Source organism: Mauremys reevesii, linkage group 2 (assembly GCF_016161935.1).
Source record: "Mauremys reevesii isolate NIE-2019 linkage group 2, ASM1616193v1, whole genome shotgun sequence".
Lineage (NCBI taxonomy): Eukaryota > Metazoa > Chordata > Testudines > Geoemydidae > Mauremys > Mauremys reevesii.
This window is the reverse complement of record NC_052624.1, coordinates 184,026,440-184,504,498: the sequence shown is the minus strand read 5'-3', so window position 1 is coordinate 184,504,498 and position 478,059 is coordinate 184,026,440. Positions and strand designations below refer to the sequence as shown.

The 478,059-nt window shown below is 42.9% G+C and overlaps 2 protein-coding genes across 5 annotated transcripts; both read right to left on the bottom strand.

Annotated features, from left to right (window-relative positions):
* Positions 1 to 106,954: 106,954 nt before the first annotated feature.
* On the bottom strand, positions 106,955 to 149,444 carry SCGN (secretagogin, EF-hand calcium binding protein). The gene is made up of 11 exons (XM_039525724.1): positions 149,230 to 149,444; positions 148,318 to 148,388; positions 131,661 to 131,753; positions 131,333 to 131,422; positions 129,715 to 129,771; positions 128,096 to 128,173; positions 116,450 to 116,505; positions 114,464 to 114,509; positions 114,305 to 114,364; positions 113,677 to 113,745; positions 106,955 to 107,676 (listed from the first exon to the last, which is right to left on the bottom strand). The coding sequence occupies exons 1-11, from the start codon at positions 149,300 to 149,302 to the stop codon at positions 107,548 to 107,550; spliced, it is 822 nt and encodes a 273-aa protein (XP_039381658.1). The 5' UTR covers positions 149,303 to 149,444; the 3' UTR covers positions 106,955 to 107,547.
* Positions 149,445 to 174,201: 24,757 nt separating this feature from the next.
* Positions 174,202 to 437,351, bottom strand: CARMIL1 (capping protein regulator and myosin 1 linker 1). Of its 4 annotated transcripts, none has more exons than XM_039524735.1 (38): positions 436,786 to 437,351; positions 427,200 to 427,297; positions 323,383 to 323,433; positions 318,459 to 318,518; positions 316,445 to 316,566; positions 313,532 to 313,629; positions 313,116 to 313,186; positions 312,920 to 312,993; positions 305,611 to 305,686; positions 300,936 to 301,024; positions 296,884 to 296,978; positions 288,289 to 288,375; positions 283,618 to 283,721; positions 280,141 to 280,218; positions 279,971 to 280,047; positions 276,161 to 276,265; positions 269,499 to 269,568; positions 263,715 to 263,796; positions 262,352 to 262,451; positions 262,205 to 262,259; positions 253,661 to 253,833; positions 252,878 to 252,946; positions 248,158 to 248,251; positions 243,815 to 243,913; positions 241,281 to 241,409; positions 240,848 to 240,979; positions 235,098 to 235,273; positions 230,822 to 230,909; positions 225,152 to 225,301; positions 203,407 to 203,473; positions 202,908 to 203,104; positions 197,610 to 197,716; positions 195,567 to 196,002; positions 189,526 to 189,604; positions 186,413 to 186,643; positions 183,555 to 183,695; positions 179,613 to 179,759; positions 174,202 to 175,228 (listed from the first exon to the last, which is right to left on the bottom strand). In XM_039524735.1, the coding sequence occupies exons 1-38, from the start codon at positions 436,823 to 436,825 to the stop codon at positions 175,092 to 175,094; spliced, it is 4,284 nt and encodes a 1,427-aa protein (XP_039380669.1). In that variant the 5' UTR covers positions 436,826 to 437,351; the 3' UTR covers positions 174,202 to 175,091. The 4 variants fall into 4 exon arrangements, with proteins under 4 accessions (XP_039380669.1, XP_039380670.1, XP_039380671.1 ...); XM_039524736.1 differs by having other exon boundaries at positions 195,573 to 196,002; positions 436,786 to 437,349; XM_039524737.1 differs by lacking the exon at positions 179,613 to 179,759 and having other exon boundaries at positions 436,786 to 437,347.
* Between the last annotated feature and the right edge of the window lie 40,708 nt (positions 437,352 to 478,059).

Here is a 478,059-nt window from a genome sequence, read left to right as displayed (position 1 = left end):
GTTAAAAATGTACTTGATTTTAAAATGAAAGTTGATAGTCTCATCACATAACTCAAGGAATATAACTTTAAAGAAAACACCAAATATGAAACCTGTGTTAAAAATCACAAGATTTGGCAACACTGTAAAAATGAAAGTGATGGTAATTTTCCTTAATATTAAAAATCACTCCAGGCAGTAGAATCAGTAGAATTTTCTTAGTTTAAATATTTTTCTATCCCAATGCACAGAAACAAAAACCCCACAGAAACAAGAGAAATGGACTGATTTTAGAGGGGAAATCGTTAAAAAGACCATACACAAAGTGCTAGCAAGTCTGTAAAGTGAACAAATTGAAAATAAAGAGATTTCTTTTCTCTCTCTCTCTCATAGTATTTTAGGCCCGGGTCCTATAAAGATTTGTGCACATGTTTAACTTTACACACTGTGAGCCTTCCCAGTGTCTTCAATTGAACTACTCACAGTGCATAAAGTTAAGCACACGTCTACATCTTTACAGGACTTTTGCACCCTTGTAGAGTCATGGGGTATGTCTACACAGCAAGTAGCAGCCCATGGCAGTGTCAGTCTCAGAGCCCAGGTCGATAGACTTGGTCTTGTGGGGCTCATGCACCCCCACCCTAGGTAGGGTGACCAGACAGCAAATGTGAAAAATTGGGACAGAGGGGCGGGGGGAGGGGGGGGTAATAGGAGCCTATATAAGAAAAGGACCCAAAAATCAGGACTGTCCCTATAAACTCAGGACATCTGGTCACCCTAACCTTAAGCTTCAGAGTCAGAGCTCCAGCCCAAGCGTGAATGCTGTTGCAGGCTGTGTGAACATATCCATTGAAATATAAGGATATATCCAATAAAGTGTTCTGTGGGTGTGTAGGGGTGGACCACAAAGAACTCTTTGCAGGTTCAGGGCTAGTGTTTGCAAAATGCTTTGGGATCTTTTGAGGGAAAAAAATTCTATATAAATGTAAGATTATGATGACTATAGTGATTTAGAGTCTGAGGACAGAAAGTTTAGAGGGGAAAATTTCCCTCACTTCCTCCTACAAATCAGTGCTTATTGGTCTCTCCCCCTCTATTGTCACCAGTTATTACTATTATAATTTATAACTGTGTATTACAAATGTAGGTCAAAGGACAGTCCCTCCCCCAATGAACTTCCAGTCTAAGAAACCCCTTAGAACTTGTTCATTCCATCTACATTGATGGAAACATAAAATTGGTAGGAAGGGAATGTCTCTTTTTACTCAGTAAGTGTTATGCAATAGCCAGAATTCTGAAGATCCAGGATGGTGTTTCTCCTCCAAAGTCCTACCAAAAACTGTCAATATGAGGAAAGGCAGCTGAGGGTAAAAAAACATATTTTGAAAATTAACTGTGGACCTTATTCTCCACTGTCTTGCACGATGACAATTATTTATACCTGTGTAAAGTGAATGTAATAAGTCACTAGATCTGAATGGGAACATTTTACACTCATTTTGTATTTACTTTACACAGGTATAAATGACTATCTAAAGCAGTGGTCCCTAACGCCATGGCGCCCGCCGAGGCATTTATGTGCGCCCGCCTAGTGCCCAGCAGGGGAGAGAAGCTGCAGCTCTGCGCCTGATGGGGACAGAGAACTCAGGCTGCGGGTGCAGTGTTCTCTGTTCCCGGCAGGCACTGGGCCCGCCTAGTGCCCAGCAGGGGAGAGAACCTGTGGCTCCACGCCTGCTGGGGACAGAGAACTCCGGGGCTGCGGACGCTGGTGTTCTCGGTCCCTGGCAGGCGCGGGGCCGCAGCTTCTCTCCAGCATACGCCCCACACGCTTCATCAGCAGAATGTTCTCTGCTGACCTCATTCCAGCATCACGCTTGGTACCCGCTAAGGCACCATGGGGCAGCTCTCCCGGACACATGTCGTGCTTTAAATCCCATCCCAACATTGCATGTGTCCGTCTGAGGGCTTCCGGCCGGTCGACAGCACGTTCGCAAGTCCCGGTCGGTTCTCCCATTTGACAGGTGGCAAAGTGACTCGCCCAAGTGGCAAATCCAGGAACACATGTCCTGAATCCCAGCCCGTTCCTGCTTTAACCATTAGACATGCTGCTTTCGACAGGAACACACGAGTGTATTATTGTTGCTGGGGCGGGCAGTGTCACAGCAAGACTCTATGGAGCTGGGAGTGCTCGGACAGGTCTCTCTGTGTCGGTCAGCACCCACTGAATTCATATGGATAGAGACAGGGTTGGCAGGCCCTCAGCCTGAGTCTTCTTCCACTTTGCCATGTTGTCTGCTGGAGAATGCAGAGCCGAATTCAAGCCAGGCGTGAGGTGCAGTCTGTCGAGGAACCTAGCTGACCTGACTACCCTGCGCTCCTCTGGGCCCATTTATAGATAATGAACGGTCCTGTGATGTTACAGGGGGTTACTGCTGTGTACATGAGAGTAGCATCTAGGGACTGTGCCTGAGATCAGGGCCCCCTGGTGCCATTTACTGTACATATACATGGCGAGAGACCATCCTGTCCCGTCCTGGAAGCGTTTACCATCTAAATCAGAGGTGGCCCCTCCCCTGCTGTCCCTCCTCCCCCGCAGCCTCAGCTCACTGCGCTGCCAGTGCTCTGGGTGGCGGGGCTGTGAGCTCCTGCTGGGCAGTGCAGCGAGCTCCTGCTGGGCAGTGCAGCTGCGAGAGCTGCTGGCCTGCCCCGGTGCTCTAGACTGCGTGGTGGTGTGGCTGGCTCTGGCCGGGCGGCGTGGCTGCCAGTCCTGGTGCTCTGAGCGGCATGGTAAGGGGGTTGGGAGGGGGAGGGTTGGATAAGGGGCAGAGGGTCCTGGGGGGCAGTCAGGGGCCAAGGGCTTTAGCTGGAGAGAAGTCGCGGCCCCGCACCTGCGGGGGACAGAGAACTCCATGGCTGCAGGCTGTGGGCGCCGGTGTTCTCTATCCCTGGCAGGCGCGGGGCTGCAACTTAAAATAGAGAGGAGCTGCGGCCCTGCGCCTGCTGGGGATAGAGAACTCGGGGGCTGCGGGTGCTGGTGTTCTCTGTCCTCGTGGCTTCTCTCCGGCTTCTCTCTTCTCTCTGGATTCATATATTATGTTATATTAAATATGATGTTTTTCGTATTATTTAATGTACAAATACAAAATAAGTCTTGAAAAATTCTTGGCGCCCACCACACTCTTCTGAAAACATGAACGTGCTATTGGCCACAAAAAGGTTGGGGACCACTGACCTAAAGTGTCTAATTCTTCACTGCCTTGCTCTGTGTCGTTCTTCCTGAATTTCAGGGGCAAGAAGGGAATGGGACAACACAGATTAACAAAGTCAAAATAAGAGCCTTCATTCATTTTTACTGGAAAAAATGTGTGAAACTAACATTTACTTTATTGGAATTTCAAGTTTAATTGTAACAAATAAAACAAGGTGGTTTGAAAAATGAAATCCTTTCATGAACTCAAGATTTTTCCTTTTTTTTTTCCTTGGGAAGGGCTTCACTTTTATATCTTGAATGTAATGGGCCAGTTGCTAAGATTAGGAGAATTTCCATCAATGCCTTGGGTGTCTGTAAAATTATTCTGGTCTGTTTCGGCATTCAAAATAGCTGTTTAAGGATTCCACAGAAATCATACAGCTGGGTCCCCATTGGTTAGTGGTTTAATATCTGGAGCAAAAGGGGCTCCCCCTCCATTAATAAGTGCTGCCTAGCACCTTGACTATATAAAGTCATATCTGTCAACTAATAGCCAGACATTAGAATGTATTTAATCAATTATCAGTGTCCAGTCTAACAGACAGCTCATGGAGGATGAAATCCTGACCTTACTGAAGTCAAGGGGAGGTTTCCCATAGATTTCAGTGGAGCCAGGTTTTCACTTTGAGTGCATCCTGCACATATATAAGATGAGGCTCAAAACTAGACCACTGTATTTCCAAGGCAGCAACATTACCATGTAGGCCATAAAAACTCAGGATCAAGGCAGTAGGAACTGGGCTATCAGTCTCAGTTGAAGGTAGTTCTCTGCATCTTACATTTAAGATGAGAAAACATACAACCAGGACAAATCTGAGAGGGCATTATTTGTGGCCCGATGGTAGTGCTACTTCTCAATCACTTGCACCCTGTCCCCATGTGGTTCCACCGGGAAGGGCATACAAGTGTCGAGAAAGCTGTACTGCTACACAGACTGAGGCCTTGTCTACACTAGCAACTTTCTGCACAGTAAAGCAGCTTTCTGCATTGTAACTCTCGAGGTGTGTACACTGCCAAGCCACTTAGTGCACAGAAACTGTCCAGTTGCAGCGCTATAAAAAAACCACGCTGACGAGAGGCGTGGAGCTTTCTGCGCCGGGGTTACAGCACCGTGGCGCCAGTGTAGACACCCTGGTCGTTTACAGCGCTGCGACTGGCCGCTGGAAGGTGTCCCACAATGCCTGTTCTCACCTCCCTGGTCACAGGGCCGCCCGGGGGGGCAAGTGGGGCAATTTGCCCCAGCCCCCATGAGAATATAGTATTCTATAGTATTGCAACTTTTTTTTATGGAAGGGGACCCCAAAATTGCTTTTCCCCAGGCCCCCTGAATCCTCTGGGCAGCCCTGCCTGGTCATCAGTTTGAACTCTACTGCCCTGCCCGCAGGTGACCAACCGTGAGCCCCACCCCTTAAATTCCTTGGGAATTTTGAAAGTCCCCTTCCCGTTTGCTCGGTGATGCGTGCAGTGGTCTCAGCGCATCTTTCCAGGTGGCCAGGCCTGCTCCATGCACCAGGCGATCCCCGCTTGGAGCAATGCCAAGCTGCTGGACCTCATCAGCATTTGGGGAGAGGAGGCTGTCCAGTTCCAGCTGCGTTCCTGCCATAGGAATTATGATACCTACGGACAGATTTCACAATGCATGTCAGAAAGGGGCCATGACCGGGACACACTGCAGTGCAGGGTCAAAGTGAAGGAGCTGCGGAACGCCTACCACAAGGTGCGGGAGGCAAGCCACCCCTCTGGCGCTGCGCCTGTGAACTGCTGGTTGTACAAAAAGCTGGACATGATACTCAGTAGCGACCCCACCTCCACTGCAAACGCCACTGTGGATACTTTGGTGGCTTGTGTGCCAGTCGAGAGTGGACCGAGCCAGGAGGAGGAAATCTTAGATGAGGATGTGGAGGGGGCGGGGACCCAGAGGCAGAGGACGACTCGGAGGTCAGAGATGCATGCAGTCAAGAGCTGTTCTCTACCCCAGAGAAGGCTAGCCAGTCACAGCTGTCAGAGCTTGGCAAAGCGCAAACTGGAGAGGAGGCCCCTGGTAAGTGGCTTTGATTTTAGGAATCGCTGAAGTGAGTTGTTGGGGGCAGAAGGGTTGCAGAAAGCAGGCTTCTGTCTGTATGATGTGGGTATCACCACATGCCTAATCTGAGCAGCAGAACAGGGTGTTGATTAAGTCCCTCACTTTATGGGAATCTGCCTCAGAGATCTCCACGAAACTCTCCTGGAGATACTGGGCAATCCGCTGCCACAGGTTCTTTGGCAGAGTTGCTTTGTTTCTTACCCCATTTCCTGCGCCACTCTGCCATCACTGGGTGGGTGCGGGGAGGGGACCATTGCTGCACACAGGCAAGAAGCATAAAGGCCAGGACGGAAGCCACACTCTTGGAGAAGACCCTCCCTTGATTCCCTGCTCACCCTCAGCAGCGAGATATCTTCCATAATGAAAAAAGCCTATGGAAAATGTGGGGACAGGAATGATTATAAGGCCCCCCCCCTACATTGCTGGGTGTCTCCAAGACCCACATGCCCAGTGTACAGTATGGGCCTGGAACACTGATTTCCCCTGCTCTTGCAGTTATTCACTATTTTGGGGGTCTTGTGGCTCATGTGCGTTTTCCTTGGGTCAGTCAGTTAGTGACAGGTATGTGAATAGTGGCTGTGTTTTAAATCAGTGGCCTGTGTGTTGCAAACAATACTGTTTCTGTAAAATGTTGCATTTTGGCTTCACAGATATGACCTTGGGAGCCCAACATCACTCTTTGTTATCGCCGGCTGAATGGCTGCGTAGAATTAGAAAGCGGCCACGAAGAACTGAAGAGGACTTTCAGTGTGAGGTCATGATGCACTGCGCGGCCGAAAAACAAGAATTGAAGCAGTGGCAGCACAGCGAGAAGAGGGACCAAAAGGAGAATGTGGTGTGCCAGAATGAAGCCATGGAGCGGCTCTTAAACATTATGGAGCGCCAAGCGGATACGCTCCAGGCACTACTACCACTGCAAACCGAGCAGCTCCGCGCCCACCCTCCCCTGCAGCCTCTGTCGCAAAACTCTTTCTCATGCGCCTCCCCCACATACCGCCACCTCCTGGCTCCAGTCTGTACCCGCTGCATTCCACTCCTACCCTGTCACAGTCCAGCCCTGCAGACTCCCAGTACCCACTGCACTCAACACCCGCCCCTCTGCAGTTTGGCCCTGCTGCACTGTACTCCAAAGGAGAAGATTGGATATGATACCTGGACATACACGAGTCTTTAACCATCTCAGGACCCTACCTCCTCCCGGGACCCTCCCTTCCCCCATCCCCGTCACTGCTGATGGTTTTTTTTTTGTTTGTCTCTCTCCTCCAGTTGTTGTTTTTAATAAAATAATTGTGTTGGTTTGAAAGCAATCTTTATTAATTGAAAGCAAACAGAGCCCTGCAAAGCAACAGGCAATTTTCTTACACCTTCATAGTGCGTTGTCTGCACCAATCACAATCACCTCCTAGCATTACAAACACTCCCAGGCATAGCAACAAATACTAGTGGCTTTCAGCTTCAAATTGCTGCCTCAAGGCATTCCTGATCCTTATGGCCCCGTGCTGCACTCCTCTAATAGCGCTGGTCTCTGGCTGTTCAAATTCAGCCTCCAGGCACTGAGCCTCAGCAGTCCAGCCCTGAGTTTAACTTTCACCCTTCTCTTCACAAATATTATGCTGTGTACAGCATGCAGTTATAAGCATAGGAATATTGTCATTGGCCAGATCCAGCATCCCATATAGGCAGCGCTCCAAAAGCACACTCCACAGTCATTCTGTACTTGCTCAGCCTGTTGAACCGCTCCTTGCTGCTATCAAGGTCCTCCATGTATGGCTTCATAAGCCATGGCATTCAGGAGTGGGGGGAGGGGTCTCCCAGGCTCACAATGGGCATTTTGACTTCCCCTATGGTGATCTTCTGGTCCTGGAAGCAAGTCCCTGCTTGCAGTTTCCTGAACAGGACAGTATTCTGAAAGATGCGTGTGTCATGCACCTTTCCGGACGAGTCTGCGTTAATGTCCGTGAAATGCTCACGGTGATCCACAAGCACCTGGAGAACTATAGAGAAATACCTCTTGCGTTTAATGTACTCGGTGGTTAGGTGGTCTGGTGGTGCCAGAATAGGAATATGAGTGCCATCTATCACCCCACCGCAGTTAGGGAAGCCTATTTGTGCAAAGCCATCCACAACATCACACACGTTGCCCAGAGTCACGGAGCAGGATGCGATTAATGGCCCTGCACACTTCCGTCAACACAAGTCCAACGGTCGACTTTCCCACTCCAAACTGGTTAGCGACTGATCGGTAGCAGTCTGGAGTAGCAGCTTCCACAGTGCAATCGCCACGTGCTTCTCCAATGGCAGGGCAGCTCTCATTCTCATGTCTTTACGACACAGGGCTGGGGCAAGCTTATCACACCATCCCATGAATGTGGCTTTCCTCATGTGAAAGTTCTGCAGCCACTGCTTGTCATCCCAGACGTGCATCACAATGTGATCCCACCACTCAGTGCTTGTTTCCCGAGCTCAAATGCGGCGTTCCACTGTGGTCAGCACCTCCATGAATGACACAAGCAATCTCGTGTCATAGCTACTAAGCGTGGCAAGATCAATGTCGCACTCCTCTGGCTTTTGTAATTTAAGGAATAACTCCACTGTCACTCCTGACGTGTTAGTGAGAGCGAGCAGCATATTGGTCAACAGTGCAGGATCCATTCCTGCAGACTGAAAAGGCAAAGCAGAGCACGCAGTACACAAACCATTAAAAGATGGCGCCAAATGCAGATGGAAGCACAGGGATTGCTGGGATGTGAAACTATGCATCATGGGCATTGGGACAGGAGCCAGGATGCCGTGCAACCCCTCCACCTTCCCACAACTCTTAGCAGCAGAAGAGGAAGAGCTGCTCCGTGGGATAGCTTCTCAGAGTGCACCACTCCGAATACCACTGCAAGTGCTGCACGTGTGAACACGGTATTGCGCAGGCAGCTGACAATGTGAACACACAACAGCGATTTCTGTTCAGCGCTCTCTGAGTGGCAATGTAACTGCTGGCAATGTAACTCTGCCAGTGTAGACATACCTTGAGTCTTGAAACCAGCATAGCTGCATGGATTCTCAAGCAGTCAAGATGCTAAGGAAGCTATTGAGCAAGAGAAAGAGATGAAAGGCAGAAGAGCATAATCACTTGCCCTCAGTTATCTAGGGATTTGCCATTATCTGGCTATCTCCTCCTCAAGGAAAAACAAACACATGTAATTAAAAGACAAGAGTGTGAAAATATTATTATGGTTTTAGTTCAAAATAATAGAAACTGTATAAGAAAGTCAGATATGTACATAGAACTCAGATAGTAAATTACTCTTTGAGTCTCGTTTTACCTCTATTGAGTCCACTTATTATGAGCTTAAAATATATGTTTTCTTTTAAGTTCAATTACACTTCAGGTATCTTCTGTCTCCAGAACACGGCTGAGACACATGGGTAGGGAACCCTGTGTATTATCTATACTGCACTTGTGTAGGTGGAGGACTTCAGCCTCTTGTCAGTGCTTTCATGAGCAGTAGATTCATGCCCACATACAAAAGCTAACCAACCAAACATATCCTGAATTCCTGATGCACCAACTGTCACAGTTATCACCAGCAGATTGCCTCCCCAACCTACTAACGTATTTCATGCACAGGAATGTCTTTGAGTAAACACTGTTAATTCATAGAATCATCTCTTTAGTTGTTTTCTTGGGCTTCTGGTCATTTGCCAGGCATTTCAAATTCCTTTAATTTCACATATCTCAGTAATCTTTATCTGTCTTTGTGATCCTTAACTATTTTCATTACTTCTTCAAATGTAGAGTTGACATCAACATTATTTTCCTTATATTTCAGTTACCTTTGTTTTAACTCCTCTATCTCTACCGTCTTTCCCAAGACATGCCTCCCATGCTGAAGCCAGGAAGGGGGTGGGTATATCAGGGTACGTCTACACTACGGGACTAATCCGAATTTGCATAAACCGGTTTTGTAAAACAGATTGTATAAAATCGAGTGCGCGCGGCCACACTAAACACATTAAATCGGTGGTGTGCGTCCACGGTCCGAGGCTAGCATCGACTTCTGGAGTGTTGCACTGTGGGTAGCTATTCCGTAGCTGTCCCATAGTTCCCGCAGTCTTCCCCGCCCCTTGGAATTTCCGGGTTGAGATCCCAGTGCCTGATGGGGCAATAATCATTGTCGCGGGTGGTTCTGGGTAAATGTTGTCAGTCACTCCTTCCTCTGGGAAAGCAACGGTAGACAAGCATTTCGCGGCTTTTTTCCCTGGATTGCCCTGGCAGATGCCATAGCATGGCAATCATGGAGCCTGTTTTGCCTTTTGTGACTGTCACCGTATGTGTACTAGATGCCGCTGACAGAGGCGATTCAGCAGCGCTACACAGCAGCATGCTTTTGCTTTTGCATGACAGCAGAGATGGTTATCAGCCATACTGTACCATCTACCAATCCATAAATTGGTAATAAGATGATCGTGGCTACCAGTCCTTTTGCACTGTTCCATTTGCTGCTGTCATAAGTGCCCCTGGCTGCTCTTAGCCAGGGGCGCAAAAGCCAAAATTGGGAATGACTCCCTGAGTCAATCCCTCCTTTTTGGTATCTAAAAATAGAATCAGTCCTGCCTAGAATATGGGCAAGTGTACTAGAGAACCACTGTATCAGAGAACCAGAGAGCACAGCTGCTCTGTGTCAGATCCTGCATAGATTATGAGCTGTATGCTATTCACAGGGGGTGCTCCTGCAACAACCCCACCTGTTCATTCCATTCTTCCCCCAGCCTTCCTGGGCTACCGTAGCATTGTCCCCCCACTTGTGTGATGAAGTAATAAAGAATGCAGGAATAAGACACAGTGACTTGTTAGTGAGATATGAGTGGAAGGCAGCCTCCAGCTGCTATGATAGTCCAGACAGGACAGTAAGGAGTGTGTAGGAGAGGAGCCCAGCATCCCTCTGCTAGTTCAGGGGCACTTGAATCTTTTCTTTACACATGAAGGGTGGGGGCTGATGGAGCTCAGCCCCCTGTTGCTATGACGACGATGGATATCAGCCATACTGTACCATCTACCAGGAAAAATTAGGACCAGGCACCCTTGATTGACCTAACAGATGCTGATCATCATGGTTACCAGTCCTTTTGCACTGCCCCATGTGCCAATAGGCTGATGACGAGGACAGATACCAGTCGTATTGTACCATCAGCCAGCCATAGCGTGGGGGGAGCAAGGATGTTGGTGTTGAGTGCTGCACCATCGCGTCTATCTGCAGCATTCAGTAAAGATAGGGTGACATGTAAAAGAGTCAAGAGAGGATTGTTTTCCCTTTCACTTCTGGGGGTAGGTGGGGGGGTGCGTAAATTGCCGAGCTATGCCCTGACCCACCGCGGACACTGTTTTTGACCCTAGAAGCATTTGGAGCTCAGCCAAGAATGCAAATGCTTTTCCGAGACTGCAGGAACTGTGGGATAGCTTGAGTCCTCCAGTCCATGAGCGTCCATTTGATTCTTTGGCTTTCCGTTACGCTTGTCACGCAGCAGTGTGCTGAGTCCCTGCTATGGCATCTGTCTGGAGATATTTAAAAAATGATTTTGCATTTCGTCTTCTGTAACGGAGCGCTGATAGAACAGATTTGCCTGCCCTTACAGCGATCACGTCCGCATCGTCCATGCGGGAGCTCTTTCTTTATTTTCATTTTTAACTGCATCACCACCCGTGCTGATCAGAGCTCCACGCTGGGCAAACAGGAAATATTCAAAAGTTCGCGGGGCTTTTCCTGTCTACCTGGCCACTGCATCCGAGTTCAGATTGCTGTCCAGAGCGGACAGTGGTGCACTGTGGGATACCGCCCGGAGGCCAATACCGTCGATCTACAGCCACACTAACCCCAATCTGATATGTTAATACCGATATTAGCGCTACTCCTCTCGTTAGGGAGGAGTACAGAAACCGGTTTAAAGAGCCCTTTATACTGATATAAAGGGCCTCTTAGTGTGGACGGGTGTGGCGTTAAATCGGTTTTACGCTCCTAAAACCGGTTTAAACGCGTAGTGTAGACCAGGCATTTCAAATTCCTTTAATTTCACATATCTCAGTAATCTTTATCTGTCTTTGTGATCCTTAACTATTTTCATTACTTCTTCAAATGTAGAGTTGACATCAACATTATTTTCCTTATATTTCAGTTACCTTTGTTTTAACTCCTCTATCTCTACCGTCTTTCCCAAGACATGCCTCCCATGCTGAAGCCAGGAAGGGGGTGGGTATATCAACCTTAAACCACACAAGGCTTCCCCTGTGCTCTGGGATTCTAGCTGATTGCTTTCCCCCACCAGACTAGCACAAATCAGCCTTACCAGGGAGAAAGCTCTTGCCCATAAATCTGACACGGACGCAGCACTGTGATACCAAAAGGCAGTATGTTTAGGAAGAAAATGTTCAGATACTTCTCTTTTCCTTCTGTCTCTATAGCATTTATTTATCAAACCATTAAAAGGTGTTACTTCTCTACCTTGCCTATACTATCTCATTGGGATTCTTCTTGACCAAGCAAGGGGGTTTATTCCCCTCTTGATGAATGTCTCATTAATATTAATGACAGTCACCTGGCATGCTTTGAGAGGTGAAAATACCCCATAGACTTTCATCCACTGCATATCAGATTTATTTTCTCCCATTTTGAATTAAAAAATGTTACAAACTATAAATCAGGAAAGGCTGTGGGAACTGCTATATTGATGGACCATCTTCAGTTGCTGTACGTTGAAAGCAAAATTAAATATCACATAAAGCAGTGAAGACTTGTAATATTTGGGGGTGGTGTGCTTTGGCATGCATATTGAATGATGTGCCTGCTGGAATTATTATGGTCTCTCACCTTAATCTACTGCAGAAGGGAATTCCAGGGAGACTAGACAGAATAATGTCATCAAATCAATGGGAGTTTCAGGGTACGTTTACACTTACCGGGGCGGGTCGCGCGGCGGACGAGCTGCTGTAGTTCGAAACTATCGCGTCTGATCTAGCGATAGTTTTTACCCCCTGGGCGCTAGTTGAAACTCGGTACTCCACGCGGCGGGAGGAGTTGCGGGAGTCCGGACCTTGGAGCGAGTTAGCTCTCGCCGCGTCTGACGTATATAAGTAAGTCGAACTAGTAGGGTTCAGCAGCATTCGTATTTCAGCTGTGAATTTTCTTCGCCCCTAGTTCCCCCCCCTAGTAGTGTGTAGACCTCAGACACACAAGAAAAGGAGACTAGCCCCTATAAAGTATTTCTGCTGTCTGTTCCTTGCTGGTGAAATGTCATCACTAGCTTCTAGAGAGCCAATCTCTTCCCTCCTTTTAGAGCTTTTATATTCTCGGCCCCTCAGAGTTTTGTCTTAACATAAAGAGCAAACAGCATTTTACTCAAAAGGGATGGGGAAACCTGAGGCTTCACCACTACCAGGAAGATGAAGTTTGAGGAAAACCTCCTGTATGACTTGCCTGTAGAATACCCAAATTACAAGAAAAGAGAGATGAAGGGCCTGATCTGCAGCGGATAAATTGGCTTGGAACCTCTGAGTCTTGCCACAACGTTTACCAGTAAAACAGAGGGTTTGAACATGTAATACTACACTTTGCAACATTTCCTTGGAGGGAAATGTACTGTGTTATCGAAGGACTTTGTTTTTCTAAGACTCAACTAAACAACAACATCCAACACAATAATGACTTTGGCTTTGGAAGCTTTAGAAATGTTGGCTCCTATATTTGGTATTGCCCTTCCTTTTCCCCTTTGTGGCTGGAATGGCACTGTGCCATCACATGGAACTTAATCTGAATTCAGTGACATCTCTGCATACAGAATCTCTGAAAATCTTGATTACATCTCTGAACAGATTATACAGCTCTGTTAACAGTGTAATTCTGTATGCATGAGAACACACATAGAAATTATTTAGAGAGAACATGGCAAGAGAGGTATGTCAGATGAAGTACATTTTATGGCTACATTTTTTTCTTTTACACATAAAACAAGTCTGATTAGCATAGGAGAAATTCACAAGTACCCTATTGCATTTCTACCATGTTATAAAGTGAGTATGTTGACTTGTACCTCACAAAAGGTGAATAATAGAATATCAGCATTGGAAAGGACCTCAGGAGGTCATCCAGTCCAACTGCCTGCTCAAAGCAGAGCCAATCCCCAGACAGATTTTTACCCCATATCCCTAAGTAGACCCCTTAAGGATTGAACTCACAATTCTGGGTTTAGCAGGCCAATGCTCAAACCACTGAGCTATAGTCTGTGACATTTCTCTCCCTATAACTAGATACTGGGCCCAACACACCACTTGTGTAACTGGAGAAGTACATTGACTTCAGGGGAGGTGCACTTGTTATTTGACTGGTTATTTATTTACATGCAACAGCATGCAAGCAACACAGGAATGAACGTACAGCTGAAACTCCAGGATCCCAGTAGCTAATTTTAGAACATTATCAGATGGAGACTAGATTTGGTCACTAGGATAATTGACCTCTCTCCAAATTACCCATTTGTTAAATGCTTACATACTTTACAAAGGTGCCGAAGTTTAATTAGCAGGGCTCAGATGGCGGGTGGGGGGTGGAGGCAGTGATACTCTCCCAAGCTCCACCCACAAAATAAGCTCCACCTAGGTGAATCACCAGAATAAGAGATAGCTCACAGTAGATTGTTCAAATATTCAAAATAAGTTCATGCTGCCTCTTGCCTCAGCTGGGATTCAGGGCTTGAACATACCCACGGTTGGCTCCTTGGCCTTCTTTCCTTCTTGCCTGGGGGAAAACAATAAGTACTGTAGTGGCATCTCCCAAACACCAGCCATCTATAGCACCAAAATGAGATGTCACTTACAGTAAATTGTGCAGATCCATGACATTCCCTCTCCCTTCCTACATGAGGGATGAAACAGCTATCAATGTTAACATTAAATTTATCATCATGGCGCACCTGAGTTAACCCCTCACTGAGATGACTAGGGCATTTCACACCTTTCAGAGCTATTGTTCTAGGCTTTCTGCATTCTCTACATCAGTTACACTTGAGTCACATTTTTGAGGTTTTTCTCCATAGCCATAGCATAACTTACAAGAAAAACCCAACAAGAAAGAAATCTGAGATGCCTAAGAACAAGATAGTACCTTCAGAGAAGTGCAGTATAGCATTTGAGCCCATAACAGCTATTTCCGAGCCCTGAGTTAATGTTTGTAATGCACTTTGAGCACCTACATACAAAGTATTTTAAAATGTGGTAATATTATTAACTGCTACATAACTGATTTAAAGATAATCAGAATTAGTGAACAGAGCCACGGGACCTCGAAGCTTCTGCCAATCACCCCAGTTTTCTTTTTATATTGAGATAAAAGCTGTACTTTGCTTGTTTCTCTACACATTATTCTTGGTTTTACAGTAACGCTACATAACCATAGGTTGACTAGTTGGAAATTCAATTTTTTTGGTGATCTAATCAATCCAATATTGTCAAATTTTTGTGCAACTAATATCTTTATCTTCTCATGAACCTCTTCTAAGTGGAGCTGTGGTTTCTGTTAGGCTTGGTCAGCAAAATACAGACCGATAAAAGCAGTATCACTTTTTTCCAGCTGTTACTAAATTATTTAAGGTGCTTACTCTAACCAGATTTCTACTGGTTAGTGAAATGCAGAGAGTAATACTAATTTATTAATACATTGTGAATTATTAGGAAACATGCTTAAATGCATCTCTCTTTCTCTTTTTTTTTTTTTTTGGGCCAAGCACTTACATAAATTATTTATTGAACCAATATAAGGTACTATATTATCTAACTTGTCTATAGCATCTCGCTATGATTCTTCTTGATCTCACAAGGGGGTTTATTCTCCCCTCTTGATGCATGTTTCATTACTATTAATGACAACTATAATTTTTGTTATCACTAGTGGGTGGAGCTTGGGCCATGAACACAGCTTGGGAGAGTACCACTTCTTTCAGTCTGACCACCGTCTACTGTGCAGAGTCAATTAGAGATCTTTCAGCATGGCATGAGATGAAATTGATCAGAAGGCTGGCGAATCCAGAATGGCATTGAAAAATATAATGGTTTGCTAACTTTTTAAAAGATTACTACAAATGAATGTTTGCAGTGTTGTTATAGCCATGTTGGTCCCAGGACATGAGACACATGGTGGGTAAGATAATATTTTTTAATGGATCAACTTCTCTTGGTGAGAGAGACAAATTTACAGTAACTCCTCATTTAAGGTTGTCCCACTTAACATTTCAGTGTTACGTCCCTGCTCAATTAGGGAACATGATCGTTTAAAGTTGTGCAATGCTCCCTTATAACGTCGTTTGGTTGCCTGCTTGTAAAAGTCTGTGGAAGAGCAGTGACTTTACAAGGGAGCATTGCACAAGTTCTGCTTCTCCGCCTCCTCCCCCTCCCAGCACTTCCCCCACTGCCAAAAAGCTGTTTGGTGGCGCTTAGGACTTTCTGGGAGGGAGGGAGGGAGGGGGAGGAGTGGAGACATGGGGCTTCTCTGCTCCTCCCCCTCCCTCCCAGCACTTCGTGCTTAGGACTTTCTGGGAAGGAGGGGCAGGAGCGAGGAAGCGTTTAGGTACTTAGGACTTTGCGGGGGTGAGAGGGATGAGGTGTGCTCCAGAGAGGAGGTGGAGTGGGGGTGGGAAGAGGTGGGCCTGGAGTGGAGCGGGGACAGGAAGAGGCGGGCCTGGAGCATTCCTGGCAAAGTCTGAGCCTGTTCTTCTCCGGGGAAGCTGCCTCTGCTGCTGCAAAGGTGCCTCCTAGCGTCCTTGCCTGGGGCAGGCTGTGCCTGTGTGGGGTAAGCCAGAGGCACTTCCCAACCACAGTACAGTACTGTACAGTATACAGTATAATACCTTTTGTCAGCCCCCAAAAAATTTCCCCCACATTTACATTAAATCTTATGGGACAATTGGATTAATTTAACAGTGTTTCTCTTAAAGTTGCATTTTTCAGGAACAGAACCACAACGTTAAGTGAGGAGTTACTGTAATCAGAGCTACAGAAGACTTGAGGAAGAGCTCTGTGTAGCTCGGAAGTTTCTCTTTCACCAGCAGAAGTTGGTTCAGTAAAAGATGTTATCTCACCTGCCTTGTCTCTCTAAAAATGAATGGACAATTGTCTGAAATAAAGATCATGCCTGTCATTACTTTCCCCATGTGCATTTTTAAAATATTAAGACTATTTTACTTTTAGCTGTCTTATCTTCTGAATTGTGTTTCCACAAAACCAGTGTTTAACTGCCTCACTTGTTAGTAAAGGAAGAATACTGAAGTTGGTTTGATTGGATTAATGGATGTTATACACAGCTCAGTTCTCCGCTGTTCCCTTGCTTCGCATTGATTTACAATTGCGCACCAATTGGAATCTCTTTAAAAATATGACACTAAGGCTGCAAGCCTGTTAAAGTAAATTTCCAGATGACTAATTAATAGTCCTTCAAAAGAACTATTGGGCATTTTTGCTTTTAAGTCACAAGTCAGCTAAGCCATTTTATCTTTTTTTTTTTTAGCTAAAGACAGATACTCGTAAGGAGTTACATGATAGATTCAAAGATTTAGCCACTGCTTAATAACAAAAAAACAAAACCAGAAACCAAAAACAACCAAAAAACCACACACACACACCCTGATTATATGGAGAGTGTCAATATATTTATTCAGCAAGATTTTTGACACATGCCAAACAATTGTCTGTAGCTGTACCTGTCTGAAAGCACTTGATTTTGTCAGACTTACTAAACCCCAAAATAATTCACAGAAGACATTTTATCCATCACTGTGTGGGACTAAACAGATTTTCCCTTACCCAACAGACTGGCAAGGACATGTGCCAAGAATCACCTTACCTCTTTAGGGAATTCTTTCAGTATAAGTACCCATGCTAAGCACAAATCCTCACATGTGATCCTTGCAAGGACTTCAAGATAGGAGGACAATCAGCCTCATCTGAGACTGTAAGGAGACTCTGAAAACAGCTGTTTAGGGATGCATCAGCACAATTCACACTTTATTCCCAGTCCCAGAGGCTGAGGTGCAGATGTTCAGCTGGAAGAAATCAGCATAGCCGCACTTTGATCTAAAAATGCAGCTATGCTGATTTACACAATCTGGCCCTAAGAGAGCTTCAACCTGGTGACTTTCCTCAGCACCTGCCAACATCAGATCCAGTGCTGCTAGATGTGATCCAGCCTACAGCCTGTTCTGCAATTCTTTGAGGAGGAGTTTTGGGTGAGCAAAAACTGCAAAATCAAGTCCCTAAGAAAAACTCCTCAGGTTGCTCCTGGACCTGATTCTCCAGCCTAGTGTGCTGACCTAACCACAGGACAATGACCAATGTTTACCTGTGGCCAGGGCCAGCTCCAAGCTTTTTGCCGCCCCAGGTGGCGGAGGGAAAAAAAATAAAATAAAAAAGTCGCGATCGGCAGTACTTCGGTGGCAGCTCCACCGCGCCGCTTTCTTCTTCGGCGGCAGGTCCTTCCCTCTGAGAGGGACCAAAGGACCCGCCCCCGAATTGCCGCTGAAGAGCCCGACGTGCTGCCCCTTCCCCTTGGCCGCCCCAAGCACCTGCTTGCTGAGCTGGTGCCTGGAGCCGGCCCTGCCTGCGGCTTTCAATTAAATGTATATATATTTTTCCTTCCAGTTTTTCCATGCTCAGAATTCATGGACTTTCTTTTGCATGTTTTCTCTTTTGCAGCCTCACAAGCAGGGCCGGCTCCAGGCACCAGCGAAAGAAGCAGGTGCCTGGGGCGGCCAATAGAGGGGGGAGGCACTCCATCCGTTATTGGGGCGGCACGTCCTTCACTCCCTCTCTTCCTCTTCAGCGGCAGCTTAATTGGGTTTTTCTTTCTTCTTTTTTTTTCGCTGCTTGGGGCGGCAAAAAAGCTGGAGCCAGCCCTGCTCACAAGCTCATGAAATAAGAATATTTCTGTGTCTTATTTTCCCGCCACTTGCCATCATTTATTTCCTGTAGGTGCATGAGTGAGAATTACTCAGTAGAGTAAGGTTTGCAGGATCAGGCCCATATTTCCCTTCAATACCACTAGTGGAAACAAAAGTTTCCCAGAACTAAATAATTTTATTGCATTCCAGAATCATGCATAAGACAGTGTTCTCATCTGTTCAACAGCATTTCCAGTGAACATAACTCGGCTTACAATCCACCAGCCTATGCAGCTGAGCTCGCAGTTTGAATGGTGAGGTTCCTTTCAAAACACAGCCATTGAGGCACATGTCAGAACAGCTTTAGAGTAGCTTGCTACTAAATCAAGATCTATTGTCTTTATTAATATTTTAACTGTCCAGATCACTGCAAAATAATATGGTGAAACAATAATTGCTCCATAGTTTAGGTTTCAGCTGAGCTCAATTTTGCCAGCCCCTTTAAAAACCACAAAAGAAGTCATATTTACTTCAAACTGGAAGTTTGGGGTTGGGGCAAAGGAAAACATTTTCTGTAAGGTCTCAAGTGATTTGGACAAGGGATGCCTGAACTATGACACCCAAACTATAGGGCTGTTTGCCAGATTTTTTGTTTTTAAATCTACCTTTTGTTTACCACTTTGTAGTAAAAAAGACCACAAAGAAAAGGAGAGAGAGAATCTAGTTTATTGGACTCTCCTACTTGAGATCTAGTGGCCTGGACCATGCTTTAGGTCAGGGGTGGGCAAACTTTTTGGCCCGAGGGCCACATCTGGGTATAGAAATTATATGGCAGGCCATGAATGCTCATGAAATTGGGGTTGGGGTGTAGCAGGGGGTGAGGGCTTCAGGTTGGGGCCAGAAATGAGTAATTCAGGGGGCTCTGGGCTGGGGCAGGAAGTTTGGATGTGGGCGGTGTGAGGGCTCTGGCTGGGGGTGTAGATCTGGCGTGGGGATGAGGGGTTTGGGGTGTAGGAGGGTGCTCTGGACTGGCACTGAGGGGTTTGAAGGGCTGGAGGGGGCTCAGGGCTGGGGCAGGGTGTTGGGATGTGGGCGGGGGTGAGGGGGTGAGGGCTCCGGCTGGGGTACAGGCTCTGGGATGGGGATGAGGGATTGGGGTGCAGAAGGGTGCTCCAGGCTGGAATCAAGAGGTTCGGAGGGTGGGAGGGGGATCAGGGCTGGGGGAACGGGTTGGGGCATTGGAGGGGCTCAGGGGTGCAGGCTCCAGGTGGCACTTACCTCAAGTGGCTCCCGGAAGAAGTAGCATGTCCCCCCTCTGGCTCCTATGCAGAGGCGCAGCCAGGCGGCTCTCCTGTGCACTGCCCCGTCCGCAGGCACTGCCCCTGCAGCTCCCATTGGCTGCGGTTCCTGGCCAATGGGAGCTGCGGATGGTGCTTGGGGCAGGGGCAGCGTGCAGAGCAGAGCCCCAGGCTGCTCCTATGCATAGGAGCCAGAGGGGGGCAATGCTGCTGCTTCCAGGAGCCACGTGGAGTGGCACCTGACCCTGCTCCCTGCCTGGAGCGGGGCAAGCCCCAGACCCCACTCCCCAGCGGGAGCTCAAGGGCTGGATTAAAATGGCCAGTGATTATTATATAAATTTTAAACATTCATTTTTTAATTTGGAGAATCAACTCCAACAAGCTTAATGTAGCAAGCACATCAAGATTGTGCACTTAGGCTCTAATAATAAAAATTTCTTCTATAAGCTCCAGGCTTATTTGTTGGAAGTGACTGAGGGGAGGGAGACCTGGGTGTGTTGGTCAATCACAGGATGCCTATAAACTACCAATGTGTAGACCCCCGCCACACTTTTCTCATCTGTAAATCAGGACTAAATAATACTGACCTGTCTTGTGAGATGTTAATGAATGAATGCTCATCATGCCCTTTGAGATCCTCTGCTGGAAAGGTGCAGAACATAGAGCAGCACAAGGGAGTCCTGCTCTCTGATAAAGGCATCTAGGAACTACCACAGTACACGTAATAGAAAGCAAATATTAAAAGTACCATGACTTATTTTAAATCATGTCAGACTGCTTTAAATAAGCTCGCTCAGATCCTCTGTTCTGTCTATAGGCAAACAAAACCCCGCACTTGCTCCTGCACAAGGACTGCCCTCCCTCCACAGCTTAGTTGGCTGTCAAGTGAGGAAGGGGTTTGGGTTTTTTGAAAGGTTTTTACATGTTTTATGACACTGCCATCATTTAACTACCTTCTAATAAGCAGCCTAATCCCCTGTCCTATTCCCAGAACCCTTGCTGCAGGCAACTGTGAAAGGAGGGGCCTGTCATTTCAAAGGACTTTTATTGATGGTGTTAAAAAATACAGAAACATCATCTCTAAGTCTTTTGAACAATGGTCCCGTCCCACTACTGTCCTGGCTTTTGTTTGTTTCTTGCTGGCATTGCATGATTGATTAGGATCTGACGTCTTTTCTGACGTTGGATGCCAAATAAAACATTGGCTGGAGGCTGAATAACCAGCCTCCTCAGGAATTCTGTTGTGTGGGGAGTCAGCGAAAGCATTTTTTCAGGTGTAATTATTTGACTGTGGCCAGTCTCTATTCCAGACCGGTAATTCGTTAGAACAGCCCATAGCTGGAGAACTGGGTCCTGCTTATTAGTATCTGAGGTGCCTGAGCTAACAACCCTGATTTAAAGAAGGAGCTGGAGTAGGGTTTTCTGGGTGAGGTGCTGAACCTTCCTTCACCCTAGGCAGAGTGTGATGATTTCCAGTCATACTGAAGGAGAGGAAAGATAGGCCAGGGGCTAGCCTGTGATTTGGGAAACCAGCCATTTCCATTTCTTTAGGCAAGTCGCTGTCGACATCGGCATTTAGCTTGCAGCAAGCTGGAGTGTGAATCTACCCTGCCTCAGGCACTAACCAGGCACCAGTGTCAGGCACTATCCATGTGGACCCTGCTGATGCACAAAATAACCGTTCATTAATTCACTTCAATCTAGTCTGTTTCACAAGAGGACTAGATCAAAGCACATTAACTAACTGTTAGTGCATATCAACAGAATCCACATGGACAATCAGTGCCTGGCAGGACAGTGAGGGGTAGATCTATATCCCATCTTGTCGCAAAGTATCCCATCTTGTTTACACAGTCCCTTGGCCTCTCTGAGTCTCAGTTCCCCCATCTATAAAATGGGGATAATAGCACTTCCCTACCTTACTAAGGTGTTGTGAGGATAAATACAGTAAAGATTATGAGTCATTTAGGTCATGTCTATACTTAAACAGCTGCAGGGGCAGCAATACAGCTGCACTACTTAGCACTTCAGTGTACCACTCACTACAGCAACAGGAGGGGTCTCCCATCATTGTAGGAAATCCACCTTCTCGAGAGGCATTAGCTAGGTTGATGGAAGAATTCTTCTGTTGACCCAGTACTGTCTACACCAAGGATCAAGTTGGTTTAACTATGTCATTCAGGGGTGTAGATTTTTCACGTCCCTCAGCGATGTAGTTGGGTCAACAACTTTTTAGTGTAGACCTGACCACAGATACTATGGTAAAAGAGGATATATAAGTACCTTATAGAGAAGGTAGATCCTGGAAGATGCACCTGCTTTCCAAACCCTTTCTGGGATGAAAGATGTTACAGTTTTATGTAGTGGAAGGTTCTTACATGGTCTGTCTTTGTAATGGCTTATGTATATTCAGTGCTACAGAGCTTGATGGGGCATCTGCAAAGATACATGATGCACATAGTTAATGCATCAGACCCGAACTCCTTAATAATCACACACACAAAAACTATATTAAAATAATATTAAGGTTGCAAAATCAGGCATTGGAAAGTTAGGAAATGTCAGAATTCAGGTGGCCTGTGCAACTGTAATTCAGGACCCCAGTGAAGGCATTTGCATTATGATACAGTTTTTAATTTTATGATCACATATTTCCCCATCCCTCTCCCTGGCTTATTCAGTGCACAGGAAAGATGGTGCTCAATTAGCCCTGGTCTACACTATGAGTTTAGCTCGAATTTAGCCATGTTAGATCGATTTAACCCTGCACTCATCCACACAACGCAACGACTTAAAGGGCTCTTAAAAATCGATTTCTGTACTCCTCCCCGATGAGGAGATTAGTGCTGAAATCGACCCTGCTGGGTCGAATTTGGGGTAGTGTGGACGCAATTTAATGGTATTGGCCTCTAGGAGCTATCCCAGAGTGCTCCATTGTGACTGCTCTGGACAGCGCTCTCAACTCAGATGCACTGGCCAGGTAGACAGGAAAAGCCCTGCAAACTTTTGAATTTCATTTCCTGTTTGGCCAGTGTGGCGAGCTGATCAGCACAGGTGACCATAGAGTCCCAGAATCACAAAAGAGCTCCAGCATGGACCAACGGGAGGTACGGGATCTGATCATTGTATGGGGAGACGAATTCATGCTATCAGAACTCCGTTCCAAAAGACAAAATGCCGGAATATTTGAAAAAAATCTCCAAGGGCATGAAGGACAGAGGTTATAACAGGGACCTGCAGCAGTTCCGTGTGAAACTTAAGGAGCTCAGGCAAGCCTACCAAAGAACCAGAGAGGCAAACAGCCGCTCTGGGTCAGAGCCCCAGACATGCCGCTTCTATGATGAGCTGCATGCCATTCTAGGGGGTGCCCCTACAACAACGCCAGTCCTGTGCTTCCCTCCTCCTCCATCCCTCCTGGGCTACCTTGGCAGTTCTCCCCCTATTTGTGTGACGAATTAATAAAGAATGCATGAATTTGAAACAACAATGATTTTATTGTCTCTGCAAGTGGAGATCAAAGGGGGGAAGGGAGGGCGGTTGGCTTACAGGGAAGTAGAGTGAACTAAGGGGGCAGGTTTTCATCAAGGAGAAACAAACAGAACTTTCGCACTATAGCCTAGCCAGTCATGAAACTGGTTTTCAAAGCTTCTCTGATGTGCAGCATGCCCTGCTGTGCTCTTCTAACCGCCCTGGTGTCTGGCTGTGTGTAATCAGTGGCCAGGTGATTTGCCTCAACCTCCCACCCTGCCATAAACGTCTCCCCCTTACTCTCACAGATATTGTGGAGCACACAGCAAGCAGTAATAACGATGGGAATATTGGTTTAGCTGAGGTCTGCATGAGTCAGTAAACTGCACCAGCGAGCTTTTAAACGTCCAAAGGCACATTCTACCACCATTCTGCACTTGCTCAGCCTATAGTTGAACTGCTCCTTACTACTGTCCAGGCTTCATGAGCCATGGGAGCAAGGGGTAGGCTGAGGTAGGTGCAACCACATGGTGCTGCCGACTGGGAGAGCAGCCTGAGGCAGAAGCCTCCAGCTAGCATGATATTCCAGGCAGGACTGAATCTCCATTAGACAAAACTTAAAGAAGAGAATGACCTGGAGTCACTCCCATTTTTGTCCAGGCTCCCCCGACCAACCTAACTGAGGTTGGCCAGGAGCACCCACAGGACGACGACAATGGTTAGCAGTCGTATTGCACCATTTGCCGTCCACAAGGCAAGGCAAAAGGATGCTGCCATGTAGCACTGCAGTACCGCGTCTACGGTGACCAGATGAGAGGAAGAAAATATTGGGATACATTGGTGGGTGGCCACCAGTGGAGCAAAAGAAAAAAAAAACACACCAGAGTGTGAAATATCAGGACAAATTGCCTAAATGTCAGGACTTTATCAGGACGTCTGGTCACCCTAACCGCATCTGCCAGCAGCACCCAGGAGACATACGGTGACAGTGAGCTGAGCGGGCTCCATGTTTGCCATGGTATGTCGTCTGCACGGGTAACCCAGGAAAAAAGGCGAGAAACTATTTTTTGCCGTTGCTTTCATGGAGGGAGAGAGGGAGAGAGGGAGAGAGGGGGGCCTGAGGACATGTACCCAGAACCACCCATGACAATGTTTTTGCCCCATCAGGCATTGGGATCTCGACCTAGAATTCCAATGGGTAGCGGAGACTGTGGGAACTGTGGAATAGCTACCCACACTGCAATGCTCCGAAAGTCGACGCTAGCCTTGGTACTGTGGACACACTCCGCCGACTTAATGAGCTTAGTGGGGATACACACAATTGACTGTAACAAATTGATTTCTAAAAAATCGACTTCTAGTAAATCGACCTAATTTCATAGTGTAGACATACCCTTAATGAGCAGCTATTCAATATTTTGTTTTACGCCCATTGTTCAGTGTGTATGGCCTCATGATTTATTTACAGCACACTATTCAAGTACTGCTCCGGAGACAGTTATTAATTTCCTCATGGGCTTTTATATGGTGTTTGTGACCATAGTATCTGAGTGCTTCACAAAAAAGTAATTTTTACAAGCACCCTGTGAGGTGAAGGGGTGGTATTATCCCCATGGTACAGATGGGGAACTGAGGCACAGAGAGATTAATGTCAAAAGTATTCACTGATTTTGGGTGCCCAATTTGAGATGTGTTGGGCCTGATTTTTCAGAGTACATGGCATTATATAGTACGTTGTATGCTCAAAACATAGTTCCCATTGATTTCAATTGCAGCTAAGAGTGCCCAGAATATCTGCTAATCAGACCCTGGGGTCTCAAGTTGTGTGTTTCTCATTTTCTGGGTGCCCAATTAGTCACCCCCTCTTAAAAGTTTTAAGTGACTTTCTAAACATTACACAGGAACTCTGTGGCAGAAAGGGATAGAATCCAATTCTCCAGGGCAGCATTCAACTGCCTCAGCCATGAGGTTGTTTTTTCCTCTTCCTGCAATCCTCTGCCTCACTCACTAAACAGCTTCCAACATTGGTAATAAATGAGATATGAAGCCTACAGACCTTAGCCTCCTTCACCACACAATCCTGTTTCCTCCACCGAACAGGTCCACTCTGTGATTTGAAGACAGTCCCAATCTACTCCTAGTCCCCTGAGCCCAACTCGTCCTCTTCAAAGCACAGGGGTACAAGAGAGGCGTTCAAAGAATAGGTTGTCAGAATTTTTATTTAACGTGGGCAAAACAACAATATTTTTCCCTAGCCTCATTCTAAGAAACCACTGAACTATTTTGGCTGAACTTTAAAACCAAAAACCAAACAAAGCCTGAGGCAGATACCCAGCATGGAAAATGTCAGATCTGAATGGGCTAGAGTTTGGCAGGGTCTAATAATGGGAAGTGTGGGGCAACCTTAATAATAGGATGTCTACCAGCTTTACCTGTAAATACTTAAGTCTTCCGTAGAACCCTAGCACGCAGGCAAGATCAGTGATCGGCCAGCCTGTCCAATTTTAGTCACGCATGCAGCATGTGGCAGGATGTCTCCATTATATATTAATGCTGGAATCCTATGAGCAAAAGCAGCCCCAAAGAATTTGTTTAAAATGGAACACAGTATGGAATATTTGAGTGTGGGCAATAATATTAATAATTCTGCAAAGACTGAGTACAGTTTCTAAAACAATAGTAACATGGCTTTAGGCTGCACTACAACTACTGTGATGCACCATATGCAATTAGAGTACATCAACTCAAAGAGTTGTTAAACAAAGAATTATGCTGGGACAACTTAATCCCAGTTGTGGAGGATGGATCTGGACAGTTGTCTTCAAGTAGAAATAACTCCTTTGAAAATGAGACAATACCAACCAACTTTAGTCAGTCATGCTACTAAGAAAGGGTACAGCCTGTGTGCAATCACCCAAATCAATGAACTACGCAACACTTAGATGCTAGCACATTCCTTTTGTGGAAGGAATGAAATTTATGAGATTGCTCAGCATTTTGAAGTATGTTATAAAATGCCCTCAAAAACATTTCTGAGAGGAACAGTCACTCCCGGAAAAGCATGCCAGCTGAGAATTAATATTGATTAAAAAAAACATTTTTTCCTGTAAGGATTCCCCTGGGAAATATCTGGTACTGCTATTTCAAATTCTTTTCGGAAAATGTGCTACCGTGTGTGCTTTGAAAATATATTAAGCACAAGCACAGAAGCTGGTGAGAGATAAAACATAAAAGGAGAAATACTGAACTTTACTTCACCATACTTCTGCTGTGTGTAATTTGAAGAATCCTTCACAGTTCCGTGTGTGATAAAGAATGCAATAAGTTACATCCTGCAAAAGCAGCAACTACCCCTAGATTGCTAAAGAAATCAGGCTAAAAATGCATATCCAGGGGATCTACTGGGTTTGTGGGTAGACCCACTGTCTATTCCATAGGTGGGTAAACCTCAACCCCCATGGAAGAATTGAGATCCACAAGGAGAACTTTCACTGATTACTTTCCCTTAGCCTGCTCCTAATGGCTTTCAAGGAGGAGGAGGAGATAGGTCCCCTTAAAGTGTGTGTGGTCTAGTAAGCGAGCTCAGGCTTATTCACCAGCTGGGAGATGAGGGGGAAGGACAGAGAAATAAAGCCCAGGCATTCAAGCTCAGTTCCATGTCTTTAACCTCAGGGTGGGTTTATTAACAAACAGAAGATGCAAAGGGGCTCAGAAATAATATAACATGCTTGTAACAGAGGATCCTACCACAGCTGGGAAGGGGGGGAATAAACCTTCCTATTTAATAGCCTTACTGGAGTCACCCCACACTTGAGCTTCCTTGACCCTGGATTTCTCATGTCTGCTGCCCCTGCCTAAGAGGCAAGAAGTCCTGTATCTGGCTTCCTTTACGTCACATGAACGTTCCTAGTCATATGCCCTGTTGACTATAGCTTCAAGTTTTAAAGGGTCCCAAGGGCTGTAACAGGAGTAATGGCTTCAGGGCACATATGCATGTTCCCAGTACCCTATTACAGAGCCCAGTGTAGGACTTTAGGCCCTGGCCCAACAAATACTTAAACATATGCTTAACTTTGCTGCCATGAGTAGTCCCACTGAAATCAACTCATGGTAGTAAAGTTAAGTGTGTGTGTGTGTGTGTGTGTGTGTAAGTTTTTGTAGGATGAGGACTTTAGTCTTGTTATTATAGTGAAGTTACTCAGGGCTAGTCTACACTGGCAACATTAAAGCACTGCCGCAGCAGCGCTTTAATGTGGCTTGTGTGGTCGTGGCCCAGTGCTGGGAGCTCTCCCAGCTCTAAAAAACCCCCACCTCCACGAGGAGAGCGGCTCCCAGTGCTGGCTTTACAGCGCAGAAGCTTGCTGTGCTCAGGGGGGTGTTTTTTCACACCCCTGAGTGAGAAAGTTGCAGTGCTGTAAAGTGCCAGTGTAGACAAGCCCTTAGTAGGTATGAATTGTTGCCAATATGCCAGAGACAATTGTCACAACATGATCTCAGAGACAGACAAGGAGGGTGAGGTAATATATTTTATTGGACCAACTTCTGTTGGTGAGAGAGCCAAGCTTTTGAGCTTACACAGAGTTCTTCAGGTGACTGTGTAAGCTCAAAAGCTTGTCTCTCTCACCAACAGAAGTTGGTCCAATAAAAGATATTACCTCACCCACCTTGTCTGTCTAATATCCCGGGAGCAACATGGATACAACAACACTGCATACATGATGCAGAAGAGCACACAGTTCAGACAGACATCCCTTAGGGGAGGCTCTGTTAATGGGGATTCTCTATATCGTAGTAAGGAGGAGAGGATGGAAGATGATAAAGTACACATAGGATCTGATGTGAAACAGTCAAATGAAAAGGAGTCCCATTCAATTACATCACATTAAGGCAGACAGCTAAAAAGTGACAAATTTTATAAGTGCTTATATACAAATCCTAGAAGTCTAAATACTAAGATGAGTGAACTTGAGTGCCCGGTGTTAAAAGAGGATATTGATATAATAGACATAACAGAAACTTGGTGGAATGATGATAATGAGACACAGTAGTACCAGAGTACAATATATAGGAATGATAGAATAGGTCATGCTGGTGGGGCAGTGACACTTTATATGAAAGAAAGCATAGCGTCAACTATAGTAATCTTAAATGAACCAAAATGTACCATAGAATCTCTATGGATAGAAATTCCGTGCTTGAATAATAAGAATATAGCAGTAGGGATATATTACTGACCACCTGACCAGGATGATGATGGTGACTGGAATGCTCATGGAGATTAGAGAGGCTATAAAAATAAAAATAAAACCCTCAATAATAATGGGGGATTTCAACTATCCCCATATTAACTGGGTACATGTCACCTCAGGACAGGATGCAGAGATAAAATGTCTTGACACCATAAATGACTGCTTCTTGAAGCAGTTAATCCTGGAACCCACAAGAGAAGAGGCAATGCTTGGTTTAGTCCTAAGTGGAGCACAGAATCTGGTCCAAGAGGTGAATATAACTGAAGCACCTGGTAATAGTTGCCATAATATAATTAATTTTAACATCCGGGAGGGAGGGGGGACACAAAGAAGCCCACCGCAATAGCAGTTAATTTCAGACAGGGGAACTACACAAAAATAAGGAAGCTAGTTAAACAGATATTAAAAAGGCACAGACCCAAAAGTGAAATGCCTGCAAACTGCATGGAAACCTTTAAAAAACACCATACTAGAGGCTCAAATTAAACATATACCCCAAATTAAAAAACATAGTAAGATAAGCAAAAAAGTGCCACTGTGGCTAAACAAAGTAAAATAAGCTGTTATAGGCAAAAAGACATCCTTTAAAAACTGGAAATTAAATCCTATTGAGGAAAATAGAAAGGAGCATAAACTCTGGCAAGTGAAGTGTAAAAGTATAATTAGGCAGGCCAAAGAAGAATTTGAAGACCAACTAGCCAAAGACTCAAAAACTAACAGCAATTTTTTTTAAGTACATCAGAAGCAGGAAGTCTGCTAAACAATCAGTGGGGCCACTGGACGATCGAGGTGCTAAAGGAGCACTTCATGAAGATAAGGCCATTGCAGAGAAACTAAATTAATTCTTTGCATCAGTCTTCACTGCAGAGGATGGGAGGGAGATTCCCCCACCTGAGCCATTCTTTTAGGTGACAAATCTGAGGAATTGTCTAAGATTGAGGTGTCAGTTGAGCAGGTTTTGGAATGAAATGATAAATTAAACAGTAATAAGTCACCAGGATCAGATGGTATTCACCCAAGAGTTCTGAAGGAACTAAAATATGAAATTGCAGAACTACTAATTGTGGTATGTAACCTATCACTTAAATCAGCTTCTGTACCAGATGACTGGAGGATAGCTAATGTGACACCAATTTTTAAAAAGGGCTCCAGAGGCAATCCTGGCAATTACAGACCAGTAAGCCTCACTTCAATATCAGACAAATTGGTTGAAACTATAGTAAAGCACAGAATTATCAGATACATGATGAACACGATTTGTTGGGGAAGAGTCAATATGGTTTTTGTAAAGGGAAATCATGCCTCACCAATCTACTAGAATTTTTTGATGGGCTCAACAAGCATGTGGACAAGAGTGATTCAGTGGATATAGTGTAGTTGGATTTTCAGAAAGTCTTTGACAAAGTCTCTCAAGCAAAGCTAGTGCCATGGGATAAGAGGAAAAGTCCTCTCATGGCTCAGTAACGGGTTAAAAGATAGGAAACAAAGGGTAGGAATGGTCAGTTTTCAGAAAGGACAGAGGTAAATAGTGGTGTCCCCCAGGGATCTGTACTTGGAATAGTACTGTTCAACATATTCATAAATGGTCTGGAAAAAGTGGGTAAACAGTGAGGTGGCAAAATTTGCAGAAAATACAAAACTACTCAAGATAGTTAAGTCCAAAGCAGACTGTGAAAAGTTACAAAGGGATCTTCCGAAACTGGGTGACTAGGCAAGAAAATGGCAGATGAAATTCAATGTTGGCAAGTGCAAAGTAATGCACATTGAAAAATGTAATCCCAACTATATATACAAAATGATTGGGTCTAAATTAGCTCAAGAAAGAGATTTTGGAGTCATTGTGGATAGTTCTTGAAAACATCTCCTCAGTGGGCAGCCACAGTCAAAAAAGCTGACAGAATGTTAGGAATGAAAGGGATAGATAAGACAGAAAATATTATAATGCCTCCTTATAAATCCATGGCGCGCCTGTAAGGAGAAGGTCTTTGTCTGCGACCAGATTAAAAGAGCAGCCGAGCAGCAGCCATTGGCTGCGAAGCCAGAAGTCACATCCCCATATTCCATCTAAATTACATTAAAACAATGTAATACCAGCTGCTAAGAAGGAGACCCTGTCCTAATGGCACCCACTACCACCAGATAAAGAAACAGATCTTAAGATGGTTAAAGAAAACTTAGTTTGATAGCATCCTGTCTGGCAAGAAATCACTTATCAATACTTGTGTTTGTGAAATCCTCATTTCTTCATTGTTTTGTCATTATGGTCCCCACTTCCCTATTGTTTATCAGTATGGTTCTATAATTGTGTGTTACATAATTAATTTTGCTAGGTATAAATTAATTAAGGTGGTCGGGTAGGATTGGTTAAAGAATTTTGTTACACTATGTTAGAATTGGTTAGTAAAATTTTAGAATAATGATTGGTTAAGGTACATCTAAAAAGGACTCAAATTTAACTATATAAACTGGGGTCCAAAAGGAAGTTCTTTGGGAACCAACTCCGGGACACAGCCCCAAAGATCAGAGCTGCCAGACCACAACACGCTGCCAATGACACTGTGCAGAAACTGGAGTCCCGCAGATGGACCGATCCTGACTGGCCATCAGGAAAAGTTCATCTGTCTTATTGAGAGAGGTGAGCACTGTATGTGTAATGTGTGCAGTCTGTTTTTGGTGATTGTTAATAAATAGAAGATAAGAATATTACTGTGTAAGGCTCTTTCACTGGTAAAAGGTCCTGCAAACTCGCATGGTTACACCTGAGCTCTAGGAACAGGGTAAGGATGGGTGCTTAAATTAAGAGGGTTATGCCTTGAGCCCTAGGAACTGGGTAAAGGTGGGTTCCCCTAGATTGTGTGAGTAACAGAGAATTTTGTGCAGGTAACACACCCACACCTTGAATACTGAGTGTAGATCTGGTTGCCCCATCTCAAAAAAAAAGATATATTGCAATTGGAAAAGGTACAGAGAAGGGCAACTAAAATGATTAGGGGTATGGAACGGCTTCTGTATGAGAGCGATGGAAAAGACTGACATCTCTTGGAAAAGAGATGACTAGGAGGAGATATGATGGATGTCTATAAAATCCTGGCTGGTGTGAAGAAAGTGAATAAGGAAGTGTTATTTACTCCCTCAGATAACACAAGAACTAGGGGTTACTGAATGAAATTAATAGGCAGCAGGTTTAAAATAAATAAAAGGAAGTACTTCTTCACACAAGGCACAATCTGTGGAACTCTTTGTCAGGGGATGTCCTGAAGGCCAGAATTATAACAGAGTTAAAAAAAGAACTAAGTACGTTCATGGAGGATACGTCCATCAATGGCTATAACTAGGAAGGGCAGGGACGTAACACCATGCTATGAGTCTCCCTAGCCTCTGTTCACCAGAAGCTGGGAGTGGACAACAGGGGATGGATCACTTGATGATTGCCTATTCTGTGCATTCCCTCTGAGGCACCTGGCATTGGCCACTGTTAGAAGACAGGATACTGGGCTAGATAGATGAACCATTGGTCTGACCCAATATGGCCGTTCTTATGATCTCATGTCAGAAGAGGTTAGAAAACAATGTGCAGAAACAGGACCTGAACAACCCACCAGGCAATGTGTGTGGATATTAACCTGCCTCTTAGACAACAAATACAACTAGAGGGTCAGAATACCAGCAGCACCTCTGTCTGACTAGGCAATTTGGCTGCTAGAACATGAACTCTAGAATTTGAAGAAATAAAACCTGCATGAAGAAAGTACATATTTCCACAGATTGTAACCTTTCCTTAGAGGCACAGTCATTTAAAGTTAGTTATCTGGTTTTCTACAGAGTTATGTCAAGTTGAAAACAAATGGCCAAAATCACCTCTGGTGTAACTCCACCGATGCCACGTTAATGTCAATAGACTTACACCAGAGATTGCACATATCAGGATGAGAAGTTACATTGTAATTTACGCTTCAGTGACCCTGGTCACTTGATTCATTAGTGGCTCCAGTGTTTGTTGGCAAGGCAAAATAGAACAAAACCTGCAAGATTTGCTGCCACATCCTGAAAGCACTGGCTTGGAGTTGATAAATATCAAAGTTAATATTGTTTTGTGGAGCACTGCTTCATACAAAGTATCCATTTATTTCTATTATTTCAAAAGTTAGGAAAAGAAACAATTTATTGTCAACTCCAGGGGCAGGAGGGGGAGAAATCAGAAAGTGAAGAGTCTACCAGGACAAAGTAGTCAATAAAAATACCATCCAGATCCAACTAAAATAACCAGGGATAAACAGGAAGCACACCTCATACCCAGTGGCTGTGGTCCAGCGGACTGAGACAGGGTTGGAAGGTAGGAGTTCTTGAGTTCTAAACCTGGCTTTGTTGCTGACTCACAGTACTCTTACACCCCAAATAGCAGTGAAAACAGAGAGAATCAGGTGGCGATGGCAAAGGCCAACAGAAGGGAAAACAAATTCTCCGGAGCCGGTGTGTTTTGGGCAACCGAAAAGGCCACAACAAGCCGATTGGGACTGGTACAAAGAGCACCAGGCACAAAGGGCCCTGGACGACGACACCTCCAAAGGAAACCAGGACTTAAAAACCCTTCCGAGAGCTAAAGCAATTAGGAGATTACAGTGGATTCTCTGGACGACCTGGGCCCAAGGCAAGAACTCCAGTCCACCCCTCCTCTTCTTCTTCTTACATTACACCCAGGCCTGGCCAGTCTTGGGTAGCGTGTGTGTGAGTATGAAAGTGGGTTAGGGCTTGGGGCTCTAATGCTTTCTTTCTTCCCCTGAGTGATGTGGGAGCGTTCCCAGCACACTCTGCTGTATTTTATTAATAAAACTTTAAAATGTAAACACTTGGTGTGTTATGTCATCTCCTCCTCCTGTGGTGTCAGCCTGATCATCTGAGGCTCCAGGCAGATTGGTAACAAAAATCTGTCACAGTACAGCCTTGGGCAACTTAAATTGGGTGAATTTTCCTACCCTGAGGCAGTGGCGGATTAACAAATTTGGCGCCCCGAGGCCCTCAAAAATTGCTGCCCCGCCCCCCCCGCCAGCTCACCTCTGCTCCCCTGCAGTAAGCCTGGGAGGGAGTGGGAGAAGGGGAGTTGTGGCGCACTCAGGGGATGGCAGCGGTGGAGTGGAGGTGAGCTGGGGCATGGAGCGGTTCCCTGCTCCCACCCCCCCAAGAGTCACTCCCCGCACCCGCGGGCCCCAGCTCACCTCTGCTCTGCCTCCTCCAATCGCGCCGCTACTCGCTTCTCCCTTCCTCCCTCCCTCCCAGCGCTTTCGCACGGCAAGCCTGGGAGGGAGGTGGAAGGAGAGAAGCAGGGCACGCCTGAGGGAGGAAGCAGGCTGGGGATTTGGGGAAGGGGCGGAGTTGGGGAGGGGTCACGAGCAAATTTGCCACCCCTGCAAATTTGCCGCCCTAGGCCTAGGCCTTGTTGGCCTAGGCGATAATATGCCACTGCCCTGAGGTCAACATTTTCAGACTTGGGTGCCTCCCTGCATTCCAGGGTGGATTGACTGATTTAAAGCACAAAACTTTCATTTAAATAATCAATTGATTTTATTCTTGTTTTGCATTTGCACTTTAGTTATTCTCCTAAAAAGGTTGATTCTCATTGGTTGGCAACCATTAAGACATGTTGATTTGTAATTAAGTATAGCCTCTACACTAAATTTGGTACTTCTTTTTGCTAACCAGGATACCTATCTAATCTAAAGATGTATAGATATAAGGCAATATCTTTTATTAGACCTTGTCATGGGGTGGTCCCCTGGGAATCTTTTCCAGCCACAGTAACTGACAACCACCACCATGCTTTATTATATCCCTTCCGCAGACCACAGCCTAGGAGTGTTATTTACATGCTGTTCACAGTCAGCTTCCCCATTTGTTCTGGGGATAGGTACAGTGTTAGCAGCAGCCAGTCCAACCTTCCTTCAAGCTCCCTGGCAGGTCTTTCCTCTCTGCTTATATAGTCTTAGCTGCTAGGGTTACAGCTGAGGGGCTAATTGGGTGGAAGTATCTCTACAGAGTTAGATTGCACCCTCTACTAACTGCCTGCCATTTAGTCAGGTCCCAATTAACATACAGTGCTGGGGATTTGAGGGACAGGGTACTCAGTCAGCTCTTGATTCAGCACACCCTTTTGCAGACCAACTTCTGCTGGTGGAAGATTTGGAGCTACATAGAGCTGTTCAAGCCAAGAAGAGAATGGTGTAGTTTGAAAGCTTGTAAGAAGTTGGTCCTATAAATGACATAAACTTACCTATCTTCTCTGTCTCTCATTCCTGGGACCCAACACAGCTACAACAACACTGCAAAACACATTTATTTAAGCTGGTATATATATAGCTCAGTATACATTTATTCAGATTGTTTTTACATGTTTTTATTAGGTTACAAAATGGTGACTGATGCATTTCTCAGTTATTAGATGATTAAGTTTTGTCCTCATGATTAGTGTCAAAGTCTATTTGGATGGAAATTGGAATTCAAGTTAAAATACATAAAGAAAGAACTTGAAAGGTTTTTTTTTATTAAATCTACTTTAAGTGTGCTTGATACATGAAAAAATTTAATAAATCAGTTGGTTTTGATAAACAAAGGAAGTATCTTTAGTTAATGAATTTAACTTATTGCTCTTAGTCACCCTGTTCTTTAAGATTTTACAACTAGTAGATCTCATCGTCTCTCAACTAGATTTTCCTCTTCCAATCTATGAATAAAACAAGTTTTCCTGCTTTTTTGATCCCGATTAGTTTCTTAACTTTGAATGAACTATAGGCATTGCATGGAACTAGTGGAATAAACTGAAATAAATACATATTCCCTCTGCACCTGCAGAAGAAGCTCCCGCTGTCAAACTGGCGTAGCACTTCAACAAACTTCAGGTGCTTACCCAGTGACTTCTAGGAGCTCAATGGTTTGACTATCTTTAAAACTTTGGCAACAAACATGTACTTTTAAAATTTAAATTTTTATAATAAAATATATATATACACACACACACATATATATAAAGATTAAGGGATTTTAATAGATTGTAGTAAGATTAGGTCTTAACATGAGTTGTCAATTTCAAATAGGTTTATTTTTAAAAAGAAAAAAGTTAAATTAAAATCCTCTTTAAAAAAACAAAACAAAACACAAAACCCATTCATTTTTATCCAAACCTGCTATGTTCATGTTAAGGCACATAAGTCCAAGTGGCCCACTTTTCAGAGAAGCAGGACATCTACAGCACAATGCCCTTTGCCACTCACTTCAGTGGGCACGGGATCAGGTTTCCATTGATTAAATGGGAGTTGTGGATGCTCAGTGCCTGTGCAAATCAGGCCTCTTTCATTAGGTGATTAATACTGGATTTAGTTGCCTATCTTTAGAAATCCATGGTTGAAGTGTTGGCCTTAAACAAACGTATAACCCCTGCAAAATGGGATTCACACCTCACAGAAGCATTGTGAGGATTAAATAGTTAATATTTGTTCAGCGCCATTAAAATGCAAATAGTTTATAATATTACTGTATTACCAGCCAGCCATGTCGGTAGGACTATCACTGTAATAGGCAAAATATTGACTCCTAGGAGCGTTTTACCTCTGTTTATGATCAATAGTGTTGGGAACAATGACTATTCTGCACATCATCATAGTTGTAAGTAGAATGACACCCATTTGTGATGTGGTGTAATGTAGGATATTGTGTACACAATAAATGAGATCAGATATCTCAGGGGGGCATTTCATTTGTTGCAACTGGCCCCACTAGAAAAGGCTGATCCAGAAAGCTTTCTTCGGTTGTCCTCAAGCTCTTCACAAAGATTTTTTCTCCTGTCCTGTGGGTCTGTTACTCTGGCAACTTACCTCAAACTAGAAAGGCTCCAGGGCCATTGCTGACAGTTAATAGCAGTTTGAAAACCAGTGTTGAACAGCTCAAGGAACCTCTGTGCAGAGTCTGAATTCCATTGTTTCAGGGCCTGGTTCTGCTTTTGTTGGAGTCTGTCCAAACACTCTCAACTTCAGTGAAAACAAGACTGCCAATATCACTCCAGAACCCAGCATAGCAATATAACACAATGCTGCTAACCCACCATGCAAATTCTGTTCCTGGAAATGCTTAAATGCAGTAATAATTTAAAAGGACTTCATCAACTTGAAACAGTCCAAAGAGAATTACTGCACCTCTACCTAGGATCTCCTGCTCAGAGGTGGATAATTGGGCCCTGAATGGTTATTGCCCATTGCTGGGTAGTTTAGGTCCAAAGAGTTGGCTTAATGCAGGGGTAGGCAACCTGCAGCACACAAGCTGATTTTCAGAGGCACTCACACTGCCCAGGTCCTGGCCACCGGTCTGGGGGGCTCTGCATTTTAATTTAATTTTAAATGAAGTTTCTTAAACATTTTAAAAACCTTTACTTTACATATAACAAGAATTTAGTTATATAGTATAGACTTATAGAAAGATCTTCTAAAAACATTAAAATGTATTACTGGCACGCGAAACCTTAAATTAGAGTGAATAAATGAAGACTCAGCACACCACTTCTGAAAGGTTGCCGACCTCTGGCTTAGTGAGGCGAACAGGTATTACAAACCCTACTTTTAATAGAATGTTTTCATGCTTTGATTAAAAATTCCATCAAAAGTTCTCTTTTGGGCTTAAAATATTGTTTGGAACTGCTTCAGGGGAAAACACTGAAATGTTGTGCTAGTACATGAGAAAAAGTGGAGTGACTAGAAACAAAAGTGAAACTGACAACCTTATTTTCATTGTCCAAAGTGAAAGCAACCAAAAAAGCCAATAAATAACATACATAATGTAAAGTAAATGACTGATGTCAGACTTCACACAAAAATCTTTCAGCTGAGAAAGTATACTGGGATTACTTTAGGACATCACAGTGAAACTAGCTAACTTCTCTTTCTCTCTCATTCCCTCTGTTTCTCAAGCATGTGTCCTGCAGTTCCTGTTTAAAAAGTAGATGAAATAAAGAAATGCTCACTGTATCCAGAGCATTGAAACAAATACAGAGTAAAATAAAGATAATGAGAACAGAACTGTGAGCTCTTGCCAGTTTGTTTGTAGTATGGGGGCAGAGAATTATTCCTTACACATCCCTGCCTGGTCATGATTAGGAGGAATAATGGTAAACACCCCATGTGAGATGTTAGTCTATAATCTGCAAATGTAGTGCCTTGTACTTCTCAGAGTCCATTCAGACAACTCTCATTAAGGAGTGTACAGGGCCCTAAAGAGAGTTTGTGTAATAGGATTTGCTAGCATCTTAGGAACAAAGATCTGCTTCTTATATGTGCCTAAACAGTATTTTCTTACTCCCTTAGAGGTCACTGTGTGGTAATAGTTGCAGAATATGTTCTACATATAAACTTTGTTTTCATGTACATCTGATTTTGCAACACTATAAATATAGGTTTACCTGAGAGACCCGATCTGTTATTCAGGTGCAAGAACACCTGCATTTCAAAAAATGTTAATACATTTTAAAATCTAAAGAAAATAAAGAAATTTGAATGGCTGACACTTTCCCCTCTTAATTTCCCCACTTTGTCCCTCTCCTGTGATACCCTCCTGCAACACAGCAGGAACACCTACCTCTGTTTCCCCTTTCAGAGCCCCCAATAACACTATACTAGGCTCTCCTGCTTAAACAATACCCCTCCTTGGGGCTGAGGTATTATCAAGACATAGTTCAAATAATCCCCAACAGAAGTCCCCAAACATAACCCATATCCCACACCCAGTGTATACAGTCCTGAAAATCCCACTTTTCCCAGCAGGAATCCCCAGTATCTCTGCTAGGAGACCATACTCAACAGGAGAACATTATCTCCCTGGCCCTCTCACTGTTCCTCTGGGTCTAGCTCTCCAGCATGGAGATGTCAACAGGTAAGCCCCATCATGGCTCCCCTGCCTTCCCCCTCAGCAGGCAGCGCTCTCTGCTGCTCTCTGGCCTTCAGCCCTCCCTGTCAGGGAAGCCAGCTGGCAAACCCCTCTTGCTGCTCTTCTGCCGTCCACCTCCTCCCAGGAATCACATCCAGTCTTCAGGCTTAGCAGCTCTCACTTGTCAAATCTGACCTCCCTTTCCCTGGCTACCTCCCAGACAGCTCAAACTCACCAAGTCTCCAGCCTTTTAAGCCCAGTAGGAATAAGATGATGAGTCAAAGGTGCACTGGCCTTGCTCCCTTTTAAAGGGCCAGTGCCACCCAGTGATAGTGCCAAATGTGTCCCTCAATCTTCCCAGCTAAACACCCATGTTTTACTGGGGTTTCTGTGAAGAACAGCTGGCAAGCTTTAGCTTTACATTAAACCCTGTGAGTCAGCGTTACTTACGCTTTACTCAGGCAGACTGCCCAGACTCTTGAGGTAGGACTGAGTAGAAATGGAGTCAAGTTGTTCAGATGTGGCTCTCAGTGAATTTGATTGATGAACTGCTTCTTCCTCGGAGTTTGTCTCTGCTTTTCTCTGACCACAAATGGCAAGACTGTGGACCCTTGTCCTATACACCTGTGCAGGGGTTGAAGCAGACATATGGGGCCCCATTAGCTCCCTGTACATTCTCTCTGCATAGCAGGTCCTAGGCCTTGCCTTTACTAAAGGTGTGTTTTTTATCTCAGGGGAACAAACGCTTAGAAATGAGGAAATACATAGTGAAGAGAAGGCACTTTGGGTTTACTAGGAGGTAAACTAGGTGAGGACAGGCCCAGACAGGGGTAGAGTGCTGCTCTGGGCGAGTTTACCTTGCTGGAAAACTAAAATGCCTTGTCATCACTGCATGGTTACCTTGGGATAGCTTACATGTGTCAGTTACCCTGAGGTAAAAAATACAGCTTTTTTTAGCAGTGGTGACAGTCATAGCAACGCACAGAGAGAAGCCTCCGTGGAGCCACTACTGCTCCTCCCTCACAGGTGAGCAGGGAATGGGATGGCCCACTACCCTCAATGCACCAGCCAGTGCAGCTGAGCTGGCACAGAGGGGAAGTAATCAGTGGCTGATAAAGGACTGGTGCAGGTTACTTGCCCCCTGGAGCAAGGAACCAAATTGTGTCCCATCCATTCCCTACTCTTTTACTAGGGCAGCACAGCTACACGTTCCCCATGTACTCGTGGTGGTATCCAATCTAGCCCTGAGCCTCAATCCTTCCTCCTGATCCAGCACTTACTTTGCATTTTAGCAAATTAACACTAAATGGATAAACGATAGTCAGATGAAAGCATATTACCTGTAAATTACTTGACTAATTATTTTCCTCCTCTTGGGATCATTATGCCTGTGAGGCTGAAACGCAATCGTTCTCACAGGCACTCTCTCTCGCTCTCTCTCAGTTTTGGCAGTCAAGTTCACCCAGGGTTTTGCTAACTTTGTCTAGTTTTTGTGGGCCAACGATTCAATCCTGCAAGATTCTGAGCACTGCATCCCCAACCCAGGCAAGCAGTTAAGCAAGTGCTTTACCAGATCAGGGATAGAGTGCATGCTAAGCAAGAAGCATTTCCATAAGTAGATACTAAATGCATCCTCTTGAGTTTCTGGTTTAGAATCATAAGAAGAAATCAAACACTATTTTTAGCAAGGTCTATTTATTCTTGTATAATTTCCCTAGTGTTTCCTGTTGAAGGTCTTTCTCTATCCAGAAACACCAGCACACACCCACCTTTATTATGTATCAAACCTGCTTCCCCAGCCCTTGAGCATGCTGCGGAAATTCTAGAAAGCAATGGTCTTCCTGTCATTTAAACATGCAACTGCATATGTAATTCAAATAAAAGACAACAAGCACTAATGAAGTTACCCCTGGGATTGGCAGATACTACAGCTGCCTGGATTATTCATGGGACGGTCAATATGGCTCTACAAAATCCTGTGTCTTGTCAGAAAAAAGAAGAAAGTAAAGAAGTCTAAATTATAAATGAAGCTAGTTCGATATTTGTATGTTTCCACTTCATGACTTCTTCCTGCATGGTTCTGATTTATTCTGAACTACTGAGACTAGCATAAGAGACGCAGTTAGTCACAATTTTATAGTGCCTAGACTCAAGAAAGTTGGCTCCAAAGCTGTTGGAAATCTGTTTAGTGATATAGCCATTTTTAAACCACAAAAAAATTATATTAAAACAGTAAAGATGCAGAAAATGCAGAGTAAAAGCTACACAACAGTTGCTATGGCACTAAACGACCACATATGTGCCTCACTAAACAAAACCAAAACAACCTGGAACTAACAATGCATGTGCCAGTTATCAGCCTCATCACTGCTTGTATGTTATATCCCCTTCCTCTCCATTTCTGGTTTTTGTCTTTAGATTGTGAGCTCTTCCAGCCAACATGCATATCTATACAGCACCTAGCACATTCTGGATACTACTCAATAGAAAGGCATTTTCCTCATGCATATGATATTATATAACCTGCTCACCCACTAGTCTTGGGACCTTTAAAACACCATATGTATGCATATTTGACCCGATTTGGGCTCATAGCAGGTGGGTTTGAACCACAACCTTTTGGTGCTAAGAGCATGAGTTTCTGTTACTTGAGTTAGAGGACTGAAGGTCAGATGTTTAGGTACTTAAAGATGCAGGTAGGTGCCTATTGAAATAAATGAGAGTTAGGCACTTTTGAAAATCCCTCTAGGCACCTATCTGCATCTTTCAGTGGCTAAATGCCTTTAAAAATCTGGCCTAAATCCATTAACTGGAGCTGTAGAATAAACTACTATGTTAGCAGACTCACAAGCCTCTTTGTGGACCAGATGTGTGTGTGTAACTCATGTATAGTTTACATAGAATTATAAATCTGAATATAAATCTGGTACAGAAGAAGAAAAGTTAGTGATATGGCAGCACAACGTGCAATTCTCAATTTAATCAATATTCCTTCAATACGGGCCAAATCCTTCCAAAGGGTTCTGTCTTCTGGGAAGGATGGGCCAATCAAAGCAAAGAACCCTCCCCTTCTGCAGACAATTCGGGAGCTGAAGGGCGGGAAGCAGAGATCCCTGTGACTCCACCCAGCCCACCCACAACCTTTACTTTTTGTTATCTCGCCTCCCCGGTGTCCTCTCTCTCCCCAGTAAAACTGCTGTAAGGGGTCATTGTAGCCTGAGTGCCAGTAATCTTTGAGAGACCTGCTTGAGGAGGGCAGGGAGAAGGGCAGGATCCACAGAGGGATGTTTACCAGAGGAAAGTTCATTTTCATGAGCCCTGTCCCCTAGAGCAACTCCAAGGGATTCACAGCGATGTGGGTGTGAAAAGCCCTCCTCTGAGTTGGTGCAGTGCACCTCCGTGTCTTCTTCCACTCTGGGCTCACCATCCTCAGGACTGGTTAGACCTGTGTGGAGCCAGCGGACATGGGAGAAAAAAACAACCTTGCTCATCTCTTACTCCTGCTCAGAAGAGAATCAGGATTTGACCCATTGTTCATTTAATTGCAGCTGGTTAAATACTGTAAAAAGATTCACAAACGTTTCAGTAAGGATCCTTTCCCATCCACATGGACTTGATCCCTTTACATCGTGTGAATTCACAAATCTTTGAAACTTCTCTCCAATATTTGGGTGAACACAGATATATTCAGAATCCCATACATGTGTTCTATATGCCCAAGAATACTTGGGTGACCAATTTGGAAGCACGAAAACCAGTGTCAACCATTTCACAATAGGGGCATCATTTGCTATGGGGGGGCCAGTTGCAAGACATCACAGGATATAATAGAACACATATAATGTTCTATACGCTGATGTAACTTTGTCCCCACCCCTGAGATTTTTCTGAAATGATGCCCCTTGTTCACAAACAGTTCACAGGTTGTCCTTTGCATACTTGTAATATTCCTGAATCTTTTTTTAAACACTAAAGAGATTTACAAATGCTTCATGAAGCCAAAATAAAAGGCATACTCTGCAGAATTTTATATTGTACACATACTCTTTGACTTACTCAAGATCTACCTTTCTCCACATTTTTGCAATGCTCTAGAATCTAGAGTCTAGATTAACGTCCTTGGTTCACAATATGAGCCCTCACTTCCATAGTATGCAACTAGGATTCTTATAAAATAGTGAGAGTTACATGGGTCTGACATGGTAGTTAGGCAAAGATGGTATTTACTCTTTGAACCCCCACACATATGAAAGAATTTTGCCGTTGTACGAAGGAATTTATTTTGCACATCCCTTTAAAGGTCATGAAAGAAAGTAAAGAGGATCAGTAATTGCAAAACTATCACTGTAAATGTGTTCTTATCTCCCAGAAAAGAGGCAAATGCCAAAAAGTTAGCAGAGTGAGTTAAAGCAGGCTCTTGGCAGATTCAAATTCCACCACCCCTCACGCAGGCAGATGTTATGAAAGGAATTCTTTCATTTGTCTGTTTCACCAGGCGTTGCTTCTGAACTTCCACCAACAGTAACTCACTTTCACAGACTGGGCAGGTTCATACACATTTTACATTTTCACATCATACGCTGCCACGTTGAATAATTTCTGCAAGAAAGGCAACTTCAGGTGTATAAATAATTAGCATTATACTGTTCCATATGTGTTCTTAAAATCAAAACCTTCCCACCTCAAACACAAAACCTAAATTAAAACTCAGAGCCAAATTCTCCTCCCTGTTGACTCTAATGTGTATTACACCAGTGTAAGAGGAGATTTTGCCCCAGGCTGTCACATCTATCAGTTTCAGATAACCAGCTGGACTATGGCAAAATTTTTGAAATGAAAAGAAAGCGTGCTGTTAAGTTCTCCCTTTTCTTCAGTCTTTCCTGGGATCCCCCTTCCTCCAGGGTTACACGCTGCTTCATCATCTCCATGCTCTGCTCCATCAGCTCCATACTCTTTTTGGCCCTGTCCACACTAAAATGCACCAGGTCTTAAAGCAGTTTTCATGAAGCAGTTTTCAAAACCTGTTCTGCTCACACAGTGCTTTTAGCCGATGCCAGCCAGCACGGATGAGGAGAAACTTTTCTAAAAGGGCTGTTGTGAAACTAATGGAGATTAAGAGCCAGATCATCAGCAGAGCTATGCTGATTTAGGGCAGTCTAGGATCTGCCTTAAGAATGTCTCCTATACCAAGGCCTGACTCTGAGTTTGCTGACTCCAGGCTTATGCTCGTGTAAGGTCACTGACAGCTATCAGTGTAGGTGAGCTCACAATCAGGCTCTAAGGACCAAACTGACCTGTGAATGGATGCGACTCCCTCTGAAGCCAAAGTTAGTTGCACTTGACTGGACAAGGGTTAAGACTGAGCCTAAGTCCTCAATTTACCAATGCACTTAACCAAATGCTTAAGAGCTATGAACTTTATTGGGACTTAAGTGCTCTGCTGATTAGGGATGGACTTAAACACATGCTTAAAGTGCTATATTGAACTGGGGCCTAAGTGAAGAAATATTAGTTACATTAAATTGCTAGATATCTCACTGGGGGCAAAATCTTGCTCAGCTTACATGAGTAAAGTGAGCAGGATTTATTCCGTGTCCTGCAAAAGTTCAATGTACTCAAACTACAACATTGTTTTTTTCCCCATTGTACCTGTTGGTCATAATCCGTAGGCAGCATGCCTTATAGCCAGAGCGCATCAGTGTGTTCTAGGAGATCTGAATCACTTATCAATAGAACACAGCTCTGCTGCTGAAAGCAGGAACTTTGGGGTAAGTCCCAGTCGCTACGTTGTGGGATGTGGATAGGAGGATAGGCTGAATTAGTGCAGCTGCAGTTTCTGTAGCTCCCTGTCCAGAATGGAATACCCATTGCAGACTGCGCTGGGCCAGCCTGACTTTGGCCTCAGTGACAGCACAGTGACACCCTCTTCCTTAGGCTTCAGAGCCTGGGCTCCAGCCTAAGCCGCAACTTCAAAGCACTGTCTCCACCGCTACTTTTAGAGCGCTAATACGAACCCCGCTAGCCAGTGTGCATCGCCCCAGGCTGGGAGGCTCAATCCCGCTCGCTCCAAAATGCTGCGAAGACATACCCAGGGTTACAGCCAACCAGCACAACTGGCACTTTCAAAGCCTGTGACAGCTGGTGATAATTACCAACTAAAGAGAACCGCCCATAATAAGAAAATGTAGTACTGATTATGTTATGCATTTGCATTGTGTTTGGATCCAGAAAATAGCAAGGGGGAGATTTTCAAAGGCACAGAAGGCAGCTGGATACCTAACTCTCACCTGTACCTTTGAAAACCGCATCCCCAAATACTTGCTACAGATGTAGCACATGCCGTAGCTCCACCTTATATCACCAATATTCCAGCAACTTTTTGGAAATATCAAAAAGACACAAAATTTGGTCTGAAATTAGGTTGTAAATACTTTGCGGTAGGGTCCACGTTTTCTTAACTGTACAGTGAGGTACTCAGTACTGGGTGCTGTAAACATAAATATTAATCAAAATCATGATAATTGTGGTATCTGTGTAAAAACCCAGACAGTTATCATTTATCCACTTTATCACATATAAAATTGATAGACTGCCATGGAAGCACCAGTGAAGCGCTGATCTGAACCAGTTTTAAAAAATCCCAAAACCGATTATTTCTGAACTCCGACCCATTTTTCAGCATGCTGTGAATTTTTACAGTCAAGTTACAAACGCCTCAAAAATCAGAGGCTGTGATGGGAACACCAGCAGAGCCTTCAGTTCTGTTGCAGACCAAATTCTGCTCTCAGTCATGACAATGAGACCTCAATAAAGCAGGGCCGCCCAGAGGATTCAGGGGGGTCTGGGGTCTTCGGCAGTGGGGGACCCCACTTCGGCGGCAGTTCGGCAGCGGGGAGTCCTTCTGCTCCGGGACCCGCCGCCGAAGTGCCCTGAAGACCCGTGGCAGGGGCCTCCTGCCGCCGAATTACCGCCGAAGACCCGGCACTTTGGCGGCGGGTCCTGCTTTGGTGGTAATTCGGCTGCGGGGGGTCCTTCCGCCCTGACCCCCCCGCCGCCGAAGACCCAGAGCAGAAGAAGATCCGGGGGCCCGGGCCCTGCGAGAGTTTTCCGGGGCCCCCAGAGCGAGTGAAGGACCCCGCTCCAGGGGCCCTGAAAAACTCTCGTGGTGGCCCCTGCGGGGCCCGGGGCAAATTGCCCCACTTGCCCCCCCCCGGGCAGCCCTGCAATGAAGTGTGTATGTACCCCATGAAACTGATTGCACAGGTGTAAGTGAAAGCAGCATTTAGTGCATGTTGTGATAGTGCAGCTATATTTGGCTGCTGGTGCTTAAAAAAATCCTGGTAAAGGTAGAGGGTTCATCTCATAGCTTTTGAAACATTTCTTCAATCTGCAGGTCTCCTCCTCTGAAAGGTAACTTACACCACATTTAAGTTCCATCAACCTCAGGTGATTTTGTTTCTGGACCATTATCATTGTCTTATTTGTTGATCCCGGTGCGGATTTTTAACCCACCTCATCTTCATAGCATCTGCGCAAGGTGCCTCATGTGGCATGTGACCAGGATTGATCACTGAATTTGGTCTGCTGGTTGGATCATTAACTTCCCTGGGCCGGGCCAGGCACTGACAGGGAGTGCAACATGAATGCTGATCCATGCCCCCCACCCATCCATCCCATTACTGGTGAAAATGAGACTTCCTAGTCTAGTTTCCATTACAAGAGATGGACTGCATTATTCTGCATTTATGAAGTCTCTCACTTTATGTTCTCTTTCCTCCTTCACCCCTCTCCTCAGTCCCTTATTCTGTGCCTGATCCTGCAAAATCCTGAGCACCTTCAACTCCCATTGAAGTAAATGCAACTTTGGGGTGCTGACCCTTTGGGATTGGGCCTGAGAAAAGCAAGTCAGACTGCCCTTCATAGCAGCACACTTGTAGTCAAAGGCAGGGTACTCAGTGGACTCCTCTACAGCAGTGGTTCTCAAACTAGGGCCGCCGCTTGTTCAGGGAAAGCCCTGGCGGGCTGGGCTGGTTTGTTTACCTGCCGCGTCTGCAGGTTTGGCCGATCGTGACTCCCAGCTCTAGGCCAATGGGGGCTTCAGGAAGCAGAGCGAGATGAGGGACATGCTGGCTGCCCTTCCTGCAGCCCCCATTGGCCTGGAGCGGCGAATTGCAGCCCGTGGGAGCTGCGATCAGTTGAATCTGCAGACGCAGCAGGTAAACAAACCAGCCCGTCCCGTCAGGGGCTTTCCCTGAACAAGCAGCGGCCCTAGTTTGCGAACCACTGATCTACAGCTTCCCTTTTTAACATTTCTATGTACACCATAGAATATCAGGGTTGGAAGGGACCTCAGGAGGGCATCTAGTCCAACCCCCTGCTCAAAGCAGGACCAATCCCCAGACAGATTTTTGCCCCAGATCCCTAAATGGCCCCCTTAAGGATTGAACTTATAACCCTGGGTTTAGCAGGCCTATGATCAAACCACTGATCTATCCCTCCCCCCAAAGCATTGATTTACACAGACCCACATCCCCCAACACCCACTGGTGTCTGTCCTCAATCTTCAGAAGGAAAATCAGCAGAAGGTGGAAGTCTGCTCTTATACAGCAATTTGCCATTGCATCAATGTACTGCTGCCACTGCACTAGAAACAGAGCTACTGAGCAAATAGAAGAATGATGAAGGAACTTTTTAGTACATGGTCTGAGAAGGACCGTGAGAATGATTTACAATACAACTGTTACATGGAGGGGGCTTATTTTTCTTTCTATGCTGGTGCATAACTTCCATCAATATTAACAGGAAGGCACTAAATCCAGTGGGAAAGTGAAGGGGGTGTAAGGGGGTTCAGAGCAGGAGACTGGCAGGTCAGGAGCTTTGGGCTCTGCTCATGGCTCCGTGAACGCCCTTGCAAAGTCTCAGTTGCCCCACTGTTATTTCTTTTATGGCTTTCACAGATGTGTTGATTGCTTCATGTTTTGAAATTCTATACTTTTAATGAACTTTACAGTTTTATACTATGTATACCCTGCAGCTGGGATTTCTATATTGTGCTCACATTAGCAATGCTGCTGTGGAAGAAATAAGAACAAGCAACAAATCAAACAGCAAAACATTTTTTATAAGTGTATGCAATATGATTTACAGCCATCTTCCGCAGAGTAAGTGAGGCATTCTGGAGAAATCTTATTTGGGCTGCAAAAAGGTTGGAAAAATCTGAAGCATCCCTCACCTTGGCCCTTCTTTTTCTCCTTGACCTCAACTTTAAAGTATGCATGTATAAAAGTTACAGGAACGTGCCTTATTCCTGGCCCTTGAAAAGCTTAATACGATTACTGAAATTGTGAAGTATTTCCCCGAGGGCTCCCAGAAGTTTCCTGTGTTGCCTTCTCAGAAAGCCTGTTTATCAGGCTAAGATACATCTGGAAGTCCTCAAGGGAAAACGTAACAGCCATGAAACAGAAACCCTTAGCCACTAGAGTGGCCACAAAATCAAGATGTGTCAGAAAAGTGTCCATTAAAAATGTAGTGTCCTTCAGTCCCTACCTGGCAGAAACTGGTACTGCCAGGAATATTGCCACTGTCATTTCTATCAGTAGTGTGGGTGGTGTTTTTAAAACATTACTTTTTATTATCTGTAAAGCCAGCTGTGCTCTCTTCTGTAGAATTTTAAGTTAAAAGGGGACTGATGAACTGACACCTGTGGTGACCTTTTCCCTGCCTCCGCCTCCCCGCCACTCTAAGCTTCTCGAATAGTGCAAACGTTTTGCTTAGCCAGAACATACATTACATAAATACAATATAATAGCACAGCATTCACCAGTCAGAACCACATGCCCAAGTTTTGTTTCAAATGAATTTGAAAGCGAGAGGGAGTGGACATCTGGAGAGCTCTCCAATATTATTGGGAAATAAGCCAAATGGGCAAAAGCTGCTAAAATTATGTTGAATGTCAGGGGCTGGAAAGCAAAACGTATAGATCAGTAGATCTCAAATTAGAAGATAAGTTGGATCAAAACTAAAATCCCCAGAGCCCTCGTCTCTCTGCACAGCATACTAGAAGCTCTCCAGTGAAGAGGTTACTTGTATCCTGTAGGGGGAGAAAAGAGGCATTAGATTCTTCAAACTTTGGCTCTCTAGCCAACCATTCTCCCCTACCTGTATAATTGGCTCATCCAAACCCCCAAATCTGACCCAACCCACATTTTGGAGAAGTATGGACCTAAACACATGTTTTATCCACTCTTCTACATGGCTCAGAAACATGGATGACCTATGTCAAGCATAGCAAAAAGACTAAACAACTTTCATATCAGATGCTTGCGTAAAATTCTTCAAGATAACAAGACAGGGTGGCAAATGTGAAAGTGTTAAATGGTGCTGGTATGTCATTCATGGTAACTGATTAGTAAGAAGAGATTCAGGTGGCTTGGAGTCTGGACATGTCAAGCAAATGCCAGATTACAGGATCCTGCAGAGCATGCTGTACTCTGAAGCTTGCAAAGTGTCTAGAAAGAGAGACAACTGCAGTGCAGATTTCGGGATGTTTGCAAGGGTGACTTACTATCCTTTGGAATCTCTGTGAATGATTGGGAAAGGAGTGCAGAATGCTGCTCTGGTTGACAGAGTCAGCTCGTACATGGAGTGAGGCGTTGCGAGGCAGACTGGATCAAGCTTTGTGATGATCGATGTCAGAGGAGGAAAGAATTTGCTGCTTGGATTCAGAGCATTGCTAGTGCATGGGTATGCCCTACCTGTGGACAGGACTGTCACTTGCGCATTGGACTGAGCCGCCAAAGAATGCATCGGCACCTACACGGAGGTTGCTCCATTGCACCTCTGTAATTACTTGCACCTGTGCAGCTGAGAGCAGAAGTTGGCCCACTACAGGTAGTATGGGAAACAGTGGGCCTGAGCCTTCTCTTGCATGAGTGTAACTCAGGTGTAAGTGTACTGACATCAGTTGAGTTTCACGGACATATGTAAAATCCGTGCAAGCGAGAGGAAAACCAGATCCACAAGGCCAGATTCACATTTCCCTTAGAGCTTCTTCATGCCAGCTACAAAGACATGGTAGAGTGGGCATGAGGCTGGCCCAGTGAATAGTTCTGGAGGAGGGGTCCCCTATGCCATGTGCAGAATGAGCTTCCTTTGCTAACGGGGGTGCTGGAGATGAATAACTGGTTAATGCTTGTAAAGTGCTTAGAAGATGATGCTATGTAAGCGCTAGACATTTTTATTATACTGCAGTATATAAAAGCTTACAAATAATATGTGCCAGATTCTTAGGCTCTTACTGGGGTTCTACTCTGTCCTTACATGGGCCTGATTTGTTTTGCATGCCCAGGTCCTATCATGGATATAAACAAATGTATGAAGTATTTACAGCACAAGCTGCTCTGCCAAAATTTTCAACAGTGGCCACTGATTTTGGATGGCACAACTATTACGGGGACCAACTTGAGACAGCTTGGACCTGCTTTACAGAAAATTCTGAGCACCTCTTGCTCCCATTGTGGTGCCCTGACCTGCACTGTAATACCTACTGTTGTTCATACACAGTGATGATGTGCCATCATGAGGCAACGTCAGGATTTTCCTGCAATTATTTTTGTAGCTCTTTACCACTCCCCTAGGTGACAGGGTAGCTTTCCAGGTGGAGTACCACTGGTGTCTCTGAGCTATAGGTTCATGTCCTACAATGAGGCCAGATTCTGCTCCCTTTGCTTATGCTGAATAGTACCTTGTTCCTACGGTAGTCCCACTGAAATCTCTTAAAAGGGGTACCGGACTAATTCAATGTGAGAAAGGGTATTGGAATCTGTCCCTTTGTAAATATGCTATTGTCTCATCACTATGTGATTCTTAGAAGATTCCCTATTTTTCAGTGTTCTACATCTTCAGAATAAACGTTAAGGGATTTATGGGTGTCCTTTATAAAGGCCTTAATTATGCAGCTCTGACTCAGGCAAAATTCTCATTAGCTTCCTGCTTGATTGGCCTCTAAGGACCAAATATAGTTCTCATTTACAACTCCCAATGACTCTGGTGGGCCATTGTGTTTCAGTTTTGCTCTTAGGCAGGTGCAAGAACCATGACATCAAGAGGCATTACACTTGTGTAGAAGAGTGCAAAATCAGCCATGAATTCATAACAAACAAAACCTTGCAAAGTTAATATAAAAATATCAGACCAGAGAATCTTTCCTCCTGTTGAACAGCACTTACACACCAACAAACTAAGGTACAGTTCAACAAGAGTAAAAGGGACAATTTTTTGTTCTTATGAACAGCAAATGTTTGTATAGCTATGACTGTTTAAAATTAGAAAGAGAAGCATTTTCAAGATATTGGACTGGAGTTCATATATCAGGTTTCCCATATGTCCCTTTTTAAAGTATACAGACAAATCTATCTTTAAACAACAATATTGTCTTGAGTAGTCAATTATTAAAACTTGCAAGCCTCCCTCAGGCCCATAGGTGGCATATTCCAACTATTTGTGCTCTGGAAAACCCACAATGAAATGAAGAACAAAATAATGTAAAAAACAAGATGAAACAAATGTTCCTAATAGACACTAAAGAATGTAAGCTCTAGCCCAAAACTCAAAGGTAGAGTAATAGCCCAGTGAAACAGATAACTTTCAGATGAGACCCAGTAATGGAATCTCATCAATTACTGCTTGTCTAATGCTAGATAAGAAAAGAAAACATGATAGCATGAAGCCTTTATGTTTTCCAGTGAGAAGCAACAACAGATTGGAAAATGCAGCACAAAATGTAATTCAGGTGGGAATTACAGTAACACCCCCCCACTTGCTAGCCCAGAAGAGCTGCAAATTTTATTCTATGCAGGTTCTCATACCATGCATTTCTCCGAGCTACGTGTTAGATTGACTAAACTTTCCAAGGCAGATCAGACTTGTAAGTAATATGGGTGCTGGTGAGCTGACTTCTCCTACAAGAAAGGCAAGAGAAATAAACCCAAACCAAACACATTTACTGAACAGACTTGGGCCAAAACAAGAACCAGTTGTTGGAACTCCCAGATGTGAGGGTTCAGATAAAAGGGGCTCAGCTCTGACCCACCCCAAGTTTGCCAAGCCAAAGCCTGACCAATGAAGTTTTGCAAAACCAGAATTACCCCCAGAATTTTACCTCTCTTCCTACAATTTTCATTGATTTTATTCAAATTTCTGAATGTCAGAAAGTAAATTCCTTTTAAATATATTCGACTGTGCTCAAGGAATATCAATCCCTGGAAGATATGTCTGTGACGGGTTCGGTCACAGTAACTCCCTTGGGACTGTCACCTGATGTGCTGATACTACCTCTGAGCCTGTTTTCTCTGCCAGTTTTGGCCTTCTCTGCCTTGCTGAACCAGACACACCAGTCTGCTCCAAACACAGACCCAGAGTCTAAACCACACACCCCAAAGCTGCAGACTTAACTGAAAACAGCTTAAGAAGTGTTCCTGTCTCCAGCACCCTGACACCCAACTCCCAATGGGATCCAAACCCCAAATAAATTGGTCTTACTCTGTATAAAGCTTATACATGGTAAACTCATAAATTTTCCGCTCTCTATAACACTGATATGCACAGCTGTTTGCTCCCCCAGGTATTAATTACTTACTCTGGGTTCAATAATAAACAAAAGTGATTTTATTAAGTATAAAAAGTAGGATTTAAGTAGTTCCAAGTAATAACAGACAGAACAAAGTAAGTTACCAAGCAAAATAAATAATAATAATAATAATAATAAAACACAAGTCTAAGCCTAATACATTAAGAAACTGATTACAGATAAAATCTCATCCTCAGACATGTTCCAATAAGCTTCTTTCACGGACTGGACTCCTTCCTAGTCTGGGCCCAATCCTTTCCCCTGGTACAGTCCTTGTTAGCTCCAGCTCAGGTGGTAACTAGCAGATTTCTCATAACTGGAACCTCCTTTGTTCTGTTCCATCCCCTTATATAGCTTTGGCACAAAGCAGGGATCTTTTGTCTCTCTGGGTCCCCACACCTCCTTCTCAATGGAAAAGCCCCAGGTTTAAGATGGATTCCAGTACCAGGTGACATGGTCACATGTCCTGTGAGACCCCACGCCTTCATTCTTCCTGACTCACAGGAAGGCTTGCAAATAAACAGAGCCATTTACAACCAATTTTCCTGTTAATGGGAGCCATCAAGATTCCAAACCACCATTAATGGCCCACACTTTGCATAACTACAATAGGACCTCAGAGTTATATTTCATATTTCTAGTTTCAGGTACAAGAATGATACATTTATACAAATTGGATGACCACACTCAGTAGATTATAAGCTTTGTAATGATACCTTACAAGAGACCTTTTGCATGAAGCATATTCCAGTTACATTATATTCACACTCATTAACCTATTTTCATAAAATCATATAGAATGCAATGTCACAATGTCCACTGACAGGAAGAAACCCAGCTGTGTTGTAATTTTTTGCACAGAACGGGTATTCATTTTAGGTGGGGGACAGAAATACAATTAACAATGAGTGAACTGGTCTGCCTTAGAAGGAGAGGAGAAAAGGAGCATGTGCCCTAAAAGTAATTTACAAGTGGCCGAAAGCTTCCTAACTGACATAGTGCTATCAACACTACTTTCTGCTACTGAACCACACATTTTTAAAACACATTGAACAAAACAATCCAGCACAGTGCAGCCCTCAGGATTAGGCAACCCAGTTGGGGATCTGTGCAGAGTCCTTCAGTTATGTAGCTATATGCAACAGAGCACCAAGCTTATACAGATCACAGCAAAGTGGACTGTATTTCTTGAGGACTCTGAAGCTTTTGCTGCATTTAAGGAGAGGGTAGTACTAGTATTAGTCAGCATAGCAGTCACCAGAAGTGCATTATCAGAGCTCCTCTAACAGCTTTAACCTACCTTGGGTACTCCCGCTTCACTTTTTAGTCATACCACTTCTTGATTCTGTTTTCTCCTTTGGCTCTGCCTTTACAGAGGAGCAATGCTGCAGCAATCGCCCCAAACGTGCACTGTTGCTCTTGTAAGAAGTAGTGGGTTAGACCATTACTGTAGCACCCAGGAGTATTTTCATTGTTGTAAGGGTAATGGTATGCTGCACTGTAAACAGTTATCCTGATTTGTCACATCTTTTTGTGGATTTTTGCACCTTCTGTGCTTTAAACTAAAGAGGGGCATCATACAGGCCAAAGTTTGCTATTGTCAGGGTTAAAGGTTTCTCTGTAATCTAAACTGCAATCCAGCTGGATATCTGCAGCAAAGCTCACAAAAGCTAATAAAATAAACAGCCATGATGAGACTTTATGCTGGAAATGATATCAGTAACAGCTCTAGGAAATCATCCCACATGCTAGGTTGCTTAGAGTTCATCAGAAACTGTTCTGATGATCCTTGAATAACAAAGATACTTGCATATATGTTCCTAAAACAAAGGATAGCAACAGCAGATCTCAGTGAAATCCTTGAAGCTTGCCAACAATGAAAAAGAGAGAGAATTGAGCAGGAAGAGCAGAGAATGTACTGAAAATATTGGATGGCAGAGGGTAGAGAAATGTCTAGTCAGCTTTGATGTGGAGCAGATGTACCTCTGCATTCCACAGGAAGAAACAATTCTGAGGCCCTTGAGAAAACAAAGAGGAAGGGAAAAACATCCAAAACCTCTCATTAGCTCTAATACAGAACCACTTCAGCATGTAGGATGTTTTTTAAAATTCTAAGCAAAACCTTTTTTCGAGCTAAGAGAGAAAAGAGATAGTATTACACCCTCAGCTGCGTAGAGACATTCTTTCCTAAATTATTTTGGAATTCCAGGCTCTTTCCAGAATACCCTGATGTAACCTTGAAGCTGAGGAGATTTGGTTGTTTAGCTGTTCCCAGAGATAAAGTTAAAGAATCACTTTTAATAAGCTGTAAAGGGCCTAATTAGCATAATATATAGTTAGGTAAGTTTTTGTGGCTATTTTTGTATATATTTAAATGGCAGAAAATGCACACCAAGGACAAAGATAATGATGGTTATTAATACTTTAAGTTGAAATGGTTTTTTTAATGATTTTTTTTTTAATGATAGAGATGATAAATTCAAATCTCTATGCATGGGGGTGTTTAGAGAAGTCACAGTCAGATTATTTGATAGATACATTACACTCAAAACATCATAAATATCACTATGATATCATATGGTAACATTCCCATTAATCTGACCTGTCTTCTTGTATATGTAGAGATTTATGGTTGAATCTGAGCCCTATTAAAGTCAATGGTAAAACTCCCATTGTCTTCAGTAGGGTCAGGATTTAACCCTTAACACATATTCTCAGTGGGCTCTTTCTTTACTGGGAGAGTGCATGTCAAAGACATAAGGAGAAATTAGGGATATATATGTATATTTATACATAATACATATGTGTGTGTACATATGTACACGTTATATGTTTATCCCAAACTCCACCCCATCTCTTTAACATGCATTGTTTCCTTAAAACTGGATTTAAGTATATTTCAGTGAGTGAGTTCTGTTATGACACTTACTAGTCCACACAATTTAGTTAAAAGACAGAAAGAAATGGACCTTAAAGTTAAGATAATTTAACAGAAAGACTTAAATCTCTACTATGCATTGATTGTTACATCATGTGATACAGCATGGCCAGAGGGCAGCAGGAGAGGGTTAGAAGGGAGCCTTATTCCCTGTAGAGGGAAGAAAGTTTACTATAGGTTAATTAGAGCACCTGAAGCCAATTAGAGCACTTGAAGTCAGTCACCTGATAGAACCCCCCTGCTTCAATCAGACAGGGGAAGGTGCTGGAGCAGAGAACACTTTGAAGGAGTAGAAACAGAGTGGATTGGAGTTGGAGCAGAGAGCAGTTTGAAGGGAAGCAGAGGAAAGTTTGGAGAAGTGCTGCGGTGGGCTAAGAAGACCAGGACCCTAGGTAAAGAGACACCTGGCTTGTGCAGAGGGAGGGCAGGAAGCTCCCACAAGCTGAAGGGCAGGAGAGGGAAGTAGCCCAGGGGAAGGAACTGCTAGTTCAAGTGTTTTACCGCTATCCCTAGGGCCCCTGGGCTGAGACCCGGAGTAGAGGGCAGGCCTGGGTCCCTCTCTCTCCACTCCCCTCCTCTAGGACACTAGTGGGGCAGTCAATATCCCAGTTCAGGGGCAAGAAACGGCACCCTGAACCAGGGGCGGCTCTAGCCATTTTGCCGCCCCAAGCACGGTGGCATGCTGCGGGGGGTGCTCTGCCGGTCGCCGGTCCTGCAGCTCCAGTGGACCTCCTGCAGGCGTGCCTGCGGACGGTCCGCCGGTCCCGCAGCTCCGGTGAACCTCCTGCAGGAATGCCTGCGGATGCTCCACCGAAGCCGCGGGACCAGCGGACCCTCCGCAGGGACGCCTGCAGGAGGTCCACCGAAACCGCGGGACCAGCGGACCCTCCGCAGGCATGCCTGCGGGAGGTTCACCGGAGCCGCCTGCCGCCCTCCCGGCGACCGGCAGAGCGCCCCCAGTGGCATGCCGCCCCAAGCACGCGCTTGGCGTGCTGGGGCCTGGAGCCACCCCTGCCCTGAACACCCCGCCCCCCCCCCCAAAAAAAAGAGAAAGTGCAAGACCTATCATAGTAGTGCTGGCAATTTGCCACAATCAAGTGGGTTTTTTTTATGAGTCCTTTAAGAGAGCATGCGCTACATAGCTTGCATTTTTCTTTGTGTTTTAATAGATCTGTAACTTTTTAAGTTTGTAATTTAACCTGTTGGGGGAAAAAAATTATCTCCCAAAGGGGAGATTTTTTTACACAGTAATCAATCATTAGAGTAGCAAGATAGCTGTTGTCCGTAGCAGGTTTCCAAGTTACGGTTCCAGTGCCTTTGATTATTATTCATATGTGGGTTTTTTTTCCCTCTGTATCATTTTTGGACTTACTGTGTGCAGTTTTACAAAAATCAGTAAAGATGTAATTGAACACAGATTGCCTCCCGAGAGGTGTACAGATAGGAAGGGCACTGTAACATCAGGAATGCTCATTAGCTGAGACTATAATACTGAGGTATGTGTGTGCGTGCATTTGTGTCTGCTTGCAGTTGCAGAGTTGGAGTTACTATACCAGGACTGAGTTCTGGCAGTGCAAGGAGGCCAGATGGAGTTAGTGGGTCTCAAACTGAGGGTACGTCTACAGTACGAAATTAATTCAAAGTTAATTTATTCGAATTTCCTGAATTGAGTTCATACATTCGATGTTGTGTCCCCACTAAAGCGCGTGAATTCAGCACAGTGTGTGCACAGTACTAGCTAGCATCGAATGGCGGATCGTTGCACTGTGGGTAGCTATCCCACAGTTCCTGAAGTCTCTGCCACCCATTGGAATTGTGGGTTAAGCTCCCAGTGCATGACGGGGCAAAAACATTCTTGCGGGTTTTTCTGGGTGTGTGCCGTCACTTGCTCCTCTCTCCGTGAAAGCTACGGCAGACGCCATACTGCCAGCAGATCGTGCAGCACGGTGCACTGCCTGTCTCCTGGTATGTTGAATCCACTTTGAATGTCCTCTCCTCTTTCTATCTACTCTTTCATCTAACCATTTCCCGCTGTTTCTTGGCCATCGTGAACAGAGCCGCACAGCTTCCGCCGCTTTCTCCAGATTGTCTGTGCTGGGCTCCTGTGGAAGCTACAGAAGCAGGGCTGGCTCCAGGCACCAGCTCAGGAAGCAGGTACTTGGGGCAGCCAAGGGGAAGGGGTGGCATGTTGGGCTCTTTGGCTGCAATTCGGCGGCGGGTCCATTGGTTCCTCTCAGAGGGAAGGACCTGCCGCCGAATTGCTGCCGAAGAAGAAAGTAGCGTGGTGGAGCAGGCACCGATTGCAGCTTTTTTTTTCCCCCCGGCCGCTTAGGGTAGCAAAAACCCAGGAGCTGGCCCTGTACAGAAGGCAACAATTCCCCGCCGTTTCTTGGCCATCGTGAACAGAGCTGCACAGCTTCCGCCGCAAACTCTGCTCACGCTTCCGCTGCAAACGCCGCTCTCGCCGCTTTTTCCATGTTGTAGGTCCTGGGCTCCCATTGAAGCTACAGAAGGCAACAATTCCCTGCTGTTTCTCGGCCATCATGAACAGAGCCGCACAGACAATCTGGAGAAAGCAGCGGAAGCTGTCCTGGGCTCCCGTAGAAGCTACAGAAGACAACCATTTACCGCCTTTTATCGGCCATCTTGAACTGAACAGCTCATTTTGCACTCTTTTTCAAGGATTACCCATGCAGGTGCCATTGCGTGGCAAACATGGAGCCCGCTCAGATCTCTGCTGCAGTTTTGACCATTGTAAATACCTCACACATTATCCAGCAGTATGTTCAGTACCTGCAAAACCAGGCGAGGAAGCGACGACAGTGTGATTACTATACTGATGAGGACATGGACACAGATGTTCCTAGATAGATGGCATGTGGCGATTGGGAGATCATGGTGGCATTGGGCCAGGTTCATGCTGAGGAAAGCCAATTCTGGGCCCAGGAAACAAGCACAGACTGGTGGGCTCACATAGTGTTGCAGGTCTGGGATGATTCCCAGTGGCTGCGAAACTTTTGTATGCGTAAGGGCACTTTCATGGAACTTTGTGACTTGCTTTCCCCTACCCTGAAGTGCAAAAACACCAAAATGAGAGCAGCCCTCACAGTTAAGAAGCGAGTGGCCATAGCACTGTGGAAGCTTGCAACACCCGACAGCTACCGGTCAGTCAGGAATCAGTTTGGAGTGGGCAAATCTACTGTTGGGGCTGATGTGCTGCAGTAGCCAACGCAATCACTGACCAGCTGCTATCAAGGGTACTGACTTTGGGAAATGTGCAGACCACTGTGGATGGCTTTAATGCGCTGGGGTTCCCTAACTGCAGTGGGGTGATAGAGGGAACACATATCCCCATCTTGGCCCCGGCACACTGTGGCGGCCAGTACATAAACCGCAAGGGGTACTTTTCCATGGTGCTGCAAGCAATGGTGGATCACAAGGGATGTTTCACCGACATCACCGTGGGATGGCCAGGAAAAGTGCATGGCGCTTGCATCTTCAGGAACTCTGGTCTGTTTGAACAGCTGCAGGAAGGGACTTACTTTCCAGACCAGAAAATTACTGTTGGGGATGTTGAAATGCCTACAGTTATCCTTGGGGACCCAGCCTACCCCTTAATGCCATGGCTCATGAATGTCATGGCTCATGGCTCATACAGGCACCCTGGATAGTAGTAAGGAGCAGTTCAACTATAGGCTGAGCAAGTGCAGAATGGTGGTGGAGTGTGCTTTTGGACGTTTGAAAGGGCGCTGGCGCAGTTTACTGAGTCTGTTAGATCTCAGCACAACCAATATTCCAATTGTAATTGCTTCTTGTTGTGTGCTCCACAGTATCTGTGAGAGTAAGGGGGATACTTTTATGGCAGGGTGGGAGGTTGAGGCAACTCACCTGGTGGCCAATTTCGCACAGCCAGAAAACAGGGTGATTAGAAGAGCGCAGCAGGGCGCACTGCACATCAGAGAAGCTTTGAAAGCCAGTTTCATGACTGGCCAGGGTACAGTGTGACAGTTGTGTTTGTTTCTCTTGAAGTTACCCGCCCCCTATATATATGAAAGGAAATAAAGTAAAAATTGTTTAAAAACTGTTCTTTATTATTTGATGCACAACACATTGAGAGCAATTAGAAGGTAGTCCGGGGGAGTGAGGGGGGTTGGGTTAGGGGAGTGGAGAAGGAGGGAAGGACAAGTCCAGAAACCAAATCAAAAGTTCACATACGCCAGCTTTCTGCTGCTTGGGCGATCCTCTGGGGTTGAGTGTGTGGGTCCCCGTAGCCTCCCCTCTCGTGTTCTGGGGCATCTGGGTGAGGAGGCTATGGAACTTGGGGAGGAGGGAGGGCAGTTATACAGGGGCTGCAGCAGCAGTCTGTGGTCTTGTTGCCTTTCCCACATTAGATCCACCATACAGTGGAGCATGTCAGTTTGCTCCCCCATGAGCTTGACCATAGCGTCCTGCTTGCTCTCATCGCGCGCGTCACTCCTCTCTTTGTGTTCCTGTAATGCTTTATGGGACTCCGCAATTGTTTGCCTCCATGCATTCAGCTGGGCCCCATCAGTGCAGGAGGACTGCATGAGCTCGGCAAACATGTCCTCCTGAGTTCGTTTTTTCCCCCTTCTAATCTGGACCAGCCTCTGGGATGGAGTAGATAGGGGCTGAGTTGAAACATTTGCACCTGTGGGAGGAGAAAAAGGAGGGTAGTATTTAAAAAAAAATACATTGCAGAGAACAAAGGGGGCACTTTAGTATGAGTAAGCTATCACACAAGGCCGGGCAACAGAATTAATCTTGCAGGCAGCCCCTAGGGGCATGCGGGGTTCTGCTGCTTCTACATTCATTTCAATGCTTTCAAAATGCTGGGCCCCATTTCCTACGGCAAGCAATGCCTGGTGGGTTTGCCATATAAAAGGAGAGCCTGCGGGCTCTCTGGGATGACCACTGCACACAACAACCACCACCACCCCCTGCCCCCCACCGCGTGGCTCCGATCAGGCTCAGATCAGGGATGAGCCATTTACTCTAAACGCGAACAACCCAGCGTGGCTGGGTCCCTCCGCCCGCCCCCCACTGCGTGGCTGCGATCAGGCTCTCACTCACCAGAAGTACCTTCTCCAGGGTCATGGAACAGGAGCCCGCCTTGGGAGTGAGCGGAGGCTATTGGATACAGCATTAAGATTAGTTCCTGGCTGGGGAGGAAAACAAATTTCCCACTTGCTGCCTGTGCACTGTCCTCCTCCTCTTCATCCTCCAATGAATCTTCCTCCTCGCTCCGTGCCACTCCCCCCTGGCAGCTGTCCATGGACAGTGGTGGGGTAGTGGTGGCATCACCCCCCATAATTGCATGGAGCTCGCGGTAAAAGCAGAATATATGGGGCTGTGACCCAGAGCGCCCATTTGCCTCCCTGGCTTTTTGGTATACTTGCCTGAGCTCCTTGATTTTTGTACAACACTGCTTTGTGTCTCTGGAGTAGTCTCTTTCCATCATGGCCCTGGAGACTTTAGCGTAGGTATTTGCGTTCCTTTTTTTGGAACATAGTTCTGCCATAACAGACTCATCTCTCCAGCATGTGATGAGATCCAGTACCTCCTGTTCGGACCACGCTGGGACTCGTCTGCGAATCCGGGACTGCGTGATCTCCTGTGATGGTGGACTGTGCTGATGGTCACCTGTGCTGCTGGTGATCAAACAGGAAATGAAATTCAAAAGTTCCCAGGGCTTTTCCTGCCCATCTGGTTAGTGCATTGGAGTTGAGAGTGTTGACCAGAGCGGTCACAAGGGAGCATCCTGGGATAGCTCCTGGAGGCCAATAACGTCAAATTGCATCCACAATACCTTTAACCCAGGATTGCGATATCGATTTAAGCACTACTCCACTTGCCGAGGTGGCGTACAGAAATTGGATTAAAGAGCCCTTTAAATCGAAAAAAAACAGTTTGGTCATGTATCAGAGGGGTAGCCGTGTTAGTCTGGATCTGTAAAAGCAGCAAAGAGTCCTGTGGCACCTTATAGACTAACAGACGTTTTGGAGCATGAGCTTTCCGACGAAGTGGGTATTCACCCACGAAAGCTCATGTTCCAAAATGTCTATAAGGTGCCACAGGACTCTTTGCTGCTTTTACAGTTTGGTCATGTGAATGGAATCATTTTTTTTTTTCCGAAAAAACTTGGCTAATTCCGATATAACAGGCTAGTGTAGACCAGGCCTAAGGCCATTTGAGCAGTGGGGGTCCACAGAATGAAAGATTGAGAGAACCAAGCACATGGAGATTAGGGAGGCATTGGGAGGGTCGTGGGCCCATCAGAAAAATTTCCTGCACTAGGTCTGCTCATGCTCCCACGGAATTTAATGACAAAACTCCTGCTGAGTACAAAAGGAGTAGAATCTGACCCTTTCTGAGGTGACTGCCAAACTAAAAAGCTGCAGAACCACTATAAGATTAAATGGGAGTGGCAAAATGTTAACAGAGGGGGTTCCCCATTGTTCCAAACTATGACTGGTGTTGTTTAATATATTTATAAGTAGGGCTGTCAAGTGATTGACAAAATTAATGCGCTTAATTGCACAATTAATCACATTGTTAAACAATAGAATACCATTTATTTAAATATTTTTGGATGTTTTAGATATTTTCAAATATATTGATTTCAATTACAACACAGGATAAAAAGTATAAAATGCTCACTTTATATTTTTAATTACAAGTATTTGCACTGTAAAAAAAAAGAAATATTTTTCAATTAACCTAATACAAGAACTGTAGTGCAATCTCTTTATCATTAAAGTTGAACTTACAAATGTACAATTATGTAAAAAAAGCTGCATTCAAAAATAAAAAAATGTAAAACTTTAGAGCCTGCAAGTCCACTCAGTCCTACTTCTTGTCCAGCCAATCGCTCAGACAAACACGTTAGATTACATTTGCAGGAGCTAATGCTGCCCTCTTCTTATTTACAATGTCACCAGAAAGTGAGAATAGGCATTCTAACGGCACAGTTGTAGCCAGCGTCGCAAGATATTTACGTGCCTGATGCACTAAAGATTCATATGTCCCTTCAAGCTTCGACCACCATTCCAGGGGACGTGCATCCATGCTGATGACGGGTTCTGCTCAGGGCCAGCTCCAGACCCCAGCGCGCCAAGTGCGTGCTTGGGGCGGCGTGCCGCGGGAGGGCGGCAGGCTGCTCCGGTGGACCTCCCACAGGCATGCCTGCAGAGGGTCTGCTGGTCCCGCGGCTCTGGTGGACGTCCCGCAGGCGTGCCTGCGGAGGGTCCATTGGTCCCGCAGCTTTGGTGGAGCATCCGCAGGCGTGCCTGCGGGAGGTCCACCGGAGTCACGGGACCAGCGGACCCTCCACAGGCACATCTGCAGGAGGTCCACTGGAGCCGCGGGACCGGTGACCGCCAGAGCGCCCCCTGGAATAGTGGCCGAAGCATGAAGGGGCATACAAATATTTAGCATATCTGGCATGTAAATACCTTGCAATGCCGGCTACAAAAGTACCATGCAAATGTCTGTTCTCACTTTCTGGTGACATTGTAAATAAGAAGGAGGCAGCGTTACTCCTGTAAATGTGAACAAATGTGCTGAACAAGAAGTAGGACTGAGTGGACTTGTAGCCTCTGAAGTTTTACATTGTTTTGTTTTTGAGTGCAGTTATGTAACAAAAAATAAATCTACATCTGTAAGTTGCACTTTCATGACAAAGATTGCACTACAGTACTTGTATGTGGTGAATTGAAGAATACTATTTATTTTGTTTATCATTTTTACAGTTCAAATATTTGTAATAAAAAATAATATATGCTTTGATTTCAATTACATCACAGAATAAAATATATATGAAAATGTATAAAAACATCCAAAATATTTAATGAATTTCAACTGGAATTCTATTGTTTAAGAGTGAGATTAAAACTGTGATAACTCACAAAATTTAATCTTGATTAAATTGTGTAAGTTAACTGCCATTGATTGACAGCCTTATTTATAAGTGACCTGGCAAAGTGGGCAGCCATGAACTGGCAACATCTGCAGATGAGAGACTGTGAAGAACTTCAAAGAGGCCAAACAAAGCTGGGCAATATGATGTCAGATGAAATTTAGTATTGCCAAATGCAAGGCAATAGCATATTGGAGGGAATAAGTTGAACTACTCATGCATATTGCTGGATTCTGGGCATCATTGTGAAAAGCTCAATGAACACCTTTGTTCAATGTGTGGTGGCAATCAAAAAAAAAAGCAAGCAAAATGTTAGGCTTCATAAGAGAGAAGATGGTACTGGGAATATAATGCCATTAAATACATTAATGGTTTTCCCTCACTTGGAGTAGTGTGTTCATTTCTGGTCACCTTATCTTAAAAAACATACAGAAGAAATAGAGGTGACCCAGAGGGAGGCCACAAACATGACTGGAGCATAGAGAGAGTCTTGCATATTGAAAAAATGAAAATGTTTGGAGCGGAGACAAATTAAGGGGAGATGATAGAGATACACAAAACAGTGAATGGCAGAGAAGGGGTAGCAACTACAGGCCTGTAACAAAGATGAAAAGGCAGATTTTCTTCCCTAGAGAACTTACAGTCTAGAAGCTCTACCCACGCCCCCTTCCACAGTATATAATTAGTCTTTTTACCTCATTGCTACAAGACATCATTAAGGGTAATTATTTTGTAGGGTTAGGAAACCCATGCATCTAGATAACAGGATTTCAACAGACATTTATAGTGAGAGTAAGAATGGTCAGCTATGTTAGCTAGGGTAATGTTTTGATTTAAGAAGTGGTACAAAGCCTCGGGCATAAGCCAACCACTCACTGATTCATGTTAGGAAGGAACTTCCCCAGTGTGGGCAAGACATTCCATAAACATCCACTGTGGGGTGTCTTGCACTTTCTTCTGGAGCATCAGCTAATGGCTACAGTCAGAGACAGGGTACAAGACTAGAGAGATGACTGACCCAGCATAGCAATTCCTACGCTGTTAGCAGGTGCACTCCAACAGCAGAAGTGCCATTCACAGCTAGCTAAACGTGCCTGAATTAACTATGAATCATTGTTATTCATTTGTATTGTGTTAGTGCCTAGGAGCCCTGTTCAGAGTCCTGAGTGGCTGGAGTGGTGTAACAGGCTGACAGGATTCTCCTGCTGCCTTCCCCTATTGACAGATGCTGGAATCCTTCCGAGAGCTTCAGTGCTGGGGCAATGGATTCTGCCTAAAAATGAGGGAGGAGGACGAGGCCCCACTCCCTTCATGACCCCGCTTCTGCACCTCTCCCCTCCCCTGGCCCTGCCCCCCGGCCAAGCCAGAAACTGGAGTGGGGGAGGGCCTGAGAGCAGCCCCTGGCCTATGTCCCCACCCCTCAAGCCTCCCGTTCAGCTGAAGAGCTGGAGCCAGGCCATGGTAAGAGCGGCCTGGGCAGCTGTGGGGAGCCATGGATCCTCCACCCACTCTGGGCAGGGGGCTTGGGCCAGGGGCTGCTCTCAGGCACACCCACCCCTGGCAGGTGGAGGGTCCGAAGCTCCCCAAGCCGCTCTTATCCAGGCCAGGCTCCAGCTTCCAGCCTGGCCAGGGGGTGGGGCCTCAGAGGGAAGAGGTGGGGAAGGGGGCTGAGCCCTTGGCAAAAAGTGAACAGGTCTTTCAAAAAGTGGGAGGTCTGTGGCCCCCTTGTTCTGGTGCCCACGCTTCAGGGGAATTATTGATGACACAGTGGGGGAGCACAGGGGTCCCCTCAAGCCCCCTGCAGACTCCACTTCAGGTCCTTATACTGTCTTACTTCCCCACACACACACACCAGCAGATACCGTGTGTGTGTGTGTCTCTCTCTCTCTCTCTCTCTCTCTCTCCTTGGAGCAAACACACGCAAAGTCCTCTCCCTTCTTTCGTCCCTTTGGGAGAGGGGAGTCTGTGGAAAAATAAAGAGGAGAAAGGGTGGCAAGGAATCCAGGCAGTCTTCCTGGGCCAACTCTTTGGACTTAGTCTAAATGGAGTCTACCTCCAGCTCCTCTTCGTGGGGCATGCTGCTCTGTGGCTGGCTCATGCAGTTTCCCGGGCAGTGAGGCTTGTCTCAGTCTTTGCTGGCCAAAGCAAGACAGCTCTCTTCCTGTGGCAGGTTTTCCCTGTCCAGCGCTCCCTGCTCCAGGCAGCACAAGCCTTGCAGGTGCATCTCATTGGTGCTGAACAGGCCCAGAGGAGCTTGTTAGTCTCCTCTGTCAGTTTGAGGGCATGTCCTCAGAGGGTGGTATTACTCCATGCTGTATGGAAGGCAGGTGGGAGTGTGCCTGTAGCTGAGAGAACGAGGGTGTGGGACAGACAGGGCCTAAGCAGGGGGTTGGACTAGATCACCTCCTGAGGTCCCTTCCAACACCAATATTCTATTCTATGAAAGCAAAAGAACCCTTGGAATAGCCAGGCCTGGGGAGGTGAAGGCTGAGAAAGGAAAAGCCTCTTCTGCAGCTGCGGAGGCCGGTGAGGAAAAGAAATGAGGTCTTTGGGTCAGGGGATCTGTTTTTTTAGTTCTGTGTTTGTACAGCATCTAGTACAATGGGGTCCTGGTCTATAACTGGGGACCTTAGACACTATATGGTAATACAAATACATAGAATAATTTTGCGCTTCTTCAGCCATGACTCTTATTGGAGAAATACACATGGCTTAGTGAATTTTCAGGGCCTGATCTGGCAAAGGTTCCATGTGCAGGACTCCACAGGAATTGCAGAATTGGGCCCTTACTATGTCAGTTAAGATTTAATTTAAAACAGTATTTGCCCTGTTGATAAATTGTGTAGTCAATTGCTTGGCCACACTTTGGTTCATTATGAAATATATTCAAGAGACCAAATAACCAGTATCAGTCAAGTTTATTAATAAAATACAGGAAAAAGATTCTCTGATAGTCTCTGAAGAGCAGTCCTGTGCAGTAATGCTACATTCACCTTACACAGATGGTGTGCTCCCCAAAGTTACCCCTCTAAAGCCATCTTTTTATACCCTACTTGTTTACCAGTAAGAGATGCAGTATTTGTCATTTCCAATTGGCCTTTTATCTTGTTTTTCCTGATACCATGTGTGATGGGATCCCTGGGGTACAACCTAGAACAGTGGGATCACTGTGCTCCCTTCACTCTCCAGCCTGGGCTATCTAGCTCACACAATGCTATGCCAGTGACAAACAGCAAAACCACTACAGGTGCTGTGATCACTCAGCCATCAGCATGTGGAGTCCCACACCCAGCTAAATTGCTGGAATGCTCCATGAGCCACTCATGAATCATACAGAGAGAGGTGCCAGCCAGCCACCCAGCCCCCAACCTTGAACCCCAGAAATATGCCATCTTACACTGCTCAACACTTCCTTGGACAGTGCATGCTCATTAATTAGTTCCCACTTCCTCAAAGGAAAGTGGACATGCACCAGCTTTTGTAATCTGAGCTGAGATGTCCCAAACACTTTAACCAAAAACACACATTTTAACCTAAAATATGAAAGATTTATTAACTACAGAAAGATACATTTTAAATGATTATAAGTAACAGGTATAGAGATCAAAGTTAGATACCTCAGAAATAAAAATAGAAATGCAGTCTAAATTCTAACTTTAACTGACTAAGCAAGATTTGAATCAAACTGTCTCTCACCCTACTAGATGTCACAGGCAGCTTACAGTTCTCAATACTCAGACTTAACTCTCTTTCAGCCTGGGACCAATCTCCCTAGTTCAAAGCCTTTGTCTTCCAGACGATCTTCTAGGTGTTGAGATGTGGGTGGGGGTGGAGAGATGAAGAGGTCAAATGATGATGTCACTGTCCCTTTTATACTTTCTTCCAGCTGCTAGAAAGCTCCGTGCCCTGACATGGAGGTCAGGCAGTCCCCCATTGCATACATGACCTCTCTAAGGAGCCTCTGGGAGAGTGGATTCTTCTGGATGGGCCGTGAATGCCTGTCTGGGCAGTGATAACTGCTGCTTTGTTGCAATTGAAAGGCTGGTTGAGGGCGTTTCCCCAACTTCACAACATATTTCGGTAACACATATAGCAATATTTCTTAACTTCACATACCATGAGACATACAATCCAACAGGATATTAAGGTTCAACAGAGCAATACTTTTAAAATGATACCTCACAAATCATAATTATAACTGTGGTGAATATGGGGTTCCAGCGTGATACTTTGAGCTACAAAGTGTCACACCATGGTCAATCCCTTATCTTTGTTCTGAACACACCAGGCATTTCAAGTCATGATGCACCCGTATCTTTGTTCCAGGTACATGCATTCCAGGTATTAAGGGGCATGAATACACCTTTGAGGCCTGTACCAGGATAAATAGGTATGTGAGGGTGACTCCCTTTCTATTGCTATAAGGAAACAATTATATGTCCTGATACTGATAGTTTTCCCATCTACTTAAGCCAAAACTTACCTCAGCTAATGCAAGGTGTTATGGGATACTTAGCATAAGTGAACAGAATTCTAACAAAAGTACAGGCCAGTCTGGACTATATAACTACTATATTGTGTGACAAAGTTCCTCCTCTACCTCGGTGGGTCCTGTGCTTATTGGCAGATTTGCTCACCTCACAGAGTCACCCTGTGGGTTGGGAAACAGCCCAGAGGCCAGGGCCGGCTCCAGGGTTTTTGCTGCCCCAAGCAGAGGAAAAAAAAAAAAAGCCACCATCGCGATCAGCTCTACCGCTGCTGCTTCAGTCTTCGGTGACAATTCGGCAGCTGGTCCTTCCCTCCGACAGGGAGTGAGAGACCCGCTGCCGAATTGCCACCGAAGAGCCAGACATGCTGCCCCAAGCACCTGCTTGTTGGGCTGGTGCCTGGAGCCGGCCTTGCCAGAGACCTTCCCCTCTGGTAGACGCCACAGTCCAGGTCAATTCCTCCTGTGTTTGATCAGGAGTTGGGAGGTTTGGGGGGAACCCAGGCCCACCCTCTACTCCGGGTTCCAGCCCAGGGCCCTGTGGACTGCAGCTGTCTAGAGTGCCTCCTGGTACGGTTGCGCAACAGCTACAACTCCCTGGGTTACTTTCCCATGGCCTCCTCCCAACACCTTCTTTATCCTCACCACAGGACCTTCCTCCTGATGTCTGATAATGCTTGTACTTCTCAGCTCTCCAGCAGCATGCCTACTCATTCTCAGCTTCTTGCACGCCTCTTGCTCCCAGTTCCTCGCTCACTCGCACGCACTTCCTCTCCTCTGGCTCCCTGGCTTCCTCTGGCCTTAATTAGAGTCAGGTGCTTAACAGCCTCACCTGACTCTTAGCAGATTAATTGGAGTCAGGTGTTTTCATTAGCCTGGAGCAGCCCCTGCTCTGGTCACTCAGGGAACAGAAAACTGCTACTCCAGTGGCCAAGATATCTCCCTTCTACTACTCTGCTGTTCCTCCCGGTACTCAAAAGGACTACTCTGCTGTTCCCAACTGGACTGGGTCTATCACAATTGATACTTAATGATAGGTATAGTTAATGCTTAATATATATGTATGGTAGCCAATGTATATTAGTCAACTGCCCTGTGACAGGCAAGCAACACATGATGTTTTGTTTCATGCACATTGTGATGTTTGCAGCAATGAATTCTTCAGCGACCCAAGCAGCTGAATAAAATTGATTGAAGTACAAAAAATAGTCAGAGATATAATTGCTTTCAGAAGAAACTAATAATGAATCCTCCACACAAGCAAAACACAACTGCAGAAGTAAAAATATTCAGAAATGTTTGTGAAGAATTCTGAGGCGGCACCTCTGATTGCAGCATGGACAAATAAAGACTCCTTTGGCTGCGAGCCTAGTCCTATATTTTAGTTTGTAGCTTACTATGGACTTTTCAACAGGCAGCAAGTCAAGCAGAAAGGATTGACATGGTAATTGCAGACCAACACAGCCATGGCAACTGCTGTTAGCTGCAAGTTTCTCAGGCCTTAATTAAACATGATAAAAGATACAAAGAGCTGGTTTATTGAACCACCTGCACAGGGGGCAGTGGCTGTCACTCATGTTTGCAGGTGGTCTTGCAATAAACAGAAAGGTAGAGTTAGATTTTTGTGTGGGGGCTGATTTAATACCAGGAACTTGTCGCTGATTTAACTTTTATTTTAAAACAGGGATGTTCCTACTATGCGAATTTTAATTTTTAGTTTGAGAGGAAAACATCTGTATTATATATTCATGCAAAATAATAAATAAAGATTGGCTCAGACCAGAGCTGTGGATTCAATCTCTCTCTATTTCTCCTCACTAACTTTGGGAAGCTTGGATTCAGATCCAAATGTTGTGTCTTCAGCTAATTTTCCATAATAGTCCTAAACTGGAACCCCAGATCTAATCTCTTCAGAAATTTGGATCCAGATCCAAAATCTTGATCCTAATCTTGAGCACCCTCTACTCACTCTGAATTCATTGCTTAGCACCTGGCATTATTAGGCCTGAAAAATGAAAGCCCTTAGCATGAGGTGGCCATGAAACTGATTTGGCCTTTGACGGCAGCCACGATACAAACAGCAAATAATTGATTAAATTCATAATACTGAAGTATTCTGTAAAGGATCCCAAGACACTTAGAATTATTTCTATTGTAAACAGCCAGATAAGAGTTGTCAAACTTTCACTGATCACAGTGTTCTGTCAAAGTCTGTATTGTTGTAATTTGTGTTTGGGGGTGAGCGGGGGGTTGGGGGGAAAGAGAGTGCAAGGGGCAGAAAAGAGTGAATCATCATATAAGGACTGAAATCTAAGGAGGATCTTTAATTGGTTTTGAGGTTGTGATTTAGACCTTAAATTATAATTGGTTACAATATTAAAACATTCAACCAGCTAAGATCTGACTGCACCTCCATGGCTAAAGTTCTGTAGTTGGGGTTTGTAACCAAGTGGACTGTTCCCTCATTGGATTTCTTCGTAAAATTTATAAGGATTAATTATCTGATGATTTGATTGATTTAGTGATTTAATTCTAATCTAGTATTATTGCTAATTTGTTGATTTGACAATTGTATTGCTTAATTTTTAATTTAATTTAGTAATGTTAATAATAGTAGTTCTGGTGATTTGCTTTCTTGTTTTTGCTTGCTAGTATTTTTGTTTGTTCATTAACATTAATAAAATTCGTAACAAGGACACCAAGTCATATTTCTCTGAATAAGCAACGTGGGCCAGAATCTGGGTGGATATCAGCCAGTACTCCTAGGAGCCTAATCAGCTCCCTCTAAATTAACCTTTGGTTCTCATAGAAGTAAACAAAACTTTGCACAAGTAACAGCCTAGTTGTATCATTACTTAGTGTCAGGAATCAGGGCTTGCAGCAGAGCCAGTCTCAGGGCAACCTGGCAAGTGCAGCTGGCCAGTGGTAGGCTGCTTGAATGGCTGCACCGCCTGGTTGGTGGCAAGAGTTAGCAGACTAGATCTTAAGCCCAGGAGCAGCAGCATTTCGGTTCCTGCTCAAAGCATTCACTCATGGCTGCAATAGTTCCTGTGTCTGCTTACGCCTGGCCCTGCTCCTACCTTGGACCTGGCGCTCACCCAGTCTTGCCTCGCTCCAAATAACCTGGCTCTGACCCTCAGCTCCTATTCTTGACTTCTGACTTTGGTTCTTATCCTTGGCTCTGGCATTTGGTCTCTGACTCCAGTTCTGACCCTCGGCTTCAATTCCTGATGTCTGGCTCTGGCTCTAACTCAGGGCTCCTATTCCTGGCTACCGACTCCTGCTCCAACCACAAGACATGACCATGTCCTGGTCTCTGACACACAGCAGAGTTAAACAACTGAATACAAAGGGAAAGATCCTGACGCCTTTACACACCTTGACTAGACCTTTCTCCAAGAGTAGTTCGATGAGACTATGTGTGGAGCAAGTTGCTACTTGACATGTCAGCGTGTCAGAATCTAGCTCATATAAAGTAATATTAGTTACAGCATTATCTGTAGAAGACGGAACAAGTTAAAAGACATAGGCAAGGGGAAAACAGATTGGATAAAAATATTTTCTGTAACAGCTGCAGCCTGGGATTATTTTAAAGCTACCATCTGAGAAACAAATTGTGTCTTAATCTGGAAAATGCATAAAGACGTAAGTAGAAAACCTAAAGACAAGATAAATGAAGGTGGTTATTACATTAGGGGCAACGTGGTTAAGGTAAAGTGAATGTTTCCTTGTCAATGTGGTGTTAGAGAGAATCTCTCTCTCTTGTATAGGCTGTTTGTAATTTTGAGATGTTTCTCTGTGACAACCCTCTATGAAAATAAAAGGTGTCTGTGTTACATTTTTGAACAGACATCTTAGGAAGGGATTTAAGGGATTAAATTGAGCAGGAGTCCAAGAGTAATCATCTTTTAAGGAAGATGGGCCATCCAGCCACCCTGAAGGGAAATAACAGGTTGCTGTCATTAGCTTTAGGAAGCTGTGGGTCACACTGTAGTGTTAGTAGCTAGCATGCTCTGAGACAGACACTAGGAGAACTAGACCAGACTGAGGGATGCTGAGAAGGGGCAGTTTTCACACTGCTGTTGCTCAAGTGCCATGTCGCATGCAAGATGAGATTCTGTGTGCTCCTTATGGTCATTTATTCTTTTCTCTGGAGAGGGTCAGATGGAAATGAATGTGAGGTCCCATTTCCCACTCATTTTACACATTTGCCAGTGACAAGGTAACATCTCTGTAAAATGGGGGATTTTATAGATTGTTGGTCTTCAGAAAGGCAATACACTAATTTAGCCACTCAGAAGTGATCAAAGATATATGAAAAAAGTGATGAATCCATATAATGATGCATCAGAGTTGTGGAGAAAAGCATAGTTGATCATAAGGGACACTGCTGAGAACTGTTCAGAGCTGTTGGGCCCAATTCTCCACTGCCTTGCTCTTTGTGTAGTCATTTACACCTGTTCAGAGCCCGTGTAAAACGTTACCATTCAGATCTGGTAGCAGTTTACACACGTATGAATTACAGAAGTATAGGACTGGAAAGGACCTCAATAGGTCATCTAGTTCAGTTCCCTGCATTCAAGGCAGGACTACATAATAACTAGACCATCCTTGACAGGTGTTTATCTAACTAATTCTTAAAAACCTCCAATGGTGGAGATTCCACAGCCTCCCTGGACAATTTGTTTTAGTGCTTAACTACCTTGACAGTTAGGAAGATTTTCCAAATGTCCAACCTAAAGCTCCCTTGCTGCAATGACTAATCAAGGACCAGTACAGTGGAGAATCAGGCCTTATGTTCTTATCTTCACCCTTTGCAATATTGTCTTAGAAGCTTGGGAAATTATCACTTTCCCCACTAAGTTACGTCACTTTTCTCTTCCCCATTTAAAAAAAAAAGTAATATTAGCTTGCTCAGCAACTGATCAGATCATCAGTTTGCTGGGTGTAAATAACTTCATTTGTCTCTATAGAAGTAGAACACAACCCATTGTAGGTTTTACAGAAAGTCATTATTGTATTTTTAAAAAATATCTTGATGACAGAACAGCAGGCAAGTCTTTTAGACATAGTCCATTTGGGTATTTCCTCTACCAATTGTTACGACAATTCCAAGGCAGGTCATTTTCAGGCCTAAACCACTTGACAATATCTGTATCTCTTTAAAGTCCTGAAATGTGGCATTATAGGTCTAAATGTGTTACGGTATATTTGGGACATACCCTCCCAAACTATTTTCACTACCAGTATTGCTGGTGATGCTAATTTCAGGCACAATTCTGCACAGTGCCCTCAATTCCTGTTGAGGTTAATGGGAGATGAAAGTGCTCAGTGTCTTGCAGGAGACTAGATTCGCGCAGAACTGGCTCTTAACTGCTAAGTCTCCATACTAAGAGAAAATTGAATCACTAATATTTCTTCCCTTTTGGAGATGATGAGAAAAATATTCCAGAAGCTCAGAAGAGAGTTCCATATAGCCCACTAAGCCACAGGAATGGAGAAAACACCTGCTCTGCTCAAAAAACTGACATCAGGTTAGGGATTTCTTCCCACTCTTTAGTGATATGAAATGAAGCCAGACTTGGATTCTCTCTTCAGCTTGTAATGTTTTCTGTTTCTCTGACACCACACAATGTTTTGCGCCTTGTTTTAAATCACATGAGAAGGGCACAGATTGTTAGGATTTAATTTGCAGCTGCTCGTTCCGATTCCCCTGGAAGACTACCACAAAGGAAACTCCTGAGCCTGATTCTTTGCTGCCTTGCCCCAAGTACACTCATTTACACGCAGTTAGAGTGACTATATTTTCCAAAGGGAAAATAGGGCACCGTGTGGGTCTGGCCTGGGCCTTTCCCTTGCCCCCCCGCCCCTCTCCCACAGGCAAGGCTGGGATTGCTGGTCGCTCGAACCCTGCCTGCCCCTCTATGCGAGGCTGGGGTCACTGGAACCTGCCTGCCCCCTGCATGAGCCCTGCCTCCCTCCCACAAGGGGCTGGCATCTCCACTTATCCCCCCCCTCAGTTCCACCACACTACGCCCCACTTTTTTGTCAAAAGTGGGCATTTGCCTCATTTGCTCTTGCCAACTTATCAAGTCGGCAAGAGCAAATGGGACATGCCCAATTTTGCCAAAAAAAAATAAATAAAATAAAATAAAAAGTTGGGACGGCTGGGACAAGGCTTAATAAAGGGACTGTCCTGGCCAAAACGGGATGCATGGTCACACCTGGTTCTCATTCTGATGGGCTGTGTTTTACACACACAGGTAGAAATCACTGCACGAGGGGCAGGGCAGGAAGGAACCAGCTCCATTCTGTCGGGGAGGAAGTGCTCTGTCCAGAGGGCTTAGTGCAAACAAAGGAAAAGCATACAAATGAGAGTAGCAGGTTTGGTCATACAATGCAGCAGAATACTAAGAGAGAAAGAAAAATCACAAGAGGATAAGGGAGGCTGGCCTTCCCCTGCGGAATTAAGACCGAGTTTCAGGTTCACTTTTAAATTTCACATTCTGACAATGTCACTGAGTCTTACGATATCCAGGGTGAAGAGAATTATGTCATAATCAGCTTCTACAGATGTTTATAGCTATCCAGGAGGATTTATTACCGTACCTCCAGGTAATTCTGATCAGCCTCATTTTTGCCAATATACTCATATACTTTCAGTGATATGATGTGGACCTTGACTGTTTCTACAGTGGATTTACCTTATACAATAAAAACTGTTATTTCAGGGGTCTTTGCCTCATTTTTATATCTTAGTCATTAAACCTGAAATTATTCCTTCAAGATCCAAAGGTTTTGAACCTCTCCTGTAAACTGCTATGACTGAGTTCTCTGGCCGATGGAGGAAATTGTCAGCAAGTGTTCATAATCTGCTTGTTGGGGAAGACCAAAAGTCTCCATTTAACCAATCGTGCTGTTGCCTCTTTGTGAGAACATTAATCTTTCTGATTCAAATCCTCTCTTATCAGGGGAACCTTTTCCTTTCTTACAGCATGAGATATGTAGTTCAAAAACTAAATAAAACAAACAGTCTGTCACCTAGAAAGAAACATTTTAATGCAGGGGCCATTTCAGGTCACTTCAGCGCCCCCTTATTTGTTAAGGGCCCATTCCTGCAATCAGATCTGCTATTGTAAACCCCACATCCAAAGGGGGCCTCATTGACTTCAGTGGGATTCCCCATAGGTGCAGGGGTCTGCACTAGCAGATCTGATTGCAGAATTGAGGGCTTCAACCTTGATCCTGCAAACATTTGTCTACATGGTTAACTTTCCTCACATAAGCAGTTCCTTTGAAGCCAGTGTGCCTACTCATATGAGCAAAGTTAAGCATGTGCATACGTGCTTGCAGGATCAGGGCCTTAGAGTGTAACAGAGTGGTTTCCCCTATGGAGAATTGTTTCTCCCTTGGTCCTTGAGAAGAGGGCAGGCAGCACTAAGCAAGAGTTGACTACAAGAAAAGTTTGCTTGCATAAACTTACAAGTACATGATTAATTGAGCAAATGTTAAAGACCAGTAAACTTCTCCCAGAGCAGAGTCATTTGTACCTGTACTTGTGTGCACAATACAGCAAGACAGATGATGCTGCGCTGAGATGGGTGGCGTCTTGGTGTGGTAGATGGAATTAAAACACTCAGGAGACAAGGCATATTGCTAAAGCGGGCAAGGCCAGGTCTGGAGCTTTTCACAACAGAATACAAAAATAATTCTCTCCATTTACAGTTCAATCCTCTGTTCATCAGCCTCAGGGGACAGATGCATTGATCTTCTAGGCCTTCAACTCTCCTCCGTGCTTAGTCTCAGTTATGCCAGGCTTCCCTGCTCCACCACTCTCCAGGTTTCCATAAAGGCTTAGGTCTGAAGTTGGGGAGATAATTCTGATCACACACCTTTTGGTCAACAAAACTTTGCAAAAATAAATAAAATAACTAATATATCAACCTTATTGCTCATGTGTGATGGACTGAGATGCCTGTAGAGAAGAATCAAACATCATAACTTCCCTTAGAATTTCCTCTATTGCTTAATTCCCTCTTGCGTTTAGCATTCACAAGGAAATCTACCACTCAACCCCTCTGCTGTAATTGGGAAACACCAGGTTCTTTTTTTCTGCTCTGAGACTAGAGCCACCACACATTTAAGTCATCACTACTGCCTTTCCTCAATCACAGATTACTTTGAGACATGTCCCTCCTCCATAGCTTGAGCTTCACTCCCTTCTGGCAGTGCTTTCCCTTGGTGCTGAGGAAGAAGGAAAGAGGAGTTTCTGATGTTGCAGGAGACCTTCCCCCAAATACTTTATTCTTCAAGTGCAGCAGGTCACAGAGCCTGGAAATACAATTTCTAACAAGTGTACTGGCTTGCTGAGGGGTGCAAGTTTTTAGCACTGCCTGGGGAGAAAATTCCCTCTGATTGACTCCTTTCCCTGCTTGCCTACCTCCTGGGGAAGAGCAGCCAATTAGGGCTTCTGCAGGAAGCCGGCAGAGCTGTCTTCCCGGTCCCTCAGGAACCTGCAGCCATTCTTACAGGAGGAAGAGGAAGGAACAGAAATAGCCCAGCAGCTCAGGGCAGCTCTGCCCCAGGGCTCCTCTCTTCCTCTTCCCTCCCTGCAACACACAGCCTGGGAAAGGGGATCCTACTGCAGTTCCTCTGAGCCCTGGGAGAAAGAGATAAAAACCCCAAGGAGCTGCAGGAGTAGCAGAGGTGTGGCTGGGGAGGCAGAACTGATGGGGTTGGAAGGGATAGAATTTATGGGGGCTGGATGGGGCAGAAAAGATGGATGGTAGAATTGATGTGGTGTTGGGGGCAGAATTAATCTCTGAGTAAGAGGATGGGCAGATGTGGGAGTGATGATAGACACTCCTACCACACACATACATTTTTCAAACCACTTTAAGTGCTGTTTATGCATTGAATAACTGTACTAGGGACTGTGGGTCAGTTTCCTTGCTAGGCAAATGAATAAGGGAAGAGTGAGTTTTGGGGTGATGAGAGTAAGCACCGGGAGGTACATTATCTGCAACACAAGTTTATTCTCTCAAGCTCTCTGGTGAATATGGTTAATATCAAAGAGTCACCATCAGGAACGGAAGAGTAACTTCTAAAACAGTGACTAACTCTTGGTAACAGATCAGATTAATCAGTGAGAGACAGACAACTAAAATGGCTCCTAAAGGTGCTGTGCAGGCGGCTTTAAGAAAAATCTACTAAGCCGCCTGCACAGCACCTTGAGAAAAATCTACTAAGGGACATACACTAAAAGGATATTTCACATACAGATTATGAAGACTTTTGCTTAAATGGCTCTTTCCCCATCTAACAGGTAATGCTGCTAGATTAAGTCATAAATAGAATCAAAACAACTAAAGAAGGTGTTTTACCGTCTAATCAGAGCCTCTTCAGCACTAACCAACTCTCTGAACAAAAACACGCTCTGCTGCTTTCTAAATCCCTTCTTTGATGTAGCTCAGAACACCTGGTGGCCTATTGCTACTTTACGTTAATTAGCCTTCAATTAGCACATTGCGGCTACACCAGTTCCACTCCTCCCCTGTAATCTCCTCCCCTCTCCTTTGGAACTCCTACCTTGTACAATTAATCCGGTCTGGCCCACTGCCCTCTCCATCACTAGCAGAGTTTGGGGTAACAAGCCTTTATTTTAGGAAATTAGCTCTTCTATGTATCACTCCTGGATTTTTCTATAGTGCCCATCACTGCAGTATCTAAGCAGGTTCCTCATTGCCCAACTTTTCCAGTTGTTTTCTAGCTGGTGTTAGACCAACACTAGTAATAGTAGGCATCCTTCAGTCTTGAGAGACCCTGGGTATGCACACCTGAGAGGTAAAGAATTTACTCAGTTGGTTTTATGCAGGGCCAGCACACAACATTTTGGCACCTGAGGCTGGGAGCTCAAATGACGCCCCCATGCCCCCTTGCTTGGGCCAAAACTTTGAAAGGTCTCAATTTGGTGTTTGATAAACTTTATCACCTCCACTTGACTTTCCCACTGTGTGTCACTCTGTGGTTTCAGTATCAGAGAGGATGTTCCCAGATGTTGCTTCAAAATTCGCCATCGATGAGTTGATGCACAGAAAAATACATAGATGCTTTGAATTACATTAAAAAATTCAGCAGCCTCACTAGAAGCTGATGCTGCATCACTGACCACCAAGTTCAATGAATGAAAACTGCATGGGGCAAAAAAAGCTCGAAGGTTTAACTCTCGGATTCGTGTCTGCACTCCTCTGTGCTTTCCTTTCATGTTGGCACCATTATCGTAGCCCTGACCTCTCATGTCAGCTATCGCAATTCCCATATCTTCCGGCTTTTTAAGAGGCACATTTGTCATACCAGCTCCTGTAGTATCATCAATGTCAATAACTTCTAGAAAATGCTCTCTGACAGTCACCATTGCAGGGACATTTTCACTAGGTTCTGTTGTTGTTACAAAATGCACCATTAAAGTCATTTGTTCCATATGGCTGATGTCAGGTGTGCAGTCCAGAATAACAGAGTAGTATCTTGCTGACTTCAGATCTGCCACAATCTTCTGTTTGACATTTGTTGCCAGTAACTGTATGATCTCATTTTGAATTGTTTTTCCAAAGTAGTGGTGTGTGTACATTTCTTGGGTGGTGACTCTTCTTAGATGCTCCTGGAGCTTAAGTGAGTCCACAGTCCTGGATCATCTAGACTTAAGGAACTAAACTCGGCAGCAGCTGTTTCTGGTGCCTCCACCACACTCTTCTCTGATCTACACTTTTCTTCAGGAATGTGCATGGTTACATCCATTTGAGATGGAGATATGGATGCTGCAGTAGCTGCCAGGTCACCTGCACTCTGACTAACTGGAAGGTCAGGCATCTCTTCACCACTCACATCCTCACTGGGGCCAGAATGCTCACCATGAACATTTGTGTCTCTGTATCTCAGGAGAACTCCTTCCTGCTTAGATAGAAAAGCTTCCTTTGCTTGCTTGCTTTTTCTGAATGCTGCCCCAGAGGAGCATTCTCTTTTTCACTCATGACTGCTGTTCTGTGCCAGCTATAGTGGCTCTCAACACTCAGTTGAAGGGAACAAATAAGCAGGCTGGTAGCAGGGCCTGAGTGAGGGAAGATATCAGTGTCTTAAGGGCCTAACTGGCTCCTACTACTTCAGCTGAATCAGGGGCGGCTCCAGGCCCCAGCACGCCAAGCGTGTGCTTGGGGCGGCAAGCCACGGGTGGCGCTCTGCCGGTCCGCTGGTCCTGCGGCTTTGGTGGACCTCCTGCAGGCAAACCGCCGAAGCCGTGGGACCAGCGGACCCTCCGCAGGCAAACCACCGGAGGCAGCCTGCCTGCCTGCCGTGCTTGGGGCGGCAAAATCCCTAGAGCCGCCGCTGAGCTGAATGCCTATTCTCCTCAAGTGGGTTCAGGGAAGCAGCAGGAAACAGGAAGCTCCCCGAGAAGCTGGTGTTAATCAGTCCAGGATCCTAGGGGTGCTAGAGAGGTACATAAGAGGCTCCTCCTCCTCTCTCTCCCTGCAGCTCCTTCTGCTTTCTGTTATTCCCTCTGACCTTTTCTCCTGCCTGCCCGTTATGTCTCTTGTGCCCTCCTTCCTCCAGCACAGCACTCCACCATCTCTGTGCATCTAGAGCAGAGAGAATACATGTGCACCAGCAGCAGACACAATTTTCTATACTCTGGGTCCTAGTGGTGCCCCCACACAGTCTGGCACCTGAGGCGGCCACCTCAGTTTGCCTCATGGTAAGGCCAGCCCTGGTTTCATGGCAGCTACGGCTGTGGCTGAAGAGCCCCACTTGAGAGAGACAATCTCTGTTGCATCGATCACATTTAAAGGTGGTATTTCAACCCTTTAGGCTCTGCCTGCTGTGAACTCTTTTCTCCTCTGCTAAACTGGACTGCTTTCTCTCAAAACTCTAGAAACCTTTGTTAAGCTCTTGTTCACAAAGGCTGTGATCTTGAGTGTGATCTTCCCAGTTGTCCACCTCTATGTCCATTTCTTTGAGGTCTCGCTTGCACACGTCCTTGAAATGCAATTTTGGGCATCCTTTGGGTCTTTTTCCAGATACCAATTTGCTGTCAAGGACGTCCTTTGGGATGCGTTCATCATTCATTTGGCACATATGCCCAAGTCAGTGGAGGCATCTCCGTTTGAGGAGTGTTTGCATGCTGGATATACTGGCCTGCTTGAGCACCTCAGTGTTGGTGACTCTGTCCCTCCAGGAGATTCCAAAGATTCAATGAAGGCAATGCATATAAAAGTTGTTGAGCTTCTTTTCCTGATGAGAGTATACGGTACAGGTCTCATTCTCATACAAAAGTGTGCTGATAACACACACACAATACACACAGATCTTTGTGTGTTCTGTCAGTTTGTTATTCTGCCAGACCCTCTTGCTCAAGTCTAGACATTGTTGTGGCAGCTTTTCCAATGAAGAAGTTGTTGAGTTCTGTGTCAAGTGAGAGGTTGACTGTGATAGTGAACCCCAGGTATGTAAACTTGTTCATCGCTTCAAGGTCATAGTTGATCTTGATGGAGGGTGCTTCCTCAACTCCTGGGCACATTATGGTAGTCTTTTTTAGGCTTATGAGAAGCCCAAAGTGTTGACAGGCTTTGGAAAAAATGTCCATAAGGTTTTGAAGATGAGCTTCTGTATGGGGTCTCACTACTGCGTCATCAGCAAAGAAGAGGTGTTGGATGAGGGCCTCACATGTCTTGGTTTTAGATCTGAGTCTTGCAAGATGGAATAGCTTTCCATCAGATCTTGTGCGCAAGTAGATTCCCTCAGTTGAGGAACCAAAAGCTTGTTTCAGTAGCAAGGAGAAGAAGATCCCAAATGGAGTTGGGCAAGTACACAACCTTGCTTAACTCTGCTACGAATCTGGAAAGCCTCAGAGACTGAGCCGCTGTATTGAACTGTGCCGTACATGTTTTCCTAGAAGGATCGAATCATGCTTAAGAACTTGATGGGACATCCAATCTTTTCTAGAAGTGCAAATACTTCTACTGACAACGTCAAAAGCCTTTGATAATTACATTTCTTATAATGAACCTGAGGAGTTCAAAGCTTTTGTTACAAAACCTCAAAGCACATGGAAGATTCTTGGTTTCATAAACTTTTTAAACTCACTCAAAGCCTGTGAACCTTTTGAGTGAATTTGGGTTGATTTACCATGTGGGGAAACTAACTAGTTTCAACTCAGTTTTAGTCTGAGCCGCTGAGCTTTGTTCAACTTTCAAACTCAGGGGATTTGACGCCACATGAACTAATGCTGGAAGAAAAGCTTGCATGAAAATTTTGTCAACTGGGTTTCACATAGGTTCACAGCAAACTCACAGTATTCCGGCTCAAAAAATGTACATCCTTGCATGTTGTGCAGTTGGTTCCTAGTAGGGAATACATATACTCCCTTATATTTTTCCTTATTAGAAGAGCTGTATGTAGTGGATACATACCAACATAGTATGGGAACACACTGTATACTGTGTGTGCATTATACCAATATTACAATCAAATAGCATAAATGTGCTCTAGTCATTAGTCCATTCCATAACTAGTGAGTCCAGGTCAGGATTTACAGCCAGGGGAGACCCAGTGTTTTGCAATGAGTCAGCACAGGCTGAGTTCAGTCAATCTGCAACTAGAGAACCAGGGAGAACATAAGGGCCTGTGGGTCTCCAGCTGTCTCAATTAGGAATTTGATTTGTATTCATCACCACAGAGTCCTGCTGTTTAAATGTCTCTTTGAATTATACTATGAGAAAATCTATAATAAAGTAACTTAGTGAAGTCTAGACAGGTGTTCACTCTTGCAGAAAATTTCAGGTGCCTGGAAAATAGAGCTAAAGTATCTGGTATTATGTCTGTGGGAACTTTAATAAATAACCATGTATGCAGGGGATGTACATAATTAAAGAGTTAAACAACATATTTAAAAGTCAGATTTTGCCATCAGTTACTGCACCAATGGTTTCTCAAATATTAGTTATCGCTTGTGCCTAATGTAGACCAGTTCCTTGATCTCTCACACCTGAGTGTGATAACTATTTGCAAATGGTGACTTTTGTTTTAAAGTGGATTCCTCTAATAAAAAGGCCAGCTTGGGATATGCCTTTAATTTAAGAAATATAGCTGGGATGCTCTTCTTCTGTTGGGCAGCGAGAACAATAGTAGACTAAAATAAAAGAAGTTACTGGACATATGTATGGGTAAATACTGGCCTGCAGCAGGGTGGGGCAGACTGTAGTATCAGCCACTCATCACTGGCAAGGTTGGGTTTGGACCTGCTGCCTTTGCCTACTCCTGGGCTGCCTTTTGCAAGCCCCAGTACCTATTAGGCCAATGCTAGGCCACAGCCTGGGGCTTTCCAGGCTGGAGCTCCCCAGCTCCTCTGCCTTTCCCCAGGGCATGGGGGGCTAGACAATGACTGGCAGTAGCTATCTTCTGAGGCGAGGTGGGGTTAGTGGGTGGGGGGTTTCCCGAGGAGGGGAGACCCTGAGAGAAAGGGGTTACTGCCAGGGGGCAGCACCCCAGCTAACAGGGCACCGGAGTCCAGAGAGGGACATGGGGGCCAAGCGGTAGTGAATCACTGGCCTGCAGAGGGCGCTCCAGGCTGGAAATCGAGCTAATTCCCTGAGAAACCAGCAGGAGGCACTGCAGGGGTGAGTCTATACGCTTACATGGCCCTACATGAGAGAAGAACAGATATTGTAACTACACAGAGATAGTGTAACGCTGCACACAGAGACCTACCAAAACAGAAAGAGCAGTACATGGTGGAAATGGTGCTGTCACTATAGTGTAGAAATAAATATCCAAACCAAGCCCCAAATGTTTCCTATAATTTCAAATGGGTAAAATAAAGAGATACTGATAGTGGGATTTGAATCTGTGACTCTTGGCTTTAACCCCCTCCTCCCAACAACCACTCAGGACAGGTTAGCTCTGCTATTAGAGCTCCAGATACTAGCAGACAACACTGCTGCAAGAGGTACTTAGTATTTCTTCATACAGACATCTCTAGTCACATTTAAATACCTCAGTCAAACATTCACACTGGTGATAGTAGGCAGCTGTTGGTGTTAGTCTATTTAATGCGTTTGCCTAATTAAAAAAAAAAAGAGTCTGAAAGCAAATAATTGTTTCTTAGGCTGTATTTTACAGCCTCAGAGTTAAAACTACCACAAAGAGATAAATGATTTGAGTTAGAAACAGGAGCTGTCCAGAAACCATACACAGATTGGGTAGAGTAACTAGGTAACACAGCTAGATCCCAGCAGCTTCTGCTCAGGTGAGAGAGCAAAGGAAAGCAAAGTCCTCACTCACTTCTACCTCATTGGCTGCAGTGTGCATTTTTTCAACTGCTAATTGAGTTCAGTCATACATGCAGTGTACTCGAGATGGCCCAACAAAGGAGCAGCTAAATGGCCTTGAAGGCAGAATGTTCCATTTAATGTTATGCGCTGCACATTTAATGTTATCTTCCTCTGTGGGAAGATAGCAGGACTAGTTTATTATGCCTCCTGCTGTTACACTTACAACATGATGTGCACTTTCTAGGCTGTGTCTGGAATCTGGTAATTTATCAGGAGGTCACTGTTAGAATAGCAGAGCTTGCTTCTATTAACCTCACACCTTAAGTCATAGCTAGGTACATAAAACTGAAGAAGATGCAATGAACTGGCACCATGTAAAGGATAGGTCGGTCGATATGAAACTCTCTATTTAGGATATACACTGTGGGTGAAAGTCTGACCCCACTGAAGTCAATGTGAGTTTTGTCATTTAATTCAGTGGAGCTAGGATTTCACCGTAGATGTCTATGTACCTCAAGGCGTTAAAGATGACATATGATTAGTATCAGAGATGTACCTAGTGATTCGGGTAACATTAAGATACTGCTACATTAGCTAATGCTGAATAACAGCAAAAACATTATGGCATCCTTGTTAATGCAAAATAAGTTAATCTTGAGTTGAATATTACAATAAACAGAATAGGAATTAATTTTACAGTGTTACCAGACAAGGATCCTCAGATGGTGTCAAGTGCATGGCAATTTAAATCAGTTGAGAATCTGGCCCAGGAGTGGAAGGACAGTGAGTAATGCAAATCGGCCATACATAGTAATTACTATTTGCAGTTTGGTAGTTTGATACACATTTTGCTTTTAAGGGACGCTAGCAGCTCCGGCCATTAGACTTTGGGATCCTGTGCCAATTATTTTGGATGGCTAGGTCAGCATTTCTAGCAGCCATGATGATTTAAGGTCTATTTTACTGGCCGTTTGGCAGAGTGTGACTAAGTGGGGATTTTCCCTTGTTATGTTGTATGTGAGTCTTACTGTTGAGCCTATGTGAGTTTTGCTGCTTTGCATGAATACTGTGTGTGCCTCAGTTTCCCTGTGTGCTGCACCAATTCCTTGGTGGTGGGAATAGGGGTATGGGACTTTGGCTGAGACCTCTGGGGAAGGTGAGGCTGCTCTAGCTGTTTGCACATATGCTATGACCGGTGCCCTTCCTAACCTGAGACCCAGGATGGGGATGCAACCAGGTGATGAGCTGGTGACTCTTTGCCCAGGAAGTGAGACAAAAACAAGGAGGAGGAGCAACAGGGGTGTCTGAGGCTGGGTCGCTGGAAGCTGGCAGTCTGCCTGGGGGCACTGGAAACGGGGGAGTCCAAGGTATCTGGCCTAGGACTCCCCAAGATGGACTTGGCTGAAAGTCACTGATTTCTGACAGTCACTGAATTCTGGTCTACACTGTGTTCCTGTTGAATAATAAACGTTCTGTTTTACTGGCTGGCTGAGAGTCACGTCTGACTGCGGAGTTGGGGTGCAGGGTCCTCTGGCTTCCCCAGGAGCCCTGCCCGGGCGGACTCACTGCAGGAAGTGCACGCTGTGGAACGGTATGCTGAATGCTCCGAGGTCAGATCCAGGAAGGTCAAAGCTGTGTAAGCTTTTTGCCCTGGTGACAGTATGCTCAGCGAGAGGAGGCATGTTCCCTCAGAGTCCTGACTGGCTTCATATGAAGTAGTTCCAGAGCATCACCCAGTGACTCCATGACATAGAGAAATGTTCTTTGTTGGCAAATTCTTTTGGATGCTCTTTCTTTTCATTATGTGCCTTCTGCAGGATTCAGCAGCTGGGCTGGTAAAGAATTTATGTGGGGCAGCGGGCGGGCATCATGCAAGCTGCTCCAATCACCCTTTTGGAATTTTCAACGTATAGCCGTAAAGATGTTGCTTTTTCTACATTTCAGATCTGTGCGTGATCAGTGAATTACCCTGTTATTACTCTATAAATATTAGTAATAGCTAAACACATTGAAAACTGGTCCAGAATCTGCTGCCTTTGGAGAACTATTTGTGTCATGGGGACATCTCAGATAAACTGGCAGAAGTCTTCCTTGAGATTACATTTGCCTGCCTCCAATACCACCTCATTGGATGTTGTCCTTGTATCAGGAAGATTAACATAGTACAGGTGGCAGCAACAGTTAAGCACATTTCTATCAGCTATGTCAACAGATACTAGAACGCTGAGGCAAAAATTGCACAAATTATATTTGACTAACTTCTTTGTGCCTTTTACTGTCAGCTCAAAACTGATAGCACTCGTATAATATAGTTAGACAGCAACTTTGTGCCTTGTATTAATGTGTGTGCTGGAGTAAAGATGAATGGGAAATAAACAGAGTAAGCAAAGCCTATGACATTTCCTTGTAAGAGAAAACTGCCCTTTGGTTAATGAAACAGTGTGTGGTTTTTGCTGCATGTGTAAGTTTCCATTTTATTGATTATGTGGATCAGCTGCATGTTAATGAAATTAGATTTCAGGCAAAAATAAATACACGTTTTTTGAAGCAAAACAAGATCATTCTGTAAAAATGTATTATAAAAACATCAGTTGCTAAAATGCATTTTAAATTGTGTGGTACATGCAAACTTCCTGCCTGCTTTTTGCTTTCAGAAATATAGTTATGTAAAGTATCAGAGGGGTAGCCGTGTTAGTCTGGATCTGTAAAAGCAGCAAAGAGTCTAGTGGCACCTTATAGACTAACAGACATTTTGGAGCATGAGCTTTCGTGGGTGAATACCCACTTCGTAGGATGCATGTAGTGGAAATTTCCAGGGGCAGGTATATATAAGCAAGCAAGAAGCAGGCTAGAGATAACGAGGTTAGTTCAATCAGGGAGGATGAGGCCCTCTTCTAGCAGCTGAGGTGTGAAAACCAAGAGAGGAGAAACTGGTTTTGTAGTTGGCAAGCCATTCACAGTCTTTGTTTAATCCTGAGCTGATGGTGTCAAATTTGCAGATGAACTGAAGCTCAGCAGTTTCTCTTTGAAGTCTGGTTCTGAAGTTTTTTTTGCTGTAGGATGGCCACCTTAAGATCTGCTATTGTGTGGCCAGGGAGGTTGAAGTGTTATCTTACAGGTTTTTGTATATTGCCATTCCTAATATCTGATTTGTGTCCATTTATCCTTTTCCATAGAGACTGTCCAGTTTGGCCGATGTACATAGCAGAGGGGCATTGCTGGCATATGATGGCGTATATTACATTGGTGGACGTGCAGGTGAATGAACCAGTGATGGTGTGGCTGATCTGGTTAGGTCCTGTGATGGTGTCGCTGGTGTAGATATGTGGGCAGAGTTGGCATCGAGGTTTGTTGCATGGATTGGTTCCTGAGTTAGAGTTACTATGGTGCAGTGTGCAGTTACTGGTGAGAATATGCTTCAGGTTGGCAGGTTGTCTGTGGGCGAGGACTGGCCTGCCACCCAAGGCCTGTGAAAGTGTGGGATCATTGTCCAGGATGGGTTGTAGATCCCTGATGATGCGTTGGAGGGGTTTTAGCTGGGGACTGTATGTGATGGCCAGTGGAGTCCTGTTGGTTTCTTTCTTGGGTTTGTCTTGCAGTAGGAGGCTTCTGGGTACACGTCTGGCTCTGTTGATCTATTTCCTTGTGCGGATATTGTGGTTTTGAGAATGCTTGATGGAGATTTTGTAGGTGTTGGTCTCTGTCTGAGGGGTTAGAGCAGATATGGTTTTACCTCAGTGCTTGGCTGTAGACAATGGATCATGTGGTGTGCCCGGGATGAAAGCTGGAGGCATGAAGGTAGGCATAGCGGTCGGTAGGTTTTCGGTATAGGGTGGTGTGAATGTGACCATCATTTATTTACACCATGGTGTCTAGGAAGTGGACCTCCCGTGTAGATTGGTCCAGGCTGAGGTTGATGGAGGGGTGGAAGCTGTTGAAATCGTGGTGGAATTTTTCCAGAGTCTCCTTCTCATGGGTCCAGATGATGAAGATGTCATCAATGTAGTGTAGGTAGAGAAGGGGCGTGAGTGGACGAGAACTGAGGAAGCGTTGTTCCAGGTCAGCCATAAAAATGTTGCATATTGTGGGGCCATACGGGTGCCCATAGCGGTGCCACTGATCTGGAGATACATATTGTCATCAAATTTGAAATAGTTGTGTGTGTGAGGATAAAGGCACAGAGCTCAGCAACCAGATGTGCTGTGGCATCATCAGGGATACTGTTCCTGACAGCTTGTATTCCATCAGTGTGTGGGATGTTTGTGTAGAGAGCCTCTACATCCATGGTGGCGAGGATGGTGTTTTCTGGAAAGTTATAGTTATGTAAGAGTTCTTTAAGTTTATTTTCAAGCACTGTCTTTCCACCAGTTGTTTCTTCAGTCTGTTATGTTGTGGCTGAAATCGTTCAATGGCACAGTCACAGCTTAATTGCCTCGCTCTGGAACTTATTTATTCAAGCACACAGGTATCTGGATATTACATAAGACACACTTTTTTATTTATGACTGTCCTTGAACCATGCTTACTTAATCTGTTTTCAAAGCAACAGACTATGCGCAGTAAAGTCTCTCTGCCTTCTCAAGATGAAGCTGAACTTTCCTGCGGTTGGCCAGATGCTAAAACCACCTAAGCACCATGAGCTCCTGTCCCCCACAAACTACTGAAGAAATGAAAGGAAAACATGAGAAACCGACACTGAGCTGGCAGGGTCGCTGATGGGAGGAGGCAAAAGGGACAGCTGCCCCGGGGCCTGGTGATTTAAAAGGGCCTGGGCCTTAAGGCCCCTGCTGCCTGTACCATGCCAGCGGCCAGAGCCCTGGGCCCTTTAAATTGTTGCTGGAGCCCCCGGCGGCGCGGGCCGGACACCGCTGAAGGGCTGGCTGGGGGAGTCTGTCCCCAGCCCCACCCCTTCTGCCCGAGGCCCAGCCCCTTTTGTCAGAGGCCCCACCCCTTCCAGGGGCCCAGAGCCGCCCCCTCACCTTGCCCGGGACCCCAGCCACCCTGAATATTGGTAAGTCCTTTAAGTTACTTTCATCCCTGCCCAACCTTCACCTTATAACACCGTAGAAGGACTTCAAACATACGGATGTCTATGTCTAGCATTGTTCCAAAATCATTTTTGGAAGTCTCTGGGTAATTAAAAAATTTAAGCTGATGCTAGTTAATGGACAGATGATACCGCACTAAGTATTAAAGAAGATTCCATGCACTCTGAGCTAAAACATAAGAGAACAGGATCAGATGCACCAGTTTCATGAGAGGCAGTGGTTAAATGGCGCATAGGAGCATGAGGATCACACTTCCAGTAAACCTACTGGGAGCACACACAGACACCAGGCTTTCGGGCTGAAGGGTTTGTATCGCTGGCCAACATACACACAGAACTTGGGAGAATTCCCCTTCCTATACTCCTGACTTAAAATATGTGCCTCTGAAGAGGAGGTGGTCCTGATTTTGAGTGGGGGGACAACTGTACCAAAAAATATCTGTAACATCTGTGTAAATAAAGTGAAATGGGTGGGGCCCAATGAACATGATTTACTGGGGTCTCAAGTTTCTCTCCATAGGCCTAGTGAAAAGCATCACTTGTCTGCGTCCTAGACAGTCAGCTGGTGCAGCAAACAAGCCTGTAAGTAGTCACTCCTGCTCACCATACTTGAGCAAAAATAAGTGTTCATCCCTTAGGCCAGGCAGTCTTTGATCATAAGTGTATATAATGGGGTGGCCAAACCGACTGACCCACCGAGCCGCATACAACAATCTTCAGAAATCCAATAGCGGGGGCGGGCCTGCCGGAGCTCAGGGTTTCAGCTCCCCAGGAGGCACCTGACAGGGCTCTGGGCTTCAGCCCTGCAGGGAGAAGGGTCTTGGGACTTCAGCCTCACAGGAGGCACCTGCTAGGGCTTGGGGCTTCAGCCCCTTGGGACGTGCCTACCCGGCCTCAGGGCTTCAGCCCTGCTCCTGCTGAAGCACCGAGCCCCAGAAGGTATGCCCTGCAGCACTGAAGCCCTGAGACCCCCCTCCCTGCTAGGCAGAAGCCAGAGGCGACACGTGGGGGTCACATGCCCCCTGAGGGTTTTACCAGGGTTTGATGGCCCTGCTCGGTCACATGGTGCTGCTGGGCCCCCTCCCTGCATGGCAGCTGTTGGAGCTGGCAATCTGGGAGCTGCGGCGTGGGGAGAGGCAGCAGCAAACAGCTGGGCACTGCAGGGTGAGCTGCTGCCTCTCCCTATGGAGCTAAAGCAGTGGTTCCTCCTGCAGCTCCCAGCTGTTTGCCACTGCATCACCACATGGAGCTAACACCTGGGAGCTGCAGGGAGGGGCACTGAGGGTAAGATGGGGGTGTGTGCCTCAGGGGGCATGACTCAAGCTGTTTGGGGTGTGTGTGTGAATGTTTAAATTGTGCCCCACCCCCTCTCAGCAGGAACCAGTTGTCTCAGGCTCCACCACCCCACCGCAGGGCAGAAACCCTGAGCTCCTGCCCGCCAGTCTGGTAGGCGGAGAATGGGTGGAGGCCTGGGAGGCTCTGTGAGCTGCACTTTAACAGTAAAAGATTTGCCGTTTGGCCACCCCTGGTATATAAGACAATGGCATAAATGATCAAACTGCAGCCTAGGTGTGATTCCAACACAGCCGTGGAAAATCAGTTTTTGAACTTTCCTGGAAAAATGGCAGATGACGTAATCTGGAATATCCAGCAACAGTCTCTCCTGAACTCTTCCACAGTTGGTAATGGCCTGGAAAAGCAGGTATATGTTTTTCCTCACCAGAGAAACAATTATTTTCTCCGTGCCACAGTTTAAAGTAAACGTGGTGCTTGTGAAACATGCCAGATGAACAGCACTGGAACATGAAGACCTCTGTTTATCCTCACAGCGATCAGGTCAAGATTCCCCATCAATGCACCTCAGTTCTAATTGGTAGGTGCCACATATATCAATGAGGGGGTTAATGTCTTTGAGCTGAGACAGCTTAGTGTCAGTTTTGGTGGTGATTTTGACACCTGTCCACTAAGAAATGGATTGAGACCATTAGCTCATTTCACACAGTCCACTGTGCAGTCATCACCTGGGGATGATTTTGGACTGATTGTCCCTGGGGTCAGATTACAGTAGGTGTTCTTGAGGCAAAAGGCACCGTATGCCCCATTCTCAATCCCTGATCCATCCAAGGATTCCAAAAAAAGAATTAAATGGTGCTGAGTAAAGTGGAGAATAAGAGCAGAAAAAGAAGATGCTTTTCCACTTAAACATAAGCCAGGTCTACACTACAGACCTATATCAGTATAACTATGTCGCTCAGGGGTGTGAAAAATCCACACCACCAAATGACATAGTTATACAGACTTAACGCCCCGTGTCGACAGCACTATGTCGATGGGAAAGCTTCTCCTGTCAACATAGCTACCGCCTCTCGGGGAGGTGGATTAACTACGCCAACGGGAGAAGCTCTCCTGTCGGCGTAGGAACGCCTTCACTTAAGCACTACAGTGGCACAGCTGCATCAGTGGAGCTGCGCCGACGCAGCATTTTAAGTGTAGACCTGCCACCCCTTGTAACAATATTAGCACTTGCATAGTACTCTACACATTTCTGTTCAAAGTGCTGGACACACCCAAATTGATTAATCCTCAGAACATTGCTCTGGGGTAAGAAAGTGCTTTCTGATGCAGACTGTTTCAGTGACTTGCCCAAGGCCACATATTGCATTGCAGTAAATCAGTGGCAGAGCACAACTGGGATTAGCATTTCTAGACCCGGTTGTGGCTGGGCACATGTACATTATTCCCACTATGGGTATCCATCACAATCAGCTGGAACAGTCTGTTATCAGCATGCATGTATTCACAAACCCAGAACTATACTCACAGCTACTTGCAAAAATATGTCTGTGCCTACTTCTGCCTGGAATGCCCTCCCTGAACTGGTCTGTAACACCACTACCTTCTCCTGCTTCATACCTCTTCACAAGGGTCACATTTGCCGACAGGCCTCTAGGAAAATAGCCATTTAATAGTTGCTGGAGGGACAGATGGAGAGAGCTGGCATGTTATATTTATAATTATCAGAATTCCCCCCGCAAATGTTTATGAAAATCATATATATTTGACTGTATTTCTCTCCCTTTGCATGATCACATGTCTCTTTACAAGCCTGATTCCTTGTTCTGTATTAGATGGCGAAAGTGGCTGTTAATAAAGGTCAGAGTCTCCATTACATAACAGAAGCAAAACTTCTGGCTGCAGAATCAGGCTGGACTAGACTCCATGGCAGCCAAAACTTAGAAATTCTGCAGAAGTTCAACAGCCCAAACCATTGGAATTACATTTTGGTCTGTCAAAAGCTCTGCTAAGTCACACCAGAAATGCTAAATTACAGTGTAAAACCAACCTATTGAAAACTTGAATTGCGTAGGGAAACAATTTTACTATAGCTTCAGCTGCCTGTGTAAGTTTAAAAAAAAAATTCTACATTGTAAGAGATACATACACTGCCCCTTCCTTTGTCTCATTGAAGGGTATATGAAATCAACAGTTCTTACCTTATTTAAATTAAATATATACACATTTATACACTATCCACACAAAGCACATGCATAGACAAAGCACACATGCGCTTGCACAGTGTGCATATGTGTGTGTGTGTAGGTAGATAGTTATAAACATGCACACACCCCCATTCAATGTAAGTGCATGTAGGTGTCTGTGTGTGCGGTAAATGCAAATTGCACCCAGAATTGTTGTGTGTGTCTGGCAGCAATTAGCACCTGTCAAAGATGTGCCTGCATTTTTATGCCTACAAATGAATTGCAATTGCATATCTTACTAATTATAGGTGTGACTACCCTCATTTGCACCCATGGGTGCAAAAATTGTGAGCAACTCTTTTATATACGTACACATGCATATAATAAAGCAGGAGAAAAATTTTAAATAGGTGGGATTCATTATTGTACAGCAAAGGATTTATTATTGTACAAAAACTGTGAAACAATAAAACTGTGGTTTTATCACGCTTTCTGTATTCCCTTCCTTCTCTGCAAAAATCTCTTTCTTGGCTTCTTTACACTTACAGCTGTACTTTGGATTATGAATCCATATACGATTATCCCCAGTGTGCTTTTGTCCCCTGAAATATTTGCATCAAGTACGATCAGTCAGATGGCATCAGTGTGGCTTTGGCAGCATTAAGATGTAGGCCCATGTCCAGGAACCCAGCGCACAGCCTGGGTGACTCAGTTGTGCTCTGGTGTTCTCCAGGTGGCAGGATGAAAAGAATTTGTCTTCCAAGTCTGCAGAGTGGTGGCTGAGCTTCTTCACAGCTGCTAATGTGTGGCCCTAAAGCTGCAGTCACTCCTGTGGCATCTGCATCCCCTTCTCCAACATGTGCAATAGCTACTGAATCCAACGACTCTATCCCCACTTCTGTGCAACCGTTGATATGGAGCCCTGGGGAGATGAGCTTCTTGGAGTGTGAGTGGGGAGCTTGTGCAGGCTTTGCAAATACTGCCTAAGCTCCTCTGTCGATTAAAGCCCAAATTAACAGCACTTCGCAGTATTCACACAAGGTGAGCAGAAAACCTCCCCACAGTGATTAAGGAAGAAAATTCACCCTAACCATTCATTATAATTAGCCAGACTGGGCTCCTGGTTTTTGTTCTACCTCATTTACAGTCATGAAAAACTATAATATACCCATGATTATCACTGCTCAGCATGCTTCCAGCTACCATAAATGTTAGACTTGATTTATATTGTTCAGCTGAGCACCATTTGCAAACATGAAACAAGCACTCACATTAGCACTCACAAAAAGACTCATGAACCGAATAGGAGAATAACATGAACCGAAATTCAGTGCCAGCTGGCAAGCCAGACTTATGACATACTGGGTCAATTTCATCCCTGGTGACTTCACTGGATTTACACCAAGGATGAACTTGGCCCCATAGCAGCCTGATCCTGAAAGGTGCAGGGCAGACTTAACTGCTCTGCATCATCCTGTAGGACTGGGACTCCAGTAATGTACAGACTATAGAAACATCGGTTCTCTGTTCTGCTAGAGTTGCTAGAAATCCTCCCAGTCAATTATTAGTAAACAACAACTGCCTAAATGTTCAAATAAAGGCTAACACATGCTTTATCTCAAAGTTTTAAAATGGTAATTATAGTAACTGGTCAGATCCTCAGCTGCAAATGGGCACCGCTAGACTGAAATCAAGGGAGCCATATCAGCGTACACCAGCAGAGGATCTGGCCTCATTGAATGCTATACGATAATGTCACATTTATGTTCTTAAATAGAAATCCAGCTAACTTTCTTTTTGAAAGCCAAGAGCTGCACAAGCCCTGAAAGCTCAAAGTGTGGAAGCCTGATGGACATGTTTCATCTGGCCTGAATATGGCCCCTAGTAATTCAAATATACTGCATCTAACATTTATTGCAGAGAACAAAGAAACAACCGCACAGCCCATTGCATACACAGAAACATGTTTTATTCAGAAGCAACCATTCCAGCAGCTGCCTTAACTGGCCAAAACTCTCTTCAAGCAGACAGATAAATTCTGTGGATGACATTTTCAACAGGTCTTGTTAATTGTTTTTGCATATGTTTCTTTTTGCAAAAACCCACATTTGTGCATGGAATAGACATTTACCTGACCAAGCTGGGTAATTGTATCTAATTACCTACCTGGTAGTTCAAATGCTTGTTTACACAAGGAGGAGTAGTGTGGGTGGGTGGCGTGCGACATACATGCAAACGGACACACCCAGGGATCCAGAATATTGAGTCTCAAAGGAGCTATGACAAAATAATACAATTTTACAAGAAACTGTCAAAAATGAAGTTCAAGAAAAACACTAACTTTAAGGTGCAACAGTACTAATGGAAGACAAGGAGGGGGAAATGTGGAGTTATTTAGATCTGATCAATTGTTTATCAAATACAATTAATTTTAATTCATTAAAGTTCCATTGATATCTGTGTGCTATATCTGCATATTGGTAAATAGCTAATAGATACAGTGTCAGCAGATGGTACTCAAGATTACAAAAAAAACAAAAATCAAAACCAAACCAACCTGCAGCAGCGTCTCAGAGCCCAGATCAACTGACTTGGGCTCACGCAGCTCACAGTACGAGGCTAATAACAGCAGTGTAAACATTCCTGCTCGGGCTGGAACCTGGGCTCTGAAATCTTGTGAGAGGGTGGGTTTCAGAGCCCAAGTGCCAGCCCGAGCAGGAACACCTACACTAGGGTGACCAGATGTCCCGATTTTATAGGGACAGTCCCGATTTTTGGGTCTTTTTCTTATATAGGGTCCTATTACCCCCCACTCGCTGTCCAGATTTTTCACACTTGCTGTCTGGTCACTCTAGCCTACACAGTGATTTTTAGGCCGGATGTCTTGTGTGAGCCCTGCAAGCCCAAGTCAGTTGACCTGGCCTGGGCTGACGCAGGGTTTGTTTGTTTTTCGTATTGTAGATGTATGCATTGTTCCCTGAGTTTTATAGACTGAATTAAACTTGAGTACTGCAAATTGCTTCCTCTGGCAGCTCTTTCCATCAAAACCAAAATCCTATCAAAACAAAACACTGTGCAGGTGTGCCCACACACGCCCCTCCCTCTCCTGGGGAGCAGAAGAGCGAGAGAATGAACATACAACAGATGTTAGTCACATTACTTAATGCATGACTGGAAGACGATCGGATACTACAGCAATGACTGCAGTATGTCTAGTCCATTCTGCTCTATATATGTTCTCTTACTGCAGTCAACTTACTCTTACTGCAGTCAACTTCCACTCTCTATACTGATGCCATTTACAATTGTAAGGTAAGCTGAGCAAGCACCATGGAAATTTTTCCATGCGTATTAGCTGGAATTTAAAAGAATGGCCAGCCTCATGCTCACTTTGTTTTATTTCTTGTAACACTTTGAGCAATTGAATTTTACTTGCGCTAATGCACATGGCAAGTGAATGTTAAGAATGCATGTGCGAGCAGTTTGGGGTAGGAAATTACACCATGAATTAAACAAGCATTAAACAGGGATCTGACCTGACTCTTCAAAACTAGAGTTATGCATTTATTTATCCAATGGAAATGCTAAAAGGGGGTGTGTCCATCCACATGCTCAAGGCATCCTTGACATAATTTAGAAACATGAGCGCAGCAAATTAGGATCACCCATCACAAATACCACTCTCCCTCAAACAATGCCCCACCTCTACAATTACAATTCATATGATTATATGCCTCATTATTTATTTAGCGGTAGTGCCTAAGGACCCCATTGTACCTGACACCGCATTAACAACACAGGCAGTACCCTGGGCAGCTCATAATCTGTGGTGTGAGAAAATTAAATAGAAGCTCTTTACCAACCACTCCACTTCACAATACCCTAAGAATGGTGCCGCAGACTAGGTTTGCATGGCCCTGCAAGGAAAAGGTTTGACATTTTCTACAATTCCCACCTCTTCCTAAGCCAGGAGTCGGCAACCTTTCAGAAGTGGTGTGCCAAGTCTTCATTTATAAACTCTAATTTAAGGTTTCGCGTGCCAGTAATACATGTTAACGTTTTTTAGACAGTCTCTTTCTATAAGTCTATAATATATAACTAAACTATTGTTGTATTTAAAGTAAATAAGGTTTTTAAAATGTTTAAGCAGCTTCATTTAAAATTAAATTAAAATGCAGAGACCCCCGGACCGGTGGCCAGGGCCCGGGCAGTGTGAGTGCCACTGAAAATCAGCTCACGTGCCGCCTTCGGCACGCGTGCCATAAGTTTCCTACCCCTGTCCTAAGCTAACCTGAGTGATTCAAGGCCACAGCTGCACCATTAAACCCATCTCCTGATGATAAAATGTTAACTTTTCAGAAGCAGGAGGCAAAACAATACCATGTGATTTATGAAACCAATCAAAGTCAGCTTTAGAGGACTGAGCACTTGCAGTGAACGCTCCACTGAGAGGAGAGAAAAATAAACACCTTGTAAAAATAAACACAAACAAAAACCACCTTGTAAAAAAATGAATCACATAAATTCAAACTAGTAAATTCCTGAAAAAAACAAACAAACAAATATCTCACAGACAACAACAATGAAAAGGGCGGATGGGGGGTCGAAAGTCATTGCAAGAAATGTGTTAAGCACTAGAGATACAAGGCCTGATTCCATGTCCACTGAAGTCAGTGGAAGGACTGCAATTGCATTGTATTAAGTACTTGGTCTGACTCAGCACTTCGTATTTAGAGATGGAAATGAAATGGAAACTTTGGATATGAATCCCCCAAGATGTGTGTGTGTGTGTGGGGGGAGTAGGTCTGAGGTGGCCTGGCCCCCTCTCTAATGATCTAGAAAGGAAGAATATGGTATGATATAACACCAATGTCCATTAAGCTGGCAGTTCCTATGTTTTCTTTAATTAGATTTTTTTCTTTTTTTTAAAAAAAGCAAAACCTTAAACCCCTGATTAGAAAACACTGAGCACTACACAAGATTTTAATGGGTAATTATCCACAGGAATTTGACCCACACAGCACTCTGACCTAGCCCATCTGTTTTCACGATTCTTTCAATAGGGTGTGACGCATTTTTGTCCCTGACCAATTCATTGCTCTCTGTCCGTTCTCATTTTACCAACATATTTCATGATTTTGTGGATTCTGCTGTCCCCCAATCTGGCAGAGAACATAGGAACACTCCAGGTAACATCAATGGGCGTTGGATGCTCAACACCTCTCAGCATTCCGTGTGCTTTGCCACCTAAAGAGTTTGAGATGCTCAGAGCCAAGTATTGTGGCTGTATTTCCTAGTTAACTTTGAAATTTGAAAGGGAGTCCCCCCTTGTCCAAGATATTATATTTATGGGGCTATTTACAGATTTCAGGCCAGGTTCTTCCTTCAATTAACTACAGTGGGCTTGTGTGGGTTGAAATGAAGATGAATCCGGCCTATAAAAATTATCTCTAGTGGCTGAAGACAATCTGAAAGCCTGCATGTAAATTTAAGCAAATCAGTCAGTATATTTATAATGTTAGTCACAGATTAATTTGAGCTATTTCTATGATCCCTGGGAAAGTGTTCCTGGATAGAATGTGTTGTACTTGGGTAGGGGTCATCTGCTCCATTTCAGATCAAATGTATGGAATATTTCTTAGTTCGTGAAGCATTTGAAATACGTGTATCTCTATAAATTTCAAGGTGTTCTGCCCCAAAGTTGTCACCTAAAGTGGCCGAGATTTTCCGTGTTGTTAAATAGCTACCATATACCTCTCCAGAGGCAGCTGCAATTCAGTGATTGGTCGAGTGATTTAAGTGAGTGTGCATACTGCTGCATTGTAGTTGAGGTTGCATTACACAGTTCAGTTCTCACAGGAGGTTTAAATCTCATTGAAATGGCTAAAAACAAAATATGGAATATAAACGTGGTGGGGTGACGACTCACTGGTGTGGCGCCTCCTGCTGGTTGTTTTGGGAATTAGCTCTTCCAGCCCAGAGTGTCCTCTGCAGGCTGGTGTCTCGCCTGTCGCTGGCCCCTGTGTCCCTCTCGGACCCCGGTGCCCCTTTGTCTTGGGGTGCTGCCCTCTGGCAGTGCTCTACACTCTAGGTCTCTCCTCCCAGGGGAACCCCCAACCCCCTATCCCCACCTTGCCTCAGTGGCTACTGCCAGTCATCATCTAGCCCCCACTCCCTGGAGCAGACTGCAGTCTATAAACCACTCATCATCAGCAAGGGGGTTAGGACCTGCTGCCTCTGCCTATCTCTGGGCTGCCCCTCTGCAGCCCCAATACCTATTTGGCCCTTTTTAGCAAGGCCTGAAGCCTGGGGTTTTTCCTGTCTGGAGCTCCCTAGCTCCCTCTGCCCTTTCCCAGCACTGCTCCAGATACCCTTCTCAGCTCCCAGGCAGCCAGGTCCTTCTCTCTCAAAAAGCTAGAGAGAGAATGTCTGTGCTAGCTCTGGCCCACTGCCCTCTTATAAGGGGCAGCTGGGCCCTGATTAAGCTGGCCACAGCTGTGGCTGCTTTCCCCATCAGCCTACTTTTTCCAGCTGAAGCCCTCTCCAGGGCTGCTTTAACCCCTTCAGGGCCGGAGCGAGGTGACACCTGCTACAATAAACTTTGAGACTATTTGAATTTTTCATGGTGGGTTGCTGAAAAATGAATGGATAGAGAGAGAGAGAAATGAAAGTTTAAAAATCACCCCCTTAGGGAATTTTTCGCTGGATTATCTCAATTTGTTTTCATACCTCTTTTGGAAAGATTCTAAAAGAGTGGCTCTCAACCAGGAGTACCTGTATCCCTGGAGGTACACAGAGGTCTTCCATGGGGTACATCAATTCATCTAGATATTCGTCTAGTTTTACAACAGGTTACAGAAAAAGCACTAGTGAAGTCAGTACAAACTAACATTTCATACAGACAACGACTTGTTTATATTGCTCTATATACCAAAATGTAAGTACAATATTTATATTCCAATTGATTTAGTTGATAATGATAGGGTAAAACTGGGAAAGTCAGCAATTTTTCAGTAATAGTGTGACACCTTTGTATTTTTATGTTGATTTTGTAAGCAAATAGCTTTTAAGTGAGGTGAAAGTAGGGCATATGCCAGACAAATCAGACTTCTGAAAGGGGTACAGTAGTCTGGAAAAGTTGAGAGCCAGTGATCTAAAACACCATAGGACCAGTCCTTTGGGTTGCTCCTCTCATGCTGATTCTGAGAATATCAGTTATATGTCGATACTGTTTGTTTACAGAGCATTTTAAAAACTTTTTAGCCATAGAAGAAAATGTGAAAGGGAAAGGCAAAGTTGGACGGCTGGCTGGGTTCACCAAATACCCCTATACACTAGGGCAAAACTCTCTGAGGTAGGAGAGCAAAGACCAGGAGTTCAACTTTTGCCTCTTTCGCAGAGCAGAGGGTGAGAGTCTGGATCTCACAGTGAGAGTTTGACTCCTTGATACACACTATAAAGACTCATGCTTTTAGCACTGAATGTCATTGGCTCAGATCCCCAGTGCTAGCCAAATGGGAGCCATATAGTTGCAGGTGTGCCATGCTGACGTTTGAATGTTGACAGAGCTGCTTCATGCTGACAAGGAAGGAGAAAAGAGCAATAGGTGGATTTGCTGGCAATTTTTCTCCACTCCAGTAACTCTATGGAATTCATTGGGTTTGCTTCTGTAGTATTGCCAACTCTGGTGATTTTTATCATGTGTTTCATGATATTTGATAGTGCTCGCAAAATTCCACCTGCTGAAATCAAGAGATCAAAAGAAATCTTTGTTTTCATTTAAAAAAAAATGAAAGAAAGGGGGAAAAAAAGAAGTGAGTTTCTAGCCCTCCTGGTTGTGGAGAAAAGTTTGAAATTGTGACACAAATGCAGCCTAAAGACTAGGAAGGCAAATGAAATGAATCTAAATTGTAAAAGATATTTAAAAGCAATCTAATGATTTTTAAGCCAGCCTCCTGATTTTAGGGAGCCTGACTCATGATGTTTGAATGCTTGGGCTCAGATTGCTTTGAATTGCTTCTGTGAATACACCAATATGAGAGAAGAAACAGGCCCAGTGAGCCTAACTGTGAATTTCCCATTCAGAAAATAGAGAGGATTATAAAGGCCTTACAGAAAATGTTTGGTAACTTACTGGAATCTAAAAGTAAAAGTCTCCAAAAGGTTTTTTTAAACTAGCCAATTTCTAATTTTTAAAAAACATAACACACCACTGTCTGAGTGACTTTAATGGTAAGCAGAGAGTCTCCATCGTTCTTTATCAAAGCAAAGATGAGATGGAAAAGTAAACAAGCCCACGATTACACTAAAATTAGATTACTTTTTATGGAAACTGTTAAAAGAAAACTAAAACTAGCCTTTAAATATTGGTATAATGATGTGACACTAATTTGTTGCTCTTGTAATAACCATAGGTATCTACATTAAGATTTCACATGGCATAATAAGAAAGAAACAAAATATTGACTTGATTTGCTTTGAATCCTCCCCTCAATAATCAGTTCCTGCAGGTGACACTCAGGTGAGTGCCCACGAGTTGTACCCACAGTCCTGCGCGCGCGCGCTTGCGCGCACACACACACTTGCCCTGGATACAGACAAAACTGCAACAATCTAAACAGACAGACACTTATAACTGTTCTTCAACCTTTGAACCCTTTACATAAAGGGGAGCAAAGTAGTCTTTCCCTGTGTGGCTTTCTCTTACGAAGCAGGACAGGCAATAGGCAAAGATTAAAAAGAATAGATCAATAATTGTTGGGTAAAAATGCTCATGCTTCAGGGCATGAGCCAACCACTGGCTGATGGTGTTATGAAGAAACCAGGGCCACCCAGAGGGGGGGGCAAGTGGGGCAATTTACCCCAGGCCCTGAGAGTTTTTCGGGGGCCCTGCAGCGGGGTCCTTCACTCGCTCCGGGGGCCCCGGAAAACTCTTGCCGGGTCCGGGCCCCCAGAGCTTCTTCGCTCCTGGTCTTCGCTGGCCGGGGGGTCATTCCTCTCCGGGACAGAAGGGCCCCCCCGCCACCGAATTACAGCTGAAGCGGGACCCGCCGCCGGAGTGCAGCCGGGTCTTCGGTGGTAATTCAGTGGCGGGGGGCCCTTCCGTTCCGGGACCCACCGCTGAAGTGCCCCGAAGACCCGTGGTGGGGGCTGCACTTTGGCGGCAGGTCCCGCTTCGGCAGTAATTCGGCGGAGGGGGGTCCCCACCATGGGTCTTTGGGGCACTTTGGTGGCGGGTCCCGGAACGGAAACAAACAAACAGGGAGATAATTTCTATCCCAGAAACAGGGCGCACATGCACTATCAAATAATACTTTGTGTGAGGTAAATTCTACTGCTTCACTAAAAAATGGCTCCATTCTTTTTCTCTCCCAATAGTCGTAACTGGTGGTCTTTTTTTGTGTTCCCAACTGCAAGCATTCCTCAGTGAGACGTAATTCTCCATGGAATTATTGAAAATACAGGTGCAACTAACAGCCGGAAAATGATAGCATTTCATTATCTGTTGTTGTAACTCTAATACAAAAATGGCTTTCATAGCTACTTTACCACATGTAATTACACAGCAAAGCCCCATTAAACGTTTCAGTTCATAACGGCAACTTTCTTTTCCAAATCAGATTAATGCAACAGTTACCCAACCATTTTAAGAGATAATAGCTGTAATTTTAGTGTTTCTCATGATGGGTTGTTATTATAATGTGGGCAGATGTTTCGATGATATACTTGTTGTCTGCATTAGTAGCTATTGTTTTCAATAATATCAACAATATTTCACACACACACACACACACACACACTCTCTCCCAAACCAACAAACAACCAGACTAATCAAAATATTTTGTTAGGTTTTTATGTTCCTAGTTCTTTTTGAGGCTTCTACTCAATTGATTGCTTTCAGTAACCAAAAAGGTGAAAAGCACTTTCCAAAAGAGACACTTCTGACTTTGCCATGTTGTTTAAAGCAATATTATAAAAACAAAGGGTGAGAATTCTTTGGTTAAAAAATTGAAAATAAAGTGCTGACAAAACCAAAATGTTACGCCTCTATAAACATCTCATCTGGTTAAAGCTTCATGCAGCAAAGAGAGGCTATCAAAATGTGTCCAAAACTGGAAATGAGATGAGCAGAGCTCAGTGGGGGTCATTATTCTGGAAAATGTTGTATAGGTAATGATCAAGGGACAAGATGGCACAAGAACAATTTGTAATAGGTTGGGCTCATGCGTTAAATTATGCATCTCCTATGACAGATCTCCATGGTGATGGCACAGAATAAAAAGGGGGCTTGTTAAGGTACAAAATGCTGGAAGAGGAAAGATTGTGTCTTTATAACATCATTTCCAGTGAAGCCAATGGAGTTACACGAGGGATGAATTTGAGTTAAAAGCCCCACAAACGCACATGTTGCACTGGTATCAGTTTCATACAGGCAAATGAAGTTGTCAGACACAGCGTCTCCTAACACAGTGATCAGGGCAAATCATCCAGAAAAAGATACTAAAGACTGAAAATGAGAAAAGTTGAGATGAGCACAAAGCAATGCAGGAGCCCTGAATTTGCTCTCCAAATAATTCTTAGTGGAAAGAAAAGCAAGGCAGCAGATTTGTATTAAGATAGTTCATACATTGATTTACTCATCCAGTGGTTTGCCAGTTACAAAACACTTATCAAGTCATATTTGGGGAAATTGTGCATATAGATTGCTACAAGTATAGTGAGAGAGAGCTTTAGAGCAAGCCTGAGAGAATAAAACATTTAGTAGTTCAGGATTTATGCACAACCGAATTTACCTTGGAAATTTAGATATTAAGTCTCATTATGTACAATGTATCCATTTAACTTTAGTAAAAGTGCACATTAAAAACAACACCATCAGGAATTCCAGTTTTCTGGTGAAATAGCAAAGGGAAAAATATTAATCTCCATGAAATAATGTGAACAAGTATTTTTGCTCACTTGCAGACATAGAATGCACTGAATTATCCAACATGGCAAGATCCTACTGGTATATTTCAACGTATTTACTATAGTTAAAGCATCATAATACATATGGTCTTAAGTTTTTGTAGTTAGGATTTGACAATTTGAAAGGTTTTTTTCATATAGTCATTCAAATATGACTTTAAATAGTCCTGCATATGCTAATATGGAAGGGAATCTAAATTCCATGTAAAAATACTCTGCATTTGAGTGATAGCAAATGGCTAAATCACCTCATGGAGCGAAGTTGGCATGCTGCCTCCATCTGTAGCTGTAGTTCTCAGGGGAGGGGAGAGAATTGCCAAAAGAACTGCAGCTGAAACTGTGACTAACTGAAATGCCTAGGGGTGCTCATCATTTTAGTGAGACTAGAAAGGAGTCTCTGCGGGGAGGCGAATGTGTCCTTTTCATGATAAAAAGAAGTATGAAAAGACCTGTTTGCCACGATATAATTTCGGCTCATTGCTTTGTTAAAAGAAGAGCATATTCTGTGTACTTTTGTGAAAGACAACTCATTAACTATTGCTATTGTGAGATTTGTAATATGGTCCCAATACCACTGCATTTTATTCCACTCTGTCTTGATTATAATGGATCTGAATATAGGTGGGGACAGAATCCTAGTGAAAATATGGATCTCCCATATGTAAAGTTTGTGTGAAGAACCTTCACAACATGTGGTTTTCTTGATTCCACCCTACTCCCACCCTCATATTTTGTAATTCTTCCAGTAGCTTCCCAACCCTTTTGCTTTCTTGCTGCCTCCCATCTCTGAGCTCCCAAGCACCACTAACCAACTGATCATCTGCCCCACGTCAACCAATTCATCCTCTGCCCCTCCCCACCAGCAAATGGAACCTCTACCTGGCCCCAGCCAATTGATCTCATCCTTTGTCCCTTCTACCCTCCAGCAAAATGACACTGGGGCCTCTCAACCTTCTGCTCTCAGCCACATCCTGAATTCAATCTGTTCCTCCCTCAAATTACTCCCAGCCTTCCTTCCAGGCAGTGGTTCTGAGCATCTTCTCCCTACCTCCTTCCCCAGGCTGTACAGGGATAGGATCCAGCCTACATCAGGCACACTCCCTTCTTGGGCACAGGCAGGGAAGGTGCATGGGGAGCACTTGCCCTGCTCGTGTTGTGACCTCATTGGTGCTCTAACAGACCAGTGGGGATGCATGTGGTGCAGCAGCCACAGGAACACTTAATGTTCCCTTCCCTCATGCACTAGCAGGGGTGCAGCTGAGCAAATGCAGCAGGACAGAAGGCCTGCAAAGAGATGCCTATTGCAGAGAACTTTGGGGTTTCCAGGGAAGGCAGGGAGAGAGCTTCCCCCTATGAACTCCCTCCAATGACCGGCCAAGGTCAGGCACTGGACCGTGGAAGGAGATGTTGGGTGTGGGGGGAGAAGGGAGTGAGAGTGTCAGGTGGCTGGGTGAGGGGTCAGGACTCTTGTCTCCAAGAAAGATTTTGGCAGTTGTGTGGCAAGGGGAAAAGCAGAGTGCTCATCACAGGTTAGGGCAGTGAGGGAAAGGGCAGGTCACTATTCCCTCCCTTGTCACCGCTTTGTGTGCTGGGGCTGCAGTCACTACAGCACACAGTCTTGGACTGGCTGTTCTTTATGCAACCCGCCTTGACACCATTTTGGCTAAGACAGGCATCAGGGTTTTGGGCCGGAGCCAGAACACTATTCCAGCTTGTCTTAATTCAGTTTAACCACCTATGAGCAAGGTTGCCATCATCTGGTTCCAGGCTCACAAAGCAATACAGAATCAAACACACTTGGAACACAGCTTTCAATAAACCCCAAATATGATGTCTTATCCCTTTAAATGTCTGTGCATGCCCCCATCCCCAGTGCAAAGCCTCACTTCTGTGTTGGTTTTTGTTTTGCTGCCTGAACAATAAAGGCAACCACAGCAGATGACTGTGTTTCTATCAACGCTCTCTGTGGTGGCAGCTAGCTCCTTCCCTGCTGGGTCCACATATACCATTCAGTGATGCAGGATTTTTATCCCACGAGTGTCCAGTGCTGCCTCTGCCAGAAGATGAAGCAGTAAGCAAATAATACTATTAAGAAAGAGGAAAGTTCACCCAGAGGCACAAGGTGACAGACTGCTGCTGGGGCAACGTGAGCCATCCAGCAAGAGAGAGGAAGTAGGCAAACAACTATAGAACAAAGTAGAAGGACTCTGCAGTTACTGACAGAGTTGTTCAAACAAAAGTGGAGAGGAGGAAATTGGCAATGAATGGCAGAACACAAGAGGAGTTTTCTACCATTGCTGCCTAGCAAGTGCAGAGACAGAGCGGGGGCAAGGAGGAACCATATTGATTGACCACATGGCCAGGCAGAGAGACAAACAGCTTAGCTTGCACTGATCTATAGCAGCAGAGGGAGTCCAAGTACAGCCAAAGGAGGAATTCTGCAGTCTGCGATGTAAACACACAGCCAACAGAGGGTGACTGATGCAGATAGCGCGGTTACAAAAAAAACATTTCTCTGTCCCAGAAAAGATATTCAGTAGGCATGACATCCAACAAGAGAGCAGAGAAAGGGCAATTTTTGTGGGCAGCATTGGTGAATTTGATGACAACCGTGAATCCTGGGTGGTGTACCTCACACATTTTGAGCAAGTTGTTGCAGATGGACAATGAGTTTCAATCTTGCTGACAGTGATGGGTCAAAAGGCACATGGACTACTGCGTGACCTATTGTCTTCAACTGTGCCTGGAACTGCCACTTATGCTGTAATTACAGCAACAATGCAGGAATAGTTTTCTCCTATCCCATCAATGGCAGCAGAACACTATTGGTTCCATCAGTGGCATCAGGGAAGTGGAGAGTCAGTAGCACAGTTCATTGCTGCGCTAAGGAAGTTGTCAGAACATTGTCAGTTCAGACAAATACTAAGTGATGCCCCATGTGACCAATTAGCCTCCGGATTACACAAGGATCAGGTCTGGAAGAAGTTAGGGACTGTATCAGCACGGACATGCAAGAAGGCTGTTGAAGTAGCACTTGCAATGGAAACTGAAGAGAAGGATTCTTTGGGCTTAAGCATGAACTGAGAAGTTCATCTCACGAATTGGTAAGACAAAGAACCATGGAAATGTATTACAATGTGGCTGTTGGGCACAAACTACACTCACTGAGAAGGCTGTTGTTCAGGACACTGCCACACCACTATCACCACATTATCCCAAGCGAGTATGAAAAAACAGTTGTGCACCTGAATTTATAAATTGTTTAATTGGTGAGTTGCTATTCCAGGGCAGAATAATCCCTTGCAACTCAAGAGTCTGCAGTAGTCCACACACAACTTTTAGTTAGGCTCTAGTCATGTAAACAGTAACGTGTGTGTTTGGAAAACTTTTTGAAGGAACGTGATTTCCTGTCCCTTTAAATATTTGAGCATTCTCCCCCTCCCAAGCCTCACTTTCATGTTGGTTTCAGTTTTGCTGCCTGAACAATAAAAGCTCCCACAGCAGACAGCTGTTTCTATCAGCTCAGCTCTGTGTCTATCTCCTTCTCTGCTGGATCCAGATATAACACCAAAGTCCGTATTTCTCAGTTGTACTGTGAGGCAGGGTCAGTGTCTGTGCAGCTAGCGAGAAACTCCCCACAAAGCCCAGAGTGAACAAACAAGCAGGAAATGTCTGTAGCATTTCAGTTTTATTTTACTTGGTGCTTGTGCAATCAAAAAGCCCAAACCTATCACAGTCTCTAACCACATTTCCTCTGTGCATCTCAAACCCTTATGACCCAGGAGCAAGACTGTTTATTTACCCAAAAGAATTAAAGGGAGAATTCCTGGCCTCAATTGAATTCAATGGAAAACTCCCACTGTCTCTAAATCTTCCTATCCTAGCTTCTAGGATTTGATCCAAAGCCCACTGAAAGTCAATGGGAAGCTTTATATTGACTTCAAAGCAATTTGGATCAGGCCTTTATGCAGCACCTTCTTTGGGTATGTCTACACTGCACTGTAAACCCAGGGTTAGAAGAACTTGAGTTAACAGACCCTGGGTTTGTTAACCTAGGGCTTGAGCAGCTACATTCTTTATAACACCAGGTTAAGAACTGTTGAACCCTAGGACCCAACCTGGGGCTCCAATATCTACACTGCATTATGTGGTTCCGAGTTCAACCACCCATATCCCAGACTTCCCAGCGCCTTCCCAAAAGGTGGCTGCACTAGCTCTTTGTTTGTGGTGCAGCGTAGGAAAACTTGACTGGCCAGAAAACTTGACTGGCCAGAGGACAGAAAGTTGGCCCATAGGATTGTGGAATACGTTTGGCCGACTCCCCGAACACAAGTCCAGTGGGACTGCATCTAAACACTACAAAGAAACAGGGCTTGAAGCCTGGGTCCTGGCTTGACTCCAGCCCAGACCCTCCACCTCCTGTGGGGTCCTCAGACCCTAGGTCCAAGTCTTGGGTTACTGTAATTTATGTGTGGACAGAAGCGGGGGGTTAACTTGAGCCTGAGTTCAAACCCTGGGCTTACATTACAGTGTAGGCACCCTTTCTCTCCCCAATTTCATGTGCTGAAAACATTTTAAAAAGTCATAAAAATGCTTTTCTCCTCCCAGAAAAAAATCAATAAGATAAGAAATACTTTTATTTGAAGAGTGAAATTATTTTGTGCAGTAAGTGATTTCTCTGTGAGAAGTTTCCACTGTACTCTGTAGCCTGGCATATGTAAAGCCAAGGCTTGACAAACCCACTAGGGCTCACTCGACTCTAGAACACAGATTGTGGCAGTATTTGATGAAGGCAGTAATGGAATGGTGTTCCTCATTACTGATCAATTGGTAGGTGTGTGGATATAGACATTGTTTATAAAAAATGCACAGGCCCCACTAGTAATTTCTTCTACTGAACAATGTGAATCTTAACACTTAACATGCTCTGTATAAATATAGTGAGATGACAGATAGAATACATAGTATAGTATGTACATAGTATAGTATGACTATCGAACTGTGATGTATGGCTGTCCATGAGTAATGCATAAGCACCAATCTTATTGTATTTCCTTAATTGCTGTTTTTATTCTTGCACAAATAAACTGCAATCCATCCAGTATTATAATGCTGTACGCACAAGCACAATGATCATGTTTAGAAATATAGTGACTTCACATAGAAGGCAGTCGTCATAAAAATCAGGCAATGAAAGCAGCTACAGTATGAGAGCACTAATCTTACTTTTTAAGGAAAAACTCATCCTACTCCAAAGAATTGATTGTGGCAGTATTTTATGAAGGAAGTAATGGAACGACATCTCCCATTTTTGATAAACTGGTATGTCTGCGGATATGGACATTATTTATAAAAAATACAGAGGCCCCACACTTAATTTCTTCTACTGAACAATGTGAATCTAGTTATTGAATTGAAAGGCCCTTCATGCATTCTCCACTCTGTGGCATCCTGGTGCAAAGGAACTTTCATTACAGCAGTGAGGTGCCTATATCTTCCACGTTCAGCACTATCACACAGATTGTTAACACAGCACTGAAAGAGTTCTACCGGCAGTAGCAAGTTCTTACAAAGAAAACATTGCAAACAATAGGTGAAGCGCATTCAAATCTATGGGTTCATTTTAAGCCCAAGACACAAGGCTAATTCAGATTTTTGAATTTTTCCATCCTTGTTCACATCACAGTGATGGAGCAGAATCTGACGGAACTTATCCAGGTCCACACCAGTAATGCTGGGCTGGAGACAAAAGAAAGAATCATTGTTGGGAAAGAAAATCTCTCAGTCATTTTTCTAACAACATGTGCCAATGGGAAATGCAGAATGACTGAAGCATATGAAACACATTGAGGAGGGAGATACAAATGAAATGGAGAGAAGGATGAGGGGAAAGGTCTTGTGGCTCTACATAGGTGCAGTGGGTTTAATTAGATTTAAGGAAGTCTAAATAAGGAAGTCTAACATAATTTCTGTATTCGGTCCAGAGCATAAGTGACTGATAAAAACGTAAGAACGGCCATACTAGTCAGACCAAAGGTCCATCTAGCCCAGTGTCCTGTCTTCTGACAGTGGCCAAGGGCAGGTGGCTCAGAGGGAATGAACAGAACCAGTAATCATCAAGTGATCCATTTCCTGTTGCCCATTCTCAGCTTCTGGCAAACAGAGGCTAGGGACACCATCCCTGCCCATCCTGGCTAATAGCCATTGATGGACCTATCCTCCATGAATTTATCTAGTTCTTTTTGAACGCTGTTATAGTCTTGGTCTTCTCAACATCCTCTGGCAAGGAGTTCCATAGGTTGACTGTACGTTATGTGAAGAAATACTTCCTTTATTTGTTTTAAACCTGCTGCCTATTAATTTCATTTGGTGACTGCTAGTTCTTGTGTTATGAGAAGGAGTAAATAACACTTCCTTATTTACTTTCTCCATACCACTCATGATTTTATAGACCTCTATCATATCCCCCTTTAGTCACCTCTTTTCCAAGCTGAAAAGTCCCAGTCTTATTCATCTCTCCTCATACAGAAGCCATTCTATACTCCTAATCATTTTTGTTGTCCTTTTCTGAACCTTTTCCAATTTCAATATATCTTTTTTGAGATGGGGCGACCACATCTTCACGCAGTATTCAAGGTGTGGGCATACCATGGATTTATATAGAGGCAATATGATATTTTCTTTCTTATTATCTATCCCTTTCTTGATGACTCCAACATTCTGTTTGCTTTGACTGCCGCTGCACATTGAGTGGATGATTTCAGAGAACTATCCACCATGACTCCCAGATCTCTTTCTTGAGTGGTAACAGCTAATTTAGACCCCATCATTGTATATGTATAGTTAGGATTATGTTTTCCAATGTGCATTACTTTGCATTTATCAACATTAAATTTCATTTGCCACTTTGTTGCCCAGTCACCCAGTTTTGAGAGATCCTTTTGTAGCTCTTCACAGTCTTCCTGGGACTTAACTATCTTGAGTAGTTTTGTATCATCTGCAAATTTTGCCACCTCACTGTTTACCCCTTTTTCCAGATCACTTATGAATATATTAAATAGGACTGGGCCCAGTACAGACCCCTGGGGGACACCACTATTTACTCTCTCCAGTCTGAAAACTGACCATTTATTCCTACCCTTTGTTTCCTATCTTTTATCAATTACCAATCCATGAGAGAACCTTCCCACTTATCCCATGACAGCTTACTTTGCTTAAGAGTCTTTGGGGCGGGACCTTGGCAAAGGCTTTCTGAAAATCTAAGTACACTCTATCCACTGGATCCCCCTTGTCTACATACTTGTTGACCCCCTCAAAGAATTCTAGTAGATTGGTGAGGCATAATTTCCCTTTACAAAAACCATGTTGACTATTCCCCAACAAATTATGTTAATCTATGTGTCTGACAATTTTGTTCTTTATTATAGTTTCATCCAGTAGCCCGGTACTGAAGTCAGGCTTGTAATTGCCGGGGTGACCTCTGGAGTCCTTTTTAAAAATTGGCATCACCTTAGCTATCCTCCAGTCATTTGGTACAGAAGCTGATTTAAATAATAGGTTACAGACTACAGTTATTAGTCCCAGGGCAAGATTAAGGCAGGGACTTTAGGGGCTGCAGCCCAGGGCCCCAGTTCAAGGGCGGGGCCCGCAAAAATAAATCACAGGCAATGATCTCCAACTCTGGGCCACTAAAAGTCCTGTGGCACAGCGGGGCTCAGGCAGGCTGCCTGCATGCCATGGCCCCATGCCACTTCTGGAAGCAGCCGGCTGCTAGGATGTCTCTGTGGCCCCTGGTGGGGCAGGGAGGCAGCTCCACGCACTGCCCCCGCCCCCAGCACTGTCACTGCAGTGCCTACTGGCCGGGAGCTATGGGGGCGTCGCTTGTGGGTGTGGGCAGTGCATGGAGACATGCTGTCCTCCTCCCCACAGGGGCCACAGAGACGTGCTAGCAGACAGCTGCTACCAGGAGCAGCTTGGGGCTATGGCACACAGGCAGGCAGCCTGAGCCCTGCTGCGCCACCGTCCGGGAGCCGCCTGTGGTAAATGCCTCCTGGCCGGAGCCTGCACCTCGCACTCCCTCCCGCACCCCAACCCCCTGCCCCAGATCAGAATCCCCCTCCTGCACCCAAACTCCTTCCCAGACCCGCACCCGCTCCTGCAACCCAATCCCCTGCCCCTGTACTTAAACTTTTTTTGCTATTACTTTTTAAGTATTTGGCTAGCTGTACTTCAAATTCTTTTTTGGCCTTCCTAATTATATTTTTACACTTCATTTGCCAGAGTTTATGCTCCTTTCTATTTTCCTCACTTGTATTTAACTTCCATTTTTTAAAGGATGCCTTTTTGCCTCTCACTGCTTCTTTTACTTTGTTGTTTAGCCATGGTATCTCTTTTCTGGTTCTCTTACTATGGTTTTTAATTTGGGGTATACATTTAAGTTGAGCCTCTATTCTGGTGTCTTTAAAAAGTTTCCATGCAGCTTGCAGGGATTTTACTTTTGGTGCTGAACCTTTTAATTTCTGTTTAACTAACCTCCTCATTTTTGTGTAGTTCCCCTTTCTGAAATTAAATGCTACAGTCTTGGGCCGCTGTGGTGTTTCTCCCGCCACAGGGATGTTAAATGATCTAGGATCACATAGCAAAACCTGCTGCGGAGCTGTGCACAGAACCCAGCTTTCCTGACTCCCAGTCCTGTACTTTAACCCTGTTTTAAACATTGTGCCTTGTGTAATGTGTGTGATTGATAGATAAATATTCTCTAAGTTAGTACTATGTGCCAGACTAATTCTATTGCTTTAAACAACCCTGAAATACCATGGGCTGGCTAACACACTATAGAAGACTTATTTTAATGGCTACATTTCCATTGTATTGCAATAGTGCTGTATCATTTCTTTGCATTAACATCTTTTCTTTGTTCTCACATTCTCATAATGAGAACAGAATTTGTGGTGTCAAAAATATCAGCTTCAGCCATGGTTACAAAAAGGAAGATGATGATGAAGAAATCCCTTAAGGGAAGAATGTTCCCACATCAGATGACCAAGTGTCCTCTTTTCTTTGTTTCAGTCATTGTTCTGGTTACTAAGGTCTTCACAACCTTTTCAGGCACCACGGCAAATGTGAAAAGCATGTTATTGAAAGTGTACCTGCTCATCTGAGACCAGCTTACAAAAGTACATTTTTTATATTTCCATGGATAGATGTTATCTGCTATTTTTGTTATTATTGGTTACATGTACACAAGGCTAAAAGGCAGCCTACAGTTAACTGTGTGTAAATGGTGGGAAGGAAAAGATTGAGAGTGGATGGAGTGCAGGTTATGGAAAAACAAGAACTGATGTTCATCAGGCTTTCAGATATGGAAAGGCAGATGTCATCATATCCAATCCATATTGTTAGTCTTCGGATACGCACAGTCAATATAAAGACTGGTTCCTATTCTTAGCTGATATAAGATACGCCCCTGATTAATTACACTTTATAATAGGAGGAGCTGGTAACAACCCCCCTATATTTAGGCTGCCCAGCATTTTCCATTATAAAGAATGCCTGGGACCTTTTCTTTGAGAAGCTCCCCTACTTCCATTGTTTGCAGAAGACCTTTGATATTTGGCAGAGGAAATCCTCTTGGGCTACACAAGTGCCTTTTCTTTGTCCCAAGACACTCCATTTAGAATTCGCTGAGATATAAAGTGTTAAAAACTGCCAATTCCTTTCTCTCTCTGGCATGCTACCAAAACTTTCCTGAGGAATGTCAAAGTCATTGTACATTCCCAGGCTGGACTCATTCAGCTGCCAAAGCAGTAGTACCAGCACATGCTGCAATGGGAACACCAGCAAAGTGCTCTCCTATTAATTCCCTGATCCAGACAATGGCCCCAGTGGTTCATTTACATCCTTTCCCTTGGGTTTACCACATGGGTCAGGAGCTCCCCCAACTCCTGGGAGGGGAGAGAGACAGACAGACAGACAGGGCTTCCTTCAACCATCCACCCAAACCCAGCATATGGCACCCAAAGCCATTCACACCTCTGGGGGCGACATATAGGACAGGAGTTCTCCAAACTCCAGGGGTGGAAAACACAGAGAGCACCGGGCCAGGCTGGACTTCCCCCCAACCACTCTCAAACAACCTTCCCTTGCTGCCAGCTAATCCAGTTAGCCCTGTAGCTCAAGTAGGAGCAGTCTGTGCTGAAGTGCTGAAGGTTCAAACTCCGGTGATGATTCTAAACTGGGGTAGCTCTTAGCCGCAGCATCTCTCAAATGCAGTTTCACATGGGAAGCCTCTAAGGGTCTGTCTACACAACGAGTCTCAGAGTCCAGGTCAACTGACTTGGGCTTGTGAGACTCATGCTACTGGGCTAAAAATAGCAGTGTAGATGTTCGGGCTTGGGCTGGAGCCTGGGCTCCAAGACCCTCCTGCCTTGTCAAGTCTCAGAGCCTGGGCTCCAGCGGGAGCCCAAACATCTACACTGCTATTTTTAGCCCCATAGCATGAACCTGAATCAGCTGACCTGGGCTCTGAGACTCGCTGCCACGGGTTTTTTTGCAGTGTAGACGTACTCTAAGGTAGCCAAGGTTGAAACTATGTTGGTCAAAATCAAAAGTTCAAGTTGCACCTGGAAATTAAATGGAATACAGTGCAGTTATAATCTCCTGCCTGTGAGATGCACCAGTAAACAGGCAGGGCATTGCCTGCACTAGCTGAAGAGTCCAGATGATTTTCAGGAGTAGCTCTATGCAGAACACATATGTACTAATTCAATATGGAGATAGCAAAGACATGGACAATTATGGCCAGGGCCACATCCAAAGAAAAGATTATAACTTTCCTGCCAAGCACAAATGGAAAAAAGAACTCTGAATCTGCACTACACTTAAGTTTTTCTGGTATAGCTATGTTGGTTAGGAGAGCGAAAAAAAAATCACTCCCCTAACTAACACAGACATGTCTGCAAAAGCCCTAGTGTAGATGCAGTTACACCAGAAAAAAGTGCTCTCTTTAGCTGGTATAAGCTGTGTCCCCACTACGATAGTTTGCCAGGATAGCTATATCAGCAAACCCCTTTTAGTGTAGACAAGGTCTTGGCCAGAGTTGCTATCTGCACATCCAATAACACCTGAAGACTTGATTAACACCCCCGCGCCCCCCCCCCCAGACTGTGAACCACAGTAATAAAAGGTTGGTGAAACCTTGTAATTGAAGGAAGTGATGTAATCTCCGCCATTTCCTCTGGTTGTTCCACCCACCTACTACCATCACCTCAGTCTTACCTGGAGCAAATGTCATTTCAAATCAACATTTGAAACATTCTGTGTGACCCAAACAAGATTCCCCTCTTTCCCCTTTACTCCCGACAGTTAAATCAGTGCCCTTCAATCATTGAATCCTACATGAACTTGACCAAAGAAAAAAGTGTGTATATGTACAGTCTGAGACTGAACCTTCAACTAGTGTTTGTTGAGCTGCATTGTCTGACTAATTTAGAACATAAACTATCTTAGGCCTCTATTAAGAAGAAACTGCTGGTCATTTTGAATTATACCAGACTGTGTGTCTGACAGTGTTAGTGTGACATGGACAAATGTCCAACAGTGTTCATGCAGAGACCATTAAATTCATTTCTTCTTATGACTAAATTTGATTTCAGATTTTCAAAGGTTTGTGCAAATCAGGAACATATCATTCCTATGAAAAATATGAGAAACAATAAATGCAAAGAATCCTGAAGCCACCTTGACAAGCTCCATCATATCTTTGACAAACCCATCCACTTCCGGACCTTCCAGTTCTCCTGTTTTACTCTGAAAGACAGAGGAAACATTAAAGGCATTTCACCAAGTCAGAAATATAGTAATATTTTCTACCCATCAAGTCCCCCCAAACTCCATGTATCCATAAAATCCTATCCTCCAAACCATCGCCTGTGATTTCTCCTCTCCCCATAAACTGTGATGACATCTTCCCTCAGCTATTTGTGAGGCTCTTTGGTGACTACCCTACAAGTCCTGTGAAGGCAGGAAATGGCACTGAAGTGCCGCTTTCCAAGTGATATAGGACAATTAGGGAATTCAGTCTCTGCTTTGCCCCACTGGTGCTGTAATCAAAAGAGCTATGAATGGGGTTTTGAAGGTGGCATTCTGGTTGATGGGGTGAGGCAAGCATGTGGTGCAAAACTGCTTGAAGGACACAGAGCTAAGGCCAGCCCTGCTTCTGTGATTCTATAAACACTGCTTCCCCTGAGGAAAGAGACCCCTAACAATATAGCATCACCCAATGCTACACTGCTTAGGAATGAATGCGAGTCCAAGTCCAGATGTGCCACTTAAACTGCAGTATAATAAAACACTCCACAGAACTCACAACATCGTAGTGTGCAAAGATTTTCTCAAAATCGTTCTTCCTTTCTTCTGTACTACAAGCCTGAATGCAGGAATAAAAATGATAATGGGTTGAGGCTAGGGCTGAGTTATCTCAGCTGAAAAAAGTAGAACGAATGCATTAGAAAATAGTGCTACTTACATCCATTTTAAATTGAAGGAGGAAATTTTCCTGGAGTGCCAAAATCCTAAAAGGAGAGATCTAAATTATGATCTTTTTGGTTATCGTACTAGTTCTACTTGTCCAGAAGGCAAGAAGATTGTAGGTTATAGCGGTCTTAAGAAGGAGGTACTTTCTGAGAGATCTGTGGGTGATGTGACCATAAATCCTTCTCTGTTTGTGGGGAGTTGTAGTATGAATCCCTTGGCTCACTGTTCTGAAAATGGACTCCTTTATGTTAATGACTCTTACAGACATAGGCACTGACTCCTTGGGTGCTCTGAGGCTGGAGCACCCACGGGGAAAAATTGGTGGGTGCTCTGCACCCACCGACAACCAAACTCCCTGCCCCACCCTGCCAGCTCACCTCCACCTCTGCCTCCTCCCCTGAGCACGCTGCGTCCCCACTTCTCCCCTTAGCTCCCACAAAACATGGCAGTGCTTGCTGCCACAAAACATCTGTTTCACGGCGTAATAGGCTGTGGGAGGGAGGAAGGAGGAGCAGGAACGTGGCACGCTCAGGGGAGGAGGTGGGGAAAAGACGGGGCTGGGGCGGAATTTGGGGAAGGAATCCAATAGGGGCAGGGAGGGGGTGGAGTTGGGCCGGGGACTTTGGGGAAGGGGTTGGAATGAGGGCAGGGCAGGGAAGGGAGGGGGTGGGTTGGGGTGGAGTCAGAGGGGCAGGGGGGGTCGAGCACCCACTGGTCCCAGGAGAAGTTGGTGCCAATGATTACAGAACATTTCCAGTGCTAGGACCAGTGGAGGCGGTTAGCCTTAAAAGCAAGAGCTATTGTCCAGTTACTCCTCTGTAATTGGATTGCTGTGCTGAATTAAAGGAAATTCTCTTTCTCTCTTTAAAGTGGAATCAGTAGAATATGTATATGAAAGAGAGAGATCTTCTCATGGATGAATTCCCTGGTTGTGAAAAAAGGACAAAATAATACTGTCTTGAGCACTGACAATGTACAAATGTCCCCTTAAAGCACTATTAAAAGCCCTTCTTTCGAGCAACTATTCCAGCTCTGGGTCTCTCCTGAGCACAGAATGCCAGTCACGTCAAATTGTGCCCTCACTGAGGTTTTGTGATGTGACAAATGACAAATGTTCACTCTGAGCTGGAGGGAATCTACTAAATTCATTTTACTAAGAGTCAACTAGCATGTGTGTTATAAGCAAACCACTTACAGAGTCATTATCTAAGAGGAAGCTGGAATAATGGCCTTCCTGTGGTATTTTTCATTCATTCTCTCTCTCTCTCTCTCTCTCAATGTGTGTCTCAGAAAGTAAAGAATTAAAGGATTCTGGGTTATTATTCTCAGCTAAATGTTAATGGCAAGTATTAAAGGATTCTGGGGTGCATGGAGAAAGGTGAGGTCAAGGCACAACTGAATACACACACACACGCACTTTGTAGTGGCCGAGAAGGTGCTTCAAAGGAGGTAACATGGCAGCTGAGGGAAAGTATTAAAAGCTTCTGGACTGTGTGTATAGCGGTATAGTCAAGGCATAGCTGAATATATTTTCTCCTCATTAAGAGACAGCTTTAAGTATGCATGTTACAAGGGGACCACTTTATATATATCTATATGGATAGAAGCGAGGTCAAGGCACCGCTCTTTATATATTCAGTAATGCCTTGACTGCACCTCTATACACACAGTCCAGAACCTTCTAATACTTTCCATCGGCTGCCATGTTACCTCCTTTGAAGCACCTCTTCAGCCAGTACAAAGTATTCTAGGGCATGTTAGTGAGGGAAAGGCAAATCCTGGCATTTCCTAGAGCTCTAATGCAGCAAGCATGTGGATGCTGTGGTAACGGGGACCATGCTGTAGAAACACCTAGACAGCCTGATTTCACTTGAAACATAGGAAGAATTCAAACTCAGACCTCTGCAGTATAAACCATCAGCTTGCCCAGGTCTGCTGCTAGAAGCTGCTAAACCGTAACAATACCATTAAAATCTACCTTGCCAGGTCATTCAGATCCAATCGTCCATCTTTATTTTTGTCAAAGATCTTCATCTAAAATCAAGAAGACAAAATTGCCATAAAATAGTAACACAGATAGCTGGGTAAGAAAATATGAACATAGAATGGCCTAGAAAAATTACACTGCCCTTCCCACTGTCAGGATAGCAGTGCAGAGGGCCCAAGTCCCCAAGAAGTGTGCTGACTGCCACAGCACACCATCTATACACCTCCTATGGTGCAGCATGCTTCTCCCATATCTGATCAGCAATGGGGGGAGGGAGAGGAGAATGACTACTTCTTCATACCAATCCCTTTTGTCATGACCCACCGGTCTCAAACCAGGGCCTGCAAGGTTCATGGGAGCAGCCATGCTCCAACCCTCTACTTGGCAGCCTGCTGGCAATAGCTTACCTGAAACCCATGAAGCCCAGCCCCAGTGTGAGGCTCCGCTCCTGAGGTCCAAGTGGTGGAGTCCTAGAGTGGATGATGGACCTGCTGGCCCTACGTAAGCTAGTGTCAGGAACAGGAAGCCATCTGAACAACTGGGTTTCATCTTGGTCCAGACTGTGCCCCCTCCCTGTGCTTCCTGCTAGCTATACCTGCTCCTGCTTCCCCTGATTGATCTCCTGACCTTCTGACCAGTGGTGCAAGTAGAAATCATTTCTTGCTGGTACTGCACTCATGGGAGGGACACAAGGGGGGCGGGGCACGTGACCTCCCCATGTGACCCTCCATGTGACTCATCCCTGCCCCAGACCAGGGTTCCCATGCTCTCCCCGTCCCCTCCACCACCACATATATGTATATACAAACATCAACATGCTTAACTACTCACTTTCCCCCCAAATCCATAGTATTCAGTCTGTTTATATGGAATATGGGAGTTGTGTGAGGAGCCATTTCAGCATATGTATGACTTATTAAAAGACAAATTTTAAGTAGAACTGTATCCTAAACTGCTCTATGGTATTGTACCCAAACATTGCATTTCAATGGAGGATTCAACTTCCTTTACAGGAACAGACTCCTGAAACTCTTACCAGTCCACAAAAGTGGTCCATAGTCATGCAAATAGTCCCATGGTCTTCAATGGGATTGATCAAATGATTAAGGGTTTACAGGATTAGGTTCCAAGTTTGTAAATTGTTCTGGACGAAACTGACAATGCCTGAGCTGTCAGATCAGAAGGAGCTTCATTGGAATAAAGGTGAGCAGATGTGTGATAAGTCTTAGCTCCGTTGCTAAGATGAGGAACACATTTTTCAGCAAAGTTCTTTCAGACTCCTGAGGCAACTGGTTTAAGGCCATCAGTGTCTGGCATTATAATCTTCACTTATAGTTCTCTCACCCACAAAGCTGGAAAATGAGGCACTTGTTTTCTTTGTGTTGCTGCTCCAGTTCCAGTTAACAAAATGCATGTTAGACTAGTTTGGCTGCAAAGAAGAATTCTGTGTACATGGGGGACAACACCTGATTCCCATCAGGCTGCAGAACTGGGCTGACATCAGAATCCAAACATCCTCTGGTCAGTGCAAGCAGAGGCATTCCTCTAATGATTTGGACTTGATGTGATGCAGTATGGATGCCATGGATAATAACAGAATAAAAACCATTGTTTAAACACCTTCCCTCCCCCCCCACCCCCCTTGAGGACTCCTGACCAAAGTAACAGCACAATACATGTGCTAACAAACTTAAATAAAGCCTATGTTTAAGTTTGTTAGCATATGTATTGTGCTGTTAAAGCCATATAAAGAATGAATGCCCTCCCTAGCTGCATTCTGTTCCTGGAGTGGGGGGCTAGCGCCAAGTCTTTTCGGTACCCCATACCTGCTAAAAGTCTTTTGCTGGTACCTCTTAAACATTTTAAAAACCTTATTTACTTTACATACAACAATAGCTTAGGTTAGTTTAGTTATATATTATAGACATATAGAATGTTAAAATGTATTACTGGCAAGTGAAACCTTAAATTAGAGTGAATAAATGAAGACTTGGCACACCACTTCTGAAAGGTTGCCGACCCCTGTGCTAGCCATTCACACCTGTCACAGAAGTAAATTGTGTCCCTAATAAGTTCTTTACGAAATTAAATACCAGCATCACACTATTGTCTTTGGAAAAATGTTGGCCCATGAGCAACTTTAAAACCCTCCAATTCTGATTTCGTCCTTATCCTCATCAGTTGTAATGGTTATGGCATAGAGCAGGGGAAAATGCTTCATTCTGATACACAGAAATGTCAGCATTTTATATTGTCAAAGCTGGTGGGTTTATTTGGAGCAAAGCCTAGCATCAAGAAGAACCGGTTTTATCCAGGAATTTCAGATGGACAGTGTCAAGGAGTTAATCCATATGAATATGGGTGACACCTTTTGCTTAATGTATTCAGATTGTTTCCTCCTTGTGACTCACTCCCATATATTTTATTTTATTTTATTTTGGAGTTCTTTGCCTGTTTGAAGAATAAATAAGAGGTGATCACTTAAGTCAGGAGAAAAGAGGCTCAATAAATCATAAACATGAATAATTCATGGAAAAATGGTGTAGAAAAAAAGGATTCCACTTTTTATTGCAAAAATGGTATAATATTTCATCAAGATAGGCTGCTGTTCTCTTTCCCATATTCAGTATTGGGATAACTAGTAACATTTCTTTCACAAAACTTACTCCTTTAATGGTTATAGCTCTTCTAAAAATCAAAGTGATTTTATAAGTCCTTGAGAAGGCATATGTGGTCTGTCTCCCCTATTTACACCTTCTATAACAGGCACAGTGTTCAGCAGAGAGTTCAATCCATGTGACACAGAATAGGAAAGGAAGATCTCACAGTACTGCCAGGGAAACCAAGATGCTGTTTCTAAACATCTTCCAGAACTGGGGCAACTATGTCAGAATTCAGTTCAGAGCCTGATACTTACACAGACTCCCAAGAGCTCAGTAAGTAGAGAATGTGAGAAGGGGCCCAAATGTCCTGAGAAGCCTCTATATAAATGTTTAGTCCTAGTGTCAAACACATCTCCTCCCTGCACATCACAGAGTCTGTAGTAATACTTTTTATAGTATTAGCTTTAGATAAGAACAAACAACAGTATTTTACTGAATGAATTCTTCCGAATACTTTACCCTATACATATTCAGCATGTGGTTTTTAAAGAGTACTCAACATTGGCTCAACTTTATTCCCACTGAAATTAATTAAGCCATGACCACTAAATCTTTGGCTTCTCTATGAGATTGAAATAAAGATACTAATTAATACCAATTGTGATGGCAATTTATGTGATAGAGACACCTGACTGTGACCCTAAGAAGTGGATAGAGGCCAATAACTCATTGTGCATAGGTCAAACCAAGCCACTAATTACTTTTTCATTCATATGTCTCCTAAAGTCTCCTTGCCTTCCAGGATGCCCTCAAGGAGTACATAGTATAAAACATAACATAGTATAAAACCCTCCCTGCTGTAGTTATTCCCTCATCTGGGCTTTCCAGTGTGTGTTGTCTACCTTACTTCTGTTTGACTTCGATGACAAGAGCTCTAGAGTAGGAAGTGTGTGTGTATGTGTGTGTGTGTGTGTGCGCGCGCGCCTGATGTGGGCTAGACAGAAAATTTCAGGGGCTGCACTTTACATCTTGTGGGCCCACATATGGGAGCACTGAAGCACCCCTGCCCCCATGCAGGGCCCAGGAGGAGCAGGAGGGCTCCGGCCCCTTGCTGCCTCTTCATGGAAAGGGGCCTGGAGCTGACCGGGACTCCAGACCTGCGTCTTGAGGACAGCCCTGCACACCTCACACCGCCTGCCGGCTTGCAGCACAGCTCAGCTCAGTGCCTGGCAAGGCTGCTGCTGGTGCCCTCAGACTGCCACATTGTCAGGACTGGACCCTTCACAGCATCTGCTGGCCCCTGCCCACCCCGCTAACAACAGCAGTATCCCCTGGGTTCCCAACTCTGCCGCAGCCCTCTGCCCCTGTGCCACCCTCACGGTGTGCAGTGCCCCGCATTGGGCTGCGCATTACCACGTCACCACGTGCCAATCCCCTCCTTGCATGATGCCTGCTTGTCTGGAACTCCTCCCCCACCCTCACTTCCTCTCTGCTTGGGGCTTTCCACCCCTTGTCCATGCTCCCCATTTCCCTAACCATGCCCCCCTTCCTCTGTCGGTGTTACCCCCTCCGCTATGCATCCTTCCCCTGTGATTCCCCTCCCCTAACCAAGCCCCAGCTTCCCCCTCTGTGATCCCCCTCCCCTATGAATGCTTCCCCTTTCCCCATCTGTGATCTCCCTCCCTTATGCACACTCCACCCAATCTTTTGCCTTGCATGTTCCCTCCTCCCATTTGTTGTTATTTCCATGCTCCCACCCCTTGCCCATGCTTGATATGCCACACTGACTTCTCTGCTGCTGCTGGTGGCAGCACTGCCTTCAGAGCTGGGTGCCAGGCTAGCTGCTGCCGCTCTCTCCGCTTTGCCTTCAGAGCTGGGTGGCTAGAGAGTGGTGACCACTGCTCCTGGCAAGGCACCCAGCTCTGAAGGCAGCACCGCTGCCAGGGGCGGCTCTACGAATTCCGCCGCCCCAAGCAGGGCGGCGCGGCCGGGCGCCAGTCCCGCGCCTCCGCGGGACCTCCCGCAGACGTGCCGCTGGTCCCGCGCCTACGGTGGAGCTTCCGCAAGCATGCCTGCAGGAGGTCCACACGAGCCGTGGGACCAGCGCACCCGCCACAGTCATGCCTGTGGGAGGTCCGGTCTTCCCGCGGCTCCGTTGGACTTCCCGCAGGCATGACTGCGGAAGGTCCGCCGGACCCGCCTGCCCCCCTGCCGGCAAAAGGCCGCCCCAAGCGCGCGCTTGGCGCGCTGGGGTCTGGAGCCGGCCCTGACCGCTGCCAGCAGGAGCACAGAAGTAAGCCTGGCAATGCCATACCATACCACCCTTTCTTCAATGGTTAAATTTTGTGCTGGGAGGGGTGGCTATGGGAGGGTTAAGGCAAATTTTGGGGTGGTTATAGTCACTGCAAACCCCTCCCCAAGCTCCCTCATCTTTTCAAATTCTACTTTGCCTATTATAGGACCAACATCCTAAATAAGATTTCCAAATACATTTAATCTTTTGTCCATTCAGGTCAACAAAGAAAAAGAAAGTCCCACCTGAAGGCCTAGGTTGTACCTTTCTGTAATAATGATTTGCACATGAAATATGGAAAACATGTACTCAATATGGAATGGCTTTCAACAAATTAGTTCAGGTACCACATTTACTAAACTAGACATAATCCCATTACTTGGACAACTGTAGCTCATGCACATCTGCTATGTGCCGTCTCTGCATGTATTACACATCAAATGCCTGGGGATACATTTATTAATTAAACTTGCTAATTTCAAGCATGTGTTTGATCTAATCTGATAATTGCATACACACACAAAGAATTACAGCAGGTACACCCCCATATCATGGATCTATTTGTGTACAAACACACATGGGAGGTTTAAATAGTTGTGGGCCTGATTTTCATTTAAACCATTTTGGCAGCATAAAGATGCCTTTCAGTGGAAACAAATGAACTGTACACCCACTTGAAAGTACCTTTACGTTGCCAGAGTGGTGTAAAAGAGCGTCGTGTAAATGAGAATAAGGCCCAGCATGTTTAAACAGTACGGCATTTTTATCAAAGCTTAATGAAAAATGGATTATTCTTTGGAAAAAGCTCCTTCAGGAAAAATGCTCCCTGGTGAGGTTTGCAAGTAAGTAGTTGTGCCTGAAGGGCACAGGAGTTATTTGGCCCAATTAGCTCCTGATGACCATTGTAGCAGATTGCCTGCTGAGAGAATTGTTTCAAGTGCTAACTGCCAGAGTTCTGGAGATGAGCTCAGTCCCGAACTCACTTTACAGACCACTGAGGAAGGTGTCTCAAAAGGGGTGTAGAAGGGGAAAAGGGAACTTTATGGAATGTAGGCAGCCCTTGTTGTCTTTGCCTACTCAGCATCTTGAAGAAGTAATGTTGTTAGCACATGACTATCATCATGCTGATCCCATGTGGGCAAATACCTAGGATAGAGTGACTGATTCAGCACCTGTCCATCCAGGCAAACAGCCGGTGTCTCACATCTTTGTAGAACCCTAGTGGGTTCAGACACATCTGATTCCTTGTGGCAGCAGAAGTTGGTAACTGTAAGTCACCAAGACATCAGTTTTAACATGCTGGCGGAAATTGATGCTGTCTCTTTATGGCAGAGTCCAGTCTTTGAGTTTACAATGGTTTTAAATCTACATCCAAACAACCAGCAGTATGTCTGTGAAAATGCAAATTACCTGGCCGACAGGGAGGAGGAAGCTTTGCCCCTCGCTGACAACATAGAGCAAACAGCTGAGGGGTGTTGCTAGAAACATTTACCCCTCATCAGCAGGTAGGTTCCCTTAACCAAGGGAGCTCAAGTCTCAATCCTTCAGAAAGGGGGGCAGGAAGGACTCACCCAGAGGGTGACCCCAAGAGGGGAAGTGGATATGCACAGCCCTGGGGTTGGGAGACAGCTCCATAAGGGGCCCGCCAGTAACTGCATCCTAACCTCACCGATGCCTAAATATCAAAGCCCCAAAGATGTGCTTGGATTAAAAACTTATGCAGGACGGAACACTGTAGTAAAAAGAAAGCCAGTACCTATGTACATGCAAGGGTACAGGAAGGAATTAAAGGACACAATGGGTATTGAACAAACCAGACTATCTAAACAGAAGGTGTTGCATGACAAGATACTTGTAAACGTCCATTTGTGATGAAAACTTTGGCGGTAACGTTAAACCTTGTGGTGAAAAACATGATGTTAATGTTCAGGAGCTAGTTCTCAGATGTGGCCACAAGGAGGTGCTCCAACTGTGAGTAGTAAACCCTGTAATATGGGGGTTCGCACCCTTAGCCACTAAACAACACACAAAGTGCATAAACATACTGCAGTAAGGATATATTAGTGATAAAAACAATGGTTTTCACTTCTATATGCATTCCATCTGATGATCTTGTGAACTTCACAGATATGAATGAATTAACTGGGTGTTGTGAAACTAAGTTCCCTTACCTCCATTTTACAGAGAGAAAAGGGAAGGCAAAGAGAGACTAAATAACTTGCTCAAGATCACGCAGGAAGTCTGTGACAGAGCTGACAATAGAACCAAGCCATATCTCCTGTGCTTTAAGTCTTTCCCCGCCAAATTACATGGGGAGAGATTAGGGGCAAAAACCTACCCTCTTCAAGTAAATAGGAGTTTTGTCATTGACTTCAGAGGGGCTTTCACCTTAGATTCTCTCCAACCACTAATTTCCATAGAACAAATACTCTACTTCATAATTAGTTTTTATTCAGGCAAAATCCTGTTTGAATTTTTGGTCTCAGCACTCATATTGTTATCACACAAAACTAATGCTTTATTCTTTTGTAGGCAAAGATAGTGTTTTGGGTGGGTTTTTTTTTAATGTAATAGGACATTGTGGTGCTTAAATTAAAGCCTTTTGGTGAATCCAATGTTATCATCAGTGGGTATTCAAAAAAATGAACCACAATAACCTTGCTCTGTCTGTGATTATTCCAACAGCCTATGTAACTTGATTTGCAGAAGCACAAACTGGTAATGAGCTTTCCCTGCATGCAGCAGCATTAATACATCAGGACTAACAGCTAAAGTAGTTTTGTGAACTATAGAATGCTAAGAACAGTCAGTGCCTTTACTTACAAGGTAACTAAGGAGTGCGAGGAGCTTCTGCATAGGAATGAAAGGTTTCTGTTCAGTCTTGAAATGAGTGAGTGCTATATGGTTACAGATGCTAGAAAGTTATAAATGTAAAAAGAGGCATCTTCTGCAAATGCTGATTCAATCATTACTTGGCATCAAAGCAAATCAGGTAAGGACCTTGGCATTTGGCCCATTGACAATATTATCCTAGAAACCCTCCCTGGACCTGATTCTCCTCTGCATTGTACTCCAGATACACCTGTGCTAAATGGGTGTAAAATGCAATCAGGTTAGAGTGGTAACAATGTACACCCTCTTGGCATAGGTATAAGTGACTACACATGATGTAAGGCAATGGAGAATCAAGCCCAATGATGTTGTTCTATTTACAATATCTTGCTGGCTAATAAACTTAAATAAAATGGTAAAAAGGATCAGCAATGAGGTGCGGAGAGGAGGCAGTGAAGAAGTACTACTAATACAGCAGGGGGGACTAAGACAGATAAATGAGAGAGAAGGAGATGTTAACTCAAGCACAAGGTTAATTTTAGGTCTGGTTATTATTCATCCATAGACAATACCCACTAAAGTACATACATTAAGACTAGGATTCCATGCTGAGGTTCTGACAAACATATGAGCTTGAGTCTTGTGGTTTTTGTGATTTCACCAGAACCCATAAGTCCAATTGAAGCCTCATTATGTGCAGCTGGAGGGAGATTATTTCTATTATTATTACCATCATTTTCTCTTTGTGGTGAAGCAGTAGCAGGCATCACCGCATGTGTTTTCACTATCTTTCACGTAAGTTTAGGAGGGTTGAATATTTTCACCCTATCAGCAAAACCTCCCATTTTCTTTTCTAAACTATGGTACCTGCCTGGTCTCCCCTGGTACACGGCTATAGTATTCCTATAGCAGGCTGCTGTTGCTAAGAGCTATGGGTAGAAGGTGCAGTGATTTGAACTCTGCCCTGGAGAATATGCTCCCTCCCTCCACGATGCTTGTTCTGGGCCAACTGGAAGAACAAGAATCCTTAAATCACTTCCAAACAGAATTTCCCTGAACGATGGGGAATTGCAAAATGCTATGTATCTAGCTGTACATGTATGCATACATGTGTGTGAAGGCAAATATATACACACAAAAATTAAACAGGGTGAAATTCACTCCTATGCAGCCTCTAAATAAGCCAGCCTCCACAGCACAGAAGTGCCCTTTTAGCCCTCCTGCAAATAGGAGCTTCTTTGTTAGAACAATTATACTAGAAGCCTTGCCCCCATGGGCCCAGCCCTGCAAGGTACAGAGCACTGCTCAGCCCGCCCCCGCTCTAGGGGTTCCTTCACCCAGGCTGGCAGCGGGCGCTGAGTGGGACTGGTGGAGGGTCCCCGGCTGGCAGAAGCTGGCAGCAGAAACCCCAGAGTGGCGGCAGGCTGAGCCACTCAGCCCACCGCTGCGTGCCATCAAAAATCAGCTCATGTGCCGCCTTTGGCATGCGTGCCGTAGGTTGCCGACCCCTGGATTAGAGGTATACATTAGGTTAGCTAATCTCTCTTCCTGCCAGTGCAGGTTTGTTTCCTATTATTCCCTTACTAGAACTTTGTCTGGTCTAGTTTGAAATGTGCCAAAAGATAAGGCTTCCATCATTTCCCAAGGGAGCCTATTCCACACACTAATGATTTGCAATTTTTTCTAATGTTCAGATAAAATTTCCCCTTCTGAGTTTCTTCCCATTACTCCAAGTAATATTTGCTCCCTTCTACATATTTACACCCTTCAAATATTTGTGGACTGTTACAATGTGCCCATTAGTCCCAGCACTGTCAAGCTTTACATAATTAATATTTTGAATCTTTCCTAGTAAATGAATCCCTCTGGCCTACTCATCTCTGAACTCCTTCCAGTTTGTCAACAGTATTATGGTAATTTGGTGCCCAGAACACGATGCAGTTGCCTGAGAATCACAGAGAGGAGGATTATCATAGTGCTCTTTTGTGACACTACCTCTGCATATACAGCCCCAAACTGCATTGGACCTTTTTCCCTGCAATATCACATTGCAAACTCAAGTCTAATTTGCTGTTAGATAGCACCCTAAGTTCTTCTGGCATAACTGCTTTGCAGATTTCTTCCTCCTGTTGCATATTTGCATTTCAGATTAGATATCTCCAGATACACTAAAGCAGCCATTTTTCCAAGTCTGAAGCACAGAGATGTTAAATTACTTGTCCGAGGACACACAGCAAGACAGGAGAGTATCTAAGAATAGAAACCAGATAACTTCTGAGTCCCAGCCCCATGCTTGAACCAATAGACCATGTTTCTTCTCAACTGTATTACTATCTAACTGCACCTGTTGTGTTAGCAATCATATTATGTGCAATGGCAGTTGCTGTGTCTTGGGAAATTATGGGGGAAACTCATAGGAAGGGGAAACAAGTCAGAGGCTATGAACCAACCATTCTCTACAAATTTCAGATTGCTTACTCTCCAACTGTTGCTTGGAGTACTCACCAGGGAAGTAAATCTTAATGGAGCCTTTCAAAAGCTATTTGCTACCAGAAATCTCTCCTGAAAAGACTTTTATGCTAATTGTGGGGGATTTGTTTCCTATTTTCAAGGGGTTTTTTGCTATAAAATTACTTCTGTAGTCTGATTTCATTCCTTTTTAAAGGGAGTGGAAATGTACTGTCATAAGTGGACATGTGAGATTTGACGGTAAAACAAAAAGAAGTTCAATTAGTTCTCGAGTTAGATATAAATTGTCAAATTTGAAGTCATGAGTGCTTATGAATGTGTCCACAAGCTGTTTATGAAAGTAGCATTAGTTGAAGGTTTTGATGGAACTCGGATGACATCTTCCACTTCATTATCAGAAATGAACTATTTTTCTCTGAGTTGGTTTCTTATGCTCTCTCTCTCTCCAGGGGCAGCTCTAGGAATTTGGCCGCCCCAAGCAGGGCGGCATGCCTCAGGGGGCGCGCTGCCGGTCCCGCGGCTCCAGGGGACCTCTTGCAGACGCGCCTGCGGAGGGTGTGCTGGGAGGGCGGCAGGCGGCTCCGGCGAACCTTCCGCATTCATGCCTGCGGGAGGTCCACCCGAGCCGCGGGATCAGCAAACCCTCTGCAGTCATGCCTGCGGGAGGTCCACACAAGCCGTGGGACCAGCGGACCCTCCGCAGTAATGCCTGTGGGAGGTCTGCTGCTCCCGGGGCTCCGGGGGACCTCCCGCAGGCATGACTGCGGAAGGTCCATCGGAGCCGCCCTGCCGCCCTGCCGCCAAAATGCCGCCCCACGTGCGCGCTTGGCGCACTGGGGTCTGGAGCCGGCCCTGCTCTCTCTCTCTCTCTCTCTCTCTCTCTCTCTCACACACACACACACACACTCTGCATACAATTTTCAAATGTGGGTACCCAAGTTGTTTGCATAAAACCCACATTTGTGCATGCAAAATGGCTGATAATATAAGCAGATGGGTACATACGTTATGCACACAGCTACCCATTTTGCATATACAAATGCCTGCTTGCAGCCACAATGTTGTGGACACATCATAACCACCAATGATTTAAAGTATGTGTGTGTTCATTCCTGAAGATCAGGCTTAGATTAGTGAATTTTAAAATGCTGCTGCTTACCCAAAAGGCTGTTACTAGTAGGGAAGGAGCTGGAAAGCCTGTGAGGATGTGGGGTGAAGAAGGGAACTAGCCGTGCATTGTGGGTTTTGAGGAACAAGAGATCTGAAAGCCTGTGTGGGGGCTGGGAGACATTGGGGTCTATGCAAGGAGAGGGAGCTGAGGGTTGGGTCTAGGTTGTGTAAATATGAAGGTACCTCCTTAGCTTAACTTTTGAACAAGTTTAGACAGAGTTTGATTTGTCTAAAATTCTAGTCACAATAAATAATACTATCCTTGCTTACCATTGTATCAGTGTATTCTTCCAGCTTTGCCTCAGGAATCATCTTTCTGTGCTGCAAAAAGAGATCTCCCAGGAAGTCCTATTGACAGAAAAGAATCAGAGTAATAGACTTTACCTTTTGGAGTTCAAGGAATAATATTAAAAATTGAAGCCCCAATTTACCAAGTTACTTAAACACAAGCCTAACTCTGAGTACATGAGGAGTTCCACTGGCTTCAATTTAATTTAAATTTATTTGATCTTTTACTTTTTTTAGTTTATAGGTAGTGTTAAAATATATTTTAAAATAATCAGATTCTCCTGTAACAGACATAATGGAACCGTGAATTAGAGGATCAGCTGTATGTAGGGGACAGTGGATTTTTTTGTTAGTGACATTTATTTCTCCACAAACACTTAACTTTCTAAATAATCTTAAATCATTATGGCCCAAACTCCACAAAGCACTTAGGACCAGATTTTTAAAGGTGTTTAATCACCTAAATCCACACTTAAGCATATGTTGAAGTCCCACAGACTTCAATGGGACCTCAGCATGTGCTTAACTTTAAACATATGCTCTCTCTCAGCATATGCACAGTCTGCCCAGCCATTTGACAGAATCATCAGCAGCAGCCAGGTGAAGAGCCAGTAGCCCGCTGTTGAAATAAGCCAGCAGGCACTCATCAAGGATGTGCGACATAGTCTAAAGTTAACCGCATCTACATCGCAGGTTGTTAGAGAAACCCATTTGAAACATCAGGGAAGTGTGAGACGGGGTCAAAGTCATCAGTACCATAACGTCCTGCTACGCTGATAGCAACATAAGTTTCTTGCAAACAGATTACATCAGTACTGTGACGAGTGGCTAAGGACTAATGACTCTGTGTTGGCTGCTGATAGACCCTCAACATTAAGCTGAAGAATTCGAAGCACCAGTCCAATGGCTCAGAAGTCAAAAGATGGCAATACATTGGGGTTACAGTCAGATAGCATGTGATTAAGATTCACTGTCGAATTTGCTGCCCAAGTGCTTTGCAGACCAACGATAGATTTCTGAACGTGGTGAAAAGTGAAGTGTTTGATTATGTGCTTTCCTGAATCGGACCTGGGCCTGAAAATAAAATAAATGTTGAGCTAAATTCTGCCCCCACCTTTGCAGGCACAGAAAACCATTTATTAATAGGCACAAAAGTAATTAGCTAGTTAATAAAACGGAATTGCTGTGGCTCTGTTCTGCAGGGGTTGGAGAGGGGAGGCTGGGCTAGGGACTGTGCACATTTGTAAGATATGGAGGAGTGCTCTGGTGGTTGTCTCCACAGCAGTCCAGAGGTGAGTTGGGAAGGGATGTAAGCCCAGGGATGGGGGGGAAGGAGTGGGGCACAAAGGTGAGCTCAGGTGGTCCACAAATAAGAGGATCTACTGGCCAGTTCCTCACACAACCATGCAAGAGAACCACAGATCTAGCAGCTACAATTACAGCCAATGTGTTCTCTAGTGATTGATTGCTACAGAACAATTTTAAAATGCCATTTATCAAGTTCACGAAAAGGCAGTAGAATTACTAAAGCCAGTGGAAAGACTCCCATTGATTTCAGAGAGTTATAGATCAGGCCCAAAGAGATGGTTAAAATAACTTACTTTGAGCTCGCCAGCTGAAATAAATCCACTGCTATCAGCATCATATTTGCGCCAAATCTGGAGGGGAAAAATTGGTAAGACCACATTAATTTTGCACTTAATCATCAAATAAGTTGATTATCTCATACAGCTCTAGATCAGATCTCATTCAGTTCCATAATTTGCATGTAGCCATATTACTGAGTACTTAATTCACTATAAACAAAGTAAAATTATCCACATACAGTGTTTTTTACTCTTATTTTGATGTTGACAGAACTGTGTATAGCACGCTGTGGAAAAACGGAATCTGCAATCAGCTATTTATTATAGACAGTCTCTTTCTATAAAGGAAAAATATAATCAGACTGAGAACCTGATCAAAATTTTGTACCTAATTTGTGCACAAAGCCATCATGGTTGCATACTCAAAGTGGTAATTTGCCTGTGTAAATGACCAGTTAGATGCATAACTGGTCATTGTGTCCACAAACACCCAATTTACATGTTAATCAAGATTATATATTCAGTTTGGAAATCAAGCCTTTGAAGTAGAGGAATATATTTAAAAATAAAGGTTTTTTTTAAATAATGGCTTTTAAAAGCTCTCACTACTTTGGTGCTTTTCCTATCGGAGTAAGTCGCTCAATGTTTTTGAAGGAGACGTGCAAAATTCTGTTTGGCTATTCACCGAGGTGGAGTATTTTTGTTTTTTGTGGGCAATTAATTTTAATGAGCAAGTGCAATGTCTTTTGTTATAACCACCATCATAATAAAGGGTAAGCAAGTAAATTTTGTCTGGGCTGGTCAATTTTCATGAGTGTTGCAAGGCTGATATAGTGTTTCTGCAGCAGCTAGCAATGCCAAGAATATAGGACCAAATCCTCCTCCAGATTTGTGAAGATGTTCAAAAGCTGGTAGATCAGGCCACCTGATTTCCCCAAATGTAGGGGAACTCCCCGGGTGGTCTAGAGTTGCCATAATGGCTCTGACTCTGCTTCCTTCCTTGCCCCCCTTGTGCAAAGGTGCGGCAAGGAAAAGGAGGCATTCCAAGGGCATCCCTATACCCCAATACTCCCCGACTGACAGAATTGCACTGGCTGTCCACAGCCCCACTCCAGGGCCACTTAACAAATCCCTCAATCCACTCTAAATTGTGCCTTGGAACGCGACGGACATCTCCAGAATCAGGGAAGAGTGCCAGTACCAAGGTGGCTCAAAACCTCCTTTGCCAGTCCCCACTGATCTTTGTCCAGTGCACAAATGATAAAGTCAAGGATCTGACCCCAGCTCTCTAAAGGGTTAAACTGTTCAGTGGGTTGCTACAGAAACCTTTCATCTCTGGAGAAAATGGACACGTATCTTTAACAAAGTCTTCAAAGTGCAAGCATCTACTCTATGCAGCCCCTGGTTTTGTCCAGCCTGTCTATGGTATCTGTCTTTTGAGCATTCCTACAGAATGTTCACAACTTCAACAGCTAAGAAAATGCAGCCTTCCGTTTTCCTTACTGAACATGAACTTGTACAAAATTCCACAGAGGTCCAATATACTAATCTACTTTAAATAAGAGTCTGCTTATAGGTGCCATTCAGAATAATTGACAGCAATGTACAAGGGGTGAAGGCAAAAGACACACACCCGCATAAACTCCACACTGTTGTCCAAGGGTGTTTCCCGTCGGAAAAGCAGCAGAAAGTTCTCATCCTCTGGCAAGATCATATATGCAAGCTAAAAGAGGCAGGTAAAGATTAGAGCAAATTTACATGACTAGTGACACTATGCAGGAAATAAAAGATGAACATGTTGTTTCCATGTAAATTACACTTTGAGCAAGCAGTTTGAAATTTACACACATTATCTTCGTGTCCCCGCTCCCTCCCCCCAGATCCCCCCAATGTCCCAATTATGCATGATCCATTTTCTAATTTCATTGTCTTTCAAAAAAAGAGATATTTTGGGAGTTTACCTCGTGTATTTGTAAACGTCCATCCGCAGTGACATCGTAGGCAGACATGAATCGCTCTTTCACCCTCTGAAGCTTTTCCTCTGTTATGGCATCCTGCAGTTTGAAAAGCCATGCACACACAAACAGAATCACTTAGGGCACTAGAACATCTCTTGGATGAAATTTACTGTCACAATTGTCCCATATATGAATGTTACATCATTTAGAATTCTCAGTGCAGTGCTTCTATTGGTCCACGCACAGATGCCACATAGGGTAAGTTTTAGAATGGAGCCCTACATGTAGCTCAGTGGCTCATAAACAGTATGATGGAGACTCATTTCAGGCATCTGGAGATGCCTAAATGTTTCAATGTCATTCTCCTCAGCCAGCTGGTTCACATAGTGCAACTGTAATTCCCCCCGCTCCCTGGGGGCGGTAGGGAGTGTGTATTACAAGAGCTAGAATGTACATTTTACTCTTGTACTTTATGGATTACAGCAGTTTCCTGGGAAATACATCTTTGTACTTTTTCATTAGGTCATTTAGCTTAGCAGATGTTGGTGACATTGTAGCTGGCTTGTTTCATACGGTTATTAAATGTGAAGGGAGATCTAGAACTGCTCTGAAACTAAGCCCTGGAGGTATCAGTGTTTATGATATGGAATTTTAAGCATCCTGCATTCTTTGTGCTTGCATGTCCAATGACTTACTCCCCTTTCAAACAATTTGTAGGTGGCGAATGTGAGAAGTTGAGAGTTTAACTGTTTATATGATTTGGCAGGTATTAAACTGATTTGTGGCCAATTTAACCTGGCAACATTTTTGAACAACTGGTCTGTCTGGGCTGCGCCACCTGTGATACTAAAGCAGCAACACCTTATTTTGGTTAGAAAAACTCAAGCAGAGATAGGGAGAAGAAATTTAGTGGTGATATGCGCAGCATCCAAAAAGAAATACACCACAGCTGACAATTAGGATTTCCAAAGGAGATATCGCCAATAATTTCAGATAAATAGAACTAGCAAGGCAGTCTGAATAGAAATACCCATTTATGTCACACCTCTCTGCTTCCCAACTTGGCTAGTTCAGAGACTCATTATTACCCCTTCTCCGCCTACTGTGGGGTTCATATGCCTTCCTCTGAAGCATTGTGGCCACTGTCAGACAGAATAATGGTGGACCTTAGGTCTCATCCAGTATGGTAATTTCTAGGTTCTTATAACAGGTAGTCCTAGAAAAGTGAGTACTATTAAGATTATTGCCATGACTGCATAACACTTGATTAAGGACAAGGGACTATTAAAATCAAAATCAATTGATGTAAAGAATGAATACCAATTCTGTATCCCGCTGCTGAGTGGGATGAAGCCGGAGATACTGAGAGCTGCGGTCTAAGCACAGGAAAAACTGAGCACATGGGAATGTCAGACCCTGGGACTAGAAGCCAGGAACTCCTGAGTTCCAGTCCAAGTGCTGACACCACCTCTTTGTGGGGTCTTGGGGAAATCACTTAACCTCTCTGCTTGAGTTACCCTCCATGTAAAATGGGGATCATAACTACTTGCTTCACAGTAGTTAATGTTTATAAAGTGTTCTGAGGATGACAAATGTGGAAATTATTCTTAATTTAACTTCTTATTATTGCAGCAACTTTCCAAGGTTTAAACAAGGCAACAACAGAAGGACTTGTCATTGGGCCCTGAGTCAGCAAAATACTTAAGCATGGGCTAAATTAGCATTTACAACCACTTTTCACTGTCAGAGGTACAAGGCCGTAGAGAATCAGGCCCTCAATCTTTCATTCCAGAACAATCTATAAATTTCTTGCAGCTAACATGGTTGTTCTGTAGGCACAATGACTAAGGCTAGCCCTGTACTATCACGGTTAACTCACAAGTCGATATTTTGAAAACTTGCTCCCTGCTGAAATGAATTACAGTAAGGACACCCATGCCTCGAAGCTCACAAATCTTTTTGATACCATGCAGAATAATCAGTAGTCACGTGTGACCCAGGAACCTTTTGGTGCCAACTGGCAGAGGGAAAGGAGATTCATGGACTTTTAACAGGGATCCCCTGGGTCAGATATATGCATATTAAGTTCACCAAAGTGTGGCGTGTGAAGTCTCTAATAGGAGCCAATAGCCCACTAGTCACCCCAATCATTTCAAAATGTATGGATGGATAATAATTAAGGATTTGGAGATCTATGCTGGAAATTACATTCTCAAAGACTTGGAGTTAAGGCAGATAACCAAGAGATGGCATGACTTCAACAGGTTCCTTTCAAACAGGAGGTAGCAGATACTTAGCTCTGTCTGGTCATGAGTGTATTGGACATTGTATGTCTTACAATGCAGGCCTATTTGCATACTAAGCCCAATACAGGCAAGTCTTATCTTACGCGGGGGTTCCGTTCCGTGGTTATCACGTAAAGCGAAAACTGTGTATACTCAAAATTATATCCCCAAGCCCTTTAAATCCCACCCGCAGCTCCAGCAGCTGGGCAGGGACGGCATTTAAAGGGCTCCTCTGGGCTCCCCGCTCCGGTGGGGATCCCGGTGGAGCCCTTTAAATGCTGGCCCCAGCCCCACCGCTGGAGCTGCGGGCGGGATTTAAATGGCTTCGCCGGGCTTCCCGCAACAGTGGGGAGCCCGGCAGAGCCCTTTAAATCCTGCCCGCAGCTTTGGCAGCCGGGCTGGGGCTGGCATTTAAAGGGCCCGGAGCTCCATGGTGGCTGGAGCCTTGGGCCCTTTAGTTCACCCCAGGGGCTACCAGCCATCTCTGCAGCTGGGAGCCCCCTGGGTGATTTAAAGGCCCTGGGACTCCCAGCCACAGCTGGTGCCCCAGGACCTTTAAATCTTGAGGCCACACCTCTTCCACTTGAGGCCACGCCCCCCGACTCCAGCTGTACAGCATAAAGTTGAAATTGCACATGTTAAATGTGCGTAAGTTGCGACAGACCTGTACTCACTGCAATATTTACAGGAAGGAAGGGATCTTGTTTACCAGTAAAGACAATGGATTGTGGGGTATACCTGGGAGTGCAGAGATACAGTCTAGATTTTTCACATAGGAGAGAAGCTGACAGTGTGGCTTATCTCATGATAAAGGGATCATAGCCCATGTGGCTGGAAAGTGTTGGTAATACTTTATTAGACATGAGGGTCTTGGTAATTAAGCCTAGGTTCTAGAATGTGTGTTATGATTTTATTTTATTTATTTTCTTCCAGTACTTCTACTTGTTATCACTCAAATCGCTCTACTTTGTTGAATTAATTTCTTTGTTTTCACTATAAACTTACCTAAGTGCTGTGTGTTAAGGGGAACAGTGGTCTGAGGTGTACCTGGTAAGATGGGTTGTACTATTCCTTTGGGAGCAGTGAATCTGTGAATACTTTGAGTGCCCAGTGAACAGGGGCTGGACACTCCAGGGAGACCTCAGAGGGCTCGGGGGTTGGAGTGTGCCTATCGCCAGCCTGTAGAATCAGAGTGGGGCATGCATAGTCTTAGAGGGGAGTGCTTGTGTTGCCCGTGGCCTGTGGAGGTGACACAGACAAGGCTTCCTCATGCTAAAACTAGGTGGTAGCAAAGTGTCTCACAGCCCTGGGTACCCATGGGGAAGTATAATATGATGGTACCAATTTCCAGCTGGTTCAAAAGAATACTACTGTGTAGGATTTTTCCCCTTAGAACCTCTGCCACAGTCAGCAGTAGTTACTCTAGTAGAGTAACATCAGGATTTCATAGATGAGAGAATGGAACCATGATTAGATTATGGGCTTGCCTACACTTGAAGTGCTACAGTGGTGCAGCTGCACTGCTGTAGTGCTTCCATGTAGACACTTCTTATGCCAACAGGAGGGTTTCTCCCATGGGCATAGGTAATCCACCTCCCCCACTGACAGTAGCTAGGTTGACTGAAGAATTCTTCTGTTGAGGTAATACTGTCTATATCCAGGATAGCTGTGTTGACCTACTTTTTAGTGCAGATGAGGCCATACACTGGAACTGAAATATCTATCCTCTACACATACGTCAGTCAATATGCTCATGTATCATGTATTTGTCTGATCACATTCTGACGTCTTGCCCAAACCTGATGCTATATTTTTATGACATAAAAATGAGCTAGTGCTCATCACTGCTTTTGAAAATTAAGACCAGATCCTCAAATTGATTTCAATGAACGTTGGGAGCATAAATTCCTTTGAGAATCTGGTCCTAACTGTAGTTAAAGTTACACGTAGGCCTAAATGCTTTGCTGGATTGGGATCTTTCTTTTCCCTCTTTGTTCCCTACACATCCTGCATGTTTAGAAGTGCCTGCTGTTTTCCAAATGCCCTTCACCCATCAATAGTAAAGAGATCTGTTTTATTTCATTATGACATATGAATATAATTTGATTTCTCTTTATCTGATTTCACAGCAAAAAAAAAAAGACCTCAACAACTCTCTCATGCATGAGAACATTACTGATATATTATTATTATAACATACCCTTCATTGGGCATCCTACATTGAAATCAAAAGGAGAAACTGTTAATCAAGTAAATGTCTTCTGTTTATAAATGTCAAGTCCAATTAATTAATAGAGACTAGCTCTACTGAAAAGAATGAAGTAGCTCTTATACCTGGCTGTATACATCAATTGATTACATGTGAGTGGGTGTGGAGGATGGATGGATAGACAGACAAAACAATAAGTGGGGCACTTTTGAACAAACACAATACTGTTTTCTTACACCTAAAAATTATAACTCTTTCTTGTGGTATTTAAATTGGCTTCCAGAGCAGAACACTTCCCAGGCATTAGACAAGCATATCAGTTGCTATTTTCAATAGCCTGGCAAACTACTCTGAAATTATCCACCTCCATGCCCAGTAGGATAAGTTATTTTTGAAACTATAATCATCACTGATATTTGAAAAAATGTGCTGTGGAATTCAAACTAGTGTTTTGTTATAAAAGCTTATTGTTCAACCATGTGTCAGCTTTTAACAACTTCATTGAATTTTAGCTATGTAAGAGCATTGATAATGAGAATAAAAATAGGATTTTTTACAATTAACTATCTTATTGGCTAAATCACTTAAAGACGCATCATTTGGAATGTATGCAAACCATAGCACCATTAGCTTTCGGTCCAGATGTTCTTCAGTATGACAGATGTTTCAAAGTTGCCCTCCCTTTCTATGCAGCACCATTCTCTTTCTTGTAATGTAAAAGGTAATACGAGTATATTACTATCGCTAAGCAGATCATTTTACTTCCAGAGAGCAAAGGCAGAGTCAAAAATGCACAATCTGGGTTTTCTGAGAGCTATGCTAGAAGTGAAGTCTTTATATATCATTGTACAACATCAGCTTCAGTCTCCAGCTTTGTTCTTTAGCTCTGTACCCAACATTTGGAAGGGCAGAATCTATTCTGCTGTTGATGCAGGGCAGTCAAGAGCTGCATTTCACCCCCACATAGGGGAGTAAGAAAGCTTCTTATGCGGCTGCCCTGGGGCTGCTACTCACTCCACTGTGCAGGTGGATGGGGACTAGGGTAGCCATGGCTCTGTATCCCAGCATGCCAGCTATTGCAGCTGAGCAGTTGCAGAGGCCAAGTAAGTTGCTCCGTGAAAAGACCTGAGGCAGCTTATTTCCCATCTGAAGGAAGGGGGAAGCAGGGGTAAAACGTTGACTCTAGAAAGCTTAAACAAGTCTGAATCTACTCTGGGGGCTAGGTTTTGTTTTCACATCACTGCTGTAATATTGCTACAGTGAGGCAGTGAGTCTGGAAAGATGATAATGTTAATATCACAGTAACAAATATTACTGATAGTTAAAACTTCAGAAGTCTTGTGCATTTGGGAGGGGCCTACTCCAGAAACAGCAGGGAAAAAATTCTTACCCATCAACCTAGAAGCAGAATGTAAAATACTAGAGGTCTGGGTCTGAAGACAGCTTTGGATTTTACAGTGGAAAATGTTTAAACAAATGACATACCGGTACATTGTTACTATTAGTTATAGAGCTTAACATACTTACAGATCTTTATATCTTCAAAGCACAGTACAAACATCAATTACTATCACTTAACTGTATTAATTTAATTGGTTTTCAATAATTGCCATGGTTTCCACAGACTAGATTCAAATGTCCCTTAAAAAAGTGTCTTGCCAATGCACAATTCAGTTACACTGTGTAGATGTGACCTGAGGATGCATTTTCTGCAATCGGAAGATACTACTGTAGTTTTAAAGATAACTGCTAGCCTGTATTAGTGCTCTCCTCCTCCCTACCCCAAATCTTGGGTAACCTGAGATTGTTCATATTACAAGGAGAAGAAGCGAGAGAGGGACCTTGTTCCAGACTGACAGACATCAACTACATAGAAACAGAGCTACCACACTGATCAGAGCCAGGTGTGACAATAACAGAAAATGTGGAAGTGGCAGAAGTGTTAAATGACTTATGTTTCAGTTTTCACCAAAAAGTTTAGTAGCAATTGGACATCTAACTTAAATGCCAGTGAAAATGAGGTAGGATCAGAGACTAAAATAGGGAAAGAACAAATTAAAAATTACTTAGATGAGTTAGATGTCTTCAAATCACCAGGGCCTGATGAAATACATCCTACAATACTCAAGGAGCTGAGTGAGGAAATATCCGGGCCATTAGTGATTATCTTTGAAAAGTCATGGAAGGACTGGAAAAAAGCAAATATAGTGCCAATCTATAAAAAGAGGAATAAGGAAAACCCAGGGAATTTCAGACAAGTCATCTTAACTTTAGCACCCGGTAATATAATGGAGCAAATAATTAAGCAATCAATGTGCAGACACCTAGAAAATAATAAGGTGGTAAGTAACAGTCAGCATGGATTTGTCAAGAACAAATCGTGTCAAACCAACTTGATAGCTTTCTTTGACAGGGTAACAAGCCTTGTGGATGTGGGGGATAAAGCGGTAGATGTGGTATATCTTGACTTTTGATATTGTCTTGCATGACCTTCTCATAACAAACTAGGGAAATACAAGCTAGATGGAGCTACTATAAGGTGGGTGCATAACTGGTCGGAAAACTGTTCCCAGAAAGTAATTATCAGTGGTTCACAGTCAAGCTGGAAGGGCATATCGAGTGGGGTCTGCAGAAATCAGTCCTGGGTCCGGTTCTGTTCAATATCTGTTTATTTTGGACATTAGCAAAAACTTCCTGTCAGGGTAGTTAAGCACTGGAATGAATTGCCTAGGGAGGTTGTGAAATCTCTGTCATTGGAGACTTTTAAGAGCAGGTTAGACAAACACCTGTCAGGGATGGACTAGATCAGGGTTTCTCACAACAAATTCTTTTGTGGCCTCAGAGTGGCCACTCTCACTGGTGGCCACACTGACACTTTTCCCCTAAAATACTTAATTAACTTTAGGAAAAACAATTAAATAGGCACAGATACACACCCAAATCATTGTAATGTATATTTGTAGCTTTTTTTTTTTGGCAGACTCAATAATGCGTTAATTAAATTCGTGACTGAACTCCTTAGGGGGAGAATTATATGTCTCCTGTTCTGTTTTACCCACATTCTGCCATATATTTCATGTTATAGCTGTCTAAGATGATGACCCAGCACATGTTGTTCATTTTAAGAAAACTTTCACTGCAAATGTGACAAAATGCAAAGAAAGTACCAATGTGCAATTTCTAAAGGTATCTGCAGAATTTGACCCAAGGTTTAAGAATCTGAAGTGCCTTCCAAAATCTGAGAGGGACGAGGTGTGGAACATGCTTTCAGAAGTCTTAAAAGAGCAACACTCTGATGCAGAAACTACAGAACCCAAACCACCAAAAACCTTCTGCTGGTGGAATCTGACTCAGATGATGAAAATGAACATGCATCAGTCCACACTGCTTTGGATTGTTATTGAGCAGAACCCATCATCAGCATGGATGTATGTCCTCTGGAATGGTGGTTGAAGCATGAAGGGACATATGAATCTTTAGCGCATCTGGCATGTAAATATCTTGTGACACTGGCTACAACAATGCCATGCAAACACCCTGTTCTCACTTTCAGGTGACATTGTAAACAAGAAGCAGGCAGCATTATCTTCTGCAAATGTAAATAAACTTGTTTGTCTGAACGACTGGCTGAAAAAGAAGTAGGACTGAGTGGACTTATAGGCTCTAAAGTTTTACATTGTTTTATTTTTGAATGAAAGGTTTTTTTGTACATAATTCTACATTTGTAAGTTCAAATTTCATGATAAAGAGATTGCACTACAGTACTTGCATTAGGTGAATTGAAAAATACTATTTCTTTTGTTTATTACAGTGCAAATATTTGTAATAAAAATAAATATAAAGTGAGCACTGTACACTTTGTATTTTGTATTTAATTTAGATCAATATATTTGAAAATGTAGAAAACATCCAAAAATATTAAATAAATGATATTCTATTGTTGTTTAATAGCGCGATTAATTGCATGTTTAATTTTTTAATTGCTTGACAGCCCTAGTCAAAACACAATGTGAATATAATTAAGGGAATTTTTCTTCCATAGAAAGGGGCAAACAGGATCAGATAAAATAAGAATTCTCCAAACTTTGCTCAAAGTTAGGCATATGGAGATTGTGGCTATTTGAGAAGGAATAAAAAATGACACCAAGTTTGCAAGCTTAGGAGCCATGGGTAGTATGATAGTTATCAGTGACAGAGAAAGGAGGAGGGGCAGATCGCTACTGTCAATTGATAGAAATTACAGGAATAAAAAGCAGTGCCTGACTCCAGTTTTCATTTTGGAAAAAGAAAGGTCACCTTGCTCAAAGAATTATGATCTGTATTAGATTATAATGGTGACTGAACCAAGTCTGGAAGAAGGATTTTTACCCCTTAGCTATCATCATGTGAACAATAAAACTTCAAAGACACTGGCTTAGGTCCCAATCTAGCGGAGTGCTTAGAGCAGCTGAGCATCCTCAATGGCCAATGAAGCCTATGGTAATTGAAGGCACATCACTATTTAGGATCAAGTCCATAACATGTATCTTATTAGCAAACAAAAGATTATATAATTTTGCTATGAAAATATAAACAGCTGTAAAAAATATGGTCCATGGCATTTATCATAAATCACTTGATTTAAGGACAATTTTTTTTACAAGAACATTTCTTATTAAGGATAATACTCCACAAAGCTTTGCATGGGACAATTACTGTAATTCAACCCACCATAGTAAGTACATTTTCCCCTCTTCACATCTGATCCTGTCCTTGAATTTTGTGAAAAATACTTAAAAAATATTTCACATCAGAAATGTAATTGACATATTCATACTTCTCATTATGATGGAAAGGACATGTTTACCTTTTTATCCCCACAGTGTTTAATTTCTTAAGGATGGTTGTCCATAACCTTCTGGAGACTTGACAGTAATCTCTCTCCTTTTATCACATTTTTTTCTTTTGGGTGCCCTTGCCCCCACGTTCTCTCATATTTCTTTGCTTGTTAAGAGAGCTGTGCTGCTGGTAGTGATTTATTTTAATGAAAACACAGTGATGAATCATTTGTTTTGGAAAAAATAAAATGTGCAGAGAATCACAGGGACTTTAGAACTTGATGTAAGGGTAGGTCTAATTTAGGATACGCCAACCTTGAGAGTATCACTTTAATCAAGAACAGGTCATGTCATTAACAATTACCATTCTCCCCCACATGAGGAGATGGAAAATAGGATTTTTCCCTGCAATTAAGTAAGTACATCACGTGTAGGGGGGAAAAAAGTCTAAAGCACTGAAAAATGCTTGTTTGCAAGTGATTTTTTTTGTTTTTAAATTCCCAACTTCCCTTGTTCATTGGTACAAAGGCAGGCAGATTGCACCATTCAATTCTGTCTGCAGCTAGCTGTCAGTGTCTGCCAAATTGGAAAAACAAATCCTTGGACTAATTCAGATCTCACTTTGGATCTGATCCTTTAACAGGCTGCATGCATGCAAGGCCCTGTGTCCACATGGAGCCAGATGCAGGATTGAGATCTCAGTCAATGCAACTCTCACATAAGCCAGTGAGAACTGAACTCATGTGAGATCCTGAATCTGCCATGTACCAAGTGCCTCCTATGCAGATTAACTACAATAGCCTCTTAAAAAAAAAAAAAAAAAAGCTAGCCTTCTACTTGCATCCACAAATTGTGGGCACAAATATTTGATGGTCCAATTTATTCCTCCACAAATCTTAGGCATGTATATGACCAACTGTCCACAACTGATTGTGGGTGGAAAATGAACCAGTAGATATGTCCCCTCAAAAAAATAGAGGGCACAAAAATGGAACTAAAGTCAGGCTGGAAATCAGGACCTATATACATATGACAGAAATGGCAACTTCCAGCAGTATCCTGGACAAACCCTACTGAAGTAAGTTTAAGTATTTTAGGAGTTTACTATATTAAAAATGCAAATGTTCATGTATTATTGTGGGTCTGTATGTAACTTGTTTGGGAGGGAAACGTGACTAATGTAAATTCAGGGAAGTGTTACGAGCTTCAAAGGACTACTTGAAACAATGTGAACCTTTAAAGTTAAGTGGGTTTCCCAGGAAATTTCCAGGGAGAGGCGCATGCAAATGTTACCCACTTAGGTTATGCAAGAGCTCAGCCTTTTGAAGCTCTGCCCTGAGGAGGGGACCTTTTGTCTGCTGATCACCTGTTACATGAGGACAAGGTCAGAGGCCCAAATAGTAGGAGTGACTCTGAGATTCATGGGTGCGCTTATTCTGAGCTAATAGTTGTTACAAACCTATGGCTGCAAAAAAAAACAACAAACCCTACGTGAGGCTGGAAGGTTGGGGGTGATCTCTGGTAAGCTTATTAGCATGGGTGCAAGTTCTTTGATATATTTTCTCTAATGCTTTCACCTTAAGAATAAACATGCTTGCTTAGGAAAGCTGTGTGGTATCGTGAACAATTATGCTTTTTATAGCCTGTGAACCAGCTTCAATAGGCGAGAGCTCCACATCAGACTATTCCATAACTCAGTGGTTAGAGCACTCACCTGAGAACTGGGAAAACTCACATTCAGATCCCTGCTCCACATCAGGCGGGGCAGAGGGGACATGTAACCCGGGTCTCCCACATCCAGGTGAATACGCTAGTCATTGGGCTAAAAGTTACAAGGGAAGCTGCCACTATTTCCTATTCCCACCCCACAGAGTGTTTTTCTTGCAAAACAAAAAAACCCAAAACAAACAAAAACAACAACTGCTTAGGGCCCTAACTCCAGGAGAGCTGTGAATTCCAAGCAGTGATAGTTGCCTCCCTGCAGCACCAAACTCCCTGAGAGGGACAGGACTCAGGCCACACCTCTCTCCTTGACATTTCCTACTAGCTAAGTTAGGCAGCAGCCTGCTCAAGCCATTTCTACACTACAGAATTATGCCGACCTAACTTACCGTAATTATTAAATTGCTTGGGTGTATGTGCACACTTTGCTCCTTGTGTTGTTGGAGTTCATCCTCACCAGGACCACTTGTATCGATTGTATTGTCAGTGTGAGGCATTGTGGAACAGCTGCTGAAAGCCAGTAACAGTTGATGTAAGCAATGCAGTGTCCACACTGACACTGCGTCCACCTAGTTACATCACCCGTGACTCTATGCCACATGGGGAATTTACTAAATTGGTGTAAAAAGGCACTTATGTCGGTGGGAGTCAAATTTAAGTGAAAACACTTCCACAGCTAGATCGCTGCAATGCAGCTTAGTCAACTTCACCCTGTAATGTAGACCAGGCCTCAGTATGATGGTCTTTTGTGGATCCCATTCTGTGACAGCTAACTCTTTCTTCCATGCACTGGGCATGTAGGTACCTAACTCAGAGGCTGTGGATTCCACTGGGTGCAGCAAGGTGCCTAAAAGTTAGGCACTGCAACACTGAGCATCGCAATGCCTAAGTCCCTTTGTGGATCTAGTCCTTAGCCCATCAGTATAGACTAGTAATTAGACTACAGAATCCTACCATAACATAATACCATATGTATTAGAGAGATGAGGTGAGTGAGGTAATATCTGTTACTGGACCAACTACTGTTGGCGAGAGAGACAAGCTTTTGAGCTTACACAGAGCTTTTCTTCTGGTCTGTGAAACTAACTTGACCTGTCACTGCTAAATACAAGGTCTGAACAGATTGTTTAGCATAAGTAGGTAACAGATTTCAAGGGACCATTCAAGGTGAAGTGGCCCATTAATCTACATCTACTTGCAAATCAAGGGAGTTATGGTAGAATTGTAAGACCTGATAGCTTTTCATAGTTAGATAAGGAAAGGAGGGGTTGGATCTGGGATTTGGTTTGGCCCATTATAAAGTTAGGGGCCCTTTGCAAAATTCAGATCTTCCTTTGCTTCAAAACACCACAAAAGTTCAAAGATATTTCGATTCAAGACTTTGGTTTGGACCCATCTACACTAGTGACACATTCTGAATCCTCTTTCTTGCCCGGTGCTCGTAATCCACAAATCTGATTCTCAAGTGGCTCATAGACTCTGTCTTTAATTGTTTCCCCAGCTGCTTTGATGCACTTGCATTTACTGTCAGACGAAGATGTAGCAGAGAAGCTGGGAAAAATAACAGAGTTACAGATTACAGTGGTCATTAGGGGGAAAATAATAGCTTAGAGAGCGGAGGTTGAAAAAATATAATTATGAAACTGTTCACTATTCAAGCAGAGACAACTTCCAGAGCTGATAGTTATTTATCACTTGTATAGCACTTTGGAAATAGTAACTAATTAATCCTTGCAATGTGTCTGCAAGGTATGTCATTAAGTGTTATTGTCTCTCTGTAGCAGAGGGTAGAAGAGGCATAGAGGTTAAGTGCCCATAAAAGGAATCAGTGTCAAAACTAGGATTAAAATGCAGAGATCCTAGCTCCCAGCCCTGTGCTGATATCAGTAGGCAATGTGTTTCTTTAGGGTAATGAAAAATAGTTCCATGGGGGCCCTTCACTTTTTCCACTGTGGGAAGGGGATCTTCACACATCAGTAGGACGCATGTATGGAATAGGTGATGTGTACAGAAAGAAAAATGGTGGGTAAACATAATGTTATATGATAATTATACAAAAATAAGTCATTCATATACAGTGCTACAATGCTCATGATGCTTAAGAGACAAATAAGAAAAAGTCCTTTCCTTGTGGAGTGTCCAATCAGAGCACAAAATTCTACTCTCAGACTTACTCAGCAGCATCAATGGGAGATCCACCCATGCAGGGAAAGCAGAATACTTCCCTATGGATTTGAGATAATTTTGCCATTAGTTAAACAATGAGAATTGAAAATAGACCATAGATTGCAAGGCCAGAAGGGACCATTGTGATCATACACAGGGGGTCAGATTATAACACAGACCATAGAACTTCTCCAAAATGATTCTTGGAGCATATCTTCTAGATCAGTGGTTTTCAAACTTTTTTTCTGGTGACCCAGTTGAAGAAAATTGTTGATGCCTGTGACCCAGTGGAGCTGGGGATGAGGGGTTTGGACTGTGGGAGGGGCTTGAGGCTGGAGCAGAGGGTTGGGGTGTGAGGGTGAGGGCTGCGAGGTGGGGCCAGGAATGAGGGGGTCAGGGTTTGTGGGGGCTCTGGGCTGGGGTAGGATATTGAGGTGTGTGATGGGGTCAGGGTTCTGGGGTGGGGCTGCAAGCTCTGGGGTGAGGCTGGAGATGAGGGGTTTGGGGTGCAGGAAGGGGCTCTGGGTTTGGGGGGGCTCAAAGTTGGGATAGGGGATTGGGGAGTGGAGTTGAAGCATGGGCTTATCTTGGGTGGCTCCCAGTCAGCAGCAAGGCGCGGTGCTAAGGCAGGCTTCCTGCCTGTCCTGGCACCGCAACCATGCTGCATCCTGGAAGAGCCCAGCACAAGGTCCGGCTTCTAGGTGGAGGCACGCAAGTGGCTCCACGTGTGTCTCACATGCAGGGATACCACCCCCCCTTCAGCTCCCATTGGCCAGGAGCCAGTGCTCAGGGCAGGGCCAGTGTGCAGAGCCCCATGGCCCCCCGCCTAGGAGCCGGATCTGCTGCTGGCCGCTTTCGGGGCTCAGCGCGGTGTCAGAACAGTTTGGGACTAGCCTGCCTTAGCTGGGCAGCACTGCCGACGGGACTTTTAACGGCCCAGTCAGCGGTGCTGACCTGAGCTGCCATGACTCAGTGCCTTACGACCTGCAGTTTGAAAACCACTGTTTTAGATAAACGTCCAATGTTGTTTTAAAAATTGTCAGGGATGGAGAATCGACTGTGACCTTAGGTAAATTGTTCCAAACTACTCTCACTATTGAAAATTTACACCTAATTACTAGTCTGAATTTGTCTAGCTTCAACTTCCAGCCACTGGATTGTGTTAAACTTTTCTCTGCTAGATCTACAAGCCTGTTATTAAATATTTGTTCTCCAGGTAGGTACTTATAGATTGTAATCAAGTCATCTCTTATGCTTCTCTTTGTTACACTAAATAGACTGAGCTCCTTGAGTCTATCAATATAAGGCATGTTTTCTAATCCTTTAGTCATTCTTGTGGCTCTTCTCTGAAGTTTCTCCAATTTATCAACATCCTTCTTGAATTGTGGCTATCAGGGGAAGGGATGCAAGGCAATGCATGATCATATTGTCTAAGGGCCATATACTGGCCCCCTCACTGTTAAGTGGCACCTTACCGCTCCCACTGATTTCACTGAGAATCCTTTGCAAAGCAAGATACTACTCTCCATATGAGTAAGTGTGACAGAATCTGTTCCTTAAATTTAATTCAGAGGGTTTTTATTTATGTGAAACTTTTTCTTATAATAGCAACAGTAGATATAGAAAATGAGAGATGTAGAAAGGAAAAGAAGACTGATTTAATAACTTTTAGCAATAATGAGAGTTGTCATTATGTACCCTGTTTAACAAAGGGAAAAAATATGTTCCATTATGAACCCTGTAGATACTGATTTCTGTGCACTACTGTTTTGGTATGTAATGCCCTATTTCATGTCATGAAACAGACTTCATGCAGACCTCTGTATGTGATACATAATCACGGGAACATAGGACTTGCTGTACTGCAGCAGTCTCATGGCCCATCTAGTCCAATACTACAGTGGCCAGCACCAGACACTTCAGAAGACAGTGCAAGAAACCCCACAGCAGGCAAACATCAGATAATCTACACTATGAAATTCGTCTCCTAACACCTCATAATTAAAGTTTGGCTTAAACCCCAAAGCTTGAAGTCTCATATCCCTTCCAATACTTTCTTTAGCGTTGTTATAAATCTAGATATTCTTATCTATATAAATGTTGATCCCTCTTTGAATATTGCTAGGTTCTTGGTCTTGATAACATCCTATGGCAATGAGTTCTAGTCAATATCTGCATTGTGTGAAATAACACTTTTATCAGTTTTGAATATGCCACCTTTCAGTTTAATTCAATGCCCTTTTTTCTTGTGTTATGAAGCAGGGAGAATGGAAGCTTCCAATTTTATCTCCTTTTTAAAATAAATAATCACAGTCTTTTCAACCTCTTTTCATATGAATATTTCTATATCCATAATCATTCTCATTCCTCATCTCGGAATCCTCTCTGCCTTTATGCAATTTATATCTGAATTCTAAATAGACTTTTCTATACATGCCAACAATATTTCATAATAAAACTATTCTTTTTGCAAATGAAACAAAAGTTCCTTTTTGTTTAGAATAATTACAAATTGGAGTATATAAGACCCCCATTCTAATTTTGCATGTTATAATCAGAAATCTGTTCAGATTTAACTAGCTTGTTTTTCCTGTCTTATTATCTGTTTTTATTTAATGGAGCTGCTTCACATTTATTTGCTGTGCCCATTTCTTCTATTTTAAGAGATGCTGACTTTTTTTTTCTTGTATTTGATCCTGTAGTGAAAAGATAATTTTTTTAAATGTAATCTTTGTGCAAATTCTAGGACAGACTTATTCAGTGGCAGTAGTTCTCTCTGACATTCAAAGGCAAAGTATGAACTGAAGATAACGGCGAAAAGGGAGATTTTAGCATAAAACTTTTTATACTTTTTGATTTGTGGACAGCATAAGATCAGAAGCACTGATAAACAGTATGAAACAGAGCTCAAAAAAACCAAACCCAAACAAAGATACACAAGTCTTGATCTTATGAGCAGTATGTTTGACTCATATGTTTATCCTTTAGCCACTTCTAAGAATGAAGGCAAAACTCTTCATAAGCACTGGTTAAAATTACTGCAGGAAGAGTTCTATGGTAGTTTTATTTCCAAAGTCAATGATCATATTAACAAATCAGCATTGTTTTGAATCAAGCATAAATACTTGCTACTTTCCCCTCCAAGATTAAAATCTAAATTAAAGAATTTCAGTTCCATTTTTATCATTTAAATGGATTTTCCTTCAAGCTTTCAAAGAGGAGATTTGGTTTGTGCCAAAATTATAACCTTGGAGTGAGTAACAGATGTTGGACCGAAAATAAACAGCTCTAATACTGGTAGAGTTATTGCACCTGTTTCTCCTAGCACCTGTTGTTGCTAGGAGAAAATAAAACCCTTTATCTTTGGTCTCACTAAGGAAACTAGTAGTCACAGAGCAAAGAGCACAAAACCTTTTTAAACGCAATTGTCTTCACATGCATGTAATTTGGTAAGTACTTACAGATGTGCCCAGTTTCTTCAGTAGATGATGAAAAAAATTATCAAGCTCCTTCCCCTCTATGTAACCATTGTCTAAATACAATTAAAACATACATGATTGAACAGACATAATTATTGCTCTAACGCTAAGCACAACTTACGAACTATAGAACCATTTTTGTTTATAGAAACTGTGCCAAGTTGGGGCAATGTTCTCTTTATTCCTAAATAACTCTATTCATCCTTCCTATCTTATGACACATCGCTTAAAGTTGGAAGTTGTTATATTTAATTCAAAGTCTTAGTATTTTAATATTTTTATTTTTTTCTTTATTATATTGTAAAGATCTTGGGGGGAAAAAAGGAAAAAAGAAGCAGTAACGGAGTAGACAAATATTTTGTGCTCCCAGTGCATTCTCTGCAAGGGAAGTTTATTGTTAAAATTCTTTTCCCTTATGTATATAAGATCAACCCTGTGAAGTTCAGGATTTCCTGGAAGGACTGATTCAGCTACTCAGTGCTGGTGGATGCTCAGCAAGTACTTGATTTAAAAAAAAATTCTCGTTGTTGCTCAAAGAGAACATTTGTCCTGATTTTTGCTGCCCGGTGTTAACGCTATCAACCTGCTTGCGGGCTATCCGGGGCGCAGGCAACATCTGCCACAGCTGGCAAACGCAGAAGTAGGTGGTAAGTCTCAGCCATATAGGAAGCCCCAGCTACATGTTACATAGACTGGGGCACCACGCTCACGTGCATCACACAGGCACAGGGCATGCACCCCTGGGGCCGCACTCAGGGGCACCGCGCCCCAGCTGCATCACAGGGGGATTCCCAGGGGCCGAAAGACCCCCCCACGCCCAGCCACAGGGGCCCGTCCCGGGACCCTCAGCGCCCCCCGGCTCGCTCCCTTCCCGCGCCAGCAAACCTCCCGCACCGTCGGCGTCGAAGCGCTGCCAGATGTGCAGGAAGCCGGCGGCGTCCAGCTGCTCCAGGGGGCTGCTGTCCATGGTGCTGCAGGGGGAGAGACCTCGCCCGAGTCCCGGCGGCGGCTGGAGCGCGTTGCCCGCCCGCGGTCCCTGCAGCGCGCCGGCCGCTCCGCCTGCCGCCCCCCGACTGACTAGGGCGGGACGTTTCCAAAGAGGAGCCCGCAGGGAGACACGCCCTGCGCTCGCGCGCATGGGCCAGGTGCGAGGCAGGGCAGAGGCCGAGCCCCAGGGAGGGGGGGGGGGAAGGGGAGAGGGAGAACTCCACTGCAAAACAGCGGTCCGCAGCTGAACCCCCCTCCCCAGTTAATAATCAACCCCCCATTCCCTGGTGTCTGGGAGCTGCAGGGATGCAAAGAGAGGACACCGCTAACTAGGCGGCGGGTCTTAGACACTGACTCCTATTGAGCCCTGTTCTGCTGGATATAGGGTGGAAGGGCAATTTAGAGAGTGCTGGCTGGGGATGCGGCAAAGAGTCCTGTGGCACCTTATAGCCTAACAAACATATCGGAGCATGAGCTTTCCTGGGTGAATATCCACTTCCTCAGGTATTCACCCACGAAAGCTCATGCTCCGATACATGTGTTAGTCTATAAGGTGCCACAGGACTCTTTACCGCTTTTACAGATCCAGACTAACAGGGCTACCCCTCTGATATCTGGCTGGGGATATTTATTTTAGCATCTCTCACAGTGGCTCTTCCCTAAGGGCCTGATCCCAAGCCCCCCAAAGTCACCTGACCGTCCTGTTTAGGGGGATGGGTGTGGTCTGAATGACATCAGCATATCAGGCTGCAGTAATGACACACACCTAGCCCTTGGAGCTGTCTGTACAATGCTGTTGAAGTCTTGGTGTATTTTTTTGCAGTGCCAATGCTTGTTTTCTCAGTCCTCTTGCGTACAGTTTTGCAAGATTGAGTTTGGTTTGCACATTTTTGTATTTTATTCAAACATGGGTAGACCTAGAAATTCAAGTACACCTAGAAGTAAGGGGAGGATTGACTTAAAATAAGAATCCTTCATGTTGGCATTGCACAGGCATCTGAAAAAGACATGTGCTTGGGATTTTTGGTGGGGGAGAGGGAGTCATCCTTAAATTATATTTTGCATGGAAAATGTGAGTTTTAATTAGAAGAAAAATGTCCTACAAGACTCCAAAAAGTTCCCTAGAAACCAAAACAATAAAAAGAAGTTCCAGAGTATTTACTAGGATTCTCCAACTCTTCATGGAAATTAAAGTCACATCTGTGACGAAGTGAGAGGGAGAATTGCACTGCCAAATATCAAAAATGGGTGCCTAATGTTTGACTGTTAGGGCTGAGCAAGAGACCATTGAAATCAACGGAAAGACTTCCACTGACTTCAATGGGCTTTGGACCAGGCCCTTAAAGAACTCATTTGTAAGTTGCAAGATTGTCAAAAGTTCTGATACCCAGCAACTCCCATTGTCTTAATTTAGAAATAGATTTGATTTCATTGGGAGCACTGCTGGAAATCCTGCCAGTCACTTAGCTAGATGCCTACATACAGGTTGAGGAGGCTAACTTTAGGCCCCTGCTTTTGAAAATCTTTGCTTGCATTTGTTCAGTAGAAGTTGCCGTTCACACAAAGAACACTATACCTGCAAATTACTTGCTTTTAGTGTTATCACATCCATGAATTACGAGTTTTTAATCTGTGGCCAATCTGTTAGATAAATATAACGTACAGATCCATAATGGACCTATTCTAAGCTACCAGAGCCCACTAACCTTTTAGGTAATTAAATAAAACCACTTGGTTGGTTTAAGTAGGGGAAGGAAAAAGCAGCTGCCATAGAGTTGAGGCATTTAATAAACAGCATGAGAGCTGTTTATTACAACTATATCACAGCCAGCTGACTGTGGTCTCCCCACTCTACTCCAGACAAAAGGTTTCTGAGATGTTCAATGGAATGCCTAGGCTGTGAGCAGCCTCAGCCAAAGGCCCCCACAATGAAGTGGGAGCCCCCGCAACAGGAGCATTAGGCAAAAAGACAGATAAATCAGGTAGTCTGGGGGTAGCCGCACAGGTACTCTCATCATCAGGACTGGACACTCCACCATTCTTTATCTGATCACTCTTTTGGGGAAGGCTGCCTCTGCTTCTCCCTTACACATCATGGACGTCGGATGGGGTTCAGCTCTCTTGACCCTCAGATCTCTAGCCATCTCTGTGTAGGCCCCAGGCCTCTGCACTTCCTTAGGAACTCCTGACTCTTTCCTACCCATGATGGACCCACAGTTCCACCAGCCATTGCTCCTGAAATGGCTTCCTGGAGCCAGCGTTCACTTACCCACTAAATTCCTTCAGGCTGATGTAGCAGAGTGGCATGCGTTCCCTGGGTATGCTTCATCACACTGCACGGCTCAAACTCTGTAAGATATCTGATAAGGGGCTTCTGCTGGGTAAGGGGAATGATGCAGTGGGGGAGGCATTCCTCCTGTCCATGCACACTCAGCCAGGATCCCTGTTCTGTCTACTCACAGAGAAGGAGCATATGGGCCTTAAACAAATATCAGTAAAAGGTATTTGCTAGTTATTTATTAACTGGCTTTTAAAAGTATGGCTCTTCCATAAATGTTTGCTCAGAGGCCATTATTGGTGACCTAGGAGACTAAACTTGGTCTTTATAAAACCCATTTTAGTTGATTTAAGGGCAATATTACCATATTTTGTAATCCTTATGGAAAGTGTCTATAGAATTTCATAGGGACAAAGGCAAGAAGGCTCTATAGAAAGTTAATAAGGTTTCAAATTACTCTAAAACCAACAGAATTTAATACAGACAAGAGATCCTTTCTATAGTTTTTCTTAATCATCCTGTAGAATTCTATAGCATATTTATAATTCTCTAGTACATTTTATAGGACAGTGCAAAGAACTTACAGAAACTTATTAGTTTTCTATAGGATTTCTCTGTAAGGGTATTTCCTAACTTCCTCTTCTGGTCCTGTAGGCAGCAGCTTGGCTCCCTAGCTGTGACATTACAGGAGCAAGAGCAGACAGGGAATGGTAAAATCTGCTTCCTGTTACTGCTGCTGTCCTTTCAGAACCTCCCAGGGCCCCAACAAATCAGGTCCAGGCTTAGGAGGGGAGGGAGGCAAGAGGGACCCACTTGATTCCTTAACCATATAGTTAACTATGTTTTCTAACTCCATGGTCATTTGAACCTTGGCACAGTCTGTACAGTTTGAGGATGGATGGTACTCACTCCTCAGCAACATCCATCTAGCCACCCTAGAGTATTATCAGTGATCTGCCTGTGGAGGAGAAAGAACATGGACTCCCCAACCCCTTCCACATCAGGACAGACAATATTGGTATAGGAAAAACAAAGCAGGAGAGGGTAAGCTCCCTTTCCCAGTCCCTGCAGCTTAGTTTGGCTCAAAGAATCAGGACTGCAATTATTCCCTCCATCTCTTAAGTCTCCTCTGTGTTGCCAGGATGCTATGTTAAATGTAGTAGTAGGACTCAATTAAAAGAACATCTTCTCTTGCTGTTTTCAATGTTATCCAATAGCGTTATCAGTTTCCACACCCCAGTTATCTGATCATAACATCAATTCATCGCAGCTCTTCCTTGCCCCTCTCCTCCAACTTCTGAAAAATTACCTTTCTTTAGCTGTGCTCGAGGGCCCCATCCAGGATGCCAGCTGGCTGGAGACCATGAGAATAACGAGCTGGAATCTGCAAGAATAAGTCCCCTCTACTGAGGGTAAGAAATGAGAGGGAGAGGTTATGACTTTTCTTCAGCTTTCATAGCCCTCCTGAGACCTAGCTCAGGAGCTGCACGATCAGTGCTACTTATGCGTCTTGCCTTCCATTCCTACTTGACCATCTGTTCTGCTTCCCACCCCCACAAAGTCTAACCCCTCCACCCAGGGGCTGGTCCCCTCCCACCACTTCAGAACCATGCTTCCCTTAGCTCCTGTTGACTTGTCCAGCCCACTGCCTGAGCAGTCTGCCTGCCCCTATTCCCATTGTCAAAGCTTCGATCCACATACCTGTCCTTTGGTCTCACTTTTGTCTGGGATTTCAGCCTTTCTACTCAATCTGGCCAGCCATACTTGCAGCCCCCGCATCCCCTTGCACTTGCAGCCACTGGAGAAGGATGTATGGTGGGTTGGCCGGCTGTCATGGAGAGAGGAGGAAGTGGGGTAGAGGCTGGCCAGGTTCATTGTACCTCAAAGAAAAGAATGGGAACATGCCACCACACAGTAGTGGAGAGAGATGCCGTTATTCCATCCAGTCCCATCTGGAGGGAGAAGGAGCTGCAGCTGGGCACAGCTTCTAGCAAGTATGATGAAGGTTTGCTGCTTCAGACCCCGTCTTTCCTCCCACTCCCCAGGCACCCTGGTGCTTAATCATTAAGAAAGAGGGGGTGGGTGGTAATTTGGCATATGCGCACACACCATCCCCAGGGCCAGTGCTAGCTCTGTGAATAGGTGGCTGATGTGGTGCGTCCTTTCTTTTCCATCTCTCACTTCACAGGACCTTCCTGATCTCAGCTCTGGCTGTAGCACCAGCTCTTTTACTCCATGCACTCTAGCTTTAGCATGGAGGAACCGCTGCCATCGCAACAGCATGCATGAAGTTGCTCTTATGTGAAGGAGCGCACCCTTGCATTTGTTACATCTCCCACATCTGCTGACTCAGCTGGTTAGTCTGTACAACCTCCCCCTAAAATATTGTCCATAAAAACTGAAGAACACGATGAAGGCTCTAGGAATATCTGAGGCTGCACCTCAAAGAAACTAATTCATGAAACTAACTAAAACTGAATGGACCCATAATCCTTAAAAGCACAAACAAATCCTAATATACTGTGCAGTGCCATCAGGAGATAATTTTGTTGGCCTTGTATTTGCCCTCACATATAATGATGACACCATGCACACTGGTAAAGTAGTTAAAACTTTTCTGAACAACAAAGAGGAGGCGGCAACCCTTAAAATCAAGGCTTGCTCTGTGAAATGAGCTTGGCAGTTTTAGGGTCTGATCCAAAGCCCTCTGGAGTTTTTTCAGTAACTTTCCATGAGCTTTGCTTCAATCCCTTGGTTCAATTCCCAGTGTGAAAGCTTCCACATCACAAACCACACCACCACCACCACCGGCCCTACTTAGCAGCCTCATCTCAAAGAGTATGAATGAGTACTCAATATGAACTAACCTCTCTCTCATGGAGATAGCCCCTCTGGATCAGAGCTCAGGCCCATTGGCAGGGCAGTAAGAAGATGCTGGCATTGCCACTCACTCTGCTGTACCTGTTCAGTGGTAAATACGAGATACCAGTCTCCAGAGCTGTCAAACAGAAGCACTAAAGTATCAAATACACACACAAAGGATCATCACTTGGACAGCCTGCACTCCAGCCACAATCGTACCTAGGTACCCAAAGATGACAAAGACACTCCAAGAAGGTTGAGAGGGTAAAGGGAAGATACACAAGAGATTTGGGAAAATATCCCACAGCAATTTCTTAAGATCTCTAATATCGTGGAAGACCACATGAATGTCATTGCAAAAACCCAAGTACTAAAGATGCTGAACAATGTATAGTGATATCAACTATAAAACTATGCTCATCATTTAAGGTGTAATTGTATAATGATTAATCCATTTGGTATAGGCTACTCAATAAGGCATGGAGTTGGAGGCCTGAAGTATTTCTTTGGGCCAGATTCTGATACCCTTTCTCATGATGAGTAGCTACTTATTATCTGAGTAGTCTCATTGATATCAATGGGGAGGGGAGTACTTGTGGAGTAAGTTACTACTTGCTGCAAGGAAGGCTCTCAGAATGTGGCTCTTAATTTATAGCGTTATTAAACATGTATTCTAAGAGGTATGCAGTAAGGCCCAAATGATCTTCTTACCACTCTGCCAGGATAATGTTGGTGGGCACCAGGGAATTCAATGTTGCCCCATTGAAAACTCTTCCCCGTAACCAGTGGAGTGGACTCTGTGTCCTTACTTACTGGGAAGGAAGCAGCTGAAGGGTCAGAGGGTGTGTATAGGAGCAGATCTGCCAGCCATCCCCTGGCCCCAGCCCCAAAGAGAACTTGGCACTCAAGAGTCGGGGACCTTTCACATAGGCTTTTAACATCCTGCCCTAAAACTTACACAGCAGAACATCAGTGGTTCTAAAGTGTATGGAGTTATGTGGACCAAAATAGAGGGACTCCCAACAAGTTGCATTATTTCAGCAAGGTGCTCCTCAGAATACAGTATTTTTGAAGAATAAATTGAAATGTGGATTTACCACCACCAGACTTAAAACAACATGAGTACATCTGCCATATATTCTGTTTTCTTAATAAAGCAGGTTTCTCTCAGAGTGATTGTTTCTATGTGCAAAGCACTTCAGGTTGTTCATTCACTCTATGTACTCAGGACCAGAGAACCTCTTTAGTAGTGTCTGCGTGGTCCGCACATGTGCCCTTGCCCCGCCCTGAGGTAATAAAAGGGGCTGCTGGACAACCATGGTCAGCTTCAGTGCTTTTGTTGACTGCCTCAGCTTCTCTGTAAATAGTTTTAAAACATTTTATAGGTAGCTTTAGGGATTTGGTTCATATCACTTTAATATCAGCCAAAGTATCCATCTACCTATGATTTACCATGTGCCGCAATGTAACTTGGGAAGATGTGGCGTGGCATTCGCTTGACATGTGTAAGTCTCTTGCCTTTAACCTGCAAAGAATGAAATCATTTCAGAAGTTCCCTAGGCTCTGTCTCATTCATGGAACGTACAAAAGGAGAGGCCATCTCCTCACAGAGGCTATTGAAATGCATCTCAGTGTGCATTCTACTTCTGCTACAAGGTGAACCATGTCTCTTTGACAGCCATGTGAGAATGCATTCAACTTTTGCTCAGGCAGCATGGGTGGCTTCCCTTAGAGAGATCCCTATTACTGACATCTGCAGAGCGGCAACTTGGAGTTCCATACATACCCATACTAGATACTGTGCACTAGTGCAAGCAGCTGCTTCTCATGCCTCTCTAAGCAGGGCAATTCTGCAATCTGTTGTGTAATAGGACTCCAGGCACCTGCTTCCTTCAAGAAACACCACTCATGAGTCACCTGACCATGCACAACACAGGTACAGTCACTCCTTAAAGAACGAAAGGTTACTCACCTTGTAGTAAAGTGAGTTCTTCAAGATGTGTTGCCCTTATATGCCCACTACCCATTCTCCTTTCCCCACTGCCTGGTGTCCCCTGGCTGGGAACTGCTGTAGAGAAAGAATTAAGATAATGGCAGTCTGGCAGCCCCTTCTTTTCCCCTCGGTGGGAAGCACAAGGAGAGTGGGGGGATAGACAGATACTGCTAAGGAAAATTTTCTGTTCTGGGGTGCATGTGCATCCTGAAGTACACTACACATAGGGACAACACATCTTAAAGAACTCCAGTCACTGTAAGGTGAGCAACCCATCCTTTTTGTTTTACATTTATTTTAGACATTAACAGAAGCCACAGGATTACAGATTTACAGCATCTGAAACAAAACTGGGATTATTTTAGATTAAAATATTGCTCCTATAAACCTTTTTTGTGTGGTGCCATAATCTTATAACAAAAAGGTCTTGTCCTATCTGTGGATTACATCATAGTTGTAAAGGATTTCAAAACAGTTGTTACTAACAGTAAGCCCAAAGGACTTGAAATAACTGTATTTCATCCCATTGCATCATACTGATATAGTTCTAATATTTTGAAATCTACACCATTTTCTACCCTTTTTTATTCAGAAATAGATGGAAAGATAATTTAATAATATTTAGAGGAAGAGATTTTTCCATTAAGTCTTCATGAGGGCAGATTGTTAGTTCAGATATTTCTTTTATTGGTTTATTTTCAAATTATGGCAATTAAACTTCAAATCACAAAGAACCTTTTTGGTTCTTACGTAGTTCTGGGATCTATTCTCATTTTGACCATATAGAGCAAAAGTATTTTTATGTAGCCACAATTATCATTAGCTTTGGAAGAACACTGCAAAAACATATGTCAATATCTGTTTTACTCAAAACTGTGAATATAAATTAATTATAAATTAATTAATAATAAAATTAATGACCAGGGGTAATGAAAAAATTAACTAAGGTGACAGCTTCCTCTGAATCACCTACCTTGTTTTGTAGTCAAAACTGTAAACTCTCCATAACAGACTCTCTTGACCTAGGATAATTGTGGACTGCAAATGTTTTGTTCACAACCATGTTTGCAAGAAGAAAAAGTGCCTCAAATACATAGTGACTTCAGTAGGGTTTGGATCAGGCCCCATGCATGAGTAATTATGCTGGAAGTGTTTGCCTAGCTGTCTTGAAATCTCTTTGTGGGTATGGGAGTCTTCCAATCAGGGAACAAAACAATACCATGTAACTTAGGTGACCAGTCACAAAGTGCAATAGTGAATTACCAATAGCAAATTGTCAGAGTAATAATTACAGTAAATAATCTGTGAGAAACCCATAGGCTAAAATGTGTCTATTTAAAGGATTCATCAAGTAATTGCAGAAGACAAAATGTGCATAAAAATCCAGGTCTGTTTGTGGGTAATTTTCAAACAGAATAATGAGCTACATGTAAATAAATTATTATTGGGCAATAGGGCCCCCAGCTGTAACTATCAGCTTCATACTTTTGTGTCTCCAGAAGGAGAACTAGGACCCTCTTCAGCACATAGATTTGAGGCCAGAATTTGGCCCTTTGCTTTGCACAGAGTACCTGAAAGAGAGTAAAAGTTGCAGCTGTATGAATGAGATTAGCGTCCCAAACAAATAATTTTAGCAGCTACCCTCAGCCTTGCAGTGGTTAAAGACAATAATGATGATGCTAGCATAGGTACCCCTAAGCATAGTTGCTTTTGCCTTCTCAATGAGCGTGCAGTGATTGCTGGTAATTTTTGTCAAGTGTCTACCTACTTTGTGTGTATTAATACCATAAAGAACATGAGTTTTAATTCCCAGCACTAATCGCCTCACATCATATGATTTAAATTAGAGCAGGCAGAAGTGTTTATGCCAAATGAGCTGTTCCAAGCAGCTGGAGTTAGAGATGGTACGAGCAAAGCATTGCAGCCTGGTAAGGGGTCTTCGAGAGTTGCAGAACAGTAAATGCTGGAGAAGCAGATAAAAGACATACTGAAGGGGGAACTAAATCAAAATAATAGATTAAATGCACCCCCAGGAAAATCAAGTTGGAGATAAAGCTCTATCTTGAAAAAAAGATGCTCTCTCCCCACCCCACGCCCTCACCAAAAATCTAGGATGGGCACAAGCTTATTTGCAGTCCTTGAGTCCCATTCCGAGTCCTGTTGTCCCCCTCCAGCACAGCTCCCAATAACACAGTGCTAGGGTGGGCATTTTTTGTTTGTTTGTTTAAATGTATTATATTGAAGGTAGACATCCAGGTACTTGGGGATGGTGACCAATACAAACCTCTAAATCATGTGGATTGAAGGGTGGAATAGGAGGGATGATGGGGCTAATTAGTTAAAGAAATGATAATCCCATTATGACTGTAGCCACAACTTGAGTTCCAGCAAAAGATCATCCACATATCATGTGCAGCCACCAGCATTTCCAGACATCAGTCTTCATCTGCTCCACTAGGATTTTGGACCTTCCATCCACTGGATCCTGTTACACCCTTCTCTGATAGATTAAAAAGCCCTTTATTAAATATTTGTTCCCCCCGTAGACACTTATAGCCTATAATCAAGTCATCCCTTAACCTTCTCTTTGTTAAACTCAATCGATCGAGCTTTTTGATTCTATCACTATAAGGCACGTTTTCCAATCCTTTAATCTTTCTCATGGCTCTTTTCTGAACCCTCTCCAATTTATCAACAACCTTCTTGAATTGTGGGCACTAGTACTGGACACAGTATTCCAGCAGTGATCGCACCAGTGCCAAATATGAGGTACAATAACCTCTCTATTTCGACTCGTGATTCCCCTGTTTATGCATCCCAGGTTCGCATTAGCTCTTTTGATCAGACTGGGAGCTCACATTCAACTCTTCAGGGTAAGGTATAGGTGACCTCCCCTCCCTCTCACTGGCTTGTGGTTAGCAGCAACTCCCTTTCATCCTGGTTAGTATGGGGAGGACTCAACAGGTCGGGAAATCTGCAGAGAGCCAGGGCCGTCCTCAGCCATTTGGGTGCCTTATGCAGCCCCCCCTGTGGGGGGAGGCAGGAGCTGTGGGGGGCCACGTTTGGGGAAGCAGAGCAGCCTGGCCCCTGCCCGCTCCCCCCGCCAGCTCCCAGCCGCGGTGCTCCACTCTGCTTCCCGCTGCCGGTGAGAGCTGGGGCCAGTCCTTTCCCCAACCTGAGTGACATGGCTGGGGCCGGGGCAAGGGAAGGGCTGAGGCTGTGTGTCTCTGCTTCCTGCTGCCAGTGAGTGTGGGGGGCGATCCTTTCCCCATACTCAGCAGCGGTGGGAAGTGGAGGCCGTGGCTGGGAGCTGGCAGAGTAGAGCGGGCTGGGGCCAGGTTGCTCCGCTTCCCACCGCTGCCGGGAAGAGGTGGAATGGGGGCGGGCCGGGGGTGGAGCAGGGGGGAAGGGTAAGAAGCAGGGCCAAAGGAGTTGTCCAGGGCCCCACACCCCCTAAGGAGGGCCCTGCCCCTTGCAGGGGGGGCCAGCTGAGGGATAGGGCTGGTTGCCGGGGCTGGTGCTGCCATGTATGCAGCACGTAGCTGTCTAGGGCATCATGAAATTTGGGGTAATTTCAGGGTGCCCTATGCAGCTGCGTATGCCTAAGGATGGCCTTGGAGAGAGCAGAAGGAGAAGCTGGTCTCTTACTGAGGAGTTTCTGGGACTCCCAGTTTTGTACCTTAACCATGAGCAGCACCCAATGAGGAAGTATAGGCAGCCCAACAGAGTCTCCTAAATCACCTCCTTTTCTATATTGGAAAAATCTGTCCCCTATCCCCAACCATCTACCCTGGGGGAGGAGTTCCCGCCCATCACTGACAGCTCCCCTTCCCCTGGTTACATTCTGCCCAGGTTCTTGAACTTTTTGCTGTTACACTTAGGCAACTTGCAAAGCTGCAGAAAGTTGTGGGCAGTTAAGGAACAAAAGTCAAAAATCTTTTTGCTGACCATATGCTGATTTTTGTTACTCAGCCAAAGGCTGCCATCACAGTTATTCTTAATGACATTAATTATTTCAGCAATCTGCTAGGCTTTAACATTAATTTTAATAAGGTGGAAGCTGAAAACTTTCCATATGGTTCTCCTGCACCAGCCTCTGAGTCTGTTCCATTTAAACAAGCTAAATAAAAAAGAAAAGCCTTTAATGTTTGGCCTCTCTGTAACATCGTCTTTCAGCAGAGATTAGAGAGTTAACTTTACTCCTCTGCTAAATTAAAGCAAATTGGATTTGGCTAGGCAGCAGTCCTTTCCTGGGCAGTATCAATCTAATTAAAATGATCATTCTCCCATGCAGCTTTTATCCTCTTCAACTCAACTTGCCAAGAGGAGAGGGGAGGAAGACTTTAAAGATTTAGTGGCTGGGGTCAGGCGTTAGGGTTCATCAGATAGGAGTAAAACTCTACACTATCATTTAGGTAATATCATCTCTGCTAAGGAGAAAGGGAAGACTGGAGTGCCTGATCTTTACTGTCTTAGTTGGGCTTATCAGATGCATACACTCATAATAAGGCCCCCAGGATATTTGATGTAGAAATGTCAAAATTGACCTCTCTGTTACTTTATTGACAAAAATTCCTTTCATATTGGAATAAAGTTCTTGTATTTGCTGGCACATCTGACTCTCTTTGCTGTAGGATATGGAATGAGACACAAGGGTAGAAGGAGCTCAGCTCCTGCTACCTTGCCTAAAAGGTGCATCTTTCCTTAGCTCCTATAAGAGGTGATCTGGAGTTGTCTTCCCCATGTTGGAAATTTAGGGGGATGGTATTGGTGGCACAGCACTTTGGTGAAAATTGCTGGTTGTTCCTGGAGCTCACACAGAAAAAAATTAGTGGGTGCTTAGCACCCACTGGCAGCTAAGCTCCCACCCTCCGCCCAGAGCCCCCCTGTCCGCTGGCAGTCCTGCTGATCAACTCTTCCCCCTCCCTCCCAGTGCCTCCTGCATGCTGCAGAACAGCTGTCCCATGGCATGCAGGAGATGCTGGGAGGGAGGGGGAGAGGTGGGGACAGGGCACACTTGGGTGACGGGGAGGGAAGAGGCAGGGCAGGGGTGGAGTGGGGGCAGGGCTGGGGCAGAGCTGGGGCGGGAATAGGTGGGGCAGGGGGGCTTGGAGGAAGAGGTGGAGTGGGGGGGGGTCGAACATCCCCTGAGTAGAGAGGAAGTCGGCACCTGCTAGAGCCCTGCAGTGCTAGGTGTTGTACATCCAAGCTGAGAGTCCCTGCCTAGGAACACTTACAATTTAGACAAGACAGATCAAAGATGGGACATTTTACAGCTGGGGAACTGAGGCACAGTCCGATTAAGTGACTTGCCCAAGGTCACACTAGGTGGCACAGCAGGACAGCTCACCTGAGTCCAGGCCAGTGTTTTAACCCTCAGACCATCCTTCCTCTATTATTAAAGCACTGGACACAGAAAACAACATGGTCTCTGGCTGTTGGAATTTTACATTGAGACTGACAGAAAACACAAAGCACAGGGAGACTCAGATGAAGGTGGATTTCCCACCCTCCCCCAATTTTGTCTCTCCCTTTGCTTTAATATTATGGGTGGTGGTGGTCAGCATTTGATTACTTTGTGGAAGAAGGGACCTTTGTGGATGGATGTGGATGAAGAGAAGCCAGTGCCTGAAACACTGGGATTGAGAAGAGATTCCCATGTAGACTCCTTTAGCGACAAAAGAAATAGAACATTCCCCCAAGCCCATGTTTCTTTGCCTTTTCTACAGTGCAGGGATTTCTGAAATGGAAGAAGCCTCCCATTCATTTGTCGCATTGATCAGCCTCTCGCTACTGAGAATAAGTCAGCTTCATAGTTTATGTGGGGGTGTCAGAGTTCTCCGGGAAACCTCTGAAGCAAAACCTAAGGTTTGGGAAAAGGACCGTCATGTTAATTAACCTATACATGACTGAAGAGGTAGGAACATAGGTGGCTCAGACCAGTATCTTGTGATAAATGACAGCACCAGCTAATCAGGAGAAAGTGAAGAAACCCCAGAACTGGCAATTTTATACTAATCTCTGTCCATGGTAGTAACTATTTCTAAACTGCCATAAATTGACTGATCTATGCCTGGAAGTCTGAGTGTTTATATCCTTTATAGAAAAATACTCCATGCCACTTGCTTACGTTGCTGTGCATTTCAAAAAGCACAGTATGAATATACAGATAAGGGCCCAACTTTTCCCTCATGCAACCCAAAGAAGTCAATGAAGATAATACTAAGAGTGGTTAGGCTCATGCCCACCAGATGTCTCTAACCACTGCAGTTACATAGTGTGAGCCAGTCTTCTTTCATAAGCCATCAATCTCAGTGAAGCCATGAACCGTTCTCATGATTCTCAAATACTCTGCCATCATTAAATGGAAAAAGTCTCTCTGGAGTAGAGCTGGTTGGGAATTTTTTGACAAAATGCATTTTCATCAGAAAATGCTGATTAATTAAAACTGATATTGTTCACGGGAAAGGGTCTGTTTTCACAAATTGTCTGTTTCAGAAAAAAATTGGAAAAAGTTGCAAAATTGACAACACACCATATTCTGATATTTTCAAAATGAAAAAAAAACAACCTTCTGTTTTCTAAGGTAAACAACTTTTCATTTCCAATTTTAAGTTCATTTACAGGTTAAAAATTTAAAAAAGGGGCAATTTTTTTTTAAATTATAGGAATGAAATCTTTTGATTGACTCCCCTGCCCTTCCCCCCCCTTCACTTTTCGGTTTGTCAAAATTTGAGATTTTGACTTTTTGTCTCAATTCAGGATGGGAAATTTTTTTGAAATCTTAAATTCTCATGGGACAGGATAACTGTTTCCCATTCAGTTCTCTCTTGAGCTGCTGCTACAGCAAGCAGGACTAGCAGAATATGGGCAGGCAGAAAATAGAAACCATGAGTCCATCAACAGGGTCCCAAATGAGGAATCTGATTTGGGTTGGGTAAGAAAGGAAGGAAGAACAATGAGAGAGAGAGAGCAAACTCTGGCTTCACTTCCATTTCTATTATTTTTATTAAAATTATGCATACAGCAGTGTAATTGTACATGCTCTTTACAAACAGAGAGTAAGGGTATGTCTACACTACAAGAATAGTTCGATTCAACTTAATTCGAATTTGTGGAATCGACCTTATGAAGTCGAATTTGTGTATCCACACTAAGGACACTAATTCGACTTTGTGATTCCACACTAATGGGACCAGCGTCGACTTTGGAAGTGGTGCACTGTGGGAAGCTATCCCACAGTTCCCGCACTCCCTGCTGCCCATTGGAATTCTGGGATTTCCCCCCAATGCATGCTGGGGGGAAAACTGTGTCGAGGGTGGTCTTGGGTAACTGTCAGCATTCAACCGTCACTCCCGCCGGCGGGAACTCTGTTCGCGCACTTTTCCTGTTAGTGACAGCGCGGACGCCACAGCACTCCACTGTGATCATGGAGCCCGCTGCGATCATCGCTGCACTTATGGCCGTTGTCAACTCCTCGCACCTTATCGTCCACCTCTTCAACAGTCAGATGCTGAGAAATCGGGCGAGGAGGCTCCGGCAGCACGGTGAGGACATGAAGTCACAGAGTGGCACAGACCTCTCAGAAAGCACAGTACGCCGCGCCATGGAGATCATGGTGGCAATGGGTCATGTTCATGCTATGGGACAGCGATTCTGGGCCCGGGAAACAAGCACAGACTGGTGGGACCGCATAGTGCTGCAGGTCTGGGATGAATCACAGTGGCTGAGAAACTTCAGGATGCGTAAGGGCACTTTCCTTGAACTGTGTGACTTGCAGTCCCCTGCCCTGAAGCGCAAGGACACCCGCATGCGAGCAGCCCTGACTATGCAGAAGCGAGTGGCCATAGCCCTCTGGAAACTTGCCACGCCAGACAGCTACCGGTCAGTAGCGAACCACTTTGGCGTGGGCAAATCTACCGTGGGGGTTGCTGTGATGCAAGTAGCCAACGCAATCATTGAGCTACTGCTCTCAAAGGTAGTGACCCTGGGAAACGTCCAGGTCATCATAGATGGCTTCGCTGCGATGGGATTCCCAAACTGCGGTGGGGCTATAGATGGGACTCACATCCCTATCCTGGGACCGGCCCACCAGTATATTAACCGAAAGGGCTACTTTTCAATGGTGCTGCAAGCAGTGGTGGACCATAGGGGACGTTTTACTAACATCAACGTCGGGTGGCCGGGCAAGGTTCATGACGCGCGTGTTTTCAGGAACTCTGGTCTCTTTAGACGCCTGCAGGAAGGTAGTTTCTTCCCGGACCACAAAATAAGTGTTGGGGATGTGGAGATGCCTATAGTGATCCTCAGGGACCCAGCCTACCCGCTAATGCCCTGGCTCATGAAGCCCTATACAGGCGCCTTGGACAGTGACAAGGAGCTCTTCAACTTCCGGCTGAGCAAGTGCAGAATGGTGGTGGAGTGTGCTTTTGGATGTCTCAAGGGGAGATGGCGAAGCTTACTGACTCGCTCGGATCTCAGCGAAAGCAATATCCCCATTGGTTATTGCTGCTTGCTGTGTGCTCCACAATCTCTGTGAGAGCAAGGGGGAGACCTTTATGGCAGGATGGGAGGTTGAGGCAAATCGCCTGGCTGCTGATTACGCTCAGCCAGACACCTGTGCATTTAGAAGATCCCAGCGGGAAGCGCTGTGCATCCGGGAGGCTTTGAAAGCTAGGTTCCTCAGGGAGCGGGGTAACCTGTGACTGTTCAGTTGCTTTACAGAGAAGCTGAACCTGCCCCTGCTTCAGTTACTGTTGACTTTCTTCTGCGGTGACATACCCCGTTCACCACATTTCCCCCCTTCCAACACACGTTTAAAAATAAAGTTAATGGAATATTTTTAATTAGCAACGTTTTCGCATTAAAGGGTTGAAACAGGGATGCAGACTGTGGTGGGTAGGGTGTGCAGTGATGTACAGACCGCTTCTACACTCGAGGAATGACAGGCTCCTGCCCCTAGAGCGGTCTGCACTGCCGGACTGGTTGTTTCAACGGAGACTGCCATCCCTCCTTTTCGGGACTCTGTGTGCGGGGGCTATGTGGCCTTGTGGCGGGGAGGACTGGGGGCAGACATTTACAGGTGGGTGTGAAGGAAGGGGTGAGGGGTGCAGGCTCTGGGCTGGGGTGGGGGCGTAGGAAGGGGTGAGGGGTGTGTGGGAAGGGGGAGGAGGTGTAGGGGGATGAGGGCTCTGGCTGGGGCTGAGGGTTTGGGGCATTGGAGAGGCTCAGGGCTATGGTGGAAGGGCAGGGTAAGGGCAGCCTGCCTTGCCATTTGTGGATGGCAGGCGCTAGGACCCTGGGGCACCAGACAGCATTTCTGCGGGGAGCCGCTCTACTGTCAGGCAGGTACGGAGCGCGGCGGGGTGGGGGGGTGGGGAGACCCGTGGGGGCCAGGGCCCGATCCAGGCAGGAGCAGGGGAGAGACCCCTATGCACAGAACATGAAAAACACTTCCCAGACTGACCAGGGTGCCTAGTGACTGCACTGTGTGTGTGACCTGCTGTAGATCCTGCCCCCGTGTATGTATCCAGGTAATGGTGACCATCCTATTCAATTACCAAACCCCTCCCCCCCCCTTCACACAAAGTCTTCTGTAAAGAAACATGACGGAAACAGTAATGAACAGCAAACTATTTTTAATAATCAACTACACAGTGAGGGAACGAAACTGGGATTTGGGCTTGGGTGATCCAGGAAGGGAAGGACTTCTCAAAATTTAGCGTATGAGAGCTTTTTGGTACTTGAGTACTCTGCTGGGATGGAGTGACAGTTTTCACAGCCCCTGGCGCACCTCCTTCTTGTTATTTTGGGTGAGGGGGGTATGGGACTTTGTGGCCGGGGAGGGCAGTTGCAGATACACTGCAGGGGGGCTCTGTCCTCCTGCCTGCGGTCCTGCAGAACATCCACAAGGCGCCTGAGCGTGTCCGTTTGCTCCCTCATTAGTCCAAGCAGTGTTTGAGTCGCCTGCTGGTCCTCCAGACGCCATCTGTCCTCCTGTTCGCTGTGTGAGCGCTGCTGGGAGAGGGTCTCCCTCCACTGGCTCTGCTGGGCCGCCTCAGCTCGGGAGCAGCCCATAAGTTCTGCGAACATCTCGTCCCGTGTCTTTTTCTTGCGCCGCCTAATCTGTGCCAGCCTCTCTGAGGGGCATGCTGGAGCAGGTCGGGATACAGGTGCAGCTGTGTGATGGGAAAAAGGGATTGACTTCCTTATAAAGATACATTTCCGCAAAGAGGAAACATAGTCTAGTCAGTCTCTGTGAACAAGACCATGCACAGCACTCACTCAGGGAAAGTTCGAATTTTCGGAATTCGCTTTCATTGCCTGGGGGATTGCACTGCACACCAGACAAGCGGGGTGGGACAGCAGAATCCGTGGAGCAGCCAGGCATGGTAAGCCAAAAACTTTTGGCTGCTTAAAAGTCAAGGTATACCACTGTCCTCTTGCTACAGGCAATCCTGAAAGCATAAACTCTGCCCCTGTTGCACCCCCTCGCGTCTGTTCCCTGTGAAAGATCCCTGTATAATGCCACTCTGCAGCCTCCACCACGTGGCTGTAAAGTGACGCTCATTGTTATGCAAAGGAACAGTGAAGCACTCCCAATACTAATAGTAAACAAATTACTGTAATTAAATGCAGGAGTCTCCGAGCGAGATCACCCTGAGGAGGGTCACTGAGGCAGATAGAGAGTGCATGCTGCGTGAAAGCCAGCACAAACCAGGGGCCTATGCGGCCATGCTCGTGGAGGCAATGCTCCCGGAGAACCTGATGAAAGCCTGGCGCGGAAAAGTGTGCTACCACGGAGCACCCAATAAGGCAGCTCTCCCCAGGAACCTCATGCGGAGGCTTTTCGATTACCTGCAGGAGAGCTTCTCGGAAATCTCCCAAGAGGATTTCTGTTCCATCCCCATATATATTGACCTTCTTTTCGCATAGTTAATATTCCTGTTCTGTTAGAAAAAATGTTTGCATGTTTAAAGCACTTACCGACTGATCCTTCCCCTGATTCAGGGTCCGGGGTAACGGCTGGGGAGGGTTGGTAGGGGATCTCAGTGAGGGTGATGAAGAGATGCTGGCTGTCGGGGAAATCAGCGTTGTAAGCGCTGTCGACTGCCTCGTCCTCCTCATCTTCCCCGTCCGCGAACATCTCCGAGGAACAGTCCGTCGACAGTATCCCATCGTCGGAGTCCACGGACACTGGTGGGGCAGTGGTGGCAGACCCACCGAGAATGGCATGCAGTGCCTCGTAGAACCGGCATGTCTGGGGCTGGGCTCCGGAGCGTCCGTTTGCCGCTCTGATTTTTTGGTAGCCTTGTCTCAGTTCCTTGACTTTCACGCGGCACTGCGTTGCATCCCGGCTGTATCCTCTGAGTGCCATGGCTTTGGAGACCTTCTCGTAGGTCTTTGCATTCCGTTTGTTGGAGCGCAGCTCCGAAAGCAGACTCATCGCCCCACACAGCAATGAGATCCAAGACTTCCTGGTCAGTCCATGCTGGGGCCCTCTTTCTACTCTGAGATTGCATGGACACCTCTGCTGGAGAGCTCTGCATCGCTGCCAGTGCTGCTGAGCTCGCCACGACGTCCACACAGGAAATGAGATTCAAACTGGCCAGACAGGAAAAGGAATTCAAATTTCCATGGGGGCTTTTCCTGTGTGGCTGGTCAGAGCATCCAAGCTCGGACTGCTGTCAAGAGCGTCAACAGAGTGGTGCACTGTGGGATAGCTCCCGGAGCTACTAAGGTTGATTTGCATCCACACCTAGCCTAATTCGACATGGCCATGTCGAATTTAGCGCTACTCCCCTTGTCGGGGAGGAGTACAGAATTCGAACTAAAGAGCCCTCTATGTCAAATTAAATGGCTTCCTGGTGTGGACGAGTGCACGGTTAATTCGAATTAACGCTGCTAAATTCGAATTAAAGTCCTAGTGTGGACCAGGCCTAAGACATTCCTTGCTCCAAAGAGCTTACTAAGGCCTGGTCCACACTAAAAAGGGGGTTCGAATTAGGGTACGCAAATTCAGCTACGGGAATAGCGTAGCTGAATTCGAAGTACCCTAATTCGAACTACTCACCCGTCCAGATGCGGCGGGGTCGAACTCCGCGGCTCCCCCGTCAACTCCACCACCGCCGTTTGCAGTGGTGGAGTACCGGAGTCGACCGTGGCGCTTCCGGAGTTCAAACTATCGCGACTAGATCAGACGCGATAGTTCGAACTCCGCGTCGACCCGCGCGGTGAGTATGGACCTGCCCTAAGAAAGAGGCAGACGACAATATAGAGGAAAATAGTTCAGGTTATGAAGTGGCTGGAAAGATTGTTGGTGAAAACAAGCTAAGGAAGATTCCTTGAAGAAAAGAGTTCTAAGAGATGTTTGTTCAAATGCTACTGTGACAGTCTCTATCTCACATGGGGTTTGAACTGGGGACCTCCAAAGCTAAAAGCTTGAGCTCAAGGGCCACAGCTTTCCAGCTGGAGTGGTAAATTCTCATGTTCTGCTGATCAGGCTCAGAGGGAGACCGATCTCACACACTCACCAGTGGGTTATGTTACCAGACAGCGACACAATCCATCTGAGAGACGCAGTCTAGTAATAAAACATTTAGCATTCATCCTCTTCCTAAACCCTATAGAAGTAATGGTGGCCTGACCATAATATTAGGATCCAGGATCTCATAGACTCTAAGGCCAGAAGGGACCATCATGATCATTTAGTCTGACCTCCTGCACATTGCAGGCCACAGAACCTCACCCACCCACTCCTGTAACAGACCCTTAACCTCTGGCAGAGTTACTGAAGTCCTCAAATCATGATTTAAAGACTTTATGTTACAGACAATCCACTGTTAACACTAGTTCAAACCTGCAAGTGACTCTGTGCAGCATGAGGCATGGAAGGCCAAAAAAAAATAATCAGAACTCCGCACTGAAGTCCCTGCGAGCTACATCTACAACCTTAGACTGTTTAAGACTCCACAGAAACTACTTTCTCAACATGATCTTGAACAGCTGCAGAAGAGTGCTGACAATAAACCTTTGAATACTGCACAAAATAACCCTCACCACCTGATTTTCACCTTGTTATAACATCACTCTAGCTGCAGGAGGAACTGCAAGCCGAAAAGTTAGCCTTCAAGTGTTTTACCAGACCAGCTAAGGTTAGGTTCTGGTGCCATTCTTTTCCAGAGCTGGGTCAGTCTTTCACCGACTACCTATAACAAACTACCAGTGATGAGTTTGCCAGCTGCAGGTGTATACATCTATCCTCCCTGCTCAATCCTGTTCCTGCTCTGTTCTCATATACAGGAAGCCATGTGAAAATTTGCCAAACTTCTGCACTGTACCCTGGCCTGGGGACCATGGGATATTCTCTGCACTATCATGCAGGAGAATGCATTCAGCAACTCTGGTTTCTTGTTCCATGAGGAGAAGAGAGGGTTGCCACGTATTGCACAGCCAAAGCCATCCAACAAAACTAACCTGCTCAGAAGAGAGTGTAAAGAGGTTTGGAAGGATCAGATTTGTCAGCAAATGCTATTTTTTCATTGGTTTGTGAGTATACGATAACATCATTTCCCTGTGTAATAATAAAAATGTAGATACACAAAGAAAGAAAAATGCTTGAGAACTTGCTAGAGTTTGATTTAATGATATTTACCGTGTAAACTTTGACATGTGATATTGACAATTTGGGGTTTTAACGGTTAGAAAGCTTTAACGTTTTGAATCATAACATCTGTCATTAAATAATTGTCTAACCCCCATAATTTTCCAGAACAGTTAAAGTGTACAATCAGCAAAAAATGAAAAAAGTGTACAACCTATAGTTTTGCACAACTATGAAAACTTAAATAGATGGAAATAAAACATTTCTTAAAAATAATATCCATAAAAATGTTTAAAAAATAAAAATTGAATTCTGCCACGCCTAACTATAGCCCATCCTTGGCTGGAGGGTGCACTGAAGGAGTTAAAGATTTTACCAGAGGAAAAGGATGTTCCTACCTGCAGTGAGCACAGTGTTTTAACCTGCCAGTATCTAACAGTGCCTACTTAAGTAACAATGCATACATGGCCTTAGGGGCAGGAATGCCTGGCTGCTTTGATGAGCTTATACTTCTTGGCTAGAAATAACTTACTGCATCCCCCCTCTGGTAATTCACTGTGGGAAGTTAGCTCCGAGTTAGGTGTTTCTTCTGGAGGTTCAGATGTATTGCGACTAGTGAGAAGGGCAGGAGGTGGCAATGAGATGGAGAGAGAGAAAAGAGTAAGAGGGAAAAGAAGCACAGGGATGCAGAAAAAAGGGTTTCCAATAATGAGGTGAGATGAGGAAAATCATAAAAAGGAGAGGAGGACTTTCAATCTACTGAAATATGGGTTAAAATGCTGAAGTGACTATAAAAGCAGAGTTAGTGGGTGTTAATGGACACACACACACGCACAGGTGAAGGAATTATAAGTAATTATCCAAGTATTGTGGCCTACAAATTTGTCATCCTGTAGACCCACTGGCAACACCATTTGGGCATTTAACTGGGCTTAGGTTGCTTTTATTCAGACATAGCCACACTGTACCTCCCAGGCTCTGTTGTACTTAACATCAGCCCAGACGTTTGGGCTTTCTTTTTTTCATATAAATAGTACAATTTAAAATGGTATTAGGACTGAGGAACAACTGCATGAAGTAAATAGTCAAGGGCATTGTTTTTGACAATGTTTACATTCTAAGCAAAGAGAAAAGGTTATTATCCAATTTGTACAGCAATTTTCATCCAGAAGAAACCCAAATAATTTAGCAGACTCTTCAGAGGGAGCATTCAGTTTCCATATCCCTGAAATACAGCTGCTCTCTGTGGGGTGTAAAGGACTGTCAATCCAACACCTTATATAAGCATAAGAGACTGAAGTCTTCTGTCCAGCCATATAATGGCAATGGCAGTGCAAGTTTTCCCACCCTGCCTCACCCCTGAACAACAGGGATTCACTCGCCAGGGACAAGATGGCTTCTTTGGTCTCCATGCCCATTCAGTCTTTGGCCAGTCTACTGAGACTGCTAGCAAGAGTGTAGTTAGCCTGTTGCATTGGTGGTTTGTGACCTCTCAAGTTATTGGCAACTGAACCACTGTTAGCTGGTGACAACTTCTGGTCACTACTCATCTGGGCTGTATTTGTCAATAATAATCTGTGCCACAAGTTTTCCTTTAGGAGAAGGGAAGAACAGCTTCACTATTTAAAAGCACAGGATACATTTAGATAGGCAGAGTGTAATTACCAATGCTGGGCTATGGTATCCCAGGGTTAACACTTCTGGTCATGTGAAAAATATGGAAGCTTTAATGAGCAGAACTGGTCAGGATCACACTTTTATGTCTCATCTGAAAAACATTCCCAGTCTAGCAGAACTTTTGTAATGTTTTCTTGCAAAATTCTATTCAGTAGGTACTGTGCGTGTAACAGGAACCAAAAATCAGATAATCTTATCAGCATATTCAATTAAGGGAGAAATAAAACAGCCCTCAGTGACAGCAAGGGCTTGTGATGTGAAAGGGGCACTCAGGCAAAGTAGAAGGTTTATGTCTAATGGGCCAAATTAATCCCTGGTTTATTCTGGGATAGTGGGTTTGTGGGTCAACCAACCTAAAAATAGGATTTCCAAATGGTCGCAGATCTCCTTTTAGAAAGCAGATATTCACCACCGGGATCCCATCCTACATATGGGAATGTTTAAAAATACTAACAATTTATCATCTAACCTCTAACCTGCTGTTTTGGGTGGCATCATTGAGAAAATGGTGCTGAAGCAATTCAAGTCACATCTTGATCTGATAGGTATGTTTGATTCCTGTCTGTTTTCAGATAGGGAGATGTTCTTGTTATCTGTGATTCATGATCTCCGTCTAGTGATGGACACATGAATGGAGTCATTGCTGATGGTTAGACCAATCAGCAACTTTTGCTAGCATTGACAATATGTTTTTGTTGACTTTTTTGTAGAGCCTTTAAAGAATGGATGTTGGGGAGGGATCCGTAAGAGGGCTCAGTCCATCCACTTTGACAGGTCTACTCAAATCATAAATGCTAAGATCACCCTATTAATTCTATCCACTGGCTCCCTCCTTCTCTACTACATCAAAGATGAGCTTCTTGGACTTATCTTTAAAGCCCTTCACAACTTACCCATCCCCTACTTGTCTGCCTCTATCCTAGCATGTCACTTGCCCCTCTTTTCTACTCCGCCAAGGATTCCAGCATCCATCACCTACCTGTCTCCACTCACACCTTCTCCCTTTCTTCCATGTCCTCACTTATGCATAACACCCTTTCCAAATCCCTCTGTAGAGCCTCTGCCCTCCTGAAGACCCACTTGTACTTCTACTATTATATTTTCACAATAAATCATCAGCTCTTCATGGCTAGACAGGCAGACAATAGGATCACACCTATCATTATTACTGAATTATAGTTTAAGAAATTCTTTTGACTTGAAATGCACACAGAGTCACATTGCAACCACATGCTCCAATTACTGTGACCCACATCTATGGTCATCTTCCCTCCAGCTATTTGTTACATCTTTATGTTGCATATTGGGTTAGATTGTAAACTCTTCAGGACCAGGACTTTCTTTTAATAGGTGTCTATACAGCACCCAGCATGATTCTTATTAGGACCTCTGCACACTTTTTAACAGTTGAGAGGCAGTGTTGCGGCCAATGAGAGCTGCAGGTGCGGTGCCTGCGGACGGGGCAGTGCACAGAGCCACCTGGTCGCGCCTTCACGTAGGAGCCGGAGGGGGGACATGCTGCTGCTTCTGGGAGCTGCTTGAGGTAGCCTGCACCCCTGCCCTCCTCCCATGCCCCAACCCCCTGCCCTCCGAACCCCTCAGTTCCAGCCGGTGCACCCTCCTGCAGCCCAAACCCCTCATCCCCAGCCCCACCCCAGAGCCTGCACCCCCAATTGAAGCCCTCACCACCCCCGTGCCCCAACCCCCTGATCCCCCTCCTTCACCCTGAACTCCTCATTTCTGGCCCCCCCGCAGAGCCTGCACCTCCAGCCAGAGCCCTCACTCCCGCCTGCACTCAAACCCCAATTTCATGAGCATTCATGGCCCCCCCATACAATTTCCATACCCAGATGTGGCCCTCAGGCCAAAAAGTTTGCCTACCCTGTCACAGAGTCATAGAAAGTGAAGGTCAGAAGGGACCACTTGATCAACCAGTCTGACCTCCTGTGTACCACAGGCCACAAACATCACCCGGCACCTGCACACTAATCCAGGGCAGTGGAGAATCAGATCCCCTGGAAATACAAAACATGGGCCCGATCTTACAAACACGCAGGTGAGTGACTTTACTCATTGAAGTAGCCACAGTGAAGTCAGTGGAATTACTCATCTGACTAAAGCTGCTCACATGCTTAATTCTTTGTAGAATTCAGGCCCTCTGCTTGTAATGCAGTTCGGCGTACACAAACTGGATGTAACTGGTGGCTATTTGCCTGTGGGAAATATGCTTTACCTGAAGGTCATGAGCAAAGCCATCAACATATGTGTCCTGAAACAGTTTTATAAAGAAAACTATGAAGCATTTCATGTCCATCTGCAACAGGAAGATATCTGTTACTATGGAAATTTTAAAGCATTTTTTAAAAATTGTAACCCTTGTCTATAATGACACACTAACATCATTCAAACATATGAACCAAAATATGATAAACAAAATAGCTTTATACCTAGAAACAGAGACTGATATTTCAGTTGTAAAATCATTTTTATTGGTACAAATATACACATGAATAAAATCGCTTCAACCTGTAATGCAAGTGAATGTCTGTGAAATATGCAAAAACAAGCAGAATTGTTTTTACAGGCATCAAATTATTTTTCTCTTAGAATTACACATTAAAAGTAAGCTAATATGCAGACAGAACTTAAGAAGGCCTCTAGAAAACACCAATATTAATAAAATGTCAATTGCTCTCATTCCAATCAACTATATACATTAATGCGGAAGCATAAGATTTCATTCAGATTCTCCTGTGTTGTGCTTTCTGACAGTACACAAATGTAAGCATTTGAGTTTTATGTACAACACAACAGGAAGAAAGAAGGTCCCTAGGGAAGAATGTAAAAACCATACTCAAGCATCTAATATATATATAATTTATACAAATTATTTGATTAGTGTGCTCTGTTAATATAAATTACAATGTGCAATTTCATACCGCAAGAATATATTTATAGGTAAGTCACGTGCAGATTTGACACATTTACATTCAGCAGTACAACACTTTACCTGCTGTACAGTGTATTAGTGTAAGACAGTGTCCAGTTATTTGCTTTGCTTCTAAATGCCCTAATGCAGGGTGTTCTTTGTAGCTGCTTCAGAGAAATTCAAGTAGAGTACATGATATAATTGCTGGCTTTAGCAAAGGCATGGAAGGGGAGGGTCTGAAATCATACATAACAGAAGGTAAAGACCAAATCAATGCATACTGATTGTATTGTAAATCATGATCATTTAGGTGGATACACGAAAATGCATCCGGGGTTAAACAATGGCTGGTAAACAGAAGAGTCATTGATTGTTGTATCCAGATTGTTACGAAGGATCTTGCACTACCAAGCATTTGTACTGATAACTAAACAAAAATAAATTCTTTATCTGCTTCTTCTCCAGAGTCACTGGACTTGCTTCCCTGCTGGCCATCTTTACTTAAGGACCTCTGTCTTTGTTCTTGGTATTCATGGGTCTGGTGTCCAGGGCTTCTTTTTGGAGCTGTATAAAATATGGAAGCAGGTCTTACTATTGATATCACAAGGGGAAAAAGGACATTAGCACACTCGGGTCCTGCTCCTACTCCCCATGAACTCAATAGAAGCTTTACCATTTCCCTCCACTATGACTGGTGTGGGCCCTTTGTTATTAAAACTAGAAAGGGGAGGGAGGAAGAAAAGGAAAAGAACTTCGTACCAATGTCAGTCTGCAAACAGGGAAAGTTTTGGTTTGAGATCTAAAACAAAGCACTATGCAGTATACAATTAAAATGATGATTTGGATAAAAGTTTCCTAAAATTTATAATTGAAACACTTAAGTCAATGCCATTTCAAGATTAGCACTTTCTCCAGGTGTACGTGTGTCTGGCATGATGTACCCACAAGTTCTCGGGGACACTCACAATAACCCCCAAATCAGTAGTTTGGATTATCTATCTCACACACACACACACATTTGCCCTTCCGTTGTGTCACTGGATGACTGCATTTGCTTTCCAGTGATTCAACAGCATGACTGCATCTGAGAACAAAATTTGGCCATTAGCACTGAAGTTTAAATATCAGACCACACCCAATGGAAAATATGAAGGATAAAGTGGGAGTGAAGAAAGAAGAGTAGTAAAACTAGCATACTAGATCTAGCAAAATTAGATTGAAAAGTTCAACTGCTGAACTACAGCATATTGTCAATTAAGTGACAGTGAAATCACCACCTATTTAAATGGGCACTAAATGACCTCAGCCCAGCATTCTAAAAGCTCGAGTCAGAAGTATTTCTCGTAATGTATAAAAGTGAAACTGGTTTGTAAAGAACTTTTTTAATGCTAGTGAAGATTTCTGATCTGACTGCTAACTAAAATAACTTGAAATGAATGGGAGTTTTACCATTGACCTTAAGGGGAGTGGAACTGGGGCAATGCTGAGCACTTGAAGAAAATGCCACACTTCACTTTCAAATGACATTTTAAACATTTAGGAGACCCATGGGGATGTCTCCCTTTGTTGCAAGTCATCTCCTCCCACCCTATTAAACAAAACATTTTAGTTAAAATAGCTTCTACTCTTAGCATCATCAAATCTGCACATCTTGCTTATCACATAGGCTGCTTACATTTGGTGTGAAATGTACCAAGGCGCCATCATCTCACGTAACTAGAACTTTTCCCACACATTATTCATCCAAAGCCTTATCTGAAAAATTGCCCACTTTGTCTATACCAGTGCAGTCCCATCTGTAGTAGCAGCTAGTGTAGACAAGGCACTGGCAGCTGTTCGAGTCCCCCACTCCCACGTTGTACACACCTGCTGTGAGTAGATTTGGCCAACGTAGTGCTTAAAATGCCAACAGCTGCCTGCCTACACTAGTTTTCCCAGCACTGCTAGTGGGGATGGAGCTGTATAGCCATTAGCAGCAGTGGAGAATTTTTCAAAAAGAAGCCTAGTGTAGACAGGAGGACATCTGCAGAAGTGTTGTTCCAACTCCATTCAAAGGCTGTATTCTCTCTAAATCTTTCCATGAATACCTTCCACATGATCAAACTCACCATAACAACAAGTTTTACTCCTATCGTTTGAATGGCACCTAGGGCAAGACCTTTGGAAAGAGAATCTGGGCCAGATTCACCATACTGTCCAAGCTCCATTTGGAACAGGAGTGTATAGAGGGCAAAGGTGCCTTTTAAGTAATGTTTTGCTTCCCTGTATTTTGGGGTTATCTGGGACTGGTTTACCCCTGGTGTAGCCTCAAGTCTGCTCTAAATTGTGCCAGTTTTTAAACGGCTACACTGGTTGGCTACACTGACCAATAACGCCTGCAGTGCACTGTGCTCCTCTCCAGTGGGACTAGGTGGTGCAGAGCTGTCCTGCTAACCCCAGCAGAGGTATTCCCTGAGGTATGATGCTGCTAGATATACAGCCCCTGCCACCAAGGTGCAGAGGGGTAACAGCACAACACAGAAGCTGGCCTCACGTCCTTATTCTCTCTATAAAGTTCCATGCATGCCTGTGGGCTATAGGGTTATATAAGAACATAAGAACAGCTGTACCAGGTCAGACAAAGGTCCATCTAGCCCAGTATCTGTCTACCAACAGTGGCCAATGCCAGGTGCCCCAGAGGGAGTGAACCTAACAGGCAATGATCAAGTGACCTACAAAGGAAAGTTAAAAAAACAACAACTGGGCATGTTTGTTTAGCATATAAAAATGCGAACAAATAATGACATTATTTGCTTCTGTACAAGTTTTATTTAGACCACCAATAGCACATTTCTGGATCTCTAGTGTGAGGGAAATTTAAAAAAAAATAAACACTCTCCACCACTAGGGACAACTGTACATATCTCACACAATTCTGCTTATACACGGAGTGCATCGTGCCTGCCCAGCTATCAGTGTGACACTCCAAACGATGGTAGCCAAAATATGGAAATAAAAGTAAGTAGCAATTATGCAGCAATTTTCATCCACAGGGCAAACATCGTCATCCCAGGTTTGCAGATGGGGAAAGTGAGGCAAAAAGAGGCTAAGTGCCTTGCATGTGGTCTCACAGTGAGTCGGTGACAGAGTTGTTATAAAATCCAAGCCTCCAACCCCCAGACACATGATCAATCCACTAGTGCGCAGACTTCAGTACCCGAAAAAGTATGTTATAAAGAAATGGGTACTATGTCCCTTATTATTGTATTTCTTTTAAGACTCCAAGAACTGTCAGACTGCAAACAGTATCTCTTGATTTGCCACATCTTGCAACAACATCCTGCTCTTTCATGTAGCAAATGTCATGATAAACTGATATATAACAGTGCCTACGTCCCATTTTCAAAAGCAACTTATAAATGAGACTTATGCTTCTAAGTTTCTTTTGAAAATAGGACTTAGGCACTGTTGAAAGTTTTACCCAGACATATCCTCTCTCCTACTGTTCACTCACACCTCTGCCAAAGGCTGAAACTCAGCTTACCATAGCAGCTATTTTATTCTGTGCCATAACATTATGGGACTGGGAAATTTATCCAGAATGGTGCTGACATATTGCACTGGACATGGAAACCCAGATTCTGCAATCTGATTTGTGCAGGGAGATAGATCCCTGCACCCTTGCAGAGTACCACTGAAGTCAAGTCAGTGTGGCTCTGCAGTGACACAGGGATACACTTGCACAGATCCCATTGCACGACTGGGCCTTGGATATTCACTATCTATGATAACTATCTTAAAGCTGGATCTAATACCAAGAATGTGGAGAATGAAAGTTTGATTATGATGGGGATAAAAAAAATATGACTCACCTAAAGGGGAATTCTCAAATTCAAGTACATTAAGTTTGATTCCTCCCAAGAGAAAAGATCGATTTGCATGGTAAGACAGAAAAAAAGTCTATTTTCTTTAAAGAAAATAACATAAGTAGTGGAAGAAATACAGACAGAGGCTATGAAATGATCACATGAGATGTAGCTAAAAAAGTTTAGATGAATGAAATTGTACATTAGTGTCAAAATACTTTCTTAAACCAAGTCATTTTGAATCATTTATATTAATCAGTTATGAGAGGTAATGAGAAGCACACAACATTTTGAGAACAATACTTACTGTAAGGTATTTTAGAAATACATGCTTTCAAGCAAGTTATGAAAATAGTTTATTTCAATAATTTTACAGTAAATTAAAGCTACTCCTCAGTAAAATCTTAAGCACGGAGCAGAGTTTGCTTTTCAGTTTAAGAACCAATACTCCAGTCATTCTAGTAAGGTTCTGTAACCAAATAAAAAGACTACGCTCTCAAAAGGGTCAGTGAGTGATGTGCTAAAACTGGCACTAACAACATTTAATCTGAAATGGGCACAGCCCTGGCTGGCCTGGGACAGCTGACTTGGGATTGCAGGGCTCAGGCTACGGGAGTATAAAATAGCAGTGTAAACTTTCAGGCTTGGGCTACAGCTCAGGCTGAGAGCATGAGAGGGGGCAGGGACTCAGAGCCTGAGCCTGAATGTCCACTCTGCTACTTTTACTCCACAGCCTGAGCCCTGCGAGCCTAAATCAGCTGATCAAGGCTTCGATGCTTGGTGCTGCGGGTTTTTTAATCGCAGTGTAGTCCTCTCAGTCAGAGAATTTCAATATGCATTGTGATAGCTTTCAGTGCTTGTCAGTGTGGAGAGAGAATGCACACACATTTCTAATTTGGATAACATCTGCCTTTAGAGAAAGAGGTTCCAGTGGGAGCACAGAAATGATGGATGTCCCATTAGATTTACTGCTCTCATTTTTTGGTGGCAAACCAAAACACTTATCAGTTTCTCTGCTGTTATTTTCTATATGCATCTTTACCTTTGTTAGTGCCAGTTGTTAAACACTGTGCCAGTGAAAAATGAAAATGGAAGGTTCTAACCAGTTGTTGGCTGTGACTTCCTGTGCCCAAGTGCATTCACTTCCTCTTCTGCACTGGTAGAGTACTGCCTTGAAGCTCTTTCCCCTCCACTGGCTGGCTTGTCACAGTCAGGAGCTGTATCTCTTTTGTTATACTCTCCTGTTTGCTCTAGCAGGGAAAAGGGATTCATTTAGATCCCTCAAACGTTATGTATAAGCCACATATGGAAGGTAATGGTTCATAAAAAGACAATTTTATCTTATCCACTCCATCTAATCAGTAATATGCTCTGTAGTATGTTACTCCAGGGTAGTAGTCTACAGAGTCTGATGCATGTTTAACTTAATTGGCAGAGTTATCTGCATTTGTTGATATTACAGAATTCAGCAGCTAATCTATGGAAATGCAATGTAAAAAGAGGTGTATTTTGTGATTACCCCAAATAGTGTAGTTGTAGTCATTAACATAAGAGGATTTTATAATCTAAGTAATTTCCACCTGCCTTCTCAATGGATATAATCATGTTTACCAAGAAACAATCTGGGAAGATTTGCAGCGATTTACCAGTTTAAGGAGTCAGTTAAGCATGCTAGTCTGAAAAAGAGGCACAGAATAAAGAAACAGGAGTAACTGAAGTGAACAAGTACCGTAGTAATAAATGAAAAAGATAACTGGATACAAAAACCAAACAGAAGCATAATTTTCTATGTTCCCCAGGCAATTCTAATTTAAATAACTGATAAATGGTCTATTTTGCGTGGGAGATAAATCACGGACTCAAGGACTGGGAAATCCTATTTTTGCAATCACAAATTATTTGTGAACAATGTTCTCAGTTTTCCATAGTTGCAATCAAAACTGTCTACTGAATCATGTCTCTTGTGGAGTCAAGTTCTAAGACAGCGAGGAGTGGAGAAATCATCAGCATGGCTGACTCCCTTTAAGAACAAGAATTTGTGGACTATTTCAAATAACCCTACTGATTGACATACACAAACATACAGTAATTCAAAAACTGCCTTAGATAACTAAACTTTATTTAATAGTTGTAATCCTCAAGGTCTTCACTATACAGGAGTAAGTAAATACTGGGGTAACTGTATTTATTTATTTAAAGCAGAACTGGTGAGATTTTAAGGGGCACCACTGTATCTCTCAATTTTAACTTCTCTTTCTCCATATCCAAAGCCCACAGAAGTTAAGGGAAAGAGTCTCACTGACTCCATCAGGACCCATATGCATATTGCAGCACTATCGAAATGGTCAACTCACATTCTGCTGGGTTGAGAGAAGCAGTACCTTACAATTGCCTGCTGATGTAGATAGCCAGGCACTTCTGGAGTAGCAGGAGCACTCCAGCCACAATCACTTCTCCTCACTTCTCTCACATGCCCCTTTGCTGAGTGCGGCTGGCAAAGGAGCAGGGTATTCAGATTTCACACGAGCTGGGAGCTATCCCACATCTTCTTACACAATGTTATTGCTACATACATGCGGTAACAAGCTCTGTTACATTTTCTGGCCACTTTCTCATCAATTTGTAAGCTAAAGCCTCTGTTTTATTAGGAAGTAATGCAGAGACTCTCTCTACTTTCCAGTGTGAGGAAGGGACTATGATAAGTATTTCCAGGTCCCAATCCTTGGGTCCAGCGAAGCTGGTCTCAGTGCAAGACCCATGGGGGTAGGAAGGAAGGTTTCACTATGCTACCTTTGCAATCTCCCAATTCCCAGAGCTGATGGGGGCCGATTTGGCCCTGGAGCCAGTTAGAGCAGCTCCCTAGGGTCCATTACACTGGTCATGGATTGTTGCATGCTCTGGCCGTGCTCCCAGCATAACGCCAACACAGAAGGAGCGCAGGGTAGGGGATGTAAAGCTAGCTATGCCGGCTTTATACAACTCAGGGACTCCCCAGTTGCCCCACTGGGACAGCTTTATGGTTCCTTTGGGCTGCCAGTGTGGCACATAAGGGCTCAAGTGTGAGTCACGATCTGGATAGAGACCCTTTATACTGGTGATGTTCTGTTTTCCTGAGCAGTGCAATATTGTGTTTAGTTCACGAGTCTCCACAAGCTATGATTTGACACAAGGACATCCAGACAGCCTGGGCTGCACCTCTAGGAGGCACAACACAGAACTTACAGTCCAGGGGGATGGCGGGGAGGGGAAAAGTGATTTTAAGCCACTTTTATGTCCTCCTGATCCTGCGTTGCTTCTGGGGTTGAAACAGCACCTGGAGTATTTCAGACAGCCCTGGGGGCTTAAGCTATGAGCATTGTTCACAAGCTCCATAGTACTGCCATGCCCCATTCCGGCACAACCTCTATGCCAGGATTCATAAGGGGGTCCTTGGGAGACAGCCTGGCTGTCTTCTGCAGTGCCTGTGCCAGAGGAATTCTCTCTTAGCTGGAACTCCTGAGCCCTGTTACACTGCTCTGGCCCTTTTATCTGATTTACAGGTCTGACGTCTACACTGTTTCAAAGACCCTGGTTTGTATTAGCTGGTGATCTCCACAAAGATAATGAGAGTTGCATGCAATTTACTGTGCTGAGCTGGATTTCTATGGATATGTCTACACTGAGATGTAGGCCCGTGCTTGAGTGCAGCTCAAACTCAACAGCCCTTGCATCTACACTGCAACTGCACTAACTCAGATCTAGGGTCCCAGTAACCTGCAGGGCTGAAGAGTCCAAGCTCAAATTAAGCCAGGACCGAGGGTCTGAGCCCTATCACTTTGCAGTGTAGACACAGCCCCTCTTGTTTAGAGTCCTGGAAGTCAGCCAGAAGTATCACACAATTCCCTGGGAAAACTTCCTTAGTCCTGTCTCAACAATATTCAATCTACTCTGCTGAAAATGGCAGCCAACCCCCTTTTGCAAACAGCAGCAGCTCAGGTCAATGTTAACCCATTCTCTTCTGGTCACCGATTTGCAAGCACACTATCAGAGAGCTGTCTGGGCTTCGAATGGAGAGCAAACCGACCAAGCCTTTTGCAAAGTGAACGTGCAGGACTGGCTGTCAAGTTTTCCCACAGTGCGCCATGGCGCATGGCCTAGAGCAGCCACATTTCAGGGGTGTGTGGGGGAGGTTTTAGGGACTCTGCGATATGGTTACTTTGACTCAGATCCGCGCACTGCAGTGTGGACACCAAAGCCCTAAGTTCGAGCACAGGTTAGAAAAGGCTTAATACAGGGTTAAAATATAACGTACTCAAGCCCAGGGTTCTCGAACACGGATCAGTTCTCTAACACACTCTCGAACACTGACCCTGGGATTACATTGCAGTGCAGACATACCCTGTAACTCCCTTGTCTCCCTACTCCTCTAAGAGGAAGCCAATTCAGTGTGACACACACAGCACAGCACAGCAGCAACAGCTGGAATCCAAAAAGTGAGGCCAAGAGAAGAAAGTGGTTTACGGAATCCCCTAGAAACTCTAAATGTTCAGAGCTCTTGCTCAAGCACCCTGACGTACTGAGCACGTGTTTGACATGAACTCAACAGAGTGCAATGATCCCAGAGGGGAGACAGAGCCACCAAGCAGACTAGAAAAAGAAATTTAACCACTCCAACCAGCTCACCAAGGTAGTCACATTTACCTTTTTGTGAGTAATACACATCCCCAGCCTGATTTTAACTGACTAAGGTATAACGTAGATGACACAAGTGTCACTTACTTCATGTTTCTATTGTTGTGGTTTCACTGTAAAATGGCTACATTACATTATATTATATTAATATTGACATCGGATTTATTTCTCCTCTTTTGATCAAACTGTATGAAATAGGACAGGAGGGAAAATACTGACCCACGAGTTATCACACACCATTTTCCTGTTTCCTATCCCAAAGTACAAAGCAAAGAAACCAGGAAATCATGTTTGGTTTATTCTGAAGAGGTACTCATTAACCGAGTCAGGCCAGGCAAAGGATATTGGGACAGTGACGATATCAACAATCTTACCTTCTTGAGAAAATGATCTGATAGCAGGCTGGGGGCTGCTTTGACCATCTTTTTCTTTCTCAGAAGGAACTTTCTTTAGCACAGGTGGAAGCAGAGCAACTTTAGGGGAACCAGGGCCCGATGGAGACTCTGGGATGTCCTCTGTGGAAATACCACACACACAAGCAGATGCATTATATTTCTTGCTAGACAGCTTCCAAGAACACCATCCACATAGCAGACAATTTTAATGAACTATTTAAAAAAACAATACACAGCTAACAATATGCAGGATGTATTCAGTGTTTTAGCTATGCTAGAATTTGGGGCAAACAGGAAGTCTTAGACTCATAGATTCTAAGGCCAGAAGGGACCATCTTACAAGGTTAAGAGAGAATCCTTGATGGTACTCAACCCTTCTGGAAGAATTTTACTAGCTAGCAAGCTTAATCAGGAGGTATAAATTAGTGAAAACATCCACTAATATACAGTAGTTAATTGTTTTGCTACAGCTGTTGATTATCTTGTAGACCTGAATTTCAACTCCTAATGTGTTGATTTATTATTGAAGCACAAATAGAAATCTGAAAAGACCAACCTAATTTTATTGTAGGGCTAGAAGAGAATGATGCAATTAATAAAGAAAAGTTAAAGAAAATTATTCAGAAATTTCTTTAAAAATTGTTTTGTCACACAGATATTTCTAATCATCTTGACAATGTGACAAATGAATCAAGTTTAAATTATAAAAATAAAAGCAAACTGAACTTTCATAAGTAGTCTACAGAACTCTATAGTTTTGAAGGGAATACTATAGCTTCTTCAATACACCTCTTTTTCTAACAAAAAAAAACCATTTCTCTTTTGAACTTTGAAGAAATCTCAGATATTTTTTATTTTTTTTAAGCAATTGGATAACTGACAGACACTCTCTCAGTGGTGTGATGTGCATTATACATGCCATATAAATATGACAGTGATGCTTTGTATGTAGACCCCGTACAGATACAATGTCTCTGTCATGAACTAGGTTGCCTGAACTAGGTGGAGGTGGGAGAAGTAAGTTCTTAGGAAGCATTGACTGACATTATGTGTATGTTTAGAACATGAGTTCACTGAAACAAGTATTGGAAAAGAATGGGGGTTTGCCTTACCAATGAGTGGTCATCACAAAGGAAACTGCAATTTTGGTCTAGACTATGGAATGAGATAATCCTCCAAATGCTACTTAACATTTGAACTGACAAAGCTCGTGGGCTGTAGGTATCCCAGGGCCTCCTCTACACTAACATTTCTAGGCAAAAATTGACCCAGCCTCACCAGTGGTAGCAATGGTCGAGCACACATGTAAACAGGGATCTGGTTATTGCATTACCACAACGGGGCGGTAAAAGTGCCAGGAATTGCTGGAGCCTGCTGTATATTAACTCTCACATTTCTGCTACCACTAGAGGATCTGAAACAGCGGTAGCAATGATGGGGAATATCTGCCTCCCATTCAGGGCACAGCCTGGGACATGCATCTTTTGTAGGAAACATGAGCTGGGAGGAGCTGCAAGTAGGTTCAGACCTTCCTCCTTTGTAGGCTTTTCAGATATCTTAAACTCTACTTTAAACTTAAGTAGAAGGCTAAATAAGTGATGCCTTCCTGTTGTACACATCTAGTGGTGTTTACTTAAAGGCATATCTTATTTTATGACTGATGATAAAATAACCAATACAAATATATTAAGACAACCTAAAGGCTGGATGGTGATATGGTATCTGTGAGAGAGGGAGAAAGTAAGTTCTAACCACTGGTGAGGCAGGGACAGGACTACGCAGGTAATGGACAGAGTACACAATCAAGGGCAAGGAAGAGGCTGCCATTTCCCTCTGCAAATGGTTCTTCTCTAGGGCCTGCAGGTACCAATGTGAGCATGGGAAGAGCCTAAAGATTCGAAAGGCATTAGGGGTGGTTACAAACATGCTTTTTAAGCCATTAGTAAAAGGAGAGCATTTGTCATAGCTGCCAGGCGAGTCAGAGTTTCCACAGTTTAATTCTTTTCACTCTCAATGTCCATAACTTTTTGGGCAATTGCATGCTAGTGGGTTGGCAGGTAAATGTGTAGGAGACTAGCTGAATCATTAAACTTTATCTCCATTTATAGTCTCGAGATAATACCTCAACAGGAGGTGAGTAGAGAGCAGACATTAGCAGTGGCTCAAGGAGCAACTCTTCATGATTATAACAGACCAAACCAATGGATTTGGAGTGAAAATAATAATTCCTCCAGTCAATACAGGGCAAGAAAAGAAAAAGAGATAGGAGCATACAGCTTCGTAACCATTAGGAAAACAATCTAAAGACAAAAATGAAAAATCTAAGAACAGAAGAGGTTTATGTATATTATATGGTGTGATGGCTAATTGCTGAAAGGGCTGAGAGAAGCCTACAAAAGATCCAACAATTAAACATTTTGGTATTTAGAGACAGGGGTTTTGAGTTTAGAGAAAATACAAAGGTAATTGGTTTAGTCAGCACCTAACACAATGGGGCTTCCATCCCCAAGTAGGGTCTCTAGATACTTTTATAATAAAATAATATCTAGCATAAAACAGCTCTGTGACTTTCTGTAATCTGTCATTATTTCTATTATTTCTTCTCAGAATTTACCATTACAAATCACAGTTCTGGTCATTAAAAAAAAAAAGTTAGGATAGTGGTGGTGGTGGGCGTGGGGAGAGCAATTCAAGAGCAAATGACAGAAAAACCTCTCTCTCTTTGTGTCCAATTTCTCTCCAGGATTTAGTTATTAGCATTTCCTTTATATTTCACACACAAACCCTGTTCACACATTTTCTTCCAATGGGACCAACCAGCCAGAACAGCTCCTCACCATTGCGAGAGGCAGAGCGTGGCTTCTGTGGAACTGTGGGACGTCCCGTTGGGCTGGGCTTCGACTGTATTGGGGGTTTTGGACTCGTGGGTGTATTGGAAGAACATCTAGCCCTTGCACCAGCTTCAGCCTTTGGTTCAGTTTTTGGATTTTTTTCCAAGGATGCCATGACAGAGTCACCTTTACTCGAGGCAAAACGAGTCTCTGGGAGGGTCTGGTGGAGTTTAGGCACTAAAATAATAATAGTAACAACAATAATAATAAATAAAGCACAAAGCAGAAAGCATGCTGTGGAGGTACCCCCACAGGGCAAAGCCCACCACTGGCAGAAATGCACACACAGTAGAAAGGCAGTGATGGGAGAACTCTCAAGACCTGGAGTTCGGCAGTAGTTCAATAAGCAGCCAACAATGTGTTTGTCAGGCTGTACAACTCACTCATGAACAGGCCTGGCTGTCACCACCCGCTTGGGGTATTGGGGAGGTGGCTAGCTCGCCCCACTGTTCCTCCACTGTCGGCAGGAGCTGGTAACATGGATTGCTGCTTCCCATCTCCAATTTCATGGGATATTTTCTCACACTTTCTAATCCAAAGGTTTTCTTCCAGTCCTTCCCTTTGGTATCCCCCATTCCTCTCTGGCAGCTATCAAATCTTCCCCTTTCCCCAGGTATCTCGCCCACTCCTGTGGTCCCTTTCCTTTTGCTCCCTTGGATGTCTCTCTCTTTCCCCCCCCTTCTCTCTTGCCCTAAGGGTGGAATAAAGCCATGGCCAGTGGGGGTGGGTGGGGTCTGAGGCTACCATCTCTTTCCGTGACTCTTTCTTGCACTGACATGCAGAGCTGGGATTTCAGCAGGGGATCATTGCATAACAGAAGAGGAGCAGCAGAACAGGCAGTCTCTGGCTGTCCAGCATCATTGAGAACAGTGCTTCTAGGGGCCAAAGCTGAAAATCGCAGCCAGGTGTTTTTTTCTGCCAAAGACTAACAGTGGAATCCAGGACACAGAAAAGAAATCCTGAACTGATGGTGAGTATATGTGCATGTTGTTGTTTTATGTTTTTAGCCCTTTCAGATCAGATTTGAAATCTATTAGCAATGGCAACCCTATTTATACGACTCTTTAATTTATTTAGTAACTCTGCATATAGAATACACTGTTACACATTTATTTGCAAGCTTGCCAGTACATTATTTATACCAAGCAAAGACTGAATGCATCTGCACACAAATCTCACTTGCTTCCCAGGATTTAAATCAAATACAGCTAGAGCCAGCTGTGCAAGCTGGTATAAAGCTTGCTGGACACTAGTTTGCAAATAAGCAAATTGCCTGCCCTAATTTCCTTCCTTCCTGCAAACCGTGGAAGGACTCCAGGAGGCTTATATGCACATGGTTGTGCAATTAATCTTTGGATTTGAATGCGTACTGGGTGACAGCATTCTTCACTTTTAGTGATTTACAATTTGTATGCTAGGGTTGCACATAATTCTTGTTTCACCTAAATTTAGGCTGCCTTGGCTTTCTGACAAGGCAAAACATGTGCCCACAGATGCTGACTTGGCCTAGCTAACTGCTATTCCAGGTCAGAAAACCTACTTGTTACAGTAGTGCTGAGCACAGGAATTCTAAGTGCAGTGTGTGGGGAGGAAGAATGTTGATATAGTCAGTTGCAGGCCAATCTCCAAAATGTTTTTCCAGCTTACGTAGTTGTTTTTCAGCTCTGTTGGATCTGAGTTGTGGGCTAACCAAAAGGACTGCGGTGCATGCATGTGTGTGCAATAAATCTTTGCACTGTAAGCAAAACAGCAGAAGGCTTTCCACACTTTTATCCCCACACTTGTATGCGTGTGTGTGAGAAAGGGAGAGACTGGCTAACACTCAGACAGCAGTTTCTTCATGAACTAAGAGAGGAAAATATTCTGTCTCTGAATCATACACGATCTTCTGTTTTCTCAGTAACATCCAGCAATTTCCCTTTAACTCCATTACTTGCCTTTCTAACCTCAGGCCTGTTAATATTATTAGAACACAGTAAGTTGATATAAATTAAGCAAAACAATGACAAACTATAACTGCAACGGGAGCAGCCGGAGGGAGTTCCTTACAGTGTTGAAATGAGAACTGACAGAGGCAGGAGGGAGGGGCTGCTGTGCACACACTGCACTGGGGTTGGGGAGGGGGAAATGTGCCATTTACAGGAGTGAGCAGCAAGGAAAAATGGAGATCAACCACCCCGTTAGCTCTTAGTGTGCCCACTTTCCATGGTCCTCTAACCTCAGATCTGTCTATCTTACTGGAACATAGATAGCAAAAAAGGTTCCTCCTCCAAAAGATATTAGACTGTGATGCCAGGATGATTTAAAAGCATTGTTTCATGGGGCTCTCTCATACAATCTCTCTCTACACTAGCTTCTAAACCACATTTAGGAATGGTTTGGAAACCATAAATTGGTTTCTGACATGACTGGTCAGCCAATGTTTTTTCGAACATGGTTTGTGAATTTTTTTCCACACACTTTGGCAACACTATATTTTATACACCTGAAATTCCCAGAATCATTGTCCAAGAATTAGAACTGGATTCTTTAGTATTCACAGAGACTTCTTCAATATTGGTTTCAGTCCAGTTCCTAGCAGAGTCTTCACATCAGCTAAAACACCATCAAAACTGGCACCAGCTGGCACCCATTTTAACAGTCTCAGCAGAAAGTCCAAGAACTGTACAGGTGTGGAGACTGAATTATCCTTCTCTACCATGGTGGCCAGGCATGTCTCAGGCATGGTGGCAGAGCAGCGTGGGGAATCTTGAACTGCCACTGCTTGTGATGGTTCTGCTCAGTGGATTAAGCTCTTTGCTTGCATGACTATCAATCCAACACTTTCTTGTGAGCACTATAAACCAGTGGTTCTCAACCAGAGGTACATAGAAATCTTCCAGGGGGTACGTCAACTCAGTTAGATCAGGGTTTCTCAACCTGGGGTCAATGAGTTCATGAGTTGCTTATAAAATAGTAGGCACATAACATGCAACTGGAGGTATGATTTCAGGCTGAGAGTGTTCAATTTATTGGCATTACAGGAAGTGCTGTACGCTTGAAACTCAAAACAATTGTACCTGTACCACTGCCATCCAGCCGTTCAGAGCTCACTGTGGTATCGTGAGAATCCCTGGGAGCCACTTCGTTCCCGAGTCTCTAAAAAAGAGAAAGAGAATCCCTCAAAATTATTATCTATAAATCACAAAATTCAGTGGTTCATTACAAAGAAGCTTATATCCAGAAGTTAAAAATTGCAGAAAGAAGCTCTAGTAATTATGGCTGGAAGTGTTTTTATGTTTCTGGTTGCAGTTTTGGAAATCTCCTACGTGGGAAGGAGACCACAGCGATTTTGGTTACCAGTAAGGCCATAGCGCTGGCTGAGTCATAACAACATGCTCATTAAGTGACAAACCTGCCAAGGAATAATGAGGGTTGGAATCGGACAGTCCAGTTAGAAACTGTTCTTTTCCACTCAAGATGACCAAATGTATTGGCATTAAGTGAAATAAAACACTGGATAAAATTAAAGAGTTTATCTGCTCTAGGCAGAAACAGAGACACCTTTCTAAAGATCCAAATTTTGAAGCAAAGATTGCTGAACTGGTCTTAGTTTAGTTAATATGAAAACCTATGTGTACGTGGGGAAATGTCTTGGAAATCTGATCTGAATCCAAGAAGTGCCAGTTCCTTCAACATTTACAGACTGAGGTTTTTAAAAAGTTAGATTTCATAAAAGCTGCTGAGTGCTCAAAACCTTTGAAATATCAGATCACTTATTTAGGTGCCAAAACATGAATCCTGAACCTAACTTCATGCACACATTATTAAAAATCTTAACCATGATATCTTTGCCTCAAGGGGAAAAAAGCTATAAGAGACAAATCTGTAAATTATTTGACCCATATTATTGTCTAGAGGCCAAGTGCACCAGGAATATGTATATATCCCTTTTCGAGAGGATCCTGTTTACACAAAGGTACAAGAATCAGTCTCTGGGATTATACTGTTCCTTTCAATACCCTGCTCACTCATATGAATAGAGCAAAGAGACCACAAGAACCATACAGAGCACACAAGTTACCTGCAAACCAGCACCAAATAGGAAGGCTGGTACGCAGAAGACTAGGCGTAAAGTGTGAATCTTAAATTAAAAAATAAAATACATTTTGCAGGTAGCTCTGACCTTGGTTTAAATTTGCCATTTGAAGACAGATCTCTAACTCTGAAAAGCAAACAAATGCTTTGCATAGTTATTACTACTTTCAGCATTATAAAACTGCCACATTCATGACATCCTGTTGTCGTCAGGACACCAGTGTGGTATGACTGGCACTGTGTGATTATCCCATCTTTACAGTAGCGCCCAGAGGTCCCAACTAGACACTGTACAAACACATACTGAAGACAAACACTGTCCCAAAGAACTCACAATCTAAATGAAGACCTGATGCATCATTTAGGTAGGAGAGACATAAGAGGAAAACGGAGGAAGGAAGACAAGGGTAACAGTGATAAGAACAGATAGGGAGGCTTATACTAGCTATATGAAAATTAGTGGGTTTAAAGTAAAAACAAAACAAAACACAGTATTTTAGGTATAAATAAACAAACAAAAACTATTAATATCAGTTATCCCTGAAGGCCACCCTGTCTAGCCATTGTCAGGTACAACTTACCACAGGTATCATGGTAGACTTGGCTGCTTAAGAGCGCTATAAAGGACAGTACAGTGGACTTCATGGATTAATTGGTGCTTCCATTTTGCTGATGCTCTAATGGCTCCCAAAACATTTTAATGAGGAAGTGTCTCTCATATATTGTATACAAAGGACTGGAATTATTCAACGTTTACTCCACCTATTTAAGAACCGGCATGGTCATTGCATTTCCCCACATTTCCACAGAGGGCTTGCCAACACACAGTTTTTGGTTTAGAAACTGATCTAGTTAGAGCAGCACAATCCCTTAGTGAGGATACGCTATATCAGTACAAACAATACTGTGAATGCAACAGTGTTGCATTCACAATAGGGGGTTTTACACTGCAACTATATCAGTATAAATTCACTCCCTGGCCGAAATAGTTAAATTGGTTCAAAAATTGTGCGTAGAGCAGGTCTAACCATGGATTGGTTCCAAGTGCACAAATCCCATATAAGCTAAAAGGTCATTCAAAATAAAAGCGAAAGCCAGCCCACTGATGTAGAAATATTGTGCTTTGTAGCATTATATAAGAGATCCAGGTTCATTTTCCACTCCTAGTTCTCTTGATCCATGGTCTATTTTGACTAAATTCTCCCCCAAGCCACATTCTTCTTCTGTCAATGTGCCCTGTTTGTCTCTCTCTCTCTTTAAATGGAAAAAAACTCACCAAATTTGTGAAGAAAATTAATTTTCTTAATGTAGGCAAAGTCACTTTGTGTTCGAGAATATAATTTGCTTTTTCGCCATGGATTGTGAATTTTCCTTTGCAAGAATTGATGAAGTAAAAAAAATTGTGCATAACACTGTTAAATGTATTATTAGATTTTGTTTTACCCTTTAGATTGATGTTTTGAGTTCACAAAGAAATCCACTTTTATGTCTTGAAATAATACATAGATTCATTAAACTAACTGAAACAAATGCAAATATTTCCAAGTGGTCATTTTAACGTGTTGGTGGTCTCATTGTTTATCACCGTTTCTATGGTAACAGCACCACTTGACAGGTCCACATTAGAGCTCATATTAAAGTAGACATAATAATCTTTCAAATGATGTATCATGTGCATGTGTGTAGAGAGGGTACATTAAGTTGACCAAATCAACAGGATCTGTCTGGCGCTTGCTAGGAGGGGCTGACAAATATATGAAGTATCATTTGCACCAGAGCTATGCTAGTCTCGCTGCAATCTAGGTCTGTCCATGACTAATTACATGAATATGTCATATGTAAAATATATATTGCACTACACACACACATATTTATTTGGCTCCATAAAGAAGAAGGGCAAGACAGGGAAATGTAGCACTTGCACCTGAGAATGCAAGAATTCTAATAAAAGCCTTGATAAATAAACAGGGTTGTTAAGGAGCTTGGTTGCCTGCATATCTTGCTAAAATATATTTAAATATTCAGTTCTGCAAACACTAGATGGAGCTAGATGATCTTTATATCTGGAGAAAATCTGGAAAAAACACTGATTCCAACTCATTTATCTTGTGGTATTAGTGCCAATTCACACATCAAAATTCACAGCAAAAGAAAACAAAAAAGCTTTTGCCATCTTTTCATCTACTGTGCACCTGCTCATCATTTGTAACTGTAATAAGACTGTAGAAGGTCATGAATAAAGTAGTAAATTCCTTATGGCTTTGTTTTTACTTAGGATAGATCTGAATTTAAAAAACCATCTGTATCTTTAAGAAAAATTTAATTCACTAACATCAGAATCCTGATAAATCTGAAAACTTTAAGGGAACTGGTGATCCATCATTTAAGTTATGAATAAAAATGAAAGACAGAATTCTCCCATAACAAAACTAGTAGAGATCTCCTGGATTACTCTGAGTATTCAACTTTTGGTCAAAATGAAAACAAAGCTATTATATATTTCAACCCTGCATGATGTACATGAACATTAACCTTCTGAACATTAACCATTCCTTTTTTGTGCAACACAGTACGAAGACATTAATCTTAAACAAAGATAACTGAATTTCTTTTTTTTGTACAGAAATCCTATTTTAATTCACCTTTCTGACCACCACTTTAAAAAAACACGTTGCCAGGTCAAAAATGGCCCTACGGGTTATGTCTACACTGCAATTAGACACCTGTGTCCATCCTATGCCAGCTGACTCAGGCTCGCAGGACTCGGGCTAAGGGGCTGTTTAAATTACAGTGTGGATTTCAAGTTCATGGGCTGGCGCCTGGGCTCTAGGTGGGAGGGTCCCAGAGCTCCAGGAAGTTTACATTGCAAAGAGACAGCCTGTAGCCCAACCCCTGGAAGTCCTAGTCAGCTGGCAGAGGCTAGTCACAGGTTTTTATTTGCAGTGTAGACATACAAAATGTAAAGGTGGGTAAAACCCTAGCTTTTACAAAAACCTAAGACCAATAAAAAAGTTTCTGCATTTATTTTTGTTTGAAAATTCCAATTTAAATATTCCCTCCTACTCCACAACATCTCCCGGCAGTATTTACACCATTGGGCAAGTGAATGGAAACTACAAATTAATTACAAACAAACTGAGTAGTCTATTTTCTTTTCCAAGCTGAGAGAAATACGAAGAGTAAAGAAGCAGCATAGTTGAAAGTAAATAAAAATGTTAGTACAAAAGGTGATGACCTACTCTTTGTTCAACTTTTCAACCAATGCTACCTGTGTTAACCCACTGACACAAGAAGTGCTGTTACCTAACAATTTAAAAAAAAATTACAACATGCTGATATTCCACGACTATAATCTTTAGATTATAAAACCACTGAAGCAAGGATTCTGTTTTCAACAGCACCAAGCACATTGTTGAATTGAACAATTATCTAATAGCACCGTGGGTTATGAAAGGTTAAGGGCCAGAACTCTGACTCACATTCTATAGTACCTTACTCCTCAACAGTGGCCGGCTCCAGGCACCAGCGCTCCAAGCACGTGCCTGGGGCGGCAAGCTGTGGGTGGCACCCTGCCGGTCCCTGCGAGGGTGGCAGTCGGGCTGCCTTCGGCGGCTTACCTGAGGGAGGTCCACAGGTCCCGCTGATTCGGCGGCGGGTATACCGAAGCCGTGGGACCGGTGGACCTCCTGCAGGCAAGCCGCCGAATCCGCGGGACCGGGGACCTCCCGCAGGCAAGCTGCCGAAGGCTGCCTGACTGCTGTGCTTGGGGTGGCAAAAATGCTAGAGCCACCCCTGCTCCTCAAACAGTCCCTCAGAAATCAATGGAACTAGTCACAGTACAATAAACCCTTATATAATGCACATTGATACAGCGCATTTTTGACATAACAGTTTTCCTTTAGTGCCCCAGTTTTATGTTGCGCGCACTATTCTTATACGGTGTGTGCGCTCATGGGAGGGAGTTTGGTTGTGGGAGGGTGCTCGGGGTGCCGGATCCAGAGGGCGCTCACCTCAGTTGGCTCCCCATGTCTGCTGTTCCTGGCAGAGGTGGAGGCGTGGCCAGGCAGCTCTGCATGCTGCCTTTGCCCACAGGTGCCACCCCCACAGTCAGCGCTCGGGGAGGGATGGGGGCAGCACACGGAATCTCCTAGCTGCGCATCCACCAGGAACAGTAGGCAAAGGGAGCTGCTTGTGGGGAGGCGCCCAAGGTGAGTGCCCCCTGGATCCGGCACCCCGAGCTTCCTCTGCACCCCAACCCTCTGCCTTGAGCACCCTCCAACATGTACAACTTTGTGATGTCTGGGAACTTAACCCTATTTTTCCCATTCAGTCTTCAGTTCATATAACATGTTTTTATATTACACACGGTTTTCTAGGAACATAACTAGGGTGTTATATAAAGGTTTACTGTACTACTCAATAGGAGTCAGGATGGCAGGACCTGGCCATAGATGGGAAAGGAAATTTCTTTTGTAAAAAAAATAAGATTTTTAATTTGAGTGTTCCTTTAATAGCCCTTGGCTATTAGTGCTACAGGCTAAGAAGAGTGTTCAATGCATTATAGTTTAAATCCTAAGAAGAAAGGAAGTTTTAAGACTATTGTGCTCAGTGACAAAACTAGGTTTATATGGGACACACGTATAGGAAGCTATACAATGACACTGCTGGCTAACTCGTAAACTCACTCCTGACTGCAGGAAACAATCCTGCATGGGCAGGGGATAGGGACTAACTGATCTTTCCCAGCTTTAATTCTATGATACAGATTTCGTTTACGTGCTAGTGAGTCACCCATCACATATAACATATGAGACCTGAAGAAGAGCTCTGTGTGAGCCCAAACGCTTATCTTTCTCACCAACAGCAACTGGTCCAATAAAAGTTGTTATCTCACCCACCTTGTCTTTCTATATAACATAGCTGATATGTTAAACGTTAACCTCTTACCCTTGTGTGCCTTTATGGGGTGCAGTTCTTTCCTACTTTTATCAACTAGAGTCACCACGAATCAAAAATATCTCACCCTCACCTTCTGTGAAGAAGCTGCTCTCCTTTCCTGCTTGGCTTTCATTTCTGCTAGGAGTCCACTGCCCATCACTTGCACCCCATACCTACGCCCTCCCTGTGGGCTGCCTTTGTTATCACCCCTCTCCGCTCTTGCAGCATCCTCTGGTTGTATCTCCTCTAGAGAGTCTGGTGTTTTTAGTTCCTCGGCTCGCTCTGTGCTGCTGTTCTGTTCAGCTGATTTTAGCTCCTTCTTAGTAGTGTCCACAGCTGGACTTTTGACAGCACCCTTGGGTGACGAGGGCTCTTCTGCCACCAATACAGTCTGAGGACGTTCAGATTTGGATCGAGATTTGATTAAGTTGAGAAACCCACTTTTCCGAGAATCTCTTTTTTTTCTTTCATCACCCACTTCACTGGACTCATTGGTGTCTGAACGTTTCATTGACGATCTCCTAATAAAACAGACAAATGTTCATTGTTCTTTATTTTTTTCCTGGAAAAATACCTGTTTTTAATAGTTTCAAAGATTTCTCTTGGGCAAAGCTAACCGTTTGCATCATCAGGAAGCTGCTCTGTGCCCAGTTATTATCCACTGCTTATAAATTAGAGATTAGTTACTATGATTGATGCTATTGGCCAAACGCCATTAAAGTCACTAAAAACTGTAGGGCTAGCATTACTCATTGTGCCACGGAGGCAGGTCAGCCACTTAGGACACATATTTCATTCATCTATTTTTAGGGGTATCTCTGGCCTGACTACTCCTACCCCTAAACTGCAAGTCGCACCAGAGTGGCTCTAATTCAGGCATTCCTCCAAGCATAATTTCAATGTGTCTACTCTTTTAAGGATATCCTCACCCCAACGAATAGCTTGTAGCTACTGCATCATGACCCAGGTACTGGAAAAAACACAGCTTTTGGGGAACTGCCCCTTTTAGAACTCCAGAACTCTGCACCAACAACCAGTGCAGTTCTGATCAGCCATGCTCCCAAACCTACTCAATTCACTGCTTTTCTGGGAGAATGGTACTTCAGGTGGCAACATATGCTTGCCCTGAAAAACTGTAAAATACTGATATGCTGCTGCCCTCCATAAAACGAAATCACTGGTAACACAAGAAAACTTGAAAGGTGTATATAATTTGTATAAAAATCCCATAATTACTGCGGATAGCATTTTTCAAAACATTTCTTTTTTTAGCTAACATGATTTCACAATTACTTACTGGATGTCATGTATAGTTTCATATTTGCAATCATGAATTACTGCCATCTGCTTGTCATTTTTTTTATTTATCATTCACACTTAATTTTAACACTTCCTTTCCCTCTCTCCTCCAGCCATTTACCAATTTACACTTACTATTTACTTAAACATTTTACTTTTATTTACTTAATGTCAAATATAGCAAATAACAGGTCATTTTAGGTAGTCTCGAACTAGCTTTTGTTTGTACATTCACACTAAAGAAATCAGAACATCTTACTGTTGGCTCTATAAAATATCCATCTAGTTTACACTACTGTAGGCTGGATTTCTTGCTATGTGAGATGTAGAAGGCAGACCTTTCAGATTAAGTCATACACATAAACACAGAACATTGCAATTTTGTAAAGCAAGTGTTTAATTTATATGCATCAATAAACATAAATCACTTCCTCATGTCTTAAATAAACACACATTAAAAATTCAGGGCCAGAGCCTGAGCCAGTGTGAATTTGTATAGCTCCAGTGATGTCATAATAAGTGATGTCATTGAAGAGTATGAAGAAGTCAGTGGAGCTATGCTAACATACATCAGATGATAATCTGGTTCATAGTGTTTATTAAAAGCAATTTATTTCAAAGTAAGCTTTTTAAAATGAGTAATCAAATTCACTGATATACTGGGCTATTATGATATAGTCTGGTTTTGACAGTAGCTATGCAAATTGGAGACCTGAATATTAGAAAAAGATGTCAAATACAATGTATTAACTATAAATATTCTACCCTCACAAACTATCAGTAAGAAAGCATGGTCTTTACTTTGACTCATTAGAGGATCTGAACTTACTTTGAATCCATTTTTGTCACTTTCTTGGTGAAAAATTCATCAACACCTTCATCCACTCTACCCATGAGACCATTCTGTTCTCCTTCCTGAGGTGTTGCCCCACACACCTGATAAAACAAATGTAACATAAGCAACACAGCATGGCAGTAAGAAATCTCACTTTTCAAAGATGCTGTAAGGCACGAGGATAAATATGAAATTAAAGAATAGAGTTATCTTAACAGTGGTTATGGAAATATAAGTTTTAAAGAAAGGCCCCGACTAACAAGGAAGGCAGGCCTAGAAAATAATAAATTATAAGGCCATAAGGAATGAAGAAGTGAGGATGTCTGGTTCAAAAGATTAACTAATGAGACACGGGCAAGTTTCTAAAAAGAAGGCCTCTGACCAATATGGGTGATTGCAGATGGTCTTAAGAGAACCAGTCTTAAGAAATAGAATGAGCCAACCTGGCCCTTCCCAAGCCATACACCAGAATTAAAACCTTTGTGAGCTCAAGTGCAATAGAAAAAACTGAGACAGCAAGAAGGAGGGCAGGAATGGCCTTGGGAAGAAAGAAGGTTGTAAATCTCCCCTGAATAAAGGCTGAAAATAAGGGTGAACTGTCTCCAATTGGTTTTTAGCTCAAGTCAGTCATTGGCAATGACATCACTTGTTTGTTCAAGGGTATGAAAAAGTAAAACTCTTAAAGGGTTCATTGCTAATACCTGCCTGACCATGTTGAAAGCCAACCATTGTGGATCTAAGCACCCCTGGGTTTAGCTCATTTGTAAATATCTTGATAAAAAACTTACATGTTTTGTTAGTGTTTGGATGTAGTAAGTTGCTTTTCAGGCATGTTTAGAGCAATTGTACAGATATAATTTGGCCTTTGGATTTAATAAAGACATTTATGGTTAAATTAGTGTCTGGTGGTTTCCCACATGAATAATTTCACATATTATTAATAATACCAACAAGGCCAAAGCTCAAATGCCTTTAAATGGTATAAAAAGAGCAGTTATTTAGTATTCAAGCACACTTTTTTGTTAGCAGTTTTTCAAAATGGAACTCCTGATTTGTGTATTTACTGTAGCTACCGGCAGAGACAGAATCTTTGTCAGCTGTTGTTCACCTGGTTTAGAGAGAGGTGTGAGTTCTAGTGGTCTGAACACAAAATTAGGAGCCAGAACTCTAGTGTACTAATTATGCCTCTAACAGACTGCCTCCGTGGCCTTAGGCAAGGCACTTTAGGCCAAAACTTCCAAACTGAGTGCCAGATTTAGGTGACTAATGTTAGGCACCCAGCACTGACTTTCATTGAGAGCTGAGGTCTAACTCCCCTTTGTGCCTTTGAAAAGTAGACCTTAAAGCCAAAGACAAAAGAGAAAGATTATCCAACCTGGGTGACTCTCTCACTGGAGTATTGTACAGATCAGTTAATGTTTGTACACCTCTCTGAAGATGAAACACACTAAATATTATGGGAGGAATTCTCTCCCTGGCCTGGCCTCTCTATGCTGCTCTTCCCTAATCCCTTTCTGCTGCCAAAGTTCCATATCCAGGAGGGGGAGAATCTCCCCAATTTAAACACTGCATAAAGCTCTAAAGACGACCCTGCAACAGCCCCAGTATAGGGTGTGTTCTTGGCAGTATCACCACCCACAAGGCAGCGCGAGGAAGTGGTCTCCCTAGGAGGTCTAAATTACATCAGGGAATGCTCCAGCCCCCAAATTTGGAAAATATAAAAGGTGGCACAAAGGTGGCACCTTAGCCCCTCTGCACCTGAGATCCAGGTTCTGTGCTTCTAAGAGGCCAGGACAGATTCTCCTCTTACGGGTATGAGAGAACAATTACTGTTAATATCAAACCCTTCCTTATTAAGACAAATAAGACAGCAGCCTGAATATGAACTAATGTATTGATATGTACATGAAACTTTCTGGTTCCTGAGTTGCTGAGTCATGTGATGAGTTTATTGTTCACCTTATTAGATTACAAAGACAGTAACTAGAGCACTTATATACCTCTGCTGTGGCACTGTATTCCTCAGTTGAAAATATAAGTCCTTTTGGTAAAATTGCATTGTTTCCACTTAAAATAGAATGTGTTCTTTTTTAATAAAGGAAGGATCTTTTTCAAAGTAGCACAGTGATGACAGTTCTTTTTCCGAGAAGAATTTGTCTAATTGGAAATGTCAGAATGTATGCAACAATACATATACTGAGAACTGTTTTTGGACAACATCAATTTTTATTGTCTCTGGATGTAAATATTTATCTCATCAGTCAAAAAAATCTTGATATTGACTTCAAGAGAAGTCAGAATCCATTTAATGTTGGAACTGAAACTCTCCAGAGAATAAATATTTAAGTATCAATGCCAAGAGCGTTTCCTGAAGGAGGCAGGGATGTAACATTCTAAAAAAAGAGGTAATTAATATGGGGGGCTGACTCTATCTGACATTGAGTCTGTCTGGTAAACTTCCAGCAGAAGATGCACACGAAAACCCCCAAAACCACAAGCCTGCAGGTGTACACTGACGACAGTCAAGTGCTCAAAACAGCTCGTTATATGGCATCAAAAGTCACGGCAGAGGTAAACATAAACAGAGGCAGAGGATTTAGCAGGGAAATTAGAAGGCAATTATTGGGCCAAGACCAAGACCAGAACTGCCCACCTAGGGAGGGGAAACGCAAAAGGATTTCGATGCTCAGTTCTCAGGATGTGGGGGAGGGAACGAGTGTGGTACAGCTATGCTTCTGCAGGGTGTAGTTGAGCTTCTGCTACAATAAACGCACAACTGTAACTGAAGACTCCAGTCTCCATGTATTCCTGTGTGTCCGTTGGTCATGTCTGAAGACATAGGATACCCTAATTGCATGTCCATCTGTCGTGTCTGAAGGCATGCCCCAACAACTAAAAATCCACTGAATACACTGACTGGATCACTAACAATGTACAAACCACAGGGCCTAATCTCCATCAAAATAACCAAGGCACAGAAGGATTTTACAGATGCATACTATAATGCCAGTTATTGTTCAATACTGCAATAATACATTGATTTCTGCATATTTTATACTTTACTCATCTAATGCTGAGAAAATTGCATCCAATATGTAAAGTACGTTCAGCAGAGAAAGTGGTCTTAGACTTGTTGGCTTGTTCTTTGTTAATACCTATAACTATAATACCTCAGAAGAACTTGGGAGAAAAGAAGTTTTTGTGAAAAAATTTAGCACTCTCACCCTTTCAGGTAAGGGGGAGGGACTGCTTACACACACGAGGCTTCAGATTCTTCTAGTAAAACCAGAGAAACGCAGACCTGACACTCCTGATATAACTGGGGTAAATCAAGCAGGAAACAGAAAGCCACACTTTTCTTTAAGAACACCTGAAAGTGGCTGCAGAGGTTATGGAATGGTTCTACTGAGAGCTGCTGGAGACAGGAATACATGCCAGTTTACTCAGGCTTTGTGCAGAAAAAGAAGGATTTCAGTGTCACCAAGTCTCACGATATTTAGTTTTTCCTGGAATAATGTGATTATGTGAGAATCTCAGCTTTCATTTAAAAATCAAAATAAGATTTTATCCCTCATGTTACAGAGAAAAGCTTGAAAAGGTAACCTGAGTGCACCCTAAAGGCTAAAAAAAACAGAGGCAAAGAAAAAATATATTTTTAAATCTCAAGATGTGTCCCTTCCCACCCTCCAATAAACAGCATAAAATAATAAATAATGGCAACAAAGCATCCCCTCCTCTTTTGCCGGTCACCTTGAGTTTGTGCAAGTACGAAAAAACAAATGCCTTGTCATCCAAATGTAGTCACTTTTCCCAGAAATACTGCATTGACATAAGGAATAACATTTTCTTGTTCTTCATACACAGTGATCAAAGCTTTTCAAATACAAGATACTATCTATGCTGCATTTCACATTTCCCTGCTAGGTAACACTGCACTAAAAAACCCCAATCCATCCTTCTCCCCTTCCCCCCTCGACTAGACTGCAGGGTCCTCCAATTCTGAAAACATATGACTGTATGGAAGCAGAAGATAATGGAACTTGACTCTGCCTGGAAATAGTGTCTGTGCTTAGTTTTCCATAACAGCAGGTATAGTCTCAGTACCAGATGACCTCAATTACCCGGATGTCACAGGACACATTAAATAAGTTGAGACGACTGGCGGAAGTTTAGCAAGTGGGAGAATATGACTCAGTTTAGTATGACAGATTTGGAAAAACAAGGCTGTAGTGTACTACAGTCGAAGGGCCAACTAAGTCTCTGTCCCCTCTGTCAGTGCAGAAGAGATGGCAAGCTGGCTTAAAAATGATCCAAACAGCTGGCTGGGGTTTCTTTTGGCACAGGGGAACTCCTGAGTGGCATAAAACTCTACACTATTCACTCTTGGCCCTTCCCAGCATAGGGAGTATTTGGCCACAGTGATTTCTGCTCTGGCAATCCCAGACCAGTGGAAGGGTCTCTAGGAGCCTGTTACCAGCTAGTATAATTTGGAGCAGTAATGAGGCGGCTCCAAGTTGCAGCAGGGGCCAAATTGCCCCATGGGCTGCCTCTTGAATAAGGGGTGCTAACAAGTGGTATAACACCATCTCTGCCCTCCTCAAGGATCTAGCTGTACAGCTTTAGATGCAAATTCTGTCTGTAGAGGCACATGCCGGAGAAAAAGCAGAACTGGGATTGTTTACTGAGCAAAAAGACCCACAGAGACCCCATGTGTGTGTTTAACTGTGCTCCACAGGAGCTCTATCTGCAGCAGTGAAGTAGGTTGTATTTTTAGGTGCGGGCAATGCCACAGAGCATGATCTGTGGTTATTCAGATCCACTGGCTCAACCTCCGTCTTGAGTACGGGGTCATAAGTGGCTGCAGAGGTTATGGAATGGTTCTACTGAGAGCTGCTGGAGACAGGAATACATGCCAGTTTACTCAGGCTTTGTGCAGAAAAAGAAGGATTTCAGTGTCACCAAGTCTCACGATATTTAGTGTTTTTCCTGGAATAATGTGATTATGTGAGAATCTCAGCTTTCATTTAAAAATCAAAATAAGATTTTATCCCTCATGTTACAGAGAAAAGCTTGAAAAGGTAACCTGAGTGCACCCTAAAGGCTAAAAAAACAGAGGCAAAGAAAAAATATATTTTTAAATCTCAGGATTTTAAAGACAATCTGATAATTGAGGGAGGGTGGGGGGCTGATATGCTTTTTGAGTGCTTGGGGATGGCAAAAGTGGGATTTAGTCTTTACTGTAAGAAACAGCCAAGTACTTAGATCCTCAGCAATCTTTTAATTGTCACTCACTGATGCTTGGCTGGGCTGTTGTTTTTTATTCCTTTTAGGCCTTAATTTTGTAAAGTGCTCCAGTTTTCTCCCTTCCTCGGATGGCAGCTCTGAGATGAATCCAGAAGTTCGTTTATCCGGTCTGCTGGAAAGGACTGGAGGGTCTTCTATATGGATAGGTACTTCTTCCAGTGCTTTATCCAGATCAAATTCCATTTCTAAGAGCAATCAAAACCTTTAATGAGGACTTAATACAGTATTTTAAACAGAAAGTAATGGCATCATTTGCTTTAGGGCGGTAGCACGTTTGTGAAAAAGGTGGACTATACCGAATAAATGTTTATTTCTGAAATGTCTCACCACAGAACCTTCAAAAAACAAAATAAGTTTGCTGGACCACAAACTGCAGAGAGTCTCCTGCATTTTCAAATACAGGAACACTTTTCTCACCTTCTGAATGTAAGGAAGTGGTTTTAGTAAATTATAAGGAAAAAAAGGAAAAGAAACGAAACCCACTTACCAAAAGCCCTAGATACAGGCCGGAGCATTCTACTGTGGATGCTTTTCCTTTTAGACTTAGGAGTCATCTATGAATAAAATAAAATAAAGAGGTGCTTATTTGGATAGAAGAAATAGTTCAGAGTAATTCTTACCTTTAAAACCAACAAATCAGTTCACATAAGGCATGTTTGCCTTGCAAATACTTAAAAAAAAAATAAAAATCTGACATTTCACTGATATGAACTGATTGTACACCAATGAGGCAGTGCTAGAACTGAGTCCAAAACATCCAACTGATTTCAAGCTTGAAATATAAGTATCACTGAACTTTACAAACATTAAAAGTAAAAGTAAAGTGATCCTCGGCACAAGTGAGGCAACTTTATCTCAGTTTTACACTTGGGGAAAGTGAAGTACAAGGAGTTAATTGAGTTGCCCACTACTCCACAGTAAGTCTGTGGCAAAGCCAGAAATAGATCCCAGTTATCCTGACTTCTTTTGCAACCACAAAACCATACTCTCTCAGTTCATTTATCAATGATACCTTATTGAAACCAATCAAAAAATGTAGGGATATAGATCTTTGGTCATCACCCTAAGGTTCTCCATGTCCCTTACTACCACAAAACAGTGCGTCTTTTAAAGCCAATTTCACTTCCTTGTCAGCCAGATGAATTGCTGAGTGTACTGCAGTTTTTTGTTTAATTTGTTAAAAGCAATTATTTTTTCCTGATAGCTAAATGCTCTATTTGCGCACAGCACTTTTGACATTCAGTTGCTTAATTACTACTCTGGATTATACACAGGCTTGGCAGAATTCAATTTTTGTTTTTCTAATTTCAGTGATTAATGTTGATTTTTATTTGTAACTGTTTTTATTGTTACAGTTGCTGGAAACTGAGGATTGTTGTAGGGTTGGGTTTAAGGCTGCACTGAAAGCAAGGCTGCAAGGGGCTCCCAGAACTGACAGGGGCTGCTGCATGGCTGAGGGGCCCAAAACACTGGGGCACAAGATGCAGGAGAAGCTGCATTCTTGGCCCCGCAGAGCAGAGACCCCCAGCCAAGACTGCGAGGATGATGACTAGCCCTATCCATGGAGTGCTGCTGAACAGTTTCGGCCCAGAGATGGCTCCCATACTCCTGGCTGATAAGGGAGCACGGCTGTGAGAGTGGCGATGCAAAGGAGACCCCCGGCTAAGATTATGAGGAGAACAATGAGCACCCTGCAGCAGGGAGTAGGGGGCACCCGCAGCTGAATGTCTCCTGCTTAGGGATGGAGCCAGTCAGAAGTATGGTGGCCTCCCTCACAGCCAGGGACTTGCTCTCCTCCTCACAGCTCTGGCCAGGGGTCTCTGCTTTGCCCTGACAGGACTGAAGCCTGCAGAGATTGGGTGTCACTGGCCCTGCAGCAACAGTACAGGGTGCTCTCTCCAACCCTGCTGGTCACAAACCCACTTCTTCATTCACCATCCAGGAGCGTGGAAGACATCCCTGGGCAGGAGCCGTTCAGCACTGGGGTGGACTCCCCCATGGCCAGGGACTTGACCTCCTTGTAGCCCTTGCCAGGCATCTCTGCTCCACTGGGCCAGGACCACAGCCTTCCCCACACCCACCGGGATTAGGTGTCACCTGTCCTGCGGCAGCACAGGGAGCCCTCTGCAGCCACGGACCTGCTCTCTCTCTCTCTCTCCAGTGACAGCAGGACTGCAGAGGGCTCCCTGTGTTGCTGCAGGGCTGGTGGTACCTGATCCCGGCAGGTGCAGGGGGGTAGGGAGAGGCTGCACTCTTACCAATTATATATTTTTCCTGTTGATTTTAGTGTGTCAGGAAATTGAATCCTGCCAAGCCCAGTTACGGATTCTCCAAGAATATGTAGTACTATTAGAAGATATAACTCTGGGACTTCTTTAAAAAGTGGAAACCTGCTTTTATCAGCTCTCTCTGGCAATGTCATGGTTTCCACAAGTATGGGTTATAGTCACAGAATATAAATTCAAAAATTTATTTATTGAATGTATACATTATTATTAGATGACTTCTTCACTCCTGGATTAAAGAAAATGTTGTGTTAAGGAAACAACTGCCAGGCTTAACACTTCACGTTGTTCTTTGAAAGAAAGCCACATTTATTTTGCTCTATGAAGTATCCTGAAAGTTCATATGGTAAGAAAGGCTTTTTGCAATAGATAAGGCATGTATCCGCAGTTCTGAGCCTCCCATGTAATTTAATGTGGATAAAGAAGCTAAACTATGAAGTGTGCTTATCTTCTGAGAAGTCACTCTAAAAAAATGACAACTTCTTACTCACAAATCTGTTTCCATTGAGTCACATCTGGTTGCTTTAGTGGCATACATATATTTCCATTTGCTTTTTACTCCTGTGAACAGTAGAATATCTACACAGCTGAGAGTGAGTCAGCAAGCTGGATTCTATTCTGGCTCATGCACAATCAACAGAATCGTTAATCAAGTTCTAGCTTCAGAAATCTTCAGATGATGCTTGAGCCAGAGAGGGTGTACCTAGGCACCAAGACTTTAGAATGAGTTTGCAACATGGATGGTTTAATTTTTAAAAAGAGTTTTCTAGCTTTTTATTTATAGGAAATTTAGTGAAAAATATGCACAATTCAAATGATTTATAGATGTCTGCATGCAATATATATGCACACACATACTTCAGTTGTCTGCATTAGTATTTCCATCTGAACGACTGTAACTTTGTACTATTCAGACTTGGACAAAATTATGGTAGATTTTCATTTTAGCATTAAGTGGTTTACCTACCTCCACTAGATCAAAAAATAAAAGGAGAGGCCAGACTATATACTAGTTTGATTGTATCTTTTGAGGAATAGAGATGCTTTTCCACTATTATTATAAAGTATTGTCTGAAGCCAACATGCCTTTACATGACAGGGTATTTCCAATTCCAGAGAATGTCATATTTGACACACATCAATAAATAATCTAGTTTCATGAGCAACCAGGAAGAAGTCATCAGCAACACCTTTTCCCTTGTCATCTGAGCACATTTAGCATTTAAGTCATGGAGTAACAATAAACGTGAAGCCCCAGAGTGCCGTTTTATTTCTGACACTTTTCAGAGTATAGCTGCACTTCAAACTGAAAAGTGCTTCTGTAATGCACCATAATACAGAGCAAGTGGAAAGAACAAGCCAGGAGCTCAGACACTACAGTGATGAGCACTATAAAATGGCTATCAATAAAATAAATACAATATTTATATCAAGATTCATTAGCCAGGCGCAGGCTCCATCAGCAGCTTGATGGAACTGTACAGAACTGCTCAGCTAAACATGTAGTAGACAAGAGTGAATGCAATTAGTGGACCAATGGACATCCCCACAGTCAGACACCAGAACAGCTGCTTGTCCACTCCTGCAGAATCTGAATGACAAGCAACATCTGCGTCCAATCCTGAAATGGTAAAAGGCATTTCAACTCTAATTACGAGACGCTGAAGCCAGTTTAGCATTGAGTGGGGTCAGCAATTAGATCACTATTCCTAGTTCCTGGCTGTATTTGCAATTGCAGCCTATTCTTCACAATAATGTATCTGTGTGTATTTTGGTCCGATTGCTGTTCTTTGTGGTGATGTAATTGTAAATCAGATCCACAAAACTGATGAGTTCATGTACTGAAGATCAGAAACAGTGACAAAAAAATAGGTTGGTGGGGGATTATCCAACATCTCATCAACTGACATTTGCATTCACGAGGAACGACAGACACTATTTCAGTTTGAACAGGTGTCCTTGGAATAACAGTTGGGCTCTACAAGAGCTGCATAGGCACTAGAATGCCAAATCGGGGCACTGATACATAGCTGCATAGGACAAGCACTGATATTCTTGCACTGATGCTCCCAGCCAGGCACTGGATGTCATCTTCACCGAGATGCCATTGGAAGGGGAGACTATGACCGATGATCACTCTCAAGCTGGAGATCATGTGTCAATCTGTGGACATGAACCACCACTAAAAGTTCTTTGTCAGCTAAGCAGGACCGACCAACCGCAGTGTTGCCAGAGCTGGAGGTGGAAGGGACAGCATGAGGAGTGGCTATACATACAATTTTATTTGAAAACTTTTAAGTTGCCTAAACCATTTACATTTTGTACAAGTAACAAGATGGGCTTCTTACCAAGTGACCTTTTTGGATCACATGCACAGCAAAATGGGTCAAAGCGTTGTTTTAAACATGCCAGTGTGCTCTTTTTAGAGGTTATTATAAGACTTAAGCTCAGCCAGTGTGCAGTATCCTCTGGCAGCCCAGGATGTTTCATTACTACTGAGGACATGTGAACTTCCGGATCGTGAACTCTCCCTCAGCCTGAGACGGTGGGCTTGCATCTGATTTCCCACAGTAACCAGAGGCTGTTCAGACTTCCCTATGGTCAGGCCCCTTCTACCTTCTCTCAACAATTCTCCGCCTCTGGCCATGCAAACAGAGGAGCGACTCAGTTCTTCTGCCTCCTGTTACAATCCTGGCTTTTACAGCCAAATTTGGGGGCTGCAGTGAGTGACATTTTCCCCGCAGATTTTACTTGAATGGGCCAACACACTGAGCTTTTTCTGGCTCTCTCCACCCTCGCCCACTCTTCCAAGTATGGTGCAGGTGGCGAATGGAACAGACAAAAGGCTAAGGGCCGCTCTGTCTATGAAGAGACCCGTGTAGAAGCCACACAGAGAGAGCTTTGCTACACTTACTCCCAAGTCCACAAACCCTTGCTCCGTCAGGGACAGGGGCTCAGAATCTAGAGAGCATGTTGAGGTCTCTGTGTCCACCCACACCAGTTATTTCCCCTGTGGAGGTGTCCCCATATAAGTGGGTCAGCTCTCTTCAGTAGCAGGGACCCAACAAACTAAACCATGCTCATTGATTAAGGACTCTTTAATGGGAGGGTCAGATATTCCCATGAAGCTCCCCTGGTCCAATCTGCCTCTGAACTCCCAAGTCCCATGCCATTTTCTTAAGTAACTGAGTCACTTTACCAGATCCCTTGCCTTCTGACTCTAATTCTTCCCCTTCTGGAATCCCTTGGGGCTATCCCCCTACATTTCCTCTCTAATTATATAAATAAATGTGGAGGAATGCTGGGGCTTGGGGAAAAAACAACTAGAACCACATATAAACACTTGGGGCACTTTTCCAGGTTTTAGAAAACAATGTGTGGTAAGCAGCAGAATGTTTTATCTTTATAAAACAGTTATAGAACAACGGACACAACTCCCAATCAGAATACAGCACTTTCCACATTCTCCCCACCCCTCCAAGAGTTTTCAAATTTGATCTTGTTCCACCCACAGAAGAGCAGTGATTTGCCCTCTCTCCCTTCATGCCCATTTTACTTTTCAAAAACTTATTTAAAAAACTCATAAAACACCTACATACGCATTTTCCACTTGTGAAAAAGCAGAGAAAGTGACAGTGTAGGAAGTTAATTGTGAGACCAGCATTCATAAACTAGGGGTACTATTCAACATGACAAAGAAAAACAAACCAGCCAAAACACGATGACCTAACGGGTCTCTTCAATCTCAAATTTCTATGACTGGAAAATCTCAATTTCTGCTCACTGTAAAATATCATTTCATTAAAATGGACTTGGTTTCAATACAAAACTGAATTAACAGAATTTTCTTGAGCAGTAACGTTTTTGTTTGTACCTCTTTCATCAGCACTCTGCTTCATTTAGTCTTAAAGTCCAGGGCTGTTTTAAATTCATCAGATGTTATGTTATCTCAACCTTCTTGTAAAACCTAATCTCATCTCTAAATTGCTGCATATTTCATTCAGTAACTGAAGATGGATGACACTACAATCTCCCAGGAGACTAGGAAGGCAGCACAGAAGCAAATGGAGCACAGAAACATAAACAAGTAGGCCAGAAAAAGCAGAGCTAAAAAAATACTTACACTTGTACAGCAGAGAGTCTCCATGCAGCAAAAAAAAGAAAGAAAAACAGAATATGAATGGAGGGAAGACAAAGCAACAGCAGATCCCACGGAGGGAGGCAAACTAAAAGTCACCAAAAGTAAAGGAAACTAAAGCTGAAACACTTACAAGTCTTAGCAGGAAAGGTGATTTTCAAGAATGAGATTAAAAACCCTTCACACTGAGAAAGGCATGGCAATAGCTTTCTCTTCTCCATATTTGGATAGGATATTTAACCAGGGATGTGGTCTCTGGCTAAATTAAGACCTGTAATTTTCAACCAGTGCAGCTCCCCCAATGGTAGCAACACCTGCACTCTGTCTATGCTCAGGCTTCCTCTGTTGCTACTACTAGTGGAGTTTTACTCGTGGCAAACTGAAAATCTGATTTTTCCTCGTGTGAACAAGGCTTCCGAATTAGAGCTGTTAGCTTTATCACAGAGAGCATCAGGGCAAAGAAAACACACAGATTCCCTTAAAAGAATGTCCTGGGATGTCATGACTACTGCGTGAATTGGATTTAAATGAGGGAAAGCTGCGCAGAGTCACCCTCACTCTCACGTCCAGGCCTGTCTGAATCCAGTGGCACGACAATGTCAAGGTTTGGAGACAAGTTTGGATGTAGTGGATGGCCATCAGGTCCTACTGCACTCAAATTTATGGCCTAGACTGTCCACACAGCTCTTGCCATCCACTTTCACAGCTGGGGAAATGAGCATATCTGCTTGGCCGCCTGGTCCACCAGAGAGGACTTTCCGGAGGGAGCCAGGAGTAGCTGTCCACTCTGGCCAACAGTCACAGGTAGTACTATCTACCGTTACTTACGGTAGCAGGCGTAGTCTGACCTGTCTTGAAAAGCTTGGACCATGTTTAGTCTGGAACCTCACCTCAGACCTGTTTGTCCAGGGTGGCCCTACCAGGAGTACAAGATTCTAGATGACATAGTTCTGATGGTCATTGGGACAGACAAGCCTCTCCAACACAACAAGGTAACAGTCCAAGGAGAGGATGGGATGTAAATTAGGTTCACCTTAGTTTTAAATACGGACACTGACATGCAGAGTAGAGATCCAGAGGTAACATAGTTCCATAAGAGAGGTTAGAGTAAGGAAAAAAGCTTACATTTAATACCACCATGTCTTCTATTTTCACAAGAACTTCTGCTATAATAAAGTCCCACAGATATTCTCATCTTCTTCAGACTGAAAAGTTAATACCTTCAGGTATCCTGTTTAACTGTACTGTGATGCATATTGCTTATTAATGGTTATTATGCTGTCCTTTAACTTGCCAAGAAAAGGCCAGCCCTGCAACAGAACGCTGTATTTGTAGTAATGCGAAGTTCATTGTTTAGGTTTTCAAGGGACAGAAAGGCAATTATATTATTTTTCTTTGTGTTTTTATATTTTCTGCAGTAATGATCCTCTTGTCAGGCAGTGAATTTCCTTGAAGTTACCATCAGCTACATGTCTCAAAGACAGAAGTGCTTCTGAAGGACAAGAACAAAATCCTCACATAAGCACCATGTCTTATCTCCTCGCTTGACTCAGAAATCCCATTTGACTGCAGTGCATGCAATCTTAGTTTTATCCTCAGCTGAATTCTTCTCCAATATTTGTCTGGGCAAACCTGCCTGTTATGATGGCTGCAACACTGGTTTTGTATGCCAGTCCTCCACACTTCTGCTGGAATCCTCTTCTGTACTTTCATTTAATCTCATCTTGACTGACTACTTTAACTTCATTCTGTAGAGTTACCCCAAAGTCCTGGTTGTCCAGAATCTACCAGGGGCAGAATCCCTCCTTCTCAGACATATATGGCCACCTCAGTCTTATCCTGAAACATCTCCTCTGGGCACCAAATCATTTCACCATCCAGGTCAAATTGCCTTTTTTTTTTTGAAAGTGTCCATAAAACTTGCACTCCCCCCTACCCCCCATCCTGTCTCTATTCCCCTAAATTCCCTCTGCCGGGGATTCATCTCTGTCCCTTATTAGGCTTTGTGGTGGTGGGAAAGCCTGCTCTCCCTTAGTTCCTGCCTTCTGGAACACAGTCTTCCCGTTCCTCTCCAAAACACCTCTTTAAAACTCCTCTGGAAACTTGTATTTTCATAGATGACATGGGAAACATTTTAGGCTGGGGATCATGACTTGCCTTAGCTCTTTAGGGTGCTAATTATTTAAGAGATTTTTTGATAGCGCTCTTTAGTGCACTGCTATAGGTGCTAGGCTGTTCAGGGAAGTGCTGCTGTGTTAGTTAACATTCCACTACGGGGGTCTATGTGGTCTGGGGTGCAGATCCATGCCTTAAACTGGAGGAGCTGGTCCATTATATTAATAGTTGTCAACAGCACACAGAATTGGGATGAAGTAAAAGAGTTTTTTGATTGCTTTCCTCTTTTTCTTACTAATCTGTGGAAGTAATGAAAATGCTGTTTTAAAGCATATTTATTTTATTTTCATAGCTGCTAGAACAGAAAATACCCTCACGCTTTTCCATTGTCTGTTAAATACATACTGAGTGCCTTCATTTTGTACAGACATTACCCATCACTTGTTCTGTCTGTGGTTTGACATTTACTTGAAAAACAACATTAGAAACTCCCTGCCCCCCTAACTTTTTTCAATATTGTGTCTTTTTGGCTAAAAACCCTCAATGAATATTATGTAGTTTGGGCCCAAAATGTTACCTGCCTTGAAAGTGTAGAATCTTTTGAGAAATATCTTTCCAAAACTAAAGAGCTCTTACAATAAATCTCCTACACTGGCATTTAGAAATCAAACTACAACAAAACCCTTCTTTATAGCCACTATTCCTGGTAATGCTCTGCTACTGCCACATAGGTACCTAGAGCAATCAGATGAAATTAGCACCTCAGGAAGAGATAACTTTCAAAGACCTGCAATCTAAGGCCCTGGTCCAACGAAGACTTATGCAAATACTTAACTTTCAAGGTTTTGAGTAGTCCCATTAAAGTTGACAGGACTGCTCACACACTGAAAGTTACAGTGTACTTAACAGCTTTGCTGGATTGGGCTCTAAAGGGACAAAGCAGACAAAAAGGAGACATTATAATCCTCATTTGACATATGGGGAACCAAGGTACAGAGACTTGCCCAAGGTCATGGAGGAAACTGATTGCGGAACTAGGGACTGACTCCAGATCTAGAGTCCCCTGTAAAATGCCTCCCTCTTCATCTGTCAAAATAAGTACAAGTTAAAGTAACCCAACTCCTAGAGTAAGTGGAGACACTGTGATTGAAGATAGAGCACAAAAGAGCATGTAAACCTCAAGGAGCTTCATTGAAAATGAGAGTGGGAAGGAGGAGAGGAGAAATTGCCAAATGGAAATAAACTGGCAGAGAGAGATTTATTTTCAAGGATTTAAGATGTTATTAAAAAAGTTTAGTAAGGCATTTTACCTAAATCCCTGCACAATTCCAGTGTCTAGGGAAAATGACCCTCAAGGCTGCAACACCATTCCATCAATCACCATTTTCCACACTTACATTATTCTCAAAAGAGAACAATGGTTAGGGGCATTACACATCTGTAAATCATGAAAAGCGTATCAGTACTCGTTGGGTTGAGTAGTAAATAAACTATCCTTCCTTGGACCACTGAGTCTTTGGGTGGGTAGGTGGCTAACCCATCACTATAGAAGAATCCAGAAACAAGCCAAAAACAGACCTGTGGCTAATACTTTCAACTGCCAACAATTTATATTGTATTTTAAAGAGGTAAATTCTTAGCACAAAGCGCAGAGATTTAGCCAAGCATTTCCCATTTACACTGATCATAATCCTTAAAGTCTACCCTGGAGTACCATTATCCTTGAAAGTAAAATGGAATATTACAATACATAACCATTAACTAAATATCTGGCGTAACATTCAACAGCGAAGACACTAATGCATTGTTTAGAGATCAAGAGCCAGGTCCTCAGCTGGCGTAAACTGGCATAGCTCCACTGAATTCAGTGGAGTTATGCTAATTAATACCAGTTCAGGATCCAGCTAATTAACACCAGTTCAGGATACAACCTCAAAGTCGCTTCTTGTATTTCACAACTTATTTGCTCTCTACACATAGGGTAGAATGGGTTTTATGATTGCAAAATGATATGTGTATCACAAATGTAAGGAATGTATTTGTTTTATTTTTTTCAAGAAGTCAAATTATTCTGGTGGAAGTACACGATTTGTTCATTTTAGTCTCTTCTAAACTGGGTTGACTTTTAGAATTATTTTGCATAACAATGGCCTCCAAAATAAAAGCATAGCAATGTAATAAGATAAACTTAGCAGATGTGTCCTTGAGTTTAATTTAATTTTACTAAACAAGAAACCTTCACTTTGCTACTTGCTGAGATATGGCTCAAATGCACACTAAGACATTTCAACAAAATTATGGATATGTTTTGTTTTAACTAGTAATACTGCTTCTACATCTTTATTTTAAGCCACATACTGCCTTCTATTAAAGTATGTAAAGGGAAAAAAGCCAAAGTTTCTGTTACAAGGAAGGAAAAGCCTGTATGGAATAAATTTAACACTCCCTGAAAGTATTTATAAGCTGACAGTTCTTCATCATGCATAATTATCTCAAGGAACCACATGTGCAGAACAATTTGCATCTGGTTCAGAGCATACATCCAGTCTCATCTATTTTGTAAGGGAAAAATAGATACTGAAAAAAACATCCTGAAATCCCCATTTTCTACAGAATTATTCAAAAATTTGAAATCCAGGATGGGGCTAAGAGCCTCCTGTACAGCAGTCACCCTTCCTCACATAACTAAATAACTTCAGTATTTGCATTATGACCTAAACCGTCTCTATGTTAAGGATAGGAAACTCCTAGAATACTGTAAATACTGAGCTGTTTAATTAAGGCATCATTCTAAGGCAATGTGAACATTTTGAAGGATGGCCACTGTATATTTAGAGTATTGGAGAACAATGTCATTAAAACCCCTTGTGACACTGCACCCCTTATTTGTCAGAGAGATATTATTATTGTGATATGATTATGGTATAATTCTGATGTATTTTATGCAAGATAAGTCACGCGAGATGTCATTGGAAAGATTATTATTTACTGAATATGATTATCCTAATTGTATGCATGTATCATTTTTGTATCTGAAGTTAGGAATGTTGACTATGTATCTGTATTACAAATGTGTTTACACCCGGAGAATGTCCACTAGGCAAAAGGCTCTCCGTCTAGATGGCTGGCTGGGAAGGGCCCACTCAAGTTGAAGGGCCATTAGGAGAAAACAACAGGCCTTAGAAGAAGCTTATCTCCCTCTTGGGAGCCTTCCTGAGGACGCTACAGACAGCTCCGACTCATGGCTGCTGTAACACTACAGGGACACGTGACCAGATCACCTGGTGCTGGACTCCATCTTGGGATATCAGTGTTTTTCCACTGACTGGCGTGGGAACCATGCTTTGAAATAAATGGTTCCCGCCATTTTCAAAAGTTATTTAAGGCAGGGGAGTGACATCATGGAGATTCTTCATTGGCTCCCCGCCCAAAGAGACTCTTGGAAACACCTGAGGAACAAACACTGAACAGGCGGAAGCGATAGACCCAGGGTAAAAGGATTTTTAGCCTGTGAATGGAACAGCTGGGGTTTCCAAGCTGTAAGCCAGTGCATCTTGCCCCTTAAGAATCTGCAGCCTGCGTCTATCATCACTTAGGGTGAGGATCTGCTATTCATATCTAAGCTTAGTTTGCATATTTTGTTTACTTGTAGGTAATCTGCTTTGATCTGTCTGCTATCCTTCATAATAACATACATCTATCTTTTGTAGTTAATAAACTTGTTTTTGCTTTATTTAAAAACAGTGTGCAGGGGAGTCATAACTTGGGGCAGAAAGCTGTTGTATATTATTCTCCTCATTGAGGGAGGGGGTGAATTTCATGAGCTTACACTGTACAGTTCCCTGTGCAGCACAATACAGTATAATTTTGGGTTTACACTCCAGAGGAGGGTGTGTACCTGAAAGCTGGGAAGTTCTTTAGCTGGAGCCTTCCCACGCAGAGCTGAACACAGCATCTGCATGTAACTGCAGCTGGATGTCCCCCTATCTGTATGTGTGCTGGTGAAAGTGCAGGCTCGACACAGCATTAAAGTGTAAAGGGAATCCAGGCTGGGGGGGGAACCCATCACACCCCTTTCCTCATGCTTCTGCTCACAGGGTGATTATTAATGCTTTTTAAAAGGAGAGAGAGAGAGAGAGAAAAAAAAACATGGCAGCAGTAGATCCTGAACTGGAGAGAGAACATTATTTTTGTCTCTCTCCTTTCCATGCTCAGAATGACATAACTATTGAACTGAACAATAGTCACCAAAGCATAAACGCCAGTAATCTCCTCACCCTCGGTAAGTCCTCCGAGGTTTTGTACTCTGAAAGCTATGACATTTCAGACACAAATGAGGCTTGTGCCACTGAACTAGACCTAGATTACTTGGGGCAGTGAATGGATTAGCAGCCTCTCTGCTCAGAACGTTATGATTTGAGGCAGTATCCTTAAAAAAACACGTTAACTGAGCCACCGTGCTCTCCAAGGCATAAAACGTACCAGTCATAGTGTCTGTCAGGTATATCTTCCTAGCACACAGATAACCCTGAATCCTCTAGGTCACTTCTAGAACATCCTTACTAAATACCAACACACATCAAAAACAAAATAAAAATCTCAATCCCTCTGAAGTATATATGTATGTCTACACTGCAATTAAATGCTCATAGCTGGCCTGTGCCAGCTGACTCAGGCAGGAGAGACTCAGGCTAAGGGGTTGTTTAATTGTGGTGTAAATGTTTCTTGGTTTTTTTTGTTTTGTTTTTGTTTAATGCTGTTAACACTTTGTCTTAATGAAACAAAACCACCTTCTGCTTATTCTTACTCTGTTACCCAATTTCTGTTATTTTCTTTTAAATTCAGTATTCTAGTCCCCTTTTTCCTTTCCAATGCATATTAATTTTTATATGGATTCTGCCACATTTACTCACATGGAGCAACATCATACTGCACCAATACCCCCACTTTTTCTAACAGGACTATACATGGAGTAAGGTTCTTCTCAACCTGAATAAGGGTGGAAGAAATGGACTATTTGCTGTTCCTGGTTTTCCTCTCTATACACATGTGAATTTGTTTTAATAGAATCATATTAATTCACCTCCACTTTAAAAAATGGGTAATTTCTTCCTCCCTTGCCTCCCATTATAGACATCCTCTTTTTCCTCTTTCCCTCCTCCTCATGTGAGCCACTATTCTCTGCCCACACTGAAAAAAAGAATCAGACATCCTCCTCTCATTGCTTTCTACCTGAAATTGTGCTTGGCCAGGAAAGTGAGTTCACATGGACTACTAGGAGTACGATAGAATTGTGTCTCTTCTATTTTTAAAAGATACCATAGAATTCTGGGGCCAACTAGGTTGCCTTGAACAAACCAGATATATAATCCGGGCCAAACAAATCAAGTGAGACGCTAAAGGAGTTAAAAGACGTGAAAAGGTCCATGCTGCAAATCAGTGCAGAAAGCTCCTCAACTGCTAGAAGAGGGAGAGCTTGCTAGACCAGTGGCTCTCAACCTTTCCAGACTACTGTACCCCTTTCAGGAGTCTGATCTGTCTTGCGTACCCCCAAGTTTCACCTCACTTAAAAACTACTTTCTTACAAAATCAGACATAAAAATACAAAAGTGTCACAGCGCACTATTGCTGAAAAATTACTCACTTTCTCATTTTTACCATATAATTATAAAATAAACCAATTGGACTATAAATATTGTACTTACATTTCAGTGTATAGTATATAGAGGAGTATAAACAAGTCATTGTCTGTATGAAATTTTAGTTTGTATTGACTTTGCTAGGGCTTTTTATGTAGTCTGTTGTAAAACTAGGCAAATATCTAGATGAGTTGACGTGCCCCCAGAAGACCTCTGAATGCCCCCAGGGATACGCACAACCTTTGCTGAGAACCAATGTGTTAGACATTAGTTGAATCAAAATGTCCTAACTTATGAGTAAAACCCTTCCCTCGAAAATATGCAGTGCAGTAAAAATCCCACAAGAGTGAGCCAATGATGGATGATCATTGGACTCGTTTAAAAAACCCACAAGAATGAGCCAACAATCAAACTGGCAGTAAGTGACAGGAAGTCAATATTAATAAGCTAGATACCACCATAAAACAGACAACTACACACTCTTCTGTTACAGACCTGAGCTTTCTGGGGAAAAAGAAAGGATCAGACCTGAGGGATCACAGGCAAAGCTCGTGACACTGAAGTGCCTCAAGGTAAAAAATATCCAATATCAGCACTACACGATTCATGTTCTAGACAGAAAACTGGAGGCACCTTTTTCATCAGGTGTAATTGATTATTACTGAAAACAGTTTCTTGCATTCTGACTTTATTTTATGACAGGCCAATAAGTAGCATAGATCAAGACAAGTAAGGTAGAAATTTGAGCTAGATTTAGGAAAGCAAACAGTACCGCTGTGTACCTGAATTGTCCAAAGCTACGATTTTAGTGTGTTTCTTCTCTCAACCCCATAGAGACGGAGAACAAGATTTTAACAAGTCTTGTAATTTTGGGCTCCCAACACCTTAAAGGAGCCTGATTTTCAGAGGCTGGTTATGAAACACTTTCTGAAAGTCAGGTCTCTTTAAAGTGTCTCACGTTGGAAACCTGAAGTCATTAGTGACTTTTGAAAATTGTAGCCTAAAAATGTAATGTGTATGCAGGTCCAGCTCTAGCTGTTTTGCCCCTGAGGGTGGAAAATATTTTCAGTGTCCCACCCACACAGCAGCAGGGCCAAAAAACAGGCTGGCCAATCAGAACAGAGGGAAAAATAGCACAGCAGTATGGTGGTGCCCTCTGGAAGTTGGCAACCAGGACCACCTTGCTTGCCCACCCTGTGGGTATGTGTGGCACTCTGTACCTCAAAGAAGCACCTTGGAACCCCCATATTCACCACTGTCATATATAATTATGATGTGTTTTGTACAAAGTATGCCTTGTGAGGTATCACTGATCTGTTGAACATTAATATACTGTTGGATTGTATGTGCTATCATTGTATGTGTGGTTATGAAGTTTTGCTATGGATGTGCTACTGAAATATATTGTGAGGTTGGGAACACCCACAACCAGCCTTTCAGGTACAACAATGGAATACCCAGATGCACGGATGGACCATTGAAGGGAATCTACTCTCCCAGTGACCATCTCAGAAGACTTCTCAGGGAGAGCACATAGAAAATGGAGTCTACTTGACCCACGCCATAGCAAAAGATCTTTCCAGCAAGCTGGAAGAAACTATAAAGAGATGAAGTGACATCATGACTTGGCCTCTCTCCCCCCACAACTCAACATCCAGAAACACATCTGGAGGACAAAGACTTTGAACTGGGGAGGGAGGTCTGAGGCTGGAAGACAGTTCCAGCCTGTGTATTGAAGTTCTGTGACCTGTTTGTACCATCTATCAGGTGAGACACTGCTTGATTCAAATCCTGTTTCATTTGTAGAACTCAGACTGAAAATTTACTTTTATTTCTTAGGTAACCATTTTGATTTCTACACGTATTACTTATTAATCACTCAAAATCTAGTTAATAAAACTGTTTTATATTTTACCTAAAACAGTGAGTTTTGGTTAAAATGCTGGAAAATCTCAGCTCAGTTTACAAAGGCTACTGTTTGTCCTTTCCACATCAAGGGAGGGGTGGACTGGGTAATGAACTTACTTTGATCAGGCTTCTGACCAGGGCAAGACGGTATAGTTCTGAGGTGTAAGGCTGGGGAGCTAGGGGGAACTGACTGGAGCCTCTGTATTGTTGATTCATGAGTGGCTGGCAAAGCATTCATGTAACTCAGTTGGGTGTATCCCTGCCTGTGAACGTCTGTGTAAGTGCAGTACTTGCCAGAGGTTTGTAGCCTGGCAACAGCATCACAGAGTGAGAGGGAGCCCAGGTTGATGGGACAGATGGCTCAGCAGCCCACACTGCACCCCGGGAAAAAACGTCAGAGTATGTATTGGATAATCACTGACAGAGGTCTTTTAACCATTGGTAGAGTCAGAATGCAAAGCTATATATAATGGCATCCAGTAAAAAGTAACATTAGCATAGCAGTTGTATAAAATTAATATTAGCATATTCCTAACATTTGAAAATGAATGGGACATCTACAGGATTCTGCAAAACTGTCAACTTTCCTGCAAATTCCGACTATCTTTTGATTTCTCAGATAGCACTGTATACCAGGGAAAAAAGCTTATAGACACAAAATCATGGATCATGAGTCCCAGGAGTGTCTCCGGAAGTTGTCCTGAATGTGGGGGAGGCACAGGTACCATTAGCCTGCCTGCATTGTTTACATTGCTCTTCCTGTGAAGTACATTTGCTCTGGGAATCAGCATACAGGATTCTTGGGTGTATGTGCAGGGGACTGAGAACCCCTGGCTTTAGAGTCAGTGGAAAAGTTAACCAATCCAGGACTCATAAGGAGTGGTACAAAATAATGCCATGAGACAATATACACTTTTAAAGCTTTTCTTTATCTGCGCAATTCCTTTTGAATCTGGAAAAACTGCAGAGCCAAAAGTCTCTTGCTTGAACTATACCACCACAAAAAAGCTAGATCTGCAATGCCTAAGCTAGAACTGGATGCACATTACCTCCCCTAGATAGTAGTGCTCGCAAGAAGCTCCACTTTATAAAAAGTCTGCCTAATAGTTTTCCAAAAATTAAAATCTCAAAATCCTTCAAGACCATGCAGCCATAACTTCCAGAACAGACAGTAAGGTGGGGGATAGAAATAAATGAGGGCTTGAAGCAAAGTACTAATAATGTGATAGATGCCAGATCTCACCACTGCTAGCGTATACAAGCAGTAATACCATTAATTATTTCTACGCAGTGGTACACAAGGATCCCAAGCAAGAATTAGGACACCACTGTACTAGGCACTGCACAAACAGCAAAGAAAGTCCCGGCTCCCGAAAGCTCACAATGTAGGATTCGGTCAGTCACTCAGCAGGTGAATAAGCAGACAAATGGAAAGTGAGAAGACAGGGGTGTGGGAGGACAGGTTATCAGTGGAGAGTCATGGTAAATACATTGACAGCCACTAGCTTTGTTCTCATCTGCCCCAATCAACATGGTATCACAGCACTTTCCAAAATTATACAAGATATATTGCTCATTCTTTTCCTTCCTCAGTCAGAAAGGGCTGGATTTTTTATTTTTGGTGCTTTGTGAATTTTTTATTTAATGTGTCATTGTGGGAAATGTAGGTTAAAGAAGTGTGGTTTATATTTGGCTCTAAAAGCAGAGAAGTATACGTTTGTCTTATCTTCCAAGACTTCCAGAATCACGGGTCTGTTGCTGAGCGCTGAACCTATGTGCTAGATCTGTGCCACAATTGCTCTTTAGCATATCCCAAAGCAAGTAGGTGCCATCTTTCCCCCAGTCTTCTGTTCCTTTATAGAAATGGTTCTTTATCTTGCTGTATCATTTAAAGACTACAAACTATTGCTTACATTTCATTAAAGTTTCCTACCGGTCCTTCATTTTCCTATAGAGCCACCATTGTACATTTATAGTATTAAAAAAGTGGATTTGATATTCATTGAGGCAGGCCATTTTTATTAGTGGCGAATGTAACTATTTATCAGCAGGCGGGATTGAACCTGGGGACCTCTGAACCTTAGTGCATTAGTCTCTACTGCATGAGCTAAAAGCCACACAGCTCTTGGCTAAGGCTGTAGTAGACTCATTAATCTCTAAGTGGCCTAGGTGTCACTAGAGGGGGACAGAGCACCGCAGGCACGGGTTACACAAACAGTGAATTCATAATTCACAGCCCAAACATTTCAGTCTTTCACAGGAACATTATTAAAAGGATTTCACAAACAGATACATATGCTACAACCTGCACTTTGAAATTTTTTGAAATAATTTCCTATTAATTATTATTATACCTGAGGAATATAAGCAAACAGATAGTTTCCTCAGAGAAAAGCAGACAATCTTCCACTGGCCTTGCACTCTGTATTACTGAGAGTAACAATGTTATGTTGTTGGAATGGGTATTTTCAAGATCATTAACATGTGATGGCCTTCTAGTACAGGATATATTCCACTTATAACTTCTCTGCTTTTTAAATAATAGCTCAAAATGGTCATTTTTTAATATTCTAGGGACAAAAAAATATTCAAATAGCTCAATAATTTTCTTTGAAATATAGCTATATTTTGTCCATTCTAAAGAAGATCAGTTTTCAAGTATCCTTTAAAAACCCCAGTCCTGAGGAAGAATAACTCCTGTGTTGAAAGAATAAAGGATGAACAAATAATGTACATAGTTCCCTTTTGTAGAGAAATTTAATCAGTCTGCTGAAAAAATTACATATGCAGATGTGCTTGATATTCTACTTAGGTTAAAATGGGTGATTCATTTTAAGCCAGTGGTAAAACGCATCATTGCTTAAAAAGTGTCAATCTTGTCTCACACTTCTAGAAAATTTGAGAAAACGTGTAATTTTATTAAGTTAAGTCAACCTTCATTACTGACTCAAATCTTTCAAAAAGTCTATGCCTATTCCTTTCATCTGAGCAGACTAAGTGGCCTTTTGCATAAAACAACAAAGCTGTCACATTCAATCTTAGTTACACACAACTTTGATCATAATAGGCCTTTAGATAAATACAGCTCTAATTAAATTTAGACAGCTATGATAGTTGCAGATCAGAGTAGCATCAATTTACTATATTGCAACTCAGGGAGATCAGAAACTCCCAGATCAAGCTAGCCTTTTCTGTATTGGACCATTCAATCATTCCCAACGTTCTCCAGAATAGAGTGGTAAGTTCTCCCGCGGCTGACATGTCATTCAGATTATTGGTTTGTGGCCATAATGACATGTTGGCTAGGAATCAAGTCTGAATAACTTCTGTAGCATTGTAAATGTACAGTGTTAAACACTTTCTAATTCTTTACTGGCAGATACTGGAAATAAAACTCAAATCTCTATTTTTAATAGTCATTTTCAAAGCCACATTCCTTGCACTCCTTTCTATTCTGTTGTCTGATACAGAAAGTTCAAAAATGAATAGCAGCTCTCTTCTCTGGACTGGGATAGTGGAGACCTCTCCTCATCCAACCACCCTCCCTCATCCTGATTGTGTCTAAATATATATCTCACAGGGCTGCCGAAACACGGCAGGGTCCCACTTGCAGATGGACGTCAACTAGCCCCTCTAGAACATTGGCGGTTTCAAGTTCAACACTTATATTTCCCTCTCCAACCATTCCTTGGCCTCCTCTACCACAGGTGTCTTTGGAGCTTCTTGGGGCAAAGGGATAGATGTTAGTGGAAAGCCTGGGCTGAGGTTCAGGCTGAACACCAAACCCAAATTCAGCAGGAATGAGTTTGAGAGCTGAAGAGAGTATTTCACACAGCTCTGGTCTGTTGGAGCATTTAGGCTGTCAGCATTAAAAAAAACTACTTTAAATAGATGTTTAATGGACAAACAAGCTAATGATCTATATAATTAACAAAGTTCTAGAAGTTGGGGTTAAGCAACTATTTCTCATTCAATGCTAATAAAATAAACTAAGTTATGGTCCATAAATCATGTGCATTTTTTATTCCCTCTTAGAACCTTTCATTCATATATTTGTTTCTCGCATCAACTAATTCCCAAAGTTTCATTGATGCCATATAAAAAAGGGTCCCACAGGATGAAATTTTCTAAACTAAACATAAATGGCTTTGGGAAAACTATGGAACTGTAATATAATGGAAACCTCTCTTTCACCACATTGATTCTATATCCACATTTTTTCAAGAGCCATGTCTGAAATATATACAGAATTCATACAGCTAAAACAGACCCACCTGGAAACAGCCATGATATAAGCTAAACTGGATGGAATGAGAAGTTAAGATATCTATTTTAGGACACTTATAACAACATCGACAAACTGACACCAGCACTGTGCAAAGCTGGTATGGTCACATTACTGAGTTTGTCTCTCCAGGCCACTTTCTATACAAGTGCAATCAATACCACAATGCACAATGAAGGCACCTGGTTTGCAAATACAGCCCTTGTATGAATTTCCAGGCTCAGGAATATATCTCTGAAACTCGATACATTAAATTTTTGAACAAATGGAGTTTTCAGCACGATGAGAGATCAGAGCTCCTGAATACAGTGTATTTATTTGAAATATAATTTCATTCCCCTCAAAGTGGATGTCAATGAGAACCAGAACTACAAAAGGGTTCAGCCATGTGATTAAGTTGTATGAATGGGGAGGAAGACAGGGATATTAAATACTCTTCAAAACAGCTGCTCTAGGTAAGGCGCAAACAGTTAATATTTAATATGTGACTTCATATTTTCCCTTTTTTTTTTTTTTTAACATGAGTAAAGAAAAAGATAAAAGACTAGCATGGTCCACTTACATAAATTGTACGATGACAGAAACAAAGGCAATGTTTGCTTTAAAAACCCCAACCTGGAGAGCATTTTCATACTGAAAACACAATTCTAAGCGCAGAAATTTAAATTACCATAGATTTCTGTATACTAATCTGGTACATTCAAGTTCATTTATAGGCACAATCAAGATTGTGCTAAAGAGTGACATGTCTTATGATGCTGGCTCTCAGGGCCACCATTTAGCGCAATCATTAAACACTTAAACTGACGGTTGGCTGCAGAACACTTCTGGAATTCAAGACGACTGGTGATGAGAATCTTTGATGACTCTTGTAAAGGCCAATGCCTTAAAGGGAGGAAAATGGGATTTGTTGGTGTTTGAGATACATGCTGCACCAAAGCAAACTCTGGTTAGGTGCCAGGCATGCGAGCAAATACTATAGTTAATTTAAGTTGCTGCCTCCAACGGATGTCACCTCTACAGCAAACAAGACACTAAGCAAAAATGTCCACAATATGTTGGAAAAGAAACAGGGTAAAGAACATTAACTATAGTTCGCAGCCTACTGGAGTGCATCTGTAAAGATTCAAGATATGGCATGGAGAATAGAGGTAATTTATTTAAAATGCTTATGCTAAAACTATATCAAAAGCTTCGAAGTGATTTACAAGCACTAGTCCCATTGAATTTCGATGAGATGTGCTCCTAACTCATGCAGGTGCTTTTGAAAATCTCATCCCACACCATCATTAGTTCTACGTCCTTTGTAGCCCTATTACATGTGCAAGAGTTTCAGACTTCATCCATATATAGAAAAATCATCTGCAGTTCATGGCCACCAGTATAACCTCTGGGTCTCAAAAAACCTATTATCTACCTTGATGGATTAGTGTCAAGTGGCATGATGACAGAGGCTGAGAGAAGCATGCTGTGACAGGAAATAGTGTGCCAAAGTAGCATAGTCTGATTTATCGCTGCCATCACGGTGCCATATACCAGCACCTCTGCAGAAGAGGTATCTGTTATATTAGCAGTATTGTATGAATATGGGCAAGAGATGTTATCTTGCAAGAAAAAAATATCTGAATATGAAAATGAAGAAGAAAATGGATAATGGAACAAAGAAAAGGAAAGGGTTTTCCTTCCACTCATCTATACCTGGTTTAGATAATGTTTTGTTCTACATACAACAATTACTTATTTTTGTTGAGCCAAATTCCTAATTTCATTCCCCTGATATAATAAAAACTGCCCACTGAAATTTGCATAAGGACCTTTTTAGATTACATTTTTAACCAATGGACTGAAGAAAAGTGTCTTACCATACAAGTGTCTAGATCCTCCAAACGTTCTATCTCAGTCAAATCTTCTACTGTGATGGTGGAGCGCTTAGTTGGTTTCTCTTCAGCTAATTCAATCTCCAGTGACTCCTGTTGTGGAAGTGGCTTACCACGTCTGGTCAAATGGTCCGCCTAGACAACAAAGATCAAGAGATGAAACTACTGATCAGAAATCTTGAGGGGGAAAAAAACAAACAAACAACAACAAAAAACCCTTACACAGCAACTAGCAGAATGGTTGTGCACTGCAGGTGATGATAGGTGGTGAACAATGGGTAAGCTCAACTGTTTGCATCTGGGCCCCAGCCTCCCTCATCTCCCTGCAGAACTATCCCCTCATCACATAACACTGGATAGTGGGGAAGGAGGAGGGGAGAAAAGAGGGCTAATAGAGAATCACACAGTAAGAGACTCTGCTTATCTGGACTATGGAAATAAAAACACCCAAAGGAGGGAAAAAACCTCATACCATATTGAACATTTTTAAGCCATTTCATTTAAAAGCTACTGTAACAAATGTACAAATTGCTAATATACTCAACCGATGAAAAAAAGTAGGATTAAATGATTTTCACTAATAAATGTAGGAATCACAAGTACTGCCTCTTTTCTAATATAAAAAAATTTGCAGGCAAAATGGGGTAATTATTTTGGACCTCATTATGATGAATAAGGATGAATAAATCACTGGACTGGAAGCTAGTGGCTGCCTACGGCTCAGTGATCATGATCTGATTACATTTAATATGGGCAAAACAGAGGACAATACTTGGTGTTTTAAAAGGGCTAATGTCTCACAGCTGAGGAAAATCATGAGTAAAACTGATTGGGATGCTCTTTAAGAAGAATTATTTAAGAAGAGTATATTAGATGGCCAAAAAGCCATGATTCTATAATCAAGAAAAAGGACAACTTTGAATAAACGTAAATATTATATTTTTTATAATAAATAATTATATCTAATAAATATTGTATCTAATTGATGCCTTCACTTCTCAGCTGAACCAGGATGGCATTTATGCAAAGTTATCCTGTTTTTCTTTTAAACAAATGGAAAAAAGGGGAACTAGATAGCAATCAGTATAAATTAGAAATTATGAAGTGTAGAAAATTAATAAGGGAAGCTAAAGACATCAGGAATAAATCTATATCTGGCAGGGCTAAGGAGAAGTTTTTAAAAAAAGGATACTAGGAAGAAAATAAATCTAAAAATGGTGTAAGCCCATTACTAGAAGGAGATATTAAAATGGTTAATGATGCAGAAAAGGCAGAAGTGTTCAATAAATATTCCTGTTCTATATTTGGAAAGAAGTAGGATGATGGATTCCTATCACGAGGCTGATGAAGTACTTTCCAGTTCATTAGCAACGAAGGAGGATGTTAAACAGCATCCATTCAGGATACATATTTTTAAATCAGTAGGCCCGGATCACTTGACCCCAAGAATCCTAAAAGAGTTGGCTAAGAAGATCTCTGGCCCACTGAGGTTAAATTTTTAATGAATCTTGGGATACCAGGGAAATTACAAAATACTGGAAGAGTATTAACACTGTGCCAATATTCAAAAAGGGTAAGTGGGTCTACCAGGGTAACTATAGGCCAGCTAACCTGACATCTATCCTCGGCAAAACAGTGGAAAACCTGATATGAAATTAAATTAATAAAGAATCAAAGAATGGGAATATAATTAATGCCAATTAATATGGTTTTGAGGAAAGTACATCTTGTCAACCAAGCCTGAATTCGTTTTTTGATGAGATGACAAGCTAGGTTGATAAAAGTAACTGCATAAAAGTAACAAATAAATACTTAAATGAACAGGGCAGTCATACAGAGCAATCCACTCTGAGCCCATTCAAATAAAAGACATTTTACTACAGACAAATGCAAAGTCATATATTAAGGAACAAAGAGTGCAGACCATATCTACAGAATGGGAAACTCTACCCTGGAAAACGGTGACTCTGAAAAAGACTTATGGTTCATAATGAACATGCAATTGAACATGAGCTCCCATTGTGATGCTGTGACAAAAAGGGTTAAATGACATCCTTAGCGACGTAAACAGGGAAGAAGTGAGTAGGAATACAGAGGTGATTTTACCTCTGTATACAGCATTGGTGAAACCGATACTGGAATACTGTCCACATTTTAAAAAGACGTTGACAAATTAGAGAGGATGCAGAAGAGATACACAAATTTGAGGACTGTAGAGCAGTGCTTCTCCAAGCTGGGCCGCCGCTTGTTCAGGGAAAGCCCCTGGTGGTCCAGGCCAGTTTGTTTACCTGCTGCGTCCGCAGGTTCAGCCAATCGCGGCTCCCACTGGCCGTGATTCGCAGCTCCAGGCCAATGGGGGCTGCGGGAAGGGTGGCCAGTACATCCATCGGCCTGCGCCACTTCCCGCAGCCCCCGCTGGCCTGGAGTGGCGAACCGCGGCCAGTGGGAGCCGCGATCGGCTGAACCTATGGACAGGGCAGGTAAACAAACCGGCCCGGACCGCCAGGGGGTTTCCCTGAACAAGTTGCGTCCTGACTTTGAGAAGCACTGCTGTAGAGAACTCCTTACAGGGACTCTGGCATGGTCTATACTCGAAACTTATATCAGGATAGCTATATTGATCAGGGGTGGGAAACCTGCAGTGTAGATGCATCTGTGCTGACAGAAAAGTGCTTCTATCAATACAGCTAACTTTGTTTGGAGAGGTGATATTCCTACATTGGCAGAAAAACTCCTTCTGTCAGCGTAAGCTGCGTTTATATTAAAGGTCTATACTGGCATGGAGTCTATAGTATAGACATAGCCTTAATCAGCTTAGTTTGTTTATTTTATCTAAAAGAAGATGGAAAACAGACTTGATTACAATATAAAAGTACCTTTAGGGGGAGAAAATACTGTGTTTTAAAGGGCTTTTTAGTTTTACAGAGAAAGGCATAACAAGAACTAATTGCTGGAAGCTGAAGTCAGACAAATTCAAATTAGGCACAAATTTCCAACGGTGGGGGTGATTAATCATTGGAAAAAACTACCAAGGCAAGTGGTGGATTCTCCATGTCTTCAAGTCAAGACTGGATGCCTTTCTGGAAGATATGCTTTAGTCAAAAACAAACCATTGGGCTCAGTACAGAGGCAACGGTCTCTGAAATACAGCAGGTCAGACTAGATGATCCAACGGTCACTGTTGGCCTTAAAATATATGAAACATAGTGCTCAAAATGTTGACCTGAAAACGTTCCCTGCTAATGTTAACACTGGGAGAAAAGTATCTTTTACAAGCAACATAAACCACAGAGGTGTATCAGTTTAAGATGTTTGTCAATACAGGATCTTATTTTGGATTTGCCTCATGATGAACTGTCAATAGAAAATGTCTAAAGTTAGTATTTTAAAGATTGTGAGCACATTCATATGGGAAGCATGACAAGAAGACGAGGGTGTGAAGAGAGAACACTGAACTCAGTTTCAGTCCAGGGTCAGAATGGAAACCATGTGGGTATACTCTGCCCACAAGATGCCCACCAGTTGATCACATAGGTTTTTTTATGATTGTCTTTTTCTGTGAGCTTTGCATGCAGTGGCATCTTTCCCTACTAAGAAGAACTGATCCAATATATTTTTCTGAACCAAGCTGTCTGATTGATGGCCCAACATCATTGCAGTCATCTGGCAACTGAGACGCTACAGTGACCAGTATGCATGCTGTGACTGATGGTGCTGAATCTTCTTTCACGTTGAGCTGTGGAATAAGAATCATTCCCATCCTGTCTGCAGTCTCCTTGGGTTCCTCTGATTGGTGTCTGCTGGCTGCTTTCCAGTCAGGCTCCCACAGAGGGTCTCTTCAGTTCAGATTTAGGGGCTTTTATCTGCTCCAAGATCTTGCGTTGGGTTTATCTGGCAGGGAGCTGGTCTCAGGTCTGAGGTTTCTGCTGTGGTCCTCCTCTTGCTTCTCAGTTCAACCCAGCCGAGAGCTGTTGCTGGTTATTTTCTAAACAGTCAGTCCTCATGCAGTAATGGTGACTTTGGCCCCTTTTGGGATAGCAGTAACAGTCTTCCTTGGGGCAACAGTCTGGTAAGCAATCAGATCTCTCTCTTGTGCTTCTTTCTCTGGATCCTGCCTTGGCCTTAGAAGAACTTTCAGGATGCTGCTGATGTTTGAATTTGGCAGCAAAGATTCCTTATTGGTCACTGATGCAACAGAGTCATTTGCTGACAGGCTGGCCCAAGATAGTGGCCAGCAAATGATCAAAAAAATTGTGACATTGTGTTGTATGCCCACTAAATACCATAATCAAAGACCTGGTTTCAACGTAAAATGAAATGTGGCTCTACATTTAATATTGTGTATGATTTTAAAGCTCTAACATAGAATGGGAGATAGACTGACCTTAGCTTTAATACTGTTTAGGGCCATTTGAATTTGCTTGTTCCTAAAGCAATCACACTTGAAACAAAAGTTTCTGTTTGAGACTAGCCTTTTGTAATCTCAGAAAGGACTCTACATGAATCCTCAGCTGTTTTTAATACTTGGTATAAAATTTCCTCTACATGTAAAATTTGCTGCATATTTAATAAGCCTTAAAATTAATGTTTTTAATGAAATTCTCTCTCTCAAGGGTCTTTAACATGCCCGTGATATAGAAATCAAGGTGGACTGAAATCTAACTGGATAGTTCCTATGTGGAACTACTGTGTGTTTCTTCAAATGTCTGTACATTCAATAGCTTTATACTTTGATCTACAAAGGAAGCATTTCACAACAGCAGGAGCACCAATAATAGTAAAGCAAATCTGTCTTATCTTGATAATGATGCAATCTATTTCCCTGACAAAAAATATGGATAAGCAAACCAAAGCAGTGACAAAGATGTTGCCAATGCTGCTCCTACGCTTGGAACGTTGACTCACAGTGGAAATTCTGGAAAGTTTTGGAATTTTTTTGTTGTTGTTGTTGCTATTGCTGCCACTCTTTTTATATAACTCTGCACAATCCAGCATTAGCTCCTCCCACCCTCAGCAAACTTGGGTCTTAGTCCAATAATCTACTTCCCTCTCCACTAAAAATAACAATTAATGTACAGGAGTCCATAAGCTGATCTGTAGACATAGAGCAGTATATCTTCTCTAATCTTCAGGAAGGAGGTACATCTACAGTAAGAGATTGACAGCAGAATGTCTTCCAGTAAATAGCTGAACATTTTATCTTCTACATAGATACACCTTCCAGTCCAAGACCTCACATTTCTGAAGTAGCCTCAGAATGTGCACAGGTTTGGGAAGTAAGGTCCCTACAGCTTGCTCCACAGTCCCCTAAAGAATGAAATCTGACTTTATTTCAATCACAACGCCTGTCTCACTACGACAGCCAGTAGTTGTCTCCTTAACTAGCGAATATATGTTCTTGCAAAGCCATTTTTGGTTTCAGATCCGATAATTCATGCAAGAGATAGTAAGGCAGCTAAGTAATGCAGCTTCTTCTGGGGCTGTTTTCTCCTTAAACCAGGACTACTCACCCTATGACCATGTTTCAAATGATGCTGCTGATGAAAATTATGCAGATTTAGAAATGCAGCTGTGAGAAGAAGAAAGTGAACAAGTCATGAATGCTGTGGTGGGGGTAAGACACCCTGAACTACTCAGAACTGTACAAACACTCACCAGTTTATGATGACAATGTGAAAGTGCATCCAGGATTTCATCCACAATTCGGTCAGATAGGAAAGAGGCCACAGTCAGCTTCACTTCACTGTGTGAACATTGAAAATGAGAACAGAGTAACTTTCAATTCACACAAGAGAACTCTGCCATCCCTTACAGCACTAGTTCTATGATGTGAAGATTATCTGTGAGTCTGCTACTGTCTTTGAGAACGAAACACAAGAAGGCGCAAGTAGAAGAACTGAGCCCTTCAGAAATAACTCACAGATCCTGCAATACACACAAGAACTCCTGGACCATTTTCAGCCTGCTTCTAACATTTTTCTAATGGCAGAAACAAAAACATCTGGCTAAGGGACAACTTAATAAGAACCATATGGTCAGATTTGCTTAGGAACAATACATGCATTGATGTTAGAGAAGACAAATCTGGTCTGGAGTGAATTCAGACAGCCTTACCTGTTTAAGGCTTGTTTTACTTAACTATTAATCTTGCCCCGTCTCCTTTTTGCACCCTTCTGTCGGCTAAATGGCAACTGTATTGTTTCTGCAACCTGCCATCACCATTCCTGGGCTGCAAACTGTTTGTGCTTTTGCTTTAAATAACTAGTTCCTGCCTTCCAAATTTTGTTTCAGCCAGTCCCATGTATTTAGCATTCAACAAGAAGGTGTGGAACACAGACTCACTGTTAGATTTAACATGACATCAGCACTGTATACACTGGGCTTGCCCCTTCACTGCAACATGTATGAGTTACTATACTCTAGTTACCCCACTCGGGCATGCTTAGCTCAAGTTAGAGCAGCCACACTGCAAAAACACACTCAAGTCACACATGGTTTGTCTATCCTGCAGCTGGGAATGAGCCTCCCAGCCCAGGTAGACAAGACTTGAGCTGGCACGGCTCAAGCTACTACACTAAATATAGTAGCGTGGACGCTGTAGCTCCGATGGCAGCTTAGGCTCTCACACCCAACCGAACTCCTGGGACTGAGCTTGGGTGGCTAGGCTGAGTCTCTGTAGAAGCCACAGCGTCCACGCTGCTCGTTTTAGCATGGTAGCTCAAGCCCCTCTAGTGAACATCTGTTTGCCTGGGCTGGGAGACTCACTCCCAGCTGCAGTGTAGATACACCCATAGAGTGACTTGATTAGCACAGTGATTGGATTAGCAGTTGAGCTAACCTGAGCTGCAGCTGCATCCCCAATCTATTACTAGCTTGTATGTCAGCATCATGTCAGCGTCAAACCACCCCCGCCCCCCAGCAATGGGCCAGCTAGCAAGAATTTAAAACACCACTTCATTCGACTTAGAAATGTGTGTTTGTGGATGGGAATTGGGTTGTGGGCTTGTTATACCTCAAGCTAACACTGCAGTGAAGACAAGCCCACAGAAACCAACATTACATTAGATTTGTACTTGGTGTTGTGGTTTACCACTGTCTCTTCATGGAAATGAAACTTTTTTTTTCAGCTTTGACTGTCATCACACATCTTTAGATGGTGACTGTTACGTCTACACAAACAGAGAAATGTTTCACTATTTGTTTTGATGTTAGTAGTAGTAAGTATTCCCAGAGTGCAGAAGTCCCCAGAATTAAACTAATTCATGGAGACAAATCTTGAAACAAACTCTAGGTAACCAACCAACATGCTGTGGGCAAAACATGTACATCGTCCCTTTTGTAGATATTAAATGGTTAACCCTTTGATGGCTTGAGTCAGAATTTCCCTAGGTTAAACATCTCACAAAATGCAGAATTTAAAATTGACTGCAGCAAGGATTTATTTGATCTCTTGCTCCCTTTATTTTCTTCCTTATTTGCAAGAAGAAATCTCACAGGGAGGAAGAAATATAAACTTTCTATTGTTATTAAATTTGTTTTCTGGCATGTCCTAGGTTCATCTTTACAATATAGTAATACTCTACTAAATAGAGAGATTGGATTACAATATTTACTGTATAACATTTCCTCTAACAAAAGCTCACTGTTGTAATGATTACAACTTGGTCTCTGATATATTAACATGGCAATGATTTGTAAACCTGTTAAACTTCCTAAATGAACAGATAGATTAAAAAAAAGTTTTCTGGTTGCTTTTGGTACGTCTTGTTCACACTTAAAAATTGTATCGCTTTAACTGTGCCAGCATAGTTAAAGAGTTAACACACATCCCACTCCCTTGTGAGGATGCAGTTTAACTCGTATAAAAATGCTTATTCGAATATTGCTTATTCTGGTTCAGCAAAACAAAGTAAGTTATACCAGTATAAATGCCTTAAAGCAGTATAGCTGCATGTACACTAGGGCTTTTACTGGCATAATGATGTCAACTTAAAAAAAAAATCACCTCCTACTGACATAGTTATATGAGTAAAACTTTTTAAGTGCAAGCTAGGCCTTAGCATAAACAAAGACAAAGACAAGTGTCCCGATAAAGAATTTGCTTGCTTTAGTAGATGGCTTGGCTCTTGGCTTTGTGATCTTTTCCCAATTGCATTAATCAGTATCAACCCACAAAACCATTTAAGTTAACACACAAAGCTATGTTCCCTTTCTCTTTGTGTGCAATATGTACGAGTGATAATAGCAACAGATAGCAATGACATAATAATGGAACATAAATGTGCCTGGTATTTTCAAAGGAGCTTCTGGGAATGCGCCACCCAACTTCTATTATAATTCAATGAAGTTGGGTTCCGAGCTCCCATAAACTCCTTTTGAGAATCCAACCCCATAATTAGAGTTTCTGATAAGAAAACAATGAGAGGAGAATTGGTCTGTTTGTCTCCCGACCCATTAGATGAGACTTCCTTGTATTATAGTGGTGCGTAGTGTTAATAATATAATGTAGAAGAACATATGGTTGATGTGCTTGAAACCCCCCCCCGCCCCCACGACCTATTTACAACTTGTAACTCTAAAAAAGTCCTTTTATGGCCTTCATTAGTATAGAATCATAGAGTATCAGGGTTGGAAGAGACCTCAGGAGGTCATCTAGTCCAACCCCCTGATCAAAGCAGGACCAATCCCCAACTAAATCATCCCAGCCAGAGCTTTGTCAAGCCCGACCTTAAAAACCTCTAAGGAAGGAGATTCCACTACCTCCCTAGGTAACCCATTCCAATGCTTCACCACCCTCCTAGTGAAAAAGTTTTTCCTAATATCCTACCTAAACCTCCCCCACTGCAACTTGAGACCATTACTCGTTGTTCTGTCATCTACCACCACTGAGAACAGTCTAGATCCATCCTCTTTGGAACCCCCTTTCAGGTAGTTGAAAGCAGCTATCAAGACCTCCCCCGCCCCCATTCTTCTCTTCTGCAGACTAAACAATCCCAGTTCCCTCAGCCTCTACTCAAAAGTCATGTGCTCCAGTCCCCTAATCATTTTTGCTGCCCTCTGCTGGACTCTTTCCAAGTTTTCCCACATCCTTCTTGTAGTGTGGGGCCCAAAACTGGACACAGTACTCCAGATGAGGCCTAGCAGAAAATTCTCTCTATAGAAATGATAGCAACCATAAAGTTTTAAGTTTCCTACCTCCTTAACTTGACCATATAGTACATTTTGTATATGCTCTGGTGTACATTTAATAAAGAAGAATATAATAAAACTAACTTGGAATCTTATCTTTTGGAAATAATGAATTACAAGTAGTTTAAAGCACTATACCTGCCTCTGCATTCCCCTTCCAAATTTAGTGGCTAGAATATCCTATTTTCAAATTTTTAAATGTTTTTGTCTGATCCTTGTTGCTGTGCAAAACAACCCCCCACATAAAAGGGTTACAGTGACTTCTGACTAAATAGGGAGAACGACAAAACCAGTAACACACTATGTGCCATCAAATGCACAAAACAAAGAAAGTGGTAAAGTGGACAGTAGAATTTGTGATCTTCCAATTTTCTTCAGTTATAGTAATCTTAGGCATCAGCAGTAACAATAGTAGGTAACATTTTTCAGACATATGATTTTTAAGTTGATTGTGTCCCTTAAAGCCACAGAAATAATAAGGAAAATAGGCATACCAAATACTACATATGTGCTATATGATCCAATTAACTTTGTTGTAGAAACCTAAATTTTTGCATTTTCTGGACCATACCGATTGGCCTGTATGGCGACATACCAGTTTCTATATGAATTCTTTTGCGGGAATGTTCAGAAAACATACTGATATACATATACACAAGCAATACAGAAAAACAACTCAATACATGATCTTTAACTATCTTCAGAATATTTATGGGCAGGTTTCACAGTGCTTTTAACATACCTAATTTTATTGAGAATATCAATTCCAGACTGCTCCAAGAGTACATTTTTAACAAAGGTACGTGGAATGGAAATCTTCTCAGTGCTGGCCTCAATCAGGTCTTGCCGAATGTGGGTCTTCTTCATCACATTAGGGCAAAGATTCTCAGCTGCATCCACCATAGACTCAAGCAGTGCCTGTGGCACAAAGTGAGAGAAAACAATAAACACACACACAGAAAATCCACAGCATAACGGACGGTTGCTTTAATTGAGGGAGAGATCACAGCACTGTGTACTTTCATAGCACTATACAAGTCTTTTAGAATTCATCTATTAAATTAAAATTGAAAGCATTTACAGAACAAAACTGAGAGGAACAACTTGCCTGTTGTAATAACCAAACAGACTTTTTTTTTAAATGTAAAAGTTACAAATAGAGAAAACTATATTTGGTTAATTATCAGAACAATACATCTGTTCCCACTGCGCACTCAGCACTACCTCTGCATTTTTAAGAAGCAAAGAAAACTCTGTTGTAGAAGTCTAATAAACCCTCCCAAGGTCAGCTAATCTGTGCTCTGAATCATAATTTTCTTTCACAGTCCAACACTCCTTGTTTAAAAGGCGTCAAGAGTCTCCTCAGAGGGGGATGGCGAAAACTTTGAACATTTGTATGTCCCTGGAATTTCCTAGCCACAGGAATTTCCTATTTCAGAAATAGGCAGAGGTACATTGCCTGAGAGGCATGCAGGAATCTACCACAAGAATATCCAATACACACACACACACACATTAGGGCTGTCAAGCGATTAAAAAATTTAATCATGATTAATCACGCGACTAAAAATTAATTTTATTTAAATATATATTTAAATATTTTTGGATGTCTTCTACATTTTAAAATATATTGATTTCAGTTACAACACAGAATACAAATTGCACAGTGCTCACTTTATATTATTTTTTATTACAAATATTTGCACAGTAAAAAACAAAAGAAATTGTATTCTTCAATTCACCTAATACAAGTACTGTAGTGCAATCTCTTTATCATGAAAGTTGAACTTACAAATGTAGAATTATGTACAAAAATAAAACAAAGTTCACTCAGTCCCACTTCTTGTTCAGCCAGTTGCTCAGACAAACAAGTTTGTTTACATTTGCAGGAGATAATGTGACCCACATCTTATTTACAACGTCACCTGAAAGTGAGAGCCGGCATTCACATGGAACTTCTGTAGTCGGCATTGCAAGATATTTATGTGCCAGATGTGCTAAAGATTCATATGTCCCTTCACCTTCAACCACTCTTCCAGAGGACATGCATCCATGCTGATGACGCTTGTTAAAAAAAAATGTGTTAATTAAATTTGTGACTGACTCCATGGGGAAGAATTGAATGTTCTCACTTTCAGGTGACATTTAAATAAGAAGCAGGCAACATTATGTCCCGTAAATGTAAACAAACTTGTTTGTCTGAGCAATTGGCTGAACAAGAAGTGGGACTGAGTGAACTTGTAGGCTCTGAAGTTTTACATTGTTTTATTTGAGTGCAGTTATGTAACTTGTAAAAAAGAAAATCTACATTTGTAAGTTACACTTTCACAATAAAGTGATTGTACAGTACTTGTATGAGGTGAACTGAAATACTATTTCTTTATTTATCATTTTTACAGTTCAAATATTTGTAATAAAAATAATAATATAAAGCGAGCACTGTGCACTTTGTATTCTGTATTGTAATTTAAATCAATATATTTGAAAATGTGGAAAAACATAAAAAATATTTAATACATTTCAATTGGTATTCTATTGTTTAACAGTGAGATTAAAAGTGTGGGTAATCACAATTAATATATATATTAAGGCTGTCTATTAATCACAGTTAACTCATGCAATTAACTCAAAAAAATTAATTGCAATTAAAAAAATTAAAACCTATGCTCAATTTTTTTTTAACCCCCTGCTCTTCTCCCCCCTTTTTTTTAAAAAAAGAAAGATGGGCTTTTGAGCTTCCCTGTTGGGAGTCTTCCTTCCATGTGGGCCTGAGAGCAAAGTCAGACATGTGTGGACTGATCATCGCTGTTGCTAGTGCTCACAATTTTATCGCAAGTCTCAATATATTAGGTGTTTTTCTTAAAGCCCAGCTCCTGGAATCAAGTGATTACACATGAGAATCTCAACTTCCATTAAAAAAAAAAAAAGTTTCTAGTCCTCACGGTTGCAGAGAAAAGCCAGAAAATGTGAACACTAAAATTTCCAAAGGAGACAAAAAGAAACTAAAATCTTATATACATAGGTGTGTGTGTGTATCTATGCATATCATGATTTGTAAGCCAATCCCATGATTTTTGAGGCCTGACTCAAGACTTGTGAATGTGTGGGCCTGGCAATACCATCGCACTCCTCCAGGCTCCCTCAATTTTTCCAGATCCTTCCTAAAGTGTGGCACCCAGAGCTGGACACAGGACTCCAGCTGAGCCTCACCCGAGCCTAGTAGAGTGGAATAATTCCCTCCCATGGCTTACATACAACGATCCTGTTAATATACCCCACAATCATACTCCCCTTTTTTGCAGCTGCATTGCATTGTTGACTCATATTCAATTTGTGATCCATGATAACTCCCAGATCCTTTTTCAGCAGTACTACCACCTAGCCAGTTATTCCCCATTTTGTAGTTGATTTGATTTTCCTTCCTACGTGAAGTACTTTGCACTTGTTTTTATTGAATTTCATCTGGTTTAATTCAAACCAATTCTCTAGTTTGTCAAGGTCACTTTGAATTGCAATCCTCCCAGTTTGATAACATCTGCAGATTTTAAAAGCATATACTTCATGCCATTATACAAATCATTAATGAAAATACTGAACTGTACCAGAGCCAGGACTGACTCTTGCGGGACCCTACTATATACATCCTCCCAGTCTGACAGCGAACCACTGATAACTACTCCTTTGGTTGTACACCTACCTTATTATAATTTCATCTAGGCCCCATTTCCCTAGTTTGCTTATGAGAATGTCATGCGGGACGGCACCAAATGCCTTACTAAAATCAAGATAAGGTCTCTTCTGGCCTTAAAATCTATGAGTCACAGGTGTTTCTGAGGAGGTTTGGACGAAGCTGTCCCCATGGCCATATAAGAGTCTCTTCTCTTGCTTCAGGATCTTGTCTCTTGTCTGAGGTCTTCATTGGCTAAATAAAAGAACTGTTGGGTTCCTTGCATCAGCAGGTGACTTTGTCTGGCAGTGATACTCTGCAGGAACTTGCAGGTATTTTCTAGGAGCTCAGCTGTGATTTCTATTTCCCTGGCTGACTCACTAACTTCAAATTGCTTATTTTTCTTCCACTCCTCCCTTCACCTCCCCTATCTTCTGTTTCAGGTAAAAATCCCATTTCCCATTTGTTCAAAGGTAGAGTGATCAGATAGCAACTGTGAAAAAACGGGACAAGGGGTGGGGGGCAATAGGTGCCTATATAAGAAAAAGTTCCAAAAAACGAGACTGTCCCTATAAAAACGGGACATCTGGTCACCCAATCAAAGGTTCTTTGGTGACCTTTTCCAGCTTTCACTGGCTACTTCCCAAAAAGGTGTGCTCTTGTTGCTATGGGAACTGAAGTAAAAACCAGAACTCCAAATACTTCTGGCACGGTTTCTGTCCTGAGGACAATATTGCCAATAAGGCTGATTTACATAAGCCTCCTATCTAGGGCCACGTCTATACTTACCGTCCGGGTCGACGCGGCGAGTTCGACTTCTCGGAGTTCGAACTATCGCGTCTGATCTAGACGCGATAGTTCGAACCCCGGAAGCGCTAGTTCGAACTCCGGTACTCCACCGCGGCAGGAGGAGTTGCCGGAGTCGACCTTGGAGCCGCGGAGTTCGCTCGCGCGCCTGATCGGTTATTCGAACTAGGGTAGTTCGAATTCAGCTACGTTATTCACGTAGCTGAATTCGCGTACCCTAGTTCGAATTAGGGGCTGTGTGTAGACCAGGGCTCAGTTCACAAACAAATGGTAAATGCCAAGAAAGTTCTTGAACCATCAGAAACAATCTAAGAAAACAAAAAAATGATTATTCCCCTTCTCAAATTAAAGAAAAAAAAAAAGTCTTCAGCCTGACCTGGAAGATTGACACCTAAATATATATAGAGGAACTTCATTTCATAGCCACCTACAAGGCACCTAGCAGACCCCTGGTTCTATACAAATAATAGAAGTAATTGTAAAAGGATATTAAACTTGATCTAAAAAAGTGCCATTTGCTTTAAAGATGTGTAAGCGTAAATGTCTCAATCTTAAACCACAATACAACCAAGCAATGCTTCTGTAAATGAAATTCTAAATGTAGCTTTTCTTTGACAAGGCTGTTTAAAATGCACAGGACTTTCTTAAATGCAACAGTCCTGCACAGAGAACAGAACCGATTATGCATATTTCAATGACTAAGCCTGGCAACTCTATAGTCAAGAACCCTGTGGAGAGATTAGCTTCACCTCTACAAGCTCTTACGCAAAAAGAGATTTAAAATAAAAACTGATACATAGAATCCTCACCTTATTACACGTAAAGGGGAGAGGGGAACAAAACAGTCTATAATCCGCAACATTTTCCTCCTCATTAACTTTTTTAATTTAGGAAAAAGTAATTAGTAATGTGCTATTATTACTGTTCTTCATTACATTCCCACTGACTAACACATTTTATTTTTGTCTCAGAAGTCTAATCTGCATTTTCAGATTCTTTGATAAATTTAAATATAGTCAAACATAGCCGGGCTGCTTACTGGTGAACAGGAGTATAGTATGAATGGGTTAATCCCACCCCCTCCCCAACAACATTCTCATACTTTTCAAATGTTCCTTCACAGAATTGCAAAAATCTTCCATCTTGCCCCTTTCCTGCACCTAATGCAGATCTCCTAGTCGCTCCTGGAAGGAAGCCTTGTGGTAAATACATGCAAGCCAAAAGACAGAAGTGAAATTGGTGGGACTGATTTGCAGACCAAGTTTCTGCTGATAGCTCTTCCCCAGCAGCGGAGTCTTCACAGCATATGCTGCTCACAACTTCCGCTCCATTGGGGCACCCGGACTGGCAAGTACATCCTATAAAGTTGCTAAGGACTTTCTAGGGTGCCTGGGAGATTCACTCATTCAGCATCAGAGGGGTAGCCGTGTTAGTCTGGATCTGTAAAAGCAACAAAGAATCCTGTGGCACCTTATAGACTAACAGACGTTTTGCAGCATGAGCTTTCGTGGGTGAATACCCACTTCTTCGGATGCAAGAAGAAGAAGTGGGTATTCACCCACGAAAGCTCATGCTGCAAAACGTCTGTTAGTCTATAAGGTGCCACAGGATTCTTTGTTGCTCATTCAGCATAACTCTCCTGCAGTCTCAGTTGCACCCTAAAAGTTGCCCTCCTCAGGCAAAACCACAAGACAGGTTGGAGGTGCCAATAACTGGCTTGATACAAGGTGGTGTATCCCTCCTCCTTTTATTTCTGCGCCAAACATTTAAGTTAATTTTGTACTTCTTACTAAGAAAATTTTCTTAGTGATTAGCCACCCAGGCAATAAGCACATCATATTCCAAAACTAACATCAAGAATACAATTGAAGTTTGATGGGTTTTCTAGTTCTCATAACGTGCTTGAGATATACTCTTTTGTTCACAATAGCAATGGAAAATCTTGATGCAATTGCACACCTCTGCTTAGTTATCATTTGTATATGCAAGGTATCTTAGAAAAAACCCTATATGCAGACCTTAAGTTGTTCATCCACAACCCTCGTGACTTCCCCAGCCATGGATTCCAGTGTCTCCTGTATCGGATTGGACAATGAGCCATTCACTCCTGCCCAAGAAGCTCCACCAAGATGGTACAGATTTGGTAATAGCTGTAGGATAGATATTACAACTTTTAAAGTTAGCTTTCAGCCAACTATCTTCAAACCTGAACAAACTGATGGAAATGACTACATTCATTTAAATATTTATTAAAAGTTCATTTTTTTAAACAATAACCAGTTCAGATAATCTGAAAAACACTCTCATGTGATATATTATAGGCTCTGGAAAAAGAGAGGGACTTTGTATGTACTTAAGTGTTTTGCTGAATCAGGGTTATAGTTCTTTTATGATGCTTTTTATACTAGCCTCCTCAGCGTAACCAACTATTAAATGCTCAGAAGGGCTTACTGTTTTGGAGTTCTTAGCATCCCGCATAAGCCTTTCTGCAGATTTCAGGTCTTCCTGTACTGCATCCACACCACAATTTCTTAAGGAGTTGAGATGATCTTGCACTTTAACACATATTCTGTCAATCATCTACTCAGAACAAAAGAAAAAAAATGAAGAGGAAATAGCCGATGTAAAAATAGACAAGGGGTTAAATTGCAAAGAAGTGTTGCTGAACAAACAAAAAGTTAAATATCAGTCTTTGTGGGATTCAGCCCAGATTCCAAATCAAAATGAAGATGGTGGAAATTGCTGTTGGGATGCAAAAGCTCTAGAAATGCATGATCAGAGTCTGTGTGTACACATATATATTAAAAAATTTATATATATTTCTTACTATAGTAAAAAAGGTCCAAACAAACCACTGCCATATTCTTTATTAATTGTTTATTATTATTAATTTTGTTTTTCCCCTCAGCTGTAAGTTATCTTTTTAGGGTTGGGGTGGGGCTGTTTTGTTTTTTGGCACGGCATAAAAACTTACTGACCGACCTTAAAACTGAATTGTTCCAAGAACTTGGACAGTAACACTAAGCTCCCCCCACAACCAGTTCAAACAAAGCAATGATTTCTAATGTCTGAACAAAACATTACTGTGTAAGCATTGGGAATTTCTTTAGCAAACTAGAGATTTTCAGTCACAAAGAATACTCATTTGGGATCTATGGCTACCAAAGCAGAAAGCTGCACCAGATCTTTCACAATGCACTATATCAAGCTTTAAATATTTATTTGTATCACATGCTCAGTACTTGTTTTCAATACAAAAAAATATTCCAAGCACAGAGTGGGAAGGTAGTGTAGGTGTGCCTTTATGAGATGCGCAAGACAGACCAATATGCCTGGCAGGCACGAGCGAGGACGTGTTCTGTTTAACAAGCACTTGTGACAAAAGGAATTGGGGGTGCGGCTAGGAAGCACTTATAAAAGTACATAGGCAATACAGAGAGTTTAAGTGAATTCATTAAAATTGGCTATTCTTCTAACATGTTGAAACCCCTACCAATTACATGCATGATCATGTAATATTTGCAGTTTGAAAAATGTTGAATCTACAACTAGCACAGCAGTGTGTCCGCAGCATCTTCCTTCTTCGCTGCTCTATAGTGCTTCTCCTCTTCAAAGGGCTTACAAACAACTTAATAACCGTTAGACTGGGGGGAAGTTCCATTGCTTGGATAATTTAAAAACTGGACTGGACAAATCAATGGAGAATATACGGGGGGAATAATCATGCAGTGACACAAGATGAACTAGATAATTTACTCCTGATCACATACCATATAGAAGTAATTTATATATAGCATAAAAATAGTGAAGATGAACTCCCTGGAGGTTCTGTAGTTACACACATTTATATATATGGAAGAGTGTGTGCGCTTTTATTCCGGGGGGGAAAAGGGGAAATGATTAAGTTGTAAAAAGATCTAAACAATGTCACAGGAAATTATTTACATGAAAAATATAGTAATGGAATAGATGAATGACAAATAAAATAAAATAAAAAGGCATTGCCTTCGCAGTTTTTAATACCAGTACATCCTTGTGCATCATTCTCTCTGTCAAGAGGGTGGAAAATTGTTTCAGGCTCTAATAATACAATGTTGTCACATCTACTTTGTCACATAATGGAGGGAGAAGAAAAAACTTCAGAATCAGAAGTCAGAAAAAGATTGTAAAGATAACGTAAGGAGAGGCAATCGTTTTACTGATTTCACTAAGGATTAGAACAAGTGCGCTCCCCCCCCTCCTCCCCTTTCCTCTAAGCTGCTCTGCTCCTCCATTTGCTTTGGAGTTTCACTGGAATACCAAGCGGGTTAGACAGTTTCAAAGTAAAAGCCATTTTGTCACATCCAGTTTTTGCCAGCCTGCTCTGGTGGTGTATCGGGGATGTAAACAGCCTGTAAGAAGCCAAGAAAGACTTGCCTGGGGGTGGGCACTGTGTTGGGCTGCCAAGGATCACCCTACACCCCCTTTTCTTGCCCTCCTGCAAGCTCAAGTGTAGGAGGTATGCGACAGTGAGAGGTGCCAGAATTATAGCACTTGCCATCAAAGCCACCCTTGCTTCTGTTGCACTAGAGCACCACTCATAACTTCCTAAGTTACACTTGGGTCTTTTTAGTCCATGCAGCAGCCCAGAACCTGGAGGGCACAAAGGGAGCTTAAAGTCACCCATTTCCTCACTTCCCCTAGGCTGAACCTTCTGTGCTGCACCTCCTGGAGGCACAGCAGAGAACGACACTCACTCTTTCTCTCGTGCTCAATTTAGGTTTTTGCACAGCATGTGTCCGTGTAATACGCAAGTGCTTCCGCAAAAACATGGTTTTTCTGCAGCTTTCATAGTACAGAATTTGGCAATGACAACCTTTTTGAAAACCAACCAGGCTGTAAAAGCCAAATGCTTCTTTCAGTTACACTGGTGTAAATAGAATAATTTGGCCCTGAGGCAGCTGCTTAACACTGGAATAGCTATCAGCAAAGCACAAGACTCTCACCTGTTGTGTGGTGCTGGTGACGATGCCCTGCTGCAGCCTGTATGCCTGCTCCTGTAGGTATTTTCTGGTCTCATGATTACGAAGCAAGTAGTTTTCTATCTAAAAGATAAAGTCAGATTAGGATACTGCTTCTACTCTCCCCATCTTTCACTTTCAATATTGTCAGTACATTAAAAAAAAAACAGGATAAGAGAAATAATTGCCTTTTAATACAATTTTGCTCATAGGACTTAAACTTTATTCCATAGGGCTCAGCACCGAGCAGTATGTATGCAAACATTCTCTCACTTGCAAGGCTCAGGCTACAACTATGTCTAATGATTTCTGACTTATTTCTCTCTTTCAAGTGAACTTTTACTATCTAGGCGCTGATTCAGAAAGGTAGTTAAGCATGTGAGTAGTCCCACTGACTTCAAATGGGACTGTTCACTAATTTAAAGTTAGGCATATGCTTAAGTATGTTGCTGATTTGGGGGCTTTGAAGAGTTATAAAATTAAGAGCTATTAGGAGCAAATAAACAAATACACCTCTACCCCAATATAACATGACCCGATATAACATGAATTCGGATATAAAGCGGTAAAGCAGCACTCCGGCAGATCAAAGAAAGTTCGATATAATGCGGTTTCACCTATAACGTGGTAAGATTTTTTGGCTCCCGAGGACAGCGTTATATCGGGATAGAGGTGTAATAAAACACTTAACCCTTTATCCACCTCAACATATACCTAACATTTTTCCATGTGATATTTAAATATTCTATGCAGTCCTCTGCAAGTAGGAAACAAAGTGACAACATATTTTCATATCACACAGATAAACCTAAAAAAAGCCATTGGGAAAAGTGTGAACAAAAACTTGCAGAAAAAAACAAAACCTGCTTACATAGGTACATCTTTTTATAACAGCACTTGCTACCATAGTTAGACCTCTCAGCTGTGCCATGATAAACCCCTGCTTCACAATATTGTATAAAAGTCATTGATTTCAAGTTACAAAATTTCTATCAAGCATCCTGGTGCATGAGCATTTTTTTGTTTAAAAAACAAAGCAAAAGATCATTAAAATATCTCTTTGGACCTTAATTATTGGTGCACTAAAATGTCCCCGTGACGGTGTACCCCATAATGCTTTATGTAAATATGCTTACAGATGTAAATATGACATAACTGGAATATGTTTTATGCTACATATGCCACGTAACATATCTCTGCAAAGGTTACGATCTACTGGATATATTCATCCTATTTGTATGCATGTATCAGTTTTGTATTCAAAGTTATGAATATTGGCTGTGGACTTGTTTGATTTTAAGTAGCCTTAGTAAGGCATTTGGGTCAGCCTCTAAAGAAAGGAATTTGCAAGTTAAGTGCCCCATCAAGAAACACTTAACGGACAATGGATCTTGGAAGACTCCAATCCAGGTAAGAAGTCTACCTGAGGATGTTCAATGTAGCATGTGAACAATGGCTGCCACCTGTAAGCTCTGAGTAATGCCTGGACATGTGGCTTGCCCACATGACTCCAAAATTGCATCTTGTAGCTGGGATTCTACACTGGGGAGGGAGGGAGGGGAACTACTCACAAGAGAAAGTCTATTTAAGCCCCTGGAAACCCTCAATTTTGTCTTCAGTTGGCTCAAGAGATAGCCTCTCCATCCCCAAAAGATACCTGAAAGAAACTGGATCAAAGAACAGTAACCATGGGGTGGGGGTGGGGGGAGTGTGAGTGATTGCTGGACCCAGACTAGGAGGAGGCTAGTCTGTAAAAGTAGTTTACTGGAACATCTCTGAGGGTGAGACGTCATCAGTAATCATTGTCTTACTGTATTAGGTTTAGAGTTGTGTGTTTTATTTTATTTTGTTTGGTAATTGTTCTTTCTGTTACTTGGAACCATCTAAATCCTATTTTTGTATTTAATAAAATCACTGTTTACTTATTAATTAACCCAGAGTTATGTATTAATACCGGGGGGCGGGGCAAGGGGGACGCAAACAGCTGTGCATATCTCTCTATCAGTGTTACAGAGGGTGAACAATTTATGAGTTTATCCTGTATAAGCTTTATACAGGGTAAAATGAATTTATTTGGGGTTTGAACCCCATTGGGAGATGGGCATCTGAGCACTGGAGACAGGAACACTTCTTAAGCTGTTTTCAGTTAAGCCTGCAGCTTTTACGTGACGTGGTTCAGACCTGGGTCTGTGTTTGCAACAGGTTAGCATGTCTGCCTCAAACAAGGCAGGGTTCTGGAGTCCCAAGCTGGCAGGGAAAACGGGCTCAAAGGTCATCTCAACACCTCAGATGGCAGCCCCAAGGGGTTTCTGTGATCCAACCCGTGTCAGTCCCATTTTAGGTGTTTGCTTTACAACATCTATAAGTTGTAAAATTTGCCTTGGTGTTTTCTTTACCTATTTTGTCGATGAAGTCTTCTTGATATGGCCAATTATTCATTTTTGCACATTTAATGTTTGAAAGTTGTCTAAAAGGGATGAACTATATTTTTTCTCTCTCTTTAAAACATTGTCTTTAACACCATGATGATCTATACTAGAAATTAGAAGCATACCAGATACTATACACATTTCTTTTACAACTACTCAATCTACTGTGAAAGGCTCAAACGACAACTTAAAGGATAATGGATTTTTTAAAGTAGAGATGGGTCAATAACTAATTTTCCAATTCACTGTCAGTTCTGAAAAAAAAAGTTCATATTTGATTAAACAAAATTCCACTATGAATGACCACAAATAGACACTGGGCCAGGGAAAAAATAGCAAAATGACTCTAGCCTGGTGGTGGGAAACCCATGTTCAAGTCCCTGCGTCAACAACTAATTATTTATACAAAGTGAAATAGCTTCAACAGGAGATTGAGAGAGCCCCACTCAGTGACTTGGGAACTCTCCTGCAATGGTGGAGACTCAAGTTCAAATCCCTGCTCCACCTAAGGCAGAAGTGGCAACTGAACCTGGATCTCACGTATCTCAGGTGAGAGCTCTAACCACTGGGCTAAAACTTATAAATTTTCCACCACCACCTTTGTTTTGTGGATGGCATCTAAGTCCCCCCCCGAAAAGCATTTGGGCCAAAACCATTCAGTGAATTCATGTCAAATTTGCAAATAATTTAGGATCCACCAAAACAGCATTTTTCAACAAACCATTAACCTGAAAAATTTCACCCAGATCTACTTTAAAGGTGACTATACTTTTTGTTTCTTCATGATGTATAAAAAAGATGCCTGAAAAGTTGTTTAATAACAAAAGAAACCAAACAGTTAACAGAGAAAAGAAAATACGTTATATATACAGTGCATAAGTAAGCCGTAGAACTCATTGCCACAAGATAACATTGAGGCCAAGAGCTTCATTAGATTTTAGAAAGATCTCGCTTTCTCTTGATAAAAGGAATATCCACTGTTATAAAAATATTATAATCTGTCTAATGTAAGGGATATAAGCCCATACGCTTCAGGTTTAAAAAAAGCAGAATTCAGATCATCCATGTACATCATAAAGGTATTTTTCCTTTTGGAGGTCACTTCTCTGCAAGCTTTTTGGCTCATAAGGATCACATACTTATGTTACTTAATCACAGCTTTTGAGAGTTTTTATGCCCCCACCCTTATTAAAAAGTTGCAGACCATGTTTTTTTCCTGATAGACAAGATGACTCCTTTAGAGCTTGCATGACTGACTGTGTTAAAACCCAGTTGGTAGTTCTATAATCCATGAGATTTGGACAGCTACAGACAATTTTTTGCCAACATAGTTCTTATCCAAAAGATCACTTCAGTTACACACCATCATCAAAAATTAATATATATGTGTGTGTGTGTGTGTTGTGTATATGTAACGTGAACACATCAAGTAAATATGCTGATATCTATCCATTAAATGAAAAACGAGTTTACATTCCACAACAGCCTCTCTCAATCTTCTGTATCTTGTACTGTGCTGAGCACTCTCCATGCTTCAACAGCAATAAAATGCACATAACCATCTAAATTCATAGAAACACGCACACACGCCAATTACTAACCATATATGCACGCACACACACACACACATATAGTTTAATCAGTATTTCCTTATTTTGTGGTTCTTTGTTGTTAAGCCATTGCATTCTATGGCTCTCAGTTCAAATGAATCTTTTTGAAGACAGTCTTCCAGGCAATTATGATTCTAGATTATCATAACCTGTCCACATATTCATATGTGTCCATGTAAATGAAATACTCAATGAATCTAGCAAAGAATTCTTACTCAGTCAAGCATGAATTCACAACCACTTGAAGTTATTACTCATTTTTTCTGAGAGTGAATTGTATATGCAATACCTTTTGCAGCGCCTCTTCTGTTTTTTCAGGGTTTGTTTTAAGTGCTTGAGAAGCATCATTCATAGGTATTGGCATGAACCTTAAAGTATAATTCCTAAAACAAAACAAAAAAACAAATCTTTACTGTAATGACAGATGGTAATCTAATTACTACATATAATTATAAGGAGTAAAGTAGCAAATAAAATCAGCTCCTAGTTTTTTTGCCAATAATTTTGTCCCTGATTTTGCAAACACTTGCACATGTCTGTAACTTTACTTTCATGAGTAGCCACACTAAAGTCAAGCACATGCATATTTGCAGGAATGGAACCTTACTCTTCTTTCTAGTTAGATAGAGGGGGAGATTTTCACAGACACAATGGGCAGTTAGGTATCTAACTGCCTCTGAAAGTCAGTGGGAGCTGGGCACTTAACTTCCTTTTGTGTCTTTGAAAATTTTCCTCCTATATCTAATTAGAGATATAAAGATATTTATACACTAGGTAAAGATATGGACTTTCAATGGGAGTTGGATGACTATGCTGTCGTTTATATTTTTGAAAACTTCCCCCACAGGGGTTAGGTTACCTTTTTTCTACTTACAAGAAAGATCAGGAATTATCAGTTCCTACTGAATGGAGATAATCAGAAAGAAAGAGAGAATTCTACAAACAGCTTTGAAATTCACTATTTAAAATATTACTATATATGTAGCTACTTGAGCTACAACGAATTGCTGCATTTTTCTTTAATAGCAATTGCCAAAATGTATATAGCATCAACTACAGCCTTATCTTTCAAAAGAATTGTCCATACCACAAAAGCTTGTGTGTCTTCATGTGCTACACAATAGTCAATAACTGGCCCTCCATCAGGATGGACTATTTTTAAATTTCCGAGATAACTATCAAGATGGATAGTTGCTATGGAAGCCGTTGATTGCCTGACAGGTGAAAGTACCTGGCAGGGGAAAAAATTGTCTTTTTTTAAAAAACCATGTGGATTTTGAGCAGCTGTTATTTAATATAGCATGTTCAGTGCAGTCTATAATTACTAGCTCACATGCTATAATCAATAAGCAAAGGCTTGAGCCACCCGGACACGAAAAAGACATGAAGCACAAGGAGACTCCATGGGCATAATCATGAAGCTAGAACTTTAGATGAACCGCATCCTATGAAAAATTCTATAATCCATTTATTTCCCGACACACAAAATTGTTCTGGAATGTTAATTTATTTTCATTTCTGAATTAATCTCTAGGGGAAAAAAATAATTTAAAGCTTGCATGAAACTTTGCTCATCAGACCAACCAATATTTATCCTCACACTCTACTTCTCTTTTCTTGGCTTCGGTCTCAAACATCCCTTCATGCTTGTTATTTTCCTTCTTAAAGCTCCATTTTTCTCCAATAACAAGAACAGATTTCCCTAATAACTCATTAATCCAATAAAGTCCAGTTCCAGGTTTAAGACACGTGCTGTTTGCTTATCCAGTGTATTATTACGCTCTCTACCAACAAAACTTAAACAATTCTATTAATATAGGTTTAAAGAGAAGCACTCAAAGGCCAGAAAGTGCTGAAGTGAAGGATGCCCATAGAACCTTCTCTGCCCCTTTGTATCACACATTACAATAATCTTACATGACATTGTCATATGCGATGTTTTCTCCAGGACTCCTGCCCCATACTGCACAGTTACCAGGGCCGCCCAGAGGGGGGGGCAAAGGGGGCAATTTGTCCCGGGCCCCGGGCTCCGCAGGGGCCCCCAAGAGAAGAGCGGAGGCTCCCGCCTCCGCCCCTCTCCTGGAGCCTCGGCGCATCAAGCGCCGAGTCTCTGCCGGGGCCCCTGAGCCCCGCCCCGCTCAGAGCCGCGTGGTGAGGAGGCAGGGCTGGGAGCTCCAACGGGGCCTGAGCCCCGCCCCACTCAGAGTCGCGTGGGGAGGGGGCGGGGCAGCTGCCTCCGCTCAGCGTGGAGTTCACAGCCCCGCCCCCTGACCACGCGGCTCTGAGCGGGACGGAGCTCAGGCCCCGCCGGAGACGCGCTCGGGTAAGGGGCCGGGGCCGGGAGGGCGGGCGAGCGGGCGGCCGGGCCGGGCCGGGAGGGCGGGCGGGAGAAGCCGGGCCGGGCGGGACGGGAGGGCGGGCGGCCGGAGGCGGGCCGCGGCCGGGAGGGCGGGCGGGAGAAGCCGGGCCGCGCCGGGAGGGCGGGCGGGTGGGCGGGCCGGGCCGAGGGCGGGCGGGCGGGCGGCCGGGCCGCGACCGGGAGGCCGGGCTGGGCGGGCGGGCGAGCGGGCGGCCGGGCCGGGCTGCGGCCCTGAGGGCGGCGGCCAGGGCCGCGGCCGGGAGAAGCTGGGGCTGGGCGGGGGAGAGAAGCGGGACCCGCCGCCGCCGCAGCACAGCCCAGTCTTGGCGGCGGGGCCCCATCTGTTCCGGGACCCGCCGAAGTGCCCGAAGACCCGCGGCGGGGGGCTCCCGCCGCGGGTCTTCTGGGCACTTTGGCGGCGGGTCCCGGAACGGAAGGGCCCCCCGCCGCCGAAGACCCCGGGCCCCCGGAATCCTCTGGGCGGCCCTGACAGTTACTGCAATAACAGTTTAACGTCTTCACTGTTTACTCTCCTCTAACAGGAATAGGTTTATGGTCAGTTTACACTTCCAGTCTTGTGATCTGAACTTGATACCACAGGCAAGGGAAGAGTTCCAGCTCCCCAGGGTACACACAGCACTTGCTTTTCATCCTGCAATATTAGGCTTGGAAGTTGAGATATTTCTATTATAAGTTCTTATGGAAAGTCCTATAAAACTGAGCACCATACATTTCTACAGAAATTTAGGCTCCAATTCAGCAAAGCACACAAGCCAATGCTTAAGTTCTGTTAAAGCCAATGGAATGTAAGTATGGGCCTTGTTGAATGGGGATAGACAACTACATTCTTAAGTGCTTTATTGAACCAGGGCCTTAATTGAATTCTAGAGAAATTACTCAACATTTTATATAAAACTTAACAGACAATGGTATCCTTTCTGAATTTCTTTTGATTGAGCCTATAAAATTGCATAGCAGAAATATCATTTTCACAGGACCTTCACATAAAAGGGGGAAAATATATGTAATTTTGATGTTTTAAGAATGCATGTGTTATATATTGCTTTCCTTCCGTATCTCGTGCAATTAGATGCATGGTACTACAGAAGCATGGCTTTGCCAGTGTAGGGATACAAAAATATAGTCTCGACAACATTTTTAAAAATATCTAATATTTTTACAATTCATTCTGTTAAGGGTGGCATTTATCTTCTCTGAGAAAACTAGCAATGTCTCCTGTATTTCTGTGAAACATATGGAGGAAAATGTTCCCAATATGTCTTTGAGATGGATTTGTTTAAAGGCTAATTGTTTTCAGCAAACATTGACAGAAATCCCAGTCTTCAGAGTTTCAAGCTTCACTGTTCATGAGTTGGGTTGTGATACTGTCTGTGGTATTAAAACATTAGAGACGACAGATGATGACCTAAGCTTTCATGCTAAGTAAATGAGAATAAAAAGGAAGGGTACGCTATCTGTCCTGTTTATTTTTCCTGTCTAGTTCATTTCCTCTCGCTTTAGGATCCCTCTTCTGTTTATTTACTTGAGCATACCTGAAGGGGAAAAAGCACCTGATGTTAACCAGAAAATATTACATATTTTTCCTTTCAGACTTCTCCTGTAAATACATGTTGCTGCTCTATAAAGAAGAAAGGTCTGGAAGCTGATAAATGGCCTTTCCAAGTTCTGTTAATTATTCACTAATATCGCTGGAATCACTCCAAAATTACTTTCTTAATTATAGATCATTCCTATGAATTTCCTCCATCAGTACAACTGATTACATTTTGAAATGAAGCACAAACTGAAACAACTGAGGGAAATGAGTGCATCCTATACCAACAACAGCAATCTGGTTGATGAACTCAACTGCAAGAGTTTTGATTCTACAGAGGATTAAGATACTACCTCAAAGAGCTGTACATTTTTGCCAGACATCCTGTCTGGAGACTAGTAATTGTCTATTATCTTCACCTTCAAAAGAAACTCTTTGTTCCCCTGTCTATAGGATCTAATGATATGAAACAACTCCAAACGCTGCTTAATTTAAAATCTGCATTTTTCCCTGAAAAACATAATAATCACATACAGAAAAGTGACAGAGATGGATATAGATCAAAGTGATTCAGCCTGTCATTGCTAATAGATGCCACTGCATCAGTGATCTCAATGATCCCAAAATTACACACCTTCATAGGGATTATAATGAACAACTGCAGTTCCTGAGACCCTCGTTATTAGCTTTTACTTGATGACTACACAGACCAAAATGCTGATTTTATGGTGATGACTACTGGACACAGAGTTTCATTCAGACAACTAATTGCTTTTAAAGCACAAATTATGACTGCTAAGAACATAGATCAATGGCGAGAAAAGAGTTTATACAACCCCCTCCACATTTTTAACATTATTATATAGTGTCTACCACAGGAGCATAGAAGAAGGAACAAAAGAGCCATTTCCCTCCCTTTTGAGCTCAGTGTGAATTCATCAGCTTTACTTTAGATTCAGTCCCAACAGGCCCAAAAATGAGAGGTGCTGAGCATCTTTAAATCCCACTGTCTCCCAGGTGAATTGCAGCTGCCCAGCACTGTTAGGAGATATTTTTTGATTTCCTCTCGCATCAATTATCTTCCTTTAAACTTACTTTTCCATTGCCACTGCTATGTCCTGGAAGCCCTGTGCGGTGATATTATTCTTATCCCATATTACGGTTCTGTTTGGAAACAAAATTAAACAAAGGTCAGAGTCTGAATTAATAAAAACAGCTTCCCTTTTTAAACAAACTGAACAGAGTAGCAATCTATAATGCAGTTTTGTATTGTAAGGTTACGCAGTTGTGTGTCTCCAAAAATACACAGTAAAGGGCAAAATCATTTAGAAACATAAATTTAGCTACTCATTAAAACCTTAGAATAACAGAAATAAAGGACAGAGTTACTAGGCTATTCTGTCTACCTTGCTTCCAATGTAGAATTGATCCCTGCATTATATTTTCTATTTGTAATAAATCAAAAGCAGCAACCTCACTAAAAATGACAACACACATTGATCGCTATTAATTTAAACCTACACAGTCAAGAGATTTCTCAGTTACAGTACACCCCCACCATCTTTAAACTTTCAATGATTTCAAACTGGTCAAATGATTTACATTAAACTTGAGATAGCCACCTTAAAGGAGAATTTCCAGACTTTTGTGGTTAAAAATTCTCATAAATAAATGTATTTATTTGTAGAGATTTTTGCAGGGAGAAATTACTTTATTTTTATTTTAAATAAAAAGGATGGTGATTGGGAAACTAATAACCCTGCAACGTGACTTCCCTGACAGTTGCATAAGAGAAAACAGGAGAATGGGAGTGCTGGCAACAGGCATTATAACATTATTAAACATACAATCTTTCTAATGCGAATAAGGTTTTCATACCTGAGCTTGGTGTTTATCTGTAGGGCTTTTGCTAGCATCTTTGCTCCCATGTCTCCCATTCCGTTTCCACTAATATCCACTTTTGTAAGAGAAGTATTGCTGCCCAATGCATTGATAATTATGGTAAGCTCAGTCTTCAGCTTGGAATCGGCCAGGGATAGTGACTGCAAAGGCTGTGGAGTATATAAACAATATAAACAACAAACGAGCTGAGAATGCATTCTAGTATACATCAACTAAAAGAGGGTTCTTACGGCTCCCGTACAAGTTAGTGAACCTCTCAACGGGGTGGGGTGGAGGGCAGGGGGGACACTATGTATCAGATTCATCTCTGTGTTTACTGTAGCTATTGTAACACGATATGGTAAACAAACATAATGATCTGAGATCCTTGAAATACAATTAGAATTAGTCAAACAATCTGACAACTTTATTCCTGAAGTCCCTGGCTTACGGTACAGACCTGTTTACGCACGGATGTCGGGAGTCAAGCCGTCCCAACTGCGTGTTAAGAGGGCCATGCTGAAAAAGTGTCTATAATTCACTTAGAAAAAAACACTTATTTTCTGCTCTTTCATGCTTGCATTTTTTTTCTCTCTTATGAAGTCTGTCATTCGCCACAAATGAAGGATTTCGATATTTTCTGCATTTTGCTCCTCCATAAATCTTACAACAGTTCTACAGCACTAAGGGCTTCTGTGGGCAAAATTTTGACCTTTTCAATGACATCCTCGTCGTCGTCGTCATTGTCATTTAGGCCTGCTTTATTAGAATTCTTGCCATTACTTTTGCGGTCCGACGTAGCCTCGCAGCCCGTTAATATTTCAGGGTATGTGTTTCTGTCTCTTTCTGCCATGCTGTCTCCCCTCCCTCCATTCATGCTGCCTTGTAGAGTGTGTTAACCTTTGAGGGCTCAGCCGAGTGCTAGTTCATCATTGGCAGTAAGGTGTTCCCTGGGAAATATCCTGCCCTCTTCCACCCTCTGACTTCACCACCTCAACCAAGCTTCACAATCATCACTGCGGTGTACAGTATTAAATTGTTTGTTTAGAACGTAGACTGTGTGTAGATATATAAAATATAGTCTTTTGTCTGGTAAGAAAAAATTTCCCAAGAACCTAACCCCCTCTATTTACATTAATTCTTTTAGGGAAATTTGATTCACTTAACATCGTTTTGCTTAAAGTAGCATTTTTCAGGACATAACTACAATGTTAAGCGAGGAGTTACTGTATTTCCCTTTATTCAACAGTCACCAAGTTTATAACCCTTCAAAAAGCGAATACCCCTTTTAGAGACCAAAATGCTTGTACAGTACCTACCACTACGTGGCCCAGGCCCCTTGTCACTACTGTATGACAAGTAACAACAAATTATAACCAAAAAGCATGTTGCATTGAGATGTATGTTTACAAAGAGAGAATGTATAAAGATTTGGAGGCATAGGGAGTTTATAATTAAAGAGCCTAACACTGACATAGCAATGCACTGATAATTTTAAATGACAGCTATCAAATAACTGTTAATTCTCTTAGTGCTTCCCTGTTCTATTCCCTTATGCAGTCAGAAAAATATTAGCTTCACATTGGAATGGTATTGGGACTGGATGCACACGTTTAATTGAGGTACTAAGTGCTTCCGTGACACAGTCACAGCAGAAAAAAAGGACACATGAACACACTAATCAGTCCAGCAGTACTTGCTTAAGCTACCCCACTGCCACCAAGTAAAACAGAAACATAAAATGCAGGGGATCATCACGACGTACAACTTTAATTATTCTTAAAAGGAGAAAATTCAACTGTTGTGGAGCTCGTTGTATAGTAAATGGACCATTTCTGAACAGTGATTGATTAGCACAGCAGTTTTCTTGTCTTGAAAAGTTATTTTCCTTTTAAACTTTGCTTAGGACTTGTAAGCTGCATTTGTTTAATTTTATAATTAGAAAAATAACCTTTGTGAACATAAAAATGCACGCTTGAACTTTTCCCAGTATAAGCCTGGAGACATTTACCTTCCATTAAATGAAATTAATACCATCACAGCATCCTTGGATTACTAAAAAATTGCTAGTCTGGCTAGAATAGTCATAACTCTAGTGATTTAACATATAAATTAGACTTGGTAGTGTTTGAATTATACATTTTTCAGAATAGGGGAAAAATTATTATACATTACAACCATTTTGGAGCCTGACCCTGCACAACGCTGAATGTCTCCTGGAAGGTAATGAGAAGGGCCCTACCAAATTCACGGTCCATTTTGGTGAATTTCGTGGTCATAGGATTTTTTTAAAATCTTAAATGTCACGATTTCAGCTATTTAAATCTGAAATTTCATGTTGTTGTAATTATAGGGGTTCTGACCCAAAAAGGAGTTGGTGGGGGAGGGTCGCAAGGTTATTGTAGGGGGTGGGGTATGTGGTACTCCTACCCTTACTTCTGCACTGCTGCTGATTGCAGCACTGCCTTCAGAGCTGGGCAGCTGGAGAGCGGTGGCTGCTGGCCGGGAATCCAGCTCTGAAGGCAGAGCCACCACTAACAGCAGTGCAGATGTAAGATGCCATGGTATGGTATTGCCACCCTTACTTCTGTGCTGCCGCTGGTGGGGTGTTGCCTTCAGAGCTGGATGCCCAGCCAACAGCTGCTGCTCTCCAGGCTGGGCAGCTGGAGAGCGGTGGCTGCTGGCCGGGAATCCAGCTCTGAAGGCAGAGCCACCACTAACAGCAGTGCAGATGTAAGATGCCATGGTATGGTATTGCCACCCTTACTTCTGTGCTGCCGCTGGTGGGGTGTTGCCTTCAGAGCTGGATGCCCAGCCAACAGCTGCTGCTCTCCAGGCCACTCTGCTCTGAAGTCAGCACAGAAGTGAGGGTGGCAATACCGCAACCCCCCTAAAATAACCTTGTGACGCCCTTGCAACTCCCTTTTGGGTCAGGAACTCCAATTTGAGAAATGCTGATCTCCCCCGTGAAATCTGTATAGTATAGGGTAAAAGCACACAAAAGACCAGATTTCATGGTCTGTGACGTGTTTTTCATGGGTGTGAATTTGGTAGGGCCCTAGTAATGAGCACTCTCAACTCCAACTGGTCAGACCATGTCATCCTTCTTCAGATGTTCCCTTTGTTCCCCTTCTCAACGGCATCAACTTCAAGCTTCTTGTCCTTACTTTCAAAGTCCTACAAAACTCCAACCTTTTTTGAATGGCACTGCCCTCCTTCCACCTCAGTGATGTCAACGTGAATAATCCACTTCTCTACTCTTACTATAACTGTTTCTACGCTTTCTTCCTTGCCAAACTCTCAATGCATAGAATGCCTGCCCTGCGCTGATACACTCGAACATCGCTTTCTCATTTGAATCCCTTCCCCTGAGATAGTGACAAGAAATGAGGCAACCAGGACATTTAAACATCGAGTATAAAAATGCCTTTATTTCTTCATGCTAGCCAATAGCCTTGAGTGAGTAGCTGTGTGACCTTATTTCTGTTACCGTCTCTCCACCTGCAGCTACTCCTGACAGTCATGCTAGCCCCACATTGCTTCATGTCGGAAGTTGATTAGTTTGCCAGCTAGCTCTTCATGATGGGGTTCTTGTCTTTTATCTGCATTATGAGCAATCTGATATACTCGAGTGCCATAAAGTAATTAATAATAATAATACTTGTGTCTCCCGCTGGCTGAGGAATGAAGCTCATAACCTGAACTGATGCCCTGTGTGGGAATGAGTGATTTCAACAAGGCTTGCAGGAACAAACCCATTCATAATGGCCCACCTCTGAAGCTGAGGCTGCTTCATTTTCACAAGTTGAGAGGGCAGTTATGCTTTCTGGTATTTTATTTTCTTAAACAATTATCAACTTATTCAAATTTTTCAGTATTTAGTTAGGGAGCTCATCAGTTGCTCTGAAGAGCCTGATGTTTACTTAGGCTACGCAGTCAGACCTAGAGCATGTTGGGAATTATTTTTACAAAACGTCTCACATTGGAAAATGCCAATTCACTGAACAAAACTGTTCACTGGAAAGGGTTGGCTTTGACAAATTTCCTGTTTCGCCTTTTTTTTTTTTTAAATGCCTTTTTGACATTTCTGAAATGAAAAATTTCAGGTTTTCAGGCTGAAACAACTATTTGTTTAGAAATTTAAGTTAATTTATAGCTTTAAAAAAGGTCAAGAATCAAAACAATTGACCCAATCTCCCCTTTTTTGGAGGTGGGGGGCTGGGGATTTTTCCCTGATGAAAATTTTCAACATTTTTGCCATAATTTGGGATTGGAAATGTTTTCAAAATCCTCACAAGATGGGAGAACTGTTTCCTGCCTACCTCTATTTAAACACTGAAGGGAGAGTTTTTAGTCTGAAACAATCCCCTGCAACATAATTCTTCAGCTATTTATACATACGGTATTGCCATGTTACAAATATAGACAGCATGTTATTTACAGAATGTGATGCATTTAAACTCTTTCATTTTCACACTATTGATAGAGAAGGAGGTGAATTACTAATTGGTTTTTTTGTGTCTCTCCCTGCCACTACTGAATGAGTAATGAGTGAAATGCTTTAAGTGATTTGATATCATGAGTGCAGAAATTCAACCAGGAGTAAACATTACTCTACACAATCCAAAAAAAAAGAGAGAGAGATCAGGTGTTAAATATGCATGAGAATGCAATATCTGAATTGAATATTTCTTTTTTTAAAAATCCTATATAAATAGATGTGATTCTGCACAGACCATAAAAACTTTTATTCCCCAGCACCCCCCTATGATTTCAGATGCATATTGGGAGCTTGATATGAAACACATACTTTCTTCTTTCCTGCTGCAGGAAATGGATGCTGAACTGCTACATTAAACATCTTTTAAATTGATCTTATTCAGGGAGGGAATGGGGGAAACACATTTCTTATAGTAAAGAATGCAATTAGAGACCATATTACATTTGGTACTGCCACACACTTGCTAGGTACACTTGGAAGGTTAATCATCAAATTCAATTTATTTAATCTAAGAATACAAATGCTTTAAAAAACACAAAGGACCCAATCCTGCAAGGTGCCGAGAATCTCCTGTGAAGGGCTGAGCACCCTTCACTGCCACTGACACCAGAACTGAGGGCATTCAGCCCCTCACAGGAGGTTCAATCATCAGTTTGAGTAATGTTTAGCCAGCAGTGCAGCATCCATTTTTCTGCAGTGGGAAAGAATAAAGTATGATAATTATACAGCCTCTGAAATCATACTGCGGTGGTAGGAAATAAAAGTTTTTATAGCCTGCGCAGTACAACATCTATTTATAGATTTAAAAAAAATGTACAATTCATGTATTGTATTCTCATGCATCTTTAACACCTGGCATTTTCTTGTTTTTTTAAAAAATGGTATAGAAATTGCTAGTGGCTGGTTGCATTTCTACAGTCATTATACCAAACTACTAATCATTTAAAACATTTCATTCATTATTCATTCAGCAGAGGAGGAAAAAACAACAACAATTCGTCTCCTGCTTTTCTATCAATGGTATGAAAACAACTGAGCCTTTAAAACACTACACAACTAAGTAACATGCTCTCTATATTTCAACACAGCAATACCTCTGTTTAAAGTATGTATAAATATCTGAAGAATTATTTTGCAGGGGGTTCTTTCAGATTATAAACTCTCCTCTCAGTGTTCTTAACACCAGGAACTACAAAACAGCAGATACTTAACTAATGGTTGAAAAAGATAAACAGTTATGATTAAGAAAAATAAAAAGAGCTGAAAATGAGAGGATCATTTTACATTATTGGTAAGTGTGTGACAGTGAAGATGCCTCCATTGCAGAAGTACCTCAGCATGGACGGAGAGTCATTCTTAGAGTCTATCTGAAACAACACATTCACACACAGGACAACAGAGTTTGGGCTTATGAGCTAGATCCTTCAGATGCTAGAAGACATTTTTATTATTGTTTTCGGCACCCATGAATATACCAGGCACCTCATAATGCAGATTAATAATAAGATCCCTGTCCTGAGAAATTTACAAATATGATGCAAAGAGAGAGATAATAAAACAGTAGGGTGGGATTGGGGGGAGTAGTCACAGGATTACAGAAATAAGATCATACAGTTCTGCAGTGAAGATTAGTGCACAGCACAAAGAAGAGGTGGCACTTTTTCAAATGTCTAAATAAATGACTTCATTGGCTCATTTCCTTTGTCACTGGAAAAGGGTGTTTGAAGGCAGGAAGTGACTTAAGCAGAGCCGTCCCTTGGGTACAGTGAATCGTGTGACTACTCTGGACCCTGCGCTTTGGGGCCTCCTCCCCGGGCCAGTGTGATTGGCTGGCAGCTGAGACCCCGGATGCGCAGGGCAGCACCCAAGACCCTGGGCATGCGGGGTAGGGAGCCCAGGGGTGCTGCAGCATCCCCTGCATCCGTAGTTCCCACACCTATGGCGGAGGCTGATTTGTCCCAGGCTCCGCATCCCGCTAGGGACTGCTCTGGACTTAAGAGAGGGTGAGGGCATGTTGTGTAGCAGTTCAGGAGAGACATGGAAGAAAGCCTGAAGATGGCTGTCAGATGAAGTCAGATAAGTAGGAAGGGGAGGAGCAGTTATACAGGGCCTTAAAAATGAGGACAAGGATCTTGGAGTTGATGCTGAGGAGGAGAGTGAGTCAGCACAGGGATTCAAGAAGTGTTATGCCTGGTCTACACTGGGGGGTGGGGTGGGATCAATCTAAGTTATGCAACTTCAGCTACGTGAATACATGCAGACTACATGCAATAAATCGACTCCCGCTGGATCGATTGCTGCCTGCCGATCTGGCGGGTAGTGTAGACATACCCTTAGTCTCTGCATCATGCATGAAATGGAGAATACAGTACAGGAGCCAGGGTAGGCAGAGAGGAGAAGGCTATAACAATCAAGGCAGGAGATGGTGAGGGCTAGAATGAGAGTTTCAGTCGTGTGATCAGATAATATGGCCAGAAGAGCCACATAATTAGACCAGATAGACATAACAAAGAGCTTAGAAGGACCAAATGGCAAGATTTGGACACCATGTAGATGTGCAGAGTGAGGGGGGAAAAAGTGTTGAAGATGAACCCCAGGTTATGGGCCTCAGTGACAGGGAAGATGGTGTTATGCTCACCTGCAACAGAGAATGGGGGAGTGGATATGGTTTCAGAGGAAAGATCATGAGTTTATTTTTGGCCATGTTAAGTGTGAGTTGATGGCAAATACCTGGGAAGAGATGTTAGAGATAGAGGATGAGCCACAGGGTTAGAGGGAGGGAGGCGGGGTGGGAATGGAGAAGTAAATTTGTATAGAAATGGGCAGTGGAAGCAGCGTGAAGAGATTCAATTACCCACAGTAAGGGAGAGGAGGCAGGGGCCTAGGACAGAACCCTGTGTTACCCATATGAATAGAGGGAGTGGGAGGAGCAGCTGAGGGGTCAAGAAGGATGAGGATGGAGTAGAGGGTCCTAAGATCTGGCCGGGAAATAATCAGTCATTAGAAACCTTGGCAAAAAAGCAGTTTCAGTGGAGTGGAGAAGACAGATGCCAGATTGGAGTAGTCCAGAAGGAGAGGAAATAGAAATGGGAATAAAGGAGGTGGGCCAGTACCTGGAGTCAAGAATCAGTTATTTTTGGAGGATGGAGAAAGCAGAGCAAACCTGTAATCTGAGGGCGACAGAGAAGAGAAGGGACTGAAGGTGATAAACATGCTACAAAAACCTATATAGAGCAGAGCAGAGAGAGGTCAGCATCCCCAAGAAATCCCTTCTGGCCAACCCAGGTACAACTGCGTATGGCAACAGGGGAGCACAGTCCAGCCAGCAAAGGTTCTTTTGGAATTGGGGGAAGAGTTGGAAAGGAAGACTGTAGGACAGGATGCCAATGGAGCACTCAATGCAAAGACACATTAAAATTACCCACTGAAGTACTGTACTGAGAGAATGGTGTTTCCCAACAATGTGAAGAATAATAAACTATAAAGAAAAAGCTTGCTTTAATTTCTTCTAGTTTTCTTCAGTGAAAGAGATTTTGTTGGGCAGATGCAGCAATTCTGTATGCTATTGAGCAAAAATGTCATAATCAAGAACAGCATGAGGAAATACCCATTCTATATTCTGCAAGTGTTACCCCTCCCCATCCCGTCCCCCAAAAAAGCCCTAGGGTTTCAATCATCTATTGAGAAATGAAAATGTCTAAAATCTGTGCCGATAGGACTGTGTGACAAAGAAAACTAGGTTAAGAACTTCAAACATTTTGGAATAAATTATTCTTCCAATGTGCATTTCCTATTACTGTATAAAGAGAGTTTTGAGCATGCACTATGTGAAAAACAGATCTCCCTTTAGTTATATGTAATCCCAATTACAATTTAAAGCTAATTTCTTATTTAACAAAACAAATATCAGAACTAACAATGTTTTTTTATAATGTCAAAGTAACAGGCAGCACATAAATTCACAGTAGTAAACCAGGGGTAAACTGCAAGGATGATGCTACATAAATATGCATTATTACAGTAAGGTAAAAGGTACTCACTGAATCCTCATCTTGAATCATCTGTACTAAATTATCAAGTACAGGAGTAAGATTTCTGCAGGACAAAAAGTGATGGAGACAATTAAATCAGCAGCTTTTTGCTATCAATTTTGCTAGTATTTATAAAAAAAATTATAAAAAACTTACTTGGATTTCATGTTGTTAAAGTTTTTGCCTAACGCCAAGTGTTTTATTGATCGATTTTTACTAAGCCAGATTACAAGTGTCGAGAGATCAGATTCTAGGCCTGTGAGGAATCAGATTAAATGCAGAATTAAAAACACACTCCATTTGCTAGATGGGGTTGAATCAACAAAACCACATTCATGTGAATGACTTTACACCAACACGCCAATTTAAATGACTCTGGGACACTTATTTTAAATTCTTTTATTTTTAAATCTTTTGGTCTCCTTTCATTTTCCATCGTTCCACAAGGCAACCCTATTGTTTGTGATCAAATCATTTAAAAGCTCTCTGCTAATCAGCAACTGCATACACAGCAGAAAAAGAGGACGAGGATTTAATCCCTAAACCTCAGTCCACCAGGGAAGACGAGGACAAATATTCTTCTCTTTGTTAAGCAATGGAGGTCTTTTCTGTTCCTTGGCTTTGAGAATTAGAGGAACATGCTACATTGCCAGCCTCAACAGTTATATGTACCAACGTGCTCTTGCAGCCTCCAGATACAAAGAGGCTAATATAAGAAGCTTGTGAATAAACCAGGGGTCAGCAACCTCTGGCAAGCGGCTCGCCAGGGTAAGCACCCTGGCGGGCCGGGCCAGTTTGTTTACCTGCAGTGTCGGCAGGTTCGGCGGGCCGCGGCTCCCATTGGCCGCAGTTCGCTGTACCAGACCAAAGCTTCCCACTGACCCCATTGGCTAAAACAGGCTGCATATCAGGGCCGCCCAGAGGATTCAGGGGGTCTGGGGTCTTCAACGGTGGGGGGCCCCCGCTTCGGCGGTAATTTGGCGGTGGGGGGTCCTTCCGCTCCGGGACCCGCCGCCAAAGTGCCCTGAAGACCCGCGAAGGGGGGCCTTCACCGCTGAATTGCTGCCGAAGCCCCCGCGAGAGTTTTCCGGGGCCCCCGGAATGAGTGAAGGACCCCACTCCAGGGACCCCGAAAAACTCTTGTGGGGGCCCCTGCAGGGCCCGGGGCAAATTGCCCCACTTGCCCGCCCCCTCTGAGTGGCCCTGCATTTCATTCTGTTCTTGGGTGAGAAAATGAATATGCTGCAGTCTGCCTACGATATTGATAAAGGTAATGTTTCAGCTGATGAAACTTACTAGGCACTGGATAACTTTCAGATTCAGCTATCATAAGCTTAAACAAAGCCCAGGACTCACTTTGATGCCATTCTTAATAAAACCTGTTACGATATTGAAAAAACCCACACAAAGCCCTACGGTACATAAACATTATTACATCATGGGATAAAATGATTTAAATCGCCTTTCTTAATCAGTTTCAGGAAATGCATTATCTTTCACCCCTTTTACATGTACTTACCATTGTCTGAAATGTCTAGGCTGGTGATATTGTGTATTTCTGCTATGCACCCTTCCAGAACTTGTGCACCTCCAGATCTCAACTAGAGAGAGACAAAACATCTGCAACTAATTAAGGTATTTTGATAACACAGAAAATAGCAACAGGAGTTTTGTAAATATAAATGGTACCACACAGAGCAAAAATAGCAGCAACATTATAACTTGTTGACATTAATGCTACAGCCTACACAGAAATCATTTCTACGCTAATCTCTCGTGATATGCATATAATAAAAGAGTAAAATTATCTCTTTTTTTCTGGTAAAAGGTATTGGACAGAAGCTTAACCAGGGATGGGTTTTAATGGTACTGACAAACCCCCTTTCATCCTTCAAGCTGGCAGAAACTTCGGGGTTTTGCTGCTTGCCTTATTGTGAAGATGTTTGAGTGCTTTTAAGTTCCTAGTGGGAAGAATGGATATCAATCAACGTCAAAGCCAAAGATATTATGCATTCCTTTCCATCCTTGAATTCCAGAGACAAAGTTTTACAGAAAGAGCCTTCTGCTACCTCTAAGTACCAAAGCAAGGTGCTCTGTGCAGCAGAGAGAAGGGAGTTGGTGATAAGGAGCAACAAGTCCAGGATCAACAGGAGTTTGGTGTTTTTGACCAATCATGACTTTTTAAAAAAACTTTATAACAGCTGTAATATGTAATAAAATCATAACAGCTAGGATTAGAAGATGAGCTTTTCTTTCAAAATGGAGATGAGGAAAAACATTAAGACAGAAAGGATTACTTGTGTGGTTTAGAGTACTGCATTATTAATCTAAATTATTGCAGCATATTAAAATACAGTTTCAAGATTCAGTGAAATGTCTGAAAAAGGCTTCAAAGGGAAATAGAATATCAGGGATACAAATTATTAAAACCACAGACTTTAAAAGGTTATTAACTCTTGACCATTTCTATGAATTGCATATTCAAGTAATGTTTTCAGGGAAGGAAAAACCTTTTCATATTTCTTATTAACGCAACACAATCACATCTTCCCTACATAAACATCACCCAGAGTAGGACCACTAAACCCCCCCCCAAAACAAAACAAAACAAAAAAAACCCAGCAATGATACATTATTTCATATTTTCAAAACATTTTCCACTCCAAACTATTTTCTGGTTTTCATGAAACCAAAAGACAGGATTTATAAGCATAAAGCTGCCATTTCACCCTTTTTTTTGGGGGGGGGGGGAAGAAACAGTGTCACTGTTATATTGCTATACATAAAAAAGGGACAACATTTCACCTCATTTGTAGATTTGACCAAATATCCTGAATCAAGTCGGCAGATTTTTGTGAATATTCTCTAAGCAAAAATGGTCCTTTAACCCAGCTCTAATCCAGATTCACTAATATTTTGCAGCAATATTTTTCAGTTCTAGCAATTTTTAAGAAAGGTTGTAGCTTTCTCGTCGGTGGACAAAGAGCTTAATGCCCCAATTTGGACTTTTATTACAGTGATTGGCCCAAGCTAAAATATTAGATATAAAATATGCCTAAACCAAGAAGGATATTTTGTGCCCAGCCCCTCTTTTTTTAAATGGACTGAAAGAAAACCCCGGATCCAAACCCCCTTGGAACTGGAAGAGTTAAAAAATCTAAATCTGGATCAAAATTTGTAAAGCTTTACTCCATCTCTAACTTACTAATAGCATTTGTAACACTTGCAGTATGCGTGCCAGAATCATTCCACTTCACTTTAGTAGGGTGTGAGTCAATGAGCAAATTCCAGACAACCCTTTTACACAAGCTGCCACGTTAATTATTGTTAAGCCAGTGGAACTGGCAGATTATACTGACTCAGCCTTTATTTAATTTGTCTTTTTAAAAATATGGACATTTTAGTGGCGTATGATAAATTTGGCTTTGCTCGGACTTGAACTCATGTTAAATAAAGAAGATAAAGTACAACTTTAACAAACATTTCTCTGAGTACACTTTTTATTGGCTACATTTCAACAGACTGTCAGTTTCTGTACTCACAGAATTCCTTTTTGGATTCAAAAAGTCTTATCAGATTCTGTATCAATCAATAGTATAGTACAATTTCGCTGCACCAAAATTACATCCAAAATAGGGCTTAAATGCTAATTCTATGCATGCTTCAAATACACACAGGAACAATTTTTGAAGGGCAGCTTTTAAGTTTGAATCCACAATTTTATACACCTCTACCCCAATATAATGCGACCCGATATAACACGAATTTGGCTATAACGCGGTAAAGCAGCGCTCCGGGGCGGGGGAGGGGCTGCGCACTCCGGTGGATCAAAGCAAGTTCGATATAACACGGTTTCACCTATAACACGGTAAGATTTTTTGGCTCCCGAGGACAGCATTATATTGGGGTAGAGGTGTATTTGCAATCTTTAGGGGACACAAATATGAGCATATTGATGTCTACTTAATGTAAGTGTAAAGAAACATTTGATCCCAAAAGTCGCAGAGTCTCAAAATTATATTATTTGCTCCCACAAAAGACAGGTATATAAAAATAGGGATTAGATTTACAGTCCTATGTAAACTTGACCCATGACAGGATATAAAAACCCACATCCTGTGTCCATACTTCTGAGATGACAAATATCAGTACATCACATATTAAGAACCAGCTCTTCAGCAATTAAAAAGCAGAAAGCACAGCAGAAGCTATAATGTACCAGTATGCAGTGAGTGAAAACAAAGCTGCTTACTGATTCAACGGTTAATACGCTGAAGGTAAGGCATGGAGGGTACTTACACAGTGACCAAGCTAAGGGAAGCAGAAGGGAAAAGAGTGAAATATATCAGTGCTGAGCAGGTAAAAATAAAACTGCAGTTTTCATAATAAAATTAGCAATATAAAACAATCAAGCTCTGGATTGGAGTTAGTACACCAAAAATTAGATGTGCAGGCAAATAAAAAGAGAAAGGAGAGGAAAGGAGAAATTTATCTTTCCATGCAGAATTAAGGCCCCCGGCCCTGCAGCCTGGATACTTTTGCACGAGCAGGGAGAGGGAAGGACAAAGGTGGAAGCATCAGGGCTTCCTGCCTGTTATTGTACACCGCCCGGGAGCGGGAGTTGGGAGAGAGGAGGAAAACTGGCTCACAGGCTTTATTGCTGGGCAAAGGCTGCGCTGATTTCATCCAGAGCGAATCAGTGGTCTAACCAGGCCAGGGTGAGCCAGTCCCAGCTCCTGTTATGGTGTTTCCTACCCTACATTATGGATGAGATTGTTGCAAGCATAACTTTTTTTAAAAAGCGCAAGAGGATGGATGAGGTTTAGTCATGGGGAGACAAGTCAGGGCAAGGGAGTATGGAGAAATGTCAGTTGACAGACTGGCTCGATTTTCTCTTTTACAGCTGTTTTAAGTTCAGTTTGTCTTGAGGGAGGTAATCCTTCAAACTAAGCTAAGCAGGAAGCCTATTTAAGTCACCAAAAGGCAGACAAGAACATCTTCTCCTGACTGTCGCATTACTCCTGGTATATTCTTCCTCCAGTGGGGCAGGAACCACAGCACCAGAACAGGCGTGGGCAGTTTAATTAAGAAAGACATGGGTGAGAAAGGGGCTGACCTCTCTGCACAAGATGTGGAAGAGGGCTCACAAGGTGACAGGTATATGCCATGATCACACTTGGCTCAGTGTCTAACATAGCACGGCCCCCAACTGAGGGGCTTCCCTCGACCCCCAGGACCTGATGGTTTAGCTTTCTCCTCTACTGTCTGCAGAAACTGCCTAATTCAATAAACTGCCTCTATTAATGCCAGTCCTTAAAGCCATGTCTGAATCTTCCTTCCTGTGAACTCCAGGCAATTATGTATGTAATTTACAATCACAAAAGTCAACTGCTCTTCAAAAAAACCAGGACTCCATATTTTAAAAAATGGATTTCAACACTGTATCTCCCATTCCTCCCTCCCTCTTCCTGACTTGAAAGCTATCTTATTTGCAATATACACACTACTGCTCTTTAAAAGAAAATGGTTTCAAAAGAATACAATAGATCAAAACAAAGTACTAAATGCATTCAAAAATAAGTTGAGTTTACCTCATCAGGGAAGCTCCTAATGTAATTCCCACTCTTTACTGTGTTCATCAAGTTGAGCTCTCTCCTATGTAGACGGGAAGAGCCAGATTTGACAGGCCCAGAATTTAAGCTATGTCAAAAATATTTTTTTATTTAAATCTTGAAAAAAATCCACCAGTTCTCACCAAATGAGAGCTGCCAACTTCTCTTTTAGGAGACCCACCAAAACCAGACTCTGGGTTATCTGATTATTGGATGTGCGGGTAGTGAGCTGAACCTCTGCTCTGTCAGTGTGCTTCTCTCCAGAAGCACTTCAGAGAGCAGGATTTTTGTATATTTCAGTGCTCTGACTGCTCACAAAAAATCAATCAGACAGATGGGGACCATGCAATGTGAATAGGCATGTCATGTGAAAACAAACCAAAACAGCTCATGAGGTCTTGTTTTCAGGTCAACTAGCCTCAACTTTTCCTATCCTCTTTTCTCAACAAATCTCCACTAATTAATTCCCTTTCTTCATACTGGCTCCCAAGCATAGGCATAGTTTGACTTCTATATTTGTGGGGGCAGCTCCAGTCAGCCCAACAGGACTACATATCGGGCGAGGGAGGGAGGGGCAAATTCTATGCCTGCCCGAGGCTTGCAGTTTGGGAAGGCAATGTCCCCTGTACCTCCCACCAAACTACGCCCATGCTACCAAGACATTATGCATCTGGTCCAGAGATACAGCTTAGTTTGAAACTGACACAAACAGCACTCCATACATACCACTATGGATGCCCCTCCGCTAGGACATTCAAGTCACCTTTACAAAAAACTGTGGGCCCTTTCCTCTGGGTTTTTCACTGCTAAGCTCAGGAGGACCAAAGTTCAAACTACTCTTTTGTTCTCATATTTGTTTGCAAAGCCCACACAGTTGTGAGTGAGTGACTCTCCTCCTTTCCCCAACTTCTTCAGTGATCTTTATCCTATGCAGCACTCATGGGAACCTTCCAGTGAATGCAACTTGGTCTTGATCCTGAGCCATGCTAAGTAGTTCTATGAGATAGAGGGCTCAGTGCCTCAGAAGAGTGCTTGGTACACAGCAAGCTCCAGCCTGCCGAAAGGGCAGAGAACTGAAGCAACGTAGTGAACTCTAGCTTCAAACTTCCAATGGATTATTAGAAACAAGGGTGCTTTTTAAAATTTATTTATTGTGGAAAAATTCAAACAACATTTGGACCATGCCTCAAAGTGAAAGAGATGTTTAAACAATCTCTTACCAGAGGTTCCAATTGGGACTAGAAAACCAGAGTTTTCTAAGAGTGAATCTGGGAAGTCTCAAAGAGAAATTTGGGAGAAGAGAGTCAGACTGCAGAAAGAGCTTCAAGATATGCAGCTTGCTCCCACCCGTTCAGCTCAGGCTGCCTGGGGTTTAGAAAAGCCCACCTCACATTACAATACAACTCCATTTTACAGAGGCTGCCATGCCTCCAACAATGCAGTGCTCTGCGTCGTCAAGAAAAATCTTTGCAACGAGCATTACCAGACAAGCCCACTATCTGTTACTACTAATAGTTTTACTCCTATTTGGTTGACATAATATATAGAGAGCAGCTCATTTTTATAAAAAGAATGGATCATTTCTATATCTTTTAACTACAAAAGAGGAGCAAATGGTTCCATGTATCTGAGGAAAAGAGTAATTCTAAGTAATTGCCGCTTTCCAACTTGTTCTGATACATTATTCTTACCTCACAGCTACTGAGATCTAAAGACACCTCTTTCAGGTTCAGATTACAAGCCAAGCCTAATAAGAGTGCTCTGAAAAAGATCAAGATTAGAAGCATTATAAAACCCCAAATTCACAGCAAAACCCAAGCAGTAACAACTCCAATAATTCAAAGAGCCATATCAAAACAAAACACAGCAATTATGTTACTCTTAAATGGCAATGACAGTTTAACTCATTACGTTACCGTTAGAGCCCTGCAGCAAATTCAGAAGGGATGTAATGCAAATAAATACACAGTAAAACAGATTGTGCATCAGCATTTAATTGTGTTCATCACATACAAATTTCCTGCATTTTCATCAGAAGAACATTAATGATTACAACATTAGAGAGCTATCATGGCAGTACAGTACAAACTATTTCCCAAAACTTGCAGGAAAAATATATATTTTTTTTTTTTTTTAAAGTGTATGGTGCACTGGAATTATGCTGCAATTAACCTTAGAGAGATAAACAGTATTTTCCCTTTGAACTTAGTATTTCGTTTTTAAAGTTAAACGTCAATTACTTGAAAATCTACATTTTCACTTGGCAAAGGTACACTGCATTATACAGCATTACTTTCATCACATGAACATAGCCATTGTCAGGGCATGCCAGTCATTGCCTTGGGAGTCCCCACTCACCTGTATTATCACCTTAGCGCATGATGCCATTGTCAATTCACAACATGGCACAGACCAGGTGACATCACAGACTAAAGGCATGTGAATGAAATGACCTTCAGCTTACCCACATACATGCCACTAATGCTGCAGCTCCTTTTCGCAGTTTGAACAAGCAACTGCCAGTCAGCTGTTTCTACAAAAACGTCACCCATTCTGTTCCCCCTGAAGTATGGCAATTCAAAGAAGTGTCAACATATAGACAATTCTCAGTTTATCCATGCTGAGAATTTCAAAGCGCTATTCCAAACAACATGCGTACACATTACCTTTAAATTGCATGATACACAGAAGCAGGACTCCAAATTGGAGGGGAAGGGGGAAGTTATAGAACTGAAATCCTCCAGGGTGGTCTCAAATCCATCCTTAATATAGCTCCACTGTTAACAGAATTGCACCAGGGATGAAATTGGCCCATGTAATGCTACTGTTTGTATTGGGACCTTAGTACTAGCAAGTATGTAAGTATGTGTGCTTCTGAGAGCACCTCAGACAACTACTAGTGGCTTTGTATGGAGGAGGCTGATGTTAATCAATCAGTTATTCAACAGAAAAATGGAATAACTTTTTTGCCTGCCCTTCATTTCAGTCAGGGTCCAACTAACAGAATCTGAAGTATCAGTGAGAGACATAACAATCCTGTTCTGCTGAGCCATGTGCCTCAAAGAGACCAGGTGCCCTGCAGACAATGTGTAACGCCTGGTGTGCTGAGTACGAAAGCAACAGCGAATCAAAATTTTCATACCGGAGCCCAGACAATCCTTCACGTAAACCTTTATATCTGCCCCTCTTCTATTGATTAATTCATTTATTTTCATTTTAACAACCGAGAAAGTAACTTTGAAAAATTGCTGCTGTATCAACTCAGCAACAGCTTCCTAAAGCTTCCGTTTTCTGTCAAAGCTCCCTCTCCATAAAAACCTCTCTGAAACATGCAGTTACACGATAGAGTGAAGGTCTGACTGAGACACTTCCTAAATATTTTTAGATCACATACCATTAAAGTGCAGGTCTACTCTAAAAAGCTACTATGTAGACATGGCATACTGCCAGCACTGTAAACACCCCCTAAGATCTTAGAATCAGCGTCAATTCTTTTCTTCTCATAAATTATCAGCAGTAATAAAAGACACTGCAGGCCAAATGTTGTCCTCATTACACCTTTGCAACCCCACTGTGTTCTAATTATGCCCTCACTAACACCTGTGCAACCACTCTCTTCAATGGAAATGCACAGGCAAAACTGAATGGCGCACTGGAAAACTGCCAGAGTTCATGTTCCAGGATCTTCAGCTCCGCAGCAGAGAGCCTGCCAGCCCCCAGAGTTCTGGCTGGAGCATGAGTTCTCCAAGCTGCTAGACTCCCAGCTCCATGGCAGTGCTGCCAGGATTTCTGCTGCAGAGTGGGGAGCCTAGAATTCTGAAAGCCCAGGCTCCAGCTTGAGCTCCAGGGCACATCAGGGCTGCCAGGCACCCTGCTGTGGAGCTGGGAGCATGGAAGTCCTGGCACAGGCTACAGCTCCAGGGCAGTCCAGTTTGCCAAGTAGCCTGGAAGACCGTAGCAGGGCTGCCCGAAGCTGCAGACCCTGGGAGTCCAGGCAGTTGCTAAGACCATTGCTATTTAGCAGCAGTGAAACCGTCAAGAAGGTCAATTTAACATACTGCATTTTGGGATCACCATGTTTCAGTGTTTCTGAAACTAAATTTTTAGGCAGGGTGGGGAGGGGAGGTTTCCTTGTTTATGGTAAGTTTAATTAACATTTGGTTTCATTCCAATTATAAACTAAAGCAAATTCTGACATACTGAAACTTCAAGCAAACTAAGAACCCTGAATGAAACTGTTACATCCAGCTCTAGTAAACGTATGTTCAATCACTAAAGCGAGCAGATATAACTGAATACGTGCAAGCAGCGGATGTATTGTTTAACGTGGCATCATTTTCACAGCAACTTTTCAGAGACTATAGTCTAGCAGTACAACAGTCAGGACTTTAAGGCTCTATTTCAAGTTCTTCCACTGGCTTGCTGTTTGACCTTGGGCAAGTCACTTAACTTTTGTGCGCCTTGGTTTCACATTGTAAAAAGGTAATTTTTCCCTCCTTCTCAGAGCTGTTGCAAGGTCTATGTGTGCAAAGTGATTAGACATACACAGATGAAAGATGATAAAGAAATATTATTGGTATTGTATACCAGGTTACTTCTCAAATTCCCTTGAGTCGCCTTAATTTCCAATTTACTTAAGTAAGTTATCCTCTATTTAGAGACCTCTGTAATAATTAAAGCCCAGTAAGTCTGAAAACAGCAGTTTCAGACAATCTTATAGCTTCTTCATGATCTAAACCAGAATTTTAGGGCTTGTCTACATGGTGGGGTGATGTGCCCTAAAACAGGGGTGGGCAAACTATGGCCCCTGGGCCAGATCCACCCATCAGGGCTTTGGATCTGGCCTGCTGGATTGCCACCCGCATGGCGCTGCAGGTCCCGTGCCGCTCCTGGAAGCGGCCGGCACCATGTCCCTGCGGCCCCTGGGGTGGGGGTGGGGGCGCAGAAGGCTCCGCGTGCTCCCCTTGCCTGCAGACACTTGCCTGCAGACACTGCCCCCCGCAGCTCCCATTGGCTGGGAATGGGAAACCACGGCCAATGGGAGCTTCGGGGAAGATACCTGCAGGCGAGGGCAGTGCACGGAGTCCTCTGCCCCCCACACCCACAGGCTGCAGGGACGTGGTGCCGGCTGCTTCCGGGAGCGGTGCAGCACAGAGCCAGGGCAGGCAGGGAGCCTGCCTTAGACTTGCTGCGTGCCGCTGCCACCCCGGAGCCGCTCCAGGTAAGCAGCCCCAGGCCGAAGCCCACACCCCGAGCTCCTCCTGCACCCCACACCTCAACCCCCTGCCCTGAGCCCCCTGCCACACCCCACACCCCTCCTGCACTCCAACCCCTTGTCCTGAGCCCCTTCCCACACACCACACCCCCTCTCGCACCGCAATCCCCAGCCCTCCATTCATGGCCCTGCATGCAATTTCCCCACCCAGATGTGGCCCTCGGGCCAAAAAGTTTGCCCACCCCTGTTCTAAAGAGCACTAATGTGTTGTGCATTAACGGGTCTGCGCAAACACTGTTGGGTCGCACTATATTAAAGCACACTGGGGAACATTTAGTGCACACCAGCAAGGTCTACATGGACCAATTAATGCACAACACATTTGTGCACTTAAAAACTCAGAGCCCTGTAGTGCTCATTACCCTACCATAGACAAGCCATTAATTTTATGTAAGGTTAAAAAAAATATCATATTTCAGACAAAAATGCTAACAATCACACTGAAAACATACTGAGTCCCAAGTACCATCATGGCTGAAACACTTCAGCTCAGACTGAGCGAAAACCGTAAACCAAAGAAACAGTACAATAATGAAACAGCCAAACAATTTTATTGCTTTAAATAAACCAGAAAGGGGGTTGCAATAAACAGTACCATACTGCTGAAAGTAGATAATTAAATACCATGCGGAGTATTGTGAAAAGGGTTTTTTGAGAGCATCTTTAACAAATTAGGTTCCAACTCTGCAAACACTTAGGAACATGGTTAACTTTAAACCCATGAATAGTCACATCCAAAGATAAAACTTGCAGAATCAGGGCCTTTGGTCTTTTTTACTCTATAGGGACATTAAAAGGTCTCATGCCATTTTTCATAACAACAACATTTGTTCCATGCTGATGGCTACACATTTCCTTTTCTCTCATTGCTATACACATCCACCATGCAGTGAGCATCCCCGTGGGTTAACTATAACCAATATGTTTTTCAACACCATGCCTTTGCCTACACTAGGTGGTTAGTAGTGTTCAAGAACACTAATTAATACAACATTTTCCCAGTCTAGGCAAAGCCTAAGACAGGATATAACAAAGGAGAACATAATAGAGGGAATCGAAGATAATGGTTATACAGTTCCTCAGGCCGGTTCATTAACCATGTCTTATTTATCTCATCTACTCTTCCCTCCCCTGTATCAATCTGCATCTAAAAAACAAGCTATGTTATTCTTTAGCTTATGGTATTTGCTGTGATTTCCCTCCACCCCCCACCTATCCTTTCCACTTTTCTTTCTCTCCTGTGCTGATTCCATCCCAGATTTTTCCTCCAACCGTAACCCATTCACAAGCTCCAGACCTTCCCCCACCCCCTCCCTGATTTAGCCTTTAAGCTATATTAAATTCCAGTCCATTAACTAACCACCTATTAAGTTACTGCCTGCTTCCCACATCTCCCTCCACATCAGACCAACTCACAGGCTCTGATTACACTGGGATTTAGAAAATGTCAGCTAACTAACACATTCTAGAAGTCTAGTGTAGACAGAGCACTGTGTAGCAATATTAGCTAAACAAGTAGAAACCTAAGGGAGAGCCTAGGCTTCGTAACAGTGTTGGCTGATGCCTGAGCACCCACTCTTTATTGTGACTTTTTGCTACTCTTTATAGGGCAATCATTTTTGTATCTCCCAGGCGTGGTTCATCCTGTAGTTAGGGTTGGCCAGCCCTCCATCCCTTAAAGGAAGAGCCACCCTGTTACATACCTCCCCCGGCTTCGAACCTTGCCCACCCCGGGGCAAGTCCTACCTGAAACAATACTCTCCCCCCACCATCCAATTCCACTGTTGCTGACAACATGATTGTGGGGCCTGACATCTCAGATTCTCTAGCAGAATGAGTGGGCGATCTCTCTCCTCTAGAGTCATCTGATGCTCCTCTGCTAACTGCTCCCTTTTCTGTAGGGCCTGCCACTTCTCCTTCAAGGCAACAAGTTCCTTCTGATCCTTCTCCATCAGAAAAGCCTCTCTTCCCAGTGCTGTATTGCACTCTTTGCAGCTCTAAGAGGGGCTGCCATGACAGCAATGTCCACTTTCACCGCAGCCTCCGTGTTCGTCCCCTTCTCCCAAACACTAATACAACCCTGCCATTCTCGGGCATCCTCCCAGTTTGGTCACGTTCCCAGCAGTCAACTCTGGCTTTATTTCCCTCTCTGGTCAATCACAGTTCACTGTCCCAACTTGTTTCTCTCACTTCAGGCAGACAGGACTGACACGCTTCTGGGAACACACAGACTGTTCCACCCTTTGACTCTCCCTCACTCTTCCTTGGTCTGCAGGGCTTTTCCCTTCCCTCAGACCCCATTATTCAAGGGGCAGACCTTCTTAATGTGCTCTACCTTGCCACATCTAAAACACTGGGATGGACCCTTACTCTGGGTCCCTGCCCTCTCATGCTTGTTTTTTCTTATGCCTCTCCCGGCAGTAGCAGTACTCAAATTTGTTGAGTCATGGTCTTCCACACCGGAAACACACAAAGACATTCCTCCTTCGCAGGTGGTGGTGGTCTCTCTGCAATACCTTTGGGCCCCAAACCCAACCATCTATTCTTCCTGCTGCAAGGCCGACTGTGCCTTCTGCTGTCGCTGCCACTACTGCTGCTCCTGCAGAAGAACTACCTGAGTCCACTGCGCTGTTCAGCCAGCAGACAAACGGCTTCCTCCAGTTTCTGCATCTACTTTCCCCCAGGCATCCTGCTTCTCTCTCTGAGAGGAGGGGGTCCCCACAGCAGGCGATGCCAGATGTAACAGGATTGGCTGACTCCTGAGCCCTCTTCATTGCAGCCTCCTGCTGTTCTTCATATGGCAATCACCCTGATCTTTCCCAGGTGTAGCTCATTCTGTGATCAGGGTTGGTTAGCCCCAAGCCTTAAGGGTCAAGCCAGTCTGTTACATTCCAACTCTGCCAGTTCAGCATGGGTGATCCTTATGAAACTCACTTTCTCAGTGACAAACTGTAAATGGTGCTCTGAATAATGTGCAGATACGATCTGCTTTCCTCTCCATTTTCAGGATTAGACATGTATATAAATAACCATGCAAACTGTGTCTTTAAGTCACAGGAAAATCAATGCAGCACTTACTTTAGAGGCTCAGGAGAGAGTTTAGTCCCCGAAAAATTGATTTGCATCAAAGCAAGCGAACTGCTGAAAAACTGTTTGAAAGATGGGGGAACTTCTTTTCCTTTCCTGTAAATTGTGGGGTGGGGAGGGAAGGGGGAGAAAAAGCAACATTTGAACATCCAACAGATTGCCAATTCATGATGTCAGGGTCAGCAGCACTCTTTTTTTTTTAGTAATTAATGTACTTCATCTTTAACAATCATATCTAGGTAGCTTTCAATTAGCTCAAAACCAAAAAGCTATCAAAATGGAGACAACAGCATTCATCAATGTCCCATTTCTTGTTCAGAAGGCATTACCAAGTAAAGGCTCCTTGGTGACCTACATAAAATAATAAGGTGACTTCAGCCCAGTTACTAGCTGACTGGCATTCACAACACCAGGAGAGAAGCAAAAGGTCAAAATTGTTATGAGAAGGAAATAACTTTTCACCCCTAGAGATAGTTATTGTTTAACATTTGAATGTAGTACCAAGCAATAGGTGTGCAGAAGTGATGCCTCCAGGTTAGAGTTGAGGCGTATTGATCTGGAAAGACAGGGCAGCTTACACTGCTATTTCGTGTGATATAACCGCTCTCCAGAGAGAGGATTCTGCCTCCAGTGCTGTGCTGTCAGGCTGTGGCTACACTTAGCACTTCAAAGCGCTGCCGCGATAGCGCTGAGCGCTAAGTGTAGTCAAAGCGCCAGCGCTGGGAGAGAGCTCTCCCAGCGCTGTCCGTACTCCACCTCCCTGTGGGGAATAACGTACAGAGCTGGGAGCCACGCTCCCAGCGCTGGGGCTTTGACCACACTGGCGCTTTGCAGCGCCGCAATTTGCAGCGCTGGAGAGGGTGTGTTGTCACACCCTGCTGCAGCGCTGCAAATTTGTAAGTGTAGCCAAGCCCTCAGTCAATATCCTCAAAAGGACTACATTCAATAAAAAAAGGAAAGGAGGGGGTGAGAATAGTCACCACTGACTTCTAATAATAATAATAATAATAAATAATAAATAATAATAATAATAAACTATATAATGTGAAAATTGGGTTTCAAGAGGAGCAAATGTACTTAGGCCATTCTGGTATTGATTCCTATTGTTTTTATGCTCCAATTTCAGTATTTAGTGGGCACCACTGCAGACTGAATATCTAAAGGGTAGACTATCTGCCACTCTTTTTAATAAACAGCAAAACAGTACCATGGCAGAGTCTGAATCCCCCAAAATAAAAATAAAAGCAATGCTTCATAAGAAGCTCTCAAAAGGCTTCATAAGAGTAACTTTCACAAGCCTGTAAAGCGGGCCTGTATTCTTTTTACAGAGGGAAGACTGAGGCCTGGAGAGGGCAACTGACTCTCTCAGAGTCAAAGAGCCAGTTAGGGCCAGAACTGAGTACAGAACACCATAAACCCCAATTCTCCTCTTCTGATCAGTGTTCTCTTCCTTACTAAACTATGCTTTCAGCTTGATTAGGGCCTCATATTATGTCCATTAAAGTCAATAGAAGTTTTTCAGTTGATTTCAGTGAATAGGAGATCAGGGCCCCAAAATTGAGATGGTCAGAAAGATACAGAGGAAACAGTTTTTTCATCCAAATTGGACAACACATCAAAACAAACATTTTGTAGAGACTGTTCAGTTTCAACAAAGTTCCGATGGAACCCAGGCAGGGTTCCACTGGAATTCTGCCTAGTTTTCTGCCAGCCTGCCTGGTGGGCTGATGAGGAACCAAGCCCGCCTGGACACTCTAGGCAGTAGCGGCTCCAGGCACCAGCGCTCCAAGCGTGTGCTTGGGGCGGCAAGCCGCGGGGGGTGCCCTGCCAGTCGCCGTGAGGGTGGCAGTCAGGCTGCCTTCAGCGGCGTGCCTGCAGGAGGTCCCCGGTTCCCCAGCTTCGGCAGCAATTCGGTGGCGGGTACGCCGAATCCGCGGGACCAGGGACCCCCCACAGACACGCCGCCGAAGGCAGCCTGCCTGCCGTGCTTGGGGCGGCAAAAAAGCTAGAGCCACCTCTGACTCTAGGAGCCTCAGCTGCTCAGCAGCCTGGGCTCCCAGGGTCCCCCACACTAGGGCAGCCTGCAAGATGGACTGCCTTGGAAACAGGGACCCCAGTACTTCCAGGGTCCCCACCTCCATTCCCTTTCACAGAGAATTTCAAACTTTTTGGTTTTCATTTTGCATTGAAACAAAATCATATTCAGAAATATTGAAATCCTCTGTTAAATGACATTATCTTTTTATGCCTAGTTCTACCCTAAAAGAAAGGATTATTCGGCAGTTGGGAGGGCGGGGGGAGAGAAAGAAATGAAAAAAAAGCAGCTAAGAAAGCACTGAAATTTAATGTTTAATTTTTTAGCTAACACTGATTTGCAGTGAAGTTCTGGAATATTGTGCCTACAAGCAGATAAGTCAAGTCCTTTGGTACAGTACTAATGCTTTTTGGGAACAGGAATTCTGTGTTCCTCACTGTTTGGAAAGAGCCTAGAACAAGATGGTAACAATAGTAATGCAGGTACACACCTACACTTAGAATTGCACAAGAATTTCAATTCAAAGGGTCATTTTCAGACAATTACAGGTGACAAAGTTTTATCTTTAGGCTAAAATTTTGCATATTTGGGCTCAGCTTTTAGGAGTGGTTTTGGGTTTTGTTCTGTTGAGAGTTTGAGGGAAAACTTCTGCCATTTCTAGGGTGGCGGGGGTGAAAGCAATTTGTAGTCTGCCAACATTTCACTGGCAGTGTGTGTATGTGCAAGTGTAACCTGAGTGGAGTTAATTTTCAATGTGCATGGGGGTATGGAAAGAGTCAGGATCAGAGCGAGCATGTTATGCAGGACAACGTGTTCTACTTCTGTCTAGCAAACAGCTCCACATGAGGAAATGGAATGGAAAGAGACAGGGCTCCAAAGGGTATGGGGGAAGGAACAAATAGAATGAGGCAGGGCTCCACTTTACTGAGCCTATGGCCTGACTGAGGCCCCAGTCCAGCAAAGCACTTAAGCACATGCTTAACCATAAGTAAGGGAACAGTCACATTTCAAATGGCACTACCTACCTCAGTTAAGTATGCATATAGATACTTTGCTGAGTCAGGATCAAAGTGAGCATATTATGTAGGTTAGCTTATTCCAGTGGCTCTCAACCAGGGGTTCAGGGGCCGCGAGCAGTTTTTAGGGGGTCTGCCAAGCAGGGCCGGCATTAGACTTGCTAGGGCCCACGGCAGAAAGACAAAGCCTCACCGCATGGTGCTGAAGTCCAGGGCTCTGAGCCCTGCCACCCGGGGCTGGAGCCTGAACAACTTAGCTTTGCAGGGTCCCCTGTGGCGTGGGGCCCTGGGCAATTGCCCTGCTTGCTACCCCCTAATGCCGGCCCTGGCTTTTATATGCAGAAAAACAACTGTTGCACAGGTGAGCTGTGGAGTTTTTATAGCATGAAAGAATAAGGATGAGAACTCTTGGCTTATTCTACCACTGTCTGGCAAATAGCTCCATGTGAGGGAATATACTTCGGGGATAAATAACACCTCTGTCACACAGCGCTTAATTGAAAGTCTAAAGCTACTTGTCAAGTATCAGAGGGGTGGCCGTGTTAGCTTGGATCTGTAAAAATCAACAAAGTGTCCTGTGGCACCTTATAGACTAACAGATGTATTGGAGCATAAGCTTTCATGGGTGAATATCCACTTCGTCAGACGCGTCTGCTGCTTGAGGTCCTCATAAGAAAACTGCCGCGGAGGTGCAAAAAAGATTAATAAAATATTTCCTAGAGTTGGAAATAACTATATTTAAACCCATACCTGTGAGAAAAAACTGTTCTGGACAGGCTGAGGACAGCTAGGTGCTGAAGGCATCCGCGGAGGAGAGCTCCACACACCTGAGAAATAAAGAGGACGGTAGGTTTATATGCAATAAACCTGTTGGTAATACTAATGGTGTTTTTTTGAATCACCAAAAGAAATAAGATTACCATGTCTAGTGCGCACTCCGTGTTGGATAAATCCAGATGAACAATGGCATTTGGCTGGGCCAAAAAATTATACAGGCTCTTCAAATGAGAAAAAGAAAAAAAATATGAATATTATGTTTTCTACATATTACACAGAATTATTTTTATTTTAACTCTTCACAAACTTCAGACATTTATTTTTAATTGGACTCCCAACAGTTTTGACTGAAGGTATTTTCTCTTAATGGATGTAATCTTCTAGCTCTCAAAAGTAAAACATTTCTTAAAATGACAGTAAAAGAATGCTGCCTGGATCACATTTACCACATAGTATTCTTGACGTGCATAACTTGATTTATCTTGAGTAGCTGGCAATTTGCCACACATTTTTCAGAAAGCGTTAATTAATTTTAGTTCAAAATAGATTGGAATGCCATCCAGATTGCAACCATACTCCAAAAAGGCTAATTGGTTTTGAAAGTTTAAGTCAACCCCTTTTACTGCATTAGGCCAGCAGCTAATTTGTGTCTGAATCTTATAATTCTTTCTGACTAGACTTTATTAAAACACACATATTACCAGTGCCTTAGGGCAATTCAGAGATATTATAAGATAGGTCTGATAACATAATATTTTAATGAATGACATCTATTAATATTAAGGATATTTTACCTATGCACTAGCCTAGGTGAAGGCATCTGTTACATCAGACATTTATTTTTAATGTCTAGGAACCATACAAATTAGAGATAAGAAAAGTTGCCTCTCATTTTCAAGAAGTGCTGATCCCCCCGAACTCAAGTGAAGTCAAGATGAGTTAAGAGTGCTCAGGGCTTTTGAAAAATCAAATCCCTACAATATTAGGTCATCTAGCCCCTCTGGTACCAATGCACCAATCCACATCTCTGGATTATGATTCCCGGGCTAGTCTACCTGGCAACGCTAAAGCGCTGCCGTGGCAGCACTTTAAAGTGGCTTGTGTGGTCACGGCAGAGTGCTGGGAGCACTCTAGAAAATCCACCTCCACGAGGAGAGTGGCTCCCAGCGCTGGTGCACTGTCTACACTGGCGCTTTACAGCGCTGAAACTTGCTGTGCTCAGGGGGGTGTTTTTTCACACCCCTGAGGAAGAAAGTTGCAGTGCTGTAAATTGCCAGTGTAGACAAGCCCTCAGTTTAATTTTAAATGGTAAACAATGGAGCTTCCATCACTTCTGTTGGAAAAATTCCACAATTTAACAGATCTGACTGTTTAATGTAATTAATATACTAGATACATCCCCTTGTGCCACTTAAAAATGTCTCTTCCTTCTGGCGTTTGCACCCTTTAAAATACTTGCAGCCAGCTATCACTTTCCCCTTAACCACTGTTTGTTTGAGCTAACACACTAATTTTATTATAAATTCCGTAAATTTGTGGTTTTAATTAAACCACTCTAGTCCCGTATTTTATTTTTGTTACTTCTCTAAAGGCTCTCATTTGTCAACATTCTTCTAGTTCTCCACCTGAGAGTTCTGCTCTCTTAAGCACAGGACGATGTGTTTTGTAAATGTGTCCATGAATCTCTAACAGATACCAAGGAAAATAGGGGGTGGAAATCACATAAAGCCATAAGGCATATTAATTTGTATACTCAAAGTGTGTATACTCAAATGAAGATGGACTCTTGTAATGCTTATTTTGAATGCCTTAGGCTTCATTTCTTAGGCATCCCAGCCTGGACACTGAGGATGGGTGAATAAGTGAGACTGGGATGGATGTGATGATGAAAGTCTGAATAAAATATTATTTTGAGCCTGATGTCCTTCACCACACAGAAAATGAAACAGAGCTAGACCTCACTGGCGGTGACACAAAAGAGCAGACCAATGGACTCTCACTAAGAGGTAATTCCTCAAAGGCTCACAAGTTTCCCCTATTCTGCCCCTAAGTGGGCTTTGAGATCCAGCCCACTTATTGGCAAATAGCACCACTTGTCCAAACAGCCTTTTTATAAATGAATCTGGTGCTGTTTAGCAGATAAGCATCTGTTTCTCAGGTTCCAAAAACCCATGTACAATTATTTTCAGCTATCAAACTAAGATAGACAGAAGGTAGGTTTAATTAATATGAATTTGGTTACTTTAATGTGGTATTCCGTGGACAATTTTTGTATGTCATAAAACCACCAGAGTTTGACACAATTGACAGTTTTCTGAGTGATTAGTAGAATCTGAGGACTTGGATAGAAGTGAAGTGAATTAGTTTAGCTGTGTGGGAAGTTTAAAACTTCATTTGCCTTTATACTAGTGTGATGCTGTATAGAAGGAAAGATGACCATGTGTACACTAAGGTATTACCACTGATGTATCACCACTGTTGCACAATTGTGATAGATGTTATGCAAAGTATGCCTTGTAAGATATCGTTGGAAAAGTTGTGATCTGTTGAACAATGTTATCCTGTTTATATGCATGTATTATCATTGTGTATGAAGTTATGAATCCTTGCTATGTGTTTGTATCTCAAACATGTTGTATCTCAAACACCCACCAGACAGATTTACATCCGGACCAGCCAGCTATGGTTGATGGGCCATTAAGGAGAATCAACCCTTCCAGTGAGCCCCTCCCAAGGACGCCTCAGAGAGCAGGAGCATGTAGACAATGGAGGCCCAGTGACTCAGCAGGACATGTAGAACATGTGATCCCTGACTCCATGTTTGAGACAGTAACTTTCCATGCACATGGACTTGGGGGTAATCATCATTCCCTTGCCTCTTTCCTGCTCCACATCTCTGGATTATGATTTCTAACAAAGAAAAGCTTTGAACAATGGGCTGAAGACCCCAGTATTTGGGATGAACCAGAGAGACTTACTGCAAGCTGGCAGATTGAACATCATTTCTATTATACTGATCTACAAACTCTGAAATGAACTGTAATGTATATGATTCATTTTAACCTCTTAATAACACTCTTTTTCTTTTATATTAATAAACCTTTATTTTTTAGTTACTAAAGGATTGGCTACCAGCATGGTTTTGGGGTGAGAGCTGAAGTGTATTTTGACCTGGGCTGCGTGTCTAGTTCTTTAGAACTAGAACCACCAAATATATGTGATTTTTGGATTTAATAATCATTTATGACTGAAGTCTGGTTTTCTGGATGGTACATGAGGGGCTAGAAGTCCTGCAGGGGATGGTCCGTGGCTTCAAAATAACTTGTATAGTATTTTGGAAGCACACATTTGTTACTGGCTTGGTGAAATCTGATGATTCAATATACCACCAGTTTGGGGTACATGCCCTGTTTTCTGGCAGTCTGACCTGAGACTGGCACTCTTAGCTGTGTCCCAAATCAGGCAGTGTCACAACTGGAAGGCAATGTTATCACTGTGTCATTTTAATCACCACTAGAACTTGACTTAAACTAATACAATATCACCGACAACACCCCCCACACACACACATTAAAGATATACATTTTTTTTTAGGAATAAGAAGAATAAGGAACACATACGGCGAGATCATCACCCCGGAGAACATTCCCTGAGAGGTCAAGGTAGGTGAGAGTGTTAGCAATCAGCTGGTTGGCACTCAGTGACTGGGAAAGGCTATTCACCCCTGCAACAAAATGTCAATATTCAACTTAGTTGGGCTAAATAAAGGATTAGCATAAATCCTGCCACGACACAGTTTCAGCGACCACACTGTCAAATATCAATGATCTCCTGCTATCAGAATTGTTATGATTTATTTTTCTCCTACAGGGCCCAGCCTTGCAAGGTGCCAAGCTCCCTCAACTCCCATTGACTTCACTAGGAATTCGGGGTTCCCTGCATCTTGCAGGATCAGGCCCTTATCCTGTATTACCAGATTCTTAGGAACAACCTTCTGATACATTTATTGTACCATGTACTTGGCTCAATTCTAATGGTTTTTTTTTTAACATTACTTAAAATATGGTTTGTGTGTAATGTTAAGACATCTTCATGTAAACAAGGATATTTAAATAAAAACGTCCGCAGAAGACAAATACATGAACAATTATAGTTCACTACTAATTCAAAGGCAGTTGACAAAACAGAAGTTCAAACATTTAAATTATGTATTCACCAGTAATTTCAGAAAAATATTTGGCTAACTAAGATGTCATGAAATATATATTTTGAACACACTGATGTACAGTATTAAATCCTGTTCAGAACAAATAAATTTTTTGGTATTAAAATGAAAAATTGTGTGTCAAGAACCAACAAATCAGCACTCCCTTCAAAGGGGTTCCTAAGTTATTTAAAACAGAAATGAAGTGGACACCTTCAGCCAATATAACTTGCATACTAGGCATGGTAGCTTATCACTGAACTCTTGAATCATTCTGGATGGCTGTAGGCTGCCTTCCAATCAGTAAGTACCTGAGAAAATCCATTAGACACACAAGCATCATTGCCTCCTATAATAGAAGGATGGATTTTATTAAGTGCATAGTCAAAGGAACAGAGAAGACAAGTGCCCTGAATTGCTGAGCAACAGTTGGCAGCTTTCCAGACAAGACAACCATTTCATAAACATGGATTGGCAATAGAAGTGCCCATCTTTTAGGTTAAAAATATGTTGAAAATCTTAATGCTAGAAAGGACATAGGTTTGCCAAGGAACATATGATGAGGAAGCTAACAAAATCAGGAGCAACAGATGTTTAGATTTGGTGCTCTAGTTTTCCAAACACCAAAATATTAAGATGAGATCAATATTAGTAGCATGATTGTTGGCTTCAGGGGTTATTTTTGGAAATGGGCCTCTCTCTAAAAAGAGTCAGTATGTGTTAATATATCTGCCAAGCTTTCAAATTTCCACTATTCACTCTGCAATTTTATTTTATTTTTAAAGTAAGTCTTTGTTACTAGTGACAGGTTTCAGAGTAGCAGTCGTGTTAGTCTGTATCCGCAAAAAGAACAGGAGTATTTGTGGCACCTTAGAGACTAACAAATTTATTTGAGCATGAGCTTTCGTGGGCTGCAGCCCACTTCATCAGATGCATAGACTGGAACATACAGCAAGAAGATATTTATACATACAGAGAACATGAAAAGGTGGAAGTAGCCATACCAACTATAAGAGGCCAATCAATTCAGATGAGCTATCATCAGCAGGAGAAACAAAAACTTTTGAAGTGATAATCAAGATGACCCATAGAAGGTGCAAGGATACTTAACATGGGGAAATAGATTCAATAGTGTAATGGCCCAACCATTCCCAGTCTCTGTTCAAACCTAAAATCTATTTCCCCATGTTAAGTATCCTCGCACCTTCTATGGGTCATATTGATTATCACTTCAAACGTTTTTTTCTCCTGCTGATGATAGCTCATCTCAATTGATTGGCCTCTTACAGTTGGCATGGCTACTTCCACCTTTTCATGTTCTCTGTATGTATAAAGATCTTCTTGCTGTATGTTCCAGTCTATGCATCCGAAGAAGTGGGCTGCAGCCCATGAAAGCTTATGCTCAAATAAATTTGTTAGTCTCTAAGGTGCCACAAGTACTCCTGTTCTTTGTTACTAAACACATTCCACCTGCAAACTGCAGGGCTGGAACACTGTACATACTAAATGCAAGTTTTTTTAATCTTTAACAGATCTTCTTGGCCACAATGGGTTCTAGCCATGTGCCCATTTTAAGGAGTGTTAACAGCAGTTGTTACTATACGGAAGTAGAAAGGAGCAGTGCAGTGTGTATGTACACGCACACAAACACCATGCTATATCCCATCCAAATAGCAACAGTAGCATATGATTCAAAAGCAGCAAATGATTCTGAGAACTCGGATAATGAAGCAGTGTTTGAGCTAGTTAATGTTGGGGGGCACTAGGGTAAAAAGTAGTATCACTCCTCCTTTAGGGTTTTTGTTTGTTTTTAAATGAATCAGTCTTTCATTAACTACAAAGTCACTGGATCTGATCTAAAGCCCAATGATATCAATGGGAGCCTTTTCATTGACTTCAGTGAGCTCTGGATCAGGTTCAAAAAGCTGAGATTTAATTGAACCAAGCACATGGAATTTTCTGTTTGACTCAAAGCTCCAAGTTGCTAAACCTCTTTTAGAGCTTCCCTTATTGTATACTGTGCTATTAACAGAGATCCTACTTCAGTCTGAATGAAGCCTATAACGTTGTTTCACGGCACTCAGACCTAACAACTGTTAGGAAATATGAAACACCATATTTAAAGAAAGATCATCTGGGAAGTTGCTACCTGCAGTTCACTTGTCAATCTCACAAAGAAATCTCAAATGAAATGTATTTGTTAAGTAGTAAGGTAAAACAATAAGAAGTGGCTATACTGAGCTTTGGGAAGAAGTGAAAAGCACTGTAAGTGCTCCTTATTATCTCCCTAAAACAAAAGGCTGGATAATTCCACTTGTCTGGTTGCCCAGGACTGAATAGGAAACTTTCCCAAGTGAGTCCCATCACTCACTTCAAAATTTAGGCTTTTATTAAAAAAATAGTTCTAACCTTTATGGTTTCAAAAATAACCTACAAATGCAAAGCAAGGTTAAATTAATGCAATGCTGTCTGTTTAAGTCCAGGGAGGGCAGACTGATAAAAGGAGCTGTAAAGACAGCCACAAAAGTAGTGAAGAGGAGACTGTGTGGAGATACAGAGAGAGGCAAGACATTCACTGTTTTGAGGGGACTGCACATATAAACTTTCATGAACAGCAAGATAAGTCATATCATTAGGCTAGGGTTTTTAGTCAGAATTGCATGTTTTCAATAGGAAAATTGAAGGGCTGCCCTAGCACAATATCCAGTGGTAAGGTCTTAGTCTCTGTAAATTTGAGAATCATTGCAGTGCAGTCTGGATTAGGATTCTTACTAGGTCATCATTAGGCACGATAGATGGACTCTGCTTTTGTTTTAAGACCTTTTTAAAAGTAAACCACAAAAATCCCTTTGATTTTGTTCATTGCTTCAATACTCTGTCCTTGCTGATTAGCATTTGGTTGAGCGGTCTTGACTAATCTTACAACTGTTCTTGAGATAGGTGGAAACAGATAGAATATCCCATTGACCTAAAAATCCAAAGCATTTGTAGATGCCATTGGACCAAATGATGGAACTTCAAGTGAGGAAGAGTACAGGAGGTGACTGAACATACTGGAAGCTGTGTGCACTTTTGCCAGGGCTGGATTTAGTCCAAAGACTTGAGTAAATATTCTGAGTTTTCTCCTATCCCGAGAATAAATATCAGGGTGGTCAAAATTCCTTGACTACATGATTGTCACCAAGAACAGAGTACTAATACAATGAATGGAACTAAAGTTTTGTAAGGTTTTAAAGAACCAAAAATCCAGCAATCATGCCCGATAACTGGGCTAGTAAGAATCACAATGCAAAACACACTGAACAACAATAAATGTCAAATCAATTTAAAGGCTAAACACTAGTAGCAGGTCCATTTTCAAAGGTGCAGAGTTGCCTCCACCCCTAGTAGTTTCATGAGCCATCTACTAAAATGGTATGCTGAAGAAATATGTTGGCTAGAGCTTTTCTTAAAAACAGATCAACTTCTGAAAGTTAGAAACAATTGGGGCTCCCATATCAAAAAGCAACATCTAAAATGGTAACACAGGTTCAATCCCGCCTGCCCACGACCAGGGTCTGTTGGTGTTACAAGTGGGGGCTCAACCGGGATTTCAACTGGGAAGTCTCTGAAGTTTAGGACATGCTTCCTCAGTAGGTATGTAACCCACACACCTCCTGCGTGTGGGGTTTTGTCCCATCTAGTGGCACTGAGACCACTTAGAGATTAATGAGTTTGCTCTACAGCTTTAGCTGAGAGCCATATGGCTTTTAGCTCATGCATTTAGTTCAGAGGCCCCAGGTTTGATCCTGCCCACCGACGACCAGGGTCTATCAGTGTTACATAAGTCAATGGAAAGCTTTCATCTAACTTCAGTGGGATTTGGATCATGCCCATAACTGAAGAGCCTACTATGGCTAAGAAATAAGGTTCGGATACTCTCATAATGTCAGCCATATAAGTAGATAAGTTAGACAGAGAGAAATAATCAAGTACACAAGAAATTATTTTACAATTATATAATGACAGGATCCATCACTACCAAAAATGTTTTGTTTTACTCATTCACCAAATAGAGAAGAAGTGCAGGGTTAAGTATAAAACATACCTTTAGGTGACAATGAGGTTTTAGATAAATTTAAATGTTTCAGTCCCTTCGGGAGTTTGGCAAACTGGATACTTAGAGAGGACACACCTGTTGGGGGAGGTGGAGGGAGAAAAGAGCATAAAAGTTTGTAGCTTTTTTGATGGAGAGTGGCTTTCAGGATTCTGAATCAGGGTAAAATCTGAGACCACAGAGTGAAAGTAAACGGAGTGTAGGCTGTTCAACTCCTCACAAACACAATTCAGTTTTTTCTAGGGTTGGCCCAAAGATGTAGACGACAACCACCTCAGGTCCTTTTTACTTTAACATGCTTAAAGTTATGTATTGCATGCTTAAGTTTTTGAGGACCAAGGGTCAAAGAGAAGGTAACGTGTGCCATGATGTCAGCACATGGATAGTTTGAGAGCTTTATGGTTCCGCCGCAGGAAAATGATAATGAAGCTAAATACAACAGTAGTGAATGTGCAGCTTCCCAAGTAACAAGGCTCTCTTTGAGTCTGTTGGAAAAAAAGGTCAAGGTTCAATGGAGTTTAGCTAATATGGGTTAGCTAACCTTGACCTCTCTTCCTAACTGAGTCAAACCCTTTCTTCATTAGATAAACAGACAAAGGCATTGCTGAAAAAAGACTGGAGTATTTTGTATAGCTGAACTAGTACTGCAGAGCAGTATGTGTTTTGTATAAAATAAATTCTGATGCAGTAACGGAGCAGAGAACTTGCTCTAGGAATCTGAACCCTCCATTCTAATCATAATGGTCGCTTATCTCATTTAATTAGACTGATAAATATATACTGGCCTTTATACAGTCTCAAAATCACATAATAGACCATTTTCCCAAATAAAAAAAGAATTAGGGTTCTGGCACCAACTACATTACTCAGCACCGTTTTGCTGAAAGAAAAAACAAAAAATAAAATTTCTCACTTTATCTGAGGTTCTGCATTTCATAAATTTATTTCCCATTTTAAAATGGGTGATGGAATATTTAAGGAGACACCTGCTCAGTAATGATCTAAGTAATTTATAAAATATTCATTACCAGAATAAATCTATCAACAATAAATTGCAGCAATGCGATGAGGTGTGAAATATACTTCTCTGTACCAAATCACAGGTTATAATCCAGCTAAGCTTTCCTTGGGGGAACATATATCTCTTTAAAAAGAATAAACTTGCCTCTTGTGCCAAAACCCATAATGGATAATTAAAAAAAAAAAAAAAGCTAATATTTCAATGGATATAGAAATATTTTTTCTATATTTATCATATTCTTTTATCTATCCATCTTAAACACATAAGTGGTTATACTTCAGACATTTGTGGAGTTTTTGTTTCAAGGTCTTTTTGTTGTTTGTAAAAGTGTGGTTGGCATGTATGTTGCCAATACATGTTGTTGCCATGAAGATGCATTACTTTGTCTACTGTAAAAATACAATTGTAACTGGGTGTATTCACCAACTTACTGCAAGAACGAAGGCAGGTTATCTTATGAAAATATGCAAGTAACAGCACTTCCCCTTTGTACGAATTTATTGTTAGAGAAAACAAGGTGAAGAATACCTGGGATTATTTAACAAACATTTGCTCCTGGAGAAATTTCAAGGAAGCATCAATTGACAATGTTTTAAACATTTTATTAACTAGTGAAATTTATTTTACATTTCCTTCTATTTTTGCTTGAAAAAAGAGGTGGTTATTTTTGTATGGATAAGGTGTCTATCACAGGGCTTCTAAACAATGTACAATAGACTCAATATACCACACTAAGATCAGGAATAAAAATCAACCCCACCTGAAGGCAGAAACAAAATATTTCACTTGACATAAAAACCCATGCAAAGAATCTCACAAATTCTGCAAAAAAACATTAAAGATGATGCAAGTGTAATTTTGCACCTGCTAACCCTAGGTCAGATTTAATTGTAGTGACTATTGGAGTGGGATCCTTGACACATTTTCTTTCCTAACTACACTTTACAACTCTCTGCAGCTCCACTGAAGAAAGAGACTCAAGTATTAAAAATGTTTCAAGCTACTGCCTCATTATTTTATGTTCTCTGGCAGGTCCACTCCACTTCTTGGTTGCAGCTGGTTCTCTGCAGGAGGCTTAAAAGCCAAATATGATTTGATGTCAAAAGGGCAGAGAAAAGGAGGGAAGACAGTAAGAGGAGAGTAAATACTGTTCTGTTACACCTGGGCTAGTTATTGGAGAGCAGCAAATATCCTTTCCCCTTCTCTCACACTATAGCCAACAAAGTCTCTAATCCAGTCAGCACCACCCACATTAGCTGCTGAGATCTTATAGCGGGGGTGGGCAAATTACAGCCTGCGGGCCGGAGCCGTTTTAAGCCAGCCCACAAGCTTCCACTGGGGAGCAGAGTCTGGGGCTCAGCCCTGCTCCGGTGCTCTGGCCGGGGCACTGGGTCGGTGGCCACAGCATGCGGAAGCCGCGGCATGGCCCCACTCCAGCTCCTACGCGCTCCAATGGCCCCCTCCGGTGCTCCAGTGGGCTGCCTGGCTGTGCCTCTGCATAGGAGCTGGAGAAAGGACATGCCACTGCTTCTGGGAGCCGCTTGAGGTAAGCGCAGCTTGAAGCCTGCACCCCTGAGCCTCTCCCCACGCCCCAATCCCCTGCCCCAGCCCTAATCCCCCTCCCACTCTCCAAACCCCTCCAAACCCCTTAAGCCTGGAGCACCCTCCTGTACCCCAAACCTCTCATCCCCAGCCCCACCCCAGAGCCTGCACCCCCAGTCAGAATCTGCACCCCTTCCCGCACCCCTGCCCCAGCCCTGATCCCCCTCCTGCCCTCCGAACCTCTCGGTCCCAGCCCAAAGCACCTGCCCCTACATCCCAAACTCCTCATCCCCAACCCCACCTCAGAGCCTGCACCCACAACCAGAGTCCTCACCCCCTCACACACCGCAACTCCAATTCTGTGAGCATTCATGGCCCACCATACAATTTCTATTCCCCGATATGGCCCTCAGGCCGAGAAGTTTGCCCACCCCTGTCTTATAGCCTCATCAGCATAAGGCCCTGGGAACCAGTGAGCTAGGACCTAGGAAAAGGTAATAGTAGAGAAAAACAAATGCAGTGGAGCCATTCAAGTCTTGGATAAGCAGGAGGCTAAATTTTTTTTAATCAGTCTGCCCCTTCTGGCAACATACAACAAAACTGGTGTCAGTTCCAGTAACAGAGCAGGAGAGAAAGACCAAGCTGCAACCAGGAATACAAGGAGAGCTTAAGAAGGAGACAAAGTACAGAGATGATTTTGAACATTAAGGTGTTTAAAAGAAACCAAGGGCGAAATCCTGGCCCCATTCAAGCCAGAAGGGCCAGGATTTCATCTTTAGACAGCCAATACACTCCACAGGTACCTCACAAAATCTAACAGTGCAGTGAAGGGAATCCAACCATGATTTAACACATTGTTCACAGTACAAAGCCATTACACTCAGCACTGTTTTTTAACAGAGACTAATTGTTAAATCTCAAGTAAACAAAATCTTTTAGCATTATCTGCACACAAACACCTGTTCTGATCTTCTATGCGAGTAACCATACAACATATTTATTGGAGCTCAGTAAGGTTAAAAAAAATCAATCTATTTTAACAATGGAAAATTACTTGTTCCGTCTCTTATTCACAGAACTGAAAACTACTACTATTATTGAATACTCTGATTGTTACATAATAACCGGGGTAAACTCCCAGTTCCTGTTGATGTGACAAGTTAAAAACAGAGATGTTTTCCATATTCTTTATCTGTAATTAACTATGATTTTGCATACATCTTTCTTATGACAAAGTCATATTGTTCCTTCCATTCGCGCATACAATCTCTAGTACGATTTGCATACAAAATATACCAGAACTTCTGAATTCCTCCTTAGATCTTATTTTGAATTGAATGAAATGCAACATTTGCTTACTGAAATTATATTTAATTTCTCTGCAATTTAAAATAGCTAAGTAACTTATTTAATTTCAGCATTAAGAAAATTAAACTTTTAACTGGCTGTTCAGCTGAAAAGATTTAATTAAGAAACTAGTCAAAATCCAAGTTTGTATGTCCATAATTAACTACTATTTTGCCTAAATTTTCTCTTGTATGTTATTACTTCTGTCTGTTTTGAACTGTTCTCTTTGTAGCATGTGAAATAACCAGCCTGACTTATAGACAAAAGATCTTCCATTATATCAAGTCTGCTTATGCTTTTGTTTTTTTTAACAAGAAAGAAACATAGTGAGCTTTCCTTTTAACCTACCTAAATCCAATTCTTAAAAAACAAAAGCAACAACTTGTATAAAATGTGACAGCCTTTTTCCTCCTCGTGACTATTTATTGTAAAGAAGTTAGTGTGGTTACTACAAAGAGTTTTGGCTGATCAAAAAAGGTTTTTCAAATTATATGGAAATGTTCACGAAAAATATTCCTGTGGTTTGAAATTCTGATTTCTCAACTACACAACTGGAAACAAAAAATGGTTTTGATTCATTCTGAAACAAATTGAGTGGAATCTAACTAAAACACTTTCAAATTCAGGTATGGAAGGGTATGTGCTGTTTAGGAAAGACCGATGCAAAGGTAAAGGTGGGGGAGTAGCATTGTATGTCAGTAATGAGGTGAAATGTAACGAAATAACTAGCAATGCAATGGATAATACGGAGTCTGTTTGGGCAATGGTCACATTGGGGAAGAAATCTACTAGAGCCTCCCCTGGGATAGTGATTGGGGTGTGCTATAGACCGCCGGGATCTAGCCTGGATATGGATAAAGAGCTCTTTAATGTTTTTAAGGAGGTAAATACTAATAGGAACTGTTTGATCATGGGGGATTTTAACTTCCCGGATATAGATTGGGAAACAAATGCTAGTAATAATAATAGGGCTCAGCTTTTCCTAGACGTGATAGCTGATGAATTCCTTCATCAAGTAGTTGCTGAACCGACAAGGGGGGATGCCATGTTAGAGCTGATTTTGGTGAGTAACGAGGACCTTGTTGAGGAAATAGTTGTAGGGGACAACCTTGGCTCGAGTGATCATGAGCTAATTCGTTTCAAAATAAATGGGAGGATAATCAAAATTGCATCTGAGACTAAGGTATACAATTTCAAAAGGGCTAACTTTACTAAATTAAGACGATTAGTTAGGGAAGTGGATTGGACTAACATATTTAGAGATCTAAAGGCAGATGACGCCTGGGGTTACTTCAGGTTGAAGTTGCAGGAGTTGTCAGAGGCATGTATCCCGAGAAAGGGAAAACGGCTCGTAGGTAGCAGTTTTAGACCGAGCTGGATGAGCAAGCGTCTTAGAGGGGTGATTAAGAAAAAACAGAAAGCGTACAAGGAGTGGAAAATGGGAGGGATCAGCAAAGAAACCTACCTTATTGAGGTCAGAGGGTGTAGGGAAGCAGTGAGAAAGGCAAAGGGCCGGGTGGAGATGGACCTAGCGAAGGGGATTAAAACCAATAGCAAAAGGTTTTTTAGCCATATAAATAGGAAGAAAACCAAGAAGGAAGAAGTGGGACCGCTTAAAACTTTAAACGGAGTGGAGTTTAGGGATTATCTTGGAATGGCACAATATCTGAACAAATATTTTGCCTCGGTCTTTAATGAGGCTAATGAAGGGCTAAGGAATAGTGATAGAGGGACTGATGGGAATGAAGATATAGGGGTAGACATTACAGTATCTGAGGTAGAAGCCAAACTTGAACAGCTAAACGGAAGTAAATCGGGGGGCCCGGATAATCTTCATCCTAGAATATTAAGGGAATTGGCGAGTGAAATTGCAAGCCCGTTAGCGATGATTTTTAATAAATCTTTAAACTCGGGGGTTGTACCGTTTGACTGGAGATTAGCTAATATAGTTCCTATATTCAAGAAGGGGAAAAAAAGTGACCCGGGTAACTACAGGCCTGTTAGTTTAACATCTGTAGTATGCAAAGTCATGGAAAAAATTTTAAAGGAGAGAGTGGTTACGGAGCTTGAGGCCGATGGCAACTGGGACAAATTACAGCATGGATTTACGAAAGGTAGATCGTGCCAAACCAACCTGATCTCCTTCTTTGAGAAAGTAACAGATTTTTTAGATAAGGGAAATGCGGTGGATCTAATATATCTTGATTTCAGTAAGGCGTTTGATACGGTACCGCACGAGGAATTACTGGTTAAATTGGAAAAGATGGGGATCGAAATGAAAATCCAGAGGTGGATAAGGAGCTGGTTAAAGGGGAGACTGCAGAGGGTCATATTGAAGGGGGAACTGTCGGGTTGGAGGGGGGTTACCAGTGGAGTTCCTCAAGGTTCGGTTTTGGGTCCAATTTTATTCAATCTATTTATCGCTGACCTGGGAACCAAGAGTAGGAGTGGGCTGATAAAGTTTGCGGATGACACCAAGTTGGGAGGTATTGCAAATTCGGAAAAGGATCGGGATATCCTCCAGGGAGATTTGGATGACCTTGTAAACTGGAGTATTAGTAACAGGATGAAATTCAATAGTGAGAAGTGTAAGGTTATGCATTTAGGGATGACTAACAAGAACTTTAGTTATAAGCTGGGGACGCACCAGTTGGAAGTAACGGAGGAGGAGAAGGACCTAGGAGTCCTGGTTGATCGTAGGATGACTATGAGTAGGCAATGTGATGTGGCGTTAAAAAGCTAATGCGGTCTTGGGATGCATTAGGCGAGGTATTTCTAGTAGGGATAAGGAGGTGCTAGTCCCGTTATATAAGGCGTTGGTAAGACCTCATTTGGAGTATTGTGTGCAGTTTTGGTCTCCCATGTTTAAGAAGGATGAATTCAAACTGGAACGGGTACAAAGAAGGGCCACTAGAATGATCCGAGGAATGGAAAGCCTGTCGTATGAAAGGAGACTTGAGGAGCTCGGTTTGTTTTCCTTAACCAAAAGAAGGATAAGAGGAGATATGATTGCACTCTTTAAATATATCAGAGGGATAAATACCAGGGAAGGAGAGGAATTATTTCAGCTCAGTGCTAATGTGGACACGAGGACAAACGGATATAAATTGTCAGTCAGGAAATTTAGGCTTGAAATTAGACGAAGGTTTCTAACCATCAGAGGAGTGCAATTCTGGAACAGCCTACCAAAGGAAACAGTGGGGGCGAAGGACCTCCATGACTTTAAGATTAAGCTAGATAAGTTTATGGAGGGGATGGTATGATAGGATAACGGGCTTAGTCAATAGGTCAATTAAGTGCCACACTGGTAATTAGTACAATGGGTCAATGATAGGATATTGTTAGCCTTTTTCCAGAGGGTATGGCTGGAGAGTCTTGCCCGCATGCTCAGGGTTCAGCTGACCGCCATATTTGGGGTCGGGAAGGAATTTTCCTCCAGGGTAGATTGGCCCTGGAGGTTTTTTGCCTTCCTCCGAAGCATGGGGCAGGGGTCGCTTGCTTAAGGAGTGGGTGGATCGGCTTATGTGGCCTGCATCTTGCAGGAGGTCAGACTAGATGATCATAATGATCCCTTCTGATCATGAATTCTATGATTCTATGAAATTTGTGGGGTGAGCCTCCCCCCCCCCACACCTTTCCCACTGTATAGAGAAAGGGAGAGATGGGGAGATAACCCACCCCCATTCGTCTTCCAGTGACAAGTAAACATTTTTTGTTTTGAATTGTTTCCTCAAAAACAATATGAAACAAAAGGTTTTACAGAATAGAATTCCTATTTTTCAAGCAGCCCTACAAATGATGTATTAAGGGTGTGATTGTGAGAATGCCCTGTGCATGGAATGCTTAAGTGAAGTAAACGGGAAATCCATAAACACGGTGCTTCCAGGATCAAGGTTAGACTGAAAATTTTATTTTAATTTAAAAATAGAATTTTCAGTTTTTAGGGTGGTGGGTGGAAAAAGAAGAAAGAAGGGATGGGACTGACTTGAGTCTAAACTGAAATCACTCAGAAATTAAGGCCTAGATTCAGTAAAGCTGAATCTTTAAGCATGTGCCTGTCTCTCATTGAAGTCAACAGGATCATTTGGCTGTAAAGGGACAGACTTACATAGATACTCAGTGTAAGGGCTGCACTGAATGGGGCGAATTGTTTACAATATGGAGCACTAGAAGGGAGCTAAAAAATGGACAGCTTCAATGCACTTAGAAATATTTATATAAGCACAGATGAATTAAAGAGGTAGTCCTATCTGCTAGGAAACATCTGGAATACATAACCCAAGGAACAAAGTTGTGTGTCACTCTCAGACGCTCCTTAAACCAATTTTGTTACTTTTTAAAATATAGTATTTGAAACCCTCTTTTCTCTCCAACCCAGGCACAGTGCTTCTCCACTGTCAGCTAGCTCAAAAGTGATCTCTGTGAAGCCAAACAAACCCAACTTTAATTAAATTCATGGTTACACTAAAACCGTTCAATACCTATTGGTAAATCTCAAACTAATAGACATTTGCAAACTAAAAAAAGAAAAGCAATTTGCAGTGACCTATGAGCAACAGATATTTACGATGCAATTACACCAAGCACATGCTCTATTATTCAGGCAAAGGGGAATGAAGTAGCACTAATCCTCTTATTTTGACTGTATAAAAGGAAAAATGTAAATGTTATAGTACCTCTGTCCTCAAGAGGGTTGCTAGCAAGGTTAATTGTATGAAGTCCTGAGTTAGGATTATGGGATAGGGCATTGGCCAGTTTCTGTGCAAAATCTCTGCAAGAAAATAAAACAAAAGAAGATTATATTATCTCTCACATTAACACCATATTCAGAGGCTTAAAATGACCCAATTACTGGAAAGAAAGGAAATGGCCAAATTTGCCAGTTGCAGACATGTACAGTATTTCCTAATTGCACAATTTGCTGTCTTTCAACAGCAATCTTTTATTTATACATTATCCAATATCACACCAAAGGATGCCCATCCATAGCTCTGAGTGCCTTTGTTTTTTTTATAATCTCAAACACAGCAAAATAGGAGTTCTAAAACAAACTGTTCAAAGCAGTCCCATTTCTCCCGCCGACCACATCATTTGATCATCAGTCATGTGATCAGTACAGTTTAATCACTGGCATGCTTTCCCAGAAATCCCGCCCTCAAGTGCATCAGTTCTCCATCAGACCTGCTCAAACAAATAGGCTTTGCAGCATATCCAGAAGGTCAACAAACAGGGGCTATTTCTGACCTTGTGGCATAGGTGCAGGAACCAGAGGTGCAGGGGGTGCTGTAGCACTGCGTAGCTTGAAGTGGTTTCCATTATATACCAGGGTTTACAGTTTGGTTCAGTGGCTCTCAGCACCCCCACTATACAAATTCTTCCAGCATCTCTGCCTTGTGGGAGAGGAGGGGAGATACAATTCCAGGAGAAATGGGCCCTTATGGACAACTCTCTGCTGGCTCTCTTTCATAATCAGGAGAGTCAAGCCCAGGGGCCTTTGCTGATCAGAACTGTGGCAAAATAGCCCAGGGAGAGAGTCAATCTCTCCAGCAGGCAGGATTAAGCTGTTTAGGTCTCTGCAGGTCTAAATAAACTCTCTAGACTCCACCCTGAAACCAATAGGCAGCTTTTAACCACTAACTTTTGGTTCAATCTGCTCTCTTTTCCTTACTAAAGAACGCTCTTATTTCATGTAACCAAGAATGAGACACAACATAGCTAAGTATCAGAGGGGTAGCCGTGTTAGTCTGGTTCTGTAAAAGCAGCAAAGAATCCTGTGGCACCTTATAGACTAACAGACGTTTTGCAGCATGAGCTTTCGTGGGTGAATACCCACTTCGTCGGATGCAAGTAGTCCTAAATAGCTAAATACCTCATTAATTTTGTCAAAAGACAAGAACTCACTTTAGGGCAAATCCTGCCTACAGAGCACAACCTAAGTGATCATTCTGTCCACGAGGGGGTACATAAGAACCAATAGAGAAGGAATCCTCTCTCTGGATATGGAGTAGCAGTGGAGCCCTGAAACTGCAGTCACCTCAGCAGTGTGTGGCCAATGGTGGTCATGTGCACCTTTGAAACAGTGAAGAGGCTTTTTTTTTTAAAAAAAATATTGGGGCGAGATAAAAGCGGATGTCAACAGCGAGCAAATAACCACATCCATCAGTTTATCGCAGGAAAGACATGATCATGGGCTGACTCAAGATCAGTATCAGTATCATCAGGCAGGTGATATTCGAGCACAGACACTCATTAAGGAGAAGGTGCTGTGTATTGGCAGGGCCTATACTGTTTTGAGCTTTAACAACTTTTTACAACTAATTTCCTCCTTCATTCTTCTCTTACCCCTTAACCGCTGTTAACACCACAACATTTTTGTCTGTCTCGGGGCTTGATTCAACACTCCACCCTAATTTATGTCCCTTCCTCATACTGCCATACCCACAGACCAAAATTTCCTAACATACCTCTTCTTCCCTTTAGTGATGGAAGGGTGGCATTGGCCAGGAAACCATCCAGCCAACTCTGCCAGATTTCTGCCAGCAGACAGGTCCCCAAGCTCAAGGGTTATGCTCCGGTGGCTATCTTCTGCCACTTTAAGGTGACAAGCCTTACCAAACCAGAGAATCCAGTCCTCTGATTATTATATGTACCCCATTCTCCCAATGTGGCCTACTTACTTAGTGTACCTTATTTCAGCAAACTCACTAAGCTTCTACTGCACTGTCCTTACTTGTCATTCTTCCTTTTCAACTAAAAGCCAACATCCTTGCTGGATAAGTTCTGTCCCAATTACTCATCTAAATAGTTATCAAAATGCCACTTTCTGCTTTACATAGGGAAACTTCCCAAGGGACAAAGAGCGATCTCTCTCATTTTTGTTAGGATACTACAGCAGTGGTTCTCAACCAGGGGTATGCGTACCCCTAGAGGTACACAGAGATCTTCCAGGGGGTACCTCACCTCATCTAGATATTTGCCTAGTTTTACACCGGGCTACATAAAAAGCACTAGCGAAGTCAATACAAACTAAAATTTCATACAATGGCTTGTTTATATTGCTCGATATACTGTACACTGAAATGTAAGTACAATATTTTTCCCATTTGATTTATTTTATAATTCTATGGCAAAAATGAAAAAGTAAACAATTTTTCAGCAATAGTGTGCTGTGACACATTTTTATTTCTGATTTTGAAAGCAAGTAGTTTTTAAGTGACATGAAACTTGGGGTACACAAGACAAATCAGTCTTCTGAAAGGGGTACAGTAGTCTGGAAAGGTTAAGAGCCACTGTATTACATATCTGGGATAAAAATTTCAAAAGCACATAGAAGTCCCATTAAAAGCCAATGGGACTTAGGTACTTTTGAAATTTACCCTTAATAGCATTTCTCAGCTCTGACTATGGAAGTGGTCATAACTCCCTAAAAATGCTTTGTCTGTAGTCTATGCCAAGTGAGGAAAGCCAGTATCAATGGGATGAATACATTTCTTCCCAGCAAATAGACATTATAACCTGCAGAACTGACAAATACACCTTTACAGGGACAGATAGCTAATGCTGATCACAGCAGAGAGAGACAAGGTCAACATGCCAAGTACTCTGAATGTATATGGTGCCACAAAATCAAAAGTCTCAGAGATGATTGTCAGTCAAGCTCTATTAAAGACAAAACCAGACCTGTATATGACAATGTAGGCAATGTGTCATGACAATCAATAACCTTATAATAGTATCAAATTGTTTTTACTGTGTAAAATGACACAAAATATGAAGAAATTAATGATACAGTCTGTTACTCGTTACATTTTGAATGATGGATATTAAGGCACTGGACTGGAGATCAGGAGATGTGTTTAATTCCAACCTCTACCACAAACTTCGAGTTACTTGGGGAAAGTCACTTACTCCCTAGTACTTAAGTTTCCTATTTGTAAAGCAAGGATAATACTTCCTTTTTCCCACCCTTCTGGTTTCTCTGTTTAGATTAATAATTCATCGGAGCAAGGACTGTATCTTACTATCTGAATATACAACTCCTAGCAGAATGGGTTGGGGCAACTATATGCTACTCCAACTCTAATATGGAGCATACAACGTACTTCTAAAGGGCCACGGCAAATCCTAGTTTACAAATTTAACTTTTGGGCTAATTCCTAGAGATTGTAAGAATTTGCTGCCTCTCTCACAAGAAATGGAGGTGGTTAAGGTACTGAAATAGTGCTGGAGTATTTAAGCATGAAATTGCCTTAACAGACTGTGTGTCCCACCAACAGAAAAAAATCCATACTGCAATCTGTTGTCCAACAGTATTCCTTATTATAGTGAAGAAACTGAACACGGTGTTTTCTAAAAGAGCATCAAGTTTTTCATATCAACGTTGGCAACTAAGTTTTGAGAGGAAATCGTGAGTTATCTGAGGTTCAAATCACTTCTAAAACTGTCTGTTCTGCACAGCTACCAGCTGTTCAGCCAGCTTCTTTGTTTGTAAAGGAACAAGTAAGTATAAGTAACAGCCTCATTTTCACAGGTGCTAACACATGCAGTCCCCAGAGACTCCAGTGGAGTTTGTGAACACTTACACCCTCTAAAAAATATGACCATCAGCTCTTTGGAACAGGGTTGTAATTTCTGTATTAGCTATTTTACCAGTTCTATCACACAGTCTACTTTCTATGATCCTATGGGTAAATCATAACGAATGTAATTTTTTTTTAAAATTACTTACGTTCTAAGCCCGGCATTCTCTAATACCAATTCTTCCAATCGATTGGATCTACTCACCACTCTCAGGATCTGCTCACAGACATCAGTGGACTGCCATGAAAATGATATAACAATATTACTAAAGGAAAAACATTCATACGTCACTGAAAATATACAGCTATAAGCTAGGAATAGCCTCATGTAATGAAGCCCTGGCCATAACTGGATCTCCTAGGTGTCTCCATAATACAAAAAATGAATAATAGTAGCAGAAGCCTTCAAAACCCAGTAGGAGGACGTAAGATAGAATCTTTCCCAAATGAATTATTGCTAAGTGGGAAATTGGTAAGCGAGAGGCAAACTAACAGAGAGTCATTCAAGGTGTAGGCCAAAACAGGACAAAACCTTATTTCTGACAGAAAAACCGTGTGATTAACAATATTACTTATTTTAAAACTTTGTGTCCATGATAATCTTTTACAGAACAGACATAATTAATAAGCCTGAACTAGAATGACCACAAAACCAGAAACAGGAGTATAATGCAGACCCACAAGGGATACATTCTGGCTGCAGGCACTCAATGAAAGACCTTTGTGGTTGGGGAGTGTGCTCCAGGTATTTTAGTGTGGATCCTGCTAAGCCACACAGAGCCATTACAAACCCCACCATGTTTATATTAGTCATATTTTGTAATAAGTAATTTGCATGGGCAGCTGTGGGATCCACGATGAGCCAAAACAGAGTAAAACAAAGCTGGTTTTATGCTATTAATTTGCTAATGTTGGAGACGGTAAAGGTGAAGAGAGAAATTTTGTAGTTTTAAAATTTTACTTCAGCTGTGATCCCAAGAGCTACACACTTTTATTTTATTCTTTGTTTTGCTTTTGAACTCTGTGGTCCCCCAACACACAAAATCAAGGTTCCATTAGAGGTCTGAAGCTGAGCTTTTGCCATGACCGTGACAGCTAAGATGATTTTGCTCAGGCCAATAAATCATTCCCCATTAAAAGTGCCCCCAGGACACTCGTATTGGGGTCCGAGAGTCTATGTTTCTACCTGGTGTCTGACCCCACAGATCAATCAATTTCTAAGGCTAAATTTTTTAGCCTTTTAGCTTTTCAGTCTAGTTCTCAACTCATTTAAAAAACAACTCTACAACACAGAGGGGAGAAAAATCTACTTTCAGTCCTCCTTTTACATAATGCAGATTGTGTGGTAGATTGGTGTTTTAAGGACTGTCACTTTTCTATCACCACAAGCATTGATTCTGCACTCTTATATTTTAGTAACAGAGAATATGATCAATGGTGGTATACCAGTGTGATTACAAAGGAGTGGTTTAATCTGTTTGTGAGAAAGATACAGCTGTGTCTACCAAAGACAGTGCCATAACGGGAGATGCAAAGAGCAGTACATAGTATTGATTCTGGATTTGTTTTTCTTAAACCGGCTCTCAGTAATGTGGATTTAGCAATCAATCAGCTTTTGTATTATCCTCCAGATATTTTTGACTGCCAGCTTGAGTGCATGGAATTAAGGAGTTACTTTAAGAAGTGGGTTTATTTTAGAGCCGTACAAAACTTGCTAATTGGATTCAATCAATCAGTTTCAGCAAATCAAAGACACTAGGTTCCGTTTGCTAAGATTGCATCTCCTGTGGGTTTTTTTTGTTTTGTTTTGTTTTTTTGAAGTTTTATGTTTGTACAAACCCCAGAACTCCAAAGAAACCTCAAGAAAATCCCAGCAAAATAAAACAGTTTCCTAAAGAAACCATAGTTGTATCACTCTTTCCCTCTACATATATTCTCTAATACACCCCTCCTCAAACACGGCTCCATGTCCCTTCTCATCCTCTTACCCCACCAGCAACCCCTTCAGGTGCCTTTTTGATGGGCCTCACTGAGCTTTACTATGTGCCCAAAGCTTTCAGTTGGTTGACTGAGCCTATCGCTGGCTCACTCCCAGATTTTCAGGGGATGAACATCAAATAAGCTTGTTGTTATTAAACTCCTCCACACAAACATCCATATTGGTGTCCTGAAAAAAGTGCAATGTCTGACAGCAACCCTAGTCAGCTCCTGGAACAGGAAATAGTCCAAGCACTGCTGGTTTTGAGGTTTCCATGCTAAAAGGTTTCACACCACTGTAGTTTGCTTAGTGATCACGAAAGCAAAGGGCTAATTGTCACTTAAATTGAGAGACAAGGTTGTGAGGTAGTATCGTTTTGGAACCAACTTCTGTCAGCAAGAGAGACAAGCTTTCGAGTTTAGGCCTTGTCTACCCTGGCACTTTCATCGTTAAAACTTTTGTCACTCAGAGGTGTGAAAAAAACACCCCCCTGAACGACAAAAGTTTTAACAACGAAAAGTACCGGTGTGGATGGCACCTCGTCAACGGGAGATGCTTTCCCGAAGCTACCGCCCCTCGCTGAGGGTGCTTTTATTTTGTTGCCAGGAGAACTCTCTACTGGCAACAAAGAGCAGCTATACTGCGCACCTTATAACAGCGCGGCTGCAGAGGCACAGCCATGCTGTTGTAAGGTGTGCAGCGGAGCCATACATAGACCTCTTCTTCAAGTCTGGGAAAGGAAGTGTCATAGCTAAATGCAAGGTGTAACAGATTGTTTAGCATAAGCAGTTAGCACATATCCTAAGGAACCATTCAAGGTAGACTGGCCTGTTAACACCTCTTGCATTCAAGAGACAAAAAGAGGGGGTTAGTGGATTACAGATTGTTGTAATAAGCCATAAATCCAGAGTCTCTGTTCAGTCCATGATTTTTAGTATCTAGCAGTTATGAATTTAAGCTCCCAGGCTTGTCTTTGGAAAGTGCTGTGCAACTTTCTTTTGAGGATGAGAACTGATAGGTCAGACAGTGATCGCATTGTGAAAAATGTACCCACAGGAACTCTATGTGGCTCAAAAGCTTGTCTCTCTTCCCAAAGGAAGTTGGTCCAAGAAAAGATATTACCTCTCCTAACTTGTGTCTCTAATATCCTGGGACCGAAATGGATACAACTACACTGCATATTCCAATTGAGAGTCAGACAAGGCAGTTCTAAGTAGAACTAGTTGAAAAATTGGATATTTTACCCCGCAGAAAATTTTGACAAAATGAAGACAAAAGTTGAGTTGTCTAAATTTTCAACATAAAATTTTGATTTTGGCAGAAATGCAAATACCCAAAGATTTCAGATAAAAAACAAAGATTCCAATTTAAAAATGCTGATGTAGTACCTCATGGGAGTTGTAGTTTGGATACCTTATGCTCCCACTCTCCCCTATAGGCCAGGTTTCCTAGTCAAAATATGTCTCTCGTGATGCACCACAGTCCCCTTCTTGGTGAGAGGTGCATCACTGGAGATGTAGTTCAGCTAGGAAGCCGGGTCCACAGAGAATAGGGACATGAGGCCCCAGAACTTCAAATCCCATTAAATACTGTAGTGGCATGTCCACATCAAACTATTTGATCGTTAGTAGAAATAGTGCAGTCTTTGGGTGCTTGGGTTGTTGGGTTTTTTTGTTTGTTTGTTTTTTTGAAGAAAAATGGAAATTTTCCACAGAAAGCAGACACTTTTTGTGAATTTTTTTTGACAAAAACCCTTTTCCATCACAAACAATTTTTATTGAAAATTTTTGACCAGCCCTAATACTGAGCAAGCTTCTCTGAATAGCTTTAACAATATACTTCAGTTAAGACTTGCAATACTACGCTATTTCAGTATCAGTTCTGAGTCTCTGAAGCAGAGACTATCAATTGTGCCACATTCTTTGGTGGTGATTTTATGATATGTACTAGAACAAGATAACCCAACTCAATTCCACCTCACTTTAACGTCAGAATTTGAAACTAGGTCTCCAAAGAAGAAAGGAAAGTGTACTTTCTACATTTATTCTTAAGCCTCTCAAAGTTATTTTCAGATACCACAGCTTTCAGTACATCACTAGCAATCAGGTTTTCATGTAATGTGACACTACTGAGGGGAAAGCTACAAGCAAATTTTTGAGGTCAGTAAATTTGCACCAATTCGCATTAGCAGAGAATTTGGTCCTTCATTTTTAAGATCCACAGACTTCAAACCTAGATATGAAGAAAGATTTTTGGGGCAGGCTTGAAAAACAATAAACGCATCTGGGAGAATTAACCTTCATTTTTTAAAATAAAAAAGTTTTTTTGATTTATTAAGTTTAAAGTCATCTAATAATCTGCCATTTTTAACAGCTTCTTCCAGTCCACCTTGCTGGTTTGGTGGAACAATGTAATTATCTTACAGGATTACATATTTATTATTATATCTGACTGTCTTCACTCCAAGAAAGTGGATGCTTCTTCATCAGGATGTAATGCAGAGAGAGAGGAAAGACTACTTTCAGTAGTGCAGGAGCAGTGCAAACACAATCCAAATATCCCCTATCCCCCCAAAATGGTTTCTTATTTAGTCATACAATACTGCTGAAAACAGCTAAAAATAATCAATAAAGTATTTTGTGGCATCACTATATTCAAATAAACTCTGTAAACTGTATTAACTAAATGTTATTGCAAGTTGATTTTTAGAAAAAATATTTTCCAGTAGAGAGAGTCTACTCAGCTTTCCATTGATGAATTATGCATCTTTCTGAGAACGGTTACAGTGTGCTATAAAATACAGCAAAGCCAGATAACAGTAGATGCACCTTCATTTTATTACTTACTAATTTCAGATCCTTCGAGGACAGCTTTGTAAACCACTGATTGTATTCCAGAGCAGCAACTATAGGTATTAAGTCTCTAGAAAAAGAAAAAGGTTTTTTAAACACTGTTCACACTTATTGTCACAGTTGGTCAGCTGAACACTTATTCTTATATACTTAATTTACTTTGACTCTTTCTTAATAGTCAATTATCAGGATTTTAGAAAGCTCTGCATTCTAAAAATACAAATAGTGGAGGGGGGAAATCAATTGGATTTGGTATGACTTGCCTTAATTTTAATATGAACTTTTTGACTGGTCAAATAATATCCATATGAATATTTAAACCAGGAAATTGTCTGAGCTGACATCCCTAGTCATACCGTTACTTTTTCTTCAGCCTGTGACATATTTAAGCTTCTTAATCACCATTAATTATAGTTGAGCATGATACTAAAAGCTTTTTGGCAGCCTGATGATTTAATATAATTCTGTGACTGACTAATTCTAGTCAACATCTCCTTGTCTCTTCTCTCAAGTCAGATCCCCTAAGGAAACAGAGGCCGTGCAAAAGGATAATGTAACTTTCAGCACAAACCCTGTCCTAATTGTAAAAGGGATTTCACAAATGAAATTCTAAATGATTCCTGTTCCCTTATTCCAAGATTCTTAATTTGATCTGCTCTCCTTCTGTTAGTTTCTCCACAAATAAACACTGATAAAGGCATGCTGTTAAAAACCTTTGCATGCAACACCAGAGCAGAACACCACACAAAATATTGTCATAGCATTTAGTATGCTATGCAGTACAACTCAGCAGTCAGATAATCTTCCCCTCCCCCATATTAATACATCACTCTATAAACCTTTGCCTTGCACAGTAGAAACTAGGACATACAGTAGAACCTCAGAGTTACCAATACCTCAGAAATGGAGGCTGTTCATAACTCTGAAATGTTTGCAACTCTGAAGAAAATGTTTGCAACTTCTTTCAAAAGCTTACTTTAAATGAAACAGGCACAGAAACAGTTTTTTTACCTTGTAAAAAAATTTTTTTTTTAAACTTTCCCCTTTTTTGTAGTAGTAGTTTACTACTAATACAGTACTTTACTGCATTTGCTTTTTTTTAGTCCCTGCTGCTGCCTGATTGCGTACTTCTGGTTCCAAATGAGGTGTGTGGTTGACCAGGCAGTTCAAAACTCTGGTATTCGTAACTCTGAGGTTCTACTGTAGCTACTGTATATGTAATTATTCTAAATCTACCTAGTGCTAGTGCAAACTGAACTTCAATATTCATGGGGCACAATCTGTAAATATTAGTTTTTTTGACTGTTCTTTCCCAAGCTTTCGACCCAGCAGCATGCACTGGTAGGCATCTTCTCTGTACACACAGCTCCTCTTTCCTTTATTTTCGCCCCATTTACCTGTTTTATTTCAATCATTTTTGGTGGGGATATTAAACAAGTGGAGACTTAGATGCACCTGTGATTCTAATGAATGTTTCAGACAAAAACTGACTAGACTATATTCTTTCAGGAACTGTAGCTTTCTATATTCTGAAATATAAGGCCATCTCTAATGCAATAAGAGAATGACGATGTGCAGCAAAATCATGTTGTACACCAACTGTAAAGCTAATATACAAGAAGGTTATTTGTATAGTCTATCTTTGATATAGAAATATGGTACACCACAAGGAATGGGCCTATCGCTCATGTTGTTCAATATATACATGAAGCCTCTTGGTGAATTCATTTCCAAACATATAGTACAGTATCATCAGCATGATGATGATGATGATGATACACAAGGATTTATCTCTTGTCCGACAGCTTCTGCAATTTTGGTCTCAGCTGTGAAGTGGTATTTGAATATTGTTAGATGTATAAATCAGGACTATTTCCTCTTCAAGCCTGGAAAAAACAGAAGTCTTGCTTTCGAGTAGAGATCATCTATACAAAACAAGCTTGTTTCTCCTGTGTGGCTCCACTTGATGGGATTAGTATGAAGGTAATGAATCGGGTTAAGAACCTTGGTGTCTCTTTTGTCATTGCCTTGGCAAGCTAGGCATGGGACATGGTACAAACGCAGATTTATTTTTCTATTGTGCAATTTGTCTCCGGTACACATATTTATACCATAATGACCTCGCAACAGTAATACACAAACCTTGTGGTCAGAAGAGCAACTGTTGCAATTCCTTCTTTGCAAGGTTTTCAGCAGTGCTGCGTCATCAACCAGCTACTACTTATTCAACATGATTGCTCGCTCATTTGAGCTATCATGATCCTAAAAAAATCAATTTTTAAAAATATTGTCTGCCTATAAAGCGACAGATGACTCTAAACTGACACTGCTGATTTATAAATCTTTATCCTTAATTCCTGCCCCTAATTATATTCAAGACCTACTTCTATCAACTTATATGACTGGTATCAGTAACTGCGCTCACACAACTCAGCTGTTTAGGGATCCCATCTTCCCACCCATTATGCGTGAAGATGGCAAGACAATTACTTTCTACTGTGTAGAAGTTGCTCCCCATGGAAATCTACCTAATTTCATCCTTCACGTTTTGGATGAACCTTAGGGTATTTTTGTTTAATTTTATTTGAAAAGGTGCTTCAGAATGCAGTCAGCCCTACGTCTATTACTTTCCCCCATTTCCAATCCCTTCCTTTCCTCTTCTTAATTCTCTTCTCCCCCTCACTCATTCTTGAGATTTCGATTAAAAAAAAGATATTTTATAATATTTTTATTACATTTTGTTTTGATTACATTGTGTACGCTGTACAGTGATATCAGTGCTTTTGCTGGGAAATGAGAACGAATGCTAAATAAAATGATTAATTATTGACCATTTCCAAAAATAGAGATTTTCCACAACTTTTTCTTCACTCGTTTATATTTAGTTATTTATATTTACAAGTTAGCGTATTAACTATTTCACTGTTGAAAACTAAAGGGTTATTTACAAAAAGAATACTGTACACAACACAAAAGCATTGAAGGAAATGCAGAAAATCTCAGTAAGTCTCAACAATGCCAAGTTTTGCCACCACATTCATGTTTTTCAACCTTTGTCCCCAGTGTGTTTAAAGATGGTGAGAAATCTAAATTTAAAACAAAGAACACAAGTTTCCAACTGAAGGTTGCTCACACTTTCCCCAGACAATTTATAGATTTATGGGATGTTCAAGCATACTAAAATATATGCTTCCCAAGTGAATATTCTGCTGCTAAGCTAAGCAAGCTCTTTGGAATTTTTTTTTTGGGGGGGGAGGGGGGGGGGAGGGTGGGAGAGGAGGTAGGTTAAACAATTTTCCGGTTCACAGCACAATACACCTTCGAATAAAACATAAGAAGGAGCATTCCCATGTGGCGAACTCTGTTATACAGTGCTACTGTGTTAAACAACCTTGGTTCTCAAACTCTTATCTATAATTCATGAAATTTTATGCTGACCTCTAGCAGAAATGTGCACCTGCAAAACAGGTTTAACAGAAATATTTTACATTGCAGGAAAAGTATAAAAAGCATTTGTGCAGTGCATGGAATGCATGGTAATAACATTGAGGTAGGGTCACCACTTTATTTCCTATCACCATGACATATCACTGTATTGTTACCTCACAAGACAGGGTGCTGAGCTACAATAGTTTTCATAGCATATTAGTGATTCTAAAAGGCTGGTCTGAAGGATATATGATAGTATTATAAAAATCAAGACTCTCACTAACATTGGTAAATTAATATTATTGTTGCTTATTCATAGCGTCCTCAATGTTCTAGACACATTACAAAACACATACAAATATACCTTCTGCCCTGAAAATCTTATAGGCTCAGACTGGGATCTCAGATCTCATAACTAGTATCTTTAATTGATACTATAAGATCTTGGCTTCCCAATAGTTTGTACCAGCATTTTAGCAGGTTTCCACACACAAATTCTCTCTTATCTAATTTCCAAATCTTGGGATGCTGTAGGGTCTTATCCTGACATCACAAAAGGCTTTGTGACTTGTAAATGTCCCTTAATAACTACTGGATCTTTGACCTGGAGCAGTAATAAGCCATCTGCTAGAAATTATCATCATCTTAAAATGATATTCTGATTTTCTAGCTATTAATCTTTGGAGCACAAAACTCAATGTTGCATTCTCTGGTGCATCTTCTGCAACACAATTGCATGTGCTCCAATAAGTCTGTTAGTCAATTTTTTTTCAGATCTTAGGATGCCCATCATCCAAACCAGCTGATTTGTACCATACGTGCTTCAGTTTTTCAAGTACTACTTTTATCTGCTCATCAATAGATAATACTTTTCCAGGATCTTCCTTACTTACTAATGGTTCAAACTTCTTTTCTATATAAGTAAGGAAGCCATTTTAAAGTAATTTTTTCATAACCTCATCTCATTTACTGATGGACCCTGACATTCTCTCTGGTATTTTTCACCTGCAATACATTTTAAACTATTGTGCTTCTATGCCTGTTTGGCTTCTATGGAATGATTCTGCTTGTTTGCTGTCCTTTTCTTGCCTCAGGAAACCTTGACTGAATATTCTCATTTGCCTGCCTCCTGCTTTTCCCTTTTCCATTATAAGATTTTAAACCTCAGCTTTCTGGCAGATTCTTATTTCTTTCATGCTTCTTTCAGAGAAACTGCAGTCTGCCACACCTTAATTATAGCATCTCAAGTTTTCTCTGTTTTCTTCCAGACTGGTGGAATTTAAATTAAATATTCCTTCCCACTACATCTTACATACTAAATGTATTCAAAATTAGCTTTCCTGAAAACCACTGTCCTTATACTGCTGCATTTAGTGAACCAAATGTCATACTTAGCAGAACTCAAGCAGTTCATATTCTCTGTTTCCAAGCTCCCCAATTATTCTCAGTTAGGTATTTTTTCCTATCAGTGAGCACATCCAGGATGACTTCCATTCCAGCTGGAGTCTCTACTTTCTGAACAACAGATAACTTCTAAATTTTCTGCAGACTGTTGGCAAAAATAATTTCCCCTACTCTACACACAAGGGGAAGGAGACTCTGCAGGAGCAAAGGCAACACAGTTTGCCTCTTCGCTTTATTTAGGAGATGTAGAAAGGAACCTTCAAGTTGTTGTGCCCCAGACAGAAAAATATCTATTGGCTAATTTCATGAATAAGTCAAATTTAAAAAGGTGAAATCAGATGGGAAAAAAAACAGACAAACTCACTACACTGCCCTTGTGGAAAAAATGTAAGTAAGTAAGCAAGCTCCAAAATGAAGTGTGCTCTGCATGGCTTTTGTGCTGATGGGGAAGAACGGCTTTGTAGAAGCTAAACTGAGGGTAAGACCACTCCATCAGGCAACCCCCAATTGACAACTCTCAGACTATCTCCATTTTACATGGGAAAGGATCAACCCTTTAGGAAGGACTAGTTAAGATGAAAGGAGAAAATTATGACTGAGTATTATTACTACTCCTGGGGGAATTCTGTGCCACTGCGTACATGTAGCATTCCTGTCCTCTGCAGATTTTTTTTTTCTCTGCAGAAAATACATTCTGCCGGTGAGGCGCTGCAATTATGTCTTTCGCCCACCAGGGGCTGCTGTGGTGTCAGACAGAGGGCAGTCAGCTCACCAGCTGTAGCAGCCAGGAGTCCATAGGAAGGAGGAGAAGGTGCATTCCTCACAGCACCCTGCCCACAGGGCCAGGTAAGGAGGCACGGGACATGGGGGACAGACAGAGCAGGGCACATGGGGCTGCGGGGGTCACACAGACTGAGATTCAGAAGAGCTAGTGGGGTGGGGGACAGACTGGGGCAAGGACTGAATGGGAGTGGGGGTGCAGAGCCGGTTGGGGACTTGAGGGTGACTGAATGGGGGTGCATGGACACATGGGAACAGTGGGAGGAAGGGTGGCTGAGTGGGGGTGCAAGGACACTTGGGGATGGGGAAAAGGGGGTGCAGGGACACATGGGACAGCGCAAATGTGCCTGACTGAATGGGAAAGGCTAGGAGTCAGTCAGGGTCTGCATGGGGGAGGCTCCCTAACAACCCCTGCCTCCCTCAGCCCCTCAAAAATCCCCTGTTCCATGCTTTTCCCACCCACACCCAACAACACCAAGTTCACTCCCAAGCTCATAGACTTTAAGGTCAGAAGGGGCCATTATGATCATCTAGTCTGACCTCCTGCACAATGCAGGCCACAGAATCTCACCCACCTACTCCTGTAACAAACCCCTAACCTATGTCTGAGTTATTGAAGTCCTCAAATCATGGTTTGAAGACCTCAAGCTGCAGAGAATCCTCCAGCAAGTGACCTGTGCCCCATGCTGCAGAGGAAGGCGAAAAACCTCCAGGGCCTCTGCCAATCTGCCCTGGAGGAAAATTCCTTCCCGACCCCAAATATGGCGATCAGTTAAACCCTGAGCATGTGGGCAAGACTCACCAGCCAGCACCCAGGAAAGAATTCTCTGTAGTAACTCAGATCCCACCCCATCTAACATCCCATCACAGGTCATTGGGCATATTTACCTGCTAATAATCAAAGATTAATTAATTGCCAAAATTAGGTTATCCCATCATACCATCCCCTCCATAAACTTATCAAGCTTAGTCTTGAAGCCAGATATGTCTTTTGCTCCCACTACTCCCCTTGGAAGGCTGTTCCAGAACTTCACTGCTCTAATGGTTAGAATCCTTCCTCTAATTTCAAGTCTAAACTTCCTAGTGTCCAGTTTATATCCATTTGTTCTTGTGTCCACATTGGTACTAAGCTTAAATAATTCCTCTCCCTCCCTGATATTTATCCCTCTGATATATTTAGAGAGAGCAATCATATCTCCCCTCAGCCTTCTTTTGGCTAGGAAGAGTTGTGAGGCTAGAGTCATTAATGTTTAGATGCTTAGACGTTTTTCCCTGCAAGCAGCCTTCCCAGCAATTACTTCCCTCTCCTTCAGCTCCTCCATTGCTCCTGACTCCCCTAAGCGTTTGCACTGTTTCTGAGGGGTGCGGGAAATCCGTTTCTGTATTGTAGTTTAAATGAATTATTACTCAAAGTTCTGTATTAGTATGCCTAGTAAGAAATCTATTTGTCAAAAAACATCTCCTGAATCTTTTTTTGTTTTCTGTATTATTACAGACATACTCGCTGACAGGCATTTTGAAAAAAATTACCAAAATAACTGATTTATTGGCATGATTATATTGGCATGATTATATTGTGTTATTTTGACAAATAAAATATGCAGATTTTTATAATATTGGGTGCAGAATTTTTAATTTTTTGATGCAGAATTCCCCCAGAAGTATATTATACTTATTGGACATTGTTCACCTGTGGTCAAGATGGCTGAAGTCTTGCAAATTCAACTCCCTGGTATCTTGGGTCAGATAGATTGTATCCACATCCTGTTATAAACGCACAAAACAACACATCTTAGGAAAACTGTTTTTCTTGGTTTCACAGTCTGCAGCTTCTCATTTTTTGTATAGTTAGCTGAAATAAACCTCAGTGTGAGATACATACTTACCCACTGTACCTCTTCCCTATATGGAAATCCAAGCCAGTCACAAACACATGCATACATTTGTGAAAATCCCCCTGGAAAAAAAAAATAAAAGAACACTTTTCACTACAGCAAACAACAAAAACAGTATGCACAATGTTTCAAAACTCACCCTCATTTCCTCTCAGAAACCTATCCATTTTACTGCAGGCAGAAGCTGAAACAGACCAAGACTATAGTATATTGTCTATCACATACGGCAGGTTGCAATGAAGCTTTAAAAATAGCATCTTTATCCACCAATCAGGAGTCCACTCTGTGCTAATTACACCTTAAAACTAAATTACACCTTTACTGGGTTCTGCCAGAAATAGAATTGAACTTCCTGATGCTGATGATTCCAACTTTTTTACATTTCAGGTTTAAAATTTCATTCTTACCACAAGGTCCCAGTTCTGTTACAGTCTGGCTGTCCCACAGCGCTTGGAGATTAGCCAGTCTTTCTGACGGCTCCATAGTTACTTTTTTCATGATTCTCCTACATGCAAGAGGGAAGACATGCATGATTGTATAAGTTTCTACATGTGTGTCCACATATATATCACACACACACAAATCTTACATGTGTTTTAAATATAATTTTATGTATTTGTTATATGTTTGTGCACACAAAGGAAAATATTAGCATCTTTAATACACCTCAAGTCTATTCCTCAAACCCAAATGTAAAGCTGCAGAAACAGTAAAGCCAGGTCTACACTACAGACTTATATCAGTATCGCTATGTCACTCAGGGATGTGAAAAATCCACACCCCTGAGTGACAGTTATACCGACCTAATCCCTGGTGTAGACAGCGCTGTCGGTGGCAGAGCTTCTCTCATCGACACAGCTACTGCCTCTTTTGGAGATGGATTAACTAAACCGGGGGGAGACACTGTCCTGTTGGTGTGGGAGCATCTTCACTTAAGCACTGCAGGTGCGCTGATGCAGCATTTTAAGTGTAGACCTGCCCTAAGTATTTATTTTTCCCTTCTCCCGTCCAGTGAACTAATCCCAGGACTCCTGGAGTGATCTATTCCATTTCCCTCACACTAGCAAGAGCAAACGACTCAAAGCCATGGCTCACTGAAGCAACACAACTTCATGGTATAGGTCCACTAATTCAAGGCCCCAAAACAACAGGGCTACAGAGTTAGACTATATAGTCATTACAGCCTGAGACCATGCTGAAACTATGCCAGGGTGTGTCTCTTTTTTTAGACATGTCTTCACTGTAGTTCTTATCGTGCATAGCCCTTCTGACACCAAAGGCTCAATTATTCCTGTTCTGTACCAGGCTCATCTTTTGCTCCAATTATTTTACATCACCGATGAGAGTAATGGCCACACTTCAAATGCTGCTGTTTCTATAGCGCCACATGTAAAAGTTTCTGCTGAAATATTAAACACTGTGCCAGAGAGCATGAGGATTCCTGAAGGGCTACAGGGGATCACACTTTGGCTATGCTGGTTCTAACCTCTATATTCAGATTGTTTTTGTTCTGTAGAGGAAAGAAAACTATTAGCTCCTTTTCCTTTATTCTTAAGAAATAATATCATGTTTATCTGAGGGGAAGAACAGATACGTATGTTCCCTCTGTTCAGTAAAACTCTAGAATAACTTAGTAACAGGTGCTAATGGCGTGATGCATCAATTGCTTTCCCCTACAGTCCTACGAATGTCAACTTCCTTGGCAAATAGGGTATGTGGTTACAAAGCCCTTTGGATGGATCCTGGTCTCACCTCAGTTTTACAACAGCAAATATTCATTGACTTGACTTTGAGAATCTGTTGATTGACACCAGTTTGACAGCAGAATCGCATCTGGCTTTCCTCCCCTCCTCCCCTCTGAACCAAGATCTCTGTATAGTTTCACAAAATGCTGCAGCAATGCCACCAAGGCAGCCTCAGAGAAAAAGGTACAAAGTCCAAAATAATCAAATAAGATGCTGAGAGATATGCAGCTTTGAAGTCCCCTTTCTCCATTTTGGCTACAGTATCTCTAGCTGTTCCTGCCAACAAATTGCCTTATTATGAGCCCGAAGGAGGATTTTAGTCTCCATCATGGTAAACAGTAGTGATGCCTTAGAGATTTAAAATAAGAAAGGAAGAAAAAAGTACCAGTTTAAATTTAGTGACTATTTCCTACTCAACCTACAGGAAAGTTGAGTAACACAGGATGCAAAGCGGAGAGAAAACAATAAATGACTTCTGCTGTGTCATTTACATTTTTCTGGAGTGTGAGTATTAAAACTATTACTTGTGAAAGTGTTTGTCAAGGGGAAAACTATATATTATAGGGAGCACAAATATGTTTGTTGTTTAAACTCTTACAAAATTAGGAGTAGAATGGAGAGTAGCAGAGTGATCAGATCTGGGAGGCACCAACTAAAATGGGGCACGAGAAAGACAAGGAACCAAGTGAGAACAAAATGAAGAAAATAAAAGAAAAACTATTCAGCATTGCTGTAGGATAAAATAATGCAGGAAAGGAGCATGGCAGAGATAGGAGAAAGGAAACAGAAGGTAGGAATGATTGGGAAAGATGAAATATTGAAGCAGAGTAGAAAATACAGACACATTTCTGAGGGCAAGTGAGAAAGACAGCAGTACAGTTGTTTTGCTGCAGGTATATGATTTAACAACTGGGCTCCCGACTGCTGACATCTGAAAAATGATAATACCAATCTCCTAGAGCTGGAAGGGACCTTGAAAGGTCATCGAGTCCAGCCCCCTGCCTTCACTAGCAGGACCAATTTTTGCCCCAGATCCCTAGGTGGCCCCCTGAATGTCATAGTCCTCTCTCCACTCCCCCATTTGGATTTTAGCCACGGATAAGGACCCGGAAAGAACTAGCCAACATCACAGTTGTTTACGGACACCCATTAGGGAAAAGCAGTTACTGAAAACAAAGGGCTGGACCCTCAAGTGTGCCAAAGATCTGTGAAGTGAGGGGGCAAAAAAAGGTGACCTTAAGGCACCATTAGGCCCTCTTCCAATCCTTGGAACTGCAGAGATGAGTCTGGCACCCAGTCTCTCAAACAGCTGTTAGGTCACTGGGAATCTCCAAAATACAGCATGCACCAGCCATGCCTGTCTCTATGCAGACTTCACACTAGTTAAGGGTTCTTCCGTATTACTATAAAGGAGCTCAAGTGAGGGTCAGATCCTGGCCCAAAACGTTGCTTATATCTAAGGTATGTTCCTAATGAAAGGTGAGGACCACAGGGCAGAGAACAGAAGCTAGACAGCCTACCTGAACAATCTGGTGAGCTATATGCATTACAGGTGTTCAAAAAATGAGTACCTACACTGGAGACAGACCAGGGAATATTTTCCTGAGGCACGTTCCAATGTGTGCCATCACCTCATTCACATCTTCTGATGAAGCCATCTTCATGGAAATGTTGCATTTCTCTGTTTCAACAATCAGCTACATAAAATATAGATCAGAAAAAAATATAAGCACTGTAGAATTAATTTCCAGTTAAAGAAATCTTTTGAATAATAATGGTTGAATGTTAAACATATGCTTATTTACACATTGTAATAATCAATGATGTGACAAATGCTCCAAGTAAGAACTACTCTCCAGTAGAGGAAGGAAGTTTATATTCAAAGTTTTCTTTTTCTTTAAGCCAAATGTCTTCCACCATCACAGCATGAAAGTTTAAAAATGACCTGATCTCAACTGACAGGTTTCAAAATAGCAGCCGTGTTAGTCTGTAGCCACAAAAAGAACAGGAGTACTTGTGGCACCTTAGAGACTAACACATTTATTTGAGCATAAGCTTTCGTGGGCTAAAACCCACTTCATCGGATGCATGCAGTGGAAAATACAGTAGGAAGATATATTACACACACACACACACACACACACACACACACACACACACACACACACACAACATGAAGCAATGGATGTTACCATACACACTATAACGAGAGTGATCAGTTAAGGTGAGCTATTACCAGCAGGAGAGGGGGAAAAAAACTTTTTGTAGTGGTAATCAAAATGGCCCATTTCCAGCAGTTGACAAGAAGGTGTGAGGAACAGTAGGGGGAAAAATAAACATGGGGAAATAGTTTTACCTCTCCAGCACATCATCAAGGATCTACAACCTATCCTGAAGGAAGATCCATCACTCTCACAGATCTTGGGAAACAGGCCAGTCCTTGCTTACAGACAGCCCCCAACCTGAAGCAAATACTCACCAGCAACCATACACCACACAACAAAAACATTAACGCAGGAATCTATCCTTGCAACAAAGCCAGTTGCCAACTCTGTCCACATATCTATTCAGGGGACACCATCATAGGACCTAATCACATCAGCCACACTATCGGAGGCTCTTCACCTGCACATCTACCAATGTGATATATGCCATCATGTGCCAGCAATGCCCCTCTGCCATGTACATTGGCCAAACCGAACAGTCTCTACGTAAAAGAATAAATGGACACAAATCAGACGTCAAGAATTATAACATTCAAAAGCCAGTTGGAGAACACTTCAATCTCCCTGGCCACTCGATTACAGACCTAAAAGTCGCAATATTACAACAAAAAAAACAGACTCCAACAAGAGACTGCTGAATTGGAATTAATTTGCAAACTGGACACCATTAAACTGGTCTTGAATAAAGACTGGGAGTGGATGGGTCATTACACAAAGTAAAACTATTTCCCCATGCTGAAATTAAACTAATTCTGTGTATGCAGCGTAGCTGTAGCTGTGTTGGTCCCAGGAAATTAGAGAAACAAGGTGGTTGAGGTAATATCTTTTATTGGACCAACTTCTGCTGGTGAGCGAGACAAGCTTTTGAGCCAAACAGAACTCTTCTTCAGGTCTTGTGTGTAATATAAGCACCACTATTTGCCAGTATTTCCCATAAAAATCCTTAGACTTGCAGGGTATGGGATGAATAACCTCAGAAATTCATTGTTCTTTGTTATTGTTGAGAAAAATATCACATTTATATTACAAATGAAAACTTACATCCAATTAGTTCTGTTCCAGCTGAGTTATGAAAGGGATGCATTTCTTATCTTCATCCCACCCACACATTTCATTCCTAAACTTGACTTTTAAAATTACTATTATTATTGCTAGGCTTTCCAAGCAGTGCGAACATAAGAATTCAAAATGTTCACTGTGCTTACTAGATGAGAAGCTCTACATTCAATAGCATTATCTGCTTGATCAGAATGAAGGTTTAAAACTAAATAGAAAGTAAACGATTTCATTCTAATTAGAATACTTCTGGCACTGTAGATCAGAACTTCACAATATTAAATCCTTTAGGTCTTGAAAACACTCACCTGACCTGGTTTACTGGAGGTTACTCCTTGGATTTCTAAGTAGCTGAAAGTTAGTTCTAGCTGTAATATAAAACAAGTGCAGAATATAAATACCTTGTTTTCATTTTTAAACATTAACCAAAACATATGAAAATGCCACATTATTCACAAGTTAAGGAAGAGGAATGCATCTGGACTGATTAAACAAGAAGGTTAACAGTAATTGTGTCTCAGCTCTAATAACTTTATTGTGTACAAGTAAATATTTAGTATATTTGATTATATTTTATATTAAGAGTATTTATAAATAACTTTTTATGGGTTAAAAATGACTAGTAGAAGTTTCAAGGCTGTTACCTGACTGAGTAGTATCTGTTATATGTAGTTCTAAGCACATCAGTACAAAATGTTATAGATGTTTATAAGCAACTTCTTGACCTATTGTACTCTAACTGGTTAACCATTTATTAATCATTAATTAGAGCTTTACGAGCTATTTATAAAAGCACTTTTCATAAATGTGACCATTTATTTTATGGAAAGAATACCTATACCGGCCTATAATAGCATGTAAGACACTTTTTATCTAGAGTAATCTTCCTCACAGACTATCATGTTATAGTTTTCACCAGTGAGTATATGGGCAGCCCAGTTTAATGCCATTCTGCTCTCAATCAGGATTTTAGGATTAAAGGCTAAAATCCAATGAAAGTTTCTAATTATAACTCATCACTTCTGTCCTCCAAAGAAATGAGCAATAACCAAATAAAGTTTGTATTTAGTTTAGTGAAACTGATTTTTTTCCCTTTCTTTTTGTTGTTAAAAGTAGTTTTTCACAAAAGAGTGAACTAACTTTCCAATCATTTAGCTGAAGAGACGGACAAAAGAATATGCACCAAGTTAGGAAACATAATGTATAGCAGCATCATAGCATGAAGCAGCCTGGAAAACTACACTTACTGTTCATGAAAGATGCTCCTCAACCAGCAATGGAAAGGTCCTTTATTTAGCCACAGACCAGATTCAGTCCAGGCAGTGGCAGTGCAAGCATTTCCTCATTGCTCACACCAAAGTATATCATTTTGGCATGGAGAGATCACCTTGTAAGAAATTCATTCATTTTCATACCCATTCAGTTACTTCTCATCTGAGATTGCCAGTTAATATCAGTTTTTGCGATGTGGACACCTATCTACTGTATCTTCCTCTACATTCACATATGTCAGCCAGTCATCAGATGGCAGCTTTTGATCACTAGTGACATACACTATATTCAAACCACAGATTTAGCAGTGAAAGTCTCCATATCCCACTGACAGTCCAATACCGAGTCATCCAGTTCCCTAGAACTTAGGAACATTTTAAGACTCTATTTAACACATTTCACAGTCAGGAGTATAGTGTACATCTATTTATTCAACAGACCATTATGGATCTTTTAGGAGCTACTTTCCATCATCTAAATTGTTCCCATTTTGCACATTATTTATCCAGCAGTCTCTGATGGCCCCAGTACAAGTATGCGTTGCATATGTGTTAACTTCGTATATTCACACTAACCTAAAACAGCTCTTCAAAGCAAAACAAAAAAATCTATACCGAAGCAACAGATTCAAAAAGCTGGTCCTGCAAAGAATGCTTTTTGAATATCGGTGTGCAATATCTAGGTGTGGCAACACCTCTATAATTAAGATGGGGGGATTCAATGTTGCGTGTGTGTGTGTGTGTGTGTGTGTGTAATATACAATAAATCTTTCCAAAATGTATAACAAATAATTTGAGAGTCAATTTTCCCAGGACTGTCAAGTATACATGTTAATTTATGAATTAAAAATAATTAAAGGAGTTATTCTGTTAGCTAGTGGTATCCTATAAAAGATAAACACTATTCTGAGTGTTTCACCTTCTTAGGATACCACTGGCTAACAGCCATCTGGGTTTGTTCACTTTCAAACTTTCCACATAGCTAAAACTCACTGCAAACTAGTACCAAATGTACATTTGGAATCCTGAACCATCAAACATATCAGACACCAGATACTTAATCTGTGCATTTATGTCAACATTTAATATTTGCTAATGTTGCTAAGTTTGTAATACAGTGTGTATGTGGTGTGTTTCCTTCTCTATTAGAGGGAAAAGACAGCTCCTTGTCAATGTGTGGAGCCCTGGAGCGGAAGGACCCTCCGCCGCCTTAGACCCGGAGCGGAAGAAGCTCTGAGGGCCCGGGCCCCATGAGAGTTTTCTGGGCCCCCCGGAGCGAGTGAATGACCCCGCGCCAGAGGCCCCGAAAAACTCTCATGGGGGCCCCTGCGGGGCCCGGGGCAAATTGCCCCACTTGCCTCCCCCCAGGTGGCCCCGAGTCTGTCACTATGTGTGGAAGTGCACTGTGCTGCAAAGAGGAGGCTCACAGACTTTAAGGTGAGAAGGGACCATTATGATCATCTAGTCTGACCACCTGCACAATGCAGGCCATACAATCTCACCCATCCACTTCTATAACAAACCCCTAACCTATGTCTGAGTTATTGAAGTCCTCAAATTGTGGTTGGAAGACCTCAAGCTGCAGAGAATCCTCCATAAAGACTACTGCAAAGAGGAGTCCATAACTTGACTTTTTTTATATTAGGCAAATGTCACATGTAACCAATCTTCATCTCTTTAATTATATTCATGTGCCTGGAATAATATTTCAATGTCAATTTTATGAGCTGTTCAAGACGAGTTAATGCTTGGAATTCCATACAAAAGTAATACAGTAACCTCAATACTGAAGTTCTCAGGACATAGTAGATTTCACAAAAGTTCCTTGAGGAACCAAGGTGGTGAGTGTTTGTAATCTTTCTATCCTCTTTCAGGTCTGCGTAAGGGAGAGATGTCTTCATATCGCAAAAATAAAGACTTTTGCATCATTGGGGAGTGGAGGGAAGGAAATACTTGATCAGCCATAAATAAAAGAAAAAGATTATAGCAATAAACTGACACTGAAAATACAAATCAATTACATCCTCCTCCAGTCCACATTGCACTTTTCAGGACAACTAAATCACTCTACCACTTGTTCATAGTTATTGTATTAAATGATCATAGGTTATAATACTATCTCAGGAAAATGTCACATGTTCTCATCTCTCTCAACGCTCCTTTGCTAGATGTCATCAAGAGGAGTCACTGAGCTCATCAGCAACATTAAAATCCTGTGCAGCTTTTAAAACTTTCTAGATTTGAGGAAGTCAACTACCATGCACACCTATGCTAGTAAAGAAAGATGCTCTCAACAAGCATACTGGCTGTTGAATCAGAAAGGATCCAATTTCCAAAAGAAATTGTGTCTGTGAAGAGCAGCTTTCATTTGAAAACGATTCATCCATTTCACTTATCATCGATGCCACCACTTTCATTAGCCTAGAATAGAGATTTTAGGCTTTGATTTAAAAAAAAAAAAGATACAGCACAATCAATCTCACAAGATATTATGAAATAAAGCCACTAAAAAGACATTTTTAAAAGTGTTTCCAGTGCTAAATTAATACTATGGCTATTTCCACTGATTATTTTTCTGCCATTTCCATTCTCAGAACATTAAATGACACCATTTCCACTTGACATATGAAAATCTGCAGCCCTCATTTCTTTCCATAAACATTGGGGACACCAAAAGAAGAGTCTTAGCCTTCAGTACATGTTTTCAACCTGGATATGAGGGAGAGGAACACTTTCCAGCACCAAGTATCAGAGGGGTTGCCGTGTTTGCTGCTTTTACAGATCCAGACTAAGAGTCCTGTGGCACCTTATAGACTAACAGACGTTTTGGAGCATGAGCTTTCGTGGGTGAATACTCACTTCGAATACCCACTACATGCATCCGACGAAGTGGGTATTCACCCACGAAAGCTCATGCTCCAAAACGTCTGTTAGTCTATAAGGTGCCACCGGACTCTTTGCTGCTTTTTCAGCACCAGTGATTATCATTTGTTAATCTTTCTGTGTATATGTGCACAACTAAGCAGAACATGAACATCTACCAAAAGCATGTTAATGGACTCTGGGTGGGAGGAGAGATTATCTCCTGATTCAAAATCATCCTGCTCCACACAGAAATGTATTGTTCCTCTGCCATGACAATTGTTCCAAATTGTCATGGGACTGAAATAAGTATTTCATGGCCTTTATAAGGTAGGTTGGCAAAATGCCTCTCATTGCAAACTATGGTCTCCATGGAAAACAACGGAGATTATTCCACCAAGAACAGTAGGATTCAGAACACTCCATATCATTTCTAATTTGGAGTTTGAAATATAATCCCTTTTGAGATCAGAGAGACAACAATTTAGAATATGTCTATACTGTAATCAGAAGTATGATTGCAGTGTGGGTAGGCATACCTACACGTTAGCTTAAATCTAGCAAGGGTAGCTAAAATACAGTGAAGACGCAGTGACACAGGCTTCAGTGTGGGCTGTACAAGCAAGTACTTGTGTTGATAGCCCATGCTGCCACACTTTCACTGATATTTTTTAGCCACATCAGCTAGATCAAACCTAGAGCAGGTATGTCTCCCCTAATTGCAATCTCACCCACCAACTGCAGTATAGGCAATACCTATAGAGTAATGCCATCAACTTGTCTGGGAACTAACTCACCTAGATCCAATTAGGAGTCTTATGAACTGTTCAGTTACAACACCTCAGGTTATTTGTAATGCAATTCTTCACCCATGCACATTTTTAAAAGTCTAGGTTCTCTTATAATGTTTCACCTATGTGCTGACAAAACCATTTAAGAAGGCCATTATTGAAAAAGCATTCTAACAACTTTACACAAAAATTACTACTCCAATCCTCAGATCTCTTTTCAGATGCATAAGCATTGTCACCAGTAAGTTTACATCACTGCAATGTATGAATATAATTGCAAAACAGGTACTGAAATAAAACAAACTTACCTTGGTGGGAATGCGGGATGTCAACAAGAAGGCCCGGCATGATGTAAGCACCTAAAAAATGGAGAGCAAAAGCAGTGTTTCATATCTACAGGGACAGCACTTAGAAATATTAGTGTCTTTGGTAAGAATCTTTCTTTACGAAGTCTTTTACTGCTTCTCATAACTAAGTAATCCAAGGCATCAGATGAACAAGTGACTTGCACAAAGTCACACTGAGCCAGTGGTTGACTGTTTAAAAGACAGGCTTATATTTTCCAACAGACAAAAATGAGCAGAACTGAACAAGATAACTTCACAGACAATAAGGACACTAATTTCGGTCTTCTTTGGCGTCCGAGGGCCTGATCTTGCAAACACTTACTACCCAGATGTAGTACTTATCTAAGGCAAATAATCCCATTGAAGCTTTTGATAAGGATTGTTTGCAGGATCAGGCCATATAGACCTGATCCAGCTCTCACTGCAGTCAGTAAGATTCTTTCCGTTGACTTAGATGGGAGCTGGATTAGTCTCTAATCTAGTAGACCAGAGCGCGGAGAATTCTGTGATCTGGTTTTCTGTAAGTTGGCTACTATAGGAATCTTAATACCAGCTAGACAGAATATATTTAACTAAATTGAACAGTAACATCTGAATAATTCCATTCTTATGAAATTTAAAAAAAAAATCAATTTGAAAAGTGAAAATACCAGGAATGCAAAAATGTTAGTATTCAAGCGGAACACAAATAAGTCCAATGTATATAAAATATTAGCATTATGAGAGATTATGAACAAACATTTCCCTTCAGATAAACCCAGTGGATCTCTAAAGTAACAATGCATGTGTCTCCCACCAATGTCAATGGGAAAGAATTTCTGTGCAGGTAGGTAAAGCGGAAAATTGGAGTTGAGATTGAAAAGACAGATCAGAAAGAACACTAGCTTCGAGAGAAGATTCAATGTTAGTAAAGTTTTTAGACATTACCTCAAGGAGAAATACTATAGTATGAGCAACAAAAATACTTCAAATTCCGATAGCACTTTCCATCCAATCGACCTTCAAGCGCTTTACATAAACAGGAATACGTTCGGCCTCACAATACGCCTATAGACATAGGTAAGTCAAATGTACCAGATATCTGTACTCATTTTCATTTCACAGATGGAGAAATTGACCCACCTAGGGGTCCAATGACGTGACCAAAGCCCCACCTCCAGTTAGTGGCAGAGCTAGTTATAGAATCTACATTTCTTAGATCCAGTCTTGCACTTTAACCATTAGACTGGCATCTAACTTCAGATGAGTAGCTTTAATAAAAACAAATTAAAAAACCCATGTTCTATGCATATTATGCTAGCATCAGCATAAGAGATGAACCAAATATCCAGAGCCAAACACTCCCTGAACTTTGAGAGTTTGAAATCCAGATCTGAACTTGGATCTATCTCTAGTGCAGCTAAGGTTGCCAACTAGGGATGTAAATAGTGGCTAAAAAAATAAACCATTTAATCTATTGCAATTCAATCTGTTAAATGGTTAAATGTTTAACGGGAAACTAGGGGTGTGGGGGCACTGCAGCCCCCCCAACATTTGACATGGGGTACCACTGCCCTCTCCCCTCCCCCTCTCATGTGCCCGGGATCCTGGCTGCGGGCCCCATACCTGGGGCTCTGCTGCCACCAGCGCCTGGCGGCAGCAGAGCCCTGGATGCGCACAGGGCAGCAGCTGGGAGCCCTCGGCAGGTGGGGCAGCAGCAGAGTTTAATCATTAACGAGAACCGATAAGCATCAAGTTTATCAGTTAACAGGTTAAACATTTACATCCCTATTGTCAACCCTCCAGGATTGTCCTGGAGTCTCCAGGAATTAAAGATTAATCTTTAATTAAACATTGTGTCATGTAATGAATTCTCCAGGAATTCATCCAACCAAAGCTGACGACCCTAAATGCAGCCCATGTGTGGAAGGCACTCATAGAAAGTGGCGGTAGGCTCCAAATTATGCCAATTTACAGTAATCTACTACTTTTAATCAAGCAGACTGTGCAACTCAGAGATATGAAGATAACTAACTTCATATAACTCTCACAAAAACAATGAGGAGTCCTTGCGGCACCTTAGGGTATGTCTACACTACAAGAGTAGTTCGATTCAACTTAATTCGAATTTGTGGAATCGACCTTACAAAGTCGAATTTGTGTATCCACACTAAGGACACTAATTCGACTTTGTGAGTCCACACTAACGGGGCCAGCATCGACTTTGGAAGCGGTGCACTGTGGGAAGCTATCCCACAGTTTCCGCAGTCCCCGCTGCCCATTGGAATGCTGGGTAGAGCCCCCAGTGCCTGCTGGGGGAAAAAATGTGTCGAGGGTGGTTTTGGGTAACTTTCATCATTGAACCGTCAATCACTCCCTCCCTCCCTCCCCGAAAGGCAATCTGTTCGTGCACTTTTCTGGTCAGTGACAGCGCGGACGCCACAGCACTGCAAGCATGGAGCCCGCTGCAGTTATGGCCGTTTTCACCTCCTCGCACCTTATCGTCCACCTCTTCCACAGTCAGCTGCTGAGAAATCGGGCTACTTCTCAATGGTGCTGCAAGCACTGGTGGACCATAGGGGACGTTTTACCAACATCAATGTCGGGTGGCCAGGCAAGATTCATGACGCGCGTGTTTTCAGGAACTGTGGTCTGTTTAGACACCTGCAGGAAGGTAGTTTCTTCCCGGACCACAAAATAACTGTTGGGGATGTGCAGATGCCTATAGTGATCCTCGGGGACCCAGCCTACCTGCTAATGCCCTGGCTCATGAAGCCCTATACAGGCGCCTTGGACAGCGACAAGGAACTCTTCAAGTACCAGCGAGCAGCGTGACCTGTGACTGTTCAATTTCTTTACAGAGAAGCTGAACCTGCCCCTGTTTCTTTACCCAGTTACTGTTGACTATCCTCTGCAGTTACATACCCCGTTTCCCCCACTTCCAACACACATGTAAAAATAAAATACATGTTCCATTGTTACTTAACAAAGGTTTCTTTATTAATGACTTTGCGTTAAAGGGTTGAAACTGGGACGCAGACTGTGCTGCGTAGGGTGTGCAGTGATGTAAAGACCACTTCTAAACTCGTTTAATGACAGGCTCCTGCTCCTAGAGCGGTTCGCAGTGCCGGACTGGTTGTTTCAACGGAGCCTGCCATCCCTCCTTTTTGGGATTCTGTGTGCGGGGGCTATGTGACCTTGTGGTGGAGGAGGACGGATACAGATTCCTCTGCTGCGTGACTCTGCAGTCCAGGACAAGGACCGCTGCATAAGATCTGTAACCGCCCTCCCCCGCTACAAAGTCTCGTCCCCCCCCACCCACACAGAACCTGGAAACCACCTCCCATACTGACCAGGGTGCCTACTGACTGCACTGTGTGTGTGACCTGCTGCTGATCCTGCCCCCGTGTCTGTACCCTGGTAAAGGTGACCGTCCTATGCAATTACCAACCCCCTTCCCCACCCCGCCCTTCAAACACAGTCTTCTGTAAAAAAACATGACAGAAACAGTAATTAACAGCAAAGTATTTTTAATAATTAACTAGACAGGGGATGAAACTGGGATTTGGGCTTGGGTGAGTCAGGAAGGGAAGGACTTCTCAAAATTGAGGGTATGAGAGCTTTTGGGTACTTGCGCACTCTGCTGGGGTGCAGTGACAGTTTTCACGGCCCCTGGCGCCCCTCCTTCTGGTTATTTTGGGTGAGGGGGGTATGGGACTTTGTGGCGGGGGAGGGCGGTTGCAGATACACTGCAGGGGGGCTCTGTCCTCCTGCCTGCGGTCCTGCAGAACATCCACAAGGCGCCGGAGCGTGTCCGTTTGCTCACTCATTAGTCCAAGCAACGTTTGAGTCGCCTGCTGGTCCTCTTGACGCCACCTGTCCTCCCGTTCGCTGTGTGAGCGCTGGTACTGAGAGAGGTTCTCCCTTCTGGGGCATTTCCTGTGTGGCTGGTCAGAGCATCCAAGCTCGGACTGCTGTCCAGAGCGTCAACAGAGTGGTGCACTGTGGGATAGCTCCCGGAGCTACGAAGGTCGATTTCCGTCCACACCTAGCCTAATTCGACATGGCCATGTCGAATTTAGCGCTACTCCCCTTGTCGGGGAGGAGTACAGAAGTCGAACTAAAGAGCCCTCTATGTAGAATTAAATAGATTCGTGGTGTGGACAGGTGCACAGTTAATTCGAATTAACGCTGCTAAATTCGAATTAAAGTCCTAGTGTGGACCAGGCCTTAGAGACTAACATATTTATTTGGGCTTAAGCTTTCATGGGCTAAACCCCACTTCATCAGATGCATGGAGTGGAAAATACATAGGCAAGTATAAATACACAGCATATGAAAAGATGGGAGTTGCTTTACCAAGTGGAGGGTCAGTGCTAACGAGCCAATTCAATGAAGGTGGAAGTGAGCTATTCTCAACAGTTGACAAGAAGAGCGGAAAAATCACTTTTGTAATGCTAATGAGTTCAATGTAGTCAAGGTGGTCCATTTCAAACAGTTGACAAGAAGGTGTGAGTATCAGCAGGGGAAAATTAGTTTTTGTAGTGACCCATCCACTCCCAGTCTTTATTCAGGCCTAATTTGATGATGTCCAGTTTGCAAATTAATTCCAGTTCTGTAGTTTCTCGTTGGAGTCTGTTTCCAAAGTTTTTTTGTTGAAGAATTGCCACTTTTAAGTCTCTTTTTGAGTGTCCAGAGAGGTTGAAGTGTTCTCCTATTGGTTTTTTAATGTTATAATTCTTGATGTAGGATTTGTGTCCATTTATTCTTTTGCGTAGAGACTGTCCGGTTTGGCCAACGTACATGGCAGAGGGGCATTGCTGGCACATGATGGCATGTATCACATTGGAATAAATGGACATAAATCTGACATCAATTCTTCAACAAAAAACTTCAAAAACAGACTCCAACGAGAAACTGCAGAACTGGAATTAATTTGCAAACTGGACACCATCAAATTAGGCCTGAATAAAGACTGGGAGTGGATGAGTCACTACAAAAACTAATTTTCCCCTGCTGATAGTCACACCTTCTTGTCAACTGTTGAGAATAGCCCACTTCCACCTTAATTGAATTGGGTTGTTAGCACTGACCCCCCACCCACTTGGTAAGGCAACTCCCATCTTTTCATATGTTGTGTATTTATACCTACCTACTGTATTTTCCACTCCAAGCATCTAATGAAGTGGGTTTTAGCTCATGAAAGCTTATGCCCAAATACATTTTTTAGTCCATAAGGTGCCACAAGGATCCCTCATTGTTTTTGCTGATACAGACTAACACGGCTACCACTCTGAAACATATAGGTCTCAGTCTCACATAATGTGAATTGTTGAGCAGCATTAGTCATGTCCATTCTGTAAGCGACACTCATCAGTTGACTAAACACCTACAGACCCTGTCTGGAACATCTTTGCTGTGGCTTGATTGAAAGATTCCAGACGCCAAAAGAAAAACCTACCGTGTCCACTATAGTTCATTTCTGAACAGAGAAAACCTCTCCCCCACTCTGTGCTAAATGCATGGAGCACACCTCCAATATCCGAGGCAGAATAGGTACATCTCATCCATATCCCCCAGTGAACGACGCTACTTACCAAAGAGCTCCACAGGCAATTCTGGTACTGCAGAGAAAAGATGGCATTAGGAGATGTTTGACTACCTTCAATAGCTAGATGCAGCAGGGGATGCTGTAGGAGCACCCAGCTGGGGATGAAAGGCCAGCCTCACCATTGCTCACCAGCAACAGCTCAACTAGGAAAATGCCTCAGGAGTGGAGCGGGCATGGGGGGGAGCTCTTGGCCATGGCAACTTCCCTGCCTCCTTTTCTCTGCCCCTGGCTATCTAGTCTCGGGGTTAGAGTTTGGAAAGTATCTGGAGCAGGGCAGCTCTTGGAGAGCTGCTTCCTTTACTTATATTCTAGCTGCTGGCCTACAAATCATGTAGATACTGGCAACACATTTATAAGCACATGGGGAAACCTGTGTTACATTAAATTTGTGCCCCACAACCTTGTTTTAACAGGTCTGCCTGCACAGATGGACTCAAGCTGTGTTATAACTAGATAGCATGTTTTTTTTAATTTGGTTATAACATACCGCAAATCTACCTACGCAGGCAAACCCAAACCATGCTATAACAAGGTTGGAGCAGAACTGAGTTGTAAATGGATGCCACAACTCAGCTATAACTTGTAGTGCAGGACAGAATGGTGGCCCTCAGAATGTAGTCAGTCTTTAAATGTACCCAGGTCTCAGACTGAAATACCTGTAAAAGTCACCCTGCCAGAGTGCCTGCTTGACTTAAGGAGCTCCTATTAAAGGCATCACTTCAAAGGGATACTTACTCCCAGACTGCTCAAAAGCCTTTATACTTGAAGGGTAACATAGTACAGAGAGAGAGAGAGAGATTTCCATTCCGCCAAAGTTCAGAATTCCACATTTCTTACTGGTGAAACTGTTACAAATGTACTTACCAACTAATAAAAGAATTTGATTGCTTTTAAATTACTGTTATACAAAAAGGTCAATTCTGTTACTTTAAAATGAATGCTCAAGCTTAACTATAGCAGAGCTGGTGCCTCACTGTAATAACCAACTTGACGAGAACAGTGTTGACATTTATCACAATTGTGGCCTTTTGAATCCATGAGTATGCAACCTGACCTTTCATATAGCTGACTTGAGTTTAGGGCTTTCTGACATTTTTTTTAAACATTTCAAAATTTTGTGTGACATCATCTAAATTCCTTTTAAGTAACAATGTTAACACTTAAAATATACTAACATCTTCCCTAAGACAACTTAAAAGAGTTCAAAAATGTATGAAGACAATCTTAGAAACATCAATTTTTACTCTTCTCTTATTCCTTGAAGGTAAGGCCACAGTGAAGAAAAAATTAGATGATGTATGGGCTAATCGTTTTTCTGTGGAGAAGGTTCTGTAGAGTTGGTACTGATTTTAAAAAGGACAATATAAAAAGAGTATTTTGTTGTTTGTTTTTCAAAATCACAGTCAAAGGGCGGCTGGTCCTTTAAGGGGAGATGGGCCTAGGCTCACCAGTGACTGCTCAGCTAGCTCCCCGCTGAGACTAATAAAGTGATTCGAGAAACCTGCAAGTGGCTCAGTTGGAAGAGGGAGGTTGGCTCCAGTGGCAGGCCCTGGAGCGAGACAGGGAAGAGACACAAAAGGGGAAAGGACTCTGGACCCATGCGAAGACCCTGGCTCAGGGGAAAAGACCAGATTCATGTGTACAACTTATGTTGAACTGTTTTACTGTGTTTGAAGAATAAACTGGGTCCTGAATAAAGGGTTTTAAAAGACTTTGGGCATGGCGTTAGTCTTTCCTGGGCAAGGGAGACAAGCCATCTGCCCTACAAGCATGTACAAAATATGTTTGTACAGTGCCTAGCACAATGGGGCCCCAGCCTCTAGGAAGATGTCTATGCTGCAGTGTAAGCCCCAGGTCTGTAGAGCTCAAGTTAGCAGACCCTAAATTTGTTAACCTAGGGCTTGAGCGTCTAAACTCATTTGTAACCCCAGGTTAGGAATTGTTGAACCCAGGGTCCTGACCTGGGGCTCCAGCATCTACACTATATTATGCTGACCTGAGTCCCAGACTTCCTAGCACCTTCCCAATTTTTGACAATTCTATCCCTTTGTTCGTGATGCAGTGTGGCAGAACTTGACTGTCCACCAATCTTGACTGTTCAGAGAACAAAGAAAGTCCCTCTGTGGGATTTGGGGATACTTTTGGCAGATTCCCAGAGCACAAGTCCAATGTGTCTGTGTCTACACTGCAAAGCAACAGGGCCTGAACTCTGGGTCCCAACTTGACTCAAACTCAGACCCTCTACTCTGTGGGGTTCTGGGACTGTGGGGCCAAGCCCTGGATTAGCATGATTTGTGTAGACAGAAGAGGGGTTAGGCTTGAGCCTCAGTTTGAGCCTTAGGCTTATACTGAAATGTAGACATATCCGATATGCTACCATAATAGTAATCAATATATATTTCAATTGTGTAATTGAACATTTCTTTAATGTGTATGAAATATTGATTTTTGCATGAACTGATGGAATTTAGATGATCTGGTTACTGAATTATTTTTATTTTTCTAATCTAAAAGATGTTGCAATTATGAAGAAACACCTGAAAATAATGTGCACTAGTTTTAATTTAGCATCCTGCTAAAATGCCTGCCTTTCAGAATACTGTAAATCTGTTAAAAATGCCAGTGAAGCTTTTGTGAGGGTTTGTGCCTCACATTAATATCAGATAACAAAATGTTCACATATTCCACTAAATTAGCCAAAACATGTATATTTCACTCATCCATAACCAATTCAATTTGTTCTGTCACAAATTCTACTAATTCATTAATAAAGTAAAAGATATTAAATCAGCTTTTCAAGAGAGAAGCACACACTAGATAGGGATATAGAGTACTGTAGCTGTAATGACTAGTAGGATAAAACACATAAGATCACTGTGTGAGGATGTGTGTAATTTACATGATCGAGAGTGAAGGAAGTAGATCATGAGACAGGATGTTATGCAAAGCACATAACTAGACTTTTGCTCTAGGGGCATCCAACTCACTATACTCTATCATCTTACTCTGCTTTTTCCAAAGCCGTATTTGTAGACAAGAAAGGATTACTATCACTATTTAAACGTTAACACCACCATCCCCCCACACAAATGATTTCTAAAATGTATTTATCATCCTTAATTCCATAGCTTTCCCTAACTAACTAATGTCCAGATGCACACAGAGACCAAAATCACTGAGTATCTAGGAAAGATCTGCAACTGCAGTTGCACAATAAGCAGACATTTTAAGATATGTTATAATGTACATTACACATCTGAGATTAAGTCTGGCCCCAAAGCACTAAAATTGGTTTAATGGGTATTTTCATTATTAGGATCCTCAGAGGCAATTTTAACCAATGATTTGCTACACAACCCACAACCCTGCAGGGGCCGAAGCCCTGCGATCTGCGGCTGAAGCCAAAGCCTGAGCAACTGAGCTTCACAGGGCCCTCTGTGGTATGGAGCCCAGGCAGTTGCCCTCCTTGCTACCCCTTAACGCCGGCCCTGGCTTTTATATGCAGAAAAACAGTAGTTGTGGCACAGGTGGGCTGTGGAGTTTTTATAGTGTGTGTACGTGTTGGGGCGGGGGGGTGCTCAGAAAGAAAAAAGGCTGAGAGCCCCTGGGGTAGACCAGGCTAAGGAGAATAATTATTCTTCTTAACCTAGGTCTAGTGTTTCCCAATTTATGTAACATTTAATCGCATTCTTCAGCTTCTTTAATCAGTTTAGTCTGAACAAGTGTACAAGGAGTCCTCAGACTTACGACACAATAGGTTCCTTACAATTGCATCGTAAGTCAGAACGTCGTAATTCAGAACTGCAATCTACTCCATTGCAGGACCGAGAGTCGTAAACTCGAAACCTATAGTCATAAGTTGAATCAGGTCGTCAATGTAGAAGCGTCGTAAGTGCAGCTTGGCATAAGTCAAACGTCATAAAGTTGAGGACTGCCTGTACTGTAGCTCAATTCAGGGTATGTCTACACTATGAAGACTATACTTGCATTGCTAGTTTGCTGTAGCTATGCCGGCATAACACCATAGAGTAGTGCAACCTGCACAGACAGAAGGGGCTTTTCCATCAGTGTAGAAACACCCCCGCACCCCCCACCTCTCTCCACCCCCAGCCACAATAGCTACATCGATGGAGGAATCCTTCCATCAGCATAGCCACCCTGGGGGTCTGGCTGGTATAGCTATCACACTCCTAACCGATGAAGGTATGTCGGCCTAACTTAAGTGTAGACCAGGCCTTATAAAAGGCCACCTACTTAGTATAGAAATAAATTCAAATGAGAAAATTAATTTAGAAATATTTACAAAAAACAGTTATTTCTGTACAGATTCATGCCCTGCAGAGGTCACTGCCTATTTACCAATATTAAATGATTTTGCCTCAGTAACTAACAACAACATTGATGACAGACACCCCTCCTCCCCGCAAACTAGTACAACAACAAAACACTAATATACAGATGCATCTTGTGTTATGTTTTCTTTCTAGGCTTATTACTCATTTTTGCAATCTTGTCAGATATTGAAATTTGCATTTATGGAGCCCTGCTAATGTTATTGTACCAAATTAACATAACACACTGCATCTATCAGTCTTGGACAGGTCATTAGTGTAGAACGGTTTTACACTAATTTTGCATTTTTATCTAATAATCCACATCAACTCAGGCCACAGAACGTATTGTATACTTAAATGGTTTGTAATTCACAAGCAAATTAAATACATAATTCTTTTAACAATCTTTTCCATCTGGAGAAAACCTGAGACTGAAACTTTACAAAACAATCTGTGGATTACTTAAGGACAAAAATAAAACAAGTAAAAAACCTATGAAGATTAAAATAGGAACACAAAAAGGTTGCACTATATGTTGATTCCAGTTGATATGCACCCTTTGAACCTTCTGTATTTTGAAATATGGACGCAATAAATTATAATGGACTAGGCTAATGTTTTTGTTTCACTGAAATAGAGTGATTTCAAAAGAAAATGAGCACAAAATAAACTATATTATAAATATGTAGTGGTCAAATTTTGTAGTTTACCATCTCAAGAGTCTCTACCTCTTACCCTTTCATACGAACTCTACTCTTACCCCGCTCCTGCCATTAATTCAGCATAAGCTAGTTTCAATCACTTTCACTACATTTTACTTGAAGGAAGAAGGGGGGTGTATTTGTGATGTGCTTCCTTATTTAGACTCTTTGTAGTAAAACGCCTACATAAATTTGTTTCATGTCCTCCAATATTTGTTGTTTTTTTTAAATACGCTTTTTTAAAAACGTAGCTACTCTATTGTTTTACCTTGAACTCATCCTCAGTAGTTTCCCTGAAGGATCTAAACCAAACAGCAATGTAAACAGTGTTCTACTAATAAGTACTGTACTTTAGATGTAATGATTCATATCATCAAGCCTTACTAAGCCACCTACTCTCCCCTCTGAGAATCCACCCAGGATTTTTGATTATGGTACATTTGATTGCATTCCTAATTTTGTAAATACCTAAATACCAAAGTGACTGGGGCTAGATTAGGTTTAGAGTGTAAGTGGTTACAACTCCCAGTTGTGCCAAGGCTGAATTTGGCTCACATCATTTAGTCCAGTGTAGCGTTAAAGCAACACAAGTGATGAAGCTTTCACAGCTTCCTTTGGGAGAATATTCAACAGAACACCACTTCTTCCCATCAGAAAGTTTCCCCTCATTTACCCTTTACTTTTGAATGAATTTATAGTAATCTACTCCTCCTTTTATTGGGTTAAATAATTCCTTTCCTTCCTTAGCGTTTGCACTCTTCAAATATTAGAATGACGGCTCCTCCTCCCCTCCCATGCGACTTACTTGGCACTTAGTCAAGCTACAGATACAGGCCTTCTCTAGACTGAGAGTTTGCCCAGATTACTGTCATTGCTGGTCAATTACCAACATAGCTACACCAATGCAAGCCCCTGGCATGGGTAGGCAAAGCAACTTTTTGCACCAATGCAAATAACTCCTGCGTGAAACTGCAGTAAGCTCCGCAGACCATGTCTGTCCATATCAGAGATTGCAAAGGTGCAGTTACACTGATGGCTGCAGTCAGTGCAAAAGCCCATTACAGACAAAGCCTAATTCTTCTTCTTTCACATAGGAAATTCCATGTTGCCTTCTCCCTTGCCCCAATCATTCCCATAACTCTTTTCTGAAATCCCTTAAACTCAAGCATAATATTCCTGGCATGGATCACTGGAGAGTTGTATGGAGAGTGACTAACATCTCTCTGCATTTTTGCATGCCACCTCTGGATGCCATTCAAACTTGCATCACCCTTTATTATTGCCATATCTCATTACGATTTGACATCTAATTTACTGTCTGCTCTCACCGCTTGATCTCTTTCTGTATTGCTGCATTTTCTTAATGGAAGGGAGAAGTGAGAGGGGAATAGTTTCAGAGGAAACTGATTTTTGCATATTTGCTATGCAGAAGTGAGGTTAAATATCAGTATCTGTGGTGGATCACATTTAAACAAAGAAAATACAGAAGCATCATAAGAACTCTTAATGGATGTGACAAGGAGCACCACAAGGTGGCACCCTAGTGTTCCTTAAGGGCCTGATTACAGTGCACAGCGCAGAAGCAGGGCTGATGTACTGCTGAACTGGGCCACCCCTGAGAATGCTCATTCACAATTTAAGAGGGACCTGCAAAGCATTTCAAAAAACAAAAGTTCAGTCTGGAGGGTGAACATTTGACAAAGTTATCAGCAGTTGAAAAATGGCCCTTTAGAATGGAAATGCTTATTAAACGAACTACTGCACAGCCATTCCTTCGTGCTCCAGCTGTAAGAACACCTTGCACTTTATAAACATTAATGAACGAATCCTCACAATATCCCTGTGAGGTAGCTAGAAAGAACTGTCACCATTTTAGAACTGGGGAAACCGAGGCACAGATCTTCGGTGATTTGTCCAATATCAAAACTCAAGTGAGTGCCAAAGCAGGGAATGGAACCTAGATTTCCTGACATCCAGTCCTGGGGTAATAACCTTCAGACTATGTTATTTCCCGATGGCAGTGACCTAGACTTGAGAAGAGTTTTCAACAACCCTGTTAATCAAATTGTGTCCTGTTTACACTTGGTGCAAAGAAGTGTTAGTTAAAAAGTTTTATATGGGCTTATGTTACCAACAAGACCTTACTATGCTCTACCAGTAAGGATTCAGATATCTCTAGGGCCTTAGCTACACAAGAAAAGCTAGGACCCATATTATAGCACTTCCACCAATGGCACAGCTGCTTCACTGGTAACAAAAGCTAGAGCTCAGGTGTTTTTACCACCATATCATGACTACTGAGGAGGTTTCATGACACAGCAATAAAGATGACTGAGACAGGTCTACACTACTAATTTAGCACTGTGCAGCCACACTACAGGGCCTTGTCAACATTAGCAGATTTTCTTAAAATTTCTTCACCATTCCTGCCACCTGTGTGAGATAAATTACATGCTATCACTTGACGTTTGTAAGGATTTTCCTGGTCCCACTTGCAGGCGAAGGGGGTCTGTATGCGATCTGGATCTTCTTGTGTGGTTAGTCTGCAGAGACCCTGCCTAAAGAAAAGATGAGATGAGTTGTGCTTCTCATCCTTAGGGAGCAGCCTGTGCAGTTCCAAGGTTTTGTAACCTGATGAGGATTAGATGACAAAATAGTTAGAACACAGAGCAGCAGCTGGGATTTTGTCTACACCGGTACTCCCACTATTGCTATTACTGGTGAAGCTCGCCCTGAGGTAACAACAGAGGGAGGGGAAAAGCCTAGAGTAGACTTGGACAAAGTCTTCCTCTGAACATATCAACAAGGTACACAATTACAGAAATATTTTCCCCTCACACAGCCCTGCAGGATGTACAAGATAGCTTGCTACTCTATTCTTGATGGTATGTGTTTATTTCTGCTTGTGCGCAGCCTAAAAACATATTCAGCCACAAAACTAAAAATGTCTACCCCTCCCATTCTCTGGCAGTCTCATCATCTTCTCTCTATATATACACACACACATACATTATATATACCAGGGGTTCTCAAACTGGGGGTGGGGACCCCTCAGGGGGTCACAAGGTTATTACATGGGGGGGTCGCGAGCTGTCAATCTCCACCCCAAGCCCCACTTTGCGTCCAGCATTTATAATGGTGTTAAATATATTAAAAAGTGTTTTTAATTTATAAGGGAGGGGTCGCACTCAGAGACTTCCTATGTGAATGGGGTCACCAGTAAAAAAGTTTGAGAGCCACTGATATATACATACATACACACACACACACACACACACACACACCACTTTACAAATTCTTGTCTTTTGTACTACTGCCCAGGTTGCAGAAAGAAATGGCATTACATAGGTGTGAGAGTTTCCATGTATTAGCCTTTTTTATATTCCATTCCCTGAAGCTTAATTACATAACAAGGCTGGAAGCGTGGAACTGACTTGCAATTCTAAAAACCCCAGCCTTATACACCTTACAGTTTTTTATGCTTCAGCTTTATTTTTCATGATCATATGCATATATGCCCTTTTATAGAAAAAATCATCATCATCCCCAGCTTCATTTGTTATGCTGGTAACATTTTCTTATGCAGAGGTGGCACACTTTCCCACTTTTGATACCGCTGCAGGTATTAATGTTGGAATGACAGTCAGTCATGGTCACTACGTCCTTCTTCATACACTGAGCCTCTCTCCAGGTTTATGGGCAACTGACAGCCTCTCCAGCTCATCAGACTAGAAGCAGCCTGGTGTGCTATATAATGTTGCTGTTTCTACACTGAGATGGCTGGAAATAGATTTTGCTTTTTGCAGTGTTTTTCTTCCCCATTCTACTTTCATCATTTTAAGAAATGTCAGATTTAATACTTTGTACTTCCTCAATGAGAAAGGGTTTACACACACACACACACACACACACACACACACACACACACACACACACACACACACACACACACACACACAGGGTATAGCATGCACAGAGCTGTTATGCAGAGTTGCCGAAAACAAAAAACAAAACATAAAACCCTTCACCCTGCAGAGGTGTTAATGGAAATTATATTTGTTCCATAATGAAAGAGTTTTAGAAAGTAACTCTGACACCCATTCCTGTTTGCTTTTTGTAATCAATAATTAAATGTCTAGGAGTTTAGCATTTTTTGAAAGATGCCAGATTAATAATCCTGGAGAAGTAAATACTTCATTTCATTTTCTCCACAGCGTAGACCAATTGAAATGCAAAGAAGAGTTTATGGGTGATAAACTATGGAAATCCCCAGACTCTCAGGACTTTCTCCTAAAGCAGCCAACATCATCTATAGCCAATGTTACAGGTGTAAGTCAAGCTGTTCTAGCTCCCTTGACTCTTTCTCCCCAGCCCATAGGGAGCCATTCAAGTCCCACTACACGCAACCTTCTCCCTTCCTCATATAGGGAACAAAAGAAAGGAACCTTCCCAGCCTTCTGACACTATAACCACTTAACTAACTTGGGTTCTGGATATTTTTCCTTTCATGTATTGTATTGCCATTGATTATTGTTCCCCCTCCAATGTGTGGGTACATCCCCTCAGTTGCCGAGCTGCACTCTCCTACTTTTGCTCTTCTGCTTCCTCCTTTTCCATTTCCACACAATGTAACAAAACAACAAAACAACACTGAAACTAACACAAACTTTTCTTTGAGGGCTCAAACATCACCTCTTCCACAGAGTGGAAGAAAAAAAACAAACTACACTCTCTGTCTGGTAATTATGTACCCTGAAATTTCTTACTTGATTAAGAGTGAGAATTGAAGATCGCTTAGGTAGCCCTCCAATGGCTCAACCAGTGCTGACCCCTGCCTCCCCACCCCCTGCGCAGCTTAGTAATAAGTAGCAACATCTCCCATGGAAAACATACAATAGGTTCTTTGTCAGGCATTTTATTCCTATATACCATGAAGGTCAAAACAATGAGGCTTCAACAATGGACCTATTCCCCCATGTAGGGTATGCTGAATAGATGCCTTCTTTTACCAGATAATCTAAGTATACACACTACATCTACCTGGTCAAGCTTTTTATACTGCTGGAGAAATCTTTGTGCATAACTTTGAAGATTAGGCCAATTTCAAATATTCTGACAGTACCATTGATGGCTGAATTACTTATGTTCCCTTGTTTCTAATAGCTAGCTAAAAAGAATGCCAGTGTTCAGGAACCCCTACACTTGAGAAAATTACTTGGGTGTTTAATGCCCAGAATAAGCCGAAACAAACAAACAAAACAAAAAACAACCTTTCAACTCACGCCCCACCTCTCACACATTTTCTTGTCTACCTGTGTAGCCTGACCTGCCTATAGGGGAAAATGTCAATTTATTTATAGGATAAATATTATATTGTAATTATTTTTCTTGAGTAGCGACGTATTATTTGTCTAGCATTGTTCCATCCAAAAATGAGACTAACCACACCAAAACTGAACAATATTCCATCTACTCTGGTCATCTATGACAGCAGTCGATACTGGAGACTTCTAAGGAAGGCATAACATTGCAGTGATGCTCCTAACTGTGCAATAACTTCCAGACCCCAGCTTGTATGATCAGTTGAAATAAGAGTATTAATAGGTCTTCTAATTGCAACTTCAAATGACATTTATATAAACTGTAAATGTATATAAATTACTAAACTGTTTTGCCAGAATTTCAGCCTATAGCAGTGAGTTCCAAATTGATATATTCTATCTTTTTTCCCTTAAATATTGCATTGTGAAAAACCTAAAGGTTGCACAGTAAAACACTCCAAAATCAAGAAATGAAAGACTGTACATGCCACTGTGCGCCTTATATTAGTCTTTAGTTACAAAGCCATCTCCTTTTTTTATTCATAACATTTTTGACCTAAGCTGTGCCTATTCAATGTGCACCATACAAAACACACACCTAGCAAAATGCACAGTGAATATGACCAAGCCCCCATGGAAGTTAAAAAACATCCATTTCCAACAACTGAAACGCAGGTCAAATGTTCAAGAAAATGGCAGACTCTGCTTCATTATAAAAGGGAAATCACAGTCCCTTAAATCTAAGAGCAGCAGAGAATTCTGCTCTGGAACTTAAAAGTCAGATGCAGGGTATAAAAGCATGTGTACTTTACTTGATGCTCGGGACCTGACTATTTTCTCAGTGTGATCACCATTTGGAAGGCTCAAATGTTTTATTAACTGCTCTTGCCTTTGACAAACTAGTTTAAATTGAGTTTTCTTTCAATATAACCTTCAGATGATCATTGTGTGAACTCTGCACAGCCCATGATGACAAAGTGGTTTCCCAGGCCAATTCTGGGAATGACATCTGGTTTCATAAGCATTAAGCCCCACGTCCTTAAAGCTTCCTAACTGTAGCCCATTTAAAAATTGGACAGCACCATCAATTTATTTGTTTCATGTTAATTTCTCATTACATTGAACTTGAATCAGAAACCCTCTAATTCATCTTACCTGATATACCTATATAAACTACAAAAGGGTAAAGCTAGCTGGGTCTTCCTGGAACTTTACTGTTTACTATCATTTAATATTTTATTTTTAAAAGGAATTTCATAGAGGAGAGTCCATCAATGGCTTATAGCCAGGACGGGCAGGATGGTGTCCCTGGCCTCTGTTTGCCAGAAGCTGGGAATGGGGAACAAGCAATGTATCACTTGAGGATCACCTATTCTGTTCATTCCCTCTGAAGCACCTGTTGGAAGACAGGATACTGGGCTAGATGGACCTTTGGTCTGACCCAGTATGACCGTTCTTATGTTAATTTCCAGAGGAGGAAAAGCCAAGGCCTCAAGGAGAGTGGCTTCATGACCTACGTTTGGTCTGTAAGAGAAGTACTGGCCTTGTTCGATTAGGATATTAGTGGGTTTGCAATGTTTGGTGTGTCTCCTTGTTGGCCAAATGCTAGTTCAGATTGTTTGTGGATGAGGCTATTGATGTAACGTCAGCCAGGAACCGTGGTTCGGTCCAGGCATGTGTAAGGATATGTCTACGCTGAAATTGGAAGATGAGACTGCAGCATGCGTAGCCATACCTGAGCTAGCTTTGATCGAGCTAGCTCACTAAAAATAGTAGCGTGGCCATGGTGGCACAGGCAGTGGCACGGGCTAGCCAGCCGAATGCATGCCCAAAGTCCCAGGCAAGATTGTACTTGGGCAGCTTGCCAATGCCACCAACTGTGCCACCATGGCCACACTAATATTTTTAGCTAGCTTGCTCAATCAGAGCTAGAATGCATATGCCTACACATGTTGTCCCAATTGCAGTGTCTTCACTAGGCTTTTATCTGAAAAATGCTCCACCATTACTAGTGCAGTTCCACCAATGGTAGAAGAGGAGCAAGAGCTAACACAGATAAAAGCTCCAGGAAGCCCCTAAATCTGCTCCTCACAGTATACGCACTGTGATGGTTAAAAACACTGGCACCCCCATCCATTAGAGCTGCACCACTGTTGGAAATGTTGGGAACATTTTCAGAAAAAAAGCTTGTTGTAGACAAGGCTAGGAGCCTTACATATTCAAGGACTGCCCTATGATGCAGGGTATCCACACACAGATTTTCTTCACATTTGCTCAAAGGGCAGTGAGTAAGTTATTATTTAAACAAAACCAAAAAAACCCAAACCATCAGCCCCTTCTAGAAGGGCTCTTAAACACGGCTGTAGCCAAACAGGTTATCATCATGATGGTTTGGGCATTAAACAAGAATGGGGCTAAACAATGTTAGAATTATCATATTCCAGTCTAGACAAGGATTGCTGTACTTTTTAAAAATTACAGTTTCTTTGGTTTTTAGTGCTGTTTTAAGATGTTCTGACCCAATTCACTCCTGATAACAATCATTTACTATTCTATATATAGCACTTTCCATCCAAATTGCTTTAAAAACTTTTAGCTAGAACTCCATCTAGCTGCAACTTTGGCCTTGTCCACACACACACACGTTTAATTAAAGGTGTGATCTTAAAGTGATTTTGCTTAAAAAAAAAAAAAGGTGTACAATCCCATATGAACACTTACTTTAATTTAAATATGGTTTATATTCATTTAACTTCCTCTGGTAAATTTACAGGGGCAACTTAAATGGATATAAAAAAAACAGGAGTACTTGTGGCACCTTAAAGACTAACAAATTTATTTAAGCATGAGCTTTCGTGAGCTGCAGCTCACTTCTTCGGATGCATAGAATGGAACACACAGACAGGGGATATTTATACATACAGAGAACATGAAAAGGTGGAAGTATGCATACCAACAGGGAGAGTCTAATCAATTGAGATGAGCTATCGTTAGCAGGAGGAAAAAAAACTTTTTGAAGTGATGGCCCATTATCACTTCAAAAAGTTTTTTTTCCTCCTGCTAACGATAGCTCATCTCAATTGATTAGACTCTCCCTGTTGGTATGCATACTTCCACCTTTTCATGTTCTCTGTATGTATAAATATCCCTTGTCAGTGTGTTCCATTCTATGCATCCGAAGAAGTGAGCTGCAGCTCACGAAAGCTCATGCTTAAATAAATTTGTTAATCTTTAAGGTGCCACAAGTACTCCTGTTTTTTTTGCGGATACAGACTAACACGGCTGCTACTCTTAAATGGATATGCAATTGTAAAGGATTTACGTGTATTCACACATGGATTTGCACTGGTTTAGCTATATCGGTTTTTAATATGACTATTTCCCTTTGTCTAAATCTTCCTATCGTGACTTGCCATTGCTAGAACTCATCCAGTACTATTGGTATACAATCAACAAGTATATAATCAATGAATAATGGTGGTATGATTTACCAAATTATCTTATCCAGTATTTGATCTTTTTTTACTAATGCTCAAGAACAAGCGATAGATCAAAATTCATTGTTCATTCAACGTCTGAACTGCCAATAATTAACATTTTAAAAATCATGACCTGTTTGTGAGTAATTGGCTACAAGAAAGCAGGCTACATTTATCATCTGTAATGAATAATTGACCAGTTCTAGAGCAGTGGCTCTCAACCTTTCCAGACTACTGTACTCCTTTCACGTCTGATTTGTCTTGTGTACCCCCAAGTCTCACCTCACATAAAAACTACCTGATTATAAAATCAGTCATAACAATATAAAAGTGGCACAGCGCACTATTGCTGAAAAATTGCTTACTTTCTTATTGTTACCATATAATTAGAAAATAAATCAACTGGAATATAAATACTGTACTTACATTTCAGTCTATAGTATATGGAGCAGTATAAACAAGTCATTGTATGAAATTTTAGTTTGTACTGACTTCATTAGTGCTTTTTATGTAGCCTGTTGTAAAACTAGGCAAATATCTATGTCGGGGTTCTCGACCCCTCAGAGGGTCACAAGATTATTATGTGGGGGGTCACTACCTGTCAGTCTCCACCCCAAACCCCATTTTGCCTCCAGCATTTATAATGATGTTAAATATATTAAAAAAGTGTTTTTAATTTATACGGGGGGGGGGGTCGCACTCAGAGGCTTGCTGTGTGAAACGGGGTCACCAGTACAAAAGTTTGAGAACTGATCTATACGAGTTGATGCACCCCCAGAGGTACACATTTCCCTGGTTGAGAACCACTGCTCTAGAGAATCATTCCGTACTGAAATCTACCACAAGGTTGCTCCAAAGTCCAGATTTATTTTATTGTATTCATCTCGCACATACAATCATCTATATCTACGTACATGTGGCTCATATACGATGTAAGTTTTTAAAACAGAATTTCTAAGAATTCTCATTACAAGAATAAGAATCAAGCTTTCGCTACATAAGCGAATGCAGCATTGTCTTGTTCACAGCCTTGCAGAAAACTGGCTCCAACTGAACAATGGAAGCATTAAAGAACTGAATTCTACCCACCCCCAGCCAGTCACATCAATGGATTGTTAACTTCATAATTTAGATGAAGCATTAAAATGTTGTTGTTATTAAGCACAGCAATCAAGAGACAGACACTCAAACATAGTTACCACACTTTTAAAAAACATGCCCCCCTCCCCCATGGTGAGATCTTTGACTATTAAGTCTTCAAATGCATCATCTTCATCTTCTTGTCCCTTTCTTGAGCCTAGAAGCAGATTATTTTTTATTCTTCTTAAATCAGAGTCCCTCCTACAGAAGTAGGAGTCCATATCTAAGTGTTGGGGTGAAATCCTGGTCCCATTAAACTCAACTACAAAGCATCCATTAACATCAATGGTACCAGCACAGGTAGGGTTGCCAACTTGCTAATTGCACAAAACCAAACACCACTGCTCAGCCCCCTGGCCCCGCCCCCACTCACTCCAGCCCCCCCACCTTGCTCTCCTCCACCCTCACTCACTTTCATTCGGCTAGGGCAGGGGGTTGGGGTGCAGAAGGGGGTGAGGGCTCCAGCTGGGGGGTGAGGGCTCCAGGCTGGGGCCAGAAATGAGGAGTTCAGTGTGCGGGAGGGGGTCCGGACTGGGGCAGGGGTGCAGGAGGGGGTGCAGGCTCTGGGGTGAGGATGAGGGGGTTTGGGTGCAGGATGGGGCTCCGGGCTGGGGTGAGGGGGGGTTAGAGTGTAGGAGGGAGTGAGGGCTCTGCCTGGGAGTGCGGGGTTTGGGGTGCAGGAGGGGTGTGCAGGCTGGGGCCGAAGGGTTTGGAGCGCAGGAGAGGGCTCAGGGATGGGGTAGGGGGTTGGGACACAGAAGGAGGTGTGGGTTCTGGCTGGAGGTGTGGGCTCTAGGGTGAGGCCGGGGATGCGGGGTTTGGAATGCAGGAGGGGGTTTGGGTGCAGGCTTTGGGAGGGAGTTTGGGTGCGAGAGGGGGCTCAAGGTTGGGGCAGGAGGTTTGGGGTGCAGGAGGGGGTTCGGGTGCAGGCCCCAGGAGGGAGTTTGTGTGTGGGAGACAGCTCAGGGCTGGGGCACGGGAGGGGATGCGGGCTCCAGCCGGTCAGCGCTTACCTCAGGCGGTCCCAGTCGGTACTGCAGCAGGGGCTAAGGCAGCGGCTAAGGCATGTTCGGCCCCCTATGCGGAGACGTGGCCAGGTGGCTCTGTGCGGTGCATGCTGCCCGCATCCGCAGGTGCCTCCCCCGCAGCTCCTATTGGCGCTCAGGGCAGGGCCAGCACATGGAGCCTCCCTGGCCCCTGCGCCTAGGGACTGCAGGGACACGTCACCGCTTCCGGAAGCTGCACGGAGCCAGGGCAAGCAGGGAACCTGCCTTAGCCCCGCTGCACTGCCGACCTGACTTTTAACAGTGACCGGAGTCACCAGGGTCCCTTTTTGACCAGGTGTTCTGGTTAAAAACCGGACACCTGACAACCGTAAGCACAGGTCAGAAGAAGAAGAGCTCTGTGTAAGCTTGAAAGCTTCTCACTCTCACTGATAGAAATTAGTCCAATAAAAGTTATTATTCTCAGGATCTTGTCTCTCTCATTTTTAGACTGTATGCTTTTGGGAGCAGACACTGTATATTCCTTTATTTCTGTGCAGCACCTAGCACTATTTGGGCACTACTGTAAAATGAATAATGAAGCAATTTGCTTTAGGGAAGCGTGGGGCATTACGTGAGCTATCACATGTTGCAATGTCTTTTTAGGGCAGTAGCAGTGTTGCCAACTCTCACGATTGTGTCATGAGTCTCAGGATAATTATTGTTGTCCTTAAAGCGCCGGCTCCTGGAGTCAAGTGGATATGTGACCATTTCAGCCTTCATTCTTAAAGAAAAAAAAGTTTTTAGCCCTTGTGGCTGATGAGAAAGCTTCAAAATGTGACACCCTCCCCCCCCCCCCAGTGCACCCTAAAGGCTCAAAGAGCAGAAGGCAAATAAAAAGGACACCCAATCTATTCTTTTTACATAATCTCAAGATTTTTGGTGAACCTGACTCACGATTTTTGAACATTTGGGGTTGGCAATAACGGGTCTGGTCAAAGGAGATTGAAGCAGTAGAAAGAGTTCTCATGACACCATCCAAGGAGGACGGGGGACCGGCCAAAGCCAGCAACAGGAGGGAGCACTGTTTAGCAGAAGAAGGGGAACTGTGATCCCCACTTCCCTCCTTTACTTAAACCCTTTCGTAAAGGGCTGGTCAAAAGCCCACTGAAACTACCATTCAATGGAATCTCTTCATCATCTTGAATAGGTTTTCTGATCAGGTTCTAAAATAACATTCTCACTCTCCTGCATGCACACTAAGTGCAGGAAGCTGGAAGGAGGGTGAGGGTGTAAAACTTCCAGACAGCGAAGTCAGATTAATAGATTTTAAGGCCAGAAGGGATTATGATGATCATCCAGTCTGACCTCCTACAGAACATAGGCCAGAGAATTTCAGCATCAAGCCCATAACTTCTGGACCCTAAATGAAAAGTGTCCCGATTTTCAGGAAATGAGCACTTGCAGTTCTCATGACCGTACATGGAAATTGTGGATGCTCAGCATCTCTGATAAAAAATCAGGACACTTATTTAGGTGACTAAATATGGAGTTTGTGCTTAATTTTAGGCACCCAAATTGAAAAAAAAATTGCCAAAATAAATATGGCAAATATTACTGTACTACTAGGTTTATCACTCAAATGTGAGGTGTATGCTTGAAGGTTTCTCTTTCAAACTGATAAAAGTGACTGTGAAAATTAGCACATTTTAACTTTCCTAGGAATCACATGAAAATACACCCCTACCGCAACTCCTTTCATATTAAAGTCACAACCCACTTCAGTAGAATAAATCAATGTCCTGTGAAGGCCATGAATCACAATTATTAGCAAGAACAGTACTGCATCCCCTCAAGTTCTGCAGTTCACAGTATGACCCTTGAGGCCATAAAATTTCCTTTATCCTGAATTTATAGTGAATGAAAATCAAGAGAAAATGCCAATAATTCTGAACTGCCTCCAAAGAAGCATTTGGAGACTTGTAGACCTGAGGCTCCATGGAGATTTACTTGTATGGGACCATTTCTGCTACAGCCATGAAGTGGTAGAACAAAACTTAACAGGTGCTGCAATCTTTTGTAGATCTTGTGCGTGACAGAGAGGTCAGCAAATGGAAATATAATACCAACTTTTTTTTTTTTTTTTTTTTAAAGAGAGGATGGGTCACAAAGCCACATTTTCCTTTCCAAGTCACATTTAATAGCAGCAGAAGAATCCTCCCTTAAAGTACTTTCAGAAATCACATCCTGAATTCACTTTCTTGCTATTGCAAAACACACTCCTTGTGAGTATCATACATACATATAGGATGACAACTTTCTTAACAAAACAAAGCACTACACTATACTAGACTACAGGCCCAAGTATTACATTTTACAATAGCAATACTGCAGTGGTTTGTGTGATTACTGTACAATATTGTAGGGATTTTGTAATAATGCTAGTATTAACTCCAAATATTATTTTCCTTAGTCCTTCATAACAGGTAATCTGGAAAGATCACACATGGCAAGGAACTGTATATTTTGAACTGTAATGGAAAAGTGGGGATTTTTTTTTTTTTAATCTGACAATACATAGGGCCCGATCTCAGCTATTGTAAACTGATGTTGCTCCTTTGAAGTCAATGGAGCTATGCTGATTCACACCAGATGAGGATCTGGCCCATGACTTCAAGTGTCTATGTTCTTACAAGAGTTAATGATATCACTAACACCTAAATCAGTGTGTTTCTGACACTGCTTTGGAAGTGAGTGATATCAACTGCAGCCATGAAAGTGAACCCTGAGCTCTGTGTTAAGTAAAGGAGATTGTCTAAGTATTTTCTGTTACTGATTTGGGATCTTAAACAGCTTTCCTTTTACCTTTAGAAAAGGGGTTTTCCATATTTTCCATTAGAAAGTGATCACAATGTAAATCATTGCAAGTCGTCCAGCTAACAGTCATGCAGAAAACTGTCTCAAGTCACCCAACAGCACCACCAATTGTGGAATCTACTTCCTCTTTCCGTCTTATTCACCAGAATTAATTAAGATCTTTCAAAATTCAGTTGGAACCAATAAACCATGACTAAGCAGCAGAAATCCACACAAATAGCTCAGTGGTTTGAGCATTGGCCATTTGGGGATTGGTCCTGCTTTGAGCAGGGGGTTGGACTAGATGATCTCTTGAGGTCCCTTCCAACCCTAATAATCTATGATTCTATGAATCAAAATGCTTTTCATAAAAAGACTGAGTAAAATGCATGCCTTATGTAATTCTATTATTATTATTATTCAACTATTTTTATTACAATGGCACATACAGCATCTCTATCAGGTGTTCTTAAAACTACAGAAAGTGAAGAAAAGTGGGAAGTGAAGAAAAACAGACTGACAGAGCCAGAAGGGTACCCAGAAGTCACCCTACTGCAAAGAAAGTAACAGAACATCACTAGCCATCACCTACAGCCGCCAACTAAAACCTCTCCAGCGCATCATCAAGGATCTACAACCTATCCTGAAGGATGATCCTTCACAGACCTTGGGAGACAGGCCAGTCCTTGCTTACAGACAGCCCCCAACCTGAAGCAAATACTCATCAGCAGCTACACACCACACAACAGAAACACTAACCCAGGAACTAACCCCTGCAACAAACCCTGTTGCCAACTCTGTCCGCATATCTATTCAAGGAACACCATCATAGGACCCAACCACATCAGCCACACCATCAAGGGCTCGTTCACCTGCACATCTACCAATGTGATATGTGCCATCATGTGCCAGCAATGTCCCTCTACCATGTACATTGGCCAAACTGGACAGTCTCTACGCAAAAGAATAAATGGACACAAATCAGACATCAAGAACTGTAACATTCAAAAACCAGTAGGAGAGCACTTCAATCTCCCTGGACACTCAATAACAGACTTTAAAGTCACCATTCTTCAACAAAAAAAACTTCAAAAACAGACTTCAATGAGAAACTGCAGAACTGGAATTAATTTGCAAACTGGACACCATCAAATTAGGCCTGAATAAAGACTGGGGGTGGCTGGGTCACTACAAAAAGTAATTTTCCCTCTGTTGATATTCACCCCTTCTTGTCAACTGTTGGGAATAGGCCACATCCACCCTAAATGAATTGGCCTCGTTAGCACTGACCCCCCACTTGGTAAGGCAACTCCCATCTTTTCATGTGCTGTATACTTATACCTGCTTACGGTATTTTCCACTCCGTGCATCTGATGAAGTGGGTTATATCGCAAGAAAGCTTATGCCCAAATGAATTTGTTAGTCTCTAAGGTGCCACAAGGACTCCTTGTTTTTACTGATACAGACTAACACAGTTACCACTCTGAAACCTGTCAGCATTAAAAAGGGAGATTACGACCATAAAGACAATGTTCTCTTTGTTTGCAAATTAAAAAAAGTCACCTATACCATCCACTGTTTCATGAAAGGAGGTCTTGTGCATATTGGATAAAAAGACTTATGAAACAATAAGAGGAGTACAAAATTAGACACTCAGAGGTAACATGAAGGGGGGAATAATATGGGAACGCAAGGCTTGATACTCTGGGTATGTCTCAGGGAAAAACATGCAAGAGAAAAACCAAAACTTCACCTTACACCTTTCAGGCCTTCTTTATATAACAAACCAAAAAAGGGCACAAATACATATTTTCCTTTGTGGTTTGCCTTTAACTTTATAATTAAAAAAACACTATAAAGCACTTCTGTATTTTTCATCATTTACAAAGCAGGCAGCAGTCCATATGACATTTATTTGCAGCACTTCCAATCAAATTTCCTAAAGAAAGCTGTAGCAAATATTGGTAGTAGCTGCCTTCGGACAGTGTAAAAAGCTAGCACAATGTGTCACTATGGTGTTTACTTGGGTTATTCAAAGTATTAAATGTTTGACACTGTTATACCTGTAGTTTTATTCACCTTTCCATGAAAGCAACATTGTAGTGAGGCGGCCTGGCTCCCGACGGCCCCTGAGAGAGAGGAACCAGAACAGCCACCTCAGTGGGCGGAGCCACCGCCGCCTGTTCCCGCCCCCGGAAGTCAAGGGGCGGGACAGGAAGTATAAAAGCCCGGCCTCAACCCTCAGTTGGAGCCCAGCGGCCGGAGAGGACGCTCCTGTTCAGGCTCCTGACTGGCCGAGCCTGCCCAGAGCCAGGTACCCTGACGCGGACGGACCAAGCCTCCCTCGAGCCAGGTACCCTGACGCGGACGGACCGAGCCTCCCTCGAGCAAGGTACGCGGACGGACCAAGCCTCCCTCGAGCCAGGTACCCCGAGGAGCTGCCCGAGCGTTCCCATGACCCGAGTCCAGAGGAGCAGCCCGACCTAGAGAGCCCTCAGCACGACGAGGAGCCCATGGTGTGGGACCCCGCGGCAGAGCCCAGCGAGGAGCAGGTACCCATGGAGGAGGAGATGGAGTGTAGCCCGGGGGTAGCCGACCCCTGTCCGGCTGAGGGCACTGACGTGCCCATGTCAGTGTGTTGCGGCCGGGATCCCCACTGACTGCAGCGGATCCACGCCGCTGTTAGGGCCCCGGGCTGGGACACAGTGGAGTGGGTGGGCCTGTGTCCCCCCTGCCACCCCACTCACGGGTGGCAGACTCCCCCTCCTACCAGCGGTCAGGCAGAGAAGCCTGCACTTACCTATTGTTGCTCAGCTCCTGCTACAAGGACCTGAGCCTTGAACTATTGTTCGTTGCCCCACCCTGACCTAGGGCTGGGGCTTACTGACTCTTGTGGCTCAGCTCCTGATGCAAGGACCTGCGCCCTGAACTCTTATTGTTGCTCAGCCCCTGCTGTGAGGAGCTGAGCCTAGACTGCTGTGGTTGGTGCCCCGCCCTGATCGAGGGCTTGGGCTTCTTGACTTGGTTTCTGCTCAGCTCTTGCTTTAAGGACCTGAGCCCTGAACTATTAGTACTGCTCAGCCCCTGCCTGAGGGTCAGAGCTAGAACTGCTGTGTTGCTGCCCCGCCCTGAGCTAGGGCTTGGGCTTTACAGACTTAGACTGCTGCTCAGCCCTGCAGTGGGATCTGAGCTCCCTGGATTCTTGTGCTGCCCGCCTGACCTAGGGCTTGGGGCTGACTTTAGACTGCTCAGCTCAGCTGCTGCCGGGCCAGGACCGGAGCTTAGAACGCTGGCCCGCCCTGAACGAGGGCCGTGGCTTATTGACTTTGTGGATGCTCAGCCTGCGCCTGCGAAAGGGTCTGAGCCTAGACTTAGTGTCTGCTGTCGCTAGACTTAGTGTCTGCTGTCCCGCCCTGACTGAGGGCTGGGAGTCTTTGCATTAACCGTGTGCCTTCTGTTCCGCCCCTGCTTGAGGGGCAGAACCCCAAAACCTTCAGAACCCGGAGACTGATTGGGACCGTGTAGTGAGGCGGCCTGGCTCCCGACGGCTCCTGAGAGGGCACGGCCCCAACCTCGGACTATTACAAACATATAGCTTTTTCCTCAGTAATTATATGTTAATAATAATGTTGCATTTAATAAAACCAATCCCTTTCACAGAACAAAAACTGTAAATGTTCTTTTCAGCAAGTTCTACTAAATTATTATTTTAATAAGACAACTTAACAGAAAAACAATCTGCTCAAGGCAGGGCCTATGTTTTATCCATCTGTACAGCACCATGTACAGCTATGGTTCTACAGCAAATAAAAATAATAGACCATGTTGCCACGGTTATAGGGCTAGCTGCACTTGTGCTCTGTCTGATATCTCCAGTGCACGCCTTCAGATGTACCAAATTCAGTCCATCTCACGGTCATAGTATTTTTAAAATAGTAAATTTCATGATTTCAGCTATTTAAATCTGAAATTTCACAGTGTTATAATTGTAGGGGTCCTGACCCACAAAGGAGTTGTGTGTGTGGGGGGGAGTCACAAGGTTATTGGTGGGGGGGTTATGGTATTGCTACCCTTAATTCTGCACTGCTGCAGGCGGTGGCGCTGCCTTCACAGCTGGGCAGTTGGAGAGCGGTGGCTGCTGGCCAGGAGTCCAGCTCTGAAGGCAGCGCCCCGCCAGCAGCAGTGCAGAAGAAAGGATGGCACGGTATAGTATTGCCACCCTTAATTCTGTGCTGCTGCCTGCAGAGCTGGGCCCTCACTCAGCAGCAGCCACACTCTGGCTGCCCAGCTCAGAAGGCAGCAGCACAGAATTAAGGGTGGCAATACCATACCATGCCGTCCTTACTTCTGCGCTGCTACTGGCGGGGCACTGCCTTCAGAGCTGGGCACCCGGCAAATAGCTGTCACTTTCCGGCCACTCAGCTCTGAAGTCAGCACTGAAATAAGGGTGGCAATACCACAACCCTCCTAAAATAACCTTGCAACCCCTCCTGCAACTCCCTTTTGGGTCAGAACCCCCAATTTGGGAAATACTGATCTCCCCCGTGAAGTCTGTATAGTATAGGGTAAAAGCATACAAAAGACCAGATTTCATGGTCCATGAGGTGTTTTTCATGGCAGTAAATTTGGTATGGCCCTACCTAGGATGGAGACCCAGATAGTCCTAGCTCCTTTAGACATCTTCAGCGCCATCTGTGAATCTCAACAACTTCTCAGCAACAATTGCCTGACCTCTGCACAGAGAGGGAGTGTCTTTTTATCTGTTTATAGTCCTTTTAATCTGCTGGCCCCCATCACTGGCAAAACAAGCTGTGTAACTTGGCTGGAGCCTGGAGGTAAGATCTTGACAGTTAATAGTTCAGGCATAGTCTCTTAACCACCCTGAAGTATTTACTGGGTAGTAGCTTATCTCAAACTATTGTTTCTATTCATTTTTCCAACAGCCTGCTATTAAACCAACACAGTCATGCAATAAATATCCCAATAACCTGGTCTACCTACAGAATTCATAAATTATTATAGGGCAACTCCACAGCCATCACACATGCTTTAAAAAAATCCAGACTTTATAATTTTGAGAAAACATCCTTAACAGGAACCTTCAGTCCAGCTTATTTGTTTTAAAATTCTACCTCCGGGGAATACCCTATGAGCTACATAGTAAGGTTCTATACCCCATGAAGGAGTGGGATGGAGACAAACTGGAAAATTCCAGACCAAGCTTTGATCATTAGAACCACGATAATCAGAGCACTAGACCCATAGGCTACAGCCACTATCAGACATCACAAGACTGAACTATAGTACATGCTCTAGGCTATTCTGAGCTTTCAGATATTTTCTGACAGATAAGGATAATGCAAGTTAATGAGCCTATCAAATAAAACACAGTGATGGTACACCAGCTAAACAAAATACCTTGTTACATTACCTTTTCATCAACGTAAAGTAGTTAGGGAGATTCAGTGATGAACATCTCTCAGTCTCGAGCACTTGAATAAAACTGAAGAATATTATGACTAAGGCTATGATTTAATCATGAGTATTTTTAGTAAAAGCCATGGACAGGTCACAGGCAAAAAAACAAATAGTAAAAAATCATAGCCCCATGACCTGCCCATGACTTTTACTAAAAATATGCATGACTGAATCTCGGGGCGGGGGCCGCCGCTCCAACCTCTGCCAAAGGGGGAGTCCCGGGGGGCCCGCCGCTGCTCCAGCCCCCGCCAAAGAGGGACTCCCAGGGAGCCCATAGCCACTCCCACTGCCGGCGGGAGGGAGGGAGCCCAGAACCAGCCGCATTGGCAGCTGCTCAAGCAGTCCCTGGGGCCAGTTGCCTGGGGCTGCCAGAGTAGCGGCCAGTGCCACTGGCTGCAAAACAGCCCAAGTGGCTGGCTGCAGAGCCGCTCTAGCAGTAGCTGGTATGGCTATCCCCAGGACTGCCTGAACAGCTGGCTCCAGGGCCAGCTGCTTGGGCAACCCTGTGGTCAGCCACATTGGCCGCTGCAGAAGTCACAGAGGTCGCAGGAAGTCACTGAATCCGTGACTTCCGCAACCTCCATGACAGACACGGAGCCCTAATTATGACTTATGTCAAGCCATTCACATTAATCCTTTTCTGTTCTGACCTGAAGATATGCTCTGTGTAAGCTCAAAAGCTTGTCTCTTTCACCAATCAAAGTTGGTCCAATAAAAAGTTATTACCTTCCCCACCTCGTCCCTCTGTTCTGTAGTCAGTTATGGTGGTGAACTACTTATCCCTGATCTGCAACATTATGGGCAGAGGGGTGGAGTCTATACGGAATTCCACTTCATTCCACCCTCTTAGCATTTTCAAATGCATGCCTGCAGGGCATGGGGACTTCAATGTTACTGTACCAAGAACACTGAACTATTTGTACTTAGGAGGCTGATTAAATTCAATATTATAGTTAGTCATAGTTTGCCTATTGCCATGGGCAGATGATAGCTTGCTCTCCTCAAAGAAGGAGTTACCAGTGCTTATCAGTTACGGACCCCACTTCTATCCCCTACGAACCAGCCATGAAGTACTCAGGCCCACCCCACAGGTGGCTGAGCACAACACTAGATATCACCCAAAACCTGAGCAAGAGTAACTGGGTGAAAACCAGCTAACAAGGGAAGTGTGTACATCATCTCTTGCCTTCATAAAACCACCACAGAAGCAGTCGTGTCCACATTTGAATGATCTTATGCAGAAAATAAAGTTAACTCTTCCACACTTGGCTCTGTACAGAACAAAGGCAGCCCAGTTTAATGACACTGCTTAGAAGTCCGAAAATATCAGCAGGTGAAGATTTTGCACATGCAATGAGAATAAAACTTCTCCACCTCAACCATTGCTACAGCATAAGAAGAAAACACATTCTATGGCCTTGTCTTCACGGCTAAGAAAAGGTGTAAGTTACCCCGAAGTGAAAATACATGTGTGAGATATCCCAAGGTAAAACCACAATGAAGACCTGGCATTCAGTTTTACCACAAAGTAAACTAAGCGAGGTCATCATTATGCCTCCACCCGTATTTGACCTTGTCTAATTAACCTTGTGGTAAAACTAAAGTGCGTTGTCTTCATAATGGATTTATCCGGGGATAGCTCACATGTGTTAGTTACCCAGAGGTAAAAAGTACACCTTTTCTTAGCAGTGAAGACAAGGCTTATGGCACAGTCTGGCATTCTCAGATGAAGTTTTCAAGACACCCTTACTCCAGTAATACATCAGGGGATGTCTTCACTGAAGAGTTAACACAGGCTCTTACGAGGGTCTTGTCCCAATCCAGCTCCTGTCCACAAAGAAAAACTTTTTCATCTGAGTGTGGTGATGCTTTACAACTGGGCTACCTGGCCCATCCTGGGGTGTAGGCAAAAGCCCAGGCACTGCTTATACTCTGGTTGGTAACATGCCCAAATTGCTGTGAGGATGGAGGCTAAACCGCTTGAGTGCTGACTTTCCTCCAGTGCCTTCCCATACTTTCCCCTGTATGCCAGGAGGACAGACAAGTTCTCCTACAATTTACTGGGGGGGAATCCTAGAGTGGCTCAGTTTACTGCAGCACTAAGAACCATGGGATATGACCCCAAAAGTCCTATTGACACTCACAGGGGAGTGCTGCGGTAGTGTGACACAGTCAAATGGACACACTTGGGTAGGAATTTGTAGTGTGGCCACTCACATCTGGGTACCAACCACTTGAGTTAACACTGCAGTGAAGCCATACCATGAATGAACATGAATTTTGCTTCATTCAGAATACTAAACTCACTTCATTTGACCTAGCTTTCTGATTGATAAATATATACCTACCTACCGGTGCGGGAAGAGGAGGAAGGAAAAATTAAGATATGTAAAACACTTGTACAGAAATCTTTTAAAAACATGGATTAAGGTGTTCCAACACAGGTGTGGTGAGCATTTAAAAAAAAAAAAGCCACACAGATGGTTTTCTCCCCTGCAATTTCATCTGTCACAGGCCATTTGTAAACTATGTCAGTCTGTGAGCATGACGCAGAGGGAGAAGGTTTCTAGGTGCTATGACAATACATGGTTATAATGTTCCATTATATCACCAGCTATATGACCCAGTCACTGAACAGCAGTATCTTCCAAAGCTTAATGGAAGGATAGTCTTATAATTAAAGCACTAGCCTAGGATTCAGAAGATGTGCTCAATTCCCAGCTGTGCCACAGACTGTTTGACTTTGAGCAAGTCACAATTCCTGTGTGCGTCTGTTCCTCATCTTTAACACATGAATCATACTACTTCCTTTCCTGCACCTTTTGTCTTGGGTATTTAGATAAGGTCTTTGGAGCAAAAATTATCTCTAACTATGGGCGGGGGGTGAGGGGGGGGGGACTGGAGGGAAATTGATCTAAGTGACGCAACTTCTGCTATGTGAATAATGTAGCTGAAGTTGATGTACTTAGATCTACTTACCACAGTGTCTTTGCCTCTCGCCCTGGTGGAGTACTGGAGTCAACGGGAGAGCTTATCGCATCTAGTTAAATCAACCCCCACTGGATCGATCGCTGCCCGTCGATCCAGTGGGTAATGTAGACACGCCCTTAGTGTTTGTGCAGCACCTACCACAATGGGGCCTTTAGGCAGTACTGTAATACCACTCATAATAATAATACGACTAATACTTCTTGTAGCTTAATTGGGACCATTATTTTCTAAGGGCAGATCATGGAAATGAGTCTAGCAGGCAAGTAAAGAGCCTGATCTCAGTCTAGAGAAGATGACAGAACCCCAACAGAGGTTTAACTTCTACTATTTTCAGTATTCTATCTTGCCCACCAATAAAAACAAAAATCAACATGATTCTGTTCACGAGTATTCATGAGTTAACCCTTCAGAGGCCTCTCCCACATGAAAATTAAAGTGATCCAGAAAAAGTCACCTTATTGATGCCAATAAGGCATCAATAACACACTGAACAAGAACAGTGTTAGTTTGGGTAAGAAGTCCAGTGAATTGTAGAGTTATCTATATTTTCTTTTAGCCTGGCACTGAAGACTGGCACAACCAAAAAAGTGTAGCCTTGTGACGCGTCTCTCTGACATGTAAGATTAGATGCAAAAAATATATGGCTTTGTACTCCACCTAGCCCTGTAAGTTTCATGTTAACCCAAGTATCACTCAAGAACAAGCTAAGACAACTCAATGCCAGCAAGTTTATCCAAACAGGTCTTGATAAGGTTTACAAAATTTCAATGCATCATCTACAAGCAAATTATGGCTGGTAGCAGTCTTATTACAGTTGACAGTGCATTGACCACAAGTTGAAGGTTATGATCTGTCATTAATGCTCTTTGGTCTCTAGATAAATCCAAAGATGAAACCAGTGGAACAAATAACCCATGGCAACCACCTAGCCATTTCTGCCTAGCTGACCCATGACAGCTAGAGTAGGGATCAGACAGTTTGCCATCTTGAAATAAGACTATCATCTAATTTGGCAGCTCCCTAGCAATCCAAATTCTGATCCACTCTCTCAAATATTGACTGACAGACATCATAGTGTGATCTGATCAAATTTACACTTCCGATTTATCTTTTGAAACACCTGTTGGCACTTCCATCCACAGCTGCTCACCAGCCAAACTGTAAATGTAACATCTTCGTATCTTAATGCACAGTGAAATGCCTCAAGTCAGGAACCATGACCCAGGGCTATTTGAGGTTGTCTGTAATTACAATGCCTTCTCTGGTTTCAGAGTAGCAGCCGTGTTAGTCTGTAACCGCAAAAGAACAGGAGTACTTGTGGCACCTTAGAGACTAACAAATTTATTTGAGCATAAGCTTTCTCTAACACTGAAAATTTCAGAATGGGGCATTTTTAATTAGCCGGTCTCAGGTCAAGTAACTATTAGTTTTCCAACTTCTACTAGCCATGAGAACCAACCAAGAATGTTTAATAAGAAATATTTCTATGAGTCATTAAAAGTTAAGCATTAAAATTATTCAGCTCAAGCCTAAGTCACCACTATGTATTAGAGAGAGAGAGAGAGACAGAGAGAATGCCATCTTAAAACTGCAGGTGATTTAAAAAAAAAAACACAACACACAACACTTCCCAGGAAAGAGAGTATATAGAAAGTCTCTCATATAAGCAGATCATCAATACCCCAAAAAGTACATAAATCTCTCTCATTTGGATCTTATTCCAATTTTTTTATCCAATCCTATTAAATCCCTTTTTGATTTTTTTTTGCCCACATTCATTCTTGCTGAACTATCCTTAATTTTCCTTGGTTCAGCAAGCCAACCTATAAACAGTGACAAGCTTCACAATACAGTAGAAACTAGGGAGACTGTTCAAGAAAAGTAGCAATAATTCACATACTGGACATATTTTTGCCTTGAGTTTAAACTACATTCATTAGACTCTATCCAGCATTAGCCTATTACACTATTTTTAATTACAATTGCCCTCCCCCCCCACAAAAAACAAAAACACCTGGAAAAAAAACCAAAATCAAACTAATCCAAAACCAAGCCACACAACTCTTATTAACTCCAAAGTGTTTTACTAAAGAGCCCTTTGTAACAGACGCTGGAATGCAAATTCCCTAATGTTTGTCAGCAATGTCAGAAAATTTTTCACAAGCGCTCCTTGCCCAGATTAATTCATCGCTTACCTTTGTAGTCATTCTTCTCTCCACAGATCTGGCTTGCCATCAGAATGGACCCATTACAAAACTCTGATACATCTACAGCTCTAGAGCTTAACACAGCTTTTTGGGGATGTGGCTCTGAAGGGCCTTGCCAAGTCTGAGAAAGTCCCCACCACCACCAGTTCGCAGTGTAGGCCTAGTGCAGAAATTTATTTCACTGCGTCACGCTAAGTTTCCACCTCCAAGTTCATGGATTTGGTTGAAGATCCTTTTGTTGTGATCAGAAAAGCATGAATCAGGCTGACTGACATGATCAGGTCAAGATGAAGAATGCTGAACAAGTAGATGGAGCTGCAGAGCTTTTTGCTTGTCCCTCCAAGAAAGAAGAGAAAGGAGTAAGTAGAAGAGAGAGGAATAACCACACTGGGTGGGAGAAGAAGAGAAAAAGCGAATTGTTTTGAACAACATCAAAAAGAGACACATACTAATCAATATGCAATAGTTTGATGTGATGAATTTGTTTCATGACTTGCACCTATATGGTGATAGAACACCATACCTCAAAACACAAAAATGTCAGGGTGTCGCCAATTATTTTATGGTTCTCATACACCATTTACAAACCAAGCACGTCTTTCCAGCTCTGCATATTTGAGTGCCATTGGTATTTGTTATTTTCTGTGACCTAGACTTTTCACATTAAAGCCTAGTCCTTTCCAGTTCCCATCTTCAGCCAGTGAGTGCTATTAAAACTCAACATTTGCCACCCTCCACCATATTCAGGAACCTGGTGTTACTTATGCTGATTTTTTACTAGTAGCCACATACCTCATTGCAACAGGACAAATGCTCAGTTCCCGCTATGTAGAAAAGCTTTCCAGAACTTTGTGTGTGGAGAGTGATAGAAGATACAGGTACAATGTCAAAGGCTACAGCTCACTGCAAAACAGTTACCTATATCATTTAACAAACATGACACCCTTAATAATACATTTCTCAAAATCATGGTTTATTTTCGTGAATATCTGAGCCTGATTCAATAACACCTTAACCAGCCTCAGTAACATCTATTTAGCCATCCTCAGGGCTGGTGCAAGCATGTTTCGCGCCCTAGGCAAAACTTCCACCTTGTGTCCCCCCCCCCGCACCCCTGCCCTGAGGTGCCCCCCCACGGCAGCTCCCCCCCTCCGCCCTAAGGTGCCCCCCCGCCCCAGCTCATCCCTGCTCCACACACGAGCACCCTGAGCATGCCGTGGCTGCTTCACTTCTCCCGCCTTCCAGGCTTGTGGCGCCAATCAGCTTAGGTGCCGCGAGCCTGGGAGGTGGGAGAAGTGAAGCAGCCATGGCGTGCTCGGGGAGGAGGCAGGGCAGGGGTGGGATGGGGCAAGGAGTTCCCCCTGCGTGCCGCCCCTCCCCTTCCTTGCTGCAGGCGGCCCTCCCCGTGCTCCCCTGCCCCAGCTCCCTCCGCCTAAATGCTGGCGGCAACTGGGGCGGCTGAAGATCCGGCCACTGCGGTCGCTGCCAAAGAAAATGGCGCCCCCCAAATCTCAGCACCCTAGGCGACCGCCTAGGTCGCCTAAATGGTTGCACCAGCCCTGGCCATCCTCCTGTAACCAAATTTGTGACAGTACATAGTCTGCATGCTCACATAATTACACGTAAGTACTGCACTCCCAGAAAAGAGCACACACAATCCTTATTCCTTTTATCTACACCAGCAGTAACTTGTCTTTTCTTAAGCATCTCATCTGGCTCCCATCATTATAGATAGAGGTATTGACTTCAACAACCTCTTCCACTTATCAAGATGTCAATTCAAGTGCATCTAATACTGTGGTACATTTGTTTCATAAAGCACTGGGGAGAAAGAGACAGAGCACAAAGGTCCAATACCAAGGATGATCTATTATGTCTCTCAGACTTGACAAAAACCAGCTAATTTAGAGTGAACTCAGAATGGGTACTTTTTTTTTTTTAAATAAACATATGGATCAGACAGAAATCTCACAGAGGTACATTTAACAGTTCCCCAAATTTATAGTACAGGATTAAGAGAGACTATCCATTGTAAATTATCTCTACCCTACTTTGCAAACATGAAATGGTTAGCAAAATTTGAGAATCTTCACATTTCAGAGCCTGGTAAAATAAACGTGAATCTAAATTTTAGAACAAATATGCATTAACTGAATTACCGTTGTACAATGTTCATAATTAGTCATTTGTACTCCACCCCTCTCACTGTTCTGAGATTCCATCAAGTGAAATGTCAGAGAAATGACGCAAATCTACTTACAGTAGATAGAGGATTCCTGCAATGCATCTCCTGTGAACTTGTGTTTATTACAAATATAAGAGAAGGAATATTTCACCTTGACTAATGAATGAAAAATAATTTACCCCAAACAAATTCATTTCCTAATATGCAATATTAAATTTGTCATGTGACAGTTTACATGGACATGTAATATCCGAACACTCAGTTACAGTCCTGGTTAAAAATATACCAATAGAATATTAAGATACTTACTCCTGACAGAATTCTGCACCAAAAAACTAAAAATTTTGTGCCAAAAAAATTAAAATTCTGTGCACAATATTTTAAAATTCTGCAAAAATTTTGCATATTTTGTTAATAAATAAATGTGGACACTCCAACATGGCAGTGGGGAGCACAGGCCACTGGCTATCTGGAGGTGGGCAATCACCCTGAAGCCTCTCCTCTCCCAGGATACAGACTCAGCAGTGAGGCTGCATCTGACCCTGACAGAGCAAGGGCCAGGCATGCCCCAGAAACCTCCCAGGGCCCTTCCTCTCTGCACTGCCTGTACCACCACCGCAAGTGAGAGGGACAAAGTGCTGCATGCACACCCAATCTAGCCCCCAATGCAGATGTGGGGCAGGTAGGCTGAGCCGAGCACAATCCAAGTGTGAAGGAACTTAGTGTGAGGAGATCCAGATGTGGGGTGAGAGGGTTGTGTGTGGGGTAATCTGGGTGCAGATGGCCTGGTGGGGAGTCCGGGCGTGGATCTGGATGTACAGGGTCTCATTGGGGGGGTTCTGGGTTCAGGTGGAATGGGAATCTGCAGGGGGGTCTGAGTGTAGGAGTGGTGATGTTCCCTCTAGTGTGCCACCTGGAACTGGGGTACCACTGAGCCCCCCAACCCACCAGCCTGGGATACCTTTACACCAACGGTCGGCAACCTTTCAGAAGTGGTGTGCCAAGTCTTCATTTATTCCCTCTAATTTAAGGTTTTGCGTGCCAGCAATACATTTTAATGTTTTTAGAAGAGCTCTTTCTATAAGCCTATAATACAGAACTAAACTATTGTTGTATGTAAAGTAAATAAGGTTTTTAAAATGTTTAAGAAACTTCATTTAAAAATAAATTAAAATGCAGAGTCCCTCGGACCGGTGGCCAGGACCCAGGCAGTGTGAGTGACACTGAAAATCAGCTTACGTGCCGCCTTCGGCACGCGTGCCATAGGTTGCCTACCCCTGGTTTACACTGTACTGCTGTGTCCAGCCTGCCAAGCCCTTTCCCAGGCACCAGCCTGCACTTTCACCAGCACATATACAGGTAGGGACATACCCAGTTACATGCAGGTACTGTGATCAGTTCTTCATGGGGAGGCTTCAGTTAAGGGACTTCCCAGCTACTCAAGCATGCACCCCTCTCTGGAGTGTAAACCCAAACTTATACCATCTTGCACTGCACAGAGAACTGTACAGCATAACTCATGATATTTGCCCTCTCCCTCAATGTGGAGAGGAAATATACAGCAGCTTTCTATTCCAAGTTATGACTCCCACTCACACTGGTTTTAGATAAAGCAAAAACAAGTTTATTAACTACAAAAGATAGATTTTAAGTGATTATAAGAGATAGCAAATGGATCAAAGCAGATTACCTAGCAACTAAACAACACACACAAACTATGCTTAATATACTAAAGAGATTGGATATGAATAGCAAATCCTCACCCTAAGTGATGATACAAGCAGGCTGCATATTCTTAAGGGGGAAGCTGCACTTGCTTACAGCTTAAAATCCCCAGGTGTTCCATTCACAGGCTAAAAATCCCTTTAGCTTGGGTCCAGCACTTCCCCCAGTTCAGTCACTGTTCCCTAAGTGTTTCCAAGAGGCTCTTTGCGTGGGGAGTCAGTGAAGAACCACGATGATATCGCTCCCCTGCCTTAAATAGCTTTTGCATATGGCGGGAATCCTTTGTTTCAAAGCTTGGTTCCCATGCCAGTCAGTGGAAAAATACTGCTATTCCAAGATGGAGTCCAGGACCAGGTGACCTGGTCACATGTCCCTGTACTGTTACAGCAGCCATGAGTCGGAGCTGTCTATAGCGTCCTCGGGAAGGCTCCCCAGTGGGAGATAAGCTTCTTCTAAGGCAGGGGTTCTCAAACTGGGGGTCGGGACTCCGCAGGGGGTCACAAGGTTATTACATGGGGGGTCGCGAGCTGTCAACCTCCATCCCAAACCCTGCTTTGCCTCCAGCGTTTAGAATAGTGTTAAATACGTTAAAAAAGTGTTTTTAATGTATTGGGGGTGGGTCGCACTCAGAGGCTTGCTGTGTGAAAGGGATCACCAGTAAAAAAGTCTGAGAACCCCTGTTTTAAGGCCTGTTGTTTTCTCCTAATGGCCCTTCAACCTGAATGGGCCCTTCCCAGCCAGCCACCTAGACTGTGAGCCTTTTGCCTACAGGGCATTCCCCAGATGTGTAAACATTTGTAATACAGATACATAGTTAATATTCCTAACTTCAGATACAAAAATGATACATGCATACAAATTTGTATCATATTCAGTAAACCTTAATCTTTCCAATGATATCTCACATGAGCTATCTTGCATAAAATACATTAGAATGATGTCAATCATATCATAATATCTCTATGAAGAATATGGGGTACAGTGTTACAGGGGGTGGGGATTCAAGTGCAGGGGGATTAATGGGACGGGTGGTCTGGGTGCAGGCTTGGGGGTCCAGATGCAGGGGGGAGGGGCTAGGCAGGGATCTGGTGCAAGGGGGTAGGATTTGGTGGGGGGCGGGTCCGGGTGCAGGCGGACTGGGTGAACTGGTAAGCAGCTCCTCATACAGTAACTCTTCCACCACTGCTAAGGAGTGATGGGGGCAGGGGGAGAGGTGCACAGAGCCTCCCGCAGCTGAGGGAGGTTTCTGAGAGTGGGTCTGACCCTGACTCAGACCAGCCACTCCTTGCAGAGGAAGAGAAAGTCTCATCCTCCCCCACACCCATCCCAGCTGGGACTAGCAACTGAGCCAGGCGCAGGGTAGGAGCCACTGGCCATCCCCGCAACTCTTCTCCTTCCCCCACAGTGATTTACCTCTCCACCGGCTGCTAATAATGTGAGTCTTATTAAAAAAATAATTTAGCACTATTTCATTAATACTGTTTATCAGCAAAATTTTACCCATTTCCTAACATGGAGGGAAGGGTAGCACAGATGGGGTCAAGGGCCTGTGGTAGAATTTGAAACCCTTTCCAGACACTTACAATCTTACATGGACAGGTGGTTTGCATCAACATCTGACAGTTACCAACTAAATTTGTGTTGGATAGGGATTGATTGGGGCGGGGGCAGGGTGCTGTACCTTTATGCAATTCCTAACAGAGTAGTTTTAAAGAGTATCAATTTTTTTGTGCTTGTCTCTCTCTACCACATGTCTACATTAGAAATTCAGGTCTTGTCTACCTGGGTACTTTAGTGTTAACTGAAAAAGTGTTTTTTTTTAATCTCACAAGAGACTGAAAAAGTGAGAAAGTACAAGGAAGAGGGAGCTTAAGTGATTAAATACTAATTATCAGGGTGGATAAAAATCAATGATTTTTAAAAAAAATAAAATATTGGATTTTTTTAATAAACTTCTCTTTGAGGAAAAAACCTATCTAAAGATAGTTTTAATTAAGATACATTATAGCTCAGATATCTCATCATGGAATAGGAATTATAAATTATAATTCTATAGTATGAGACAATATAGTCATGTAAATTTTAAGAAAAGTTTTGTAAATGAATTCTAGTAGTTCATGGATTAGGGACCTAATCTTATGGGGCTGTAGGGGCTTCTGTATAGATTATTTAGGTTAATCTTTCTATCTACCCAATGGGACTCAGTGCTCAGTCTAGAAGATACCATCAGAGATGCTTAGTTTTGCAGTTCTCAAACTGTGGATTTGTGTCTCCAGAGATAACATGCTTGTTAACAGCAAAAGCATTTTTAAATAAATAAATAAATAGATAAAAGAGAGAGGTGAGAAATAACTGACCTCAACCCTATTGTCCCTCTGCAAATTTGTGTACACAGAGTCAATCCCTTACATCTCTCTAAAAGTGCCAAGTTCCAAAAAGTTCAATGAATAGAAGATTGTTGGGGGCGGTATAGATCTGGACAAGGAGAAGAAGTCTGGAGATAAATGTGAGAAGGGAAGGACAGGCAGTAGAAACAAAAGTGAAACTGTTTGAGCAGCATATTACAGAAGTCTTGAGGTCTTTCTGACTGTAACCTTCATTGATTTGAGATCTACCATACCATTCTCTCACTAGAAGGGAAAACCTATAATGGCAGGTTATAGTGGTAAAAGAGACCCACTTTGGGAATATTTGAATGAAGTTCCTCTACCTGTGGGTAAGACGGGCATGCGTTCAAAATGCAAACAGCGCAACAAAGAAATGCAAGGCCTCGTTGCCCGAATGAAACAACACCATGAGAAGTGTTCCTTCTCAGGAAGAAGCTGCCTTGGAGATGATGAAAGGAATATGTCTGAACATGCAGGATCTTCAGGTTGGTAAACTTTTTTTTATTTCATACTCCTTAAGGACTACCTGTCTTCCTTCTGGACTATTCCTGAATTCTCATGTTTGAGCAAAAAACATAGTTGTTACTCTATGGTACTATCATTTTAGATGCAGTTGTGATAAAAAATAAATAGCTGAAATAGGCAGATCTTCCTTTTACAATTTCACCTTTAAAGTAGTACTGAGTGTCAGTGAATGCAATGAGTAATACTAAATGAACAGTATGGTAAAAATTAAATAATTTCATTGACTTATTTTGTTTAGGAGAATCCATCCTCAACATTCAGGATTCTGAACACTATCCACCTTCAAGATCACCATCATTTTCTATACTTTCAGAGTTATCTGCCAATGATAGTGTTTCAGTCACATCATGTATATCACATAGCCACAGTATATCAGCTGTAGCAAAACAAACAAACAAACAAAAACCCTCCATAATCCAGAAACAACCATAGATAAATTTGTGATAAGAACCAAATTACAAAAAGAGGTAATTGATAAAAAAATTACCCAGTTTGTTTATGCAACAAACTCTCCTTTTCCTATGATTGAGAACCCACACTTCATTAACATGGTTCAGTCATTAAGACCAGGATACAGTCCACCCAACAGCACAGATGTGGCAGGCAAATTGATGGATAAAGTGTATGAAAGAGAAATTGAGCAGCATGCAAAAGGTCTAGAGGGTAAAATTGTTAACCTGAGTCTTGATGGGTGGAGCAATGTCCACAATCATCTTGTTGTATGTGCTTGTGTGACAACAGAAGAAGGGAAATGTCTTCCTTGCAGAAACAATTGATACATCAGGAAATGCACACGCAACAGAATACATGCAAGAAGTAGCAGTAAAAGCTATAACAAACTGTGGGGGACAAAAATTCAAATGTCTAGTATGCAGCTTGGTCACAGATAATGCTGCAAATATATCCAAGATGAGAATAAATTATTTAGAAGTGAAGAGTCCTAAGCTAACAACATATGGTTGCAGTGATCATTTGATGCACCTCCTAGCCAAATACTTCAGTGTTCCAGAAATAAAGACTAATGTTGGTGAAATTGCAAAATACTTCTGTAACAACCACTTTGCAGCAGCTGCTCTGAAAAAAGTGGGAGGAACCAAGCTAACTCTCCCACAAGGCGTGCGCTGGAACTCAATAGTAGGCTGTTTTGAGCACTATATCAAGAACTGGCCTAATCTGATGACAGTTTGTGAACAAAATTGTGAAAAAATAGATGGCACTGTCACAGCCAAAGCTCTTAACATTGGGCTTAAGAGAAATGCTGAGTACCCTGAAGCCTATTTCTGTAGCCTTGAACAAAATGCAGGGAAATAGCTGTTTTATTGCTCATGCTGTTGAAATTTGGAAGAAACTGAGTGAGATCTTAAAAAGATAAATATGCAATGACAGAGTTAAATTAGAAGCATTAAAAAAAGCGAATGGGACAAGTACTATCTCCAGCTCATTTTCTTGCAAATATTCTCAATACTTGGTGTCAAGGTCAAACCTTAACTGCTGAAGAAGAGGAGTTGGCTATGACATGGGCATCTAGCAACCATTCCTCCAGTGCCAACTATAATAAACTTCAGAGCTAAGGGTGAAACACTGAAGAAATATATGTTTGCTGACGATGTTTTAAAGAAAGTCACACCAGTGAACTGGTGGAAGTGACTTAAGCACTTGGATAGAGCGACTGTTGAAGTGATAATCTCACTTTTAACAGAAGTAGCTTCTTCTGCCGGTGTAGAAAGACTATTTTCTTCCTTTGGACTAATTTATTCCAAATTGAGAAATTGTTTGGGACCTGAAAAGCAGAAAAACTTGTTTTTCTTTTCCAGATTATGAACAAACAGGAAAATGAAGGTGAAGACGACTGAGTTAGCTGCAGAAGCCAATATTTTAAGTTTCTCACATTGACCTGGCTGACACAGTCGGTTAAATTTTTGTTTTAAATATATATTTGTTTTTGTTTATATATATTCCATTTAACTATTTTAGTTAAAAACCAATTTTTACAAAAACAAACCTGATTTTAAAAAAACTTGAATGTTTAACTAAATTCAAAAATTCATATGCTTTTTTTGTTAAAATATTGTATGTTTGCTGTTGAAGAAAAAAATCCAGACAACATAACATCGTTTTAGTTAAATAAAACAATTTAAATGTCTGTCTGCTGATGTTCTCCTCCTAATACAGCATGGCAAGAAAATCCTCCAAATATTAATGATTAACCTGTTGAATTGGAGATATTTATGAAGTCATTGGGAGCTGAATTATCTGCTTCAATTACCTTTGGTAAATGAAATAACCAAATCATTCATTTTCTGATTTAGCTGTAAAACTAATCTGAAAAGTTTTCAAAATAAATCACTTTAAAAATGTGTAGTGTGTACCTTCTAAAAATGAAACCTACATCTATCTCTGAGTTGTATTAAGAATATGTATTAAGGTTATAACAACCAACAAGAATGCACTTTTATGTAGAAATCCATGATTAAATCGAGTCTTCCTGACTAGTGATTTAAATCAAATCCACCCTGCTACTTATTATAATAATTTATTTAACTGAAATACTTAACACACATTTAGGAGAAAGCACATCTTTCTTAAAGATTCATTTCAATTAACATGTTAGAAAGCTTGTAGTACACATTTCAGATTTCCAACAAAACTAAGCAAAAGCAGACTTGACATTCCTGATATTTCCAAGGTAAAAAACCCAAGTGAGAGCTTCCTTTTTTTTTTACTTCTTCTTTACTTATTTATATTTCACAAGGTAAGAAAAGACACAAATCTGTTTTTCTCCTATATCATCTTTACATAAATAAAAATTACTCTAAGACATTAAATCACACCACATACATTTAGAGCTCTAGTTTACCAAAACCAAATGTCTTTTAAAATGTTAATAAAAAACCATTTGAAACCTTGCGGCAATGTCAGGAGTGAATACCTAAAAATCGACCTTCAGTGCAGGACTGGCTCAATGTGTAATGTGAAGGGCATGGCTGCAACATGTGCCAGCCTTGTTCTGAGTGGGAGGGGCTCCTCAAGGGACATGTTTATTCATCCCGCTTTCAATTTTACAGGCCTCTAAGAAGACTCTGATCTCTAAAGCACTACTGTAATGCAGATAAATAAGTGATACTCAGATCTCAAAAAAAGGGAGTTACTTTGGCAAAGAGACTAACAATTTATTTTTTTTTTGAGCATGAGCTTTTTTTGCTCTAGCTCAATTCTTGGAACAGACAGATATACATACACACAGAATTCTATATATATATAAATATTGTGTGTGTGTGTGTATCTCCTATGTGTTCCAATGAGCTTCAGCTCAGCTTAGCTCAGCTCAAAAAAAAAAAAAAAAAAAAATCTCTTAAGCCTGCTCTCTTCCTGCTTTTGGACTCAGATCTCAGTGGTTCAGGAGTGAAAATAGCTATCAACATTACCCAAAAGAGCCACAGAACAATATATCAATTGTAGTTGATAAAATCATAATACTCGGTCAGTCATTGTGCTGTGAGAATAATTTAATACAGTAAAAGCATCCTGATTGGTTAATAACTAAATCATAGATTGTTTTAATATGTCCTGCCAAAAAAAAGAAAAAAAGTTGCAGGAGATGCATTAAAGAGCACTTGCGGCTTGCGAGCCTCAGTCTGAGCATCACTAAAATAAACACTAACAAAGAAGCAGATCTCATTGAAATGTCTTGTTTGAAAGCCCTAGTCAGGCTCCAGCTCAGTGAAGTATCTAACTCTTGTTTTCATCTATCTAGGCAATGTCCACATAGACTATGCACTGTCTGCTCCTTCCACAGAGCTCTTCAAACCACAATTTTGAAAATGTGTGCCATGACTCCTGATCACCCATTCCAAGTAAACTGCTGCAGACACAAATTATTTTCCATTAAACTGAAATAGAACAATCTCCATCAGTCAACACAGAGCAATACTGTACAGTTGCATGCCCAGCAAGCAGGAGGCTCCCGGGAGCAGCTCCAAGGCAGAGGGCAGAGGCAGCACATGGCGGTGAGGGGAGGGACAGCTGAACTGCCCAGCAATTGATAGCCTGCTGGGCGGCTGCCACACAGGGAATTTAGGGGAGCAGGGAGCTGATAGGGGGGCTGCCAGTCCACCCTGGTTCCAAACCCCCACCAGCTAGGTCCAATGGGCTGCTCTTCCTGCAAGCAGTGGATAAAGCAGGCAGCTGCCAAACAACGTATAAGGGAGCATTGCGCAACTTTAAACGAGCATGTTCTCTCACTGATCAGCAACGTTAACCGGGACGACTTTAAGTGAGGAGTTACTGTATTATTAAAACAATTTTTTTCAGTTTTTCCCTGGAGGGTCCCAGAGCCCAGGCTCCAGCCCAAACCTCTACACCAGGCGTTCTCAAAACTTCATTCCACTGCAATCCCCTTCTGACAACAAAAATTATTACACAACTGAGGGGGAGGGGGAACCAAAGCCTGAGTCCGCCCAAGCCCTTCTGCCCTAGGTGGGAGGTTGGCAGAGCTTGAGCCCCAACACCCCAGGCAGGAGGGCCAAAGCTGAAGCCCAAGAGCTTCAGCCCCAAGCAGGGGGCTTGTAACCTGAGCCCTGCTGCCAGGGATGAAGCCCTCAGGCTTTGGCCCTGGGCTCCAGCAAGTCTAAGCCAGCTCTGGTGACCCCACTTTGGGGTCCTGACCCATAGTTTGAGAACCGCTGTTCTAAACAGCAATTTTATATCCCCTTAAGCTCAAGTCAGCTGACCTGGACCAGCCACAGGTCTCTTATCGCAATGTAGACATATCCCAAATGTCTTAAGGCAGTGGTCCCCGAAGTTTTTACCCCCCACCTCCCCTTACGCCTATTCTTTCCACTCCTCCCCCGAGCCGGAAGTGGGGCTGCAGCTCGGTGGGGGGGGGGGAGGAGCACAGACGGGGGTAAGGGGGCTGAGGTTGGGGCCATAGCCTGGGGGGAGGGGTGGGGCTGGTGGCTGGGGCCAGAAGCAGAGCTGGGCAGCACGCCTTCCCCGCCCCCTGTGGGGGCTGCTCCAGGCCCCAGCCATGACCCCCGAAATGTTACTCCGCATCCCTCTAGGGGGCTGCGCCCCACAGATTTAAGACCTTTGGTCAAAGGGTATGTCTACGCTGCAATTAAAAACCCACGCCTTCCCCAGGTCAGCTGCCTGGGGTTCACACAGCTTGGGTTTAAGGGGCTGTTGTATTGCCGTGTAGACATTTGGGCTCGGGCCAGCCCAAGCTCTGGGACCCTCCCACCCGGGGGGTACAAAATAACTAGAGCGTGAATTAAAACTGATTTAGTTATTTTGGTTCCAGTTTGTGTGCAGACAAGCCTGTAAAGCAATGATGTTCTTGCTTTATAATTTAGGAAGGAGTAAATAGGCAACCACAAACCAGGCTTTTTGTGAAAATGGGAGAGGAGAAAATGGACAGCAGAATGGGACTATAAAAGCACGCAAGGGGGAAGTAGGGTGTATTTAGAAAATAACTTTTGTGTATTTTCCTGTTTATGCAAACTATATTCTGGGTTAAATAAACAGGCTGCACTGATTCTAGAGTTAGGCATAGGGCTGGAAGTCAGAAATTCAAATTCTACTGGCAGTTGTGACTTAGCCTTCATATCAGTTTCCTCATCTATAAAATTGGGATAATAATGCTTTTCTTCCCTAGAGGGGATTTGAATATGAGGGTAGTAATATCTGAACCAAGGTTTGAAAAATATGAAGTTCAGTATAAGTACTTAGCAGAATTATGCTGAAAGATCTTATGAGCAAACCTTTTTTTAAGGTATAGTTGCATTAAAGAGAAGAAATTTGGGTTTGTGTCCTTCTTGGAATCTTTATGATATGTAAAGAAGCCCTGAGTGTGTGTATGTATGATTTTGTTTTCCCTTTTGATTTTCAAATGAGTGGTAGAAAACGAGGAATGTCAAATAAAATAAAACATCTATATAAAATGTGTTATAGACGTGACTGTACAAATAAGTTTAGACACAATCCATGCTCAAGGAGCTTACAATCTAAGAAGACAAGTGACATATTCTAAGCTCTTTGGGCTGGATTGTGTCTAAACAGTTGTTTGTAGAGTGCTGGCTAGTGTGGTTCTGGTCCTGATTGTGGTTTCTAGGTGTTAATGCAATATCAATTTTAAATAATAAGGTGTCAAATGTGAATTTAGCTTTGTTAGCCTGTAATGGGACATGTGTCCTGAACCTTTAGCAAAGACAACTTTTCTCCCAGGTATTCAGGTGTTTGAGTTAAATAGGTGTTGACAAAAATCATAGTATTAAATTGCCTGGATAAAAATTGCTTTCCCTCTTTTAAGCATATTTAATATATATGTGGCATCTTTGATATCCTACCAATTCTACAGTAAAGTATAGTGTCTTCTAGGAAAAACCAAGTAGACCACACTTGAATTTATTATGTTAACGTAAAACATGAGTGGAAAGAATAGTTAACAAAAAACCTTCAAGCTGCCTTTTAAATATCCATCCTATAAAAGCAATAAAGACCCAGGTCCACATTTTTTTCTTTGTAGATCACCTTAAAATATTTATTTACTAAGTGGAATTAATGCTGAGTTGCTGGGGGGGCCTCTGCATCAGGAGTTCTGAGGTAGTAGTGGTAAATGAAAGTGCAGAGACTGTATGGTTAATGAAAACTATCATGTACTTATGTTCTAACCTAAATGAACCCAAAGTTATGGAGACAGATATGAGTCAAGGAAGCCAGCAGAGTATCAGAAACCTGGAAAAATCTCTGACTGGATGGGCTCAGGCGTTTGGTCACAAGCTGAGGTGGTTCAAAAGTTTTGGATTTTTTTTAAGCAGAATTTTTTTTTATTGTTTCTTTAAACAATCAAACACAGCAAGCAGCAAATATTTGGCCACACACTTCTGAAACCCCAAACCATATTTAGGTTTTGGCAGACTAATTTCAGCTTTTCAAATAAAAAAAACACAACAAATTTTGAAGGAAAGCAGACATTGTCCGTGATTTTTTCTGCTTTTTAAAAACCCCTAGTTTTTGATCCAAAAAAAGTTTTGATGGAAAATATTTGTCCAACCCTTTTAATGAGCTTTAGTGCCTTTTAGCACTAGCTGATGCTGAGAACCAGTGATACCTTGTAAAGAAGTTTTCTCAAAACTGGGTTTGTGCCGAGATGCGGAAGGTTTATTTTTCCCAGGGCCGCCCGTGAAGGGGGGAGCAAGTGAGACAATTTGCCCCAGGCCCTGCAGGGGCCCCCACGAGAATACAGTATTGTATAGTATTGCAATTTTTTTTATGGAAGGGGCACCCGAAATTGCTTTGCCCCAGACCCCCTGAATCCTCTGGGCGGCCCTGACCCGTACTAACTCCATGTGGTTGTGCGTCATCCTTTGGCAGCTAGACCACATATAGAAATGTATCACTCTGCTTTTGCTTCCGTACTATGAGCTATGGATCTTTAGCTCAAGGGATAACAAGCTCATAGTTTCACATTCGGAGGATCATTCAGACAATCCAAACAGGATATTATTACATTTGGCTATGCTGACTGTAACCACTAGACCACAAACTGGTTCCACAGTCAGGAACAGAAACCCAGAATACAGATAACCAGTCCTCAACTGTTATGTGACAAATATTTGTCTAACCAATTGGCAGTGTGCATGTGTTGTATCTCCTTTTATGGGCTGGTCCACACAAAAGAGAACAGCATGCTTTTCACTACAGCTTACTTTCAGCTGTGAAATAGAAGAATCATCTTCTACAGATCTGAAGGTTGTGGGTTCAAACCCTGAAGATAACACGGATGGGGATGGGGATGGGGATGGGGAAAAAACCTACCACCACCTTATTTTTCCTCTGCCACCTTTTTGTCCATACTGGCAGTTTAAAAAAACAAATGCATTGTTCAGCTTGAAGCTGGACATCCACAAGCACAGCCAAGTTTAAAATTCCTTAATTTAAAAAAAAATTAAGGCTGAAAATGCTGGTGTGCAGCAGAAAGAGCAGCTCTGCTGTAATATACAAATGATGCAGGGTGAAGCCAACATTACAGAGCTTTCTTGAGCTAAGGTTAAAAATTATCCAATAACCTTTCTGCATATTCCGGTGATGAAAGCTCTGCAGTAGTGCTGAAGTGCACAGCTTCCAGCCTTTTATGTTTCAGAAGTATGCTATTTTAATTTAAGTGTGTGCACTATTCAGCTGGATACAAATGTTTAATTATTGTAATTATATGCATATGTACTTTATCACTGGTTTTTCTAATGAGGCTGACAGTGTGATAGAAGCTTGGCATTTTATTCACTGTTTAATTTCCTTTTTTTATGCTTACTGTAACAGCTTGCTGAATGAGTACTGAACCAAGACTCTGATAAACAACAAAGGAAGTGGCACAGAAACACAGATCCTAATGGGCATTACACATATCCAAAAAAGCCTTGCTTGGTGCAGCTACCTGTGGGAGGGTGAAGGTGGGTGGAATACAAGCAGGGGATCCCAGGGTAACCTATTGGTCCATGAACAGATACACATTTACCCACTTTATTTACATTTCCCCTGCTATAGGAAGATTTCCCTTTGGAACTGCCTCCTTGCCGTCTGTCCTGGGCATCCGCAAAATACTGCTGTGGAGCGTTGCATGACTGCTCTTGTGGCCTCCCTTTGCTTCCCTGTCAGAAAGTCATTTTTCAGCAGGGAAGCAAAGAAATCGATGGGGGACAAATTCTGTGCATGTGCAGTGTCACAGAATGCCCCCAGGAGTATATATAGTATAAATGGATACATCTGGCTTGAAAGTCTAAATAATTTCTCGGAGGTTAAATTTGGCACAGGATAAGGTTAGCCCACATATATTTCCACATTTCAAAAATTCCATTCACGGAGGATTTTACTGTTACACAGGGCAGGGTCAAGACTCTCAATATTCCTGCAAAACCTGTTAATGAGTGGCAGCAACAGAATGAAAACATGCAGTCCTGCAACTAGCCAGAACTTCATGTTTTTACACTCTGTAGCTTCTACTAGATTTATAGGACACAAACTCTCAGAAGGACATGTCAAACTAATTCCTCCCACTTCCCCAAACAACACTTCTAGGAACAAGTCATTCATCATTCATGCCCGTCACCCCAGTACCTACCCCATAATCCTCACCAGGCCTGCCAGACTGAAAGTGACTTGGGTCACATCAGTTTCACTCTGTTCCTGCAGCTTTCAGCAAACAGTGAATGCCAGTGTCACAAGTAAACTAGAACAGAAGAAATGTCTCACTTGCTAACAGTTGTTTTTCCAACTTGAAGTAGAAGTAAAATTTACCCAGGAAGTCTTCATTAAATGAAGATATTAGGAATGGCAATATACAAAAACCTGTAGGAGAACACTTCAACTTTCCTGAACACACAATAGGAGATTTAAAGGTAGCCATCCTGCAGCAAAAAAACTTCAGGGCCAGACTCCAAAGAGAAACTGCTGAACTTCAGTTCATTTGCAAATTTGACATCATCAGCTCAGGATTAAACAGACTGTGGCTGTGGCTACACTTAGCGCTGAAGTGCTGTAGTCAACACCAGCGCCTGGGCTGGGAGCTCCCCAGCGCTGTGTCCCTCCTCTCCCTCCTGTGGGGGATATGCGAGAGCAGAGCTGGCAGCCCCCAGCTCCACTGGCTTGACCACACTGGCGCTGCAGCAGCGCCGCAATTTTGCAGCACTGGAGGTGTGTGTTTCACTGCTGCTGCGCTGCTGCAAATTGTCAGTAGCCTGTGAATGGCTAGCCAACTACAAAAAGAGTTTCTCCTTCCTTTGTGTTCACACCTCAACTGCTAGAAGAGGGCCTCATCCTCCCTGATTGAACTAACCTCGTTATCTCTAGACTGATTCTTGCCTGCATATTTATACCTGCCTCTGGAAATTTCCACCACATGCGTCTGACAAAGTGGGTATTCACCCACGAAAGCTTATGCTCCAATATGTCTGTTAGTCTATAAGGTGCCACAGGACTCTTTGCTGCTTCATTAAATGAGACTCCACTAAAAAACTCTCTCTAAAACAGGCATCAAGTTGGAAGGAAAGAAGGCTAATTTTATACGTAAAAAGACTCTTCCCACACTGACCAGGCACAATGCTTTCACAGCCTCCCATTCACTAATGAAATCCTGGCAAAAAGTTTCCTGCTAAAAATAATGTCTGCCCACTATCATTTTCACTGCCTGCCTGGAAAGCACAACTTAATTACTAATTTATTAATTCAGCTCACCACACGGACTAAGCAGCCGAATGCCTAATTAATAGAAAAATAAAAAGCACCAGTGCTGATGTGTCTGCATTAGCAATCTTGAGGCAAGATTGCTGGAGGGCAAAAAGAGTTAGCAAAGCTGTCATAGGAGACAGACTAGGCTGACATTCATGGACTGTGTGACACTCAAACTTTTCATAGTACAAACTTATTCTAGATTTATTTTTATTTTTAGCACAGCTATCTGGTGAAGACTACACTTATCAGAAAAACTTCCCCTCTTCATCTCACCTGTGACATTTTTTGCCAGATTTTAGTTTACCTAAGACATTAAACATTGCAATAGTCACAGGACAAAACCCATCTACCAAATTCAAAATGCAAGCAATGAGATTGCTTGGAGAGGAAGGAAGGTCCTGTGGTTAAATCACTGGATTGCGACTCAGAAGGGAGATTCTGTGCAACCTTGTGCTGAGACTGTGACTTGCCGGTCAGTAAAGAGTCCTTTCCTCACAGGGGTGCTGAGAGGATAAATTCATTAATGTTTCTGAGGCATTCAGATATGGTAATAAACACCATAGAAAAGCCTATACATTAAACGACACGTGCTGGCAAAATTTACAGGCTTATTGTTTAAAAATTAAGCTGGAGCCACTACCTCCCTCTAAATAACTCCGTTCCATTATATGATAGATTGATTTATGCTCCCAACTCCTGAGGAAAAGAGAACTCAGTTAAATGGGTCAACAGGAAGTTTAAAAGGCAAGGCACAAAATATCCCAAGGTCCTAGAAGAAGTGCAGCCATGAGAAAGTGCTCATGAGGAAATAAAAACTTCAATTTTGTGAACAAATGGAGAACAGAACTATCAGTGATAACATGCTGTGTATTGATAGAAGAGGTAGAGAGAGGAAGGCTTAGCCCTGGTCTACACTACGAGTTTAGGTTGAATTTAGCAGCGTTAGATCGATTTAACCCTGCACCCGTCCACACAACAAAGCCATTTTTGTCGACTTAAAGGGCTCTTAAAATCAATTTCTGTACTCCTCCCCAATGATGGAATTAGCGCTGAAGTCGACCCGGCTGGAACCCGGGGAAGGAGGGGCACAGGGGTCTGTGTGTTGCTGTTGCTTCAGGCACTGCCCCCAGCAGCTCCCATTGGCTGAGAATGGGGAACCACGGCCAATGGGAGTTGCTGGGGGCGCTGCCTGAAGCAAGAGCAACACACAGACCCCTGTGCCCCCACCTTCCCCATGTTCCGGCCACTTCCTGGAGTGGGGTGGGGGCAGGCAGGCAGGGAGCCTGACCCTCCCCGGTGCGCATCGGGCCAGAGCCAATCTAGGTAAATGCTAGGAGAGGGCAGGGGAGCCACAAGGAGCTCGCGGGCACCAGAAAATAACCCTACGGGCCTCATATGGCCCGTGGGTCGTGTGTTTGAGACCCCTGTTCTAGACCCAGATGAATCCTCAACTAAATAAAGACAGGAACAAGTTCAAACTAGATTTAAAAGAAATAATCACTTTTGGTTCAGTGTACTAAAAGGAACAAAAAGGGAAGTGGTCAAGGGTGAAACAGTTACCAGACAAGAGGCCTACCCATTTTGCCTGGAAGGTATGCTGCTTAATCAGAGGTGACTCAGCAGCAACAGGAAAGATAAAAGGATCCATGATATCATTTCATGCAACTATATAATGGGAACAATTTTTAGCAAACTTGTAAAAATCTCACAGCTAATTCCTCTTATTCAGCTTTTAGAACAAGAACTAACTTGTGCCCAACTGCAATGAACTTTTACAGCCAGCTTTTTGAGTTTTGTTGTCAGCATTACCATACTCATAAAACATAGGTTCAAACAGTAAACTTCACAGAAAAATGATCAATGTGCTTATATTAAGAAATCATGTTTGTATTTTGCACAGAAGTATCATTGGTATATGTTCTTGAACCACAAGGAAGGCGCAACCCTGCTGTCACTAAAATCGTTGGGAATTTTACCATTGACTTAAGCGGAAGCAGTACTGTGTCTCTAGAATGCAATCATATTGCAAAAAGAACAATTATTCAAATTTCCCTCAGGCCATTAAAAAGTGTTTGGTTTGGAACATCTGTCATAATGTCATAAGAAAGCAGCAAATGAAACTTGCAATTTTTTCCAAAAACTGAGGAAACTGAAAATGCCAATATCTTTACCCAGTCAATCATTGTGTCAAGTTTTAGATTAAAAACAAAACTAAACCAAAAAACCCTACACATGTAAGGAAAGAGGGCAGGTTAGAGAAGATTAGATAGCTCATAGGGGACCTGGCTTCATCTTTTGCTGGTGTACAGAAGATCTCTCCACGTCCTAAGCCAATTTCTCCTTAACAGCTGCATCCTCAGTTTCCTCTCTTCTATTCTGCCTTTCCCAGGTTCCTGGAAATGACCTCTTGAGCCTTGCTTGACTGTTCCAAACAATTTCTAGCCTCTCAATGAGTGAGGGGGAAGCAGGATTGAGACAACAGGTTCGTTATTACAATACTGAAATACTGGAACCCCTACCCTGACCACAGATTTAACTGTTTTAAACAGATTGCTACCCCTCCCTATTCTTCCTGGCTTTTGGGACTGTCTCTCTCTCTCTCTCTCTCTCTCTCATCCTAGTGGATATTTACTTTGCTCATTGGGACAGTACTTCATCTACCTCCTTGTGCAAAGGGACATTAATGTTTCTTAATCTATCCAAAACATATAATCTACAAACACTGGTGCATCATTGTAAGGAATGTACGGATATGCTCATTTTGGTAACGAGTCAAAGATTAAAGTGACTAGCAAACAAAAATTCAACAAGCTTCAGCACTACACGTTTAGTGTCTCAGGGCACCAACTCCTTCCTCATAGCTGCAATACTAGCAGTTGCCTCTTCGTCCTGGTCTACACTACAAGTTTAGGTCGAATTTAGCAGCGTTACATCAATTTAACCCTGCACCCATCCACACGATGAAGCTGTTTTTTTCGACTTAAAGGGCTCTTAAAATCAATTTCTGTACTCCTCCCCTGACGAGGGGATTAGCGCTGAAATCGACCTTGCCGGGTCGAATTTGGGGTAGTGTGGTCACAATTCAACGGTATTGGCCTCTGGGAGCTATCCCAGAGTACTCCATTGTGACCGCTCTGGACGGCACTCTCAACTCAGATGCACTGGCCAGGTAGACAGGAAAAGGCCCGTGAACTTTTGAATCTCATTTCCTGTTTGGCCAGCGTGGCAATCTGCAGGTGAGTGCAGATCTCATCAGCAGAGGTGACCATGATGGAGTCCCAGAATCACAAAAGAGCTCCAGCAGGTACGGGATCTGATCAATGTATGGGGAGATGAATTCGTGCTATCAGAACTCTGTTCCAAAAGACGAAATGCCCAAACATTTGAAAAAATCTCCAAGGACATGAAGGACAGAGGCTATAACAAGGACCTGCAGCAGTGCCGAGGGAGGGTCGACTGATGACATGGCTTACAGGGTTGGCTTACGGGGAATTAAAATCAACAAAGGGGTGGGTTTGCATCAAGGAGAGAAACACACAACTGTCACACAGAATGGCCCCCTCAAGGATTGAACTCAAAACCCTGAGTTTAGCAGGTCATTGCTCAAACCACTGAACTATCCCTCCCCCCACTATTCCAGGCAGGACTGAATCTCCATTAAACTTTTCAAGGTACCCCTGACAGGCCTCACCGAAACGACTGTCAGCCATTGATTTCACGGAGGGAGGGGGGGAGCAAATGAATACAAAATAAATCTGGTCTCTTTCTTGTTTTGATCCACTCCATCTCTCTTATACGTCTTAGGCTGGCAGCAGATGGTGCAGTATGATTGCTAGCCATCGTCATCTCCTGGCTGCTTACCAGAAGACGGTGCAATACGACTGCAGGCAGGACTGAATTTCCAGGAGACGAAACTTAAAAAGAGAATGACCTGGAGTCACTCCCATTTCTGTCCAGGCGCTCCGACAGACCTCACCGAGGTCTGCCAGGAGCACCCATGTCTGCCCAGGCACCCCTGACCGACCTCACCGAGGTCGGCTAAAAGAGCACCCAGCAGACGACTACAATGGCTACCAATCGTAATGCACCGTCTGCTGCTAAAAGGCAATGAGCCGCTGCTGTGTAGCGATGCAGTCCCATGTCTGCCAGCACCCAGGAGACGTACGGTGATGGTGAGCTGAGCAGGCTCCATGCTTGCCGTGGTATGGCGTCTGCACGGGTAACCCAGGAGAAAAAGGCAAGAAATGATTGTTTGCCATTGCTTTCACGGAGCAAGGGAGGAAGGGGGGGCCTGACAACATGTACCCAGAACCACCTGCGACAATGTTTTTGACCCATCAGGCACTGGGATCTCAACCCAGAATTCCAATGGGCAGCGGAGACTGCGGGAACTGTGAGATAGCTACCCACAGTGCAACACTCTGGAAGTCGACACTAGCCTCGGTACTCCGCCGAGTTAATAGTCTTAAGTGGGGATACACACAATCGACTGTATAAAATTGATTTCTAAAAAATCGACTTCTATAAATTCGACCTAATTTCGTAGTGTAGACATACGCTTCCAAATAGCGCCACGCAGGCTATCCCAGCAAACTAGGGTCTATATAGCTTAGTATTTTAAAAACAAAATTGTACATCACATAACTTTGCATATAAGACGTACCCTCTTTTCTTGGGGCCGAAAAGAAGAAATAAAAGTGGGTGAATGCAGGCCTCTGGCTGCTCCACTTTATTCAAGCTCCCATCATGAGACTGACATTTTCAAGAGTGATACCAGAAGCCGTATAATCCATCAAAATATTCCCATCAGTTGATACCTCAGCCTGACTGAAGTGTGTAGCTTTCTGCACCAGACCACAAACAAACAGTTTATTAAAGCAACTATCCAAAGACTGGACTTGGGAATTTGTTCCAGCAGAAACAAAGATCTTAAAAATATTAGTGGAAAGGAAACTGATTCCCAAACAACATCCAGGGGCTGGGAGCAGCACTCTCATAGGAAGACTGGAATGCTTTCTTTCAGAGGTGCGTTGGTTGCCCACCATGGCAACATTCCTGGACAACACTTATCCCTCTTGGCTGATAAAAAAAAAAAAAACCATGGAAAAGGACTTGTATTCACCTGCATTAACTTTAACTAATGTACATGGTTCATGGCACTCATCCTCTTTGTGTGTGTGTGTTGCAGTTTTCAAATTACAGTAATAGAAAAGCATAAACATCAATTTTCTTATGTGCATTAAAAACTTCCTTCTCCACTCCGTAAGTTAGCTAAGTGGTTTATGGGCTGCTGTGGTTACTAGTACAGTAGTAATCATGTCAGAAAATATGATGCAACCGTCTGTTTACTTCTGTTTTCCAGGCGCTGAACTAGGCCACACTGAATTCTAAGAAAGCTTGTGAATGCTAGTAATGTGCAACATTACTCTATAGCTATGCTTTATGGAAAAAAACATTTCATTGGAGTACTCCATCTCACCCTTAGTTTATTTTTTAAATAAGCATAAAGAGCCTTTTCTCTACTTTACAGAGTTATTCAAAGCTCTTCTAGCATGACTTGATCAATATTAAACCCTTTCATGTAAATTTTCATGCAATTAGTTTTAACTGCTACAAAAATATTAATCATTTACAAACAACATGTGATGTATCCCACCAAAAGTAAAGATTTTTGAAGCAAAAGATGACAGTTGGATCAATAACTGAAGTTACAGTAAAATGAGAACCAAAGTGCTGCAAAAACAACATATTACATCTTATATTTTTATCATCCTTTACAACCTGATTTACAAATTATGGACCAGATCCTACAAGCACTCCATCACTTAACAATTATCTTCAAGAACTCATGGAAGATGGATGTGGTTCTGGATGACTGGAATAGGGCAAATATAGTACCCATCTTCAAAGAGGAGGAAAAGAGGACCTGCATGTGACAATCAGGGTGCAACATCTCAGGGGGAGAACAGAAGGTTTAAGCCCCCAAACAAACAGCCTAACCAACTGACTGCACACTGTATTAGCATATTTTAAAAATATATCAAGTAAGCTTTTCTATGAAAGGTTGTAATGGACTTTACTAGATTTTCCAGAAAAAGGTACATACACTATAGCAGGGGTCGGCAACCTTTCAGAAGTGCTGTGCTGAGTCTTCATTTATTCACTCTAATTTAAGGTTTCACGTGCCGGCAATATATTTTAATGTTTTTAGAAGGTCTCTCTCTCTATAAGTCTATATTATACAAATAAACTATTGTTGTATTTAAAGTAAATAAGGTTTTTAAAATAAATATTTAAGAAGCTTCATTTAAAATAAAATTAAAATGCCAATCTTATCAGTTTAGTGTGATCCTTTTCCTTGCTGAGTTTTCCAATGTGCGCCACAGCAGGGAATGGCTGAGACCAGGAGCAGAGCCCTGGGCTGGCTGCCGGTACCCCAGGCCAGCAGTGGGCTGAGTGGGGCTGGAAGTCTGGATATCGGCTGGCAGGGGGGCTGGTGGCCAGAACCCCAGACGGGCAGCGGGCTGAGCCTCTCAGCCTGCCACTGGCCCCGCTCAGTCCACTGCTGGTCTGGGGTCCCGGCAGGGGTAAAAGTAACTTAAATTTTTTATAGGTACTGTCGTATTACAACCCCCCTCAGGGGGGAGGAGCTCAGGGGCTGGGATGTGTGTGGGGGAGCTCTCAGAGCAAGGGGTTGGGGTGCAGAGGGATCAGGGCAGGGGGTGGGGATGTGAATGGTGCAGGAGTCAGGGCTGGGAGCATGGGGGTGTAGGAGTCAGGGTTGGGTGGCGAGAGGGGTTCAGGGCAGGAGGTTGGGGGGTGTAGGAGGAAGTCCCGAGGGGATGGGGACTTGGGGCTGGCCTGGAACAGTCCCGGTTGCCGCTGGGTTACCTGGATGGGTCCCTGCCCCATGCTGTTCCTGTTTCTGCCAAGGGAGCTGTGGGCCAGCTGTGTGGGGGCACTGCATCTGCAGGCAAATGGGGGGCGGCGGCAGAAGACCAGGGGAGCAGCCAACGGGGGGGGGGGGGGGGAACAGGGCCGGCGCTGCCGCGGCGGGTCCCTCACTGAGGGAAGGACCCGCCGGCGAAAAGTGAAGCTACGGCGGTAGAGCTGCTGCAGATTGCGACTTTTTTTTTTTTTTGCTGCTCTGGGCGGCAAAAACGCTGGAGCCGGCCCTGCAGAAGACCCTCTGGCCTGCCACTCCCTTCCCCCAGAGGCCGTAGGGACGGCAAGTGTCCAGCCACAGTGGCGAGAGAGGGGCAGCAGGACAGGCTGGGATGCGGACACCTCCACTGCGCCTCCCGCCGGCCCCTTTCACTTGCCTGACTGCCTGCTGCTTCGGCCACCAGCGCCAGCCTGCAGGAGAGTTCCGGTAGCCAGCAGCCCCCCAGCTGGGAGTGTGCCACGCGCTGCACCCCAGCATCGGCCGGTTCTGGGTTCCGGCTGGGTTTCGGTTCCGGCTGCTGGCCCCTTGCCAGCCGGGGTCTCAGCCGCCGGCCTGCTCAGCCCACTGCCAGCCTGCGGTTCTGTTCACTCGGGCTGGCAGTGGGCTGAGTGGGGCCGGCGGCTGGGACCTCGGTGTGCCATTAAAAATCGGCTCACGAGCCACCATTGGCACGCGTGCCGTAGGTTGCCGACCCCTGCACTATAGGCATAAGATTTAGTGGTTCATTATGGCAGGGAGAGGAAGTAGAGCAATTCCTAAACCCTTAAGGGTTTGTCTACATAGCTTTTAAGAGCGAGTGGGAGTGAGCCTCTGAGCCCTGGTCAACATGCTTAGGGTAACAGGGCTTGCCCTGGTGCTCAAAAAATAGCTGTGCAGAAACACTTTGAAGTTGTGGCTTGGGCTGGAGGCCTGCTCTTTCTCACTCCAAAATGTTATACAGACACCCCTTAAGGGCTTAATAATTACCCTACTTTTTCTCCTTCCCTCACACCCTGCCCTGTAACCAGCCACTAAATCTAATACCTGAAGAATATGCATGCCCCTTTTTTTTTTTTCCCCTGGCAGCTCTAGTAAAGAACCCACACACACGGCTAGGTCATATATGCAGCCTAGTGTTTGATTTGTCTCTAATGGTTATAGTGTTTTACCAGAAGAAGGGAACAGTATCTTCCAGAAAAGAAATAGACAAATTAGAAAGTCAATGTCATCTGGGAAGTCAAAATCAAGCTGGGAAGTAGGAATTCCTAAATTCTAATTCTGTTGGATCTTGGGCAAATCATTTAACCCCTCAGCTTTAGTTTACTCATCTGTAAAGTATACTTCATACTTTCCTACCTCCCAGGAGAACTGTGCAAATTCATCAGCTAATGAACATAAGAACGGCCGTACCAGGTCAGACCAAAGGTCCATCTAGCCCAGTATCTGTCTACCGACAGTGGCCAATGCCAGGTGCCCCAGAGAGAGTGAACCTAACAGGCAATGATCAAGTGATCTCTCTCCTGCCATCCATCTCCATCCTCTGACAAACAGAGGCTAGGGACACCATTCTTTACCCATCCTGGCTAATAGCCATTTATGGACTTCACCACCATGAATCTATCCAGTTCTCTTTTAAACACTGTTATAGTCCTAGCCTTCACAATGTCCTCAGGTAAGGAGTTCCACAAGTTGACTGTGCGCGGCGTGAAGAAGAACTTCCTTTTATTTGTTTTAAACCTGCTGCCTATTAATTTCATTTGGTGACCCCTAGTTCTTGTATTATGGGAATAAGTAAATAACTTTTCCTTATCCACTTTCTCAACATCACTCATGATTTTATATACCTCTATCATATCCCCCCTTAGTCTCCTCTTTTCCAAGCTAGCCTCTTTAATCTTTCCTCATATGGGACCCTCTCTAAACCCCTAAACATTTTAGTTGCCCTTTTCTGAACCTTTTCTAGTGCTAGAATATCTTTTTTGAGGTGAGGAGACCACATCTGTACACAGTAATCAAGATGTGGGCATACCATGGATTTACGTAAGAGCAATAATATACTCTCAGTCTTATTCTCTATCCCCTTTTTAATGATTCCTAACATCCTGTTTGCTTTTTTGACCACCTCTGCACACTGCATGGACATCTTCAGAGAACTATCCACGATGACTCCAAGATCTTTTTCCAGACTCATTGTAGCTAAATTAGCCCCCATCATATTGTATGTATAGTTGGGGTTATTTTTTCCAATGTGCATTACTTTACATTTATCCACATTAAATTTCATTTGCCATTTTGTTGCCCAATCACTTAGTTTTGTGAGATCTTTTTTAAGTTCTTCACAATCTGCTTTGGTCTTAACTATCTTGAGTAGTTTAGTATCATCTGCAAACTTTGCCACCTCACTGTTTACCCCTTTCTCCAGATCATTTATGAATAAATTGAATAGGATTGGTCTAGGACTGACCCTTGGGGAACACCACTAGTTACCCCTCTCCATTCTGAGAATTTACCATTAATTCCTACCCTTTGTTCCCTGTCTTTTAACCAGTTCTCAATCCATGAAAGGACCTCCCCTTTTATCCCATGACAGCTTAATTCACGTAAGAGCCTTTGGTGAGGGACCTTGTCAAAGGCTTTCTGGAAATAGTACACTATGTCCACTGGATCCCCCTTGTCCACATGTTTGTTGACCCCTTCAAAGAACTCTAATAGATTAGTAAGACATGATTTTCCTTTACAGAAACCATGTTGACTATTTGCTCAACAGTTTATGTTTCTCTATGTGTCTGACAATTTATTCTTAACTATTGTTTCAACTAATTTGCCCGGTACCGACGTTAGACTTTCCGTTCTGTAATTGCCGGGATCACCTCTAGAGCCCTTTTTAAACATTGGCATTACATTAGCTAACCTCCAGTCATTGGGTACTGAAGCCGATTTAAATGGTTGTACAAATCTTGTATTAATTTATTTAGTCTCTCTGTGCCTCAGTTTCCCATTGTAAAATTAAGGTAACGGCATTGCCTACCTCACAAGGGTGTTGCAAGGAGAAATCCATTAAGACGGAGGCACTCAGGTTCTATGGTAATGTAGACTACATGAGTGAATGAGAGAAAGGCAGACAGACACGCAGTCCAAAATACTGTAACTCTCATAACTAAAATCACCTCTCCACTCCACTGAAAATATACAGGTACTCTCAGTGTTATCCCTCAGGCAATGGTGCTTTTAAACGGCTCACACCTCACCCTGATGGTGCAAATGCTGGCAGATGTTGGGCAACAATAATGCCTGAAAATAGTGACCCCAAGATGGAGAAACTTAGGATATTATTTAAACCGCCCTTTGGGACAGCTACAGATACATCTGTAAAGGAGAATGTACTTTTCAGAGCATCACCACATCACTAAATTCCATTTTGAAAAAGTCTACATATTAAAAGAGATTCACATGTCCCAAAATAACCAACTGATGGCATCATCCTAAATCCCAACAGTTTTGTCAGACAAATTAATTTCGAGCTAGTCTACACTGGCAACGCTAAAGCACCGCCGCGGCAGCGCTTTAACATGCCTTGTCTGGTCGCGGCACAGCTCTCCCAGCGCTCTTAAAAAACACCTCAATGAGGGGCGCAGCTCCTAGCACTGGTCTACTGACTACACTGGCACTTTACAGCACTGAAACTTGCCATGCTCAGGGGGGTGTTTTTTCACAACCCTGAGTGAGAAAGTTGCAGCATTGTTAATTGCCAGTGTAGATAAGCCCTTACAGTGAACTGTCAGTCTTTACTTTCACTAAGCAAAGTTTTGTTACAATCAAATATGTCACACAACTTCGGTAATGCTATCTAGTTAACAATAAGCACAACACAAGTCTCTAGAACGCATTGCCTTTTGGATGTTTTATGAAAGTATCACACAAAACAGCTTAATCTTATTTTCTAGAGAACAGTTTATAAGACAAGACCTCATTTAGTATTCATAATACTATTAATTTATCTTGGTTATAAATCCATTGAACCAAAGTCAGTGTAATTGGTTTCATCTTACAACTGGAGAAACAAAAAAAATCAATGGACATTCAGCATGCCAAGCAGATCTCTCTATAACATCTTCCTAAATTATGAAAAATGTAGACACTTTAGGGATTAGCATTCTGATTTTTAATACTGTATAGAAGTAAAGGGGATAGGGGAAAGCACAGCTCTCTGCAGCCACTAAAAGTCCAGCCTGTCTGTCATTACTAGTGAGAGCTTATTCTTTCCTCAGAGGCATAGTTCTCCGATGTGGTCATAATGTGACCATCTGATGATGCGCTGACAAATGACTTTACCTAACGTATGAATGCACTGAGTGAATAGGCTGGATATTTATAGCTTCTCTCTCAACAAATTTTCTAAAGAGAGATCCGTAATGAAGCATATCTTTAGAATAGCATATTTTTTTTGTCAACAGCATTAGAGAAATGTGCAAAAAACATACGTCTACAAAGATTTTCTTTGTGATAGGGTGACCATGTACCCACTGGGCAGTTAAATGGGTGAAGATTTGTATTTACTAGCATGTACATTAATAAGTCGGTTGACAGTATTTTTATATTGATAAATGAAATCTTCATTTATAAATTATTACTTTGTGGGGATTCCTGCCAGAACTGGAGAGAATTAAAATTAACTACCAAGTGAGCATGTAACAGGAAATCTAAAAGATAAACAAGGTACTTAACATTGCAGAAATTCTCCCATCTCCTGTTACACTTATTTCTACATTTTTGGTGGTAGGGATATGTACTTAAAGAAAGTATTGTAATCTAGTGTTTGTAAAAGAGAATTATTAATTCAAAGCACAGTGTATGCTGGCAATATTCCTCCATACAGCTCCACCAAAAGCATGGCAACCCATAACTCTCAGACCTTAGGCCTTATCTACACTACACAGTTTTGTCGACAAAAGTCAGCTTTTGTCGACAAAACAGAGGAGGTGCACATACTGAAATGCTCCTCCTGCTGATGTAATTCCCCTGCTATGCCAACATAATAAAACCACCTCAACAAGAGGCATAAGGCTTATGTTGGTGTAGTTAGGGCAACGTAATGTCCATGCAGAGACATTGCATTCCTTACATTGGTTGTTGGCAGTCATTCTTGTCTATTTCATGGCTCGTGAAATTGAAAAGAAAGCCGCCTCTCGGCTCCCAAGTCAGGCAGCCCTGCTGCCCCCAGGGTCCCAGCTCCCCACTGGAAGCATGGCAGCTGACTAGACTCTGAGCATGGATCTCCCCACCAGAGGCAAGAAGCCCCGGGGTGGCTTCCCCTCAGCTGGGAGCACGCAGGAGGGGCAGCGGGATTCCTGGTGGGGAACTGCGTAGTGCTGAGAGTTCAGTCCCCCACATTGCCCCTCTTCAGTCAGTGGAAGCACTCCTGGTTAGGATGTGCACCATCAAGAGAAGGAGGGTAGTGTGGACATCAGCCATCGCAGCAATTAATATGGTGGCTGTAAGTCGACTTAATGTAGGTCAAATTATCTTTGTACTGTAGACATAGACCTACTGTTCAGCCTCTCTTGACACAGACTGACAGTTATGCAAAAGAAATTTGTTTTCTTGAATTCTGCTTACTTCAGTCATGATTGCAAATTCTGCTTCACAGGTTAGGAAACATTTTCATTTCCATGTTTAGTGAACGAACTCCTAAAACTTGACAACTTAATAAGATAAGGATGAAGAGAATCTGGTATGTGGCCTCACTGATTACTTCTGAAAGTAGAGGATCAATAATCAAGACATGGTACTTCCCCATTTTTAACTACTTTGGTCAAGAAAACAACCCAATATTTCTTCAAGACATTTTTCCCACAACGTAGGATAAAGTGATTCAGAAAATACTACTCTGTCCACAAAGACCTTCTTATTTTTGATCCTCAAAGATAGAAAGGCAAACCACTCATCTGTACTAACATCCTAGCATTAGATATTGTGGGCCAGATTATCAAAGGTACTTAAGTATCTAAAGATGTAGAGAAGTTCCCAGTGGAATTTTTAGAAGCATCCAAGCAGGATAGGCCCCTAACTACCATTGAGTCCATTTACCTCCTGGCATTAAGTAAATATGGTCCTATATGAAAGCATAATACCTATTGGTAGGTAACCTATATAATTCTTAATATCAAAGTCACAGCTCTATATAGTGACATAGTGCTAAATTTTATAGCACAGGAGCCCTGCAGAAGTTCTCAAGTTGGTAATTCTCTCATACATGAAGTAAGTCTCCAAAATCCATCTTGTGTGTGACATCACCATAAAATAAACCGCTCATACTCAAAACGCAACGAACATTTTACCAGGAAATTGTATCTAATTGAAAATCTGTGCAATAGCAATTATGAGACTTCACACGTTAGTAATAACTTCACACATCATATCAACATAAAATACGCATAACTCTGGGTCTATATGCCAAACTTTAAATGAACTCACAAGGCGCATCCAAAGCACATATGTACTTCATCAAAACGCCCACTGGCAGTGCATGTAAAATACTGTTTTTTACAATATTAATATTCTGTGCAGACTTCAAGTAAGGGCAAGAGTTCAGTGACATGGTCCAGATGCTCTTGGGTTACCCTATAAACCCACTTTAACTGGCTGACCAGACCAGGCTGACAATGGTTATCCAACAGACCCTACTCACTCTGAAAGTCCCCATCGCACCCCAGCAGCCCTGACATACCTCCCACTCACTGCAACCCAGCCCCACAAGCCATAGCCCCCAACATGCCCCACTCACCCCAACCTCCTGGCCCCCAACCCTCACTGCCCCCAATATTCCTCACTCACCGCATAGCCCACCAACAACTTGCCCCCCCCACCCCAGCCAGTCATCCACTGCCCCCACAATCTTCCTGGCCACTCACTTGCCCATACCCCACTCCAGCTCAGAGTTCCACTTCCATCCTGCTCCTGCTGATCCCGGCCTTCCAGCAACTCTGCTCACTCCCATCGCCTGCCCCGCACAGGCCAAATTTGAGTGACAAGTGAGATTGCAACCTGGCTCATGAGGTCCCAGCACCACTTAGGATTCACCAGGGAGGCAGCCTCTCCATCATGCAGAGAGGCAGCCAGGCCAAATCTGAGCGATGCTGCAACCCTATAACCCGGGTCACAACACCACTTATTTAAATTGGGCCCGGCTGCTGCTCCCACCCCCTATCAGGACAGAGGGGCAGCTGGGCCAAACTTGAGTGGTATTGTGACCCTGTGAGCCAGGTGAAGTGCTGGAGTGCAACTCTGTCCTGGATTTCAGGTGCGGGAGTGAGGCTCTGGCCTGCTCCAGCAGTACACCCCTGGCTCTATACAGTTTCCCACATGGTCTAAAATATCCGTGTTTGGTTAGACATGAAGTAACAGGGTCTTCTTACCGTAGAAGGAAAGCGTTCATAATTTGTTGTACGAGGCTACATACGCCCCTCTGATGTGAGCATCCCCAGAGAGAAAAAAAAGTGTTGAGAATTAGGAAGAGGTTATGATAACTGAGATTTCATACCGTTCAGAGTCAAGATACTATACAAGAGAATACTCTAAAGACTGCAGTGTCTTTTAAAAGCTCTTTCCTAAGGCAATATGTCAATGAGTTAACTGAGGGGACATTATAAAACATTAGACCTGCTCTTGGTGGTATTACTCTGTTCCTTCCTAACAGCACTTTTCCCAGAACACAGACACAGTTCTCCCCTGTAGGACCCTGCATGGGTCATTTTAAAGACTATGAGAGAAGAAGACTGGGTTACCAAACTCCTGTGCCACGTTTAAAAATGCTGATCTTACTCTCTAACTTCAATGAAGGCTCAATCCTATTCCACTGAAGTCAGTAAGAATTTGGCCATTGCCTTCAAAGGGGCTAGAATCAGGCACCACCCTAAAGTACCAAGGGGGCTGGTAAGCATTGCCCACACGTTCCACATGGGTTGTTTTAACATTCTGTTTCTGTACCAGCACTACACCTTGTTTTGAATTCTATTCCTTTGCTAATACAACCTACTGTATCATCCGTGTTAGTGTGGTTGCTGGGCATTCAATGGTTTTGATGGCTTTTTCTGCAATAACACTGGCTCCTTTTCCTGATTGCTATGGTGATTGACACTTTCATTTTACACATATTCCCCAACTTGCTCCCAAATTATTGGCTGTAATTTGTGATAGTACAAGTCAGCCCTCTGTTTTGCTTTCTGCAGCACTGTTTATACAGTGTGACTCATCTGATAAATGCTTTCTGTGTTGGTGTTCTTCCATGTCGGACTGAATTCTGCCCTCTACTTACACCCTGTACAATCCTACTCATTCCAGTGGGAGTTGCGTCCATGTATGTAAGGGCAGCATAGAGCCCACAGCCTTCAGAATGAAAGGAAGGATGTGGAAAGACCACAGAGTGGATGAGAACAATTTCCTTATTTCACATTTCCCACGTCATGCAAACAGTTCAAAGCCTTTCCTGCCGGAGATGCTTTAACACACAAATAGACTTTTGAGGAGCAAAATTTGACACCTCTGAATGAACCCAGTGGCAAGAAGCTCTGAAAATATACCAGGGGTATATACCGCTAGCCCTGCCCCATAAGGGCTTGAAAACTGCCCACTGCAAGTTACCAATTTTAGATGCTTCTTCCATCTTCTGACCTTTTTCCCCTATTGTAACACTTTAACATCATGCAAATATAAAATACTGAAAGATTCACTACAACTTCTCTTATTAATCACAACAAATACTGCTTGCAACTGATATCTAATCAGAATGAGAAAAGGAAGCCAGGTTGATCAGGAAGTACTGAAAGGGGAAAAAAGATCCTCTTCTTGAGAGAGAGAGAGAGAAAGAGAGAGAGAGAGATGGATGAACAGGTCACAAAGTCCTCCCACCACAATCCCGCCATCTCCAAGAGAGAGGGAAGATCTTGGTCACCACTAGCCTGCCTCCAAAAGGCAGAGATACAACCAATGAACAGCTCAGCTCTCCCTTCCTTGATAATCCTGTTAGGTCACAGGCAGGGGAGGATGGAAGAAAATAGCAACAACTTAAGGACTAGAACCTGGCAACAGACATCACCTCATATGTATATCGTTTTACATTTATCTTCAATTAACTATTTCTAATACTTGTTGGCTCTGTTACCTCTTTGGGTCAAATCCTTTAAAATCTGTGTGACAGAGTAGGTGTCATTCACTGAGAAACCATATTTGAGAAATATTCTAATTGCTGAGAAACAGGAAACAAATCAGAAAATCCAGGAACTTTAAGGCTAAGACTAAGAAGGAAATAGCCCATTGTCTGGCAAGTTAGGGGAAGAGAGTTTTGGGGGACCATTAAAACACCATTAACATACAACTAGCAGGCGGAAAGGAGGAGAGTAACAGTAATAAATCCAATTTTTTTGTGCACAGTATGGAAAAATAATTATATTTCTTGAGGGGAGCTTCCACAAAATAAGGTATGCAATGACTATTATATTTACAATAGATTACTACATCTCCCAGGATATTGCACCTGAACAAACATTCTGTGACTACAAATTAGGATTCCATGGCTTAATATGGCAATGCCAGACTCACACTTTGGACTTTCAAACCGGCCAAGAGTATTAAGTAGGAGTGGGTAAGTGACTGATTCAGTTGCTGGCCTCCAAGGGTATGGCTACATTGCAATTAAAAACCTGCACTTGGGCCATGTTAGTTGACTTAGGCTTTCAGGGGTCAAGCTAAGGGGCTGTTTATTTGCAGCATAGATGGTCAGGCTTGGACTGGACGCTGGATTCTGAGATGCTGCCAGGTGGGAGGGTCCCAGAGCCCAAACATCTGCACTGCAACTAAACATCCAGTTAGCTTGAGCCCCAGGAACCTAAGTCGGCTGGCAGAGGCCAGCCGCGGGCGTCTAACTGCAGTGTAGACATACCCCAAGAGACTATGGTGCTAAGCAACATGCAAGAACTCACAGCATGAGAAGAATACAGAACTTAGGTTTAAATCAATTCAGGGAACAAAATAACCATTCCCACAAGATCATTCCTATCTAGTTAAACTGTTACCTAGAGTGGGATTAGATACGATTTTACATTGTTTATTTTTGATTTAATGGGATGTTCCTCTCAGTTTTCTAATACATTTGTTTTTATTTACGAGAATTTGGGGTTTTGGACATTTAGAGGAATAATTTGCTGTGTTCTGTTCCCAGAGACGAAGCAAACCTTCTGATTATGGGGGAATAATAAAAGAACTAAGAGGTACCTAGCCTGGGGCGCTTAGTCCAAGGAAGAGGGCAAAAGAATGCTTCCCACAATCCAAGGGGTTTTGATAAGATGTTGTCTGTGGTTATTAAGGAACAGGATGAAGCATGGCAACCACCACAAAAAAAGGAGGGGAACAAAGGTCACAGACTGGTTGCATTTATCCCACTTTATTTGCAAGCCATTGTTTACAATAACCTCGTCCAACTTTGTTTCCAGCTCTTCAGCCAAATTTCCCACACAGAACTATACTTTACTTCTCATTCTATGACTGGCAATTAATCTCTGATGTAGAACCTTGTCAAATGCCTTTTCATCACTGACTCTCTTTTCTCTCTACTGTGGCAGAGGGAGTCTCAGGGCTTTTCCACACTTACCCGGGGGGGGGGGTCGAGGAGCAGCGATCAGTGCATCGGAGGTCGATTTAGACCCGCTAAATCGACCGCAGATCACTCTCCCGTCGACTCCTGTACTCCACTAGATTGAGAAGCACAAGGGGATTTGACAGGAGAGCATCTCCCGTCGACATTGCATAGTGTGGACCCCACGATAAGTAGATCTAAGCTACATCGATTTGAGTTATGCTATTCACATAACTCAAATTGCGTAGCTTAGATCAAATTTTCCCTGTAGTGTAGACAAGGCCTCAGACATGTAAACATTGGCTTTCCCCTCTACTAAAGAATACAAACAAGGGGCTTGTCTTCACATACAGCAGTGCAGCTGTGCCACTGTGGTACTTCAGTGAAGATGCTCTCCTGTAGATATAGCGCTGTCTATACTGGGGATGAGGTCGGTATAACTATGTTGTTCAGGAGTGTGGATTTTTCACACCCCTGAGAGATGCAGTAATACCAATATAAGTTTGTAGCGTACACCTGGCCCAAGTGGCCACTCGCTTTCTTCGCCAATGCCTTCACATTCCAGGAATGAATTCTGTACTGGAAATGTATACAGCAGGGTGGCCCTGATGAGTAAAAAGCTCAATTTCTATTTCCTAACATCTAAATCCTCCCATCCCTGATGGTAATTTAATGTGCTGTATCCACTGTTTGGGGGGTGGGGGAGGAGAGAGAGAGAAAAAGAGAGGGAGGCATCTTCTGAAGCTGATGCATTGCTCCACAGCCAGCTTCTTGGTAATGAGGCCTCTTCCCTGTCTTTACAATCAGCCAAAATAGAAAAGAACTACTTAAGGGGGTTCCTGACTCTCAGCACTTCATCCTAGAGAAGAACAACTCCCAAAGTTTGTCTCAAACCAACAGGCCTCTCCAGTGAAGCACAGAGTGCTACCAACCAAGATGTTTAGGTCCCAAATCTCTATTTTCACAAATTCAGTTTCAGGAGGAATTACAAAAGTAAAAGACAGGATTCGTGCCCTGAAGTTCATTTTTTAAAAGGCTACATTGAAGTTAATATAGTAAACTGATTTCATATGTATTTTTCAAGGCCACTTTTGAGAAACAAGACCTGCAATATTACAAATAAAGTTCTTGTTGTTTTAACAAAAAACACAAGTTGGAATAAGTAAGCTAAGTATCTAGCTTGCCTTATAATTAAAATGTCTACCTCACTGCCTAGCAACAAATCGGTATAGAAGTTCGCTTGGTGATAGAATTTGAATTCAAAGTTACAGGTAATATTCACAGCAGAAGATGATGCTGCAGCCATCCACTCTTCATTTTAAATATGCTCACTTCTTTTTTTCATTTTTAAAAAGAGCCATCACAACTATTACCAGATTTGTCCTTTTTTTATAATCTCACATTGCATTATATTTCTTTAAAATTATCATTTTAAAAGCAGGAACTACAGATTATAGGTCTACAGCATCTATAATAAAATATGCAGTCTTACTGAGTATACACTTATGTTTACTAGTCACAATCAATACTTTTTTTTTTTTTTTAATTCAAACAATACAACAGCAAACTGAGAAACAGGATCCTTTCTGAAAATTGCTCTTCAGGCATTCTATGGAAATTGTCATTATGCTCAGACTCCTTTCATACCTGACACAAAAAGATCTGAGCGTCTTACTTACTGACACAGTCCTGTGGTTTACGTCAACAGCTTGACTCTGCACTTGATTCAACTTTCTCTTTGCAAAAAATAAAGGGGGGAAAAAAATTGCCCAGAGCTCAAGCACTCCCTCTGGTCCAAAGCGTACCTCTTTCAATGGAGATTCACAATTCAAACAAATCCATAATCACCCATCCTGCTGAGTCTGCGCCACCTCTACTGAAATGCTAGAGCAATCACATCTTATATCTTTTCTACTTGAAAAGCTGGGCTGCCAAATGAAAAAAAAAATCAAATTGCACCACAGTTTTTGTTCTAAACTTGTGACAGGCTGCTGCAGCTAGGAGGTAGGATCCCTCTTGTTACAAGAAAGGAGGCTGCAGGTAGAGGACCTCAGGACACTGGAACTTGCACCCCTCATTTGGTCTCACTAAATCCAAACTTGATGATCTTCTAACCATGCTGCAAAAGCCACTTATTTGATAGGAGCTTGGGGAAATGAGAGGATGTTCCTGGATATAATGTGGGTGAGGGAATTTATTAGCTGGCAGCGATAAATTGCTGTCTCCATTTGATTGTTTCATGCTCCTGGCTGGTAGAATTTACTTACTATTTAATGTTGTTGGATGGTTACCATTACCGCAAGGGGCTCAGAGCTTCTGTATGGGCCTCTTTTATTATTAATGTTGTTAAATCCAAACAAACAAAAGTCTTAGGAGATGTGGCTATCAACCAGAAGGGATTATGGAAAGGGGAGCCATTTGTACAGTGGATTGTCCTTTTACTCCCTTGTCACTAGAAGCACCAATACAATGAGTTCCTCCATTTACCAGTAATTCTGAACAATGACCTTCTCTCTCACCCCCCACCTCACCCATTCTTGTCGGAGAATGCACTTCATTAAACCAACCTTTATCTACTCTGGGATTAACACCACTCTGTCAGAAGCCAGACTTACAAACAAATAACATGGTCTAAGCCCTTCCAAAAAAGATAGGACCAATTGCTTTGGAAACACTCCCACCCAGAAGAGTTGCAGAAAAGCAGTAGAAAGCCCAATAAAACTGCTAATCACTCATTTTCAAAATGTGTCGTTGCTAAAGCTACTGAAAAAGAAAGCAAAAACAAAACACATGTCCACAATCTTTCACTTGAATATTTTAATGATTTCCCTTCGGAAATGTTCAGGCCCCTTGCGTGTTTGCCTTTCATGGACATCTGAGAAACAGGGTTTTGTTGACAAGAACATTCATATAAATAATTTTCTTAGTCACATGCACGAGTCTTCACTGAAACTGAATTTGAAGTTCACACAAGCAAGCATTTGTGCCAGTGTTGCTTGCACTTTAATCCTTTTTGGTTATGGAAATACTACTATCTGAATTAGCAGACCAGATAAAATGAAGCATTTGACTAATGAACAATGCACACTTGCAGTGAACTATTCACTCTAGGTCCTTAAATTTTTAAGGAAAAAAGTATCAAATCACATTGAAGAATGAATACATTTATAGATATTTCAATCTGTTGGCAGGGATTCTATGAGCAGGGAGAGGAGCCAAAGTCATCGGATAACTTATTAGCTGCAAATTATTCACAACTATCATTGTAACTCAGGCATTAACTTATCTGTGACAGATTCGGTCACAGAGACCCCCTTGGGACTGCTACCTGATGTGCTGAGACTACCTCTGAGCCCGTTTTCTCTGCCAGTTTGGGCCTCCAAAACCCTGCCTTGTTGAGCCAGACACGCAAGCCTGCTGCAACATAGACCCAGGGTCTGAACCATGCCCCCAAAGCTGCAGATTTAACTGAAAACAGCTTTAGAAGTGCTCCTGTCTCCAGCACCCAGACTTACAGCTCCGAATGGGATCCAAACCCCAAAGTAATCAGTTTTACTCTGTATAAAGCTTATACAAGGTAAACTCATAAATTGTCTGATAGAGAGATATGCACAGCTGTTTGCTCCCCCAGGTACTAATCACTTATTCTGGGTTAATTAATCATAGAATATCAGGTTGGAAGGGACCTCAGGAGGTCATCTAGTCCAACCCCCTGCTCAAGGCAGGACCAATCCCCAGATTTTTGCCCCTAAATGGCCCCCTCAAGGATTGAACTCACAACCCTGGGTTTAGCAGGCCAATGCTCAAACCACTGAGCTATCCCATAAACAAAAGTATAAAAGTAGGATTTAAGTGGTTCCAAGTAATAACAGACAGAACAAAGTAAGTTACTAAGCAAAATAAAACAAAACACACAAGTCTAAGCCTAATACATTAAGAAACTGAATACAGGTAAATCTCACCCTTAGAGATGTTCCAATAAGCTTCTTTCACAGACTAGACTCCTTCCTAGTTTGGGCCCAATCCTTTCCACTCATACAGACCTTGTTAATTCCAGCAGGCATCTTAGGTGAAAAGCAGGGGATTGGACATGACTGGGACCCCTTTGTTCTGTTCAACCCCCTTTTATAGCTTTGGAACAAGGCGAGAATCCTTTGTCTCTCTCTGGGTTCCCCCCCGGCTTCTAAATGGGAAAGCACCAGGTTAAAGATGGATTCCAGTATCATGTGACATGTTTATATGTCCTGTGAGACTTCATTACCCACTCGCTGGCACACACTACACAGGAAGGCTTACAAGTAAACAGAGCCATCTACAACCAATTGTCCTAGTTAATGGAAGCCATCAAGATTCCAAACCACCATTAATAGCCCACATTTTGCATAACTACAATAGGACGATAGAATTATATTTCATATTCCTAATTTCAGATACAAGAAAGATATAGTCATACAAATGGGATGAACACACTCAGTAGATTTATACACTTTGTAAGGGTACCTTACAAGAGACCTTTTGTATAAAGCATATTCCAGTTACATCATATTTCCACTTATAAACATATTTCCATAAACATATGGAGTGCAACGTCACATTATCATTCAGCAATATCTGCACCACTAAAACTAAACGTGCATCTTCTTTGTCCTAAGCTGCTGTAGTTTTAGGCCCATTGTTGGTGGAGAGGACCAACATGCACCTGATCCACTGCGCACACAGCACTGAAAAGGTATCCCTTAATTTTAAATGGAGTAGTGCCGGGGTAGGCAACCTATGGCACGTGTGCCGAAGGCAGCACACAAGCTGATTTTCAATGGCACTCACACTGCCCGGGTTTTGGCCACCAATCCGGGGGGCTCTGCATTTTAATTAAATTTTAAATGAAGCTTCTTAAACATTTTAAAAGCCTTATTTAGTTTACATACAACGATAGTTTAGTTATATATTATAGACTTAGAGAAAGAGACCTTCTAAAAACTTTAAAATGTATTACTGGCACGCGAAACCTTAAATCAGAGTGAATAAATGAAGACTCGGCACACCACTTCTGAAAGGTTGCTGATCCCTGGAGTAGCGGCTTCTACTAAATAATGAACACTGATGAACCACAGTCTTTAGATACATGTTGGTCATGGGATTCAATTATTTATTTCTGATTTATTTTAAATATTTCAGCTTTTGGACACCATCCCTGTTTTATAAGGAGACATCCCTGCTGGGATTTGCCCACAATTTCACCACTAGGGCATAGCAGTACCTGAGTACGTAGAGGATACTGTTTCTGACACCCTGAGGAGATTGACAGTGTCTGCCATGTATACACCTTACCCCCTTTATATCAGTCACGGGAGCTAGGCAATGGTGTCGTCCTGAAGCTGAAGGTACTGGAATGTCACTAGAAGGGGCAGAGAGCAAGGGATGAGGTGGGGAGCGGAGTGTTTACAGGACTGGGAAGGGTAAGGCGTGGGGACTGCCTAGGGCTCAGGCTATGTTTCCAGCACGGTGGGGTGGGGGCGATAGGTAGAATAAGGGCCTAGTAGGGCCTGGAATCTCAGGAAAGTTTCTCCTGTTCACTCCTGGCAAGCAGCACCTCCAGCTCCAATTTCAGCCGCTGCCCAGAGACAATCCCCCCACTTGGGGGCTGTAAATAGCAACTGCCCCCACTGTATGTGCCACCATCCACCCTGCTGTCCTGCAGGATCCTGTCTGTCCCTGGCCACCTGCCCCAGTGCCTCTGTTCACTTAACTGACCCGCTCTTGCGCCCCCACCTTGCTAGTCCTCCATGCCTGTTGTCCTGCTCATCTGTTCTTCAGTCTCAGCTGGTTTGTTCCTTTGCCTTTCCCTCTCCCCATTTACTTGTCCCTTAGTAAAAGTTTCCCAGCCAGAAGCGTGGAGCAATCAGGACCCAGCATTCTACTGCTCCCGCTGCTCAGTGCTCCCGCACACAGCAGCCTCCCACCCTGGGAGCATCCAATCTGCCCTGCACCCACTGCCACCACCACTGCTAAGCGGCCACTTTACATAAGAGCATAAGACTAGCCATACTAGTGCTCAGCAAGCTGCTGCCGGCTGCACTGCTGGGCATGCTCTTCTGGCATGGCCAGGGCTTCCACATGCCTGCCCGGCTGCCTTTGCTGCCGCCGGTACCACCCTGCGCGTCCCTAAGAGCCCTGCGGCCCATTCAGGCAATTTAAAAGGGCCCGGGGCTCCCAGCTGCCGGGCCTTTTTAAATTGCTCAGGCCCCTGGGCAATTGCCCCCTTTGCCTCCTCCCCCCACAGCCACATAGGCAGGCCTGAATAAGCCTAAGGCCACAACTTCAACTCTTTCCTGACTACATCAGCCTTTTGATTGGTCTCCAGAAGGGAACCCAAGCTCTGTCACTCCCTTATCAGCCTCATCTCACTCATTTAGAGAGAAACTGTCTAACCTCAAGGCCAGTGCTACAGTCTGCTATACAAAAGCTAAGGAGCAAGAAAGAGTCCAGCAAGCTGGGCAGTTCTTCACAGGCCTGAACTCCCAGGAGACGATGCTTCTCCAAACAGGCTGTCAACTATGTTTTTGAGGAAGGGCCAATTATTCCCCTATCATAAGACAGCTCCCATAGTAAATGTCTTTGGTGTCGTGGCAGCCATTGGAACCAGAAGCATGTCTTCAGGCAGCCTCTGTTCCTCTATGCACTGCTGCTGACCCAAGAAAAAGGAGGAGAAAAATCAGATACATTTAAAAACCAAAGAAAAATTAAAATATAGACCAAGGTCAGCCTATTATTTACCATGATGCTTGTTTACCAAGAAGCAAGATGAGGCAAAAGAAAAAAAAATAGTTGGTTAAATTTGGAAGGGAAAAAAACAGGTTCAGTGAAGAACAATTCCCCGCCAGCCCCCAAAGCACAATAAAGCATGGCCTTTTCTATCACCTATTGTGATTGTAGGAGATACACAAATATGATTGACATAAATACACACACAGTGATGGACAGCTGATCCAACAAAGCAAAAGAAAGATAAATACAAGGAACTTCTACAACAGTAATAAAAAGGGAGGCAGAAGATACCTAATCTCAATTAAGGGAACTAACAATGCAATAGGCAATTCAATGTTTAAACAGGGTGGAACTCAGGAAGGAGACAAGAATCCTTGATTTATTTGTAATTTTCACTGTTTACAAATGAAAAAGACTACTAAGACCAAAAACTTTGCCAACTGGGGTGCCTAATAAGTTGGACACCTTAAAAGAAAAACAAAAACAAAAACAGTGAGTTGGTTTTCAGAGTGGCTGAACACCTATGGCGGAAGTCACAACTAAATCGGGCCATTTATCATCGCTTAGAACACAAACCTATATTCTGCATATTGTCTACTTTAGCTTTTAGCTTTAAGCTGCTAACAGGGGATGCCATGAGAAGGCAGTAGACCAGTCTCGGAACTGAATACAGCCAAGCCAACCATATAGTTAGTGGTTGTCTTAGCCACACATTAGCCAAGGCTACAAAAAGGGCTCAAACATGAAGGGAAGAAACAGTGGCATCCAGGCAAGGATCCTTGCACTGAATCCAAGAGCTTTCTTCATGCTTTGGGGCTGCCATTCCCACAGCCTGGTTGTGTCAGATGCAGCATCATCTTCTTTAGATTCAGCATCTCTCTTCAGAATACTGCAAAGGATATACATCCTGTTTTCAGCAACAACTATCAGGTGGAAGATCCTCACGGACAATGTTAAGCTGACCATGAAGCCGCTAAGTGACACTCACTGGGAGAGCTGCACTGACAGCATAAGATGACTGAGGTTTACGATGCCCTGATGGAACTGGCGCGGCCGAGTAAAGCCTAAGGCAGACTCAGACACAAGGCACAAAGCCTGGCAAACCAGACCACTTTCTTCAAATTTCTGGTCTCAACTGTGGTTTTGCATGATATCCTGTTCCAAATAAACATTGTAAGCAAGGCATTACAAACTCAATCAGTGGACATTGCAACTGATACCACTTTGATGAAAAACTGCCTTGGGGCCTACAGAGACAATGGATTTGAAGATGCCATCACGGCTGCCAAAGAAATAGCAGAAAACTTAGGAGTTGAGCCTGTCTTCAAGGAAACTCGTATTCATCCGAAGAAGAAACAGTTTGGTTACAACAGCAGAGATGAGATGATAGGAAGCTTGGAAGAAAAATTCAAGAGGTCAGGTTTTTTTGCTCACTCGTTGACACTGCTCAAGTGTCCATCAAAGAAAAGTATGGCCAAATGAAGCACCATGAAAAGACCTCAAGGGTTTTGTATGACCTTAGTAAGATGCCAGGGGACAGAAATTGTGCTATTGAACAACTGTACGCACCTTCAGCGGACGCTGACACATGGGAAATGTTCAGACGTCAATGATAAAGACTTCTGTGTTGAATGGGACAACATCTGTCACATTCTGCCACACAGGAAGCACTCTCCATTCCAAGATCTCCAATTCATTCATGATGCAGAGCTGAAGGACAATTTTCATAATGTGTGGCTAGCTTGGAGGATTCTGCTCACGCTGTCAGTCACAGTAGTGAATGGTGAGCAAAGCTCATCAAAGCTCAGGCTCATTAAAACATATCTTTGATCGATGATGGCCGACCAGAGACTGACATTGCTTGCTATTTTATCGCTTGAAAATCCCACTGGCCAGTCTCTGGATCTCTCTGATGTTGTGCTTCAGTTCGTGAGGGCAAAGGCAAGAAAAGCGACTTTTTGAACTAAAGGACATTCTAAGGCTGTCACCTACTGTAGCACTATTTAATACTGGTGTACCCAATGCTGGTGCACAGTTCAATTTCTTGATGTTAGTACTTTTCAGTTATTCTTAAAAATTAAAAAGTTTCTATAAGCTTAGAGGAAATGAATTGTTTATTTGCCTATATATAACACAAATACAGATTTTCAGATCCTAGCATACACATTTATCATCCAATATGTCCGGGATTAATCATGCATCAAAATTGTGAAATGGGCTACAAATGCAATTAAAAAAAAGTAAGGTATTTTAAAATTTAACAAATGGGGAGGGGGGGACAAAGATGCTCCTCACCTGGGATGCCATTTGGTCTAGGGCCGGCCCTAACTGCAACACCATGCCACCCTCAATGATGCAGCAGTTAGATGTCTGAACAACCTAGCTATTGATTTCTGACACAACTGAAAGAAGGTGGCCATTTATTTAGGCATCAAAATTTGGGTTTGTGTCCCTGGTTTAATCACATAAGCTTGAAAGTTTGGACAAACATGGACTTTATACAGACCACATTAAATAAACAACTGAATCTTTGTGGCACACACAAAATACCTAATTTTACGTATGGAGTAATTTAGGTGCTCAGGACCTAAGGCCTTGGCTACACTTGCGAGTTACAGCCCAAATAAAGCCTCCCAGAGTGCTGTACCTCACTCCCTGTCCACACTGGCAAGGCACATACAGCACTGTGTCTCCGCGGCTACAGCGCTGCTGGTACTCCACCTCCCCGAGAGGAATAACAGCTGTTGCATTTTGGCTGAGATGCTGCTGCTCCAGTGTAAACTGGGAGTAATGGTATTACGCACTGATTGACCTCCGGAAACTCCCCTTAATTCTTTTAACTGAAGCGACCTCTCTCGGTTTCGGGGGCTGCTTATCAAAAAAACAAACAGCTAATATTTGCTTTGAATGAGTGAGAGGCAGGCAGGGGGGCTCCATTTGGAGTGCCAATAGCTAATGTTTGCTTGAAGAGAGAAGAGGGGGTAGGGGGGTTGGAGGGGTTGAGGTCCGTTTTGGCAAGCGGCTGCTTATCTGGTCTATGGGAAAAAAAGAAACAGCTGCTGTTTTCTTTCAGTGAGTGAGAGGAGGTGGGGGAGGGACAGGGGTCTGAACTTACAAGACAGCGTGCTGACACTCTCAGCACTCCAAAAAACCCACTCTCTCTCTCCCCCCACGCTCCCTGTCACACTCCACCCCACCACGCCCCCCATTTGAAAAGCACAAGGCAGCCACTTGAATGCTGGGATAGCTGCCCATAACGCACCGCTCCCAATGCAGCTGCAAATGCGGCCACGACAGTGCACTGGCAGCTGTCAGTGTGGACAGATTGCAGTGCTTTCCCTACTCAGCTGTACGAAGGCAGGTTTAACTCACAGCTCTGTACATCTGCAAGAGTAGCCATACCCTAAAATGTATGCAGTATCATAGAGTTTCTCACACTTAGTCTCCATGTGTTTACGTACTCCAATGCCCAAGGGATCAAGTAGAGAGAATCCACAATATTTGTAAATTAACTGTTTTGATAATGTAGAATTGAATTAGGGAACAGTATCTGACATTATTTTAAAAAGTAATCCTTCCAAACTATCTAGATGGTGCGTTCCTGGCTGGTTGCAGTACAGTGAAAAGGATTTTATAGCACTTTTCAACCAGAAAGAAGTGTGTTTAATAATGAATAAATGAAACAGATAAAGCTACAAGGGCTATAGCATTTCAAACAGTGAGCAACAACAGGAGAATGTGCTCAGACTGAAACAAATCAGCATACCAAAACCTAGAGATATGCATGTTGTCTAGGGAAACCACACATTTAGCAAATGAACTGCATCTTGATTCAAGAGACAACATGCTGGGTTCAGAAGATTTGATTTCGCTGCCTCTTCTTGTTTCAGTTTACATTGCCCTTAAAGCCAAATAATTTCAGAGTTTAGTGATCTCTGTCGCTTATTTTTTTAAAAGGGGTAACAAATTGGATCTTTAAAAATCACAGTCTGATTCAAAGCACTACAAGCTGAAGACATTATATATTGTATATGTTGCTACACTTTGAGTTTATTATGTATACATGTATATGTATACATATACACAGATATCACCAAAGCCTTCAATGTACACATGGACCTTAGCTATATGAAAAAAACCAATAGTATCCACGTATCAGAGGGGTAGCCGTGTTAGTCTGGATCTGTAAAAGCAGTAAAGAGTCCTGTGGCACCTTATAGACTAACAGACGTTTTGTTGCATGAGCTTTCGTGGGTGCATGCATCCGACGAAGTGGGTATTCACCCACGAAAGCTCATGCTCCAAAACGTCTGTTAGTCTATAAGGTGCCACAGGACTCTTTACTGCAATAGTATCCATATTACAGCAACTGGTGGCAAGAGCGCAGTTGTACAGTGGTAACAACCATGTAAGTACAAGTGTAGACAGGATTCAGGAGTTCTTACCACTGTGTAAGGGTATAATCTGCTCGGGACAGGTTTTCATGACATGGTGATAAAAAAAATAATTAATTGAATAAAAAAAAAGAACCCTTTCTACATAAGCAATTTAATACTATTGCTAGCTGTTGCTGTAATCCAGGTACTACATTTTCTTGTTTAGATGCACTAAGATAGCCCAACCCCTAAACCTAACACCCAGCCCAAACAACAAAGATCCATGTAGCAGCAGATTCTCTAATCTTGCCCCTCTCTCTGCCTGCACCTGGCTGCAGAGGAAATGCAGAGCAATCCACATCCATTCCTCTCCCCACAGTGTGCACACCAAACAAAATGTAGGAAGCCTCTTCTTTCGTAGAAAGGGCTAGATTTGACCATTACAGGACAAAATCAACTTTCAATCACATATGTATGAATCCAAATCAATTTCATTTAACTGATAGTTACTTTCAATTTGTACTGCTGTAACAAAACAGAATTTGACTACTATCAATATTTGTGTTTGTTGGTCATAAGAGAAGCATAACATTTATGTACCAAATTACAACTACAGACAAAGTTTCAATTCTGCCTTCCTAATACAATAGTCAGATTATCCAAAGCTCTATTACGCAGAATTTCCTCTACCCAAGGGAGGGTCACATTCCCCCGACATCCATTAAATTACACTGAAAATTCCCTTGATTATCCAGAACTTTGATTATCCAAACCTATTCAGTGTCCCTTAAGTCACATGGATAATAAAGACTGCAATGTACTATAACAATATAATTAAGAAGGCTTCCCAAAGATGGATCTAGCCCAGTGGCTCTCGAACTTTTTTACTGGTGACCCCTTTCACACAGCAAGCCTCTGAGTGTGAATGCCCCTTATAAATTAAGAACACTTCTTTATACATTTAACACCATTATAAATGCTGGAGGCAAAGCGGGGTTTGAGGTGGAGGTTGACAGTTCATGACCCCTCCCCATGTAATAACCTCGTGACCCCCTGAGGGGTCCCGACCCCCAGTTTGAGAACCCCTGATCTAGCCTCTACATATTTTAAGTATTTCTGCACCACCTTTCATTATATTATTAAAAGCCTCAACTCAGAGATTGGGATCAAAGCATTAATATCCAATCTGAAACACATCGATAAACCTAGACTATCACTGACAAATGTTTAAGAACGGGTTAGACACACATTTGTCAGGGATGGTTCCAGGTCTGGGAGGTATATTTGATGCTTCCTCAGTGCAAGGGGAAAGAGGTAGATGACCTTGTGGCCCCCTCCAGTCCTACATTTCTATAATGTCTTGTGCGGTCCCTGCATCATCAGGTCTCCCAAATATTTTACTTCTCAGCATTATAATATTATATTATAATTATTATAATATTCCTCCTGAAAAAATACTAAAAAGCCTGTCAAGATCAGTGGTCATATACTGATTTTTTTTCTAAGACAGCCATATCTGAACAAGAAATAATACGCTTTCACTTCCATAGCAACTTTACCCAACAATATCAAATTACTTTACAAACAATTAAGCCACACAACAGCCCTGTTAGATTGGTATAATGTTCAGACTAGTCCCTAAATATAGAAAATATATTGGGGGAGGGGGAGAGAAAGCAAAGCACTATTGAGACAGCTTGTTTAATTCCTGTCAGGCTTCTGAGTGAAAGTCTAGGGGCTGAGCCAGCTCTTCCTGTCTCGGCTCCAGGAAAGGCAGCTCTAACAGTGCACCACTTCAGAAACAGCAACACAGGGATGTGGAAAAAGTTACTTCTCTTCTTGTTGTCAATTCTGGTAAGCCTGTGTGTCCCTCTCTTGCAAATGCTGATGCACTTTAAAAGTGATGCCATTAACATCCAAAAATAACCAGGTAAGCAAAAACCCTATGGTTAAGGCAGAGAATGCTATTCAGAAAAACGGTGCCACTTCCAGCATCCTCCAGTGCTTTTACAAATCCAAAAGGCTGGTCAAAAGAAAGGGCTTCTTTTCACAGAGCAATCTTTTATTCTCCTCTTTCTCCAAACTGCTATAGAAGTAAGCCAATTAATATGGTTTCTAATCAAGTTTTAAAACTAAGCAGTGCCATGCAAACTTTTATATTTTGCAAGATGGAGGCCTAGAAATTCAGAAAGAAATGTGCAAGTAGGTCCCTATCCTCCTTCAGAACTGCTCAGTCTACACCCTAGATCTTCAAGCAGCCAGGCCCAATTCCCCTATAAGGAGAGGGAGAAATAGTCATCTGCCTCATTGTGTTAGCAGAACCCACTAAACCCTTTCTAAGCAGGCTTTACACCCGCCAACAGAGAAGAAGGGGACGTTTCAAGCAAATACGGCCAATATGTTACAGACAGCATCACTTTTCTTTCCCCACTATGGGGAGTGTTGAAAATCTGGAACACTGACAAAGACGAAGGTGGTATGCTGAGGAGCAGAACTGCCAGCTGTTTCCTTAAATAATGCATATCTCCCGGAGATCAGTTTTCATTTCAAACAATTGTTTACAATATTTTCTGGGAGGCAGGAGTAATCAGAACACATACCTTAAATAGACTAAGTCATTCACTGAAGCAATTCCAGTATTAAATGAAGAAAAAAATTAAAAATATATTTTTAAAAGGATAAAAATTTTGGGCAGGTTCAGTTAGTACCCTTTAGGCTATAAAACTGATAAGGCTCAGAACGTCTCCCACCAAACACACACATCCACATATTTGACCTCTGATGGTATGTCTACAGGGCAATTAGACACCTGCGGCTGGCCCGTGCCAGCTGACTTGGGCTCTGGCAAAGGAGCTGTTCAACTGAGGTGCAGACGTTCAAGCTTGGGTTGGAGCCCGGGCTCTGCAGGGTCCTAGAGTCTGGGCTCCAGGCCAAGCCCAAATGTCTACACCAGGGGCTCTCAACCTTTCCAGACTACTGTACCCCTTTCAGGGGTCTGATTTGTCTTGAGTACCCCCAAGTTTCACCTCGCTTAAAAACTACTTGCTTACAAAACCAGACATAAAAATACAAAAGTCTCAGAGCATACTATTACTGAAATATTGCTTCCTTTCTCATTTTTACTATGTAATTATAAAATAAATCTATTGGAATATAAATATTGTACTTACATTTCAGTGTATAGTACATACAGCAGTATAAACAAGTCATTATCTGTATGAAATTTTAGTTTGTACTGACTTTTCTAGCGGTTTTATGTAGCCTGTTGTAAAACTAGGCAAATATCTAGATGAGTTGATGTACCCCCTGGAAGATCTCTGTGTACCCCCAGGGGTACGCATAGCCCTGGTTGAGAACCATTGGTCTACACCACAATTAAATAGCCCCTTCGGCCGAGCCATAAGAGCCTGACTCAGTCACGGGTTTTTAACTGCACTGTAGACATTCCCTGAGAGACCATAGTGCCCTGTCAACTTCCATGGTTCACTCACCCCCAGGTCCTCGAAGGACAGACCCCCCAAATGAATCTGAAAGACTTTCCTTCAGGAAGAGCGCCAGATTTCCTCACAAAAAACACTCAAAAAGGTCTACCACACCAGAAACCCTCCATCTAAAGCAGCTTTAAGCAACATTCATGAAAACAGCACACAAAATCCATAACATTTTGATTTAACAGACCTTCTAAAATATACAAACCCCAGGAGCTCAATTTAATGGCCTGTATGGGATAGATTTCAAAAGACAATATTCACTCAGCATTACAGTTTGTACTTTTGGTAAACTATGTGTTTCAATGGAAAAAAATACTCACCCTAGAGAGGCCTTCAATGAAGTATTTACTTGGCTAAACACCTCCTTTATATATGTAAATTATTGCTAAAGGCTGCTTCCTGGACTAGGAAAGTGCATGTTCCAGCTAATGTATTAGCAGAGGTCATATCTGAACAATGGATTAAACAGCGAAGTAGATTCAATGTTAGAGTTAATCTTACAGCCACCTAAAAGCTTTCAAACTTCCATGTACAAATGACATTTAAAGTTGAGAAATAGCAGTGTTAGCATTTTTTACGTTTTACATTAGAGAAAAAAAGCCACTCTCTTCTCTTCACTGTTGAAACCAAAAAAGCTTCCCCTCTGAATCAAAGCCAATGTTAAATACTTTTCTTGTCAGTCAGTTACAGATTAAAGCATGCTTTCCAAGACAATCAGCTGTTCAGACTTCATATTGGGCACAAATAAGAAAGTGTGAAAAAGAATACTAACACAAAACCCAAATTTAGCTAAGCAAGCATTAAAATTAAGACACCGAATCCTTTCTGAGGGGTGATACACAGACTACATGCGATAAGGGTCACAATTATATTCATTCTGGAAAAAGAAACTAGTTGTCCCACATTCATCATGTCCAAGGCCCTGTTCTCACTGTAGGAGACAATGATGCATGTGAAAATAGGGGTAGAACATGACTTCCCAAACCAGTTGCTCAGATAGAGACTGGACAAAGTGACATTATAAAATGGTTCCAAAAGCACATACAGGTTCTGGGAGTCTTAAACACGATGTTTTAAATTGCTTTGGCCCCATCCAGATCAGCCAACTGTATCTGAAGTCAGTTTATAGTAGCAACATGTTTTAATGTAGTTTTCAAAACTATCTATCCAGTAAAAAATGTTTACATGCACACACACAGGTACTTAATTTGTATCAGCTCTGAGCCTCACTTACACAGAAGTATTGTCAAGATTAATCAATGTTTGCAAGACATTCTGAAGAGTAACAGCACTGTATAAGCACTAAGCATTTTTATATTAGAGCTGGAAAGGAGAGTCAAAGTCTCTCCCCCTTGCTTGCATCCCTCCAATGCATCACTCCAGAACCGTCTGCCCAAGTCTCTATGACAGGGGTAGGCAACTTATGGCACGCGTGCCAAAGGCGGCACACAAGCTGATTTTCAGTGGCACTCACACTGCCCAGGTCCTGGCCACCAGTCCAGGGGGCTCTGCATTTTAATTTAATTTTAAATGAAGCTTCTTAAACATTTTTAAAACCTTATTTACTTTACATACAACAATAGTTTAGTTAGATGTTATAGACTTATAGAAAGAGACTTTCTAAAAACATTAAAATGTATTACTGGCACGCGAAACCTTAAATTAGAGTGAATAAATGAAGACTCGGCACACCACTTCTGAAAGGTTGCCGACCCCTGCTCTATTACACTACTGTGAATTTGCTTGCTGCATTCTAAGTCCTCTCAATATTAAGTGATTTTACTACACATTTGTGAACAGGAAAGCCTGTTCTCTCCCTGTCTCCTGTACAGAGCCGACTACAACTTTTTAGCCGCCCCAAGCGGTAAAGGAAAAAAAGAAAAAAAAAAAAAGAAAAGAAAAAAAAACCTGATTGAGCTGCCGCTGAAGTGCCGCCGAAGAGGAGAGAGAGGGAGTGAAGGACCCGCTACCGAATTGTCGCCGAAGACCTGGACGTGCCGCCCCTTTCAACTGGCCGCCCCAAGCACCTGCTTCCTTCCCTGGTGCCTGGAGCCAGTCCCGCTTCTGTAGCTTCACTCATAGGCACAGCCACTGGCATGTCAAGCTCCCCCATCTTTGCACTAACCTATTGATTCTCACCTCATTTTGTCATCATTGAAATCAAAAGATTAATGAATTTTCCATCTGTCTTCCGTTTCGACCATATTCAGATACCCTTACCGTGAATAGTATCTTAGGGCTTGGCTACACTTACAAGTTGCAGCGCTGGGAGTTACAGCGCTGCTCATGCAGCTGTGTAAGGGCCAGCGCTGGAGTGTGGCCACACTGACAGCTACCAGCGCTGCAGTGTGGCCACACTTGCAGCACTTTCCAGCGCTGTATTGAGAGGTGCATTGTGGGCAGCTATCCCACAGAACACCTCGTCCCGTTTTGGCGCCGTTTTGGCGCTGAGTATTGTGGGAAGGGGAAGGAAGTGTGCGGGTCATTCCGCTTCCTGTTTGCCAGCGCCCCGTGGTGCATCGCTTCACATCCCAGCATTCATTCCGGCAGCGTTTGGCGCCATTGTGAGTGTCTTTCTGTTACTCTCTGTGAATCGCGATTTCTGTGGCAAATGGAGCCCGATCTGCTGAGGACTCTGCTGATGAGTGTCACCAGCACAACACGTTTGGCAGTCGAGCTATTCCTTCAGCTCCAAAGTGACAGTGAGGAGTCCGACGATGATATCAATATGGATTTGTCTGCGCGTGTGACACTAGAGTGCTTGCGGCATTCACGGAAATGCTCAGCACCGTTGAACGCCGCTTTGGGCTCGGGAAACAAGCACTGAGTGGTGGGATCACATCGCCATGGAAGTCTGGGATGACGAGCAGTGGCTGCAGAACTTTCGTATGAGAAAAGCCACTTTCATGGGACTGTGTGCTGAGCTCGCCCCACTCTGCGCGCAAGGACACAAGATTGAGAGCTGCCCTGACGGTGGAAAAGCGGGTGGCTATTGCAATCTGGAAGATGGCAAATCCAGACAGCTACCGGTCGGTCGGGAACCAGTTTGGTGTGGGAAAGTCGACCGTGGGAATCGTTTTGATGCAAGTTTGCAAGGCAATTAATCGCATCCTGCTAAGAAAGACCGTGACTCTGGGGAGCGTGCAGGACATTGTGGATGGCTTTGCACAAATGGGTTTCCTAACTGTGGAGGGGCGATAGATGGGACGATATTCCTATTCTGGCCCCCACCTGGCATCAGAGCACGTTAATCGTCAGGGGTATTTCTCTATGGTTCTCCAGGCGCTGGTGGAGCACCGCGGGCGTTTCATTGACATTTACACAGGCTGGCCATGAAAGGTGCATGATGCACGCATCTTTCGGAACAGTGGCCTGTTCAGGAAGATGCAGGCAGGGACTTTTTTCCCAGACAGGAAGATCACAGTAGGGGATGTCGAAATGCCCACTGTGATCCTTGGAGACCCCGCATACCCGTTACTGCCTTGGCTCATGAAACCCTATACAGGGAAGCTTGACAGGAGCAAGGACCGGTTCAACTACAGGCTGAGCCGGTGCAGAATGACTGTGGAGTGTGCTTTTGGGCGTTTAAAGGCTCGCTGGAGATGTTTGTATGGGAAGCTAGACTTGGGGGAAAGCAGCATCCCCGCGGTTATAAGCGCTTGCTGTACCCTCCATAATATTTGTGAAGGGAAGGGTGAAACATTCAGTGAGGCATGGACCACCGAGGTTCAAGTCCTGGAGGCTGAATATGCACAGCCAGAGAGCAGGGCTAATAGAGAGGCCCAGCACAGGGCTTCAAGGATTAGGGATGCCTTGAGGGAAGAATTTGAGGCTGAAAGCCAACAGTAATGTTTGCTGCCTTGCATGGGAGTGAATTGCACTGCTTACACTGTTATTCTATTATCCATAATAATAATATGATTTGCAGTGCCTCTTTCTTTACTGGGCTAAGGTGTCTTTCACTATCTGCTATAATAAAGACTGTTTTCAAAGCCAAGAATTGTTTTATTGAAAAGAAAAAAACTTCCTTGACAGACAGACAGACACACAACATTTCATTAACACAAGAGGGCAAGGGTGTGGGTTGGTGAACTGTACAGTCACAAGTTTGCATATGCCATGTCTGGATTGCTGTTTAATGAATCCTGCACTTCAGGGTGCATATACTGCATGGTGATGGGGTTGAATGCAGAGGGTAAGGGTGGTGGTAGGTATCAGGGCTGGTTGGGGAACGACAGGTGTTGGAGGCAGCTGGTGGTGGTAAGAGCCTGGATGCTGGGGAAAGGTGGTTGAGCTGACATTGGGGCACAAGGCACAAAGGACGGGCGGGTGGGAGTAGCACGGTAGTGCTCTGCTTGCATGGCAACGAGTGACTCTATAGACTCCGCTTGGCGCTCCAGGATGCTTAGCAGCCGCTCCGTGCTTTTCCTCTTGGCCACTGCATTTCTCTTGGTCCTGCTTTCTTTCTCTCGCCACTCCTTCAATTCTTTTCTCTCTGTAGCAGAGTGCTGAAGAACAGTTTTCAGCATGTCCTCTTTGCTCTTTCGGGATTTTTCTCAAATTTTGAAGCCTCTGTGATGTTGAACATCTGGGCAGTCCAGTCAAGGTCACTGTACACACAGAAATGACAACATTTAACACGGGCAGCATTGTATCCACTATCTCCAGACATGAATTGTTACACTGAGGAGTTCTCACTTGCAAGTTCTCACTTGCATGCTTGATCCCAACAGGAAAACACAACAGAAGCCACGAAATTTTGAGTGAGGAGTGCGGATTGAGTGAGATTGGAGCTGGTTGCTTCGGTAATCTGGAGTGCTAGAGGGGTTGAGTGAAGATGCAGATGCAGGTGATCTTATCTCCTATCTCTTCACTAAAGAGTCTCCCAACATTTTTCACAGGACTTAATCCTGGAAGATGTTTCCCTACTGCAGTCACTAGGGAACAGCGGGGGCTCTTTTAGAGCAATGTGGATTCCGCCGGGACCCTATGCGGCGTGCCTGTGTTCAGAAATGGTCCCCTGGCCGAAGAGTGGCGCGGACGCGTCACCGTCACTGGGACAAGGGACACAGTGGCTCTGCCTATAAACCCTGCGCAGGCATATTGCCCACGCCTGGATGAAGCTTTTGCTGAGATAACTGAAGCAGATTACCGCGACGTGATAGACCACATCAACGGGCTATTCCACATCTAGACGCTGCCATGCATGCATCCATAACCCCCTTCCTCCAGAAACATTTCCACCCAGAAAATAAAAGCCGCGTACACCGCTCCTCTGCCTGTCCTTCTGCAACTGCTGGCTGCTGCTGCGATTGGGTACTTTCCTCCTGGCTTGAGAAGAGCTCCTGGCTGCATGCCTCCAGGGAATCTGCGGTTTCTTCCCCATCCCAGGAGCTTCACTCGCGGTTTCCTCTCCCCGCAGCCTCCTCCTCCTCCTGTCCCCAGCCTGCTCAGAAGTGTCCATCGTTACCCTGGGATTGGCAGTGGGGTCACCCCAAGTATGTTGTCCATCTCCACGTAAACGGCAGGTCGTGGGGCGGATCCGGATCTGCGATTCCCCTCTCGGCTTTGTAATAGGCACTCCGCAGCTCTTTAACTTTCACCCTGCATTGTAGTGCGTCCGTTGATGGCCCCTATCCAGCATGTCCCTTGATATCTGCTCAAAGATATCGTAATTTCTTACGGCCGGAGCGCAGCTGTGCCTGAACAGACGCCTCACCCCAAACACTGATGAGGTCCTGCAATTCACCTGTGCTCCATGCTGGGGCTCGTTTGCCGCGTGGAGGCATGGTTACCTGTAACCTGTAACTGATTAACTGATTGCACTCCACACCTGGCTGCAGCAAACAGGAAGGAGATTTTTAAATTTCCCGGGGCATTTAAAGGGCGGGTCACCTGAGGCAAGAGCAGTAGAGTGCAAACTGATGTGCAGAGTGGCTGAACAGGAATTCTGGGATAGCTCCTTATTCCCTGGAGGACAGGTAAAGCGCTGGTGAGTGTCCACACCTGCTGAGCAGCGCTGGTGTCACCAGCGCTGCACTCTTATACCCCAACCCGGATGGGTTTTCAGCCAGCGCTGCAACCAGGGAGTTGCAGCGCTGGTTGTGCCCTGCAAGTGTGGACGGGGTGTTAATTGCAGCGCTGGAAAGCCTCCACCAGCGCTGCAACTTGTAAGTGTAGCCAAGCCCTTACTCAGCAACTGATTTCACTGAGACTACTTGAGGAATAAGGTACTTCTGAAGGTGAGTATAAGGTCATCAGAGTCTGGCCCTTATTTTTCAACTTTAGTAATCCTTTGACAATTTAAAAGTTACAAAGGAATCCAAAAGCTCTTACTAATAGAGGACACTAGTAGCACCTATAGGGACGGGTACTTGAAAAATGCAGAGAGATTAGACAGACTCTACAAGAGCAGAAATCAGCTTGGGGACTTCTACCATCAGTATGAAGAACATTTAGCAGCATCCATTATATTTAAGAACTACTTTTAATATCCTTGGCATTTAATTACTTCATACAGCATTAAAATACCACCACCACCACTAGAGAAAATGGATAAGAACAGCAGGCAATGTACAGTAAATATTTTACTAAAAACTAGACTATTGAGTGCCCCTCCCTCATTTTTCCTGTCACAACGACTGAAGAGAGTGTCTCAGAGCAACAAAAGGCATTTTTCATGGTATGCTGCACTAACTTGTTCAATTAGTGAACCTAGTGGCCTAGTTCAAGCTTACTGTGTCCTCCACATCCCTTTCAGTAAAGTGCACCACCACTTAATGCAAGAAAAGTACAGGTTTTTACATTAAGTAGTTTCAGGGGAGATAACAAATGCAAGGCTCATTAAAAAAAAGCTTTTAAAAACATCAACAAAAAAAACCAACTAACTACCAGTGTGTGTGTGGGGGGGGGGGGGGGTGGAGAGAGAGAGAGAGCAGAAACTGTCAATAAAATTATGTTTTCTACTCCATCCTCTGGCTTTTATGCAATCGTGTTGCAACATTCACTATGAACTCCATTCAGCCACCCTTATTCACAGATATCAATGCAGCTGCTTGCTTGGTAAGATGCTATTGAAAGGTGGCAGAATCAGGCACTCTAGAAACAACAGATCAATATTCAGATCCTGTCACCTGACTTTCCAACACTCAGGTTCCAACGGTAACTATTTGCCTTAGGGTACTGAGATTTGGGATAACAGTTAATTATTTAATCTCATCCTACAGTTTGGAGGAACATTATGTGCTCTGTGTGAATATTAAACAATAAAATGGAGTGCTAGAACAGTTGGAGGTGTCTCTCAGAAACACCACTACCTCTCCGCTTCTAATTAAATCCCATGAACAACACTGGCCATTATTTATGGTGTGGCATCAGAGAGACTCCAACACAGGCTGCAATGACTAGGAACAACAGAGTTGTGTTGAAGCCTATTCATGTTACTCAGAAAACTGGCAGCCTGAATCAGGGTTTCAAAGCTTTTACACACGTTCATTCTCCTGCTGGAAGTGTGATGTCAGACAATATATACCAGCTTTTATTTCCCTTTAATAATAATGAGTCTTTTGAATATTGTTATCAACTGAAGATATTACAGTCCAAGGGCTGGTCCATACAGTTTTTGCATACCATTTCAGTTTAGACACCATTATAGCTAGTAATCGATGTTAGACAATATAAGCGACTAAAAGAAGTGATATTAAAATTAAACACTTTATATAGCTATAAATGTGTCCACACTAAGGGTTTACAACAATTTAACTATTTCCATTGCTATTATAGTTAAACTGGTAGAAAAACAGTATGTAGCCCAGTCCTGGCAAGCTAGAAGTTGAACCAATTTGCCTACTCTTCAGTGGAAGAGTTTCTCTGTAGACGGCTAACGAGAGGAAAGGAAGAATTGGACTGAAATGCCATGACACAGACGTTTTTAAAGGGTCGCCCTACCAATTCCTTGGCCCTGGACTAGGCAGAGCAAGGGGCGGAGCAGTCAGCATTTCAGAGAAATGGTAAGGAAATTCAGCTAGTACAAACTGATGTACCTCTATTGCAGTCAGAGGAGCTATGCCAATTAACACCAGCTGAAGGCTAGCCCAAGAGTTAACCAGGAATCCCTCCCCTTCTTATTCGGAGGGAGTTAAGAGAGGCAACCTTGTGCTACTCCTCTCCTAGAAATAGGGCAGGGTTGGAAAGAGATGCAAGAAGGCTGCCTGTACTCGTGTCAGCAAGTAGAGAAGAGCAATATCCCCCATAGCAGCCAGGAAGAGGAAGGCAGTCTGGGTTCCCCATAACGTAGTGTCCCCTGGACTTCAGAGGGAAATCCCCAACAATTTGATACCGGGCTCAGTTAGTGGCCAAATTTTTGAGTGCTGCCACTTCAAGCAGTCTAGCACAAAGATAATTTAAAAAAAAAAAAACCCACCTTGTATCTATTGATTACATCATTCAGTATTTATGGCGAAATTCAATGGAAATTGACCAGCATCACCTAACATACCACAGACTTTCAGGTAGCTCCTCCGAAGACGAGTTTCAAGAGAAAAGCCAATGGCGGGAGAGGGGGGAAATCTTCCCAAAAATAATAAAAGGGAGGGAAACACATTACCAGTGCTTAGGTCCACTATTGGAGGGGTGGGGGGTAGTGAGAGCCAGGTACCACCCAGACATTTCAAAATTAAGATATCCCATATTTGGTTCTGTGTTTTCTTTAGGTGAATCATAATGGATTTGTAAATAAATATATAAACAAAAACATATAGACTATTTTAAAATGCCATAAACCACAACACAGATCTTGGCTATGTGATATCCACTGAAGAATAATGCACTACCAGAAATGGAACAGTCACATAACTGCACTATGTTGGCAACTTTTAAGAACACTGTAAGGCTTATTTATTGTGAACACCAATGAGAGAAGGAATTATTTAGGGGTGGAATTATTTACATCAGGATACAATTTCATTCAATTGTTCTTCATTAAAAAATGGTTTTCCTAGTATTTACCCTACACGTTACTAATAGTAATGTCTATTAGGCCATGTAATAGTCTTCCTGTGAAATGGTGAAAGCCTATTGCTTAGAATATTTAAAAGCAGACTTGGGGGGGGGGAGGGGGAATAAACAAAAACAAAAAACCACTAAGCAATGGACTCTAAGAAACAATACAGAATGGGGACCCAGGAGAGGGACTAGATGAGCTTCAAGGTCATTCCCATCTCTACCATCTATGATCCCTATATGTACAAAGATGTTCAAGTTTGATTTATTTGATTGTGTTGTTTGGAACACTTAGGCTATGCCTACACTGTAAGCGCTCTAGTGTAGACATCGCCTTAGACACAAGATGAGCTATCCCCTTTACTCTTGGATACATTAATACACTCAGTACAGTATGCGGGAAGAGGGCATGATTGTTTAAAAAGGATAGTGTTATTGTAGAGACAAGGTGGGTGAAGTAATAGCTTTTATTGGACCAACTTCTGCTGGTGAAAGAGAAAAGCTTTCGAGCTTACACAGAGCTCTTCTTCAGGTCTGGGAAAGAATGAGTGTCACAACTAAATACAAGGTGGAATAGATTGTTTAGCGTAAATACACCTCTACCCCGATATAACGCGACCCGATAGAACGCGGGTTCACATACAACACGGTAAAGCTCTGACACACTGCTCTGAGCAGCATGTTAAGGGTGCCAGACCAGGCTGGGGCTGAGGGGTTTGATAAGGGGCAGAAGGTCTCAGGGGCATTCAGGGGTTTCCCCCCCCCCCCAGGGTCCGGGGGGCAGGAGCTGTAGGAGGGCACTTTTGGGGGTCCCGCAGTCCCAGAGTGGCCCGGGGGATTAGCGGGGGCCCGGGAGCAACCTGCTCTGCTTCTCTTGCCCCGGCCCCAGACGTGTTGCTCGGGGGAGGGGGCTTGGGAGAAGGGATCCCCCCACACTCACCAGCGGCAGCAGAAGTGGAGCAGCCCGGCCCCAGCCTGCTCCACTCTGCCAGCTCCCAGCTGCAGCACTCCGCTTCCTGCTGCAGGTGACTACGGGGGGCGTCCTTTCCCCAACCTCCCCGCACTCACTGGCGGCGGGAAGCAGAGCAGCTCAGCCCCAGCTAGCTCCACTCCGCCAGCTCCCAGCCATGGCGCTCCGCTTCCCACCGCAGGTGAGTGCGTGGGGGCATCCTTTCCCCAACCTCTCCGCACTCACCAGGGGCAGGAAGCAGAGCGCCGTGGCTGGGAGCTGGCAGGGTGGAGCGGACTGGGGCCAGGTTGCTCCACTTCCTGCCGCTGAGTGCCTGTCAGGGGGCGGGGGGTGGATAGGGGTCGGAGCAGTCAGGGGACAGGGGGGTTGGGTGTCTCTGGAGGGGGCGGTCAGGGTACAAGGAACGGGGGGCAAAACAAGTTTGATATAACGCAGTCTCGTCTGTAACGCGGTGAGATTTTTTTGTCTCCTGAGGACCGCGTTATATCAGGGTAGAGGTGCAGTTAACATGTATTATAAGAAACCATTCAAGGAGAAGTGGTCAGCTAACATCTCCGCAGTCATAGACAAAAAAAGTAGTCAGTGTGTTACAGATTGTTGTAATAAGCCATAAGTCAAGTGTCTTTATTAAGTCCAGGATTTTTAGATGAGTTACCAAAGTTATGAATTTAAGCTCCCAGGCTCATCTTTTGAAGGTGTTTTGGAGGTTTCCTTTGAAAATGAGGACTGAGAGGTCAGACAGAGTGATCACGTTGTGAAAAGTGTTCACCCATGGATATGTTATTTTTTTCTTTTAGCATTTTTCTGTGAGAGTTCATTGAAGAGCATAGTGATTGTCTGGTTTCACCCACAGTTGTTATTGCAGGATTTAGTGCACTGGAGGAGATACACCGCATGTTGGGAAGGCATACATAGAACTCATGGATCTTGAAGTGTGTGTTGTGGGGTATATTGATCTTCATAGCAGTGCATGTATGTCTCCAGATTTCCCATCTGTCATGGCAAGGACTGGGGCCACTTTGAGTTAATGTGTCCTGGTGTGTGGGGAACTTGTTTCTGATGCTGAGCTTGGTGAGGCTGGGGATGTTGTCTGAAGGCCAAAAGAGGGGATCCAGGAAAGATTTATTTCAGGATGGGGTCCCCATCGAGTAAGGGTTGTAATTGTTTAATGATACCCTATATAGGTTCAAATATGGAGTGGCAGATAACTAGAGGTGTACAGTCAGAGGTGTGTTATTTTCCATACTGAAGTAGGTACTCTCAGGGTATTTGGGTGGCCCATTCCATGATGCAATCTACTTCTCTGGTGGAGTATCCTTGTTTGGTGAAGATAGTTTTAAATCTATTAAAGTGTCTGTCCCAGACTTTCTCCTCAGAACATATTCTGTAGTATCTGAGTGCCTGGCTGGATAACAGATTTCTTGGTGTGTTTGAGGTGATTACTGGATGTGTGGGGTGATTGTGGTGATCCATAGGTTTCCTGTATATAGTTGTCTGTAGGGTTCCATTGCTCATTGTGGTGTCCAGGAAGTTGATACTAAGTGTTCTAGAGAAAGTGTGATGGATGGGTGGCGGTTGCTGAAGTTGTGGTGGAAATCTATGAGTGTGTTTAGGGCATCTGGCCAGAGAATTAAAATATCATGGATGTACCTTAGGTCTATAATGGGTTTTGTGGTGCATTTGAGTATTGTGCTAAGAAAAATCGAGAGAGATTTTATGAACCATTTGGACACAGACTGAATTCCTACCTATCTTTATTCCTGACAGCTTTTAAAACAGTAAAATGAGGCACTAGAGATCAGCTTGTGTTTACATTTTCACTCTCCAGAACACAGACGGGAATAACCAACCGTGAGCCCCATCCCTTAAATTCCTTGAGAATTTTGCAAGTCCCCTTCCTGTTTGCTCGGTGATGCGTGCAGTGGTCTCAGCGCATCTTTCCAGGTGGCCATGCCTGCTCCACGCACCAGGCAATCCCCCACTTGGAGGAATGCCGAGCTGCTGGACCTCATCAGCATTTGGGGAGAGGAGGTTGTCCAGTCCCAGCTGCGCTCCAGCAGTAGGAATTATGATACCAATGGACAGATTTCATGATGCATGACAGAAAGGGCCCATGATCGGGACACACTGCAGTGCAGGATCAAAGTGAAGGAGCTGCGGAACGCAAACCGCCACACTGGTGGTGTGCCCACGAACTGCGGGTTCTACAAAGAGCTGGACGCGATACTCAGTGGCTCCCCCATCTCCACTGCAAAGGCCACTGTAGATACTTCGATGGCTCACGTGCCAGTCGAGAGTGGACCGAGCCAAGGGGAGTTGAATTCAGCCTCCAGGCGCTGAGCCTGAGCGGTCCAGCCCTGAGTGAAGCTTTCACCCTTCCCTTCACAAATATTATGGACCGTAAAGCCCATGGCTATAAGCATAGGAATATTGTCATTGGCTAGGTCCAGCCTCCCATATAGGCAGCACCAGCGGGCCTTTAAACGGCCAAAAGCACACTCAACAGTCACACTCTGCACTTGCTCAGCCTGCTGTTGAACCGCTGTCAAGGTGCCCAGTGTATGGCTTCATAAGCCACAGCATTAAGTGGTAGGCAGGGTCTCCCAAGATCACAGTGGGCATTTTGACTTCCGCTATGGTGATTTTCTGGTCCAGGAAGAAAGTCCCTGCTTGCAGCTTCCTGAATAGGACAGTGTTCCAAAAGATTTGTGCGTCATGCACCTTTCCGAACCAGCCTGCGTTACTGGCCATGAAACGCCTACAGTGATCCACAAGCACCAGGAGAACCATTGAGAAATACCCCTTGCGATTAATGTATGCAGTGGCTAGGTGGTCTGGGGCCAGAATTGGAATATGCATGCCATCTATTGCCCCTCCACAGTTAGGGAAGCCCATTGTGCATCCACAATCTCACACACGTTGCCCAGAGTCATGGTCTTTCAGAGCAGGATGCGATTAATGGTCCTGCACACTTCCATCAACACAAGTCCAACAGTCAACTTTCCCACTCTGAACTGGTTAGCAACCAATCGGTAGCAGTCTGGAGTAGCCAGCTTCCACAGTGCAATCGCCACACGCTTCTCCAGCGACAGAGCAGCTCTCATTCTCGTGTCCTTGTGCCACAGGGCTGGGGCGAGCTCATCACACAGTCCCACGAATGTGGCTTTCCTCATCCAAAAGTTCTGCAGCCACTGCTTGTCATCCCAGACGTACATGACGATCTGATCCCACCACTTAGTGCTTGTTTCCCAAGCCCAAAAGCAGCGTTCCACTGTGGTCAGCACCTCCGTGAACGCCACAAGCAATCTCATATCGTAGCTATTACGCGTGGCGAGATCAATGTCAAACTCCTCTTGCCTTTGTAGCTTAAGGAATAACTCCACTGCCACTCATGATATGTTAGTGAGAGCGAGCAGCATATTGGTCAACAGTGTGGGATCCATTCCTGCAGACCGAAGAGGCAGAGCAGAGAACGCAGTACACAAACCGTTGAAAGATGGCCAAATGCAGACAGAAGCACAGAGATTGCTGGGATGTGAAGCAATGCATCATGGGGCATTGGGACAGAACCTAGGATGCCCCACGACCCCCTTCGCCTTCCCACAACTCTTAGCGGCAGAAGGGGAAGAAATGCTCTGTGGGATAGCTGCCCAGAGTGTACCACTCCGAATACCGATGCAACTGCCGCACGTGTGAACACAGTATTGCACAGGCAGATGATAGTGGGAACACACAACATCGATTTCCCTTCAGCGCTCTCTGAGCAGTGATGTAACTGCCGATGATGTAACTCTGCCAGTGTAGACATTCCCTTTAATCTGAATACATACAGATTTAGGGTATCAACAAAGGCCAGATCCTCAAGTGTGCTAGCCATCTTTCCACCACAAACAACCCTGGTCAGAGCAGCCTCAGGTCTGTTTTTTAAGTTGCATTGGCTTGTAATAACCCTTTTGGAGGTAGGGTGGGGTGGTATGCTGATGGTGCTCAATAGAACACAGCACACTCAAGCCATGCATCCACCCTTCCCCCACCCTCCAGAATCACCCTCACACATCAGAGAAAAAGAGGAGCTGAGACGGGGTGGGATTCCTCCAGGATGGGGGAATTTCCAGTGTCTCACTTAGGGCAGCTTTAGGTGCACCATGCTCTGTCAGAATAGCCCAAGGGGGACTTAGGGCTGAGGTTCTGGGCCTAAATTCTCGAGAGACGATCCTACTCTCATTGAAGTAATTTTGGGGTTTTTGTAGCTGGCTGACAGTTTGCAGGCTGCAAGCTGGAGATTAGCATTTAAGGTATAGTAGAACTTCAGAGTTACGAACACCTCGGTAATGGAAGTTGCTCGTAAATCTGCAATGTTCATAGCTGAACAAAACGTTATGGTTGTTCTTTCAAAAGTTTACAACTGAACATTGACTTAATACAGCTTTGAAACTTTACTCTGCAGAAGAAAACTGATGCTTTCCCTTTTTTTTTTTTTTAGTAGTTTATGTTTAACATAGTACTGTACTGCTGTTGCTTCTTTTTTTTGCCATCTTTGCTGCTGCCTGATTGTGTACTTCCAGTTCCAAATGAGGTGTGTGGTTGACTGGTCAGTTCGTAACTCTGGTGTGCGCAACTCTGGGGTTCTACTGTAAGTCACATTCACCATGTTTATTCCTCACATCATTATGACAAATTGAAAACAATGGCAAGTGGAAACAACGGAAGAAAAAGGTCACTGTAAAAAGTGAAAAATATGCGACAAGCTAAGTCACAACTTCACAAGATCACAGCTTTCAAACTTCAGCGCCTAATGTTATGCTCCTAAATCCACCGTACTTTGAATATATTTTCCATTGCAAGGCCATAGGTCTTGTGCATTTAGCCACCTGCAAAGTGCAGTAATTTTTAAATAATCTCATTTTCTTGAAGAGTTGGGGGGTTTTGTATTATTTTACTGTCAAGGAAGGATAAAAGGTCTTGTAATTAAAACACCACTTTGGGAGACAGAAGACCTGGGTTCTATTCCCAGCTTTATGACACACTTCATCTGTGATCTTGAGTACATCACTTAACCTCTCTGGACTGGTATAGACTGTGAAAATGAGTGGTGTTTCAAAATATGTTAACTCTTGGCTAATATATTTTTAAACATCACTGTTTTAATGCACACAGACCTATCCTAAGAGAGCACAAAGGTTGCAAAGTCAAGCACTCCAAAGTTAGGAAATGCCAGAATTAAGTGCACCCTTAAATCAGCCCCCTTGTGCCTATATATTATGATACAGTTTTTAATTTCATGATTACATATTTTTTCCCACAGGACTCTGCCTCATTCACTGCACAGGATGGATGGTGCTCAAGTGATGAGCAGCTATTCAATATTTTGTTTTCTCCTCATTGCACACTATTAGAACTGAAGCATAAAAAGATTAAGGTATTAAATGTCCATTAATTTTGGGTGCCCAATCTGAGGTGGCTAATACCTGATTTTTTAATCGCTTAGCATTATATAGAGATTTTTAATTTCAAGGTACAGCTCTCATTGATTTAAATTGCAGAGTGCTCAGAAATTTCTGCAAATGAAATCCCAGAAAGAAGAACACTGTTAATTATCACCTGGGGAAAATTTGGTTTTAGTAACTTGCCCAGCATCACACAGCAACTCTGTAGCTGAGGAAGGGATAGAATCCAGTTTCCCAGGGCAGCAAACTGCCTGAACCACAAGACCATCTTTTCTCTGTTTTGCAAGCCTCTGTCTATACAATTCTGATTGCTGTGGGCCTCCTGGCCACCGCTGACATGCAACCTGAGACAGCTGAATGACAAACAGCCAATCCACCTCTGAACCATGTCCAGGAAACATCTGTATGCATTCATGCTTCATACTATTCACTTTATCGCCCTCAGGGCCTGCCCCAATACCAAGTAGCATGGGACCTGTTGCCACCTAAGGAGGGCAAAGAACCCCAGGGGACCCAGTCTGTATTCAAGTCTGGTCCCACAACCCACCAGTGACATCACATGGTGGCTCCTTCACAGAACATGGGCGTGTACTTGGCATGGTCCATAAACTCCAGACACTTGTACTTTCTGCGGCAAGAGGGACACCCCCGCACAGTGCATCAGGTTGCAGCCCCTCATCCAGCTCCTCCAGAACTGCTTACTGAGGTTCTGTCCGTTTTTCTCCCCACAGCTCCTGTCCTAGCACACTCCATCCATGGCCCCACAAAGTCACAAGACCTCCTCGTCAACCTCCTTCTCATACTGGCCAAGTCAGCCATCCATCATACCAGGAGGAGGAAGCTGTACGGGGGAGGAGAGGTGCTCTGTGGGGCCTATTTCCATTCCCTTGTCCATTCATGCCTCCACGCAGTGTCCACTGACTCCTTAGACACCTATGAGGAGCAGTGGGTGCTGTCTGGGGTTCTCTGCTTGGTGTCCCCCTCTGGAGCCCTCATTAATAACCTTTGACCTCACTCCCGATGATACTGTATTTTTATTTGTGGCCCTGAGAAGTCACTAGTAGCCTGGTATCAGTGGTTCCACCCTCTTGGCTGAGGGGGCAGGCTTAGTTTTGAGAGACCTATCCCTGATTTATACCTTATGATCTTCATTCCCATTACTGTTTTTTCATTTGTTGTCCCCAGAGTTCATTGGCACCACCTCACTGGTTAAAGGGGAGGGTCTTTAGCTATGGGTGGGCTTCAGCCCACTGTCTCCCAGAAACCACAACAGGTACATAACCCTGATCCCCGTGAGCCTCCTCAGCCACCCACGGTAAGTAATAAGTCAGCTGAACGACATCCAGATGGACTATCTCCAAACCACACCTAGGAAACATCTGCACGTGTTCATGCTTCCTACCATTCACTTCCTTGCCTCTCATGTCCCACCCTCACACCAAAGTGGCGGGACCTGCAGCCACCTGAGGAGGGAGATGAATTCCAATGGGCCAGCCTCTACTCCACTGTGGTTCCACAGCCCACCAGGGATATTAGTTGGTGGCTCCTCCATGGAGCCATGATCATGGGCATGTACCTGGCATAGTTCATAAACTCCCCTAACACCTATTCTTTCTGCAGCAAGAGGGAGACTCTGGCATACCCTACCTAGATATATGTCAGACTGAAGGCCCTCTTCCAGCTCCTCCAGAACCTCTTATACAGTTCTGGCTGCTTTTCTCCCCCCACCTCCTCCCTTATGCATACCCCATCCGTAGCCCCACCACGTCACAAGACCTCCTTATCAGCTCCTCTTTCTGTTCATGCCTTTGAGCAGAGTTCCTCTAGGCGGTGTGCAATAGGTACACACCTTCCAAATTCTGCAACAAGCGAGGCAGGGGTCCTACAGACAACAACCTCCTTCAGTGGTTCATCCCCAGAGCATAGTCCATCTTGTGCAGTGAATGGAACATTTTTATATAAATGTTCATACACTTCTGTAACTCATAAAAGAGGTAGATCTAGCCAGTCATAGACCATTAAAATCACCAGCGGAGAGCTTAGGAGACTAGATTTCAAAAGAGACAAAATTATCTGAGTCATCACATTTTTAGAATTTTACTGATGTCCTTTCAAAATTTCCCTTACAGTTGAAAGCCTGACATTCTTTTCCTGCCATGTACTTTGTGTAGGTGGATAAAAATGGTCACTGTGCTGACATGACACGATTTACATTTATACATTTAAAATAAAAAAATTCATACATGAAGTCACAAAACTTGGAAAAAGAAATATAAAACCTGCTTCACACGGACCCAGGCTAATCTTATTTTTAAGAGTATTTTCCATTAATCCTGAATAGTAGGACAATATTTCCACAGTATATTCTGCTATTGATAACAATAATTATTCTGTGTAAGTCAAAAGTCAATCAAATGTTACTGCTTCAGAGAATCTGACAGCCTACTCTGTAAACATGGCTTTCAAATAAATAGTGGCTATCAATCAACATTCACATTCCCAACCTAATAGAAATTGTAGGCCCTAGAGTTGCATATAAAAAAATCCTTGGACAGATGTTACGCAGAAGATATTTCAAATTCCTTAAGTAGTTGTTCTCACAGAAAAACAGACTATTATAAACATCAATACTGACCAGGAATAACCAACATACTTTATGAAGACAGAATGCAAACCATTCACACATTTAGATTTAAGAAATACTTGTTTCCAAAACACAAATAATACCAACTCAGTGCCTCTTGTCACAGAACTACAAGAACCTGCTCTTGGAAACAAAAACTTCCAAATCTATGCCAGCTTTACTGATACAATGCAACCTGTTTCAAAATATCCTGTAAAATATTATAGTAGTAAAGCACAGTCAGGAAATTAACTGAAATACGTTCCTCATGGATTGTATTTTCTAAATGGACAACCTACCTAATTCTCAATTACTGAGGGACAATCTCTTCTCATTGATATATTTTGCTTTCCACAACCAACTATCTGTACAACTTTTCATGAGTGATGTACCTGAGTATTCGGATTCTAATATCTAAACTGTATTGTTAAATCTATTCACCTAAATTTAGGTTACTGCTGATTATGTACTCTATGTATCATATGACTTTTGAAAACTAACTTTATATTTGTGGATAATCTAAGCACTATACCCAGATGTACAGACACACTTTTCCCAACCTATGTATTATATAATTTTTTTAACATTGGCTTTAATACAAATTTTTAATCTGTTCTTTGAGTCCTTTGTATTTCGTTATCCTTCTCTGCTTCTCCCCACATACATGTTTCAAACACATTGGCAAATGAAGGCCCAGGGGTTGTGATGTGTTGTTTTTGTTTTGTTTTTTTAATACACATCCAAGTATGCAAGAGGAGAATATGTACCAGTACCATCACATTACTACAGTTCTCTGCTTATCTAAAAGGACAGACATACTAGCCTTGAGAAAACAGGAAAATGTATTTGAATGAGATTAACTTTACTTTTTCCTCCTTGACAGTTTTAGAAATAATGATAGGGTCACATACAAAAAGCATTTACTTTTAACTATAATATTCTCAACCTATGCAAAACAAACAAATACAAATATTAGATTAGTCTCTTAAAAGACTAGACAGTGTTAGTGTTATACTCTTTGGCAGTGTAGTAGCCTCAAGAGAAACAGGGTGTTTGACCCAGTTTACAAATTCTTAAAAGAGATACAATTCTTTATGGGTTTGATCTTGTGTTTCTTGCTCACTCAGAATTCCCACTGATGGGAAGAGTCTAAGGAACACAAGGAATCCACAAACGGTCCCCTTTATTTTGAGATATGTTCACAGAATAGTCTGTCAGACCACAACAAGAATGACTTATTGGAAGTTCTGACCAATAACCTAGAGATGTATGTACAGTTTTCAAACACACAAGGCAAGAAAATAAGAGAAAACACATGATACATAGGTCAGGGTACATTTGGAGAATTAGTTTCTTAACAATAGCTGAAATGAACTTCACCTAAATGTTTGTCTACTTTAATTAGAGTTACTATACTGTACTTACCAATATTTTGTTATCCACTTTATCTCCCTTGGTTTCTAGCTTTACTTTTTTCTTCACTGAAATTTTAATCTTCCTCCCAATAACATCCTTGATACTTTCTGAAATAATGGAGAACACCTTAATCAATATTTCCATTGTCAAGTAGAGATTAAAAGAAAACAAACAATATTTTCAAACTTTCAGGGAAAATTCCTCACAGTCTTATTGTATTAACTGACATTTTTCTACCCTGCACTTCTCTGTTGCACTCATTTAATAGAGGTTATACAAGCACCAATCTGACTCCAATAAAAAAAATAAAGCCACATTTATGAGAAGTTTGTCATATACTCAGCTATTTAATGAACAAGTCTGTTGTCCTGAGATTAGACTTGTACTGAAGTCTTACTCTGCACACAGCAGTAATGTCATTTAATATTTCTCTACACCAGAGGTTCTCAAACTGTGGTCCATGGTCTGCGAGGTCCATTCAGGTGGTCTGCGGTTAGTTCCCTCTAAAGTGCGCGCCTGGGCAGCCACACACAGGAGAATGAAGGGCCACCCACCTCATTAGTGGAGACACGCTCCACTAATTAGGTGCCTGGACACTGGAGAAGACGCACATGTAAGGTGAGGTGGTGGCCTTGGGAGGAATAGGGAGTAGGTGGGAGGGAGCAGTGGGGTGAGAAGAAGGGGTGGGAGAGATTTGGGACATGCAGGGCAGCGGCGGTCAGAGAAAGAGGCGACTTTCCCCAGCTCCAGAGCTGCCAGGGAGAGATGGCCCTCCTTCCCAGCCCCAGCTTGGGGGTTGCCACGGTGGGGGAGAGAGGGCACATCCATCACATTAGAAAGGTAAGACTACTGATATAAAAAATTTTGAGTTGTGTGCTTTTATTTGTAGAACAAAAAAAAGCACACAACTCAGTGGTTTGAGCATTGGACTTAGGGATCTGGGGCAAAAATTGGTCCTGCTAGTGAAGGCAGGGGCTGGACTAGATGACCTTTCAAGGTCCCTTCCAGTTCTAGGAGATTGGTATATCTCCAATTATTATTATTATAAAAAAAATTATTAAGTTTATATATACATACACACATACACAAACATACATATACACACATAGCACTTTTATCCAAAGCGCTTTACAATAGTTCGCTAACGGTACAAACAACATTTGGAAAGATCATTAAGTGATCTGCCAAGACCCTCAGCAATTTTCAGGTGGTCTGCAAAAAATAAATTTGAGAACCAGCGCTCTACATTCTATTGAGATACTAAAAATATTCCCAAGACAAGTCACTTTGGGAGCACCACTTATTTATTATCTGGCTGAACCAACTATGTGAAAAATCAAATAGCTCATTTTTCATTACTTTAAAACACTATGAACAAACGTATGCGCTCACTTCATCTGAAAACCCTGTTGAAGTCAATGGACACGCTGTAGCAGCACAATTCAGACCTTTATTGTTAATATTTTGGTGGTCAGGTGGCTCTAATAATAGAACACAGAGTTTTTCCACACCTAATTTATGATGGGAATCCAGCCCAGTTCCACATGTTAACCCCTGACCACTGTACAGAGGCTCTGTGAAATGCAGTACTGGTTTCAGTCCAAGGCCTAGTGGTTACATATGCACCTCATGGAACCAACACCCAAACTTAAATAATTTACATCATTTTTGACATTTTCAGCATAGCAACCAAGTACTGAATGAACATAAAGACCAAACTAACCATGAAGTGGTGTCAGGAAGCTTACACTATTACTGTCACTGGTGGATAAAGAGAGGAATTCAGCCACAAGGGCAGCCATCTTACACCTCTTACAAGTATTACGTTCACTTTTCTTTTTTGAGAGAGAGAAAAAATGGTACTGGGCGGGAGGGGAGAAGCCTTTCAAACATACATAACTGGTACTTTTTAAAAGGGAAATTATCAACAAACATGTGGCCATAGTGTACTTAGATTTCCAGAAAGCCTTTGACAAGGTCCTTCACCAAATGCTCTTACATAAATTAAGTTGTCATGGAATAAGAGGGAATATAGTTTCATGGATTGAGAACTGGTTAAAAGACAGGGAACAAAGGGTAGGAATAAATGGTAAATTTTCAGAATGGAGAGGGGTAACTAGTGGTCAGTCCTAAGACCAATCCTATTCAACTTATTCATAAATGATCTGGAGAAAGAGGTAAACAGTGAGGTGGCAACGTTTGCAGATGATACTAAACTACTCAAGATAGTTAAGACCAAAGCAGACTGTGAAGAACTTCAAAAAGATCTCACAAAACTAAGTGATTGGGCAACAAAATGGCAAATGAAATTTAATATGGACAAATGTAAAGTAATGCACATTGGAAAAAAAATAACCCCAACTATACATACAATATGATGGGGGCTAATTTAGCTACAACTAATCAGGAAAGAGATCTTGGAGTCATCGTGGATAGTTCTCTGAAGAGGTCCACGCAGTGGTAGTCAAAAAAGCAAAAAGGAAGTTAGGAATCATTAAAAAGAGATAGATAATAAGATGGAGAATATCTTATTGCCCTTATATAAATCCATGGTATGCCCACATCTTGAATACTGTGTACAGATGTGGTCTCCTCATCTCAAAAAAGATATACTGATACTAGAAAAGATTCAGAGAAAGGCAACTAAAATGATTAGGGGGTTGAAACGGGTCCCATTTGAGGAGAGATTAAAGAGGCTAGGACTTTTCAGCTTGGAAAAGAGGAGACTAAGGAGGGATATGATAGAGGTATAAAAAATCATGAGCGGTGTGGAGAACGTGAATAAGGAAAAGTTATTTAGTTGTTCCCATAATATAAGAATTAGGGGCCACCAAATGAAATTAATGGGCAGCAGGTTTAAAACAAATAAAAGGATGTTCTTCTTCACACAGCGCACAGTCAACCTTTCCTGAGGAGGTTGTGAAGCTAGAACTACAACAGGGTTTAAAGGAGAACTAGATAAATTCATGGAGGTTCAATCCATTAATGGCTATTAGCCAGGATGGGTAAGGAATGGTGTCCCTAGCCTCTGTTTGTCAGAGGGTGGAGATGGATGGCAGGAGAGAGATCACTTGATCATTGCCTGTTAGGTTCACTCCCTCTGAGGCACCTGGTATTGGCCACTGTCAGTAGATAGGATACTGGGCTGGATGGACCTTTGGTCTGACCCAGTATCGCCATTCTTATGATTCATTCACTTTACCCTTATTTATGTTAAGATTTAAAGGAGTGGTGTTAGAAGCCAAAACACAGGCTTCCCAACTAGGCTTTAACTCAATCAGTTTAAACACATGTTAAAGGCATCGCCCCCTGTCTACATTACATTTTTCAAGTATTAGTTAGAATCTAACAACACACCTTTCATACTTGCCTAGACAAAGCCAGATTTTTGCATGCAGGAAGCAGTAGTATGACAATGAGTCAGAAACAGAACTTGTCAGGAATTTTCTGCTGGAATGATTTTCCAATGGGAAATGCCGTTTCCAGACAATCTAAATTTTTTTGAGAGAATATTTCAATTTTCCATCAGAAAATCCTAACTGAAAGCTCCCAGGCTCCCCATTTTCTACAGTTTCAGAGTTATCTGCCAATGACAGTGTTTCAGTCACATCATGTATATCACATAGCCACAGTATATCACCTGTAGCTAAAATAAAATAAAATAAAATAAAAAACCTCCATCATCCAGAAACAACCATAGATAAGTTTGTGATAGGAAATAGCAGATTACAAAAAGAAGTAATTGATTAAAAAAAAATTGCCCATTTTGTTTATGCAACAAACTCTCCTTTTCCGATGATTGAGAACCCACACTTCATTAATATGGTTCAGTCATTACGACCAGGATACAGTCCACCCAAGAGAGCAGATGTCACGGGCAAATTGCTGGATAAAGTGTATGAAAGAGAAATTAAGCAGTGTGCAAAAGGTCTAGAGGGTAAAATTGTTAACCTGAGTCTTGACGGATGGAGCAATGTCCACAATGATCCTGTTGTATGTGCTTGTGTGACAACAGAAGAAGGGAAATGTCTTCCTTATAGAAACAATTGATACATCAGGAAAGACACACACAGCAGAATACTTGCAAGTAGCAGCAAAAGCTATAACAAACTGTGAAAAAAAAATTCAAATGTCTAGTACGCAGCTTGGTCACAGACAATGCTGCAAATGTATCCAAGATGAGAAGAAATTATTTAGAAGAGAGTCCCATGCTAACAACATATGGTTGCAATGCTCATTCGATGCACCTCCTAGCCAAAGACTTCAGTGCTCCAGAAATAAAGACTGTTGGTGAAATTGCAAAATACTTCTGTAACAACCACTTTGCAGTAGCTGCTCTGAAAAAAGTGGGAGGAACCAAGCTAACTCTCCCACAAGGCGTGCGCTGGAACTCAGTAGTAGGCTGTTTTGAGCACTATATCAAGAACTGGCCTAATCTGATGACAGTTTATGAACAAAATCGTGAAAAAATAGATGTCACTGTCACAGCCAAAGCTCTTAACATTGAATGGCTTAAGAGAAATGTTGAACACATGCTGAGTACCCTGAAGCCTATTTCTGTAACCTTGAACAAAATGCAGAGAAATAGCTGTTTTATTGCTGATGCTGTTGAAATTCAGAAGGAACTGAGTGAGATCTTAAGAAGAGAAATATGCAATGAGAGAGTTAAAGTACAAGCATTAAAAAAAAAAAACACGAATGGGACAAGCACTATCTCCAGCTCATTTTCTTGCAAATATTCTCAATACTAAGTACCTGGGTCAAACCTTAACTGCCAAAGAAGAGGAGTTGGCTATGACATGGACATCCAGCAATCATCCCTCCCATAATGCCAGCTATAGTAAACTTCAGAGCTAAGAGTGAACCATTCAAGAAATACATGTTTGCTGATGTTTTAAAGAAAGTCACAACAATTAACTGATGGAAGTCACTTAAGCACTTGGATTCAGAGACTGTTGAAGTGACAATCTCACTTTTAACAGAAGTAGCTTCTTCTGCCGGTGTAGAAAGACTGTTTTCTTCCTTTGGACTAATTTATTCCAAATTGAGAAATTGTTTGGGACCTGAAAAAGCAGGAAAACTTGTTTTTCTTTTCCAGATTATGAACAAACAGGAAAATGAAGGTGAAGACGACTGAGTTAGCTGCAGAAGCCAATATTTTAAGTTTCTCACGTTGACCTGGCTGACACAGTCGGCTAAATTTTTTATTTTTTTTTAAAGAAATATTTCATTTAACTATTTTAGTTAAAAACAATTTTAACAGAAACAAACTCAATTTTAAAAAACTTGAATGTTTAATTAAATTCAAAATTTCATATGCTTGTTTTGTTAAAAAAAATTTTTGGTTAAAATATTATATGCTGTTGAAGAAAAAAAATCCAGAATACATAACATTGTTTTAGTTAAATAAAACAATTTAAATGTCTGTCTGGTGATGTTCTCCTCCTAATACGGCATGACAAGAAAATCCTCCAAATATTAATGATTAACCTGTTGAATTGGAGATATTTATGAAGTCATTGGGAGCTGAACTATCTGCTTCAATTACCTTTGGTAAATGAAATAACCAAACAATCATTCATTTTCTGATATAGCAATAAAACTAATCTGAAAAGTTTTCAAAATAAATCACTTTAAAAATGTTTAGTGTGTACCTTCTAAAAATGAAATCTATATTTATCTCTGAGTTGTGAAGAATATGTACTGAAGTTATAACAACCAACAAGAATGCCTTTTTATGTAGAAATCCATGATTGAATCAAGTTTTTCTGACTAGTGATTTAAATCATGATTTCTATCATTTTGATTTAAATCAAATCCACCTTGCCAATTTGGGATGAACATTTTTTCAAAAGGTGTGACTTTTTTTCAGGAGGGGAATTCTGTTTTGCAGCCAGTGGTAGTCAGAAACTCAGTCCCTCCGGGCCACATGGCTGCTGTGAGAGGAGTATTGGTGGTATCTCCACGACTTTACCCAGCCACACCCCAGCCTTTATCTTTTGATTCCTCCTCCCCAGTTAATAGCTCCAAGTGCTTCTGCCACCGTTCACAGCTTTCTCAAGCAGCAGCAGACTGAAGTTGACTTGATTCTTGTCAGTTTCACACAGGGTTTTAAAGAGCAACAGTGAAACTGATTACAAACTTGTCCATTTTACAGTGCAGTTGACCGGGAAAGCTATAAAGGACCATCAGAGGCACTGGAGTAGAGACTCAGGAAAAATTCACAGCACCAATTCACACTAAGGGCATCTTTGTAACCAGGGCTGCCGCGGCAGCGCTTTGAAGCGCTAAGTGTAGTCAAAGCGCCAGCGCTGGGAGAGAGCTCTCCCAGCGCTGTCCGTACTCCACCTCCCTGTGGGGAATAACGTACAGCACTGGGAGCCGCGCTCCCAGCGCTGGGGCTTTGACCACACTGGCGCTTTGCAGCGCCGCAATTTGCAGCGCTGGAGAGGTTGTGTTTTCACACCCTGCTGCAGCGCTGCAAATTTGCAAGTGTAGCCATGGCCTAAGAGCTAGAAACTTGTTTCAAATACAAAATTTTACAGAATTTCCCACATAAGATAGTTTCCTACTCAGCACTAGCAAGTGCATTTTTCAAGATATTTTACAGACCAGAAATCTGAGGCAACAGGAAGCTAAGGCCCAAATTTTCACTACTCACTTATTTTGAGTATCAGAGGGGTAGCCGTGTTAGTCTGGATCTGTAAAAGCAGCAAAGAGTCCTGTGACACCTTATAGACTAACAGACGTATTGGAGCATGAGCTTTCGTGGGTGAATACCTCATGCATCCAACGAAGTGGGTGTTCACCCATGAAAGCTCATGCTCCAATATGTCCATTAGTCTACAAGGTGTCACAGGACTCTTTGCTGCTTTTACACTTATTTTGATTGTCTCCATTTCTGGGTGCCCAACCTGAGACACAAGTACCTCTTAAACCAGGCTGCAAGTGTTTCAAAATTAGCACAGACACTTTTGAATATTGTGTCCCAAGTGACCTGCTGAAGGTCACATAGGAAGCATGTGGCAGAACTGGGACTAGAATTCAAGCTTTCAGATTCCCAGTTTAGCCATTGTGTTTTACCCATTCAGTTTTGCTCAGTGTCCTTTTCACAGAGCTCTCAGATCACTAGGGAATCCTGATTGTCTAGCAAGAAAATTAAATTTTCCTCCTCATGAAATATTCCAGTATGACCAAAGTGTTCTCTTCATCATAAATTACGTAAGCAAACAAAAATATAAATTAGACACAGTCACTAAGGCCCCCCAATACTATATGCTGATCCGTGTGAAGAGAACCCTGGACCCATGCAGAGCCCCACTGAAGTATATTTGGCTCTCAGTGAGGGGGTGGCAAGCAGGTCAGTTGCCCAGGGCCTCACACCACAGGGGGCTCTGCAAGGTTAAGTTACATGCTTCAGCCCCGGGTGATGGGGCTTGGGCTTTAGCCCTGCCATGCAGGGCAGGGGCTTCAGATAAGGATCACAGTGAAAAAAAACAGGAAGAGAAATCAGCCTCCTGAAAGCGGTACAGTAGTCTGGAAACTACCTGAAAGCGGTACAGTAGTCTTGAGAACCACTGGCATGCACTGTGTCAAGGTTGCTATATATAAACAACAAGCCTTGAAAGGAGTAGCCTGTAGATTCAGCATGGAAAGCAAGTGATTAAAGGTCTGTTGTTCTTATTTAACTTGCAATAGCAAGTCCGCCTATGTAGATAAGCTTGTAAGATCAGAGCAAAATTCTGAAATTTGACTCAAGTTAGTAACAGATGTTGGTACTTTATGGTACAATCTAATGTCTGATTTGGGGAAGAGGTGTCATAATGACTCAGCTTTGCTCCATGGTTCTCTTAGCATAGGTGACACACCTTAACCCATCACGTATTAATTTATAGTGGAAATTCATTCACAACTTTAACACATGCTAGCTGCTCAACAGTTAAATACATTTGGCTGTTTTAAAGGCAGGCAAAAAAAACTGATGGTTCAAAATGTTCTCTGTCTACACCTAGCCCCACCACATACTATACTTATAATTCATGGCGTTGAAGCTCCCAAATAGCTTTAGCACCACTTGTGATGAGTTGTGATTTGTAGAGAGTAAGAAACATTAAATACTCTTTTTCTTTGTACACTATCTTATGCATTGCATTCCCAGAGAACTGAATTACAAAAAGATATATACGCTGGAATAAAATGAAGTGTGTGCTCTAACACAGGGGTAGGCAACTGATTTTCAGTGGCACTCAGACTGCCCGGGTCCTGGCCACCGGTCCGGGGGGCTCTGAATTTCATTTTATTTTTAAATGAAGCTTCTTAAACATTTTAAAAACCTTATTTACTTTACATACAACAATAGTTTAGTTATATATTATAGACTTATAGAAAGAGACCTTCTAAAAATGTTAAAATGTGTTACTGGCACACAAAACCTTAAATTAGAGTGAATAAATGAAGACATGGCACACCACTTCTGAAAGGTTGCCGACCCCTGCTCTAACATGTCAAAAGCCAAGAAAATGTCAGTTAAGGCTCTCTGAAATATCCTCCCTCACTCATACCCTTATGCACAGGTATTCCGCTCCTAACAATTGCATATGGCACCATAGCTATGCATAAGGGCATAGAAGGAGATGGAGAGGTTAAGAGTAGTTTTAAACTACACATTTTCTTGCTATTGCAAGTTAAATAAAAACAACAGACCTTTAACCACTTGCTTTCCATGCTGAACCTACAGGTTACTCCTTTCAAGGATTGCCATTTATATATAACAACCTTGACACGGTGTATACCAGTGGTTCTCAAGACTACTGTACTGCTTTCAGGTAGTTTCCAGACTACTGTACCGCTTTCAGGAGGCTGATTTGTCTTCCTGTTTTTCACTTGTGAGCCTTGTCTGAAGCCAGTGCCCTGCGAAGCAGGGCTGAAGCCCGAGCCACATCACCCGGGGCTGATGCATATACCCTTGCAGAACCCTCTCTGGTGTGGGGCCCTGGGCAACTGACTTGCTCGCTACCCCCTAATGCAGGCCCCGCATTTGCAACCCCCCTAAACCCATTCCGTGACCCCTCTGGGAGGCACAACCCCCAGGTTGAGAAACACTGATCCAGGTGAGTTGAGTACCCCCTGGAAGACCTTGGTGTACTCCTGGTCGAGAGCCACTGCTGTATGCTGCGCTGTCATGAAGGCCCAGGTATAATATCACTATATGTTTCCAGGGTGGGGACATGCCCTGTCTACTTTTCAGCCACTGAAATGGTTAATGCGGTGCTTTCACTCCGGTTTTTGTTGGCTTGCAGCTGCTGAACGCACCGGACTGGGCTGCTATTTCTAGGGCTTCAAAGGTTGTAATCCCGCCCCCCCCAGCAGCAAATCTCTCCAGCAGCCGTGCCAAAAACCAGGCGCCGCAGCATGGCTTTCCCTCGCTGACTTCCCCACCCCACCTGGGCCCTCGCGGCACCTTCCCACCACGCCTCCCCACGGCGCGGCTGGGGCGGGCAGTGACCAGCGCCACCCGCCCGACGGCCTCAACCCCCCCCAGCAGGCTCAGACCGCAGACACCCGGCCCCCGGAGGGAGAGAGGCGCGGGGCTCACCTAGCAGCTCCCGGGGCACCTCGGAGCTCTCGTCGCTCATCGTGGCCCGGGCAGGCGGCAGTGGCGGCGCTGCGGCTGGAGAAACTACTTCGCTCCCTCTTCCCCGCGCCAGCAAAATGGGGAGCGGCTGGTTCGCGGGGGAAACAAGTGGCCGCGCTGGAGGAGCTCAGTGGGTTCTCGCTACATGGCTCCTCCTGGCTCCTGCCGGGGTCAGCCGGGAACGCCGGGCGGATACCGCGCTCAGCCCCCGCGGCTCCTTCCTTCTTCGCTCCCCTGCAGTCCCCTCCTCCTCCTCCTGCCGCCGCCGGGCGGGCGGGCACCTCCTGGCCCCGAGGTGCCAGCGGAAGGCGTGGGCGGAGGTGGAAATGCCTCGCTCCCGGCCGGTCCCGCACGGCTCGCAGCCCTGCCCCGGGGAGGGCCCTGCGCAGCCCCCGCCTCACCTCGCGAGAGCGATCAGCGGCCGGGAAGCTCCCGCACAGCCGCCCGCGGGCCACACGCGTCCGCCTGCCAGCCCCCAAGAGCATCGCCCTCAGGGAGACATGTTGGCAGCCCTGCCCGCCGCAGGGAGAGTTTCTGTGCACACACCATGCGCAGAGGGAGAGAGGACAGATTAGGGGCATTAAGCAGCCCCTCCTTGCTTTCGCCGGAGTCACCTAACCTGCAGAGAGAGAGACCAAGGGGGCCATCTGCTGGTTGGGAATGGAGGGAGGCGTTTGGAGGGATTCCTGTTTCCTCTCTTCCAGAAAGGGGGCAGATGCGGGAAAGGGACCACCCGGATGACACAATCACATGCCCTGCAGGGGTCCCAGGCTGCCAGTCACTTGGGAGGCGGAAGACCACCTCACCAGAGATAGCAGCAAAGAATCCTGTGGCACCTTATAGACTAACAGACGTTTTGCAGCATGAGCTTTCGTGGGTGAATACCCACTTCTTCAGTTTTGAAAGTCTCTCCAGCCCCTAAAAAATGATTTTGCAAAGGTGTGTTGCAATCAGGCATTTCCCATATTGCTCATACACAGTGTCACACTCCTAGATGGATCATGTGGCTTGCATATTTCTTTAATCAAATTTGGGTGCTTCTCACTCTAGTCACCAGTTTCCTATCCTATGACTTTGGGAAAGTCACTCATGCCTCTCTTTTCCCTATTAGCTTTAATCTATCTTGCCTATTTGGATCCTAAACTCTCTGGGGCCTGGGCTGTCTCTTAATATGTGTTTGTACAGCACCTAGTACAACAGGGTCACAGTCTAGGTTGGGTTCTCTACCATAACACAGATAATAAAAGTGATAATTTGGCGTAGTGATACCCACCATCATAACTTGCACCTTGGCACTAGCAGCCTCAGCAGAGAGACCCCAGAACTGAATGTATAAGGACACTGAACTCTCCCCACTAGTGCTGGTAGCTCCCTGTCAGAACACAGGCCTAACATGGGACAGCTAGCTCTGTTGCTGTCCTTGCTGCATCTGATTGTGGATCAAACTCACCAGTTAGCTGGGCTGTCAAGTCAGGACCTTTCAGGATATCACCTTTTTACTTCATTCACATAAACAGAATTAAAAGATTTTGTATTAATTACACTTTTGTATTAATGACACTTTTTCATATTCAGTAATCACAATTTGGCCTTATTTGCACTAGCAGTTTTCTTAACCATTAACACCAATGGGAAACATTGCAACAATGCTAGCACCAGAAGTGTAATACTAACTACTGTATCATCTAATCTTGATCCTAGTCCTGCAACTGATTCCACATGGGAGAACCCATTTGCACACATGAAGTCAGTGAAGTTCTATGTGGGAGAAGGAATCTGCTCATGCAGACCCAGTTGCAGGATGGACCTCTGATAGAAGTATTTACCCATGAGTAAAAAGAGTGATGAAATTGCTTTTGCTCATGTATTCTCTGGATTTGTATTCCAGGAACTTTGCTTTTGTTTGTTTCTTTAAGGTTTATATGATAGACTGACTGTGATCATGAAGTCAGTTTTTCTTGTCTGCTGCCCGGGAAAGTGATTGCCAAACCTGGATCAGTTTAAACCTTTAAACGGATTGGATAACCTTTGATCCAAAGCTCATCTATCTCTTTCTCATTCCCATACCTTATCTCTCTAGGAAAGGTCAGTTGGTTTTGCACCTGTTCTAAAGATAAAGAAGGGGTGTCATTATTGTGGGTTGTTTCCCAGTCTCAGAGAGAAGAGGGAAAAGCAAAAGTTTTCCAGTTTGTAGTAGACAGAAAGGAATCAAAAACATCCCTCCTTTCCTAGTACTAAATAGATAACATCTTAAAATATTTTTATCATTACACATTTATGTTGAGAATTTTGCAAGTGCATACCAATCAAATTACAAAAATATAGCCCTTGAATAATTGAATTATACATATAATTGTGTATACATATGAAAACAAGGACAAAAGATTATATGGGGTGGGAGGGAGGAGGTAAAACAGCAATGGGAATACTGTAACACTTTTAGAGTAGCTTCTAGTGGAAGCCTCTAATGTCATTGAAAGAATCATTTTCACTGCAGCAGGATCCTGATTGGCTGTCCCACATCCTGAAGGGGTGGATTAATACATAAAGCTCATGTTTCAAACACTCTGAAAGTAAGTGACAGGTTTTGGAGATCAAAGTTATTTATGTTTAATGAGGAAAACTGAAATACATTCCACAAGAGCAACAGCAGTATAACGCCAAGAAGCATATGTTTAACAATAAAACACAGCAAATAAGGATTACTGTATGCCTTGGTCTTTAGGAGAAACAGAACTTGCTCTTTGAAATAGTGAGTATTGGTTAATCTGTGACCACACATTTCCTCACCCCTACAACACCCACCAGTTAGCCAAATCATTTTTGAGGTAGCCATACTACAAAACAAATATGCTCACTAGCATAATGTATGAAATTAGATATATGTATCGCTCAGAAAAATAGCCAATGCAAATCTGTAAAGTACAAGAAAAAGTAAACTAGAAGGACATCTACCAATAGCAAATGAGGAAAACATCTGAAGAAAATATAAAGCAAATACATTTCATTTATCATCCTCCACCTCCTCCCCTAGCATCATATACCCCACTCATTCCAATTTTACTTATTAGATATGCATTTTGTATAGTTTTTGAATAATATACTTAGATCTATTGCACCCCATGCATGTTAGAGTGAGCATGCATATGCAGCACCAGGGTACACAGGCACCATTAGGCAGAAGAATGAAAAAGCATTCATAGTTTCAGACATTTTAAGGCCAGAAGGGATCATTAGATCATCTAGTCTGACCCCCTGTGTAATATAGGCCACATAATTTCACCCATTTACTCTTGTATTGAGCCCAATAACCTACATTTGACTAAAGCATATCTTTCAGAAGCAATAGTGCCTCTGTAAAACCAACAGACCCTGGTCATCAGCAGGTGGGATTGAACCAGGGACCTCTGTGTATGAGTCTCTAATGCATAAGCTGAAAGCCACATGGCTTTTAGCTAAGGCTGTAGAGCAGACTCATATCTCTCTCTCTCTGTGTGTGCGTGCGTGCGTGCATCTGCACACATGGCTATACTGGAAACATCAACGTGCTGTCACGGGAACGATAATCCACTTCCATGAGGGGATTAGCTCTGAGTGCTCAGAGCCTGTCTACACTAGCACCAGTTAGAACGCAACTGACAAGCTCTTAGTCAGAGGTTCTCAAACGGGGTTGGGACTTCTCAGCAGGTTGTGAGCTGAAAGCCTCCATCCCAAACCCTGCTTTGCCTCCAGGATTTATAATGGTGTTAAATATATTAAAAAGTGTTTTTAATTTATTAGGAGGGTTGCACTCAGAGACTTGCTGTGTGAAAGGGGTCACCAGTACAAAAGTTTGAGAACCACTGCTCTAAGTGGTCTCAGTGCCACTAGATGGGACAGAACACCACACCCAGGAGGTGTGTGGGTTACACCTGCAGCCTTACACACATTATGCACAGGGCATACCCACCAACAGCCGGGCTGCTGGAAGCATGGCAAGACTGAGCAGCCCCTCAGGGGGAACCCTTGGCACAGGAGCTGGCTTCAAGGCAGCAGTGAGGAGGAGCAGCACTGGCCACCCCACTGGTCACTCAGGTTTGGCCCCACAGTCTGCCATGATGGAGGGACCATGGGGCCAAATCTGAACAGCGCTGTAACCCCTGGGCACCATGTCTCAATGTCACTCACTCCAATCTGGCTCTGCCAACTCACCCCACACACCCCTGCATCATGCCAGAGCCAGATGTAAGTGAGCAGTGCGGTGGCCAGTGCTGATCCTCTCTGTTGCTGCTGTGGGTCTGGTTCTTGCAGGGATTCCCCTGGGGCCTACCTGGCCCCACCCTGATTCCAGTAGCCAGAGTCTCCTCTGCTCTGCCTGTAAGACTCCCGCAGCAACAGCCTCAAGGCTTTCTACAACTACAGACAATGCGGTGAATGCCTGCATGGGGAGCCAGTGGGGGGAGGGTCGGAAGACAGCCCTGGGGGAGGGGATGGACATGAGGGGGTTCAGTTGAGCATCCCATGTGCAATATTTTGGGGGGCATCCATATATGGAATGGAAGGGCAGCTAGTCTTGATTCTAAGATTTCAAGGAATGGAGAATGTACCACATCCTTTGAGAGAACATTTTCACCTACTGAGCAACAGAATTAGACAGGTTTTGAATCAGTGACCATCTACACACAGAGCATGATGCTTTTCAGTGCTCCCCTCAGCCACTGTCCAATTTCTGTGTGAAGACAGAGTCATTATTATTTATATTTGCTGTATATTTAGCGTGTTCACAGAACAGGAAAGAGGTTAACTTTCCCTTCACCCTTCTATAGAAGCCTTGTAACACGTGAGAAATGCTGCAGTGATTCCAGACAGAGAAGAACAGAGTGGATAATTGCATTTTGACTTGCTGAGAGGAAAATGCAGCCTTGTGGATTTTGACAATGAATAAAAAAAAGAAGAGATTTTTCATTAACTGAGCTTTTCAAGGAAGAATAGCATCCCCCACCCACTAGCAGAGAAGAAGACCTCCTCAGTGAAGTCACTTTAAAAGTCCTCGAAAGGGATAATTGATTTGCCTGTCATTTAATAGGCTATAGTGGATATTTATTATATATATATAAAGACTACTTCAATTATTGTAGTTTCTGACACAATGATAACTGCCAGTGAGAGCAGTGGGCTGGATCATGTATGACTTAGATTGCTGAACAGAGCACAGCAGCTTGCACAGCTTATATGTACTGATGATAACAGAGCAGGAAGGAACCGGGAACTTCAGAGGACTTTGATCAGGGAGACAACTGACACAAAGAGGAAATCAGTGTAGTCAATCCAGAACCACAGTGCTAGTACGTAAAATTAAAAATTCTTTACATAAAGCAGGTTGTCAGGAATTTGACTTGGTTTCTCAGAGGTTATTCTATCTGGCCACACCAATAGGATTTCACATTCTGTATTTACATTCCCTACATTTCATTTCAGTGTTCACATTTTTCCCACCTTTCTGTTGCCCCTGATGTGAGCACCATCTAATCTGAATCCTCCCTCCTGATGAAAATGAAGTTAGTGCAACGTGAGTTGATGCCAAACACTTGATATTTTATGTCATAGGATAGAGTTCCATATTCTTAACTATGTCCTACATGGGAACAGCTTTGCATGACTGTGTCGCAATATTTGCACTGAAGCATCTGATGTTGTGCTGAGACAGGGCCGGCTCCAGGGGTTTTGCCACACCAAGCAGCCAAAAAAAAATAAAGCCGCAATCGTGATCACAATCTGCGGCAATTCAGCGGGAGGTCCTTCGCTCCGAGAGGGAGTGAAGGACCCTCAGCCGAATTGCTGCCCCGCTCCAGAGTGGCCGCCCCAAGCTCCTGCTTGATAAGCTGGTGCCTGGAGCCGGCCCTGTGCTGAGAAGTGACAATGTAATATCATCAAGAGTCTGATGCCCTCCCACTAAAGTCAATGGAAAGACTCCCATTGAATTCAGTGGGAGTTGGATTAACCTTCAAGTCACATTGTCAAATTAACATGTGGCAAAGCAACATCATGATGTAGAAAATCATGTGAATTTGAAACACTTACACTGTAAATTATCTTGGCAGGATATGGGGCAGATCCATAAACATCAGACTGTCCCAAGAATATCAGCATGGGTGGCAACTCTCCCTGAATGTAATAAAGCCATAGGGACAAATTCTTCCCCCATAACCCCATGGATATTGTTTACTATAATGGGTTTAAATAGGATTAACCAACAACAAAATTTGGCCTACAATATTGGTTAGTTTAGACTTGTCCAATTCAGGAAAATATTTCTTTTCTATCATTGGAGTTTTGGAAATTAAAACATCCACAAAGATGGTAACACCCACCTGTGCGGAGCTCAGTGAAATATCACATTCAAATCACTTATGTGCTTCCAAATATATCCAAGTTCAGAAGTTTGTGAAGTTTGTCAAACCACTTTGTTTCATCTCAGTATAAAAATAATCAGCATGACTTCTAATTTTGATCCCTCTTTGGCTTTTTATTTTTATTTTTACACAATAATTTATTTTGTTTAACTGCCTAGATTTGGCATCACTCTTAAGCATAACATTTGGAGCTCACACTTTGCATTTGTTTAGAAAAATTGTAAAGACCCCAGTGATTACGGATGATTTGCCACAAAACATAAGGCTGAAAGAGAACTGAAGACAAATAGCTAGTTTATTGCACAATAAATAAATATGTCTTAAATTGGTGAATGATGATGTGCCTGCTTTTTGTTTAACCAGTTACAACAATATTGATAAAGAAAAATGCATGCACTCAATCATTGATTTGGCAAAGGAAACAAAACACTTGCTAACAGACTGCTGGCTTTATCTGTGAATGTGAGTCTTTTCAAACACTTTCTAGATGCTCTTATGATTATTTTGGTACTACGCATAAAGCCTATTTTGTCTTGATTTTAAATATGCTGAATATAAATACAGCAGCTGATGCCTCATGAAAATCTTTTTAAAAGTCTATTCAGAAGAATTTCTGGTTATACCACTGTATTATTATATTGTTAGTTTCCATATTCCAGGATCATTGTTTCTCAAGAGCTCATCTGCTTCTGCTGCTTAGTTCTCACATGAAGCCATGATCCTTTGCATGTTCCATCACATTTGGTTACAATGTTATAATATTTATGGCTTCAATTTGGGGAATAGACAGCCAAAGCTGACAAATTCTTAAACGCAGAGCCCAGTTCTCCTCCACCTTGTACCATGTATTGTCATCTACCTCTGCATAAAGTATTGCACACGTAACAAGATATTCAAATCAGAATGGTAGAATTTTACACCCACTTTGCACAGGTGTAAACGAGAATGTAAGCTGCAGGGCAATGGAGAATCCGCTCCAAGAACTACAAAGGGTACTCAGTGGGAGTTGCACCTGCCTGACCTATTTGTCATTTTAACTTAACTTCTCCCATTTTTCAGGTCTGTGAACTTACCTCCCCTTTTCCACTGCAGACCTCCACTGTGTGAAATGCCTTAGCGTGCATCTTTCTTTCTCTCCCACTGACTGTGATGAAAATGAAAAAACATGGCTTGATCGGGTTTCTGTCAGTATTGTGAGATTAACTATCCCTCAGAACTAAGCTGTTGAAAAATACTCTGTCCGAATGATTTTTACTCTTTAAAATATCTGAAAAAAGTTTTCTTCAGATTTTTCTTCATGGCTAGTGAAGCAGGAGAGGTGAGCCAGCCCAGTGCAGAAAGAACCGGAATGCTCCTGACCCTCAGCCCAAATTTCAAACTGAAACCTGAGCCCCTCTCTAGGGTCTAAAAGTTTGGGTGAATTCCTCTCGCTCCCTCTCTCTCCCTCACTGACTCCCGTCCCAACAAGTCTCCTACCATTGCAAATATTTATCTCGGGGTCCTAATAAGCATAGCAACTTCTGCTGATTAGTCTATTCTCTTTAAATCTCACAAAGTCCAAAGCTTTTCCAGGGCAATGAGTTTTGGGGAACCGCTAACCTAGGAAGTCATCAAGCATGCCACATGTCAACAATAGCCTAGTTCAGAGACTTCTAAGCTTGAATGACTTCCTTGACCCTCTATTACCAATGTGATATAACCAGAGACAGGAGAAAGAGAATTGGGGATGGGGGACAAAGGTCTGTTAGAATTTAGGGAGAGAGTGTTGGTGATAGGAATGGGAAAGAAGAGGAAGACCTGAGCAATTTTAGGGTAATTTTTTATAAAGTTCTGAAAAGATTAGATGCTTATCTAAAGCTGGTTGAACCACAAGCCCTTTGAGTTTCACCCATCATTAAGCAAGGAGGATTGCCTTGTGGTTAAGATACACCACAAGGTGTCAGAAGACTTGTCTCTTCCTAGCTCTGCCACAGGCTCCCCATATGACTTTGGGCAAGGTACTTCAATTCCCCCAGCTTCAGTTTTCTCATCTGAAGAATGGTAGTAACATTTGCTTACTCAACACAGGATACAAGAGGCTACACTCATTCATGTTTATTCAGCACTTTGAGATTCTGGGGTGGAAGATACTATAGATGGGCAAATGCCTTATAATTATGATAACAGGCGATATCAGAGAGGCTCTGCATATGTACACACAGGGGTCCTTCCATGCAGAGCTCATTGTAGCATTGTGGAGCTAGTTATTATTTGAATAGCACCCCAGTCCTACAATGGTCCCAGCATAGGAGGAGCCTTATGCTTATGCAGAGCCTCAGTGACACCTCCTGTCTTGCAGCATACCACTTGGTTGTCCCTCCAACTTCAATGGAGCTCTGTCAGGGCACAATAGTCCACCCCAACAAAGGTCTGTGAAGGAGTGAGGCCTCAGTTCTTCTTCGAGAGATGTCCCTGTGGATGCTCCCCTCCTGGTGATGGTGCATCCCCGCGCCTTTGCTCAGAGAGTTTTGCAGCACTGCCCTTGCGGTGCCTACCTCATGCACTCTTTGTGCTTGAAGTAATGCGCACGCAATCCAGACTCCTCAGTTCCTTCTCAACCGTTCCCAGGCTAAGACGGAGCTGAGCAGTCCTGTTGAAAACCTTTAGTTTCAAACAGATACATTTAGATTTATTAGTGAGTTAACATAGATTATATAGGTTAGGTTTCAGTTATTAGCTTTACGTCCCTTGTTTTTTTAAAAAAAAATCTTTTTGACAAGACAGTATGGCAAACTCCAGCCACAACTCCACCAACTTGCAAAAGAGCAGACCGAAAATATTATGTTTCCTCAAAGATATCGGAATTTCGCTTCACACACCCAGCACTCACTGGTAGTGGAGGCGGGCAACCAAAGGGGCAAACAGCGTTTTCGCTCCACCTCTTCGATAGAGAGAGTAAGAGGTTGGATCTCTTTGGCCGCAAAGAATACTCATCATCCACACTTCAATTTAGAGTCTTAACCAGTGCCGTAACAAGGGCGAGGCGAGTAAGACACTTGCCTCGGGCGCGCAAAGCGGAGGGGCACAGCTCTACCATGATCAGCGGCACTTCAGTGGCAGCTCTACTGCTGCCACTTCTTCGGCGGCGGGTCCCTGAGTCCCTCTTGAAGGGAAGGACCTGCCACCGAATTGCTGCCGCCACTTCATTCATTATTTGGTGGCAATTCAGCAGCAGGTCCTTCTCTCCAAGAGGGACTCAGGAACCCGTCGCCGAATTGCCGCTGAAGGGCCTGGAACCGGCCCTTGCTTCAGGCACAAAAATTCCTTGTTACGGCTCTGGTCTTAACTTATGCGGCATTACTCGCCAAATACGACCACTGGAACTATGGCAAATTTATGGACTTTATTAATGACATCCCTGAGGACAAGAGACAACAATTTAAATTTCTAATCTCTGAAGGACAGATGATCGCACATGCAGCTCTTCAGGCCTCACTGGACGCATCTGATACTGCAGCCAGATCCACCAGTATGGTTGTTGTCATGCAATGTGCCTTGTTGTTTAACTCCTCAACATTTCCACAGGAGATACAGAGCACAGTTGAAGATCTCCCTTTCAACGGAGAAAAATTGTTTGCAGCCAAAAGAAACGAGGTGCTGCACACGATGAACGATTCGCGGGCCACGCTCCAGTCCCTTGGCATCCATACACCTTCTATAAGAGGGAGACAATACAGGTATCAACCATATCAGCAATCTAGATACCCAACATACACACAGCAACACCAGTGGCCTACAGCAATGACAGACAGAGACCACAATGACAACACCCTCCATCATCAGTGGCATCTCAACCTACTTTCTCTAATAAGCAAATTTGAAGGCTTGATCGAGGGTCTGGAAGACCTCTCCCACATTCCAGCGCTTACACCGTCCACCCAGCTATTTGGAGACTGTTTGCTCCCATTATACCTGAACTAGGTGAGTATTACCATGGACAAATGGGCCCTGGAAGTCATCCGATCAGGCTACCCCATTCCTTTCCTCTCTATACCCCCCAACCCACCCCCATCCCCATTTCGCCTCAGGGACCCCTCTCACAAACACTTATTATGCCAGGAGGTAGATCATCTCCTCCAACTGGGGGCAGTGAAGACCATCTCTGTACAACACAGAGGGAAGGGGTTTTATTCCCACTACTTTTTAACACAAAAGAAAAATGGAGGCTGGTGACCCTCAACTGAACAAGTTCGTGAAAAAACAAAAGTTCAAGATGGTCACTTTAACAACAATAATACCAGAGCTGGAGCAGGGGTAATGGTTTTCAGCCCTTAACCTGCAGGATGCTTATTTTCATGTCACAATACACCCTGCACACAGGCATTTCCTCAAATTTACTTTGGGCACAGATCACTATCAATCCAAGGTACCACCTTTTGGCCTGTCAATAGCACTTCGTGTTTTCTCCAAGATCCTTGCTGTGGTAACAGCACACCTGAGAAAACTGGGAATAATAATATTTCTTTACCTGGACGACTGTCTCTTGAAGTCACACACCCATCTAGACACCATTAGGTCTACCCAGACTATGATGGATTGTTTCCAGAGTCTGTCTACAATTAAACATAAAAAAAAAATCAACAATACAACAAACTCAACGGTTAGAATTTATTGGCACTTACCTCAATTCCACTTCGGCGAAGGCGTCACTTCCGCGAGATAGGTTCAACACCATAAATGGACTTATATCCACACTATGCAACACTCCCCGAGTCACAGTCCACAAATGCCTACAACTATTAGGCCACAAGGCAGCATGCACATTTGTGGCCAAACATGCATGCTTACACATACGTTACTTGCAAGGATGGCTAGCAACTGTGTATAGACCAAACAAACAGAACAAACATACAATTAACAATGCCCCCATGGTCAAAGACTCACTTACACAATGTGTGTGCCAGGATCTCATTCACACAAGACCCTCTGTCATAGATGATCACAACGGATGCCTCCCTCATTGGGTGGGGAGCACACATACAACATCGCACAATTCAGGGACTATGGTCCACAACTGAGACAAGCCTACATATAAACCTGCTGGAACTTCGTGCTGTCCGCAATGCCTGCCTCCACTTCCTGCCGTTCATAAGAAAACAGAACATAAGAGTAATGACCGACAACATTGCGTGCATGTTTTACATAAACAGGCCAGGAGGAGCCCGATCACATTCACTATGCGCCAAGGCTATCAGACTCTGGAATTGATGTATCCAACACAATAGCCATATCTCAGCTTCATACCTCCCTGGATGCCAGAACACCACAGCAGACGAACTCAGCAGATGTTTTCCCCATGACCACCAAAGGGAACTGAACGATTAGATACTGCAAGGCATATTCCAAAAGTGGGGTCATACACAGATAGATCTATTCACAACTGCCTGCAACACCAAGTGTCCGAAATTCTGCTCCAGAGCAGGTCTGGGAAAGCAGTCCATGGGAGATGCGTTCCTGATCAGTTGGAACACAGACCTTTTCTATGTGTTCCCACCAATACCACTGCTACCCAGAGTAATAGAGAAAATAAAAAGTCAGAGTCATCCTAATTGCTCCCACATGGCCAAGACAACCATGGTATCCATACATAACACGGATGTCGGCACATGCATCAATCACACTCCCTCTCCACACAGACCTACTGATACAACATCCGAACATAAAGATGCTACATCTCAAGGCATGGCTTCTCTATGGCGCTCTAATGATGAGCTAACTTGTTCTGACCAGGTCCAGAGTGTGCTACTCCACAGTAGAGCCTACACGTAGCACCTACTTATATAAGTGGAAGAGATTTACAGCATGGTGCACCGCCAGACAAACTAATGCAACATCTGCACCTCTCCCTTGATATTAGACTACCTCCTGGAACTAAAACAATCTGGCCTCTCCATTAGCTCAATGAAGGTACACCTACCGGCTATCACGGCCTTTCACCAAAAGATAGACAACACTAATCACCAAACAATTCCTCCAGAGCATTCAAACTCTCTATCCAGATATTAGACCACCCATACTACCCTGGGACTTAAACTTAGTCTTAATGGCCCTGACTCGGAAATAGTTTGAACCTTTAGCAACCTGCTCTTTCTTACACCTGTCCATGAAGGTGTCATTCCTAGTAGCGATCACATCAACAAGACATGGTAGAAATCGGGGTGCTCATGGCAGACCCACCATATGCAATCTTTTTTAAGGATAAAGTCAAATTATGTACCCATCCTAAATTCCTACCCAAAGTACACTCGTCTGTCCACGTTAACCAACCTAAACTGCATCCAAATTTCTTTCCTAAACCACACAAGAACTCATTCAAAGCTATGATGCACACCCTGGATGTTAAAAAAGCACTGGCTTTCTACTTGGACAGAAAGCCATTTAGAGTTTCAGCAAAACTCTTTGTATCTATCGCTGAACACTCCAAAGGTACCTCCATATCCATGCAGAGACTCTCTAAATGGATATCTGGATGCATTCACCTATGTTATCAATTAAAAGGCGCATAACCACAATCAGCAATCAGGCACACCATTCCTAAACAACATTCCCCTTATCAATATATGCTAAGCCGCTACCTGGGCCTCTGAACACACCTTTGCCAAACATTATGCAATCACACAAGGCCCTAAAGTAGATACTCGGCTTGGCCTAGTGGTATTATCCACAGTAATCTTACCAACTCCAAAGCCCCTACCATCCTAAGATGGCACTCATCTACAGTCACCTGCAGTGGAGCGCCCACAGGGACAGCTCTCAAAGAAGAAGAAGAGAAGGTTACTCACCTTGTGCAGTAACTGAGGTTCTTTGAGATGTGTGTCCCTATGTGTGCTCCACTACCCACCCCTCTCCCTTCTACCTCAAAGTCTGAAGCAAGCTCTGTGGTAGAGAAGGAACTGAGGAGTCTGGGTCACATGTGCGAAACGTCAAGCACCAACGGTGCGTGAGGCAGGCACCGCGCATGTGCGACCCATATGGGCACTGCTGCAAAACTCTCCAAGTGAAGGCTCAGGGACACACCACCACCAGGAGTGGAGCACCCACAGGGACACACATCTTGAAGAACCTCAGTTACTGCACAAGGTGAGTAACCTTCTCTTATCATTTCTAAAGCATCCAAAGTTGTTCTAGATGTGTTACCGAACAAAGAGAGAGAGATGATCCTTCCCTGAGGAACTTAGAAACTAATTTTAGATGTAACTCAATGAGTGGAAGTAACAAACTGTAAGGAAAGCAACAGAATGAGAAGAGAAAAGGGTAACCGTAAAAAGAGCACACGCTTACTATTAGCAACATACCTTTGTCTTAGTGCATGGTAATTTATGTACATAAATCCCAGCACATTAATGTGAAACTTTCCCCCTCTTTTGTGGGTTTGCATCTTATTTCCTTCTTACAGCTGGAACCAAATTTATAAAATAATTTCATATCACAGTATTGTGATGTAATAGGAATTTACTGGCAAACTGGAATTCCTATTTTCCAGCCTGTCTGCAGCTGGGTCCTGAATAACATCAGACAGTACAGCATAGCCAACTAACAATGATGAAGTTGAAATTACTCTAGTTATCTCAGATGCATAAATGTTACCAGTAAACTTTAGGAAATTATTTTTTTTAAAACCACTACTTTTTACTAATTTTTGTTGTTCCATTTGCCTCCTTTCAGGTACAACACAAATAATGTGCAATCGCATTATCACCAAAAACGTTTCTCTCGTACTAGTGTAATATTTCCAATAGTATGTATGCGTATGTTGCTTATGCAGATTTTACCTCCTTGAAAGGCAATCAAATTAGTCTTCTTTCAGAGCATAGATCCTACAGGCTGTAATTTCAAACCTCATTTTCAAATACTCAATGCCAACAAATCATTAGTTTGGTGCGAAATGACATCATTGTACCAAGTGTGATACAGAGCTTCTAGGCCAGTGGTTTTCAGCCTTTTTTCATTTGTGGACCCTTAAAAATTTCAAATGGAGGTGTAAATCTTAGATCACAGATTGAAAACCACTGTTCTAGGCAAAATCCAACTTTACCTAAAGGAGCTGCACTAGTTGTAGGGAACGGTTCTGGACACGTATCCTGCACAAAAAGTGCACTAGTCCTCTTTTGTCTCTTCTTTGCAGCTGTTCTGAATTACGCAATTGACAATCTTCAAAAGGACATCTGCAGAACTGTTTGAAAAGCATTCTATCTCTGAAAGCTTACTGCAAAGACAGAAGTCCTTGAGGAACTCATATGCCCTTTTTGCATATGATTGCACTCTTCCTAGTCATAGTGAAAGTGACCTACTGCTTATCCTTGACAGGTTCTCAGAGGCAATTAAACAGTTTGGACTCACCTAGAAAAAACTAGAATCTTCTTCCAAAACACCCTCATCAATCATTACCACTGAGCCAAACATCACCATCTATGGTAAAAAACTAAAGAACATCAATCACTCTACATATCTTGGCAGTACCATCTGAAGTAATGGTTCCCTGGCTCAAGAAATATCACACAGAACATGAAAGGAAAGCCAGGCTTTCAGAGGACTTCACCATAGGACATTCAACCAGCATAACATCAAACTGTCAACAAAACTTATGATATACAGTACAGCAATGATATCATTCCTTTTACATGGGAGTGAAACATGGACAGTTTACTACAGATATATCAAGCAACTTGAAAAATTTCACATATGCTGCCTTTGCTCTATTCAGAAGATCCGCTGACAAGACAAAGGGTCAAACATTAACATCCCTGATACAGGCAAAACAACCAGCATCAAGACAATGATTATCAAAGCTCAATTTATGTGAACAGGTCATGTTATCAGAACAGGTGAAGATTAGAGCTATCAATTAATCGTAATTAATTCATGCCATTAACTCAAAAAATCAATCGTGATTCAAAAAATCAATCGCTATTAATCACAGTTTTAATCGCACTGTTAAACAATAGAATACCAATTGAAATCTATTAAATATTTTTGGATGTTTTTCTACATTTTAACAAGCATCATCAGCATGGAATGGTGGCAGAAGCATAAAGGGGCATACACAAGTTTAGCATATCTGGCATATAAATACCTTGCAATGCCAGCTGCAAAAGTGCCATGCAAATGCCTGTTCTCACTTTCAGGTGACATTGTAAATAAGAAGTGGGCAGCATTATCTCCCGTAAATGTAAACAAACTTGTTTGAGCGATTGGCTGAACAAGAACTAGGACTGAGTGGACTTGTAGGCTCTTAAGTTTTACATTGTTTTGTTTTTGAGTGCAGTTAGGTAACAAAAAAAACCCTACATTTGTAAGTTGCACTTTCATGATAAAGAGATTGCACTACAGCATTTGTATGAGGTGAATTGAAAAATACTATTCCTTTTATCATTTTTAAAGTGCAAATATTTGTAATAAAAATAATATAAAGCAAGCAGTGTACACTTTGTATTGTGTTGTAACTGAAATCAATATATTTGAAATTGTAGAAAACATCCAAAAATATTGAAATAAATGATATTCTATTATTGTTTAACAGCGTGATTAATCGTGATTAATTTTTTTTAATCACTTGACAGCCCTAGTGAAGACAGAATAATGAAAAAATCCTCTCTGGTGAGCTGAAACTCAGAGAGCACAAGAAGAATGGTCAATGTAAACACTTCAAAGACACTCTTAAGCAAACTCTAAACTCATGCAGCTAATATGAATAATATGAATATCTTTCAAAACACAGCCAAGGACAGACCTGGATGGAGAACTATCATCAATAAAAGGCTGTAAACTTTTTGAGAAAGACATATGAAAAACAGAGAGAAAAAGAGCCAAGGGTCATTCCAAGTTTTCAGTGGGAGCCTACGCATTCCTATGTGACATCTGTTTGTAAACTTGCTCCTTGCAGATTGAACTATACAGCAACAAGAGAACACACGATGGACAGCCATATTGCTTTTTTGCTCAGGAGCAGCATGTGCATGTAACTAAAGCATGCTGCTCACTGCAGCATTTGTGGCCAGCTGGTTTGGAAAGTAGAAGAGATGCTGCCTTTTTACTTGCTTGGAAAGGAAAGAGAGGAAGTGCCTTCACCCTCTTGTCCCACAGGGGACCAAAGTGCAAGGCTAGCCCTGGAGAGCTTGATCCTGCTGCACTGAAGTCAATGGGAGTTTCACCACTGACTTCAGCTGGAGCAGGATTCCAAAGGAGTATTTCGCTAAGAACCCTACAGGAGGAAAACACTTCAAAGGCAGAAGCTCCGGTGCAAGGACCAATATGAAATAAAGCCTTATTATTAGAGCTGATTTTAACATGTGTAATGAATAAGTTATTCTACTCATTTTATGTATTTTTTTCTGTTTGTAAATTATCATCTACAGACAGATCAGAAACTTTTTGAATTTATTAAAAATTGTTCACAAATTTCTTCAGAAAATAATTGATGGATTGTAGACGGCCATGTGTGAACATATAGTTGCAATTTACAATCTCCATTCCACTGTTTGTTCTTAGTTACATAAGTCATCCAATCAAAGAACAGAAACAATACCATATGACTTATGGATGTGACCAATGTGGCGAATTTTTAATTTGTTTGAGTGTAATAGCCACAATTTGTATGGTGTCGGTCAGTTACATAGGTCACATGGCAGTATTTCGGTTCCCTGATTATTACATAAATCATCCAAACCAACACAATGTGAATTGCAAATTTTACAATAAAAAATTTGCTTTCAGTACTAGAGGCTCTAGTGTTCAAATGTTCACTGAAAACAAATACGAAAGGATTACTGCCCTGGATTCAAAATTCACTTGTGTATTTGATTGACTATTTTCAGAAAATGCTTTCCCCCAGTCACTCGGCAGTCTTTATTGTCACTATAATGCACACAAGTTCTCAAAGCACAAGCACATCATCATATTATATTTTGTGTGATAGAACAAAGCATAGTGGTTCATTCATAAATAATTTCCTTTATCTTCATTTCAGTGGAAAGGCTCCAGTTAACATCAACTATCTTTAGTCAGGCCCTTAATGGTTAATGCAGTGATCAGAACTGGTACTTAATTATCATCTTTCCAGGGCCGCCCAGAGGATTCCGGGGGCCCGGGGTCTTCGGCGGTAAGTCGGCGGCGGGGGGTCCTTCCGTTTCGGGACCCGCCACCAAAGTGCCCCAAAGACCCACGGCGGGGACCCCCCGCCGCCGAATTACCGCCGAAGTGGGACCCGCCGCCGAAGTGCAGCCCCCACTGCGGGTCTTCGGGGCACTTCGGCGGCGGGTCCCGGAACGGAAGGACCGCCGCCGAATTACCGCCAAGACCCGGCGGCGGGTCCCGCTTCGGCGGTAATTCGGCGGCGGGGGGGTCCTTCTGTCCCGGAGAGGAAGGTCCCCCAGCCAGCGAAGACCGGGAGCGAAGAAGCTCCGGGGGCCCGGGCCTCGCAACAGTTTTCCGGGGCCCCTGGAGCGAGTGAAAGACCCTGCTCCAGGGGCCCCGAAAAACTCTCATGGGGGCCCCTGCTGGGCCCGGGCCCGGGGCCTGGGGCAAATTGCCCCACTTGCCCCCCCCTCTGGGCGGCCCTGCATCTTTCTTCCCTGTCTTATTGCACACATCTGCTTGTTTTTCCCTTTACAACTTCATTCTTCCTATTCTTTTCATTGTGTATTATAAGCTGCTGGTAGTAATCTTAGCTCTTCAACTGACAGCAAAATTATGAGGTGCTCAACACACAACGACAATTCTCTTGCTCTGGTGCTAGTTCATTTGCACCACAGTCAAGGCATCAACATCATATTTTCAACATGTTAGCAGTTCTTTATTGATAGGAGACATTAACTCCACATTTATCAGCAGGGGGTCAAAATGATTTTTTTTGACAGTCTGTTAAATTCTGTACTTTGGAAAATTATGTTGGTTTCCAGTGTCAGATATCTGGATTGCCAGCTCAGCTAACACACAAAAAGATAGAAGAGTTGCTGCTAGCAAGGTGTGAAATGCAAATTGAAACAAACAGATATGCTTTTTGCCTTTATAGAAAGGTCATTGCTAACCTGATTTTGTTTTTGCTATGTGCTTTTAAGAAAACACTTCTGTATCATGATGTACATGCACAGACTTCAGAGATCATTTTCCTATGGTAAGAAGGCAATGTATCATAGAATCATAGAATATCAGGGTTGGAAGGGACCTCAGAAGGTCATCTAGTCCAACCCCCTGCTCAAAGCAGGACCAATCCCCAACTAAATCATCCCAGCCAGGGCTTTGTCAAGCTGGGCCTTAAAAACCTCTAATGATCTTAAAAACCAAGACAGTTCACACAGTACTGAGCAAGATGGGCTGGTTTTTGATTCAGGCTTTGTCTTCACTTAAAAAAAAAGGTGTGTTTTTACATAATGATACCTATCTAACTGTAAAAGCCTAGTGGAGACACAGGTAGTGTTTAGCTGATGTAGCTAATCAAGATCAACCCTGACTAGTTTCATCAAGCCGAAAACTACTGGGCCTTGTCTCTACTAGGATTTTATACCGAGAGAGCACTGTCTCAGTGTAAAAATATACCCCTTTTACAATAAAGGCATAGCCTCACTCACTTATCTGTATAGTACATCATACCTGCTATCAGGATAAATAACAGTTTCTTTGTTGCTAAAGATATAGGCAAGTACTTGTTATAAAATACTAAGGTTGGAGAATATGAAGCCCTTCAGAAGCCTGGTAATGGGACACAGCGTCTCTGAGGTAAATCACCCGGAGGATGGAAGTGACCTAAAGTTCTCTCAGAAGCCCTGTATTAAGTGAATTGGGGGGTTCAGCTGAGTTTCTAGTAGGCATCTGCCTACATTACAAGCATCATCACAACAATTGGTACTCTTGGCGGTAGTCTCAGCAGAGAGGCCAAGAACTGGAGACTGAGCTACTTTCTCAGCCTTAAACGGTTGCTGGAGGTCACAGCTGAGTCATATTGATCAGACAGTATGAGGAAAGCTGGTATTGCTGCTCTTGTACAGTGGATAAATAGAGGATCCTTGATTTTCAGTCCTGTCTGTCTGGTATTATTCACTGATAAATTTAAATAACCCCAAACCTTACAACAATCAAAGGCAGGGTAATGAGAATTAAAGCTTGAAATGTCCTTGGTCATCCTGCAGATATCTCCAAACAGCAGGTATATTGTACAATATAGGCTGCAATACTCAGGTTTAAAGGTTTAGGTTAAAAATGGAAGTTCAGGAGTTAACTTTGAACCCATGTCACCATGGTCAGGGCACAAGAAGAGAAGGTGTAAGAACGGCTGGGCTCTGCAGAAAGATTATCAAAAGTTCAGAGGGTGGGAGGGCTGCAGGGTTGATAGTGCACAGATCAGATGAAAGGCACAAGCCAAGTCAAAGGGGGCAGGCAGGATGCAGGGCAGTGAACACCTCTCTTTTCCTGACCAGTAGCAGTGTGGAGTGGACACAGAAAGTGCAGCCTGCTGCATTATCTTTTCCAACAGTGGCACGGTGGATCTAGTGTGTTGGTTACTCCAGAAATCTTTATTTAGTGTGTGTGGGGAGCGGGAAGGAGGGTCGCTTGGGAGGATTATTTTGCAATCTTCAGTGCTGCATCAGAAGGAATCTGAACTTAATGTTCTTTTATAGGTAGGAAAATATAGGTTATCAGCACTTCATCATGAACATGACTATAACAAGACTCTTGATGGAGCTTATTTACTTGCTACCTGCACGCTAATGGGCTTATGCTTGTTTTGTCTCATCCCTTCCCTGGAAGCCTGTTGCTATGATTTAAGAAAAAGGAAAAAACAAAGTTCTGACTCCTCCTCATTTTTCCTCTCTTCCATGGCTGCACTGCACCTACCTGACAAACTCATTTCCTTTTTCAGCAATGAAATTCAGTCTTACTATGCAATATTTCTAAAGTGAGGATGATCAGCCTATAAAGAGCTCTTCCTCTGGGTTAAGGAAAATGTGCCATTCCTAAAGTCTTGCTGTTACACATACCGCAGGGAACAGAGTCACAGGAGCTATTGTACAAATGCTTTGGTGAGGCAAAGAACTCCCATTTGGTCCCTACCAAATTCACTGTCCATTTTGGTCAATTTCATGGTCATATGATTTTAAAAATAGCAAATTTCATGATTTCAACTATTTAAATCTGAAATTTCACGGGTTGTAATTGTAGGGGTCCTGAGCCACAAAGGAGTTTTAGGTGGTCACAAGGTTATTGTAGGGGGGAGTTGCGGTACTGCTACTGTTATTTCTGTGCAGCTGGTGGTGGCAGCGTTACTTTCAGAGCTGGGCAGCTGGAAAGCGGTGACTGCTGGCTGGGACCCCAGCTCTGAAGGCAGAGGACTCACCAGCAGCAGCGCAGAAGTAAGAATGGCATGGTATGGTATTGGCATCCTTACTTCTGTGCTGCTGCCTGCAGAGCTGGGCCCTCAGTGAGAAGCCGCCGCTCTCTGGCCGCCCAGCTCTGAAGGTAGCAGCGCAGAAGTAAGGGTGGCATATGATATGGTATTGTCATGCTTACTTTTGTGCTGCTGTTGGTGGGGTGCTGCCTCCAGAGCTGGGCACCTGGCCAACAGCCACTACTCTCTGGCCGCCCAGCTCACTCTTAGCTGTTCTGCTGCTGCAGACTACCAGGAGCAAAAAAAGCAGTGAAAAAGCTATTTTTATCACCAGCAGATAAGACTATGAATAAATTCTGTGTACGAAGATGCCATTTTTACATAGGCACTTTCCAGAATAGAAATGCACTACGAGAATAGTTCCCCTGTGAACTGGACACAAAGGGACAATTCTCTCCTTCCTTCTTTCCCAAACTAAAATGGCACCCTGATCAGAGACAAGAGACCCCCCCCCCCCAAAAAAAAAAGTAGTGATTTGATATTCTGTGTGTAAAACTGACCTTGCTCACCACTTGGAAAATACAGCAGAGTTGAAGGAGATTATCAAAAATTACAGCGGATTTTTTGAGTTTCTTACTGGTGATTCTGCAACACTCATAGTGAGTAAAGAATTTACTCACCCAAATAATCCCATTGTAATCAGTGGGACTGTTTGTGTAAGTAAATGCTATCCAGGGTGTAAAACTACGGTTTACAGTGTATGGCCCTCTATTAACCATGGCAAATGGAAAAAAATATCTGTGTTTCAGTTGGACTGAGTAAACTAATAGAGTTTCTGAAGCCTGCAACAACAAATAAAGATGCTGTTTACATAGGGTTAGTTGGCAGGAATATATTTTTTTCTGAAAACACTGGCCACCTAATGTAAGTGGCTAAAATGAGATCCATTGGGTGCTGAACTCTTTTGAAAGTCTGACACAATGTTTTTTCTGGATGAGCTACCTTTCACTGTTCTGTCCCCCATTATCCAAAAGATACCAACATTTCTGACTTTATCTCCCAGCAGCTTTTAGGGAATTGCTTTTTAATCTCGTTGTTAAATGGAAGCATGTGCTCTAGAGTAGAGCTAGTCAGGAATTTTTAAACAAAACTTTTTTTGGTCAGAAAATTCCAAATTTATTGGAACCAAAACTGTTCCCAGGAAAGGGTCAGTTTTGGTGGGTGTGTCATTTTGAAAACAAGCTGGAAAATTTTCAAAATTGTCAAAACATCCCATTTTAACATTGCTGAAATGAAAAAAATCACAACTTTTTTTGGTTCAAAATGTTTTTTTCATTTAATCTATAATAAAATTTAAAAAACCTTTTAAAATTATCTAAAACAAAATTTTGATTCACCTGAGGTATTTTATTTATTTGTTTGTTTATTTTGGATTATCAGTATGAGAAGAATTTCAAGATTTTGACTTTTTGTTCTGTTCTGAGAAATTCAAAAATTTTCCTGGAACAAGAAAATTGTTTCCCACCCTTTATTCTAGAGTCTTCTAAACTTTGTGGGTCATGTGCTGTCTCCTACTATGTATTTGTATTACCAAAATTGGGCCCCAAACTTGATGGGGCCCTCTGAAAGTTAATGTATTATAAATAATAATACTAATAATAGAATAAAGGGTTGTTTAAATTAATTTATTAGAGATAGGCCCAAATTGCTAAGTCTGGATCTGAACTCCCCAAGAATTGAAGGGGAGACTCCTCCAATCCAGGGTGTTGGTTTGTGCCCATCTAACCTTTATTGGTTCTTCATTCTGCATATTCCTAATTGCTGTGGTCCCTGGAAGCGCCTTAATCTTTACTACATTTTTATATGAGAACAATAATGTTAAACTGTTCTTCCTGTGGGTAAGGAATGACACCTAGTGGCCAGATATTGCCCAAAGAAATAAAACAACCTCTCTTTTTTGGTCTGTCTTTGTAGCTTGAATTTTCTCATAGAACAAGCCCTTCTTTAATCACCTATTACTTAGCTTCTTTAAAGAACCATGTACACCCCTGCAGGTATAAAGCTATGATTTTTCCTATTGTTTCCCCACCATTCTTGTCTATAATGATTAATCCTTCTCTAATTCAGAAAGGAAGAACTATATTTGCTTTCAAGACATGTTTTAAAAACCAGCCACAGATTGGGGGTAAATTTGTAGTCTCCCCTCTCCCTGCTGATTGCCAAGAGGATTCCTTGCCCTAGTGGGATCCTCCTCTTTGACTAACAGTTCTGTTTTGGAGCCGTCAGCCATGACTGCTGGCTCCAGGCCACTCAGGCTATTCAGGGCTGTATCTCAATGTCTCTCTCTCAGCAGAGGGAGAGCCCATCCCCACTCCTCCACTGGAATCTTGGGAAAGGCATTGCCTTCTCCACTGTCACTCCCCGGAGCCTGGGTTGGCACCCATGGTACCAACCTTGCCTGAGATCCAAATTGGTGGACTTGTGTGCCAATGCAGATCTCATTGCTGGATCTGGGACTAAATCAGTGGATAAGAACAATGACCACTTGGATTATGGGACTGGACAGTTTTGTCCCTGGAGTAAACTAGGGCTGTTCTGGCATCCAATCTGCCCAGCCACACCGCACCACACTTTCTGCCAAGGGGTTCAAGGAAGAGATAACAGAGAGCCACTCTGGCAGCCAGAACTGGTGCTATCCCACTGAGGGCCCTAAGCAGGAATATTACCACCACCCTCATACTAAAACAGGCAAGTTCTTATAATAAAAAGCAAATGGGGGCCACTTGAGGTGCACGAGCCCCTACGCAATTGTTTACTGTCCGCTTATGCTTAGTGCTGGCCCTGCTGCCATCTCTATAACATGTGGGAACCTCCCCACTCTGGAGGTATTTACAATGGCTGGTTTAGCTGCTTTTAAGGCACAAAGGGGATCAACAAAACAGAGCATCAGGGTCCAATTGTCCATTAGTATAGTATATTAGCAGTATAAGATTCAGAATGTCCTTAACTATTCATTTCCTTGCTTTTAAGTGCCTGGGTTTTGTAAATGATGTGATAGACAAACCACTGCTGTCAATTAACAACACTAGATAGTTTTTGACACAAAGTCTTTAGGTTTTGGAGTATCCCAGGTTTTTACCATCTCTCTTGGACATGCTGTACCTCAAAATAGCACCTTGGAAGCCCCGTATTCAGCCCTGTCATATAATTATGATATGTTTTGCACAAAGTATGCCTTGTGAGGTGTCATTTTAAAAGTCGTGATCTGTTGAACATTAATATCCTGTTGGATTGTATGTGCTATCATTGTTTGTGAAGTTATGAAGCATTGCTATATGTGTTACTGAAATATGTTGAGGTTGGGAGATGCCCACAGCCAACCTTTCAATTGCAACAAAGGACCAGCCAGATGTGCTGATGGCCCATTAAAGGGAATTCACTCTTCAAACAGCCATCCCAGAGACTTCTCAGAGACAGTACTTATGCAATGGAGACTGCTTGACCAATGGGAACTGCCTGATCCCCATGTCACAGCAACTATCTTTCCAGCAAGCTGGAAGAAAATATAAAAGGAGGAAGTGACATCACCACTTGGCCTCTCTCTCCCCTCCTCCCCCCAAATCAACACCTGGAGGAACATCATTCTGGAGGACAAAGACTTTGAACAGGGAAACGGTGGCCCCAGGCTAGAAATGGAGTCATTGAGGATCTGTAACCTGCTTGTACCATCTGTCAGGGTGAGACACTGCTTGATTCTAATCCTGTTGAGTTTGTAGAACTTAGACTTCACATTTATTTTTATTTCTTAGGTAACCAACTTTGATCTCTACAGTTGCTACTCATAATCACTGAAAATCTATCTTTCTGTTGTTAATAAACATGTTTTATATTTTACCTAAAACAATGTGTTTTGGTTGAAATGCTTGGGAAATATCAGCTCTGTTTACACTCCCTCAATGTGCATCCATTCCACATTGAGGGAGTGGTGAACTACTTAATGAACTTACACTGGCCAGGTGGTACAGTTCTGGGGTGCAAGGCTGGAGAGCTGGGGGAAAACTAGCTGGAGCCTCCCTCTTGATGGTTCATGAGTGTCTTGGAGGTCATTCATGTAACACAGTTGGGTGTATCCCAAGGTGGTGCATTTGGAGGGCTCAGCAGTCCCATAGTCCAGGTTGTACCCAGGGGAGCCTGTCACACCCTGTGACCCTTTTTATTATTATTTATTTGTAACCATAGTGCCTAGGAGCCCCACTCATGGACCAAGATCTCATTGTGCTAGGCCCTGGACAAACAGAATGAAAACACAGTCCCTACTCCAAAGAGCTTATAATGTAAACATAAGACAAGAAACAACAGATGAATACAGACAGACCAATGAGAAAGTAGAAGGAAACAATGAGACAATATTGGTCCACATGACACGCAGTGAACTTAGCACACCAGCAGCCTAGCCCTTGTCAAGTGTTTTGTAGGTCTCGTGGAAAAGGAGAGTTTTAACAAGGGTTTTGAAGGAAGATAATGTGTTAGTTTTGATGATGCTTACGGGGAAGTTCGCCCACAGATGAGGGGCAGCATGGAAGAAAGCACAAAGGATGGAGATGGGGATTATGGGCTGATTGGAAGCAGGAGCCGACCTTTCAATAATGAATGAGAGATGATAAATTGGGGATAGGTAGTGAAGGGCTTTGAAAGTAAAGGCAAGTAGCTTATGTTCGATCATTTGCATATACAAAAGTAAGATCAGTTAATTGAATTTTTAAATAAACTGGCTGGACAGACCAACAGATTATTATTACATTAGAAGTGTAAGAGACATTAGGCAAGCTAATAATATCTGTTGTGGAGACCAAACTCATTCAATACACCTGACAAGATATGCATATTTACCGCATAACTCAGTTAGCCAAAACACTACTATCAGTGCTATAAATGGTAACAGTAAAGTAAGTCACAGTTCCAGGATTGGAGTTCAGGTCTTTTAGTGCCACAACCAATGCCCAACAAAGTAGGCCATTGTGCATCCATTCCAATTCATTGAACTTCTCTGTTTGTGTTACCCTTCTGGGAAGTATGGCTAATAATTATTGCTTTGCAGATGCTTAATGATTATTATCTGTAGGTCTCGACATCTTACTAGCCCAATTTCAGAAGTGGCCTAACTAAATTCAGAAATTTGAAGGAATTTGCAGGAGAAGCTGTCACAGGATGCTCCTCTCACCACTTGTCTGGTGCCTCCTTCTGGTCACTCTGAGGATTAGCTCGAGGTCAACACCCCTTCCCATGGTTGTATGCCATCACCCCATCTCTCTGCTCTGCAGCTCCTCTCTCATTCAGGAACTGCAGCATCTTCTTTGTGACTCAAACCTCTGGCCAGGTCACTCAGCATTCCCCTTCCAAGATACAGTCCTTCAATTCTCTGTCATTCCCAGAGTGATCCAGGCAGTCTTTCTGTTCACTGCCCCATTGGCCTATGCCACGCCCACTGTCTTGAGGTTCATCTCGGTGTTAATTCCTGCATGGTTCAGCTTCCTCTCTGGGTATCTCTCTCCTCCCCCCAGGTCTCAACTGCCTCTTGGTTTTTGCCACAACATCTATAGACTCATCTGTTTCTTCTTTCTTTTGTTTTCTCAGGCCCTTGCCTTTTTCTTGCCAGTCTCTCTTTTATCTGTAGGGGCAATATCGCTTTATATGGCCCTTCTCCCTACATCAAAAACAGGTTCTTCTCCAACCCTAACTGCTTACTGTGTGGGGCTCCCTGGGCCCTTGCCTCAGTCCTTGCCTCTTGGTAAGGCTCTTTTTGTCCATCTACACAGGGACACTCCTTTTTCAGGTGCCCCTTGCTCCCACATCTGTAACACTTTCAGGGTTGGGCTTCTGACCTCCTAGCTCCAGAGTGTTGCGTCTCGGTGCCTCTCAAGCGGGCATGAACAAAGCTCTTCAGTCAGTATGATTGGCAGCTAAGTCATTTATTTCTCTCCAGCATATTTCATTTATACAATTAATACAGGCAATCAAGCAATTGCTAATTGGTTAATAAGGTACAGACAAGCACAGCTATAACTTCATTGGCTATTTAGCATCCCGGCCAACCCTCTAATTTATTATTCTGTTATTGCCTCCCAGCAGATAAGAACGAGCCTCATCCTTGAGACTTGCATGTCAGTTTCCCACACTCTTATGCAAAACAATCCGACACTTCCCCCCTTTTCTCATAATAAAAAAAAAGGAAGGCACAGCAAAACATTTTCAACTTATAGCATCACATTACTACAATCTATTACACAGCAAAACTAAAAGCAAATCTAAACACCAGCTGCCTAACTAAACCGTAACAATATCTTCCGCAATGCCCTATTTTTACCTATACATCCCTCCTCCAGGTAACGCAAGTGGCCCAAGGGGCCAGGAGGGTTCTGCCAATATGCAAACACCCACAAAGCAGGTTTCCAATAAGGGCTTCCACTGCAGCAACATGGGGCAGCAAGCAGAAGGCCATTGTATTTATGGCACTCTGCGCCAAAATCAGCCAAGGCCGGACCCACTTAATCCACCTGGCTTACTGTCTTCCCATTTCCCATGCACCGTATCTGATCCAGTTAGGCCACCTGGCCTTTGCCTCGCTCTGGCAGTTCCTACTTTCTCATAACAACATTATCTCATCCTCTGTTCTCGTAATCACGCAGCTGTAATTTTCCACCAAGGCAGCATAGGGAAATTCTCCCCTCTATTCCAAAAACACATAAAAAATTAACAATAACCAATTAAGCAAAACAAAACTAAAAGCCAAATAATGCTTCCTCAATCTATAAGGCTTATCCATAACCATGCAATTCATAACATACAACACCAACATCATCAAACAAAACAAACATAAATACACAAAAATCAAACACATAAATGGTGTAAATTCTGCAGGGTTCCCCCAATCTCTATTGCACACCAAATCGTGACAAATTTCTATTACCAATCCATCCCTCATGTGTCAGGTGATCAAACTGACACTGATCCTAGCAGGAAAAACACAACATAAACCACATAAACATTTTAACAACATCACAATTCTTTCTGGCCAGAAACACATATCACAAACAAACATAAAACATAAAACATAAATTTAAACTCTATAAATAATTACATGGTACATTAAATGCTATACAGCTAACACCAATTTTCTTTAATATCTAAAAACCAAAAACAAAACTACCCCTACTGGGCAATTAATCATTACTTAAAATATACCAAAACCCTATATAGCTAGCAGGCAAAACAAAAAAAATTACTTCATCAGGTAAATCATTTACATTAATACAATTGCTTCCTAGCTTACTTCTAAAATTCAAAGCTAATCACAGCTTAAAATTTCTTACTATTAGCTTCTAAATTTAAACACTAAAAAAAAAATCACCACTTATATGCCCGTAGCCTAATACAATTACAATTACATAGCACAATATACAATCTTCAATTAATGCAACAAAATTATTTATGGCCAAACAATTACAAACTAATTTCTTTGCCTACATGTATTTACAAAAATTTCAAAACACCAAAAACTTTTCTCTCTCAGCATTTTTACAAAATTCAGCTATTATTCCCTTTAGCAACCACAGAGTTAACTTTTTACTCTGCCTAACATTACTCGCTTGTAGTTAATTACCTTTTCTATCAACTACACCCTCAAGATTATCAACCAGTTTTCCAAGCTTGTTGTCTGTTGCCCGCCGCCTGGGCCCGATCCTGTTTTCCTTTCCAAATACGCTGTCTATTATAATATAGGCCACATCTAATATCAAGCAGTCTACAACGGCCAATAATCAGCACATAACACAAAATTAACAAAAAGTCTAAATAGACTAACAAAGGCACTTTACATAAAAATTTAGGGTCACATAAATTTAAAGCCATTCTCCCAAATTACCTAAATTTATGCCTAAATAACACACAACTCCCCCCTTGAGAATACTCAACAAACCCTTTGGCTGAGTTTTCTCAAACTTGAAAAACAAAAAACAATTAAACTCTAAAAAGCTGGGGCAATTAATTCCACCATCATCCTCCCCATGAACCCGGCAGGGTTCGGTATGTAAAAGCCCTCACCCCCCAACTCAACTGGTTTACATGCTGGGGAGGGGCACTGCAAATACTCACACTTCCAACCAAACAGTGTCCAAATATATCTCTACAACCCCAAATCAAATGGTACTCCTAATATATCTGTAAGGGCAGTGGGCTATCCTGGTGCTCAAAATCACTCCGAATGGCCATCAGCTGGCCATTCAAAACTTCAAACATACTAGCTCCCACGGCAATGCTTTCTCAGCCTCAATAAAAGAAGGACATATCATTTACAATCCAATTAGGAAGGGCTACCATAATGGGGGGGGGGGCAATACATGCTAAAAAAAAAATATATCCAAAACACAGGGCGCAGCCTGTAAAATAAATCCCAAAATCCAATTAACATCACATTTCTCAGCAGGAGTCCCAAATTTCTTCCTGCCAGTGTATAATTCTTTGCTTCTTCACCAGGGTCAGTTCTCAATGTCTTTTTAGTCAGAAATTTCTGGACTTTGGCAATATCAACAACGTGAGTGTTTTTTCTTCTTTTCCACCACCGTCGTGGATCAGCTTCTACGGGGGAAATAATCAGGACGTGGGGGCTGCAGCGGACAAGGGAAAAATTAGCCAGCACGTTACCTTGTCCTTTTTTCCTGCTATTTAAAAGCACAATGGAACTAAAAAATAATTAGGCCAATCATCAGTAGGAAAATTCTCCTGATGTGAAGGGGTCTTTTGCAATAAAATCATGGATCCAGGCAATCAATCTCCTGGTTGCAAAAATGGCAGGGCTGCTAGGATCTTTGGGCAGCTCTTCCATACCTGTGAAAGGAGACAGCTAACACATTCTGTTAGTGCCTGGCAGGATTTTGCAGCTTTCATTAGCTTTTTTGGGCGGTTTTTCAGCTCTCATTAGTGTGAGCTGTGAGCAATATGTCCTTGACCGGGGCCAAAAGAAAAAAAAATGAGCTGTCTTCGATTAACTCATGCTGTTCTTTTACTTTCCCTGCTTGGCTTCTTTTAAACTGTAAATCCTGTGTCAGAACACCCAGTTGTTGCTGCTCATACCAGAGAAGCACAACGGTTTTCCCGGCACTGTCCCAGGCTCAGACCAGCCAGCGTGGGACGCCTTCTCCGGGCTCCTGCCAAAACAACTTACTTGCTTGTAGGTCCAAACGACCTCCGGGGCCACGGCACGAGCCTCTACCTGCGCCGTGCACTCCAATGTCTTCCCGTCCAGGGCTCGCTTCCAGCGGAGCACCTCCTCGTCCTGTGCCCGAAGGCCGGTCAGGAGGAGCCTCCCAACTCCCCTCTCTTCTTAATGAGTAAATCAGTGCAGCAGGAAATTCTTTCCCCCTGTCGGTTCATAATGTGCAATAAAGGCTTCTGTATTTTCTTCCTTGTTTTACTCCATACTTGACTCAGGAAGAAAGCTTCCTTATCGCCTGAGTCACCGACTCCCAAAGCTCGAGCGTAGCCGCTCCCAAACAGTTTTATCAAAGACTGTATTTGGTTTAACGAAAAGTCCCTTCTGTGTCCCCACCGCAGCGGGTGGGATAACATATCAGAGGAGCCTTTCTCCCTGTCGGTTCATAATGTGCAATAAAGGCTTCTGTGTTATCTTTTCTTCCGCTGATGCAGCGGTTCCCATATTAGCCGCTCACCTCTGAGCTCAGATGCGCCTCTCCTTTGGACGCCCGGGGGCCGGCCCTTCTCCAGCACTCCCCGCCGCGGCTCTTCTGCCTGGAACAGGCCACCGAGACTAGGCCACCGACACTTTCAGCATTATCACGTCGGATAGGCACTCCCTGCCTCTGGGCTCAGGCTCCTGGCCGTTCGCCTCTGGGCTCAGGCTCCCGACACTATCATGATTCAATACGAATCACGTCGGGGTCACCATTTGTTGCGTCTCGGTGCCTCTCAAGCGGGCATGAACAAAGCTCTTCAGTCAGTATGATTGGCAGCTAAGTCATTTATTTCTCTCCAGCATATTTCATTTATACAATTAATACAGGCAATCAAGCAATTGCTAATTGGTTAATAAGGTACAGACAAGCACAGCTATAACTTCATTGGCTATTTAGCATCCCGGCCAACCCTCTAATTTATTATTCTGTTATTGCCTCCCAGCAGATAAGAACGAGCCTCATCCTTGAGACTTGCATGTCAGTTTCCCACACTCTTATGCAAAACAATCCGACACCAGAGCGCCTTTCCCATTCCTGGTCCTTCTGCCTTCTGCTATTTCCCACCTGTAGGATCCTGTACAAACACTGCTGTTGGCCAGCTTTCCTCACTAATATAGTCTCGTAGGTATACCTGGGCCTCCCACAGTCTCTGCTGTTTTTTGAGATTCTGTCCCCATGTGGCATGGACCTGCCTGTTTTTTTCCAGCTCCCTACTGTGGGAGTGGCAACTCCAGCAGCTACTCTGATGCGGGATAACTTCCCTCAGCCACAAAAGCCTCTACTGCAGGCATCTCCATCTGCACTCCCCCCTGTACAGTCCACCTCTGGCCCTTTGTATCAGGGCGACTGCCAAACAGAGTCTCTCTCTCTCAGTCCCCTTACATTAGAGAGACTATCTCATACAGCCCTTCACTCAGTATACAGTCCTCCACAGAATCCCCTTCCCTCATGGGTGACCAGGTGCCCACATACTCCACCAAATTGTCACAGGCTGCTCCTCTCACTGCTTGTCTGGTGCCTCCTCCTGGTCACTCTGGGAATTAGCTCTCAAGGTCAATGCCCCTTCCCACGGTTGTACGCCATCACCTCATCTCTCATTCTGCTCTACAGCTCTTCTCTTGTCCAGGAATCACAACATCCTTTTACTGACTCAGCCCTCCGGCTAGGTCACGCAGCATTCCCTGTTCCAGTGTACAGTCCTTCAATTCTGTCACTCCCACAGTGACCCAGGTAGTCTTCCCATTCACTGCCCCACGGGTCTATGCCATGCCCTCAGTGGCTGGTAGAGGAACTCAGGCCTTCCCTCTACTCCAGGTTCCAGGCCAGAGACCCTCGACCCAGCAGTTCTGGGCTTTCCTCCTCCAGCCCTCACTGCTCCTTCCCTGGACTGCTTCCTACAACTCCTATCTCCCCTCCTCTCTCTGGCTGTACCAGCTCCAAACCCTCCTTCCTCTTCCCAAGGAGTTACTTCCATTTCCCAGCAGCAGCCCCTGTATGTTGCCAGCTTCCTGGCTTTATAGGCCCCACGTGTTCCTGACCAGCGGAACCTGCTTGTAATCAATTTCCTGACTCCCCCACCAGGTGCAGCCTGTGGAGTTAATAGGCCTACCTGGCCACTTTAACGCCTTACAGTCCTGTGTGGGGTGGACATCCCATCAAAGAAATATTGTAGTCTAGGGGATAAAATGTGAATCTAACCCCTTGGAATTTTCCCATGCAGCGGGGTTGGTGTGGAAAACAGGAGTATATTTTCACGTTTGAAAACCCATTTGGGACATTTTGGAGGTTGACAATGAAAATATTCTCTGTCACTGGGCCAGATTTCCAGGCCCATTCTGTCTGTGCAAATCAACTAGTGCAACTCACCTAAAACCAACTCACTAAGCCTTCTGAGGATTCTCCTTGCACTGGAAAATAACAAAGGAGAATATTTCTGAAATAGCTGAAGAAAATTCCTCAAGCTATTTTTGGGTTGTGGGCCATTAGCAAAATTTCACTGACATGAAACGTTTACTTTTGTCTAATTGTTTTGGTCTCCCTTAAATTCATAAACAAATTGGCACAATCTCTTTAAACTTTTCATACAGTTAAATTCTTGAAGTTGCTTCTATATCACTCTCCATCCCAGCCCCTAACAGATGGGGTTGTTCTGGGGGAAATGGATATATCTGGGCATCTCTATACTCTGGAGATCCCTGGCTCCTTATGTGTGTTGGGCAGCTGGCATTAATTAGAGCAGCTCTGCAGCTATTCTAACTTGGACCAGGAGTCCAGCCTATCAAAGATCAACCTCAGGATTCAGGGACTCACCCACATGACATATACACTCTTTTACACATTCCATCTGAATTTGTCCCTCCATCTGTAATTTGTCCAGTTACCGGATTGTCTGATTATTACTTTAGATTAGTTCATAGAGTAATTATATTCCAGTTTTACAAGGGGAAATCTGTGTTCCTAAGATTAAATTTCTCTTGTTGCACCTGAACTGAAGCCTACTACTACTTCCAGGTCAGACAAACTCATCTGAATAGGCATGATTTTAAAACCTGAACCTTACCTATGGGTTTGCAACGAGATTCAACCATGAGAAAGCCAGTGACCAGACACTGAATGATACCGAGCACCTGCAGCTTATATTGAAGTCAATAAGGGCTGCAAATCAGGCCCTTGGGTCATTCAAATGCAGACTTTTTCATACTTGAGAGCCTGCAAACCCATCCAAACCCAACTCTGATATAAAAATGTGTGTTTCTATTTTGAACCAAATTTGGGAGGATTTGCACAGCCCACATATTTAGCCTGTGTGTAATCCACCTAGTTCATCATGCATTCTGCCATTGTATCCCCACTACATTTCAGAGATTCTGCAGCGATGATGATAAAGCCTGTAGATTTTTCATGTATTACCTTCCCAGCTGTTTTCTCCATTTCATCTCCGTTAGGTGACGAAAAATCTATGTCCAAAGCAGTTTAATAGCATTAGCCAAATCATTCCCTACAGTTGAAACTAGTCCATTCAGAGGCTGTTTAATGTTTTGAGTAATTTTGTTGATCAGAATACTAATTAAAGACTGGGCTGATCACATCTAATGAACTGAGTGTTGTGAACATACTAGGAGTGGAAAAATCTTCACTTTTTTCTTTTTCACAGGTTACCAATGGTGCAAAGGGCCATTTGTTTGCTCTCATAAATGAATGAGGATGGGGACTGAGGATTATTTGTTTTCCTATATATGAATCATCATTCAGTTACATACATTAAATTCTACTACCCAATTTTTTAATGTACCAGTTCCCTACATGAACAGAATGAGAGTCGGGAGGGGTAGGGGAGAGGAGAATTGTACTTCTGTTATAAGGAGAAGAATCCAGCTCCCCTTTTTTTTTCCACAGAGAGAAGAGCCAAAAGGCACTGTGTAAATGTAATCTAGGCCTATGGGTATGGCTACATTGGGCATTTGCAGCGCTGGAAAGCCTCCACCAGCGCCTGCACTAGTAAGTGGCCTTCACTGCAGCACACCCAGCGCTGCAACTCCTGGGCTGCGCGCCTGGCCACACCTACACCAAGGAAAGGGAAAGCGCTTTCAGCGCTGCGCTGCAAGGCTGCCATCAACACACACACCACACCCACACCAGTGATTGGCCTCGTGTATCCCATATAATATCATAAATTACTTTTATTATCTGTCTCTTTTCTGTTTTTTAGCTCTCTTTGTTTGTTGTGTTCGCTGAGCTGCGGAGCGGCTTGCCGCGTTGCGCGCCTTATCTTAAAAAAAAAACAAACAAACACTGTCTCTGTTGTCATCTGTCATCTGTACCTGGCAATAAAACAATTGGAGGCAGGGAGGGAGGAGAGGGCTGAAAGGAGTGTTGGCTGCAGCAGGCTGCAGTTTAAGTAGTTAAAGGGAAACAAGGGGTTGTCAAACAATTTTTTTTTTTTCAAGCTAGGAAGCTAAAACACACTCTCCCCCCCCCCCTCTCTCTCTCTCCCCCCCCCCCCCCACCACTAGACCCCACCCCTCTTTCCCCTCCACCCAAGCACGCTATGCCATGCTGGCATCCACTCCCATGCTGCTATCAATGCTCATCATGCTGCACACTGCATGTGGCCACACACACACTAGGTGTGTACACACCAGCACACACACCACACACCTACACACCAGCGCAGATCCAGCACAGCTGCTACCAAGCGCTGCAAACCCCTAGTACTACACTAGACCCAGAGACTGTAGACTGCTATCTGACTATGTCTGAACCTAATGTCCTGTCCAAATAATCCAATGATGAATGCTGGCATGCTTGCAATGAAAAAATGCCTGCTGGCAACATGAAAAAAAAAAAAAAAACAAAATTAAAAATTAAATTTAAAATCATTGTAATTTTTTAATAAATTCATTGTCAGATTCATTGTGAGCCCAATTAATAAATAAATTTCACTTCTTTCTTCACTCACCTCTTAGCTTTACTTTGATGAGACCTTCAACCTTTCATTCACTCAACTCATCAACTCAAAACTCAAAAAAATTAAAAGAAACAAAGCAAATCTTAAAAAAGCCATGCCACACGCTATTTTTTTCTCACACTCAACTCCTTTTCTTCTTGAATTCAGATTCTTCTTGATCTGTCTAATATTGTCAACAATGTCTAAATGTGTCTTGTCACATCACATGTAGTCATTAAACTGTCATCTGCTAGATCCTATGAGCATATGGCATCATTCATTTCAGCATTCATATGGTTCCATCCAAACAGAACAAAGTGCTTTGCTTTTGTTGAAGCTGTGAAAAAGAAAGAAAATAGAAAAAAGAGAAAAGAGAAAAGTTCAGAAAATCTGTGTTAAATCTATAATCATTCTTCTGCTTTCTGCTTAGAACACATTCTTTTGTTCTGCTTGTTGCTCACAAACAGAACAACTTTCTTTTTCAAGTTTTTTTTGTTTCAAAAACAAAACCCCACATTTTTTTTTTCAAAAACAAAACACACCACCACAACAACATCTATGTGCTACGATTGTCCTGTCTATGTGTCTGAAATGCATCATAGAATGAAAATACTGTCTATAAAAATCAGGAAGAATAGAAAGAATAGAATAAAACATGTCCCCCTCGGTCATGTCTGGAGCAAACAGTGGAACACAGTTGGGGGGACATCTGTGGGGTGGGGAGGCAATGTGGTTGTCACAGACTTATTTTCACTGTTCTGTCAAATCATTTTTATTTCACATTATTATTTTTTGCAGAGTTTATTCTTTAACCCACGTGCAGGAGTTTTATTCAGTCAGATCGCCTGGGTTTAAAGCATACCAGTGTATATGGTCTCAGAGAGATCACCTGTTAATCCACAATCACAGCTTTTGGTTTCTCCTCAGGTCACTAATGAACAGTGGTTCTGGTGGTTTCTCCTTTAAAGTACCACTGATGGGGGGTGTGTCTGGATGGGATTTTACATGCCAGGCACATTAATTTTTTAGAAGGTAAATCATCGAAAACATAAATACATTTCAGGCACATTTATAAGTTTCTTTATTATTTAAAATAAATTTATTTATTAACATTATACATTTTTTACATTTTTTATAATACAAAAAAAACAAATATATCTAGGGTATTTAGAGGTTAATTTGACAACAAAAGGTGCAGGCTGGCAGGCTGCAAAAAGGTTAAAGAACCAGAACTTTCTGGGCTTTTCTGCAGTCCTTTTTGGCCTGGCACCCTGGTAACTGGGGGTGTGACTCCTCATGTGCTGGTAGCTTGGAGCCTGAACATAATCTTTACAATTTGAATAAATTTACATTTTCAGCATAGTCAGTTGAATCAGGGATTTCTGTCCTTGCTAGAGCCCTGACTATACATATAGTTTGTGATCTAATTTGGTTCTTTTTCAGTGGGTTCGTCATCAGCCTGGGTCAAATAAATAAATAAATAAATAAGACCAGATGCTGCTTTGTGTGAAATCATTTTTCACCAATGTCATTTTAAAAAAATAGTCTTGCGTAGGGAATCATACTTTTATGATGAACAGAACTTCATTCTTGGAAACATTCCCAATGAATTAAGAAACCATCTCCTTTGGAAACCACTTGGGCTGGAAAAGGTGAGCACACTTCCAGCTTCCCATTTAGGAAAAGGTCTGATCCAACAAGGTAGTGAATATCTACTGATTGGTGCTCAGCACATTGTGAGATAGCTGTGACACACTGTATGCCAAAATAACACCCTGAACCCCGATATTCACTACTGTTATATGATTACGATTAAGTCTACGTTTTAGTCATGGGTGTTAAAAAGCCTCTTGATGATACTGTGCCCCAGCTGGTACATGTAAACAGATTCAAGGCCTATCATAGTAGAGTGGCCAGGGTAAACATGATCTGTTATGTGGAAGGGAAAACTGAGCCACATCCACTCACTGATTTGATGGCTGAATGCCAAGATGAGTCAACTCTGGAAGATACGGAAATCCGTAGTAACCTGAGACCAGCCGAAAAGGAGGAAGTGTTATCAGCGCTGCACAGGTATAGTGAGGTATTTTCCAACAAACCAGGGAGGACACACTTGCTGACCTCTAGAATCCTCACGAAAGGAACATAGCCCCCTCTGGCCGCTTCCAGGCCTTACAGGGCCACCGGCAAGGTGAAGGAGCAAATTCGTGCTAAGATACAAAGCATGTCGGACCTGAGGGTGATTGAGGAATCTGACAGTGCGTGGGCTTCCCCTGTGCTTTTGGTCCCCAAAGGGATGGTACTGTAAGATTTTGCATAGACTATAGGAAACTCAATGTTGTCACGGTAACAGATGCATCCCCCATGCCAAGAATTGATGACATGCTGGATGTGCTGAGCCAAGCCAAGTACCTCGGTACCTTTGATCTAACTAAAGGTTACTGGCAGATCCCTTTGGATGGGGAGGCACAACAAAAATCAGCTTTTCTCACTGATATAGGGCTCTATTAATTTACAGTGCTACCTTTTGGTCTGGTAAATGCTGGGGCAACCTTCCAGAGACTGGTCAATAGAGTGTTAAATGGTTTGCAGAATTATGCTAGGGCATACATAGATGACATTGCTGTATTCAGCAACACCTGGGGTGACCACAAGGAGCACCTGGGAATTGTGCTATCAAAGCTCAAAGAAGCTGGGCTAACTGTGAAATGTTCTAAGTGACTGCCTCTTCTCTGGGACACTGGGTGAGTGGTGGCGAAATATCCCCTGACCCTCTTAAGGTGGAAGCCATTGTAAAATGGCCTGTACCCCAAACTAAAAGGAAAGTCCAATCCTTCATAGGCTTGGCAAACTATTACAGGAGGTTTGTGGAGGGGTTCAGTGATATTGTGTCCTCAATCAAAGACTTATGTAAAAAGCATCAACCTAATAAGGCAATTTGGTCAGAGGCGTGCCAGAAAGGCTTCGATAAGGAAAAAGCACTCTTGTCTGTGGAGCCTGTGCTGGCCGGCCCTGACTTTGATACGACTTTTGAATTGTGTATTGATGCATCAGAACACAGGGCTGGGTGCTGTGCTGATGCAGACAGGGGAGGGCAGCAAGAAGCATCCCATTGCCTTCCTACACAAAAAGCTGGCCCCTGCTGAACAGAATTACTCTGTCATAGAGAAGGAGTGCTATGCCATTGTGTGGGCCATCAAACAACTAAGGCCTTACCTCTTTAATAGGAGGTTCAGGATTCTAACTGACCATTCACCCTTGGCGTGGCTCAACTGGACTAAGGACACAAACTTCAAACTGCTATGCTGGAGCTGGTCCTGCAGGAATTTGACATGGAAATTATGCATATTAAAGGAAAAGAGAACTGGGTAGCAGATGTCCTGTCCAGAAAAGAGGAATTTTAGGTATACTGCCTCTGCAATGGACAGTGTCCAAGTCTCGCAGTAAGTTCAGGAGGAGAGTGTGACATTGCACTCCATATGCTTTATGGAAATATGCTTATGAATATGACATAACTGGAATATGCTTTACGCTAAATACCCCTTGTGTGGTGTCATTAGAAAGCTTGTAATCTACTAAGTGTGTTCATCCTATTTGTTTGCATGTATTATTTCTATATCTGGAGTTAGGAGATATAAACCTGTATCTCTGATGTAAACATATTAAGTGGACGCCATTAAGGGTATTCCAGAAACAATTAGTTGTAAATGGCCTTAGTTACTTGAAAGCCTTCCTGTGTACGTGTGGGCCAGCCCATGGGGAATGGAGACTAGGGGTCTTACAGTGACATGTGACCATGTCACCTGATAATGAAATCCATCTTAAATCTGGTACTTTTCCATTGAGAAGGAGGGGTGGGGACCAAAAGAGACAAAAGATTCCTGCCTTGTGCCAAAGCTATAAAAGGGGGTGGAGCAGGACAAAGAGAGGCAAGTCATGAGAAAACCCCTGTTTACCACCTGAGATGTCTGTTGGAAATAATAAGGACTGTACCAGAGGAAAGGATTGGGCCCAGACTAGGAAGGAATCTAGTCTGGGAAAGAAGTTTATTGGAACATCTCTGAGGGGGAGACATTACCTGTAATCAGTTTCTTAATGTATTAGGCTTAGACTTGCGTGTTTTTGATTTATTTTGCTCGGTGAGTTACTTTGTTCTGTCTGTCATTACTTGAAACCACTTATATCCTACTTTTTATACTTAATAAATCACTTTTGTTTATTAATAAACCCAGAATAAGTGATTAATACCTGGGGAGCGAACAGCTGATTATATCTTTCTATACACTATATACTCTTTATACAGAGTAAAATGGATTTCTTTGGGGTTTGGATCCCATTGGGGTCTGGGTGCTGGAGACAGGTAACCTACTGAGTGGTTTTCAGTTAAGTCTGTAGCTTTGGGGGTGTGGAGGAGACCCTGGGTCTGTGTTGCAGCAGGCTAGCATGTCTGGCTCAACAAGACAAGGTTCTGAAAGTCCCAAGCTGGCAGGGAAAATGGGCTCAGAAGTAATTTCAGCACACCAGGTGACAGTCCCAAGGGAGTCTCTGTGACTGAACCCATCACAACGGGTATTTTTAGTAAAAGTCATGGACAGGTCATGACCATAAACAAAAATTCATGGCCCATGACTTGTCCATGACTTTTACTATTAGGGTGACCAGATGTCCTGATTTTATAGGGACAGTCCCGATTTCTGGGTCTTTTTCTTATATAGGCTCATATTACGCCCCCCACCCCCGTCCCGATTTTTCACATTTGCTGTCTGGTCACCCTATTTACTATATACCCCTAACTAAAACTTGGTCGGGTGGGGGGCTGTGGGTGCTCTGGGAGGGCAGTCTGCAGCACCGCTGGTGCTGGGGGAGGTGACCTGGGACCCTACTAGTGCTGAGGGAGGGATGGTTGGTGGGGCTCACAGGCTTCCTACCCAGCTTCGCATGTCCCTGCAGCTCCTAGGTGACAGTGAGGTCAGGGGGCTTCACGTGTTGCTCCCGCCACAAGCACCAGCTGCACAGCTCCCATTGGCTGGGAACTGCAACCAATGCGAGCTGTGAGGTTGGGGCCTGCGAGCATGGGCTGTTTGCGGAGCCCCCTGCACCTAGGAGCTGCAGGGCCAGGCCAGTGGGAGCCACGGAGCCCCCCAACCCTAGGTAAGCACCCCCACACACCTTCTAACCCACTGCCTCTAGCCCTGAGCCTCTTCCCACACACCCAAACTGCTGCTGCTGGCCCAGGGGCTGCCCAGCCGCTGCAGAAGTCACAGAAGTTATGGAAAGTCATGGAATCCATGACTTCCATGACCGACTCACAGCCTTAATTATGATATGTTTTGTACAAAATATGCCTTATGGTGTATCATTTGAAAAGTCATAAGATTATGAACATTATTGTCCTGTTAAAATGCGAGTATCGTCATTGTGTATGGAGTTATGAGATTTTGCTAAATGTTTGTTGCTGAAGCATGTTGTAATTCTAGGGAACGCTCACAGTCTACTTCTTCAGAGATGAAGGGGTGGCCAACACCCAGCCAGCTGCTAAGAGACTAGTGTCTGTTTAATTGGCCATTCACCATCAGGGGAGTTGTAATCAAGAAATTTAAAATTTACCTGAAGGACAGTCGGCAGCTCACCTATGCCATGGAACAGCTGACTCCATGACACTTCAAGGACTTTTCCAGTAAAAAGAGCCAGAATATAAAAAGAGAGAACAAAGACCCTATCCACCTTTCTCCTCCTCCATGTCTACTGAAACAAGATTGCTTGAAAGACTTTCAACTGGGGAGACTGGCCCCAGGCTGGGAAAGGTATCTGGCTGTTACCTGAAATTGGGCCAGCTAGTAAGCTTAGGGAGGACTAATGACACACCCGAATTTGGCAGAAAGCAACACATTTATTATATTGATAGCTAAGTTCAAAAGAACGTGTGTGTGTGTGTGTGTCACACTCACACTCGATTACTCACACTCCCAGGACAGGCACGGCACTGGAGATGTCAGGATCCTTCAGGGTAAGTGTCCCACAGCACAGTGATGGATGGTGCAATGAAGATAAGTCTTCCCGAAGCACATTGAAATGCAATGCGGCGAACCACTGGCCAGGTGGTCCAGGCAAAGGGCCTACATGGGAGGTACAATCTTGTGAGTGCACTCCTGAGCACATGGGCCCTTCCCCTTTTAAGGACCTGCTCCTCATGGCCTGCGACTAGAGATGACTTGGGCTCGTCTGGTTGGTCACACTCCACTTCAGGCAGTGTCCATGCATTGGGCATGTGATTGCTGCCTAATCAGA

What these genes read in the sequence shown, in the direction of transcription:
- SCGN (XM_039525724.1), bottom strand. Translation starts at nt 149,302, where the DNA reads ATGGACAGCAGCCCCCTGGAGCAGCTGGACGCCGCCGGCTTCCTGCAC. An exon ending in TGAAGAAACTGGGCACATCT is followed by an intron (nt 131,754 to 148,317) that starts GTAAGTACTTAC and finishes TTCAAACTGCAG; the next exon opens with GATGCCATAACAGAGGAAAA. An exon ending in GACGTTTACAAATACACGAG is followed by an intron (nt 131,423 to 131,660) that starts GTAAACTCCCAA and finishes TGCCTCTTTTAG; the next exon opens with CTTGCATATATGATCTTGCC.
- CARMIL1 (XM_039524735.1), bottom strand. Translation starts at nt 436,825, where the DNA reads ATGAGCGACGAGAGCTCCGAGGTGCCCCGGGAGCTGCTAG. An exon ending in CTCTCTCCTGAGCCTCTAAA is followed by an intron (nt 269,569 to 276,160) that starts GTAAGTGCTGCA and finishes GATCTTTTTCAG; the next exon opens with AGCACTCTTATTAGGCTTGG. An exon ending in CAGAAGAGGCGCTGCAAAAG is followed by an intron (nt 243,914 to 248,157) that starts GTATTGCATATA and finishes TTTATCTTTTAG; the next exon opens with ATAGAAAACTACTTGCTTCG.